Source organism: Cervus canadensis, chromosome 13, assembly GCF_019320065.1.
Source record: "Cervus canadensis isolate Bull #8, Minnesota chromosome 13, ASM1932006v1, whole genome shotgun sequence".
Lineage (NCBI taxonomy): Eukaryota > Metazoa > Chordata > Mammalia > Artiodactyla > Cervidae > Cervus > Cervus canadensis.
The window spans coordinates 21,799,647-22,376,362 of NC_057398.1; the positions used below are offsets into that span (position 1 = coordinate 21,799,647).

Here is a 576,716-nt window from a genome sequence, read left to right on the forward strand (position 1 = left end):
AATCAATGAACAAATATCTTCAGGTGGTTGATAGTTCCCCTATAGTCACTTTCTGAGAGGGGAGGCTAGAAAGAATTTTTCTTACCTGTCTGAGTGTCCCTCTACTCCTGCATCCATCCCAAAAGTAATATCCAATGAGAGGGACTGCAGCAAAGATCATCTTCGGAGTGATGCCAAGTCTCATTGGAAAGAGACGGGAGACATGAGTTTCTTTCACTATTTCATTCTAGACAGTTGAGGAAGATCCTTTCTCATCTAGCCTTTTCATTTCTGGAGCCACTAGGCCCAACTCAGTGTCCTTAATGAGTTTGGAAGTAGAATTCTTATTCTCCAAGGTGATCTTTGTAACTCTCTTTCACAATGTTCAAAGTATCCGATATAATATGTGTTTTTTCTTAAATGCAGTGTTCAACTCAGGAGTTCATGTCTCCCATTTTCTCCCAGCTCCTCTGGACCCTGTATTTAACACATGGGGAAGCAATGAATCTGAACAAGATTAACTTCAATTTAAGTCTCTAGCTCCAGTTTAGATGCTAAAGGAATGTTCCAGTTGGTAGCAGAGTAACTGCCATTTGTTGGGTCCCTGCTCTGTACTTACCATAACCTTACTTACACTTAACTCTCCTGATTCCTTGACTACACCCTTAAAGATCTGGGACACCACAGCTGTCTTACAGGGGCACTGCAAGATATTTTAAATTATCAAGGGAAATATGGGCATATCTGACAGAGACCACACAAAGTACTTTCAATTTTTTGAAAGTATTGTTTTTTTTTTCAAATGACTACTAAGTTGTTAGAATGTGAACACTTATTAAGTTGTTTGGACTAGACTACTTAGTAAATAAAGCTAGTAGAATTTCTTTAGGTGTAGGGGAGTCACGTTGAGTGCTATGGGTTGGGAAAGTTTGGGAACTTCTGTTTACTTCATACAGTAAGACTCCCAGTCAGGTTGGCGATATTTTCTCAAGTTTACCTCTGAGGACACTAAGGGTCAGAAGAATCAAGTAAATTACTACAAGGTCAAGTGGCTTACAAGTAAACAGTGGAGCAAGATTCTAAAGCCTGTGTGTGTGAAAGTCGCTCAGTCATGTCTGACTCTCTGCAACTCAATGGACTACATACAGTCTACCAGGCTCCTCTGTCCATGGAATTCTCCAGGCAGGAATCCTGGAGTGGGCTGCCATTCCCTTCTCTAGGGGATCTTCCTGACCCAGGGATCGAACCCAGGTCTCACGTGTTGCAGGTGGATTCTTTACCGTCTGAGCCATCACGGAAGCCCAGTGCCTCCACAAAGTTGTCTAATACAGAGTGAATAAAGATTAGCTCTCTTAGGCTGTCAGAGCTAAAACAGGCTTTGACAGGAATCCAGCTCAACTCACAGTCTGGCCCAATCACACAACGAATTAGTAATAGAATTTAATCTGGGGATCCGGTCTCCTGACTCTTACTTCTGCATTATTTCTTCTCTCTTCCTGGCTTTGGGCAACTACCTGTTATTGTTCCTTTATTACCTAAAGCACAGAGAAATAAAGGACTTTGGGGAAACAACCCTGAGATTCATGATGGCAGCAGAGGGTTTGGTTTACATGGAAATTGGAGAAGAAGGATCATGCAATGTATAACTTGGGTTAAGCAAATGTAAGTGGGGCGTGGCATCATCTATTAATGTCTAAGCAATATAAATGTCACAAGAAACGGCAGAGAAGTTATTCAGGGGAGATAACTAGGAAATGGGTGAGAAAGAGGGAGGAAAATATAGGTTAAAGATATGCTGATATTATTAACCAGTGTGGAGGAGGGGAGTGAAAGATTCTGTTGCCTGATTTATGTAAACATTGTGGAAAATGCCTGAGAAGATGATCACAGTAACCCCTGGGAATGACCTGGATAGTCTTTCCTGTTGGCAATTTCTATGCTTCTTTAGCAGCTGTAGTTTTTCTTGTGTCTTCTACTGTGTTCTTTACCCTTTCTGCATTGTCCCTTCCGGTTCATTTCCCAGCAATTCAGGTACTTCTTTCCATACTTCTTTTTTTCCCTTTTACTTCTATCTGCCCCGTCATCCGCAGAGTCTTTTTTGATGTTCTTTTTTTCCCCTCTAGTTATCCTCCCCCTGCCCATCTTCCTCCTCCTCTTTCTCTGGTCCCTGGCACATGCCAGGTTTCTGGGCCATTGCTCTTCCCCTCTCTTCTTCCCAAGGAGGAGATGAAATTTGCCCCTCTGACAAAGGGAACAAAAGCTGAAAGTCCCTGCCAAAGTTACAAGGACAGCATTTTCTCTTTTCAGGGAGTTTTAATTTTAAAAGGAAAAAAAAAATCACAGCCTCTTCTCCCTCCCCGCGCTGCGCCTTCTCCGCTTTCTGGGCTGCGAGCATCAGTTGAGGGACAGCCAGATAAAAAGCCCCTCGTTGGTTCAGATCATCTCTGCTTCTGTTCCTTACCAGCCTCAGCCCCGCTTTAGTGCATTTTTTTTTTTGGAAATCCAGGCAGAAAACGTTAGTATTAGCATTTTTAATAAAGAAACTGGAGGAGAGAGAAAAGCAGCTCAAGAAAGCTGAAGGAGGGGCTGAAGCCCAAATCCACTGACAGTTAAAACTCCCTTTTTGGAGTCAGAGAGAGCTCAGGATGGGGGCAGCGGAAGGCGGACAAGAGAAGTAGTAGTTTTAGGAGAAGCATTCAGGCTGATATAATTGGAGCTCTGAGCACAAGCAGACACAGTTGGGAGGTGGGAAATTGCTGTGCTGGATTGAGTTTGGCTCAACTTGATACCGAGGCCCGGCATTGTGAAATGTTTTCTAATTTAGCCCATTTCCTCTGTCTTCCTGGAATGAGCCATTATTTCTCCATTACTGGCAAAAATCATGGTCCTGGCTAATTCCTTCTCTCCTTTTCTCTTCTTCCTCCTCCCCCTGTGCTCCGTAGGAAGGAAAAAGGAATAAACAGGAGGGAGGGGGCCACCTATATATTCTTGATTTAGAAAGAAAGTGAACCTTGGATACCCAGAGTGGCTGACATCATCTTTCCCTATTTCGTTTGTCTAGGGATAGGGATGCAAAAGTTTAGTGGAGTTGCTAGGTTTATGTTCTGTGTGTGAGGCCATTGTGCCTCTGCAGGATGAGGCTTAATTGGCTCTTTTCCCACCACTGAAAAGAGGAAAAATATCTCCTTGCAGAGGTTACTGTTCTCTAAAGAAAGTGGCAGTGATTAGATCTAATGCCTTTGACAGCTGGATAAAAAGTTGCTAAATAAGAATAAATTGAATGCCTAAACCTGGAGTCAATCAGAAGGTAACATGAATCCCAAAGATCAAAATGAACCTTCTTGTCAAAGTATTCTTCCCCCATCACACTTAAAACTCTATGTGAGTAAAACAGTGGCAAATCTACTTTACGTCTCCAAATCCAATTCTGCAAAGGGCCAGGGCAGAGTCAAAATTGGGAGAATACCCCTTCTTACCCCTGAGTTTGAGCATATTAAGTGCTGAAGACCTCTCTGTTGGTGAAATGTCAACCCAGATAATTGTCCACACAGCAGACATTTAGAAGTGATGCTAATCCCATTGTTCAGAGCCTTGCAGTTTTAACAAAACAGTGACTGTCCCAGCCAATGTTCTTTATCCATGAAACCAATCATTTTAGCCTCATCTGAACAAATAAATGTGCATATTTGTGTAGACACTGAGGTACATCTGGGCCCTACATCTTAATGCTGCATCTTGATTTCCTTCGTCAGATTATTCCTCTTGTCCCTGTACTCAGAGCACTGACCTGGTACTAGGTGCCAGGCATATAAATATACATACATAGCAGTACCAACTGCAACTCTGAAAAATTTGCAAAATCTTTCAACCAGAATATCTTTGAAGAGCGCAGAGAGGCAAATGGGATTGTGTCTCTTAGGTTCCTTCAAGGAGTAAATGCTGCCTCCTAGCTTTATAGCCATGAGAAGAATTAGCATCAGTTGGAGACTCTCAAAAAACATTGAGGTTTGGATAGAATGTAGATTTATACCCAGAGTCAAGTTATTTTGAAGGAGTCAGGAATTAATTTGGAAATTGCTTTCTCACTATACCTAGGGATGAAAGTTCATTTTCTTATATGTATTAATTTGCAAATAACCTGAAGGGATGCCTTGGCCTTCAGCTTTCCCCACACTGAAACTGTTCTGGACGAAGATTAAACATTTAAACATCTGAAAGGGAAGCTGAAACCTCCAGGAAGAGGTTCTGGCAGGGTCTTTGTTTCCCTTCTCTTACTAGCTTATTTTTTCCCCTGGATCTTCCCCCTTCTCCCACCATCTCAAACATGATATATGTGCTTGTTTTCCAAATCTGGCTCTCTAGCTTGAATCTCTTTTCCTGGTTTCAGACCTCTATTTCCAGCTGTTTTCTGGACATTTTCTTATGGATGTCCTACAAGTATCTCAAATTCACTTGCCCAGAATTGAACACAAAACCCACCCCCACCCTGATACCTAGTTCCAACTCCCACACTTTGGGGTCTGTGTAAATAGAATCAATCACTCAGCTCCCAGATGAGAAAGTTGGGGGCCATTCTCCCCTTAAGTGTCCCCACAGTCCTCTCTCCTCTCTCCCGTTCATACACACTTGGTTAGCCACCAGATACTCTTTGCTTTTCTCAGAAATGCTGCTCAGACCCAGCGGTTCCTCTCTATTCCCAGAGCTGTTGCCTTTCTCTGGGACAGTCCATTGCCTTCAGCTTTCCTAACGTCTTGCTCATCGCTTTCAGTGCCATTAGACTCACCTATTGAAAGGGAGAGAGAAAGAGAAGAAAGACCTAAGGAATTAGAGGATGTGCGTGGTGGGGAAGTGACTGAGCAGAGTCAAGGGAAGGAGGAGGGAAAGCTTGTGGCTTGTTCAGGAAATGGTGGGTATGGTGGGGCTGCAGGCCTGATGGGAGAGGCATAAAGGATGGGGGGAAAGAGAGGCACTGGCCGGAAGGCTTTAGATTCCCAACAAGGAGTCTGGGCTTTACCTGTAGGAAATGGGAAGCTGGTAGAGTATATTTTGAACAAGGGAGGAAGTGATGAACATGATATTTAAAGAAGACACAGGAGGCATTAGCTCAAGGACCTGCAAACTACTGCCATCAAGCCAAAGCCGGTCTGCCATTTATTTTTGTAAATAAAGTTTTGTTGGAACACAGTGGCCCTCATTTGTGTGTGTATTGTCCGTGGCTGCTTTCTCACTGCAAAGGCAGAGTTGGGTAGTTGCAGCACAGACCATTGGACCATATGGCTACAAAGCCAAAAGTATTTACTCTGGCCCGCCACGGGAAAAGTCTGATGTCTCCTGCAGTAAATCAGGGTTTCTCAACCTCAACATTATCTACATTCCTTGTCGCAGGGGGCTGTCCCGTGGGTTGCAAGATGTTTAAGAATGTCCTTGACCCTAACCTTAACCTCCACCCACTACATAAAGGTAGCACCCCAAACCTTTAGATATGACAATCAAAAAAGGAGTAAAAATCTCCCCCCATTAGATTATAGTGAAGCCAGCAGTATTGGAGACAGTTTAATGGGTAGTTACAACAGATAAGGATGATTTTAATAGTGACAGCAAACCGTTGCATTGTATGTAGCATGTGCCTGCCACTACAGATACATTGTATGTATTAATTCATTTAATCTTCTCAACAGCCCTATGAATTGGGTACTATTTTGTCATTAGTCTCATGTAAGGCGATATAGTTACTATCATTGTTTTATATACAAGGAAATGAGATGGGAGTAAAGTCACCCAGCTAATAAGTGGTAAGCCAGGTTTACCTGGCTTAACTCAGGTGGTCTGGCTCTTGAATTCACATTCTTAGCCATGAGACTAGTGAGAGACGTGAAAAATAAATCTATCTTGATAGCTTAATGGCCATGGAAGTGGTTAGAAAACAGGCATTTTGAACTGCTTCCTTCCCCCACCTCTAAGCTATTTTTACTTCACTCTAACCATGAGCAGTGGGACAATCTCTTCAGGTACTGCTGCACTTTTAAGGTGTTGCCCCCAGCTACCCTTTTCCTCCCCACCCCCTACCCCTTGCACATAGAAATGTCCCTGAGTCAGGCATGAGATCACATGGCTTGAACTATAATGATGGTCATGGTTGCCTTTGTTTGGGTGTTAATATTCTTTATGATTCTACATTTTTATTTAATTTTTTTTATTATTAGCGTATAATTGCTTTACAATGTTGTGTTAGTTTCTGCTCTACAACAAAGTGAATCAGCTATAAGTATACATATATCCCTTCCCTCTTGAGACTCCCTCCCACCTCCCTCCATCCTACCCCTCTAGGTCATCACAGAGCACATGTTTTTAAAGTAGTGTATTCATATTCACTCTTACAAAGTGATTACAACCCCTTTCCTGTGGTTTGGCACTGTCTTTAACTTTATTTCTTGTTTGTACCTGGCAACTGTTCTGTCACCTTCTTGGTTATTCTGTCAATGGAGAGTGCAAGCGTTGTGAAGACAAATGGGCAGAAGATGAGTCTGGGAAAATGAAATCAGCTGGAAGAAGTTTATAAAAGGAGACAGTCCTTCTAGGGACAGAAGAGCAAGTCTGAACATCAGCTTCAGAGGCAGTGCTGGGAGCCAGCACTGGAATTTGCCATCCAATATACTCTGCCTACAGGCTCCTGAGTGTATCAGAGAGTCCAAGTGAATGTTGGGGCCATCCACTTCTGTCGTGAGAAGACAAAATGCCTGTCTCCCTCAGGCATGGTAGATCCACTTTTATTCAGAAGATGGCCTGCATGGAAAGAAAAATACTCCGTGTGTGTGTGTGTGTGTGTGTGTGTGTGTTGGAGAGAGAATGGCAATAAAACAGCTAGGTCTCAAGGTAAGAGCATGGGAGCCAAGTCACTCAGCTAATGGAGGACAGGGTTGAATACTGTTCCCCAGGGGGACGGCTGGGTGGATGAGTGGTCAGCCCCTGTCCAGGTAGAGGGTTTCTTGGCACCTGGGACTTTGGGCAGGGGGATGAAATGAACAGAAGAAGCTAACACTCACAAGCTGCTTCCTTGGCTTTGAGCTGGTCCTAGGGGGCTGCTGGGTGTCATCAAGCAGGGAAGGGCAATAATGAAAGCAGGATGCTGCCTTCCTGATGGCCTAAGGGTTTCTCATCCTCCCCATCCAGCCCAGACTCCTTGGTGGATCAGCTCCAGTTCTTTTATAACTGCCAGGGAGTATCAGGGGGGTGGTAACAGTCAAGAGCACGGAGCTCACAGCGGAAGGAAGAGGCTGCAGTGACCTTGAGAACTAGGAGTGGAGGGGAAAGAGGATGGAGTGTGTGGAGAGGAGCAGGAGGAAGTGGAGGTAGCCAAGGGCAGAGCGGCGCTACAGGCAGCAGGCACAGAACAGTGGGGAATGAGGACAGGATTCTGCGAGATGATGCAGAGTAGGCTCTGGGTCTTCCTCTCTGAGACATCCTGGCCCCAGGAAAAGATTTTCCATGTTGTCTAGGCCTTGTTTTATCCCTTGAAGGGGAAAGTGAGAGAGGGCCTGTTGTGTACACAGAACAGGTGATTTCTCTAGGCTGGTCAGGGGTTCAGAGCACAGAAGTTCCTTGACTTGAAGCAAAAGGTGAGAACTTACAGAAGGCGAGGGCACAACGTTTCTTTCTTACCATGGCCTGAAAGCTAGGTAGAGGGGGGGTGTGTGCGTGCCCGGAGCAGGTCATGCTAAGTCGCTTCAGTCATGTCTGACTCTGCAGCCCTATGGACTCCATGGACTGCCAGGTTCCTCGGTCCATGGGATTCTCCAGGCAAGAATACTGCAGTGGATTTTCATGCCCTCCTCCAGGGGATCTTCCCAACCCAGGGGTCTAAGCCACATCTCTTACATCTCCTGCATGGGCAGACGTGTTCTTTACCACTTGTGCCACCTGCGTGCAGAGGGTCAGCTTTCCCCAGATACAGACCCCGAGGCAGGACTTGCATGTGGTGGGGAGTGCTTCTTGGGAGCAGTAACACCCAGGGAGGCAGTGAGAGGAGCCAGCTGGGCAGAGGTAGGAGGGTCACCTGCCAGGCAGTGATAGCAGAGGCCTCAGCCAGCCCCAGGGGAACTCTGGAGCTGGGACAGCCCTTTGGAGGTATCTCAAATCGAGGCAAGGGGATCGGGCCTTGACCCCACATGGACCCATCATCAGAGGCAGGCTACATTGGACAAAGCAGCTTCCCAGAGAGGGCCTCAGCTGAGGTTCATCTGCAGCCACACCCCTAGACTGGGTCCTGAGGGGAGGTGCCCCAGAGCACCCACAACAGCAACACAATGGTGAGAATGTGGGCATCCTCGTGGGCCTCCGTCCCTGGGGAGTGAGAGCTGTTACCTGCCCTGTGTCTAAAGCAGCTTTGCACAGAGTCAGTGCAATCAGGATGTGCAGGAAAGTGTTGGGATGGCGGTGGAGGCGTGCACGAATCTTACTCTAGGGTACCCTTGTCTGGCCAATCATAGATTTCAAACTTTAGGTCTGGGCAGCTCAGTGACAATCTGGACAGTGCCCAGGTGATTGTGACCAGAGGCTGATCAGCCAGTTGGCAGGCTGGGTACAGCGCCTGGGGTTGTTAAATCTAGAGAAGGTGAGTTGAAGGGAGGATGTGGTAACAGCTGCAGCAGGAAAACTTAGACTTGTGCTGTTTTGCTCCAGAAAGGCAGACCCAAGACTAATGGGTACAGATGAGAAGGAAGCAGATTTTATTTCAATAAGAAAAATATTGACTGTGTGGCAGCATCTCAGAACAGAATGTTCTGCCTGAGGAGGCAGCGAGTGTGTCCCATCATCTGAAATCTCTGAAATTTGGGAGCTGATACTCGCGACGGTTCAATGGACACTTGGTGATGGGTTTGCAGTGAGGGATGTGGTTTCGAAAGTCCTTTGATTTTATGATCTCCTCAAGCCCGGCCCTTCCCTCGAGGCCGTAATCATCTCACCAACATTCCCAAAGTATCCGACCTCTCAGCCTTCAGAGTGATGGTGACCTCATTGCCTACCCAGCACTGGTTTTCATTTCTGGATGGTTCTCATGGAGGTAAAGTCCCCCCATTTCCTTCTCCCCAGTGCAATGCTGACCATCCCCCATCACTTAAATTGGAAGGAGAAGAAATCAAAAGCCAAGCAGTGCAGATGAGCACTCCTTTCTTCTTCTTGTCTGCACAGAACAATCGCTGAGCCTGGCCTTTGTTCCGGATGCCTGCAGCAGCAGTGTGGAGGGAGAATAAAGGCCCCTTCTTGGAGGATGCTAAAAGACCCAAGAAATCGCAAAGCTTTCACTGAATCAATGAGTAAGGAGGACAGCCTCCATTGCTGTGTCTTTCTCTGGCCTCTGACTGGGCCCTTACAATCGCCCGACTTGCAGTGGGCTTGACAGAATGGATTAGGCTCCGGCTGGAACATTCTACAGTGGCACAATCCAAGAGTGGCAGGCCCAGCAGCTGTCATTTGTTTGAGTGCATTTGAGGCCAGTGGGGTCTGCAGGAGGGACAGCCATGGGAATCCGAAATCTTTTGTGAGCCCAGAGGCCTGAGGCTGCTCAACCACTGTGCCCAAGGCCAAGGTCAGAGCAAATACTCTGCAGGTTTGAGAGAGAAAAAGAGGCCCATATGTGCATCTCAAGGGCACTGAGTTACAAAAGGTAGAGAACACATTTCGAGCTGATGAGTGAGTTGCCTTCAGCAAATCTCATCTATGAGAGAAAACAGCCCCAAACCCCAAATCAGAAAAAGTTTTGGGAGAGAACAGTAAAAAAAATAAACATCTGAATTTTAACCATGTCTATGAACATTTTCACAGGAGAGATAAGGGCAGTGTGTACAGAATGAGTTAATGCTGCCAAAAGGATTAAGAGGAATAAAAATGGTGTTTACAAATATACCAGGGAAAAGGCACAGTTGGGAAAAACAGGTCCATAAATAAGTAAAGGGGATTGAAATCTACTGTGAGTCTAACAAGACCGAGGCACTGAATTGCTTTTTCCTATCTATCTTTTACATGAAAAATAACAAGAAAATGCGAGGAGTTGTCATGATTTTCAGTGGGAGGCCGTAACCATGAGGCTGGAACGGGAGCCCACTGGGAAAGCCTGGGCCACTGCAGGAAATTCTTCACACGCTCCCTGTGACCCCAGATGACCCAGAGTCTCAGCCTGGCTTTCATGCTGCTCCTTGACCTGCCCCCTACAAGCCCGATCAGCCTCATCCCAGGCTTTAGCTTCTGTGGTCCGGGTGCCTCTGCCCCATTGAACCACTAGTGTTATCCAAGCAAACCAGATTCTTGGGCTCTCTCCCCTTCCTGGACAGGAAAGCCACCTCGGTCACCAGCCAGCTTCATTGTCTATGCATCACCACTGCCCTCCAACTCCCAGTGACCAACCTGGAAGGCCAAACCTCTTCTCTTTTCCAGTCTCTCTTCCCAAATCCCACCTTGGTTATCAACTCTGTGGCTTTCCCCAGCTTTCCCAAAGCTTTGCACCATTGTTTTCCAAACCTCCATTACTCACTTCTCTTACCTTACATAAATATGTGCATATACATGCTTCCTTATCTAGACTCCCTTTGACCTCTGCTAGTCTTCTAACTCTGTCTGCCCTGGTTGGTGTCTATCTTGGTGTCAGGAACAAATCAGGACTATTGTTTTCTCCCCAGGCTGAGCAGTAGAATCTTGGTGAGTCTGTTAAAACACACCAATGGCTGTGCCCCATAACAGACTCATGAAATCAGACATCTCTGGGGATTGAACCTGGGTTTGTTGTTCTTGTTTAACCGATAAGTTGTGTCTGATTCTTTTGTGACCCCTCGGGCTGTAGCCTTCCAGGTTCCTCTGTCCATGGGATTTCCCAGGCAAGAATACTGGAGTGGGTTGCCATGCTCTTCTCTAGGGGATCTTTCCAACCCGGGGATCGAACCCACGTCTCCTGCATTGCAAGCGGATTCTTTACCACCGAGCCACTGGGGAAGCCCCAGCCTTAGTATGGTTTAGAAGATCCTAGTTGATTTGATGCCCAGTGAGGGTTCACATCACTAGTACAAGGTCTCAAAGTGTGGTTCCTAGACCAGCAGCATCAGCATTATCCAAGAACTTGTTAGAAATGCACATTCTCCAGCTCACCCCAGCCCTACTGAATCAGAAACTCTAAGGTGGGGCCCAGGAGTTCACACTTCGGTGAGCCCCCCAGGGTGTTCTGATGCACAATGAAGGTGGAGAACAACTGTTGTGCTAGTTGCAGGCAGATCAACAATCGCTGAAATGAGATGGCTGAAATATTCATCCTAACGTATCTGCTCTCAGTTTGATGGCCCTCATTACTTCTTATAATAGGTGCAATTGATAAATCCAAGGTTTTGGAATCTTGTTCTCTGTCTTTCTTTTATTTCTTCCCCACAGGAATCAATTAATAACCAACCTCACATACCTCACCTTACTTTTCTGGGCATGGGCCAGCCCCTGGAGAGGGAGATTTGCAGAGACTTCGCCTCCAACTTCTTTGGGGCAGATTTAGTTGTAAAAGCTCTTTTACTACAATGGCCTCTTGAGCGATATAGGTCTGAACTATGCAAGTACATTTGTATACAAGTTTTTTTAACAGTTGTTATTCATATGATGCAGTAGGGTTTCCCAGTTGGCACTAGTGGTGAAGAACATGCCTGCCAGTGCAGGAGACATAAGAGACACAGGTTCAGTCCCTGGGTTGGGAAGATCCCCTGGAGGAGGGCATGGCAACCCACCCTAGTATTCTTGTCTGGAGAATCCCATGGACAGAGGAGCCAGGCAGGCTATAGTCCATGGGGTCATACAGAGTCAGACACGACAAGCAACCTTAACACGCGTGCATAATGCAGTGCAGATATGGAGGAACCATGGATAGAGAGGGGCTGGAGGACCAACTCTAAATTACGTGCAGATTTTCAACTGTGGGGCTTGGGTGGGGAGGGTTGACATCCCTACTACCCATGTTGTTCAAGGTTAACTGTAACTGAATTCTGCACACTCAGGCCACTTCCATCTTTCTGCTGATCTGAACTTCCAGTTATCTCCTCACTTCCCACTTCTCAAGGCTCTTTATTTGACACAACAGAACAGGTTAGATCTTCACCTTGTAGCTCTCGTGACCTCATTCCTACTCAGCTTGAATGATTTAAAGTCAGTGTACCCCAAACTGAACTCTTAAACTTTTTCTTCCTTTCCATGCCCCAGCACAGAGGCTGGAGCCGCCACCACCTGGCTGCTCAAGCCAGAAATCTGAGTTTCATGCTCACTTCCTCTCTCTTCTGCACCCTCAGACCCAATCCCTCTCTGTGTCCTGTTAATTTCTCTTTTCTTAATCTCACAACGGTCCCCTCTCCTCCGACTGCTCCCCTCATTCCCACCTTTCTCATTTCTCTTGGGGATTACTCCCTGAGCCTGCCAACCCATCTTCTTGTCTCCACAGCATAAATTCCTTCAGCAGAAGCTCTCCATTCCCTTTCAGGATAAAACCCCAGATTCTTATGTTGGCACCCAAAGCTTCCCTACCAGCTCTGCTCTGCCCTGACCCTTCAGCTCAGCTCCAATGCCTGTCTCCTGGCTGCTGGGATCCCTGGAGCCCATCCCATCTTCATGACTAAAGGCAGGACTTGACCTCCCTGTGGACTTCATTTCCCACATCTTTGTCAAATCAATTCATATGGACACTTCAAACTGGGTTTCTTCCACCTTCTCTGCAAGTCATTCTTTGGTCCCCAGGAATAGATACTGTTCCTCTGTGGCTCCAGAACCTCCCAAATATACCTCCATTGAGTACATTTTACCCAGTGGGGTGTATGTGTTTCCCAGGATGGCCATACTGAGTGTCCCAGACTGGGTGGCTGAAAACAGCAGAAACATGTTGCCTTCTAGTTCTGGAGGCCAGAAGCCTGAAATCAAGGTGTTTGCAGGGCCATGCTCCCCCTGAAGGTTACCCCTAGCCTCTTCCAGCTTCTCCTCCCTAGCCCTGGATGTTGCTTGACTTGCAGCTACATTAATCCAGTCTCTGTCTCTCTTTCTACATGATGTTCTCTGTGTGTGTCTATGTCTTTACCTAGTCACCTTCTAAAAGCATCAGTCTTATTGCAGTAGGGACCCACTTTACTCCTGTGTGACCTCATGTTAACTATCACATCTACAAGGACCTGATTTCCAAATAAGGTAACATCTTGCACACCTGAGGATTAGGGCTTTAATATAACTTTCTGTTGGGACACAGTTCTACCCAAAACACAACGTATGATAATAAGCCATTGATTTATCAGGTTCTTTCATTAGATTGTGGGTCCTTTTGGAGAAGGACTATATCTTACTTGACTTTATTTTCCCAATGATGAGTATAGTGTTTGACACATAGTAATCCTTAGTAATCGTTGGCTGACTGCATGAACAAGGAAACGCATATGTTAATTTTCCTTCTAACAGATAGCTCAGTTCATCAAGGTCTTCTAATTCTCCTCTACTTTAGGTGATTCCCAGCAAGGCCACTCTTTAATAGCATTATATTTTAAAAGCATCGCATCATTAAGTTTTTGAACTCTGAAGTTCTCCATAGCCTCCCAGCTTCTCCTTGCCCCACTCCAGCCTCCCGAAGACTCTTTGACTTCTTTTTTCAATATCCATCAAATCCATTGTCTCTTTCCTGGCTCCAGGCAGCCTAGACCCCAAGAGAAGGCATCCTTGTCCTTATATTCTGTCTCTCTTCCCTGGCCCCTTCCAGCCTTTATGAGAGCTTTCTATTTGCTTCTCTGCTGCTCCACATTTTCCTAGAGCTACAGAGCATCCTGGAGAAACCTGGTAATGGGTGTTCTTTCTGTAATTCCAACCAGGGACTCAGAGCAGTAGTAAGTCTTCTTATTCATCTCTTGTCATGGGCCAAAAACCTTTCCCTCTCCTCGAGTACTCGGTTCTGTCCCGGACTCTGGCTCTCAGGTCCTAACCTCAGGTCTGACTTAGCAAAATCAAAGCGATGCGGCACAGGCTCCCTTTCTTCCTTCTATCTACTTTCAGTCTGTCCTCATCTTTACCCTGCCTCACTCGTGTCTTTGAAATGGCTGTGTTCTTCTCAGTGCCAAAGCTAAATTCCCTGCCTTAATCTGTCATTCCAACTCTTCTTACTTTCTAGGCACCCTTGCTGTCCAATCAACTATTTCTTGCATTGTTTGTATCCAGACACCTTTTGTCCTTTATTCAAACATCAAATGATCTCTTGAGCTTATTAGTGCTCCCTTTTATTTTTCTCATTTACTTTCACTACCTAAATTTCTTAAGGAAAATATCTACGTATTTTGTCTCTGCTTTTATTGTCAGTTAATTTCTTCATGAAGACTGTTGATGCTGGTGTTATAATTATTACCTTGAAACTTGAAACTCTGCTTGGTAATTCTTTTATTTTTCTTCTCTCTAATACAGATGGACACCACACACACACACACACACACATGCTTGCTTATTTATAATCATCAAAATCATTCATTAATTTTTTTTTTTTTCTTGAGAGTTTACTGTGTGTTGGGTTCTGCTAAGAATTGAATATACCATTGGGGAGGGAGGTAGGAGGGGGTCCAGGATGGGGAACACATGTCCACCCATGGCTGATTCATGTCAATGTATGGCAAAAACCACTACAATATTGTAAAGTAATTAGCCTCCAATTAAAATAAATTAATTAATTTTTAAGAAAAAGAGTTGTAGATACCATGAGGAGTAGACTTGTAAGGCTCCTGCCCTCAAGGTAACAACAGCCTGATGAAGAAGGCACTAGAACAAACAAGAAAACAAACCCAAAACAGAGTACTTATGGGTTGTGAAAATACAGTGAGGGAAAGGAAAGGACTAACAGAGAATGACTGAAGTGAGGGGAGGAGATGGGTAACTTGAAATCTGAGGTCTCTGCGGCTGTGTTCCCGTGAAACTGAGAGATGAGAAAGCAGCGGCCCGTTGAGGATGAGGTACAAGGCTTTGTAGGACTAGCATACCCTGGATGGTCTCCTGGGGAGAGAAAAGCCTGGCCCCCTGTAGGAACCATCAGAGTCCACGACTCTGGCGTAACAAACAGGGAGAGACACTGTGGAAGAAGTTGGTGAGGTAGGGAAGAGTCAGGGGCGCGCTGAGGGGCCAGACAGGAATTTAAAGGGTGAGACAGGATCAGATTTGTATGGAAAGATCTCCCCCAGGGCTTAAGCCTCACCTTCTCAGACAGGCTCTCCTTGACCATACACACCCAAGTGCCACACTCCTTTCTTCGGAGCACTCCTGTTAACTGTGATCATTATATATTCATTAGTATAAACTCATGATGTGAAACCTCACCGTCTTCACTTCTCTTCACCTCTGTATCTCCAGAACACAGAACTTGGCCCATGCTAACTGCTGAGTACATATTTGCTGAGCAAGTGAATGAATGAATGATTCTACTTCATCAGTCTTCTGTGTTACTTTCAACAGTGTAAACTCTCTGATCCTGAGTGATCTTATCTATTAATATGAATTAGAGGTAAACGGGGATAGTAAATGATTGATCAGTCACTTGTTATTATCAATACTAGCTCTCCTCCTCCCATGGCCCCTGTTCTCACTCCCATTCTCTTTCTGTACTTCCATCTCTTTTAAATGCCAGCCCTGCTTGTCTTGCTGCCTACTCCACATCTCGCCAGATGCTCTCGTTAAAACTCAAGTCTTTTCCCTCCCACCTCCTCATCTCTTTTTGGGAGTACAGATGTGTCCTTATCTCATTAACCCTTCCAGCCAGTGTAGCCCAACAACTCCCCTTTGTCCCTCGTAGCACCAGGGAGAATGATGTTCATGGAGGTTGTTCAAGGGCTTTGGCATCTGAGAGCACTGAGCTGGAGCCTGGACTCTGCCAAGCGTTAGCTGTGGGACTTTGCCACATGTTATTTAACTTTCCTAAGCCTCACTTTCCATATCTATCAAATGGGAATACTATAGGCTTCCCTGGTGGTTTAGCGGTAAAGAAGCCGCATGCCAATGTTGGAGACCCGGATTCAATCTCTGGGTTGGGAAGATCCCCTGGAGAAGGAAATGGCAACCCATTCTAGTATTCTTGCCTGAGAAATCCCATGCACAGAGGAACCTGGCGGGCTACAGTCCACAGGGTCACAAGAATCAGATACAACTTAGGAACTAAACCACCAAACCTTAGTGCCTATATCTCAGAAGTTTTTATGAGAATTAAGTGAAATGATAAATATAAAGCCCTTGGCTCAATGACTGCCAGTAAATGTACAGTAAATGATGATTTTTACTTGCTTTATCATAAAAATTGACAAACCAAATGCCACGGATTGTTTACCATCATTCTTACACCATTTGACCGTGATCCCAGACAGGGACCGGCCTTTCATCTGTGTGTCTCAGCACTCCCCATTACATCTGGCTCATCCGAGGTGCAGAATCACTGCTCAAGGAATGACTCACTCTATTAATGAAGTCCTTGATGACAGAGAATGTGCATTAAATCATTTCTGTGTCCCTTGATGGTGTTTAGCAATGCAATTGGTTAATTAATATTTTTCAAGTAAATAAATAAAGGAATGAGTGAATGAGGGATTGAATTAATAGTGAAACTTGCTAAGTAACACGTTGAACGGAAGCAAATTAGGAGATATGAAAGGAATTTGGGGAAAGGGTAAAAGCGCTGTACTCATACTAAAGACAAGTCCTTGGTGGCTATTGTGATTCTCCCCTGGTTCCCTGGCTTGTTTACATTGTCAATTTCCCTTCACATAAAATCACAGAAATGGAGGAAGCTGTCTCTTCTCCTGTATATCCTCTGCCTCTCATCTGTCACTCTCTTTTCGTGTTAGTGTTGTTCACTGTCCTACCTCCTCACTGAAATTGAAGGGGTGCGTCTGTGAAGGAGGAGGGAGTCCCAGGTTTGTACCTTTCTCTTAGCGGGAGGTCACACTCCACAGCAAGTAAGTGTTGAGCTGTTTTTCTTGTGCAGAGATGGATTTGCACAGATCCGTCACTAAGCTCCTGTCCTGTGCATTTGTGAGCAAAGATGGGTGTCCAGCGATATCTGATGCAGGCTTTGCCCATAGGCAGGAGTAAGAGATACTAACAAGCTTTCAGGAGGATTGAACTTGAGACCCTGGCTGCATTAGCCCAGAGTGAAAAATCAACTGAGCCTATAGATACAGAGTCCAGAGAAAAATAAGGAAGGAAACTTACATTTAGAAAGTGACAACTATATGTCAATCACTGTCCTGAAACTGTGTTTATTCATTTATTCTTCTACAGCCCTAGAAGTAACAGGCAGTTACTATTATCACCATTTCACAGGGAAAGAAAGTGAGGGCTGAAAAGGGTAAATATCTGGTCAGTTTCACACCGCTGGCAAGGAGCTCAAGTCCAGAACTTGGACTTGAAGGGGGATCTGACTCCAGAGCCCGCCCACAAAATCTGAGCCTTTTGGGGTAGTTTATGTGAATGACTGAAGGCCCAGATGTGTCTTTAGGAGACTGTGCTGTCAGGGGTCCTCTCCAGGTCTGCTTTCAATGTCCACAGAAGCTGCCAGGAGGTTAAGAGAGGTGGCAGAGAGCAACTGTGAGTCCTACCAGCCATCTGACCACACCTCACTCAGCCCCCAAAGGAAATGTTGCAGTAGCTGTGGCAAGGTGTGTGAGTTTGTGAATGAGTGTGTGTGTGATGTACACAGACACTTGTATGTATGCATGCATGCATGTATGTATGGGGGTGTATATGTATCTGTGAGTGAATTTATAAACATATGAAAATCTCAATGTGCTATGCTGTGCTTAGTCGCTCAGTCATGTCTGACTTTGTGACCCCATGGGCTGTATCCCGCCAGACCTTTCTATCCATGGTGATTCTCCAGGCAAGAATACTGGAGTGGGTTGCCATGCCCTCCTCCAGGGTATCTTCCTGACCCAGGGATTGAACCTGTGTCTTTTATGTCTCCTGCATTGTCAGGCAAGTTCTTTACTACTAGCAATACCTGGGAAGCCCATTATGTTGATAATACTTAGTAATAAACTATTAGGAGTGGGCCATCTCAAGTAGGATCTGGCAGCCTTATGGGAGGGGGTGTTTATCCTGGGAAAGCATTGTAGGATGATCCAAAATTCAAAGTGATACATCCAGACAGTGGAACAAGTGTCCCAAGCCCAGGGGTCAAACCCAGGTCTCCTGCATTGAAGGTGGATTCTTTACTATCTGAGCCACCAAGGAAGCACATAAATACTGGAGTGGGTAGCCTATTCCCTTCTCCAGGGGATCTTCCCAACCCAGGAATCGAACCAGGGTCTCCTGCAGTGCAGGTGGATTCTTTGCCGGCTGAGCTACCAGGGAAGCCACAGTTTTGTATAATAATGTTTTAATGAAAATGGCCCACTAAAATCAAAATGACAATTAAAAAAAACAAATATACATCTTATATAGTTATAATGAAATTTGGGATATCTTAATTCATCAATAAAGGGAATAGGAAGGAACTCAATACGCTTTGTCCCTCATTATTATTCAGAAATTTAAAAAATGGGTTCCAGTGAATCCTTAGTCTAGATTGTAATTTCTGTTTTTATGGCAATCATGTTGTATAGAAAACCAAACTCATTTGTGAAGATTGACAGAGAGTGTGAGTGTACATATGTTAGGTTCGCAATTCTCAACGTATTGTGTGCATTAGAACCAGCTGCCTAACTTTTAAAAAGTAGTGATGCCTGGCCAACCCTAGATAGGTGGATGGGAGCAACTAAAGTCTGAGAACCATTGTGCCCATGTGTGGTGTGAATCTGATGTACCCTAGAGTTTGAGAACCATTCTGCCAGACAGCACTTATGAGAGATGCAGGGATAAATGAGATTCAGTAGCTATAAGCAGTGCAAGGACGCCCAAAGAGGAAGACGGGTGACTTTAATACCACATGGTACATCACAGAATGTCCAATGAAAACACAGGCAATGGAGCGGGTAATTCTTGGACACTATAGATAACATTTGCGCCCCACCCCCACCCCCCACCGGCACCTAGAAGCCAGCGGTGGGCAAGCCAGGTCAAAACACAGGCAACATCCTTGTCTGTAGACCTGGCGCTAGTTTTGCGCATTTTCTCAGTAGCTCTATGCCCATGATGATGAGAGGAGGAGGCAAGGCTTAGGACAAAGTGTGGGCTCTGTGATCCATTACACACACCTGTGCCCTTGCTGGCTGAGTGACCTTAGGCAACTGACTTAGCCACGCTCAACCTTTGTTTATCTTGGAAACCTGAGGATAATAACTATATAGCCATGTGGCTCCCCAGGTAGTAGTGAAAGGGGGTGCTGGTGGGTTGCAGCACTGAACATGTGCCTGCCTGGCACGCGGTCAGTGGTCAGTGAATGATGACTACTATTTCCAACTTTTTCTGACCCACTCAAGATTTTCTCCTTCTGCTTTATATAATCTTTGATCTCAAAATATACAGGGGAACTGTAAGTCTCTAGGCCAACTTTCCCCAACTGAGGACATATGGACTCAGCCTTCTAGGATGCTCCCTGAGTCTGCTGAAGCAGATGCTTATCCTTTCTCCCCATAAGGCAAGTGACAGGAATCAAGTTACAATGTCTTCTGCAAAACTGGGGCCCATGCCCATGTTTCCTCACTGCTGTAATTCTGTGACATGCTTTGTGTTGACAAAAAGGTTAAGTGTGGATTCTGTATTTATATGTACAGTATCTGTGTGTATATGGGTGTATGGGCTTCCCTGGTGGCTCAGATGGTAAAGAATTTGCCTGCAGTGCGGGAGACCTGGGTTCTATCCCTGGGTCAGGAAGATCCCCTGGAGAAGGGAAAGGCTACCCACTCCAGTATTCTTGCCTGGAGAATTCCATGGACGGAAGAGCCAGGCAGGCTACAGTCCATGGGATCACATTAGCATTCTACAGAGTGTATTAGCATTCTACAGAGTGTATTAGCATTCTACAGAGTGTGTTAGCATTCTACAGAGAAACAAAACCAATAGGATGTAGAATATAAAGAAGGATGTAAGGCAGTGGCTCATGTGATTATGGAGGCTGATAAGTCCCAAGGTTTGCAATCAGCAATCAGGAAACCCAGGAGACCCAATAGGGTAGTTGGATATGAGTCCAGAGGCCTGAGATATAGGAGAAGTGAATGATGTAGTCCTAGTTGGCTCAAGAACCAAGAAAAATCAGTGTTTAACTTTGAGTTCAAAGGCAGAAAAATTGGATGTCACAGTTTGAAGCCATTAGGCAGAAAGAATTCTCTCTTACTTTGGGGAGGGTGGGTCTTCTAATCCTATTCAGACCTTCAGTTGATTGGATGAAGCCCACCCAGATTGTGGAGGCCACCTGCTTTACTCAGTCTACCAATTCAAATGTTCGGTTTGGTTCAGTTCAGACGCTCAGTCGTATCTGACTCTTTCCGACCCCATGAACTGCAGCACACCAGGCCTCCCTGTCCATCACCAACTCCTGGAGTCCAACCAAACCCATGTCCATCAAGTCAGTGATGCCATCCAACCATCTCATCCTCTGTCGTCCCCTTCTCCTCCTGCCCTCAATCTTTCCCAGCATCAGGGTCTTTTCAAATGAGTCAGCTCTTCACATCAGGTGGCCAAAGTATTGGAGTTTCAGCTTCAGCATCAGTCCTTCCAATGAACACCCAGGACTGATCTCCTTTAGGATGGACTGGTTGGAACTCCTTGCAGTCCAAGGGACTCTCAAGAGTTTTTCTCCAACACCACAGTTCAAAAGCATCAATTCTTCGGCACTCAGCTTTCTTCACAGTCCAACTCTCACATCCATACATGACCACTGGAAAAACCACAGCCTTGACTAGATGGACCTTTGTTGGCAAAGTAATGTCTGCTTTCTAATGTGCTGTCTAGGCTGGTCATAACTTTCCTTCCAGGGAGTAAGCGTCTTTTAATTTCATGGCTGCAATCACCATCTGCAGTGATTTTGGAGCCCAGAAAAATAAAGTCAGCCACTGTTTCCCGTTTCCCCATCTATTTGCCATGAAGTGATGGGATCGGATGCCATGATCTTAGTTTTCTGAATGTTGAGCTTTAAGCCAGCTTTTTCACTCCTCTTTCACTTTCATCAAGAGGCTCTTTATTTATTTATTTTTTTTTAATTAGTTGGAGGCTAATTACTTCACAGCATTTCAGTGGGTTTTGTCATACATTGATATGAATCAGCCATAGAGTTACACGTATTCCCCATCCCGATCCCCCCTCCCACCTCCCTCTCCACCCGATTCCTCTGGGTCTTCCCAGTGCACCAGGCCCGAGCACTTGTCTCATGCATCCCACCTGGGCTGGTGATCTGTTTCACCATAGATAATATACATGCTGTTCTTAAGATGCTCTTTAGTTCCTCTTCACTTTCTGCCATAAGGGGTGGTGTCATCTGCATATCTGAGGTTATTGATATTTCTCCCAGCAATCTTGATTCCAGCTTGTGCTTCCTCCAGCCCAGCATTTCTCATGATGTACTCTGCATATAAGTTAAATAAACAGGGTGACAATATACAGCCTTGACATACTCCTTTTCCTAATTGCAACCAGTCTGTTGTTCCATGTCCAGTTCTAACTGTTGCTTCCTGACCTGCATACAGGTTTCTCAAGAGGCAGGTCAGGTGGTCTGGTATTCCCATCTCTTTCAGAATTTTCCACAGTTTATTGTTAATCAAATGTTAGTCAAATTGTTAATCAAATATGAATTGTTAATTCAAATGTTAATCCCATTCAAATATCCTCACCAAAATACACAGAATAATGTGTGACCAAATATCTAGGCACCCTGTGGCCCGGTCAAGTTGGCTCATAAAATTAACCATCATGATGTGTGTATTTGTCTTCACTGCCACTTTTTGGGGTCAAAGCTGTATTCCTGAATTCCAAAATTTGGAGGGAAAGTCACAACATGTGTTTATTACTGTGATTTTCAAAATCATTTTATATACTTCTAAAATTTCTTGAGCAGAAAGCCTCTTCAAGTTTTAGAACCAACATTCCAAACAAGATGTGAGTAATAACAGCCTACATTTATTCAGGACTTACTATATCCAAGGTTATTATAAGTTTTTACAGATATTAGATTGCTTAATCCTGTTCAGTTGGTGAGGTGGGTACTATTATTTGTTGAGGCAGTCCGAGTGTGGGTTGGAAAAGAATTTCCAGACATAACATATTACAGAAAGGAGTGAGTTTGTTAAGAACAAAAAGCAGAGATAAAGTGGGCATTGTGAGCACAGTGGGCCAACCTCCTGACAGACCAGGAAGAGTTGACAGTTTTCATGGGTTAGTAACCAATTTTTATAGCCTCAAGACAAAGAAAATTCTTCCTGGAAGGTTGGTGTTAGGTGATTGGTCGGGGTGCTATAGGATGTTTACTGGAGTGGGCATCTTTGCCTAATTGGAAGTCAGGAATATTGTTAATGATGATCAGGGAGGGTTTTGGCAAGATTACAAAGAAGCTCAGTCGGCTTCAGAGGTGACCTTGGTTCTGGACTCTGCTTCTGTGGCCTTGCACCTGTGGCTTTGGGGGCAGGACTCAACATTATTATCCCATGCTATAAGTAAGAAAACTGAGCCACAGAGAGGCAGGATCTGTGTCAGTTTTTCACCATTCTATCTTTAAATGAGATAACATGTTAAACATACACAAGCACACGTATCAGTTCAGTTCAGTCACTCAGTCGTGTCCGACTCTTTGTGACCTCATGGTGACCTGCATGTGACCTCATGCAGGGAGGTCTGCAGCATGCCAGACCTCCCTGCCCATCACCAACTCCCGGAGATTACTCAAACTCATGCATGCAAAACTCAAGCACACGTATGCAAAAGAGCAAATACTGCAAAAATAAAGTTGATTAAAAATGAAAAATCAAAGATTGTTAAGCATCTGAAATGTACACACAGCTTGGTCAGCAGTGTAAAGTTAAGTATACTCAACTCAGGATCCCCCACTCTGCATCTGAAGAAACTGAGGCTCTAAGGTCATCTCACTTGCTTGAGGTCATAATAGCAGAAGGGGGTTGAACTTGTAACTTCCATCTAGGACTTCTCCCTTTGGATCTCATTGCTTGGAGTCCAAGGGTGAGTCAAGAAGGGATTGTTCTAGACAGGAGAACAAGCTGTTTCTGCCTAATTACTGGAAGGAGGGCCAAGTGCTGGGCACAGGAGCGGGTGGGTGGGTGGATGTGGTGGGGCCAGCTTTTAATCTGACTACCTCTGTTTTCTCAATTATGTAGGAAGCAGACCATTAGCTGAGGGCGAGGATGGGGGAGGAGGTGTTGGAGGTGTTGGAGGAGAAAGAAGAAGGTATGAGATAATGATCTTGAGAGTGGGAGGGACAACAGACAAGGAAGATGTAGTTTGACCGTAGGCAGTATGCAGAGCCCACTTGAGGTCAGTGGTGTAGGATTTAAAGGGAGACCGATCAGCGTGGTTGCCAGAAACATTCATTTGTGCAAACACAGAAATGGAAGCCACGGGGTCATTGAGTTTAACCAGTGTTGGAGTGTTTCAGACAAGTATGATGAAGCAATGGAGGGCAAGAGAGTTGAGGTTCCCTGAAAGGGTGATTACAATAATGGATCACAGAATTTAATTTGAGTAAAGAGGAAAGAGGGTACGTGAGGTGGGTGAGGGTCAATAAAATGGTGGTTAGATGAATGGATTTTAAGGCTCAGATGGATAGAAAATATTCTGTGGATATAGGAGGAATGAACCGGGAGGGCAGGAGAGGTTGCAGATATTGGCAATCTAGGCTATGATCATGGGAGTGAGAGTGGGGGACAGCATCATTTGTGGAGAAAAGTCAAGGCAATGAATGGTTTAAGAGTTGAAAAAAGATCATTTTAATGACTACTGAAATCACCAAAAATTATGAAGGGAGCCAGCCTCTAAATTGTGGCGAGAAGGTGGGGGTGGGGTGGTGTTGGCATGACTGGGGCAGGAGGAGCAAGTGGATAGGATCACCTGATGGCAGAAGTCAATGACCTCAACCAAGGATGTGAGGTTAGTGAGTCTCAGTGGCAGGTTTTAACCCTCCTCAGTCTGGCTCTATGATCACACTCTAGCTGCTTTGCTAGTTACTGATAAGTATGTTATTTTTCTGCATTAAAAAAAAAAACAAAAACCTCTAAATTCATTTACATATTAATAGGTAGTAAATAATGGATAAAATCACACCAATATTTCATTTTCCCTTACATGAGATTTACATACTTAAAGATAACACAGTTTGAAAAGACAGCCTATCATCACACTTTATTTTTTTAAATGTAATGTTAGACATGAATTTTCTATTTACCAAATGGGAATATTAAGTATAATGAACAATAATATTTGCTGAGTTTGTTCTGTGTGGCCAGCACTGTGTGAAGTCTATACACACTCACTTAACAACTCTAGGTGCTATTTTATCCTCATTTTATAGCTTTAGAAACCAAGGCTGAAAAAATTAAGACTTATCTGACAATGGACTGCCTCACTCAGTATCTGTCCAGCCTGAAACCTCATTGTCAGTGTGGTCTGGTTCATTACCAAGTACCTGCTATGTGATGGTTCTACAGTGGATAGTGAGGATATGGCAAAGATGATGATAGAGTCTTTTATATCTGATGAGGGGACCATATCAACTAAATATATAACATATTGATTATATTTATAGGTTCTATAAAGGAAAGTGTAGGGTGCATTATATAACAAGGGAACATAATCTAGTCTTGGAGGGGAAGGTCTATTTTGGGAAGTGATTTTTAGGCTAGAATTAAAGAATAGAGTAAGTTATCCAAGCAAATGAAAGAGGGAAATAATTCCAGGTAAAGAAACAACATCTGCAAAGGCCTCCAGGCTCTCGAGTGTCCTGTAGGAACACTAGACATCATTATTCCTATCATTTAGCTCCTGATAAAGCTATAGCTTTACCAGATATCCGAGAAATCAGCCATTCCAGCCCTTATTCCTCCCAGAACTGGTGCTGATGTGAAGATAGTGGCACGTAATAATCTCATTTTATCATCATGGTATATTGAGGTGTGGAATGTTTCACCCAACTGCATAGCTAGAAAACTCATTTTTACCAATTTTCTCTTCACCTTTTCTCCTGGATATCTCTCAAACTACCTTTTCCCAGAAACTTAAAAAAAAAAAAAAAAGCCTCTGTTCTCTTTGTTTCATTGCTCCTTCCTTGCAAATGCATTTACCTAGTTAAGAACAGGAACATTTTTCTCAAAAGCCCTCACATTGCATGTGGATATGACAACCTATACCAGAACCCCAAAGTGTTGTGACTGGCTGGAGGGAAACCTTGAAACCAAGCTTCCACCGGAAATCTAGCCTAGTGTGGGCCAGAAGCAAGCTTAAAAGGATGTGCTTTCATTTAACTATGAACACATTATTTTCATTTGTAAAATGATCTCTTTAAGGATAGGTAGAAGAATATGTGAGTTCAGAAGACTCCCCTTGTTTTTAAAAGTCCATCATGAATTTCCTTTTTCCTCATTGTCTCCAGGTGAAATATTCTTTCCCTACACTGAACTGTGTCTGCACATACACACATACATCTACACATACATGTATTCTCACACTCTCTATCCCCTCACCTGTTTTATGTCTGTTTATTATCATCTAGCTATCTATCTATCATCTGTATCTCTCCCCCTCATTCATTCCCAGGTGATAAGTCTTAAGTCCTCCACAAGGAAACCCATCACCAGACAATGCTCACCAGAAACTTTCAAGTTCCCTTCCCAGGTGCCACTGTTAGGTGGAAAGCTGGGTGGTGGTTTAATCTCTAAGTCGTGTCTGACTCTTGCGACCCCATGGATTGTAGCCTGCCAGGATCCTATGTCCATAGGATTTTCCAGGCAAGAATACTAGAGTGGATTGCCATTTCCTTCTCCAGGAGACCTTCCTGACTCAAGGATCGAACCTGGGTCTCCTGCACTGCAGGCAGATTCTTTACCGACTGAGCTACCTGGGAAGCCTGGAAAGCTGGGACTAGCATTTAATCAAAAAGCAAATTTTAAAATACTCTTATCCAGACCCAGAGGGATCGGGTGGAGAGGGGGGGTGGGAGGGGGGATCGGGATGGGGAATACATGTGGATCCATGGCTGATTCATGTCAATGTGTGACAAAAGCCACTGCAATATTGTGAAGTAATTAGCCTCCAACTAATGAGGGTAAATGAAAAATAAAAATTAAAATAAAATAAAATAAAATACTCTTATCCAGAGCAGGGGTGGTCCCTTTCTGCCCTAGGAGAACGGATGTGAAGGGATCATCCCATCGGTCTGGCCATGCTGGATTCCACTCACACAGTTGAGTCTAGGCTGCATGGGGGAAGGAATGCCCAAGCAACCAGTCAAGTCAAGGCCATGACCAACTTCTGGGCTAACGAGAAGGAAAAAAACTAAAGGAAAAAACCCTGCAATAGCTGATGTGTCTTGGGAAAGAGGAGCAAGAATTGAGGAGAGAAACTGAAAGCTTAGAAATTTCTAGTGCTTAATGAAGCCTCTGCATAGAGGCTAATGTTTGGTATTATGTGAGACAGGGCAGAGAAGAAAAGGCAAAGATGCGGTTGTGAATAGCTCTCAGCCTGTCCAGTTTGCACGTGTGGCCCAGTGGCTGATGTCTTCCTATGACACTGGGGCTTCTCTGTGGTGCAGATTATGTTTCTGCTGGAGGTAGTGAACCCCAGATGGCCCCTGTGCTGGCCTGAGAGGCCCCTGAATCTAGGCCACCTGTAGCTGCCCACCCAGGAGGACCATCTTCAGGGTCTTGATTTGTCAGACCGGTGATATTGACAAACAAACAAACAAGCTCTACTCTGACTTCCAATTCTGCTAATTTTCCTAAGCCAAGATGTGACTGGGTTGCCCAGTGCAAGACAGAGAGTATTGCAGGCCACATTACCTAAGCTGGAGTCAAAGACTCAGGTTTTCTTCCAACTACGGTGTTCCATCTCCTGCCCCGCATCTGGCCTGATGCTATCCTTGGGCTCCAAGGTGGGTACTCTTTTCCCAAAACTAATGTCGGCGTAGTCTGTTCTGTAATGTCACCCATTCCTGGTGGGAGGCCGAGCTCTTGCCACCACAAGCAGATGGAACCTGAGGTGGAAATGATCATTTTGTTTGACACTTCCCATCCTCCCAGCTCTAGACCTGGAAATTGAAGGAGGGTTGAAGCTGTTTAGATGCCTCTGCTTCCCTGGCCCCAGAGACTGGTCTGGGTTCCTCATTTGATCTGAGATGGATCAAGCAGTTCTTCCATGGATTATTGTTTCCGTGGATGGGCAGTGTCTTTCTGTGGCCTGAGCTTGTAAAGACATGAGTTGGAGCTATGAGAGGCCAAGTCTCCACCATGTGCATGAGCCATTTTGAAAAAAACGGTCCGATAGAGTGAGAAAGAAGAGGGACAATTTTAGGGCCTCTAGACCTGTTGCCGGGCATCCCCATGGCAGCTTCCATCTGAGCTTAGAGATGGGTATATATCTTGCGCTCACATGCAGAAAGCTTAATGCAAAGGCCTCTTCCTCTTTCAGTTGGTCTCAGGTAACTCAGCTCTGTTTTCAGCACTTTTAGGTCTAGCTCTTCATCACCTAGGGATTCCCAGGTGGCTCAGTGGTAAAGAATCTGCCTGCCAATGCAGGAGAGTCAGGAGACTTGGGTTCGATCCCTGAGTCAAGAAGGCCCCCTGGAGGAGGACATGGCAACCCACTCCAGTGTTCTTGCTGGAAGAATCCCATGGACAGAGGAGCCTGGCAGGCTACGGTCTGTGGGGTTGCAGAGTCGGACATGACTGAGCGACTGAGCACACATACTTCATCACTTCACCCTGCCTTTTCCTAGGTGGCCCTCTGTGACCCCTCCACTCACATGCATCAGGCTCCCCTCTGCTACCCTGCTACGCACCGCCGACACCCAGCCCGCTCCCCAACCCGGCGCCCAGGGTGAGTGATCTGCCGCTGCCAGGACCACTTAGCTTATCTGCTCCAGTCCCATTCCTCCTCCTTTTTACTCATTCCCTGCTATTTGTCTGGGCGGGTGTGTGTTTCTTCAGAAAGACTATAGATTCCTTTGAGAGCAAGAATCTCTTTATGCCAGCTCCCGTTGCCTAGTATCACAGTTCACACACAATAGGCCCTCCATAAATATTTGCTAAATAAATCAAATAAGAATCCCCATCTCCCTGACAGATCATCCCTGACTCATGGGAAGGAAATAAGTCAATTCTCTTTTCCTTCCTCGCTGAAGCAATTTGCAGACTCTCTGACTTCTCTTCCCCTCTCACAGCGCGCCCTTCTCCTCTCTGCATTTCAGGCCAGTGCTGTAGAGTCCCCGTGAAGTGGGGCCCGGGTGGGAGGTGGGAGCGGGGTTTGTCTCCCATACTCATCATTGGCTCCTCTCCAGACAATACAAATACATTTACAAGCTGAGGTAAAGCCTGGTGTGGTACTGTGTTTGCCTCTGAAGGGAAGACACTGCTTCCTCATTAAAAATTTGGGAATCTCCTTTTTGTAGTATTTGTATTGGATTCGGGTAACTAGTATGTTTCACTTATGTAACAGATGCTTGTATGGCACTCACTGAATGCTGGACACTGTTCGGAACACTTTAATCATAGTAACTAGTTCCACCTCATGACAGCCTTGCCAGGTTGATAAAATTATTACTCTCAGCCTCATTTCACAGATGAGGAAATGGGGACACAGAATGATTAAGGGACTTGGTCAAGGTCACATAGCAATTGATCGCTAAGCTGGAATTGCAATAGGCAGGCCAGAACCCACGTCCTACCCACTGTGTCCTGCTGCCTGTCCCTGTGACCAGGGTGGGGTCCAGATGGCGCATCTGAGTTGCCTTTCTTGACACTCAGGACTCTTGAGAGCAGGAAGTCTCTTTGCCCTGACTACCTGACAGCTTGTCAGCGTGTGCTTAATCAATGTTTCTGGGCTCACTGATTCTTTACCTACGGCTTGGGTACAGGTTTATTTATTTTATTCTATGTAGTTAATTGTCCACACTGTAATCAATGCTAGTCTAAAATTTGGCTCCTCAAAATATATATTTTCAAACAACTGAGGAATCATGCCAAGAATTAACTCTAATTACACACTATACCCATTTTGAGTACTGGAGATGACTTGAAGGCAAAACATGTGTTGTTTAAAATTATTCAACTGATAGTAAATAAAATATGATTTTGTCCAAAGGAGAGATAAAATTGCAGGTCCCTTTCCTCTTTTTATTGCCCTCTCTAGGTATCTAGGATCAGATGGGACATTTTTTTCCTCCTAATTTTTAGTCTTTTTCTTGAATTAGTACATATTTTTTAGCTGCTCTTAAGCCACACTTACTTTTCAGCAAAAAAGAATCAGATTCAAACCCCACTCTGTGGGTTTACCTCCAATGAACAAAACAAACATGAAAACACACATGTGCTATTTATTTGATACAGGGGTTGTTAATAGTATGGTGTTTGGATACCTTTTGGAGCCAATTCTAGTTGCCTCAGGGTATTTCTAAGTTGAATTCCAGGAATAAAGCATTTATAAATAGTGAGCATAAAAAAGGAATACACTCATCCCAGCCACTCCTTTATAGAGACCCAGTGGCCTCACTTTGTAACTACCAACTTCTTCAAATAGTTAATTGGTTAGCTGGTTGGGTTAAGTTGGTGTCTCAACCCTATCAGACCCAACACCCTATTTTATGACAAATTTAACTCTTTTTTTAAAATAATCTTTAAATGAAATCATATATAATAAAATCTAAATAAATAAAAATTTAAAATAATATGAAGTGGTAAGAGTAATTAAAAGAGAAGTGATAATAAATAATTTATAGTAATGTAGCTATTTTAATGTATAAATTGTCCGCAGTATTACAATAGGAGAAATAAAGTTGACAGACATTTGCACCTAATGTAGACTCTCCACAATATAAAATGTGAAGTAATATGTAATACACAATATATATAAGAGCAATTGGATTGATATAGACATGCTGAATTGGTGATTCAAAGACCATGAGCAGCACTGCAAACAATGATGTGATTTTCCAAAATTATGAACAAATCTTGGTAAAATTTCTAAGTAATCTTGTATAATCTTCTCTTCATTTACATGGTAGTTATATACCTAGACAATTCATCTTATATTAAAACAGTACAAGCTGCTTTGTGCTTGTGGGTAAATGGAGTTAGCATCTAGGCTGAGATAATAATAAGCAGGTTTTTACCTATGTAAATGTGCAGCAAGACATTCAAAAGTTTGCAGGGCCTGGGGGAATTTTTTGTCATGCAGGGCTGTCCTGAACGCTGCATTATTCTAGCCTTCTAAATGCCTTCTAAAGAATTCGCCTGCAATGCAGGAGACCCCGGGTCGATTCCTGGGTCAGGAGATCCGCTGAGTCAGGAAGATCTTGGGTCAGGAAGATCCACTGGAGAAGGGATAGGCGACCCACTCCAGTATTCTGGCCTAGAGAATTCCATGGACTGTATAGTCCACGGGGTTGCAAAGGGTCAGACGCCACTGAGCGACTTTCACACACTAAATGCCAGTAATATCCTGCAGTCATTGTGTCATTCAAGGGGAACTGCCCTAAATTTTCCCTAAATGCCCTCTATTGTTGACACCATTGACAACAACTGGGTTAATTCCTAGTGTTGGATTTAGTCCCAAATAATTATGTCGATTTATTCTTCTGACTTTCTGTAGTCCTTGAAAGCCAAAGGCATGTCTGCAGTAAAATCCTAGGTAGTTAGGTTATTGGGTTGGTATGATTGGTTATACATGGACTCTGTATATTCTGTGAGAGCACTGGCCCAGTTCACTCTGTGCATACCATACCTAGTATCCACACAAGTTTGGGCTTTATAAGTCTTGCTTGAAGGAGTAAATAATTTGGGAGTTGGACATCTGGGTTAGCAAAGAGATATATGCTATTGAAAAGAAATAGTTTTGGTAGTTTCAAGTATATGTGACCTCCAAATGCTAGGATGTGTGTGCATGCTTAGTAGCTTAGTGCTTGAACCCTTGTCTCTTAGTCTCCTGCATTTGGCAAGCGAGTTCTTTACTACACGCTCCACCTGGGGAGCCTGCTCACTAGAGAGACTGGTGAAAAGAAAGTGTTAGTCACTCAGTCATGTCTGATTCTTTGTCACTCAGTCGTGTCTGACTCTTTGCGACCCCGTGGACTATAGCCCACCAGGCTCCAATGTCCATGGGATTTCCCAGGCAAGAATACTGGGTTGCTGTTTCCTTCTCCAGGGGATTGTCCCAACCCAGGGATTGAGTCTCCCACATTGCAGGCAGATTCTTTACCATCTGAGCCATCAGGGAAGTTAGTTAAGTCTTATTCAAAAATACCATAGTTGTTTCTGGTTGAATGAGTGACATTGTAATGATTGAAACCATCTGGAACCTGTCAAAAACCCAGAACCTTCATGTCATTTTGAGGGAAAGGGAGCATGATGAGAACCCCATATGAACTGTGGCTTTGGCCTAAAAGGTTTGCTTCATCTTCACGGTGTCTATGAATCCACTATTAACAATCCTATTTTTACAAGTGATAAAATTAGACTCAACAAGGCAAATAATCACCCAAACAGCTGACTCAACAGCAGAACAGAGTTTGAACACCAGAACTGTCTGATTCCGGAGGCTTAGTCTTTCCAAGAAATCATACTCCTCCTCTTTCTTCAGTGAGACAAAGCTAAGGATCTGTTAAATCTATATCTGAAGGGCCATAAATTCTGGCTATGACATTATTATAATTTTTCTCTCTATGGAGTTCTAGTTGTCATGTCTATTAAATTCCACTTTCCTGGTGGGATAGTGGTTTTTGCACTGATACTGTTCTTAATTGAGTTTCAGCATTCTGGGTCTTGTGAACTCACATTAGTAGGATTCTTGAGAACCCAGACTAGGTCCCCTCTGTCTTTGGGTCTCCAGAACCTTGGCATGGTTCTGGCACAGAGTGGACATTCAGGGAATGTTTGTTGATTGGCTTTAATTGCGTGCTCTTTCTCCTTTCAGGCCTTGGCCTTACACAATATTTCAGCGAGGCTTTGACCTGGTTTTGGGAGAACAGCCTTCTGATAAAATATTCAGGTAAGTGGTTGTCTAAGGTTGTGCTTATGTAGGGATATGCAAGCCCCACGTCCCACTGCCCACTGAACTTTCTTTGCTAGTGGTAATTTATAAAATGGGAAACACATGTAATCATTCTACTCTCCCAGTAAGAGGAACGCTTGCCCCCCTTCATCCAGTGACAGCGTGGAGTGTGTGGAGGATAAATGGATTCTGTTGAGGTCCTGGCTTCCTTCCTTGCCTGCTCTGTAACCCCTACTCTTGGAACCCCCAGATTCCACACTTGTTAAACAGAACTGCGTTGCATGCCAGGCTCTATTGTTGTGAAGAACACATGAGATAATGCAGGGAAAGCCCCTGGCAAGGAAACTGGCAAAGAACAAGCAATTAATGTTAGTTTTTGCCTCTCCATTTTGCATCTAATTTGCACCTTCCACATAAAGCCTTAAGTTGTTCAGAACGAACCCCTCCCACCTCTACCTCTGTCCTTTCTCAGCCATACTTCATGATTATTTTCTTTAATCTACCACCTTCCTCATTGAATTGGATGTTTCCAGTCTCTCCCAAATTTCTACTTACATACCTGGGAATGGTACATATTAGACAAGTCAGCAGGCAGAGGAAGAAGTTGGGTGCCAGCCATGAACTATGGGATTTTCATAAAGTCTAATTCACACCAGACCTTAGCTGGAACACAAGTCTATCTCCAGGCTAAGACTGTATCTTCCATTTATTCTGTCAGTCTATTTTTCACTTAATGTGCATCTGCTGAGTACCCAGTAAGTGCCAGAGATTGTGCTTGTGCTGCCCGTGTGGACATGAGTGCACTTCCCTTCATGAACAAGTCCTCTGGGAGAGGCATAAATAGTCCTGCCCAAGTGTCTGATGTCAGAGGAGGCATGGCATGTTAGAGGAATGATGAGCAAAGAGAAAACTTGCTTCCTGTTCACTGCACTCAGAGAGGATGTGTACAGAGTCTTGCCTATTCCCTGATGCCTTTCCAAACCCCTGCCCCAGCCCCCACTATCAGCCAGTCCCAGCCTCGATGCTAATCTCTCTCCTGTTTTTGCCTTCTTGAGCTGGCTCCTCTGCCTCAGCTTCTCCTGCTCCTTCTCTCTGCCTGGGATAGACCGGGCTCGGCCTCCGCTGCGCTCTCCTAAAGGGCCTTTCTAGCTGGGAGTGCAGATTTACAGAACCGCTTTCTCGCGGAGCCTTCCCTGCCCTTTTCTCTTCCGACTGTCTCTCCTGGGACAGGCTGGGTCATATTAATGGCCTTGGCCGCAGGCGGCTTTTGAGGAGTTGTGCTGCAAGAGATGTCAGCTGTATTCCTTAGACTGTGACTCGAGCATTTAAACTTTCCAACAATGATTTATTATTGGGCAGACTTTTTTCTTTCCTCCCTTTTTCCTACTGCTGGTTTGTTGGGACCTTCGAAGGGTGATAAAGATAAAGCAGATGGGGAGTCTGGTGGGGTTTGATTAACATGGATGAGTTCCCGCTCCCCTAAAAGTCAGAAAAACTAGGGCCTCCATGAAATTTCTGTTAGAGGAACCTGCACAAAAATCGTGTTTCTATCCCCACAGGCACCATCTGTTCAAGTTTGTTAGGTACCAACTGGATGTGATACCTACTTAGGACAGAGGGAGTCAGTTGTGTGGTTTGACCCATGCGGTCAACTATCTCAGAAGTCGGTGGGTTAATCCATAAGTGATTAATCATTTTGATCCTTAACATCACAGTAACTAGGCTCTCAGGTGAGAACATTGGGTCATGATCTCCTTATTTCAGATACTTAGAATTTTAATCAGAACCTTCTGTGATCTGAGTAAACCAATTACCAGTGGCCACTCTGGAAAATTCTGTGATCTGGTCAGTGACTACAATTTCTTAAAGGAGCTAAATGACTATTTACTTGGTACTCTGTTCACTTATGATATAGAGTCTTGACATATAGATTGTATATATGATATAGATTCTCAGTGGGACCAGGGCATGAGTGTTTTGTAAAACCACCATGGTAATTCCAATCTGTACCTGGGATTGAGCAACACTGGCCTGAAGCTTCTCCAATCCATTGCATCAATCCACAATGACTTTCCACCTCCTAATTTGTATATATACTGACTTTAATATGTATTTGTTGATTATTTATTTCATGTTTATTTTTAATTTGTGTATTTGCTTCTCCAATGAAATGGTTGTCCTCCTGAAGGGAGGGAAGTACGCATTATGGTTTTAAGTATTTAATATCTTGCACACCATTTTGAACAAGCATGTGTGCACTCAGTCACTCAGTTGTGTCCGATTCTTTGCGACCCCATGGACTGTAGCCTGCCAGGCTGCTCAGTCCATGGAATTTTTCAGGCAAGAAAACTGGGGTGGGTTGCCATTTCCTACTCCAGGGGATCTTCCCAAGCCAGGAATAGAAACCACGTTTCTTGCATCTCCTGTATTGGCAGGTGGATTCTTTACCACTGAGCCACCTGGGAAGCCCTTTGAACATATTGGTGGTGGTTGAGTCGCTAAGTCATGTCTGACTCTTGTGACCCCATGGACTGCAGCCTACCAGGCTCCTCTGTCCATGGGATTCTCCAGTCAAAAATACTGGAGTGGGTTGCCATTTCCTTCTCCAGGGGATCATTCCTGACCTAGGAGTTGAACCCAGGTCTTCTGCAATGCAGGCAGATTCTTTATCAACTGAGCTACAAGGGAAGTCCTTTGAACAAGTAGGTTTTCAGTAAATATCTGTAGATGATCATTTCAAGTATTTCCTAATCAGATTGAGAAAAGACCTTGAAACCTAACCTTGGTAATCTGTAATCCCAAAGAATGCCTTGGGAGGGGTCCAAGCTAGACTCAAAGGGTCCAGGGGAACCCTGAACCTCCAGGATGAGTCTCCTCAGCCAACTTTCCTGGTGCTGAAGATGGTCTTTCTATGGTCGCTAGGATCACTCCATTCCACTAGACCCTCTGGTGGCAGGGGTGAGTACAGACCAAATTTCTCTCTCAAAGACCTTCCTCCCAAGTGTGTACTTGTATCCCTTGGAATAAGACCTCCTTCTGGAAGGGCCTGCTCTAGGAAAGGGTGGAGATGCCAGGCTAAGAGCGACTTTGCAGTTTTCCCACATTATGTTTCATGCCAAGCCACAGTGAGAGCACAGGCTCATTCCGTCCAGTGCTTTCTGGCAAACATTTGCTTCTGGATAGAAATTTCAAGCACCAGTTCAACAGGGCCACGTGCAGGGCTCAGTCCACAGCTGAGCCATCAACTGTGCTGGTCACCACCAGCTGTCATGCGAGAAGGCCCAACCTGGGAAAGCATTCCAGATGTTCACCCAACTTCTGTTTGGTGGCTTTTTGAAGTCCTTCCTGCCAAATCCACATGGATGAGGGACAGATGAGATTTCAGAATGCAGCTTTTCTCTGACAGTTTGTTCTATATTTGGATTTTGGAGTCACTCAGTAGATTTTGCAGATGAAAGAAAACTTCAGAATTTCATAGGCATGAGCCAACATGGGCTGGAAAGCGGCTGCGAGCAACACTTGAGAATCAGGCTATCGCCCATCTTTCCCACTTAAGGAGAGGTGACCTTGGGAGGCCGCTAAACTTTTTAAAATATTAGTCGATGCCTTGGTAGAATGGGAGCAAATGACTAATCTCAGAGGGCAGCAGTGAGGATAAATGACAGTCCTACAGAGCACCTGCTTTAGAAAGTTCTCAATAAACGTTAGTCTCTACCCACACCTGACTTTGCTTCACCTACAGGACTTCTTCACCTTGACCCTACCAGAGAGTGGAGGTTTCCTTATTAACTTGGTAGAGTGTCATGTTTCAGAAGCTGCTGTGCATTGAGGAAGATCTTTATCCTATCAAATCCATCTCAACCATTAAATGTATCCAAACCCAGCGATTAACCCATATCCTGTTTTAAATGAACAAGAATTTCCACCACCACCTCTATCTTTAAATTGGGAAATTGGGATTATATCCGCTAGCAGCCTGTTCAAACTAAAGAACATAACTAAATCTCCCGTTGATCAGTCAGTAAATGTTTATGGAGTGACCTTCCTGGGTCAGAAATTATGTTTGGCAGTGGGGAATACAAAGATGACAAAGAACTGTCCTCTGCCATCCGAGAGAGAATGCTTCTATGAATGGTGATGGACATGTGAAAAGGTGGGTATAGATCAGAATCTCGGGGTAACAAGGCGCCATGTGCAGAAGAGAGTCCCTTACTCAGCCTCAGAGTGTGAAGGCCCTGGAGAGCTTTCAGGAAGAGGTGGGGCCTTAACTGAGTCTTAAAATGAGTCTGGTAAAGGAGAGGAAAGAAAATTCAGAAACAAGGAGTATTAAGAGCAAAGGCAAAGAGATGAGAATATCAGGACAACTTTAGGAGCCATAGTCCGATTGCACTGTAGGAACAGAAAGTTTGAAGCGATTTTGATGTGAAAGAAGCCACTGGAGACTGACATCTTTGGAGATGTGGACGGAGTTCTGTGGGTCTAACGTAAAGGGTTAGTTGCTGAGCCATGTCAGGCTCTTTATGACCCCACCAGGCTCCTTTGTGCATGGAATACTCCAGGCAAGAATACTGGAGTGGGTTGCCATGCCCTCCTCCAGGGGATCTTCCAACCAGGGACGGAACCCAGGTCTCCTGCACACACGCACACACCCACCACGTGCCCTCCCCAAGCATGTGTGTGTGTGTATAGGAGCTCTGTGTGTGTGTGTGTGTGAAGGAGCTGGCATGCCTTCAGCTTCACCAGGCACAATTTCACAGAGGAGTGGGGTGGTGGGTCTCTTCTGTCCCCCTAGTAGTGCGCTTCCCTCATCTGGTGCAGACAGCTCCCTGCACAGACATCACCCCACCCACTGCCTCTGGTTCACATGGGTAGGGAGAATTGAGTGCTTCCTTCAGAGCAAAAAGCATCTCTGCTATTTCAATGCTGCCTAATGCAGAGGCATGCCCCCAGAGGTCAGAGAAGTAGGGTACTGAGAGTCAGGTTAGGAATCAGGGAGAAACCTCCCCAGTCCTGCCCAAAACCTACTTGCTCAGTGGTCTTGCCCCCCACCCACCCTGGGCCCCTGCTTTCTCTTCTTTCAGCTCCTCAACTACCCAGATCTGTCCTTCAGGGAGTGGATGAAAAAGCATGGAGCTTAGTTACTAAGTAACTCATGAGCCTTGGTCGGTGGGGATTCTCTGTGGCCCACGTCCTGGACAGGGCTACACATCTCATAAAAGATCTCACGTCATCAGTCTGCTTTCCTAGCATCTTGGGCAACCTGGAGCGGCAGGGGGTGGGGGTGGGGGCGGTGGTGGAGAGAGGAGCGTGTGGGTTAGGGGAGAGAAAGGAGTGGGACCTCCAGTGGTGCTCAGCGACCAGCATGCTAATGGAGCCAGTGCTGGTTCTGTTTAATTGTACGCATCCTTCCATTGTTTCACCCTCCGCATTAAGTGGGAAGGGGACGCCAGACTGCCACAGCCTCGTGATATCCCACCCACACTGGCTTTTATCCCAGGGACTATTTTTGACTGGGAACACAGAGCATTTGAATGCCTTTGAAATCAAATGAATGAATAAATAAACAAATACTCTCTCATGGATTCCTTAAGCTCTCCCGTGAAATGCTGATTGATTCCTTTATTCCTTTTAGCCCTTGTTATAGGGGAAAAAAAAAATCTTCCTTGCCTCCAGAGGGTTAGCGCCATTAGCTAGGGATGTGGGTAGAGAGAGAGCAGAGAATACATCTAGGCTTGCCTTGTTCATCTTCTTCTCTCCCCCTGGGAGGCTCCTGGCTTCAATCGTTTCCGCTCCCATCTCACAGAAGCCAGAAAAAGGGAGTTTTCTTCTTTCCTTTCCTTGGTAGGGTTCCTCCAGGCACAGAGAGAAAGCGTCGATACCAGTGTGGGTGTGCAATTCGAGGGATGGCAATGGTGGGAGGCCGGTATGTCTTTTCAATTAAAATGCTTCCAGTTATATCTGACTTAAGATCAGGGAAGCCCAGCTTCAAATCTGAAGGAAACTGGAACTCGATGTCTTATGGTTTGAAGAAGAGACACTTTTAACATCTGGCGAGTGGATGGCACGTTGCGTTCTCCAATTGGTCTGGATGTGTGAGCAGGGGTCGGCCTCTCTGCCTCCGTCAGACTCAATGATCTCATCCATAAAATGGCAATACGCTCTCCTTTTTGGAGAGGACTACAAGGGTTGGGAAGGAAGCAGGTGGAGTTAGGGTGCCAGGGCCTTCAGTGGCGTTTATCCCCCAGCCCTAACCGGGTGGTGTTGGGTGTCCCTGCAGATTCACCTACACGCTTGGGGAGGGCATGTGGCTGCCGCTCAGCAAAAGCTTTGTGATTCCACCAGCTGAACTGGCCATCAACCCATCAGCAAAGTGTAAGACAGACATGACAGTGATGGAAGATGCAGTGGAGGTCAGGTGAGTCCAGCCTCGGGGCCCTGAGGCACCCACTGGGTTTGGGAGACGAAGTGCGAAGCTACCTGAAGGTCCCGAGCGCTGGGGAAGGAATCGAGCTGAAAGGAGAAGTTGGCAGGCTGCCTTCCGGTTCCACAGATGCAGTGCCAAGATCTACTCTATCTGGGTCAATACTGCACACCCCAAGGCTCATGCACCGAGAAAGGACATAAAATGAGAGTTTGTAAGCACTTTCTACAGCCCCTCAGGACTGACAGGCAATAAAATGTTAATTTCTTTGCCTGAGTTTAGACCTCCTTCTTTGACCAGGTGTTACTGCCTTGGCTTATTTCCCAGAGATGGAGAACGTCCATAATTTGTTAGTTCAAGACTCCAAGTCTGGTTGATCTTGAATATTTGTGAGAGAGAGTGAGACATGATCTGGTTGGCCAGACAGGAACGTGGGATGTGAAGCTACCTGTTGCTCCTGGCGTCCCCTGACCTCTTCCCACCTCCTGCCGCTTCTTCCCACAGAGAGGAGCTGATGACCTCGTCCTCCTTCGACAGCCTGGAGGTCCTCTTAGACTCCTTTGGACCAGTCCGTGATTGCAGCAAGGACAACGGGGGCTGCAGTAAGAACTTCCGTTGCATCTCAGATCGCAAGCTGGATTCCACAGGCTGCGTGGTACGTCTGCTCTGTAGCGCTTGTAATTTCAGAAAGCGGGGCCACAGGATAAGACACAATGAAGATAGAGGTGGAAACAGTGTGAGTAAAGCAGAGGGTCAAGAGTACTTCCTCCCTAGCTTTAACTACTGTCTAGTCTATGTTACGAATTTTCTTTTGACAGAGCTAAGGAGCTAATTACCAGCCATTGAATCTAGAGATATTTATGCAGCACCTACTGTGTGTACTGTAACTATCCAAAGAAAATGTCATGAACTGTGTAGCATGGTTCTTTCTTTATAGTCTTGCACTCTAGTTGGTGAAAGATACCTTCAAACAATTTGAGAACCAATTAACTGCTCAGTAGTAAAATATTGACTCCAATAGGAAATAGACTGTATTTACTACAATAGGAAATTCTAGAAGAAGCCTACCTTTGTTTAGAGTCAAATTGCATTGACTGTAACAGGAAATTTTAGAAGACACCTACTTAAGTCCAAAATGATAAAAGAAGTAAGTTAGGCCAGGAATGGCAGAGAAACAATAAAAATACATCCCCTTTGAAACTATGGCAGTGAACTCTTGCTCCACCAAAGGTGGTTTCCTGCTTTATGGGTTCTAGTCCATGGGGTCTCACAGAGTCAGACACGGCTGAGCGACTTTCACTTTCACTTCGTGGACTTTAGCGAAGTGTAAACTATGTGATGCTATGACGTACAAAGACTGCTTGGGCTGGAGTGGACTAAGCTCTCCCGTGCCATGGGTGTGCATCCCGGTGGACCCGCGTAGGTGACTGGACACAGGAGCAGGTGGGCAAGCCTTTGACTGCCGGTGCCTTTAATTTGGTGTTTTTCATGCCCATCAACACTACTATCTGTTTTCAGCCTTCTCTTCTCTTAAGGATGGGATGATGCAGTCCTCATAGAGAGGAAAGGGAATGGGGCAGAGAAGAGAGACAGGAATGCTGTACACGAAGTTGGCATGAAGGAGAGGAAGAGGTGATTCATCGAGACACGCTGTTATGCAGTGTTTCCAGGCGGAGCTGGGAGCTCCCAGCTCCAAGGAGGATAGAAGCTTCCTCTTGCTTCCCAGTCTGACAGCTGTGCTCATGTAAAGGGACCCAGAGCAGGGGCAAGCTGGGAGGATGCTGGGCCAGTCCCATCCTCCACACCCCCCACTTCCTTGTCTCTGAGCACCTGCTCTGTTCAGGGAGCTGTTCTCCATCAAAGATGGATATGTGCTTGGTCCAGAGTGGGACTCTGTCAGCCCTGAGACCAACCCCCCCAGACTTCATAGATTGGGCGGCGGTTGACAGGAGCCCGATTCTCCTGAGAAGGACGGAAAGTGAAGAAAAGAAAAAGGAAAGAGAGAGACCTGAGGGGCAGAGAGGTGGAGGACCTGGCCAGTCCGTCAGAAAGAAGAGAAGGCAGAGAGGACTACCAGGAAACAAAGAAAAGTGCTCTTTAGGTCATGTTTCCCAGAGGCAGTCAGGAGTGAGTGGATGTCCTGGGTGTTCCCCTAGCTTCCTATTCCACCTTCAGTTGTCTTAAGCAATGAGCTTCCCAACTGGCTCCCTCAGGAGACAGTTTCGCTGTCTGATGGAGTTCCCAGCTGGGACAGCTGTTGTTGTTTTATGTTGTTGTTGTTTTTTGTTTTTTATCTATTCAATCTGCACTTCCTCATCCAGATTTTAACCTTTCCTTCCTCGGTGCTCTCTCGGGTGGGTCGTTCTAAGTGCTGAAACCCTGCGTGTGCACCTGTGTACACATGTGAGTCTGAGCATGCCCACACATACACACACGTGCACATGGACCTATTCGTCCATGTGCATCTCTTCCTGCTCCTCTGCCCCTTCTCAGAGCCCCCCGGGGTTTGCCTGTCGGCTGCCTTCTGTTGGTGATCCTAGGTCCTTCCACTTGGCATACTGCCGTACTGATGTATTTTTGTACCTTTGACTCTGTGATCTGTGAGACGGAGCTCACAGGAATAGTTCCAATGAATATGCATTTGCTGTAGGGCCGCTGCATTTGCGAATCGGAGCCACTGAGCAGTCACCCAATTACACCCGAGCTTGGCATTAGCATAAGACTTTGAAGTCAGTGGTCCACGTGGCTCTTGGAGGGAGGAGGGGGCCAGGCCCATTCAAGTGACTGTTTCTCACTGGCCGTGAAGCCCAGGATCCCTGAGGCAGGAAGGCTGGAACTTGAAAGCTGACCACATCATAATCTCGTGACCCTCCTGAGAACACTGGACACTGAGCCTGATCTGACTCCACCGAGCAACAGCACCCTCCTAAAGCCTCGTCGTCTTAGCACAGCGGCCCTATGTCATCAGGAGGTGGGCTGGGGACAAGGGCATCAGCTGTGGTACCTGCAGTCTGGGGGAGAATCAGCTGCCTTCCTCCTCTCCATCCACAGCAACCCTGGCATTCAGTTCTCTGGGCGCTGAGCTGAAAGGCTTCCCCAGAAAGGCTTATGCTTATGAAAGGAGCGGAGGCACTCACAGCTCGCTGGCCCTGACAGGGACAGATGTGGGGAGAGACTATGTTCGACCACAAATTTTCCTGACTGAATTCAAGCCAGACAGGTGGGCTTGGTCCACATTCGCTGCTCAACCTTCCTTCTTTCTGGGAAGGCAGGGCACGTCTCTCTGCTATGCATGGACTCCCACAGGGTTAATTGCTACCCAGTTAATTGCCCTGTTGTTTATATAGTCTCTGGGGACAGGAAACAAATGCCCGTGAAAGGCACAGCCCTGTACCAACCTTAGTCCGCTCTGTTCCAAAACAAACCACACTCCATGGGCAGAACTGCTGGGAATGGTTCCCAGAGCAGAGGTCCACCCTCCACCACCGCAGACAATGGGTCTCACTGCTTCCCCTTGTCCTTCCTGTGCCATGGTGGGTGGGAGCAGTGGTTACCACCTGCCTAGCACAGGGCGCGGTGCCCTGTTTGGTAGAGCCCCAGGGCGTCCTGCAGAGGCCCTCTGTTAGTGGCCTATGGCTGCTATGACAGGTTACCCCAGGTTTGATGGCCTGAAACAGCAGCCGTTTTCTTATCTCGGTAGGTGAGAATCCAGTTCTGTGTCACTCGGCTAACACCGGGGTGTGAGCAGGGCTGCGTTCCTTTCTGGAGGCTCCATTCCTGGCCTTGTCCCGCTTCCAGAGGTTGCCAGCATTTGGGGACTCATGGTCCCCTTCCACCATCTTTAAATCAGCTTTATTGCATTTTCCGGACCGTTCTTCTGTAGCACATCTTCTCTTCTGCCCTCCCTCTTCCCCTTTAAGGACTCCTGTGATTTCCTTGGGCTCCCTTGGATAATCCAGGGTCATCTCCTCATCTCAGGAGCCTTAAAAAGCCCCTTTTGTCACAGGTCCCGGGGATTATGTCACAGACATCCTTGGAGACAGCAGTGGAGACTGGGGCAGCCTTGGTGGGTAGAACACCAGTCTCCTCTCTCCCAGCTCCAACCAGAGCATCTTCCTTCTTATCAAGCCTACCTGTTGAGGTTTAATGTAAGACTTTATCTGAAAGTTTGAAAATGATTTCCAACACTATAAAACTATAAAAACACACTATAAAATGGAAAGTCTGTGCTCTAAGGCTTCTTCCGTATCTTCACACTCATCTTGACAGTGCCCCTCCCCCTCCACAAATGCCTTCTGCTTCGGGAGGTGTCTGCACATGCGGAGATGAGCAGACTGTGGCCTTGGAAGGAAGAGGTTGGCTGTCCCGCTTCTCGTGTATTGAGCACATGACCTCCCTTGCCGGAGCATTATACTCTAATGAGCTTTGAATTACCCAGCGACCCTGCCGCCCTTCTGTCCACTTGCTGTCCGCAGTGGTTTCCCATGAAATGTGTCATTTCACGTCTACTGGAGCGCAGCTATGCAGAGACCATCACAGATGACCATCTCTCTGTAGGACAGTAAGCAGAAGGGTCTGCCTCAGAGGCTTCCAGAGAAGTAAGGGCAGGATGTTGAAATATAAATTTAATTCCATCATCAAACTTTTCCCTCTTGGGAGAAGTCCTGCATGGCTTGGGCTTACATGTCCCCATCAAATAGCGAGGGAAATCATTATTTACGAGAGGAATAAGACTGCTGTGTTGTTAAAAAAGAAAAAAAAGAGCCTATTTTGAGTAGGAATTGTAGCTGTGTATCTTATGAATCATCCAGGTAAGGCAAGGCAGGCTCAGTTGCAGAAAGTGGTTCCTCTTCTCTCAGGGACCCTGAAGACACCCCGTGTCCATCAGTCATATTCATCTGCCAACAGGGCCTCCACCTCATAGTCTGGAACTGAGGTGTGTGTGTCTCAGGCTGAGTGAGATTTGACTAGACTCCCAAGTAATTAATCAACCAAAAAGCATTGGTAGAAACAGAGGGGAAAGACAGAGAAGAAAAGGAGTTGAATGGGGAAAATCATTTTAATCTCATTAGCACATTGTGCTTTAGACCAGTAATAAGTCAAGAAGCCATGAGCATCTTGTGAAAGACGATTAACCTTGTATATTTTAGGGGTCACTGAAATATGAGCTCATTTATTAGACCCTCTTGATGGGGGAGGGTTGTTGCCATAATAAATGGAGTTTTCTTCCTGGGACTGCTAAATGTAACCTATGCACAAAGATGGTTTAAGATCTGACCTTGGGGCTCAATCCTGATCAAAAAGTTCTCTTTTTTTTTTAAATTAAAGAAAGCTTTTGTTTTTATTTTGACTATGAGGATCTTCGTTGTGGTGCGCAGGCTTCTCTAGCTGCAGCACAGGGGCTTTCTAACTGTGATGCACTGCATGTGGGATCTTAATTTCCTGGCCAGGGATCGAACCTGCATCCCCTGCATTGGAAGCGTGGATTCGCAACCACCGGACTACCAAGGAAGTCTGCAGGCAGTTCTCTTTTAAGGAAGAAGTGGAGGGATTGTCCACAAGCCGAGAGAAGAGAGCAGCCAGTCCTTGAAGAGGGAAAATACAAACTCCTCCTGGAGGCAGGATTTCTCTCCTGACAACTTGTCTCTGGCTTCAAAGACTTCTAGGAAAAGGCCATGATTTAGAGCCTATAGTTGCATTGTATTTACATACAGATTTTTTTTCATTTTTTAAAAATTTACTTATTTTAATTGGAGGCTAATTACTTTACAAAATACATACAAATTTTGAGAATCTCAAAATGTGATGACAACAGCACAAAAAATATTCAGGCAAAAACGGAAGCAAATTTATACCATGGGAAACTTGATTGATTAGACTCCTTGGGGATGGAGTTCTGGTTCAACAAGGGTTAAGAAGAAAACTCTATTTATGGTTTCAGCTTTTTTTTTTTTTCTGGAAATCTTTCAAAAACGTTTTACTTTGAACTGCAACCCAAGTAAGTTACAGTGCAGTAAAGATAATTGCATCTTTTTTAGTGATTGAGGATCTTGTCTTGCCTTCACGGTCATTGCTTTGAATGCTTTGCAGAGTTTTGTCCTATAAATATATGCACCCATAATACAGTGTGTGTGTGTGTGTGTGTGTGTGAAGAGAAGAGGAGAGAGAGAGAATATCAGACTGAATCTACAAATGCATAATTGATTCCAGAATGTACTCTAGGAGTTGCTTAAGACAATCAGATAAACAGCACATCTGCAGGATTTCTTTATTTTGTTGACACATTGACTTATTTTTTAGTGATCCCAACATCCAGGTTTTTTGACACTTGAGAAGCAGCATGGCCAAGTGGAAGAGACACAACTGAACTTTGGGGTCAGATAGAACTAGGTCCAAATTCTGATTCTGCCATTTTCCACCTCTGTGACTTTAAACAAGTTACCACTTAATCCTTCAGAGTCTAAGTTTGTTCTTTTATGAAATGAGGGGGGAAAAGTCTAATTGTGTAGTTGGGATTGAAGATAATTTATGTAGATTGTTCTGTGCATAGAATTGCTTAATTTCCAATAGCTGTTATTATTATTTTTAGCTTTGCTTAGGAAAAAAGAATATCCAGCTTGGACAAGGCAACTAACTCTGTCTTCTTTCCAAATCTCCTGAGAAAGTGTAAACATCAGGTGGTCCAGTTTGGCACAGCGATGGTTATCTGACACCAGGGCCTGGCAAGATGCCCATGTGCCAGGTTTGGGGCATTCAGGAACAAAGCCTACTCGGGTTTCTTTGGTGACATCTTTGTCAAACATCACACTTGATGGGGCATTCTGAAACAAAGCGGGTGGTTGAGAAGATGGGGAGTCCTGGCTGATGACCAAGACAGCTAGCTGGTACCAGGGTTGAAACACGTGAGGTGGGAATAACAGGAGCACCGGCTTTGTCTCTCTGATGGCTTTTCTCAAGCTTCATAGAAGGAAAAGAAAGAACTCGTGGCAACCGGTGCAGCCCATTTAATTCCAATCAAACGTCTATGTTTCAGTACCCACATCCATGCCTGGGCAGCCTCACAGCGGTGAAGCCAGCTCCCTTCTGGTGCCACATCTGGCCTAACAGCTGGGTGGCCAAGAAAGTGGATGAGTTGGGGGGAGCTAACAGAATGTGGGGTGCAATCCTCAGCTGCCTCGTTTGCTTGTTTACCATCATCTGAAACATCTGGGTTTGCACGGCACGAGGAAGCCCTTGGAAGCATCTTTAAATGCTGTCACCTTCCAGCACTCCAGCTGGCTTCGTGGGGAGAGAGGGGCTGGACCAGGCTGGGAGCCTGGCAGGCCCCGGGTGGGGGGGGCATTTGTTTGGGAAATTGCAGAATTAGTGTCAGCAAACAGTGCGCATCCTGCTGTGATCTTCAATTGGGAAGCATGGAGGGCGGGGAGGTGGGTTTACAGGGCCACACCTGCGACAGCTCCAGGCTACTAGGCCAGGATGCTTGGCAACCAGGAGCAGGAGCTAGCCAGGCAGCAGGGCAGGAGGGGCAGTGTTTAACAGGGTTCCACTGAGTTTTTAAAGGCATTTTTTGGTTTGGTTCTAGTTTTGGAGGACTGTGTTAGCTAGTAGGTCAGATCTAGACAGACCTGCCCAGCTCTGCCCCATACAGACTGCTGGACCCTGGGCAAGTTATCTGTCTCCTTCCAAATTGTTGGAAAGAATCAGTTGTAATGCAGACGTACAGCCTCTATTGCATAGACAGAGGAAGCGGGTTGGCAAAAAAAATACCCATTGGCTTTTAGATGGAATCCAGTGAGGTGAGATGTTTATGCATTAATTGGCAATGCTAATAGTTTCCAAGTCTGTTAAATGAGAATAATATGGGCTTCCCAGGTGGTGCTAGTGGTGAAGAACCCACCTGCCAGTTCAGGTAAACATGAGACACAGGTTCGATCCCTGGGTCGGGAAGATCCCCTGGAGGAGGGCATGGCCACCCACTCCAGTATTCTTGCCTGGAGAATCCCATGGACAGAGGAGCCTGGCGGGCTACAGTCCAGGGTGTCGCAAAGAGTCAGACACAACTCAAGTGACTTAGCACGCACGCACATGCATGTAACAAAGCACCAGCTACTAGTAAGTGTTCAGTTTGCGGTGACTGTTGCGTGAGAGCCTGATGGTGCTGTGAGGTGGTGATGGTGCAACCAAGTCACGGACTCCACAGCCAGCCAGCCTGGGTTTCAGATGTGGTCCTCCTGTGATCAGCCATGTGACACTAGCTTTCTGTGCCCCAGTGTCTATGATCAGCCTGCTTACCTTGTGGGATGGTGTGAGAGTTATGTAAGTAAGGTGTAGGAATGTTGGCCACTGCCTGGCTTATCATGGGTGCCTTGTGAGCCTTTCTACTGCTCACCAAGCCTCTTTGTCCTCCCTGGGACCTGACCGATTATCTCTTCCTGGATCGCCTCCTTTGCTGTCATTCTTGAGAATTTTATGGAGGACGTGGTAGTGTAGAAAAAGCTAAACGTTTTACCCTGAGTGTCCAGGGAACTGGGATAAAGCCCAGACCCAAGTGTGGCCCCTGTGGGTCCTCGAGCTCACGCCCTTGACTGTGTGTCTTCCCCAGAGCATCCTTGAGGCAGGAACATCACAAGTGCAGCCGCTGTCTCTGGGAGAGCCGTCAAACCTCCCTTCAAGGTCACAGAGAAGGTCCACTTCCTTCTTCCAGCTCGCAGCCCTGACTCAGTCCACTTTCTCCAACACTGCCATCCATTACCAACGTTGACAAAGTGCTTTGAAACGTAAAAAATAAAGTCCTATTAATCCAAAGTCCAAACAGCAGCACTCCCTGCCCCTTGCCCAAAGGAATCCCTTCGAATGCATTTTAGTTCTGGCCCATCGCTTCCACTCTCCTGCCAGCCTAAGGCCCAGCTGGGAGGCCGGGGCACCTCGGCACTGTCTTGCCAGCATGCTCCCTTCCAGCCTGCTTGGAGGGATCAGCTTTAATGCAGATGTGTGTGATCTGTGCCCAGAGAGAAGAAGCGAGAGGTCAAAATAGGTCCCTTGCTTTTACAGGGAGTCCAGCATAGTGGGAAATTCATGCACTGCTTACCAGTGTTGACAGTTTCAAGTCTGAGTGCTAAAAATAGGCATCAGTGGCTACACTCTGGTTCCCAGAGGACCCCGCCCCTGGCTCACCTGCCTGCATGGGTGCTTTCTGATTGTGCCAGTGCCCCTCCGGACTCAGCCCCATGAAGGACAGCTCCGGCTGCTACGACCGCCACATCGGGGTGGACTGCTCTGACGGCTTCAACGGGGGCTGTGAGCAGCTGTGTCTGCAGCAGATGGCACCCTTCCCGGACGACCCCGCCGTGTACAACATCCTCATGTTCTGTGGGTGAGTCGAGCCGTCCTCGAGGCCAACCCACCGGCCGGGATGTGGGACTTCAGAAAAGTAAATCACAGAGAACTGATTGACCTAGGCCAGCCCTTAGGGTCCAAGGAAACCGCCTTCAGGACTGGAAAAGGAGCATTTTTAAAGTCAGAGTTGGGAGGACCCTCAGGGAAAGTCTCGTGTCAGCACTGACAATGAGGGAAAGACCCCTAAATCATTGCCAGCTTACACTAGAATTTCCAAACTGTGTTTTATGGTGCAATGTTAATTGCTTTGTGACAATAGGATGCTATGGTCCAAAAGCCTGGGGAAGATTGTGTAAAGCTAATCACTTATCAAAGAAGGGAAGAGGGGGAGTGAAGGCATGGTTAAATTCTGCTGCTGAAGTCCCAGCATTTGGGGCAGCCATACTCCCTCAGACGTAGACGATCTTCAGTGTAAAAAACCGTTTCCCATGGAGCGGCTTGGTCCTGTCATTTGTTCTAAGGCCCGCCCCATGAGGGCAGGCGATGCCACACCATTTTACAGATGACAAAACTAAGTAATGCACCTGTGAGGTTGAGACCCTTGAGACTGGGGAGTTGCTAAGTGGGAAGATCAGCTCTAGAATTCAGGCCTTCTATGGTTTTTCAAAAATTCTGCAGTTCCCTCAAAATTTAAATTTATACCACTGACTGGAATTATATTTAAAAATATTTTCATGGTATATTTATAAAGTAAGTAAAGATTTGGCCTGTTCTTCTGCAGCCGTGGTTTCCTCCCCCTCTTCCTCCAGCTCACCTCCCCCACCTCCTTCCCTGTCTCCCCTCTCCTGCCTGTCAGGGAGAGCACTGATTTTATGCCACATACCATGCCGGCCACAGGGCTGCAATGATGAAGGACATGTAGCTCTTGTCCTCAAGGATCTCACAATCCAATAGGCTTGCAATGCAAATCAGTGTTTATAGTAATAAAGCTATGCCGGATTGTTGCTAAAAGCCATTGCCTGCCTTGAATAATAATCATGAGATTATTCAGTGGACTAGTAATGTTATTTTATTGTATTTCATTTTATTTTCTTTCTTTGCAATTGAGCAATATTCCTGTTTAGTTTTTTTTGTAAAATCCCATTCCATAAATGGAAGCTTGATCTCAATTTTAATGCCTCTATAATGGTATCATTATGGTTGACCCACTTCAATTAATGAAGTAAATGTGGCCAAAGTTGCATCGCATTCATTTATTTAATAAACATGTTTGAGCACCCACTCTGTGCAGACAACCTAGTTAAATGTCACATGGAGGAGACATAGCAGGATGCGGAGTCTGTTCTCCTCCCTCTCAGAGGAGTTTACAGTGGGACACGCAGACAGGGCAACAGAGGACGAGATGGTTGGATGGCACCATTGAGTCAATGGACAGGAGTTTGAGCAAACTCCAGGAGATAGTAAAGAACAGGGAAGCCTGGCATGCTGCGGTCCTTGGGGTTGCACAGAATCAGACACGACTGACCAGCTGAGCAGCAATGTGCAGCCATGAGCACAAAGAATGAAAGGGTTGGGGCAGGGGGAAAGGGCAAGTTGTTGAGATGCTCAGGGTGGACTGAGCAGGAACCTTCATTCCCTTGTGGGTCTCAAGTCAAGTCTGTTGCTTAGGCCATGCAGTAGGTCCCTAACTGGACTTTTCTTTACTGTTTCATCAGAATTTGGTACACATGTATATTTAGCACTCTCCAATCCACTATATATAGCCTGCCAAAAGAAGTCCTTGATTTGAGGTTCTTTAGGAAGACCAAATCACATGCACTTATAATTAAAGAGTTCTGCTTACACCTGTTCCCACCATATATAAATGGTAAATGGGGGATGCAACAATGTTGCATTAACATAGGCTTCATTTGTACCTCTGCTAATGAGGATAGCAACATTTAATGAGCACCTACTAGAAGCTAGGCACAACGTAAGTTCTTTACATTCTTTATCTTATGCAATCTGCTCAGTAACCCAACAAAGCAGCTACTGTTTTTCCCACTTTTACATATGTGGAGACTGAAGCTCTTGAGAGGTCAGTCAACTGATTCAAGGTCATTCAGTGTTCTTGTCTGGAGAATCCCAGGGACGGGGGAGCCTGGTGGGCTGCCGTCTATGGGGTCGCACAGAGTCGGACACGACTGAAGTGACTTAGCAGCAGCAGCAGCAGTAAAGGGCAGCATTATTCCCATGATAAAATTGCTTCTCAGCACTTAAAACTATGATTATTTGTTCCTCTCTTTAGAACAGAGGTCTTTATCTTATTGCAACATTTACTGTAGATAGCAATAAATGATGTGTTTTAATGTCATGAACATCTATAAATTCTAAATTTGGAGTGTTTCTAAGGAGAGACCCAAATTAAGTCAATATGCTTTTAAAATGACAGCCTTATCAAAATATTTCTTACTTGAAGGTACAAATTATGTTCTTCTCACTAGAACTACAAATAGAGCCCCATTAATGACTTATGGGTCATTGACCCATATTTACCAACATCAGTATTGCTCTTCCATTAGAGTAACTGCACATGCTTAATGGGGAGGACACCCAGGAGGTGTCCACACAGCATGTCCTAGTAACTATTTCGTTCAGGAAGGCTACTCTGAATGAAGGGGGAGTTAATACGGGTTGATCTTGTGTTTGTACACATTCAAACAGAACACAGCTGCAAGATGATCAATCTTTTTAATTTCTTAGTTGGCTTGTCACTGGACCGGATTAGAAGGTTATTAATTTGTTAAGTGTCATTCTTTTTGCTGCCTAATTACCCTCCAAACAAATGCAGGGTCTGACCATATAGATCGTTCTGGAGAAAGGCTCTAGAACATCTTGGATTTAAATGTGTCTACTCACATGGTAAAACAACTATACTCCAATTTAAAAAAAAAAAAAGCTTTCCAAGGAGTGGGTGATAAATATGTTAATTCATTTGTAAGCTTATCTCCTGCGTTTCTTACCCTATCTGGGAAATCATACATATAAAGAAGAGAGAACTGCAGAGTTCTGGAAAGCACTTATCTGCGAAGGAAAGGTGAGAGGTTCTGTATGATCACATACTGCAAGGATACTCCATTTCTAGACCTAAGAAACTGAGTTATAAAGGGGACAAAATCAATTTAGGATACTCATAACCTTTGGTTATCCAACACTCTTCTGAAGGCACTTTTTTCCCCCAACCTATTGGGTTGAGTGGGCTGCATGGCTTATTGATGGAATAACTTCTTATCTTGAGTCTTCCACTGTGCTAGATGCATCGAGGATTACAAGCTTGGTGTGGACGGACGCTCTTGCCAACTCATCGCGGAGACATGCCCAGAGGGAGGTGACTGTGGGGAAAGCAGAGAGCTTCCCATGAACCAGACCCTCTTTGGGGAGATGTTCTTTGGTTACAACAACCATTCCAAGGAAGTGGCGGCTGGACAGGTGCTGAGAGGAACGTTCAGGTGAACCCCGCATCCATAGAGCTGGTTATTCAGGGCTGTTGATGAATCTTGTCCCTGATGGGCTATAAAACCAGCATAAAAGCTTGTATCTTGGATCCAGGTAAATGAACCCTAAAGGGTTAGGTTGTTTTCTGCCCCCTGGTCTTTTCTAGGTTTACACTCCTTCTTCCAGAACCCAAGAACTATGAACAGTAAAGTGTTAAGTAATTTTTACTTTGTCCAGGCAGGACTACAAGATTTTCCTTGGAAGCCACCACAAAGTGCTCAGGTTCTGTCATCCCTCTGAGTCTTGGCATGTGAGTCAATCTAGAATAGGTCCCCATTGTGGTCCAAGAATCCCTTAGGGACCCTGAGATCCTTACAGGGAATATTCAAGGTCCTGCCTTTTCCAACTACAGACAGCATGAGTTTTCTTCATATACTTTGACCCAAACAATATAGTGCAATAAATTGAATGCAGAGGTGAGAATTCAGCTGTCTTCTGTAAAGTCAGACATTTAAAAAATTTGCAAAAAATGTAAAGTATTGCCACTTGTCATCATTATTCAAAACAAGTTAATATTAAATGGGTTTATTACTGTCATTTAAAATGGATCAATAAATATTTTTTTTAATTTTCTTTCATTTTATGATATGAAATGGATAAGTCGTGTTGATAGATATACAAAAAAAAAAAAAAAAAAAAACTACTTGGAGCATTCAGTTATTTTTAAGAGTGTAAAATGATCCAGAGAACAAAATGTCTCAAATCACTGACTTAGACTTTTTCTAGGAGATTCTCCATTTGAGCCCTGTCCTTCATCTAGCTTAGGTTGAGTGCATCTTCCTCAGAACCGATGCATTTCAGGTGATGATGATGATTGAAAGCGTTATAATATGGACCAGCAATTGATAGCAAGCTGAGTCTGGATTCTTACAAGAAAAAAACCGATAGTCAATTTTCGAGCTAGTTCTTGGAGTCAGCCGTGTTTTCTATTACAGACAGTAGACTTTATAAAATTTCTCCTCGTATCCTGGGGCCTCGTTTGCCAGTGGCAAGCAGTGAGGTCTCATAAGGAATATTGTGGTGGCTGCATTTGCCCTGTGGAGAGGGGCTCCGGCAGTAAGAACTAGAAGGGAGGGAAGAACATTCTCTGTCTTGTAAGTAGACCTTTTCAGCAGGTTTGTTTCTCATCTTCCCCAGTCCTCACCTTATTTCTCACACTTGAATCTTACTCGAGACATGTACGCTGGGTGAGGTTCACCGTGAGGGGAGTGTTTGGTCCGCCGTGGGTGGAGATACAGCTCCCCCACTGAGGACCGGGGCTCACCTGAATACTCAGAGGTGAAAGTCTGCCTTTGTTTTCAGGCAAAACAACTTTGCTCGAGGTTTAGACCAGCAACTGCCAGACGGTCTTGTGGTGGCCACTGTCCCCTTGGAGAATCAGTGCCTGGAGGAAATCTCAGAGCCCACCCCAGACCCCGACTTCCTGACTGGTGAGTGTACCATGCACCTTACTTAACTGGCAGAAGCAAGCAGCTCCCTGTGACCTTAGGAGCTCGAGAGTCTTGACATTGCTTATCTTGGTTTCAAAGCCTGTGATTTCCTGGATACATGCTAAAAGCTTAGTCCTAAGACTGAACATCAGCAGGATTATTTGTCAGTAAAACAGCCGATATTATTACATAATTATCTGCAAAATGGCCATAATAATACCTTTCCCTGCTAGCTTTATTGGGATGCTTTGAAAACAAATGAGATAATAGATATGTAGGAGTTTAGAGTTCTCAATAGATTAGAGGAAGTGACAGGGTCAAGAGTAGAGGTAGAAAGAAGGTGGATTGCTTCGAGGCTGAATATCTGTCATTTGGATGGCTGGGTTTCCCGGACAAGTGCCTAGAGAGCAGTGTGAGGGAAGAGAAAATGATAGAGCTTTGTTGTCAAACAATGCTGAGTCTGACTGTCAAACGAGTCCTAGCTCTGCTACATTCTAGCTGTGTGACATTAGACAGTGCAGTCTCTTGGGGTCTCACAGCCCCAACTGTAAGATGGAGATCATAGCACCTGTTCCTCAATGTTGTTTTGAGTCCAATGGCACTCCTCTCCTGGGCTCATTATGGATGAAGGTATGGGGTGCTTGGGAGAGGTGAGCATACCTGGGGATGCTTCTCCATTCTGTGCCACTGAAGACCCCAGTGAGTGCTTCCTGGACCAAAGAAGACACTTCAGAGGTTTCCAGAGACCCGTAAGAGGCAGCCAGCTGGGAACTCGGGATCACTTACTAGAAGGCTGGACATGAGCTCTTCTGTTGTCAGCTTTGGTCATTTCTCCATACTCCTCTTCCTTCTCCATTCTGTGTCTTCCTTATTCTAGACCTTTATCCCCTTTGTTACCCCCTTTCCTGAAGAATGGCTTGAACTGAGTGTAAGCCTTTTTCAGATATCATGTCTGAAACATTTGTTTAGACTGGAATGGGATTAGAAGCAGGTCCATCTGAGATGGCCTAGCACAGTGATTACTAGCTCAGCCTCTGGAGCCTGACAGCAGTTCTCTGCTCTTCACTGGCTGTGCTATCTGGGACAAGTTACTTATCTTCTCTGTGCCTTAGATTTTTTTACCTGTAAAAAAGGGATGTTATAACATTGTCTTTCTGATAGGATTAGTATAAAGAATAAATATTTGTAAAGTTTTTAGAGCAGTTCCTGATGCATAGTGAGATGAATGTTTTGTAAATAAATAAATGTACCAAAGGAGAAAGAAAATATGGACACTTGAGCTCCCAAATTGTGTCTCCCTTATAGTAGAAGGAAGGAACACAAGAGAGAAAAAACAATTAGATATATTCTGGACTGGAAATAAATCTAAATAAGCCGGCTTCTAAAATATTGCATGCGTGCATGTGCACACGCACACACACACACACTTCGGAAAAAATTAAAGTGCACCTCTGGGTGTATTACTGCAGCCTCCATTGCTAGTGTTTGGCAATCTGGTTTTCTTGTTTCCATGTCATTTGCTGAGAAACACTTCCTGAGCGTGTTTAAAATGCCTTGTAAAGGAGGTGTGACGCGGCACACAGAAGTGGGACAGGGTCCACACCACCAATAAACCAGCTGGCTTCCATTTAGTGAGTCAGCAGGACCGCTTGCTCACACATCAGAGCTTACACAGACGTGAGGAGCTGGACTTCACATGCCAGGCTGGAGGGCACAGAGCTGTCCTGGATGCTACCTGAACTTTGGGAGTGGGGGGAGGTGAACAGGTCTGAGAAACATCAGAAGAACATGTGTCTGACTCTCCATCTTTGGAAATAAGAAAGAGATCCAAATTTGGTTCTCATCCACAAGGGAAATATCTTTCTTCCCCATGTCTTTGGACCCCTCCTGGTTTGGCATATCTGAGGCCAAAGGAGAAGGATGTTCTGGTGGGACACTTCCTTTTTCATGGTTTGAGGCAATGGCATTCCTAAAAGTATAGAGAGAATTTTTTGTGACCTGCTAATTTTATTCCCAGCCCTTTTTTTTTTTTAAACCTGTTTTGATTAAAAAGTGATAGCAGTTAGACCAAGAGCAGGCATTTCCTTTGATGTAAGAAGGAATCAGTCTTGTTTTTTCAAAGCCTGGAATAACTAGAAGAATCAGTTAAAAGGGGGACTTCCCTGGCGATCCAGTGGCTAAGATTCCATGCTCCCAGTACAGGCAACCCAGGCTGTACCCCTAGTGAGGGAACTAGATCCCACATCCTGCAACTAATAGCTTGCATGCTGCAATTGCCAATGCAAGAGACACAGGTTTGATCTCTGGGTGGGAAAGATCCCCTGAAGTAGGAAATGGCAACCCACTCCAGTATTCTTGCCTGGAAAAGTCCACAGGCGGAGGAGCCTGGCTGGCGGGCTGCAGTACATGCGGCTGCAAAGAGTCAGACCCAGCTAACGGACAGAGCACACACACTCAACTGAAAGTAAAAGGGTTCCCTGCGTGCCACAACTAAGACTGGCCAAAGAAATAAATATTGGGGGAAAAAAGAATCAGTTAAAGAGACTGTTGACCGCATTTCTTCCATATGTATTTTCTAGTTCTGATAGCATTTTAATTATATCTTTCCTGAGAGTCATACAGTGTCATAGCATGCCTTACTATACATTATTATAGGTCTAAATCCCCATAAAACGTCAAGCTTACAAGATTTTAGAACAAAAATGATCTTCAGATTCTTCAGTATCAGCATTTTCAAGCATTTTATTTTATTTTTTTATGAAAAAACAGTGCTCCACTCATAAGTAGGTTGCCTTCAAATTCCTTTGGAAAGACTATAGCATCAACCTCTCAGCAATTTGCAACACCTGAACATGGAGGAGATTCCAAGAAGTCCTGCCCTAAAGAAATACCTTTTACTTAGTCCAGAAATTCCCTAATCTATTTAACTAGAGAATCCTTTTACACATTACAGCTGTTTGCATCTTTCAGAATTATTGGTTTAAAGAAAGTACTGGAGAGATTTCCTTTGGTGATCCAGCGGTTAAGAGTCTAGCGTGCCAGTGCAGGGGACACAGGTATGATCCCTGGTCCAGGAACTAAGATCTCACAAAACACAGGGCAACTAAGCCTGTGTGCCCCAACTACTGAGCCTACACACCCTAGAGCTTATGTTCCACAACAAAAGCCATTGCAATGAGAGGCCCATATACCACGTTGAAGGAGATCTTCCCGACCCGGGATCAAAGCCGGGTCTCCCGCATTGTAGGCAGGCACTTTACCATCTGAACCACCAGGGAAGCCCTGGTGGGCTGACTTTATAGAAGACAGCTGAATTCTCACCTCTGCACTCAATTTATTGTAATATATTGTTTGGGTCAAAGTATATGAAGAAAATCCATGCTTTCTGTAGTTGGAAAAGGCAGGACCTTGAATATTCCATGTAAGGATCTCAGGGACCTTCAGGGATTCTTGGACCACAATGGGGACCTATTCTAGACTGACTCACATGCCAAGGCTCAGCCTTGCTCTCCATAACTAGAGAAAACCTGCACACAGCGACAAAGACCCAGTGCAGCCAAAAAAAAAAAAAAATGGGATGTACTGGAAAATTACTGATGTATGTGTTTTATCTTGCAGACTTCTTTCCTCCTTATCAAAACAGTTAAGAACTTGAAGCTTTACTAGCCTTTTTGGGTGTTATAATCAGGTGGAAATAAATGAAGACCAACAAAGTGAAAATAGGTGAAAGCTACTTACACACAGCGAGGGAGTCAGCCACCGTCATCTGCTTCTTTGCAGAGACCAAGAGAGAGAAATAGGAAAGCTTTAAAGTGGAAAAAAAGGAGGGCTTCAGATAGGCACTGATTGGCATGTAGGCTGTTGGCAGGAAGGTGACCCAACTAACCAGGAGGGACGTATTCTTAGGTAAATGTTTAGGAGACATATTTGACTCTCTCTGGTGGAACCTAACTTGCAAGCAAGAACAAAAATTAGGGAAGCTGTCAGTTATTAATCAAGTCTTAATCAAGTCCTGGTGATTTTGGCTTGATTGTTACAGGAGTTATTGTTTGACTTGCTGAACTTTTAATAGATAGTGGTCTGACTTCCTACAAGTCTGACTAAGAGATGGTAGGCTCGCTTCTTGGGCTAGTTGCTGTAGATTATCAGAGTTCTATTTTTTACATGTGGCCTGGCCATTATCCACTTAACTTTCAGGCTCTCGGTTGAGAAAAAGAAGAGAGTGTAGAGGTGGACCAAGGAGGTAGAGGAGGCCACATTCATGGACAAATTGGGTGCCATAATCATGAAATCCTATGTGAAGATTCAGAGCTCTGAGCTTTTTTGGAATTTCTTCAAGTTCATCCAAAGGAAGCAGCCTCTTATCTTGAGCACTTTGGGGATTAAATGTCCCCTTGACATTTCAATAAAACAACAGGAGTAGACTAAATTCCTTATTTTCTTTCTTCCTCCCTCCCTTCCTTGTCTCCTTCCTTCTTTCTGTTTTCTTTCCTCCTTATCTTCCTTGCCTGCCTGCTTGCTTTCCTTCCTCTTTTCTTCTTCCTTTCCTTCCTTCTTTTCTTCCTTTCCTCCTTTCTTTCTTTCACATAGGTCTATTCAGTCATTCTTTTTTCAAGCATATGAACAGAAAAATAGTCTCCTTTCTTGAAAAAACAGATATTTTGTTTGGAAAAAAAGGCATTCACAAAAGTATCCCAAATAATAAAAGAAAAAACTAGAACTCACTGAATTGCAAGGGCACACTGAGAAAGAACCCTATGACTCAGCAAGAAAACATATACTTTAAAATATCCCTTTCTTTTTAACTAATGGAAGTATTATCTGTAAGTGAGCACAGAACATCATTTCCTGAGCATTCACAGTTACGTAACTGTTTCCCTGAGCGTGGTGCAGGGTAAATGCACTCAGTAGAATTGCTCTTTAGCAGTGAAATAATGGAGTTGGGTTGTTTGGCTCATCCTGGCTGTCACCCCTGCTTACCCCCAACATCCAAGCTTCCTTTCTGCCTTCCTCCATCTGTTGACCTGAACTCAGGCCTGGGAATTTATAACAAAAACATCAGTTAACAAATGTCAGTTTCACACAGTTAGGGGTAATGTATCTATATGATGCTTCATATTTTCTCTGTGGGCTTTTATACCTGTAGCTTTATTTTGTCCTGATAACCTACCTATAAAGTAGCCTGGATGAATACTATTATCCCCTATTTTTCAGATACAAAAACTGAAAGAAATGAGTTGCAAAGCCCCAAGTCACACAGCTGATTGGAATTACAGAATTGAAAAGGAAACCAGGGGTCATCTCAGCCCAGCTGCTCACTTTACAGATGGAACACTGGGAACCACTAGGTCCCCTGGCCAGGTCCCGCCACCTGATTCCATGCCCTTTTCTTTTCCTGCTAGGAAACAATTCCCTTAAAGGGAATGTTTTCTGATATATTGAAAAAAATCTTTTTTTATCAGGCTTGCTATCTTTTTATTAATAGAGTTTCTGAAATAACAGCAAGCTGATGAGCTAGCATCACTAGAGAACATGCGCTTCATAGAACAGTTTTACAAAACTTGCACATTATAACTCTAAGAAAATGTACCTTGGAGGCCTGCAGTCTTATACTTGTTAAGTTAGAATTTCTTTGATATGCTTCTACAATTAACATAAAAGCTAAAAGTCAGAGTATGCAGAAGTATAACTGCCATCACAAAGCTTAATGCCCTAAAAGAAGAGCATCTGAATGGAATAATGCTGAAAACCTTTTCTGAGTTTCAAGTAACTTATCTTTGATTACCTGAGATCAAATTTAAGCAATTGATTCAGTAAGCACCTCTCCTGACCTTTTTTTCTGTTTTTCTTACCTATAATTATTCCCATATGATTCACACAGAAATGGAAATTTGGCAATTACTCAGCTAATTTGATTGGAGTTGACAAGCAGCTAATTAATCCCGCCCACTCTTCATCCAGTTTAGGTACTAAATTAGTTGATTTAACTCGAAGGAAGCATGGGTCAAAATGGCAAGATAATTCACTATGTGTGTATTATTGCCATTATATTTATGCACACACACTCACTATCTAAGTTTATCATATCTGTGACCATTATATTTGCATATGTACATATATATGCATACATTTATGCATACATTAGGCAGAGAAATGAAGCTAAAATTGACTTTCTAAAGTTATCAAGGTGATTTCTTTGTTTCCTATGGCCTAATTATTTTGTTTCTGTAGCATTTTATATTTATAGTGATGACTAGAATTCCAGTAGAATACCACTCTTTCTCCAAGGTGTTCAAGCAAGAACAGCTCATTATAGCATCACTAAGAGGCTATACAGGGTGTATTAATTGAGAATGACCTTGGATAAGTAACTTCGCTTCTCAGAGCCTCAGTTTTCCCATTTATAAAAGACGGACCACACATAAAGTGTCTATCACACATCTGGCACATAGATGACATTCAGTATAAGGCAGTGGTCATCAGCCTTTTTGGCACCAGTGACTGGTTTCATGGAAAACAATTTTTTTACAGACCTGGGAGGGTAGGGGGGTGGAGGGTTGTTTTCCGGATGATTCAAAAGCATTACATTTATTGTGTGCTTTATTTCACAATAAAGTTATTACTATTATTAACTTTAATTATTATTATATCAGTTTGATAGTAATTATAATAATATTATTAAACAAATTCAATAATTATAAAATTCTGAATTATGATTATGAAATTATAAAAATAATCATCATATGCTATTGTTATTATATCAGCTCCACCTCAGATCATCAGGTATTAGATCCTGGAGGCTGGGAACCCCTGGTTTAGGGCCCATTCCTGCCCCTTACTAACTTAGTTATGCTAATACAGTCGCTCCTGGTAAAGACAAAACAGTATTATCAGCTTCAGAGTAATTAAAACCTTAATACTGAACACAAATCAGTTAAATAGGACACAAAAATCAATGTTATCAGGAACGTGAGCTGAGTCAATTACTACAGCTATTAAAGACAGTAAAAACCTATGTGTTCCAGTAAACCTAGAGTTTCATATGAGTTTATTAAGGGAGTATTAGACGAGAATGGTTGAGAACCCAGGCCTGGTCTCAGGCACACCTGGAACTCTATCTGGCTCTGTGTAGGTCCCTAATGCAAACACCCTAAGCTTCAGTTTCCTCATTTATAAGATGCAAACAAGAGTACCTCGCTCACAAGGATCATGTGACTATATACAAAGTGCTTAGCCAAGTACCTGGCACCGAGTAAAGGTTTATAGCTGTTGTTACTATGATTCCAGAAAGTTTCTCCATCCAAGCATGACTTCTCACTTTTTCATAATTACACCCCGTAACCAGAAGACTTGGGAGTTATGAATCAACTGCACGCACTGAGCGCTCGTCTCCTCTGTCCCCAGGGATGGTGAACTTCAGTGAGGTGTCGGGATACCCCGTGCTGCAGCACTGGAAGGTCCGCTCTGTGATGTACCACATCAAGCTCAACCAAGTGACCGTCTCTCAGGGTGAGCGCAGCTGTGAGCCGTCCCTCCCACCCACCCCTGGGGTGTGGAGTTCCTTCCCAAGGGCACAAACCTTTTATCCATGTTGAAGGTGCCGTCCAAAAATGTAGCCACTCCACAAGATCTATAACCTGTTCACTCGATTCACCCTTCAGGGCAAATGGCTGGAATAGGATCATTTTCTTAGCATAGATTAAATTGCAAGTTCTATCTTGGATGATAGAAGAGATGGAAAGGGCAGTGTGGGAACCATGGAAGATAAGCACCTACTTTATCATTTTTCCTGGGGTCATACAAAAGCAGACTTTTTATAAATTGACAGAATAAAATTTTCCAAATGCAAAGAGTATACTTTAGAGGTTCTATCTGTTGAAAGAAATACGGGAAAGAGAGCAATAAAGAGGAAGTGGTGAAGAAATATAGAAAACAACCCACTCCAGTATTCTTGCCTGGGAAATCCCATGGACAGAGGAGCCTGGTGGGCTACAATAGTGACTAAACAACACAACAAAGATTTCTAAACAGTAAGTAAGCATGATAGATAGATATAGATTTATCTACCATATATGTGTGTGTATATATATAACATTCACACACATGCACATACTTATGTCTTTATATCTGTATCTAGTATGTTAAGGACTAGTGAATTCTAAACTTACGTAGGATAAATTATTCCAAAACTGAACAGTGAGGCATCTTGTGTAAGTATTCTTCAAACCTTAGTGATAAATGCCTTGAGTCAAGTTTTTCCTAACATTTGAGCCATCCCACTGTGAAGTTTGCAAAAGTGGAAATATCTAACAAATCCGCCTTCACATAGGTTTGCATCCCTATTTCACCTCAGCCCCATGGACTAGAAGAAGGTGACTCCGCTCCTTGCTCGGGGGCTATAAGACTGTTCCATACCTGAGCTTTATGCTCCAGAGTCTGGCTTCACTGTGTTGAGTGAAAGGGGGAGCAGAGCTGAATGCTTTTGTTGACACAGGATGACAAGACAGGGTGAGAGGACTCAGGGTTGGCAACAGGGAGGCTGAGCATTAGGGCCAATGAGAGAGAGAGATGGAAGGTCAGGGATAGAGGGAAAGAGCGGTGAGATATATACTCACTAAAGGTAAATCTTGATGCAGAGAGACAGAAGAGGCATTAAGGATATAGAACATCTCCAGAGTACACGCAGGGGTTTAGATCTTTTCTATCACCAGAATTCTTGGCAAGAAGGGATTATTAGTGAAGTAAAATCTGCTAGTGCAGAAAACACCTAGAATGAGCTAAGCTACTCTACATTCTAGAAAAACATGGCAGTAGAGACCCTACCCTGAGCACATACTCAGTTGGCACTCAGCCCAGATGCTGTATGCCCACCAGGGGTTAACAGCCGGGTATCTCTGCTGCCATATGCTTTTCTAAGCCACACATGGCATCATGGATGATATGGGTGTCTGCACTTGGGGTCTTAAACTTGAGCCAGGCTCTGCCTTGCCCTGACAGGACACAAGTGTGTCAAAAGTAAGGCTGTACAAAGTTGGTCAGAGAAGATACTGGGTTTGAAAATTTTGCCATAGGTTATCTTTCTGACATATATAATTCTCTTAAACAGGGAAAGCAAATCCAAGATTTGTCTGGGGAGGTGAGTGAGGCGGCCAACAGGTTCTTTCTTCCATTTGCCATTTTCTAGTCTTTATATAGGCAATGGCACCCCACTCCAGTACCCTTGCCTGGAAAATCCCATGGACGGAGGAGCCTGGTGGGCTGCAGTCCATGGGGTCGCTAAGAGTCGGACACGACTGAGCGACTTCACTTTCATTTTTCACTTTCATGCATTGGAGAAGGAAATGGCAACCCACTCCAGTGTTCTTGCTTGGAGAATCCCAGGGACGGGGGAGCCTGGTGGGCTGTCATCTATGGGGTCGCACAGAGTCGGACACGACTGAAGTGACTTAGCAGTAGCAGCAGTCTTTATATACTTTTTTTCTAAATAGATATAAGCAGTGTTTTAGTGACTTTCCTTATCATTCGTCTTCCATTGTCTTTCCATTACCAATGTCTCTGCATGAAGAACAAAATCCTGCAGACTTTTTTGGTCCCTACTCACAGTTAGAATACATTTTACACCATGACCTTATACATACACACACACCCACATACACACAACAAAAGTTTCATGAAGCCATATTTCATCTTCTGATGGGAAATGTTCTCTGCTGGTATTTGTGTTTCTATTTTAAACTATGCTATTCTCCTTCATTTTTAATGCTATTATTTGAGCTCACTAAGTTGATTTAATGTCATGATTGTGATTTGAAAAAAAAATTGACTTAAGCAGGTGGGTGGTAGAGATGTGACAATGTTTTACTCAACTTGCACAAAGTTAACAACCAATTGGCTTAGAGAAATATTCTTTTAGGAACTGAAATGTCTGCTTCAGCTACCTGGAAATACTCACCTGATAGCTCCAGCCAGCTCTCCAGCATACTTTGGGCTACGTGTCACTTGCAGATTTGAGGCTGGAAGGCCTGAGAATCTGGGATACCCATATTATGAATCCTCACTCTTAATCCTGGGTGATGTTTCTCCATAGCCCTCAGCAACGCTCTCCACTCCCTGGACGGGGCTACATCTCGTGGGGATTTTGTAGCCTTGTTGGACCAGTTTGGCAACCACTACATCCAGGAAGCTATCTATGGCTTTGAGGAATCCTGCTCTATCTGGTACCCAAACAAGCAGGTGCAGCGGCGACTCTGGCTGGAGTATGAAGACATCAGCAAAGGTGAGTGACATGCTCATTGACAAGTTCTATGTTCCGTACAAGCCCTGGCCGCCTGCATGCCTCCATGGGACCAAATGCAGGGAGTCTGCAGGTGAAGGTTTAATTCGCCTCAATGCTCTTTCCCATCCTTTGAATTGGCAAGGTCTGGTTACTAAAGCTAAATATCAAAATGGAGGTATTTGGGGAAACTTTAGATACAGGATAGAGTCAAAGCTATCTGGTCACTGAACTGGTTAACACAGAGAAAGTCATCTAAAGGTCTTTACCAGCCACCATGCATCCTGCTACCACAGCACAGGCAATGTATTAGATTATTCTTATGCAGTAGGGAGGAAAGAACAGCCTTCCAGCCTCCCCGTCACTACCTGTCCCCAGCAATCCCATCCTGTGCTGGCTGGCAACCCCTTCCAGTAACTAACTGAATAGCAAATCCCTTCTCACTCCATCCTGCCCTGTATTTTGGAGCATTTTTTCCTGCTGCTCTGTGCTATGAGGAAATCTCCGTTGCCGCAGGTGTTTATATAGCTGTGGATAACAGTCTCACAAATGTCCAGTGTTTGATGGCACGTTAGTATTCAGTCCAAGTATGTATAAGGAACTGGAATTTCTCAAACCTTTTGAATTCACCTTCTGGTGGAGGAGGAGTACTGGCTGGCAAATTTGTATTCTGATTGAGCAAGACTTGGTTTAGAATTGCCATTCATGGAATTTCTTCATCTGAGCTTATCCTCACGGCATTCTGATGAGGCCAAATTATGGAGGTGTGAGTTGTTAAAGGGCAAGTGATGAAATGAGCACAATGAAAACTCAAGAAGTAGGTCAAGCTAAGATTTGATGACCAAGCTTCCCTCTGAGACTAGGGACTCTCTGCTGTCAGCAGGGCTGCAGTGGGGAAAATGTGCTCCCATGGCTTAGATGCTCTTGGTTCTCTGAGCTGCACACAGATTTCTGTTTTGTCTTGCTTAAGAGGTAGTTGAGGCACGAGAGCCTCTCCTTCCGCTGGACGCTTTCTTCCAAAAGAGGCAAGAGGCTCGTGCCTGGGCTGCAGACTTCTTCTCCCGTCCCCCACTACGTCCTGATTCCTGTAAGCTCAAAGACACAACCACAGGCTTCTTGTCTCCATTCAAATGTCAACATCTTAAAATTATTCTGATTCCAGTTTGCCAAGAAAGGAGTATAATGTAAGCACATTTTGATAAGACCTGTTCCAGCTGGCAAAACTTTCTTATGTTTCCGTGCCAGAGCCTCCTGATTGAACCAAAGGGCTAAACCCTCCCCCATTGCTGTTTGCCAGTGGTTCAAGGATTGCCAGGCTCTGGGACAGCTGGGAGATGCAAGTCTGACCTTCCTCAGAACTCCTGGTTCTGCCCCTTGCATCTCTCCTGAGCATTGTAATATCCTTACTAAGCCCAAGAGGAACATTTGTCCATAGCCTTGGCATTATGCCCTTATCCCTCTTAATCTCAAGCCATTCTTGCACACAGGAGCTAGTTTTGTCACAGTCCAACTGTTAGCTTTATTTTCCCATAAATATGATGTATATCAGCCCTTGCTTTTTGTTGATATTAAAAGATATTCAACCACTTTAGTATGTCTATTTTGATCTGTTGTAGTTGTCCACATATACCTACCCCCCAGCTGACCCCTAAATCTGACCTCTGTGTTACCTACTGTGCGTCTCTTATCCTTGGGTCTGATTCTTACACTAAAATATTTTTCTTCTCTCTAGGCACTAATTTCTTTTTATTCCAAAAGCATGAAGCCTGCTACTGATTAAGAATTATAAGTACATAAGACAAAGGAAGATTTTCTTCTGCTTTTCTGCACTCTGGGGACTGTTGTTCCAAAATGGAATTTATACACTAGTGGTGACAGGTGTTCTGAGAGGACTATACCTACCATGACATAAAAGTGACACCTTTTTAGACTCAAGTCCTTTGATTATAGGTTCTTGCCTGCTCTAACTTTTAAAACTTTCCAGTGAAAAGGGGTTTTCTGTTCTTTGCTTTTGTACCTATGATTAGGTACCTAAAATTGCTTATGGATTGAATAGGAAAGGAGGTTTGTCAGGGGTGAAATGAAATGGAAAGATCATAGGACTAAGGGTTGGTAGTCTAGAATCAGCCAGGCGACTTTGTTTACTCAATTAACTATCAGCATCTTCCCTGTAAAGCTCTCACGGTGCCTTCCAGCTCTGACACGTTATAGATCCTCGGAGTCTCCCTTCATGTGAGAGGTTTTCTCAGGTCAGGCATTTGAGTTAAAGACTTTCCTTCTCTTTCTTTAAATCACTGTGCAGCTTCTCAAAGGTGGGTTCTATGCCTTATTCAACTTTAAAATCCCAGGGTCTGGCACAGAGCTGGGCACAGGACAATCCCTCAACAAGTTGCTGCCGCTGTTAGTGGTGGGAGTGGTGGTAAAGGCCCTTCTCACATGGTGACTTCCTATGTGGCTTTTATCATGGACGCATGAAGTGGTTTAGGTATACCTGACTGATGAGAATTCACAGGTGGATATATATTTTTTTGATGTGGACCTGTTTTAAAGTCTTTATTAAATGTATCACAATGTTGCTTCTGTTTTATGTTTTGGTGACAAGGCATGTGGACTCTTAGCTCCCCGACCAGGGATTGAGCCCACATTGTAAGGTGAAGTCTCAACCACTGGACCACGAGGCATGTCCTTAGAGATGGATATTTTTGACCAGATCTTCAAAAGACAGCCTTTGTTTCAGTGGACACTTACGTGTCATACAACTACTATATGGTTTGGTCAGACCAATATTTAGGACCACTTGTCTCTAGATAGCTTCCCTTGTGGCTCAGTGGTAAAGAATCTTCCTGCAATGCAGGAGACCTAGGTTTGATCCCTGGGTCATGGAAGATCCCCTGGAGAAGGGAATGGCAACCGACTCCAGTATTCTTGCCTGGAGAATCCCATGGATGGAGGAGACTGGTGGGCTACAGTTCATAGGGTCTCGAAGAGTCAGACATGACTGAGCTACTAACACTTCCACTGTCTTCAGATAAGTCTGACTGGAACTCCAGTTAGAAAAGATACTTTCCATTTCTCGTTGTCTGAGATTAGTCTCTCTTCTTTTGCACAGAGCATATAAAGACTATCTGAATTGAAAATTTCCAACCTCAATCTCTCCACTTCTACACTTACTTCCATGTTCCTTATCATCCTTTGCCCTCATGCCTCAGTGACTGTAGTAAGTTCTTCCTTTTCAATTGAATCTCTCCATCTGTGCCCTTGCTTCCTTCCATCTCTGCTTCCTCTTAGTCTTCACTCGCTCATTGGTTTCCTCCTTTTTAATCTCTACAACCTCTTCAGCCTGAGTTTCTGAGTTTCATTTTCAAAAAAATGAAATTTTTTATAAACATGCAACTCTTTTATCACCGTTTCCTTTCAACATGTGCAGTGCTAAGTCACTTCAGTTGTGTCCAACTCTGTGCCACCCTGGACTATAGCCTGCCAGGCTCCTCTGTCCATGGGACTCTCCAGGCAGGAATACTGGAGTGGGTTGCCATGCCCTCTTCCAGGGGATCTTCCTGACCTAGGGATTGAACCTGGATCTCTTACATCTCCTGCATTGGCACTCCTGCATTACCACTAGTGCCACCACACCACAATCAAATCTCTTAAGCAAGTCTTTTGTACATCTTTTCTCTATTTCCTCAACTTCTTTTCACTCTTCAAATAATTGCTTCCAACCCTGTTACACTACAGAATTAACTCCAGAGAAGGAAACGAAGGACTTCCTAAGCAGAGTTTCTGTTTTCTATTCTATAGAAAATTAAACTAAAACTGAACTATCATTTTATCTCATCTCGGCTGAAGAATTTGTCCCTATTAGCCAAGTCTGCCTTTTTGTAAATTCTCTCCTTTGGTGTCCCTGATGGTATTCTGTTCAGATTCTTTATTAATCTTGGGCCTTTATTTCTTATTCTTTTTTCCCTCGTTCCTCTAAAGAAATCTCTTACGTTTTGGTCATTTTTCAGGATTTCATCCTTAATGTTCATCTCATCTTCACTGATACCAGGTGATTCTCTTCTGTATCTACCTCAACCCATAGCTCAAATCCTTCCTTTCACCCTGAAATTAAAAAACTCATTTGTCTGTGAGTGTTTACCATTTCTATCTGGATATTCCATGATCATGTCTTTTCTCTGTATTCGTGAACCACATTGCTTCGTAAATCACATAGTAGATTCGTGAACCACATTGATGGGCCAAAATATAAAGTGAGGAGCCCTTCTTTATATTCTCCTCCACCCTCCACGTTCAACCATTTACAAAGTTTTGTGTTTTTTTTATCACCTAAATATTTCTTTAACAGGTGTCTTCTCCTGCCATTTCTCAAAATTGCATCTCTTTACAGTATCAGCTGTCATAGGAAATATTGAAGTAGCATCCTCATGTGCCTCTTTTTGTTCAGTTTCATGCTTGTCTAGTCCATTCTACAATTCACCACCTGTTATCTTTTTTAAAATGCCCTTTAATGACTTGACTCTTCAGCTTGAAGCCTTTCACTAATGCCTTACAGCACGAACCTGGCTTCACTCCCTGTATTAGCTTCATGTGGCTGCTGTAACAAATTACTATGAACTTGATGGCTTAAAACATCATACATTTATTCCCGAAAGTTCTGGGACCAGATGTCCAGAATCAGTTTTGGTGGACTAAGCTCAAGGTATCAGTGAGGCCAGTTTCTGAAAGCTCTAGGGGAGAATTGCCCCCTTGCCTTCTCTTGCCCTTTCTAGCTTGTAGTGGCCACCTGTATCCCTTGGTGTGTCTCCTTTCTCCGTCTTCAAAGGGCATCACTCCAGTCCCTGAGTCACATGGTCTCTCTAACTCCTCCTGCCTTCTCTTATAAGGAGCCTTTTAATTATGTTGGACCCAACCAGATAATGCAGGATACTCTTCCCATCTCAGGACTCGTCATTTAAGCATATCTGCACAGTCTCTTTTGCCAATCACTGGTAACATTTATAGGTTCTAGAAATTAGGACCAGGGCATCTTTAGGAGCAAACATTTAGCCTCCCATCCCCTCTGCCCGCTCCAGCTATTGTGTCACTGACCGTTCCCTACCTCGAGCATTCCTCCTCTCTGATGGCGCAAGACTACTGGCATCAGTTCAAAAACGATTGCATTTGATTCCTACAGTTTTAGGCTTTGAGATTCCCTTCTTGCTTCAGAGACCACAGGTATGTGCTCTAAAGTTTCCACAACTACTTTTCTCACTCAGAAATTTTTTCCTGGGCCCCTCTCTTGCCCCCTCCCTTGAAACACTTTTCTCTAGTGTCTGTTCCTTTGTCTCATTTCTGGGTGGATCTTATGCTCTGCGTAGGCCCTTAGGATCTGCAGGTTTGTCTTCCTGGTTATGATTTCTGTTTCTTGCTTGTCTTTTAATCACCAACTTCAGCTCCATAAATTGGCATCTGCAGTTAAATGATACCCTGACCCAATGTCAGGCCCCAACTCTGGGTCCAAGGTCAAGATTCCCACTGGTTTGGAAGAGGGCATTGAGCCATTCCACACTGTTGAGCCCGCCCAACCTTGTCTTCTATCTACCTACATTATATCACCTCCTTCCTGCTCTTCAAGAGCCAGTTCTAACGTCACCACTTTCACCAAGTCTCCCGTGATGCACTAGTCAGAATTCTTTGCTTCCTGTTTTATGCTCTTAGAGTCCCTTATCTATATCCTTTAGCAGTGCTCTTCACATGTCCCTGTATTGTCATTTCCCTGTATGACTGTCTCCCGTGATAATAGACTTGAAAGCATGTACCATATTTCCCTGACTTTTGTAATTTAAAAAGTTTATTTAAAAAATGCAAAATGTATAAAACAGAATAAAGTGAAAAACAAATCTTCTCACTCTTATTTCCCAGTAATCTAGTTCCACTCCCCAGAGGCAACCAGGAAACCATTACTACAGTTTACTATCTATCTGTCCAGAGATGCTCTGTTCCTAACCGTTTGGAAGTGAACAAAGCAAGTTGCAGAAAAGTAGATATATTAGGGTCTTGTCTGTTTCAAAAATGCTGTATATAAAAATATGCATATACCCATCTATATAAATATAATCTTTAGCCTCTCTCTCAGGGCCTTCCCTGGTGGCTCGGCAGTAAAGAATTCTTCTGCAATGTAGGAGGCACAGGAAATGTGGGTCTGATGCCTGGGTAGGGAAGACCCCTGGAAGAGTGCATGGCAACCCACTCCAGTGTTCTTGCCTGGAGAATCCAGTGGACAGAGGAGCCTGGCAGGCTACATCCCCTAGGTTGCAGAGAGTCGGACATGTTTGAAGTGAATGAGCAACACACACACATGCACAGCCTTTCTTGTACTACATATGTATGTGTGTGTGTGTGTGTACATGGTGTGTGTACAAGTTAACTGAAAAAAGGACAAAACACACATTGTACTTACAAAGAGCTGAACTCTGGATAGAAATCTGGGAGGAAGTGCAAAACATAAGATCATTTCTTGTTAATCTTTGAGTCTTCACCCCTGACACAGTGCCTGGCGTATAATTAGCATCTACTGTTGTCAAATGAGTAAATCCTTTATTTTGTTCTTACTTCAGAAGAAACCAGTAAAAAGAGGCATAGATCTGTAGATTTCAGAAAAGTGACCAAAAAGGTGGAACCTTCTTCAAAGAAGAACTTCCACGGGCTTAATTTTAATCCTCAACCTGACACATTAAGCTCAGAATATTTTCTTTCTCTCTTTCCTCTTTCTTTTTCTCTTTTGGTACTCCATTTGGGAGTGGATTTCCTTGGGTCTTTCTTCCTTTTCTTTTCCAGTGTCACTTTCATTGCTATGTTAGATCTGACCTTTGGTATAGCTCTTCCTTGCCATTGCTTTTGGGGCATATCCGTGGGGTTATCTGGGTGACAGTTGGTGATAAGCAAGCTCTTCCTGGCAACCCACTCCAGTATTCTTGCCTGGAGAATCCCAGGGATGGGGGAGCCTGGTGGGCTGCCATCTATTGGGTCACACCAAGTCAGACACAACAGAATCGACTTAGCAGCAGCAACAGCAGCAAGCTCTTCCTTTCTGCTGTACCTTCTAGTCCATAATCTACTGGGGATCAGGCAATGGTCAGGGGGTGGGGGCATTGATTGGTTGGTTTCCAGCCAGTTGCTTCCTTTCCATGGGGAAAGCCAAGAAGAACATCTTCCTCTTCTTCCAAGATACAAGCTGAGAGTTTTTCCCTTAAGGGGACTCTCTAGCTCTGAGAGGTCTTAAGTTAGGTTAGAGTCAAAGAAAGAAGTAAACCACCTGAATGACATTGTATTTCTACCACACAGAATGCCACCTTTCCCACTTTTCATCAGTTAGTTTTTGGGTGGATAGAAGCCAAGAAAGACTCAGTTGGTTCATCTGCCCAAGACAGTGAACAGATTTCGGCCATAGCTGAAGCAAAAACAATAGCTGAATCAGTCATCAGCATCTGATCCAGTCTGTGAGAGTTGGTCAGCAGAGACCTAGTCTGGTGTATTTTAAGCTGGTGTGGTCCATAGGCTAATGGGCGTAACTGTGCTACATGGCACAAGACCCTGTTACATTAAAGGCAGAACATAGAAAGCCAGTGAAGAATAACTTACGTCTGTATAATACTTTATGTGTTACAACCCCAGGGTTACAAACCAGCTGCGAAGGCTCTTTTCATATACATTTACAATGACAAAGTTAGCACTCAAATAGCAAAGCGATTATAGCATATAGCTATTTTCTTTCAATGATTAATTAATTCATTCAACAAATGTTTGCTGAGGACCTGCTACATGCAAAACCCTGTAGTGAGTAGAGAGGGGATTTAGAGGAAACAGCTGTTCTATGGCATTCCCAGGCAGACAGGCCTGATGAAGGTGCTACTGATGCTGAGCCGGGTGGTGTCATAAACAGCAGCTTCCAGGAGGATCTAAGCTTTTTGAAACATATGTGTGAGGATTTAATTTGAGTCTTCAAGTCCCCAGGCTCTGGTGCAGAGTCTGGAGTAAACTGGATCTGTAGGTTGAGGGAAGAAGTTATCAAAATAATATTACCAAACAGCCTATTACGTAGCTTTTCTCATTTAACCCTCAAACATGTGTGCTCAGTCACTCAGTCATGTCTGAGTCTTTTGTGACCTTGTGGGTTGTAGCTCGCCAGGCTCCTCTGTCCATGAAATTCTCCAAGCAATAATACTAGAGTGGAAAAAAAAAATACTAGAATAGGTTGCCATTTCCTCCTCCAGGGGATTATCCTGAACCAGGGATTGAATTCAAGTCTTCTGAGTCTCCTGCATTGGTAGGTGAATTCTTTACCCCTGTGCCACCTGGGAAGCCCTCCAGACATACACATCACTTAAGTCTTACCTTCCCTATTTATAGATAAGAAAATAAAGCCTCAGAGAGCTTAAGTAACTTGCATGTGGTCACCAAAGCAGTAAGTGACTGAGTGAGGACAAGAAAAATGCCTTCACCTACCAAGATACATTGCAAATGGCGGCACGCTATTTTGCCTGCCAATGGCACAAGAAGAGATTGAAGGTGGGAAGGTTAGTGGACAAAATGGAAGTGAGATCAAGATGGAATTGAAGCCGAGTCACTGGTCTAAAGTCACCACCGCAGGGCCAGATGTCAACCATGGTTAGACTTCATGATGAATCTATTGCCTTTCACCTTGAGTTTTCTAGATTTTTGGTTGGTTGGTGTTGATTTTTTGGGAGTGGGGGTGAGGGGTGGTGGCCCACGATCAACGATGACAACCCAGTTTCTGGCGGAGTGTTTGTTTTCCTGTGTAGCAGTGCTTCTCAAAATTTAATATGCCTGTGTATCACCTGGGATCTTCTTGAAATGGCGATTCTGATTCAGTAAGTCGAGGTGGAGCGTGAAATTCTGCATGTCTAACAAGCTCCTGGATGACACCAAATAGCAAAGCTAGATTCTCTCCTCGGAGACCAACAGGGTGTGGGTTCCTTCATCATCCTGCTTATCCTAGCTGGTGCAGGAACCTCAGCACAGGAGCCGTGGCACGGTGGGCTCTAGGGCTGTGTCCCAGTGCCATCTCTGCAGAGGACAGTCTGTCACAGAGAGTAGGACAGGCCTGAATGGTTTTCACTTTGGACCAGGACTTTTCTCCGATTAAGCCATTGATTATTAGGCTTGTGTGCAGAATTGAACAGTCTTAAGTCTTTGGGCACTGAAAGGAATTGGAAACATGCCAACAATTAGGATTAAATGTGATAAGCTTTTTTTTTTTTTTTAATCACTTTGTACTATAGACAACACTATCCTCATCTTACTATCTCAAGGATTCTATTTTTAAAAAATAGTGTTTGAGTCCCCCACTTGTTTTCTTCTCAAAATAAAAAATTATTAGAGTTTCATATTTTAACCTGGCTAGTATTTTAGTTGATGGGATGACAATTCTGGTGGCGATATCGAACTTCTTTCATATAATGATGGGCCTGACAATAGTGACATCTTGTCCATAATATACAAGTTAGTAGTTGATTATATAGCTTTCTGGATATAGCTGCTCAAAATATGCAAGCTTTTGCCTTCACAGCTTGATGGATTGCTTCCTGAGGATGGGCTCATTCATTCATTTATTCATTTCTTTCTATATCTGAACATTGGTCTAGGCACTTTGCATATAATGGCAAATGACACAGAAAAAATTCCTGCTTCTACAGAGCTCATATCTTAGTGAAGAGAGAAAGAAAGTGGCAAGTGACAAATAAATGACAGCAATGATTCTAGACAGTGATAGATACTATGAAGAAACTAAAATCAGAGGATGTAATAGAGGGTGACTGGACGATGGGGAAAGGGGTGCTGATTAAGATGGCAGGCACAGAGAAGGCCTCAATGATAGGGGAGTTTGAGCTGAGATCTGACTGCGGCTGCTGCTAAGTTGCTTCAGTCATGTCCGACTCTGTGCGACCCCATAGACGGCAGCCCACCAGGCTCCCCCGTCCCTGGGATTCTCCAGGCAAGAACACTGGAGTGGGTTGCCATTTCCTTCTTCAATGCATGAAAGTGAAAAGTGAAAGTGAAGTCGCTCAGTCGTGTCCGACTCTTAGCGACCCCATGGACTGCAGCCCACCAGGCTCCTCCGTCCATGGGATTTTCCAGGCAAGAGTACTGGAGTGGGGTGCCACTGCCTTCTCCGTGAGATCTGGCAGATGGAGCTAATCATGCAAAGATCTAGGAACTGAACAATCCAGGCAGGGGACATAGAAAATGCAAAGAAGGCTTCATAAGTTTTTGAATTCTCATAGCTTCTAGCATCATGTAGCACATATAGAATTTACTTAGTAAATATCAGACTCATAACCACTATTACTGAGAAGAAAGAGGCCTGGATTCTCTGGTGGACTGTGAAGAGAAGAAACTCTACTTCTAGCCAAACTTGCTGTTTCCTAAATTCTGCAAGCTAGGCTGAGATCTGTTTGTTTAGCCCCCACTTCTTTTATCCACAATGTAGATCAGTTCTCAGTGGGTTGCCCATGGTGCTATTGATCCAAGAGAAATAAGCATATGGCAGCAGGTTTAAGAGTACAATTCCTATACTTACTAAGACTTAAGTTATGGTCTCCATAACAAAACTAATAGTTTATCTCTGCACCAAAAAATGGGGGGAAATTGCAAGATAAGTAATGAGGCAATGGGAAATTCTGCACCAAGGTGGAAATATGAACTTGACATCACTTGGGCTTTCTGCATTTGGGGGGATGGATGTCTTGTGTCTTAAGTGCAATATATCTATATTATAGTCCATCCTACTCTAAGGCAGTGTCTTGAGGAAAAGAGCACTGAGGGTGGGGGTGGGGTCGGTTCGGGGGGCGGAGGGGGTGGGGAGCGGTCAGGAGACCTGGGCTATTGCGCTTAGTTGGGCCATTAGCCAGCCAGCTAACCTTGGGTAAATTACTTAACCCTCTATAAAAATCATCTTCCCGTCTGTATAATAACTAACTTGAATTAGGTAATACTTAGAGCTTCTTTTACTTTTAGTTCTCTGTGACTCTATATACATGGCAAATTATTTCTACATATTAGAAATAGAATAATAGATAATAGATAGAATAATAGAATAGAATAGATAATAGAATGCTATAATAATAGAATGCAGCATTTAATAAGGCCTGGATCAAGGTTCAATAGGCTAAGTCAACTGATACTGCAGTGGAAGGAGTTTAATTCTGTTGTTTATAGTGAGAATTTAAAGTCAGACAGATAGGCGTCAGAATTTTTATTAAGTTTACTTAATGTCTGTGAGCCTCATTTTCCCTGTCTGTAAAATAGGGCTATTGATACTTAGCTTACAATTAAGGATCGGATACAATAATTATTTATGAAACAGGGTGTCTAGCATCCTGTAACTGTTCTATGCATTTTGACTTATTATTAGCACTATTATTATTACTAGCATTATTTCAATAAAATTTTCAGTTCAGTTCACTAACTTTTGAACAAAATAGCAGCTGATCAAAATGTCAGGGAGCAAAACTGGATAAATGTGTTCTTCCTAGAAACACTGCTGTGTCTTTTAGAAGTCACAAATCACTAACTAGCCCAGTGGAACAGGAACGTCAAGCCAAACCTCCATTACAAAAATCAAGACCAGAATCACATCTTTTGGGAGCTATTTTCAGTCCCAGTTATATAGCTCTTTTGCTGAGAAAAGACCAGGAAATAAGCCCCACCCATAGGAGAGGGATTTTTTTTTTTTTTTTTTTTATGGGGGAAGGGAGGCTATAAAAATGTGGTCTCTGTGGAAAGAACCCCTGGGAAGCTTTGATAAGCAGCCGGGTGTTGTTGCTTTTTTAAGTGCAAAGGAGCTGTCAGGCGCATCTTCCGAAGGGGGAGGTCCATGCAGGCGTCCAGCTGCACCAGCCTCCCCTTTACTTTTGACTCCAAACCCGCAGTGTCTGCTTGCACCGGCCACATACGGATGCAGACTTTGGTTCCCCTTGAGCCCCAGAGGTGAGACCTTGGCTCTAGTAACAACCCAAGTTTCAGCATAAGTGGATGTTGGAGTTGAGATATAACAGACTAATAGTTTCTATGTTTTTGTTTGGCTCCTAGTTTTTCCTATTCTCCCTTCATAATGTGCTTTAGAGGAATACTCTTGTATTCTCAGAGGCACAGGGGGGTCAACAGTTTCTGAAAGGTAGGGGTACAGCTAACGAATCTCCGAGGTCACTCCCTACTCCTACCCCATCTCTTGCAACACATAATGCCAGGCATGACATCTAGCAGGCGGTCAGTAAATGTTGGTTGAGTAAGTGAGTGAATGCCATACTTTTGTCTCCTCCTTTTCCTCTTCCAAGGGAAACAGCAGCCTGTTGTCTAAGACAGCATCGCCTCAAACACCTTTTCCTTCAGGCCCTGGCTAGTCCTCCCTCTTATCATCCCTCTCACATATCTCCAGGTTTGACTGTTTCGTGTGGGGGACGTCATGCACTTGCCCTGTCCCGGGATTTATGTCATGTCCTAGGATTTGGCACAGGAAGAACAGGCTAGTCTTTAAAACTGAGTGACCAACACAAGGTAGGACTGGAATTATATACTAGGAACTGGGGCAAATCCATGTGTGGCCCTCCAATATATGATTGTTATTTCAAGTTTCTGACTACCAGTTAATGCTATAGGAGCCAACAATAGTTTTTCTTTTACCACCTTTCCTATCATTACTTTTTTTAAAAGCAACTAGGAATGCAAAACAAGACATAAAACTACATTGACTTAAACCAACAAATCAACAAACCCCTTTCATCTAAGCTTATCCATTTGGCCACTACTTATTACTAGTTTGCATCCCTCTGTCATCAGAGACTGTCTCCCTGAATCTCATGGAACTCTTCGGAAGTTGGTTCAATTACTAAAAGGTGAAAATTAAGAGGAAAAATTAAAAATACATAAGAAAAAACTAATGTCAAGGAAATCAGCAAAAAAAAAAAAAAAAAGGATTAGGTAAGTAATTAATTTAGAAAAAAATGAGAGTAGTTGACATCATTTTTGAATGTGGCCCCAACTGCCAGCTACACTACAAAATGAAGCTGATTAATGTCACAACAGTCAAAGGCCCCAGAATACATCATTTCTGTCTCTGTTACTGATGAGAGGAAGATAGTTTTCCAATCAGATCAACTTCCTTTAAGAAATTCCCTAGTATACTTTGACACAATTGCTGATATATTGATGCCAGCAGAGTCAAGAGCACGTAGACCTTGATTAGTAGCACCGTGAGGGAAGGCTGTGAGTTCCTCTGCAAGGTAATGATGTGTATGCCTTCATTCAGAAATGTATGTCATTTGCTGTAGATCAATGCCGTGCTAGACATCATGGGTAGTAAGAGAAGGCTCCTGGCCCACTGTGGGATTCTAGATGTTGAGGCCAAGCAAACTCTTTCTTTTGCCAGCCTCATCTTACTTCTTCTCTTTGTTTGGCTAGTTAGCATCTGTGGGACAGCATGATTGAACTCTCTGAAAAGAAAGTGAAAGAAAGGGTTAGTCATTCAGTCGTGTTCGACTCCTTGCAATCCCATGGACTAGCCCGCCATTCTCCTCTGTCCATGGGATTCTCCAGGCAAGAATGCTGGAGTGCCATTTCCTCCTCCAGGGGAATCTTTCTGACTCAGGGATCAAACCCAAGTCTCCTGCATTGCAGGTGAATTCTTTACCATCTGAGCCACCAGGGAAGCCCTCTCTGGGCTTTTCTTTGACCCACAAAAGAGGCAGAGAAAGTTGTTGCAATGTCCCAAACATACTTCTCACCATGAGAGTTCATCCCATTCCTTGGAAAGTTCCTTCAGCCTGTGTGTATTTTGTCTACTGCCAAAGTACCCACATTCAAGGTGGCTGCTGCCCCCAGGAGCAATCTGTGAGACACTGAAGATGGGACGCAAAGAGACAGGTGTGGAGCGCTTTAGATGGAAGACCCATGGTAGTGCCATTTCCTGGGGAGAGGGGCTACTGGACCAGGTTGGACCATTCCCTGGTCATGTGTGATGGCCACACCACTGGCTGGCTGCTTTGTGCAGGGCTGTGTGCAGACTACCTGTGGTCTGGCATCCTCCTGCTGAGGCCAGAGAAGGGGATGGTACCTCCCTAAACAGAGTTCATGCCCCGGGGCTCCAGGAAGTGGTCACACCCATCTCCCCTTAAAGTCTAACGTGACTGGAAAGGGATAGAGAGCTTGGCAAAGACTTAACCACACAAGGCCCATCCAGTTGGTCAAGTCTGGCAGGGGATGGGATACATTCCACAGAGTTAGAATCTAATAGCACAGAAGCCCTTGGTTTAGAGCAACTGCAAAAATAAAGCAGGTTCAAAAGACTTGAAAATATTTTTCTTTTGCTGATCAACAAAATAACAAAGAAAGAAAAAGAAAGGTCGAAGCATTTCTCCAGTGCAATTTCTCAATAAATCTGCCAGTTAAAATATGTGATTTGTAGGTGAAATGGGAGTGCCTGTGACAGGGGAAAACAACCTAATCGGGTCAGCCAATAGCCTAGACTCCCCTGACATTTTCTTGTTTCCTTGGGGTTTTTCTTTAGTCAGGTTGATTCCACAGGGGCAGCTTATAAAGTCACTCTGTGTGTGCCTCTGTCGCCCACCCTGACTGCTATGGTCCCTCTTGTCAATTTATTGCAAGTCTAGTCGATTACTGTGGTAATTGGTTCTATATATATTGATGTGTTTGGGGGCATTTGTGGCTTTATGTATTTTCACTGAGTCTGTTTTGCCTTCTTCTTAAAGAGAGCAGAGACTCTGCCCACATCTCTGCATCTCCCCATAGCTGTTACTTCAGACTCTGCTCACAGAGTGTTCACATTCAATACTGATCATGGTAATGTGGCTGTAGATAATCAAGAGATGGCAGCCCCCAAGCTTTACTGGTCAGTCGCTGCATTCTTTTACAGAGCTGGGTAGAAAGAAGTGTTATTTTTTCAGCATTTCCATTGTATCTCCCTTTGAGGGTAATCCATGTGTTAGGTCCTGTGTAGATCATGAATCTTGCATTCATTGGGCTGGTAAAGATCATTAATGATGAACAGATAAACATAAAAGCAAAATTTTTAAATAAATTTATTTATTTTTAATTGGAGAATAATTGCTCCACAATATTGTGTTAATTTCTGCCGTACATCCACATGAATCAGCCATGGGTGGGACGGGGTGGGAGGTGGGAAGGAGGTTGAAGAAGGAGGGGACATAAAAACAAATCGAAACCAATTATAGTTCAATCAGTCATTTTTTAAAAACTATTTTATCATTCAGTGAATATTGATTGAGGTTCTGCTTTGTGTAGGCATTGGGCAAACAGCACTGTAGAAGGAAGTTGATTCCTGCTCTCATGGAGAAGACGTGGATGAGACAGAATATAAACAAGTCAGTAAAGAATAAACAAAATGCTAGAAACTTTGAGCTATGAGGGTAATGTGGGTGTAGTGACAGAGGGTGGCAAGGCAGTGTCCACTTTAGAAAGGGTCATCCGGGAGGATGTGAGTGGCGTTTATGTTGAGCTTGGAGGCTGAGCTGGAGGAAAGCCATCCCAGGAAGGGGGAATGGCCAGTGCAAAGTACTGAGGTGGGGAGGCCTAGCGGGGTTACAACCTGGGGAGTGAGGAAACCTTGGCCTGGCTGGAGCTGGAAAGAATGGGGATGGCTGGGCAGAGTCATGGAGGCAAGTGCCCAAGGCATACCTGTGTGTCAGGATCCATCCTGCACTGGGTAGAGAACAGCTTTGAGGAAGGTCAGTGTGGACGCAAGGACATCAACTAAGGACCTAAAGCAGGAACCCGGGCAGTGGACATTGGAGAGGCAAGAACAGAGCGAGGTTTGTTTATGGCATAGAGAAACTTGAAGACAGGGTGAATCTGGGAGAGAGAGGAGCTAGGGAAGAAGAGTCAAGATCATTTCTAGACATTTGCTTGGGCAACTGATGATGCTGGAGCACTGCTGACATGTTGAGGGGTGATGGGATGGAACAGGTTGGGGAAGGGTGGGGAGTGAAGAGCTTCATGCAGACTTGGAGTTGCCATGGAGACAGCCAGATGAGGAAGTCAAGTAGGCCATTAGCTGTGCAGGTCTGGTGCTCAGAGGAGAGGTCGGTGCTGGAGTTTCAAGTGGGAGCCTGCAGAGTTCAACCAGCATCCTGGATGATCTTACCCGGGGAGGAAGACAGAAAATCGAAGCGGGCCCCGGCCCAAACTCTGAGTTGCTTGCATGGTTAGAGGCCAGGTGAAGGTGGCAGGTGGAGGGGTAGTTCAGCAAAGGAGACCATGAGGGATCAGCAGGGAGGTAGGAGGATCCGAGGAAGGCTGAGGTGAGGAAGACAGTGGACGGCTGTCTTGTCCTGCTGACTGAGATCTGTACGTCAAACATTGTAGCCTTAGGGCAGTGCTCCCTTAGAAAATCATAAATTATTGTCATTGCAAAGGCCCTGGTGAAATATGTGCAGGAACTTCAATGATTAGTATTTTTCGCATAGCTCATACCTTTCTCCCCACTATTATGCAGCGAGGAGGTAGGTTCGTGTTATGATCCTCGTCTGGCGAAGGGTCTTTGTGAGTCGTGCTCACTCACAATGGCTTCCCTTTGAATTGTGAAGCCATGAAAGGCGCTGTGCAAAGCAGAACCCTGTCCTTCAGGGCATCTCCAGAGTGAGTGCGTTGCCGCAGATCCTCGGGGCCCTGAGTGGCGGAACCATTCCCCACACCGGACGTCTGCCTGCCAACCCTGTGCTCTTGAAGGGTGCCCCTGCCCCTCCCACTGACAGTCCTGCACCCCCAGTTCCGGGGGAGGAGCAGACTCTAGTCTGTGGTCACCCAGAGAGTGGCAGAACCAGGAGTGGAGCCCAAGCTTGGTCATTCGTCATCCTTGTCTCGCAGATCTGTGAGTTACTTTCTGAATGTATTAAAAATCAGGAGGGCTTGGGATGCTTGTTCTACTGACTGGATGTGTCTCTTTGAATTTTGGATCATCCCACAGTGCTGTCCCAGGATAAACACCCCCTCCCATAAGGCTGCCAGATTCTACTTGAGATGGGCCACTCTTAACAGTAATTTTATTATTACTAGGCATGATTAGCATAATAGCAAACAAAATAAAATCTTTACTCTGCCCACTTCTTACTTTGCCATCCCAGTCCTGGGAAGAGAGTTCCTTTCCACAACTTAAGAAACAGTCACTGAATACCTACTGCCAAAAGAATACTGAAAGCCAGTTCCTACGCCAAGTGTCCAGAATACGCTGATGAGTGAGAGCCAGGCCCTGCCCTCAAGCTGTTTGTAAATTATGTGGGAGGGTGTCCAGTAAACCAGAAATTGCAACATAATGTGATAAGAACTATATGAGGCTGGAGAACAGTCAGCAGGGAAGAGGGGCTCCTAGCCCAGACTGGAGCCGATTTGTGACAACTTCCTGGAGTGTTGCCTGTCCAAAAAGATGGAGGGTGGGTAGACAATGACAGGCAACCTCTAGGGGAAAGGTGTTCTAAGTGGGAAAAGGCAGGGCACGTAAACACAAGGAATGAGATGACACAGTGCCCCTGGCATGCACGGGACAGCCGGAGGCAGGGTTGGGGGTAGGGAGGGTGGTTGGTAGGGAGCTGTAAAGGGCCCACTGGCCAAGCCCTGTTCTACTTCTATCTTAAAGAGGTTTGAAGGACCTACTTCTATCTTAATGTGGTTTGGGAGTTATTAAAGAATTCCAGCAGAGAAAGGATGTGTTCCCACCATGCTTTAGAAACGTATACCTGGACAATATCGAGGATGACTGACATGCAAACTAGAGATGGGCTGACCAGTCAGGACAATTTTGGAGAAGACCAGATGGGAACTGCTGAAGGTCTGGACTAAGGGGGAAGAAATGTCGAGTGTAGGGTGGATGTGACAGTAATTTTGGAAACATCGCTAATAGGTGACTTTTTGGATGTGGGGGGTGAGAACATGGTCAGCCATGGCAAGGCCCAGCCCTGGAAATGTCCTAGGTAGGCAGAAATGGAAAACCTGGCTCTCCTGCTGTGATTTCCCCAGTATGGAACAGCAGGAGTTGAAAACTCTTTAGCCCAGACATTAAACTGAGCTGACTTGGATTGCAGAGTAGCAGAATTTTTGCTTTTCATGATAATACTGTTTGCTTACAAATGCTGACATGGTGGAGGATGCCAAAGGTAGTAAACTCACCTTTCTGGGGTGTCCATCCGAGCAGTGCCTCCCTTTTTAGGGGCTTGTGAGCTGCAGGCGTGCCTTGTGGAGATGCAGGGTGGCATGGAAAACCTACCTACTCGCCTGCATCCTTATGTCACTAGTAGCCAGTGTTTTGTCTGGAACTCCAAGTAGAAACACCTTGAACCCAGCTCAAGGCATGATGCCAACACTTCCTCCAACCCAGCCCAGACCCCGTCATCTGGCCTGGCACAGAAAAAAACATTGAGCAGTGATCTACCTGATCTCTGATTTTCAGACACAAGTTAGTCCATCCACCACAGTAAAAATCACTGCAGTTTTTCTGCTGCAAGCCATCTGGGCAGAGATGAGTTCAGGCTATGGGTGAAAGATGGAGAAGGGGTAAGGCAGGCAGGATTCAGGTTTATACAACACACCAGTGCTTTCCTGCAGCAGCTGGAGGTCATGTTTCTATAAACACTCAGATTCTTACCATCCCGAGCATATGTTTCCTTGTTATCTTTTAATTGGCTTTTATTCTAAATTTAACACCAAGCAGTGTGTGATGGCGGCGACTGCGAGCACTAGAGTGGTACGTGTCAGTTCCAGGGCTGCCTGAGAATCAGGACCTTATCCGCACCCTCCCTCTCCTCCGCACATCACGCCAGCCCCCATTACGAAGCTGGAGATTGTTCCTCCTGCCCTTTTCTGCCGGTGTTGTCATGTTTATAGATGTCAGGTTCTGGGGAACAAAGGGAGAGAAGTAATCTAAAATCCAAATGATACCACCGGAAGCTGTGTGTAACGGCAGGTGAATGCCAACAGATTGGTGGCTGGCATCAGCAGTCTTGTGATGCATGAAATCCTGCATCCCAGGAAAGGAGTTCAGAAATTGTCAAAAGCAGCTCAGCAAAATGCAGTGATCAGGTGTTCTCGAGAAAGCTGGGGAAGTCTGAGTCTGAAGATCTTGTGTATCTGTGATGTGGAAGGAAGCCGGATGCAGAGGGAGGAGGATTGGGGAGTTAAATCCTCCCCAATCAGTGACTGAGTGATTTTAAAACAAATCCTCATTTGCAAAGCGGGATAAAGAGAATATTGCAGAGAACTGTCAGCACTAAGAGTCTTAAGGTTGGCAGAGCCCCTGGTCCCTAGTTGTTGTTCAGTCACTAGGTCGTGTCCGATTCTTTGTGATCCCACGGACCTGCAGCACAACAAGCTCCTCTGTCCTCCGCTGTCTCCCAGAGTTTGCTCAAATTCATATCCAATGAGTTGGTGATGCTATTTAACCATCTCATTCTCTGCCTCCCTCTTCTCCTGCCCTCAGTCTCTCCCAGCATCAGGGTCTTTTCCAATGAGTCCACTGTTCGCATCAAGAGGCTGAAGTATTGAAGCTTCAGCTTCAACATCAGTCCCTAGTAGGTCCTCAATAATGTAACCATTAGGTGTTTTTCCAAGATGGGCTCTGTAGCACACAAGTCCTACAATATTTTCTGCACGACATGAATTTCATGTTCAAGTTATTTTTGACAACACTGGCTGCTTTATTTCCTTCTCAGAGATTTGCAATACAGATGAGAATTTTAAAGGCTTTTTGAAGATTTACCAAAAACCTGCTTAACTTTCACTCAGGTTACTCCCTCACATGAGAGATTGAATATCTTTTTGTCTGTCTGTTATTTTGAGTAATGATATTAACAGATCCTAAAAAAGAGAAGTTCTATGAGAACTACTTAGAAAAATTCTGAGTTTGTAGCTTGTTGTTTAGTTTCTCAGTCATGTCCGACTCTTTGCGGCCCCAGGGACTGTAGCCCACCAGGCTCCTCTATCCTTGGGATTTCCCAGGCAAGAGTGCTGGAGTAGGTTGCCATTTCCTTCTCCAGGGGATCTTCCCCAACCAGGAATTGAACCCAGGTCTACTGCATTGCCAGGTGGATTCATTCCCACTGAGCCACCTGGGAAGCCTTGAGTTTATAGTTATGCTATTTCTAATAAGGTAGAGCTTTTCTTTTAAACTCAGCTCTCCAGACCCAGCATCAAATCCTCATTTCTTCTGAAATACTCCCTTGGTTTGCCCCTCATTCTGGCTCACCCCAGTCCAATCCCCAGACCTCCAAGTTTTTATTGTTACTACAGCCCCCTGGCTAGTCATTTTTGCGTCTAGTTTCTCATTCATTCAAAGTCAGTCTACATTTCACCACCTGACTCATCTTCCTCAGCTGTTTTCATCCTGTATGCTATTTCCTGCCCTAGTTTTAGCAAAGATTGATTACTAACTGTTGCTTCAAGCCTAAACAACCTAATCTGCTTCTTCAGGAGCCCATTCAATATGGCCCTACTTTATCTATGTAACTTTAATGCTCATTATTTTTCCAGTCAACACCTCTGTGTCACAGTATTAAACTCTCTAATGGCCTCCTTGGCTCCCATTACCTCTACTTTTGACCTTTCTGCCCCCACCAGGATACTCCACATTGTCCTAACTTCCTGGTCAGCTCCTAGCATTCTTCCAACCATAGCATGGCAACCCACTCCAGTTTGTTTGCCTGGAGAACCCCCATGGACAGAGGAGCCTGGCGGGCTACAGCTCATGGGGTCACAAGAGTTGGATACAACTGAGCAACTGAACATGAAGCTTCCTGAGATTTCTCTGGCCTCACTGATAACCCCTCTTCTTCAAACTCCTGTAACAAGTTCTAATCGTGGCCATGTGATAAAGGACTGATTGGATACCCTGGAGTCAGACAGACCTGGGGATAAGTTCTGCCTCTTCTAGTGAGATCTTTGTGAGCATGGGCAGAGAAATGAACCTCTCTGTTGCTCAATTTTATCATCTTTAAAAAGAGGGACAATTTCAGCACCAGCCACAAAGGTCAATATGGAGGACTGATCTCAGCATTAACCCTTACCTGGATATTTAAGAAATCCAGTCATCCTTTCACATTCTGCAAGATGTCTTGCTGCAGAGAACCATCCTTCCCACTTAGACTTAGGAGAGTCACAGATGCCCTCCTTGTTTATCAATGACAAGTCCAGACACAGACCCTCGAAATTCCCATTCTCTGTCATATAAATGATTAGCTGAACTGCTGTCATCACTGATCGATCAGAACAAAATGCTTGTTAATTGAATTTTGGTTACGCTTCTCTCCTTCCTTCAGGCTCCTGAACTTTGACCCACCTTCAGCCTGAGCCAGTATACAGCCCCTCCTGAGAATGGACTGGTCTCACACCACCTCCCTACATGTGGTTCTTTTTAGCTTTGTTTACTTTTCTCTATAAAAGAAAAACTCTTTTTTTTCCCCTGTAACTTCAAGATGTTGGCAAATCTTATCAGAGCCTGCCAATTGTAATCATCCCCCTCTATTATGACAGTCATGTCTTGCATGTCTCCCCCAGCCATGTCTTCTTCTTGTTCAATCACCCAGCCATGTCCAACAATACTTTGTTACCCCACAGACTGCAGCACTCCAGGCTTCCCTGTCCTTCACTAGCTCCTGGAGTTTGCTCAAACTCATGTCTATTGAGTCACTGAGCCATCCAACCATCTCATCCTCTGTCACCCCCTTCTCCTCCTGCCTTCAATCCTTCCCAGCATCAGGGTCCTTTCCAAAGAGTCCACTCTTTGCCTCAGGTGGCCAGTTGAAGCTTCAGCTTTAGCATCAGTCCTTCCAGTGAATGTTCAGAGTTGATTTCCTTTAGGATTGACTGGTTTGATCTCCTTGTAGTTCAAGGGACTCTCAAGAGTCTTCTCCAACACCACAGTTCAAAAGCATCAATTCTTTAACCCTCAGCCTTCTTTATGATCCAACTCTTACATCTGTACATGGGGAAAAACCACAGCCTTGACTAGGTAGACCTTTGTTGGCAAAGTGATGTCTCTGCTATTTAATACACTGTTTAGGTTTGTCATAGCTTCTCTTCCAAGGAGCAATCATATTTTAATTTCATGGCTGCAGTCACCATCTGCAGTGATTTTGGAGCCCAAGAAAATAAAGTCTGTCACTGTTTCCACTTTTCCCCCATCTATTTGCCATGAAGTGATGGGACCAGATGCCATGATCTTAGTGTTTTGAATATTGAGTTTTAAGCAAGTTTTTTCACTCTCCTCTTTCACTTTCATCAGGAGGCTCTTTAGTTCCTCTCACTTTTTACCATTTGAGTGGTATCATCTGCATATTTGAGATGGTTGATATTTCTCCTGGCAATCTTGATTCCAGCTTGTGCTTAACCCATCCCAGCATCTGCCTACAGTGCAGGAGACCTGGGCTCTATCCCTGGGTTGGGAAGATCCCCCAGAGAAGGGAGTGGCTACCCACTCCAGTTTCTTCCCTGGAGCATTCCATAGACAGAGGAACCTGGCAGGCTACAGTCAACGGATTCACAAAGAGTCGAACCAACTGAGCGACTAACACTTCTACTTTTTTTAAGTACGAAATGGCAACCTACTCTAGTATTCTTCCCTGGAAAATTCCATGGACAGAGGAGCCTGGCAGGCTACATTCTCTGAGGTCATAAAGAGTTGGACATGATCGAGCATGTACAAACACAACACATAGTCAAGCATAGACATGTCTTGCAATAGTCTTTTTGAATAAGGCACGCCCTACTTAGTCTAGATTTGCTTTTTGCTTGACAGGATACATGTAGAGTGTTCTACAGAGTGCCACGATGTATAATAGAGAGTAGCTCTGTTATCATCCTTATGTTTTCTTATCTTGATAGTCCAGGTAGAATTGCAAATTCTTTGAGGTCAGTCTCATACTTTAGAGCTCCCCATAGTACCTAGCACAGTCCTGGGCACATAACACATCTTTAATAGCTGTCGTGCAAGTGCTCAATTGTGTCTAACTCTTTGTGATGCTATGGCCAGACTGTAGCCCACCAGGCTCCTCTGTCCATGCGATATCCCAGGCAAGAATACTGGAGTGGGTTTCTATTTCCTCCTCCAGGGGATCTTCCCAACCCAAGGATCAAACCCACATCTCCTGTGTCCATCACAGGCCTATTGTTTACTGACGAGCTACTGGGGAGGCCCCAATAGACATAGACTGACTGGCTGATGAACTTGCCAGTGTCATATGTGGAATCCAGTGTGATCCTACATTTGTGAACAACTCTACAGACAATCTAAAGGATACTTGGCCTTTGTTCAGAAAAAGAAGGTGACCAAAGAAGGATTGACACCACCTGCAGTCATCTTACCAGGTGATAAGAGACTGTGGTAACTCCTGTTTCCCTTCCATCTTCTCTAGCTCATAAAATTGCCTCAAAACAGTAGACAGTAAAGAAGCCCTGTAAGAGAAAATCATTGCTGACAATGGTGAGGAGAGAAAGAAAGGAGTTAGCAACTCGGAGAGAACTGTGTCTCTAAGCTTACCATCACCTGCAGGGTCAAGCGATACCTCCTGTGTGTGGCTCTGGGTAACCATGGGGAGGAGTGGAAGTGGGGAGGTTGGCACAAATGCTAGAAGGCTGTTCTCTTTTCTTCATGTATGGGAGGATATTATATTCTGGACAGTAGAAGTTATTAAATATTATACCTGTGTCCTGCATGACTTGTGGAAAGAGAGATGGTGGTGATAACAGAGGTTTAAAATGAGTTTACTCTGAGTAAGCCATGTTAGCAAATTTCATATTTGTTGTTTAAAGTATTTTTAGATGAACTAAATGCCCCTGGCCAAAGAAAACCTGTTCATTTCACCTTTCCCATCATTTCCTTACCATTACTGGGAGACAGTATGGCCTGGTGGTTAAAAGCAAGATCTTTGAAACCTATATAACCTCAGTTCTCTAAGCTTCACTTTGGATAGCTAGAAAAATATCCTTACCCCTCACAGAGCAAGGTGTAAGGATTCAATGAGATCAAGTATATCAAAGCATTGTATTTATAGTGAGGACTCTGTAGATCAGAGGTCAACAAATATGACCTGCTCCCTGTGATTGGATGACCCACAAACTAAGAATGGTTTCTGCCTCTTTAAATGAATGGGAAATAATAATAAAAAGCAAAATAATATTTTATGACATGAACATTCTCTAAAACTTAAATTTCAGTATCCATAAATAATGTCTTATTGGAACAGAGCCATGAACATTCGTTTACATATTGTCTGTGACTGCTTTCACACTCAAAGGCATAGTTGTGTAGCCTGCAAAGCCTAAAATATTTACTATCTGGCCCTTTGCAGGAAAAATTTTTTTTCCAATTCCTGCCATAAATGGTAGCTCTTGTTATTAAGGATGCTGTCATTCCTCAAGGGGCTTCCCTGGTAGCTCAAGTGGTAAAGAACCCACCTGCCAATGCAGGAAATGCATGTTCAATCCCTGGGTTGGGAAGATCCCCTGGAGAAGGAAATGGCAACTCACTTCAGTATTCTTGCCTGGGGAATCCCATGGACAGAGGAGTCAGGTTGGTTACAATCCATGGGGTCCCAAAAAAGTTGGCCACAACTGAGCAACTAAACAATAACAGCATCCCTCAAGGCCAAGCCCAACAGCCTCCTCCTCAGTGAAGCCTCTTCTGAACTAACTGTCCTGATATCATCTGGTCCTTGTTTGATCCTCTAAAAAAACAGCACTTAAATTCTGTATGTCTATCTTATCTCCTCTATAACGTAGTACATCCTTTGAATGTAGAGATTACACATAATTCATTTTGGTATATTCAGAAGGCCTGCACAGTACCTTGTAAATAGACATTCAATAACTTAGTATTTGCTCTATTGAATTGAGTTCCAGTGTGGGTCTTCTGACTTTTGCCTGATGTCAGCCAACTTTTTGATGGAAGGAAAGTCTGGGAGGCTGAAGACAGAAGCGTAAGAAGGGGCTAAAAAGATTTGTGCTCAAAAAAAATTAAGTAATGGTAACAACCTTGAAATGAGTACATAGCACTGTACACACAGAATTTCAGCACTGGTTACTTGTTGACAGTATTCATTTCCTACTATTTCTGAAAGTGCAAAATTAGATGTGCCTCGGGGACTTTGAGAAATTAAAGACGAATTTTGTTACCTACCATTTTAAAAGGGTCCTATTCTCTCAACTTTCTTGACACCCTTTAAGTTCCTGGCATTGGGAGAAAGGTTTTATTTTGTTAGTGTGTGTGTGTGTGTGTGTGTGTGTGTGTGCATGCATGCATGTACATTCTTAAGGGCAGATGTTTGTTCCATTTTGTTCCTTTTTTTGTTTGGCACTAGACTAGAATAAAGACAAATATCTGAATTATCTTCCAGTAGACTTGTTACCATAGGAATGAAAATTAAATACAAGAGCCTATAGTTGCAAGCTTTAGAAACAGACAGAATTCATGACTTAATATATCTGAAGTGGCTTATCTTCTGTATTTTGCTGTGGGTTTTTGATTCCAGATTGATACAAGGGAAAGATACCCCTGGGATCTTGCTGATACCTAAGAGGGATTTGCTTTTTCTCTTTTCCATGAAAATAAAAAATAATCTAAAAATCCTAGTGCTCTGTTAGTACTAACACCTAAGTATTGTAAATAGTTATCTAACACATAGAGTGGAGGTCCTTCAGTATTGCCATTTATAAAGCACCCACTCCATGTAAGCACCATTTGAATAGCATTGCATTTCAGGGAGAAATTTTGTAACTAGGAAGGCTGGCTTGGGAGATCAAAATTTCATCTATTTCACTAGTGTTGCATCTTTATTTGAAGTAGTTAAAGCTCAATGTGTTCAACACCTCATGTGAAGAGCCAACTGGTTGGAAAAGACACTGAGGCTGGGAAAGATTGAAGGCAAAAGGAGAAGAGGGTAACAGAGTATGCATGGTTAGATAGCATCACCGACTCAATGGACATGAGTTTGAGCAAACTCCGGGAGATAGCGAAGGACAGGAGAGCCTGGTGTGCCACAGTCTACGGGCTGCAAAGAGTTGGACACGACTTAACGACTGTACAACAACAATAGTCAACAGCATCTTTTCTACCCATTTCCCCTAATACTAATTAAAGAATCACTCAACTCCCAGAGAAGTTGGTTGCAGCCTTGAGGGTCCCCTTGGGACCACAGTGATCATGTCACTCTGAACAAGCTTGCTATCAACAGCAAGGATGCCTGAGCGATGAGCAGCCACATCTTTTGATCAGTGTCATGCATCAGACCTGTACGTGGAAGCACATTGTCATAAACTAATTGTAAATTTAGTGGCATCTATTCCTTCCCTCTTTCCCATCCCACTGGGCTCTTAGGCACTTCGTGACTCCAGTCCTGAAGCAATAACTCAGACATATTTGTTCTCTGCTCCCTTCTGCCAGCTCAGTAATGTCAGAGGTCTGGACTAAGTCATTTTGGGATGCAGGTACTGGAGCCCTTCCTTGATCCTAGTATTATTTCCCCACAATGTGGGGGACTTCTGATTCCTTTACTGTGTGGGAACTGGCCTTATAGCCACCGTGGTGGCTTAAGTTCCTGCAGACTTGAAGCCTGCTGTGTGTGCATGCGTATTAAGTTACTTCAGTTGTGTTGGACTCTTTGCGACCCCATGGACTGCAGCCTGCCAAGATCCTCTGTCCATGGGGTTCTCTAGGCAAGACTACTGGAGTGGGTTGCCATGCTCTGCTCTACGGGATCTACCTGACCCAGGGATGGAACCCGTGTCTCTTACATCTACCTGCATTGGCAGGTAGGTTTTTTTTTTTTACCACTAGTGCCACCTGGGAAGCCCTTGAAGTCTGCTGGTTTAGTCCCTATTATTGGGTATTCTTGAGTATTCTTCTGCCATCTCTAGCCCATGAAGATTCTTGGTTGTTTGTGGGGTTTTTTGAGCATCAATTTTTAAGACATCATTATGTATTTATTGAGTACCTATTGGATGCTAAGACTGTGCTGGGCAATGGAGTTATGATGGTGAATATTGGCTGCCAGTGAAAGCTAAGATACCAGAGGCCATGCTAAGGGTTCTACATGAACTATCCCATTTAATCCCAGACAATTCTATTAGATAAATTCTGTTATAAATCCATTTTACAGATTAGGAAACTTTAGCCCAAAGAGGTTAAGTCTTAGAAGTCTCAGAGTTCTGAATCTGAACCCAAACCTAAAAGCCTCATTCATCAGATAAGGAATTCTGGGTGAATGTGGATCTTTGCCAGTTGAGGTGGGGGCCTGGGATAAGACATGCTCACAGCACCTCCCTCTGCTGCTTACTCTGAGACCAGAAGGGGCTACCGCACCTGTCTCTGGCCTCTCCCTTCATTTCCAGGACCAGGCATATGCTTTCCCATTTTGACAGGTCGTCCATCCTCAAGGGTCCCAGAGACTCTGGCCTCTTCATAGACCGTGTCCTCATACACCACTGGGTCTGGGAGTTTCTGCTGGCACTAGTTGGGTGGGCCATGGCTAGCTGGCTGGCTGGCTATTTGGGGCTGTGACTGTTGCTGCTCCCTAGCAGTCATTGCCCAGTAGTTTCTTTACTGAAAAACAAAAACTGTGTGTGTGTGTATGAGAGAGAGTGAGACATTAAAGAAGACCTTGGCTTTAACGATCGAAATTACAAGATGGCCGTCTATACTGGTTATCATAACTGCCAGGTGGGCGCTGCTACACAAGTAACACTTCCCGTTGGCAGTGCCCTAGAAGTACATTTTAACATTTGTAATTGTTCTAGTATCTATTATTATTACAAGAATTCAGGGAAGTAACTTGCACTATGATTTTACATTACTTCCCTTGGTTGGATATAACAATGAAGTTTTCCTTATGGCACTTGAATGAGATGAGGCAACAGTGGAATTTATTAATATATACGTACATCCTAACTACTATCTGAAGGAGAGTATTAGATTTGGCTTCTACAATTGCCCCTCAATTTGTCACCCCCTTGAATGGAACTGTCTGCATAGATGTTTCCTCCTTTTCACTTTCCTTGACGTCCTTTCTTTATGAGATGAACATTGTGTGTTTGAGTAGATCTATTTTTGGTCAAGAGTCTAAAAGTTTTCCGACCTTCATTATTGTATATCTAAAGTAAGACTGACCACATGGTACTTTTTGTCTAGCAAAACCCAGGATGCAAAGTGACTATAGATGTCCAGTTGGAATCTACTCCTTGTGGCAAGTCTTCCTAGGGCCAGCACGGGGTCCTGTTGGCTGGGGAGCATGCTTGGTTACTTCTGGAAAAGTTCAGGTGTAATCAAGCATGCTCCCCAGCCAATAGGACCCCGTGCTGGGGTCTGAATCAGTAGTTTTCAAATTAGGCTGCTTGTACCCTGGGGCTCTGAGTAGATGCTTGAATGACTTCATAAACAATGGAGTTGTTTATTTTTACCAAATAGTAATGATGTTAAATGCCTAAGTAGTCTTATTCCTGACTTTTATCTCTTTTACATATTCGGATTAGTTGTAGAATTTTTAAAGTGTTCTGACAATATTTATAAAATAAATTACTCTTGGTGACCTCCAACATGTTATCTGAAGACTACTGTGTTATCTGAAGTGAAGTTGCTCAGTCATGTCAGACTCTTTGCAACCCCGTGGACTGTAGCCTACCAGGCTCCTCCGTCCATGGGATTTTCTAGGCAAGAGTACTGGAGTGGGTTGCCATTTCCTTCTCCAGAGGATCTTCCTGGCCCAGGGATTGAACCCGGGTCTCCTGCATTGTAGGCAGATGCTTTACGGTCTGAACCACCAGGGAAGTGTTATCTGAAGTCAGAATCTGTTGGTGTGCCTGATACCATGCATATTCCCAGCTCCACCCCACTGATGTAAGGCAACACTGAGAAGATCAGGTCACAGAATAATAGACATTTAACATTTGGCTGTTAAAAGGAACGTGGAACTCACTTCTGAAATGCCCCTCCCCCGCTGAGAAGTCCCTGACAAGCAGCTCTCTAGCTTCCACAAGAACCCCACTGCCAGCCAGTGCTTGTCATCTCCAAGGCTGCCCATCCTGAATCAGTTATAGATTAATATAAAAATTGTCCATGAAGGAATGAAGAGGCTTCCTTTCACCTCCCCCACCCCCAAGAGTGGGTTTCAAAGCTTCCTCCTAGGTATGCCCAGAGCCTGTCTTTGCTGCCTCTAATATCCCCCCACCCCCATCATATCATTGTCTCCTTTCCTCCCCTCACCAGGCACCTGGAAGATGACCTTCTTCTTTTTTCTTATTTATCTGTGTACATTAGCACTGAGTATTGTACCTGATACATTATTGTTGCTCAGTGGTGAAGCCATTTCTGACTCTTATCAACTCCATGGACTGTAAGCATGCCAAGGCTTCTCTGTCCGTGGGATTCTCCAGCAGAAATACTGGAGTGGGTTGCCATTTCCTTCTCCAGGAGATCTTCCCCACCCAGGGATCGAACCCGAGTCTCCTGCATTGGCAGGTGGATTCCTTCCTGCTGAGCCACCACCTCACACATAGTAGCGCTCAAGGAAAATTTCTGGTTCAGTCAACTCATCTCCCTCTCATTTAATAAGAACACCCACTCTGGATCTTCATTTTACCCTCCGAGATGTACAGAATTCATGCGATCCCTCTTCCACATGACGGTGCTTCACATATTTACAGAGAGCACTGCTAAGCCTGCTTCTAAGTCTCCTTGTATCTGTTCTAACTCCCTCAGTTCCTTCAGCCATTGCCCTTAAGACGCTGTCTCCAGGTTTCCCGAAATCCTGACTGCCCGGCCTTTGTCCTAGTCTCACTTGGGTCACTCAGTCCTGGACCAACTCATCGCATGTGGCCTGACAAGACACTGTTTCTCTCCATCATCTTGGTCACCACACTGTCTTAATAAAATGTAAGATTTTATTGACGGGCTTAGCAGTCATGCTCCACTCATTGCCAGCCTCTTCATCTTGTAACCTTTGCTTTCCCATGATTTTCCACAATTTAGAAACTGTTTTGCAACCAGGCTGAGTCTCTGAGTGTGCCCCACAGACCAGTGTGGGTTGCAGCTCTGGGTGAGAGCAAGGATTATAATAAGAGTTTCATTAAGTTTGGACAGGCAGCTGCAGAGACCAGAGAGTCGGAGAAGAGAGGGCACGGGTCACTGAGAGGTGAAAAGAACCCGGTCCACTCAGCGCATTTTAAACTCAAGAGGACCAAGAGGTGAGGGACTTGTGTGGAATCCAAAATCACCACCAGGAGCCACAGTCTATTTGAGCTGGTGGCTCCAACGGGCAGGAAAGCAGCATAAATTTCAGCGAGGCAAAGCTAAGTGGTAACGGACTTTAAGTTCTGTCATATATAGTTAATTTGCAGAATAAATTGGTCAGGGCAGCAAAAGGATTTAACATCCAAATTCATTTGCAAAACAGAAGCTAGATGAGTATCAAGAGGAAAATGGAGACCGTTACAACATTCCCTCGCCGGATGGAGTAGTATTATTATTGAATAATATTTTTATTAAACATTTCTAGACCATTTGGTAGTTAAAGATATTTATAAGCGAGCCCTTGCAGCATCTCAGCTAGGCATTGAATCTCTCGCTGTGGAACCACACAAGCCCCAAGGACTCCCACCTGCACGGAACTCAGGTTAGCATCCTGGACACATGTACACACACACACACACAGTATACACAATGTACTGCTGAGTCTTTGTAATCTGGAGATAAGGCAAGAAATGGTCATGCGTCAGTTTTACCCATTTCAGAATTGTCACGGGGTGTCCCAGACTGTGCTCCTCTTGTCCAGGTTTGAAGCCAGAAATAAAAGAGGTGACGGAGGCAGGAGCTGGAGCTGATAGGACAGGAAATGGAATAATAGAGTCACAAAGACAGTGTCTTTGGGCTGATGGTTAAGGTAAAGCGAAGGGGACTCATGGGCGCCCCCTAGCTGAGAAATAATGCCGCGTGGCGGACAGAAGGAAAAAGCATCATTGAATTTCACTTTGCGGATACAGCCGGAATTTGAGAGAGGCCCCAGGGGAGCTCTCCACGTTAGCAAAGGCAGAAGCTAGTTCCGGGAGCGCCCTTTCATCTACACTCTCTCTGTTTCTATTCGTTGCCTCCCTCAACCTGTCCCAGGGCTGTTCCCCTGTGTTTTCCTGGTTCCTTCTTGGGGAGGACTAGGAAAGAGGAACGGCTCCTGCTCCGGAGTGGTCTGGGGGTGCACACTTGGCTTCTCAGCTCAGTCTCCCAGACAGGGAAACAAGACTAGGAAAATAAAATAAAACCTTAATCTCCAGGCAAGGGCACGGGAGACTCCTGGCGGCCTGCTGAGCATGCCCGATCACTCAGGTGGGCTTCCTGCTAATGGAGATTTGAAAATAAGTAATCCCGCAGGTGTTCCTCATTTTCACCTCTCTCCCAGACTCGTCTTCTCTCCCCCTCCCTCCTTCCATGCTGCTCTGTCTGTAGCGAATCAGCAGGGATAATCCAGCGCAGCTCTGTGCATCCAGAAGGCTGTGACTCTGAATCTCTATGTCAGGTTTATTTTGATGTTGACAAGAAGATGAACACAGCTGAGGCTGGGCCGGGGATGCTGACGGAGCCAGAAACTACTCCCCTCTTCCTGTGGCCTGTTGCCCTGGGCGGAAGTGCAGGGGATGGATGGCCAGCTTTCAAGTGGCCAGCTAAGGAAACGTCACTGGCCACCAATCAGGGGAGGGCTGACTGTCGGAGTCACAGTGTTAATGGCTATGGATGCTCCAATGGGTTGAATTCGGTCTCCCCCCAAATCCATGCTCCTCTGGAAGCTCAGAATATGACCTTATTTGGAAATAGGGTCTTTGCTGATGTAATTCAGTTAAGTTGAGGTTATCCTAGATTTAGGGTGGGCCTGGTGTCTTTGTAAGAGGAGGGAGAGGGAGATTTGGGAAAGACGCACAGAGAAGATGACCTGGTAACACCCAAGGACGAAACTGGTATGATGCAGCTCTAAGCCCAGAAATACCAAGGATTGCCGGGAGCCACTGGAAGCTAGAAGAGGAAGGAAGCATCCTCCCCTAGAGCCTTCAGAGGGCGTGCAGCCCTGCCGACACCTTGGCTTGGGACTTTCAACCCCCAGAACTGGAGAAATAAATTTTTGTTGTTATAAGCCAATCATGTGATATCATTTATTATGGCAGCTTTAGGAAACAGAAAGGGAAAGATTTGATGTGAACAAAAAGCTTGGTGATCCACTTAGTCACATGAAAGGCATTTAGTGAATAAAGAAATGAGACTCTAACAAGCAAATATAAAACCAGAATCCTATAAACATCACAAATGTGGGTGTCAGTGCACACGGAACTGTATCGGTTTGCGATAGGGAAAACCTACAGAGTACCAGGTGCTGGCCTCTAGGGTTGCAGGGAGGAGCAGGTCCCACGCTGGAAGCGAGTAGGATGGACAGGACATAACACCAAACTCAGTCTGATTCAGGGTGGCAGGTACCCCCTCTGGACCCTGGCACAAGTTCCAGCGGAATGACTTCTATTAGGGGCAATGGGAGCAGAGTGGCATCAGTATATACATGGGGAAGGATGGAAGAGTGAGAGGAAGGGAGGGAGGGAGCAAGGAAGGAAAGAAGAAAAAGAAAGCAAAAGGGAAAGACATTTTTAGAGAGTGTGGGGACAACCACAGTTGCAGCTGGTCTCCCATGGCCCACAGACACGTGCACTGAGTAGGTATTTCTGGACAACCTCTGTGAGCCACCTCAGGCTGCCTGGCCTGGCCTTTAGGATGAATCTCAATGAGGCTTTGGGTGGCAGCCTTGAGGAACTGCAGGGCGGCAGAGAGCTTAAATGCCTTTGCTTCTTCCCATCCCCGTGTATTTGTTGAATGCTTGTCAAGGGCGGGGGATTGGGTGAGAAGCACCTTCTTGCCCACTGGGGACTAGCAACCTAGTAATTAAAATGGCTCATTTCTGTGGTCAGAGCTTTAGGGCTTCCCAGCAATTTTTGGATTCTGTTTTTGTTCCTCTTGAGATATATGGGCTGTTTAGAGATGCATCTTCAGGCATCTTTAAAGTGTTGGTTGCATCACTGGGCTGCATTCATGTTTTCCTTTTCACACTAAGTTGAAGATTAAAAAGAAGTCACTTTTTTTTTTTTTTAAAGCTCTTGGAGACACTGCTAGACAAAGGTTAGTTTTGGGTTTTTATTGATCCCTTGGTAGATGCTGCTATCCTGCTCTTTCTTGGACTCAGCCTCTCATTCCAAATGGAACATCACTATGACTGACCAGAAAAGAGGCTGACGGAGGCTTTGGCCAGCTTGTCAGTTTATTAGAAAATTAAACCTGTTCCCACGTCAAAGGTGACTTAACAACTTTCGGCAAAGACGAGGCATTGCAGCTACCCCCAAACTTCAGTTTCACGTGAACCAGGAGCCTCAACCAGGAAATTATTTGTTTGATGACATTCTTATTCAGATGGGGGCGATATTCAGGAAATGTAACTTTATGTTATTGATCAGCTTTTTAAGAGCCTTTTGGGGACTAGATACCATTTTCTTTCTGTCTCCTACAGCTTCCAAATCTGCATGGTCATAATTGATGAACAAAATTAGCACCTGAAGGCGCCTTGGGGAAAGGTTTAATTCTGTTTCGTAGGCAATTCTTCATGAGGGAATTGGAAAAGTGCATTTTTAGAGAAGAAAAAATGTCAACAAGGATTGAAGGAAAACTGAGCATTTTCTGGCCAAGTACCAGTTTAAGAAAAAAAAAAAAAATCCAACTTTTCTTCAACATCCCCATTAATGGGGCTTTGCTGAGGTGCCCAGTGGGTATTTGATGACACCTGACTGCTACTCTGGATTTTACCATACCCAGACATGCTGCTCATGCTTAAAACAAAGACCATCTGCTCTTTCCAGAAGCTTTCTGAAGGAATAACAAAGAACTAGAACTGATGTGTACAGTAACTTTAGTTTTATTGTCGTTGTTGTTCTACATCACATCCCTGCATCTCATTTATTTTCTATTTAGTAGTTGGTACCTCTTCATGTAACTTTAATTTTAGAATACAAAGGATACATCCTGACAAAGGATGTTTGTTTTTTAATCTTGGATTGATTTGTAAGACAGGACAAGAGCATACATTCTCTGGAACTGGGACTGTTTCTGATAGTTGGATAGTTGTCTAGTATTTAATCCCAAAAGAAGGTTCTGCTTCCTCTGAGCTAATGGGTAGTGATGGATGATTGGCAGGAGAGGTGAATGGGCTCCTGTGTGCAGGCTGAGGTTGGACAGAGCAGAAAAAGTGAAGATGTGGTTTTCATGCTTCATCTCTGTGACCATCCTTGGGGTCTAGAATGCCTCTCTCTGTGTCTTGTTTGCTGGTGAAGTGGTCCATGTGATGAATCCCAGTACAATGCTATCGCTCAGCTCTCAGAGCTGCCCAGAACACGCACAAAGCGATGTGACGTCAGTGGCCACAACTTTCTCACATTTTCAAGTCACGGAAGAACCACTGTCTCCTCTTCAGCACCACCCTTGGCTACTCCCTTTTCTAAGTGTAAATCCTTAAATCCCAAGGTGAATTACTCAATGCACGTTAGTAACCTTTGAGCTACATGTGTATGCTTTAAAGTTTGCAGAATGTATTTTTGCAATATTATTTCATATCTTTGCAACTAGATTATCTCTGGCCAATTTCTGTTTGTACATGAAAGTAACGGAACTTACTCAGAACTGATGTCTCTCTTCCTTGAAGGAAACTAGAAAATCTCAAAAGAACCTAGGAAGGTACAGGGAAAAGTGACATTAAACTCAGCCTGTCTAGTTAGTACCTGCGGAACGCAGAGAGCAGGTACTTTGTATATAAGCCATTTAAATGATTTATTAATTGGACAGACATTTGTAGCATCCCATAAATATTTGTTTAATGAATTGTTGAATGCATTAGTTACGTTACCTGTTAAGCACTGTGGAATATTACAGTGGCGAAGAAGACTTAATTTCGCCCTCCAAGGAGCCTAGCATTTGATGGTGTGGCTGGCGGCAGTGCAGGTAAGTAGACAGGCACTATAAATATCCTTCATTTTAGAGAGTCCTCACTATGTCCCATATCTGCCAAGTTCTCTTCATGGATTTTATCAGTTGATCATTACCATGGCTTACAAAATCGTCTGTTATCATCTCTATTTTATGTATGAGAAGGCCCAGGTACAGAAAGCTGTCCTGTTAAGAAGCTGTCCTGAAGTTACACAGCTAACAAGTGGTAAGGTCAGAAACCAAACCCAGGCGGTCCAACTCAGACCTCACAGAGAAGTGGATGGCTTGGGGGAGCTAAAGGACATAGACTTGAGATAGATTGGGCAAGCAAGGAGGAACCCACAAAGAATCCAGGATTTCTGGCTCCAGTGACAGAGAAGCTGATGCCCTTTGCTGAAGGAAGGACCAAAGGAGGAGGAGGTTCTGGGGAAGGTGTGGAGGCGTGAGGACAGTAGCTTGGGACACGTTGAGTTTGGATGTTGAACATTCACATGGATTTTCAAGCAAGTATCTTAAGTTTCTGTTATACTTGGGGAAGCAATCATGGCTAGAGATGTAGCTTTGGCTGTTACCAGATGATAACTTTGTTCTTTTACTTGACAACTTAAAGCTTTAATAAGGGACTGAAGATATTTACAGATGCTTTGACTTTATTCTTTATGTTTGGCTTGTTTTCAAAATTTAAATTCATGGTTCATGACTTACTATGTCTACTCCTCACTGTCCAAGGTACTCTTCAAGAGTCTTCTCTAGCACCACAGTTCCAAAGGATCAATTCTTCAGTGCTCAGCCTTCTTTATGACCAAATTCTCACATCTGCACATTACTACTGGAAAAAACCATAGCTTTGGCATGGCAGGTCTAGGAGTTTACTTTAAGGCCATCCAGAGCAACTTGACCCTCTCGGTCTACAGACATAACTAAACGCCCTGAGAGGCTGATTTGAGCCTGGGTGTGTGGGCGGAAATGTGAATTCTGGTAATTTCAAGACTTCTGATGTGAACAGGAGTGGACCAGGGTGGGGCTGGTGGGGGTAGTACAGGGGCATCAGGGTGTCAGCTTCAGGGTACAGTTCTCTGTGGCTGTGCTTAATTTACCCCATGTCAAGCCTTCTTTCCTGCGGGTCCTAAGCTGTCTCCAAAAGCTGGGATCTGATGAGTTTGCATTTGATTTTTTGCTGCCTAATGAACTGCCTCTGTAGTTCTAGCTGTGATGTCATTAGCATCTCATTGCCTTGGGCACCAACTCAGGAGAGAGAGTCTTAGGCAGCCCCAGAATCCTACAGGAATTGTACCAATTTACTTCATAACAACTAATTCACCCTCATGACCTGTCAGTTTCCAGCAGCAAAGCAGACCCTGCATGAGGATGGTCAGTCACTTTTATTATCATCCTCCTATGCTCCTGAGTCTAGGTGGGTCAATATGCACAGGCCTAAGGCCACAGGCACATCCTCAAAGAGATTGTGAACACTGAGGATGCCAATAATCTCATACCACGATATTCTATTGGGGACAGTCATCCGCTGTGTGCTGTAGGATACAGATTTAGCCTAAAGCAAATGGCATTTATTTATAGCAAACTGTATTTGCAAAATGCTTTGCAGTTTGGGGTTGTTAACGACTTTCCAGGTTGGCTGTTCTGCTTGTAAGAAAGCTAAGTGTGATGAGGACCCCAAAGCCTCCTCTGAGAGCAGAGGGGTAAATTTTGCAAATTGGGGTGAGTGGGGGGGGCACATGAGTAGTTTTAGTCAGCAGGCACCTTTGTCAGTTACAGTCTTTTAAGATCTTTGTCGTTATTCAGTTACTCAGTTGTGTCTGACTCTTTGCGACCCCATGGACTGCAGCATGCCAGGCTTCCGGGTCCTTCACTATCTCCCAGAGTTTGCTCAAACTCATGTCCATTGGTTGATGATGCCATCCGACCAAGACCTTAACTGTAACTTATTTATGTCCAGAAATTGTGTGTTTGTTGAAATAGAATATTCATTCTATTAAGAGACAATAGCATGTCTTGAATCACTAGAGCATCTCTACCTTTCTACCCGGGACCTAGAAGGTAGAAGAGGGACAAAGTAGGAAAAGATTGTAACTGGAGTGGGCAGTGGACGAAGGCAGGCATTGAGCCTTGAGGAAATACAGCAGTGTCTCCTCCTTCCACTTCCAGACCTCGCCACCGCCCACTCCAGCACCCAGGATGGGGTTAAAAGCAGATGTCAAAGATCAAACTGTCCTGCCGCGTTTAGGATTCGAAACTCTTCTTCCGCTCACCACAGACATGATGGTTATTGGTGCTCTCTTTGGGCAAAGGGAGATTTATATGGGCTTTCACCACCAGACTCCATCATTTTAAGGAGTATTTCCCAATTGTATCTTTAACAGTGCATGGAAAATGCATTTCCTTTTTGAAAAATCTCTCTCATACACACATCTCTATTCTTCGCTGGAGCCTGAATAGATGGCTTTGGGGAGTTAGCTGCTCGTTGCTTCTGTGTAAATCTCGCTCCTCTCCTGACAGCTCCATCCTGCATGACGAGGGGACCAGAGGGGCAGTTCGTCTTGGCCTCCAGCAGGACCTGCTCTATATGGGCCTGAATATTTTCAGGAGAAGGAAAATAACAGTTCTGATGAAACCAAGAATTTGGTGGCCTCCCACCATCTTCCTCTGTAAACCGCTTCCTGTGCTTCTCTGTGTCCTAACCTTGCACCAATCCAGGGCTGAAGGATATCGAAGGGGATTAGTTGCATCTTGACTTTAATTGGGAAAGCCAGAAGACAGCAGCAAGAGGAACAACCCCTCAAATGTTTACAGCAATTACAAGCCTTAATGATGGAGCATTGGAGGGCAGGGAGGCTGTCACTCAGCTCCACTGTGTTTGAGGTGCAGCGCCCTCTAGTGGCCAAATTTGTCTACTAGCTGGTGCACCCTAAGTGGTGAATGGGCAGGGGTTATTTGTCATGTATTGTGGCTTCCCTCAAAGTTCATTCAGTCAAGAATCTGTCTGCAAATGCAGGAGACCCAGGTTTAATTCCTGGGTCGGGAAGATCCCCTGGAGAAGGAAATGGCAACCCACTCCAGTATTCCCTGCCTGGAGAATCCCATGGACAGAGAAGCCTGGCAGGCTACAGCCCATGGGGTCTCAAGAGTTGGACACGACTTAGCAACTGAACCACCACCATATGTCATATATATACGAATGTGTGTTCTGGGATCTAGAGGGAATTTTTGGGTATTTGGGAATTAAAGGTGAGCAAAAAGAAATTTGATGCCATATTATTTTCCGCTTGAAGTAATTTATACTTCATATGAAGGATATTGAGGGGGATTTTAATTTTCCCTCTGAATTTTATTTTCATTATCTTGTGTTTCTCACAATTGTGCCTCTCACTCTATTTTTCTCCGCATAAGTTTTATGGAGTTTGTTTTACTCAACTTTTTGTTATTTGATTGAATGGAAATTGTACCATCACATTTTTTTTAAGTAGCCAGGCATTACTTTTCCATAAGTATCTCTTCTGTCCAAAACAGCCATGATGAATTTATCACACCTTTTCTTTCCTTTCACTGAAGTCATTTTAGACTTTATATCACCATCTAGTGGTCATTTCATAGAAGTGCTTTTCCAAGCCTTTTGAATTACTTTCTCAACCAGGAGGTTGAGATAACATGTGGATGGATAATGAAATGCATGTGAGGGAGGGGCATAGGGCCAGCCGGAGACCCTCAGGCTCTCCAGCAAAGCTTGCACAGTGAAATGTTTTAAATCTTATCTTGAAAAGAAGCATGATCTCTACTGATTTTTTTTTTTTAATTCCTTTACTCTCTCAATGAATGAGGGCCTGCTTTTCTAGAAGTCACATCATGGATGCAAAGCTCTCACCCCACCCCACTTTTTGCAGCCCAGTTCACGCAGCCTGTTGAAGAAGAATGGAAGCCTGGCCAAGGGGCTGGGTGGGGACTCCTGCCAGGTCATGGCCACTTTATGAACACTCCCAGCTGTGAGGTGGACTGAATTGCGTGAGCCTGAGTATCAATCAAGATTTGCACATGGCTTGGAGTGACTTTGAGGTTAACTGCTGTGGGCTCCTGGACCTTCCATTTGAGGCCATCATTCTTGGTTTTGGTGTGTGCAGTTACTTAGTTCTCTTATAACCTAGCAAGGGCTTGAGCTCAATATCGGATCTCTTATTAAACAAAATGTGAGTGTGAAATAAATGATATTCTATATTTATAGTCTCTGAGTGAGTCTTTGCCTTTGCACAAAGAAGGAGTCTGGTGTCAATGGAGCTGCTGGTAAAAAATGCCTTCTCCGCATAGTGATGACGCTCATGTGGGAAATGATAGTGCTGAAATACCTCTGGACTCTTCCAAATGGTCTTACATTACATCGCAAACAAGGGGAATAGCAGCGCTCCCTGAACCCTGTAAGAGGGGGCTCTGCTGAAAGCTATCACCTTCTGGAACCACTTTGTAGATCATTCCAAACAGTTCCCCCAAAGATCCAGTCCACCCAGGATGGCACCCTGAATGAGCCTGAGGAGCAGAAGGAATGCCTATTGTATCTGCCCATGGTTTCCGAAAGCCCAGGTGTCCCCCTGAAATTTTTTCATGTTCAGGCATACAACTGTGCACAAAGGACCAGAGATCACCTAAGGAACCCAGAGTTTGTTTTGTCAGCAGATTCTACTTCCATCTTCCTTTAGACTTAATAACTTAGATGACAAGTCATGAAGGCTTGGAAAAGAAATACCAAGCAGTGCTTTCTTCGGTACGGAGCGAACACTTCTTTTCTGGCAGGCATTTCCACTGTTTGTCACCAAATATAAATCAAGAGCCTCCCCAACTACCTTTTACTCATCAGTCAAGAGCAATACGGATCCATCTCTCAGGCTCTGGAGTACAACTCTTTTTGAAAAAGTCAAAATCCCCTCCCCATCTTCCATACATCAACAGATAATGAAGCAGAGGAAGTCCTATTCTTCCCTATGACTTAAAGGCTTTAGGATTCAGATCTCACAGTGTATATTAGCTGTGTCTTCTTGAGGCGCTTGGATTCACTCTCCCCGTCTGTAAAATGGGTGTGATGATAGAAGTCATGCAGAGAGCTGCAGTTGAGGTTCAGGGAGGTCTTAAACAGCTCTCACTTTCATAGTTCAGACTTGATGAATCTTACTGTTAGTTATGATTAAAACCATAACGATGGTGATTTGACATGCACTAGTCATTGTGTTTTGTGTTTGAAGAATGGTTGGCTGTTTATTTATTACACAATGCTAGGGGCAGGTATTATTGATACCTTCATTTTGGGATGAAGAGAGTGATTCATAGAATAATCACTGCTATTATTGTTTATGTTATTGATGGTAGTCATAAAACCCATACAGATACTGCAGAAGCATCCCTCTGAAATGATTCGTGGAGCTCATGACACTCAGAAAGGAAGAAAAAAAAACTGTCTCACATTTGGAAAGACTATTTCCAACTCTGTAGTTTTCTGAGAGTATGGGTTCCCCAAACTGAGTGGGATGACAGCATCCCATCCTTACCCCTCACAGACGTTTTCTGACTTCTCGAGGGCCTGACTCCAGCACTCAGGGGCCACGAGGCCACACAAGTCCCTGCTGCTTCCCCTCCCTCACTGCTCCCTTTCATTCTGTGTCTGGCAGGCAACTCCCCATCCGACGAGTCAGAGGAGCGGGAAAGAGACCCCAAGGTGCTGACGTTCCCCGAGTACATCGCGAGCCTGTCAGAGTCTGGCACCAAGCGTGTGGCAGCCGGAGTCCGCATGGAGTGTCAGAGCAAGGGCCGATGCCCCTCGTCCTGCCCGCTGTGTCACGTGACATCCAGCCCTGACACCCCTGCCGAGCCAGTTCTGCTGGAGGTGACCAGAGCCGCCCCCATCTATGAGCTGGTGACCAACAACCAGACCCAGAGGGTAAGAGGCCTGGGACTGGTGGCTCAGGGTGGCATCAACAACAACAGAGGGCTCTGCAGACGGCCTGAGGACGTCACCGGTCAGCTGAGCTCCAGGCTACGGACATGGAGAGCAGGAATTTTTTTTTTTTAACTACTCCAGGCATCTAATTTGCTTAGATTTGCATATTTGCATGTTAAATCCAGTCAGTGCCTTCGCGTCACTTGTGGTGATGACTCAGGAGTCACTGCTCAGCATTTGTACAGGTCTGTGAGCAACAAAGGCTGGTAGGAAAGAGGGTGATGGGGCGTTATCGCAATCATAGGCACCAAAACAGTGTTCAGAAAGCCTCAGGATGGGATGGTCATGGGAGGAGGTTCAGCAATACCACCCCTTCTTGTTGGCATGGCAGGTGGACCAGCTCTCCTAACTGATCCAAACCTGGGACCAGCTGCAGCCAGACTAGAAGGAGCACCTTAGGTATACAGGTCCCCAAGGGAAAGGTCTGCCCACCTTAGCCTGGACGGGCTGCTTTCCTGGCGATCACTCTGACTCTAAAACTCCAAATCGATGTAGATCTTCCCGCCTTCTCTTACGAAGCTAGGTCATGAGGTTTCCCCCAACCACATCTGCTTTTCTTCTGCTGATCCGTCTCCCAAGGTGCTAGGAGGAAATAAATGGACCCCTAAGGATAAACTGAATAAGTACAATAAAGTCAGGCTTACCTCACTCCCTAGCTCTCTGATCTCCTCAAGGATGTGACGAACAGGGTGAGTCAAAACACAGGCAACAGCAACGACAATGACAATGACAAAAATAAACGCAAAAGCTCAAGGTGGGGGACTTCTGAGACTCTAGACAAAGCCCACCTTGGGGACAAGGTACGGGAGAGTCGCAGCAGTGAGCTGCTTGCAGGCCTGAGACGTGTGTGTACCCAGGTGGGGTGTTAATTGCTTTCTCTTTTCTCTTTTAAGGAACACCTGGTGTGTCACAGTTGGTTTCATAGGTGATACTCAAACCAATAGGAAGGATTTTGCGTGTGTGTATGTGTTTCTCTCGCCCCTCTGCCTCCACCACAGATATTTCATTGGCTGTTTGAAAATAAGGTTTTTCACAGGAACAAAAAGATAAATTGTTCCTTTGGCCTACAAATTTCTCTTCACTCTGATAGAAGTGACTATGGGAAGAGAAGTGGGAGAAGAGAGACCACGGGAGGTGGGCTTGAAAGGATGAAGAGAAGGCGGGGCTTGTGTCACCATGGAAACCCAAAGCTGCAGTGCTTTTAATCCAATGCCCGGCCCTCCCCTAACCTGTCCTTCTGTGAGCACCCCAGGCTGCTTCAGTTGGTACCCAGGCGCTCCTGTACGCTTGGCTGGAAACAGCAGAGTCACGGCGCTCATGCACAGAACCATCCTATGAGACGGGCGGGGCATGTGAAGCTGCAGACAGGGATGAGCTTGGTGGGAGAGTGGGGGGTGTTGGCGCCCCTGCTTCCTGTAGGGCCAACACCAGCAGAATGAGGAAGCTGGAGGAAGTTTCGTCTTTAGCAGCCCCCTTTTCTGGATCCCCTGCTAGCCAGAACTTAGCCCCTTCCTGTCTCCCTGCACTGGTCTTAGGAGGCATCTCTCAACCTCTCTCCTATCTGGCCATATTTTGAACCCTGAATTTCTAAGCACATAGAAAGGTGGCCTGAACTGGAGTTCAGTCACTGTTCCCTGTTTCTCCTCGCTCATCTTCCTTAGACGTATTCTGTCTTCACCATTCTCTCTGCTCCTGTGCTTCTCTTTCTAATTGTACTCTTTCTCCCAAAGGATGGAGATGAGGAGTGATGAAGCCAAGGACCAGGGGAGGGGAGCTGAGTCCTGGCATTCGTAACTTGGTGTGTTCCTATCCCCACCTCTTTGATGGATCTTCGAGCCAATTTTCCAACATCTTGGCCTTATTCTCTTCCTTCTGTTGGACTAAATACTCCCTAATGCCATATTTCAGTCTAGTCTGTGATTGCAGTTTAAAAACATGTAAGTCAAACCACTGTTCTTGCCTGGAAAATCCCATGGACAGAGGAGCCTGGCAGGCTGCAGTCCCTGGGATCACAAAGAGTTGGACACAACTGAGCAACTTCACTTTTTAAATCAAGCCATATAACCAACCAGCTGTCTCACATCCAACAAACTCACCATCTTCCACCCTAAGCCATACCTGCCATGCTTCCATCTCAGTGAAAGACATTATTTTCTATGAAGTTGCCCAAATTGGAGACCAAGGATGTTTCCTATACTTTTCTTGTCCCTGACATCTATTCCATCACCAAGGGCCACAGATATCTCAAATCCATCCTCTTTTTATCAAACCCCCTGTCACAGCTTAACTGTTATATTTCAGTCATGTTAAGTTGCTTCAGCTGTATCCAACTCTTTGTGAACCAATGGACGGTAGCCCACTAGGCTCCTCTGCCCATGGGATTCTCCAGGCAAGAATGCTGGAGTGGGTTGCCATGCCCTTCTGCAGGGGATCTTCCCATCCCGTTGATTGAACCCATAGCTCTTACATCTCCTGCATTAGCTGGTGGGTTCTATGCCACTAGCACCACCTGGAAAGCAGTTCAGTGGGTAATGAATCGGCCTGCAGTGCAGGAGACACAGGAAACAGGGATTCAATCCTTGGGTCAGGACAATTGCTTAGAGGAGGAAATGGCAACCCACTCCAGTATTCTTGCCTAGGAAATCCCGTGGACAGAGGGGCCTGGTGGGCTACAGTCCAAAGGGTCGCAAAGAGTTGGACACAACTGAGTGACTGAGCACACATGGATTGTATTTCAGTCATCCACTGTAATATCAGGCCACCATCTTATTACCGTCGCCTGGTAATAATAATAACTGGTTCCCTGTTAGACCAGTCAGAGTCATCTAACTAATTAGTCTAATATGCACTTCTGATCATAAAGCAGCAAAGTAATTCAGTGGCTCTGTAGAATCTATTGCCACACTCCTTAGCACATCATTAACAAGGGCAGTTCACTATCCAATTTTGTCTTCACTTACATGGTTAGGCTGCACCCACGCTACACTTTATTCTCTAAAATTTAACTCCTTGTATCTCCTTAAACACAGAATGTTTTCTCCCATGCTTCTGGTCCTTCAGATTTTCAACTCTGTCTCCCAAAAGTGCTTTCTCCCACATTACTGCCACTGGCAGACTCCTATTGTTACTTCCAAGTTCCAGCTCAAACATGACCCTCCCTTACTTTCCCAGGCCAACATGAATGGATATCCATCGTGAATGAATAGATGAACTTGAAAGTTCAGCTGCTATCCTTAGAAAAAAATAATAAAAATTGGAAATTAGATTTCTTTTTTAGAGTCAGAATTAAATCTAATGACAAACCAGGACTCCTATGCAATGCCTGGCACATTGGAGGTACAAAGAAAAATGTGATTTTCCCTTCTCTTTCTTTCCCAAATCATACCTTCTTGATTCTGAAATCGCTTCAGACATTTCAGGGTGTGCTCCAAGGAGATCCAGTCCTTGATGCCTTAGCACAGAAAGAATTCAGTGAGAGGCAAAGTGATAGATAAGAAGTGACTTATTAGAACAAGGTGTTTGTGAGGTTTATAAATGGGCAGGTTAGAGGGGGCTGGGCACTGAGAACTTAGTAGGCTACAGTTTTATAATCAAAGGAAGAGTGAGGAGGGGAAAAAAAAACACGTTTTTCCTCATTCTTGAATAGACATAACGCTTCCATCAGTTCCTTCTCTGGGTTGAGCAGGGGAGTTTTCCTATATGAGCAGGCTAGGACTGTCATGGCACTACGGAAAAATTAGTTTAGGTCTCATTACAATGAGGGCGGTCTTCCCAGGTAGTGCTAGTGGTAAAGAACCTGCCTGCCAATGTAAGAGATGTAAAATATGAGGGTTCGATCCCTGGGTCAGGAAGATCCCCTGGCAACCCTCTCCAGCATTCTTGCCTGGAGAATCCCATGGACAGAGGAGCCTGGCAAGCTACAGTCCATGGGGTCACAAAGAGTCGGACACAGCTGAAGCAACTAAACACGCATGCACGCACGATGAAGGCCTTTCACTTTGAAATGTCACTTTCCTATAAATTGTTGTCTTTTGTGTGTGCAGAGAGCATGTCCTAGGAGTCATTAACTGACTGGGCTCACTGGGCAGGATGTGGGTCTCGTGCCGCCATTGTTTGATTTTGGGGGGCATGCCCCATGCTTCCGGAGCATGGTTCTGTTGCTAAGCAAGCCCACTTGGTCTTGGTTAAGCAAACCTACTTTCTTGAGTGATTAGTAAGTTACAGGGTCTCCCATACTTTTTCTTTACTACAATCCCCTAGTGGGATTAGTTATTTAGTCACCTACTTTGCCCCTTTCCTATGTCCCTCTCAATTCCTCTCTGGTACCCTCAACCTACCTTCGCAGTTAGCTCTCGCATAGAATTTAAAGAGGAGGAACTTGCAGGGAATGGTCTGAAATGGCATTCAGAATGTTTGTCATCATGTCGGTCTTTACGCCTCTGGGAGGAAAATCTGGTTATGTTGCTCCCTTGTGTGAAACATTCTGATGACTTCTTGTTTCTCTTAGAATGTGACAGCCTCCCACACAGTGTCCAAGGGCTCTCTGTAATCAACCCTATCTCCCTCCCACTTCCTGAGCATCTCTTTGGCCCTGCTCTCTCTCACAGCCAGATAAACTTTTTCTCAGTTGATGTTAGAAGTAAAGTCTCATACAGGCTAAAGTCTTCTTAATGTTGTTTTTTTTCCTACCTGGAACACTTCTCCAACTTTTGTGACTCGATTACTCTTGATCTACCCCTCCTGTCTCACCGAGGCATTCCCACACTCTTCTGTGGTACGGGCCCCCTCCTTGTGCCTCCTGCCACCATCTCACTCTTTTCTGGAGTCCTTGTCACAGTTGTGGTTATTTATGTAATTTTTGTTTATTATTTAACTGTAAGACTTAATGCAAGCAGGGGCCATATTTACCTTCGCATTGTATCCTTAATGCTTAGCACAGGAAATGGTCTTTATAGGTGCTTAATCAGTAATAGTTGATTAAAGACTCTAAAGCAGCAGCCATGAAATCCTCTTCATTCTGTTCATCTCAAAGGTTTTCTGTTTTCCTAGTTAAAAAAAAAAAAAAATATATATATATATGTATCTTTATGTATGTATTTATATATATGTGTGTGTGTGTGTATATATATATATATATATATTAATATAGTTCAGTCCAGGAAAACATGAAGTGAGCACTTATTATGGACCAGGCTTCATCTTGGGAGCTAGCGGATTAATCAAGACAGCTTTATGTATCCATCTAGCCTGAGGTACCAAATCCATTCTGTTGCCCATTTACTAACCTGTGACCATGAGCAAGTTCACGGTGACCTAACCTCTTGGACTCTGTAAGTGTCTTCCACTGTGAATTGTGATAATGGTTTATCATGGAGCTCAAATTAAAGTGTCACTGATCCAAACTCAGGCCTACTCAGCTGCGCATGGTAAAGCCAATCTACTGACACCAGGTCGTGGTGAAGGAAAAGGCAGCTTGTATTGTGAAGGTTGCCAATACAAGGATGGTGGCTTGTGCTCCAAAACCCTAAACTCCTAGAAGGGTTTCAGCAAAACAGTTTTAAAGGCTAGGTGAGGGAGGGGGTATGTGATGAATGCATGGTGAGCAATTCTCTGAATGGCTGATGGTGAGGGAATGGGATAGTGTCTCGGGTTAACATTATCCACGCCGTCCTTAGGTTCCAGGAAGCCTGGTCATCAAATAGGCACATCTTCCATTTGGTGGGAGGTTTACATCTGTAAAACAACTCAGGAAAAGTGCATCAGATACTATTATCTAGGTACTTCAGAGAGGAGCTAGAGCAAAGGATGAGGGGGAAGGCCCTCAGGGCTCTGCTCTGTTACAAAGGTTTAGCATCTGAAAGGGCTTTGTAAACTTGAAAACTCTACACAGATAGTACTGATAATGGAGAATGACCCGGCCCCTGCTCCCTAGAGGCTCCCTTTCCACCCTTTCCAAGGTGGGTGGTGTGGGAGGGGAGTATCGGTGTGGACTTTACATATTTTATCTAACCTGCCATGGGTGGGACATAGGCTACTGGCTTTGGGCTTGGACATGTTGGTTTTTCAGGATTATCTCTTCTTTTACTTCTTCTTTTCTGTTTTTTTTGTTTTTTCTTTCTTTAATTCTTTGGCCTAACATTTTCCAGGATAGCTGTGTCCTTTCTCTAACTTATCAATTATGTGTGGGTATGGTGAGGGTGGTGAAGAAGGAAATGGCAACCCATTCAGTATTCTTGCCTGGAGAATCCCATGGACGGAGGAGCCTGGTAGGCTGCAGTCCACGGGGTCGCAAAGAGTCGGACATGACTGAGCTACTTCACTTCACTTCACTTCACTTCATGGTGAGGGTGGAACCGAGGGAAGAGAACCACAGGGAAAGCAGACGCTGCAGAGGTTGAGTTGCCCTGAGAGAAAGCTCTGGGCTTTGCCCTGCGGCCATCTCAGGCTCTCCCCAACCCTGAGCTTGGGGTTGGGATGTTGGAGGGGGGCAGGCATTGAGGGATCAGTACCCCTCAGGACCTCCCACTTCTTCACCAGGGACTTGCCTCTCTCACAAGTTCTGTTCCCTCACTGATCTAATGTTATCTTATTGTCCTTTCATTGAACAGTGAATATCTGCTGTGAAACCACTGTATGTGAAGAATTGTTCTAGCTTCTGTGGTATTTACAAGCTTCCTCATAAGACCCGACCCTGTCTTTTAAAGACAATAACAATTGTCGGTATTTATTGATGACTAACATGTACTATTTACATACGACTATTGTGTGCACCGGGCTTCCCTGTTAGCTCCGCTGGTAAAGAATCTGCCTGCAACACAAGGGACCCTGGCTCAATTCTTGGGTCAGAAAGATCCCCTGGAGAAGGGATAGGCTACCCACTCCAGTATTCTTGGGCTTCCCTGGTGGCTCAGATGGTAGAGAATCTGACTGCAATGCAGGAGACCTGGGTTCACTCCCTGGGTTGGGAAGATCCTCTGGAGAAGGCAATGGCTATGCACTCCAGTATTCTTGCCTGGAGAATTCCATGGACAGAGGACAGTCCCTCGGGTCGCAAAGAGTCGGGCACAACTGAGCGACCTTCACTTCCTTCAATTCAATGTGTGCATTAGTATAGGCACTCTGCCATGCTCCTTGGCATATATTTGTTTCATTTAATTGACACAACATCCTCATAGGGAAAGTGCTGTTTTTATCCCATTTTACCATTGAGGAACCTGAATTTATGCCATTTGCCCAAGGTCACAGGGCAGGGGGTGGCAGAGCTGGAGTCCTCACCCAGAGGGACTGCTCCAGAGCCCGGGTCTCAGCCTGCATGCCACGTGATTTCTACCTTCCATGAGGAAAGAGAGGCATGATGCGTAATCACAACCCAAGGCAGAATCGCATACATACTGTGAGCGAGATGCAAGGTCTGCTGAAGGAGTAGAGAGGACATACTGGGACAGGGTGAAGAGGGCAGAGGAGGATGCCCTGAGAGGCATCTGAGAAAAGGCCGAGTGCCTATGGGCCAAGGGGAAGGCGCTGAAAGCCAGCCCCGCAGAGTGGATGGAGACCAAGTCATGTTGCTAGGGCCAGAGTGTGGAATGCTGGTGCAGAATGGGAGGGAGAGGCAAGGTGGGATAAGACTGGCTCCCAAGGTGCCAGCCCTCAACCACAGGGATGAACCACAGGGATGCTAATGAGACAGGGACACCCTCTAGGTCCTCCGAGGTCCAGCTTTCCCAGAAACATGCCCCTGGGGTCGAAATACATGGAGAGGTGGTGCTGCAGTGGGCTGGCTGGACTTATTTAGGGCCAAGCAGAGCCCTGATAACTCCGTCTCTAGAGTCTGATGACCTGGCCCTGGCTCCCTGACGCTCACTCTTGTCTCTGCCCTCCCTTGCAGCTTTTGCTGGAGGCCACCATGAGCTCTCTCTGGTGCTCGGGAACCGGAGACGTCATCGAGGACTGGTGTCGATGTGACTCCACTGCTTTCGGAGCTGACGGACTCCCCACCTGCGCGCCTCTCCCTCAGCCCGTGTACAAGTCCCTCCTTTCTGGGCTTTCCCTTGCTGGCATGCCTTAGCATTATCCTGCAAACGTATATTAAAGATTGTTCACTATTTTCCAGGCAATGGGCTGGGTACTGGGGAACAGAAAGGAAAAGATGGTGCAGTACCTGCCTTCGGGGCACTTTCAGTCTTTCAGGGGAGGCAGTAGAGGGGATGGTTTGGTAAGAACTATTTGAGACAAGGACTTCCCTGGTGGTCCAGTAGTTAAGACTCTGTGCTTCCACTGCAGGGGGCAGGGGGCAGGGGGTAGGGGTGATCCCTGGTCTGGGGAACTAAGATACCACTTTCCATGTGGTGCGCCCCCCAAAAAAGTTATATGAGACATTTAAAGACAAGGTGAAAAGGGAATGGTCAAGTGTGAATCTGAAGAATAATGAAGGCTTTATGAAGGAGATGGCACTTGAGCTTTATGAAGGAGATGGCACTTGAATTTCTCCCTGAAGGTAGAAAAAGCAGGACAACATGACTTAAAGCTAAGAGGGGAAAATGTGCTAGAAGTGGATGAAGTTAGACATGAATTATAAGGCCCAGGCCAAAAGCACACTTACTGGGTGACTGGCACCGTGTCGGGCAGTAAAGTACTATTACCACCCTTCCCCTTTAATAGACAAGGAAATGGACTCAGATGGACTGAATAGCTTTTTGTACAGTCATAGAACAGGAAGCAGAGCCATAGCTGAGAGACCGTGGTCTTAGCCATCATAGTGCAGAGAGGATACCTCTGAGAAATGACTTTGGGTCAAACCAGTAGAGTTTGGTGACTGGTTGAGTATGGAAGTGAGAAGGAAGAAAGAAGTTGAGAATGGACTTAAGACTTATGACTGGAGTGGCTGGGAAGATGAATAGGCTACAACTGAGAAAAGAAGCATCCCAGGAGAAGCAGGTTTGAGGAGGAGGTTGACTCCCTCTGGACCTGCCTTAGAGTTATAGAGGGACAGTCTTACAGATATGGTCACTGGTCAGCAGGAAAGATGATCTGAGCTCTGTAAAAAAGTACCCACTAGTAAGAAGGTTGAACTCAGCCCCAAAGAAATGAGAAACAGAACCAGAGCTAGGAGAAAGGATGCTCCAGATTGACTATCAACCAGGAAGAATGGCAGGTCAAGGACGCGTGTTAAGGGGTATCTGCATTTGAGGGTTGAAGAAAGTGCAAAGGGCTCAAAGGTTGCTGAGAATGAACATGTCCGGTTTCCATCCCTGGATTCCATCCCCTCTGAGGAAGGCTGAACAGAAGTGGCTGGACTCATGTAAAGGGCAGGAGCCCCTGTTAGTCTCCAGTGGGGCTTCAACCATGGGAGTGAGGCCCAGAAATACTGTGTCTACTAAAGAGGGCTGGTCAGATGAGCTAGAGAAGCCTGGCCCCATGAATTGTCAGGCAAAGAGAGCCCAGAGAGAGGATCAGGGCCTGGTAACTGGAGGGCTGAGGAAGTGGGAGCAAGAGGGTAGGAGGAAACGCGCACGTGAGAGGCTGGCCTGGGTGCACCCTGCCCTCTGGTCTGTTCCATGCAAGTGCGGGTGGGCGTTAGAGGGCCAGGACCTAGCCGGAAGAACACCGAGAACCAAGAGAACACAGTGGTGGAGGGTCATTACAAGTCCGATGTCTCCTTAGGTCTTTTCTATTTGGGTAATTTTAGACACACCAGCCACTGGCTTCTTGCTCTTTATAGCCATGACTTGGACCTCTTAGCTCAAAGGGAATCAAGCTCATTATGAGTAAAAGCTCTTTCTTTTTGTAGAAAGGGAGACCCTAAAACATGGTGCTTCTAGACTGATTCACCAATTAAAACAGCTACCTTTGAAATACTGAAGCCACCAAATTGTTATCATCAGGTGGACACAAAATCCAGTTATTAGTGTGAGCTGATTTCATTTCTAAAGCTGCATTGACTAAATGTCACAGCAAAAAATCAAATTGGGCTAAATTTCCATAAACAGGAAAGTCTATTAAGGATTTTGCTTTCCTTGTCAACTCTAATCACTTCTCCCATCACCAGACCTTAATTTCTTGAATTTTTATCAGTAGTTGGATATAGAGATGCACCCTAGTTCTACACAAGCGTAAATCATACACAGTCCTATTTCTCGGTAGAGTCCACAGCCTTGGTCCCTATTTTCACAGATTCTGAATCCTTAGTAAGCCTTAGTTACTGAAGCTTCCTAATGCTTTTTTCCTTCAAAATAGCCCTGTGCATATGATTCTAATTAATGAATTTGTCAGTATTTGCACTGCTTTGTTTCTGCTCCATCTTTACTGTCATATGCAAACTATGCACTCCTTCCTAGTAAGCCACTGAAGAGCATGTGGTTTGTATTATTTCCCCACCAGTTGAATTCCTTGCTGTTGCTCCCACAGTCTCCCATGATTTCTTGTTAGAGTTCTTCTCACATGTGATTACAATCACATGTATAATTGTATGTTGGTCTGGCGACCACTCCACAGAAGAAGGGACTGGAGCTGGCCTGGGCATCCTCAGCACCAAGCATATTCTTATAAGTAATGGGTGCTTAATAAACATTTGTTGAATTGAAATTGAACATTGCTTTGGTGTGATCCGTCCACACGACCTTGCCTGGGAATCCTTGAGACCAGTGACACATCTTTGAACTCAGCAGAGACTAGAGGGCCTTGCTTATGGGTGGTCATGAGATAGAGGAGTCAAGGTTGGGACTAAATGGCAGAGACACATGTAAGGGAAGGAGGCTGGTGTGATCAAGAACTGGGAAAACTCCCCGAAGCCAGTGGTCTAGGAAGGAACAAAGACAAGAAGCAAGTGAGAAACCTACAGCACACACATGAAGTCAGAACAAAGACAGAGAATTGGAACCTCTTGGATCATTAGAAAATCCATACCAGTGGACGTCAGTATTGAATCTCTGCCATGCACAAACAGGGATGAGGTGGCAAAGAGTGGTCAAAATGGACAACTGACATGACATGAGGAGCCAGTGAATTGGGAAAAGCGATGCAAGACTGGAATCAGGAATCAGAATCTTCATAGAAACCCAACAGCAAAGATAGAAACTGAAATCAGAACCAGAGTTTGCAGATGCAGGCCATCGCCCCAAGGAGAACTTGACACGTGTCCAGCTCTCTCTGGCCCAGTAAAGTCCCCTGTAAACATGACCTCCAAACTGAGCAGATGTCAGTCCCCATAGCAAGAGGGGAAACCAGGGTTCCCCCAGCAGGGCAGATCCTGTAATGTTCTTGAAGCTGAGCCGACTGTTCTTCTTGAGGATTCTCCCAGATAATACCTTCAACGGGCCTTGGTATGAGTCTTGTAGGCACGTTTTCTAATTTTTCAAGAGCAAATCCAGAAATTATATTTTCAAGCCTATAATGTGTTACTCCAAAGGTCCTCTCCACCAACCGTGTGCGATATAACTATTTGTTAATCTTTGACTCACCTGCTTATTTATTTACCAATAAATGTTGAGTTCCCAATTTGTAATGGGCCCGTAGATGAACAAAATATAGACTTTAAGGACCTTCAAGAATCTTTACTTTTTAGTCAAGGAGACAGGCCCTCAAAGACATCATTTTAGTGGCTGGTCAAGAAAAGTTAGAAAAAAGAGAGTTTACCATGTAACAGTTGGGAAGGTGGCCAGCAGTGGTATCAGGAGACATCCCAGGTCTGGGTTGGGTCCTTGTCTCATGTTTCTTCCTGTCTGCACTCAGGCTGAGACTGTCCACGGTTCATGAGCCTAGCAGCACCCTTGTGGTCTTGGAGTGGGAACACTCAGAGCCTCCGATCGGGGTGCAGATTGTAGATTACCTCATCCGTCAAGAGAAGGTCACTGACAGGATGGACCACTCCAAAGTGGAGACAGGTGAGCATCTCCCACTGGGCAGGCTCATCTTGATCCAAGGTAGCAAAGAGAAAAGAAAAATGTCCTGCCTCCTGCCTTTGCCCCAGGTCCCCAGGTTCCCCGGGTCACGTGGGAAGAGCAGGGAGAAGCAGCAGCAGTTGTCTTCCCCATTTAAGAGTTTTTGCATAGTGAGTAGCTGACAAAGTCTTGTTTTGATTTTGTTTTCCTCTTTGTTTACGAAAGAGGTGTCTGTTTCATTGCCTCTAGGCACACTTACAAAGGAACAACAATACAATATGCTAGTTATCCTAGGCCACAATTAGGAAATAATTCTGTGTTAACCACTGCCATGATTACAGGGGAAAAAAAAAAATCCCTTTGCTATAACCCCCACTCCCCACCCCATCCAGGCAAAAGCATGTAGAAACAGATGTGCTTATTACCCTGTGTCTTGTCCTAAAGCAAGGACAAGCTTTTGCCAGGTCCTAAAGCAAGCAAGCAAAAGATCGTTTTGCTTGTCCTAAAGCAAGGACCTGCTTTTGCCAGGGCCTGGTGGAAGAGGGAAGTGTTAAAAGAGTGGAAATACCCCATGAAAAATGTTTCATGCCTCAGTATTTACTCTCTACACATAGAGAGAGGTCAACATAAATCATTCCTAAAACTGATGCATGAACATGGGCACCGGCAGGGTGGTCTCATTCGGGGCAAATAACTTCTGGTGAAACTATCATGGAGGCTTGGGAACATATGCACTGCCTTCGGGCATGGAGAGCTGGCTACTGCTTCTTCTGGTGTGCACAGGTATTGTGAAGGTCTGGCAGTGACCACTGACCAGAACAGATGTTCCCCGCCCGAGCCAAGAGCATGTCATAAAAGGGCTCGCTGGTGTGCTGGATCCATCTTGCCTTGGTTGTTTCTGAACTAACTCTGGACAAATGGCTCCAAACTGATGAGTTAGGTGTGAATCACTCAGAAAAGATCATTCCTTCTAGATCTCCTTTCCCTACTAGGAATTTCAGAAGATCAGGGACCAAGACTTCCTTGGTGGTCCAGGGGTTAAGACTCCACCTTCCAATGCCAGAGATATGAAGTTCTATCCCTGGTTGGGGAACTAAGATCCCACATGCCCCTGGGTGCAGCCAAAAATTTAAAAAATAATAAATTCAGCTCAGTTCAGTCAAACAGTCATGTCCGACTCTCTGCGGCCCATGGACTCCAGCACACCAGACCTCCCTGTCCATCACTAACTCCTGGAACCTGCTCAAACTCATGTCCATCAAGTTGGTGATGCCATCCAACCACCTCACCCTTTGTCATCCCCTTCTCCTCCTGCCTTCAATCTTTCCCAGCATCAGGGTCTTTTCCAATGAGTCAGTTCTTCACATCAGGTAGCCAAAGTATTGGAGCTTCAGCTTCAGCATCAGTCTTTCCAATGAATATTCAGGACTGATTTCCTTTAGGAATGACTGGTTTGATCTCCTTATAGTCCTGATTTCCTTTAGGAATGACTTGCAGTCCAAGGGAATCTATAAATTAATTAATTAAAAAAAAAAAAGAAGATGGGGGGCCAAATGATTTGCATATTAAGTTTTCATAGAGTTGATTATCCCCAGACATTGCTTGGCCACCACTGTTTCTCATGCCTTTTCTATTCCTTGCTGTTCTGGGCAGAAACGGTGCTAAGCTTCGTAGACGACATCATCTCCGGAGCGAAGGCTCCTTGTGCGATGCCCTCTCAGGTCCCAGACAAGCAGCTCACCACAATCTCTCTGATCATCCGATGCCTGGAACCCGACACCATCTACATGTGAGTGACACCCACCCACCTCGTTATTCCTTGCCTTGAACACCCCCAGACTTTTAGCTAGCTCCTTTTTACTACTTGAGCTCCTCTAGAGACTTGGAAAAATATAAGTGTTCCAAATCTTGTCTCAATCATCATTATAGTGTGTCTGTGTGTTAGTTGCTTAGTCGTATCTGACTCTTTGTGACCCCGTGGACTGTAGCCCACCATGGAGTCTTCCAGGCAAGAAGACTGGAGTGGGTTGCCATATCCTTCTTCAGGGAATCTTCCTGACCCAGCTATCGAACCTAGGTGTCCCACATGGCAGGCAGATTCTTTACCGTCTGAGCCACCAGGGAAGCCCTAGCATTATAGGGGACCTTCTAAACATTGGATGCGGAGGATCACAGAAGATAATAGAATCCCATCCTAATTTGCAACACAGAGGAGAAACATATAAACAGCTAGCTTTAACATCAGGCAGAATGAAATAAAAGCTAGACGTAAAAGAGCAAAGAACATGTCATAGAAGAGAAAAGAAAGTTGTGATTCATTCTAAGTAGAATGGAAGTTGTCTGGACTGGGTTGTGCAGATTTGCAGTAGGTCGCGCCATGTTAGAAAAGGCACACCAGGCGGAGGAAACAGCAAGGGCAGAGGTGAAAAGGTGTGATGATGAGCGGCCAGGAGACGATGGGGTGGAAACAGATGGTGAAGAAAGGGGCTAGAAGAAAGTGAACTCAGGAGAATAAAGTGAATGCTGAAAGTCAGAGGATATTATTACCTTTTTTTTTTTTTTTTTTGGAGGAAAGGAATAGAATACCAAGAGCTCTGCTTTAAAAAAAAAAAGGTAGCCTCAGTCACATTGAAATAGTTTTATAGAGGTGAGAGATGTTCCTTCTTCAAAGAAAATAAAGCGAGCTCCTATCTTGTGGCACTTGGACCAGCTCTATTCTTGCTGGTAGCTCTTCCCTGTTTCCCTCTGTGCTCTGGGAACAACTGTGAAGTATTTTCGAAGCAGACATAAAAGACACCAAAAGAGGAGAGATAGTGATGGAATCTAAGTCATGATGGGAACATTGGGGGACAAAGGCAGAATTCATAGTGATGTAGTTCTGGGACCCTTTGACCCCATCAGTATGAAAAACATTTAACAGTTTACAGATGAGGTCATGAGAATAGAGTCAAGGTTTCCAGAATAAATCGTTTCTATTTCCACAGCGAAAGAGTTCAAAGAGGAAAAGCACCGGAAATGTGAGTGACATGGATTGCAAAATGAACTTCCGTGCTCAGGCTGAATATCTTCAGTACAGAAAAGAGAGATGTAACCAAGGGGTCGGGCTGATGAAAGCAAAATACATAAAGACAAGTGATATTCTGGAGGAGCTGGAAAATATAGAGGGACATAAATGGTAATAGTAGGACAAAGACAAGTCTACTCAGGATTCTCATTAGCTGGCCTGCGGTTTGGGCAGCCTTGGTTCAGTGGTAAAGGCTCCTCCTGCCAATGCAGGAGATGCAGGAGTTAAGGGTTTGATATCTGGGATGGGAAGATCCCCTGGAGGAGGGCATGGCAACCCACTCCAGTATTCTTGCCTGGAGGATCCCATGGACAGAGGAGCCTAGCGGGGTACAGTCTATGGGATTGCAAAGAGCCGGACACGGCTGAGTGACTGAGCATGCACGTCCTTCATTAGTGGAGGAACCAATACAAGGAACAAAAATTTGGAAATATGGACCACCTAACCCACTGGAAATGCCTCAAACTCAGTGCAACTGGAATTCCCATATATAATGAGGGCTCAATAATTCCTGTCACTAAGTTACAGCTGTTAATTTGGAATTCAAGGCTCCTGTGAGAGTGAGGCTGGCATGGTTGTCTGTTAGGAGTGCCAGTCCTTACCCACCCTGGGACCCTCCTCATGTTGGCCTTGGTCTGGCTTCATTTCCTGATCAAAGACCTGAGTCTGATGCCTTCTCCAACTCTGCTATCCTGGGTGAGCTTTCAGTGTCTCCCTCTTACATCTTGTAAAACACAAACCTCTGTCAAGGTTGATTGCAAAAGAAATGATGAGACTGCATGAGCCAGAGGGGAAAAGAAACAGCCAACTTCCACTAGGTGGCGCTGCAGATCACATGCAGAGAGCACGCGGGCAGGCCTGGGAGAGAGGCTCCTCTCTGCAGAACCATCAAGTGAAGCAGAGCATCAGTCCCTGGCGTAAGGAGAGGAGCCCTGCAGTAAGACCTGAGACCACACGGGGCCCCACACCTGGCTTTGTTTCTAGCCGATGAGTGATGGAGTGGGACACAGCGTTTCTGCAGCTCTTTCCTTATCTATAATACAGGGGAAGGCAGCCTTCATGTACAGCACCTTCACTACATGTAGGTGTTACTGCGAACCCTCCAACCCTGTGAGATTAGGGTTATTGTTCCGCTTTTATAGTTGAGGAAATGGGAGTTCAGCAACACTAAGTGACTTCCTGTGAATCACACAGCTTGTCGCCTGGGAGTGGTGGGTGGTGAAGAACTGAATCAAGGTTTGCACTTTCTTCACTGCAACTCACTCCCAGACAGCCCAGGCTACTGGAAGGATCAAGCATGATCTTATTACTCACATTAAAGCACAGAGCTGGCTCTTCACCTGAGGTCCACAGAGGCAGAACATCCTTTCAGTATAACTGGCTCACTTTGTCATCCTGCCCACCCACTTTATTTAATGCATTGGAAAAGCATTATCCTGAGAAAGGCCTACAGTACAAAAACAGCCAAGAATCCCTGGTTAAAAGGGAGTGTCTGGTCCAACCTCATCATTTTACACATGAGGAAACTGAGGCCAGAGGGGGAGATGACTCCTGAGCCTTGTAGCCCACCACCCCCATCGCAGTGTGCCCACAGGAAAGCCGCTGCTTTTGGAGGGTGGGGGATGAGACAGTGAACAGATAATTCAGAAAGAGGGAGTGGATTTGGAGCCATCTGCAGAAACCAGCACACCTGGAGGGGGCAAGGGTGAAAGTTGCATTTAGAGGCAGTCAGCCCTAGGCAGGAAGCCCAAGGATGCTCATTGCACATCAGGTTTCAGTCCTTTAAAACATCAGCCCTGGAGCCAGAGCAGGGTTGCGTTGGTTGACACACACACACACACACACACACACACACACACACGATACACGTGTCATCACCCAGGCTCTAACGACAGGCTGAGCAATCCCAGCAGGCAGGCAGCAGTGGAAAGGGACCAGCAGCTCTGGATAAGGCAGTAGACGCACTTACACATCAGCCCTCCAGATTGGGAGCAGAGCTTATCTCTTCTTCCCACTGATTCCAGCCACTTACTGTCCTACCAGTGTCCAAAAGTAGAAACGATGATGCTGACAATGAACAGAGAAGACTTGCTGAAATAACTGCACATGACATTTCCACTTGAAATGCATGAAGTGTTCTCCAAGCTTGCTTCAATGGTAAAAGTAGTCTGGCTACTCCTCAGGGTCCCTCCAGGACTGAGAGAGCCAGGACCACTGAGGACAGTCTCTTAGGCCAAGAGTCTTCTCTATTTAGAAGCATGTGGGGAAGCATTGCCTTTCCTAATACCTTGCTTTGCTATTAAAAATGATAAGGGCTTAGGACCCTAAATTGTATACTAAATGCCCAGTCAGAGTAATGAGAATTAAATGCAGCACACACAATTTCATCCCAGCCCAGAATCCAGTAGACTTAGTGAGAACTCAGAGCAGGATGAAGCACAAAGTGAAACTTAGAGGGATGGGACAAGTGGGGTGGGGTGAGGATTAACTGCATCCCAGGCATTGAGAGAAAGCATCCATCTGACAGCCCTGTGCTACCTGAGACTTAGGATGTTTCAGTCCAGGGAAACTGCTAGAAACCAAGGGTTCAAGGTCAAGTAAGGTATGCTACAAGAGGTGGCTGGAACCCACTATCAACAATCCAGGGCAAGTGACCACTAAGCCTGTAAATATTCAGGCAGACAGCATCACGTGACCCATCAGCCGGTAGCAAGATGCTAGCCCTGACCTGGAGTCCTAAGGCGATCCTCAGGACCCTGGGAGGTGGACGGGAAAAGGCGAAGCAGAGCAATCTTACAGAGGATGGGACATCAGGCAAACTGGAGCTCAGGGCGGGGGTTCAGGAAGTAGGCTCAGACACACAGCTGGGGAGGGGCCGGTGAAGGAAGAGAGCCTGGTGGTAAGAGCAGGGCGCAGGGCCAGGCTCATGCTAGCAGTCCTGTGACTGCCGGCAGCTGTGCATTGACCTCACGGAGAATAGGGCTTCCTCCTTCCTGACTCTGCTGAGAAGGGACAGCTGGAAATGGGGTCAGGGCAGAGTCTGCACATGAGGGCGAGGGGAAATGCATCCATGTGGGAGTCCCTGAAAGTGGGGTGCAGGTCTGCAGTCTGGGCTGTATACTTCTGGGCCCATCCCTGACAAACAGTCAAGACAATCTAGAGCAGAAGGGCAGAGAAGGAAGGTGAGACCTGGCCTGAGACCAGGTTGTGGGGATAAGACTGGGAAACAGAGCAGGTACCAGAAGGGCAGATCAGATGTGCCGGCTTCAGGTTTGGTGACATCTGTCACAATTCTAGAAATAGTAGCAAGAGGCTGATCCCGTGTTTGTGTGTTGCAGGGTCTAGAAGGAATGATGAAAACTTCTGGGGGCTGCCATTGCTAGGGATCCAGGCAGCCCAGAGTGTGGGCCTGGATGCGAAGGGCTCAGATCTAGGAGGGGAGGGATGGTGGGGGAGAAGGGCAGCCAGCCCCTGGGTTTGGGATCAGGGTGGCAGAGGGGTTTAATACCAGGCAAGGTGGTAGACCTGAACTAAGGAGCAAGGCGAGGAGCAGAGGGCAGTAGAATTGACAGAGTCACTTGTACACAGAAGATGGGAAGGCCAAGCACCTGGTCCTTGTTTGATTGACAGCAAAGAGGCGGGGCGATCCTGCACAGCCGGCGGGGTGGGATTCCAGCCTGAGACGGGGGAGGGCAGAGGGAGGGAAACCAGCACACCAGGACACACAGGTTCCTAACATTGACCATTTCCCAGGTTTCTCAGCGAGGAGGCAGTCATAGATGCAAGGCTGTCTTTCTCTCTGCCGAGAGAATCGTATATTTCCTGGCAGAGTCTTTAGGCAATTCCCATTTCTTTTCTGCCTCACCGGTTCAGCTGTCTGAGGCTCATTTACCTGAACAGGTACTCAGGCCCCTCTGTCTCGGGGCCTCTTTCTTCTTCTCACTTCTCTTCCTCCCTGCAGCTCTGCCCAGAGGAAAGAAGATCCAGACTGGCCAATAAATGCAACCTCCCAGGGAGACAGAGCAAAAGAGAAGAGACAAGAAAAGCAGTGTTAATGATTTGCTTTAGACTCACTAGATTAGTTGTTAGAGGCCCTGGGCACAGACACCAGGGGTGATCTTCATGGTTATATTCAACTTCTGAGTAGCAGAGCCTAGTGTTGCTTTTTCCTCTGCATCCGGCTCCATCACCCGAGGGGGAAATTTTACACTGAGCCTTTGATGGCCGGGTCTTTATCTTCTTTCTGGAGTGTGTGTGTCTGTGTCTGTGTGTGTCTGTGTCTGTGTCTGCGTGTGTGTGTTGAAGGGTGGAGGGGGCTCTTAGAACCACATCTTCTCAATGCCAAGGGTAGCATAAGGTTTCCACTTCGGCCTCCTGGTCCATGGCCGGTAGCATCTCCGTGGATCAGAACGAGTCGCATGTAGGAAATAGAGGGTTCAGTCACAGGCAAGTCAGGACCTCTTGACTCTGGCTGTTTCACTTCTGACTTTAAAGAGGAAAACTGTCCTCAGTGCTTGGCACAAAAGCCTCAACTGAGCACAAGATGGGCAGAACAGAATTGATAGTAGTGTCGTTGGGCGGCAGGTACTATGTTAGGTATTTCTGAGCTTTATTATGCCATTTCATCTTCACAGTGATCTGCAAGCAATTTTATTTTCATCCCCATTTCACAGAGAGGGAAAAGAAAGCCCAGAGGAGTTAACTTCAACTCTATTTTCAGGGAGTAGAGGTTTCAGACCCACGTCAAACCATCTGTTTCCATCTTTTTCTCAGCTCAGAAGTTGTCAGGATGTAACAGGCATCAGAGTCACCTGGAAGGCTTGTCATAGCACAGATTTTGTCCTCATGCCTAGAGTTTCTGATTCAGTAGGTCTGGCATGGGGTATGAGGATTTTCATTGCTGTCCACTTCCCTGACTATACTACTGGGGGACCCCACTTGGAGAAACACTGCCCTGTGCCTTGATGGTTGCTATCATGCAATATCCTCAAGACAGCAAATGATAGCCCAGGACCCACCAGGAAGTAGTAAAAGACTTTATACTGCATACTTTATGACCTGGGTGATGGTAGTAAGTGCATGACTAGGTGGCGAGAGCAGCCGGGGGAAACCCGTCCATCCAGGCAAGGCTTGGTTGTCAGCCAGAACCCCGTGAGTTCTCTCTGTTGATGCCCTCCTCTCCCTGCCAGGTTCACCCTGTGGGGCGTGGACAACACAGGACGACGCTCCAGGCCAAGTGATGTGATCGTGAAGACCCCTTGCCCTGTGGTGGATGATGTCAAAGCCCAAGGTAAGAGACATGGAGGCCATCAGAGTCTGCTGAGGGATGCTCTGGGGACCTCCCCTCACCTTGGGGCAAGGGGGAGCAAGGGAGTCAAAAGAGAACAGCCTGGAGTTCAGCGGGGAAGGGGGAGAATTCAAGGCTCAAGAGTGGAGCATCTCCTTTGCAGGAACTCCTCCACTTCTGCCTCTGACGTGGAAATCTGCATCGCGCCCTGGTATTCCACATGGCCTGTAAGTCAGGGAACGTAGCAGACACTGGTGAAGGCCCCAGATACCCATAGGAGTACACCAGGTGCTTGGGGACATGATGCCACGTGCTCGCTGCATCAGAGAGACCTCTGCCCTCAGGATGCTGATCAGCTTACTTACCCTCTTCCTGTCTGTTTTTGTACATCTGAAAGTTTATTTTGAATTCCAGTAAAGGAAGACTACAGATTTAGAATGCATTGCTGTATGACTCCCTCCTACAAAAGATGTGTCAAAATCTTCATTCTGTAGTTTGGAGTTGTTATGGATCAGTTCTTTGGTAAAGAATCGTCCTTTTTCAATGCACCAGAATGAGACCTTGTCAGTTAGGAAGAGTTGGTTTTTCAGTCAACATCCATTATACAAATAGCACATTTCTGACTGTGGCTTCCCATGAAGCTTCCTGGTGTCTGGATAGCGTCTCTTGCTCTAAGGTTTATTCCATTCCCTCCACAACCAGGCTTTTACCCTCCTGGGCACCCCTTCTGCAGGGCCCTGGCACTAGTTAAAGTGATCTGATCAACTGCCAATATCTATTAGCACTTGGACTGCTGATGGAGCGATAGCATGTGCATAGTAACAGAAATGGTGACTGATGTTAGAAGTTTAGGTCGCACAGGTTTTGATAAGAGAAGTTTTCTTGCCAAGCTGGCCGGTGATACCCCTCAAATCACCTTAACTGTGGCAGGTGACGCCAGCTGCCTCAAGTTGGTTATGAGTTGACATAACCCCACAATGTTCAAGGGGTGACGCCACGGTGATGCAAAGTAGCACTGGGAAGAGAGACCTAGACCTACTTTATTTTTCTTTAAAAATATTTTAGTTATGTACTTATTTTGGCTATGCTGGGTCTCCTAGTTGAAGAAAGCGGCGGCTGCTCTCTGGCTGTGGTGCATGGGCTTCTCACTGTGGGGGCTTCTCTGGGTGTGGAGCAGACTCGAGGGCTTGCAGGCTTCCGTGGTTGCGCGCATGGGCTCAGTAGTTGCTTCTCTCCAGCTCTAAAGCTCGGGCTCAGCAGTTGTGGGCTTAGTGGCTCTGAGTCACGTGGGATCTTCCCGGACTAGGAATTGAACCTGGGTCTCCTGCATCGCAAGGTGGATTCTTCACCCCTGGATCACCAGGGAGGGCCTGTTGTTATTCAGTCACCAAGTCATGTCTGACTCTTTGCAACCCCATGGACTGCAGCATGCCAGGCCTCCCTGTCCATCACTGTCTCTCGGAGTTTGCCCAAGTTTCATGGCCATTGCATTGGTGATGCCATCCAACCATCTCATCTTTTGTTGCCCTCTTCTTTTTATGCCTTCTAGGGAAACCCTAGATCTACTTAATTAGGATCCCTGATGTTTAGCACTTTACAACTTCCGAAAAGGAAGGACTTTCATTTGCTACCTCATTAAACATGCATGGCACGCTAAAAGCATAGTTATTTTCAACACAGAAATCTGATCATTTTAATGCCTCTCTTACAACCCTTTAACGGGTTTCCATTCTTTTTGTGATGAAGATCAAAATATGTATCAGGTATGCTGCTGCTGCTAAGTTGCTTCAGTCGTGTCTGACTCTGTGCGACCCCATAGACTGCAGCCCACCAGGCTCCTCCGTCCATGGGACCTTCCAGGCAAGAGTACTGGAGTGGGGTGCCATTGCCTTCTCCAATGTATCAGGCATATTAGGACTTAAAGGAGCCCTTGCCCACTTCTCCGGCTTCTTCTTGCCCCTGCTCCCCATCAATCTCTGTATTTTCTGAAGCCTCACTGCCTCTTTCCAAGACACCATTTCCAACACGGAGGCTCTGCCCATGTTGGGCTTTTGACCTCAAGTGTGCTCCAGCCTCACCCCTTTCACTGATCAACTCCTCAGTCTACAGTTCTCGGAGTAAGTGTCCCTGCTCCAAGGAGGGTCCAGGGCCACTGCTCGATGCCCTCACAGTACCCTGTTTCTTTCCTTCAGAACACTTACCTCAGTTTGTTATTATCATGCCTTATTCAATGCCTGTCTACCTCATTAGTCAGTGAGCTCCATGAGAGCAGAGTTCCGGTCTGTCTTTGTCACAGTTGTGTCCCTAACACTCAGAAAGCAGCATGCTGACCAACTGTTTCCAGAAAACTTAGACTGTGGAGTCGGACCACCCAGGGTCAAGTTTCTGCTCTGCCATCTAACTACTTGACCTTGAGCAGGTTATTTCACTCCATGCCTCGGCTTATTACTCTGTAAAATGGGATGGGGATTATGATACCCTAGATATTAAGTTTCTAGTGAGAGTTCAATAAGTAAATTTATGTAACTTAAAAAAAAAAATTTATTGGAGTAGAGTTGATTTTCAATGTCATGTTAGTTTCAGGTGTAAAGCAAAGTGAATCAGTTATACATATACACAGATCCACTCCTTAGATTCTTTTCCCATTTAGGCTATTACAGACTATTGAGTAGAGTTCCCTGTGCTATACAGTAGGTCTTTATTCATTATCTATTTTATATATACTAGTGTGTGTCTATCCCAGTCTTCCAATTTATCCTTCCTCCCTCTTATTCTGTGGTAATTCGTTTATAATGTTAAATTAGATATTTAGAGGGTTATTATGTAAAAGACTGAAACCCTTCCTTTGTCTCTCAATACTAATGAAGAAAAGACCTCTATTAGAAAATAGTTTTCAAGCTATATATCAAAATAATTCCCCCTGTCAGGACTGTTGGTCTTCACTGAGATGTTACGGCTGAATGGAGACCTTTAAGTATAAGACCAATGTGCTTCTCTCTGGAGTGAATACTGCCTGGTTTGTAGGGTGTGGACAGAATGAGTTTGAACATCTAAGAAATCCCTCCATGGTAAAAGTATAATCTGGGGTGGAACATCCTTAGATGAGAGACTGGGGAGGACCCACGGCACCCTTACTTCATCATCTGTTGATTTCTTACTCCAAGCCAGAGCAGAAACAGGTGGTGAGAAGGTGCCCCAGCTCTTTCTGTTTTGGAAACTTTGCCAATGTCCTTACTGGCAGCGGCAGGCACCCTGGACTTCCTTGCTGAGTAGGCAGTGGGCTGGTTGACATCAGTGGGTGATAAGCAGGTAGGCGAGATGCCTCATAATGCCACCTGCAGGAAGAGATGGATAGAGCAACTCTGGAATAAAGAGTGGGACTTCCCAGGTGGTGCTAGCAGTCAAGAACCCACTTGCCAAAGCAGGAGACATTAAAGACACAGGTTTGATCCCTGGGTCAGGAAGATCCCCTGGAGGAAGACATGGCAACCCACTCCAGTATCTTGCCTGGAGAATCCCATGGATGGAGGACCCTGGCGGACTACAGTCCATGGGGTCAGAAAGACTTGGACACGACTGAAGTGACTTAGCACATACACGAGGTAGAGTAATCAGCCAGGGAGAGACCACTGTACTATTTCTCTGTGGGGCTTCTTTGTGTTAATTCTGGTACCCATATCAAAATATGCTTCTGATCATTTGTGCTCCCTGGCAAAGAAGACTTTCTGAAACCCTAGCAGACCAGCTGAGAGGACAAGAGGCAATTTAATTCTGAGAGAATGAAATAGTGTTCCCAGGTCCCGTTATCCTTCAGCCAGGAAGGAGTCCTGTACTAGGCAGGTGTGGAGATTAATGAATTAGACTAATTAAGGGCATCCTTGCAAATTAGTACTGGCCTAGCCATTATAAATATATATATATGCTTTACTGTCTTCAAACCCAGATGGCGATCATAAATATAACTCACTTGGGTGGAGTTTACAACTAGTAACAAATGGGAATCACCTTTTAAGTGACCCAGAGCATAACCTCAGCTCCTAATTATCTAACAGAAACCCAGACTCTTATATGATCATTTTCCTAAACTAGGAATTCTTCTATGAAGAATTTTACCACCTCATGACTGTAAAGCCTTTGACCAAATAAGTTTCTACCGGTAAAACCACCCTTCTCCTAGCAGGAAAGGCTATGGTCAGTAATAAGATAAACTTAGTCTCTTGGTTGGGGTGCAGCCTTACAGGAGTTCTTCGTGTGGCTTCACTAAGCAAAGGCTGGTTCTGATCCATCTTTCTTCCAGCATCCATCCTCCTCTCCTGATGCCAAACACAAATCCTATCCATTTCTTCATTGCTACTTCCACAGCCATTGATTCATTAATAACACACCCTGGTATTAGATGCTAAAGAAACAAAAAGAACAAGGCTCAGAATCTATTTTCAAGGATTCTGTAATCAGATTTCTGAATTTATCAAATACAACAACCTATTTCAAGCCCTTGCTAAACATCTGACTTGGGCTTTGGGCGGGACAGCGGGGGGTGGGGGGGTGGGGGGGGTGAGGGGGCGGGAAATCCCCTACCTCATGGAGACTATATTTAAGCAAGGATGACAAAGCAAAAAAACCAAAAAAAAAAGGGGGAGGGATAAATACTGTGTCAGATAGTGACATATGTTATGGAGACATACAAGCAGAGCAGGGGGATGGTTTAAGAGGTGCAGAGGGTAGGATTTCACCTAGGATGGGCTGGGAAGCAGGTGAAGGAGGAAGACACGCAGACATCTGGGGGAGGGGCCTTCTGCAGGTTTCAGCCAACATAGGGCTATGGAGGGAAGGAAGAGTGAGCCAAGGTCAAGGGCAAACAGAGAGTTGGTTGCCATGTAACAATGCTGGTCCCAGAGGAAGTAAAGTTTCGAGAGAATGAGTTAGTATAGAACAGTGGTGTCAAAGAGTGGTCCAGACCACCAGCAGCAGCATCACCTGGGAGCTCGTTAGAAATGCAGACACTCAGGTTCCATCCAAGACCTACTGGATCAGGAACTCCAGTGGGAACCAGAAACCTGGGCTTTCACAAGCCTTCCTGGCTGTGAATCAAGTTTAATTCTCCAGTTTGAGAATCCCTGGTATGAAGGAAGTACAGAGCAGCATAGAGAGAGAAAGGTGTGGGAGAGGACAAGCAGACTCGGAGGATGCAGGGGAAGGGACTTTGCAATTTGGACAGTGCTAAGAATGCAAAGCAGGAGACCCGAGTTTGATCCCTGGGTTGGGAAGATCCCCTGAAGAAGGGCATGGCAACCCCACTCCAGTATTCTCACCTGGAGAATCCCCAGACAGAGGAGCTTGGTTGGCTACAGTCCATGGGGTCGCAAGGAGTCGGACACGACTGAATGACTAAACACAGCACACAAGAATGACGGAGATGAAAAGCCAGTTGGGATTCATAGCCCTCAAGTTTCACATGGAATTCCACAGTTAGTTACTTCAGTGTGGGGACAGACTGGGCTTTTAGGTAGTTCCGCACTAAAATAATGAAACTGATGACTTAGGACCTCCATTCAGGAGACCTTCATCACAGCAGCCAAGGAAGCCATTGCAGAAGGGATAGATGTTTCCCAGGATGCTTATGTCTTCGTAAAAAGAGCAACCACTGCTGGGGGATAAGAAAGCTCCCTCCTGCCCTTGGAGTGAGTCACTCCTTTTCATTTAAATAAGAGTATTTCCTCCTGCCCCGCTCTTGGACTCCTGTGTTTGAATTTCTGTCTCATGGCACTGGGGAAAGCATGATCAAGTAGAGAACCAGTAACAGTGATTTTTAAAAATAATATCTACTATTGTCCAGCTCTCTCTCTCCCTCACTTCCAGACACCATGGTGACCCGCCTTTTTCAGATCTGCTGCCCACCATAGCTGGGGAGCTTCTGTGCTGGTGTTTCCTCTCCCTGATCTGCTCTGCCCAGATGTCCCCAGCTCATTCTCTCCCCTTCTCCAAGCCTCAGCTTGATTGTCATCTTTCCAGTGATTCCCTCATATTTAAAATTGCAATGCCCCATCCAGCACTCCCAGAGTTCCTTCTCCTGTTTTATTTTTTAACACACTGTATTTTACTTATACATTATGTTTATTACTTCACCAAATGTGTCCTACCACCAGACTGTATCATAAAATGAGAACTTTTATCAAAGTTTCTCCATGATGTAGCCCAAGTACATAGAAAAATGTCAAGCATGTGGTAAGCACTCAGTAAAAATTTTTTCAGAATGAATTAGTCAGTAAATGTGTACGTGCTCTTTCTAGACATCATGCGAAAGAAAGGCTTTACATTCATCATCATCACTTTTAGCCTCACAATACTCTTGGAAGATATGTGTTATTGATCCTCATGGAACAAACAAGGAAACTAAAACCCAGAGAGGTTAAGTGACTTGTCCAAGGTCACACAGCCAGTGGAGCTCAACTCCATTTGGTGTCATGGTGCCTGTTCTCAAACCATACCTTTGGGTCTGAGACCTTTAGTCCCAGCCCTGTTGATTTATTCTGCTGCCCAAGCGTTCTTAACTCCCTTCTCTCTCTCTTTTTTTTTCTTTTTGTGATGAGGCTGCATATATTGACACGTTGCCATCTCTTCACTGGCATTTTAACTATTCCTGAACACCCTGCATGTCAACAGAGGAAAGACCCATATGTATTTTGGATAGCTCAAGACTTCTGGGAAGCTGAAAGCTGGGTAAATGATAACCAAAAATACCTTAGAGTCTTACATTCTTTGAGTTAGTGAATTCCTCAGATGCTATGAAAGCTAATGAAATAATATCCATAAATTCCCTCAGCGAAGCTAGGAAGAGCCAGAAATACTCAGTCTCTAGAAGCCTAGCATGTAGATCTTTCTGAATATAGCATCCCATTTATTGATGAAGGCTTTTAAGCACACCCTGGAGTTAGGTTACCTTGGTTTTAGGAGATTTATCATGGAACCTGGGCCTATCTCACCTGGTCTCAGACACAAATGCTGATGCTAATGGCCTTCTCTAGTTGGATATTACTGTTGTGTTAGGAGAATAGTAAATATGCCAGAAAACACCTTCTCAGTCATCACGGTTCTTCAGCAGAATGTTACCACCAGGGCCGGAGCCTGGGATGCTATGTCCCATCACCAGAAATAAGAACAGACTGACATCAGAAAAAGGGTGGGATAAGGGACCCCAGACCTCCCTGTCTGGGCCCTGATCTCATCATACATTGTTCCTCTATTGGTCTTTCTCCTCTAAGTGCACACTCCCCGCTTCCCATTGTACACAGCACAGCTCTTAGGATAGTCCCTCTGCTTCTTTCCATTTCTACTGCAGAAATGACAGACTCCCTGCATATTGACTTGACTCTCTCTCATGAAGCATCTATGGGTCAGCCAGGGAAATGTCCTCTGCCAGAAGTAGTCACTCCAGAAAACATCCCCCAAGACCCTGCCTCCTGCATGTTAAATTGGTTAAACACTGCCATCCCCTGAGCGTCGATGCAAGAGAGCAATGTGAGATAGATAATATTTTCAACCCTGACTCCAGCCCACACCGGCTATGCGACCTTGGGCAGATAACCTGGCCTTTGTGACTGTCCTCATTTGTAGGACAAGAACATTCATAATCATTGTGCAGTGCTGGTGTGGGGATTAGAATTCACAGGTGTAACCTTCTTGGTGACCAATAGGCTGTTAACAAATAAATACCAGAGCTCTTTACATTCTATATAATTTTATTTATATTCTTTATATTCTGTTAATATATAATAAATACCAGAGATTTTTTATAGTCTAAATCACTGTCCACTTCATCTCTTGATCTTATTTTAACAACCTGAGAATTTTAAAGTCCTGAAAATCCAAATGAATTTCTGGACTGAAATGATTTTTATTGCAGCTAAAGATGCTGGTTACAAGGGTTTAACTGCTAATGGGTTGGTATAACCTGGTCTGGAGATACATCACCAGAAACCCTCCCCCAAAGTAGATTCAAATGACTCCTAAAGTCATGAATTTCACCCATTGAGCTAACATTTGTGAATCTATTACAGTGTCTAGCCTTATTCTGGCCACTCAGGACACTAAAGAAGTAATATCTGGCTCCTGGACAATGAGCAGAATAGAATAAAAAATGAAATCATTGCAGTGTTTGGGCAGAGGTAAAAATTTTAGTCATTCCAACCCAGAAAATTCTTACAATGATGGCTCTGTCATTACCAGCAGCCTTGAATTCTTTTGAAATTTTTACAATGAATCAGGGCCTTTTGGCCAACAGGGGATCAAGTGGGCAAAGTCTGACTCAGAAGCCCGGAGAACTTAGTTTCTCCATCCCCAGATTGAACTCTGAGTCCAAGACAAAGCATTGCTTTCCAGATCTCAGTTCCCAGCTGTTTAGGAAGGAAGTGTGAACAAATGTCCTTTCTGAAAATATTTAATGATAAAGTGCTTTGAGCTCCACAAGAAAGAGTGCCAAGGCTACAACAAATTCACTGCCACTTTGCCACATCACCAACTTCTGTCTTATCAGTGCACACCTTGGAGGCACAAATCTAAGGGGTATAAATTAAACCAAAAGATCACTCATTTGGAACTGCAGAATGCACTGGACTCAGTGTACATGTCAGCACAGATCAAGCACCACAAGCTTGCCTTCCCAGCTGTCCGGGTGGCCCTAGCAAAGGACCTGCATCCCTGTGGCCGCAGCTCAGGTTCCCTCTGGCGCTGCAGCCGCGGCAGGTCTTCGCGTGGCTGGAGGCGTGACCTGGCCATGCCTCACTTGGTCCCTGAGCAAACGCTGCTCCCCACTGCTCAGGGCTTCCCCACTGCTTTTGCAGAATTCCATTTGTACCCAAGCTATGCAGCCTCGAGGTGCAGGGGAGTTAATGCCTCCCAGGGGCAAGTGTGAAAGATCCCGGATGGGAGCTGGGTATAAAGTCTTCTTCCTTTCTCCCTGTGGAGGGACTTGTGGGAACCGGGTAGCTTCATACATTCTCCTGCAAAATCACCATCAGTTCCTTTGAGCAATTTCTAATATTTTACTCTGCCTCCTTTCTTGCCTCATTTCTCTCTATCCTCCTTCCTGCTTCCCTGGGACTACATTTGCCAATAAAGTATCAATCTATGAGCTTTTGCCTCCGGCTCTGTATTTTTAGGAAACACGGGTGAAGACAAAGAAAATTATCACTGCAGTTGACCTTAGAGTGATTCTGTTTGAAGCCTTTCATTTTATAGAAGAGAAAACTGAAAGCTGATGGGGCAGAAATAAAGTAAATTACTCAAACCACTTTCTCCAGGCTTTAGGTTCAGTATTCTTTGAGTATCATACACACACATACACACATCATATATATCCACATACACCTTTACATGCGTATATACACATACATGCTTATATTTATAATCATTTATATATATACACATAAATAACTTCTTTATATATATGGGCTTCCTAGGTGCTAATAGTAAAGAATTCATCTGGCAATGCAGAAGACATAAGAGATGCTGGTTCAATCACTCATTCAGGAAGACTCCCCTGGAGAAGGGTATGGCAACCCACTCCAGTTTTCTTGCCTGGAGAAGCCCTGTGGACAGAGGAGCCTGGCAGGCTACAGTACATAGGGTCACAAAGAGTCAGACACAGCTGAAGCAACTTAATGTGCGCCCACGCATGCACGCATGTGCGCGCACACACACACACATATATCTTATTTATGTGCCTTTTCTCACCTTGTCAGAAATAGCAGACAAGATCTACAATCTCTTCAACGGCTATACCAGCGGGAAGGAGCAGCAGACCGCCTACAACACGCTCCTGGATCTGGGCTCCCCCACTCTCCATCGAGTCCTCTACCACTATAACCAGCACTATGAGAGTTTTGGAGAATTCACCTGGCGCTGTGAGGATGAACTGGGCCCCAGGTAACCAATAAACTTCATCGTCTCTTTTACAGACCTCAGCTCTTGGAAACTTTGCGCCTCTTCCACTATATTACTGCCTTCATGAATTTGTAGATATCCTGGGTGAGCTTAGGTGCCTGGAGAAGTAGGTCCTGTGCTTTTAGGCAACTCAGTTCATACAGATTAGTTATGGATAAGCTGTATTAAAGAGTCAAGTCATGAATGCATTTCCTGAACTCTGAAAAAAACCTTTGCCCTTGAGCTGTATTACCCCTTCTTTATCATGCTGATGCAGCATTCCAAAGGCTAAACTGTAGGAGCCAAAAGCTTAGTCTTTTGAAAGAAAATTAGAAATTTTATTGAAGGGGTTATCCAAAAAATTTACTGTATATGAACTTTGCATGTGTTATATGCATATACAGATTTATTTTTTAAATTAATTGATCAGTGAATTTTTATTTTTGGCTACACTGGATCTTCGTTGCTTTGTGAGGGCTTTCTCAAGTTGCAGAGAGCAGGGACTACTCTTCCTCTTCCTCGCAGTGCGTGAGTTTCTCGCTGCGGCGGCTTCTTTTGTGGTGGAGCACGGGCTCTAGGCGCACAGGCTTCAGTAGCTGTAGCACAAGGACCTGGTTGCCCCGTGACATGTGGGATCTTCCTGGACCAGGGATTGAGCCTGTGCCCCCTGCACTGGCAGGCGGATTCTTAACCACTGGACCACCAGGGAAGTCCATACAGATATATTTTGAGCTAAATTCTGTGTTCTCTTGAAAGGCAGAGTAGGGATAGCCAGTGACCCACCTTGGCATCTAACTTGGCCAAAGTTAGGATAATGTAGTGTTTGTCAACTTACCATGGCCCCGAGGCTACAACTTCCTAATACTCAGCGCCTCTGCTTTTATGTTACTTAACTCAGAGATAGGTTATATATACCAAGTCAGATTGATTATATTCTTTGCAGCCAAAGATGGAGAAGCTGTATACAGTCAGCAAAACAAGACCTGAAGCTGACTGTGGCTCAGATCATTAGCTTCTTATTGCAAAATTCAGGCTTAAATTGAAGAAAATAGGGAAAACCACTAGGCCATTCAGGCATGACCTAAGTCAAATCCTTTGTGATTTTACAGTAGAGGTGACACATAGATTCAAGGATTAGATCTGGTAAACAGTGCCTGAAGTACTATAGATGGAGGTTCACAACATTGTATAGGAGGCAGTAACCAAACCCATCTCAAAGAAAAAGAAATGCAAGAAGGCAAAGTGGTGTCTGAGGAGGCCTTAGAGATAGCTGAGAAAAGAAGAGAAGGGAAAGGAGAAAGGGAAAGATATACCCACTGAATGCAGAGTTCCAGAGAATAGCAAGTGAAGATAAGAAAGCCTTCTTATATGAACAATGCAAAGAAATGGAGGAATACAATAGAAAGGGAAAAACTAGAGATCTCTTCAAGAAAATTGGAAATACCAAGGGAACATTTCATGCACACAATGATGGGCACAATATAGGACAGAAACAGAAAGGACCTAACAGGAGCAAAAGAGATTAAGAAGAGTTGGCAAGAATACGCAGACTATAAAAAAAAAGGTCTTGGATAACCAAGATAGTGTGGTCACTCACCTAGAGCCCGACATCGTGGAGTGTGAAGTCAACTGGGCCTTAGGAAGCATTACTATGAACAAAGCTAGTGGAGGTAATGGAATTCCAGCTAAGTTATTTAAGATCCTAAAATGTAATGCTGTTAAAGTGCTGCACTCAATATGTCAGCAAATTTGGAAACTCAACAGTGGCCACAGGACTGGTAAAGGTCAGTTTTCATTCCAATCCCAAAGAAAGGCAATGCCAAAGAATGTTCAAACTACTGCACAATTGCACTCATCTCATATGACAGGAAGGTAATGCTCAAAATTCTCCAAGTGAGGCTTCAATAGTACGTGAACTGAAAACTTCCAGATGTACAAGCTGGATTTAAAAAAGGCAGGGGGAACCAGAGATCAAATTGCCAACATCTGTTGGATCATAGAAAAAGCAAAGGAATTCCAGGAAACCATCTCTACTTCTCTTTCAATGACCATGCTAAAGCCTTTGACTGTGTGGATCACAACAAACTGGAAAATTCTTAAAGAAATGGGGATGCCAGAGCACCTTACTTGTCTCCTGTGAAACCTGTATGCAGAAGCAACAGTTAGAACCGGACATGGAACAACAAACAGGTTCCAAATTGGGAAAGGATTACGTCAAGGCTGTATATTGTCACCTTGCTTATTTAACTTCTATGCAGAGTACATCAAGTGAAATGCCAGGCTGAATGACTCACAAGCTGGAACCAAGATTTCTGGGAGAAATATCAACAACCTTAGATATATAGATGATACCACTGTAATAGCAGAAAGCAAAGAGGAACTAAAGAGCCTCTTGATGAGGGTGAAAGAGGAAAGTGAAAAGCCAGCTTAAAACTCAGCATTCAAAAAACTAAGATCATGACATCCAGTCCCATCCTTTCATGCAAATGGATGGGGATTGTGGAAACAGTGACAGATTTTATTTTCTTGGGCTCCAAAATCACTGTGGATGATATCTACAGCCATGGAATTAAAAGATGCTTGCTCCTTGAAAGGAAAACTATGACAAACCTAGTTGGCATATTGAAAAGCAGAGATACCACTTTGCTAGCAAAGGTCCATATAGTCAAAGCTATTGTTTTTCCAGTAGTCATGTATGGATGTGAGAGTTGGACCATAGTCATGTATGGATGTGAGAGTTGGACTGTGAAGAAGACACAGTGCTGAAGAATTAATGCTTTTGAATTGTGGTGCTGGAGAAGACTCTTGAGAGACCCTTGGACACCAAGGAGATCAAACCAATCAATCCTAAAGGAAATCAACCCTGGATATTCATTGAAGGGCTGATGCTGAAGCTCCACTATTTTGGCCACCTGATGCCGACTTATTGGAAAAGATCTTGATGCTGGGATTGAGGGCAGGAGAAGGGGGTGACAGAGGATGAGATGGTTGGATGGCATCACCAACTCAATGGACATTAATTTGAGCAAACTCTGGGAAATAGTGATGGACAGGGAAGCCTGGCATGCTGCAGTCCATGGGGTCACAAAGAGTCAGACAGAATTTAGCGACTGAACAAAAACAACAACGCAGATAGAGTTCTTGGAAAGAGAGGAATGGGAAGAATGTGTAGAGAGTCTCCTTTTATCTGTTCCATTCATCATGGCTGTGTATTGCTGCTCTGAGAAGAGAAGATTTCCCTGGCAATAATGGAATTTTCAGATAGACACAATGAAGAGGCTTTCGTGTAGAATGTTGGTACTTATATGTTCCCAAACTATGTAGGAGTTCATAAACAAACAAAAATAAGGCAAGGAAGGAAACGGGGGGAGAGAGGAAGGAAGAGAAAGAAAAAGAGGAGGAAATAAATGAAGAAAGTCAACATAGTAGTATCCTCTGGCACTCAGAATTCTTGCTTTCCTGCCATTGAGATGAACAAAGGTATCACCCAGAGGTCATCCCAGCCATCTGACCTCTCATCAGACTGAAGGGTGACTTGGTCTCAGGGTGCCTCTCGTGACCTGAAATTATAAACTCTCTTAAGAGACCATCATGTCGGACATCTGTCCTCCACCACCTATTCTCTTACTTTTGAAGGAAGAAGAGAATTTAGGATTATCTTCCTAAAATAAAATGATTTTATGAGTAAGATCAGGAAGAATCTTTTGGCATTCCATAAATTATTTCCTGAAATTTATGAAGGTTGATAGTCCTTGGGCAAACAGATGCCATGGTTATGGATGAGTTGCAGAGAGAACTGTATAAGGGCCTTTTAATTTGTTTTGTCTCAGTTTTGGTAAAAAGCAAACCCTGGGTTAGAAAGTAGGTACATATTAAGAAATATCTTCCAAGTTCCATACCTTACCATTCCTCCTGCCCTTATTATTACTCATCACTAGTGTCATCCCTTCTCTCCAGCTCTGTCCCCCTTTCCCTCCATGCTCCTTGCTTTCCTTTCGGTTTCCTGCTCCCTGCCTCCTTCCCTCTGACATTTATGGAGTGAGCATATATGCAGTTCTTTGTCAGGAAACGTAAATGTCACAATTTGAATAGCACTAACCTTGCATGCATCATCTTGATGAAAGGCAGTATGGATTGCTTTTAAAATTTCTCTCTTGTAACTCAGGAGTCAGAAGGAAAATTGGTTAATGAAAGTGAGCAGGGGAAAAAAAATGTGGATCTCACTGTAAAGTATAGCCTGCTGCTGACTTGACTCTCTTCTCAAAACTCTCTTCCCAGAAGATTCTCTCATGTGTAATATTGGGTTTTCAAGGCTATGGATTAGGGGGGAACTGTAGTTTCATTATCTCATGGAAAATAAAGTTTTATTTTTCAGTGTCATGGATTCGTGGGAGAACCACGGGAAGCAACAAGTCTCCTGCGTTGAGATGCGTCAACCCACTTTGGAGTTAGTTGTGAGAATGACTAGGAAAGGGTTGGTGGGTATATGTGTCCTGCAAGCAAGGAGAAAGGATTGGTTCAGTTCAATCCAGTTGCATCCAAATTCATGGAGGCCTCCAGATTGAGTAGAGTTGAACTATGTTGAGGACAGCATTGGTTGCCTTGCTCTTAAGAAAGAAGAAGGCTGAAGACTCTGAGAAAATCAAGGGCAGACCCAAATTAATTATTTTTTTTAAGCGAGTGATGATAATAGCCACAGAACTCCGTGGGCTAATTGAATCCATTTGTTTGAGAGGATGGCTAGGATGTGTTCCTTTATCCATCTCTTCAAGATGATGCAGATGCAGAGGCTGCCCTTCACTCTTCCTTCCCTCGCCCTTCATCCGCCTCCCAAGAATGTGTCAGCAGCTAATAACATGCAGCAGGACAGATTAAGAGGAAGGCCACCAAAGACCCTGTTGCTGATGGCTTTTGGAAAGGGTACTTGGCCAAATGGCAGAGGCTGATGGGCAGAGGAGAGACAATCTGAATAACATGTGACTCGGTGGGCAGAGTGTTTGTTTGATTTTCTCTGACCCACCATTGAAGTGGGAAAAAACACGACTAGCCCCCGATGACCTCACACTCCGTCGGCCCCTTGACTTTGCTGCTGCAGTTCAATACCTTGCCTCCAACGTCATCCCCCTGCCATCCCTTACTTGCCCTCCTAGGAATGCGATGAGCTCACCCCTGTGGTGCTCGGAGCCAGGACGGAAGAAGAGGCTTGAAATGAACGTGCTTCTTGTTCTTGAGAGCTCATTCTAAACTCGACGTGGGAACTTCCAGTTTCTGGAAAGAGTTGTGGACTGATTTAGAAAAAGAGATGATTCCTCCCATGTAAATACTTCGAGGGGTCCTTCTCCCTAAGCTTTCCAAAACAGATTTTACAGCTTTGCATGGGCTTGTTGGAATAAGAGACTATTCCTTCGAGGGTCTCTGGTCACCCATGGTTTTTGGAAGAAGGGAAAGAACAGAGCTAAATGAGTGGGACCGCCTTCCTTCACTTATTCCTAAGTGTTCAGAGTCAAAGCCAATGTGGGCTGAGAACTGGTTATTAGGGGGTTCTGTCTCTAACACCAGAAGTGGAGGCCAGGAAGAAGCTATATACCGATTAGCAAGATCGTGGTGACAGCCAGCTTCCCCAAGCTACATGCAGGGTCCCACACTCTATTCTTAGCCCAGTGGGATCACTCCTCTCTGGCGTGTGTGACCTTGTGGAGACCTTGCCCTCCTTTTGGTTCTGGTTCTGGTTCTGGTTCTCTTGGGGATCTGCAACAGCTCAGGTGCTGTCTCATCACCTCCTTTTCTTCCTGCTCTTTGGATGGGGGCCTCCTGACTTTGTGGGGGGAGGGGGAATTACAAAACAGCAGGAGCTCACCTGGCAATTAATTAGGTGATGTGTGCCACTGAGAGTCTGCATTTTCCCAGAGAATGACCCTGTGTCAGCATGCACTGAGGACTTTATTGCTGGCGCCCTTATCACACTGTAATTACCTTCAGGCAGTCATGATTAGTTACACTTGATATCCCCCGAGTGCAATATGTTGGCTGCTTCTACTCAGTTCAGAAATAGCCTTGAAAAGGGAAATATCCAGTCAAACATATTATGTTTGTCATTTAATGATGATAAATTACTGGCTTGAAAGTAAATTGATCTGATTTGTCTTTCGAAACTGACAACTCTATGATTTTAAGAGGGCATAAATTTCTAAAGTATTAGTCATTTTTTCTTATTTGTCCTCATTGTGTTTTGTTTCTTTGTTTCATCTCGGTGCCCTACTTTGCTCACCCAGCCTTATTAATTAATTATTTCACTCATTCATTTTTTTCCTTAGTTATGTTTTTTTATTGGAGGATAATTGCTTTACAATATCGTGTTGGCGTCTGCCATCCATCAACATGAGTCAGCCACAGGTATACATATGTCCCCTCCCTCCTGAACCCCGCGTCCCACATCCCACCCCACGCCACCCCTCTAGGGCATCATTTCACAGAGCACTGGGTCGAGTTCCCTGTGTCACACAACAAATTCCCACTTGCTCTCTATTTTCCGTATGGTAATGTATATGTTTCCGTGCTACTCTCTCCATTGGTCCCAGCCTCTCCCTCCACCCCCACTCCATGTCCATAAATGTGTTCTCTAGGTCTGTGTCTCCATTGCTGCCCTTCAAAAAGGTTCATCAGTATCACTTTCTAGATTCCATAAGCATGCGTTACTATACAAGATTTCTCTTTCTCTTTCTGACTTGCTTCACTCTGTATCATAGGCTCTAGGTTCATCCACCTCATTAGAACTGATTGGAATGCATTTTTTTTATAGCCAAGTAATATTCCGTTGTGTTTAAGTACCACAATTTCTGTACCCATTCATCTGTCGATGGACATTTAGGTTGTGTCTATGTCCTAGCTATTGTAAAAGGTGATGCTGCAAGCATTCATTCATTCTTGACGAGCTTTTATGGAAGTTTCCCCCTGCCTGCCCCCATTTCTAAGTGCTAAACATGGAACAGTAAGCAAAACAGACTGGGCTCTGCCCTCTTGAAGCTTACAATCTCACACTATTTGTCCTTCCTGCCTTCTCGTCTTTCTAACTTAAGCATCCTCTGTGCTTGCTCCATAGGAAAGCTGGCCTCATCCTTTCTCAGCTTGGAGATCTCAGCGGTTGGTGCAATGGACTCCTCCAGGAACCCAAGATAGGCTTGCGACGCAGCTCCCTCAAGTACCTGGGCTGCCGCTACAGCGAGATCAAGCCCTATGGACTTGACTGGTCAGAGCTCAGCCGGGACCTCAGGAAGACGTGTGAGGAGCAGACCCTGAGTATCCCCTACAATGATTACGGGGACAGCAAAGACATCTAGTGCCATGATGCCAGAGAGTAGCTGCCAAAAGGAAGCAGGAGAGAGGAGGGGAATGTCTGGGTTGGAGTGCGGATTTTTAATATTTTTTAATGGAACATTCAAACCTCCACAGCCAACATCTAAACTGGGGTGAAGGTGACCCTTGCTCCCTGCAGAACTTCTTTGGTATCATGTTCTCCATCTGCGTGGTCAATAAGCCTGCTAGCCAAGGTTTCGTAAATTTCTCTTTAGGGGATTACTTTGGGGCTTGTTTTGCAGTTAGTTTGTTTTATTCATTTTTTTCCAAGAGGTTCATCAGAATGCTTGAGTTCTTGCCATGCTTCTCGTGAAAGGGCCACTTGGTTGGTGCACCTGTGCTGAGCTCCTAAGTCCCGTGCAACTGGGGACAGAGATGAGGCCAGAAAGTTGTTAGAACAGCCTCAGGCCCTACTCTCAGGTGTCCTCCGGAACCTCTCATGCTGGGAACCTAAGCTCTGCTCACAGAGAACTACAAGAAAGCTGGGAAGGTGGCTGCTCTGTGGGTCTTGTGATTTTCCCCCCAGGCCTTCCGATTGCTGTCTTTACACTTCAGAGGTGAGCTCAGCTTCCACTATGGGCTTCTGTGGGCCTCCTAGATTTTTAGGTCCTCCCCCATTTTAAGGAGATCAAAACCAGTCAATCCTAAAGGAAATCAACTCTGAATATTCATTGGAAGGAGTGATGCTGAAGCTGAAGCTCTAATAATTTGGCCAGCTGATGCAAAGAGCCAACTCATCAGAAAAGACCCTGATGGTGGGAAAGATTGAAGGCAGGAGGAGAAGGAGACAGCAGGGGATGAGATGGTTGGATGGCATCACCGACTCAATGGACATGAGTTTGAGCAGACTCTGGGAGATGGTGAAGGACAGGGAAGCCTGGTCTGCTGCAGTCCATGGGGTTGCCAAGAGTCGGACATGACAGAGCTACTGAAAAACAACAATTTTTTAAGACAGGACTGGAATTAAATCTCCTTCCAGAAGAACTCTGCCCTCTCCTCCTCTGAACAATATGATCTTTAAGAGGCAATATAATGTACCTGTGGAGCCGTCTACCTGGAAGTCTAGTTAGCAGTCCACATTCTGGAAAAAAGTACAGTTTCCTCTTTTAAAAATTCCAGCAGCTCCAGGGTGAACTTCTCCAGACCAGCAGTACACATCACACCCCTGGAATCTGTGGTGTCCACAGCCTTTATCCTACACAGATCAGTCCTGGCTGATGCCTGCTTTGGTCAGGCGGGCTCAAGACCTCCATGGCAGTGTTGTAATGAACTGAAGTTATTACCCCTCACAGAACACTTCCATCCACTCCCCCGTACCCCCTTTGCCAGATTTCCTTAATTATGTTGCTAGTTTTGCAAGTCATTTCTCTGGATGAGAATTCCACCATTTTCACCCCCCTCTAGTTGCAGGAGCATTAGCAATGCTATGTAGGTGAGCTCCCCTGACTGCAGGTAAAGGTCGGGTCATTGTTTCTGCCCGGTTCCCTGAGCGTTAGCAATTGGCATGAGTGGGTGCCCAACCAGAGCGAAGCCTAGCCCCTCAGAAAGGGCTCTGCAGGGTCCTGTGGACCAGCAACAGCCTTAACTGTCCCCACACGCACACCTCAGAGGCCTGAACACACACTCTCAGCCACCCTGCCTTTGACCAGGACTCTGCACTTAGAAACACAAGGGAATGGTCAGGAAGGAGACAAGAATCTTTAAAGCCCATTGTTGAACCCTACTGATGTTTTTCTAAATGGTTAGAATAACTTGCGTGCTAAGTTGCTTCAGTTGTGTCTGACTATTTGTGATTCCATGGACTGTAGCCTGCCAGGCTCCTCTGTCCATGGGATTTTCCAGGCAAGAATACTGGAGTGGGTTGTCATGCCCTCCTCTAGGGCATCATCCCGACCCAGGGATGGAACTGGCGTCTCCTATGTCTCCTGCATTGGCAGGTGGGTCTCGCGCCACCTGGGAAGCCCGGTTAGAATGACAGAGCTCACTTACTGAGTGCTTACCGTGTGCCAGACACTGCTCTAAGGCACTTTACTGACAATGGATTCTCACAGCTACTCTTTCTTACCTGCCCGAGGTACCATGTTAATTCAGGCTATGGCCTCCAGAGACAGGATTGTCAGCCCTCACCTCCTCAGCGCTGCCTTCAGTGTTGCCCGGGCCCCGCTCTCCTTGGCCCCTGCCTCGTGGCACAGACGTGCCCGCAGCGTGGTGCAGTGGGGGGGACATGGCACCCTCCCCCTGCAGCTGGGTGCCCTTTGGGACCTCAGGGCAGGTCACAAGTCTTCCTCGCCGGTGCCTGGGAGCGAGCCTGTGACAGCTCTGCAGACAGGGGTGACCTCACGCCCCTCTCTTTCCACAGAAAGCTGGAAAGGTTTTATATCAAGCTCTGGAATGCACCTCCAGGGCAAGGGTTGGCAGAAAACCCTGAGACCCCCCCTCAAGTGAAACGTCTCAGGGGTCAGCGTCTCGCCTTGACCAGACAGAAAGGGGTACAGGCATCAGAGGGGGGACCCCAGCCAGTGGGGTGGGGCCTGGGAAGGCCTGCGTTTGCCCCTGCTGCCATGTCCCGGTCCTTTATTCAAGTCTGTGCAGAGAACACAGGGGTTCCTCCCAGCCAACGAGAGGACGTCCCGGCCGTGGCTCTCTTGGGCCGGGGCAGGGGCAGGGGAGTGGCATCAGGGCCGCTGTCCCTTGTGCCTCCGTGTGTGTTACTGAAATGAAGCAGGCTCACACTCCCCTCCCTCTCCCTGTCTCCCCACAAGGTCCCTCCTTATCGTCTGCTCCCCCTGCCTGCGACCCTCCTCATCCCCTTCCTCTGCCTCTGAGAGCCTCTTCCTCCTTCAGCGTCCCCGGTGCCCTACACACACACACACACACACACACACACACACACGACACAGTATGTGTACATATATACACTCTACACATTATATACATGCGTTGCACACACATTGTACACACAGTACACACACTGCACACGCTCTCAACAGAGAGTGTTTACAGACATACACACTGCACACACTCTCAACAGAGTGTTTACAGACACACACACTGCACACACATTGTACACACAGTACACACACACTGCACACATACACATGCACATACCACACATAACACACAGTATTTACACATGCGCCTACACACTACATACATGATAAACTCTTCACACTACATGCACAACACAGTGCACACTGCATACACATTGTACACACTCTACACATATATACACACTATCCACACACTACATACACTGTACATATGTACATACTACACACTATAGATTATTTACACACTACATTATTTACACACTACTCAAATACAAACAATAGGTACACACAGCCTCTGTGCACACACACACACTATATATATTATACACACTACACATAGGCACTCACACTATATACACACACACTACATACACACTGTACAGACAGAACACACACTACACAGAGAATACACACACCGTATATACTTTCTGCAGACATATGCTATATATATATATACCATATACACACACTATTCACACACTACAGAAACACATCATATACACAAACTATATACACACTCTGTACACACACATGCACACTGTACACACAGCCCCTATGCCTGGGTCTCATTTACTTTCAGGTTAAGATAAGGTCGGTATGAACGGAGCAGGAGAGAGCGTGAGGTTCCCCCGAGGATTTCACTGGAGGATTTTGCCTGAGGAAGGCACCCTCAGTCACAGTCTGAAAACACTGCCCAGTGGGAGGAACCCATTCTGACTAGAAAGGTAATGGATGGGGCCAGTATTAAACCTCAACTTTCCAAGCTGCCAAACAGGTCTTTAGGGAGTCACTTATACCCAGCAACACGCTGCCAGCCCCAGCTCCCATGAGACCCCCCCGGTGTTTCCTCCTGAATGGACATGGCCCACGGTAATAGCATTAGACCTTTAACTGAGTGTGCAATCGTTTTCCATGGAGCGTGGTCCATTCATTACTTTTAGTTCATCTCACTTCTTGCTATTTGAAAATGTTCTGTTAAAAAAAACTGAGTGTGGAAAAAAACCACTTTACTACTATAGAAGGAGGGGAGATATAGTATGACCAACTTCAGGTATAGCAGTATTGTTTAAAAGAGAATCATTGTATGATTATACAAATGGAATAATCAACTAAATAATAAACTAAGCTGTTAGTAAGTGTTGGATGTGTGGATGTTACCTGTGTATTTCAATAATCAGGGTAATCTGATCAGACCAACTGAGAAATTAGTAATATTAAAGCTTTAAATGTCATACTTTAGATTCTACATGTGTGCGTGCTAAGTTGCTCAGTCATGTCCAACTCTTTGGGATCCTATGGACTGCAGCCTGCCAGGCTTTTCTGTCCATGGGATTCTCCCAGCAAGAATATTGAGTGGGTTGCCATGCCCCCCTTCAGGGGATCTTTACAACTCAGGGATTAAACCTGTATCTCTAACCTCTCCTGCATTGGTGAGTGGGTTCTTTACCACTAGCGCCACCTGGGAAGCCTTTAGATTCTATATACATAGGCCTTATAGCCCATCAACCTAAGTAGGAAAAAAGTTAAAACTCCATAGCAAATTATAATCTTATTGTTAGATACTAGCAGTTTTCATCTTCTTTCTACCACAATCTCCAAATAATTAGCCAATAAAATGTATTTATTGCTCATCCGCTGTATTTCAGACACTGCTCAGTATAGGGAATACACTGCTGATTAGACAAGCTAATTCTACCTCACTGAGCGTGGCATTTATAGGAAAAGTTAGACACTGAACCCATCCTTACAAGGGTGATGAGAACTATGACAGAGGTGGACAGGACACTATGGGAGCTGTGATATTTATACATTGGGCATCTAAGAATAACATTGCAAGAGGCCCTGCCTGACACATTCTTATCTTGCATTCTGTACCGGCACTTGGGAGAGGCTGGCTGTAATGAACTGTAGCTCAAAATCCTCAATCTTTTTCGACCCCTCCCTACGACGTGACTTTATATAGATGTTCTTTGTGCTGCCAGCAACACACATGATCCTTTTAAATTCTTTAAGAGCCAGATATTAAGTGCTGGGCACTTGTCGGCCCTCTTGAAAAGTAACCGTGAGAGCTCTGGTCTGTGTGCACAAGCAGGAATTATTAAAAGAAGATGAAAACTGGCAGTTTTAAAAGACAGCCATAAATTCTTCAACACCCCTCCCATCTAGAAGGGTATTCTGCTGCCTCTCCTCTGGAATCTGAGCAGGTTTATGAATGTTTTGACCAATAGATGATGATGGACATGAAACGCTCTGACTTCCAAGTCTGAGTCATAAAAAGCCTTGAGGCTTCTGCCTTTTGCTCTGGAACTCCTGCTCTTGGAGCGGAAATTGTAGGCCACCAGGCTGGGGCCACCCTGCTGGAGAGGTCACGGGTAAGCACTCTGGGCTAGCGGAGCCCAGCCTCCCAGACATTCCAGCAAAGACCCCAGACACGTGAATGACGCTGTCTTGGCCCTTCTGCCAGCAGCACACCACCCAGTGACCTCTTATCAACATCATATGGAAGAGAAGAATCACCCACCAAGCCCCACCTGAATTCCCAGTCTGGAAAATTATGCAACGCAACAAAATGGTTATTGTTTCAAGCCACTATGGGGATCTGTCTGCTAAACTAAGGAAATCTGATGAGGGGTCAATGGTGTCTAGTCCATCCACTCAGGGATAGATCATTAAAGTAGTTCCTGTCCCGGTTGTGAACTCACCGTGAATAGAAGAGGTGAGTTTACCCAGGCTGGGCTGCATATGCACAACGTCCCACTCACCAGTAGGGTGAGTCTCTGCTCTAACAGAGGAGGATGAAAAAAGAAGGGTACTGCTTCATCCCAGTACCTCAGAGAGGGTGAACCTCAGGAAAGTGAAAGTCTCTCAGTCGTGTCTGACTCTTTGTGACCCCATGGACTATACCATGGAATTCTCCAGGCCAGAATACTGGAGTGGGTAACCTTTCCCTTCTCCAGGGGATCTTCCCAACCCAGGGATCGAACCCAGGTCTCCCACATTGGAGGCAGCTTCTTTACCAGCTGAGCCACAAGGGAAGCCCCGAGAACACTGGAGTGGGTAGGCTATCCCTTCTCCAGCGGATCTTCCTGACTCAGGAATTGAACTGGGGTCTCCCGCATTGCAGGCAGATTCTTTACCAACTGAGCCATCAACTTTGGGAACTTAGTGGAAACTCTAGGAGGGGGGACAGTTCTTCTAGAGCCAGCAAAAGGAAAAAAAAAAGGAAAGGAGAAGACAATTTGGGGAAAAAAAGAATATTAGAAGGGAAGGGTTTCTTCTAATTATTTGTTATTCTGCCTCTTTGCATTTGGAACTTCCTGGACATAAGTGTGTGTCCATCCCACAGGTAAAGTGTGCCAGGCACTGTACTGAACACCTTAATGACATGCTCATCCTCAGTCTTCATGGCAGTTCTGTGAACTGGATACTCCTAGGGAAGAGGAAGCAAAACCACAGAGATTTTATGTAACTTGCCCTAGTTCTCAGCGGCATAGACATATAGGCATATCCACCAAGGGCTGTTTGACTCTAACCGTTAAACCATCTGGCTTCCACCGTTTTTTGAGTTGGCTTCTCATTGAGTTTCCTAGAAAGGGAAAAAACTCCCATGCAGATTTTTACAAATCGCTTGCTAGTTACCTTATGTCAGATCATAAAGAGAATGTGGCTGGACCCACGCAAATCTACCATGATCAGGAAAAGAACTCAGGGTGCATAGCTTGTTTTCAAGCTGGTTTGCTTGTCTCTCTGGCTTGGTTTGGGATTTATTTGGCTTGCTTTTGTCTGTCACAGGAGGAAAACAGAGAGCCAAGAAAGACTGGGACTCCAGTTCTATCTGTTGAATGTAGCCTTGCGTTGGTCTTTAATGGTTCTTTTCCTCTGTTCTTGGTGTTCTGCATGCATCTATGGCTAACGCCTGATACTTGAGTGAACTTAGGAAACAAAAGCCTCCAGTCCTTCAGGATAACAGAGCTTGATGCATTGATGCAGAACCCCAGCCTGATTTTGATAACCTACAGGCTCCTATCCATCTCTATCGTCATTTCCATTTCATTGTTATTTCAACTGAACCAGTGAATGAGCAGCTTAGTGTCAAATGAAACCTCAGCGCTACATGGAACAGCTGACCTGACCATTTCTCTTTGATGCAAATGAGACTCCAGAATTTGACTTGTGTCTTCACTCTTCCAAAGTGAGAGGGAAAAACCCCTCTTTGTGCCAGGACTTTTCAGGGTGTGCTGTAATTAAACTGATGGACAGGTTTTGATATCTTATTTCATCATCCAAACTGCCTTTTCTTAGAGTTTATGAATATGTCTGTTCACACAGGGCTACAAATTAGTCTAATTGATTTCTTGCTACCTGTCCCAGGAGGAAAGCCCCAGCTGTATTCTGCACTTAATAATTAAGAACAACTCTATTCAGAAGGATTCAAATGTCAGATGACTCGGAGGCCTTTGCTGTTCGGGGAGTCAGGGTTCTGGGATCGACTGGCTTAAAGATGAAACTGTCTCCTGCCGTGTCTTGGCAGTGTCGTGGCACCTGAGCCTGTGGATAAGACCAGGTGGGACACACCTTCACGGCCATTTTGCCCCAGGGAAACTGTTGAGTGTAACTTGGTAATGCAAGTATTGCTCAACAGCCTACTGCCTGTTTGTCCTGAGATCCATTCCCCAGCCTTCTGCTGCTCCGCGCTGTGTCACAGAGAGCTGGTTCTTTCAAGCTGCACTTCCCTCACACCTTTGCCAACAGGCTTTCAGCCCCCGGGGGTGGGGGAAGGCAATGGCAGGCACTTGGGGAAGATTGGAGGACAGGGAGAGGGAAGAAGCCAGGGTATTTCCTCCTCTCTCTGACTGGATGGTGTCCTTAGCATCTCCTCTGTGATTCCAGCTGCCTCTCTGGCTTCAGAACTCCTCCAGCACATTCCCGCCATGCTTTCAGCTCCCTTTAGGTGGCTCCAAGTCCTGGGTTTCAGTAACACTATCTTATCTCCTCAAGGCTGGAGTTTTCCGCTGTCGCCAATCTTTGGGGTTGGCCCATGATTTTTCACATGCCCTTTCTGTTACTCCAAAACCTTTCTAATTGGTTTCCCATTTTTTTTCTATTGAATTATCTAAAATGTGTTCTGCTTTCCTTACTGGGTCTTAACTAATAGATACTTCAAACTCAAAATTATTATGTATCATCTGGCATAGTAATTTTGTAACTCTTTAGGGGTCTGAGTGACAATCTGGAAGATGAATTCTGATGCCAAAAGTAAAGAAATTTCCATAAACTCGAAGATTGATTGCGAGGTTGGCAAATGGGTTTTCACTTGAGTGCTAAATTTGATCGAGTGTAGTGGCTGCCTGTGATTTGAGAAGGCTTCTGAGGCTGGATCTGGATCTGGCCAGAAGGAGCAGTGAGAGGTGTGATGAATGCCTAGTATGGATATGGAAATGGTGAATGATAAGATACGTGCCATGCATTTGTCTTCCCTGATTTACAGAAAAAGAATAGGGGCAGAATACCAAAAATCAGGACTCTCCAGAGAAATCATTTTTTAAAAAAATATTTATTTATTTATATTTAGCTGCATCTGGCCTTGGTTGCAGCTGTGAGCTGCTTGTTGTGGCACACGGGCTCCAGAGCAAGTGGACTCTGCTGTTTGCATCACACAGGCTTTCTAGTTGAGGTGCCTGGGTTCAGTAGTTTTGGTACAGTGGCTTAGTTGCCCCATGGTGTGGAAGCTTGTTTCCTGGACCAGGCATCGAACCCATGTCCCTTGCTTTAGCAGGGGGCTTCTTAGCCACTAGACCACACGGGAAGTCCCCCAGGAAAATCCTTTATGTATGCACTATAATATTATACATAATAATATCACATAACTTATGACATATACAGAAGTGAATGCACATTCATTAAGCACTGATAACGGAAATAGAGTGAAAACAAAAAACACATTTCTGAGATCTCTGGCCCTGTTACTGCACGGTCACTTTCACAGCATTTTATTTATATTTTCTGAACCATCGTTTTTCATTTCTGAATCTGTCTTTTAAGATAGCCTTCATGGTGTTCATTTGGGATCTTAAGTTGCATGAAACAAAGGATTCCCAAAGGCTCCGTTGGTTTCTGCCTCTTGAATAGTGTGTTAGTTAAGATCCAGTGAGGATTTCCACAGAAATAATTTAATAGAGGGAATTGGTTCAAAGATAGTAGAGGATCAAAAAAAAAAGCACAACTATTTGAAACACTGAGATAGCACAGAGGTATGAATACCTTCAGGAAGCCGCCACTCCCCTTGGACTCAGAGAACAAAGGGAAGAAAAAGAAAGAACCTTTCCTCAGGGAGAGGCCATTTGCCTGGTGATGGGGCTTCTTTGCGGGTCCTTCAAGGGCACCAGGACTACAGAGACTAGAACCAACTGCTGCTGCCACAGCGAAGAGCCGTTGGCAGGATGATGCTGACATGAACCACAAGCGAACCGGAAGGGACCACTCCTTTCTCCCTTCTTTCCTCCAGTCTCTCTCTCTCGTGGCCCCTTTTGACAAAACCTAACATGAAGCTGACCAAAAGGAAGTGCAGTCTGCTAAAAGCAGCACCACAAAGCAGAGGCCAAGAGGGTGGGTTTGAGCTGGAAGACAGTAGCTTAGGAACTGACACAGCAGCCTGAAGATGAGATGATGGAAGCTTTTGGAAGCACATTAGCACAGTGCTTGGAATACATGTAGTAAATGTCCCACAACATTCGTGCTCCCTGGCTGGGCTGCCTTTACTGTTCTCACACACTGAAATGGAGCCACATGTGCCACCAATGTTATCCTTTCCCAGTTGCTTTCTCTTGATGTGGAGGACAGCATGGCAACCCACTCCAGTATTCTTGCTGGAGAATCCCATGGACAGAGGAGCCTGGCGGGCTACAGTCCAGAAGGTTGCAAAGGGCTCCGACTGAGCCACTGACACTTTCACTTTCACTTCTCTTGACCACATTACAGCGTAGCAAGAAAATATGTTTCAAGTTCATATTACGCATTCTTTTTTTTCCCCTCTGGATTTTGTTTTTGAAGTAACATTGGTTTATAACATTATTATAAGTTTCTTGTAACAGCATTATAGTTCAACTTCTGTATACACTACAACGTGCTATCTTTGAAACTGAATTCTAAGAGGTTTCACCATTTTATGGGAGATTGGTCACCAAAGATGTTGTCTTTAATAGCAAGTGAGTATGATTTCTTATGTGCTAGGTATCATCACTTTGACATGACTCTTTTGTCTAATTCTCCCAACAAGCTTGTGGACAGATATTGTTAGTATTTTAAAGATGAGGAAACTCAGAAATTTTCAGTAACTATCCCAGGGCCATAAGGCAGGTAAGTATGGGAGCCAGAGTGTATCTTTTTAAAATTTTTATTTAACAAAAATTTTTTTTACAGGACCATTTTTTAAAAAACTTTACTTGGAGTATTTAAACAACAACAACAACATTGCTTTACAATCTTGTGTTAGTTTTGGCTGTACAACAGCTATAAGAGTGCACCCTTTTTACTGCCCTCCATGCACATGTCCCACTTAGACCACTCCCCTTTCACCCTGGGACACTTGGAGCCTCTACTAGGTCCATGTGGTGCCTGGGCTTAACCAAGAGCACAGTTTGACTGAAAACGCTTATTTTGCCTGTTGTTTCGCTATGTTTTGTTTTGCTGATGAAGGGGGGAGGGGTTTCCTTAGATGCAGAGAAACTGGCAAAGGAGACCGGTGATCTTTACATGTCCATGTGTTGTTGCTTCAGCACAGCGTCAGTCCCTGCCATGGAGAGGCATGACTAGGGAGCTGGGCCTATGCATTTTCAAGGATTCTTAATGATATGAGTTTACTGGTGTGCATGGACAGGGAATTCCTCCCACGTCTGAGCTCACTGACTTTTTGATCCATAGTGACGTTAAGAGCCATTCCCACCCTCCAGCCTGGTCGCATCCTCAGGCAGACCATTCCAGCTATGCAGATGTCTCTACAGTTCTAGGATAGAAGCTTTTCGACCACACCCAGGGATCTGTTATGTCTACACCATGGTAACCCCGGAACAAGAAGGTCAGTTTAATGCCCTTTGGATCTCTGGACCTTACAGTCTCACTCACGGGTATCTGACAGGGTAAGATGTTTTGATCCTCACCCTGTAGAGCTCCATGCCCCTTGGAAACTAGAAGGAATCTGAAAAGGCCCACCGTAGAGGTGTTGGTGATGGAGCTGACTGGTGTGGGGCAAAGAGAGGCAAGCATAAAGAGAGGGTGTATTGGTTGCCATAGCAATCCCAGAAAACACTCAGAGGAGAGGGTGTGGCCCGAGACTTAACGAAGTGCCACTGGGTTTGAGCAGCCGCTGGAATGTCTGAGCGGAGTCAGTCCTCCCCACAGAGCCTGGGCCCGAGCCACGACCAAAGACTGCCCTACCTCTCAGGACTCCTCAGGATGAAGACAGCCTGGAAAAGACAAGCTGGCCTCCCAGGTGTGGGTTTTCCTTTCCCCCGGCCACAGACCAGGGGCCTCCCAGAAGAAATTTGGAACTCTCCACAAAGAGCCAAAAGAGATTTGATCTACAAATTATTTTCTTTTCCCCAAAAAACTCTAAGCTGGACATTCTTTCAGGTATGAGCAGGCACTTTGAAAGTTCTTCCCTGCAAAAGTTCACTTCTGTCTGCTCTCTTTGTTGCCTGCCCTTCCCCAAGGTGGTATCCTCCCTGTGGGGATGGGCTTGGGATCCCAAAACCCTCACAGGTGGGTCAAGCAGAAGACAGATCTGTGGTGTATGTGAGTGACAGTAATGTGGGTGGCAGTGGGTTGAAGAGGCAAGTCTGCAAAGATGCTGGATCCCTGAGAGACAAGACCATAAGGACAGTGAAGGGCTGGGACTGGCATGACTTGAAAAGCTGGAATTAGGGAGCTCACGAAAGTCTGAGGTCAAGGCAGGGTCTGTGTTGGAAACCCAGTGATTCAATGTGGCTTCTGTAACCAAGAGATTCATAAGAAACCTGATTAACAATGGGGTAGTGGCCAAGTTATTTATGAGGAAGGAAGTCTGGAGCTCTCCCTAGAGCCCGTAAAAGGTGTTGCAGGAATCTGACTTTGCCTTCATCTCCAGGTCTTACCAGACTCAACCCTTCTCCAGATGCAACTCTTTGCTGTCCCATTTCCTCTTTCCTCAAGCCTTAACTAGCTTAGCAGAAACTCTGGTCTAAGCTATTGCATGAATGGAAACTGGAAGCAAGTGGTGAGATTTTTAAGTGCAACTGAAATGCTAATAGAAAGATACTGGGCACTTCAATGGAAAAGAAAGAAGGAAATCCGTTCTCTAATAAATATTTATTATTAATAAGTATTTATTAAGCTCCAGCTGTGCTATGGGAAAGAAACACATGGAGCACTTCACATGCCAAGTGTTTTCAAGGGTTACTAAGGTTACCCTATTGAGTGCTCATAATGGCCCTGCAAAGTTCATCCCCACATTATAAATGGGTCCTAAAAGACTCATTGCCCAACATCTTGAATTGCGAGTCCACACTAGGTTTTCAGTATGAAATCTACCATCTCTGAATGAGCAAGATGAATACATAAATGCCTATAATTCCTACCAATGTTCTCTTTGAGACAGTAAAGTCTTGATGCCTTCATACCTCCAGGAACTTCATTTACATCTAGAAGAAACCTTGTTATTATCCTCAAGCCAACACCCTTGCCTGGAGCTCTCTTTACTTCATGAAGGTGAATTGTCTAAGACTACAATTAGTATGAGTGGATACACATTGCTTATTTGTGAGTATACTGCCCAGGCAGAGCCCTTGGACATGCTCTGGCATCAACATGACCCTCTAAAATTGAGAATAAATGATGTTGCCTTGCTGACATAGTTTAAACAATTTTTTTCCTCCCCTTAATACTTGGAATCAGGGTCACATTCTAACTATTTAATCTGGGGCCTCAAACTGGCACATGACATGGCTTTAAATGAAATTATATTTGAAACATAGCCAGAGGTTCACAGAACACTTAATTGCATGTGAGTATGCAACCCATGTGAGTATATGGGTTGTATGTATGTGTGTGTGTGTGTTTGTGAGAGTCAGGGGTGGAATACCTATTAGAATAATTCACATCCTAGGCCAGAAAGTGCATGGAAGCCTCAAAAGCCAGCCAATCACCATCTCCACTATTCTGCTTCTTCTTGGTTTCTTCTATGTTTCTTCTATAACAGGGGTACTTTTATTGATCTTGGCTAATAATACTTACAACCACCATTTTTAGAAGTGCCTCCCTGGAAGGCAGTTTGTGCTTATCGTAGTAAACACACATTAAAATTCCTTAAGTTAGGAATTATCATTCCACTTTACAGATGGGAATGTTGAATCTTAAGTCATTAAGTAACTTGCTCAATGTCACTTAACTTCATCTCAGGTCAGGTTGTCTCTTAGATTCTCTTATCATACCTGATCAACAGTTGCTACCTCTTCCTAATCCATGCAGACAGCACATCTAAAACCAAAGCGTGCGTGTCTTAGCTGAGCACACCTCAATGGAAAATTGACTGATGAACCCTGTTTTGATACCATAGACTCACAACACACAGTATTGTATGTTACCATCACTGCTTGGACTATTGTTAAAGAACAAGTCGAAGCATACCACCTGAGTGTACACAGACCCACCTGCCCAGCTCCAGCCCCAAACACAACATCTTCTTTCCTCTTGTCTCTCACACTCATAAACATCAGGATTGGGATTCAATTCAGCAAATTCCAAGATTCTATTCATGAAGGGCACTGTGTAAGGCAATGTCAGAGATCCAAAATTGAATAAGATAATGTTTCTAGGGTTACCATGTAGAGATGTGAAGTTGTGTCTTGCCCTAGCCTGCCTGGTCCAAGGAGTGAATATGGCCAGAAATACAGTCTGGGCTACACTTTTCAAGTCATGGTTTCTGACATTGGTTTTCTTTCATTCAGATGAAGGAGTACTTTTTTTTTTTTTTTCACTTGTCAGAAATGGTATTGAATGGCTAGTAGAGCTCTGAGTTCATGTGACTTTGAAGAGTTTACATTGAATAGGAGGGAAAGATCAGAACGGAACTATCAAAACATCAGTCAATCAGATTGATTATCCTGGGAGGGGACAATAAGGTGCCATACACACAGTGTATCTCATCAGATGGGGAAGGAAGAACAACTTCATGATACTGGAGAACCTGAGATAGAACTGGGAAAAGGAGCAGGTTTGGGGCATGTGGAGATGGAGAGAGGCATCCAGGTTAGGGATTAGCACCAGCAGAAGCAGGATCTTCAGGGGCTGGGGGCACATCCTCTTTGATGGGGTGGGGATAGACGTGAGTGGAGGACCACTAGTTCAGAAGCGGCGGGAAGCCAGTGTCACAGGTTGGCTCTGCTGAGACTGGTCTGACCCTTCAGAACAGGCAGATACCATGAACTCATTTCCCTGAGTCCCGGGTAATGGGATGAGAACTGTGCTTTAGGGAGAATGATGTGGAAGCCGAGTGCCAGTGGACTGCAGGGGAAGAAGCAGGAGAAGGGACTCGGCTTGGTAATGTTACCATGGCTGTTGAGAAGTTGATGGCAGCCTGAGATGGGATGAAAGGACGGCAGCAGAAAGGAGTTGGATGGATGTGAGAGTTAGGAAAGAGATATGATGGATTATGTGCAGACACCGAGAAATTGGTGAGGAAAACAATTTCCCTCCGAGTAAAAGCCAGAGTCACTACCATGGCTAAGGGGACCTTCTGTGACCACTTCCAATCTCCCATTCCTCTCTGCCCTCACCTGCCTCCCTTGTTCTGTTCTTCTGCAGATACGCTAAGTTCTCTCCCACCTCACCCCTGGTGTTGCCTGTGCTGACTCTCCCCTAGGTATCCATGGACCACACTCTCACTTCCTGCTGTGGAGAAGCATTCATGGACCTTCCCTATAGACACGAGCACCTCCCTACCCCTGCTACTCCTTACCTCACTGCATCTTAGCTTTCTTTGTAACACTCATCACTGGCCGCACACACATACACACACACACACACACACACACAGTGTATTGTCTGTCTCCACCAACTTCTTTCCAAATAAGGAGCTTTGTTTGTTCACTGCTGCATCCCTTGCGCTTGGCACAGAATAGTTGCTCAGTAAATATTGATATCACCCACTAGCTGGTGAAGAATCCACCTGCAATGCCAGAGACCTGGGTTCAATCCCTAGGTTGGGAAGATACCCTGGAGAAGGGAAAGGTTACCCACTCCAGTATTCTGGCCTGGAGAATTCCATGGGCTGTACAGTCCATGGGTTCCCAAAGAGTCGGACACATTGAGTGAACAACTTTCACTTTCAAAGTCAGAACAGTCCAGATACAAAATGTGCAACCCTGAGAGAGAGAGTGAGTTTCTTAATAGTAGACTGATTCACAGTTAGGCAAGACAACCCATGGTAGAAAACATTATGTGAATAATTCAGTCTTTTGGAGACCCTTTCAAGCCTGCAAATCTACAGATCCAAGTACTCCCAGAAAGGGGGTGTTCCGTTAGAGTACAGAGGGTCAACGCATAGACCCTGGAGCCAGGGTCCAAATCTGGGCTCTGCCACTTATTAGCTGTGTCACCCCAGGCGTCTTTGTAATTCTCTGAATACTTCTCCTGTCTTGTTTTTTTAAGTGTTTTTCTGCTCCTCAGTCACTGATTTCTCAGGGTCCCTGTAGCAGGTGACCTGGTGGAGCAGAGATGTCAGGAGCAGTGTTGAGTTCATGAGTATTTCCCAGGACATTTGAAGAAGCTGCAAGAACTCTCTTCCAGATTATTCTAAAGGTTACTGATTTGCTCCCAACAAAATCATTCCTTGGAAATTGTATCCTAATACAACTTGGCTCTACTATTCGGAAAGCACTCTGAATGGCACACGTTGAGTTTGTGGTATGGGAACTTTATTGAACTTTGATAACCTTTTGAGAGATTAAAATATTGTGACTTCTATGTGTACTTTTTTTTTTTTTTTTTAACAAAGCAGCTGTCTTCAGAAAGCAGTTCTCACAGGGAGAGGAAAAGCAAATTGATATACCATGATGTGTACGTGTGTGTGCCTGCTCAGTCGTGTCCACCTTTTGCAACCCTGTGGACTGTGGCCCATCAGGCTACTCTGTCCATAATAGGTAGTCATTAAAAGCCAACACTGTTATTTATTTATTTTCTGCATTTGGATAAGTGACTTTTAGGTGGACAAAAGCGAAGGAAGCTTGTCTGTATTAAGTTATCCTGAGAAGAATATTTGATTTAAAGAACATTAGCAAACTGTAATTGGTCTGGACTACCTTTCAGGGCTTGGGGATGTTTTTATTATACTGATTTGGAATGTTAACTAGATTTGACCTGTAGATCTTTTTAAGAATGGACTTTGCCATTGTCACAGCAGTTCTTCCTAACACTTGGTAATGTAACCTGAGGATCTAGTGGCAGAATCAAGGGAAAAACAAACAAAAATTAAAGTCATCAACACACTTGAAAATAATCATTATTCTCTAATGAGTCTTACTTTTTTCTCAACTCACATACCCAGGGCATGTGTAGGTTTTGTGGGTGTGGACATATATTATAGATATAAAGTTTTCATCACGACCCTTTTTTCTGAGCCAACCATTGGGGAAACTGAAAGGTTAGTGGTAAAGAGCCAGTGGTCTTCTTGGGATGACATGAAAAGAGATGACCCAAAGACAGCTCTAGAGGTGCCCTGGAGTTATTTGTAAGTGAAAAACCATATCACACTGCTATATTTAAAACAGATAACCAACAAAGATCTACTGTATATAGCACAGGGAACTCAGCTCAATATAATGTGGCAACCTGGATGGGCAGGGAGTTTGGGGGAGAATGTATACAAGTGTATGTATGACTAAGTCTCTGTTGTGCACCTGAAACTATCACAACATTGTTAATCGACCACACTCCAATACAAAATAAAAAGTTTTTTTAAAAAACCCACATTGCCCTCTTTCCCATCCTGATCCCCTCATTATCTGGTTGGCAGGAATCAAAGAGTAGTGAGTCTCCCAGCTGATGGGTGACTCATCATGTCATTTAAGTTTGTCAGTCAATGGAAACCAGTCTTTCTCCAGGACTCTCCCAGGGGAAGCTATTAGGGAGAAGGCAGCCTTGCCAGACGTCTCAGTTCAGCTGGCCTAACTGGCACGTGCAAGGCATCTGCTTATACTCAGGGCCTGGCATGAGCAGAGGGCCCTGGAATGATGCTCTAGAAGGTTTGCTCTCAGTTTTCCTACCACCAGCTACCAAGAAAGCCACTAGGAAACCAACGAGCGCCTTGAAACATAAACAAGCAAAAAGACATTTAACTTTCTCCCATTCCATTTGGTCAAGTCTGGGTTCACTGTGGGTCGAGTGGACTGAACTTCATTTCGTGGAAAGTACATCACATTTGGGGACAGAAAACTTGGATTCCTATCCCAACCTGCACTTAGTTATATGAACTTAAATTCTTCAATGGCCTCTCTAATACACAGTTTATTTATTTGTAAAATGGAAATTTAGAAGACGTTCTTCTGCTTAAGCCATGGGTAGAATAAAGCATATGAAAGTATTTTGCAACCCATGAAGAAAATGTCAGGTGACATAATTTTCACTCTCAAATGTCTGCTTCTAGTTGTACACCCCTCTCTCAAGTTCCAAGCTCACATATCTAACTATCTCTTCTGCAGGACTTCCCAAACAGCTCATAGATATACTGAGATAATCGCCCAGCCCTTCTGGCAGCCAGGTGGTACGCGGCAGGGCCAGAGACCTTGGCAAGCTGTCCCCAGGTGCAGAAGCCTCCCCCAGGTTGCTAAACACTGCTTTATGTGAAAATTCCAACTAATTATCTATCTGGCTTTTAAACTGATTTTATAAAAAAGCAAATATATTCTCTTTCTTCAAAAGCTTCCTCCTCCTAGCTTCCCTTTTCTGCCAGTGAGAATAATCCTTATGGGTAAAAAGAGAATGCAGAGACATCGTCTTTGACATTTCTCTCCACTTCTACCCTTTCCCATCCTATGAACCATCACTTTTTCTTTTCTTTTTTATGTCCTGGTGTCTCACAGAACCAAGCTTGACTCTTGGCATATGACCATAAACAATTTTCTTTACACGACCCTTGATGTCCACATCTGTGAAATGAAACAATGGAAGTTGTAGATCTGTCTGTGAGGATTAAATAAGCTTGCGCTTGCCACATGTGGGGCACATGTGAGCTGAATTCTGCCTTCTAGCTAAGTTAGATGCCCCAGAGATGTTCACTGTCTCCCAGCCTTTTCTTTTCCTACCTCCATAGTGTTATCCTTGTTCTTCACTTTGCCTGGACTCTTCTCGTCCCCGTTCCATTTCTGCCTGTCAAGCTCATGTGTATCCCTCATGGACCATCTTTCAAATACTTCCTCCCTTTGGCATCCAGGAGTGATGCTACTTCCCCTGAACTGTAAATGATTCTTGCATTTTATTCCTACAACTCATGAGGCACTTAACATGACTACTGTGTACTCTGCTTTTGTATATGTCATCTCTTCTTGTAAACATTCGTGTTTATCTTCCTTACGCATACCATTTACTTAATAAATAGTTTTTAAGTGACTGAAAGAACTCATCAATCAACTGATCAATGATGGATGTCCGGACCTGGTATGAGTAAATGAAAAACAATTTGGAAGTGATGAAATGATTTAAACAAAGAATAAGACACATCCTATTTTGTGTGCTGATTTTTTTTTAATGAACATCTTATAATCTTACAAAATAACTGACTGTAGCTGTTTTACGTTACAATACAGTAGATCAGCTCCTTTCACTGTGTTCCCAATCAAACCATCCCTTTGGAGTGCTAATCAATGCACTCAATAGTGATCTCACAGAGGAGAGGACGTGCCAAACCCAATGCCTTGTAATGGAGGGAAGAAGAGGAGAGAATCAAGAATAGCTCTTTACTTTCATATACAGGTTTGCCAGCTGACAGTTCTCACTCTGTCCTCTCATCTATCTGGTTGGAGGCTGTCATACTAATTGCCAGAATCATCCAGCCCTGGGAAACCTGGACCCCAGAGCTCCTAGTCACTAGGAAAAAGAAGAAGCAGAGAAGTGATTTTGGAACAGGGAAATGGAGGGAAGTGCCTCTGGGAGAGGCTCTCTGTGACCCCATGAGTGGGGAGGAGCAGCAGAATGCAGACCACCATGTGGATTGAGTGTGAGCTGACATCCACTGGGGATCTGTGACTGTGGCATCTCAGACCTTCAACTTTATTGTGACTGGAGGAGCTCAAAACACTAGGCTCCAGGGGAAAAGGCTGGAAGAACTTGCTGTTTCCGAATGGCCAGGGCTGACTCAGGCTGTAGTCAAAAAGGCTTTCCACACACCCCCAAATCCCTCCTCTCACATTCCTAGGGCAGTGATGGAGAGCAGGTGTTGCCAACAGAGACTAAATTTTTTTTTTAAATGAAGTACAAAAGAGAAATGTTCTCATGGTTACTCCTGTGGGGAGACTGAGGCCAGACTCACACCATCATGAACCACAGGTTCCACATTCCCATGGTGGGGGTGGGTAGTAATGGGGGCTGTAACCTTCTTGAGCTGAGCAATGCCCAGGATAACTCTCCTGCTACCTCAGCCTCAGACATGGCAGGATTCCCCTGTACGGAGTTTGACATGTTTCAGGAAATTTGGATAATGATTTTACAACTGTTTTAAAATGAAGAATTGAAACTTGTCTACTCTCCTTTTCCATATGGAAGCCTATCAGAATCCCAGAAATAAATATTCTCTTCTTGAGAGCACTAAATGTGAAGCCAGATAAGGAAGAGTAGGTATCTAGACTATTGTTTCTGTTATGGCTGGGAATACAGAGGACAGGATTTTGGACAGCAGTCTCTGGCTCTTTACCTTCCCCCATGATTCTGCCACCTTCCTTTTAGATCCCCATAGATAAATCTGTGTATATCCCCTTCTTTTTATTCCATTCCAGAATGTTGTTCTTTCCTACATGAAGTCTGGCTCAAGATGGAGGGAAGATAATAATTCCTTTTTTCTATTTGCATAGCCAAGGCTTCAGTGTTGATGGGAAGAGTAGAAAACTGGTTGGAGGCAAACAGCAGGTGATCCAGAGAGACCAAGACTGCCCTTGAACTTTTGCCTGTTCTTCCTTTCCTGAGATGATAAGCTGGGGTGTTGAAAAAGAAACTAGCTCCTTACTCTCTTTCTCCAAGGCCTACTCCATCAATCATTACCCCCAGAAAAACAGCTGCAATAGACCACATGCAGAAAGAGTCAGCCCAGGCTGTAGACAGAGGCAGGTTAACATGGTCACTTCACACACTGTCCATCTATTGAGCAAGAAAGGATCACAATGACAAAATGGACTCTAAATAGTTGAAATTCTTCTCTCTCCCCACAGAGTGTCACCCTTGCTCCATGTATTTTCAGAACTCACTCAAAGGGAGCTCTCTGGGACACAGATTTGACACAAAGCACTTGAATAGATTTTATCTCCCATTCTGCATTGTTCAGAGGATCCCCTGTGGTGTGCTGTGGAGACCTGAAACAAAATTGAGTCTCCTTGACTGATTTTGTCCTCCAGTCCTGGGCTCTGATTGACCCCAGTGTCTACCCTGTGAATGGCCTCTGTCAGCTCCTTCATCCCTGCCTATTCTTCCATCTACTCTCACCTTTCCCTCATGTCATTTCCTTGACATTTTCTCCCCCAGTTAGTCATGTGGCCACATGGCTGTGAATGATGGCTAGGCTCAGGGACTTAGAAGAAGGGAGACCACAGACCAAGTATGTGAAAAGCATGGGTTCCTGTAATCCTGGTGACAGGAAAGTGAACCTGCATACAGACTTGTTGACTGGCCAAAAGCCACCTTTGGAACAGGCACCTGTGGAAGTGCAGAAAACCCTGGGTCTCACCAACTGCAGTGACGAGTTCTGAGAAGAGAAGAGAAGTACTTTTTGGATGGAAACTCAAGAATCATAGTCTAGTTTTCCTGGACCCCTCATGGATGGATACCCCCACCCACATTTCCATGCCCCTTAGTATTATCATTCCAAGCCCCCATCTCCTCAAACTGGGCCCAGCTCTCAGCTCATAAAAAGATGATTAGCTGATATGTGATCATCAAAAACTCCATCCAATCTCTCTCTTTGCTTCCCCAGTTCTCTCTCAACCTGCTAATCCCTATGAATAGAAAGATGGTAGAAGAACGCAGTCCTCAAACCCTCAGCATTCATTTTGGATGTGAACTTCACAGCAGCATGTGTGGAACAATGGATAATTTTTAGCTTAGTAGACAGCAAAAAATATAATATATATAATATATTTATATCATTATGTTTAAATACTTATAAAGAATTAATAACTAACCTTATTATTACTAAGGGAGACTACATAAAGAAAGGGAGAGAGCCAGTTTCGATTAGATGAGCCCTGAAAGATGGCAATCCATTCAAAATGGGTATCAACAGAGTGTCCCTGGCAACTGCTCTTCTAGTGTTTTGGTATTGTTTTACAAGTTGGGTGGGGCTGAATAGTTGGCAGGGTGCAGAGTAGGGAGCCGGGCAAGAGTTGAGGGTGGGATTGGATAGAATATAAATGGGGGAGGAGGGCTCTTGTATATCTATCATATTTCTCTTTCCATTTTAAATCAACTGCCTCTTTGAAGAAACTTTTGCCTATGATTCTTCCTTACTTGGGATACTTGATACAATAGTTGGCACCTATAAATGTCCTCTTGCTTTAAGATCCTTCATGTTCTTCTTCCTTCACTTTATGCCCTTTGTTTTTCACTCATCTTTTCTTTCCTTTTGTGGAGGCCCCTCTTTCTTACTGCCTCCAGGGCAGTGGAAGGAGGGGCTTGATCCTACAGTTACTGGTTTTCTTCAGCCTTGGGGTCTCGGCAGGTGCATTCATCCAGATCACAGTCAGCAGCAAATGGAATGACCTAAGGGAAAGCAAAGAGAAGTTGAAATCACCCATTTTTGCACCAAGCTTCACACTTTCAACCAGCCTTCGCTTTTCTCACTTGGTCCCAGAGGAAGTGTGGGATAGCAGGTCAGTATCACAGAACTGAAATTAACACTCAGTTCTTTCACTTACACACCATGTCTCCTTAGGCAAGGTAAACCTTGTTTCATTTTCTCTACATATAAAGTGGGAGGACAACAGCATCTACCTCAGAGGGTGTTTGGATGGTTTCAATAAGATGTTGGATATGAAAAACGTATTTCTACATACCTCTAACACCTGTTGCTACTACTTCTAATGTTACCACTAACGCTTTCACAAAATCCCTGTAAAGTAGGTAAGATGAATGTTAGTGTTTTTTTCTTAGAGGGAAGGTCAAGAGAGGTAGGGTGCCTTAACTCAAGGTCATGACACTACTACCTAGAAAACCAAGACTCTATAACCTAGCTCTATGTTTTCTACTCCCTTGGTGTTCTTGGGGCCATAGGGTCATCACTGCTATTTTCATAAGCTTGAGGTTTTGCCCTTCTTGAACCCAGAATATACTTAGGTTTGGTGAAACAATGCATCTTTCTACTGATTGTTTGTGGCTAGATTGCCTTCCTGCCATGTGATTATCCCTCCTCCAGGCCAGAGACAGCCCAGCAACATTTTCTCTCTTCCTGTTTGCACTGCTACCAACAGATAACCATACATTTTGAGTGTCCATAATTAACTTCAGAGAGAAGTGGGTGTTTAGGAGACATGATATAAAAGTGACAAAGATTCTGCTCTTTGGGCATGGATGAAACAAAAATAGATCAGGGTATCATTTAATAGTCCAAGTGCACTGAAGAGACAGTGTCGGTGACTAGGCAGAGAATGGGTGGTGGGGTTTGATGAAATTCCCCAGCATATTTGCACATATGAATTAACTAATTTAAGAGTCAACAAGGGTGAAATGATTTTTCTATCTCTCATGTGTATACTGGCCACAGTCACTGAAATCCATTCAAGGCAAACCCTAGAACTTCAGAATGTGAGATGGAGACAAGGAGAGAATTGACTGCTTTCTTCTCAAGTGGTTATGCCTTCCTGGGTAGAAAAGGGACCCATGACCAGTTACTTTCTTCAAGTGAGACCAAGAACTAGTTGGCATGATTTCTTACCTGCAATCCAAGCTCTTGATCTCTTTCTCATAGTTTGGGATTTAATGGATTTTAGAGCAAACTCAACAATGACACAATGAGCCCTTGAGTTTTCTGCACTAAATAAGTTAATTCATGTCAGCAGTGAGAACAATGCCTAGCACAGAGTGAGTCATCAGTAAATATTATCTCTTAGAAGGAGTATTCAGGTCTGTGTACAGCTAATCATGTAGGTGTGACTTTATTATGGAGATGCATACAAGGAAGAAAACATTATCTCTTGTATATTTCTGATTCATCAAATCAGCCAACTAGCATCAAATATCTTTGGAGTTCTTGGGTTTTCATTCATATCATTCCAAGTTTTCAGCCTACTCTATTTTATATGTTTAGCTTGAGCATATCTTCTAATTTTATAAAGCCCAGAGCAACAGGATAAATGGAGAAAAGAACTACTGCTTAGGATACAGTCTGGGGAATGTTCCAGGGAGCTTGTGATGGTTGCTCAACAAATACCTGCAATATGCTTGCTACACACTTTATAGGATTTTTAATTTAGCTATGAAGATTTAATAATAACTGGAGACATTTAAAGCACTAGGTAGGAAGCTCTGCTCTGAAGTAGGAAATGGTAGCCCACTCCAGTGTCCTTGCCTGAAAACTCCCATGGACAGAAGAGCCTGGCAGGCTACCATCCATGGGGTTGCAAAGAATCAGATATGACTGATAGATTGAGGATGCACAGATACCACTTCATGGGTAACCCTGCCTCCCCAAGGAGTGGAAGCCATTATTCTCTGCTCATAGAGACATTTCCTGGACAATAATAAACAGGTGTGAATCTCTGAGGAGCAGAAGCACGGCTTTTCTGAATCAGTTGCAGGACTGACAGTGAGAGAAGTAGTGTTTTCTAACAACTTATCCTAAAATTACAGTCCTTCATCCTGTCACTGTAGAAGCTCCCATGTTTGCTCGTTATCATTCTGTCTTCTGGACTGTTGAAGAAAAGCCATGATGCACCACGAAGCAGAGCTAGCTGAAGTCCCTGCCTGTTTCTGGGGCTACTACCCTCTCCTCCCACACCCAGGTGCCCTCACTTACCTTCTTGGAGGAGAGTGTAGAAGAGCAGCAGTCTCCCCCATCGTAGTGGCAGTAGGCCCGGTTGTTGATGGTGTCACACCAACCATCTGCTTGGAAAGGCTGGTAAGGAGGTGGCAGGTCAGTGTCTTAAGTACAACTTCACTCTGCTTCGCCCTTTTCTCCCACTCACCCCACCTCAAAATAATCTACAGAACTCAAGATACATTATTACGGGAGAACACCCAAAGGGCAGGGTCAAAATGGACCCAACATACTCAAGAAGTTGAAAAGTCTCAAGATAAGACCCTTGGATCTAAGGAATTGACAAATTTCACACCTAGCATCTGTTCCTGGCCTATTCTAGGGTCCAGAATGGTTCACTGAATTTTTTGATCAAGTTTTTCACCTTCTTGTAATAGTAGGTCTTTATATCATGTGGGTTACAGAATAGTTTCACATACAAGAAAATTAAAAAAAAACATTTTCACATGTGTTAACTCTGTTGGTCATCAAGAAAAGCTGTGCATCAGGCAAATTTGGCTTTAACAGTTCCATTTCATCAGTGAGGAAATGGAGATAGAGATGACAAAAATCACCCCAGGTCACAGAGCTAGGGTCAAGTAGAATTTGGGATTAAAAGTCATGTATCTTGACTTTTTGCTGCTTGTTGAACCATAAAGAAGGCTGAGCACTGAAGAACTGATGCTTTCAAACTGTGGTGCTGGAGAAGACTCTTGAGTCCCTTGGACAGCAAGGAGATCAAGCCAGTCAATCCTAAAGGAAATCGACTCTGAATAGTCATTGGAAGGACTGATGCTGAAGCTCCAATATTTGACCACCTGAGGCAAAGAGCTGACTCATTGGAAAAGACCCTGATGCTGGGAAAGACTGAATGCAGGAGGAGAAGGGGATGACAGAGGATGAGATGGTTGGATGGCATCACTGACTCCATGCACATGAGCTTGAGCAAACTCTGGGAGAGAGTGATGGACAGGGAAGCCTGGCGTGCTCCAGTCCATGGGGTCACAAAGAGTTGGACACAACTGAGTGACTGAACAACAACACAGATTAAGGACCATAACCTCCAGCTCTTCTTCTGGTATTTGTACTTAGAGACCCAGTTCTGGGTTGCTATATTGACTCAAATGATGTCTGTCCAGAGTGCAATGGTCCTAGGGTTTGCTATACCAGTGCTGGAACACAAGTCATCCCACTTGTGCAGCTACTTCATGCATAGCAGCTAGACACAGGGTTAGAGCAGAGTAAGCCAAACGGTTTCCATCTACTCCTGTTACTGCTACAAGTTAACAGAAACCAAAATGGGAAAGGGGCCCAGGCCAAACCAGAGTTAATGGAGTGTTTCACCCCCAAAGGGAATGTATGATAAGAACAGCAACCCGCGGTTACAAAATTGCTCAGCAGCCCAATGCGTCCTTTCTCTAGAACCACTCCTGGAAGGAAACAGTGTCCCGCAGCATCCTGGAAGGCACACCAGCCAACCCAGCCCACCTACTCAATCACATCAGCTGCTCCCCATCCTGAGTGGATGCCTAATTGTGAAGCTCAGGAAACATCTCGTGATCAAACTCTTGGGGCCACAGACGGTCAGTAGACTCTTGAATCCTGAGGCCACCTTTCAGTTCCCACGTTCAAATCACTTTCTCTTCCCTCACCCTCCTTAAAGGTCAAATAGAATGACTGTTCCTTATTTCACTGTGTTTTGATGAGATAGATCACTAAACTTAAAAAAAAAGCCATTAAATAATTTTCAGCAATTGCGTTACATCAGAACAAGTTCATCCAAGTGATTACTTCAATGTTTTGACTTATTCTATGGGGTCCAGAGGTCACTGGAACACCATTCCAGATGTATACCAGTTTGCCAGCCCCTGAGAAGCTGCTACTTGTGGGGGGAACTCAACAGCTGTCGGACAGCTGCACAGCAATGTCAGCTGAGAGTGGGAAGTGAAAATGAATTCTGTTCTCAACACGGGCCTCCCTGGGATAAAAGACAAAGATTCTGAGATGAGCATTTGTCTTCAACGCTGGAGCCCATTGCTCTGGCTCTGGAGAACTTGGAATAACTATACAATGAGCACTTGAATCTACAATTACAGCCGAATAAGAGGAGTCAAAATGCAACTAGCCACATCCTTAACACCTATAGATGCCCCGGGTTCTCCTGGGAGGACCAAGTTTATCCCACTGAGATTCCCCCAGATTTTTTTTTCTTTTTCGTGTGTTTGGAGTATATTTTCCTCATCTAACACTGCATCTGTTACTTTTCCTCCAACCTTGACTGACTCACTGGCAAAACTTAATCTGTTCCTTCTTTCTCTTTCATGTAATTGTCTATAAAAATCCAAAGAGCACCCAAAATACTTTTCCCACATTATAAAGGCATGGGCTTCAATATGGAGGATTAAAGGGAGATCTGAAAAAGATCTTCCTTTTCATAAGAACAACTTAGACATTTGAATAGATTAATAAGAGATCCTTTGGAGTCTTTCTTTCCAATCTCTTCCCCAAGGATGGCCTCTCTCATCTCAAGAGCATTAGGGATGATGTGTTGAAAAGAGCAGAAATGGTCTAGGTCTAGGTTCTGCAGATCCCACTGGACAACAATGGCTATAGCCTGGACATGATTTCTTAAAATTGCTTCTTTTATATTCTTAAAGGTCATCTGGGATGAGAAGGGAATTTATAAAAAAGGAGCATAAATACAAAGAAAAGGTTGGAAAGACCCAAGTATTTAATTTACTGTATACCTATTAGAATTAATTGTTCCTCCCCTAACCTGCCAAAAAACAACTACTCCACCCTAAACAAACAGAGTCTCCTATGGCAACATGTGCCTGGGAAGCTTGACAGCTTGAGTCCAAAATTACAATGGAAAAAATAGGAAGGGAAAAATGCCTAATTGATTCAAAGTTTTTAAAGTATCTGAAGACTGGATGTAGACTGGGAGACATAAATCACAATAACTGAAAGCTGTCTGATTTGGGACGTCACTCTTCCCCACAGGAAGCTCCCTCAAGGGAGGCTACAGGATCGGTTTCTCTGCACATCGCGTCAGTAGGTGAAATCTTCATTACTCACACATGCACTTCACTTTCCTGTATCATCACAGTGTTCCACACAAGTGAATTTTTCAAATACCTAAAGCTTATTTCTTTAAGAGCCACTTTTAATTTTTATTTTAACCATTTTCACAGAAGGAAAAATAAACCTTTATAAAATTCCAGTTTCTCTGTCTTTTGATAAATTAGAGAATACAAAGACATTAACTTGAATATTTTTCATTTTTACTCACACGGAAGCTCTTTGCATTGGGATATTTACTTCTTTACTAAATGAACTTCCTTCAACATACACACAACACCACACACACACAGACATCCTCATGTGTCTAGTTTTGTAGAATCAACCTAAAGTAAATACCTAAATCTGAGAGAGAGGCTAAGTTGCTCTTCTTCTGATATATGAGTTTGATGATACCTACAGGAAAGCTTTTGTTGCTGTTGGCTGTGTTCCAGTCAAATGAAGTGGCCATATCTATGCGTCAGTGATGCAATACAGAAAGGAAAGGCTGTCAGTCTGTCCTGTCCCTGTGACTTGACTTCTCAAGAGTAAAGATAATTTCTTCTTTATGTTATATTACCTGGTGATGTTTTCTGTTTAAATTGCTCTGGGGAGTTAGGTATGGGAATGGTAGCTCTATCTGTTGCCTATGGAATAGTCGTTCATTCAATCACTCAACATTTATTCCACACCCATTTGTGCCAGGCATTGCTATGGGGATACAGAGAGAAATAAAACAGGGCTCCAGTCCTCAAGAAGACTCCCATTAGCGATCACAGCTGCTGCTGCTGCTGAGCCAGCATAGAGATACAGACAGAAGAGAAGTACCTAATTCAGATTTGGGGTGGATGAGAGCAGGGGAAGGATTGTACGAGCTTTCAGGGGCTGGCACTACTCCATCTAACCCTTGTGAAAAAAAGCTTAGTGCTGGATGATTCAGAGGGACCGGAGAAAACTGTGCAAGTGAAAGGCGAGGGTGAAAAGAGAGAGGTAGGTGGTCCCAGACGGCTTCTCACAGAGCCCAGTGTCAGGAAGAGTGCCATAAATTTAAACTTTGACTGATTGGCTGATAATACCCCTATTCTGTGAATTAGATTAAGGACACTTTTCCTCTACAGCATGCAATGGAACACATGGCCTCACTGATGTTTTAGAATGGTTAGTTTTGGACTTCAGAACTTCTGCTCTGCTAACCGAAAGATTGAGATCTTAGCCAAAAATGATTATATCCCCAAAGGTAAAGGCTGGGACAGAAGCCTTTGTATTTGTATCATAAGAGGTGTCTTACAATAGGACAAGATGCTAATCATATTTTTGCATGCCTAACACTATTTTCCTTCTCCTACATCATTTCCCATCAAAACTTTCTCGTTTTGTGAATGACAAATCAGACCCACACCCATTTCTCCATATTGATTAGGCTGCATCAGGCCAAAAGAAGCCTTTTTCCAAGGCAGCTGTGGTACCACACCCAGTGAAGCCCGTGCAGCAGATGGAAGCTCTCTGATTCTCCAATGAATGGTGATCTCCAGCCTCATTCTTTCAGCCCTTGGATCTGCCCATGTGTCCATGCTGCCTAGGTTTCACTGCAAGACCTCTCAGAATCTCAGGGGCAAAATCCAAGAGACCTTTGAGCCCCCTCAGGGACTCTTAATGACCACAGCACTACTTTGTTTTTCTTTAAAAAGACCACCGATACATAAAATTCTAAGGCTGATAGATCCCTGAAGGCTATTTGGTACAAAACTCTCACTTTACAGATGATGAAATGGCTGTTTAATAAGGTGAAATGTCTTGTTTGCAAGGCTAGATATGGCAATCCTGGGAAGGGAGCCCAAATTTCTTTGATTCTTGATATTCTTTCTACTAAACCATGCTACCACCATTTGATTATTTCATTAACCTTTTCATTTTGGGGGAATAAAAAGTAACTTAAATTCCTTTGGCACCTCTACAAGAAGGGCTGAGCTGTAGTAACATTGATAATGAAGTGAACTCAGCAATCTAATACAGAAACCAGGAAAGGGTCATACGTATACTCTCAATTCTCCTGGGCCCTCACAATCTCACTTCTGTTTTTCTCAGTTGCAGGTTAAAGGTTTGTGCCAATAAGCAACCCGGTACTATAGCTCCTTCTGATCTTGGGGCTCAACTGGCCCATGTTTCCCTAGAGCTGATTCTGCCAGGAGGAAGCAGTGCTGAGCTCTCATCTCATCAGCAGATACCTGCCACCCGGAAACATTGATTTCTGGACCCTAGAATTGTAATCAAATCTCGCTGTTCTTCAAAATCAGATTCCCTGGGGATTCCCAGTCTTTTGCCAGATCCTCAGGTTGGGAAGTCTGATATGGGGCCTAGAACCTTCACAACAGTGTGAGAACTTCTTTGGTATTATTATTCTCCAGTTTGTGGGTTACCCACCCAGCAGCTTCAAGCTGTGTTTCAGCAGTATGTGAACCAAGAATTTCCAGATATACAAGCTGGATTTAGAAAAGGCAGAGGAACCAGAGATCAAATTGCCAACATCCATTGGATCATAGAAAAAGCAAGGGAATTCCAGAAAAACATCTACTTCTGCTTCATTGACTATGCTAAAGCCTTTGACTGTGTGGATCACAATGGCCTGTGGAAAACTCTTCAAGAGATGGGAATATCAGACCACCTTACCTGTCTCCTGAGAAACTTGTATGCAGGTGAAAAAGCAACAGTTAGAATTGGACATGGAACAATGGACTGGTTCAAAATTGGGAAAGGAGTACATCAAGGCTGTATATATGCATATATACTCTGTCTATGTGCAGAGGACATCAAGTGAAATGCCAGATGAATCACAAGCTGGAATAAAAACTGCTAGAAGCAATATCAACAACCTCAGATATGCAGATGATACCACTCTAATGGAGAAAGAGGAACTAAAGAGCCTCTTAATGAGGGTGAAAGAGGGGAGTGAAAAAGTTGGCTTAAAACTCAATATTAAAAAAATAAGACCATGACATCTGGCCCATAACTTCATGGAAAATAGGGAAAAAATGGAAACAGTGATAGATATTATTTTCTAGGGCTCTAAAATCATTGCAGACAGTAACTGCAGCCACAAAATTCAAAGATGCTTGCTTCTTGGAAGGAAAGCTATCACAAACCTAGATAGTGTATATTAAAAAGCAGAGACATCACTTTGGTGACAAAGGTCTGTATAGTCAAAGATATGGCTTTTCCATTAGTCATGAGATATGAGAGTTGGACCATAAAGAAGACTGAACACTGAAGAAATGATGTTTTTGAATTGTAGTCCTAGAGAAGACTCTTGAGAGTCCCTTGGACAACAAGGATATCAAACCAGTCAATCCTAAAGGAAATCAACCCTGAATATTTATTGGAAGGACTGATGCTGAAGCTGAAGCTCCAATACTTTGGCCACCTGGGTGAAGAGCTGACTCATTGGAAAAGACTCTGATACTGGAAAAGATTGAGGGCAGGAGGAAAAGTGGGCAACAGAGGATGAGATGGTTGGATAGCATCACTAACTCAATGGACATGAGTTTGAGCAAACTCTAGGAAAAGTGAAGGATAGGGATGCCTGGCATGCTGCAGTCCATAGGGTCACAAAGAGTTGGACATGGCTTAGCAACTGAACAACAAGAAGAAGGATGATAAAGTCAGGCATTTTCTGCTTACTGCAGTCATCTGAGGAAAAGAGGGAATGAAATCATTCCACTCCTCCCATGTTCACCCCTTGGGGTGGGAGGGTGCCAGTGATCTCACATTTGTGGGTTTGCAGCAATCTTCTTGGAAAATGTAAAATTCAAATTGACAGATATCCTGAGATGGATTGTGCAGGAAGAATTTCTTAGATACAATGTCCTCTGGAAAATCTCATCTGGTGTCCTAGACCCAGAGAACTCTCCATGCCTATGTACTATGGCATATTTTATCCATATATGCTTTATAGGACTTAACATTCAGCATGTACCGTCAAGGGCTCAGAGTCCAATCACTTCTGTAGTGCCAGGTGCTAGCTCAGCGCCTGATGCACTGCAGGTTCCCAACAAATAAATAACCATGATGGTGGCTAACCACGTTTTCTTAGCATACTTTATGAGCTGATTCTCCTTTTCATTAGTCCTCTCCTACAAGGTGCACAGTATTGATACACACTTATTTCTGAGTGGGAAGAGACAGTAGGATACACCATCTGAAAATTCTCCCTCTATAAACAATCTAGAAATATTGAACAGATTTATCAACATCATCTTAGTTCTATAGGTGGGATAATAAGGGAAGAATTGAAATTGCCAGGGGCCAAAATCTAGAGCAGAAAGAAGGCAGTGAAACTGTGACTGCCCTCGGAATGTTTGCAAATACTATCTGTAATCAAGTGGTTGAGTTTTAACAGCTGATCAGGAACAGGGACCCAGGTCTTGGACCTTTGTAAAATGGGGATCTTTCAAGTGGCTCTGTCAGTATTTTGTATGCATGCTATGCATGCATGTATTGGGTTCTTTACCTCTAGCACCACCTGGGAAGCCCATGGAACAACATATATACAGCAATGCTGCACAGGTAGCTTAACTCATCCGGAACTAAGGGATTTTCCCGTGTCTACCTCCCTGACCTGAAATCTCCAGTATTTAATCCAAGGAGTGGCCAAGTCACAAATCACTAAGATATTAAAGACCTCCTAGGTTGCCAGCTAACAACTGAAACTATGAAGAGTACCTTTTTGAAGGCCAACAGTCTACTCTTTAAACAACAGATAAGCAAGACATAATTGAGAGGAAGGCAATAAAGATATGCATTCTATTGTATGAGCAGAGGGGAACAGTCCCATTTGGTGGCCCTCAGAGGTCAGTACTCAGGTCTACTCCTGTGGTCTATTGTGGTCCATATGAGGTCACTAGACCCTCAAAAGAAAACAAAGGGGGACCTTGACAAGGTCAGAAAGAGAAGCCTGATTACTACCAGGTCACCTCTATCTGACACCAAAACCAAATACAGTCTTAGAACAGGAATAACCAAGTAGTGCAAAAATGAATCCCTTCTGTGAGAAACAGGATACAATGAGACAGGAAAAGAAAAGCAAACAAAATAAGGTCAGATTACTTCTTTCAGTTATAACACGTTTATCTGCAGTGAGGTAAGAGCAGAGCTTCAAAGCTCCTGCCCAGTAAATCTTGCCCAAGGCTGTACAGTATGGTTATTCAGAACATGAAGTATACTGTGAGATAAACCTACACCCACGTCCCAGCTCTGCTCCTCAGCAACTGTTAGAGCCTGAGCGAGTTACTGCATTTTAAGCTGCAATATTCTCCTTTGTAAATAGGAATAACACCTATTTACAGAGTCGCTGTCAAGAAAAAATGAGTGAATGGAGATGAAACGCTTAGCCCAGTACCTGGCCCACAGTAAGTACTCAATCAATCCCAGTTTTATAAAGGTGCCAGGAATGTACCATTGCTTTTACCAGGGTGTGGGTTGGTGTCTGAGCTCCCTCCATAGAGACTCCGGTCAAAGAGACACCAAGATTCTGCCACCAACACTTTAGGATCAAAGCTGTGGACGCTCTCATCTCTGCTCCCACCACCCTCAACCATAAATGTACCTATCTGAGTCATGGAGGAGAGTCAGATGACAAGGGAAATGGGTCTGGGACTTATTAAAACAGACTGGGAAAAGTCTTCCTGGCTTCTGAAAACCAGGGCTCCCCTCAAAACCATAGTGGTGACTTGGGTGTCTTAGCCTCTGAAAAACCCCAAACCATCACAGACACCTCTTCCCTGACGGGCACTGGAGGAAAACAGGAAGGTGAGAAGACTCTGTGACTTACTTTTCAGCCAAAAATAACCTCCTAGCAGTTCCTTCCATTTAGCTGCAAAAAAAAAAAGACCCAGCAGCTCAGACTCCCCACTTCATTTACAAACATCCACCACCTGCTTCCCCACGTGGCCCTTCTCTTGGCCCAGCATGGCCCTGGAGCTTCTCACCCACACCCGGGGGGCGGGGGATGCTAAGGTCCTGACGGGGAACCAGGGGCAGCAGGGTGTTCAGGTAGAGGCCGCACTTCCCTGTGCCAGAAAATCATGGACTCCAAGTAAGAGTTCAGCTTCTCATAGGAGAGAGGAAAAGAGGATATGTCCCCAGAGTCCTTGTCACTCTCTCTCATGGAGCTTAATAAAACGGCAAAATCCTCCTGCAAATTTGTGATCTGTCCCTCTGTTGAGAAATGTTTACCAAATCGAACCACTGCTGCTGGTGGGACCGTGTCCTAGCCCTCAAGTGCCCAGGGAGGCCTCACGGATGGTAAGATGCTCTATGCCTTGGGCCTTTACCTTCCTCTGCCTTTTACCAAAACTGTATGAGGCCATGACAGAACCAGTACTCCACTCCCAATGTGTGTGTATGTGTAGTTGCTTAGTCATGTTCAACTCTTGGCCCCCTTTTGGACTGTAGCCCACCAGGATCCTCTGTCCATGGGATTCTCCAGGCAAGAATATTGGAGTGGGTTGCCATTTCCTTCTCCAGGGGATCTTCCCAACCCAGGGACTGAACCTGTGTCTCTTGTGTCTCCTGCACTGCAGGCAGATTCTTTACCTGTTGAGCCATCAGACACCTCTCTCAAATCCTTAACTCCTTTCTCAAATCCCCATAGTCACTCACAAGGTCACTGCCTGCCCTTGGCCCTAAACCCCAACTCCATGTCCTAAATACAAGGCCCCCAAACCTTTCCTCTCCTCCCCATTTGGTCTCACTCTCTCTCATGCTTTCCTTTCCTCCAGAGCAGTTGATCCTGCACAATGAGCTCGCCCAGTTTTGATGCTAGTGGTTCCCAGTCCTTCAATGGTAAATTAGGATTTCATAGCAGCATCACCTGTCTCATCTCCAAATTGAATCACACAGTAGTACTTCTTATGACACTGTCAGGCGACCCAGCAGCAGTCCTTCGAGTGACCTGTTGGCTGTGCTGAGGTTTTAAGTGGGAGATGATGACAACACACCTTCAGACCGCATCCATGTCTCCATCACGAGGCTGGTGGACCCATTAATTCTCATGATTTTGCCTGTCTTGTTTTCACAGTAGGAGGGACCTTATAGGTGGCTTACAAGCTCTCCTGATAGCATTGCTACAGGGCATTTGGCTTTCTTCTTTAAAAGAGGAATAAGTTAACAATTGTTTGTTCAGGGGAATTTCCTGCCTCGGATCCAGCTAACTGGAGCCAACCTACTGTGGTTCAAGGCCAGAGGTAGAAATGTTGAACACAAGAAGTTTGAAGTTTACAAGGGCCATGGGGATAGGGACACTTCCAGTTTGTCCCCATTTTTACTCCTATTTCCTTCCACCAGCAATGACGTCCCTGCATTAGCACAAGGCCTAACATACCACAGTAGGTACTTCCTGAATATCCAGTGGATGAGACCTATGAGAATTGACTTTATAAGCTCAGAAGGCAGAATAGTGTTTGCTTTCTACTCCTCTGGACTTTCCTCCAAGATAAGGTATTTTCCTCTCTCTTGTTCTCTGCCCTCCCCAGATATCTGTTCTCACTATCAAGGATTCTTTAAAACATCACTTGAAATATGAGCTTGGCATGACCTTCCAGGGAGAGGTTCATCATCAACAGATTCTCTCACAAGACCAAACTGAAAGACTCAGAAGAAGAAAGCTCGGAGCACACCACCAGGCTGCTGCAGGCACCTTGCCCCGCAGGTGGGACCTTCCGCCTGGCTTCCAGGCACCTCTGTAGGTGGTCCTTCATCCCTGCTTCCTCCCTGGGCATCTGCCATCTGCGGTGCCAGTACCCCAGCCCACATGCTCAAGACATGGAGCCCCATAGGCTCTGTTCAACCTCTGGGAGGACAAGGAGGTGAAAGCTGGAGGAAACGGGCAGAAGTCAGAGGTGGAGGACCTGGCGCCAGAGACAGGGACAGAACACGTGAAACCTGGAAGAAGGCCCGGGGCTGCTGGTGGGGTTCCTGCTCTGACTTCCAGCCTTCACCTCTCCCTGTCCCTGTCTGCTGGTTTTTCAGCCAGCCTGCAGTTCATGGGAGGTTGAAGCAGCCCGAGCCGACGACGGGAATGTTCTACCGCAGCCCCCGACACGCGTGCTCGCCCCCAGGCGCCCCGGCCACACGCACTCTCATGCCAGGCAGCTCGGCATTTCTTGGCTCCCCAAGCCTGCCCGTGGAAGATGACTGGGAATGCAGACTGTGGGAGGAAATGACAATATTCATTGTTTGGATTAAATATTTTTCTTGGCCCTCCTGTTGTTTGCTGAGCGTCTTTTTTTCCCCCTTCTCATTCTCTCTTTCCTTTCCTCCTCCCTCCCTCTACCTTTCTCTCCCTCTCTCTCTCTCTCTCTCTCATCTCTTCCTCAGTAATCAAGCATACTGAGAGAAAGTTCAAGGAGAAAGCAGAAACTCCTAGGGTGGGAAGAGCTGTTGAAGGAAATTTAAGTCATTGACAAAGGCTTTTGCCATTCTGGTACCATAACCAGCTCTTCCCAAGGATGTTTGGCTTTGCAATAAAGCTAAACCTACATTGCTTTGAATTTTCAGAAGTCTTCATGGGATATAACCCATAGCACTTGTTTTCTCTCTCTTTTGCTCCTTCTTTCATATATATGTAATATGTGTGTGTGTGTATATATATATACACACATATATATGCACAGGGCTTCCCAGATGGTTCAGTGGTAAAGAATCCACCTGCCAATGCAGGAGACAAGGGTTCAATCCCCGGGTTGGGAAGATCCCCCCTGGAGTAGGAAAAGACAACCCACTCCAGTATTCGGGAAATCCCAGGGACAGAGGAGCCGGATGGGCTACAGTCCATGGGGTCACAAAGAGTTGGACACGATTGAGTGACTGATATGCACATATATGCACAAAAATATAATGCATAAATGACATATATTATTCATATATAAGATAAATGTGTATATAATAATCGCTAATATATGATGTTTATAAGACAGATATATAACCTTAAAATATGTGTTACAAGCCTGAGAAAACCATAATTAAAGACACATGTACCCCAATGTTCACTGTAGCACTATTTACAATAGCTAGGACATGGAAGCAACCTAGATGTCCATCGCCAGACGAATGGATAAGGAAGCTGTGGTACATATATACAATGGAATATTACTCAGCAATAAAAAGGAATACATTTGACTCAGTTCTAATGAGGTGGATAAACCTAGAGCCTATTATACAGAGTGAAGTAAGTCAGAAAGAAAAATAAATATCATACACTGACACATATATATGAAATCTAGAAAAATGGTACTGATGAACCTATTTTCAGGGCAGCAATGAAGATGCAGACACAGAGATTTATGGACACAGGGAGGGAAGGTGAGGGTGGGGGGAATTGAGAGAGTAGCATGGAAACATATACATTACCATATATAAAACAGATAGCCAGTTGGAATTTGCTATATGACAAGGGAGCTCAAACCTGGTGCTCTGTGAGAACTTAGAGTGTTGGGATGGTGTGGGAGGTGAGAGGGGGTTTCAAGAGGGAGGGGACATATGTATACCTATGACTGATTCATGTTGACGTATGGCAGAAACCAACACAATGTTGTAAAGCAATTACTCTCAAATTAAAAAACAAATACATTTAAATATATATACTACATTTTATACACACAAATACACACATACATATTCAATTTCTCTGGAAGCTCCAGGCATAAACAGTGACTCTAAAGGTAAAAATATTTTTACAAACCAGAAATCAACATATAGAAACAAGATACTATTTTTATTTTATATATGACATTTTCTGTGTATCAGGAACTGTGCTATAAGGTTTTATTCATGATTTTATTGAACCCTCACAACAACTCATTTTATATATGAGAAAAACCAGGGATCAGAGGTTTTAAGAAATCTGTCTCTAGAAAAGATGCAGAGTTACCATCTGACACCTAGGTCTGTGCTATAAACATCTTGAGAGGCTTTCTCTGCCTCCAACATCATTCACCATAAAATAATGATACCCCTCACTTCAGTTCTCAGAACCGCACACCTGGTTCAATCTCTACCATAATTATGGGAGTGAAGTAGCCACTTTCTGGATGGAAAGTCAGTGTCACAGAGGTTGCTGAGAAGTGTTATCATCTTCAGAACATACGATGAGCCAGGCATGGAGCTATTTGATAGAATTCTGGAATGTCTATTTGATAGATACTTAGTGTGTCTCCTACGTACAAGGCATGACTAAGTATCTGCCTTAAAGAAGCTTTGGAGGCATCAGCATTGAATAAGGCAGAGTCTGAGACAATAGGGTAAAAAAATCACAGGCCAATGGAGGATTAATTGCCAAAGGAATTAATGGCAACAATAAGACCTATAGAAGTTTAGAATAGGAAAGGGGCTGGGGCATTTCAGAAAGGCTTAATGGAATAAATGGGATTAGACTTAATCTTTGAGGATGGAAGATTTGGGCAGAGAAACGGGGAGAAAAATCCCAGCAGGAGGGCAAATATACGCCAAGATTTCAAATGGAAAAAGAAAAGATATATCTGTGGTTTTCTGCCTGGATTATTAATGGCCTAAGTTTGGAACTAGGTCAAAATCTCCATCTAGAGGAATCTCGTCCTTATCCCCGAAAAAAGTAGGGAGAAATGAAATCTGGGAGTTTGTGTGTGTGTGTGTGTGTGTGTGTGTGTGTAGAAGAAGAACATGCTAAAAGTTGTCCTTCAAACGCTGGATCTGGGGACAGTGCGGGGAATGTTTAGGAGAGAACTGGAGGGCTCCACAGTAGGTAGAAGTTGATCTCAAGCAGATAGGAACTGAGAAGAACAGAATTGTCTGGTCATAATATGCAATAGGAAAAAAGAAGGGAGGGGTCTTATGAAGGAAAATTGTCAGGACTTGGCAAATGGTCACATTTGGTTAGAAGGCCAACAGAGATGAAGGTCTGTCTGTGACATTTTACTCAAATCATGATAAGCTTTTCTCAAAAAATTAGCTCCTTGAGAAAACAGCTAGGAAGACTCCTCACTAAATCTAAGGATTAAGTCGAAATAGAACCTGATCTATCAGCAAACTCTGTACTCACAAACTTCTCTCCTCACAGTGAGAAGCTCTACACATCTTCTTTGTCCGTTCAAACAAAGGCCCAGAGGGTCTCTCCTGCCCAATTTCTGCTAGGCTTTCCCCACAACTTGGTCATGACTATTTTATCACCCCTAGTAATATTCAGGTCCAGCTGAGTTGAGGAATGGCAGGAGGGAGGTGGCATGTTTATTCTGGAATACTTTCTTGCCAATAGTCATTTCTTTTAGCCCCGATCTAATTTTTAGTTCCTGTGTCTGCAAGGAGCTCAGTTTGTGTGGCTGATTACTGTGGTTCCCATCCTCAACCTGTCACGCCATCCTGGGTTGTCAGCCCGGCTGTTCTGTTCTCCGTTAATTGGTCCATCCATCCAGTCTCACTTTCACCCATATGGAACCTATTCTCTGTGCAAGTGTCTTGTTTACATTCCCTTTATCTACGGGGCGCTTGTCTGTGTATCTTATTCACTCATCCGCTGATCAGCTGCATCTGTTTCACAACATGTTCTCCAGGCTCACTTCGTTGGTCTCTGATCCTTGCTAAGCAGGCCTCCTCCTCTTCTGGGGGCAAGCCTGCAAAGCCCAGGGAGAGGTCCTAACAGGTGACCAGCACCCCATGTTCATTTCTCACCCAAGTTCCCTACAAATCCTGTGTTACTAGTTTGTGTGTTCTCTATTTGTTTATTTGTTCTTAATCTTCCTACCAGTTTAAGAACAGGGCAGGGACTCTGGAATGGGCTGCCTGGGTTCATTTACAGCCTCACATTGCTCTAGCTGTGGGGATTTGGAAATGTAATTGAACTCTTAGCTCCCTAGTTTCCTCATCACGAAAACAAGAAGGATACTAATGGTAGTAATTCCTCATAGAATGCACCTGGCATTCAATAAACATCCAATAATGTTATTAATTATACCATGGAACCAGGAGTTATTTTACTGTTTCCCGTGTGCAGTGAACCTGCATACTCTGGGTATCCATGCTTCCCTATCGGTGAAGGTGGAAAGTAGTTCTCCCAGAAGTGGCTACCAGAAAGCCTGGTTATTCTTCTCTTATAACTATGACCAGTAATACCAGGGATCTTACCATTAAACTTGCCCAACTACAAGGACAGAATGATTCTACATACATAACACAGCTTTCGTTCTGTGCTCAGTTGCTCGTCATGTCCCACTCTTTGAGACCCCATGGACTGTAGCTCACCAGGCGCCTCTGTCCAAGGGATTCTCCAGGCAAGAATACTGGGTGGGTTGCCATTTCTTTCTCCAGGGGATCTTCCTGACCCAGGGATCAAACCCGCATCTCCTGTGTCTCCTGCATTGGAAGGTGGATTCTTTATCACTGCAACACAGCCTTAAGGCAGGCAAATTAAGCAAAGCTATCTGAAATACAAGTCATCTCTCTTAGGTTCTGTTGGATAGCTTCCCTGGTGGCTCAGATGGTAAAGAATCTGCCAGCAGTGAAGGAGACTCAGGTTCAATCCCCGGGCCAGGAAGATCCCCTGGAGAAAGGAATGGCTACCCACTCCAATATTCTGGCCTGGAGAATCCCATGTACAGAGGAACCTGATGGGCTATAGCCCATAGGGTCACAGAGTTGGATACAACTGAAGAGACTTAGCACATAGCGCAGAGGGTTCTCATAATGGAATTATTACCCTTACTAGAAGAGACACCAGAACTTTCTATCTCTCTCTGCCAGCTGAAAACACAGTGAGAAGGTGACCATCTGCATACCAGGAGGAGAGCCCTCGCTAGGAAATTGGATCAGCCAGCACCTTGATTTGGGACTTCCTGGCCTCCAGAACTGTGAGAAATAAGTGTCAATTGTTTAAGCCACCTAGCCAATGCATATTGTAAACAGCAGACTGAACAGACTAACACTCAAGATTTATTTAGTGAATTTATTACTTTAGCTTTTTTTTTTTTCTTTACTTATTTGTCAACCTGAAGAATTCCTAGAGATTTTGTCTGAAAAAAGGGAGCATGAAAAAGAGGTAAGAAGAGGACAAACAGGCAGGGAGCAGCTCTCAGAGGGAACCTAAAGAAGTTAAAAAGACCGTTGGTTTCTGCTATGCAGTAACGAGGCAGGTTTGAATGGGTTTGACCCATGGCCTGGGCATGCAGGGCATGAAACCAGGACAGGTGAGCAAAGCCAATAAGTTGGGCAACCTGTAGCCACTCCAACTCAGCTCTAGTGTCCTCAGGGTCTTAAGTGGTTCCAAGGCCAGAGACCATTCCCAGAGACCTAACAGCATTGCAGACATGCACCACCAAGTTTAATATTTCCCACATTAGAAAGACTTCAATTGAATCTAATCTCATTTTTAATTAGTCCTCACATCGCCTGGTGAGGCAGATTAATATGATTATCCATATTCCACTGATGGGGAAAATGAGACAAAGGGCCATGCCTCAAGGTCACTTAGGGAATGAGCAATAGAGGTGAAAATTAGGCATTTTAAATTTCCCAACTAGCACACAAGGGAGAGGACAGTGGGGAGTTGATTTCATCTCCTTTTGTTCAGAATCTTTCACATCTGGATAATGCATATTCAATTTACTACTTGGTTTCTCTAATTAAAAAATAAAGGACTCATTCTACTTTTGAACTCCAATATTCCATTTTCAATGCATAAGGAATTTACCAAGTATTCTATGCCAGGAGCAGCCCCCCAAAAAGGTAATAAAATGAGTATTACTTAGACAAAAGTGAATATATATTGACTATTTATCCAAAGCAGGTGACATGTGTTTGATCTCTGGTCAGTAAGATCCTTTGGATAAGGAAATGGCAAACCACTAAAGTATTCTTGCCTGGGAAATCCCATGAACAGAGAAGCCTGGCAGACTACCGTCCTTGGGGGTTGCAAAGAGCCGTACTTGACTTAATGACTAAACAACAACAACAATATTGACTATTTATGGAATGTTCTATATTATCCTACATTGTAGGGGATGGATATAAACACAGAAGACTAAAACATGATTTCTGTCCTCTAGAAGTTGGTCTAATTTATCCAACTGAACATTCAAAATAGTAACCAATACAAATAGTACATACCTCTAGCTATATCATTAAATCATTAAAGAATCTGCCTGCAATGCAGAAGACCCGGGTTTTATTCCTGGGTCGGGAAGATCCCCTGGAGAAGGAAATGATAACCCACTCCAGTATTCTTGCCTGGAGAATCCCTTGGACAGAGGAGCCTGGTAGGCTACAGTCCATAGGGTCGCAAGTGTCAGACACAACTTAGCAACTAAACCACCACCACTAGCCGCGTAGACAGGAACCAGCTCTTTACTTTGTTCCCCAAAGTAGATGTTTAAGCACCATGTGTTGATAAACTATTGGCTGAACTTATTTCAGATCAAACTGAGATATTACTAATGTGAGAGGCAAGCTCATAGTATCATATACCTCCCCTCCTTCCCATTCAGTTATTTCATCTTCGATCTCTCTCTCATAATCCATCACCCCTTATACTGAAGAAAAATTTTATATGCAATCTCTTTTCACTCTTCTCTTTCTGCTTCCCCATTTCAGTGAGGTGGCTGTTACCTTATTTTAGATGAGAGAGGATAAGGTTCTGACTTCTGTGGTTTAAATTTGCCACCATGATTTTCTTCCTTAAATAGAAATCTTATCATCTTTTCTCTGTGGCTGAGATGTTTAATGCTCACCTAATATCCGTGTGTTTCCCTGAACTCAGCTGAGGCCCTGAGACCATGTTCTGGCTAATGGGAAGGCAAGCAGACGTGATGCACTACTTTTCACCCAAGGGACTCAAGAGTTATTGACCTCTCTCTATATTTCTTCTCTGCCCTTTTAGAAGAAAACATGGAGACCACATTTTGAGAAGACAGAGGTGTGAGATGGAAGAAATAAATGCACGCTCCAGAGTGTTATACCAGACTTCATGGGAGTAAGAAACAAATCGTTTGTCACATTTAGTCACTTGAGATTTCTAGGTTCATTGGGGACCACAGCCTATCCCAATTAATTCATATTCTATTTATAAACCTTCAGTGGGTCGACACTGGCTCCAGGATAAAATCCAAACTCATTAGCTCAGCACACAAAAACTTGAGTGATCTAGCCCTAACTGAGCTCTTTAACCCCCAATCATTCCACATTCCTTCATGTTCTCCAAGATCAGCTTCACAGAGCAGATGAATAATATTTTCTGTGATATGCCACTGGTATTTGGGGGTTGTCTGTTATAGGATATGGCTGTAGCAACATTTAAATAATATAGAGATTGGTATTAGAAGTGGGGTGCTGCCATAACAAAAATCTAAAATGTGTGCCTCTGGTTGCAGAATGGTGAATCAGGAAGCAAAGCAGTTGTTTTAAGAAGCTGGAAAAATCAATTACTTCACCATGTAATGGGGAAAAAATATTAAATGTTTCCTGTAGTTGTGAGAAAAGTTAACTGTTATAACTCACAGGTCAGAAAATTTACTTAATAGCCTATTGACTTCGGGAAAGGAGGATTTAAAGAAGAATATTACCAGAGTTAGTTAGTGCTGGCTACCTGCATCTGATAAGGTGCTGCAAGAAGAGATGAGCTCAGGAAAGGTTGCTGCTTTGCCAGCAGAATTGACAGGGAATATAAAGTACTAAAAATTCCAGGATTTGTAGTGAAAAACAAACTTATTTCTCATTTCCAATGAGCAAAAGATGAAACTGAGTAATACTTTGTATTAGAAATGCCTTCTAAGACTGAAGTTAAGGCCTAATCTCAGGCAAAGACCAAATCAAGGACTATTTCATCATTTGTTCACACTTTTAATTGGATTTCAGTAGTACCTAGAAGATCCTTGTAGCTGAACAAAGTGACTTCTAGAAAAGAGACTAAGGACTTTATCACAGACAAGCCTCATAAGTTCAGAATACCTATCAAATCGATATGAAGAGGCACATCTTGAAAAGACTGTGAGGCTAGCTCTTATAATATGGATTTGACTGAAATTAAATATATGCAAAGCCAAAAAAAGTCTGTGAGAATTCAATTTCCAAAAGTAACATCAGCTTGTGTTAAAAGAGACTTGCTGCTAGAGAATTTGGATAGATTTTTGGATTCCTCATATTCTACATCAGAAGAAAGAAGACTGAGAAAACTACTTAGTTCCCAACAGGAGGATGTTCCCTAGTGCTCTCTGCTTGTGACCCAAGAGGATACCAGAAAAGAAAGGATGTCCAAGAGAGCCGAACCAAGAGCCATGAATCAAAATGAACCTGGGAGTTTTACCTAGGAGGTAATCAGTAGCCATTAAACAAGCAGCACTCCCTACTCATAGAGTATAATTTTTGCCACTTTTCTTGGAGGGATTTCAGAATTGTTGTTATGTGATTTTTCCTTTTTCTCTTTGAAAGGGGATGGTTACTGTGGTTTTCCTGTTTCTACTCTACTTTGCTATCAAGTCTGAGGAGGAGAATCTGTGATTTTAGCACACCAGTCTCGAGATTAAGAGAAGCTATGTTGTATCCGATGTAAATCATGTTATTTGAGGTTTTTAAGCCTGATACTAGACTGGATAAGACATTTAGAGTATTTTGGGATAGGGTGAAATAATTTGAATATAACCAATGTCTGTGACCAAAGAGACTGACTGGAAGATATAGTTACATGTCCATAGCTCCTTCTGATCTCTCTTCCTTTGCCAGGAATTCACTATCAGTAGAGGATAATTTCCATTCCTACAAATTGTAAATGGAGCCATGTGGTTTGCCTTGGCCAATGGAACGTGAATACATATAACAAGTGCTACATTTGACAAGAGGTTGTGAATGTCTTGGTATGCCTTTTCTGTTTTTTTTTTTTTTTTTCCTACTCATGCAACCCGCCATGAGAAGAACATATACTGGGTAGCTACTGACCCTTAAACTTTGAAGCCTGGGTTCTTGAGTCAGGTGTAGTAAACCAACCCCAAACCTAAGGCAGAACCACTTTAGCCAACCAGCAGATGAATGAGTGAGAAATAAATGTTCTTGATACAAGACATTGATATTTGAGGATGATCTGTTATGCAAAAGGGGCTTCCCTGGTGGTTCAGATGGTAAAGAATCTGCCTGCCATACAGGAGACCCAGGTTCGATCCCCAGGCCAGGAAGATGATCCCCTGGAGAAAGGAATGGCTACCCACTCCAGTATTCTTGACTGGAGAATCCCATGGACAGTGGAGCCTGGTGGGCTACAGTCCATGGGGTCGCAAAGAGTCAAACATGACTGAGTGACTAACATACACACATACACAGCATCATAGAAAAATCTGGATCACAGCATCATACAATTTCCTTTCACATTTTTGCCTTTCCATATGTTTCTATTTTTTCCTTCAAAATTCACCTCAGATGGTTACCCCTCTGTAAGATCTTCTCAACATAATTGAGGCAAGTTATTTGCTTTATTCTCTGTGCCCCCATGCGACTTTGTTCATATCTTTGTATTATTACTCATGGAGTAGTAATTTGATCTTTTTACCTCTGTTGTATATGCTGTGTTGGAAATTCCTTATTCATTTTTGTAATCTTGACACATACTTGGCACTCAGAAAATACTATTTTAAGTGAAGAAATGAATAAAGGAGACTGAAAGAGTGATCGTAGTTTAGTAACCATGGTGTAAGTTGGGAGAAGAGGCTATGCAACTTGTGCAAATCCTAGCCATTGGGGGGAGCAGCAAGCTTTTAGACTGAGAAATGGTATGAAGCTCATATTAAAAAAAAGAGCTAGATGAATTTGTTTTTTCATGTGTTGGAATTTGGAGCCCTAGATTCTGTAGCTAAGCTTGGAGAGGTGGGAAGATGCTTCCCATGCATGAAGTATTGTACATTCCTGGGTTAGAACATGTTTTCTTTGGGGGTTGTTGTGGTTTCTTTCTTTTTTCTCTTTTCTTTCCTTTTTATTTTTTTCCAGCTTTGGAAGCATCTAATGTTTGCAATAACAACAACAAAAATATGAGGCTGGCCCAGTATGAATCAGGAGACAATCTGGACTTGCAGTGGATGTAAGGGGTGGGAGGTGGAGGGAGGAAAGAAGAAAGGAAAAACAGTTGCCAGGAGCTTAACAGAAGAAAATGCCACGCACGACACATGGCTGGCACCGTGGGCAGCAACATCTGGTCTAGATAAGGACCCCCCGTGTGTGCTGCTCAGTGTGCACGTGTGTGTGCATGTGCATGTGTAAGGAAACACCCAGGCTCTGGGCTTCAGGAAGCCTGCTCGTGGCTCCAGGCTCACTAGTCTGAAATGCTACCCTCTGTGGCGGCCTCTCACCGTGAGCTAGATCTGCAGCCAACTTATTCTTGCGAAGTATGTTGCAGGCTAGAATGGGCTGTGGAAAACAAGCCCGAGAAAAGCCACAAGGGCCTCCTGACCCATTTGAATCTTTCTCCTGCCAAGTCCTCATTACTGATCTTAAATAGGAAGGAAAACAATGTATAAGGCTGAAGAGGCTATGGAGAATCCACTGGGGAAAAAGGGCTTACTTAGGATCACTGGGCTAGAGGTGTCAGACAGGAAAGATGTAATGAGTCTATTTTCAAATTAGTGCATGGTTTGGGGTGGTTTTTTTCTGTTGTTGTTTTGCTTCATTGTTGTTGTTGTTGGGCATTCAAAGGCTCGTTTTCTCTCTTATTCTTGTTACTCTGTGCAATGAAATAGAGGGAAAATAAGGTGGAGGCTTTATATCCCTTATGGATAATGAGCACCTTCTCAAGGCAAGTGTCTAAGGAAATTTACCCCTAGCTGATAGGCTGAAGCTGGTATGCTGTCAGCAAGACTCAGATCTGAGCTGTTTTTAGCCCTTTAAATAAGGTTATGGTGCCCAAGTGGAGTGCCTACACCTGGAAAGGTAGATGGAAAGAGACACAAAAACCTAGCTCAAAGCTGCAGGCCTGAAAAAAAAAAAATCAGACTGAGTTGAAAGGAGGTAAGCGGAGGTTCTGCTTCTACTTATTGATTCCTGCTGAAGCTTTCTATGTTCACCTCACGGCAGACATTTGGCTTCCTCAGCCAGGACCTCCAGTGCGCAGAACGCAGCGTGAGTCACCTGTCTCCGCTGCCATGCTTCAGCCTGGTCTTGCTTCAGATGACTTCTCATACAGGGATGATAATAATGAGGATAGTCTTGTACATGTGTGTAGCACCTGAGTGTCAGTCAATGCTTTCATAAACATCAGAGAGCCAAAAAAAAAATTCGAAGTCAACCCAGGGAGATGTTATTTTCCCATAGAAGAGAAATGACTTTGTTTGAGATCACATAGCCAAGGAGAAGAAAAGCAATCCATGGAACCAAGCTTTCTCTATCCATGGCACAAACAGCCTTCAAAGAGTTGAAGGGAATCTAAATGTCATCACTCACCTCCCAAGTCCCAAGACAGAGCCATGCTAACTACAGGCTTCTCTCAACAAAAAAAGAGTATCCAGTAAAAAAGAGTCTTAAAGGAGTCATAAAACTCAGGGTCTCTTGGCAACCTTTTTATTCTTCACAAGTTAGCAAAATTTTCCTTTTCCCCATAGTAATCAAGTTTCTTCTCCAGGTCTTTACCCGACCGCCAATCTCCTTCCCAATATGTAGCCGCCCTTAATTCCTACCTCATTCATCCACTCAAGCCATATTTATTGAACATTTACCCTGTGCCAATCACTGTACCCCTGTACTAAGCACTTGAGGTTTATCAGTGAATAAAATAAACAGAAAACCCTTCCCTGTAGAGCTTACATCCCAATGAGGAATATTGATGTTAAATGTAACAAGTAAAGAAGGCTGAGTGCTGAAGAATTGAGGCTTTCGAACTGTGGCGCTTGAGAAAACTCCTGAGAGTCCCTTGGACAGCAAGGAGATCAAACCAATCAACTCTAAAGGAAATCAACCTTGAATATTCATTAGAAGGACTGATGCTGAGGCTCCAATACTTTGGCCACCTGATGCATAGAGCTGACTCATTGGAAAAGACCCTGACGCTGGGAAAGACTGAGGCAGGAGGAGAAGGGGATGATAGAGAACAAGATGGTCAGATGGTATCACTGACTCAATGGACATAAGTTTGAGGAAACTCCAGGAGATAGTGAAGGGCAGGGAAGCCTGGCATGCTGCAGTCCATGAGGTTGAAAAGAGTCAGACATGACTTAGTGAATGAACAACATAACAAATAATTCTTTAGTGAATTAGAAAATAACAGCCCTATTAAAAAAAAAAAATAGGACAATGTAAGGGAGTACTCCCTGGGCTTCCCTGATGGCTCAGATCGTAAAGAGTCTGCCTGCAGTACAGGAGACCTGGGTTCGATCCCTGGGTCAGGGAGATCCCCTAGAAAAGGAAATGGCAACCCACTCCAGTATTCTTGCCTGGAAAATCCCATGGACAAAGGAGCCTGGCAGGCTACAGCCCATGGGGTTGCAAAGAGTAGGACACGACTGAATGACTTCACAAGGACGTGCTCTGGAGCTTCCCTGGTAGCTCAGCTGATAAAGAATCTGCCTGCAATGCAGGAGACCCCAATTTGATTTCTGGGTCAGGAAGATCCCCTGGGGAAGGAATAGGCTACTCACTCCAGAATTTATTGGCTTCCCTGGTGGCTCAGAAGGTAAAGAATCCACCTGCAAAGCAGGAGACCTGGGTTTGATCCCTGGTTTGGGAAGAACCCTTGGAGAAGGGCATGGCAACCCACTCCAGTATTCTTGCCTGGAGAATCTCCATGGACAGAGGATCCTGGAGGGCTGTAGTCCATGGGGTCGCAGAGTCGGACACGACTGAGCGACTATGCACAGCACAGCAAGGGAGTGCTCTAGGGTGAGGGATGGGCAGAGGAGGAGAGAAGGACAGTTGTCATTTACAATCAAATGATCAGAGAAGGGAAATTTGGAGGGCTGTGTACACCATAGCGAAGCCTCTGGATTTTACCCTGAATGAACTGAGGAATCCTAGGAGGGTTTTGGCGGAAAAGTCCTTTACGTTGCATACATTTTAACAGGCCCCTTTGGCTGCTGTGTTGGGAATAAAAAGTGCTGAAACAGGGGTAGGAGTGAGACCAGTCTGGAGGCTGTTGTGGGAATCCAGGTAGTAGAGGATGATAGCTCAAACCAGAGAGGCAGCAGATGAGATGGTGAAAAGCGACTGAACTGTGGATGGATTTTCAAGGCAGAACTAGTGGACTGAACTGATGAATTGGATGTGGAGAAATGAGAGAGGGGGATTAAGATGACAGAAAGGACTTGGTCCTGAGCAACAGGAAGGATGAAGCTGCCATCAACTAAGATGGGAAACTGCACAGAGAAATGGTCAACTGTTGCATATGAACTCCTTGAATTCTTAAATTCTGTTTTCTACTCTACTAAGCAATGGAAAAATAGTATCATATTTACATATTTACTGCCATATCAGTAAACAAGGGTGTCAGAGTCTACTGCAGCCTACCAATATGAGCCAGTGAAGAACTCAGGAAAGGGAAGAATACCTGCCATCTAGCAGCCATTAGACTACAGCCACTCCCTGGGGTGGTGAGTCCCAAGGAACCTAGGATGTTCTAAAAACACAGGATACGGGCCCCAGATAGCTGAGGTGCCTATCAAAGGAATGACTTCAATGAGCCCAGACTCTTGCATCTTCCAATACATAGAAAAGCATTAAATTCCTTGTCTGGGGTTATCTGGTTTTCTTTAATTAACAATAATCTTTTGATGTTCAGACTACCTACCCTTTATTTTTTTTTTTTCAAAATTTCTATATAACCGGGCTCCTCCCCCAATCTCAGAGCAGTTTTTCAAGGTTACTTGAGATGCTGTCTCTTGGGCTTGAAGTTCTAAAAGTCCCCACAGAATAAAACATAACTCTCAACTTTTAGGCTGTGAATATTTTTTAAGTCGGCACTATAAACTTTGTCTTCAGTCATTGTTCCTTCCTTCCCATCTGACTCAGAGCCAACAGTGTTTGTAATCCCTTCTATCCTCTCTTTATCTTGGGTGTCCAGACTTTTAACCAGTTTATTATCCACAGATAATAAATATATTAAAGTTTCATTCATATCAAAAGTCTTTCCATAAACACTGTTTTCCACTTAAGTTACCGTTCATCTCACTCCTTGTACTGGCCAACTTTTGGAAACAATATTTTTGTTTGCTGCATCCACGTTCTTATCTATTTCTCAACCTACTTCCCTCTCTCCCGTTCCACTGTTACCACTGTGTCTGGGATTACAGTGAGTGCTGAAATCATAAGCTTAACTGTCTCTTGTCAATATTCAATTCATCTGTCTGCTCTTTAGCATTTCACACCATTTACCATCTCTCTCCTCTTCTATGGTTTTCCTATTAATACAACCATTCTCTCCTGTATTTCTTTCTACTTTTCTAATCTTTCTCTATTTCTTTGACTAGCTTTACTTCCTCTGTTCCTCCCTGTATTACTTCCCTCCTCCCACGCCTTTTATCTCCACCTCTCCCCATTTACATTTCTGGCATGATCTTATTCCCTCACCTACCTTTAATTATCATCCATATTTCCCTCATTTCTCATGTCACCAACTGAGGCTGTGTGACTGAATTCTAGACTTTTTATTTCCAACTCTACTAAACTCACTCCATCGAAAGCCAAGCTCATTATCTTCTCCTACAAGCCTGCTTCTTTTTCTTAACAGAGGTGAATGGCATCCACTATTCATCCAAGCACCAGGGAGTCATATAGATTTTCTTCTTCCCCATTGGCTGGGATTTTACAATCGATCTCATATCTTAAAAGGAAAGCCCTCAGTCATGACTTCTTTCCATCCTTACTTAGTGGGGCTGAGTCTGGGTTCTATGAAGGTATTGTCTTTTAACCATTCTACTTATCACCTGTCTCTTCTGCAAGGGCTTCATCTTCAACAATTTTTCTACCTCATCTGATTTCGCAACTTTCTCAAGATGCTCTCCAATACCATTGGAATAAAGTTGATCGCCCATGTATGGCAACATTCAAGTCACTTCTTCATCTAGCCTAAGCCCCATCAGCCTCATCTGTAGTCTTCACAGGGTTCTCCAAACATTCCCTGTGTTTCAAATCCCTGTTCCTTGTGCACATAGCATCCTCTCTGCCCAGAGAGGTTTCAACTTGAACACCAACTAATAAAACCATTAAATCCTACAAGAGTGCCACTTTGCTCTGAAATCTTCCCCAAATTGTATGTCCCACACCCATCCTCTGCCTGTTCAGTAAGTAAACACAGTATCTTTCCTCTATTCCCAAAGAACTTTGAAAATGTGCCTCCCTCAAGTCAGAGTGGATTACCAGGAGACAGGAGTTTCATCTTGATTCCTTTAATATCCCAGGAGTCATAGACTATACATGGACAGTAAATGTATGTTCTGTGAATGAGTGCTTCTTTATCTAAACCTGCACTTTCAAGAGTTGAGCACCTTGAAGAGATTTCTTCTTGGCTCTAGGTTAAAATAAGAAATTAGAAGAGACAATAGAGGGAAAAATACCAAAATAAGAAACATCGTCTCTATCAAGTGCCCTGTTTTCTTCTATATCAGCATAAACCCTGTTGAAGGGAATAGTGAGGAGTAACAGTATACTGATCACCGCATATCAATTACAATTCAGACTTAGTGCTGGTAAAACATATGAGTTGAATTTGTTTTTTATATCTGCTCCTTCTGGAAGCCCCCTAATATGGGAATAAAGGAGTAAAGAAGATGTGAAATCGCAAGAGAAAAGAGGACAGGCAAGACCATGACAGCCAATGGAGAATCCAACAAAGTTTAAGAAAGTGGAAAGTGCATGAATGAGTAGTAACTGACAGAGCAGATCTGAGAAAACAGGAACCTAAATGCCTGAAATGCACAGAATACCCAGAAAAACTCAAGAATTAGGAGTGTCAAGTACCTCTGCAGGCAGCTGTAGAGGTGAGGGTTTGTGTCTGTGTCTGTGAGCGAAAGAGAGAGAACAAGAGAGTGTGTCTGAGAGCTCAAACCCCACCTCTTATGTTAAGCAGCCAGTACGTAATGCCACAAATGAAAAGAAAAATCAAGATTGGCAGTACAAGCATTATTAAACAGATACATGTGTGTGCATATATATATATATATATATATATATATACAGACACAGATATACATGGGCTTCCCATTGGTGGCTTAGTGGTAAAGAATCCGCCTGCAATGCACGAGACACAAGAGATGAGCATTTGGTCCCTGGGTCAGGAAGATCCCCTGGAGAAGCAAATGGCAACCCACTCCAGTATTCTTGCCTGGAAAATCCCATGGACAGAAAAGCCTGATGAGTTACAGTCTACAGAGTCACAAACAATTGGACATAACTGAAGTGACTGAGCATGCATTCATGCATGCATAGATATAGATGTTTATAGACATAATTTCCTGATGAAATTAAAGAATTAAAGAAGAGAAGCAAAAAAGACATGAAAGAGTTGTCTCTGTCAAGGGAGGCTGAGGTTAGCCAGAGAGCGGCAGACACTGCCAGTTTTCCCAAAAAACCCAGAGGTGCTAACTGGTTTTTTATACTAGGTACATGTATTACTTTGATAGAATTAAAATGAAATTTAAAAATATTACATGAAAATATGGCTAATAAGGGCAGAGCTGAGATTTAAACCCATTAATGGTCAGGAAGATCCCCAGGAGAAGGGCTAGGCTACCCATTCCAGTATTCTTGGGTTTCCCTTGTGGCTCAGCTGGTAAAGAATCTGCCTGCAATGCAGGAGACCTGGGTTCGATCCCTGGGTTGGGGAGATCCCCTGGAGAAAGGAAGGGCTATCTACTCCAGTATTCTGGCCTGGAGAATTCCGTGGACTATATAGTCCATGGGGTCACAAAGAGTGAGACATGACTTTCACTTTCTGAAATGTGTATCCTTTCTGCTATGCACACTATTTGCTCTAATTTGCCAATAATTGCAATCATATTGGGACTGTTACCCTTTTATTGTTCACTATGTCATTATAGGGTTAATCACAACAAACTCATAAACATACACAACCACATACACATACATGTATATAGGTATACATATGTACTTCATATAAGGGCTTCCTAGATGGTGCTAGCAGTAAAGAACCTGTCTGCCAATGCAGGAGACATAAGAGACGTGGATTTGATCCCTGGGTCAGGAAGATCTCCTAGAGGAGGGCATGGCAACCCACTCAGAATTCTTGCCTGAAGAGTCCCTTGGACAGAAGAGCTTGGTGGGCTACAGTTCATAGGTCACAATGAGCTGGACATAACTGGAGTGACTTAGCATACACACACACATGTACTTCATATGTTTTAAAAAATTAAGTATGAGACTCGAACAACCTTTTATCATTCAGTTGCTACCAAAAGCAAGTATTTAGTGAAATAATTTCACTTAAAGGAATATCTATTTTAGTAGGATAAATTAGAAATGACTCAAATTATATGAATCTTCTGAAAGAGCTTGTCAATATGACTATTCAACAAAGGGTATGCAAATGACCATGAAGGTAAATGGTAAACGAATCAACATTTTATGAACTTTAAGAACAGTCTCAGGCAGGAGGAGCCAAGATGGCGGAGGAGTAGGACGGGGAGACCACTTTCTCTCCTACAAATTCATCAAAAGAATAACTGAATGCAGAGCAAACCTCACAAAACAACTTCTGATCGCTAGCTGAGGTCATCAGGCGCCCAGAAAAGCAGACCATTGTCTTCGAAAGGAGGTAGGACAAAATATAAAAGATAAAAAGTGAGACAAAAGAGCTAAGGACGGAGACCCTTCCCGGGAAGGGAGTCTTAGGCGGCCTTGCTTGGGCTAGGGTCCGGGCCTGAGTGCCCTGAGGACAATCGGAGGGAGCTTCTGTGAGGTGCCAACTTGAACTGTGGGAGACCAAAAGAGAGAAAATTAACCGGCCGGAACACACTGCCGGCCGTTCGCAGAACAAAGGGACGGAGAAAGTCCCAAGAAGAGGTCGCAGGCTGCGGACCCGCCCAGCCCCGCCGGAGGCAGGAGGCAGGGGGGAGGGGAAGGTCGCGGCGAGACACAGGGCGCAGGCACCCGACCGGCGCGGGCGGGGACTGGGGCTGGGGACGCGGAGGGCGGAAGGCGCGCGCACCCGACTGGCGCCAGCGGAAACTGAGACTGGGTCCGCGGAAGGGAGTGGGTGCGCCACACCTGGGGAGAGTGCGCCCATCAAGCCCCTCGCTGCCTGGACCGCTCTGACGGGGAAGGCACAGAGAGCAGGCGCAGCTTTTCCTTCCGCGCTTTTGTGTAACACCTGAGGGCTGGAACCTAGCAGCGCGGGGCGCGCTCCATATAGAACAGCCGGGAGCCTGAGCAGCGCAGACGGAGAAAGCAGCGTCAGCCCCTCCCGGCAGCGCCAGCCCTCCCCCGCAGGGCCAGCCCCTCCCCGCAGCGTCAGCCCCGCCCCGCAGCGCCAGCCCATCCTCGCAGCGTCAGCCCCTCCCAGCAGCGCAACGGAACTAGCTACCTGAATAAGAGTCCACCTCCGCCCGCCTGTGTCAGGGCGGAAATGAGGCTCTGAAGAGACCGGCAAACAGAAGCCAAATAAACAAAGGGAACCGCTTCAGAAGGGACTGGTGCAACAGATTAAAATCCCTGTAGAAAACACCGACTTCACCGGAAGGGCCCTGTAGATATCGAGAAGTGTAAGCTGGAACGAGGAGCTATCTGAAACTGAGCCGAACCCACACTGACCGCAGCAGCTCCAGAGAAACTCCTAGATATATTTTTACTTTTTTTTTCTAAGTAAGGAAAAAAAAAAAATTTTTTTTTTCTTTTTATATTTTTTCTTTTTTATTTTTTCTCTTTTATTTTCCTTTAAAATTCCCTATTACTCCCCCATTACTCCTTAACTTTCATTTACATAGATTTTTACGATTTTTTTAATTAGGGGAAAAAAATTTTTTTTTTCTTTCTTTCTTTTTTTTTTTTTTTTTTTTTTTTCTTTTTTTTTTTTTCTTTTTTCTTCTTTTTTTTCCTTTCCGTTTTCTCTTTTATTTTCTATTTTTCTTTTTCTCTTATTTCTTTTAAAGTCCTCTAGTACTCCTCTACTACTCTTCATTTTCATTTTCACTACACTATAACCTTACAAAAAAAAAAAAAAAGAGAAGCCCTATCTTTAAACCGAAGATTATTCTCTCCCAATCTTGACTCTCTGTTTTCTACCTCAGAACACCTCTATTTCCTCCTTTCCCCTTCTCTTCCCAATCCAATTCTGTGAATCCTTGTAGGTGTCTGAGATACGGAGAACACTCTGGGAACAGACAGCTGCGTAGATCTGTCTCTCTCCTCTTGAGTCCCCCCTTTTTCTCCTCCTGCTCATCTCTATCTCCCTCCTCCCTTTTCTCCTGTTCATGTAACTCTGTGAACCTCTCTGGGTGTCCCTAACAGGGGAGAATCTTTTAGCCATTAACCTAGAAGTTTTATTATCAGTGCTGTATAGTTGGAGAAGTCCTGAGACTACAGGAAGAATAAAACTGAAATCCAGAGGCAGGAAACTTAAGCCCCAAACCTGAGAACACCAGAAAACTCCTGACTACATGGAACTTTAAGCAATAAGTGACGGTCCAAAAGCCTCCATACCTACACTGAAACCAACCACCACCCAAGAGCCAGTAAGTTTTAGAGCAAGACATACCACGCAAATTCTCCAGCAACACAGGAACATAGCCCCGAATGTCAACATACAGGCTGCCCAAGGTGACACCTAACACATAGACCCATCTCAAAACTCATTACTGGGCACTCCATTGCTCTCCAAAAAGAAGAAATCAAGTTCCACGCACCAGTACACTGACGCAAGCTTCCCTAACCGGGAAACCTTGACAAGCCAATCGTCTAACCCCACCCACTGGGTAAATCCTCTACAATAAAAAGGAACCACAGACCTCCAGAATACAGAAAGTCCACTCCAGACACAGCAATCTAAACAAGATGAAAAGGCAAAGAAATACCCAACAGGTAAAGGAACATGAAAAATGCCCACCAAGTCAAACAAAAGAGGAGGAGATAGGGAATCTACCTGAAAAAGAATTTAGAATAATGATAATAAAAATGATCCAAAATCTTGAAAACAAAATGGAGTTACAGATAAATAGCCTGGAGACAAAGATTGAAAAGATACAAGAATTGTTTAATAAAGACCTAGAAGAAATAAAAAAGAGTCAATTAAAAATGAACAATGCAATGAATGAGATCAAAAACACTTTGGAGGGAACCAAGAGTAGAATAAAGGAGGCAGAAGATAGGATAAGTGAGGTAGAAGATAAAATGGTGGAAATAAATGAAGCAGCGAGGAAAAAAGAAAAAAGGATCAAAAGAAATGAGGACAACCTCAGGGACCTCTGGGACACTGTGAAACGCCCCAACATTCGAATCATAGGAGTCCCAGAAGAAGAAGACAAAAAGAAAGGCCATGAGAAAATACCCGAGGAGATAATAGCTGAAAACTTCCCTAAAATGGGGAAGGAAATAGCCACCCAAGTCCAAGAAACCCAGAGAGTCCCAAACAGGATAAACCCAAGGCGAAACACCCCAAGACACATATTAATCAAACTAACAAAGATCAAACACAAAGAACAAATATTAAAAGCAGCAAGGGAAAAACAACAAATAACACACAAAGGGATTCCCATAAGGATAACAGCTGACCTATCAATAGAAACCCTCCAGGCCAGAAGGGAATGGCAGGACGTCCTGAAAGTAATGAAAGAGAATAACCTACAACCTAGATTACTGTATCCAGCAAGGATCTCATTCAGATATGAAGGAGAACTCAAAAGCTTTACAGATAAGCAAAAGCTGAGAGAATTCAGCACCACCAAACCAGCTCTTCAACAAATGCTAAAGGATCTTCTCTAGACAGGAAATGCAGAAAGGTTGTATAAACGTGAACCCAAAACAACAAAGTAAATGGCAACGGGACCACACCTATCAATAATTACCTTAAATGTAAATGGGTTGAATGCCCCAACCAAAAGACAAAGATTGGCTGAATGGATACAAAAACAAGACCCCCATATATGCTGTCTACAAGAGACCCACCTCAAAACAAGAGACACATACAGACTAAAAGTGAAGGGCTGGAAAAAAATATTTCATGCAAATGGAGACCAAAAGAAAGCAGGAGTCGCAATACTCATATCAGATAAAATAGACTTTCAAATAAAAGCTGTGAAAAGAGACAAAGAAGGACACTACATAATGATCAAAGGATCAATCCAAGAAGAAGATATAACAATTATAAATATATATGCACCCAACATAGGAGCACCGCAATATGTACGGCAAACACTAACGAGTATGAAAGAGGAAATTAATAGTAACACAATAATAGTGGGAGACTTTAATACCCCACTCACAACTATGGATAGATCAACTAAACAGAAAATTAACAAGGAAACACAAACTTTAAATGACACAATGGACCAGCTAGACCTAATTGATATCTATAGGACATTTCACCCCAAAACAAGCAACTTCACCTTTTTCTCAAGTGCACACGGAACCTTCTCCAGAATAGATCACATCCTGGGCCATAAATCTAGTCTTGGAAAATTCAAAAAAATTGAAATCATTCCAGTCATCTTTTCTGACCACAGTGCAGTAAGATTAGATCTCAATTACAGGAAAAAAATTGTTAAAAATTCAAACACCTGGAGGCTAAATAACACGCTTCTGAATAACCAACAAATCATAGAAGAAATCAAAAAAGAAATCAAAATATGTATAGAAATGAATGAAAATGAAAACACAACAACCCAAAACCTATGGGACACTGTAAAAGCAGTGCTAAGGGGAAGGTTCATAGCATTACAGGCTTACATCAAGAAACAAGAAAAAAGCCAAATAAATAACCTAACTCTACACCTAAAGCAATTAGAGAAGGAAGAAATGAAGAACCCCAGGGTTAGCAGAAGGAAAGAAATCTTAAAAATTAAGGCAGAAATAAATGCAAAAGAAACTAAAGAGACCATAGCAAAAATCAACAAAGCTAAAAGCTGGTTTTTTGAAAAAATAAACAAAATTGACAAACCATTAGCAAGACTCATTAAGAAACAAAGAGAGAAGAACCAAATTAACAAAATTAGAAATGAAAATGGAGAGATCACAACAGACAACACTGAAATACAAAGGATCATAAGAGACTACTACCAGCAGCTCTATGCCAATAAAATGGACAACTTGGATGAAATGGACAAATTCTTAGAAAAGTATAACTTTCCAAAACTGAACCAGGAAGAAATAGAAGATCTTAACAGACCCATCACAGGCAAGGAAATCGAAACTGTAATCAAAAATCTTCCAGCAAACAAAAGCCCAGGACCAGATGGCTTCACAGCTGAATTCTACCAAAAATTTAGAGAAGAGCTAACACCTATCTTACTCAAACTCTTCCAGAAAATTGCAGAAGAAGGTAAACTTCCAAACTCATTCTATGAGGCCACCATCACCCTAATTCCAAAACCAGACAAAGATGCCACAAAAAAAGAAAACTACAGGCCAATATCACTGATGAACATAGATGCAAAAATCCTTAACAAAATTCTAGCAAACAGAATCCAACAACATATTAAAAAAATCATACACCACGACCAAGTGGGCTTTATCCCAGGAATGCAAGGATTCTTTCAATATCCGCAAATCAATCAATGTAATACACCACATTAACAAATTGAAAGATAAAAACCATATGATTATCTCAATAGATGCAGAGAAAGCCTTTGACAAAATTCAACACTCATTTATGATTAAAACTCTCCAAAAAGCAGGAATAGAAGGAACATACCTCAACATAATAAAAGCTATATATGACAAACCCACAGCAAGCATCACCCTCAATGGTGAAAAATTGAAAGCATTTCCCCTGAAATCAGGAACAAGACAAGGGTGCCCACTCTCACCACTACTATTCAACATAGTGTTGGAAGTTTTGGCCACAGCAATCAGAGCAGAAAAAGAAGTAAAAGGAATCCAGATAGGAAAAGAAGAAGTGAAACTCTCACTGTTTGCAGATGACATGATCCTCTACATAGAAAACCCTAAAGACTCTACCAGAAAATTACTAGAGCTAATCAATGAATATAGTAAAGTTGCAGGATATAAAAATTAACACACAGAAATCCCTTGCATTCCTATATACTAACAATGAAAAAACAGAAAGAGAAATTAAGGAAACAATACCATTCACCATTGCAACAAAAAGAATAAAATACTTAGGAGTATATCTACCTAAAGAAACAAAAGACCTATACATAGAAAACTATAAAACACTGATGAAAGAAATCAAAGAGGACACAAACAGATGGAGAAACATACCGTGTTCATGGATTGGAAGAATCAATATTGTCAAAATGGCTATTCTACCCAAAGCAATCTATAGATTCAATGCAATCCCTATCAAGCTACCAACGGTATTTTTCACAGAACTAGACCAAAGAATTTCACAATTTGTATGGAAATACAAAAAACCTCGAATAGCCAAAGTAATCTTGAGAAAGAAGAATGGAACTGGAGGAATCAACCTGCCTGACTTCAGACTCTACTACAAAGCCACAGTCATCAAGACAGTATGGTACTGGCACAAAGACAGAAATATAGATCAATGGAACAGAATAGAAAGCCCAGAGATAAATCCACGAACCTATGGACACCTTATCTTTGACAAAGGAGGCAAGGATATACAATGGAAAAAAGACAACCTCTTTAACAAGTGGTGCTGGGAAAACTGGTCAACCACTTGCAAAAGAATGAAACTAGAACACTTTCTAACACCATACACAAAAATAAACTCAAAATGGATTAAAGATCTAAATGTAAGACCAGAAACTATAAAACTCCTAGAGGAGAACATAGGCAAAACACTCTCCGACATAAATCACAGCAAGATCCTCTATGACCCACCTCCCAGAATATTGGAAATAAAAGCAAAACTAAACAAATGGGATCTAATGAAACTTAAAAGCTTTTGCACTACAAAAAACTATAAGTAAGGTGAAAAGACAGCCGTCAGATTGGGAGAAAATAATAGCAAATGAAGAAACAGACAAAGGATTAATCTCAAAAATATACAAGCAACTCCTGCAGCTCAATTCCAGAAAAATAAATGACCCAATCAAAAAATGGGCCAGAGAACTAAACAGACATTTCTCCAAAGAAGACATACAGATGGCTAACAAACACATGAAAAGGTGCTCAACATCACTCATTATCAGAGAAATGCAAATCAAAACCACAATGAGGTACCATTACACACCAGTCAGGATGGCTGCTATCCAAAAGTCTACAAGCAATAAATGCTGGAGAGGGTGTGGAGAAAAGGGAACCCTCTTACACTGTTGGTGGGAATGCAAACTAGTACAGCCACTATGGAAAACAGTGTGGAGATTCCTTAAAAAACTGGAAATAGAACTGCCATATGACCCAGCAATCCCACTTCTGGGCATACACACTGAGGAAACCAGATCTGAAAGAGACACGTGCACCCCAATGTTCATCGCAGCACTGTTTATAATAGCCAGGACATGGAAGCAACCTAGATGCCCATCAGCAGATGAATGGATAAGGAAGCTGTGGTACATATACACCATGGAATATTACTCAGCCATTAAAAAGAATTCATTTGAATCAGTTCTAATGAGATGGATGAAACTGGAGCCCATTATACAGAGTGAAGTAAGCCAGAAAGATAAAGAACATTACAGCATACTAACACATATATATGGAATTTAGAAAGATGGTAACGATAACCCTATATGCAAAACAGAAAAAGAGACACAGAAATACAGAACAGACTTTTGAACTCTGTGGGAGAAGGTGAGGGTGGGATGTTTCAAAAGAACAGCATGTATACTATCTATGGTGAAACAGATCACCAGCCCAGGTGGGATGCATGAGACAAGTGCTCGGGCCTGGTGCACTGGGAAGACCCAGAGGAATCGGGTGGAGAGGGAAATGGGAGGGGGGATCGGGATGGGGAATAAGTGTAAATCTATGGCTGATTCATATCAATGTATGACAAAACCCACTGAAATGTTGTGAAGTAATTAGCCTCCAACTAATAAAAAAATTAAAAAAAAAAAAAAAAAAAAGAACAGTCTCAGTGAACATATTTGAGTCATGCTTAGATTGCATTTAAAATATATTTTAGGAGCACAGTGAGAAATGAAATCTTCCCTGTTATATCAGTAAACAAGGATGTCACAGTTCAGTTCAGTTGCTCAGTCGTGTCTGACTCTTTGTAACCCCATGGACTGCAGCACACCAGGCTTCCCTGTCCATCAACAACTCCCGGAGATTGCTCAAACTCATGTCCATTGAGTCAGTGATGCCATCCAACCATCTCATCCTCTGTTGTCCCCTTCTCCCGCCTTCAATCTTTCCCTGCATCAGGGTCTTTTCCAATGAGTCAGTTCTTCACATCAGGTGGCCAAAGCATTGGAGTTTCAGCTTCAGCATCAATCCTTCCAGTGAATATTCAGGACTGATTTCCTTCAGGATTGACTGGTTTGATCTTGCAGTCCAAGGAACTCTCAAGAGTGTTCTCCAACAGCACAGTTCAAAAGCATCAATTACCAGTTACCAGTTATCAGAATCACAGTTACCAGTGATTGTAGCCCTCCACTGTGAGCGGTGAACCCTGAGGGAATTCAGAAAGGAGAAAAATACCTGCCATCTTTGACTACACTAAAGCCTTTGACTGTGTAGATCACAACAAGCTGTGGAAAATTCTTCAAGAGATGGGAATACCAGACCACCTTACCTGCCTCCTGAGAAATCTGTATGCAGGTCAAGAAGCAACAGTTAGAACTGGACATGTAGAAATGAACTGGTTCCAAATTGGGAAAGGAGTATGTCAAGGCTGTATATTGTCACCCTGATTATTTAACTTCTATGCAGAGTATATCATGTGAAATGCCGGGCTGGATGAAGCACAAGCTGGAATCAAGATTGCCAGGAAAAATATCAATAACCTCAGATATGCAGATGATACTACCCTTATGGCAGAAAGTGAAGAAGAACTAAAGAGCATCTTGATGAAAGTGAAAGAGCAGAGTGAAAAAGCTTGCTTAAAACGATCAGGATGGGGAATACGTGTAAATCTATGGCTGATTCTTATCAATGTATGACAAAACCCACTGAAATGTTGTGAAGTAATTAGCCTCCAACTAATAAAAAACAAAAAAACAAAAAAAAACTCAACATTCAAAAAACTAAGATCATGACATCCATTCCAATCACTTCATGGCAAAAAATGGGGAAACAATGGAATTAATGTCAGACTTTATTTTCTTGGGCTCTAAAATCACTGCAGATGGTGACTGCAGCTATGAAATCAAAAGACGCTTGATCCTTGGAAGGAAAGTTATGACCAACCTAGATAGCATATTAAAAATCAGAGACATTACTTTGCCAACAAAGGTCCAGTCAAAGCTATGGTTTTTCCAGTAGTTGTGTATGGATGTGAGAGTTGGACAATAAAGCTGAGCACTGAAGAATTAATGCTTTTGAACTGTGGTGTTGGAGAAGACTGAGAGTCCCTTGGACAGCAAGGAGATCAAACCAGTCAATCCTGAGGAAATCAGTCCTGAATGTTCATTGGAAGGATTGGTGCTGAAGCTGAAACTCCAATGCTTTGGCCACCTGATGTGAAGAACTGACTCATTGGAAAAGACCCTGATGCAGGGAAAGATTGAAGGCAGGAGAAGGGGACAACAGAGGATGAGATGGTTGGATGGCATCACTGACTCAATGGATATGAGTTTGAGCAATCTCCGGGAGTTGTTGATGGACAGGGAAGCCTGGCGTGCTGTAGTCCATGGGGTCACAGAGAGTCAGACATGACTAAGGGAAAACACAGGACACTGGTCCCAGATCCCTGAGGTGCATATCAAAGGAATGGCTTCAGTGAGCCCAGACTCTTGCATCTCCCCATACATAGAAAAGCTCTAAGTTCCTTGGTTTGGGTTATCTTGTTGTCTTCAACGTACCAAAAAAAAAAAAAAAATTAAAAACTTTTGACATTCAAGCTACCTGTCCTTTGTTGCAGAGCTTCTATATAACCTGGTTTCTCCCTTTGCCTCCTCGGAGCAGCTCTATCAGGGTTATTTGAGATCTGCCTCCCAGGCTTGAAGTTCTAAAAATTTCCACAGAATAAAACATAACTCTGAACTTTTAGGTTGTGTGTGTTTTTTCAGTCGATAACCATTAGAAATCTTAGTGGAGAAAGGCCTTATCAGAAGAGGAAAGGGATAGAGTTATTTATGGATAGAATCAGATTTTATTTGCTCACTGCTAATTCTTATAATCTCAGCAGAATGATTAGAAAGCACCTGGACAGATTAAAGAACCTGTAGTATTTCCATAATGTTATTTTTACAGGCAAGTAATATTTCAATTATCTGCAAATCTGGATTACAAATGAAGACTCAAAAGAGCAGAACAATAAGGGAAAGCACAGAGTAAATCAGAAAATGGGTGTGGTTGGATGAGAAAAAGGGAAAGCCTATGTCACAAAAGGAATTAACAGAGGAAGAAAGTGGCCCACCCAGGAAGCTGGAGAAGACAAAAGGAGCAAAATGTAGAAAGCCCATCAGGCTGTCACAGCCTGGTTCTGAAGGAGACTTAGACCAACATAAATTCTCATGAATGTTGCTAATCTAGAGAAGGTTTTACAATTTGCATGGTCGTGCGTTTAATGTTTCTTTCTTTTTCTTTTTTTTTGTTTTTGTTTTTGGAAAGCAGAGTGGGGAAAACACAATGGTTTTAGTTTTCAATATGAAAACCTAGTCCTAATTAACATTTGAAGTCCAATTTTCAGAGATTTCAGCTGGAGGGTCTAAAGTCAAGCCCTGGACCCAAAGGAGACTCTGGACAAACTTAAAGCCATGCCCAGATCTCCAGCCCGGTGCAGAGATTGCACAAAACTGGCAGAGACATTCACAAATAAATCTCAAGGGGACTGGAGTTTGGCAGCCAGGGAGCCTGGAAGACAGTGCCAATGTAAGCTAATTTTCATTTTTTCTCTGGATTTTAGCACGTCTAACACATATTTAGATTTAGATTTGTGTGAACCCACACAATTCCTACCAGAAGTGGAGTAGCTGTCCTCATTATTGGCTGCTAGGTCATTATTATTTCCACCCTAATTAACTCCTTTCCACTCAGATACTGAAGAACTTGGCAAGAATGTAAAAGAAAAGTAAGCTCATATGATTTGTCTTCTGAGAAGCAAGGGAGGGGTTGATTACTATGTCTGATTTGTAAACAGCTAAAACATGGCAAAGAGAAGTTTAATTGTTGGCTGTTATTTAAATGACAAAATATCAATGAGAAGGAAATAAAGAGAAGTTAAACAACTTTGCAATCACACAGTGCCTACAGTGATAAAGTTTGGGTTGGAACATTTGGTTTTCTGAATACAGGTATCCTCGAAAAGACTCACTTTTCTCTTTTTAATAAGGAATTTATAAAGACATACTCAGGTGATTTTCTTTCTTTCTTTCTTTTTTTTTCTTAGAAAGATCAGTAGCAATTCCATGAGTTCACACTTCAAAGATCAAGTTTTGGGCATGTATTAAAAAAAAAAATGTGTGACTATCTAGTGATAAAAAAGGCATTACTAAAGCACAGTAATAGAGATAAACCATACAGATAGAAAGGATAAAAGTTCAAGAAAAGAATGGCTGAACAGGGGTTACTATGGGGCCGAGTGAAGACTTGTATTTATAAACCTTAGTCCAAAAGGACCACACATCAGGTAGAAGCCCATAACAATCACTCATTTCTTGGGTATTTATCACATGCAGGCTAACCTGTGACCCTCTCCCACCCCATCCCTGATCATCCCATTGAGATCTGCACCCAAGTATAAAGCACATCTCCTTAAAGGGGCACTATAGTCTGACTCTAGCTGCTCTCTACCCCTCTGGGCTTAAAGTTTGGGAAAGAAGAAAAGGTGCAATAAAAACTTGATATTCATGCCATTATTTCTACACCATGTAATATATATAGGCCCCCACATCCTAGAGGTACAGCCGGAAACGACAATGCCCATGAGCGATCCTGAAGCACATTGACACAGCTGACAGGGCTATCATCTGGAATACAAATAACAAAAGAAAGGAAGAGAGAAGGCCAAGACAACACAGAAGAAAGAATCTAAGGAATGGGAGAGCAGATGGAATGAATTAGTGATGGAAGCATTGTTGATATCAGCTACCAAATGTGTAAAAACAATACAACTGCCCACCTACATTTAAGTAAATGCAGCCAGTGAATAAGAAATCAAGGCTAACCAAGAAGGCCACAAATCTGAACTGGAGTTCTTTAAGAGAAAGACTCATGGGTATAATCAAGATCAAAATGTATACAGAAGGGAAAAGTCCCCAGTAACAAGAGAGATTTGCAGTTATTTCTGAAAAATCAGCATGATCTACATTCTTCTGGGGCCACTTTGAAGGCCCAAATGACACCCGGCCCTGGGTCCATCTCCATTGTTTACTGAACCTGGTATCTGACCAACAAGTTTAAAAGATAAATTCTATCCATCTAATTGTAAAACTGAGGAAACAATTCAGAAAAATTAATGGACTTGTCCAAGAAACATGTACCAAGTGATGAAACTGAGGTTGAAGCCCGTCTCCAGACCCCTGACAGCCTCCTTTGGCTCCTCCAGGCTGCCCTCGTTGCAAGGCTTTCTGATTCTAAGCATCACAGCGTTGTATTCTCTCCTTATTCTTCTACTCCTTCCCTACCTTTCCCTCCACTGTGCTACTCTTCAGAAAACTGACACTATCATTCTCAATTTGAGACTCTCAAAGTCAAAGTCTACTCTCTCTGCTTGCCTGTAAAGGGGAAGAAGCAGGAGTCATTGAAGAATTAGGCCTGTGCTTTTCAAGGGAATAACACACATCCTGTCACTAGGAGCTCACAGATTGTTGGAAGGACAGACCTGTCATATAATCTTGAAATAATGTGATAAGTGAGATGACAGGCATTTACAAGGGTATGTATAAGAATTTATAGGAGAAACAGTAGCATGCCCAGGGAAACTTACTTGAAATATCCCCAAAACTCTTAAAAGTTTTCTACAGTTTATCAGAAGCCTCTAGAACATCATTCAACCATGGCCATCTTCAGTATATAATAATATTCATAAGACTATAGACTGGGTGTATGAACTGTTTCTTGAGTCTTAATATTTATATATTGTTTCAATAAGATCCCATCCTTACACATTGATGTATATTGCTCCTTAGCCAATACTGCAACAAATATGTTACATTACATGCAACTTACCCAGCACCTTAAAATCAGTTATTTCACTTGATTCTCACAGAAGTTTTGAGACAAAGCCAGACACATACTGTACGCAGTTAACAAAGGTAGACTCAGAATTTGAACCTAATTCTTCTGACATCATTCTGTTTCTGTCCTCCTGCACGGCTCCCTTTCTGCCAACAAAGAAAGAGCACAACTCTACAAGAACTTGCAAAAGGTTGAAGAAAGACTATCAGAAATTGTAAGCCAAAATGGGTGCTACTGGGAAGCACAATGAACTTGCAAGAGATACATGCTCAAAGAAAAAGTAGAGCCAACATGTAGGTCAGTGGACACTCAATGTTAATTATCCTACAGGAAGTAAGTTAGTCATTTCTATCCAAAAGGAGGCTGGAGGTGTGGCCTTTATTTCCTTTGCATTCCCTAGAGAACAAGATGCTCTTAATTTAAGTGGAACCTAGGACTGTATATTTTGCTAGAATTCATGAATATGACTTTTGGGAAGGAAAGAAGAAAAAGAAGGAAGGAAGGGAGGGAGGGAGGGAAGCAGGAAGGGAAAAAAAGACAGAAGGTAACACTTATATGACCCGATAGTATTATGTGTTCATGGATGCAGTGACAACTCACTTCAATTATCACCCCACAAAATGAGGAAAACCCTCCCCCCTACAATGGGTCAGGAAGGTCCCCTGAAAAAGGGATAGGCTACCCACTCCAGTATTCTTGGGCTTCCTTGGTGGCTCAGATGGTAAAGAATCTGCTTGCAATGTGGGACACCTGGGTTCAATCCTTGAATTGGGAAGATCCCCTGGAGAAGGAAATGGCAACCCACTCCAGTACTCTTGCCTGGAAGATCCCATGGACGGAGGAACCTTGTAGGTTACAGTCCATAGGGTCACAAAGAGTCGGACACGACTGAGCAACTTCAGTCAGTTATATATGCATAATTATAATTTATTTAATTTTTGTACAGCAAAAACCAAGACAACGTTGAAATTAAAAATTAATTTAATTTTTAATTAAATTAAAAATCCAATTAAAAAATAAATTAAAAAGTAATTAAAAGAATAAAGAATAAAAAACACAGATTGATGGGTCCCACCCCCAGAGCCTCTGATTCAATAAGTCTGGGATGCGGCCTGAGAATATGTACTTTTAACATGTTCCTAGATGATGCCAATTGTGCTGGTCTATGGGTCACACTTTGAGAACCCCTGGAGTGGGGGTACCAACAGGTGTGTGGTGGTCAGTTCTCAGCTGTGCATGATAGCAGTTGGGCGGTGGGGGGTCATAAGAGGGAACACAGTTTTGTTCCTCATCACATCGGCAAAGGGGCTGAGAGAAGCCTGGGATGCTCTGGATACCAGAGCATGTGCTGGGTTCAGCGTGGAGGGAGGACAAATGGGGAAAGCTCTGTGTTGTAACCTTCTGGGAAACACCGACGCCAGCTCCAGGGCCTGCTGTCTACCCTCCCTCTTGCGATCATGCGTGGAAGCAGCAGAAGGGAATTCTCAGGATACCTTTGATCTCGTCCCAGAGTCTTCTGTCTGTTTATCTCCCTCCTTCCCTGGCCTCTTCTTCCCCCTTCTTACCCCCTTTCCCGGGGATGAGTCACTCCCCCTCCTCCCCACCCCACTGCCATCTGTTTTTCTAATGATGGCAGAAGATGAGCTGTTTTGTTGGCCGACACCGTAACAAAGCACGCTCCAAGCTAGAGTTTTTCCTGATGCGCTCTCCAGACACTAGTTTACTGGTATCATTTCCCCACCCAGTTTTCTCTTTGTCTCAAACCCCACCCTTTTCCCCTCTTTGGCCTCACAGAGATCCCAGTTTCCCAGAATTAGATCAAGAGAAACAGAGATACAGAAGAATGGAGAGTTGGGTGTGTATGACGGGAGGGTGCTAAAGTCAAGGGCAGTTAAACAGCTCCCTCTGGCGTTTGAGGTGCAGCCAGAAGTAACATTGCTGCTAAGTGGCTGAATTACTTCCAGTGAGAGGTCTGGATAACAAAGGCTGTTGTGACTGAGACTAGAGGACTTGTATTTGTTACTGGCTATTCCCTGGGTGAAAGGACGTGTGTGTGTGTGTGTGTGTGTGTGTGTGTGTGTGTGTGTATCCATGTCAGGATTCCTTTGTCATGCTCTGTAAGCAAGGCTCTGCCTCATTCTTGACTCTTGCTTGTAATAACTTCTCTTAATCCAGTGAAGGAATTCACAGACCCCCAACTTCCCCACTGGGAGGGGGATGCCCCGTGTGAAGAAGTAAACAGGATTTCTTGAGTTGGTAAAGATCTAGTTTGGGTTAATCACCAGTGGACTACAGGTCCTCCTCAGAGGTTTCAAACTGAGATGCCTGCGTGACCCCGGCAGTTGATGTCAATGAGAGAAGCCCAGAAGGTAAGAAGCTACAGGGACTGCTGAACTGGAGGGCAGCGGCCCTTCTGGCATTCTAGCTGTCACTCAGATCCAGTTAATTGTTGCCATGGTTGCCAGATATTCTTGTTTTTCAAGAGAAAAATCTTTGCACAAAGATTTTATATTTATTTTTATTTGGTGTATGTAAAATGTTACCTGAACACATATGAATTTTATGTGGAAATCCCAATTTTTAAGCTTTAGCAACTAAAACAAGATTGTTTTTAAGACACTGCCCTGGCCAAACCCCTGTCTGTGGGCCATCAAGCTACAAAAGTCTGATCTAACTAAGCTCCAGTGAGGCCCAGTTAGAGAATCCCCAAACCATAAATCATTCTAACTTGCTTTTAACTTTATTTTTTAGTTAGTCATTTAAAATGGAACCCTGGAGATTTTGCTTTAAAAAAAAAAAAGGCAAAATCAGAAATCCTAATATCTGTAAGTTGGGGATTATGGAGCTACATGTAAGAGATTGAACAGAGGACATTGGAGCGGAGAAAGGGCAAGATACTGAACCAGAAGGACTCAAATCCCTGTGAGCGGAGCAGAGCAGAGAGTGCTGGTCTGGGTTTGAGGGAGGGGGGCATCTTACCTCGCAGGACTGGATGCAGCGGATCAGGAGGGGGTCCGGGTGCCACTGACGCCTCCCAGTGCACACGATGCTCTGGAAAGGAAGAGGGAAAGACCAGAAAACCAAAGCTGAGACCCCACGTCAGTGAGAGGAGGGGCACATTCGGAGCTTACTCCATCAGCCCAACCCCCTCCCTGAGGAACGAGCCCCAGTCGGGCTGCATGAAGAGGTCAAAGGCAGCTGTCCGGTCCTTCCCTTGAAACTGCTAATCCAGCTGGATGGAGCCAAGGTAGAAACTCTTAGCGAAAGGAAGTTTCATCCTCTTCATTGTCTTCACCCTCCCAGAGCTATTAAAATTTCCAAAGTGGTGTCAGTGTGGTTAAAAAAAGCATCCTTGTGTTGAGGTTTGACAGAAAACAACAAAATTCTGTAAAGCAATTATCTTTCAATTAAAAAATAAATAAAAATTTTAAAAAGGCATCCTCAATACTAAAATAACTTTATTTTGGCTCTAGGCACAATATTGGTGCCACTTGTTTTGAAATTTTAAAAAATGTTGCAAGAAACTATGAGATGGCTGTGTTCATCAGGAAGCACCATGGAGTTTTAAAGGCTGAGAAATAGAGCTTACGCATAAGAAAAGCCTTGAACTAAAAGTGGATCTCGGGAATCCTAGATCACTAGATGTGAGTGCCCAAGAGAGTGGAGGCCAAACAGCACTCTCTGCAACTCTTCAGCATGATTTATCCCCTTCCTGTGAGAAATGAAAGAGGGTCTATGCACTGGACAAAGACGTTTAGTGTGAAACCACCAGTCTGGGCAAACTTCAGGAGATAGTGAAGGACAGGGAATCCTGGCGAGCTGCAGTCCATGGGGTCACAGAGTCAGACATGACTGAGTGACTGAACAACCTAACACTGGGACTCAAAATGGCACCAGCTTTAACTGGTGAGAGCGTAAAAATGTGTTCGTGTGTTCCTGTTAGAACACTGCTGACTCCCTCTAGTTCCCAATGGCCGTTTGCTAAGATGACTTTAAACAAACAGTAATCTGCTCTTTGTGAATAAAAGCAACTCATGTCCATGGAGGTTTTTTTTCTTCTAATTTTTGCATTTTACACTTTCAAAAGATATGCTTCAGGAAAAGAGAAAGTCCCATGAGAGGTTTCAAAGAGAAAGAGATTCTCTCTATAACTGGCTACTGATCCACCCATTTGCGGACCTTCATATGCACATCTTAAATTCAGTACAACAGAAATTCAGGGAAACCATAAGAAAAAAAAACGCACTGTGAGACATGAGTTTTACATTAAATAGCAATTACCTTTAGTAATTGAAAATTATACATTCTAGAATGCTAAGACTGCACAGCAATCAGATTGAAGACATTTTCATATATTAACCTGCAGGTATATGAATATATACCTCATAGTCAGTTATGAAAATGGGAATCTGCAGTGTTTTTCTGGAGTTATGTTACTATAAACTAAAAGTCCTCCTTCATAGTTTCCCAAGAGAGGAAATAAATACTATAAATCTTAAAAAAATCTTGATATTCAAAACCCTATACTGTAATAATGTAGAAGATGACTTTGCTTAATTTATCATTGTGCTAAAAAAAGAGAAGGATTATTAAACGTATACAGTCATAACTTGATATCCACAGGGGATTGGTTCCAGGACCCCCACAGATACCAAAATCCAAGGATGCTCAAGTCCCGTATATAAAATGACATACTATTTGCATATAACATCCTATGTATACTTTAAATCATCTCTGGATTACTTATAATACCTAAAACAATGTAGATTCTATGAAAATAGTTGCCTGAAAGCAGCAAATTCAAGGTTTTTTTTTAAACTTTCTGAATTTGTTCCCAATGTTTTATCATCAGATAATGGTAATGGCAAAACACAATAATTTGAACAGCAAATACATAGCAACTCTATTCCTTCTTGTTCATTGAATTCACTAAGGACCCCCAGGTCCCACCCTAGTCAGTCAGTCATTCGTATCAAATGTATCAGTAGCTTGGGGCCAGATTCCCCAGGGAACACGACAGAGCTGAAGATCCATCAGTCCTCTCGCTGCCTCAGAGAGCTCAGAGTCTATGGGTGAGGAGTTAGCTGGAAGTCCATCAGTTTCTCTACACAAAGGGAAACTCAGCCTTAGCATCCTTACATGATGTCTATAGCTAGAACTTGCCAGAACCCTCTGACTGGATCAGCTTCTCTTATGCCCTTCATACCTTCTACTCCATCCATCACCTTCATAAAGGCTGGAGCACTCATCTTCTAAACTGAAAAATTCTAAACATATTTTGCAAAGGAAAAAAAAAGGAAGGAAAAGAGTCCGTCTTTACTTTTAATTCTTTTTCTCCAGTGCTCTTTTGTCTTATTACTTCCAATTTATTTTTTACCTTTTTGTTTTTTTTTTTTTTTTTTGACTGTGCCGTGTGGCTTGTAGGATCTCAGTCCTCTGATCAAGGATTGAACCCAGGCTACGGCCTGGAATCCTAACCACGGAACTCCCCTACACCTTTGTATTTTTACGTACCTTAATTTTATTATTATGTGATATATGTTCATTGTATAAAATATACAAGGCATTAAAGGATACACATCTCCCTCCTACATCTGTTCTTCAACTACCCAATTTCTTCCATCCTATTTTTAGTTCTTTTTTGTATCATTACAGAGATAGTCTATGAATATACATATGTATATTAAATTATTTCCTCACACAGATTATAAAATACTGCAATTTTATTTAGTGCTTTATTTTATTATTGTTTGTCTGATTGTCTTACTTGATTTCACTTCATAATGTTTCTTGGTGTTCTGTTCATTTTATGGTATATGGGATCCTGCATTCTATTGATTGTATATTATTCCATTTCATGGATGTACCCTAGTTTAATCACACTCATATTAATAGATATTTAAGTTATTTTCAGTCTTTTGCTCTAACAAACAAGGCTTATGTATAAATCATTTCATACATGTGCAACCACATCTGTAGAATAAACTCATGATAGTGGAATTGACAATAACCATTTCAATGATTTTTAAAATATTCTATGATTCAGTCTTAAGACTAATTCAGAGTGGCAACCTCTTTAATCTCTGTAAAAACTGCATCCATTTCTGGTACTTGGGGCACATGCTTCCTAGACTGCAAACACTTGTGACTAGAGACTGTCTCCAACTCATAATCTTATCTCAGTGACTTAGAGAGAGACAATGTTTACTAAGTATTTGTCAGCCACTAAGTAGGATGGTATATTTTTAGGAGGTTTCTTTATCTTCTGGCCTATGAAAATCACTCATCTCATAAGAAAAGATCTGCATACAAAATTAATTGAATACTACTTACTAATTGAAACTGGTGGAAAATTTCAAATGTTTTCCAGGTCCTACATTTTATGTGCACATTTGTGGTGGTGAGCTGAAAGAAGGATGTGAAACAGGAGAGAAATTAGGGAGAAGCTGTCAGAGAAGAGCCAGCTCCTGGTGAGGTATGTTAAATTGACTCAACAAGAAGGCCATTATGCTAAGATGGCTCTGAATACCATGGTGGCCTGTGGAAGCAAACCGGAATCTAAGCCCATCAGTGCCTCAAGGTTATGAAATTGAAACCAAAGGACAACCAATTAGGCTTTAAGCAATAATCAATGATTTCCTTACTTCACATTTGCCTGTTCTCTATAATCAAATCTCTCCCCAACACCTCCTGGTGGAGTACTCCTAAACAGTTCCAGCTTGGATTGTCTAATTCAAATTGAGATTTGTTTCTATAAACTCTTAAAACCTTTAATAATATGCCTCAGTTTATCTTTTAACAGTTCAAAATGATTTTTTTACTTCCTGGAATATTTTTTGACAAATTATAATCCTACATATTATATTTGAAAAGTTATGGAGAATAATTGAAAAAATAACCTTATACCCTCTGCCCAGCTTTATCAAATTATAACATTTCACTTTATGTGCTTCCAGAGTTTAAGTCATTAGAGGTTCAGATAAAGTCCCCTATATGTGTCCCTCCAACATCGTTTTCCTTCCTTTCTCTCTACTGGTAACAACTATTCTGACATTTTAAATTATTATTTCTACACATTAGTATATGATTATGTAGTTGTTATACTATTAGCAAGCTACTTCTCAGATGAGTCAATTGTGAACAACTAAGTGCAAGGATTTGTTTTGAATTTTTCAAAAGGAAAAGATTCATGAGAAAACCAGTTTAAAGATTTTCTTTTGATTGAGCTACTTTAATTTTTTTAAAAATCAAGGGAAAAGAAGAGAAGAGAGGAAGGAAGAACAAAGGGAGAGCAGATGGGAGAGAAGAAAAGGGGGTAGAGAGAGGGAGAGGGAGGGAGAGAGAGAAGGAGACAGAGAGAGAGAGGAAAGGGAGGGAGGGAGAAGGGGAAGGGAAACTAGTTAAGGGTTATTCAGATGGTCATAGGGCTGTATGAAGGCTGTTGCCTGTTTAAATGTGTTGCTGAAAGTCACAAGACTGATGGTTAGCCAACATTAAGGTCTAACAAAAAATTGCTCAATTGTTTTTTTTATCAGGAATAGTTACTTAACATAATGGGCAACTAATCACATCAGACCACAAAGTTCTGCTCCTACCCAGGTTTGTTATGATTTCCTTATCATCAATCCTATATATGTATGCAGCCCTAAATAACATACAGTGTTATTCTGAATATTTATTTGGACCATAGCACATTACCCTGCAATGGGCTTTCGGTTCCTCTTCCCTCATCTTCCAAGACCCCCTTGTCTGTTCTCCAGAGAAGAGGAAATTGATGCTTGAGACTTACTCAAGCAGAGAGGGAACAATTCCATGCTTAAAACAGATGAAAAAAGATCTTTGCATGACTCACATTGAAGGATTTGTTCTCTCATGGTGTATGGCAAGTGTCACTAGGGCAGTTACACATAATTGCACCTCTCAAGAGGACACTCGAGGTGGGGGGAGGGCAAGGATTAGGAGACAAGGGGACACCAGGAGGGTGATACCAAATAGTAGGGAGTTATGCCACTGAAGGGTACTGTCTTTTTTCTTCCTGCTTTTTTCTTCCTCTTAAAACTGTTTGGTTTTATTTGTTATTAATCCTTCTGGGACCAACTTGGGAAAACAAAGCCAGAAATTTTAAGATTTGTTTTGACTGAGCAATTCTGTCGATGAGCTGAGGAGTTGAGAGAGGAATTCCATGCAGTGTTGAGAATTTTTGCAAACCTAATGAGTGTAGCCCTCCAGGAAAATCTCATTAACTTGGACTTCCTAATTATGATATACTAAATTATGATATATTAAATAATTCCTAATTATGATATACTGGAAAAAAGTATCATCCAATCTGAGAGAACTGAATTTATGATACAAACCAATAGTGGAAATGAGATGTTGTGATGGATTCTTTTGTATTTCAGAAAGAAACATTAAAAAAAAATTCATTTACATGCAAATAATTGCCATACTATGTGTTTTTTAAAAAAAATCTCTCCATGAAATCTGGTTCTCAAAAGACCACTTCTTTATAAGGTAAGTCAAAATGCCAATTTTCCTATTTTAGAAAGGAAAGTCACAAGATATAATAAAACATTCTCTAGACACAGTGGTTAAGGACAATAATAAATTAATCTTATTATTTTTTGTCGCTCAAAATGGGTGGGAGCCATTCTCTTTTTCCAGCTCTTTGGTTTTGCACAGCAACTGCCTTCTGAGCAACAAGTGAAATGAATCTTGCATTGAGGAGGATGTCTAGAGATGAAGATAGGGCTTCTCAGGTAGCATGAGTGGGAGAGAACCTGCCTGCCAATGCAGGAGAGGTAAGAGACGCTGGTTCCATCCCTGGGTCAAGAAGATCCCCTGGAGGAGGACGTGGTAACCCACTCCAGTATTCTTGCCTGGAGAATCCCATGGACAGGGGAACCTGGTGGGCTACTGGTCTACAGGGTCGCAAAGGATCAGACTCGACTGAAGCAACTTGGCATGCACACATGGGGATGAAGGTGAGACATCATTCTTATCCCTAAGACTCTTACAGTTTGGTATTAGAGTGACAGAAAAGAGGAAGAAGAAGGGGAAACGAAGAAGATGAAAAGCAGGGATGAGAAAAGCACAAAGTGCTCTCAGGAGAAGTCCACGTGGAGCTCTTCCCATACCCTCAGCTCAGGCCCCCTAGGTATGCAGCAGCTACGCTGACTGCACAGCTAGCGGCTCCTGTCTGTCCCAGCTGCCAGATTCCACTGCTCAGTCACGTTGACTGGAAGAATTTATCTGACAGCCAACAAGCCTTTTTGTTCTATGTCCTCTCTTTCTGCAAGGTCTCTGCTGACGCCATCATTATAGAAAAGTCTATGTCCGTGGACGTAGTAGGTGAAGGAGGAAGATGTTATTACAACAGCAAAGGCTCAGACAGCCCATTTGGGAATTTCAAATCCTTACTTCAAATCCTTACTTTCAAATCCTTACTTTCCTAAGCCAGAATGCTCTTGAAACATTTAGATATAACATAATAGTGTATGTTCATCCTTACTCTCTTCTCAAACTCATAACCAAGTCGTTAGATATTGCTTCTTTAGTCAGAGGTATTCCAATAGGAAGCATTGAATGGCCATTAATTGTCTTCCCAGCTCCATTTGTAAAAGGCACAGAAAAAAAAAAGGGGGGGCTACACACATCAATCTGTACATACACACACACACTAACAAGCAAAGCATAAAACTTGGAGAACAATATTTCTCTTTCTTATAGATAGCTGGTGATATCTTTTCATAGATGTAGGAAATTTCCAAAGGTGAGATTTGTACTAAGTGAACACAAATTCCATTTTTACATAATTCAGAACTATGTGCAAGAAACTGAATAACATTGCAAAAGTGTTATTTTGAAATTTTACAGCAACCGTTTGAGAGGGTAACAGGCAGGGAGGTCAGAGGTCCCCAAGTGGCAGAAGGAAATGAACTGCAAGTGGCAGAAGATTTTGTTTTTGTTTTTCCTTCTCTACACAAAATTAAGAGTCTTAATTCTGTGTTGATGATACCTGATTCTGCCTAGAGCTAACCAATGCGTTTTTCTTATGGAAATATTTTTCTTAAGCTATGTTAATGAAACTATATATTTGCTTGGGAATCTGCCCTTTCTTCAAAATGGTTCTGCTTAAGGCTAGCTGTTTTTTCTTTTTTCAAACCTTGGGCTGATAATGGCTCAATAAACCAGTATTCATGTCAATCTTATGGCCAGGGTGGGTGGGTGGGATGACACTCCTTGTGCTATCCTATCTCAAAAGTGCATATGATAGGAGAGGGGCCTGGTGAAACTCCCTCAGCCTTGACATCTCTCTCATCTGATTAGCCGTGCCAACAGACACAAAACACCTTGCTAAAGACCAGCAAGGGGACACTCTTTCTGTCCCCTTATGATGTCTATGTCAGAAGCTTTCCCTATCTCTATTATACTTTGATAAAATTTTGCTACACAAAAAACTCCAAGTAGTCAAGCCTTGTCTCTGACCCCGGATAGAAATCCTCTCCTCCAGAGGTCACGGATCCCAGCATAACACATGGCTCTCAGCAGCAACCTTTCACCTTCAAGACAGAATACCACCCCCATTCTTGCTGCTGAGTAGGAAGAGGCTCCAAGGGGTAAGTCAAATAGTATTTGAACCCAGGAGGGCCTCACTCTTCCTTTTATGACAGTTGCCACTTGGAGTTGTTTTTCATCAAAATTCCTTACTACCCAAGTTCTCAGAAATTCTTCCTTTAATGAAAAGTATATTATTCTAGGACTCAGCTATCATTTTCAGGAGTAAAATCCAGCAGAATCCCCAAAGACAGGCAAACAAATTTTATACGAACCTGAAAAGTATACTTGATTGTTCTTTAAAAACAAACTCACAATAAGGAAAAGCAGTACTAAAGGGAAATATCTCTCTAAATTATTTTGTTAGACTTCACGGGGAGGGAAGGAAAGTATGGGAATGAAGAGGCTCTCACGGTTGTGACAAGGGACTTCCTTTCTATTTGATGGGCAAAGTAACCCAAATGTATACCAGACTGCAACAAACACAATGATTCAGGGGAAATCACTGAACTTGAAGTCAGAAAAGTTGGTTGCACTGCTCTCTCCAATTCTTGAAAGCCGTGCAACCTTGGACAGATCATCTGACAATATCTAATTTGTCTGTGAAATAAGGATAATAAAATCTTTCCCCCCTAGTTTATTGGTTTATGAGAAGATTCAAATGAAATTATAGATATCTAAAATATATATTTTATATATACAACTTTGCAGGCAATAAAGTGTTATCCAAATGTAAGACATCATTTTTATTACAAAGAATGAAATCATTGGAAGCAGACTAGAGAAAATGATGCAATTTAATCCACTGCTCTGTTGTCTTGCCAGATACCAGGTATTTGAAGTATGGGAGATAGCAGAGGTTTGCATGTAATAGGAGATCATCATTTACTAACCAAATGAGCCAGGCTCCAAATAGGTGTGCTTTTACTTAAAACATTTATGTTGCCAGAATTTTATTTCATAATAGCAGGGTTTTGCAAAGTTTTACAACAGAATTACTTGGGGTGTCTGTTAAAAAATACACGCCCCAAGGCATTTGCGAGCCTCTCCGAAGAGGGGAAGACAGGTCTGCTCCGTTTACAAACTAGTGATTCTAAAGGACACCAAACTTGAGATTGAGTATAATATGGAAAATCCTTCAAGATAAATCGATGTAAGCCATGAAGCTTTTAGTTGCGGAAGTGAAAGTGAAGTCGCTCAGTCATGTCTGACTCTTTGGGACCCCATGGACTGTACCAGGCTTCTCTGTCCACGGGATTTTCCAGGCAAGAGTACCGGAGTGGGTTGCCATTTCCTTCTCCAGAGGATCTTCCCTACCCAGGGATCGAACCCGGGTCTCCTGCATTTGCAGGCAGCTGCTTTACCCTCTGAGCCACCAGGGAAGCCCTACTTGAGGAAGATTTCCATTTAATATATTTAATACAACTACTTTGGTGTAACAGGCACTTCTTTGTGAGGACAGGCTTAGATCTCCCACCCCTCAAGGGCCATTGAATACCACAAAATGGCAGACATTACGGGTTCATCTGCGGTTAGTGCCTAATCTTATCTCTGAGGATCTGGGAACACAAGCGCAATAACCTCATCATTGTCTCCTGTGCTTCCATTGACTTTTTCTTGTTTTTCTGTTTTAATAAAGTTTCAGTTCCCTAAAGGTGAAGCATCCCATGCAAGCTTCATTTGTAAGCAATCCTTCTTAATTTCATTATATCTATTAAACAGTGTGGTGGTTAGTGACTGTATGATAATGAATATTAACATTGGATTAACCCTTGGTTTTCAATATAAAAAATATTGATTTGGGGATTCAGGAAATATCAATTATGCTTTCAACCCTTGAACTTCTGACCTTTGGGTATTTTTAGGAACAAATTACTCTTTCAAGGTAAGGATGAAGGTAATTTTGTCAGTTACTTCAATTGTTCCACTACAGTGTTGGAAACAGCTAATTTAATTACTTCACTTTATTTTGACTCAGAAATATGACACAAGTCTCAAGGGTGCCACTAAAGTAATATTGCTGCTAACTGTATTGCCCAATGTGACCCACCACTACATTATTTAGTTGCATCTCCAAATTATAAAAAGCATGGTGTGTCATTACAGATGAGAAGAGGCAGGCAGAAGTGAGGGGAAGCAGCTTGTCTCCAGTAGGAATGACAACCAACCAAGAAAGATTATTATGCATCAATCACAAAATTAAATTCTAGTCATATGCTTCTCATCTGTTACTCATACTAGTCTTATGAGTTAAGTATTATACCTATTTTACACACAAGGAAATGGAGGCATAGAACAGTAAAGCAGCCTAAAATTATGTAGCTCGTGAAGAACAGAGATTGTGAATAAAAATTCAACTTTTTTTTAAACACAACTTTTTTATCCCAAGATCTACAGTGTTCCTTAGATGTTATCATCCTCAAAATTATGCTTGGATAACCTATTTTCCAAAATCAGGAATTTACTGACTAGACCGTAGTCATGATAAATGCAGTGATACAAATGATAACGTATGATGTTTGGCTTAAGAAGAAAATAAATTCTGCATTTTCTCTCTGGGGTTTGCAACTTGCAATTGACAAGGATATAATTATATATAACTGTAGGAAGCTGCAGCAACATACCCAGTTTGAGGAGAAAATATGTATTTACTTCCAAAGGAGAAAATGATGCCATAGCAATTTCTTTGCTTACTTGAGCAACATTTATAAGACACCTACAATTTGCCCAGTGCTGAAAAAGGAAGTGGGAATATAAACATGAACAAAATGCTATGGAATAGAGGTAAATAAATAATAGTGACTCCCCCGAAGGACAGTGGAGAAAGGAGAGGTTTTAATAAAACAGAAGATACTGTTTTCTAGTTTGGAAATAGTCAATTCTCTGCTGTCTTCATGAAGAAAAGTGAACTGCTCTTCTCTGAATGTCAGAAAGTGGAAGTGGAAGAACCCCTCTCACTGGAAGGCCTGCACTCTGGTCTCACAAATCCTGAATCTACCGACTATGCTCATTGGATATCTTGTTGGGCAGATGCTAAAGTAAGTGTAGAAGAGTTCCTGAAGCAGTTTATCTCCCAGGTGGAGAAAATGGGTTATAAAAGTTCCAAGCCTTTCCCCCTTTAGCTGCTTATGGAGAAAGAGAAGTCTTCACATGAGAAGTTGAGCTAGAGGGACTGACAGGGGCTACGCTGTCTGGCACTCCAGGAACACGAGGCAGAAGTCCTTTCTTCAGGTATTCTAATTCCAGCTAAACCTTCACAACAGATTGTGGGAAATGGTACAGAAAGTCTGGAAAGGCCAGGGGATGGGCGAACCAGGCAAGGTGTTTTTCTGGCTTTCTCCTTTCCACTTCCAACCGGACTTCCCAGAGTCCCTCCCACGGGTGCACAGCACTCTCTGTGGGGTCAACATCCTTAGAGGAGTGCCCCGCGCGCTGCAGGCTTTCGTCCATCTGCCTCTGTCCTAGCCCGTCTTTCTAGCTCCCATCTCCCCTCGCCCCCACCACAGCACATACTCTGATTTCAGACACACAGAACTTCTTACCCACTAGAATGTTCCCTTCGATCATAGTTTATGACCCAAAGGAAAAGCTTCCTGGTCTATTGCTCCTTCCCCAACTCCAAGGTCTCCCCTGGTGGCTCAGATGATAAAGAATCTGTCTGCAATGCAGGAGACCAGGGTTGGAAAGATCCCCTGGACAAGAGAATGGCAACCCATTCTGTTATTCTTGCCTGGAGAACGCCATGGACAGAAGAATCTGATGGACGACAGTTCATGGGGTCTCGAAGAATCTGACGTGACTGAACGACTAATGCACAACCCCTTCCCAGAGTTCCTGAGCAGAATTAGTTGCTTCCTCTTGGGTGTTCCTACAGTTCTCTACCACAAACAAGGCACTTCTCATGTTGCATTATTATAAATGTTCATTTTTATGGCCAGATTGTAAGTCTTGTAAACAGAGGGACTCTCATTTTTCCCTCTTCATATTCCCAGCACTTAGCATAGTTCTAGGGCACACAGTAAGCCCCAACAAGTGTTTGCTGAATGACTGAATTGATAGGGTCACACTCCTCCCACCACCCACCCCTGAATCATACTTGTGTATTTGTTCCTTATCCTCCTGCTTTAACATACATCCTCACCAATAACACAGCACAATTAGCCTGTGAGGAAAAGGGAGCAATCTGAGAATGATTTCCAAATGAAATGTGGTACCTCTCTAGAGTCTATGTCTTGGTGACTCTGCAAGAACAAACTTCTAAGGTTTTTGTTTATTAGACAGTTTAATAAAAACAAGCCATCTCTCAGGCTTTCTGGAGACAGCCCCAGAAAGGTGGGAGATATCCCCACCCTCCCATTCTAAGAAGAAATAATGTATTACCATACTATCTTCTCCATCTTTCTCCTTTTCATTTATTCATTTCACACAAGTATTTATTGAACCCTTACTACATACTAGGTAGTGTTCTACGATCCGGGGATATAGTGAGTGAGTGAGTGAGTGAAGTCGCTCAGTCGTGTCCGACTCTTTGCGACCCCATGGACTGCAGCCTCCTAGACTCCTCCATCCATGGGATTTTCCAGGCAAGAATACTGGAGTGGGTTGCCATTTCTTTCTCCAGGAGATCTTCCCGACCCAGGGATTGAACCCGGGTCTCCCACACTGTAGGCAGACACTTTACTGTCTGAGCCACCAGGGAAGGGGATACAGTAGTGAACCATAATTCTTCACTTATCTTTTGATCTTTTTATCCTAGTGGCAGAAAGAGACTGATTAATATATAGGATAAATGAGTTAAATATATACTATGCATGGTCACGATAAGTCTTAAGGAGAAAAAAATAAAAGAGGGAAAAGAGACAAAAGCGTAGGGGAGTTAACATTTTAGATAGTGTAGTCGAAGGAAGCCTTCCTGACATTTGAGTAAATTTCTGAAGGAAGCTGAGGAGCAGGTCATGAAGATACTCAGGAGAAGAGCATTCCAGGCAGAGGGAACCACAGGGCAAAGGTCCTGAGGGGGGATGTGTCTGGTATGTTCAAGAATCAGCCAAGAGCTACTGTGGCAAGATTAGAGTGAGCCAAGGAAGGCATGTGGGAGAGGAAGTCAGGGAGATAAAGGTGATCAGAGAAGGCCATGGAACTGAGAACCAAGGATTCAGAAGGACCAGCTGTGTGGATGTTGAATTCAGTAAGAGTTATGCTAGTGGTATTAGGTAAGGTCAGGAGCTAGCGTGGTTAAGAAACCAGGGGAGGGACATCCCTGGTGGTCCAGTGGTTAAGAATCTGCCTGCCAATTAGAAGACATGGGTTCGATCCCTGGTCTGGGACATGCCTCAGGTCAACTAAGCTTGTGCACCACGGCTAAATCCTATGCACCTTGGAGTCCACGAACCACAACTAGAGAAACCCAATGCACAGCACTGAAGACCCAGCACAGCCATCAAAAAATAAAATGAATTAAATAAATAAAGTCAACTCCTCTTACTTCCTTTCATCATTCTTTCCCTGTTTTCAGTTTTTTTTTCATTATTTTATCTTTTCCTCTCTACCTTTCTCTTATCTTTATTCATAACTTTGGTTTATCCTACATTTTGCTGTTTTCTTTTTAAAAAACTTTTTATTGGGATAGAGTTGATTTGCAATCTTTTTTTTTTATTAGTGGTAATTTTCTCTTTAAATTTCCTTCCTGTGCTATCATTCTTTATGCCTCTCAGTCATCCTTCTATATTCTTGTAAACTTTCCTTTGGATATGGGTCATCTTTTCTCAAGCTTTTCTCTTTTCTTATTTATTTTCAGTCCTTCTCTCTAGGAAGGATCCATGTGGTTGTTCGTTCTAAGGATGCTTTGAAAGCCTCTGAAATTACACCTGGGAATATGCTGCTGGTTGAGAATTGCTTAGTGGTCTTACCTCCTTAGCATATAAAAATGACTCTTCCCTCACCTGTACTCTGACGGGTTCCATCCAGTGTTCCAGGGTGTCAGCAGTGACGTTCTCAGGAAGGATTACAGGATCACTAGGGGGGACGACACACGATGGAGAACACACTGCACCTGAAGGAACAGAAATTTACAATAGACACTTGAACTTCGTGCATCTCAGTCTTTCACATCTTGGAATCATTAGCTTTGTTTTTCAAAAACAATTATTTTCTACATGGTGTTGTTGTTGTTCAGTTGCTAAGTCATGTCTGACTCTTTGCAATGCCATGGGCTGCAGCACACCAGGCTTCCCTGTCCTCCATTGTCTCCCGGAAGTCTGCTCAAATTCATGTCCATAGAGTCCGTCATTCTACATTGTAGATCACCTCATTAACATGGTCACAGGCAAGGCAGATATTGACTATGCACCTGTAGGGATGCTCCTACACTCACCAGTAAAGAACCACAGCACCAAGTTAACTCCCTGGCCCCAAGTGCTCTTCTCCTTTCTGTTCACACATACCCCTTCCTCTAGAATCCCTGAATCTCTGTATGACCCAGCAATAAAAGATTTAATTCCTGCTCTGCAAACCTCTGAGACCCCACTCCAGGACTCTGGCCAGGTAAGGTCTATACTGATTGGTTGATGCCTCTTAAGTATTTTTAATAGCATTTCTGCTTATATGATTTCCTGAAGCTGATAATTGCAGGATCTATTATCTAAAAACTTTACTAACTGGGGAAAAAATGGCCCAGAAATCATGAAGGTGGATTTATAATGCCTGCAACACTGAATATCATTACTCTGGTAGCCAAGAAACCTATTGATTAAAAGAGGAAATGAGGAGAAATCAAAAGCAGAGATTTTGGTCCTGTGGTAGCCTTTCAAAGGAAAATCCTACTCTCTTTCTTTGTACATGAAGCCTCAGAATCTCCTCAAATTCTATTCAAAGAAGGCAGACTCTCAAGGTTCTCTATTACCTCGTCTAAAGATTTGATGATCTCCAAGTTTCCTTTCAGCTTTATCTCTATTCCTGTTTTACACTGACTTGTATAACTCAAAGAATTACATGACTCTTAAGGACTCTACACATGTGAGTGTATGATACATTAATGTAGAAATTAGAGGGTGGAGATATAAGAATTTTCTCATGAGGCACCACGCGAGAAGCACAGTCTCAGCATCCTACTACTCCTTGTCTGGCCACAAGATTTCTCAGTGCAAACAGCAAATTGAAGATGGTAAAGAACAGTCTCAGAAACTAACAAGTTTTCTCATTAACTCAAGTTTTATCTACTGGCATTACACATGTTAGAATGACTTGGAAAATTACTCCTTGCTCATGCAGTTAAAAACTTAGGGTTAGTCTCAAGTTAGTTTTTTCACAAACAGGATCTCTTTTCTATGATGCTTAAGTTCAGACAGAGTCAGTTTGAGTTAATTTCACTTTAAATTATCCCTGGTCACAGAGACTTTAAACTTCACTTGCTTCATAATTCAAAAAGACAAATGTGCCCCAATGTTCAGTACAGCAGTATTTAAAATAGACAGGACATGGAAGCAACCTAAATATCTATCAACAGATGAATGGATAAAGAAGATGTAGCACATATATACAATGGAATATTATTTAGCTATAGAAAGGAAAGAAGTTGAGTCATTTGTAGAGACATGGATCGACCTAGAGATTGTCATACAGAGTGAAGTAAGTCAGAAAGAGAAAAACAAATATTGTATATTAATACATATATATGGGATCTAGAAAAATGGCACAGATGAACCTATTTGCAGGGCAGGAATAGAGACACAGACATAGAGAATATACATGTGGACACAAGGGGCAAATGAAGGGTGGGATGAATTGAGAGGGGACATTGACATTTATACACCACCATGTGTAAAATAGATAGCTAGTGGGAACCTGTTGTATAACACAGGGAATTCAGCTTGGTGCTCTGTGATGACCTAGAGGGATGGGAAGGGGGGTGGGAGGAGGTCCAAGAGTGGGGGAATATATGCATACATATAGCTTATTCACTTCATTGTGCAGCAGAAACTAACACACTGTAAAACAACTATACCCCAATTAAAAAAAGAAAAGTTGTCCCTAGGTTCTGGAGCCAGGTTCACCATAGAGAAAGAATGGCTACTGATCCAGGCAAGCAAAGGCAATCTCAAATTGCTTCTTTTGGGAACTCTCTGCTTGCTCAAGTTACAGCAGCAGAGAGAATGAAGCAGGTGCCCAGTGTGTGTGTGGTATGTGGCTACACATTCCCACCTTCCCTCCTGGAACTACAGCTCCTACCAAAAATCAATCCATTTTCCGGCTACACTGGGTAACATGACCGAACACTACACAAATCGCTCAGTAGCACCACCAACATTACACATGTGTGGAGGAGTGAAAAAAAAAATTTGTCATAAATTTCATTTTAACTGAAGCAGCTAAAAGTCAACTTGAATTTCTATCCACTCCTTGGGCAGAATGATGGATTTGATCTAAGATCCAGCCAGGCCTAATAGAAGGATTACTTGGGAGCAGAAGTCAGCATCTCTTCCCAAACATACCAATCCCATATCCTTGTTCACACTTGTACTCCACAAAATTCAGCTCCGAGGTGGGTGGTGGGCATTCCCCTTGCAGGTTCTCACATAACTTGAACTCCTCAGTCCACAGTCCCTCCTTTGTGCAGAGGATGGGAAGCTAGAATATCAAAAGTTGAAGACATGGATATTATAGTTTTGCTAACTTTTACAGTGTGGACAAAAGTGGTCTGCTTAAATGGTAGCATTCTCCAATTGGAGAACCTGGATTAAAAGACACTATTGAGATAATAAACTATGTTGCTATTGACTTTTCCCCAAAAAAGTCAAGACAGGTTTTTGCTGTTTTGATGTGAAGGAATCATGAATAATTTTGTCATTAGAAAATCATTAACAGTGTGTTTCCCTTTGGATACAAAGATACAGTAAGCTACCAAATGTGACCCATGTATTCTGAGATAGCTTTGGGAAATTTTTTTCCCAGATGGTGTTGTTTTTGCATTGATCCATTCATACTCTCCCACAAATGCTGCTTGTGACAAATGTCAGATTTTTTGCAAGACGAGTTTGAGCCAGTGGGACTAATTCATAATTTTTCTGAAGGTGCTTTTTGCTTTTCTGTCTGCTTAAATGGACACGTCATAGCTGCTTTTTGTCTCATCAAAGTTCTATTCCCTTTCTCTGCGTGTTTGCTCATTTGTGTAACTCTTGGCTTCATGTCCCCAGTAATCACCAAGTATCTTATACGCAGAACATAGAGAATAGCACTAACTCACAAAGCCCAAGAAAATAAGATTTTGGAATTACAGATAACTCTCCCTTCATCCTGCCAGCTCCTTGAGCCCTTAAACAATTAGTGCAGGCAGGTGTGCTTGATTTCCCAGGGGACTCATTTCATGGAGTATTCTTTTCACATGTGTCCTGTAGTCTTTACCTTGGAGTACTGAACACTGAAATAAAGGCATGTGCCAGGAGAGAAGGTAAGGTCATTGATCTTTGCTTAGGAAGTCTGCTTAACTTCCTGTCTCGGGTTTGTGTAGGGTACTTGAAAAGCTTCTAAAATAAAATTGATTTTAGTCGCGTAACCACGATAAGACTGTGGTTTTTGTTTGAGACCTCTTGCGCCAAAATCCTAGGGAGAACAACAGTCCAACAATGCTTTCAGCTTTGCCTTTGCTGAGGAATTTGTATTTCTGTGCAAGACTGTTTTCTATTAAAAAGTATGATACCAGCATTTCTAGCCAAGTTAGTTTGGGGGAAATCACATTGCCAAATCAGAATCTGAGCCTTTTTGCAGTCTACCCAGGTATCTAACCCATCAGGTTGTTCTTCTTATCCAAGAGGAGAGAATATTCCAAGAACGTAGTATCTTCTGAATTCCCTATTAAATGATATCAACATCTCTGGTTAGAATCCCAACTTAGGCCCTGCCTGTTGCCATTCATTTAGATTATTTTATTCAACATTCTTGGATTGGTCACCGAGATTGGAGCACAGCCTGATCCAAAATAAAGCTCAAGTCATCCTTACCCTTTTTCTTTCCTGGTTACAGTTGAGCAAACACTGGCTGTCGAGCTCAAAGCCATTGGTGCATTCATACATGCCTTCAAAGACAGGGGAGGGGGGCTCGCACACCACTGGGACGCAGCTGCCTTGCTCCCAGATTCCACCCTCCAGGCACTGGATCTTCAGGGACTTGCTGATAAGACAAAACAAAAGAGTCCATCAGAATCCTCAATGAGGTTATGGGAGAAGTCTGGACCCTCAGCAACATAGGACAGGGATTAGCCAATAGACAGGAGCAGTTGGTTCTTGTTAGCCCAGTGTCTTACCTCTTCATCCTAATTTCTAAGCCATGGAAGGAAAAACAGTAATAATGCACTTTAGGGCAGTGATTGCATTAGCTATTGTATAGTAATATTGGTATATTCTTCTCCAGAGACTTTGTTAACTATCTGTGCAGCGTCTAGATTTTGCAATTGGGTTTTCCCTAAGGTTGTCATCTTGGAGCAGTCTCACACTTCAGTGCACTGGGAAATACCAGGTAGGATGGCGTACAACAAAGGTTATCACACACTCAGGGGACTACCCAGAAATCATCTGAGGATCATCAGTATTAATATGGTAATGGAATCAATGAAGCTGCCAATATTTATTGATTCTCCAGAGAGGAGAGAAGATACAGCAGCAGGGGTCTTCTTAAAACAGAAGCTCTTACCCTGAATTTCATAAGGGCAAGAGTATTGCTGGAAATGACTATGGCCATTTTGTTTGCTGACAAGTCCATTTTTTTTTTTTTTCTTGGAAAGCGTTCATAGCTTTCATCAGATTCTCAAAGTAGACATGACTCAATACTGTCCTGGAATAATTGCCCTTCCTTCCCATGCAGAGATACGGCCTCCATCCAAAGTAACTGCATTTGAGGTAGTCGATAGTCAGTAGGATTAGGTCTTACCATTTCGAACTCCATCCCATTTCCCTCCTAACTCATTGCCAAACTGAACATGCTTTCCATTTGCTATTCTAATGCATCCAGTTCTAATTCAGAACATTCCCAGTCAGATAATCTTGTGATTCTAAAATAGAAATAATCCTTTGTCCATTGATTCAAGGGCTTCCTTGGTAGCTCAGTGGTAAAGAACTTGCCTGCCAAAGCAGGAGAAGCAGGTTCAATCCCTGGGTCAGGAAGATTCCATGGAGGAGGAAATGGCAACCCACTCCAGTATTCTTGCCTGGGAAATCTCATGGACAGAGGAGCCTGGCCGGCTACAGTCCATGAGGTTACAGAGTCGGACACGCCTTAGCGACTAAACAACAACAACAACCAGTGATTCAATCACATGATGGCCTTGAATTGTTATTTTTCAGTATCATGAAGCCCTTTTAAAATTTAAATATGGCCCTCACCCACACACTTTCAATGGACTTCTGTACAATGCCTCCTGCATGCTTTGCCAGTATTCTAATATTTTACTAGTATAACATTTATCATTATTTTATAAATGTGTATATGTTTGTCTTTCCCACTAGGTTGGAAGCTGCCTGAAGGCAAGGATTGTGTTTTATTCCTAATTTCAATTCCCAAGAACAACAACAAAAAAATCTGTCTTATATTAGGCATTAATGAAATATTTACCAAACTGAATTATTTAACCAAAACTCACAGTTTTGCATACCGCAAAACTCAAAGCTCTGCATACTGCAGAGCACACTAAATATTTTAGTAAACCAAATCACCAGGATATCCCTACTGAAGTAGTATTATCATTCCCATTTCATAGATAAACTACTCTGAGATGTTCAGTAATTTCATCAAGATCCTACAGCCCAGAATGCAGTTGATTTTGAGTAATTTAAATAAATTTTAATAGTTTAACATTATAAATTTTAATAGTTAAACATTATACATTTTAATAATTTAACATTATACATTTTAGTAGTTTAATGGGCTTCTCTTATAGCTCAGTTAGTAAAGAATCCACCTGCAATTTAGGAAACCCAGGTTCGATTCCTGGGTCTGGAAGATCCTCTGGAGAAGGAAATGGTAACCCTCCAGTATTCTTGCCTGGAAAATCCCATGGACAGAGGAGCCTAGCGTGCTACAGTCCATGGGGTCGCAAGAGTCGAACATGACTTAGCTACTAAACCACCACAATAGTTAAACATATTTTAACAATATCCAGTTAGATATTCATGAAGGAGTGCTTAATTTATGGTTAAACAGTTATTTAGATTCATATTCATACCTTCGTCCTCAGTAGTTTTCTAGGAAAGAAGCCTGATTTTATGACTGGAATTCTTTAGCATCATAGTTTATGTGGACATATATCTAGTACCTGTCAATAATACATATTATTTTTGAGCTATATTTCAAGTGTTTGGCAAAATACCTACACATTATTTCACCGATTCCCCAAATAGCGGTTAAAGCTAAATATTATTATCCACATTTCAGAGAAGAAAACTGAGCCTGAGAGATTTAAAGCTAGTTCAAAGATCCACAATTAAAGCTGCAGACAGGACTTGGACCCAGGTCAGCCTGCCACTGAATCCTGTGGTCCTTCCTGGTTCAGGTTCCACTGCATGTTATGCTCTATAATCCACTTTGAGTATCCATAACATCTCTTTCCTACTGAACAGTCCTTTATTCGGATGCCACATTTGTAAGTGTGACCAAAAAAAAAAAAAGAAAAGAAGATTCATCTGAAATTTTTGCATTGAGCAATAAATTACATATAGAAAACTGCATGACTCAGTATACAGCTCAAGAAATTTTTACATGTGAATAACCTGGGTACTCATCATTCAGATCAAGACACAGAGAATTTCCAGTCCCCCTAAAAATCTCCCTTCCCAACTGAATACCCCGGCAACCCATACTCTTCTGACTTTCATCAGCATGGATTTATTTTGCCTGCTCTTGAACTTGATATAAATGAAATCATGCACTATATGGCTTCTTTCCCCAAAGGAAGATGACATTTTCAAAATGCTTTCTCAAATCTATCTTCAAGGAAGTGTAGGCAATTCTTTTTACTGTAATGAAGCTTGTGTTTGTCTCTCTCCAAGACTGGATATTCGACTCCTTCTTCACACTACAGAGTTTATATCCTCCCAGAGACTCTCTTCTTTCTACCACGTCCCACAGATGAAATCCGCCCCCCACCTCGGCTGAACTGACATCCCCCGGCTGCAGAGAGCAGGCAATACCGCTGACACCAGGGGAGAGGCAAGGCTGTAAAACTTGCATGTCAGCATGGTTATAAAGGAAAACCCTTGCTTGGCCAGGACGACAATATTTTGACTTCATGTGGTATTTTTCTCTGAATTGGTTGGAACACTTCAACCATGGAAACAGTCCTGCCTTTCCTTGCCCGGAGTGAAGAGCCATTCAAGAATGTCGATTTCATATATCTCTTTGCCAGTTTAATAACCTCAGAGGTGAGGGTAGACAGATCAAACTTGGCTGGGGAAGAGCGAGTTGGATGTTGTGGGTGGTACCCAGGCAACGTGACAGGCCCTGTTCTGCAAACCAGCAGTCATATCGGGGACGAAGGAGGAAGAAGGCCGCGAGGTGGTCGGAAGCAGCACAGTTCACACTGGTGCCCCAGAGGAGGCATACAGGCAGGACAAGGGTCAGACTGGGAGAGTCCTGATTCCCTAGCAAGTATCTTTTCCTTCTTGTAAGAGTTCCTATGCCCCCTCAACCTCAAGGATTCTCCTCACAGTTTCACCTCCGTTATACAGGGGCTGGCTTCTTCATGTCACTCAACCAGATGACACAACCCAGGCTCCGCCCACAGACCTCTCACAAAGCATTTGATTGGTCCGTTCTTCATAGCCCCGGCTGTCTCACAGCTCCACGGTGCCTATTACGGGCTTATGAGATGAGAGACCCTGGTTTGGAGGTTGACACTTGAGTGCCATGGGCTGGTTCTTTTCATTTTGTTCGAAAAGGTACTGTGATTGCAAGAGGAATTCAGGGCGTCTTGTGTTTCTCCCAGCTTCAGAAAATTTTATTTCCATGTAGGTCCCTGAAGAGGACTAAAGCCTATATAGCAAAGGCAGACCTTTAATCCCGAGTGATACCCAAACTGTCTCTGTGTTTCTTCCAGTTTGGTGACCTTGAGGAGTAATCTCTGACACTTATAAAATCATTATGAAAACAATGGTTTTTTCAGAATGGTCCACCTCCTTTGTATAATGTGTATGAATTTAAAAAAGAGAGAGAGATTTCTTAAGTCATGAAGTGAATCAGGTTGCATTTCAAAGAAGGATATTAGACAAAGCACACAGGCAGGTCCTCACCAGAACAGATTCCAAGACTTTTTTTTGATAATCTAGTGCAAGTGCCTTTCAACTGAGATACTCTACTGACTCAAAGCTCTCTGTATTTTCTTTACGCCGATGGAGTAAGAGAGGCTAAAACATCTCATTTTACCAGGCAGCAAACTTCACATTAATAACTATGAGGTAACTTGCTCAATGCCACACAGCAAGCTAGTCACTGGCAAAAGCAAGGATAGAATTTAGAGTTTTGCAATCATAATGTAACACCCCAACCATTAGAACAATGGTTTCCAAATTATATTTGTAGACCAGCCCATGAAACTCATGTAGGAACTGTATAAAAACTAGATTATCTAGGTTTCATGGAATTGGCCTCACACTATTTTTTAATTTGTCAACAGTCTAATATGTAGTTAGCTTGGCAAACTACTAAAATCTATGCTACTTTCCTATGCTAGTAAAAATAAACCATAGGTATAGAAATCAGAGCGCAAAATCACCCACCTAACAACACTGGCCAAAAGACTGGATGCTTAGCAAAGACCAAACAGGACAGTTACAGCCAGACAACTTACTCTGTAAATGGTACCATGAGGGGTTGGGGGTAGGGGAAGGTTCGTATTTATTTTCCCTCTAACTACTCCAGACAAATCACCACAACTTCCAAGTTAGAAGATGCTTTTTTCCAATTTTCAGAACATGTGGTATCCACCTAGTCCTGAAAATCCAGCTGTGCGCTTTCTGCTTCTTACATCATTGCCAGAAATAAAGATCTTGTAATCAAAACTTGGCTGAAAGTTTGATTGATGTTGCTTGAGGCACACATGAGTCTATCCCATCCTTCTATCACCACTGCAGGGTTTTCAAAAGTAATATTTATTTTCCATTGGAGAAAATAAAAGTATGATTATTGAGTCCAAGGGAATTATCATGTCTTTACTGATCAAGGGCATCTGGTGTCTCCAATGAGGAGTCCTTCATGAGTAATAATAATATTAACAGAAAAACAATAAAATACTGAGTATTGAAGCGCTGGGCATTGTACTGAAGGATATGTATCTATAGCATTTTCCCCTCAAGCCCATTCTGTGTGAAAAGATCTGTCATTATGTGAGTTCTTGATTCCCTTCTCTCCACACATGCTCTTCTCTAATCACTCCTAGCTCAACAAATGATACCACCATCTATGCTGTTGCCCAAACTTGATATGTAGGAGACATCCTTGATTTCACTCTTTATCTCAATCTTATATTTTCCCCAAGCTCCCATTTGATCATGTTCCATCAGTAGGGCCTCTTAGTTTTACCTCCCAAATATCTCCATCTGTCCCCACATCTCTTGCATCTCTACTGCCATGAGCACTAACCCACATTCTTAGCTATCATCTCCCAACTAGAGACTTTACTTCTCTGGACCCCTTCCTGCCTGGTCCACAAACACCAGTGAGAGGGATAGTTGGTAAAAACAAATAAATAAATCAGAATATGTCATTTTCCTGCTTAGGACATTTCAATTGCCTCTTGTTACATGAAAACTAAAATCCAAACTTTTTTGCTTATGTGGTCCTGCGTGATCTAGCCCCACTTTTTCTGACCTCATCCTATGCCCTTCGAAGAAAAGCTATGACAAACCTAGACAGCATATTAAAAAGCAGAGACATTACCAACAAAGGTCCTTATAGTCAAAGCGATGGTGTTTATAGTAGTCTTATATGGATGTGAGAGTTGGACCATAAAGAAAGCTGAGCCCTGAAGAATTGATGCTTTTGAACTGTGGTGCTGGGGAAGACTCTTGAGAGTCCCTTGGACTACAAGGAGATCAAACCAGTCAATCCTAAAGGAAATCAGTCCTGAATATTCATTGGAAGGAGTGAGGCTGAAGCTGAAGCTCCAATACTTTGGCCACCTGATGCGAAGAACTGACTCACTAGAAAAGACCCTGATGCTGGAAAAGAGTGAAGGCAGAAGGAGTAGTGGACAACAGAGGATGAGATGGTTGGATGCCATCACCGACTCAATGGACATATGTTTGAGCAAGCTCTGGGAGTTGGCGATGGACAGGGAAGTGCTGCAGTCTACGGGATCTCAAACAGTTGGACACAACTGAGTGGCTGAACTGAACTGATCCTATGCCCCAATCATCTCACTTACTTTGTCCACACTGGACTTAGAATCCCAAGCCCAACTCAAGCTCTTTCCTGCCAAAGGCAATTAGTACCATTCTCTCTGCTTCTGATGCTTTTCTTCTTGTTCTTCCCATGGTGGGCTCGTCTTCCTATCTAAGGAGAATGTTTGCCACCCAAGAGCATCCTTATTTTATACCTCTAGTATTTTGGGTTTTTCATCAAAACACTTGTACATTTTGGCATAGCATGCATACTGTATAATTATTTCATTTTTTCCCCCCTGTCTCCCCTTTGGGAAGTGAGCTTGGTGAGGGCAAAATCTCATTTAGTGTTATATCCTCAGTGCTCAGCAAAATGTCTGGTATGGAACAGGTACCAATAAACACAGGTTCAATGAATGTATAGATGTTTATTTTATAGATGAAGTAAGGAGGTTTAGAAAAGTAAAATAACCTGCCTGAGGTTACCTAGCTGGTTAAAGGCAGGGCAGGGATCAGTGCAGGCATACTTCATTTCATTGTGCTTTGTTTACTGCACTTCATAGATGCTGCAATTTTTTACAAACTGAAGGTTTTTGGCAACTCTGTGTTGGCAAATGATGGTTAGCTTTTCCTTTTTTTTTTTTAGCAATAAAGTATTTTTAAATTATGTACATTGGTTTTTAAGACATAATGCTATGGCACATTTAAGAGACTACAGTATCGTGTAAACACAACTTTTATGTGCATTGGGAAACCAAAAAAATTTGTGTGACTCGCTTTATTACAATATTTGATTTATTGCAGTGGTCTAGAACCAAATCCCAACTATTTCTGAGGTATGCCCATACCAGGGTCTGTCTGATGCCAATCCTTAAGTCATAACATGGAAGCACTAGTGTTACTAGAAGTGGAGCTGCACATAAATTACCTCCCTTTAGTTTGTGCCTTTGTACCGAGTATCTCAAAGTCCCCCCACGCAGAATATCCTGAAAAAGGAAACGTAAGAGCTTGGACTAACCGGGTCACTCTTTCCATTACATAGGTTAGGAAACCGAAGCGTTAATTGGCCCAATGTTTTACATGGCACATGGTCCGTTTGGGGGTTAAAATTAGAAAGACTCTTTGCTGAGAATATCCTCGCCCCTCAGAGTGTGGCTGCAGAACAGCAGCACTGAAATCATCAGGGAGCTTATTGCAAATGCAGAATCTCCGGCTCCACTCAGACTCACTCAGAATCTTCATTTTAACCAAGTCTCCAAGTGATTCCTATTCTCATTAAAGTTTAATAATTAGTGTTCTAGACCATTTTATTTTATTTATTTATTTTTTTAATTTTTTTATTTTTTTATTTTTTTAAATTATTATTATTTTTTTTTTATTTTAATTTTTTCCAGTGGGTTTTGTCATACATTGATATGAATCAGCCATGGATTTACATGTATTCCCAATCCCTATCTAGACCATTTTAAGACACATAAAAGACACAGTCCTCTGGTCCTCTACCCCATCCCAGACAGAACCATCAGCGCTTCCAAACACCAGGCCAGCTTTCTTAACAAACTGCAGACCTGGTTTCTCAAGCCAACATCCAAATGGAGAGCAGCAGACTCCAGGCATAGCTGGTCCACAGCCGATCGCAGTCGTTCTGCCCTCTCTCAGACCAGGCCGCCTGAAATCCAGCCCCAGTCCACTCGACTAAATGAGAAACAGTTCAGCAGGGCCAGCGCATTGGACACATGGGCTTTGACCTTTCATTCTTCCCTGACTCATAAAAGTGCCTGTAACTCACAAAGCTCCACTTCCATGTAAAACAGCCTCTCTGTGAGAATGAGCTATCTGCTGACCCCTACAATCATGCGGTCACCTTTGAAGCCCCACCCCTCACTTCTATCTTTGGATTTCCTGCTGTGAACTCTCAGGTCTCCAAATTGGCAGATGCAATAATGCCCTGCCCCTAAGTCTGATCCCCTACCTCAAGTTTGGGGCCCCTTCTTCATCCCTGACGACCACTGCCTAAACTGTCCAACCTTTAGCCTCTCTCACTTCAAGTTCAGTGTGTGTGTGTGTGTGTGTGTGTGTGTTTGCATGTGCACAATCAGTCATGTCTGATTCTTTGTGACCCCATGGACTGTGGCTTGCCAGGCTCCTCTGTCCATAAGGTTTTCCAGGCAAGAATACTGGAAAGGTTTGCCGTTTCCTACTCCAGGGGATCTTCTTGACCCAGGGACTGAGTTCAATAGCCCCCACTTAACCTCTTTTCTACAAGTTTCTTGGAGACTCTCATGCATTCTTCACACAGCTGACAGCTATCTTCCTACTAAATCTCCTCAGGTTACCTCCAGATCTAAAAACATCCTGAGGTTTCTCCAATGCATGCAATTTAAAGCCAAACATGCATAATAACTATTAAAATTATTCCTCAGAATTCTGTATCTATTCCCTTCAGTGTGTGTTTGAAGAGTTAGTGATTACACTGAAATGCAGTGATGAACTGAGTCTAAAACATGGAAACATTAAATAGGAATCTCTTGATTTCATTATTTCTTATCATTCAGTCACAGGCATACCTTGAAGATATTGTGGGTTTAGTTCCAGACCACTGCAATAAAGTGAATATCACAATAAAACAAGTCGTAGGCATTTGTTGTTTTCCCAGTGCATATAAAAGTTATGTTTACACTATACTATAGTCTATTAAGTATGCAATAGCTTTATATTTAAAAATGTACACATATTAATTTTAAAATGCTTTATTGCTAAAAAAATGCTAACCATCATTAGAAACTTTAGTGAGTCATAATCTTTTGCTGGTGTAAGATTTGAAACATTGCAAGAATTACCAAAATGTGATATAGAGACATGAAATGAGGAAATGCTGTTAGAAAAATGGTGCCAATAAACTTGCTCAAAGCTCAATACAGGGTTATAACAAACACTAAATTTGTAAACAAACAAACAAATACAGCTATCTACAAAGCATAATAAAGCAAAGAGCAATACAATGAGGTATGCCTGGATTTGTCCATTCATATGTTCAGTCAACAAATATTCATTAAGGACTAGTATGTGCCTGCATATTGCATTAGGTCCTGCTAGTGTAAAAACAAATATTAATACTATAATAAGGCCAGAAGACTAAACTGTGGGACCCCAAAGAAGAACAGAAGGAAGGCTATCAGGAAGGGAACACTTAAAGATGGATTTGTTAGAGAAGGAGAAAGGCCCGCCACACAGAAGGAGCAGTGCATGCAAGAGCCAGTGAAGTGAAAGGCAGTTTGTGTTTCAAGCGATGGTCTAATGTGTAAATTGAAAAAAAGGCACATATGTAGCCTCTGTGGGGAAGAAGCAGGGCAGGAAGAAGAGGGCTTGGTTGGGATAAAAGTCTGGCAGAAAAGAGCTGCAAACTGTATGGATTCCATTTCAGAGGGTGGGTTCTCTCATCTGTAAGGAATCCTTCAGCTATCTTCATAGTGCTTCTAGTTGAAGAATTCTTCTTCTAGGTGTTGTTCTATTCCAAGGCCTATTCCTGGTCAGTCCAACTCACAGACAGGCCTGATGAAAAGTGCTCACAGGATGTATACACATCCACACCCTCACCTGGGAGTTCATGACCCCATGTCTGCCTGTCACTGTTGGTCTCCCAGCAAGCAAAGTTCCTGACACAGCTCTTGCCCAGAAGCCACAGCAGTGATGAGACCAGAGTCCACAGGTGAGTTATCAGAGTGTGTGGCAAGTTGTGACCTATGTCATGACTTCAGAATTCACACAGGTGGACCCTGAATTTGCCTCATCCATCTGATGTGGGCTGGAATGGAAAGGCTGATCAATATTGGCCAGCTTTTCCTGACTGAAGAGGAGGAGTCAGAGGTCATAGTGGCCTCCAGCAGGCTGTTAGTGACCACACTGAGTAATTCCCATCAGAAAGATGGTGTGCAGTGTGGTTAAGAGCAGACGACAAAGTGAGGAAACTAATGCTCAAAGCCCAGCCCTTCCTGACTCTCTGACATTTTTCTTCTCTCAGTTTGCCTGCCTGAAAAATGGGGATAAGAGCTTCCTTACAGGGTCACTAGAAGATTTTATAAGTTAGTGTATAGATAGCATGTAGACCAATGACTGGCACATATAAGGCTCAACAAGCCAGGGAAATTATTAGCTCCGATGACCAAGCTCTCCACCCTTTCCCTGTGTGTATGTGATTAAAATGTGGAATGTTAACATTCTACTCAGTCTTTCCACCCTACTTAATTCTTCAGATTTTTGTCCCACCCAGAATCCTTCAGGAGACAGTTCATAAATTAGCTGGACCTGACCTGACCCTTAAGAACAAAGCCAAGCTCACAATCAAAATGCTCACCCACTATGCTGAAGAAGGACTTGGCAGGAGCCCGAGACTGGATGGAGAAGCAAAAAGGAAGTGTAGAAAGGGCATCAGGGAGAGAGATTCTGGGTTGAAGAACCTATTGGATTCTATTTAACAACCCGACACTTATTCTTACTAGATTTTTAAAGTTATTTTTCCTGATGAATTGAGAAATCAGTGGTCAATATAATATCAGAAGAGAAAGAGCAGTTTTTACAATAAGACTCTCCCTAGTCTGGGATTGAAGGTCACAGGGAAATTTTTAAGTTCAACAAACGCTGTGTTCAAAGTGAAGGCTGCATGCCGATCGCCTGAGCCTGTGAAGCCTACAGCAGCGAGCTGGCCTGTGCCCAGGTGTGTATGCGCATGTCCAAGGCTTGGAGCAGAGGTTCAGTCACTTCTGTGCCAAAAGAGGCTGTAATAAATTAGCCTAAAGCTCACAGTATCCTGCAATGGCAAAAGAATTGAGCATTCCAAGGATAAACTTTGAATGTATTTACTATAAACACTAATTAGAAAACCAGACAATGTCTTAATGGAAAGAAAACAAATTTCTGTTTCTCACAGATGCATGGGTGTGCATAAAGATTACAGTGTGACCCATTAACTGGCAAATCACGGCTAGCATGTGTGTCTCTATATACATAGGTTTATTCACTTCAGTATCTAGTCATGTATGTACATGCATGATGTTATGACAAAGCTTAAAAATTAGAAAAAAAAATTAGGTATGTTATTTTACTGAATTTTTTAAATTACAAATCCAGGGTACTTAAGATTTTCAGCATGTGCCTCAACTGAGCATTTCATTTCATTTGCCAAGACTTTCTCTCCCTTCCAATGGTAGAATAAAATCAATTGAACCTCAGAGAATCAAGCTATGGTTCAAAAAGATCAAAAGAGCCTAAAAATTTAGGCAATATATCTAAGGACATGCCCTTCCCTTCTCCTCTGAGACCAGCTTGACTGTATTTGCCCACCCTAATTTTTGAAGTATGTCCACCTGTATTTTGTTGATGATTTAATTTCCATTTCCTTTTCGCCACATTTGTGAGGCTGTCACGGCTAACGCCATGGCAGGCAGCCTAGATTAGGGAGTAGCCTGGTTTCCCAGGGTAACATAATAATCAGGCCTCCTAGAGCCAGCCAATCAACATATGCCTAGCCAGAGAAAAGGGAACCTATCAGGGGAAAGCTGAAAGCCCCACGTTGGACCAACAAAAATTACCTTGCAACTGTGTAACCTATCAGCTTGCGCCAACTACCCACTGTGTAACCAATCCGATTGCGCCAACTACCTGCTGCTTATTTTGACCTAATAAATACCCGAGAGAACTGGGGCTCGGGGCCTTTCGTCCTCACACACCTGGTGAGGGCGGGAGGCCCTGGCTCGAGTCAGTAATAAATTCCCCTATTGCGAGTTGCATTGTTTCGAGGAGTCTTCTTTCCTGACCGGGGACTCGGACTACGGGCAGAACAACATTCCCCTTTTTCCTTTTCATGGTCCACTTGAAGCCACTGTAGTGTTTGGATAACTCATAGTGGGATGAGATGAAACATTCAGAGGGGGTTCTGACTGGTGGAGGGAAGTACAAGCATTTTTCTTAATTTAATGAACATTCTGTTTTGATGTGTGTTTTCTCCTTTATGCAGGGGAAATGTACTCCCTTACCACCCTGTAACTAAAGACCTGTACTTCCCATTTGGAATGTCACTTTCAGTCTTTCTGTTCTCTATGTTGTTTTTCTGGGCCATAGAAACCAACCACAGAATGGGAGACGATAGCCCCTGATAAAAAATGTAGCTGAGTAGATTCCTGGCTAAAGGAGATTACCCATTAAACACACCAAAAGCAACAGTCATTTTACAAGGAGCACTAACCTGTTGGAGATGATGATACTGATAAACAGCATCTATTGCTGACTTGAAGCTGAACAAGACTAAGAACTGTGCTCATTTCATCTATCTGCTATCTCGTTCAATCCTTGTAAAAATGTGCAAGTATCCCTCTTTCTTATTATCATTTGGTAAATAAAAATAGTCATGTTTGATAGAGATCAATGACTTTCCCAAGATCAAAGAGCTAATAAATAGAAGAGTGGGGATGCAAATTTAGATCTCACTAACTTCAGAACCTGTGTAATTAACTATTAATACTAAACCAAGGGACTTCCCAAGTGGTGCTAGCGGTAAAGAACATGCCGGCCAATGCAGGAGACATAAGAGATGCAGGTTCAAGCCCTGGGTTGGGAAGAACCCCTGAAGGAGGGCATGGCAACCCACTCTAATACATTCTCTCCTGGAGAACCCCCATGGACAGAGGAGCCTGGAGGGCTACAGTCCATAGGGTTGCAAAGAGTCAGACACAAGTGAAGTGACTTGGCGTGTACACATGCACTAAGCCAAGAGAGAAATCCTGCACAAAGGAAACTCTTCCTAAGAATTTGACTAAATTTTCTTCTTTAGAAGTTTTAGAGACTTGCTTAATCTTTAAACTCATATCTAGAAATCTTAATAAATGTATGCAATATTCTGCCTTCAAGAAAGATCTAGAACTTATCCTCTTGGGTGTGAATGGAGAAAAATTCACCAAAACCCATAAAAAGGAAGAGAATGAAACCTTGGCTATTCATCTAGAGCAGAATCTCTCCAAGTAGTACTTTAAGTATTTCCTACTAAGATCATGTCTGTGTAGTGTTTGTGTTTATATATAACCCTGCTTTTTTTTTTTTTCCTGATGGTAACAAATTTCATGTACCACTTCTCTCTCTGGTATTGTACCAAAGTTTTAACTCTCCTCATTGATTCTGTTGAGATAGACTTATAGAGTTTAAAGTCACTCAAGATTTTCCATTATTTTGCAGAGGTGGAAAAAAGAGCCTCAGAGAAATGTAGTAATTTACTCAAGATCAAGTGTTGTTAGCCAAGAGCATGGGCTTTGGCGTTAGAGTGAGCTTAACATCATATATTGGTTGAGTGATCATGGGATGGCTGCTTAACAATACTCTGAGTCTCTGAAAGAGGGGATAATAATGTATTTATTATTAAATTATAGTATTAGAATACTATATTAAGTATTATATTAAGTATAAGTATTAATATAAATTATTAAATTAAATGTATTACTATTATTTCAAGTTGTATATTATCATATCATAGTATGCTATTCTACATTATACTGTTATTTTATTATATAATAAGATTTATCAGTGTCATAAGAAATAAATGAGGTAATATATGTAAAGTGCTTCATATAGCATATAGTGATGAATTATCATTGTCATCATCATCACTGACCCAACAGAATAGAGTCAAGAGCTTATGCTTTTTAACTCTCTGCCACACTGAACAATCTCCCTATGTGTGTAGAGATGGGTCAAGTACATGCATGTAACTATAAAGCCCTCTCCCACTCTTCTCCCAAATCAGATCAGACAAACCTTACTGAAGGTATTAACAACCAAACACTGTCAAACAATGCATAAGCACAACATGAGGCCTTTTTACAGTATTGAGTCTGAACCTATGTTTGTGTTTATAGACCTTCAATAGATTATGTTCACTGGAAAAGTGACCCTCAGAAAGATGGTTACTTACAATTACTCTTAAAAAGATCTTACTATGACACTACCTTTCAGATGGCATCTTGATGAATGACTAACTTATAGGGGGAGAGGCTGTCTAAGTTAGAAGGCTGGGATAATTTCTAATTTCAATTAATTGTGGGCCCTAATGGGGTTAATCTAAACTTCACACATAAAGATAGCAACTAATGAGAAAAAGGTAATCATTGGAGCGAAAGATGAGGGAGAATAGAATATGGTCTTTTTGATAAAATATAAGTCAAGCACATTTATTTTAGCTTCCTGGGAAGTTGGGTTAATGAAACATGAACCTGATAAATGTGATTAATGATGATATGTATGTGCAAGTAAATCACATGGGATAAAAAGAAAAGGGGGTGTGTGTGTGTGTGTTATAAAATATGAACAAGAAAGAACTCCCCAAACCATCTAACTTGACCATTTCTTTAGAGTTACCATTGTTTGTATTTTCTCTATTAACTCCAAAAGTAAATAAACCCAAAGAGATATGTGAAATCTAGCATGCAAAAGTACTACAATAATTTTGAGAAAAGAAAGTGTTACTCTGGATATTTTTAGGAAAGTATAAGTCCCATGACCGATATTGTTCTTACATGAAGAAAGGTTCGTGCTTCTAGATTGTGCTTCTTCATTTTGGCTGCACATTGGAGTGACTTAGGCAGCTTTGCAGATGATTAATGCAAAGCACTTGCCCCAGCTGATGCTACCATACAGCCAGGTATGAGAACCACTGTTCTGGTGAGCTTGTTGAGAGATCTAACCCCTTTTCTGTTACCACCAACTTCTGCAGAGTTTGCCAATCAAGCTTAAATGTCAGTTCAATGAATGAAATTAAAACTATCTCTGAAGAATGATTATTCCTTCTATGTTGCTGAGACAAACTGCTTTGGGAAAAAAAAACAACAGACAATAGTTTTAAGGGTTCTTTTTCACTCTAAAGCATTTGAAATAGAAATTTCCACTCTTCATAAGGAAAAAAAAACAAAACAAAACTTCCCTTCACCATTTTAGCATCAAATTTAACACTAAAATTCTACCATGAATTTTCTAATAAGGCAATCTTTTTATCCATTTAGAAAGTTTTATTGAGTACCTGTCAATAAATGTAGAAACCACTGGCCACATGATGCTACACAAATATCCATGGTCTACTGAACAGGTAATCAAATCCCTTCTATTCAGTGAAATAAATGATGTCAGCGAAGTCTTCTGTGCAGTGGGAAACCATGTGAGGGACACTTCCTACAGACTGGGGAGATCTGGAAGGCTTTGGAAATAAAAATCACACCTATCTTAAAAATAGGACAGTAAGGCTAATGGTGAAGAATCTGCCTGCCAATGCAGGAGACATAAGAGACACAAGTTTGATCCCTGGGACAGGAAGATCCCCTGGAGAAGGGCATGGCAACCCACTCCAGTATTCTTGCTGGAGAATCCCACGGACAGAGGAGGCTGGAGGGCTATGGTCCATAGGGTTGCAAAGAGTTGGACACAACTGAAGTGACTTACCATGCACACACGCATGCAAGAGTTAGCCAAGCAAAAGCTCCCCACTGTTGGGGAGAGCTCAGACCAGAAGGAATAGCATGTTTGAAAGCCCAGAGGCATGCTAGCTATGGTGTATATAAAGAAGTAAAAGAAACCCAGAGCATTAGAACCTACACTACAGAAGGTTTTGTGTGTAATAGTTGGAGGGAAGTGATCTCCCAGGGAAGACAGTGATGACCCTGGAGATGTAAGCTGGGCCCAGCAAGATCATGCAAGACCTTTAAAATATTTTTGATTTTAAGCTTTTTTAGTGTCTTAGATGAAATAGCAGAAAAGCTGGTCATTTAGTTTTATATAAGGGGAATACTATAACAGGGTTGAAATTTGTTGAAGATTGCTATTGCTGCAAAGTAGTGAATGTGTTGAAGGGGGAGAGACTGGAGTCAGGAAGCTCAGTTCAGATGTGACAAAGGATAGTGATTTGTCATAGAGAAGTGGCATCAGGGTGAGGAGAAATGGCCAAGAGTCAGTAAGATAATAACATTTGATGGAAACTGATGACTGATTTGACTGAGGGAGAAGGATGTTTAAGAGTCTCAGGCCAATTTGTGTTGCTGTGTGGCAGAGGCCAACACAATATTGTAGAGCAATTGTCCTCTAGTTGTTTGATATTTCTCAAAGGTGTACAATTATAGTCTCTGATCATTATTAGTTACTCAAGAAGAGTTATGTTTTGTGAGTATTGTTCAATTGTCATCACCAATAGAATGATACTCAGATGTGTTCTTTCCATGACACTTTATAAATAAAAATAAATAAATAAAGCCATATATTGGTTTTTAAAAAAAATGTGTCTCAGGTTATGTGCAGATCTCTCTCCTGACCTGTCCAACCACATGGAACACAGAAGGATGTACAGATTTGAAAGAGTTTGAAATACATTTCAGATATCCAAGTGGCTTCATCTGCAGGCAACTGTCCTAATGAGTTTTATAGCCCTTATGGGAAAAGACTAGATAGCAGGTGTGGGTTTAAGGGTCATCAGCACGTGGAAGGTAGTGGAGGCCACTGGGGTAAATGAGCTTCAGCCCAAACAAGTGTGCAGAACACAAGAGAAGAGTGAATTCAAAGAAACACCAACATTGAAGCCATGGGCAGTGGAGGAAAAGCCAGAAAAGGAAATTGAGAAGAGGCAAAGAAGAGGAAAATCAAGGGAGTGACATAGAGCAGAATCAAGGAAGAAGACTCAAGGAGGGCTCAGACAAACGTGTTTTCCTGAAGAGCCAGATTCCATCTTTGATGTTTGACTCTTGACAGCTTTCAAGCCCTACCATCTTCCACATCCGAGCAAGCCTGTAAGAAAGCCCAGGTGCCTCCTCTTTTGCCCTCAGCAGAAAGTTCAAACCACACCAGGTCCTGTTCACAAGCACAAGTGAAGGTGAAAGTCGCTCAGTCATGTGCAACTCTTTGTGACCCCATGGACTATACAGTCCATGGAATTCTCCAGGCCAGAATACTGGGTAACCTTTCCCTTCTCCAGGGGATCCTCCCAACTCAGGGATCGAGCCCAGGTCTTCCACACTGCAGGCAGATTCTTTACCAGCTGAGCTCAAGGGAAGCCCAAGAATACTGGAGTGGGTAGCCTATTCCTCCTCCAGGGGATCTTCCCGACCCAGGAATAGAACCACGGTCTCCTTCATTGCAGGCAGATTCTTTACCAACTGAGCTATTAGGGAAGCCCTCACATGCACAAACTCTCACTCAAGCCCCACACCCTAACTACCATCCAACTCCTGACCAGCCTCTTTTCCCTGATTACTCAAGCCATTTGAAGACCAACTTGGGATTTTCCCCTTCTCTCTGCCAAAAGTCTCATTATGTGACTAACAAACCTCTTAATACTCTCTTGGTCTATGTATGTGTGGCATCATTACTTTCCACAGCCAAACCAAATTTGGGTAGAAGGATCTATTTTCTCTCACAGGGTGATTATAACATAAGCTAAATATTCCCATATAACGTTAGGTCCCTGGTGTCTCAGATGGTAAAGAATCTCCCAGTAATACAGGAGACCCAGTTTTAATCCCTGGGTCAGGAAGATCCCCTAGAGAAGGGAACGGCAACCCACTCCAGTGTTCTTGCCTAGAGAATTCCGTGCACAGAGGAGCCTGATGGGCTACAGTCCATGGGGTCACAAAGAGTTGGACAGGTGTTAGTTGGAGCAACTAACACCACATTAGGTCCAAGAAGAGTCCCTGCACTTGGCAGCAATGCTCATGGCACCCTCAGCTTTAGTGGAGAGATGGGAATGGAAACCTGAATGTCAAAATGTGAAGGAGAGAAAAAACTATAAGATGGGGATGGTGAATACAAGTGACTCTTTTGAAACATTTCATAAGGGAGGGGGAAGCTGTGACAGCTGGAGAGGAACAAGGGTCAAGAAAAGGCTCTGCTTGTTTGAGTTTTAATGTAGGAGAGACCTGAGCACAATTAAAGAGAAGTAACCTGGCATGAGGAAGAGGGAGGCTTCAGCTGCAGGAAAGAGGAAGATGAAGAGGTTGAAGGAAATGTTTGAGAAGGATTATGGGATCCAGGGCAAAGTTGGAGGAGTTCCTTTTATTTTATTTATTATAAAATATGATTATTTATTAAAAGAACCTCAAATCAGAAGACAAAAAAAAAAAAATCTCCCCGAGTCCTGCCAGTTGCCCATGGTCTTGACATTTTGCTGGGATTTTTTCTTTCTAGTAAATATATATATATATATATTTGAGGTTTTTTTTTTTGAACTATAGTTGATTTACAATGTTGTGTTAGTTTCAGGTGTACAGAACAGTGATTCAGTTTTATGTATATATACATATAACACATAACGTGTGTATATATATATATGTATATATATATATATATTCTTTTTCAGATTTGTTTCCCTTATAGGTTATTACAAAACAAAGTAAGTTCCCTGTGCTATACAGTAGGTCCTTGTTGGTCATAATTCATTTTGGACAGTAAGAAGGGGGGAAGCCTGTTTGGAGGTGTCATTTGGCGGGCACACCTGTGGGCAGACCTTTGCGCTTTGGGAGTAAGATGATCTGCTGGAACTCAGGGAAGAGGCGTTAGGCCTGGAGGAGATGAGGTCTGAGACAGCCTTTAAGAACAGAGACGGTGCTTGTATATTAAAGTATATATGTGGAACTAGAAAAATGGTACAAATGAACCTATTTGCAGGGCAGGAATAGAGATGCAGATGTAGAGAACAGACGTGTGGACATGGAGGGGGGACAGGAGGGTAAAATGAACTGGGAGAGTGGTACTGATGTATATACACTCCCACTTGCAAAATAGACAGCTAGTGGGAAGCTGCTGTATAGACGGGAAGCTCAGCTCAGTGCTCTGTGATAACCTAGAGGGGTGCGATGGAGAGGGGTGGGAGGGAGGCGATATATGTATACTTATAGCTGACTCACATTATTGCACAGCAGAAGCTAACACAACAGAATAAAGCAATTATACTCCAATTAAAAAAATATAGAAGAGACTAGGAACAGGATGCCAGTGGCAAGGCCCTGTTTTAATGCCATCTTGGACTGCTGGTCTCTGGTTTGCCTGTTTAGAAAGATGTGGCTAGTTCTCCTTTTATCACTCTCCACCTCCACAAATGGCTATGATCTCTTTCTAGCTCACTTCATTACTTCATTTTTAAACTATTTATCTCATTCTAAAGTCTAGAAAATTTAGCATATATAAACAAGCAGAAAAATAAAAGCTATATTCCCTATAAACCTACTATATAGAGATTATGTCTGTTAATGTCATCGTCACTTCTAGCTACTGAAAAAGAATTCTAAAAATATACCTTTAATGTAGAAAATAGGGATTGTGTCATTTATAATAATTATGTTCTTGCTTTTATCCATTTACCATATTGTGAATGTTTTCCCATGTCTGTAATATTCTTCTAAACATCTTTAATGTTTAGAAGGATACTTCACAATATGCCTGTACCAGCCTATGATTGTACCATATAATGGGCATTTGTTTCACTGAATTGTCACTGTTGTCACCCAAAACATCCATTTAACCTCCTTCTCAGTTTTTCCCTCTATAGAATCCATATGGTTTGGATAACGCTGACTCTACCCAGGACTTCAAGGTCAGGACTACCCAGGCCAAACCATTTCATTTCCCTGTCCTCAGGGACTAGATTCAATGTGAATGATGCCATCTTCAAATCCCAGAAAGAAGGGGCAAGGGATCCAAAGACCAAGAGAAAGGGCCTACTGTGGTCCGTGTCCACTCCTATTCTCTCTTGCAAGAAGAAATGATGCCCATGAAACAGGGAGCATGGAGGCTGTGTGCTCCTGGAGGCCAGAGCCTTGGTCCTACTCTTGCAGGTGTCTTTGCTCCTAACCCTGAGGCTGACACACAGCACGCACGTGAGAAAGTGCCAGCAGCAGCTGTGCCTTCCACACTAACCTCCACGTGCAACGGGACAAAACTTAAACAAGCTGGATGGAAGAGAAAAGTCAGACGCAGCACTTCTCTTTTTCTCTCTTGAAACAATATTCAACAGACTTGAGAAGAAGCAGGAAGGCAATGTACTTGGCTGATATTTTGGTAGTTGTTTCCATCTTCCAAAAAGAAATGAACAAACAGTTATATCTAGCACATGTATTGAACTTCATAGTTTATAAAACACTTTCAGGACATTACCTACTTTGGGCATCAAAATAATACTGTTCAGTAGAAGTCATTACTGCCCCTCACATTAAGAATGCAAAGTCTGAGACACATGGCTATGATTGTGGAGTACATTGTTCAGGGTCATGCAAAGAACAAGGGGCGAACTTGACCATCAAAGGGGTTTTTCCACTTCTCAGAGAGGTGCAGAAGACTAGAGCGTGCCCACTGTGTCTGAGCTGATTTCCCTGCCAGCTTCTCTCAACCTCTTCTCCCCCTGCCTGCATGCCCTAGAAAGAACTTCAGGGCTCCATTTGTACAACACTGGGCTCCAAGCAAGGGACAAGGCTGACATAGTTTGTTGGGTAAACACAAGCAGCAAGTGACAGTGATTTACTCCTGACTTGCAAACTTCTGATTACCAATCTACTGCCGTATGTAAACAGGTGTAAACTAAGATTGAAATCAGTTTACACAGCGTGGTAAATAATTTAATCTCTCCTCAGGATGGTGCTTGCAAATGTAAATGTTTAAGCTCAAACCCATGCTGACGTTGTGATGCAAGCTTCCAGTTTCTCAACCAGAAAAGAAAGTCATGCCAGCAAACGGCCCCCGTTTGCCCCTGCTTCCCCCAATGCAAAGTTCAGCCATGGGCCTGGGGAGCTAGGAAAAATCCCTCTGCCCTGAATTCCTCCTGGTCCCGAGACTGTTCTCTCTCCCTCTAGTCTTTATTGCACTGTTCTGCAGACCCCTGAATTGGCTGCAGGTGTGAGAAAAGGCAGGCGAGAAGAAAAGAAAAAAAAGCAAGAAAACAACAGCCTTTGGGGCTGGTTGTAATGCCATTCTCACTGGAAGATGACCTGGGCCCTCCCTGCCCATCAATGTATGCTGATGCAAATTAATCTAGACCCTATGACCAGAACATGCAAATGTGTTTTTGGTTGTCAAAAACTGTAGACTGTACCTGCTAGAGTCACTGAACCAGAATGCTGCTTCCTATGAATTTTTCATCAGTATTATTCATGTTCTAATTAGTCTGGCTCTTGCCTTGTGCTGAGATGATGAGGAAGGGGCTCCCTCCCCTCCAAATATTATCTTGGGTTTTCTCAGGAGTGAAAGGCTCTGGGTGAAGCTAGACTCAATCCGTCCCATACTGAGATGTCCGGATGTAGACTAGAGAAGGGCAAATGGAAGCCAGAGAGTAAGCTTCCTGATTTTCTTCTGCTCCCTTAGAAAATTCTAGTTTACAGTCGAAGTTGATATCTCCTGGAATCACTGGTAGTGCCATGGCTGGGATTTTGTCAGTTCAAAAAAAAAAAATCTTTTAAAAAACAATACCTACTATGGTCAGATTTTGAACTAAGTCCTAGATAAGTAATAAGACATAATCTATGGTAGGAAAATAATAGTTACAATTTACTGAGTACAAGGAGTTTCTTCTTCTGAAAGTTTTTTACTTGTTTGTTCAGAAAATGTTTCTTTCTTTCTTTTTTTTTTTTGAAACCATTTATTGAACATTTAGCACAAGTCAGGCACTGAGCTGTACATTATTATATTGTTTGTGAACTCAGTCATATCCAACTCCATGGACTGTAGCCCACCAGGTTCCTCTGTCCATGGGATTTCCCAGGCAAGAATACTGGAGTGGGTTGCCATGCCTCCTCCTCCATGGGATCTTCCCAACCCAAGGACTGAACCCACATCTCCTGTATTGCAGGCAAATTCTTTGCCTGCTGAGCTATTGGGGTTGAATATGTATTATCTTGTTTAATCCTCAACTGAGCACTTTGGTGTGGACATTACTCCCAGTTTACAAAGGAGATGAGACCCAAAGAATTTAGTAACTTGCCTGAGGTTACTCAGCTAATAAAATGGGTGACAACTGGGATTTGAACCCCAGCACATGTGTTTTCAAAACAATTCCTCTTAAATTATGCAGCAAAACTTTTATTCTTTCTGGTCCGCCATGCATTTAGAAGAAAGGTCCTCTTGATTTCTGGGTCTAGGAATGTATACACACGAAGTCCAGGAAAGATAAAGCAGAAATACTCTAATTACAAGATGAATAGATAATATGTATTGAGTTGTATGTTTTAAAAATAGATTTACTGGACTTCCCTGGTAGTCCAGTGGTTAAGAATCTACCTGCCAATCAAGGGAACATGAGTTCGATTCCTGGTCCAAGAAGGTTCCATATGCTGCAGAGCAACAAAGTCCATGAGCCTCAACTACTGAGCCCATGCTCTGCAACAGAGGTCACTGCAATAGAGAATAGCCCCCACTCGCCGCAACTAGAGAAAGCCTGAGCGCAGCACTGAAGATCCAGCACAGCCAAAAATAAAATTAAAATTAAAAAAATTAACTCACTGACTCATGTTTTACACATATTAATTCACTTAGTTCCTACATTATTATTATCATTATCCTCATTTTACAGATGAGAGGTTGAGACAGAGAAACTTCCCAGCATCACATACCTAATGAGAATCTGAGTTGGAGGCCATCCTAGGCAATTTCTGCCACAGTCACAACTGGCAATTTCTGCCACAGCCACAATTTTAAACTTCCAATGGGCCTGAAGATGATGTTTTAGGACAAAGTTGGATTCCGGTGATGTGTGTACCATTTAAGAAGTTCCTAACACTTACTTTTCAAGGAAAATAATAATTTGGGTAGAGATTCTTTTAAAACACACCAAGATGAGACTCTGGAATCTGTTATGGGAAAGCAAATCTTTACAGGAAGCATATCTGGCCAGCCTGCCTGTCATGACTGGGGGGAACACACTTGTGCAGTCGAAGAGGTATTATATAGAAAAACAAATGCAACAAACAGCGGACAACCCAGAAGGTCTTAATGCTATTTCCAAACAATGGTCTCGGATTTGCAAGTGAAAGAACAGGAGCAAGGTGCAGGGTAGAGAGCACTGCAAAGACCAGGAATGTTCCAACTTACTTCCTGACTTTATTCTCGGTGCTTCCCAGCACGTAGTAGCCCGGTTTGCATTCATATCTGCAGGTAGAGCCCACGTCGTGGTTGCCCTGGAGGCAGCGAGGCTGGAGCAGGTTGGCATTTGGGATTACAGGAGGAGCATCGCACTCCAACTTGCAGTAGGCTTCAGGGAGAGACCAGAGCCCGTCTTCAAGACAGGTCAGCCACGGGCTCAGTCCTGACTCCAAGAAAGAGAGGCACAGGATGCTCAGAACAGAGAGTCCAAAAATAAAATACAAACAGAAAGAACGAAGACCTGTCAACAGACCGTCATTCTTGGAAAGTCACAGTATTTTTCGTGGCGCAGCTTCTCTACAACATCAGGTCAAATGTTTATCCTATATCTTTCTACCCACAGAGCATCTACTGTGTTCTCTTGTGTAGCATAGAGGTCAGAAAGCTAGTTCTTGACCTGAATGAAAGAAGGGCTACCAACCGAATCCTTACCTCACTTCCTCACTACAAATAATAAAAATAAAGTAGTGACAGTATCGTGGAAAGGATTGTAATAATCCTAGATGACACTTTTATAGGGCTCATTACATGCCAGGCACTGCCGTAAGCATTTTACATGTATCACTTGTGTAAACTTCAAACCTCAAACAACCCTGTGAAATACCATCATTATCCCCTATTTTGCAGATGAGGAAATTGAGTTTAAGTAATTTGTCCAAGCTAGTAAGGGAAGAGGCAGGGTTTGAACTCAGGCAGTTTGATACAAACTTCTGTACTTCAACACCATATGCCATATGCCATAGTGGTTTCTCTGAGTTCAATCTATGTAGTATCACTAACCCACTACAGGTTTACTAAATCAGACTCTGTCAGCATGAGCCTAGGAATCTGCATTTATAACAAGTCTGTTGGATCACTGCTGGGCACACCTAAGTTCAAGAGGAAGAGCAAGATGCGGGGTCAGAGGGACCTCCCTGGCAATTCAGTGGTTAAGAATCTGTGTTTCCAAGGCAGGGGGCACGGGTTCGATCCCTGATTGGGAAACTAGATCCTACATGCTTCAGGGTGTGGCCAAAATAAATAAAAAAACAAGTAAAATAAAAGAGCCTATTCCCACGCTCTCTTAAACAACAACAACAAAAAGATGTGGGGTCAGAAGAAGTTCTACCACATCCTCATCCCTCCCTAGCAGTACAGCTCATACAACTGTGCTCTCATTGCTAAAATAGGACTAAAGGCACCTAACTCATAGAAGGGTTGTAAATATTAAATTTTAAAATGTGCGTGATAAAGGGTATCTGAATTATTAATTCAGAAAACTGTTCGTTGGCTTGACTCCAGAGAACATAAACTCAAATAAAAACAGGAAAGTCTCAGTTTCTTTCATCAATGAGATCTTGAGTTAGGGGCATCCTTCCAAGTGGTTGAGACAAGGAATGTGTTGCCTCTTGCTTGTCAAAAGAGGGTGCTTCAGCTGAGTCAGGTGGGAAGGTCACTGGAGTAAAGAAAAGATCCCCAAAGTACCCCCCCTCCCCAAAGAGAGAGAACCTGAAGATAACTTGAGTATAACTTCTGCTTGGCCAGACAATACCTTGAAGCTTGGCTGGTGGGACACAGGAGATAGAGCAGCGTTTCAGAAAGTTGGTTCCCTCTGAGCAGGAGAAGGTTGCGTAGTTCACCAGAGATGCATCAGGGACACCACAGTCAAGGGGCTGGCAGCTCACAGCCCAGTCCCAGTGCCCAGAGGAACACGTGAGCAGGATTTCCTTCTAGAAACAGAAAGTTTTCTGTTATCAGAGTCACATAAAAAGGCTCATCAAAATAGTTCCCAGGCTTCAGCAGAGTCCTGACGATTATTTGTGCACATATTCACAACGGGTAAAATGATTTTGCATCTCTCCCTCTTTACGCCTGGTCCTAATGTGCAATTTCACAACACCCAGGTACATTGCTGATGAAAGGTGCATGTGCGCATAAGGGAGTCATTAAATGAAGACGCTCCTTCAGGCCAACTCTTGGCTCTCCTCACGGGCTTCTCCAGATGGCTCTCCAACCTACTCTGCCCTGCCGTGTGCCCTGGGACCCCGGGCCTGTGGACTTCATGACTTTGACTTGTGTCTGCTGTAGCACTCAGGGCAGCACTGGTAGGATACTGACGAGGCAGAGAAGCAAGGGAGGTCGGGGTGCTGATTCTTGCTACTCCCTCCCTAGGGGTCGCTGTAAGGGTGGCCTCCCCCCTCAGCAGAGCTCTTCATACACCTGCTGCACTCTCTTCTCATATGTTCTGCTAATTGCCCCTTACAGTCAGCTCTTTAGGTCTAGAGGGGATATCACCCTTTCACCCAGGGATTCCGGACCATCTCCTTGTCATTTCTTATATCCTGCCCCCACTTTTATCAGCAGTCCCTTTACTGAAGTTCCTCGAATTGTCCCCCTTTGAGCATTCATCAGTTTCCTGCTGGGACCTTTACTGATAAGCTGATTGATAATGGTACATAATAAACATAATTATATTCTCTGAGAATGGTGCCTAAGAACACCAATGGTGTCTTTAAGAACATCTGGGAATTAATGAACAAGAGGCATCTTCCAAACTCTGTAGTTAAATTTAAGATATTCCAGCCATTTCCCTGGGGCTATGGCTTATGTCAAGGCTATGGTTTTTCCAGTGGTCATGTATGGATGTGAGAGCTGGACTGTGAAGAAAGCTGAGTGCTGAAAAATTGATGCTTTTGAACTGTGGTGTTGGAGAAGACTCTTGAGAGTCCCTTGGACTGCAAGGAGATCCAACCAGTCCATCCTAAAGGAGATCAGTCCTGGGTGTTCATTGGAAGGACTGATGCTGAGGCTGAAACTCCAATAGTTTGGCCACCTCATGTGAAGAATTGACTCATTGGAAAAGACTCTGATGCTGAGAGGGATTGGGGGCAGGAGGAGAAGGGGACGACAGAGGATGAGACGGTTGGATGGCATCACCGACTTGATGGACATGAGTTTGAGTAAACTCCAGGAGTTGGTGATGGACAGGGAGGCCTGGTGTGCTGCGATTCATGGGGTCACAAAGAGTCAGACACGACTGAGCGACTGAACTGAACTGAACTGATGGCTTATGTAGGGGGCCCTAGAATTCATCACCATGAAACAAATGAGGTGACTTTTTCTTGAGCACCTAGAAGGGTCAGGTACTTGACTAAGTTTGGATAAACAAGACCCTTAAGGAGCTACCAGCAGAGCTCATCACAGGTTGAAGCAGTGAAAGAAAACATCTGAAGCAGGGAGAATGGAAAGAAGAAGAAAGAGAGACAAGAAGGGAGGAGAAGAAGTTAAAAAGGAAAATGTGGGAGATGCATTTTGGTTATATCTTACTCCTTTCTTTGATGATTTGTGAGAATATAATACAAAGAATGCAAATCATAAAGTAGAAAACATGGACCAAGAAGAAAGAGAATACAAATTGTTCTACTAAATAACATTGATATCATATATGCAGGCTTGTTTTGTGGTGGTAAGATGGCACTAGAGGGGCTGGAGAAGGGATTGCCCATTCTGGGCAGGAGGGAGAGTGTTTGCGGGGAGATTCACATAGTAGGTAACTCAGGAACTGGTCTTTGAAAGATGAGCAAGACTTCCCAGCAGCAGAGGAGAAGTAAGGAGAAGAAAGTTTCAGAGTGAGGTGAACAGGATGGGCAGGCACTCAGAGACCTGGACACTCATGGCTTGTTGGGTGAAAAGTGTCACCATAGTGGGTTACCAAGAGTCAAAGGGAGAGAGGGGAGATTCTGGGCCTCAGCCAGCATCCCACCAGGAGACCACAGTGGCACCAAAGCCAAAGGTAAAATGACTGGTGAAAGCACCTGTCACCCCTGACACCCACTCCTGCCTGGCTGCCCCTCCCTCTTTCCCAGTGTTCCCAGGTTGCCTGCCAGAAGGACCCAGTTCAAAGCCAGACACATTTTTCTGGTTAGTTTCAGTTCTTATGTCAACAAAAAGCAGATATCCCTGCTGTCTTGTGATCACAAGCAGGGATCATATCATTTCTTTAGTGGGGCCAGGCTCGGGTGATGGGAGCGGTCAACTGGAGAGCTGTGCCTGATGACTCCATCATATGACTGGCAAAGGGCGAGCTCCCACCTTCCTTCTCCCAACTTGGCCCCTACCGCAATGCTCACAGCCTGGAAGACTGGCTCCAATCACTGCGATCACTTAAAGGGTGTCTCTCAAACTCTGCATATATTGTCTGGGTTTTCTCCTGGCTCCAATAAGTATTGACTGTTCTGTTTTGAATTTGCTCCTAATTTTAATGAATTGCAAACACCATCTTTTCTTCTCTCTCCTTTACTTAGCACACAAACGTATTCAGTTCCTACATTGTTTTTGTTCTCTTTCCTTCTTTCCATCTCTTTTCTAGTGTGAGGTAAGCTGATTTAAGGACAGGTAGGTGATAAGAGTTCTGCTTTTCTGACCAGAGCATCACAGACCAAGGAACTGATGCTTCAAGGTATGTTAAAATGGTCTCTCTACACAGAACTCTCTTTAAGCCATCTGAAACCAAAGATTGTATCTTTAAATTCTGTGTCTAAGCAAGTGAAACTCCTCCATGGATCCACAATCTGCTGAGCAGTCAACTGGTACAAGATGAAAAACAATTCCAATCTTCCAAGCCATTGATACCTGACTACCAAGCGTGCTTCCGCTTGTCCTTCATCATACCTCATCTCCCTCATATTCTTCTCAAGCACCATTTACCTTTTGCCTAATGCATCCTGTCTCTCTATCATATTGTGCTTATGTGTTCTCAAATTTCAAATTCCTCTGTAGAATATGGAAAGCTTTCTAAAGGAAAGAGGGAAAACAAAATTCTTAGTCGACAATACATCATCATGGTCATCATAATGGCAGCTTTGCAGAGAGCTAGGTGTCTATCATTTTGATAGAAGCTAATGAATTATTTCTACTCGGTCACCAAAACAGCCCAAGGACAAAAATACCTCTGATCTAACTATTTTACAAATGTGGAAACACCCTTAAAGAGGTTGGCATGTTTTGCTTGTTTTTACCTAAAATTACACAATAAACAGAGGAGTCAAATTTCATTCCAAGTCTGTCTCCCAAGCCATGCTCTTCACTAATATATTCTACTACCTTCAGACCACCTTGAAATCCTGAAAGTGGTGCCATGGTAGCTTATAGAAATTTGAAAAATTCAGTCAAAACTAGAATCTTGATATAAGTCCTACTTCAGTAGCAGAAGAAAGAAAATCATAATTTTTCCTCCAGTATTCTTATAAAGAGGGTCGGACTTGGGGGAACAGGCAGAAAATGTACCACAAAAAAGCTGGTTGCATCCTATATTGCCTGCCAATTTTGGACAGGTCTCAACTGTAACATTCTCATCTTGAAGCCAAAAGTCGGGATCATAATTTCTTACACTTCTTATATATTCCTACATATACCTTGCATTTCTATAAATCATGCTTCTCTTTGGTTGTTAGAGTCCTCATTTTTCCTTTCAGATGATTTAAAAACACAGGCCTTTCCCCCATCCAGCCAGGAGGAGGAGCATGCATACTGTCCCTCCCCAGGGGCTTGGTCCTGATGACCCCAGATTTCCAACTCACCTGCATGGGCCTGAGGTACTGCCCATTGCTGGCCTGAAGGGCAAACCCCCTCTGGCAGGTGATAGAGCACTTCATGTGACCCGGGCCACCAGAGGTACAGTTCACCACATCCGCGTGATCAAGCAGCAATGGCACGCAGCTGCCCTGCTCCCCACAGGGCCGGTGGACACAGCTGGAGGTGACAGAAACAGAAATATCTTACATTGACTTGCTAGGCAGCAAAGACTGCCTCACCCTTTGAAAAGGGTCTCTAAACCAAAGAGAACACTTTCTTGAAAACCTACATTAAACTCATCACTTCCTCCTTGTGATCTGGAACCAAGCAACATAAAGTAAACAGGGACAATATCAGCTACCAAGTGATTATGAACCAGCTTACTATGGGTCTTCCAGGAGGAGAAAATGATGATGCGGCAGGTGGGGAGAGTGTCCCCAGAGCTCTGGATGGCATAGAAGTGAATAGATCAGAGGGTAATCCTCAAAATATTTCACAGCCAGTACTTCTGAGCCCCAAACAATCAGAACAGATGCAGGGCAAAGATCAGGAGTGAATTCTGGAGGCCCCTGGTTGTGTCAGGCAGAAACCTTTTTGTTTTTCCATCATGGGTTGGTCTCAGGGGGCCCTGTAGAACAGGTGTTTGAGCTGGCAGAAAAGGCAACATTTATTTACTGATTGCATGGAGTATTTTTTTAAACTTTTCATTTTGTTTTGGGGTATTAACAGCCAACGTTTAACAACGATTAATAACCAATGTTGTGAAAGTTCGGGTGAACAGCGAAGGGACTCAGCCATGCTGTACATGTATACATTCTCCCCAAATCCCCTCCCATCCAGGCTGCCAAATAACACTGAGCAGAGCTCTATATGCTATACAGTAGGACCCGGATGGTTATGCACTTTGAATATAGCAGTCATGTGGCACTAGTGGTAAGGAACCTGCCTGCCAATACAGGAGTTTTTAAGAGACATGGGTTCAATCCCTGGGTTAGGAAGACTCCCTGGAGAAGGGCATGACAACCCACTCTAGAATGCTTGCCTGGAGAATTCCATGGACAGAGGAGCCTGGCAGGCTACAGTCCATAGGATCACAAAGAGTTGGACATGACTGAAGTTACTTAGCACACATATACCACTGAATATCAACACTGGCTTGGCAGAAAAGCTATGACAAATCTAGACAGCATATTAAAAAGCAGAGACATCACTTTGCCAACAAAGGTCCATATAGTCAAAGCTATGGTTTTTGCAATAGTCATGTACAGACTTGAGAGATGGACCATAAAGAAATCTGATGCCGAAGAATTGATGCTTTCAAACTGTGGTGCTGGAGAAGAGTCTTGAGAGTCCCTTGGACAGCAAGGAGATCAAACCAATCAATCCTAAAGGAAATCAACTCTGATTACTCATTGGAAGGACTGATGCTAAAGCTGAAGCTCCAATACTTTGGCCGCTTGATGCAAAGCACTGACTCATTGGAAAAGATGATGCTGGGAAAGATTGAGGGCAGGAGAAGGGGGTGACAGAGGACTGGATGGTTGGATGGCATCACTGACTCAATGGACACGAGTTTGAGCAAACTCCAGGAGATAGTGGAGGACAGGGAAACCGGGCATGCTGCAATCCATGGGGTCGCAAAGAGTCGGACATGACTGAGCGACTGAACAACAAATCAGAAATTGAGCCCATGACAGAAAGAAGAAAAAACTCACACATATCAAGTCCCTGCCACATGCCTAATGTTGTGCTAGATGCTTCCAGGACATTACCTCATCAGAGAACTGCTGTCTGGGTCTCTAAAGCTAGTCACATAGGAATAGGAGAGACAGTTAAACTCCCCAGGGTTCGAGGGGACCCTGTCAGGACCATGACAGCATCACGGATGTAACAGATTCAAAAGAGGGTCATTCTTTTATCAAGGCAGAGCCAGAGTGATTAAAATTTAGAGCACTGCCCCCAGGCTGTGTGAATTCAAATCCTGGATTCACCATTTACTACCTGTGTGATATGGTTGAGTTATTTATTCCCCAGGGTTTCAAGTCCTTCCCCCATGAGATAAGGATGATAATGGTGTGTATCCTTATGTAGCTACTGTTCCTAAGTTCAGTCTCTCTACTGCTCCACTGCAAATGGCACATATCCCACATTCAATGGCCTGTTTTCTATGAGTCGCCTACATGTTTTGGTTTTCCCATGTCTGTACCTTTGCTCAATTTATTGAACCTTTTAAAAGGCCTTCCGACTCCAAGAAGCCGCTCCAGATATCTTCCTTCTTTGAATCTTGAAGGGAAATTTTAAAAATAACTTTTCTAATATTTCTTTTACTCTATCTGTATTATAGCCATGATTTTTAGTTAATTTATCCATCCTTTGATCCACAAGGCAATGAGTACACAGGTGTCTCCTAAATGCTGCTGAATCTCCCAACTAGACTGATCTGCTTGAAGACAAATACTGACTTCTACCCACTTTTGTATTTACCATACACCTCACTGTGGAAGATGCAACAAATGTTTGCTGAATTAAATATTTTTGTGTCATAGACATCAAAGTAAGTCAATGGCTATCAAAATGGTAAATTTGTTACATTTTATAGTGATAGATGGGGATACGAAGTTAAAAAATCATTATCAAACAATGATTCAACCATCTTGCCCTACTGCTTCATTCATTCATAAACATTTCCCAAGCACTTAGCGCATTGGTCTCAGTACTGGGGATAAAATAAGTATGCCCTTAAAGAACTCACAGTCTAGTGAGGGAAAACAGCATGATACTTTTTATATTTTCTTGCTCATGATGTTTTTGCCAGTGGTGGTAAATCTTATTCAAAATGTCTTCTGTGAGTCTCGTCATCATTCATTTGTTTTATTTGCTCTTGAATTCTGTTAGAGGTCAGTGACTTTTATCAAGGAACTGGGCAACAGTATAATAAAGTGGAAAATAAAATGTTATTGAATTGCAGTGAAATAATTGAAAATTGATTTAAAAAGCACTAGTCCAAGAAGTATGGATTTGATTTGAATATGCTAAAGTTGCTGCCTCTGATCTTGTACCCATGGCATTTAAACTATGTCAGTGACATTCTTATTTTTTTTTTTACCCATGCTTATCAGGCATAGGATGGAGGAATTGGAGTTGAGTGGTATGCAATCAACGTTTTTCTCCTGTAAGCCCTGATTATTCTCTGGGATCATGTAGTATTTCCTCAGACTCACTACACGGAGCCTGATGAAGGGAGGAATATATGAGTTGAGGGAGATGGATTCTTCAAATTCAACACTGCTAATGAGGTCTGCAATATAGGAAATAAAGCTTTGTCTCTGAGTCTTCATTCAGTCTAGCTGCATAAGGAATCTGAAACCAGACCATCCTTCATGGAATGAGATGAGAACCCCTCATTAGTGATGCTAAACAACTCCAAGTTCCATAGATACTACATGCCCTTGATATGCACAAATTGTAATATTTCTTCAGTGTGTTAAGCAAAGAGGACTGGAAAACAGAGAGTCATTAACAGTTCTGGTTCATGTCAGCTCACTACCAAGAAATTAATGTGAAATAGCAAGTGCTGTTTTCCAGTGACTCCATCCAATTCACCCTCAGTGTCATCACTGAGGACAAATACGTGCTGAGATAAGACACAAAACAAATACTCCGAATGAGCCTCCTTCCATCAAGTTGGTGTTCCATTAACTATGGTTGCTATGACTACCTGTGTGTGAGGTCCATCAGCACTGGCAGCAAGGGAGGCGGAATAAGACAGGGGATCTTAGAAGAGGGGGAAAGTGGCATGACATAAGACCAAGATAAAAAAAAGAAAAAGCATCAAACACAGACCTGTTTATGAAGTGAGAAATGGTTTTAGGGCAGCTGCTGCAAATTCTTTCACTAGCTTATATTTCCATTTGCTTCCTTTTTAAGGAATTTGTTTTATGAGGATGGTGTTTGTCAGGTTGTTAGCTTCTGGTGGCATCTGGTACCAATTGTAGACTTCTCTGCCTTGCACCCTATCCCCAAAACCCCTTTTGCATTTCTCTTCCACTCCAAATACACTGCTTCTCTGAGTGAAGTACTGTATTCTCCATTTTCCCATGCTCCTGATACATTCTTCTTTCTGGCTACTACTACATTAAGCCCCAATGTCATAGTGATAATGTTGCTAGTAAACATAATTAGCCTTCAAACTCTTCAAAAGCTTTCTTCTTATGGTCTTTGGACACATGTCAATAAAAGTGGAAGCAACAAAGCCTTACCATGCCCCAGAGAGATGGGAAGTTAGGTATTTATCTTGGTTTGACATACAAAGAAACTAAAGCTGTTTGGAATCTGGCTAGAGGCCACACAGAGAGTCAGAGGAAAATCCTCAAACTGGAATGCAGAGCTCTCATTCCCCAGGCCAGCTTAGACCACCAGGCTATCTCCCTGGAGATGAGGTGGGTCTCCTGTTGCTTTCTTCTCCATTCAGGAGCTAACATCATTGGCCAGGATGAGCCAAGAAGTTCCTTAGCAGGGTGGTTGGGGGGAAATGATGGATATATTTCATGGTCATTCCTAGTTTTGAGCAGTTTACTTTTAAGTGATAGCAAATCAAATTAACTCTGTCCAGCTGCCTCTGTCTGCAAGATGCCCTGTTAAGCAAACCTGCTTCCTCCTTGGGCAACCTTACCCTTTCACCCATTTTTTCCAGACCTTTCCTGACACCCCATCACAATGTGTCCTCAGGTAAGGATATGATACACCTAGTTAGGCATGATTCACGGCTATTTCCATTTTAATGGGAGACAACATTTGCAGACTGAAGAATGAGTTTTTCATGGTGGAATTTTAAGTCAATAGGCCCTTAGAGGTTACACTATGTAGATGGTCCCCTTACCCATCCTTCCTTTGCTCTCTGTCTCTCCACTTCCCCAATATGCCTCTATTCTCTCTCTCTCTTGTGGTTCTCACTCCCCAAAGTTGTTGCATTTGAGGGTTTTAAAAAATGCTTTCAATAGAGAAATCCTATTGCAAAATGTATGTTATCCCTGGACTATCCTCTTGCATAAAATCTGCTCGTTGGTATCCAGGTACATTTCTAGCACCATCCTACCAAAATGATGTGTGTGTTTCCTTTATGTTTGGGCCTCTGGTTGATGCCTTGGGAAATCTCTGTTGGCAGAGTTCAATAAAAGAATGGTCCTCATCTGTCACAAGGCAGACTTTGTCAACTATCATTGTGTTTTTGACTCACTTAGGCAGCATTTAAAAAATTTAGATACCCAGGCTTTTCTCCTTGGAGAGTTTAATTCTGTAGGCTTGTGGTGGGATCCTCACAGTGGTGATTTTATTTTACATTTCAAAGTTCTTGATGCTCATCAGGAGTGAAACTCAGCACTATAAAGATTTGGATATGTGTACCCAAAAGATAAGTCAACAAATTCCGTAGGCCAAGACTATAAAATAACAATACTGATTCCAGAAGGAGAAACTGGTCCTGCTGTTGCATCATTATGCTTTAATGTTTTCAGCACAGATTTTCACATGGGAGCCATAAGACAGATTTAAAGTATAAAACATTTCCCTAATTCTGAAGAAGCTTTCAATATAGCCAAAGAGATAAAATAATTAAATCATGTGGTACCGATTATAAATCCATGGCTGTTCCAGAGAAATTTTATCATTGAATATGATTTGACCTCAATAAATTAATAGGATTTGGAAAGGCAAAAGAGATATGCCAGTAAGTTATCTCCAATGCTTTCCAGACCAGACAGAACACAGCACAAAGCAACACTCTAAAAACCTAGACAAAAATCACCATTTCCTTTCCACTGAGAACTAAAGAAAATTCAGTAGGTGTGGGTCTCTAATTCTGACTAACAAATTTAGAGAATCTATATGAAAAGTCCTGAATATTCATTGGAAGAACTGATGTTGAAGCTTAAATTCCAATACTTTGGCCACCTGATGCAAAGAATTGACTCATTGGAAAAGACTCTGATGCTGGAAAAGATTGAGAGCAGGAGGAGAAGGGGATTACAGAGGATGAGATAGTTGGATGGCATCACCAACTCGATGGACATTAGTTTGAGCAAGCTCTGGGGGTTGGTGATGGACAGGGAAGACTGGTGTGCTGCAGTCCATGGGGTTGCAAAGAGTCAGACACAACTGAGCGACTGAACTGAACTGAACTGATATGGAAAAGCATCAACATCAATATTTGATAATAGGCTTAGAGGCAAGTTTCCCAAATCTTCTCCTACTTTCCAATGGTTGGTAAGGAAAGAGCATGGGTAACACCAGAAAGCAGACATCATTCTCAGCAAAGAGCAGACAGACTCATTAACAAATCTGCCATGAGCCGTCTCCCAGGGTATGCCAAATAAGGCACATTAAAATTTCTTTCCATTGCCTGAGGCGACTAGAGGGAAGCTGGCCTCACTTCCAGCCAAGGTCCATACTTGGAAAGCTTGGTAGTTCCTTAGGAATGGGCAAAGTCCTGGCTGTCCTGTCCATAGCTTCCTCACAGCCTTGGCTTAAGGTTCCCCTGAGGGTCTGAGCTATCCACGAGGAATTTCAGGGGTGACACTATTCCAGAGTCAGTCAGAATCAATAGTGAAACCTTATTTCTTCCATGTAGGAGCTGATGAGAAATTATGCACCAAAGACCCCATTTCTTGCATGTGACTGCTGGAGAGTGGAGAAGACCTTTAAAAGTGATCTTAGAGGAACCACATGGACCTTAAAGATAATTCAACCCTAATTTCCCATTTTAAAGATGAGGAAACACCCTAACAGAAATGATGGGATATTTCAGAACTTCCTACCATACTCAGACTACAATATAATAACAAACAAACATCAAATTAAGCTTTAGCTCAAACTCAAAATCAGGATGACATCAGCTTGTGAACTTTTCTAAAGTCAGTGTCCCACCCTCTCTCAGGCATTCAACTTGATACCTGGAATCCAGGTTAGTTTAGGAGAAACATTCTGGTTTCTGTACCACAGTTTTTGAGAAATAGCATAATATGACAGAGAAAGTAGTAGATCAAGGCCCATATGACTTGGGTTCAGGTCTTGGCATATCCCTGCTTAGCTCTGTCACATTGGGTAAGTCTCTTAATCACTCTGCCCTTTTGTCTGCAAATTTATAAAATGATGAAGTTGAACTATGTTCTCTTAAATATCTCTTCCAGCTTTAACATGGTACTTAATATCCTAGATGAGGTGACGGTGGTATTGGGGTGGGAGTACAGAAAACCCATGAATGGGGAGGATGTGGTAGAGAACCAAGAAAAGAGTTACTCACAATCTTCCTTGCCCAGTGTAAGTTTTTTGCTTAATGTCCCAACCTTTAAGTTGTTTAGTTAAACAAAATATTGCAATTCATTTATTCAAGAAGTGTCACCATTGACCAAATAGCAATCCCAGTGGTTTCTGTAGAAACAACTCTTTGAAGGTTAAAAAGTAAAAGAGGATCAGATGTCTCTGTATTCCTTCACTGTTTTACTGATTCTCATTGAAATAAAAGGTTATGGGCTATGAAGAAATGTATGCTCTGGATTTGGCAGCAGATGGAAGAAGAATGTACAGAATGTAGAATGGACCAGAAGAGATGGAGTCCTCATTAATCATCCTACCACCAATAGGAAAACCAAATAATAACAATAACATCCATCCTTAGAGAGCTCTGCTGTTTCTCCAAACAAATACAAAAAGATATGGCCTCTTTTTTGTCTCCCCATTCTACCTCTTCCTCTCTACTCGTTCCACCTTCGCTCTGTAGGACAAGAATCAGACTAAACATCAAGTACATTTCCATTGGCCTTCTTGAACAGAACAAAGCCAGTACTTTGAGGGTTTTACTGAAGGAACTTATGGACCAAGAAGAGAAAATTGATTCAAAATTTTTCTCCTCTAAAGAATATCATCTGACAGAAACAGGGGAGTCTCAGTAATAATTCTGATTCTTCCATCACGTGACAAAGAAATTAATATTGGACTAAGTAGACTTCTCCTTCCTTCCTGGATCTTGGGAAAGCAGAGGTTTTTCTCTGCCCTTCAATTGAAGTCTCTGCCCCAAAGTTGGTGCCTGAAAAGACCTCTGTCAGGAGACATCCATCTCCTCCTAGAATGTGACCTATTCATAAATTCAAGACTGGACTCCAGTAGCCCCAGCACTGGGTAATTTGCTTTGTTCATTCCTAGTTCTGGGCACAACTTTTGCCATGCCTGACTGTAATGCTAGAAGTCCCATCCAAAGTCCCCCTCTTCTTCTCTGGTGGCTCAGACAGTAAAGAATCCACCTGCAATGTGGGAGACCTGGTTGTGATCCCTGGGTTGGGAAAATCCTCTGAAGAAGGGAAAGGCTACCCACTCCAGTCCTCTGGCCTGGAGAATTCCATGGACAGAGGAATCTGGCGGGCTACAGTTCATGGGGGTCAGAGTTCATGGGGGACATGACTGAGCAAATTTCATTTTCACTTTCTTGTAAAGTAAAACAGATTTCCATCACACAGCCAACATGTACTGCCTTTCCAAAGCCGTCTCACCAAGTTTCAGAACTGACCATTTTAATGGGTTATAAAATATGTAAAACACCAAAGAAAGAGTCAAAACAATTTCTGGCTAAGCAGCAAAGACTGTGCACCCTAGAACAGCACCAGGGAAGCATAATCACTCATCAGAAACAATGACAATAATAACAACAAACAATATATATGATATACATCTATATATAATAAATATATATAACATTTTTTTCCCACTTGCAAAGGCAGGAGTGATCTCCAAGTGGTGAATTTCCTAACGAAGAGTGATCAACGAAACCCCCAAATGACTGCATTGCTGCCTCCCACTGCACCACCACTATTTATCCTGGGGCATTCCTCCAGTTAAAAAATAAATAATAAAAGTATCCTTGGGCCTCAATTAAACTATTAATTCAGGAATGACACTTCCCCAGACACATTCATAAGTCAATGCTGAGGAACTGTGAAGCAGGTGGAGGTAAGTGAGGGAACAACATAGTACTCTGAATAAAGTTTAATGCGCATGAGCGTTCACATATGGTAATCCTAGAACAGTACCTAAAAGGCACGAAGAAAGGGTAGCATGGCTTCTGCGTGCTATAATATACAAGCTTTGTGTTGACTGAGGTCTTAAGGAGTCACAAGCTAGCACCTTGAATGAGTCCCAAATTCATATATAGAAGTAGAACATAAAACATATGTCAGCCCTGGACTTCCCCTTGGCTTCTTTTGCCTATAAAGTTTCTTGACTCCCCAACAGAAGCCTCACATTGTTCCCATCATCTTGTAATTCAGGAATTTATCAGTCCTGGGTTGACATCAGATTTGGAATATTACTCCGTTCTGTCCTGTTGCTCTTCTTAGCATTCCCAAGCCTTGCAACACCAATGGCTTATTTGCTTATGGAGATAGGAAGGCCCAAAGGAGCAAAGAGACTTTCTAAAATTGTGTGGTGAGACTAGATGATGTGGCCAGATGTGAGAGGCAGGGGTCTGGACAACAGGCTTGCTGCCATTCAAATCACCGGGCTTCTGCTGCTCTTGCGGTTATGGCTACATAGAACCAGACATGGCCTGAGAGTCATTCCAACCAGAATGCAGGGTCATATCTATCAACAGCCTGTTTGGCAGGCTGGCAAAACAACAGAACCCTGGAAATATTGGTTTGTTTTATTTTCTGTGCTTTCTCCATCAGCTGCCAATAATACAGACCATTAGCATAGGGCCAGCCCTGAGCAAAATTGGGAAGCAGGTGACATTTTAAACTCATTTCTCATTTTGGCACCACACTTCCTGCTTCTCATACTCCCCCAAACTTCCAGATGCCTACAGTAGGTTGCATTTCAGCAGGGCTCTGGTCTGATTTTCAACTGGCAATGTCTATAAGAGAATAACTTTGACATAAATAGCTGATAATGACTTAAAACATTTATTCTTCTACTAAGTGGTTATTGACTATTTTAAAGAGACTGCTGGAAATTATCAGGACTTGAACTAAATAATTCCTAACTGTGGAGTTTTAGACACTATGATAAGACATTGGGAGTTAGTGTCCTGAAGTTGTCGTTTTGAAACCATCTTTAGCGGTAGACTCCAGCCTCAGGTCTTATTAAGCCGTCTGTGCCTCTCCCTAGCACTAAAACTCAAAACCTGAAAGCTGCCACCCAACTGGCTCTAAGAATGTATCCTACTAGGAACCATCTCAGACAGCATAATATTTTAATAAAGGCTTTTTCTAGAATAGTCTAGCCATGCTCCCATAAACCCCTAAATGAGACTATGTCCATGACCTTCCCATTTTCCCTCTATAAACCCATGGCAGCAAACAGTTGAAAAGACTCTACAGCTCCCAAAGCAGATCTGTGGTTCACCAGGCCTTCTGTCATCAGCCAGGAGAACCAGAATCCTCGCCAGTGGAGTCTCCTGCTTCCCTCTTATTTTATGGACAAATCATTCTGGGAAGAGGAAGTTGAGCAAGAAATCTAGGGAACAACTGAGCAGTTATAAATTTTTTCTTGCTTAAGAAGAGAAAATAGATTCAATGTTAATTTGCTAAGCTGCTTTGGGGAAGAAGATAATCAAATGAATAGAAATACAATACATATTTCATTTTCTATAGTGCCTTTCCCAGCAGCAAGAGATGACACTTCCCATCATCCTAGAACGTTGAAAGGAAACTCTCTGCTAAATAGAAAAGATGAAGAGCCAAAGGATAAATTGATGCTTTAACCTGCAGCCCCTAGCACAAAAAAAGGAAGCAGTCATTTACTTTGTGAGGCTATCAGAAGGGAAGTAATTGGAATGGTTTACGTAGGACTGAGTAGGGGAAGAAAAAGCCTAGCAAGGTATAGGAGCCCAATCCAGGCAGAGAAGGAAGGGAAAGGGTCCACATTTTAAATTTGAGCTTCAAATAATTGAAGTACAATAGGACTGGTAAAGTGGCAGCAATGACGGTTCCAGGGAATAATGAAGCATGAAGCAGAATGACCGACAATAGAGATGGAATGATCTTATTACCAAGACTAAGATCACAAACTGGTTATAGCAAGGATGGAAGGTAAGGTGCTGAGCTCTGCTCTGGCTGCATGTCCCTAGACTCAGAACCCTTAGGGTTTTGAGGGCTCAGGACCCTTATAATGTAGCCTTAGCTCCACCTGCAATGTACGGTGCAGCCAAGAAGACACCTTTTCACACCTGAGTCCCAACATCTTCCAAATGGGAAAACACAGCCACTTCCTCCCAGAAATTATCTGGGGATTATTCAAGTCAAGTGAATTCTGCAGAAAAGGTGCTTTCCTTTCGACCTCATCCCTCCAACCTCTCCCCACCCCAATCAAAATCCCATGTCTACAGAAAATTCTCCAGGGACAATGGAGGGTGACCCAGAAATCTTCTATACTTGACTTACTGATGAAGGCCCTATCTTCTCTGTCAGCAGATCCGCCCTTTCAAGATTTGCTTTCTAAGCCTAACGACATCTTCTGTGTCACATACGGGGATGTCATGGAAAGGGATCTGAAGATGTGAGGCAGTTGAGGGAGACAGCCTGCGGCAGCTTTAATCCTGCATGTTACCAAGGTGCACAAATCACAAGTGGAATATTGTAACTGATTTGATGGTAGCTGATTGTTGGTTTTTCTCTTTTGATTATTTATTGTTGCAGTCTCTGCTTCAGGAGACAGGATCTGAAGAACAGAAGCTCCACAGAGACAACAAAGGTGACTGAACTAGTATTTGTTGTTGCTGTTCAGTCACTAAGTCATATTTGATGCTTTGCAACCCCAGGGACTACAGCATGCCAGGCTCCTCTGTCTTCCACTAGCCCCTGGAGTTTTCTCAAATTCATGTCCATTGAGTGGGTGATGCTATCTAACTCTCTCATCCTCTGCTGCCCCCTTCTCCTTTTGTCTTCAATCTTTCCCAGCAGCAGAGTTTTTTCCAATGAATCATCTCTTTGCACCAGACTACCTTATATGTTTCCTGAGAAACCTGTATGCAGGTCAAGAAGCAATAATTAGAACCAGACATGGAACAACTGATTGGTTCAAAATTGGGAAAGGAGTACAACAAGACTGTATATTGTCACTTGCTTATTTAACTTATATGAAGAGTAAATCATACAAAATGTCAGGCTGGATGAATCACAAGCTGGAATCAAGCTTGCTGGGAGAAATATGAACAACCTCAGGTATAATGATGATACCACTCTAAAGGCAGAAAGTGAAGAGGACCTTAAAGGCATCTTGAGGAGGAAAGTGAAAAGGTGGCTTGAAACTCACCATTTAAAACTAAGGTCATGGCATTCAGTCCCATCATTTTATGGCAAATAGAAGGGAAAAAAGTGGAAGCAAAGACAGATTTTATTTTCCTGGGCTCCAAAATCACTGTGGACCATGACTGCAGTCATGAAATTAAAAGATCCTTGATCCTTGGAAGAAAAGCTTTGATAAATCTAGACAATGTGTTAAAAAGCAGAGACATCACTTTGCCAATGAAGGCCCGTATAGCCAAAGTTATAATTTTTTCAGTAGCCATGTACAGATAGAGAGTTGGACTGTAAAGAAGGCTGAGTGCTGAAGAATTGGTATTTTTTAATTGTGGTGCTGGAGAAGACTCTTGAGAGTCCCTTGGACTGCGAGCAGTTCAAACCAGTCAATTCTAAAGGAGATCAACCCTGAATATTCATTGGAAGGACTGCTGCTGACTACGCTAGTATACATGCATACTAATTGGCAAGTCTCTCTGCATCCTGAGGCATTTGAAACCAAGCCAGCTATACACTATTCTTTGATGACTCACTTTTTAATTATCTGATTATTTTCTTTACACAAGTATGATTAACAAAATATGGTAAATATGTTAAGGCATTTTTATGTCAAGTACACAGAAGTTGGGGCTGAACTCCAACTGATTTCCACAAGAACAGACTAATAGGAAATGTTTTTAATGCAGAAGATAAAATCTGCTTAAAAGTTGTTGCCTTGAATATAAAATCATACAAGAGCACAATATGTGTTCATTATTTTCTCTTGACTTAAACTTTATGTGTTCATGTTTAGTTTGCTTTAAGAAAATAGAAAAATGAAGATTTATGCAGATAAGAAAAAGAGGAAAGAAAGAGGAGAAAATCTGAGGATGACACTGCTCTTTACAAAAATATGTTTTTTTTACTTAAAATGTAATACCCTTTTGAAAGGCACTATCATTTAAAAAGTTAAGTCACTTCAGAATTTAGCTATATAATTCAGTGAACTTTTCCAAAAGACTGCCTTGTGTATAGTGAAATACACACACACACATATTTACACATATATAACTACATTTTACTAGACCGAAATTGCTAAGAACAATTAACTCTCAATTGTCCTATATTATGAGAAGTCAGAATGCAGGTTATTTTAATAATAATGCCATTTTTTTTAGATTTTTAATAATTTTATGACTTTCTAGGAAACCCAATTGATATTACTGATTATTTTTCACTTTAATGAATACTATGAACAGTTCCAGCTGAGCTATTGAGAAGGTGGCTCAGGCTTAGACAAAAGGGAAAATAAACTTGGGAATAAAACGTGAAAATGGATCAGTCATAAAATGGATGTGAAGTATCTAGATAATGGAGCATAAAGCAGACATTCTCTGGTAAAAAGGCTACCTAGATAATCCACCTACCAAGAACTGAGGAATTCCTAAAAAGAAAGACCATCCTTTTAGAATCATTGTTCTTCCCTTCTGATTAATTTACGCATGTAAATTCCTCGCATGTCCTTGTGAGCTAAGCTGTCCTGTAAGTTAAAACTACATCAGTACCATGTGTGACTCTATCAGGAATGAGGTCCTTGTAACTCCAAGGTCTAAGAACACAGCCAGCTAGTCCAGGCTAACACATTTTGGCGCACATGATTCCAGCTTGTTGGAATCCACAGTCTTGTGTAATTCCCTCAACCTGAGTGCAGGCGGGACCAATGACTTACTTCTAAACAATTGAATATGGCAAAGGTGACATTGTCCCGTCTGATCATTATACATAACCTAAGATTGAAAGGTACTCTTGCTGAGAAACTCTCTCTTTGCTGGCTTTAAAGAAACAAGCTGCCAGGCGTGAGCTGCCCAGTGGAGAGGGCTATAGGGCAAGGAACTAAGGATAGGACCTGCGCAACAGCCAACAGGAAATGGAGCCCTCAGTCTGGCAGCCTTCTAGGACCAAATGCCAACAACTGTGTGAGCTTAGAAACTGACTCTCCCACAGGAACTTTCAAATGACCCGACCTGGCTGACACCTCATGACAGCCTTATAGAGGATCCAGTTGAGCCTGGCCTAGAATCTTTTTAAAATTATTATTATTTTAAACTTCTTATTTTATATTTGGGCACAGCTGATTAACAATGTTGTAATAGTTTCAGATGAACAGGGAAGGGACTCGGTCATACATATACATGTAGCCATTCTCCCCTAAACTTCTCTCCCAGCCAATCTGCCACATAACATGGAGTAGAGCTCCATGTGCTATATAGTAGGTCCTTGCTGGTTATCCATTTTAAATATAGCAGTGTGTACATGTCTGTTCCAAGCTCCCTAACTATCCCTTCCCTTCAACAACTATAAATTCATTCTCTAAGTCTGTGAATCTCTTTCTGTTTTGTAATTAAGTTCACTAGTACCATTTCTTTTTCAATTCCACATATAAGGGATGTCATACAGTATTTCTCTTTCTCTGTCTGACCAACTTCACTCAGTATGACAATCCCTAGGTCATCCATGTTGCTGCAAATCTGGCCTAGAATCTTGAGTCTCAGAAACTGTGAGAGTGTAAATGTGTGTTGGTTTAAGCTGCTCAGTACGTGGCAGTATTGCTGCATGGCAATAGAAAATGAATACACACATAAACCTGGCTTTAAATTGTAGTTCTTCTTTTTGGCTTACCTGTACTTCTAATCTCCAAGAGAAAGGAATATTTTTTTCTCTGATTTTCTCTCCTCTGGGGACTGAGATTCTTTTTGTCTGGGCTAGGACCCCATGCTGAAGCTGAAGCTCTAATACTTTGGCCACCTGATGCAAAGAACTGATTCATTAGAAAAGACCCTGATGCTGGGAAAGATTGAAGGCAGGAGGAGAAGGGGACGACAGAGGATGAGATGCTTGGATGGCATCACTGACTTAATGGACATGCATTTGAGCAAGCTCTGGGAGATGGTGAAGGTCAGGGAAGCCAGTGCTGCAGTCCATGGGATCGCAAAAAGTTGGACACTACTGAGTGACTGAACAAAAACAACAAGGACCCCATAGGAGCTAGGTCAAAATCTCTTTTTCTAATGACCCCAAATCCTCTGGATTCTGCCCATAAAATTGCTCCACTCCAGATAATTCATTTCCTGAACTTTCCCAAAAGTTCAAAGTATTTTTTTTAAGATCTATTTGCTTTGTTTATCTTTGGCTGTGCTGGGCTTTGACTGCTTCATATTTGGTCTTTTCTCTAGTTGCAGCGAGAGGGGTTACTCTCTAGTCTTGGTGACCAGGCTTCCCATTGCAATGGCTTCTTTTGTTGCAAAGCACAAGCTCTAGGGCACTCGGGCTTCTGCAACTGCAGCTCCTGGGCTCTGGAGCATGGGCTCAGTAGTTGTGGCACATGGGTTTAGCTGCCCTGAGGCATGTGGGATCTTCCCGGAGCAGGGATCTGATCGGTATCCCCTATACTGGCAGGTGAATTCTTAATCACTGGACCACCAAGGAAGCCCCCAAAGTATTTTTACAGTTCCATCACTTATCACCTACTCCATCAAATATCACAAGCTCACCTGCATTACTTGGAGCCCACATCTATATTTCTTAATTTCATGGATTCCACAAAAGAAATATGCCATTTGCATAAATATATCTAAAATACAGGTGTTCTTTAATTATTCTGGTGCCAGTTAACCTCTTGTTAACCTAATCTGAATACAGCTTGAGGGAGAGGGTAGGATTTCCTGGGTAGTGATAGACATGAGTATATTTATAAAATAATTTTTCATTCGTAAAATGGAAACTTTCTTTACAGAAAAACAAATTAATTTGATTCTAGTCTTGGTTTTGCTAATTTCAAATAAGGTGAATTTGTACACACTGAGTCTCAGTTTCCTCAACTGAAAAATGATTCCTGGCATATTGTAGGCACTTAATAGATATTTTTTTAATATTTCTATATTAAAATATAGTCTCCCTTTTCTCTATACAGACAGACACACACACCATATAGAATAATTAGTTTTACAAATCACTCTACATTAAATTTTTTCAGAAGTCTTCTATGTGAAATGAAACACAGTAATATAAATACAATGTGTACACACACACATACATTCACTGTTTTAGAGCTAAATTGTTACACAATTCTACTCTCAATTATCCACAATGATAAAAAGGATCAAACATGATTATATATAGTGAGTGAAAAAGAATGAGAGTGAGAACAAGAGAGAAAGAGAAGAAATGACTCTGGTTTCCACATGGATATTCATTTTAAAAGATAAATGTCTTATTCAGTTTTATAGTAGAATACTTGGTTTTAATAAGCTACAGTTTAAGGTAAACCTCAGAACCCACTACAATTTTATATTTATGAGTATCTATTACTTGTTTTCCATCTCAATCAGAATGTGCACTTATACTGAATAAGTTAAAATGATATTTTTACCTTATGTTTGCCTTGGACTTAAAATAAGTTCAAAACATTAAAAAGAGAAAATATAAATGTCCAGTTAGTTCAGTCTACTTAGAAGTTATATTGAAAATTGGTCTTAGCATACAGATGGCTAACAAACAAATGAAAAGATGCTCAACATTGCTCATTATTAGAGAAAAGCAAATCAAAACTACAATGAGATATCATCTTATACCAGTCAGAATGGTCATTATCAAAAAGACTACAAACAATAAATGCTGGAGAGGGTGTAGAGAAAAGGGAACCCTCTTTCACTGTTGGTGGGACTGTAAATTGATACAGCCACTATGGAAGACAGTATGGAGAATTCTTAAAAAACTAGGAAGATAATCACCATCTGACCCAGAAATCCCACCACTAGGCATTTACCTTGAAGAAACCAAAATTGAAAAAGACACATGTACCCCCATGTTCACTGCAGCATTACTTACAATAGCTAGAACATGAGGGAACCTAGATGTCCATCAACAGATGAGTGAATAAAGAAATTGTGTTGCATATATACAATGGAATATTGTGTGCTGTGCCGTGCCTAGTCACTCACTCAGTTGTGTCCGACTCTTTGTGACCCCATGAAATGTAGCCTGCCAGGCTCCTTTGTCTATGAGGATTCTCCAGGCAAGAATCCTGGAGTGGGTTGCCATGCTCTCCTCCAGGGGAACTTCTCAACCCAGGGATTGAGCCCAGGTTTACCACATTGCAGGTGGATTCTTTACTGTATGATTCTTCCCCACCAGGGAAGCCCATGAGGGTAACCTATCCCATCTCCAGGGGATCTTTTCTACCCAGAAATTGAACTGAAGTCTCCTGCATTGCAGTCGGATTCTTTACCAGCTAAGCTACTGGGGAAGCCCACATGGAATATTACTCAGCCGTAAAAAGGAATGCATTTGAGTTCACCTGAGGTCACCTCAGTTCTAATGAGGTGGATGAACCTAGAGCCTATTATAGAGTGAAGTAAGTCAGAGAGAGAAAAACTAATATCGAACACTAACACATATATATGGAATCTAGAAAGATGGTACTGATGAAATGATTTGTAGGGCAGCAGTGGAGACACAGACATAGAGAACAGACTTATGGACATGGGATGTGGGGGGAGGAAGGAGAGGGTGAGATGTATGGAGAGCGTAACATGAAAACTGACATTACCATGGAAGTAGTCAGTCAGATAGACAGTCAATGGGAATTTGCTTATGACTCAGGGAACTCAAACCGGAGCTCTGTAACAACCTAGAGAGGTGGGATGGCGATGGAGGCTCAAGAGGGAGGGGACATATGTATACCTGTGGCTGATCTGTGTTGATGTTTGGCAGAAAACAACAAAATTCTGTAAAGCAATTATCCTTCAGTTAAAAAAAGAAAGAAAGAAGAAAATTGGTCTTAGAATTAAAGCCAGGAAAATCTTAATCTGGAACATCAAAGGCAGAGGGAACAGGGGTTTCTTCATGGTTATTTGACAAAATATTTTCTGCCAACAATCAGCTTACGGCCTGTCATTTCCAAATGCCCACCCTTCTTTGCCCGGCTTTGAGATACTAAAGAGGGACCATGCAAATATTGCTCTTTTGCCAGTTAGTGTAATGTCATGTTTGCCCAGTAGATATAACTGGGAAGACATTATAGGAGGAAGGGGTGTCTCTTCTTGATTCCCATGTGCTTTTTTCGCCTTGCTTCGGCAGCATTTGATGTCCGACACAGCATCAGAATTGCAGTGACACTGTGCATGTCCCAGAAGTCCTACCAGCACCCTAGCTGGCTTCCCAGCAAAGGTACCCCACTGAATGACTTCCCAGAAAGTCTCATTGGTACCCTGATGGGTGGCTTCCCATCAAGTTCATCAGTGCCCAGCAGGTGACCTCCCGGACAGTTTTAGCAGCATTTGCCATGATGACTTTTCAGAAAGTCTCAATAGAACCTCAACAGGCAGCTTCCTAATGAGCCTTGATCAGCACCCCAGTGGGTGGTTTCTTGATTGCCAGTCTTAACCTATGAAACCTCAGCACCCTTCTCTGTCACCCAGTGTGACACTGCTCCACCCTGTCCAATGAGAAAAATCACAGCCTTGGAGGGAGTGGAGTGCTCTTCCTCAAGATACTCTCCCCCCATCCCTAAAAGTAATGGTTGCCCCCTTGATCCACCATTCTTCTCTAAAATTAACTACCAAGGTGTTCTCCTTACCCCTTAAGCGTTCATTTTCTGTTACTAGTTACTTGTATTAGTCTTCCCCGTTCTAATTATGGTGTCCCGATTGACCGACGGCCAGAGAATAGAACTGGGAGTGACGGTAGAAGGTAGAGTCACACAGATAGAGGGAATCAGTTTGGTTGTACCTGTGTGCTTGAGTACACTGCTGAGCTACTTCTCAGTGGGAAATGGGGTGCTGATAATCAATGACACGCTGTGGGATCACAATTAGGAAGCTACCACCTCTAACCACTGTGGCGAAGCGCCACCTGGAACACAAAGGCCGCCATCTTTGACCACAATGTCCTGCACATCCCTGGTGCGCATGTCAGAGAGAAGATGGCAAACCCGAAACAGGAAGAGAAGCCTCTTCCTCCCGCAGTGTGTCTCCAGGACTCTCTGTTGACAAGAGTTAACACTGTGCCAGTCAGCAAAGGGTGAATATTAACAGAATCCTATTCTTAGTACTTGCGTTAGGGTGACGAGGGTGACTTTAGAGATGAAAAGCAGTAAACTGATGGATAACTGTCACATTTTGTAAAAGGAGGGTGGTAAAAAAAGGTAAGGATGGGAGATGGTGTGGAACTGGTCCCACCTGGTGCTTGAATGGGCTACAAACTCCACATGGATCCTTCTCACGCAGTCTCACAAGAATCCTCAGAGGTGGTTTCTCCCTGCTTCCCACTTAAATATCAACAATACAGAAACATAGAAAAACTCTGATTAACACCAGAAACCAAGGTGGATAGCTGGACTCTGAGGATTCCCCCCTGATTTCAAAATGTATTGGAACTGAATTGAGAAACATCACTGGAAGCCAAAATGTGATTTTTGTTGTTGTTGTTGTTGTTGTTTATTTTCTGGAAAAAAAAAAAGCACAAAGCAAATAAAGGATAGAGCCAGACTAAAAGAAAAGAAACGAGTCAGTCTTTCTTCATTCCCTGGCCCCTGTCAAGACCAGGAAATTGGGCACTACTTTTCAGGGATCACAGATCTGTTCTCTATCCATCGGTCTTCAGCAGTACTCTTTCTTTACTCATTTCACGATTTCCAGTCAGAAAGTATAAGGGTCTTGGTGGAGTGAAGTAGGAGTGAGTGAGGGGAAGGGAGAATCACTAACAAAGGCCATTGAGTCCTAGGAGATGAACATCCCAAAGGTAAAGATGCTACAGAATCCTAAAGAATATTTTGGGCTTAGGGACCAGGAGATGAAATTTCAGAATAAAAGCTTGGAGTAGTTTTACACAATGAAATCCTACTGTCTTTGTAAACAGTGCAATGAAGCAATGTGCCCTGGGCTCATTGGCAGTGAAGATAGAGAAAGGTTAAAAATAAAAGAAAGGCAAATATTTATCAAACAAATACAAACAAAGAGAAAGCAGGGGTGGAAATTTTAATTCCAGACCAAGCATAATACAAAGCCAAATCCTTTTAAAGGGGCAAAAGGGTTGGCAAGAGGTATGATCCCAATAAAGATAAAACAGTCACAAGTACTTCTACACCTAATTATGTAACACAAATTATAAAAACCCAGAACTGTTTGAAATATAAGGATAAGTTGAAAGAAGCACAATTGTTTGGGAGGTTATATTATATTCTCAATCTTTTATAAGGCAGGTAGGTAGAAAAAAATCAACAAAAGGAAAGTATAAATGCTGAAAAGAAACGAGTGATCAGAAGTTTCAACCATTGCTATTAGCCTAGGCCCCGGAAAAGGAGATACTGTTCTTCAACTTCTGAAGATTCAACACTGGGGTATCTGATGGCTATACCATCAGGCAGGGTCAGAGAAGTTGCAACTAATATGTTCATTGTGTTCATATGACTGAAAGAACAGAATCTTGTAGGAGAAACACATGCCCATGAGAAATTCTTGTCTATTAGTAAATTCTGCTAGACTTGACCTTGTGAATTTCCAAATATTTTGATGATATGAGTCTTGATTATCTGTGAGCTAATCTACTCATTTAGGAAAATTAACCTGTTAGTGCATGGATTATATTTTGGAAACATTCAAAACCCCATTGTATTAATCAAAAAGATGATTCTCACTTTCCAAAGCTACCAACACAACCCTGGGATGGTTGGGAATCTTCTTGACACTCCAACTCATGGAATACTGTGGAAAGTTATGCAAGGCCTTTCCCGAAGGTGGCTAGAGCAGGAAATAGTCAGTAAAAAATGTGGTAAACTGTTATCCGGCACTGGTAGGATTTCCCAAGTGGTGCAGTGGTAAACAATCCACCTGCCAATGCAATAGACACAGGAGACGTGGGTTCGTTCCCCAGGTTGGGAAGATCCCCTGGAGGAGGAAATGATAACCCGTTCCCGTATTCTTGCCTGGAAAATTCCATGGAAAGAGGAGCCTGGCAGGCTACAGTCCATGGGGTCGCAAAGAGTCAGACACAACTGACCACATGCGGGCACGAGGAGACAAAAACCAGGAACACTAAACTTGGTTTTCAAGACTAAGGATCTGTTATCAAAAGACTAAGCCCAAAGGGTCATAAACTGGGTCACTATCATGGCAAAATGGGAAACAAGATGAAGAGAAAAATCAAAGCCAAAGAGTCCAAAGTAAGGATCATGAATGTCACCGGGAAGCCAGGCTTAGGTTTACTGGAACCTCAGCTGAGATTCTGTGGGCCAGTCACACTGGTTTAAAGATGCAGTATTGTAAGGCAGAGCACAGAGGATTTTCAGGGCAGTGAAATTACTCTATGACACTGTAACAGATACATGTCATTAAATATTTGTTCAAACCTATAGAATATGCAAAACCAAGAATGAACCTAATGTAAACTGTGGACTCTGGGTGATGATTATGTGTCCTTGTAGGTTCATTGATTGTATATCTGATGAAGGTGTGACAGTAGGGGAGACTGTGAATGTGTATGTGGGGGGGGGGGGTGTTTATGGGAAATCTCTGTACTTTCCAGTCAGTTTTGCTATGAATCCAAAACTGCTCTAAGACATAGAGTCTATTTCAAAATATAAATAAAGGCGCAGTGATGTAGGAAGACAGGCCATTGGTTATTAATGGTTAAATACAAAATGGGTAACACATCTTCTACTGCCAGGCATCAGTCAGCTCTCTCTTGCCCATTTTAGTATTAATGGAATTCAGGTCATAAGGGGTAAGAAGGAGGTAGCCAGGAATCCCTCTTACTATGCCCAGAATTTGAGGCTTTCATATTATGGTCTATCTACATTTACAACTGTGATTGATACAAAGATGCTAAAAGACTTCCATCCTTTGAGAATATATAGGGATTCAGATTTTAAATCTGTCCACAAAGGAAATACGTGGGATCTATTAGGTCCCCTATGTATCAAAATTTACTCTATAGCACTAATTTGCTGGCTGAGAAGGAAAAGTCAATTTGCATGGCTCCTGTCAGTCACATGTGGTTTGGAAATGCTTATGCATTCCAGATACATTCTGTGTAAACTGGAGAATCATATCCTATTTCTACTGGTTTGCACGCATGCATGTAAGAAAACTTGTTTTCCCACAGTGCCAAATGAAAATAAGCAAAGAATTAGCAGCAGTGATCATAATTAATCAACTTCTTTGTCAAAATTTCACAGCTGGGATGGTGTAAGGGGAATTCTTGTCCCTTGGGCCTAGAAAGGTTGTGACTTCTTTTTTGGTTTGCTTGTTCAGTTCTGTCCTGTGGAGGATTTAGAGGTAAGGTCTGTAACTGTCATGTGATATACAGTTTCTGACATCTCTGATATGTCAGGGCCTCTGCTAGGTATTGAGAGATACTGAGCAGAATGCCTACTGTAGGGAGTTCAGAGTGGGATAGAACAAGAAAATAAATAAGCTATCACCCAAAGAGATAGTTGCTTTTGTAGAGTGTGGGTTGCGTGCAATGTCCTATGGAAATAAGGAGGGAGCTTGCCAAAACTTCATAGAAGGAGGTGAATCCTGATGGTCAAGTGTGAGTTGAAGTGAAGAAGTACTGGACAGCATTCAAGAAAGTAGGAACATTATGTGCAAAGACACGGAGCTCATCAAGAACATGTGTTTCAGGGACCTAAAAGAAATTCTGTATGGCCTGAGGCCAGAGGTAGAGCCAGTAGAGAAAATAATTGGAAAACACATGAGAGAGAGGCAATCACTCTAGTAAACAATGTTATTTTAACAGTCTACATTCTTGCATTCATATTTGAAGATGTTTGCTCACTCAGGAGACTTAAAAGTCGCAGATGAACTAGCTAATGTTGCAATGTCCATTACAGAGACCCTATTCCTTCCTAGCACTTACAACAATGTCTGGCACATAGTTAATACTCAATTAACATAAACTACTATCACTGCATGTGGTAAATGACCCTTAATAATTTGTGCCCTGATGCTCGTCCTTCCTCTTGAGTATAGATGGGACTAATTGACTCATTTCTAATGAATAGAATATGCCAGAAGTAATGGGTTGTCAATTCCAACATTATGTTATCAAAAGACTGGCTTCCCTTTGGGGCAGATTCTCATGTACTCACCCTTTCTGGCTCTCTTTATTTTTTTGGATTATTAGCCATCATGTCATAAAGACATTCAGGCAGCTTGTGGAGATGTTCGTGTGGCAAGGAATTGAGCCATGCTTGTGTGAGTGTGCCCACAGCCAGCACCTATGCGAATGAATTTGGCCACAGATCTCCCGAGGCTTGCCAATAGCCACATGAGTGAGTTAGGAAGTGAATTCTGCAAGGCTCCACTTGAGCCTGAGGTTACTGCAGCCTTGGCCAAGAGCTAATGGCAACCTCATAAGGGATGCTAAGCCAGAGGCACCTAGCTGAGTTGCATCCAGATTTCTTACCAACAGAAACTGTGATAATCCACTAAATGTTGGTATTAATATAATTTGCTACAGAGCAAAAGATAACTAAAATACATTATTAGTACTGTCTACCTCCTAATCAATATTGGGTTTCTGGGATACCTAGGTTGGGCATGGTGGTATCGGAGTCCCTCCTTGATGATGGAGCACTGCTTGCAACGCCAGCTTTTGTGACTAGGAACCCGATTGCCTGACACTTCATTCCTTGAGGAAACAGACTGTTACCTGTAGTCCTACTCAACTGATTAGACCTTTCAGAGAATGAATTCAGCACAAGACACAGATTACTGTGTCTGACTTGTTCCTTGCCTCATCAGGGCCAACCTTGGGCACACCAACGTTCCTTACTAGCTGTAGCTGAGAGTCCAGGAAACACTACCTAGATGGTCTGGAAACACTGTCTAGATGGTGACAGTCACAGATGTCTACAGAATGGCACACAGCTCATATAGTCCTGATTTCTGTATGTAAGTCTAATTGATTATATAGCATGCCTTAGAGACTAATTGTTAAACTCACTATATACACTGTCCAGGTGGGAACAAGTGGAAAAATATACATCACTTAGGGAACGCTGAGTTTTTGGCAGGGAAATTTGGCAGTTTACATAGCAATGTTGATTTGGAGGCAGTGGTTTTATATGTACAGAGATTTTAAGACCTAGTAAAGATGATAAATATTTACATAAAAATTATTCTCATCTAAGGAAAGAAGAACAAAATATAAAATGCAAGTGTGCCTTCTATGAATTGTTCTTTGCTTGCTCCTTATGTCTTTTTTAGTAGTTCTTAGACACGTTTTTAGTTAGCGAACAAACACCCACTATATATACGATAGTATATATGAAAATGATAGCAGTTGTTGAAAAAGAAAGGTAAAAGGAAGTAAGGGGACTTTATACCTTTGTCCCTGATGATTTTGCCCCTGGTGCTCTGGGATGATGCAGCTGTTGGGAGCTGAAGGACTTATGTCAGAGGATGTCCTTAGAGCCACTGCCGAGATGCCCACCAATGGGGTTGAGAAATTCAGCAGCACTGATGTGGCATGGTGGAAGAGGACGTTTGAGTGATGAGTTATGTTGATAACCAGTGGGTTATGCTGGCATGACAGTTCATAGGTTCCTGAAGAGAAACAAGGGGATTGAATAATATTTTAAGCCATTTGTGTAGCATCAAGTTTCCATACCTAGTGTTCATTTTTATCTTCTCAATAGCTATATGATGTAACAAGGTCTCAAATAATATCAGAGACAGACATCGAGCTGAATCCTGTGTCTACTGGATTGTCCTCTGGTGGCCCTAAAGGGATAACTGTCAGACTCACCAAGAGAGTGGTTGTTTCCACTGACATCGGTCAGGTAAAGGGTCACTGTTGGCCGCTGACGTCCCCCAGGTACCAGGCCATCAGATGCCAAGAAAATGAAAATTGCTGTGGCCACTCCTGGTCTATTGAAACAAACCTAGGCACAAGCACATATATGTACGAGCCATTATTTCCAGTGGGCTCTTAAGGCACATGTCACACTACTTTTATCCCTCTCAAATAGCTCGCCACTTAGAAGATAAGAACTCCCTTCTCCTTTACAAATGGGAAAAAAACATGGAGTAGGCACAGAAGGATAGCCATGGTCTTATCAAAAGTAAAAATTAGCTGGAAAGTAGCTAACTTTCAGCTACTGAGAGTCCAATTTTTTTCTGAGACTTTTTACTTCAACCAGTTCTTTTTTACCTGAATCTTTCTTTATACCTCTCTAAAAGATCACTCAAGGAGACCATTGCTGGAGACAGTAAACCACTGTATAGCCAGCCAATACCTCCCTATCTCCAATGTGAGAGACGTGGACAAGATGATCACCAAGCTAACGCTTTGTTCTCAACTGGCATAGCTAATTATACTTCCCTATCTCCTTTGTTGCTGTTGTTTAGTTACTAAGTCACATCTGACTCTTTTGCAACCCCATGGACTGTTGCCCGCCAGTTCCTCTATCCATGGGATTTCCCAGGCAAGAATATTGGAGTCAGTAGCCATTTTCTTCTCCAGGGGAATCTTCCTGACCCGGGGATCGAACTTGTGTCTCCTGCCTTGGCAGGCGGATTCTTTACCACTGAGCCACCAGGGAAACCCTCCCTGTCTCCTTGTCTCCCCCTTAAAATTGTTATCAGAACCTCTCACTTAGCATTTCAACTATGATACAGGAGAAAGGTTACTGCAGAGTCTGTTGCTTCAGAAACTAGATGCTGCCAAACTGCTGCTTCTTATTCTTCTGGTGCCCTAGGCACAACATTTACCCTATCCATGGCTGGAAAATAAGCCAGCGCTGAAAATTCACAGGAAAATTCAGTTTTCTGTAAGAAATAGTCTAGATGGCTAGACTAATTAACAATGAAGCAGTCTTGTCCCTAAAAATCCTTTAAAATAAAACATTTCAGATATTGAGGAATGACCTGAAGAACTCATCTTCCATTATCTGATGTTGCAATTCTACTTTTTTCTTATTTCCTAGAGCTCAATGTTACTCTTAACATTGAGATATTGAGAGTCATCTCCCATCTTCCCTGGTGTTGCATGGTTGCTGCTTTCTTTGAATCTAGGGTTAGAATGTACAACAGTCTGTATGTACTTCTCTAGCTTTGTATCAGGTTCTGAAAGGGATGTGCTGTGTTATGCTTACTCTCTCACTTGTATCTGACTCTTTGCAACCCTATGGACTGTAATCCACCAGGCTCCTCTGTCCATGAGGATTCTTCAGGCAAGAATATTGGAATGGGTTGCCATGCCCTCCTCCAGGGGATCTTCCTGACCCAAGGATCGAACCCAGATGTCCCACATTGCAGGTGGATTATTTACTGTCTGAGCCATGAAGGCAGCCCAAGAATAGTGGAGTGGGTAGCCTAGTCCTTCTCCAGGGGATCTTGTGGACCCAGGAATCAAACTGGGGTCTCCTGCATTGCAGGCAGATTCTTTACCAGCTGAGGTACCAGGGAAGCCTTCTGAAAGGGATAGAGCCCCCCAAACACTGTCCTCAGTGTCAGAGCAGGGTACAACATCTAAAGGCAGAGGGCTTTTCTTAAAATGGGGAGCAGGAGAGTCAAACATGTTTTCTATTTTAACGAGAATTTTTCCTTGTCCACAGACCCACTCTCCCTGAGCCTTGGTGGTATGTTTATAGAGTGTCCATTTGCACTGCCGGCTTAATGAGGGTGATTTTATGATTCTCAGCGGTCAGTGTAGCACAACTCTCCCTTCTTGCTCTCCTCCTTTGAGGGAAAGACCAGCCACTGCTCTATTTTTTTTGCAGTGTCATTCCCCGCCCCCTTTTCATTTCCCCTCTTTGAAGTAGTAAATATTTCTTTATAACTTAAAAAACTTCCAGACCCATAGGTTATGGCCTGCAATACGAGGTCCTTTGTTCCTGGCTAGATGAGGGCTAGACATGAAACACACCATAAGTTAACCAGGAGCCTAACGCAAAGCCCTCAACTCCAGCCCCCAGACGACATCAAAGTCCCCCGGGAACGCCCACAACCTCTTCCTTTTCATACACCACAAAAGAGACCCAAGTACTGGAAGAAAGCTCTGGGTTGTTTCCTGAGCCAGGAACAAACAGAGCCCAAACAAGTACCTGGTGGCTTTACCCGAATAGGTCTCAGACTCGAAGAGTGGGGTGGCTTCAATGAGGAACAGGAGGGCTCAGTTTTCCCACTTTCTGTTGGGTCCCCAAATAGACACCACCCACCTGAAACTAATTAGTAGGCCTTATGCTGTGGATTTCTCTGTCTTGAGGGCCTGTGCCCAAAACCTCTGACTCATTTTGCATTGCCTTACTCTAAGGGTCTTTGAATCCCAAATCACTTTGAACCTTAAAGCCTGTTCCTGTGGCAGTGGCAGTGTCTCTGTGCCTTGATTTGTGATTTGTGGGAAGTGGTTATGCCAGGATTTCCCGGCCGTGGCTTTAGTAGGAAAACCACAAGTGAGACCCTGGCAGAGGAACGTCTGATCACGGTACAGGATGCCCAGTCTTGGGCATTTCCTCTCACAGTGACACAAGAGAGGTAGCCACACTTCATTCTCATCTGAATACTGAATATGCCCCCACAGGAGCAACTCAAATGCAAAGAAGTAGAACTCTGTCATATAACTATTAGAACCTCAAACCAGAGACCGGTTCAAGTCTGCGCAATGAATGCTAACCACGGTAAAGGAATCTAGTAAGTGCACCATTCCGAAGGGAGGGATGGCCAGGCAGAACCCTGGGTTTAACTCTTAGCCCATCTTTATTGTTGTTGTTTAGTCGCTCAGTCATGTCCGACTCTTTTGGGACCCTATGGACTATAAATAGCCTGCCAGGCTCCTCTGTCCATGGGATTTCCCAGGCAAGGACACTAGAGTGGATTGCCATTTCCTTTTTAGGGGGATCTTCCTGACCTAGGGATTGAACCCATGTCTCCTGCATTGGCAGGTGGATTCTTTACCACTGTGCCACCTGGAATAGTCCCAGCCCTGTTTTACTAGCTGGGTAAACTAACTTTGACAATCCATTTCTCCTCTCTGAGCCTAGGGTTCTTCTTTTCCACACCTGAGGAGCAGACATACTACCCATCTCACTCGGCTACTATGAGGATGAAATGAAATCATGTGAAAGCACAAAGATAATGCCTATAATCTAGTAAAGACTCAATGCTCAAGAATTTTTATTTCCAAAAAGGAATACTTTTAAAAAATTCTGTTTACACTTTAGGAAGAACAGGATAAAGAAGAAACATTTAAATTAAACACACAACTATGTAGTTTGGTATATAGAGAATTATGCTTTTCTGAAATTTATAGGCTTAAGAATCTCACATATGCTGTTTTAAAATGGCACTTGTAGGTGTGAATTGGTACTGCAGGTTCTCCTTCCATAGAAACTGGCAATATTTGAGGCTCTTGGTATAGAATGCATCTCTACTTTATATATGGAATCTATGAAAAATACATTTTGAATACATAACTTTTAATAGACATTAAAAAAATTCAGTTCAATATGTGTTTATTAAAAATCTACTTTTGCTGTAGATATAAACAAAGACATTTCTAGAATTGACAGCATAATTAGAATACTAAAATGCATTCTGTATTTGAACAAACATGATATTTTTCAAAGCTGCTCTTTCTACAGCCAAGTCACATCTATTTTAATTTATATAACAGTCTAGGCTATTTTTACTTTATATGAAATAAACAATGAATTTTGTGTTCTTAAACAAAAGTAGGTAGTGTCTAGAGCAGAAAACCTGGCAGCACGAAACTCTGCTTATTCTAACCTCACACCACCATTGTCACTACGTAAGAAAGACACTCCTCTAATCACCACACCAAATGCACAGTGCGAACAGCTGCCCCCTTCTAGACAAAATACACTAGAGGCAGCTAATTGGGGACTATGCAAATCTGAAATGAGTACCAGGCATGCCCCCAAGAGAAAAGTCCAAGATGCTAAGAGGTCAAGGGAATTGTTAGCTTTATTTGTAATATTTTATTGCTCGTTTTAACAAGAAAATTGCATTTATGTATTACAGGGCCATATAAAATTAACTTGAACGTGGCTTTTATGAAGAAGACAAACTATAGTTAGATATCAAAAGAAGGCAAGATCTTTTAGAAAAGCAATTGATTCTCAGAGAGGACTGAGGAATGGCCTAAAGATAGAATGATAGCCAGTAAAATTAGCTCAGTGAATCTCTAGCAAAATACTTTGAAACAGAGAGAGTATGAATTAGATAGATAATAGGCAGATAGATAGATAGAAACCAACTGACAGACAGAAATGGAAAACGAGCCCATGCCCTCAGTTGCTTGCCATCCAAAGTCTGCACATTAACTGCCGGATCTGACTTCTGGCCACTGCTACAGGGTAAGACTGAAAGAATGCGTCCCTGGTGTAGAACTTTTTTGGGCTTAAGAAATCCCTCTTTAGTCTGCGTGCTGGGTACAAACACACTTAATTGACTCCTAAACCAAGCATCTTGACGTTCAGGTCATCCTTTGCGGTGGTCCCTGGACAGCAAACCCTGAAACTATACCACAAACTTGAAAAGAATCTTCTCTGAGGTTTTAAAATGTTTTTGGTTAGTTGCTGAGATGTTATTTTTTTCTGTGTGCCTTTCCATTTTCATTCATCTATGGCACTTCCTGATTTCAGAGAGAAAGGGAAGGCCCTTGAACAGGAGAAAGTGGGCACATACTGCTTTCAGTCTGTAAGTACTTTACAATTCCCCAACCACGCTTTACTGGAGCCTCCATTAAGCTCATTGGGTTTTTGTTCCTATTTGAGACATTATTTTATTTTATTTTTTACTATAATATCCCTAGGATTCAAAGGTTATATTATAGAAGTGGAAGGTAGGATTCTGAGAGATTAAGTGACTTTCTCCAACATGAATGTTAGACAGGAATTTGGGTTTTCTGTATTATTTTGACTGCCCAAGGGTTCCTAATTTTGGTGAGCAGAAAATCACAAAGTTCTTAGAAAACTTGTTGACATGTGTGCCCTCTCTCTCCACAAAAAGTGAAGTCACATAAATACTTAGGTATAAAAACATGATACTATTTCAGGGAGCTAAGAGAACCCTTTGAAAGCCATTCACAGTTCAAGTAGGGTCAATAGAAATTAGATTAAGGATGCTTACACTGTTGGTTGAACCATATGCCTTTTTTTTTGTAGGTGAAAAATTATCAAATACTGGCAATTTTACTCTGATAATATTACTGTCTATGTAGACTTCAGAAATTTGAGAATGGAGAGACTAACTCTGAAACTTTCAAGGTATCTAACCTGAAGTCCAAATCTAACAGATGAGGGGAAGGTGAGAGGTAATAGGTCTTGCCTCTGAACTTGAGATTTCTTGGTGGCCTGTCTACTTGAGGATGTGGGTCAAAATGTGGGAAGAGTTTTCAACAGAGTATGACTTTCTTCTGGTGCCCAAACCCCTGTCTCTCTGGATATTGGTCAAAGTCCACATGATTTCTAGCATTATCCCGTCATCATACAAGTAAGGTTATAAATATCATGAGCTTATGTAGTTCTTTTTTCAGAAGAATGAGGTCAACTTGTAAATCTTATGAAATGAAGAAGAAATCTCTATTATGACCCCAATTATCCAGGAGGAGGCATATGACAGGGTATGGTTTGACAGGTCAGTGGAAGGGCTCAGACCAAAATCAACTTATTGCTTGGTTCCTTCTAATAGCATCTCTTCAGCTGTGATTTTAGACACCAGGACTAAGTCTGCAGAAACTTTGTGTTAGAAGAACTTGTGAGACTCAGAGGGGGATCATAAAGGCAAAACTCAAATCTGTAGTGAATACTGTGGTGTGCCACAAAAATCCCCTTCTTCATGACTGAGCATTCAGCTCATATCACGTCTCTGCCTTCAGAGAAAGAAAGCCTCCACAAGGTCATGCCACTTCCCTGGAGTAGGGGGAGAGGAGAACCCCATGTCTAATGACCTTTTGATAGGATTGTGTGGTATACAAAGTGGGATAACTCTGAAGGGCCATCCTAGTTCCCTGTGGGATGCTGAAACCTTTGTGTAAATGTTTCACAGTCCTACTCCTCTCTCTGCCAACTCCTGGATCTTTCATTCTCCCCTAGGTATTGATCCCAAAGAAAGTTCTTGGTAAACTTCCTGCGTACAAATCTTTATCTCATAGTCTGAATCCTGGGGAAACTCCACTTAAGACAAAATCTGAGAATGTGAAAACATATTAAGAAATATTGATAATGAAGGGTCTCTTGGGAACTAGACTGCGTAAGTGAGGGGATGAGGGATTCACTGTGGAGCCAGGAAATCTTTCCTTCTGACTGAAAGAAAATTGCTATTCCAAGTATTTATGAAACTTAGAATCTGCTAAGTTGTCATATCTAGGGCCTGCAAAAGTTTCCATGTAAAATCAATCAAGTTGCATTAGTAGCAATCAGATAGGAAAATGGAAAATGAGTCCTTTATCTCTGGAGCTAAACTGCTTAGCCAAGGAGAGATGAAATTCTTCTTTCAATGCATTAGGCTAATTTTTGATGGAAGTGAAAATTATATATGCATAGTCATATTTGTTTTCTTAGGATTCCCAGGGACTGTAGGAATTTACCTAGGTTAATTTTCCAAGGAGAAAATTTTATTTTGGAAAGCAAGAACTTTTCAGAAGTTAAAGCATGTGCATAGAAATAATCCCAATATATATTAAAAAATTTTCTTCCCTCTTAAAAACAGGATCCTCTACTTAAGTGAATTTTCATAATTGGAGGCATCATTTTGAACATCAGTTATTTTACTGATGAGATACTAACCCTGTAGAGCTCCTTAAACCTTAATGTGCATACAAATCACCTGAGAATCATGTTAAACTAAAGATTCTGATTTAATACAGCTGAGATTTGTATTTCTACCTAGTTCGTAGGTGACACTGAGGCTTTTGGAAGCCAATCAGGTTTTAAGTAGCAAAACTCAAAAAGAATCAATAGATATGATTATCTTTGTCCTTATCATTTAGTAGCCTGACTACAATTATCTTATTGATCATACTTATTTATTATATTATCCTTTCTAAAATTCACCATCAAGCTTGAAATATAACAGAGCTGAAAGGAATCACCTAGCCCAAACACCTCATTTTAATTCAAAGAAAAATGATGCCAAAGAAGGATATATGATTATATAAGGTCATGACTGATAAATGGTAAAAACAGAGCTTACAATATTCCTCTGAGCGTACATTTTTGTCAGTTTCTAAATCCCTGACTAATTTGTTGCACCTTTCCCATAAAAGATTGAAATTCAGATAACTAACATTTTTAGAATTCTATATTAAGTTAATAGATTCTGACAAAAGACCTTGCCAACTTTTCTACAAATAATGTCAAAGAAATTGTGGCTAGCCTAGGTAACTTCTACACATGAATTTTCTTTTTTTTTGCTAAATTATGATATCTGGACAGTTTTCTGGATGGTTATAGTTTTCCGGATGAATCTTTGAATAGAGGCTTACCTTCCAATTTGTGAAATAAAAAAAAAGAATTGTCAGAAATAAAAAAAAAGAATTGTCACTTTCACTAGCAAAATAAAAACAGCACACCATATAAATTTAAATGTCAGAGAAAAAAATTTAGTATAAGTATGACTTGAATATAGTCTTGGACTGAAATAGATACAGAAAACCTGTAATAGATACAAAAAAGATAATGAAAAGGAAACTAAGTATATCATTCTTAAAAGTCATCAAGCCACAAAGGAAGCAAGAGAAGAACTAGTAAGAAGAGAAACTACAAAACAACAAGAAAATAATTAACAAAATGTCAGAAAGTACATATTTATCAATTACTTTAAAAGTAAATAAGTTCAATTCTAAAGCAGTTATAAGAGAAGTTCATAGAAATAAATGGCTGCCTCAAGACGTAAGAAAAATTTTAGATTAACAACCTAACTTTACACCTAAAGGAACTAGCAAAAGAAGAAAGAACAAAGCCCAAAGACAGTAGAAGGAAGGGATTAAAGTCAGTACAGAAATAAATAATATAGAGAATAGAAAGACAATAGAAAAAAATCAATAAAACCAAGACATGATTTTTTTAAAAGATCAGCAAGACTGATAAACCTTTAGTCAGACTTACCAAGAAGAAAATGAGAGAGGGTTCAAATAAAATCATAAATAAAACAGGAAATGTTACAACAGGTACCACAGAAACATAAAGGATCAGAAGAGATTACTACAAATAATTATACACTAGCAAATTAAACAACCCAGAAGAAATGGATAAATTACTAGAAACATACAACTTTCCAAAGACAAGTAATGAAGAAATAGAAAATCTGAACAGACCAATAACTAGTATGGAGACTGAATCATTAATTTAAAAACTCTCTACAAAAATGTCCAGGATGAGACATCTATACTGGTGAATTCTACCAAACTTTCCAAGAATTAAAGCCAATTCTTCTTGAACTCTTCAGAACACAGAAGAGGAGGGAATACTTTCAAACTCATTTCATGAGTCCAGCATTAGCCTGGTACCAAAACCAGACAAGGATACCACAGGAAAAGAAAATTACAGGTTAATATCCCTGATGAATATAAATGGAAAAATCCTTAACAAAATATTAGCAAACCAAATTCAACATTACATTAAGAGGATTATACACCATGACAGAGTGGAATTTACTCCAGAGATGAAAGGATAGTTTAGCATTTGCAAATCAACCAACATGATACACCACATTAAGAAAATGAAGAATAAAAACAATATGATCATCTTAATAGATGCAGAAAAAACATTTGACAAAATTCAACATATATTTATGATACAAACTCTCAACAAAGTGGATATCCAGGGAATAACCCTCAACATAATAAAGACCATATATGACAAATCCACAGCTAACATCCTATCAGTGGTGAAAAGTTGAAAACTTTTCCTCCAAGATCAGGAAAAAGACAAGGATGCCCAATTTTGCCACTTCTGTTGGAAATGGCAACCCACTCCAGTACTCTTGCCTGGAAAATCCCATGGATGGAGGAGCCTGGTAGGCTGAAGTCCATGGGGTCGCTAAGAGTTGGACACGACTGAGCGACTTCCCTTTCACTTTTCACTTTCATGCATTGGAGAAGGAAATGGCAACCCACTTCAGTGTTCTTGCCTGGAGAATCCTAGGGACGGGGGAGCCTGGTGGGCTTCCGTCTATGGGGTCGCACAGAATCGGACGCGACTGAAGCGATTTAGCAGCAGCAGCAGCATTCAACATGGTACTGGTTATTCTAGCCAGAACATTGGAGAAGGCAATGGCAACCCACTCCAGTACTCTTGCCTGGGGAGTCCCATGGACGGAGGGGCCTGGTAGACTGCAGTCCATGAGGTTGCTAGGAGTCAGGCAGGACTGAGCGACTTCACTTTCACTTTCCACTTTCATGCATTGGAGAAGGAAATGGCAACCCACTCCAGTGTTCTTGCCTGGAGAATCCCAGGGACAGAGGAGCCTGGTGGGCTGCCATCTATGGGGTCGCACAGAGTTGGACACGACTGAGGTGACTTAGCAGCAGCAGCCAGAACATTAGGCAAGAAAAATAAATAACAGGTATCTTAATTGGAAAGGGAGAAGTAAAACTGTCACTATTTGCAGATGATATGATTTTATATATAGAACCTAAAGACACCACCAAAAAATTATTAGAACTAATGTGAATTCAGTGAAGCTGCAGGATACAAAATCAATACATAGAATTGGTTGCATTCCTAAACACTAATAAACTATCAGAAAAAAAAATTAAGAAAACTGTTCCATTTCCAACTGTATAAAATGAATAAAATACCTAGAAATAAATTTAATCAAGGCGGTGAAAGACCTGTACTCTGAAAAATGCTAGAATGACTACTATCAAAAAGGTAAGAAGCAACTAGTATTGACAAAGACGTGGAGAAAGGGTAACTCTGTGCACTGTTGATGGGAATGTATATTGGTGTAGCCACTAAGGAAAGTAGTTCGGAGTTTCCTCAAAACATTTTGAAAAATAGAACCACCATGTGATCCAGCAGTTCCACTTCTGTATATTTAGCCAAAGAAAATGAATAGACTAACTCAAAAATATATATGCACCCTCATGTTCACTGTAATGTTACTTACAATAGCCAATATATGGAAACAACCTAAGTGTCTAACGATAGATGGATATATAAAGAAAATGTGGTGTGTGTGTGTTTGTGTGTGTAGACATATATTCAGTCATAAAGAAGAAGGAGATCTTACCATTTGTGACAACATGGACGGAACTCAAGGGCTTTATGCTAAGTAAAATAACAGAGATAGACAAATACTCTATGATCTCACTTAGATATGGGATTTTTTAAAAAGGGGAAAAAAACAAGCTCATAGATACAGAGAACAGATTAGTGTTTGCCAGAGGTGGGGATTAGGGAGTGGACAAAGTAGATGAAGAGAGTCAAAATGTACAAACTTTCAGTTATAAAACACAGTCAAGGGGATGTACTGTGCTGCATGGCAGTTAATAATGTACTGCATATTTGAAAGTTGCTAAAAGAGTCAATCTTAAAAGCTCTCATCACAAGAAAAAAACTGTAAGTATGGTGATGGAGGTTAACTAGACTCACTCTGGTGATCATTTCCCAATATATACAAATATTGAATCATTATGTTTTACACCTAAAACTAAAATAATCTTGTATGTCAGTTATGCCTCAATTAAATGATAAATAAATAATTTGAAAATAAAGAATAGAAGAAAGAAGAGCAAAGAACACAAATTTTTAAAATAAGAAAAGAGGAAAGGAAAAAGGATTTTGTAGATATTTCTGTATATATATATTAAGAAAAAATAGAGAAAAATGGTAAGAGTTTTTGACCAACTAGGAGAATCTCTAATACATCTCTAGTACAGACTGGTCCTTAATTTCTGAATGAATAAAGGCTCACTATTTAAGTACTTCCTAAAAAACTGTTCGGCCAAGTGGAAGAGAAGTAAAACTCTGTTACTGACATAACTGGCACAATTAAAGTTGTTATGTTCTGAAAAATCAGGGCTAGAAACAAAACGCTATTAAAATTTCACAACTTCAAAAAGAAATTATGAGGTATAAAAAATACTTAGGACTCATTGACAATAAAAGAACTATATATCAGTATTCATGGACTACAGTTAAAATAACATCTAGAGGGAAAATTTATGAAACAGTGAAAACAAATTATCCAAGTGTCCAACACAAGAAGCTAAAAAAGAACATCAGTGTAAATCCAGAAAAACAGGAAGGGAGGAAATAATAAAGAGAAGGACAGAAATCAGTGAACTGGAGAATAGCAACTAGAATAAAAACAGAAATGAATAAAACTAAAATTTGTTCTTTGAAGAAGTACCAGGCATGTGTAATTAAGAAAACAAGAGAAAAGGAAGGTTCAAAAAATTCCAATATAAAGGGAGTGATAACTATACCTAAAACAGAGATGAGCCATAACATAACAGAGATGAGCCAAATGAGCCGAACCAGGTTTAATTGGTTTTACGGGTGGGTTCTGACAAATTTTGAAGGAACAGATAATTCTTATTTTATGCAAGAGGTTTCAAAAAATAGAAAGGAGGAAAAACTGCCCAAACAATTTTATAAGAGTTGTATATTCTGAATATTCAAAAAAGAAATATATAAACTAATTTCACATATAAATGTAAAAGTAGGAATCCAAGATTAAAAATCAGTAAAATCCAAGAGTATGCTTAAATATTATATATAAAAAAACAAGCAGGTTCATTCACAAAGGCAAACATGATTTGATATCTTAAAAAAGAAATCCATCAATGTGATTCAACATAATGATGGATCAAAGAAGAGAAATCACAAGATCATACCAAATGGTGAAAATCAAGTGTTTGATTAAATTCAGCTCATATGTACCAGTATGCTTTTCAAGAAGTGGAAGAAACTATCCAAAGCTTATTCTAAAATTGGAAAATAAGTGAATAATGTGAAATAAGTGAATAATATGAAATAAGTGGATAATGAATAGCTAATTCAATTTTGAAAAAAGATATACAAAAAAGTGGAAAGGGGGGAGGATATGCTCCACCAGAAATGCTTTACATAGTAAAAAGTTATAGTAATAGAAACAGTGTATTGTATTGCTGGTGTAAGGAGTGGAAAAGTAGATCAATGGAATAGAACAGAATGTTTAAAAACTGGCTCTTGAATATTCCAGAAACTAGTATATAGTTAATGTAGTGCTACAAATTATCAGGGTAAGGATTAAAGTTTTAATGGATAGAGTTAGAAAAACTGGCTTATTGTATTTAGAAAACAAAGTGGGACTCTATTGTATTCTACATATGAAAATGAATTTTAAATATGTTAAAGACGAAATTTTAAGAGACAAAACTACAAAAAAATAGATAAAATAATTTTCAGGTTGTTTTTCTCTTTAGATGTTAATTCAGTTTATGAGAAAATGATTTAAATTTTAAATCTTTTTTTCATGTTTTATATTTCATTTATTTTATATCTCATAAAGTATAAACTAAAAGTCAAATTGCACTACTGCTATTTCTAGAGAAAATAAAATAACAGTGATGATACGGGAATTTTTTTTTCTACTTGGCTGACTTTTGCTCTTTGTTATCTCCTTTTTATTTTTACTTTGGTTTTTATTTGCTCTCTTTCCAATTACTTCAGGTGAAAATTGATTATTGATTTTATAATGCTTGAAAAAATAGAAGTCTTAGTCACTCAGTTGTGTTTGACTCTTTGTGACTCCATGGACCTTAGCCTGCCAGGCTCCTCTGGCCATGGAATTCTCCAGGCAAAAATAGTAGATTGGGTAGCCATTCTTTTCTCCAGGGGATCTTCCTGACCCAAGGATCAAACCTGAGTCTTCTGCATTCCAGGCAGATTCTTTACCATCTGAACCACCGGGGAAGCCCTTTATAATGCTTTCCCCCCACTCTAACTACCTCCCCACCCCCTGCCTCCTGCCAAACACAGACATTTAAAGCTATAAATTTCCCTGTAACATTGCTTTAATTGCATCCCATAAAATTTGACATTATTATTTTATTTTCATTCAACTCAAAATATTTTCTAATTTCCCTATAAAGTCTTCTTTGAACTATGGATTATTTGCAAGTGTATAGGAACTGTGATAGAAATGTTTATTGAGGAAGCACATAGGAGGAAGAGATTAATTACACATACTGAGTAGGGTTTGGGAGAGAAATTCAGAAAAGTCTAGGCCTTATAATAGAAGTAATCCTTGAGCTACATCTTAGAAGATTAGTATGTGTTTTTTGGAAAGTCAAAGTGGAGAAAGCACTTACCAAGAAGAAAAAACATGAACTCCTTACCTGAAAGGCTATGGAAATATAAAAACTTTGGTGTTTTCCAGCACTGAAAGCAATCTGTTATGACTAAAATTTCTAAATCCTAGAATGTGTATATGTGTGTGTTGGGGGGTGGGGTATAGAGGGGTGTGGAAGATTAGATGAATGGGGAAATTCCATTTGAGATAAACCTATCTCTGTCTCCCTATGTCCAATCAATCACCAGGTCCTTTTGAGTCTATTTTACACTTAACTGTATTTGTAGCATAGCATTTTGTCTTCTATGGTAGTTGCGTAAATATGACCGCTGAGGAGTATGTACCTTAAGGGTGAAGATTCATTCATCATCGAATCCCTCTACAATACAAGATTTTGTTCATTTTAGGCAGTGGACTGGAAACTAGAAATACAGCGGAGGTCAGACTCTATACCCCATGGGCCAAAACTGACCCACTGCCTGTTTTTTATGGTCTGTGAGCTACGAATGACTTTTGCATTTTGAAATGGTTGAAAAAAAATTCAAGGAAAAATAATGTGAATAATGTGAAAATTGTATGAAATGGAAATTTTTGTGTTCATAAGTATAATTTTATTACAGCACAACCATGCTCATTCATTTCTGTATTGTCTACACTACTTTCACTCTGAAACAGCGGTGTTAAGTAACTGTGTGTTAAGTCACTTCCGTCGTGTCTGACTCTGTGCGACCCTATAGACTGTAGCCCACCAGGCTCCTCTGTCCATGGGCTTCTCCAGGCAAGAATACTGGAGCTGACTGCCAAGCCCTCCTCCAGGAGATTTTCCCAACCCAGAAATCAAACCTGCATCTCTTACATCTTCTGAATTGGCAGGTGAGTTCTTTACCACTAGCACCACCTGGGAAGCTATAACTGTGACAGAGACCAAATGGCCCACAAATCCTAAAATATTTGTTATCTGGCTCTTCATAGGAAATATTTCCCAACTTCTGGTATAGAGGAAAAAACATGGACTTTGGAATAAGCTGGATTTGAATTTGAATTCTATCTGTACCTCTGCTGTGTTATCTAAAATGCGTAGCATCTCTGAGTTTTCAGATAATCATTTTTAGAATTAGAAAACTCATATCTCTGATAAAAATTTGTATAAGAATTGATAATAAGATATCTGGAATAGATTAAACCACAATAAACGTGTCACTTTTTATGCTCTTAACACCTAGTTTTACGGATTCACATCTTTGAAATCCAATCAATTAAATATACACTGCATTTCTGTTGAAGATTCATATGCAGAGTTTGGCTGGTTGAACTTAAAGAAAAGAAGGAAATTATGGTAACAGGCTTTAGGTTTTATGTAGCGAGGGTTTCCGGCAGTGGTCCGTAATTTATAACTAATGTGGAGAACCCTAGTATTTAAGATACTATGACCAACACCTGGTGGCTTCTGTTAGGAATGCTAACCAGTCTAGCCTGAGTGAGGCTTTTAATTTTTAATTTTAATTTTAACTTTTAATTTTAGAACAGCAATGAAAATAAACATGAACATGTGATTTTTGCCTATGATGATGGGCTCCACGTGAAGCCAAACAACAAGTAATTGAATATTTGCTTTTCAGATTGCTTCATTGGTTGTCTATATTGCTTAGTGTCAAAGGACTTTCTGAGAAGGATCATGCCTTCTGTTTCTCTATTCCCTAATGGCACCTAGAGTTTACAATATGCACTTAATAAATCCTGTGAACTAGACCTACAGATATTGTCTTTGAAGAATTTAGAATAAATCCAACAAAAGAAAAAAGGGAACCTTTTCTTCCAAGTCCACATATGTTTTAACTTGTTTTCTTGCTAATGTCATATTTCCCTGTTTATTCCCAGTGATTATTTCTGGGTTTGGCATATCACAGGTGCATAATGAATGTTGATTGAATGACGCAACATAGTGTAAAGAAATAAACATGGGATTAGATCAAGAGGCATGAGTCTGAACTTCAGATTCACCCTTTTATTCTTGGGTGATATTAGGAAAAAGCACTCTGAGTATTTGATTCTGATTTTCCCTATCTATAAAATAGGAAAACAACTACTTTGCCAAACTCATAGGACTATTAAGGGGTTCAAATAAAAGAGTGTGTGAAAAATCACATTGTGAACTATGAGTGGCTTTAAAGTGCACTTATTATTGTAAATAATAAAAATAATCTACATTTTATGCTATGCAAGAGATCTCATAATTTTGTCTATTGACCCAAGATTTAAAGAAACAACGATAAGGAAAACTAAAAGAGACAAGTTACCTTAGTAAATATGGACTAAAATGAAAGAAATTTTGTTGGGCAAGTAACAAGGAAAGATTTTGGAAAGGCATTTTCAAGGCTAATACTTTCCAGTACAGTTGTTTCTCACTGTAATAAATTTGTCTCTGATCCACAGAATACAAATCATATTCATATATCAAATAAAGATTAAAGTGAGATTAAAGAAATAATGAGGAATCAAAAATCATTCAGTCCTCAAAAAATCTTTGAAAAAAAACTTAATCAGCTTATTTTTAAAAATCACTTCCTCATCTATTTGGTATTATGTGAATTTGTGAAAACTAAATTTTTAAAATAGCTTTTATATATTAATTTTCAATTATGTTAGTTACTTTCCTTATACAAGTATTATTACTCTTATATCACTTGTAATAAGAACAGAGTGCAAACCTAAAATACATATGGTAGCTAACTATTATACATTAATAAAATTCCAGTTGTAGATTTTTGCTTCCAATTACAATGAAGTAACATATAGCAAAACACATACTCTTGGTTGCTGCTGCTGCTAAGTCGATTCAGTCATGTCCGACTCTGTGCGACCCCATTGATGGCAGCCCACCAGGCTCCCCCATCCCTGGGATTCTCCAGGCAAGAACACTGGAGTGGGTTGCCATTTCTTTCTCCAATGCACGAAAGTGAAAACTGAAAGTGAAGTCACTCAGTCGTGCCCAACTCCTAGCGACCCCATGGACTGCAGCCCACCAGGCTCCTCCATCCATGGGATTTTCCAGGCAAGAGTACTGGAGTGGGGTGCCATTGCCTTCTCCAATACTCTTGGTAAGAACAGTTATAAAATATGAATAAAGTAAAAAAGAAAGTTTGAAAGCATTTGAGAGCAACTAAGGCAGTCAGGACTAAAGAGACTCAAAAAGAAATCACATTGAAGGTAACCTAACATTCTGTGCCGGAGAAGGCTATGGCATTCCCACTCCAGTACTCTTGCCTGGAAAATCCCATGGACGGAGGAGCCTGGTAGGCTGCAGTCCATGGGGTTGCAAAGAGTCAGAAACAACTGAGCGACTTCACTTTGCAAGGTGTTCTAGAATTAAAATGACTGAAATTAATAATAGTTTAACAACCAATTGTATGGAGTGAAAGTTGGGTTTAATGAAACAGAAGATATGTCAGCATAAAATAACGAGGCTGCAGCATGGGGAACAAAAGGAATGGAAAATAGAACAAAGAAAAAAGGAACAAATGATATACAGCAGAAAGTAATTTGGTGTTCAAAAAATGAAAGACCAAGCAAGGACATTAAGCTATATAGACTCAAGAAGCTTGATAAACTCTTAGCCAGATAAATGCAAAGAAAAACAGACTTAGGAACATTACAGTAAGTTGAAGACAAAATATAAGAAGATTATGTTAAAAGCACCAGAGAATAAAAGACATTGCCTTCAAGGTAATATATATATCAGAAGTTCAACTAACTTTCCAGAGAAAGTATGTAGGTAAAAAGGCAATGAAATAACATCTTTAAATCAGTGAAAACTACAACTGGCCACCTAGAATTCTATACCAGGCAAAGGTACCCTTTGAAAATAAATGTCAAGGGTATTTTCAGCTATACAAAAACTGGAAGAATTCACTGCCAGCAGATTCACATTAAAAATAATAATAAATGAATTTCTTCAAGCTAAATAAAAATGAAAAGCATAGAAATACAGAAAAGACCAAAGAGCACTGGAGAAGGTCAATATTAGGTAACATTAAATCATTTTATCTTTAAAAAGCCAGGAAACAGAAAATAGAGACAAAGCATTCTAAGTTACTTATTGATTATGAAATTGTGAGAATACTAATTCATAGTAGACTCTAACCAGTTAAGTACACAGCCTGCAATCTCTAGGGTAACAAAGATAGAGAATAAAAGTATAGCCAACAAATTGATAGAATAGAAAATAAAATAATAAAACTGCTTATTTAATCTAAGGGCTTCCCAGGTGGCTCAAAAAGGAGGGAATTGGGCAAGGAGCATGTCAAGGCTGATATTGTCACCCTGCTTGTTTAACTTATATGCAGAGTACATCACACAAAATGCCAGGCTGGATGAAGCACAAGCTGGGAGCAAGATTTCCGGGAGAAATATCAATAACCTCAGATATGCAGATAACACCACCCTTATGGCAGAAAGCAAAGAACTAATGAGCCTCTTTTTGAAAGTGAAAGAGGAAAGTGAAAAAGCTGGCTTAAAACTCAATATTCAAAAAACAAAGATCATGGCAGCCGGTCCCATCACTTCATGTCAAATAATAGGGAAACAATGGAAACAGTGACAGACTGTATTTTCTTGGGCTCCAAAATCACTGTAGATGGTGACTGCAGCCATGAAATTAAAAGATGCTTGCTCCTTGGAAGAAAAGCTATGACAAACCTAGACAGCATATTCAAAAGCAGAGACATTACTTTGTCGACAAAGTTCCATCTAGTCAAAGCTATGGTTTTTCCAGTAGTCATGTATGGATGTGAGAGTTGGACTATAAAGAAAGCTGGGTGTTCATTGGAAGGACTGATGTTGAAGCTGAAACTCCAATTCTTTGGCCACCTGATGAGAAGAGCTGACTCACTGGAAAAGACCCTGATGCTGGAAAAGATTGAGGGCAGGAGGAGAAGGGGACGACAGAGGATGAGATGGTTGGATGGCATCACCAATTTGATGGACATGGGTTTGGGTGGACTCCGGGAGTTGGTGATGGACAGGGAGGCCTGGCATGCTGTGGTTCATGGGGTCACAAAGAGTCGGACACGACTGAGCGACTGAACTGAACTGAGCACCAAAGAATTGATGCTTTTGAACTATGGTGTTGCAGAAGACTCTTGAGCGTCCCTTGGACTGCACAGAGATCCAACCAGTCCATCCTAAAGGAAATAAATCCTGAATATTCATTGGAAGGACTGATGCTAAAACTGAAACTCCAATACTTTGGCCACCTGATGTGAAGAACTGACTCATTGGAAAAGACCCTGATGCTGGGAAAGATTGAAGGTAGGGGGAGAAGGGGACGACAGAGGATGAGATGGTTGGATGGTATCACCGACTTGATGGACATGAGTTTGAGCAAGCTCAGGGAGTTGGTGATGGACAGGGAGGCCTGGCATGCTGCAGCCCACGGGGTCACAAAGAGTCGGACATGACTGAGTGACTGACCTGAATTGATTTAATCTAAAAAGGGCAAGAAATAGGAAAATACAAATTATGAGGGAAAAGTGAGCAACAAATGATTCTCTGGTAAATTTAAAACTGCTTAGTTGCTAAATTGTTTCTGACTCTTTTGTGACCCCACACACTGTAGCTTGCCAAGCTCCTCTGTCCATGGGATTTCCCAGGCAAGAATATTAGAGTGGATTGCCATTTCCTTCCAAGCGATCTTCCTGATCCAGGGATCAAACCCACATCTCCTGCATTCCTGCACTGGCAGGCAGATTCTTTACCACTGAGTCACCAGGGAAGCATCATTAATTACATTAAATGTAATTAGACTAAATACTACAATTGGAAAATAAAAAAATTTAGATTTATATATATAGCAATTTCTTAGATTTATTTATATTTTTACATATATATAAAGATATGTTGATTTCAAACAAAGTATATTAAATATAATTTCACAGAAGGATTAAAAGTAATAGAATGAAAGAGGAAACAATATGCAAACAAACAAAAAGATATATCTATACTAATATTATACCAAGTTTATAGTGCAGCAAGAAATATTCTTAGAGATAGACATTTCTTAGTGTTAAAAAAGATAATCCACAAGGAAGATGTAGTAAGTTCTAAAATTATCTATTGACAGTAGTTTCACTTTATGTACTTTCCATATTCACAAATATCAGTTATCACAATTTAGTTATGTAATACCAGATAATGTGATTCAAATTTCAATTAGCAAAAAATGTTAATTGTAACTGCAAAAAGTATCAACTCCACTAATAGTCCTTCCATCCACAAATCACCATATAAATAACCAATGAGAATCGTGATAAAGTGACCAATTACATCTCTTCTTTCAAATTGTCATTGATTGGTCCCTGTGTACTTGTTATTCTGTTCACACAGAGACAGAAAAATGTGCAGCTGCATTGTCTTATCTCCCACTGACATATTACCTGCATGACATTTTACAAAAAATAGATAATCAAAAGAAGGGATCCTCTAGGAAAGATGAAAGTGCAGCAAAGAAACAAAAAATTATAATGCTACAGGTGAAATTTGAATGAAAGGTAAATAGAATTACAGATGAAATAACTGAGTACAGGAATGCTGATGCTGCTGCCGTTTGAGAGACTCTGTATTTGCAGTCAGAGGAACTTAGTGAAAATGAAATTATCAGCAAAAAGGAGAAAAGTGGTTGTGACAAAAAGGATAAAGATGTCCCAGAGGAAATGATGCCAAGAAAAAATTCATATTAAAAGAACTCTCAGAGATGTTTCATAACATTGAAAGTGCAAAGTACCATAAAATGTTGGAAGATGATCAAACTTGGAAAGGAATATTACAATTCACAACAGTATAGAAAAATCGCTTGCTTTGTAATATAAGTCATATGATGCAAAAAATAAAGAATAAAAAGGCAAGAACTGTTAAAACTATACTTGTAAAATTTTTTACAAAGAAATGAAACACTTTAATTCTCTGTAATGTTTTAAATTATAATGAGCTAAATTTTACTATTTTTTCATTTCATTTCACATATACTTCTAAAAATAAAAGTTTTTAATGTTGTGACAAAAATATCATGTAACAATTGTAATTTTCCCCATTGATTATTTAGCTTGCTTTGTACAGTTTTAGGACACATGATCATTTTGTGTTTCCATGCTACAAAGTGAGAACTGCCTGAATATTTAATAATAGTCTCAAAATGCAAATAAATCAATGTGTAAATCAAAAACTGGCAAAATAAAAGAGAAACAGGCAAATTTATGATTATTAATAAAGTCTAACATATATATCTCAGTAACTGGTAGAAAGAATTTCAAGGAAAATATACAATATGGGAAATTTTAACATGATGGATGAACTTGATCTATGTTAAAAATATAGAATCCTATATCCAATGATTCCAGACTACATATTTCTTTCAAAGTACATGTAATATTTATCAATATTAACCATATTGTTGTTTAGTTACTAAGTTGTGTCCAACTCTTTTGTGACCCCATGGACTGTAACCTGCCAGGCTCCTCTATCCATGGGATTTTCCAGGAAAGAATACTGGAGAGGGTTGCCACTTCCTTCTCTGGGGATCTTCCCAAACCTGGGGTCAAACCTACATCTCTTATTTGGCAGGTGGATTCTTTACCACTGACCCACCAGGGAAGCCCAATTAACCATATGTTTTTCCATAATTCAAAGGTCAACAAATTAAAAAGGCTTGAAATCACACAAAATATAATCTTTGAGCACAGAAGACTCAACTATAAATCAAAAACAAAAAAATAAATAGTTTCCAAACAAATGTTTGGACATTCATCAGCATATTTATATATAACTCAGCAGCAGCAGCAGGGATCAAAAAAGTAGTCAAATAAAAATTAGAAAATATGTTTGAACTGAATGATAATAGAAATAAGACATTTGAAATGCAATATGCTGCTAAAGTCACATTTAGAAGGAAACCTGTCACCATAATATTTATATTTTAAAAAGAAAGAAACTAAAAATTAATGATCTAAGCAACATCTCAAGAGCAAATTAAATGTAAACATAAAAAGAGGCAATAATGAAAATAAGAGTACACATGTATGCTACTTTCATTATTTTCTTCCTTTTATGTTTATATATGTATATTTATGTATATGTGTATATATGAGTACATATATACACACATGTATAATTTTTGGTTCTATAAAAACATTAATAAAAGATTAATATAACTGTTAAGTCTTTAGCAATACTAAACAAAAAAATAAAAGAAGCCAAAAATTAGCAATAGAATAACTAAAAAAAAGTCCTAGGGAGTGTAGAAATATACAAAATAAGAGCATTATGAAAAACTTAATGCCAATAAATCAAAAATTTTAGGAAAAAATGGACAAATTATTTGGAAAAAAAAAATTACTTTTTCCAAAGTTGACCTAAGAAGAAATAGAAAGCCCCAATTCTGCAATATTTGGTTTAAGATTTTAACATATATTTAAATATTTTCCTCAAAGAAAATACCAGACTCAGATAGCTTTACTGATGAAGTCCACCAAAATTTAACACCAACCTTTCACAAAATATTCCAGAAAACTAGGGGAAAAAAGGAAACTTACTCTAGGAGTCAAACCTGGCCTTCATCATAAACCTGACAAGATAGTAAAAATTTTTCTTTTTTAAAGTAGGGACCAAGCTCTAATGAATATAAATGAAAAAACACTTAATATATTCACAAAAAGGATTCAAAACTATTGGCAAAGGATTACATATTGCCTTCAAGTTGTTATTTTGGTGGCTCAGATGATAAAGAATCTGCTTGCAATGCAGGAGACCCAGGTTTGATCCCTGGGTCAGGAAGATTCCTGGAGAAGAAAATGGCTACCCACTCCAGTATTCTTGCCTGGAGAATTCCATGGACAGAAGAGCCTGGTGGGCTACAGTCCATGGGGTCACAAAGAATCAGACACGACTGAGCAACTAACACTTTCACTTTCAACGGTGGTTCTAGTTCTAGGGGGAAAAAAGTCTTGATCCCTACCTCATACAATATGTAAAAATTCCAGAGGATTGTAGATCTATATATAAAAGGTGAAACAATAACATTTCTAGAAGATAACATAGGAAAGTATGTCTTTGTGGTGAGCAAAGACTTCTTCATACAGTACATGATTAGCACTAACCATAAAGAAAAAGAAAGAGAAATTGAACTATGGTAAAATTTAGAACTCTTCATCAAACATACCATTAAGAGTTTAAAAAAAAGTAAGCCACGGAGTGCTGGAAAATATTAAATAATATACAACTGAAATATGATTTATATATTCTGAAAATTGTAAAGAAATCATATAAATTAAGAAAAAAATGACAGTCCAATAGAAAATTGAGCAAAAGACTTGAATAAACCCTTCAGAAAAAAAGAGGGAAAAAAGGATATATCAACACAAATGGCCAATATACATATAAACATTACAACTTCATTAGTCAACATGTAAATTGAAACCATAAGGAGGTACATTTACATACTTAATGGTTAAAATTAAGACTTAAAATACCAAGTAATCAGTAAAAATATAAAGCAACTGGAATACTCATAAACCTCTGCTGGGAGTATAAAACTAGTATAACCAAGTGGAACACCATTTGGTATTAACTACTAAAGCAGATCATCTGCCTAATTACCATCTAGCAGTTCCAAATATACCCAACTGTCTGTATACATTCACCAAAAGAAATGTACAGAAGCATTTATAGCAGAACTATTTGTAATATACAATAGAGAAAAATTAGAAATAAACTAAAGTTTCATTACTATGATTAATTAAAGTATGGCCCATTGATGCACTGGAATTCTGCATCGCAGTGGACATGAACTCTACTGCTAAGTAGAGCAGCCTGAAGGAATCCCACAGATGGAATGCTGAGTAAGAAAGAATCAGCACAAGTACTACAGACTGTCAAATTTTTCAGGTAAAATACAAACAGGCAAAACTAATCTTTGGTGATAGAAGGAAAAATAGTAGATACCTCTGTAGTATAATGACAGGGGGAATGAGAGAGCCTTTTTGGGGTGATGTTAATTTTCTGTTTTTTGATCTCTATGGTGGTTAGAGAGGATGTTTACTTTGTAAAAATTTATCAGTCATTTCTGATTTTTCTACTTTTCTATATGAGTATTACACTTTGATAGAGTGATTGCTTATAAAGGAAAGTTCAACATTCAAAAAGAAATGAAAATAAATTCAAAACATAAAAACTTTCAGATGACAAAAGGAAATTTCCTGACATTCCAATGTATCATTTATACACACACACACACACACACACACACACACACAAGCACAGTCTATCCAGTTTTCACTAAAAAACATTTGGGTTACTTACTTTGAGCCAAACCTCATCCTCTCTCTGCAGGCTACCTTTTGGCTGCTTACTCCCTTCATCTTGAGGTCTGTTTCCACTGGGGACGCAGGGAAACCAGCCAATTAGGGGATGGTGCTCTGGTAAATCTGGATGGTATGATGTGCAAACCTGAAATGCAATTTCAACCAAAAATTAAACATGAAGGGTGAGAGATAATTAAAGATAATGAAACTCCCAGCTCAAAACCAATGTTTTCCTCTTTCTGAATGCCTCATGATGACATTATTGGCAGAAAACTTTTCTCAAGGTAGAATGTCTCAGTGCTCTCTCTTAGCCTCAATATCCAACTTACCAGGTAGAAGAACACACGTGACAATTTACAGCCCATCAATGGTCCAGGGACCTTGCTCAATGAATTATCCTGGGACATTTCAGTCAACTGCTCCTAGGATTAGTTAGGGAAATCTGTCCAAGATGGTGATTCTGTCCTTACCAGGAAGGATCTACTGGCCCAGGAGTGAGACAACTGAGTCAAGGAAACACTAGGTTGGGAAAAGGAACCAGGAAAGAGAAATTCCAGAAAAATTTTCCCACTTCACTTGGGGAAGACAGACAAGCTAGACTAAAAGCTGCTTTAGAGAGCTGTTACTAACTCAGAATCACCTAACTTCCTACCATTGGGCGTCAGAATTCTTGAGAAAGATGCCTTCAAAATTAGCTAAAGGAGTGAGACAGGCATGCTAATTGGCTGTCCATATCCATACCTCCCTCTTTCTTATTAACGAACTCTATCTAATCTTGTTCAAGGAGACAGTGTATCCAGCTATAAATGCTCATCTCCTCAGGGCCCCTTACAACTAAGGCTGGTGAAGTGACCTGGATCTGAACAATGGGATATATTCCTGGAACAATATATTCCTGGAACAGCTCCCATTTTCCCACTAAAAACAGACTCAGCTTGCATGCATTTATTTCCCTTTGACCTTCCCCCTTCTTCCTGCTTGAAATAATGACTTCACACCTGGAGGGCAGTAGTCATCTTATGAGCTTGAGAAAGAAAACTGCAAATAAAGTGTAGAAAGAGCCAAAATCTCAGAGACACGTGGGTCCTTGATGAGTTCCTTGACCTGGACCACCAGCCTTGGCTAGTTCCTCAGTCTCCTGGGGTGTCTCCTCAAGACCAAAAACCAATGATTTGCCTCTGACCTAAAATACCTAGAGAGCTATTAATGAATCTTACTTCTGTCAAATTGACTGTATTACTTATTGTTATAAAGCATGGAAGTGTATATTTGGCAATGGAAACATCTAGAATAGTATTCAAAAACCAAAGCCCTTAATCTTTGGGCTTTCCTGATGGCTTATACAGTAAAGAATCCACCTGCGATGCAGGAGAACCATGTTCTATCCCTGGGTTGGGAAGATCCCCTGGAGGAGGGAATGGCAACCCACTCCAGTGTTCTTGCCTGGAGAATCCCATGGACAGAGGAGCCCAGTGGGCTACAGTCCATGGGGTCTCAAAGAGTCGGACACAACTGAAGAATTAACACTTTCACTTTTTTCACTTATTCTTCTTTTAGGTATTTATAATTCACAGAAGTCAGTCCTCAAAGTTCTCAGAGGATCTTCTATTTACTTAGGTAGATATTCATGGAAAATTGTGTGCCTATGGATTTGATTTTAGTACTAATTCTAGAAAGTCTTTAATAATAATAATAATTAAATCAAGTTATATTTTGATCTTTAATATATATTTTAAATTTCATTTGATCTTTGCAACAAACCTTGAATTAAATGCAAAAGATTTACATATGAGAAAATTGGGGCCCAGAGAGTTTAAGTGACTTGCCAAATGTCACTTAGTTATAATCATAATGATACTGATAGATCCAACAGTGTCATCCAAGTATTCTGACTTTACTGCTCCGTTATCTTCTTTCAAGATAAATTCTTCCAAATGCAAAGCCTAAGTGCAATTTCTGATGTGTATATTATAAGGCTAATTTTGAGATGCTTTTGTGTACCTTTTGGTCAGTTATTGCATAGTCAAAGGTTCCTAGATGAAAACTAGTGAAGGTAAGTGGGGTGAGGGTGGGGGATGAGATTTAATTGATAGCCTAGAAGCTTTTCATTTAACATTATTTAATTCTGAGTTCGTTAACTAAATTTGGTGTCAAAGTTAGGAGAAAAAAATGTAAGCTCAAGGTCAGTATCTGGGGGAATCACTTAACAATTTTGCTTACCCTTGACTAGTCTTAACTTACCATGGAATGAGGTGCTCCAGTGACCAAGGAAACAGGACATTTCTTCTTGTCTTCATGAGAAGAAAAAGCTTGGGTAGCCCACTGATCCAGGTATCCTCTGGGAGTATAGAGGCCACAGTCTACAATGCTGGTTTCCTTTTCAAAAGGTTCACATATTCCATCTCCCTCATATATATAGCACAGGCTTGGTTCCCCTGAAAAGAAACATTATATGACATTTGAAAAGGTATTTTTATATGTGTCAAGTAAAAATAATTACATTTTTACTCCAGCTACTAAAGAGAAGCCTGTAATTACTAACCAGTTTAATGCCCACCTCAAACATATAGACATCATACCCCTAAAGAAGGATACTTTTTCATGGGGAGAATGATAAAATCCATTGAGATAATAAAAAGTCTACAAAGTGAGTGGGGTTAGAGGAGAAGGAACAGGAAGGAAAAAAGCAGCTGTGGGGTGGATATAGAAAGAAACTTTAAGGAATCATTGAGCAAAGTACTAGGGAAAGCTAGGGATATAAGAGAAGTAGGTAAAAGAATAAAGGAAATTTAAATGGATGGTAGGATGTGATATGTACTTGGAACCTCTTCATAGTCTTTGAAATTTTAAATAAAACATTTGAGGGATTTGTTTCCAGTTACTTTTTTGCTGCTGTATTTCTTCAATTAACCATGCAATTTACTCTGAAATGGACAATATGGGCTCCAGGTTTATAAGGGTTACATACGTATTATTTCTTTTAGTCTTACAAGAACCATGTGAGTATGTATTTTTTGTTTGTTTCATCAATAGACAATCTGAGACTCCATGATTATAAGTGACTTGTCAAAGTTCCCTTGATGCAGAAGCGATATTGCTTGGCTTTGAGCCAGGCTTACAGAAAGCAGGTTCAGGGGCTTTCTCTTACTCCACAGTACCTCAACCAAGGCAGAGAGACTGTCTTCAAGAGCAAATATGTGTGTAATGAATATACGAGAAGAATCACTGGGCCTGTAAAGCAAGCTACAATTCCTTGGACAAGGTCCTTACTTGCTCGTACGATAACTTCTACTAAGTGGATAGTCTGTACTAACTATAGACATGTAAACTATGTGTGTGCTCAGTCACTTCAGTCATGTCCAACTCTTGGTGACCCTATGAACTGTAGCCTGCTCTGTCCAAATAGGCTCCTCTGTCCATGGTCCATATGGAGTGGGTTGCCATTCTAGGGGATGGTCACGGCCCAGGAATCAAACCCGTGTCTCCTGTCTCTCCTGCATTGCAGGCAGATTCTTTACCCCCTGAGCTGTTTGATATGTAACTTAGCTTTCTTCAAATGTAAAAAACTGAGATGCAGTTATAAAGCCATTTATTTAGTATTATTGCCCTGTCTACCCCTATTAGTAACACAATTCTAATTCTTCATTTCTACCTAAAATAATAAGACATGAAATTAAGATCAAAATTTAAAATAGCTCAACCCATAGGTACATGGGTTTTCCAGGTGGCACTAGTGGTAAAGAACCCACCTGCCAATGCAGGAGATATAAAAGGCACCAATGTGATCCCTGGGTTGGGAAGATCCCCTGGAGAAGGTCATGGCAACCCACTCCAGCATTCTTCCCTAGAGAATCCCATGGACAAAGGAGACTGGCAGGCTATAGTACGTAGGGTCACAAAGAGTCAGACACAAATAAAGCAACTTAGCATGCAAGCATGCATAGGTACACATTCAATAACATCACTAAAATTAACTGCTACTATTCCATTCTTTTAATTTTAAATTCTTTACAGAAATACCACAGGACTGTTTCAGTAATTTTTCAGCTGTTCATCAACATGTAGTTACTAATTATTTTCCTTAATAATTTCTTCAAGCCAGAGACCCTTCTCTAGTAAATCTATCTCTACTTGCCAGGAGTATGCTCCTGTTCCGCGGACTTGGTTCTGAGCCTATTTTGGGTTTTCAACTCCTGTGTGCCATTAAATCCAAGGCCTTTCTAAGTTACTCCCCAAAGCCAATATATGTGTATTTGGAATGACTTTTCCATGATGATTCCATATATATATCAGTTCAGTTGCTCAGTCACGTCCGACTCATTGCGATCCTATGAATCACAGCACACCAGGACTCCCTGTCCATCACCAACTCCCGGAGTTTACTCAAACTCATGTCCATCGAGTCAGTGGTGCCATCCAGCCATCTCATCCTCTGTTGTCCTCTTCTCCTCCTGCCCCCAATCCCTCCAAGCATCAGGGTCTTTTCCAATGAGTCAACTCCTCGCATGAGGTGGCCAAACTATTGGAGTTTCAGCTTCAGCATCAGTCCTTCCAATGAACACCCAGGACTGATCTCCTTTAGGATGGACTGGTTGGATCTCCTTGCAGTCCAAGAGACTCTCAAGAGTCTTCTCCAACACCACAGTTCAAAAGCATCAATTCTTCGGTGCTCAACTTTCTTCACAGTCCAACTCTCACATCCATACATGACCACTGGAAAAACCATAGCCTTGACTAGATGAACCTTTGTTGGCAAAGTAACGCCTCTGCTTTTTAATATGCTGTCTAGGTTGGTCATAACTTTCCTTCCAAGGAGTAAGCGTCTTTTAATTTCATGACTACAATCACCATCTGCAGTGATTTTGGAACCCAAAAAAGTAAAGTCTGACACTGCTTCCACTGTCTCCCCATCTATTTGCCATGAAGTGATGAGACCAGATGCCATAATCTTAGTTTTCTAAATGTTGAGCTTTAAGCCAACTTTTTCACTCTCCTCTTTCACTTTCATCAAGAGGCTTTTTAGTTCCTCTTCACTTCCTGCCATAAGGGTGGTGTCATCTGCATATCTGAGGTTATTGATATTTCTCCCGGCAATCTTGATTCCAGCCTGTGCTTCTTCCAGCCCAGCGTTTCTCATGATGTACTCAGCATATAAGTTAAATAAGCAGGGTGACAATATACAGCCTTTACGTACTCCTTTTCGTATTTGGAACCAGTCTGTTGTTCCATGTCCAGTTCTAACTGTTGCTTCCTGACCTGCATATAGGTCTCTCAAGAGGCAGGTCAGGTGGTCTGGTATCCCCATCTCTTTCAGAATTTTCCACAGTTTATTGTGATCCACACAGTCAAAGGCTTACATACATACAAATATATATATATGGAACACATATACACATGTGTACATATATATGCATGTATATTTTATGTTTGTATATTATATACACATGTACATATATACATATATGTGCTTGTATGTGGAGTTTTATATGTATGTTTGTGCATATTTAAATGTATACATATGTACATATGCATGTGTTTGTTTTATAATGCATATTTTATGACATATTTTTATAATATACATATGTATACATGTCTTGTTTTTCTATATAATCCAATGACAGTCTCTCCTTGCTTCTCTATTTTTTGTTTACCATCAACTTAAAAATTTTGCTTCTTTTTCTTCAAATCAATGCAAAAATAGCAGACCACTTTTATAACACATTTCACAATGGTTCCTTCAAACTTAGTCTCTTGAGAAATGATAGAATAGAACTATATGCTTAGCATATGCTATGAGCTTTAGAACTATATGCTATAGAACTAAATACTATGAGCATATTACTAACTGAAATAAATATCTAGCTGTGGAATAGACCATTTTAACTTTGCCATGTAAAGTTAAAATAGTTTAACAATGATCTTCCTGGAGTTGGAGGGTAAAGAAATATGAACAAATTTAATGGAATTAAATGTGATGGAAACAAAGTAAGGTCCACTTTTAAGTTAGATGAGATGAACTGCAGTGGCAAATGCTGTGTGTGTGTTTATAAGTGTGTGTGTGTGTGTACATGTATCATGAGCCCATGATGTGAAAAAAGGAATGATGCAAACAGAGATGGCATTAACAAATACTTGTGTACAGAAGAGGGGAGGTAATCAGTTCAGTGTATTTTACACAGCCAGACCACATCTGGAGTATTGAATTCCTTTCTGGGCATTGACCACAGGAAGCATGCCAAGTTAGGGTAAATAGGAAAGGGCCTGGAAACCTAATCACATGAGGGGATGTTTGGACTGGAAAGGAGAATAATGGGGAGGCATTTCAAATATGTGAATGGTAGTCAAATAAAACAGGAAAAAAAAATATATCCTCTGTAGTTTCGTAGCAAGGAAAAAGCACTTAAGAATTAGGAAAGCTGAGTTCCAATGCTGGCTTTGTAGACACCTCATTATATGCCCATGGACAAGTCACTAAAATGCTCTGAACATCAGTTTCCAAACCAGAAAGGGGGAGAAGAATTTTACAACAGATAAAGCCACTTTTAAACAGAATGGTCTTTCAAGGTGCAATCTTTATTGCTAGATGCATGTAAGAAAAGCTTGAGAACTGATACAGCAATTTCTATAAGGGAAAGAGGCTGGACATATGAAGGGATCAGGGTCTCTGTGAGACTTGTGGTATATAGAGGGCACTGAACATATTTTGTTATATGGATAGATGTAAGACCACTAAGATTTTATAATTTTATTATTCTGCTCAGGAAAGCAGGAGCATTTGTGTGTTCTTATAGTATTTAATACCTTAATAAATTATACATAATTATAATCACATCCAACTTTGTCTTGAAATTTAGAAACATTAAAATATTGTTAAATGCACTGCTTTTGAAAATAACTTTGATGAGTAAATATGTTCCACAGAATTACTTCAATGTATGCACATAGATTTGGTGTGCTGTGGTTCATGGGGTCACAAACAGTCAGGCACGACTGAGCTACTGAACTGAACTGAATGCACATAGGAGGGCTTTCCTGATGGCTCAGATGGTAAAGAATCTGCCTGCAATGCAGGAGACCCAGATTCGATCCCCGGGTCAGGAAGATCCCCTGGAGAAGGGAAAGGCTACCCACTCCAATGTGCCTGGAGAATTCCATGGACAGAGGAGCCTGGCGGGCGACAGTCCATGGGGTCACAAAGAGTTGGACCTGACTGAGCAACTAAACTTGCATGCTTATAGGAATGAAAAAATAATCTGCAAAGAATCCTGTTGATGGCTTTAATCAAAGTCAGGAAAAGTGTTCTGGAGGGCCTTCCTGTGTGGCAAGAGTCTAGAGTCAATGGCAGCTAGCAATAACTTAGTATCAGTGACTTTTCAGGATTAAGAAATGCTGTGTATCACTCTTCATAATCTTATCTACTAAACACAGACACCAAGAGATATCTTGTACTCTCTTTGGCTTAAAACATGTCCCACCATAATTTTTATGTTGAATCTGTGATTGTGCTACTTGGCTGACAGTCTGATGTTAGACGTGAGGACCCAAGGGCAATCTTTGGTAACATTAATCTAGGAGGCTGGGTAACTTAGCAGTTTAACATGTGGATTTGCTTCCCTGGTTCAAATCCTGACTTCATCACTGCCAGTTGTGTAAGAGAAAGCAAGTTATTTAAGCTCTCTGTGACTCTGTTTAGTCTCCTTATATTTATTGTAGGGATTAAACAGGATAATATATGTGAAACAGTTAGTGCCAGGCACACAACAGACATAGCAAATGTTATTGTTATTACCACTAAATTACACACTGCCAGATATCAAGAGCTCACAAGAATCGGAGACTTCTCCAAACATAGGACATAAGCCTGGGCAGGTGCTCCTAAACTCACCTACACAGTTGAAACCTTCCTCTAATTCACATGCCCTTGAGCAGCCGTCTCCATTCAAAAGGTCTCCATCATCACACTCTTCTCCCAGGTTCCTACAAGGTAAAAGTATACATTCTGATATACAAACATACACACTTGTATACATAAAATGATTTTTCTCTTTTAGTTAACATCATTTTAAAAAACATTTATTTAGTTAGTTTTGGTTGCTGTGCCGGCTTTTCTCTAGTTTCAGGGAGCAGGGGCTCCTCTCTGGTTGTGGTGTGTGGGTTTCTCATTGCAGTGGCTTCTCTCATTGTACAGCACAGGGTCTAGGGTGTGAGGGCTTCAGTAGTTGCAGCTCCCAGGATCCAGAGCACAGGCTCAATAGTTGTGGCACATGGGCTTAGTTGCTCTGAGGCATATGGGATCTTCCCAGATCAGGGATCCCATGATCTCCCATGAACCCATGAACCATGTCTCCTGCATTGGCAGGCAGGGCCTTCCAATGTCGCAAGCACAAAGTATGACACTCTATACAGAGGCGATATAGGCACAGTTTAAAGGAACATTTGATAAGGAGCTTTGGGAAGCCCAGGAGCCAAGCAGGTGTCACTACAGATGAAGCTGTTTCAAAGCCCAGGCTAGAATGTACAATGTCAGACTAGGAAGACGGCCCTTATCTTGTTCAGCCCCAGAGCCCCAGGCAGATGTGGCATCCTGGGACATCAGAACCTTCATTGGAGGACTGCTGTAGGAGATGCTACAACATAAGATCAACTGTTTTGTTCAAGGAGGGCTTTGTTTGGGTAGTAATGGTCACCTAGTCCTGCAGACGCCTTAATCAGTGGGTAGCAGGTTTAAAATGAGGTAGCCATGGAAAACATCAACAACAACCAGATTTGTTCTGTGCACAGATGAGTCATCCCTAGGTGATAGGGACAAAAGCGAAAGTGAAGTCACTCAGTTGTGTCCAACTCTTTGCGACCCCATGGACTGTAGCCCTCCAGGCTCCTCCATCCATGGAATTTTCCAGGCAAGACTACTGGGGTGGGTTGCCATTTCCTTCTCCAGATCTTCCTGATCCAGGGATCAAACCCAGGCTTCCCACATTGCAGACAGACGCTCTACTGTCTAAGCCACCACAGAAGCTCAAAGTAGGGACAAAGTTGGATGTTTAAATAGTTAATCCCACTAGGGGATTGTATGTATAAAAATATGGGTGACCCCTGTAAGTTAATGATTACTCAGTAGAGCAGGTTTACTTAACCACAAAACCAAGCTGGCTTGCTTAGCAACAAAATCATGCAACAGAAGCACGAGACATTGCCCCCAAACGATCAAATAAGTGTTGTCATGAGACCCACATCCTGCCCAGTGAGCTCAGTAAGTTAATTATCCCTAGGACATGCCCTCTGCACACATGAAAAACAATACTTTGCAGACCTAGTTTGAACAAGTAGGGAGAAGAAAACTCCCCTGCTCAACCAGGAGGAGGAGTTGATGATGGAAGCGTGACGTCTACTCAAGAAAGACAAAGAAGTTCTTCTCCCCCTCCCCACTTTTCCTTTGATTATAAAACTGTAGCCCAGTAAGTTCTCTGGTTGAGAACCTTTACCACCACTGCCCCCTGCCACTGACCCTCACCAGCTTGTAAATCTCACAAGCGTCCTAATCTAATAAATTACTTCTTATCTATCACTTTGCCTCTTGCTGAATTCTTTTCTTTGCTGAGACATAAAGGACTATGGTACTGGAGCTCTTCTGAGCCCCTGAAATGTCACCTAATGGTTTCACAGGGAGATATTTAATTGAGATGGAGGGGGAGAAAGGATAAGCTGAGACTGAGGCAGAAGGTGGCAGCAAACTAGCAAGGTTTGGGTAATAAAGTGATCTCAGTCTCCTGGATGTATTTCTGAAGTCTGGGACTATTTGGTGTTTATACTACTATGAAAAGGAGTAGACTTACACTAAAGCTTAAGAATCTTAGAAGATTGAGAAGACAGACAATATTTAGTAATTACTAAACAATGGGATAAAACCCCAAGAAAGGCTATAGATTGCTTTCAATTAGGCCTTCAAGATACAAGATATTTTTACTTGATCTGGAAAGCTAAAAACAAGCCATCTTACTAGGATACAGACTCTAAGACAAATTATAGTACCTGGGCTTCCAGTCTTTTACTCCTAGCAGCTTTATATAAACAACATATTAGGTGAGCTGAGCATTTAGAATAGGTTAATATAGGATGGTCACTGGAACATGGGAGTATTCAGTGACAAATTTTGGCAAGTGCCTGGCAAATCAGAATGAACTAGGTTGATATCACTAAAGGGTATAGAGAAAGACCATAAAGAAAGCTGAGCACTGAAGAATTGATGCTTTTGAACTGCAGTGTTGGAGAAGACTCCTGGGAATCTCTTGGACTGCAAGAAGATCAAATCAGTCAATCCTAAAGAAAATCAGTCCTGAATACTCTATGGAAGGACTGACGCTAAAGCTGAAGCTCCAATACTTTGACCACCTGATGTGAAGAACTGACTCATTGGAAAAGACCCTGATGCTGGGAAAGATTGAAGGTAGGGGGAGAAGGGGATGACAGAGGATGAGATGGTTGGATGGCATCACTGACTTTATGGAAATGAGTCTGAGCAAGCTCAGGAAGTTGGTGATGGACAGGGAAGCTTGACATACTACAGTCCATGGGGTCACAAAGAGTCAGACACAACTGAGAGACTGAAATAACTAACTAACTAAAGGGCAACAGGAAAAGGAAGGTGGTATGTTAAGAAATCAAAGGAGTGATTTCATTTTTACCTTGGTGATTTTATAGAATAGCTGTAAATTGCATTGCAATGAGGTCTTCCAGGGATCAAATGAGCAACTGAAGCTCATAAAGCTATAGTGATTTTCCTTGGGTCATAAGACAGGCAACTGATCTAAAAGATACCCTCACATCCTCTTTTAGCATCATTTGGCAATAACTTTCTCCACCATGAATTCCTTCCCTGAATCACTGCCCAGCACTTGTTCTCTGAAACCTGAAGAAAACCCCCACAGAATCAGCCCCAATATCCTGGTACTAAATTAAAGTGGGTCCATCCTTAACTATGTAGAGATGTGAATGACCCCTCAAGATCACAACCAGGTCTCAGATTTTGTTCAATACCAGAATCACACAGTGCCTTGGCCCTTTCCCCTCCCAAACCAGTCTCAAGGCGAACCCTCATGGTCTGAGCAAGGCGGGACATCCTCTGTCACCCAGTCCAAGGCACGCAGTCCTCACCTTGCAACCTTCCCATCTCCACAGTAAGGAGCTCCATGGATGTGGCTCAGAGGAGGTGAAGCTTCTCCCAGTTCTGATCCAGCTGCAGCTTGAACTTGGTACCGGTACATCTGCCCAGGCGTGACCTCCCTGTGGAAACCAACGGGCCGTAACCATATATCCAGGAAGTGGAGCAGGCCCTGGGTCTTTTTTAGACGGTGTGCAGGAATTTTGAATAAATATTACAGGGAATATAAATGTTAAACATATGCCATGTTGTTTGAAACCAAGAGCAGGGCATATAGTCTTACAGAGCATTTGAAACCATATTCATCTCTGTATTCCCAGTACCTTCTACGTAGCGAATGTACGTGGTTGCTGAGTGAACGCTGAACCAGCTAACAGTCCTACACAATCGAGGAGGATGGTATTTCGAGCATATCTTTACCATGTTACATAAACACACACACACAAAACCACCAACTTTGAAAACCTAGTCTGCTATATCACTGCATGTGTGCGTACATGCTAAGTTGCTTCAGTCATGTCCACCTCTTTGCGACCCTATGGACCATAGCCCGCCAGGCTCCTCTGTCCATGGAATTCTCCAGGCAAGAATACTGGAGTGGGTTGTTGTGTCCTCCTCCAGGGGATCTTCCTGACCCAGGGATCAGACCTGCGTCTCATGTCTCCTACATTGGCAGGTGGGTTCTTTACCACTAGCACCACCTGGGAGGCCCCTCTGTATCACTGAAATGATTGTAAAGCTGAAGATGAATGCTTCAGAGTTTGGGCTCAGCAAGGCCCTTCTTGGGTCCGTGAATCAGTTTTCTTGTCTCTCAAGAGAATTCTTGTCTTGAGGAGACTGAATTCTTATGAGGAAAAGCACCTTTCTCCTAGAGGAGATGAGGAAATCTTCCATCCTTATTTTAGGGATGCAAAAAATTCCACCACTGGAAATGCATTAAATGACTCCCCGGCTCCAAAATACATATAAACCAGGAATGGAGTTTTATCAATTGGCACCAAAGATGGAAGGAGTTTATCAGACTATCTAGAACCCAAGAGCACTGATCAAGTGGAGAATGTGAGAGACTGAACATTTGCAAGGGGGAAAGGGCTAAGGGCCAGTGGTGTGGGGGTTGGAGTAGAGCTGCTGATTCCAAAGATGAATTCTGCCTTCAACTTAGCTTTTATCCAATGCTTGCCCTATTTGGAAAAGTACCACTAGAGCCATGCTAGAATGGGAGTGACTTAGGAGAATAGGATCTCAAAGGGCTATTGGTTCTCCCACAAGTGGTACCCACAGATGTCCTACCAAAGCCCTCTCTTCTTTAACACACTCTTCAACTCAATCACAAAGCTTCTACTCTTTTGCTTGATGCTGCAAGCAGCAAACAGGAAATGTCGTGGGGTTTCAAAAACACCTTTAAACATCTCTGTACTGGTTTTTAGTTATTTTAATAGGAAAGACACCTAAATATTAAAGACTTTGAAATTTCCAAATTAGTTTTCTACAGGGAAGCACTCTTTTCATAAGAGTGCCAGGTATTTCAAAAGCAAAACAAGTTTTATATCTTAATCAATTCTGATGGCTTCCCTTTCACAGGGAGGTTTCTGTCTGACTTCTCATCCAGCCATGCATAAAAGTCTTACGCTGATCTCTAGCTGGGAAAGGATTGGAAAGAAGCATCAGGACGTGTTTACGCTTCTTGGGGAGAAAACTCAGCAGCAGGTAGCCCCAATTTCAATGAGCTGAGTTTGTAAAAGTAATGTGTTACTAAAGAACCAAAATGAGATTCAGTCAGAAAATTGGATTTTAATCCTGAGTTTGCCACTTGCTAGCTCTGTTCAACAAAATTAGAGTTAGTCTTAGTTCTCTCATCTATAAAATAGAATATGATTATCCTTAAATGTTTTTTGTGTCAGCGTATGTGTGAGAATGTGAGTATGTCAAGTTAGATAACAAATATCATTAAATAGCTCATGTTTTGAAAATCATGATGAGGCAACACAAAACTTGACTTACTAAATGTAACAAAAATAACAATAATAAATTATTTTAAAAGGTAACAAATATCATTTTAATTGGCTTACTAAAGAAAGTCCCCCCAAATAACATTTTTTTTCTTTTCAGACCTGTCCCATGATCTATCCTCCCATTTGCATGAGCTTTTTGACTATTTCACTATCCTCTAGTTCTAGTTCAGAGAGCAAGTATGGGAAGAAAAATGCAGTAAAATTCAAGGTGAACATTTTTCTTGACTCATTTGTAGCTATGGCAGACTGAAAAGTGGCCACAAATTCTTCCCATCCCAGGTGTATGCCCTTCTGCGATGTGACTTTACTGTTTCTCTCATTAAGAGATAGAATCAATTTTGTCACCTCCAGAATCTGAAATTCTTTGTGACCTGTTTTGGCTAGTTAAATGGTATCATGAGTGGTATAAGCAGAGGCCTGAAAAGTATGAGAATTTGGGGACTTGCCCTTCCTGATTCTGGAAAGCCTTCTACCACCATAAGGACTTCCCGGGTGGCATGAATGGTAAAGAAGCTGCCCACCAATGCAGGAGACATAAGAGATGTAGGTTCCATCCCTGGATAGGGAAGATCCCCAGGAGGAGGAAATGGTAACCCACTCCAGTAATCTTGCCTGGAGAATCCCATGGACAGAGGAACCTGGTGGTCTATAGTCCATTGGGCTGCAAAGAGTCAGATATGGCTGAAGCGACTGACCACGGCAAAGCACCATGAGGACAAACCCAGGCAAAGCCTCCCAGTAAAGGAGAGATGTGGAAAGAGAACTTCCTCCTCCCAGCCAGGCCAGCATCTTCCTTGAGCCTCATGTGTGCATGAGGTCATCTGGGGCCATGTAGCCTCAGTCAAGCTGGTCCAGATGAGTGCACCCAGCCAACACACAGAACCATGAGAAATGTGTTTGTTGTTTTAAACCACTATGTTTTGTGATGATTTCTAATGTGGCAAAAACTAACCAATACAGCACCTCTGTTAAAACTTTTGTTTTACCCAGAGTTCTGCCCTCAGGGCAGCCTCTGAAAAAATTATGAGGTGAGGAAAATTTGCTTTTGGAGATACCAGCCTCCTACTCTTGAACTCTAAGCCAATGATCTTATCTTAGTCTGTATCCCCTGCACTGAGCTCACAGTGCCAGGAACATTTAAGAACTCACTAAATGTAGGAAGAACAGAAGAAAGAGAAAGAGAAGGAAAGAGAGGAGGGAGGGAGGAAATAAGGGAGGAATGAAAAATGAAAGTCATAAAAGTATAGTGTTTCAGGAACCCTTGGCTTCTCTACTTAGCTGTGGAAGAGGTGACTATAACCTTTAAATGATATAGGAGCTGTGGCAGATTATTTAAAAGTTGCAGCAAAGATAAAAAATTAGATGGTGTCACCAGATAGGAGTATCTGGCTCTGATCAACTTATTTCTGGCAATTACTTTCAGCCCAACTGAAACATGCATGCATGTTGCATCTGACTCTTTGCAATCTGTGCACTATAGCCTGCAAGGCTCCTCTGTCCTAGGGATTCTCTAGGCAAGAATACTAAAGTGGGTTGCCATGTCCTTCTCCAGAGGATCTTCCTCACCCAGGGATTGAACCCAGGTCTCCTGCACTGCAGGTGGATTCTTTACCATCTGAGCCACCAGGGGAGACCAACATATCATTCACGGACCTCTTTTGTCTAGAATCATAATGATGACATCATCAATCAGGACATCCACTTTCCCTTTTCTGGGAAATATTTTTGTTCATCTCAGAGACGTCACTTTAGAATAAAATCCCCTCCGAGGGTCTGAATGTTTCTCCAAATAAGGGCATGTTGGAATGTAAAATAAAACAAAAACACAACAAAGAAAAAGGAAGTAAAATCCACTCCCTAAGCCTCAGGAGGCCCCATGGTTTAGAAAGCCCTGCTGCCCAACTCACATGTCTGTGAACTTCCGGTGAGGATGCATCACCACCACAGGCAAGCGGCTGGCAAATGGGGGCTCGCGGAGAACCTGGTACCTCACAGGCCTGCAGCCAGAACACAACGGACTGTGGGGCTGAGAAGTCAGGAGAGCTGCATCAATCTCCATCCGCTCATCAAAGGTGTAGACTTTCACCCCCACGACCTTCCCATCAACATGCAGTTTGATAGTGAGCGGTACATCACAGAAAGTGTCCAAAGGGCCCAGGTGCACAGACTTCTGGTGTTCCAGCAAGATCTCCGTGTCAAAGAGCGCCGGGGAGGAGTCCATGGAGAGGTAGGTGACCCATAGGGTGAGAGTGTCAGCTTGGACCGGGTGCTGAAAGAGCAGCTCCAGGCTACAGCCTTCCGCAGGGCAGGGGACTGTCATGTTCATGTGGTATAAGTGGAGCTCGGGACTCCAGGCCTGCAAGCTTGGCTCGCAAGGTTGATCCACGTCTGGAGGGCCTGAGGGAGATGGGCAGAAAGAAAGATGCCTCAGAAACCACCAATAAAAATCTGAAGGTGAGTCACCCCTATCAATAGTCAGGAGAGAAAATGAAGAAGAAGAGAACTTTGAGCATATTCTCATAGGAACTTGTCAGCTTAGTAGCTTGGGGGATTTTCCCCGCAATAATACTGGAGTGGATTGCCATTTCCTCCTCCAGGGAATCTTCCTGATCCAGGGATTGAACCTGTGTCTCCAGCAGCTCCTTTTTTGGGCAGGTGGATTCTTTACCCCTTGAGCCATCTAGGAAGCCCTTACTGAAGATAAAGCTCTAACAATTCTAAAGCATTATGCTCCGAATCACCTCTATCTGGTGCCCTTTAACAAGAGAAACCCAGCATGGTACTGAGAATGGAGTGACCCCGATCCTAAGTGGAAACATGAGGCTGGTGGAGATAAGGTAAGCCCCAAAGAATCCTTGAGCAGGACTTCCCTGGTGGTCTAGGGCTTAAGAGTCTGCCTGCCAATGCAGGGACACAGGTTCAATCCCTGGCTGGGGAAGATTCCATATGCTGTGGCACGACTAAACCCATGAGCCGCAGCTACTCAGCCCACGCTCTAGAACCAAGCTCTGCAACAAGAGAAGCCACTGCAATGAGAAGCCTGAGCACCACAACGAAGAGTAGCCCCTGCTCGCTGCAACTAGAGAAATCCCACATGCAGCAGTGAAGACCCAGCCCAGCCAAAAATAAATAAATAAATAAATTTAAAACTTTAAAAAAAAATTAAAAACAGAATCCTTGAGCCAAGGAGAATTATTTGTACTTAGTTTATTAATAATTTATGATAAAGTAATGCTTCTGAAGCCCTGTTTTATTAATAAGGCCAATGTTTGTTTCAGGCTGTTGCTACCCTGTTTGACTAGGCTCTTCACAAAAATTTGATTCCCTAAGATCATACCTTAACAAGCCTTCCAGAGGACTGTAAGTCAAACTTTAAAGCCAGACACTGAAACTTCCTTTCATTCAGATATGTGTAAGTCAGGAGATCAGAAAACTGCTTGTGGGAAATAGAAACACTTTTCTTGAGTAGAAGAAAAAGGAGATTCAGTAGCCCGGGAGCCAAAAATGCAAAGGTGAAAAATAAAATATCACTAACATATTAAGGTCATCTCTGTGGAAATAATCTATATACAAGGTGGTTTCCTTTTATATCACACAGCGGAATTAAAAGAAAACTGCTAAATTAAAAAACCATAGTTAGGCTCTGCTTGGTGCTGTGCATTATCTGTGTGACTGTGGCCAGTCTCTCTAAGCCTCAGTGTCCTCATGTATAAAATAAGGACTATTTAACCCCTGCCTTACTTACTAATCCTTGGTGGCTCAGCTGGTAAAGAATCTGCCTGCAATGTGGGAGATATGGGTTTGATCCCTGGGTTGGGAAGATCCCCTGGAGAAGGGAAAGGCTACCCGCTCCAGTATTCTGGCCTGGAGAATTCCATGGACTGTATAGTGCACGGGGTCAAAAAGAGTCGGACACAACTGAGCGACCTTCACTTTCACTTTCACTTACTTAGTATAGAAGAGCTGTATGATGTTTCATAGAAATATCTGCAAACTATATGTGCAAAAATAGAATGATTTAGCCCTTCAGGATTTGGAAACCAATACTCCAAATCCCAGAGGAAATAAGTTCAAATGTGTGTGTGTGCATGTGTGTGTGTGTTACATCTTTTGACCCCTATTGTTTTTTCCCTATATTGTGAATCCATTCATTCATTCATTAACTCAATACAAATTGGCTGTATATCTCTTTTACATCTAGCACTAATCTAGGTATCAGAGATTGAGTAATGACCAAGATAAAGGTACTGACCACATATATCTTACCATAGGTGATAGGTGCAACAGTAAATAAAGAGGTATAATTCCAAGTGGTAATGTCCTCTCTGAAGAAAGATAAAGGAGGAAAAAGGACTAGAGAATGATGGGGTGATACTGGGGGCTATTTTAGATCATACAGCCAGGGAAGTTCTCTCCAAAAAGATGATATTTAGGCAGTGAATATGTCTGGTTCGATTTTCTATTCTTCATAGCACTCAGAATGTAGTTGGTGATCAATAACTGTCCAATGTGTCATTAAATACATTTTGATCATATCTCTAATTATATGTGTTTGTGTATGTTCTGCTAGGGAGTCAATTCATTTTATATATTTAAAATATGACTTGATTCTTCACCTGTTCAAAACAAAGGAATACCAGTATTTCCCAGCAGTATTTTCCAATAGTCATCCCCAAATACTAGCAGACTGCAGGCCCTTGGAAGCCAACTCCTCAACAGTAGCACTATCTGTCAGAAAGTTGTTATTATGATCTCATGTGAAAAGACGGAGTGGAGGCCCTAAAAGCTAATTTGGTTTGCCTGGAGACACAATACAAGAGTTAGAACCCAGAAATTCTAATTCCTTTCACCTCTACCAGATAACTTTAAATTTTTCCAAGAATTAAAAAGGAAAAAGTACAGGGCCAGACAGTCAAATAGGCATTAAAACACTAGCACAGGACAAACTGTTTGCCACAAGAATGGCCTTTTATGAAATGCCAATCTCTAAATGAGTCCTATGCAGTGCCAATGTAAATTTTATAGTCACTTTCCATTCTTCCCTGAAAACTCATTTGAAAAAAGTTCTATACGATCAGTCAGGTCAACTGTCTCTCTCCAGATTCCTCCTTCAGGCTCCTGTTGTTTGAGTAACTGGGAGCCTAAGGGGACATGGTAGACTCTTAGACCAACGTTCTCCTTTTTTTCATATCAGAGTCAAGACTGCAAACTAACTCAAATAGAACCATGTCCAACACATCTGACTGAGTTGTTTTTACAATCATAATAAAAGAAAAAGAGAAGATGATGACTATGAGTTGTTTTCACAATCGTAATAAAAGAAAAAGAGAAGATGATGACTAGGTAAACACGATGGTTTGATGGACCAAATAGGACAGTGATGATGGAAGAAGTCAAGCCATTCATCAGAAGATGCTGCAACTCATGTCAACAGCATATTTGGGACTTGAATTGGGATAGCATTCATACTCTAATTTGTTGTGAGACACTGATATATGTATGTGAGTGAATATGTAACTGAGAAGTCGGGGGGAGGGACAGGAAAGGAGACAGCTAAAAACATTTTCCCCCTCCCAGAGCCTAGCTTAGATCACATCCAAAGCACAACCAGCACCAGAGGTTAACACACTCATAAAAGAGCACAGATGAGAACGATGAGTTTGGAACACCTAGTCCACCCCACCCCCACCCGGGCTGGCTCAGCAAGTGTGCATGAGTGTTCCCTGATTGGGGGGGACGAGATCAGCTTACATCATCCTGTGGCAAGGCTGTTCCGTGGGCTGGCGGCGCAAGTAACATGACGTGCCTGAGCCAGCTTATCCTGAAGTCGTCCCCAGAGTTCTCCCTCCCTCTGTCCTCCGTGCTGTCCTCTGATTCAGCACAGCCATCACCACCTTAATCACAGGTGGGCCATCCACACAAAGATCCCAGCCAGAGTCACTTCCAGACCCCTGGAGGTTTCCAGCAAACCACACACACACACACACACGCACACACACATGCACACACACACACACACACACACACACTACCTTATTCTCACTGCCATCACTTCACCCTTAACCTCCACCCGCATTCTCAGTGGCCACCGAGGTGTAAATGAAAAAGCCATGGTCCTTTACCCACAGCCTCCTCTGGAGTCCAGTAACCTGAGGAGTCACACACGCGCCGGGAGGAAGCTGTGTGCACATACTGACGGAACGTCCCATCTTCAGTGCAGGCACCACACACGCTGCCCAGGACCCTGCGAACACAATGCAGGGGGTAGAAATGGGAAGAATAGGTCAGATGAACTGGGATAACAAAATTCAGAAGACCTTTGGGGGCAGGGAAGTGACAGTGGGTATGGAGGCCCTAGGGGGTAACTGGGAACACAACTCTTTTGCAACTCACTCTCTTCTTGTATAGACCTCACCTTTGCAAAATTCAGAGTGACATGAAAATCTCAAGGTTATGAAGCAGAAGAATTTAACTAAGTCATAAAGGAGGCCTGTGGAGATGAAAGAGGGCTTCTATCCCAGCAATGGTCAACACAAAATAATTACCATCTGAATCTTTCAGCATAAAACAGCTTCTATGCTGACTCTCAGTAAGTCAGCCAGAGGCTCCTTGCATTCCCCTGAGTAAAACAAACAGCAGTTTTCACAGTAAACTTACTAGCTACATGTGGTCTTATGTTTTAACGCTCTACTTTTTAATCACACATGTAAGGGTCATATGAAATGTAACGCCTCCTGGCTCTCCAACACCTATGGAGATACACCTAAATTCCTGCTCATGACCCAAGATCCTTCAGAGAAGAGCTTTAGCCTTACCTCCTTCAGTTTCTTCATGAATTTTATGTTCCCATCACAATAACAAATCACCACTTCACAAAAACGTCCTGCCCATCACACAGTTCCATGAAACATGCTGTTCTCTCTCCTGCTAAGTCGACTTTCCAAGCTTCTTTGTTTAGCAAGCTCCTATTCATCCCTCAAACCCATGCAAGTGTATCCTCTGCAATGGTACTTAGCCTCACTCCTCTGGATGACCAGCACTCTCCCCTCTGGGCACCCACTGCAACTTCTAGCTCCCATCTTGGGACACTGATATTTGATGTTGACAATTCCCATTCCCATTCCTTCTCCTGGAGAGGTTCCAGGCCGAACTCTCTTCTTTCTGTGCCCAGCAGTTAGGACAGAGACTGATCTAGGCAGTCCCCCAGTGAGAGCTTGTTCTGTGGGCATCCTTGAGGCTATTAATAAGACTATGAAGAGCTCTTCAAGCACCAGATCTTGAAGAGTAATGTCAATAGCTAAATAGCAAGGGTAAATCACTTGATAAATCTGTTTCTGATACTAAGATTTTTTTTTAAATTACTGAAGTCTAGTTGTTATATAATATTATATAAGTTCTAAATATATAATACAGTGATTCAATTTCAAAGGGTATACTCCATTTACAGCTATTATGAGATATTGGCCATATTCCCCATTGTGTACAGCATATCCTTGTAGCTTATTTTACACATAATAGTTTGTGGAAACCCCACTGTGAATGATCCATCTGCAAACGGAGGTACCGAATCACCGTCTCTCAAGAAGCAGCAAGAGAAAAGTAAAATCTGATAACATGTTAGAAAACAGTATTGTCAAATAAGGGTAATGATTGTGCTACTGAAAGTTTGCTGCTGTGAGCTGTGTGTTATGCCGGGATTCGTGACCTCCGGAAGAGAGGATTTTGATTTGGGGTCAGAGACAAGGCTTGACTACTTGGAGCCTTTTGTGTAGCAAAGTTTTATTAAAGTATAACAGAGACTGGAAAAACTTCTGAAATAAACATCAGAAGGGGACAGAAAGAGTGCCTGCTTGCTAGTTTTTAACAAGGTGTTTTATGTCTGTTGAAAGTGAAAGTGAAAGTCACTCAGTCTTGTCCAACTCTTTGCGACCCCATGGACTACACAGTTCATGGAATTCTCCAGGCCAGAATATTGGAGTGGGTAGCCTTTCCCTCCTCCAGGGAATCTTCCCAACCCAGGGATCGGACTGAGGTCTCCCATTGCAGGTGGATTCTTTACTAGCTGAGCCATTGCCTGTTAGCTTCTAATCAGATAAAAGAAACACCTTAAGCCTGAAGGAGTTTCACCAGGCTGCTCTTCCACAATATGCATTTTTGAGATAGGTGGACATGAGGTGTGTCATCCCCTGGCCATATAATAATTGACATGAATACTGGTTTGTTGAGCCATTATCAACCCAAGGTTTGAGAAAAGGAAAAAAGTTAGTCTTAGCTGGAACCATTTTGAAGCAAAGGCAGATTCCAAAGCAGAGAACAGAGTCTCATTAACATAGCTTAAGAAAAACATTTCCATAAGAAAAACACATTGGTTAACGCAAGGCAGAACCATGTGTCTTCAACACAGAATTAAAAGAAGCCTCTTTCAATTTTGTGTAGAGAAGGAAATAAACGCTGCCACTTGTAGCCTATTTCCTCCTGCCGCTTGGGGACCTCTGGCCTTCCTACCTGGTACCCTCTCACTACCAGCTGCAGTGTATTAAGCACAGTATCTACCTGGCATTGTCCCATGAGATGCTTTTCATAAATTATTTCTTATCCCTGCTTACGAGTAAGGATATTTAGGCTCAGAGAGATGAACTGCCTACAGTCAGAAGTTTCTTAATTCCTCTGAGCAAGTTCCCAAACACCAAGTGTCCAGTACTTTGGCAACGAAAAGGTGTCATTAACTGCAACCCCCAACTGCAGTCAGCACTCACGGCCGCTGCGGACACAATTCCAAACCACAGTTCCCTGATGCACTTGGCTCTTCCGGGGCCGCCGCTGAGTGCGTGGTTGGGCTCCTCTCTGACATAAGGATTCCAAATACCTACTGAGGAGGAGTAAACACAACTCCAAGCATGACACAAATCCCTGGGAACGTGACGTGAGTCTCCCTGACACACGTGTCGTGAGGCCTCAGCGCTGTGGCCCACCTCGCTGAGAAAAGGAAGCCAACTGCAGCCTTTTCTGCCAACAGCCTCACAGCCAGCCAGAAGTGATGTCTGCTTTATCGTAACGTTTGTACCAGAGAGAGAATTGAAAGATTAAATTGTTTACACGTGTTACATAAACTGATGTAAATACGTGGGTTTGCACATACCCACGGAGGACCTAGTGTTCAGCCAGAGCCACCCAAGGTCACACTCGCAGGAAGAAGTTTCTTCCACACATCACAGAGATACAGGTCGACTCACAAAAGGGGTCCATGAGAGCTTGCGGGCTGGTGAAAATCAAAACTGTTTATAGGCTTGTGGGTCTAAGTACCATCATGTAGTAAGTGCACATCAGGCTGGCAAGGAGAGGTACCAAGATCCCAGAAGGCTGGGAAAGCCAGTTTGCAAAATGATTCACCTGCTTCTTCCCATCCCTGTCTCTGCCTGCCCTCTCTCCTAGGCTTTCAGAAAAGCCGGAGTACATGGGAACATGCTTCAGGGACACTCGTCTCCTCAGCAGGGATCTGATACCCAGAAAAGCAGTGTCACACACAGATGAGGAGCTATCCACCTGCTCAGTGAGAGAGCCCTCAATTCAAAGAAACAATCTATTCCACGTCCTCCAGTTCTGAAATTCCCGGGGACGTACCCAGTTCACCTCTACCCTGCCCCGGATTTTTCACTGATACAGCAGGGATTGGGCTCACTGCGAGGACTAAAGAAAATAATTTCAGGTAAAATATCTCACATAGTGAATGCCTCTCACACAGAAGGCCCCAGGAAGCCACAACCACTGGTTATTTAGAATACAGTGGCAGGTTTTGGGAAAATGGAGAGCAGGTCATGGATGGGGTTCCGACCCTTCTCCGTTAAACCCCATCCCCCCATCTTCCCACCAATTGTCAGAGGTCACCCTTTTCCTTCCGTCTCTCTTTGCCACAGAAATGTTCTCGGTAATCATTACCCCAATATGCAGAGGATGAATAAAAACCAACTTTAGCTAGAACGAATCTCTTCACTAAATATGAATTAGGTGTTTATTGTGGCAGATCAAGAGACCAAGATAACAGAAAGCAGTTCTGCCCACTCAGAACTGCCAGTTGAGTAGTAGAACAGAGAGGAAAATGAACAGATAATGACAATCGCACAAGATATAATAGCCATAACAGGCAGGCACAGGGTACAACAGGATAGAAAGGAGGCGTTAGAAACGCCCACCCGAACCAGTTAAGCCCTTGATGCATGGCTTGAATAGCCAGTTACCCACCCACCCCCAGAACTGCCTGGAGGAAGACGCCGCACTTCCCTTCTTCCAGACACCACTGTGCAAGTAGCAAGCCCCTTGCTACTGTTGTCCACATCCTTACACCAAGCAGAACAGCTGACCTGGACAGGTAGCAAGTGCCATCTCAGTTTTGTCAGGTCATCGTTATCACATTTGTCAACCTCTTCACAGCTCCTGGGATCATGCCAGATGGGACATAAGGAAACATCAGAGGTGCCCCTGGCCAAGGAGTGGGCACACGTGATGCAGTGTTGGCTTGCGTGAGAGCCCCAGGAACCCTGCTCAGGAGATAAGGATGGAGCAGGGAGGCGGAGGCAGCCCTGAGCAATGGTGCACACTTATCGTTACAAACTGGGGTTCCCCTAACTTCACGCTCTTTCCCTCATTCATAAAAAACACCATGGAGAAAGATATCAGCTCACCCACAGCCAGCGCCCTCTCACCTGTCATACACAACTCCACTAATTGGAGGCAGCCAGTGGATAGTGAGGGACTTGGGAGTCTGCCCGATGACCATGGGGGGGATGGGGATGGGGGTGGGCTTCCGGCTCTGGCTCCACTGCTGATACACAAGGTCCAGATAGCAGTGCATTCGGGCCACTTGGTTGGGGGTGAAGCTGTCAGTGCAGGCATCATCTGCGGAGACAAAAAAGGAAACGAGAGAGATGGAGGCTTTACCCTGCAAAGCCCCCCCAGCAGGGATAGATTTTGCCAGAAAGTATCTAGGCTGGAGATGGAAAAGAGAAGGCAGAGAAGAGCAGTGGCTGATCTCTAAAGCAAACTGGGCTTGACGTTTACCTCGGGCTGGGCCAGTGAGAGACTCAAGCCCTGGGGTACAGGTTGCTCTGAGCTGACACTGTTTATTCAGGAAACCACAAGATGGCAGTGTTTCAGCATATGACCCTTTTATCCATGAACGTGCGTAGAGTTAGACACCTGCTTTATGCCTGGTGACTTTGGCCGAGGTTAGTGAGTATTCAGTGGGGATGCTTGAGGAGAGAGAGCCAAAACGTCAAGGAGGCATCACACCTGGGACTGGTGATCCCCAGCTTCCCTTTGGAGCTGGCAAAATTCCCCATTAGGGACACCTTTCATAAGGTTAGAAAGGGAGTTATCTTAGTTTCCAGGTCTTTTTCCATGAAAGCGCACCCAACACTCTCCTTCCTTCTCAGGTGTTTCCTCTGTCCACTTCAAAGGTGGTGCCTAAAGAGCTCTGCCCTCCGCACCCCATTGTCTGGTCCCTCTGCCCTGGAAAGGGACACTGTGTGCTGGATGGGGGAGGCTGGAGGGCTGGTCCTTATGAAATTTATGTACCTGAATCATGTGCCTAGATTAGACTTAGATAGCAATATATTGATGGGTCATGGACAGGACTAGTTCAACACTCTTTCTTCCCTTCAAAGGCATGGCCAGCATCTTATCATTTACCTTTTTCTATTGGGCGGAAGGGTGGGGTGGTTCTGGAACTTATCACTAACAAGTCCCTGAACCCTATAGAAAAATTACCTCTTTCCTTCACCACTGGTCTAAGTCATCATATCACATCACTCCTTAATTTTTGGGATAAATTTAAGTCCATTATCAGGAGATGATGACTAGTATTGCTTTTTGACAGAAACAGGAAAGATATGGAAGGATAAAGAAGAAGCATAATCTAAGACAACAAAACCAGACACTAAAGTTGTCCCCAGGACCAGGAAAGTACCATTTTTAAGTGAGACAGCACCATTTTTTATAGGAAGACTAAGAATCAGCCCTTGGCTAGTGTTTGAAGAGGAGAATCTGATACTTTTAAAAATAACATGAAAGAAAAAGGAACTCTGAGCCTAACATTAACCAGAGCCATCTTTCTGATCAACTTCAAAACCAGTAAAAACAGCCACCTTGACCCAAAAACCTCTTTCTCAATCACTTTTGGAATCTCCTTCATAGTAAATCCCTAAGAATATGACAAAGAAGCAGGATAACCAAGTTCTAGAGAAGCAGGGTAACCAAGTTCTAGGGGTCAAAGGGCTCTCAAGAGAGTGTTTGACTTTGTCTCCCTTTTTAACTATCTGTGTCAGAGGTATGTTTTTCTTTTAATTTTTAGTGGAGGAGAATGTAGTCAATGAGACTGCTTCAAACTTCAATACTTCTGTAAGTTTTTCAAGGACATGAAAAATAAATGCCATGACAAATACGCTTCAATTCTCTGGCATGAATGACTCTTGGTGATGCTCTCTGATTCTCATACCTCCACCCTCCCAGCCCACAAAGGCTTCCATGTAGTCTTAACAGAAAAGAAATCCATCAGGACAATGGTGATACCTGTATAACTCATGTAGTTGCTGAATGGAGCCCCTGGGAAGGGGGTGAAGCCACAGGTGTCATTGGCAGGCTCTGGGTCCTGGCACAGCTTACTCTTGGGAGTGGGGGCAGTGTCGGCGCAGAGGTCTCCTGTCTCCATGGACGGCACGGTCTCCCTGCAGGGGTCATCGCAGGATTCTCTCTCACTGACCCCTTTGAAGACATGGTAGAGCCCCAGGACATGCCCCACCTCATGGATCATGATGTTGGTGTGGCCAGGCATGCCATAATAGGCTGGGTTGAGGACAACACCACCTGCAATGGAAGGTTTGCAAAATATCTCTAAGCATATAATGAATAGCCAGCCTCTGTCTTCTGGGAACAGTGTTCATTTCCAACCTCTAACGGGAACAGTTTATAACTTCTAGTGGCATTCAGCCCCTGCTCTTCCCTTCAGCCACAAACACCTTCTGAACTAATCAATAAACATGTCCCTAACCTTTGTCTTGGGTGAATGTTGTACTGGACACCAGGGATAACAATACAACAAGGCGACATGATAGAAGGCCAAGATTCTGAGCCCTGGTTGCACATTAAAATCACCTCAGGGTGTTGAAATATACAGATGTCAAAATGTCAGCCCCAGTGGAATGAATCCAAATAGCTGAGGATGGGGTACATGACTCAATATTTTTTAAAACTTCCCAGGTTGAAAGCCATTGGTCTTAAATGAAAGCACATGCAGTTCTCTGAGGACTTGAACAGCTATCTGACATTCTAGAAGATCAGTTCTGTTGTCTGTAAAGTAGAGATAATAACACTCCTCTTTTTTTTTTTTTTTAAAGCATTTGGCATATTGAAAGAGTTCAAGTGACAGTTGTACATGTTGCTTCTGATTTTATGACCCATGCTCTCAAGGAACTAACAACCATTGAGACAAAAGAGAGGTCCAACTGAACTACCATGAAATTTCAAATGCCACAGGCACTACAGGGAATATGCACCACCCTCATTTCTCCCAGTCTCCCCAGGAACACCAAGAGAGGTATTTCAGAGAAGAGTTCATTACATCCAATATGGACTTGGATGAAACACCCAGTGGTATCACTGTTGTTACAAAAGAAAAGGCTTAGGATCTCTGAGTGTCCTAACTCTGTCTAGTCCCTGCTTTCCTCCTCTCCCCATGGAAGACTTTCCTTTCTCACTCCTAAACATTATCAGGATCAGACCAATCCTCATCTCCAGGACCTGGAACAGCATATGTCAACAGGTCTGGACTAACCAACCCTAGGATTCAAAGTCAGCCTAGCTGTGTTTGCAGGCTGGCCCCACCCTTGTGTCCTAGATCCAATCCTAGTTTCCAGGACTTGCTTTATTCCTCGTACCTAAGCCCTTTGTATATCAGTAGTCTGCTGAGTAGAGCAGGCACCCCCAGAAGAATCCCCCTGCCTTTCTTTTGCCAGATGATATTCCATGTGATCCACCCTGAACTCTATACAATACCCGAGAGACAACTACTTTACATGGTTTTATGGGCAGAACACAATCACCAGGTTATCCAGTGTCATATCCATTGGTTTCTGTAATGGGCAGCTCAGCGTGCCTTTTTAGTGACTACTCTATTTGCAGGACAGTTTCTAAATCCAAGTTCTAGTTTCTTCCAGTCTAGTCAGTCATGCTGACATCAACCAAGGCATGTTTAGACTTGTCCTCAGATACACTATCTACTTTCATATCTAAAATAAAACTAGTCCCTTTTTTATCATTTCTATTACTTCCAGTAAAAAAAAAATCAACATTAGTCTTTTATAAAAAATGTATTCTGTATCATTTTATTCATTTGTACATCATTATTATGTCAATATAAAGTTAAAAAGCAGTTTGAAAACAGATCTATTTTTTAAAAAATCCAGGGTGCCTAGTATTTGAATAAAACCTAGTGAACTGAAATATGTCCACTTCTCAAGATGCCTTCCCTTTCATGTTTACATATCCAGTTTTAGTAATAATCATCACTGAAGTTCATACTCCATTATGAAGTTCATACTCTCAGTTCTCCAACAGCAATATCAACCTTCGCATCAATGAAGATTATAAGAGAGCACATTTCTGTTTTCTGAAAAATGCCTACACCAATTTGCCAGACATCAAACTTTGAAAGACTCTAACTTACCTATAAGTTTTGAGTGTCTATGCTGAATAGCCTTTCCCAAATTGTGTTTATAAACTCTGGTCCTGGGTGATACTTTGCACACACAAAAAAGTAGTATCAGTGGTTAAATGTGCTTGAGAAAAATGTGCCATACCAACCTTTTGAAGATTCATATTGTACCTGAGAACTGTTACATTAAGGATTCTAATAAGTCCTACAACAATGTTTTTTAATCCTTTGGGCCCCATACTTGTTTGGACATAGAACTTGTTTGGGACAGAATAGTTTTTGTCATCTGGAGTACTGAACTACTTGGAGCACAATTCATGAAATACTAATCCAAAGACCAAAAAGCTTCCCAATCAGTAGTTATTTTCTATCCATATTCTTGCCCCTGAGCAAATATCAAATAGCTCCTCATCCTATGGTCAGTCTAGCCCAAGTCCTCTTAGGATCTCCTCCAGCAGTAGAGAAAGGAACTAGAGCTGAAAGAAAGAAGTAAGAATCCAGGAAGAAGAGCTGGCAAAAGTAGCATGTGTCAGTGACACAGGGCTGGCGGTCAGTGAGGCCCCGAGGCACTCAGCGGATATGAGTGTGGTCATGATAATGGTGGGCTTCTTAGCAACCTCTCAACCTCTAGAAGTCTGTGCCTCAAGTCTAGATAAGATTTTGCCAAATCCAAAAATATTCACAGTCTCCTTTCAGTCAACTTGGTTATTTATAAAAGGAAGAAGAAGTGTAAAAATGCAAATCTTCAACCTTGCCAGAAAGTCTCCTCCATGTTTAGGACAACTGGCCAGAGTTCTCCTCCACTGTACCTTTAAGATATATTCTCAAAGAAGGAGAATATAGATTTAACCAGACAGCACTTAAATTTTAATGCAAAGCATAAGCCTTTGCACATGTTTACTCACAGTTACATTTTTTATTACAGAGAATTCCAGCCCCAAATTATCTGTATGGAATGCCTTGTAATGAGTTCAGTTACTATTAGTTACTAATCACTCAGTCATTTCTGACTCTTTGCAACCCCATGGACTGCAGCCTGCCAGGCTCCTCTGTCCATGGAATTCTCCAGGCAAGAATACTGGAGTGAGTAGCCATTCTCTTCTATCTTCCCAACCCAGGGATAGAACCTGGGTCTCCTCATTGCACACAGATTCTTTACTGTCTGAGCCAAACAAGGAAGCCCCATAGTTACTACATGTGGGTTAAATAGCGTAGTGCATATTCTCATTGAGGAGTGAGTGCTGTGAACACCAATACCTGTTAAGGAAAAAGTACGAGACCCTGGACCTCTTGAAGTCTGCCCGCTAGACTTCAAGGTTATGCATCAGAAATTAAGGACCTTGAAATGTGACCCTAACTAGTTATGTGATGCTGGCCCTGCTCTTTAATTTTCCCCTAGGCCTCTTCATCTCTAAATTGAGGAACCTACATGGGTATATGTTTAAGAGTCCTTCCTGTTCTCCTCCTGGGCCTCTGAGAGCTCACATGCAGGACTGAGTGAGACAATCATAGATACCATGTGGATAATTCATGTTACGACTGTCACCACCTCAGCTTGGTAAGCTGTGTTCCCATCTCTAAGCAGCCTGAGGCGAAGGGGAAAGGCTGCGAATGAGCAGCCACAGACAGTACATCTCGCTCTGCTACAGACATTCAAGTGGTCCAACCACCGCCTGTTCATCCTCACACCCTTTCCGCCCCTGTGGGCTGCCCTTCCTCCCTCCTGCGCCCTGGGGCCCCACGCTGTTCTCAGTCCCTCTTTTCCCAGCCAAGACAAACTGGTCAAGTTATTAGAGGAGTGTATTTTAGTTACTCAGAGACACACACACTGATACACCCATGTGAGGATGAAAGACATTAATTTATTTCATGGTTTAGTTTGTAAAAGTTCTTCCACATTTTCATAATAATTACACACACACACACACACACACACACACAGGCTCATGCCAAAGCCTGAGGGAAGCATAAAAATTCAGAATCTAAAGAGAAATATCATCCAAAATCTGAAAAAAAAAAAAAAGGTGACAACTTTTTTTCATTAAGAAGGAAACGGAAGAGGGTGTAAAAAAAGGGAACCCCAGAGGGATGGGATGGGGAGGGAGGTGGGAGGAGGATTCAGGATGGGGAACACATGTACACCCATGGCAGATTCAAGTCAAAGTATGGCAAAACCAATACAATGTTGTAAAGTAAAATAAATAAATAAATAAATTTTTTTAAAAAAGGGAACTCTCTTACACTGGGAAGGGTGGGGATGAAATTGGTGCAGCCACTATAGAGAACAGTCTGGACGTTCCTTAAAAAACTAAAAATAGAGTTACCATGTGATCCAGCAATCCCACTTCTGGGCATATATTCAGAAGAAACAAAAACTCAGTCAAAAAGATATATGCATCCCAATGTTCATAACAGCACTATTTATAATAGCCAAGACATGGAAGCAACCTAAATGTCCATTGACAGTGGAATCGATAAAGAAAATGTGGTGTGTCTATATATACATAGTTACTCAGCCATGAAAAGAACAAAATAATGCCATTTATAGCAACATGGATGGATCTAGAGATTGTCATGCTGAGTGAAGTAAGTCAGACACAGAAAACCAAATATTGTATATTATTATTTATAAGTGGAATATAACTTTTAAAAAGATACAAATGAGCTTATTTACAAAACAGAAATAGATTCACAAACATAAAAAGCAAACTTATGGTGACCAAAAGGGAAATGTGGAGGAGGGATAAAATAGGAGTTGGTGATTGACAGATACATACTACTATATAAAACAGATAAACAACAGGGACCTACTGCATAGCACAGGGAACTATATTCAGTATCTTGTGATAACTCATAGCAGAAAAGAATCTGAAAAATTGTATACACACACACACACACACACACACACATGTATGGACTTCCCCGGTTGCTCAGTGGTAAAGAATCCACCTGCAATGCAGGAACTTCAGGAGACACAGGTTCAATCCCTGTGTTGGGAAGATTCCCTGGAGAAGGACACAGCAAACCACTCCAGTATTCTTGCCTGGAGAATCCCATGGACAGAGGAGCCTGGCGGGCTACAGTCCATAGGGTTGCAAAATGTCAGATGCGACTGAAGTGACTTAGCAAACACAGGCACACAAACCCATATATACACCTGAAACTAACACAACATTGTAAATCACTATGCTTCGATTTTTAAAAAAGAAGGAACAAGACATGATATATGATAAGTAAACACTAAGTCCAGTTGCCAGAATGGCAACTCCTTCCTGCCTTCTCTGCCATTTGGGTCTGACCAGGGAAGATCCAAGAAGCTGCAAATTCTCACCCTCTCAAGGAAATGAGCAATGCTTTTCCAGGAGAAACTTAGTAGAAACAAGGAAAAGATGGTACAAAATGCTACTTTCCAGCACTATTTTGCACTAATATTCAAACAAATCAGCACCATTTTCTGAAGTGGATCCCTACGCCCCACAGTTTCCTCCGTTTTCATTACCAGCACCACGTGTGGGTCCGACTCTGAGTGGTTATAAGTGGGGCCTTACACCACTGCACAGAAGCCTCTCTCACACTAGATGGCCTTTGGAGTGACTGGGGTTCCTTCTCTGGCTGTGGACATTCACTGGGAATGTATTGGTCTTTATTTAGGAAGATATTGCGTAAAAGTGTTAGGCTATTTGTGAATCTGTTCAGTGGTCACAAGCGCTCTTACCTTAAAGGGTTGTTATGAAGATTGAAGTAGTAATGTAGATTAATAAGCATTTCACTTATCTTCCAGAACAAAGTAACTGAAAAGGTGTATTAGACTATTTGTCAATATTATTATAATTACATAATGCAGCCTGGCCACGTGCACTTATTTGCCCCCACCCCTCACTGGCTCTCACCTAACCATCTTCATTCAACTTGAAAATGAAAGCTAAGGTCAGGCCACAAACAGGGCAAACCTCCCAGAGTGATAGCAGACATCACCAAGCAAGGCAGACAAACACCCTCACATGAGGAGCTCTGATTTGCTTCTAAGATGCTCATACTTTGCTTCCAGGTTGTTCTGATCTTGAGACCATGGGCACCCAGAAGACAGAAATGAATTGAACAGAGTTGCAAATAGACAAGTGCCCAATCTCTTCAGAGACAATATATTGGCATTCAAAAATGATTTGCAGTGGCCTAAAATTAGTGATTGTAAGAGGAAAGAAAATTTTAAGGGTTTGGGAAAGCAAGCTAAATGCTTCATAGACCTTACTGGTAGGTCAGATTTGAACAAGACACCTTTTTTTCTTTAGTGTCAATCCTTTTCTTACCACTTCTCTAATTTCAAAAGATTTAATTGTCATTTCCTACATCAAAACCACTGTTCATGTTTGTCTTTCCTCCTCTGGGAGGGATGGGATGTCCTCTACAATAGAATTCCTTCTTTTGTGTTCTCTGCTGTCACCCGCCACATTGAAATAGGAAGTAGAAAGACATACCAGTGTTTGTTTTAACCATACTTTGACCCCTCAATCTTCACTTTAAGGCACTGTCGGACTTTCTCTACCCTCATTCACTTTCCAACACCTGTCCTAAAAGGGCTTCTAGGAACTGATGACCAGAACAGGTGTACCTATGCAGGGCCAACTTTCAGCAACATTTTGTAAATACTAACATTTCACCAAGTGGTTCCTTGCCTCCCTCCCTCTTACCCTACTCCCAGACTCTCTTGCATTCATTTATAACCTTACTAGGAGGTATATAAAAGAGTGAAAAGCAAGGAAATAAGCAGTCCTTTTCTGGCTGTGAGATTTCCAAAGCCTATGCCACTGAGACGTTGAGAGGACTCTATGGTTTAGTTAGCATGGTGGATAAATGCAGGAAGGTAATCCTTGCCTCATATCACCAATACCACCACCATCCTCTTAGCCTTGGAAAGGTTCTCTTAAGCTGGAGGAAGAAAGAAGAGATAAAAAGGACATAATGAGAATGTATAGATGATGGTGGGTCCAGACAAAATGGACTGTCGCCTATCTTTTGAGACCCCAGTAAAGGGATAAAGATTCAAAATATGTGCATATGATCTGGCAACAGGAGGGGTCTTGCCTCATTCCAGCGATGGGTTCCGGATTAAGGAACCTAGCTCTAAAGAAGAATGGCTGCCCAATGATGTTAAGAGAGAAGGGTAACAGAGGGCCTACCAGGGAATCCCTGAAGGTAGAGGACTCTGTGATGGGAACAAGGGTCATTTCAGACGATCAGCATCACCTCATGACTAAGGATAAAATGAACCTTCCCTCTATGACCTTGGCATTTATAAGCCAGATCTGCAGTTAGATACAGTCCCAAGCAAAGGAAATTCAGTTGAGAGTAAATTTCTACTACCCAGCAACAGAGAGGCTCAACATAGAAATAAAATTCAATTATAGAAGAATAAATAAAGATTACATTTCTTGCATATCTGAATATGATACTGGAACTTGAACTCAATACATACCAGTACAACTGACTTATACACAGAACACAATATGAATGAGGTTCCCTGGATTTAGCAACTTGTGGCCATATGTGGCACAGCTGTTGCTTAATGGACTGGCGGGGAGCCAGTGCCTTCTTAGAAGACCTTTCAGCTTTGATTATAAGAGACGAACTAAAACAATAAGACAGGGTTGTTGTGTGGTCTGAAGGAAGGTGCAGAGGAAGAAAAGCGAGAGAAGTTGCTGATTAAAAGATGAAATCTCAGTAGCAGACAGCCAAGCTCCCAAAGTGATGCTGTATTCCCAAGTTCCAACTTTTCCCCGCTTCACCACAAGACCGCCAGAGTGGTGTGTGGGAAGGAAATGACTCCCAAAGTCACTTCTGTCTAAAAAAAAACAAAAACAAAAAACCTCTAGTGGCTTGAGGAAAAGGACATGAGTTGAAATGACTTTAAAACTGTTCTGTAAAACTTTTAGGGCTGAATATTATATGCCCATAAAACAAGGAGGTTGAGAGCTGGTCTGCAGGTGCCTTGTGATTACTTCCAGTTACTGGCTGAAACACACTCCTCCAAACACACTCTTTGCAAGGAAGGGACAAAGCCATCAGGATGTGTTTGGGTCTGAGGAAGGAGCACTTGTGGGCAGGGCAAGGGAGGAAAGTGGCAGAGGTGGACTGACAGACAAGGGGAGAGAAAGAAATGGAAAATATTTTAAAAAGCCACTAGCACTTAGAAAATGAAGCAAATTTTTAACAGGACCAATCCAGACATAATTCATCTCCAAGCCCTGTGTTGGCTTCTTGGTTTTACAGCCTGTGGTCTCATGAGAAAGAAGTCCTTGTTCTGGGCAAGACTGAACTAAGAGTAGAATGTGTAGAGGGTAAAGATTTTGCAGAGCTTGATGTTGTTTCTCTCTCCTTTTACACTCTTTCAGCCATTCCTACCTCCCAACTCTCAAGCACTCCAGGCTTTCTAACCACTTCCATACCATGGGAGAAAAGTAATTCGATTAATGAAAACTGAAGATGTTATTTCTGAGGCTTTAGAGACCTATGATGTAATCTTTTCTTTGCTATTGGATGAGGGTGGTGCATCACACACACACACACACAAAACCTCATGCCAAAATCTTAAGCACTACAGAGTATGAATGGGAAAGATATTTTCTATAATTGATTTATCAATTCAGCCTTCATTGTGCATCTACACAGTGTCAGGTCCTGTTCTAGGGCTTCCCTGGTGATTCAACGGTAAAGAATCTGCCTGCCAACGTGGGAAACAGGTTCAGTCCCTGGGTAGGGAAGATTCCCTGGAGGAGGAAATGGCAACTCACTCCAGTATTCTTGCCTGGGAAATCCCATAGACAAAGGAGCCTCGTGGGTTATATTCCATGGGACTGCAAAAGAATGGGGCATGACTTAGTGACCAACAACAGTGTTCTGGAAACAAAGGATTCAGTGATTACTAGGATATGTTCTAGTAGAGGAGACCTTTCAAGGTATCACATGTAAAGGTGATTGTTTATTAATATTCCACCTACTCACAAATGCATAAAACTATCTTTGCATGCAAGCATGCTAAGTCACTTCAGTCATGTCCAACTCTTTGTGACCCTATGGACTGCAGCCTGCCAGGCTCCTCTTTCCATGGGATTTTCCAGGCAAGAATACTGGAGTGGGTTGCCATGCCCTCCTCAAACCTGTCTTTTGTTATTCAGTTTCTCGGCTGTGTCAGACTTTTTGTGACCCCATGGACTGCAGCACTCCAGGCTTCCCTGTTCTTCACCAACTCCCAGAGCTTACTCAAATTCATGTCCATTGAGTCGGTGATGCCATTCAACCATTTCGTACTCCGTCCCCTTCTCCTCCTGCCTTCAGTCTTTTCCAGTATCAGATTCTTTTTCAATGGGTTCGCTCTTTGCATCAAGTGGCCAAACTATTGGAGCTTCAGCTTCAGCTTCAACCCTTCCAACGAATATTCAGGATTGATTTCTTTAGGATTAGCTGGTTTGATCTCCTTGCAGTCCAAGAGACTCTCAAGAGTCTTCTCCAACACCACAGTTCAAAAGCATCAATTCTTCAGCACTCAGCTTTCTTTATAGTCCAACTCTCACATCCATACATGACTACTGGAAAAACCATAGCTTTGACTATATAGACCTTTGTCAGCGAAGCAATCTTTCTGCTTTTTAGTACACAGTCTAGGTTTGTCATAGCTTTTCTTCCAAGGAGAAAGTGTCTTTAATTTTATGGCTCCAGTCACCATCTGCAGTGATTTTGGAGCTCAAGAAAAAAAAGTCTGTCACTGTTTCCATCATTTCACCATCTATTTGCCATGAAGTTATGGGACTGGATGCCAAGATTTTAGTTTTTTGAATGTTGAGTTTTAAGCCAGCTTTTTCACTCTCCTCTTTCACCTTCATCAAGATGCTCTTTAGTACTTCTTCACTTTCTGCCAGAAGAGTGGTATCTTCTACATGTCTGAGGTTATTGATATTTCTCCTGGAAATCTTGATTCCAGCTTGTGCTTCATCTGGCTTGGCATTTTGCATGATGTACTCTGCATATCAGTTAAATAAGCAGGTTGACAATATAGAGCCTTGATGCACTCCTTTCCCAATTTTGAACCAGTCAATTGTTTCATGTCCAGTTCTAACTGCTGCTTCTTGACCTGCATACAGGTTTCTCAGAAGACAGGTAAGGTGGTTTGGCATTCCCATTTATTTAATAATTTCCCACAGTTTGTTGTGATCCACACAGTCAAAGGCTTTAGTGTAGTCAATGAAGCAGAAGTAAATGTTTCTCTGGAATTCTTTTGTTTTTCCTAAGATCCAACAGATGTTGGCAATTTGACCTCTGGTTCCTTTGCCTTTTCTAAATCCAGTTTGAACTTTTGGAAGTTCTCAGTTCACATACTGTTGAAGCTTAGCTTGGAGAATTTGGGGCATTACTTTGCTAGTGCATAAAATGAGTGCAATTGTGCGGTAGTTTGAACATTCTTTGGCATTGCCTTTCTTTGAGATTGGAATGAAAACTGACCTTTTACAATTCTGTGGCCACTGCTGAGTTTTCCAAATTTGCTGGCATATTGAGTGCAGCACTTTAACAGCATCATCTTTTAGGATTTGAAATAGCTCAGCTGGAATTCTATAACCTCCACTAACTTTGTTTGTAGTGATGCTTCCTAAGGCCCCCTTGATTTCAAGCTCAGGATATCTAGCTTTAGATGAGCAATCACACCATTGTAGTTATCTGGGACATTATGATCTTTTTTGTATAGCTTTTCTGTGTATTCCTGCCACTTCTTCAAATCTATCCTTGGGCCACCCCAATTTCAGGACGTGTAGTTCATACTAGAGGATAATTTTTTCAGGCTTTCAATGTCTAAGAGTGCCCACTATGTTTGAAACTCCAAGCAACCTAAAATAACACCATTTACAGAATGTCATCTTCTGATAATTCAATAATCTACAGAAGCAGCCAGTGGGTAACGGCCAGTAAAAGCCCTTATCATGTTCGTGCCCTGTAGCTTTTCTCATTAATGATTCCGTAAGTCCTTATATGAACATGGCGTGCTCCAGTTTACATGTCTTGTTTACTCTTCATCGCACATAAGAATCGCTCCACTTTGGCATAGTGAAGAGGAGACGGTGGAGAAGAATGAAATTGTTTTGCTCTAGCCCCATCATTTGGTGGTTTGTTGTACCAGGGTGCCCCTCTTTACGTCCTGCAGACCCTTCGACCCTTTCCACTCTGGTTCCTCCATCCGTACTCCACAGAGACAATCAGGCTGAGATTACCAAAGACTTCCCACTTGCCAAATCCATGGCCATTTCTCACTCACATTGTGCATGCATGTGTCACAGCTGATGTCAGAGTCCAATCTCAATGTCTTCTGTTTGGTTAGGAGGAAGTCGAGCTTTGTCTTGAGGGGGGGATGGGGATCCCCTATGAAAATTCTAGGTGAGGGACGTTTATATCCTCTGTGAGCTCACATCTGCTGCTTCCATCTTCCCCTACCCGGCCATGCAGCTCCTGCTTTGCCTTCCACCAGACATATGCCACACCTGCACCACCTCTGTGGCCTTTCCTCTCCTCCAGTCCATCTGGCCCTGTGATAACCACAGACCCTGACTCGGTACTCCCCACCACCCCCAAACTGCCAACAATCACTTATTCTTTCCTTCTGTGACTCATAAGGAGACGACTTTGGCTTCTTTTAATTTTTCTGTTTTCTTTTTCTATTGTAGGATAATGGCTTTACCAACTCAACGGACATGAATCTGAGCAAACTCCAGGACATAGTGAAGGACAGCAAAGCCTGGCAAGCTGCAGTCCACGGGGTCGCAAAGAATCAGACATGAATTAGCAACTGAAGAACAACAATTACTTTACAATGTTGTGCTGATTCCTGCTGTATAACAATATGAATCAGCTAAAACTTAAAATACACACACACACACACACACACATATATATGCACATGTGCATGCTAAGTCACTTCAGTCACCGTCTCCAACTCTTTGCAACCCTATGGACTATAGCCCACCAGGCTCCTCTGTCCATGGGATTCTCAGGCAAGAACACGGGAGTGGGTTGCCATGCCCTCCTCCAGAGATCTTCTGGACCCAGGGATTGAACCCATGTCTCCTGTGGCTCCTGTATTGCAAGTAGATTCTCTACCACTGAGCTACTAGGGAAGGACATATATATATAGAGAGAGAGAGAACACATATATATTCCCTCCCTCTTGAGCCTCCCTCCTACCCCATCCCCTATCCCTGCCTTCTGGGTGGTCACAGACTGCCAGGCTGGCCTCCTTGTGTCATAGAGCAGCTTCCTTGGGCTCCCTGTGTTATATATATTAGCTATCCACTTTACACATTAGGTACTGTGTGTATGTCCAGGCTATCTTCTCAATTAGGCCCCTCAATCAAGCCCACCCTCTCCTGCTTAAGGAGTAACCTAGATGTCCATTGACAGATGAATGGATAAAGAAGTTGTGGTACATATATACAAAGGAATATTAGTCAGCCATAAAAAAGAAAGAATTGGAGTCAGTTGAACTAAGGTGAATTAACCTAGAGCCTGTTATATAAAGTGAGAAAGAGAAAAATAAATATTGCATATTACACATATATATGGAATCTCCTTGCTTCTTATAAATTGCTTTGCCACTACGAACAGTTTGACCCTTAAAACACATTGTTTACTCTTTTACAAAGGAGCAAACATCTTTCTGGGACACTAAAATTCTCTAGGATGGAGATGAGGTAGGTGAGAGGCTAAGGGCACAACCAAGAATGTCAGTCACGGACACATGGTATGTGGAACTTCTATTCCTGTTGCTACTACTACTAGTACCAGTGGAGCTAATATCTACTGAAGCCTTACTATGCATCAGGTACTTTTAGAATTAATTAGTTCATTAATTTGGCTGTGCCATGTCTTAGTTGCAGCATGTGGGATCTAGCTCCCTGACCAGGGATTGAACCTGGGCCCCCTACATTGGGAGTGCAGAGTCTTAGCCACTGGACCACCAGGGTAGTCCATGTGCCAGGCTCTCTTCCTTTATCCCCATTTTATATATTAGGTGACTTGCTCAACATATATTTCTTCCTATGTTTTGGAAGCCATAGCCCACTCTATCACTCAAAGATATTTTTTCCTACAAGGGTCGTATTACCTGGACTCCACAGAAGATCCTATATGTCTAAAGTCCCATTGTAAGCCAGGCTCAAGTTCCCTCCCACACAGTTCTTAGGTCCCACGCACTGGGGCATGTTGCTTGTGATCTGATCAGTATCTCTGAATGTTCTTGGCAGTACAGACATTCCCTAGGACAATTAGAAAGATGGTTGGCCCAGAACACTCTGAAGTGTTCAACTCCCATGCCAGAGAATGACTGACTGTCTTTTCTAACCTAGCCAAGATGCCCTTGTACTTACTTCATCTTTCTGAAGCAGGCCTATTTGTGGGTCACAAGGGACTCTCTCAAACCCCTCTTTCCTTTGGTGTCTGGTACACTTCTGAATCCTGCTCCTCCTTCTGCTTTTGTGGAAATCCTTTGCATGGTCAAATTGATAGAGACCCCAAATTTAACACCTCCAAAATCAAACTGCCTCACTCTTTGCTCCTCTTTTTTTCTATATTTTCTACCTTGGTACCACCATCCACTCAGGTAAACACAACTCTATCTCCCTCATCTACTTATTTATGTGAAAAAAATTTCTCAGCACTTAGAGCTAAAAAAGAAAAAAAATAAATAAAGCAATACAACTGATGCTAAATCCTGTCTTATTATAGCAGTAATTACTTTTCATCCACTGACATAAGAACTAATCTGGGAGAGAAAAGCCATTCTCAACTCATTAAATGTGCATTTACCACTTTGTGTACTAGCCATCAATCAACATTTTAAAGTATTGTTTTGATCAGTTTTGGACAAGGAAACATTTCAAAAGCTAACTCAATTGAGAAGAAATTTTTAACTCATTATAATTTATGATCAGTATCAACATTAATATCCTGTTTGTGATATTGTATTATAGTTTTGCAAGATGCTTCCCTTGAAGGAAAATGGGTAAAGGATATGTGGAATCTCTTTGTACTATTTCTTACAACCACATGTGAATATATAATTATCTCAAAATAAAAACTTTAATTATAAGATATCACAAAAGAGTTGTTTTACTCAAAATCTGTTTTCAGAAGATAAATAGGTGACTTACTAAACCCACTCCAGTATTCTTGCCTGGAAAATCCCATGGATGGAGGAGCCTGGTGGGCTACAGTCTATGGGGTTACAAAGAGTTGGCCATCATTGAGTGACTTCACTTTCACTTTCTTTCATTGTTACATTAAGTGCAAAGTTCTACGTGAGTGTGTGTGTGTGTACGTGTGAGGGCACGTGCGCTCAGTCACTTCAGTCATGTCCAAGTCTTTGCAACCTTATAGACTGTCACCCTCCCGGTTCCTCTGTCCCTAGGATTCTTCAGGCAAGAATACTGGAGTGGGTTGCCATTCCCTCCTCCAGGGATCTTCCCAACCCAGGGATCGAACCCACATCTCTTATGTCTCCTGCATTGCAGGCAGATTCTTTACTGTTGAGACACCAGGGGAGCCCACAAAGTTCTACAGGAGCAATGAAATGGAAACACAATTCCAAAGAGAAAAAAAGGAGCAATGATAATTTCTCAATGTTAAAAAAGTGCATGGGCCATACATTTTAAAATGAATGATAGTAATTACCAAATTGTTATGTTAGTGAGGATACATTTAGAAGAGGAGATTTAAAAAGCATTTTTAAATGTCAATAATTTAGATAATACACCAGAGATAATATTCTTTGCTATAATTTAAACTTATGGCTAAATTTTTAGATGTTACTTTTAAAATCTATGAAGGGGTAAAGGGGTTTTTCAAAAGTCTTTTAGGAGTTACAGGAAAGCAAAAATGAGTTTGAAGAGCTCTGTTCTAGCGATTCCAAGGATATTCCATTTCTAAGCAAGTCTAAGTTTTTAACAGTCTAAACATTAGCATCTACCTTTTGTTTCACTCTGGAATGCCCTGTCATTGTCTGCCATGCAAACTTCTGCTTATCTTTTAACTCTCTCCTCAAGCCTCAGCCCCTCAGCAAACTCTCCCCTTCTTCTCTGATATTTTTGGCATAACCAAGCACTTTCTTGTCATGTTCCTACTTGACCTCATGTGTGGCAGCATCACATAGTATTACTATAAGTTTGTATTTGCCTGTCTGTCTCCCAATTTTGCTGTGCATATCTCTACAGTGAACTTCTAATTATTCTATCTTTGACACTGCCATGAAATAAATTCAATTCAATTTTCCAGTAGTCATGTGTGGATATGAGAGTTGAACTATAAAGAAGCCTGAGCACTGAAGAATTGATGCTTTCAAACTGTGGTGCTGCAGAAGACTCCTGAGAGTCCCTTGGACAGTAAAGAAATCAAACCAGTCAATTCTAAAAGAAATCAACCCTGAATATTTGTTGGAAGGACTGACGCTGAAGCTGAAGCCCCAATACTTTGGCCACCTGATGCGAAGAGCAAACTCATTGGAAAAGACCCTGAAGCTGGGAAAGATTGAAGACAGGCGGAGAAGGGGCGGCAGAGGAGGAGATGGTTGAATGGCATCAGTGACTCAATGGACATGAATTTGAGCAAAGTCCAGGAAATAGTGAAGGACAGGGAAGCCTGGCATGCTGCAGTTCATGGGGTCATCAAGAGTTGGACTTAGCGACTGAACAATAATAACAACCACTAACTTAAGACTTCTGCCTTTGAAGACATGTTTTCAGTTTAAGTGTTGTACACTAAAGGTAAAGATATTCAAACCTCTGAGCTCAAGGGGCTCTCACTTACTCATTTACTTATAAAAAAATTCTGCCCTGCATTACCACACCATTGAAAGTACAAAATCATGCTAAGGTCAGAAATGGGTTGACTACAGATTACCTTGGTTTTTCCACATAGTGACTTAAGCCATTTGTAGTCAGAAATTGGCCTCAATCTTCAAACTTTCAGACTAGCATACTTATCTGCCAGGTCACTCGAGTGACCCTCAAAATACAGAGTCTTGAATGTTGACACAGATAATCTTATCTTGAGTTTTGTAAAGACTCTGTTTAGAAAATCATAAACGTCTTCCTCTATCATGTTATTTCAGCTGTCTGTACTACTCTACACCTGATTTAGGTCAATATAGTTCCTTTATTCAATCGCAGTTATGATTGAACAAGAAAAAGTAAATAAGAACATGAGAAATTTCATATTGAGTCAGACATTTCAGCTGTTCAGTCTTCTACTTCTTAAAAACAAATTAGGAAACATGTGGTAGGGGAACTAGTTATTCTTAAAAGGTTTAAGAATAAAATTTAAAATCCCTAGCTTCTTTTTTAATTCATTATGAGTCAGTGACCAATGACATAATTTAAATATTTCTTTTTTTCTCTTCTTTAAAAAAATATTTATTTTTAATTGAAGGATAATTGCTTTACAATATTGTGTTGGTTTCTGCCATACATCAACATGAATCAGTCATAGGTACACCTATGTCCCCTCCCTCTTGCTACCCCCTCCCACTTCCCACCCCGTCCCACCCCTTAGGTTGTTACAGAACCCTAGTTTGAAAAAACACTTCTTGAAACCATTTAAATTTAACACCTTCATTCATTTATTCATTCATGCCTTCATTCAGTGAGCTTTCAAAGAGCTATATGTGATATGTTCTGTTTATGCATACAGACTACTGACGTTATTTAGATTTCACCAGTTTCTACATGCAGTCTTGTGTGTATGTGTGTAGTTCTATGAAATTTTATCACATGTTTGTATACCTTGGTGTACTACCACCACAATCAAGACACTGAAACATTCAATCAACATTAAGATTGCTCCTCTATTATCCTTCATGTCCCCCCTCACACATACCTCTCTCCTCAATCCTCTACTATTCCTAACCCCTGACAACCACTAGCTTGTTCTCTCTCTCCAGTTTTCTTTTCTAGCTTTGAGAATACCACATAAATTTTGGAGAATATTATATAAATCATAAGCATGCAACTTCTGAGATTTTTTTCACTCCCCATAATACCCTTGAGATCCATGTAAATTGTTGCATGTATCAATACTCTGTTCTTTTTTATTACTGAGTAGTATCATTGGCTTCCCAGGTGGCTCAGTGGTGAAGAACCCACCTGCCAAGCAGGAGATGCAGGTTCCATCCCTGGGTCAGGAAGATCCTCTGGAGTAGGAAATGACAACCCACTCCAGTACTCTTGCCTGGAAAATCCCATGGACAGAGGAGCCTGGTGGGCTGCAAGCCACGGGGTTGCAGAGTCAGACACAACTGAGCGATTGAGCACTGCAGGCACGCATGCACGTTCCACTGGATGGATGGATCACAGTTTGCTTAAGCACTTATCACTAAAAAATACTTTTGTCATTTCCAGTTTTGCTCTATCACAAATAGAGCTACTATGAAGATCAATACACAGGTTTTGGAGGGGACATATATTTTCACTATTCTGGGATAAATATTCAGTAGTCCAGTTACTGGGTCATATGGTAAGTATACATTTAATTTTACAAGAAACTGCCAAAGTATTCTCCAAAGTGGCTGTGCCATTTTACTTTTTCATCAGCAATATATGCAATATCCAGTTCTCTGCATTCTCGCTAGCATTTAGTGTTGCTATTATTCGTTTTTCGGTCTTCTAATAAGTGTAGCCTCATTGTGGCTTTAATTTGTTTTTCCCTAATGATGTCAAATATCTTTTCATGTGCTTACTTTCCATCTGTATATCTTCTTTGGCAAAATGTCTGTGCTTTGGCCCATTTTCTAACTGGAATATTTGTTTACTCTTGTTTTCAAAGTTCTTTATATACTCTAGACACAAATCCTTTGTGAGATGTATGGTTTGCAAATCCTTCTGCCGAGTCTGCCATTGCTTTGTTCATCTTAATAGAGTGTTTCTCAGAGAAAAAGTTTTAATTTTGATTAAGTTCAATTTATCCATTTTCATTTCTATGGACTATGCTTTGGGTGTCATATATAAGCGCTCTTCACCTAACCTTGCCCTGAAGATTTTCTCTTATGTTTTCTTTTTGAAGTTATACAGTTTTACTTTTTATATTTAAACCTATGATCTATTTTGAGCTAATTCTTACATAAGGTATGTATAACTATCTAAAATGAACAAATCAGTAATTTTTCTAAATATTGGTATAGAAGGTGCCTTAAATCATTTAATTTAATTTACTTTCTTTTTGTCTTTCTTGCCATTGTTGTCATGTTTTAACCACATATATTTTAAAACAAAAAAATATTTTTATTACTTTTAATATTTTATTTTAATATTTTATTTATTTTAATATTTTTATCCTTTCTAGTGTGGTTCATTTCTTTTTGTATGTCTCTGTTTCTATTTGGAGTCATTTTCTTTCTATTTGGATAGCTTTCTTCAATATTTACTTTACTGCTGGTATTAAATGATCTATTTTTGTCTGAAAATATGTTTAATTTTTCTTTAAAAGATTTTTTGCTGAATATAGAATTATAAATTGGCAATTATTCTTTTAGCATTTTAAAAAATGCATCAATCTGTTGTTTACTGACCTCCATAGTTTCTGTTGAAAAATCAGTGTGCCAATGATACTGTTGCTATTTTTAAAGTAGCATAATTTTTCTCTGGTTATTTTTGAGTATTTTCTGTTTGCCTTCAATTTTCAGCATGTTTGCTATAATGAATCAAGTTGTGATTTTCCTTCTATTTATCCTTCTTAGGGTTTGAAAAACAGTTTGAATCTGTAGTTTGATATCAAGTTTTTGTCACCTTGCAAAATTCTCAGCTGCTAGCTCTTTGATATTGTTTCTGCCTCAAAATCTTTCTCTTCTTTTTCTAGAACTACAATTTACAGTAGGAATTTTTCATCAGGTCTCAAATGCCTCATGCTGTTTTCTATATTTTTACATCACTTCTCCTCTTTGAGCTTCAAGATGTATGTGTTCTACAGTTTTCTAAATCTTTTCTCCTGCTCACAAACTAATCTATTAATTTCTTAATTTCAGTTACTGTATTTTTGTCCTAAAATTTCCCTTTGATTCACTAATATAGATTCTAATTCTCTGAGGACACTCTACAACTTTTTATCTATCTTGAACATACTAATAATAATTATCTTAAGCCAATATTCCATAACTCCAATATCTGGATAATCTGTGGATCTGCATTTATGGAGTGATTGCTTATTTCTTTGTTTAGTTTAGTTTACCATCATTTGATCCTGTCTCTTGGCATAACTGGAAAATTTTTTATACTGATTTCTCGACATTGTGCATGAATATTTGTAGAGGTTTTTGATGATATTGTCTTCCTCCAGAGCATATTTAACTTTCTTTTGTTAGGCAGCTAAATATAGGCAGATGCTGCTGCTGCTGCTGCTAGGTCACTTGTCAGGTCTGACTCTGTGACTCTATAGACTGTATTCTGCCAGGCTCCTCTGTCCATGGGATCCTCCAGGCAAGATGACCCTCCTACAAACAGGGGTTTAAGAGTGCTTCAGGCTGAATGTTATGCTTTGTGTAAGCTACACTATTTATGTTTTCCTTCATAGAATGTCTATGAAGAATATTTCATTAAGTGTCTCAATGCCCCTCCTTGACAGGATCTCAATTCCATTTTTTTTTTTTGTCCCCTCCACTGTAAGACTCCTGAAATCACTTTTCAGTTTTTTTAATTTAATAGCAGATATTTTATATCAATACTTGTTTTCTTGGTAACTGACTTGGAGAATGCATAGTTCAGAAATCAGAAAATATCTTAAAATTATGAGTAAAATATCACATTTATTTTTTCCATGGTTTCTATTTCTCTGGAAACTTGATCCCTCTAGTCTGGATACCTTAGAAGTTTTGACTTATAGTTTTTGCCTCCCCAGTGGCAAAAACTGAAGCACGCTCTGGACTGCTGCTCTCTGCTCCTCTGCTTCTATTACTTTTACTAAGAATTGGCAATTTCCCTCAAGGAGAAAAAAAAAAAAAACAAAAACTGAGCTATATGTAGAGTTCATGTCAATGTAGCTTTCTTCTAATTGGGGATTGGCTCTCTCAAATCCTCATTGTTTTGGCTGATGTCTGATGTTTTCAAGTAGTTAATTTTTTGGTATTTTGTCCATTTTTTTATTTACATGAATTTTGTCAATGGCCTAGTGCCAGAAAAGTAAGAAAATACTCAAGGCTCTGCTCCCAGCTCAACAATTCTTATTAAGGGGCCAAGATTTGTCTCCATAATGGCTAGGCAGATCATTTTTTTAAAGGTTTTTTGAACAAGTAAATTCAATTCCCAGTGACTGACCTAGGATTCTCAGAAACCATTATTGATAAACCTTGCTGTCATATGTACTGAAAGGTAACATTTGGTGAATCAGATGTGTGCCAATTTGGAGGTACTTTCTTAGAGTTTTGCATGCTCCTCTGTTACCACTGTTTATCATGAGAATAATTCAAGATACTCAAACTCACTGCTAAATGACTTATTGGCATATAACCTTCTAGCTTGCCTCTTAGAAGCATGAAGACTAGAATGACTCACATTAGTTTTGATTTGGAAAGCATCACTCACCTCACAAATTTCTGACTTATCATATACTGACAACTGAAAATACAAACTTTAATGATAAGAGAGCCCTAAAACTGTATCAGATGACTATAGACCCAATGAAACCCAGGATAAACAAAGCATTCTGTTTGGATCACCACAGGTTTAACTTTTTGTTATCTCTTCCTTTGCTTGAGATATATAGTCCTTCTGGATGCTAACCTAATTCACTATAGGGATTTTTATGTTCTGGTTTCCTCTTGAATAGGAACAATATCTTTTCATTTATTGTTAACCTATTGCTTATCTTATTCCTTCCCCAATCTTTCAGACACTTGCTCATATATTCTCTGATTATCATTTCAATATTCTGGGCTCTACTTCATAATGACCCCCTCACAGATGAATTTGACATACACAGTATTATGAGATCTTTATTCAATTTATTTCTCTCTGCTTCATATTTGACTCCTAAGAAGATTATTTTTGTGTAATCTCTTTTAAATCATTTATACAGTGGTTTCTGGTTTCCTTTAAGAATTCTCTTTCCAACATGAAAAATTCCTCCTAATTATGGTAATTCAGTTTTAAAGTAAATTTTTATAAACCCTACTCAAGACTCTTTGAAAATACATACAAATTATATTGAATAATTACTCTTTATCCACATAAACTGATTTAATTATTCTATTGATTGGCTAGTAAAATTTCCTTTATAATAATGATATTATAAAAGGAATCATCTGTCTGAAGTATGCAGTAGTTTCATTTAGATTAAGGTGTCACCCTTTTCCCAGGTAATCAGACAAGCCCTACTTGCTTGTAGTTCCCGGGATCTCCTCAGGATTCCAATCCATGCAAGATGACCAGCAATCTTCTGGCATAGCGATTACTGCAAATCAGATTTCACATTCTAGCCACCTTTTTGTTTGGTTCCCTCTTGAGATTAATCAAGACACAAAATGGATCTTATCCCATGTCAGCAATTTATTTGCATCTAGATTATTTGGTCTAGAACCTTCTGAATATTTGGTCTAGAACATTCTGAGTATTTGCCACTGTTGCCCTAATACATCTTACCTGTCTTCATTAAAACATTTTGAAAAACTCTCCTCAAAGCTATTCTCAGCCCAAAGAAGCTAATTTACTAAGTAAATTAATTTTTCTCCCCATTTCCCCCCAAACTAACTTTCACAGATTCCCTTCCAACCTCCTCATTTCTCCTACTGTAATTGTTCTTCGGCTTTACTTACCCAGGTGACTGATGGCTTCCTTGTCCCAAGGCCAGGTGGCAGCACCTGCAAGGTCTTCTCGTACTGAGCTGGCGAAGTAGACATTGAGGAAGTGGGTGCTGTTGAGCTGCAGTGCCTCCTTCAGCTCCTTCACACTCATGTATGCCCTGGGGAGCACATAAGAGAGGAAATGTCACACCGAAGGATCATAGACAAGAACAGAGTCAGATCTGAGCAGACTCTGACTTCCCAACCATCGTTGCCTTTTAGAGGAGAAGGGCAAAGAGGCTGAGACCAGGTGTCATGGTGCTCTCAAAAAAGACACTAATACTCATTTAGAATATTTATTCCAAGATAAATAATACCCTACCTTTTTTGGCACCATAATATTTATATGAATACTCAGTATCTGACATCATACTCAGTTCCCCGCTTAACACCTAGATTATTTCTTCAAGATAAACCCAATAATACTCTTAATTCTATGCCCTGAGAATTACTCTCTTATCCATGGTGAATAAGGCCTTCCAACTCTCAATCTCTCGTTCTTTCTATCACACTGCACAATCATTACTATAAGAAGATTGATTAAATCTCTATTTCAGCATCTGCTTGCTTTGGGCATTTTTTAACAAGGTAAATAGTAACCAGAAAACACAAAGTTAAAGAGGGAAGAAAGAAATTAGTTACAGGAAGGAAAGGATAACATAAAGCTACTGCAGGAAATATTAGTTTTATATATTTTTTTCTCTTTCTAGTACCTTAATCCATAGTCTCTCTAACCCTACTCTGACTACTTCATACTCACAGAGTATCTCTATTGGTGGCCTTCAAAGCACTAGGTAATATTATGTTTGTACTTATTTGCAGACTTAATAGTCTATTAAAACCACATGCCCCATGGGCCATAAAAAAGGGGAAACAAGCATTCGACCTCTTTTAAAGCTCATATATAGTCAAAGACCTTCATTTTCCTGACATGAGTGAAACTTAAAACTTCACCATGAGCAAACAGAGCCTCATCATTCTCAATGGAGAGCTATTTTAAGAAAGAACAACTAAACCAAAACTGAGTCGCCCCTTGGATTCACTGGAAATGCCGTTCCAAAAATAGCAATGATCCTATCACAGCTTCAACTATGCAGACAGCTCTCTCAACATAGTTGAAAATATCCTTTATAGACTGATGCTTTATGCTTACTACTCTGGTAGACAAGCTACAGACACTGAAATCACTGAACCCCGAAGCTCATGTGAGAACAGCATGACCCTCTTCTCTTGCTTGCTCTGCCTCCCAACTACACTGTTGATGCCATCTATTTAATCCACATGTAGGATATATCGGCAAGGAGTATCCAAGAAATAGAGATCCCAAAGAAGACTGTATTTGTGTTCTTTGGCACAGAACCAAAAATAGGAATAAAGAAGCACAAAAAGACTGCTTTAAAACCAAAAGTGCTTGGGAGAAAGGGGGTTTTAAAATATCCTTTCTTATTGACTTATAATATCTTGGAAAAATAGTTCTCCTCCCCCAAGAAGCCATCCAAATTCCATGAAGTGATGTCAGATGTGGTCAGAGGGATATTCCTTCTTCTGCTTTCCTGGAGACTCAGTGTTTTTTGAATTGTCGCCTGGTTTTACACAGACATTAGTCACATTCCCTTTCCTTTTCTCCTTTATTAAAAACAAATACAATTTCCTGTATTGACAAATCGATGGTTTGGAGCTATGATGACATCAAGTAATTTTTCAACATGGAGATGTTCTAATCAGTCAGATGAAAGAAGAGGCAGGGTGGATAGGAGGAAAGAGAGAAGAAAGAAAAGAAAAGGAAAAAAGAAATGATTAGAAAAGAAAGAAGAGGGATCAGTGACTGAGCCTTCACATAGTTAGGGTACCAAAGAAGAAAAACTGCACCCTCTGTTTCTTTTCAGAGAGCCCATTAAAATTAGGAATTGGGAACTTGACAGTTTTCTCTCTTTTCTCCTCCCTCTTCCCCCAAATCCCCCTGTTCCTGGCATGGCTTACTTGGGCTACCTGTGTGTTCCTGGCTTCTCTGTCTGCCACTTACCAATCTTGGCCACCATCCTTCCGTTCTCCCTCAACCCAGCAGTTCCAATAATTTCCCTTGAGCCACTCTCCAAGAGGCCTCCTCCTCCAACACCAGCTCATCAGTTGGTTCTACTCATCTCCCTTTTCTTCCTTGCCCATCCCTCTCTCCAGCCATAAATTACTCTTCCAGATGAGAGTGTTTATGTAATGTTGGTGGCAAACTGGGTGTGGTTGCTCTAACTCCTGCACTCCAAAAAGACAGGTAGAAGTCGGCAAGTATAAGGGAAAAATACATTTTTAAAAGCTAGAGACAGTAGGAAACAGTCATTAATGCAAATGGTAGAGGAGAGTTTATTTTGTTGGAGACAAACATTTTTGTCCAGATTATTCCCTAAACCAAAAAAGGGTAAAATTGTAGATATCCAAAGGGTGTTCACTGTGCATGTAGACTGCCTTACCTATTATAATACATGTATGTCATTTCAGAATTTAATCTCAGCTAATAATATAAATGTCTTAGCTTGTCCACTAATATGACCAGAGCCTGGCTCAGACTTACAGTGCAGAAAATGGACATTATTCAAAGATTCAAACCTTAACATCTTCCTTCAGAAATAATTTATTAAGAGATATACTTGTCATCCCAAATATCTTAATACTCAAAGAGGAAATGACATACATAAATGTCATAAAATGCATAGGATCATGAACTGACTGGGACCAATATACATAAATGTCATAAAAAGCATTGGTTCATGAACTGACCAGAACTATGTATGATAAGAGAGATGTGTCCAGTCACTCAGTTGTGTTTGACTCTTTGCTACCCCATGGATTATAGCCAACCAGGCTCCTCTGTCCATGGGATTTCCCAGGCAAGAATACTGGAGTGGGTTGCCATTTCCTCCTCCAGGTGATCTTCCTGGCCCAGGAATTGACCCTGCATCTCTTACATCTCTTGCATTGGCAGGCAGATTCTTTACCACTGTGCCACCTAGGAAGCCTGAAAAGAGAGATGAGCTATATTAATCTACTTAATTTCTGCCAAGATCTCCCTTTACTCATCTTCTCCACACTCTAGATTGAAATACTCGCCATGAACTTCTCTCTGAGGGCTCAGACAGAGCAAAGTGAGGTGTCACCTTGATCTTCATAAACAGTGTCTCAAAATCAAGCTTTCCTTGAGGCTGACATAGCAAGTTGTTCTGCCATAGCTTGAGTCTATTATTTCTGGCTTACCTCCTGAAAGAATGCACACTTGTTTCACTATTTTATCACTGTCACCAACTGATTTGAGATTAACCATTGTCCAGTGTCCAGCCCACCACATTCCTTTGTCCCCCAGATGATTTCTGTTGGGCTCCATAACTGCTGATCCCTAGTATCTAACTGTCCATGCAAGTCCCAACTCTTGCTTAGTTTCCGACTAAGTGGAAGAATATAATAATTATGCCTCTCGTGTTCTAGTTTAATAGTCAGTCAAATAGCTCCCTTGTAAACTGAGAAAAGTAATTTAGGCCAGAAGGAAGAAAAAGATCCTGAGCTGTCTGAAGAAAGTTGAATGAGCATCAAAAATTCTCATGCTAAAAAACGAGACACAAAAAGATGCATGCGTGTGTGCCCTAAGACTGGGACGCAGGGTACTGTTCCCCACAGGCAGAGCAAGCCCCCTCCAGAGGAAGATGCTGACTGCCCTCCACAGGTGGTCAGGCAGCCTCCAGGAGAACAAAACCAGATGCCCCCAAGGGCCCTCAGCCAATTCCCCTCACAGAAACAACCTGAGACAAATCTTAGATATTTGGGTTTGGTTAAATCTAAATCTTTCTGTCATTATTGTCCATCAGTTGGTTCTCAACACAAAATACACAGAATGATTTCCCTCTGCCACCTTCATCTGCTAACCACTTTGCCAGTTCTGCTTCTTTCTCTGGATGACTATCCCCTTCGACCTGCTCCCCCAATCCTTGGGCTGTTCTCACACCATAAGGCTTACAGGTCCCCAGATACTAACTAGTATTCTAGTTAGCATTCTAGTTAGAATTAGAATTTAGAATTCTAGAATACTAGAATACTAACTAGTGTTCTCCTAGCTGCTTAGGGAAACTTCAAAAACTTAGTTTTTTCTACCTCTGTCACAGTGCTCCTGCTATTGTGCACATGGCACTCTAACATGCCACTGTCTGCTTTCCATTTTCTTTCATTTTCCCATCCCCTGGATGTCCCAGACACATCAAGGGCTTCACAGTCTGACTCACTGCTGCTGCTGCTAAGTCGCTTCAGTCGTGTCCGACTCTGTGTGACCCCATAGATGGCAGCCCACCAGGCTCCCCTGTCCCTGGGGTTCTCCAGGCAAGAACACTGGAGTGGGTTGCCATTTCCTTCTCCAATGCATGAAAGTGAAAAGTGAAAGTGAAGTCGCTCAGTCATATCCGACTCTTAGCGACCCCATGGACCGCAGCCCACCAGGCTCCTCCGTCCATGGGATTTTCCAGGCAAGAGTACTGGAGTGGGGTGTCATTGCCTTCTCCGAGTCTGACTCACAGTCTTTCCCTTTACCCAGCTCCTAGAGTCCCTTGAAGAAATGTCAACACTGATGTGAAACATCCACTGAAGACAGTCTTATCTTTCACTCCCTTACTTCCAATGACCTTTGCACAACCATTCTCAATGTCACCCTTACTCAGATTGATTTTTTATTTCTGATCTAATGTGGATCTTTAGTGGCACTTGTCTAAATTGTTTATGGTCAATCTCCTCTTCAGGACTTGTTCAAAATCTTCACCATTCTTTCTTGCCCCTTCTCCCTCACCAACCTCAGTCTCCTCTGACTCTTAGACAAGCATGCCTCTTTCTTTGATGATAAAATGGAGGCCACTTATCATGAGCTCTATCACTCCCTTGAACAAAGCTAGTGGAGGTGACGGAATTCCAGTTGAGCTATTTCAATTCCTAAAAGATGATGCTATTAAAGTGCTGCACTCAATATTGCCAGCAAATTTGGAAAACTCAGCAGTGGCCACAGGACTGGAAAAGATCAGTTTTCATTCCAATCCCAAAGAAAGGCATTGCTAAAGAATGTTCAAACTACCACACAATTGCACTCATTCCACACACTATCAAAGTAATGCTCAAAATTCTCCAAGCTAGGCTTCAACAGTACATGAACTGTGAAATTCCAGATGTTCAAGCTGGATTTATGAAAGGCAGAGGAACCAGAGATCAAATTGCCAACATCCATTGGATCACCAGAAAAGCAAGAGAGTTCCAGGCAAACATCTACTTTTGCTTTATTGACTATGTCAAAGCCTTGACTGTGTGGATCACAACAAACTGGAAAATTCTTAAAGAGATGGGAATACCAGACCACCTTACCTGCCTCCTGAGAAATCTGTATGCAGGCCAGGAAGCAACAGTAAAAACCAGACATGGAACAACAGACTGGTTCCAAATCGGGAAAGGAGTATGTCAAGGCTGTATATTGTCACCCTGCTTATTTAACTTATATGCAGAGTACATCAGGTGGAATGTCAGGCTGGATAAAGCACAAGCTGGAATCAAGATGGCAGGGAGAAATATCAAAAACCTCAGATATGCAGATGACACCACTCTTATGGCAGAAAGCAAAGAAGAACTAAAGAGCCTCTTGATGAAAGCGAAAGAGGAGAGTGAAAAAGTTGGCTTAAAGCTCAACATTCAGAAAACTAAGATCATGGCATCTGGTCCTATCACTTCATGACAAATAGATGGGGAAACAGTGGAAACAGTGAGAGACTTTATTTTTGGGGACTCCAAAATCCTGCAGATGGTGACTGCAGCCATGAAATTAAAACACACTTGCTAATTGGAAGAAAAGCTATGACCAGCCTAGACAGCATATTATAAAGCAGAGACATCACTCTGCCCTCAAAGGTCCATCTAGCCAAAGCTATTGTTTTTCCAGTAGTCATGTATGGATGTGAGAGTTGGACTATAAAGAAAGCTCAGCACCAAAGAATTGATGCTTTTGAACTGTGGTGTTGGAGAAGACTCTCTAGAGTCCCTTAGACTGCAAAGAGATCAAATCAGTCAATCCTAAAGGAACTCAGTCCTAAATAGTCATTGGAAGGACTGATGCTGAAGCTGAAGCTCCAATACTTTGGCCACCTGATGTATAGAATAGACTGTTAATAAAAGATCCTGATGCTGAGAAAGATTGAAGGCAGGAAGAGAAGGGGATGACAGAGGATGAGATGGTTGGATGGCATCACCGACTCAATGAACATGAGTTTGAGCAAGCTCCAGGAGTTGGTGAAGAACAGGGAAGCCTGGCATGCTGCAGTTCATGGGTTGCAAAGAGTCAGACATGACTGAGTGACTGAACTGAACTGATCACTCCCTCACACACAAACAAACTCAAACATTTATTTCTTTACTTATTTTTATTACTTTTCTTCTTGTCCTACAGGATGAGGCTTCTGAGAAAACAATAGCTAGGAATAAAGAAGGGTTCTTCCTTTCTAATTCAAATCTCTTAAAAGGATAATTTCTTCATCTCCCATTTGTTTCTGTTTTCATCACATACCCCCCAATCCCACTGTAACCTGGTTTTCATGAGAACCACTTTCATGTTTATATTGTTAGTTGCTTCGTGATTCTTGAAGTTCTCTGCTTTTATTGCAGTGTTCTTTCCCAATTCTTTCCTTGCTTTTGTGATCACAGATTCTCAGTCTCCACTGTGGGTTTCTCTTTCCCTTTCTAATTCTTATAAGTTATTCTCCTGGGTCATGATTGCAATCCATTCTTTTGTCATTTACCTTGTTCACCACTGGGAAATTTTCTACTCTTGAACTTTGAAGTGCCTATGTGTGTGTGTGTGTGTATGTGTGTGTATCTGAATCCCCCACAGACATCCTGAAGTCAACATGTCATTATTATGGGTGTTCTACCTGAGCAGAAACAAATTTCAGACGCTGAATTTTAATTCATCTGAAATAGTGGTCTAATTGATGAATCTGTTGATATTTGTCCATGGATATATTTGCAAGAAGGGTTTGAATTTTGGCCAAAGGCAGAAGCAGTATGTGATGGTGTCCACAGAAGAACAAAAAGGCAAGAACAAGGGAAGAACCACAATGTCATTCTGTCCATTACTTTATTTTAGAGACTGGATTTCAAGTTCTTTAGTAAGAAACAAAAAGAACTCTTTTCATAAGAAAACTGGTACAAACCAGGATACATAAGCAATACTTCAAGGTCTAATAGCAAAATGAAGCACCAGTTGAGGATAAGGGACACTCTCTCCATTTCTGGAAAGAATTAAGGGATGTCAGCACCGTTCTAACACTTGAGAGTTTTACAGCCTTGGGTTGCATTAGAAGCCAGCTCACTAATAAGGCCAGCTTTCCCCTAGAGAAACACTGAGGGCAGATCATCAGCTGGAAATGTTGAGTGTCAGCAGACAAGGTAAATACCATTGCCAGCATGCAACGGCAAACAGAAACAGAACCATAGATGCCAGTGGGCTTGAATTTTTATGGCACACCCTTCTGAAGACTTCCAGCAATACTAAAGAAAGGGGCAATATATGAAGATATTTTATAGTTATACATTCTACTCATGTAATCTGATTGTTAATAGCAGTGTGACACCATTCGTTTTCAGGGGGCATGTGGACTGGATATTCAGTTTGTCTCTAACACTGAACTCATAGTCTTCTTCCCCGCACTATCTTCTCCTCCAGTGCCTCCCTCTGAATTGCTGCCACCTCTATTACCTCTCTACGACACAAGAAGAAAAGCCAGGAATCTTCCTCAATATTCCCTTCCCTCACCCTTCACTTCAATTCTCTCAATAACCACCTACTAATGACCCCAGGAAGAAAAGACCTCAAAATGATGATTGTTTCTCATCTGAATGCCACAAAAGAGCCAAGATATCATCACCACTCAGACATAATCAACTGGGAACAATATTTCTTTTTTCTTGTAATTCAAATATGGAGAACTTGACAAAACTTATTACACCCAAAATACTAACTCACTTCTGCTAATGCATATGGGAGTGAGTAGTACTACTGGAAGTAAAATGGAATTATTCTCCTGAAAGGTTTATGTGTTGTAATAACTTGAGGTTGAAACATAAGAGTTAACTGGAAATTTAAAGGATTTGAAGTCTAATGTCATCATGTCTTCTGTACTAAGCAGAATAATGCTCCCAAAGTTGTCCATGTTCTAATCCCTGCAATCTGGCACCATGTTACTTTACATGGGAAAGGGCACTTTGCAGTGGTGCTTAGGAGTGCAGACTTTGAGATGGGGAGACTATTTGGGATTTTCTAAGTGGGTCCAATCCTATTAGATGAGAACATTTCCCTTCTGTGATCACAGAAAGAGGTGGCCATGGAAGCAGAGTCAGAGAAATCTTACATTGCTGGCTTTGAAGCTGAAGGGAAGGGGATTACAAGCCAAGGAATGTGGGCCACCTTTAGAAGCTGGAAAAAGCAAAGAAGTGGTTTCTCCTGTAGATCCTCCAGAAAGATACACAGCCCTGACACCTTGATATTAGCTTGGTGAGACCCATGTCAAACTTCTGACCTACAGGGTTGTAAGGTAATCAATATGTGTCATTTTCAGCCATTAAGCTTGTGGTCACCTGTTGCAGCAGGAATAGAAAATGAATATATCTTCTTTCACTTAAATATTATATCTTTGGAAAATAAAAGAGCATACAGCGAATGAACCTCTGGCATCAAACGATGGTTTCAAAGGAAAGAACCAGTTTAAAAAGAAGGTGTGATTGCCTAGATAACTGGCTCAAAAGGCAGAAGAGAGTAAATTCCACTTTTCCAGTTCTTGGCAGTAGTTTATTTACCCGAGCAAGGGAGTCATACCCTGAAATTTATTTGGAAAGGTAGCATAAAAATACCCATATAGCTTATTGGGTCAGGATAAGAAAAAAGAAAAGCATGAGGGAAGAAGTACCCAGTAGAATTTAAGAGAAAATCGTCGAACCGAAAGTCAGAGGTAGCATGTCAGCACCCCAAGGAGAACAGGTGCTTAAGCCAGAATGACTTAGTCTCAGGTCCCACCTCTACCACTCACTGGCCATGTGGCACTGACAAGCTGCCTGTCATCATTCCTTCTCAGTTTCTTTATCTGCAAAATGACAATAATGAAAGTATTATCTGTGTATACTTATTAGAAATAAAAATCAGGTAACATATATAAAAATCACACATAGATATCATCAATAAACATTATATTATTAATAACAATATCTAAGGTCTCTGATGTCTACACAGCAACATAGTTCAAAAATCATAATACAGGAAAGCAAGTATCAGCTTAAAGACTCTCTGGGCAGCTAGTCACTTGTTGCAGACCACTATGTCTGAGGACAGGCATACCTGGTTTGACAGAAATGAAGTTAAATGAAATAGAAGTAATACCACAGTGCAAAAAGGAAGGAAATGCAACTGAAATCAGACACCTGAAGTAAACCCACAATGGAAAACATTTAGTGAAAATAAAATAGCAATGAAAATTTTCTAGGCATAAACTACTGCTGGGCATGGTCAGGCAAAGTATAGTTTTGATATATCCCAAAGGCAGTTTCTAAAATTGGCACAGAATAAAAATACAGTGTTGATCCAGAACTTCAGGTGAGAATGTCTCTGCGAGCAGACAGGTGCTGCTAATATAATGGCAGAACATCTGGTAAATACTTTTTATGACTTGCTAATAATATCTCTCAAAAACATTCAAGAAAAAAGCAAAGTTATGATAATTTATTTTAGTTCATATTAATAAGAAAGAGCTAGATGGTGACATTGAACAAGAGAGTTCTTTTAGTGAAAGAAATTCTATTTTAGTTCTTGCAATGGCCAGGACTGGTAACATCAGGGACTAGAGTTCAAGTAAAACAGATTTCTAAAAGGGAATATGGTATAGTCTAAGACTCTCAAGGGGAAAATGACCCTTTGTAGATGGAAGGGTATAAACCTTGAAAATGAGCATAATTCTAGGTTATCCCAATAAGGCAGAAAGGAGACAGAAAGTAACAGGAAGAATGAGGTTCTGTAAAAGAACTCCTTGCCGAGCTAAAATTTTAAGAGAACATATGCAGATTTTGGAAAGAGGAATAGCATAAAACTATTAAAAAGTAAGGTCAAAAAATAAATATAAATCCAGCATAAACATAAAAATGCAAACAATAATAAATTTTAAAATTTACAAAATTTACATTCAGAATAGTAAGCAAAATAGAGTATAATAATACAGAAGGGAAAAAACTGAACTCTTCAAAGTCTGCCTTGCTGCCAAGACAAATAATCAGGAAGAAACCCACTGAATAAGTCATTAACTTGGCAATAGTTTATATACCCCTAATAATAATAGTGATCACAATGAACTGAATGCCAAATATATGGCAGATGCTTCATATATATTTTCTCATGTAAGCTCACAAGTCTATGAAGTCAGTATGATTTCATTTTACAGATAAGAAACTAAAACTTACAGAGATGAAGTCACTTGCCCAAAACCACACAGCTTGTAAGTTTTGGAGGCAAGTTTTAAACTTGAGTTCCTTTAACTCCAAAGCCCACATTCTTTCCCCTATTCTTCAGTTGGTTTCCCTAGGATCTGTGAGTCACTGTGTTGGGCCTTGGCAATGAAAAGATGCAGAAGGCATGACTCTTGTTTTCAAGAAGTTCAGTCTAGTGAAGAAAACAACCATGGAAACAAATGATTATAATGCAAGGTGCAAGGCATTATAATAACAGGGTGCCCAGAACTGTATGCAAGGATGGGAGACAGAGTGAAAAATCAGCTTTGAGAAGCAGACATGAGTAAGGTTTTGTGAAGTTTGTGGTGAATTCTGTCAATTGGTTTGTGCACATCAATTCTTTCCTCCTTCGAGGTGTCTTCCTGTTCTGGAGAACAGAAAAGTTGAACTCTACATTGGTCCAGCTCCCTTGCACCTAGTGATCTGGATGTGATTTAGAGTCTACCAATCAGCTGGGCTCTAGGTGGCAGGTGATATTAACATGAAGACCTCACTTCTGACTGCTTCTTCTTTCTTTGCCTCCAAGCAGGGCTGGACCATTCCGTTACAGTGCTCAGCCCAGCCACCGGCAGTGAGGGTGTGGAGAAGGCTGTGAGGCAAACCCTCATTGCTGGTGTGGATCTAGCAGACGCGGCATGACTTGGTGATGGCAGCTGAGGTTAGAGACTTTGTCAAAGAAGACTCTATAGAAGTTGGTGACTAGTGGGATGTTTAGTCCCAGCTTCTATGGAGTCTCCTTTCCCAAAGTCTCTGGAATACATTCCTATTTCCCCTTTCCCACCATCACTATCTGGAATAGAGCGTTTTTACTTAGTTTGTCATGTACTAAGATGTCTTCCTAATTTTTTCCCTCTAATATTATATGCACTCCAGCCCATGCTAGATGATATTCAAACTGGTGTTCTGTTCACTCTAGGTTCCCTGAGCCCTACCTACCCCTAGGTGCCCTATAAGTTGCCTCTCAAAGTTGCCCTTCATCTGACGCTCAGCCTACCCTCCAGGATCGTCCCAACTCCACTATGCCATCAATTGAGCAAAACTGATTTACTCACCGACGTCAAACATGCTCCTGAGTTTTTTGTTTTGAGTCATTTTTCTTCGTTTGGTTTTTTATTTTATTTTTTTGCCTCACTGCTTTGTTTAAGGTGTCCTTCCCTTACATGTACAATTATCAAAACTGTATCTGACATTCAAGGCCGATTTTCTATCTCACTTTTCCCATGAACCCCACAATGATCACCCCAGACTGAAAGGGGCCCCTAAATCTGAATTTCTAAGTCATTTAGTTTCATCTGTAACAAATAGATTAGAATAGGTAATTACAATACATAAACCTGCTTTGGTAATATTTTCCAACAGTAGAAATCTTACCTCTAGTATATTTAACTTAAGAAGATATTTGTATGTGCTTCATATATGCACCAAAAATAATTCAATAATAGCAAAAAAAATATATAGTGTAATAACATAGAATAGTGCAATAGGAAGCCCGAGTATAATAGCAAAAAATATAATGCAAATGTCCATTAACATGGATCTGGCAAGATAAATTAAAAATATATAATATTCACATGAAGTCATTAAAAACAATCTAGATTTTTTATTAAAATGGAAAAATGCTCCCAACATATTATTGAGTGAAAAAGCTGGCTGTACAACAATAAATATGATATAATTCTATTTTAAGCTGTATACAATGTCAATCTAGATATCTAGAAGGGGATGAAACAGGTCATGGGATCTGAAGTGATTCTCTTTTATTTGTATTCTTCTGTATTGGTCTTTACACACACACATACACACACACACATTTATTGATATGTATGCATATGTGTAAACTACCCATATAGGTATGCATAGGTCTTTACATATAGATATGTACACATGTGTGCATATATATTTATGTGTATGTCATACCAAGCATTCTTTATTCTAATATTATAGAGCAAAAAAAAAAAAAAAATTATAGAGCATTCCTTATCTCATTAGCTGGACAAAGTTCCCAGAAGTCAAGTACCACATTCATGTGAGAACAACTTAGTACATCTTCTTGTGTATTATTAAGTGCTCATTTAATACTAACTGAATATACGAATGGTGCAGATGGGCTGTAACTTGAAGATGAGGCAGAGAATACCCCACTCTTCCCACTTACCAGGTTTGCCAATACTGCCCAGCTGCAGAACCATCTTAAACCACAGGGCCTGTTTACATCTAAAAGAACTGGACTTCAAAGGGTAGCACATAGGATCTGCTGCCTCTGGTAGACAGCAAGAGATAAAAATACACCAAAAGCCCCAAGTGTATGCTCTTTGACATCTCTTTGTTGATAACTAAAGACAGAGCAGGTTCTTGGCAAAAACAGTGTGTAATGATAAACTCTGGGGGCCTGGGTGGGAATAGGCAATGTAATTCCACAGGCATTACACTAGTTTTAAAAATAGGAAGCTTTTCCCGAGAGAAGTGGTCCTTGTGGGTAACTGGAGCAGACATGATGTGTTTCAACTTCACGAGTAAAGACCCATGAAGTCATTCCATATTTTAGTCATTTTTTCGTGTTTCTCTTCTTTTCTCTTTTAGTTCTCTCTCTCACTGCTTTAGACTATTTTAAAAGGTTTATTTCAAACCCTATTTTCAAGCAAAACATTATTTCCATATTATGTCATACATGTGCACATACACACACACACACATACACCACAGAAGTCAGTTCTTTTTGATGATTCAAACTGAACTGACAGTTCAGTCAGTTCACCAAACTGAACTCTCAACTTTCTATTCTACTGACATGGGGCAGGTGAATGAATTCTATAAGAACACTGAAGACTGAAAATCTTTTATACTTGGACTTTGTAGGTTGGGATAACACACTCCTGAATTCAGAAAGTGTATCTATGGATTTGAGGAGCACAAAACTGGAGGCAGAGAAGCCTATTTGGAGGCTGTGGATACATATGAGAGATATTTAGGGAAAGGACCAGTAGCAACTGGTGGTGAACCGGATGAGGTTAGGGTGAGCAAGACAAGAGTCCAAAATGACTCCTAGGTTTTTAAATTGAGTAACTGCTTAACACAATTCACTGGAGTGGGAAATAGAAAGAGGAACAGATCTCGGTGATAGTTTGAAGTCATTGTGATATCAAATTATAGATGCTTATTAGACACTTGTATATATGGTTCTTTAGATCTGAGCAGTATACAAATTCAGACATTGGTAATAATGAAAACTGTAGAATGAATGAGATAATGCATTACTGACCTCCTAATAGGTTTACTCAACACAATACATGCTTAGGGAACCAGCAGAGGGAGAGAGAGAAAGCAAGCATGTGTGCTAGGTAGTTCATTTTCAAAAATATATCCAGAGCTGTACAATTTAAAAGACTAGAGAGACCATATTGTTTCTCCTTTGTTTAAAAATATGTACTTACTTTTTTTTTTTTTATCTCTATTTTTTTTTTAATTTATTTTTTTTGGTCATACATTGATATGAATCAGCCATAGATTTACACGTATTCCCCATCCCGATCCCCCCTCCCACCTCCCTCTCCACCCGATTCCTCTGGGTCTTCCCAGTGCACCAGGCCCGAGCACTTGTCTCATGCATCCCACCTGGGCTGGTGATCTGTTTCACCATAAATAGTATACATGCTGTTCTTTTGAAATATCCCACCCTCACATTCTCCCACAGAAATCCCTTGCATTCCTATATACTAACAATGAAAAAACAGAAAGAGAAATTAAGGAAACAATACCATTCACCATTGCAACAAAAAGAATAAAATACTTAGGAGTATATCTACCTAAAGAAACAAAAGACCTATACATAGAAAACTATAAAACACTGATGAAAGAAATCAAAGAGGACACAAACAGATGGAGAAACATACCGTGTTCATGGATTGGAAGAATCAATATTGTCAAAATGGCTATTCTACCCAAAGCAATCTATAGATTCAATGCAATCCCTATCAAGCTACCAACGGTATTTTTCACAGAACTAGACCAAAGAATTTCACAATTTGTATGGAAATACAAAAAACCTCGAATAGCCAAAGTAATCTTGAGAAAGAAGAATGGAACTGGAGGAATCAACCTGCCTGACTTCAGACTCTACTACAAAGCCACAGTCATCAAGACAGTATGGTACTGGCACAAAGACAGAAATATAGATCAATGGAACAGAATAGAAAGCCCAGAGATAAATCCACGAACCTATGGACACCTTATCTTTGACAAAGGAGGCAAGGATAAACAATGGAAAAAAGACAACCTCTTTAACAAGTGGTGCTGGGAAAACTGGTCAACCACTTGTGAAAGAATGAAACGAGAACACTTTCTAACACCATACACAAAAATAAACTCAAAATGGATTAAGATCTAAATGTAAGACCAGAAACTATAAAACTCCTAGAGGAGAACATAGGCAAAACACTCTCCCACATAAATCACAGCAAGATCCTCTATGACCCACCTCCCAGAATATGGAAATAAAAGCAAAACTAAACAAATGGGACCTAATGAAACTTAAAAGCTTTTGCACTACAAAGGAAACTATAAGCAAGGTGAAAAGACAGCCCTCAGATTGGGAGAAAATAATAGCAAATGAAGAAACAGACAAAGGATTAATCTCAAAAATATACAAGCAACTCCTGCAGCTCAATTCCAGAAAATAAATGACCCAATCAAAAAATGGGCCAAAGAACTAAACAGACATTTCTCCAAAGAAGACATACAGATGGCTAACAAACACATGAAAAGATGCTCAACATCACTCATTATTAGAGAAATGCAAATCAAAACCACAATGAGGTACCATTACTCGCCAGTCAGGATGGCTGCTATCCAAAAGTCTACAAGCAATAAATGCTGGAGAGGGTGTGGAGAAAAGGGAACCCTCTTACACTGTTGGTGGGAATGCAAACTAGTACAGCCGCTATGGAAAACAGTGTGGAGATTTCTTAAAAAACTGGAAATAGAACTGTACTTACTTTTGAATTACATATCATGGAATAGCAAAGGGTGATCTTTTCTGATGGTCTCAGAAGCTCAGACTGGTCCAGGAAAAGGTATACAGAGTGAGAAGAGAAGGTACCAAATCAAACACTGAGGAATAGCAACTTCAAGAATAGGCAGAAGAAAGGAAATTGGCAAAGAGGTCTGAGAAGCAGTGATGAAGAGGTAGGAAGAAATCCAGGAGAGTTGGCATCTCCAAAGCCCAGGGAGAAGATCAATCCAAATGTTCCTGGCGATTGAAATAGCAGAAGAACAGAAAAGTCTCCACCAGAACTAAAAACAAGAAGGTCAGTAACTTTGACAAAAGCAATTTCAGAAAAATAGTAGAGGCAGAAACCAGACTGCAGTGGGTTGGAGAATGAGTGGCTCTTAAGGAAGAGAAGATAATGGGCAAAGACAAGGACCTTGGCAGTGAAGAAAAAAATGTAAGGATGTAGAGGAGGATGGAAAATATTTATGGTAGGAGATTTAAGCATCACTAAAATAGTTTAACAGGAAAACACCAGTAAAGTGAGATAATATAAAAGGAAAAGAAAGATTTAATTAGTGTAATTAAATGCAGAACCCATCAGAAAATTGTGCACAGGAGTATGGTGGATACTGTTGGTGCTCCGCCCAAGCAGGTACCACCAATTCCTAGCTACTGTGAGTACTGGCTGCTAACAGCTTACTGCTGGTGCTTTTCTTTGGAAAATTCTCTTTTCTACAAGTAGGAGCTGCCTCAAAGAATGGTATGCCTGCCTCTTCCTAGGGCAGCTGGCAGACAATGACCAATTGATAGAAAGTTACAAAAAACCAGCCTTTGCCCCAAGATAGGACCAAATCCATGATGCAATTTATGCTCCAGAGCTCCCTGTGGGATTGGACTGTGAGACCACATGCTTGCTTAGCCCTTCATTCTGCCTTATCTTGTTTTCCTCATCCCTTTCTGCTAAAAGAAACCCTCAGTAAATTACAAAAATTCCTGTCTCTGGCATCACTTTCTGGGAATCTCCTTGAATATCAAGAGAAAGTTGCTCATGCATTAGAAAGGGAGAAGGGAAGGAAGGAAAGAATGCACAAGGTTTCTAGGGTAGATGGCAGGCATGACATTGAGGAATGCTTCTCTAATTAATGCTGCTCTAGAAATAAAGGAGAAGGTGGGGGTATCTCCTATGAGCATGGCATGAGGTGATGAGTATAGGAACTTGAGAAGACCTAGAAGGTGTGAGATATTAATTATGGGAGGAGACAGAAAAGGAAACCAACAACTTACTAGAGAGATATAAGGGGATTAATTAGATGAGGTTCAGTAACAAATACTTTGATGCCACCTTCTCCCAAATCTAGCTAAACTCCTATTTTGAAAAAACTAAAGAGTAGGACAAAGAGGACATTCTGCTGTTATTAATGAATTCACAGTGTATGATCGTTCCTAGATTTTGAGCTTCCCTGGTAGCTCAGGTGATAAAGAATCTGTCTTCAATGCAGGAGACCCAGGTTCAATCCATATCAGGAAGATCCCCTGGAAAAGGAAATGGCAACCCACTCCAGTATTCTTGCCTGGAGGATTCCATGGACAGGGGAGACTGGAGGGCTACAGTCCATGGGGTCGCAAAAGGGTCAGACATGCTTGAGCAACTAACACTTTCAGATTTTGAATTTACAAAAACTATACAATGAAAAATTGTTAATTATAAATTGAATTCAAAAATTTTCTGCTTTCATCTTCGACACTGACAGTAAAATTTCCCTCTGCAGATCATCAATAATGTCCCAGGTTTTCTATGCGGTGGACACCCTCTGTCCTTCTTTTTGATCTTTCTGGGGCATTTGACATTGTTGATCATTTTCTTCTTGAAACTTCTTCCTTTGGCTTCAGGGTGTCATCATATCCTATTTTACCTCCTATCTCTAAGGACATTCCTTCATATACACTCTCATGTATATACCTCTTCTTCTTTTTCTCCCAGTCTCTTCAGCAGTACTCCCCCAAGGCCCATCCTCCACTTTCTGACTTATCATTCTCTATACTCTCCTAGGGTGAAATCATTCACTTTGGCAGCACTTTTTTGCAATGATCACTCTAAAATGTGTATCTCTAGCTTAGATTTGTCTCCTGAGCTCCAGGTAAGTATATATATATACATAAAATGAATCATCGCCTAGACATGCCTTATGTGCTTGCTCAGTCACTTTAGTTATATCTGACTCTTTGCAACCCTATGTACTATTACCCACCAGGCTCCTCTGCCCATGGGATTCTCCAGGCAAGAATACTGAAGTGGGTTGCCATTTCCTACTCCAGGGGATCTTCCTGACTCAGGGATTGAATCTGTGTCTCCTGTGTCTCCTGCATTGCAGGCAGATTCTTTACCACTGAGTCACTGGGAAAGCCCTAGAGAGCTCAAACTCAGCAAGTCTAAAACTCAACTCATCCTTTCATTCAATTTTCACTTTTTGTATTTCCCTATCATGGAAGCAGACCTCACCAATACTTCGCATCTAATCCAGAACTCTATAAAGGAGTTACCCTAAATGCTTCTCGTTTTTTCACTTCCATATCCAATCATTTACCAGGTCCAATAAGTTCTACTTTCTGAATATTTCTAAAATCTCTCCCTTCCACTGTTGACTATTGCTTTACACTATCATACTTTCTCATGTTTATGGAGCAAAATCTTTACTGCCTGGATTATCTCCCATCTTCCTCCATCTTCTTTCATCTCCCTTATGGAAATCTGAGCAAACCATGTTCCTGTTTAAAACATATCAATGGTGTTGAGTGTATTTGAGACATAATCCAAATGCCTTAATACATTTTCAAACCTTTTGTGATCTGGCCCTTGCTATGTAACTAACTTCATCTCTCACCATTATTTCTCTTCCATTGTTTTTTCTGAATCCCCAAACTCTTACAGTTCTGTGCCTCTGTTAGACTCTCTCTTGGTTCCATGAGATTTTACATGTATTTCTTTAGCCTAGAATGCTCTTTTCCAGTGTACTTTTGCAATAACTACCCATTGTCAAAATTGGTACAGATGTCACCTCTCCTAGGAAGATTTCCTGACATTTGTCCCAACAGCTGAATCCACCTTAGCTCAGTCTGTGTCCCTCCAACATAGCACTGATTCCGTTATGCTGCTGACTGCCAGAGAGAAGAAACTGCAACTGAGATGTGTCTGATTCTACAACTATTTCTCTATGGTACAGTATTGCCTCTCATGATTGACTAAATATTTCTCAATATTGAGTCCCTAAAAGGAATTAAAGCATATCCCACTGTGGGACATACACATTGCAATGCAGAAAACAGCCATTTCTGTATCCATATAACTCCTTTTGATGAAACAATGAAGTACAAAAGATAACTAGATAATAAAATAGATGTTTAAAAAATATTCTGTCACTCATAGACTCCAGGACAAGTATTACTGGTTGTAAGGACACACAGCATGGGAAGATCCAATCCACCAAAGCTTTCTGGGCCCTTCTGGTGGTGCTCACAACTTCTCCAGAATTCTCATGAACCTGTAGCCAAGGCTCACTTGTCATTACCTCTCAAGGGACAGAGATGCTTCTGCTCCTAATTCCATCCTTTCACCTAATAAGTTCTTGAAAGCCCACAGACTCCATATGGATATTCAATACATGTGTATCCTCTTTTGATGGGAGAGTTTTGGTTTGCCTTTTGCAAACCAAAATTATCATTTGTAGACTTTGATTCCAGAAAGATGCCAGACCATTCCTGTCCATCTGGAATTGGCGAGTGTTGTTGTGGCTGAAGAAAGAGAAGTCTGTATATATACACAGAGGCAACCTGCTCACCTTCCCTTCTTCACTCCTACCCCCTGGCTTGTCTCTCGCCCTCTCCTCTCCTCTGAGAGTTGGGACCCAGAAAGGCACACCTCTTCAGCCCCTGTACTGGGCTTCCTTTTCCAGAAGGCCAGGGCCAGTGTTCTATGTAAGGAACATATTTCTTTGCCTCAATCTCTCTTCCTCAGCCGCCCCTGACATCAATGCTTTGAAGCCATCTGAGGATCATTCGTTGGCTGAGTGATCATGTTCAGACTACGGCTGAGTGATGACTCACACCCTGTGGTCTCCCTGTGTTTACCATTGATATTATATTCCAGCTGGATTTCCCTTTCCCCAGGAAATGTAGAGATAAGCGATTTCTCCATTTTTCTCCTTCTCCCCCAGCATGCTTCATATGACCCTTTCACCACCAATATTCTCTAAAAGGTATATATGTGTATGCATGTGTTTGTATACTGTAAACCAGGGATATGCAAATTCAGCCTGTGGCTAGTTTTTGTATGGCTTACGAATTAAGAATCAAGTCTATATGTTTAAAAGTTGTTTAAAAAAAAAAAAAACAGAAGAAGGGGATGCAAGAGAAACCATATGTGACCTGAAAGATAAAAGATATTTACTATCTGGCCATTTACAGAAGAAAAAAAAAAATGTTTGCCAACTTCTGTTCTTAAAATTGAATATTCAGAAAGCTAAGATCATGGTACCTGGTCCCATCACTGCAAGGTAAATAGATGAGGAAATGATGGAAACAGTGACAGACTTTATTTTGGGGGGGCTCCAAAATCACTGCAGATGGTGACTGCAGCCATGAAATTAAAAGACACTTGCTCCTTGGAAGAAAAGTTATGACTGACCTAGACAGCATATTAAAAAGCAGAGACATTACTTTGCTAACAAAGGTCCATCTAGTCAAAGCTATGGTTTTTTCAGTAGTCATGTATGGATGTGAGAGTTGGAACTATAAAGAAAGCAGAGCGCTAAAGAATTGATGCTTTTGAACTCTGGTGTTGGAGAAGAGTCTTGAGGGTCCCTTGGACTGCAAGGAGATCAAGCCAGTCCATTCTAAAGGAAATCAGTCCTGAATATTCATTGGAAAAATTGATGCTGAAGCTGAAACTCTAATACTTTGGCCTTCTGATGCGAAGAGCTGACTCACTGGAAAAGACCCTGATGCTGGGAAACATTGAAGGCTGGAGAAGAAGGGGACAACAGAGGATGAGATGGTTGAATGGCATCACCAACTCAACGGACATGAGTTTGAGTAAACTCTGGGAGTTGGTGATGGACAGTGAGGCCTGGTGTGCTGCAGTCCATGGGGTCGCAAAGAGTCGGACTTGACTGAGCGACTGAACTGAACTGAACTGAAATTTCTAAGTTAAAGTGAAAGTTGCTCAGTTGTATCCAATTCTTTGTGACTGCATGGACTATAGCCCACCAGGCTCCTCTGTCCATGGGATTCTCCAGGTAAGAATAATAGAGTGGGTAGCCATTCCCTTCTCCAAGGGATCTTCCCAACCCAGGGATCGAACCCTGGTCTTCCTCATTGCAGGCAGATTCTTTACCATCTGAGCCACCACGGAAGTCCATGAGTCAATCAGACAGATGTGAATTTATAGTCAAGTTCTGTCACTTACTAGCTATGTGACCCTGGACACAGTATTTAACCTTGCTGAACCTCAGTTTTCTCATCTGTAACATAAATTAATAATTAACTCCAATGACTGATGGGAAGGCAAAAATGACCTGCTATATAAAGTGTTTATCATAGTGTCCATGAGTAAGAAGAGTAGAATGAATAGTAGCTATTTTTGTTATTGTTATTTTTGATTGGTGGGGAAGGCTAATACACTTTGTGTGCTTACACAGGTAAAGGCGACCCGCAGGAAAGGCAAGGCACTTTCAGACCAGTGTGAAATGTGAGAGTCGCTCAGTGGTGTCCATGGGACTCTCCAGGCCAGAATACTGCAGTGAATGGCCTTTCCCTTCTCCAGCGGGTCTTCCCAACCCAGGGAGCAAACCCAGGTCTCCCTCATTGCAGGCAGATTCTCTACCAGCTGAGCCACAAGGGAAGCCTAAGATCGGCCCACTGAGTTGGGTGGGAATCAAAACCGGGTCAACTGCCTGGAAGGCAGCTATGCTCACCCCTATACCACCACCAAATCTCCTCACTGTCCTGTGATTGGATCTGTATCTTCACTCTCGAAAAGAAGAACAAATGCTTCCATATATGGCTCCAGACTGTTTTGATGGAAGAAGCCCTCAGAGTTATATTTTCCACTTCTTTTCACCCTAGGCAGACACCTGAGAGTAATCCTTTCTCTTCCATATTTATCCTCAACCTTAATATCCATTCAATCATTGAAGCTTACCTGATTTACCTATGAATTATTTTCAGATCTATCCCCTTCACTCTAATGTCACTGCCATGGGCTCTCATAACCTCTTGCCCAAACAGTGGTCTTCTGTCTTCTTGCCTGTGCTGTGCTGTGCTTAGTCGCTCAGTCATGTCCAACTCTTTGTGACCCCATGGACTGTAGCCCGCCAGGCTCCTCTGTCCATGGGATTTTCCAGGCAAGAATACTGGAGTGAGTTGCCATGCCCTCTTCCAGGGGATCTTCCCAACCCAGGGATTGAACCCAGGTCTCCCGCATTGCATTTGGATTCTTTACCATCTAGCTACCAGGGAAGCCTATCTTCTTGCCTACCTTCCCCAAACTGTTACTCATATTGCTGCTAGAGTTATCCACCCAAGTCACCATTCTCACCAACCTGTGACCTTCCTTATAACCACCTCATCTCTTGTCACAGTCCGGCTCATTGCTTTACTTACAACAACATCAAACTACTTACAGCTCCCCATCCACACTCAGCTATATTGTTCAGTGCCATTATCCTTTGTTTCTGTTATTCCTTCTACCTAACCCCTTCTTTTTTAATAATAAAACTACTACATGGTTATAACTGACAATTAAGAGTGCAAAAAGAATTAAAAGAAAATTAAATAGTACCCAAATTCTAATCCCTCAGAGATCATTGCTATTAATATTCTGATGTATTTGTTTCTATTTTTATGCATATACACACAATAGTTTAAAGAATTGGGGCATGCATACTCTTTGAATCTTAAGCTCTTGGTATTTCACTGTAATTATTTTTTTGATCAACACGTTTATCTTGTTCAACCAAATATGCAATAAGCTATCCTTTGCAATTATTGTCATTTAAACTGTAATAAACCATAGAAAATTGACAGTCGTGGTTTTCTCAGCCATTTACTCTTTTGGGCAACAGATTTTTTCATTTCGTTCAGAGCAATTTCTGTAAAAGTAAGCGTGCCTTGGGCACTGCCCAGGAAAGTGGAGCAATTATCTTTCACTGGGGCATGGAATGAAAAGGAAATTCTGGGAGCATCAAATCTTTCCTCCTCACGATAAGTTTAGTTATAGAGACAAGTTGCAATTTGGTTAAAGTTAAGTGGCAATTCTGGGAGTAATGTGGGTATTTGAACTGACTTTGCTGTAAAATTGTATGTGCGTGTGTGCTGAGTCACTTCAGTCATGTCCAACTCTGTGCAACCCTATGGACTGCAGCCTGCCAGACTCTGTCCATGGGATTCCCCAGGCAAGAATACTGGAGTGGGTTGCCATCCTCCTTTCAGGGGATCTTCTCAACCCAGGGATCAAACCCACATCTTTTATGCCTCCTGCATTGGCATGCAGGTTCTTAACCATTAGCACTATCTGGGAAGCCGATAAAATTGTACACACTAACTTAAATCTCCTTGACTTATCTCAGTGTTCATGAAAAGACTGGCACGGGTCTCAGTAACATCACTGTCACCAAGAAGCTCTTAAGATCAATGGTCACATTTCATCATCAATGAAACGGATTCAGACTAAATTCTGTTCTGTGAGAATAATGGCTCCTTAAATGTGTTTCACAGAAGGAATACCACAGTCAAAAAAAAAAAAAAAAAAAAGGAAAGGACTACACTGTCCCCTTTATTCTAAATGCAAATTATTAGATGTTCTGAGAACTCTACTGAATAAAACTAAAATCTGTTTAAATTCGTAGGAGATGGCATAAGTAAATAAAGATTGCAGCTCTGAATTAAGATGACCTGGGTTAATTTGGGCTTTGCCATCTTCTTGTCAAATGTTTTGGAGTATTATATAATCTCACTAAGATTTGGTTTCATAATTTGAAAGAATGATTGTGAGTATTTAAAAAATGAACTTAAAAATAACCTAAAAAGCTAGAATAATAATAGCCTGGGGATACAAACAAGATTGACTCTTAAGACTGACTACGCAGGTTAAATGAAATAATGTATGTAAAGTACAAGGCAAGACATAGAGGGTGTAGAAAAGCAGTTGATTTAACTCAGCCTTCCTCAATCATATATGAAAATGGCATACTTTTTATTGTTTTTCAAATAATGCCTATGTAAAAACCAGTGGAATACACTTTCACAAACTGACCTAAACTCAGAATTAGGCATGCTTTCAAAAGTTGTGGAAAGATGGAAAGACATAGATGGGGAAAGTAGAACAAAGGTAGAACTTATAACTATTTCTTTGCTGTTTGAAAATTTACAAGGAGAATGTATTATTCTAGAGGAGAAACAATTTCTAAATAAGAAGAAGAACAAATTAGACCTTGTTAGACTATTCACCCTATACTATACCACCATTTTATATGCTAGAGAAAAAAAAGCTACTCCACAATTAAAAGGCCAGCACCCAGAGGGTAGTGCATCAAGCTCTGCAAATGAAGATAAGGTGAGGCAACACTTGCCTATGTAAGAGCTTTCCTAGGCAGAGTGTGGGCTACTTAATCTCTATTATTCTAACTCTGGGTCCAGTATTTGGAACCAGAAAAAGGGTCGACCAACAATAACTAACAGACTAACAGAGAAAAGAAAAACATAAAAGAGTAAGGACCAACTGGGTTCATCCTAGTGTTTTTCACTTGGCATACATTCCGAAGACACTCTTGACAAGCTGAGAAGAAGGATGGATGGGTCATCTGTTAAGCCTCATCCTTTATTTAAAAGAAAAAAGTCAGCATTTCCAACTCCAAGATCTATTAACAAAGTAGTTTTTACATTCAGCATTCTCCATTTGTCTCCCCTCACACACACACACATACACAGACACACACACAGAGGCGCAAGTGCACACATACGGGTACAAGCACATGCACACACACATACATGTGATTTCTTAAAACCCAAGTTTATTTTTAGGCTAGAGAGATTGGGTGTTCCAGATCAGGGCCCTCTGCTCCTGAACAGACATTCTAAAAGGGATTCCTTGCCAGATAGAAAAGGGCCCCTCTATAATTTATTAGAGGAACTTTCACAAAGCTCTGATTACTTTTTAACCAGAAAGTGAAAAAAACATCCAAGAATCCTGATCAGATTCAGTATTGCACTTGGCACATGGGAATCTGTAGGGGCTAGGAATTCTCAGCAATCCTCAGCTCTACAGGCTGCTCATCCACAGCACGCCATGAAGGAAGGTTCAAGTTAGCTGGCATTCAGTCTCCTCTCTTCTCTGCAAATGTGCAATTCCGTTTCCCTAAATAATAGGGGAGTTTGGGCCAAAGAAAACTCAAAACAATACATTCGTTTAATAGCTCTAATGGCCCTACTAAGGCCTGCCAATGAAAATGCTGGCTAAATTGTTCCAGAAAGCCTTCTACCGGAGCTAAACAAAACCCGCCAAATTTCTACCCACCACCTCCTCCTTCTTGCCACTCAATTTTTTTTCTTTCTTTCATATATTTATATTTTTTTTCATTTTGGTCTTTTCCAAGAGGAGCATGTAAAATACCCAAAGAATGTTCTCTTTTTAATATGGATTATGTTTGGGGTACAGATTAATGTGTACTTTTCATGGGTAGGGTGAGCATATTTTTAAACCAAAAATCAAGATGTGGTTTTATAGAATAAGTATACTTTATAAAACAATAGAATAGTATAGTTGAAATCACAGATGTCCTGAAAAACTCAAGTAGGGTCAACCTTCGTTATTAAGGACAAAAACATGTCTGAGGTCGTATGTTGCATTTTCTTTCAAAAATCATTTTTTGTGAACTTAACATTTCCTCGCACTGTGCAAGGCACTCAGGATGACACTGAGATAATTTAACTAAGAAAAAAGGTCTCCACCCTAGACAATGATTAACAAATAACGCCCATCCCCTCTTCTCCCAAGGAAAAGGGTCATGATGACCCTTTGGGGCAGACCAAAAGAAGAGGTTGCTGGCCATAAGAAAAGAAAGAAAAATGAGAAAGAGTAAAAGAAGTTAGGGTCAGAATATAAAATAAGAAAAGAAGCAAAAGAGTAGGCCGAGAAAGAGAAAATAAAGATGTTCATAATAGGGAAGGCCACCTTCCATTAAATCACTGTTGTACATTAGACCAATCTTTTCTACCCTTGTATAAGAAAAGCAATTAAAACCAGTTCAAATTAGATCTCATGCTCTCCCACCTTCAAAGTATCAAGAGAAAGTCATGAAATTCTTTCAAAAGAATGCAATGCTGTCACTATGATTTGGAACATATCTTCAGGTTTTCTCATCCAGTACAGTTTCTGTTAAAACCCCAAGAGTCTCTTATTTTTATTATAATTCATGTGACATATAAACAAACTATGGTACCACTTTCCACTGGTTCAGATCCAGGTACTTGACCTGGAGGACTCTGTCATTGATTCAGCAAATCAAAAATCACGGAAGGAGCAAGTAAAAAATGGTGTTATGTACATGTGTATAAAGGAGAGATTTTGAGCAAGCCATGGGGAAGCTTTGGTCTGAAGCAATGTACGAGTCTTGCAACCTATCTGTTTAGATCCAGGTTGTCTCCCTACCAAGCCATCCTATACCCTGCTGCTCATATCATATCAGTCTCTGCTCAGAAAACCAAATGTGGCTCTTCATTTTCCAGTAACTAGTTTCAAAATCCTCAGTTTTGTGTTGAAGACATTTTATGCTCTTGCTTTTGGCCTCTTCTTTCTCTATCTTTCTGTAAGTACCCTGATCCAGTTGAATGACATTGCTGTCTACTCCCTAAATATACCTGGAAATTATCTAAAAACTTTCACTCGTGCTGTGTCCATTGCCAGAAATCCCAAACCTTCACCTCCCAAGTCTTATCAATCCATCAATACCTAGATGAATTTTTGCCCTCCTTTAGAAGTATGACCTAATTCCCTCCTCTTCACTCCTGTTATACTACATCTACAATAAAACCTCATCGCTTTGTTGCTTTTTTTCTAAGTTGCTAAGTTGTGTCTGACTCTGTGACCCCATGGAATGTAGCCAGTCAGGCTCCTCTGTCCATGGGATTTCCCAGGCAAGAATACTGGAGTGGGTTGCCATTTCCCTCTTCAGGGGATCTTCCTAACCCAGGGATCGAAACTGTGTCTCCTGCATTGGCAGGCGGATTCTTTACCACTGAACCACCAGAGCCTAATCCCTACCTCTTTACTCCTGTTGGACTACCCTTAGCTTATTTTAACCTGTAACCACATTTTACCTTCCTTCACGTTTATATTTGCACTTGCCTCCCTACCACATTGTGAGTTCATCAACTATGTGTCTTACCTCTTTTTTCTCCCATGAAGAACAGAGGTTCTCATTGAATACACTCAGCACTGACTTATTTTACAAATAAGTGAATCTAGATCTTTATCTGCCCAAAATGAGTCACTGAGAATTTTCAAACTTTTCTATGCACTACTATCACCTCTAAGATTTGTTTTAAAATATATTCGGTTAGAGTGTAAGCATGAGAATTTTTAAAAACCTGATGATTCTGATGTACTATAAAACTTGCAAGGCCATAGTCTATAAAATTTTCATGATGAAAAAATTGTGAGTTAGTGATCCCAAATATTTAAGTTCAGGTCAGAAGTTGAAATTAGCCTACAGATTCTACCAACTTTCCCATCTGCAGTCCATGCTAACAAAATCTAATTTGTTTGCCCAATATTCCCCATTTGACCTTTCATCTAATTGGCTACTCCAAGTAACTAACAAGTAGAGAGCCAACCTTTCTGAGAAAGTATTTGTTTGGAGAGATTTGCTAGCTATTTAAATTTAGAGTCTAACCAGTTGCCAGTCTTAAATTCTAAATTCAGGTTGTCTAAACTCGTAGCTGGGCATTCCTTAGTTTAAGCCACGTAGGACCCCAAGCCTTGGTTTCCCTGACAAAATATGGAAACAAAGAAATAAGCAAAATCAGTACCTCTTCAAAATTCTACAGTTGCCTCTCCAAAATGTGATAGCCCCCAAAGAAATTCTCCATTAATTTATAAAATTGTCACTTTACAATTGTGCTTGTTGTCAGAGTCCCTGTCATAGTCTCAACAGCAGAGTGCATCAACAAGAAATCTTTTTATATGGGTACCACAGAGGAAGAAAGAATATTGAGGCAAAGTTGTTTCATGTTATTTACTCTGATTCCCTGGCTTCAGAATTGATGACAAACTTCACTTGGCATTCCTGGATCTGTGAATTCTGGGTCTCCAAGATTCATTCCTGGTAATGTCAGGTTAGCTCAGGGCATTTGGCAGCACTGCACGAGGTGCTGTGAGTAACACTAGTTTTGCAACCTCATTTGTCATATAATTAAATTATTATATAATGAAAACTATGTACCACACAATAAAATGTTCATTCTCCTACTGTGGTACAGTATACTTAAGCATAAAACGGCCACAAGGGACAATTGAAAATGACATGGAAAGGTCAGCCTTAAAATTATTTTAATTCATTTAGAAAAAACAACAATAAAAAGAAGAACAAACCCAGGAAGAATTAATTTCCAAACCGAAGGGACCAAGGAAAGTTGAGTGGAAAACAGGAAATTAAAGGAGGGGAAAACAAACACTGGGACAGGGAAACAGAAAGAGAACAGGCCTTAGAGATGGGGCAATTGCCACAATCCCCCATGATAAATTACTGAAGGTGGTCATTGAGAGTCATTAATATTTGCTATTATTCCAAGATGATCAGCCAAACTTGAGAATTCCCAGTGCCCACATGTCATCGTGGTATCCCGAATGTTTGAGGGTAGCTATAGGGCAGTATTTTCAAACACTGGATTGTGGACCATTATTAAGTTATGAAACAAATTTAGTGTGCTGCTAATCAACAAGTATTTTTTTTTTATTAAAAAAAAAGAAGAAGAATAGAAGGGGAAATATCAGCACTGTTAACAGTAACTATTGCATTTGGAAACTTTGGGTTTACACATATACATAAACATACACATATATACATATTGGGTTGCCAGACAAAATGTTTTTTCTAACTGGGAGTCAGGGTAAAAACATGAAAGATAATGCTATAGGAGCTATTGTTCTACTTCTTGAATCATTTTCTGTTTTCTTAGAGAGCTCATATTTTCCCTCCTCTCTTCTGACACATGAGCAGTCCCTCAAAATTTAGTCCTCAGTTCTTTGCTCTGCTATGTATATGCTGTGCCCATGGAAATTTTCACTACACCTACCAATTCCAAGAGGATCTATATGAAATTTCTGTCTCCCAAATGTATCTCTTTCCAGATTACAACCATTTAGCCTTAGGTACCTATTGAATATCACTCCCCTGTCAATCCCCAAAATGAATGTACCTAGAAATAAAATCACCTGGATCCAAAGTCTGATACCATCATCTACTGACTGTGTCACTTTGGGGAAATAAATCTCTGAAAACTTCAACTTCTTCATCTATCAAATATGGATAGTAATATTTTCTTATATTAAAAATAATAATGTATATTAAGTATAATGGCTTTTTGGATATATTATGTGCTTTATAATACCTAACATTTCCCTGCCCCCTCAAACCAAATTCCTCATCAATTTCCAAATTTTTACAAAATGCAACATTTCTCCAGAACTTGAATTATTGGAATAATCCTTGATTCCTTGCCCTCCTTTCATCCCACATCATTTACTAAGTCCTATTGATCCTATCAGGTCTAATTTATTTCCAAACTTCTACATCCCTTATCGTCTCTATTGATCTATCAGTATCCATTAACTTCACTTTCTGATGTCACTTGATTCTCAGACTGAGTTCCATCTAGAGTCAAGGTAGAAGAATTTACCAGCATATCATTCATCTCAGAGGTAAGCATTAAGCCACTCTCATGAAGTGCTCCAGCTGCTGCTAAGCCAATTACCCCTCAGCAAGTGATTACCTTCCTATGCTTCAATGTCCTCATCTGTGAAAGCAGAGATAATAGTTTTTCTTCACTCATTTAGTTATTGTGAAGATTAGATATAAAGCACTTAGGCTAGTGCCTGGTGAAAAGTAGGTGCTCATTAAGTGTTTTTTCTTCTTCCCTTTCTCTACTATTTCCTCCTTCTTCTCCACCTCTTCCATCTTCATCTTGTTAGTGGTTATTGTTGTTATTGTTAATGTCATTAATCTCATATATCTTGCTTTCCATGTTCTACTTCATGAAGTCCTCCATAGACCAGTGGTTTTCAAACTCTGTTCCAAGAGCCACAGGCCCCCAAGAAGCTACTCAGGGACTGCTGAAGAAGGGAAGAACATGCTGAGAGGTGTGTCTCCAGGTCACTAATAAGAAAGCTCTGTGTGTACTTTGGGGGGCTGTTTTTTTTTTAAATTGATTTCATTAAAAAATTGAATTTTTAATTTTTTAATTGATTTCACTAAACAGAATGGTTCCATTGCTAAAATAAGGCTTGAACAACCCTTTTAGACCACTAGACCACTATCAGTATCCATTGACTTCACTTTCTTTCTCCTGACCCATCATGTTAATCAGTCATTTATCTTGAAATTTGATTCTCTGCTTCTCTTTGCATGCAGTGCTCTATAAATGTTCAAAGTTGAATCAATTCCAGCATTTGTTCTTCTCTCCAGGTTCCTGAGAGCTGATGATAATAAAACACACATATACTACTAATTCTGGTCTTCAGCCTCAGTGGAATGTTCACTGCTGCCTAGCAATCCAACATGTCTCAAGTAAGCTCCTTCCTCTATTCCTTCACTACTGAAAATCTTTATTCCCCACTTAAATCATCAACCAAGATAAATGCCACTCAACCATAAAAGATTTGTTTCCCAATTTAATGGAAATATAGAACCTGCATGGCAACACTTGATTGAATTTCCTCCTTCTCAGTTACAGACAACTTCTCCTCTACCTGGGCAACAGATCCTATCACTTTCTACCTATTCATAATTCCTTTCGTTAATCACCCCTCCTCACTCCTGTATATTGAAACATTCATGTTCTCCTAGCTCTTCTCCATTTTTAGAGAAATATTTTCATTACTCTTAGCATTCATCTCTTTTCCTATCTCAGTCAAGGTTCTTCAAAAAGATCATCACTTTTACCTCCTATTCACTCTTCTACCACAGTCATCTGTACTTTACACCCCCATAGCATTAAATTTGCCAATGATCTCTCTGCAGTCTCAAATTCAACTGAGATTTTTCTATGCTTATTTTGTTAGGCCTCCATGCTACACTTGGTGATTTTACTCCATATTCTTTTTCTTTTAAACAGATTTATTGCAATATAATTTGGATAATATACAATTTATTCATTTGAAGGGGAATTTCAATGTTTTGAGTATACTCACAAATATGTGCAGTTTTAGAAAATTTTCATTATCATGAAGAGAAACCTTGTATTGCTTAGCTACCATTTCCCTATTTCCCCCATCTTCCCCAACTCTAAGCAACCACTAGTCTGCTTTCTGTCTCTATAGACTAGTCTATTCTGGACCTTTTGTATAGATGGAATCATATAATATGTGATCTTTCGTGACTGACTTCTTTCACTTGATATAATAATCCAAGTTTCATTTATGCTCTGACATGTATACCAATACTTCATTCCTTTTTATGATTGAATAATATTCCATTGCATGGACATACCATATTTTATTATCAACTTTGCAACCCTTTAAGAAATTATCTCCTCCTTAATGTCTGTGACAACATACCCTCCTGGATTTCCTTTACCTGTTTTTTCCCCCCAGTTTCATCAAAGGCTTTTTCTTCCAACTTCTCATCATTTAACTGTCTGGTGTTTACAGTCTACAGACTTTCTATGGATGAATTCATCAAAAATCTATGGCATCATCTGTCACCAATTTATTGATGACTGTGAAAGCAATACCTATAACTCACAGACTATTCTCTAAGTTTCAAACTGCATAGCCAATTTTCTACTGGACATTTTCACCTGGCTGTATTTCTGAATGTTTCAAATTCAGTTAGTCCAAGTTGAATTTATCTCTTACCTCCACTTCTTAATCCCTAACCAGCTATTTCTCATCAGTTCTTCACTATGGTGAAATTGCCCACCATTTATTTATCTCTGCCATAAATACATGAGTCATCCCATCCCTAAGCTCCTCTTCACTTTTCATCATTTCCCAAAGCCCATATAGACATTAATGCCCCTCACTGTTGTTGTTGTTTAGTCTCTGAGTTGTGCCCAACTCTTTTGCAACCTCTCGGACTACATCCTGACAGGCTCCTCTGTCCATGGGATTTCCCAGGCAAGAATACTAGAATGGATTAACATTTCTTTTCCAGGGAATCTTCCCAACCTAGGGACAGGAGCCCACATCTTCTACAGTGCAGGTGGATTCTCTACTGCTGAGCCACCAGGGAAGCCCTAATGCCCTTCATACATGGCATCATTTTCTCTCAGCTTTTACTGTCACTGCCTTCTCTTAGGTTAAGCGTTTGTCATTTCCTATGAGTATTACCAAAATAATCTTTACAACATCTGCCCCCCAATCCATTCTCCTTATTTCTACAAAATGCTAATCTTGTCATATAATCTACTTAAATAATCTTCAATGGTTCCCCCAAAGCTCAGCACACATGGCTCTTCATTATCTGCTCCTTGCCTAATTCTCTGGCATCAACAGCTTTTTCCCCCCCAATATATTTTTTGCTCCAGCTTGAAATTCCTTGATTGCAATTTCACATTCATGTGCTTTTGACAAACTTCTCATTTTACCTAGAATATATTTACTTATAAAAACAAACATTTATTTTACACAAATATATGAAATATATTTAGCTAGGTAAAGATCAATGGATATAAATACATTAATGCATATATTAATAACCTTTACCTAAATAACTCTTTCTTATCACTCAAAGTTCACCACATAGGGAAGTTTCCTCTAAGACACATTCCTGGCTGATGCAAATACTCTCATTGGTGCTAATTAAGTACTGATCACGATACACTGTAAGTTTTTGAAGGCAGGACTTACCTCCCATTTAACTTTGTGTCCTTTGAGTGCCTAGTACCTTGGTTGGCATATATTTGACCTACAATAATGTTCAAAAATGTATCTTACATTTTCCATGAAGCTTTCTTTCCCTTTCTCCTGTCTTCTTTGCATGATTCACCCAAGTACTTCTAGAATATTAACTGACACACTCTGTCACAATATCTGTCATATTGAATGATAATTATTACCTTTACATACCCCAGTGTTATCACCAGTGCTTGGCACACAGTAGATGTTTAGTAAGTACTTGCTAAACTAAGGAATACGTGAATGAAAATGAGTGCATGAATGAAAGTCTTCATCATAGGACCCAGTGTCTGCCACTCCTAATCACTGAACTTGTACTTACGACACTCTCCCTGGGTTCATTTCCTTATTACTTGCTGAGTAGCTTAAGCTCACACAGAATTGGATCCCAACCTGAGCCTAATTCCTACACAGATCTCTTTCAGGGACTGAAATTCTAAATTCCATCTTGATATCTGAGGTTCTAACAGTCTCATTTGGTACCAGTTGCCCAATGTTTACCTGCATGTCTGGACTTTCAAGGAGCTATATATATTACCCATCATCCCTGTGATTACACACTTGGATACTCCGTTGTTTAACATGTTGATCTGTCATTAAATGATAAATAAGGTTACATTTCCTTTTAATAGGGAACAAATTCTTATTTGATTGAAATCTTGTAAATAATGTTCTATTTATGGAATTTGGGGCATTATCAGCTAGTGGGAGGAACACTTTCTAATGGACCAAGGGCCTACTAGAAACTCTGAATTCATTCCATTTGTGTGCCTACCTATATTCACTACTCAAAAGGAGGCTGACTCTGACTGTGTATAACCTTCCATTAATATCAGAGGGAGTTATTGGAGTAAATGTCTCTCACTGGGAATATACTATAAACCACAACAGATAGGGGTCAAGTTGGCCTGTTACACCATTTCTTGATTGCTTTTCCATTGTTGGTGAAGGTCTTAAGTTTTATGGGAAGCATAAATCGCAACTGCAGCCTAAAATTCCATATTCAGCTTTTAACATAAAAGATATGTCAAATGTAATACATCTTGTGAAGAGCAGAACCAGAAAGAAAAATTGAATTTTATCTGCATGCAAGTTATTTAAAAATAGGAGCCTGAAAATCCTTGTTCAACACTGAGAGTTTCAATTCCATATGATACACTAAATGAAAAGCAAATACAAGATTATGTTTTTAAAAGAAATTTGAAAAATCAGCCTACACAGACTCATTGTATCTTCTTCTATGTCCCTTGCATTTATCAATTAGAGATCAATCTGTGCTTGAATTCATTCAAGAGATAGCATTTATTCAAAAAATATCCAGTAGTGATCAAGTAATAACATTATAAAACAGATAAATACTTATAAAAGGTTTTGTTCCATATTTTATTACATTTTGTACATTATGTTCTGTTTTTTGACTAGGGTATAAATCCCTTTACAGTGGAAATCATGGCATATTTCTCTATATAGTCCCCAGAGCGCTTAGCATGGTAGTACAAACTTATGATTAATAATGACTTCATTAATTGAAAGTCATACTTCAGCAAATACGTACCAAGTGCCCACTATGTCCCAGTCTGAAGATATTTCTGAATTTGGCAAATGTTACCATAGGAAACAAAGACTTCTGAGACACAGACATCACCATTTTTCATCATTAGACTGCTCCCTTGCTTACCTTCTCAACGCCTCTGCCTTGACTTTCTCTTATTTCACTGCACTTCCTCAGCAAAACACCAAATCTAGTGAAATCAATCTTGTTGCAGGTGCTGTTTGCATCCATGTAGCTTAAGATCATCAAAGAAAAACACACGAATATGCTTCTGGTTTCAATTTAAATGCATGGCCTTTAACCTCACCTGGGCTCTTATGCTGTCCAGATCCTAACACATTTTCCTGGTTCATTCACTGTCCTGTTCACCTAGTAATTATTTCACAACTTATTTTCTCCCTTCAAACCTTCAATACCTTCCTCTTCAAATCTTCACTCTCAGTTGATTACCTTAATGCTTCCTTCATGGGGATGCAGAATGGAGAAGACCATTCAGACTAGCTCCTGCCATTAACCTACCTGTCCATTGGACACGATGTCTCCTATTCCTACTGTTAGGTGAGTGAATCAGTCAGGCTCTGGCCTAAAGCTAGTCCTCCTATTGTGCCCTAGATTTTAATCCCTCTTCACCGTCTCTAGGAGTTCTCCCCCAGACAAATTAAATTTCAAAATGACACGCTCTAGCTTCCAAGAGTATCTTCCTCATAATATTTCCCTACAAGGAAGGATGAAACTGGCTATTTACAGTAATGAAAATGTCATCTGTGTCTAGATTCTGTTGAAAAGAATAACATCAAAATAAAATTCCGTTTACACACCCTAACCAAATTAAATCAGAACTGGAGGTTGGAGAAAGAACTCTGGACCAGCATCTAGTCCCTGTCCTTTGGGCAGTCCACTAAGCTTCTCTCAAAGGATTAGACTTAAAGATCTTTGCTGTCCTATCCACCTCTCTTCTTATCTAGCACTTGCATTTTTTCAGTGCAATTTATGGAAAACAAATTGCTGACTTAATCCAAATAATTGTAATCAGAACAACTGGGTATTTGGTACAAATCGGGTTTGATGCCAAACCGAGAACACATATAGACAAAGTCATAGCAAATCCATAGCTGAAGTTAGCTGAAGAATTAACAGGAAAATTCAACTTCCTTGTATCTAAATCCTTCAGAAAGCAGTGCCAATTTTTTTTTCTCTTGGTTCCCAGTAGTATGGGTCTGGATGTATTGGCTCGAATCATTAAAGAAATAGGAAGAAATACAGGAAGCTCTTCAGACAAAAGAGGAAAAAATGTGTGATCTGAGGCCACCCATATATCTAACTTCACTGAAAAAAAACAAAAAACAGCATTTTATTCTCTGAGGAAGAATAAGACATACACCTGGCCCAGAAATGTAGTGAGATTTCTCGTCACCTTCTATTGTCTGGACATAAAGCTTCCAGCATCCTCCCTAATCCTTATTATAATTGTACACTCTTCTTTTCTCCAACCCTCAAATGCATTTACTTTTGTTCTCCATGTGAAATTAATTCAGGTATAACTGTATTGATAGAAATTTCCAAAACACTAAGTTTTAATTTTAATCCAATAATATTTTAAATTTTAAATGGCTGCTATGGTAAATCATTTAGGAAAGAAAAGAAAACAAACTACCCTCAATATTTTTCAGTTTGCCTTTCCTGAAAGAGGGTCATGGGTGCACATTATAGCTCATTCAGACATTTACCCAAAGGGTAGAAGGCAGGCATATTCTCCAGTCATCTCAGCAACAAAAAGGTTAAAAATAAAATCTCAACACAAATTAACACGGATTAATGAATATAGTAATAAGGTTTAGCAGAAGAAGCCAGACACAAATGTATGCAGGAAGCTTCTATTTAAATAAAATTCAAAACCAGGCAAATTAAATAAATATTTTAGGAATATATGAATGTGATACTATGTGTGCGTGCTAAGTAATTTCAGTCATGTCTGACTCTTTGTAACCCTATGGACTGTAGCCCACCAGGCTTCTCTGGCCATGGGATTCTCCAGGCAAGAATACTAGAGTGGATTGCCATGCCCTCCTCCAGGGCATCTTCCTGACCCAGTGATCGATCCCGTGTCTCCTACATCTCCTGCATAGGCAGGCAGGTTCTTTATCACTAGCACCACCTGGGAAGCCCCTAACTAAAAGTAAATAAATTATTATCACAAACATTAGGATATCAGGGAATGGAGGGCTGAAGTTAGAGACAGAAGGGTAAACAGAACTTTTCTAAGGCATTGGTGATCTATGTCTCAACTTGAGTGGTGGATGCTAACTTTGTAGTTATTTTAAAAATCACGTACATATGTCTTACAAACTCTTCTTTAACATTTTTATAAAAAAGAACAAATAGGCACCAACATTGTTTTAAAGTGAATTTGACTTCTTGAACTTTTTAGTTTGGGGAAACAGTGGGTTTAGAACATGGAAAGAGCACTCATACTCAAACAATTCTATGTATTGGTTTAGTATTCTCATACAACTGCTAATAGATTGTGTGCATGTGTGTACATTTTATAGGAGCTGAGGACTGTTCATTTATCCATTAATTCACTACTTTAATCAACACCTACTGAGAACCTGGTACATGCCAGGCACAGTGTTAGGCAGTAGAGATAAAAAAGAAATAAGATGTGAACTCTATTCTCAAGAGCATACGATCTACTGCTAAAGACTAGCACCTTTCCAATTTTTCAAAGTGATAATCACCCCCTGACCCTCCCACTCTTCCTAGTTGGAGGTTTTCATGCTCTTCTGCTGTCTCATTCTCTAATTTCCAAGCCAACTACCTGGAAAACAGTTCCACCAGCAGTCTCAGGAACCATTTCTTGGTGAAGTGTGGGAACTGATCATGTTGTCAGACTCAGTATCCATCAGGGCAGAGTGAGTCTTAGGCTTCTTACCCCTGTGACATCGATCAGGTCCACTATCTAGTTTCTCCTCCTAGCACAGTCTTTGAACTCCTCCAATAGGCTGGGTTGCCACTGACCATTGATCTGAGTGATCTAAGAGCATGTGGCCTCCAAACACCTCCCTTGTGTATATCCTGAAAGGCTCAGCATCCTTGGCTGCAGTGTTCTTCACGACTGGGCTGCCTGTTGTTGATATCCACACACTCATATCCACCAAGCACCCTTCTGCCTTCCTTCTGACCCTTATGGGGGTCCGTCATGCAACCCAGTTAAGTCTCCCAGTCCTAGACTTGCCAAGTTCTCATTCTCTCTGCCTTTTCCCTGAGCAGTCTCAGTAGGCGTTGCTCCCAACCCCTTGAAATTATGATGCCAATGTAATAAATAAAACAATAGAAGTGCCTACAGAGTGATATAAAAGCTCAGAAAAAGGGAATAGGATTGGAGGAAACAACTGAGCTGAGTCACAAGAAGAAGTGTACCAGATGAAGGAGCAAAGGAGTATTCCAGCAAAAAGGAACAACTTCTTCAAAGACATAAATATGGGTAGAAGTCTGACACGTTTGGAAAATGATGAGAAGTTTTGTGCATTCAAGGAATGATGAGATATGAGAAGAGAGCAATAGATAAGAAAATGAAGAAAGCTCTGTAGCGCCTCGCTAATAAAAAATGTGCCCTATTTGGCATGCATTTAATACATCCCTATCACAAACGATGAAGTGACCTGACCTGAACCAAAGTAATGCATTCTGTTACTTGGAGATTAGTGTGGGCTTACTCACACTCATAATTTATAAGGCTTGGCATTCAAGGAACTCTGAGCTTTTTTAATATAACCTCAAACATCCACACCATTTTCTTGGGCAGGAGACAGTAGAAGAAGCTGTAGGTACAGCACCTGCTCAGAGGCACAGCGATTTTAATGAACTTATTTAAGGTGATAGAAGGAGAACAAGAGGTGTTCAGCCAACTGTTAGTGAATACATTTAAACTGAAGCAAATAAAACCCTGAGCCTTTGGGAAATCTCCCCAGAGTTCCATACACTTAATTTTATTCTTTTGAATGTCAGCACAGCTCTCTCTCCTGATCCACGTAGAAAAGGTAGTTGCTCGGGAAGGGAGGTCTTCAACAAGGACAGTCCAGGTGAAATGAGGACTGGCTGTTTTCTGGACCCAACGAAAATGAAGACTGGCTCTAACTCTTGCTGGCACTGCTGGAGTTTACACTATTCATTTCAGGCTGCCAGGATCTCTTCACTGCCCAGTGATTCACACGCCAATAGTGAATCATCAGAGACACACACAGACCTGTTCACCTCTCTGAATTAGAGACACAGTGACTCAACCAGCCAAGAGGACTTTGTTCAGAACAGAATGAGAAAGGGAAAACTTATTAGGCCTGAAAGTGGGAATCAAAATGGAAGTTCTTGAGACCGATGCAAAACGGTTCTAATAAGAATAAAAGAAACTAAATATCTCAAGCTATTTATCTGGTCAATGACTTTCCTTATTGTTTTACCCCACTTTTATTCCTCATGGTCTTAGGTGGGCATAACTGGAGTGGATGAGAGCAGATGATTTTGGACATTCCTTTATATCAGAGACTGCCTTCATGGTTTACCAACTCTCTGTATCTCAAGTGTGCTCCAACTCAAAATCCCACCTCAGAAGAAGCCGAGCAGTCTTACAGTTTACTATGATCAAGTTTGCTAGTAAAGTACTTTGACAGCCTGATAGCAAACAAAAGGAAAACTCATGGATAAATAGCCTCCAAGGATAGTCCTTGGTCTATAGTTGTTATTGTAGGGCTCATTAGATCTTCAGAGGATGTTCTTGATCTCCTTATATCATAGTTTGTGTATTTATACCTTTAGCAAATTTATTTAGCACAATATTATTAAGAACCGATCATATTCTCTATTCAAGATTATATAAAGCAAACTGTGAGAGATTGATCATTTCATCTCTAAAATGAGGATAGTATTCATCTCTCAGAATGATAATTAAATGATGCAATAAATATAAAACAGCTCAGTGCCTGGGGCTTCCCAGGTGGCCTAGTGGTAAAGAATCCGCCTGCCAATGTAGGAGACATAAGAGACTTGGGTTTGATTCCTAGGTCAGGAAGATCCCCTGGAGAAGGAAACGGCAACCCTCTTCAGTATTCTGGCCTGGAGAATCCCATGGACAGAGGAGTGTGGCTGGCTACTGTCCATGGGATTGCAGAGTCGGAAACGACTAAAGCGACTTAGCATACATGTAGTGCCTATACAAAATCAAAGCTTAATAGTCATTTCTTTCAACCGCGGCAGTACAAACATAAATAGGCACACTTCTCTTCCTTCAAGGAACTCAGAGTATAGACCAAACCTGAAACCAACCCTGCATCCTGGAAGTACCACCTGATCCTTCCTGGGCTCTCTGAGCAGCCATGCTGGGTCAAAACTTAATGCTGAGTCTTCCGGGCTGAGAGCCCCATGGAGCTTCCTCCTGCATGCCTTATAGACCCTAACTCTACATCCCCGGAGGTACTAAAAGAAAGTTATGGAATATTTTTAAGTTTAAATATAAGTGATTAGTGAGGACCTCACCAGAGTGTTGTCAAATGGCAGTGGGCTTGAATAATAGCTCTTGTCCAAGATACTTTGTAACTTGTTGAAATTGTTCATAACTACTATTTTTTTTAAAAGAGAAGGAGGAAAAGGAAGAGAGAGCAATGTTTCCTGGCATGAAGAGGTCTTATGTCCACTAGATGCAGTTACTACAACAGACAGGCCATTGATCCCAACATTGAGCCCTTACTGACAGAGCAAGTGCCTCATGGGAGTCGTTTATGCCAGAGAAAAACCACTGCCATCAACTTGTCTTTCCTGGTGTTTTGAGTGGAATTTTAATCTTTACTCCTGAGAAGTTGGCTTTGTCAAAAGTAACTTTTTTCTCTTTTACATTTTCTTTAACATTAAGATTTCATGTGCTAAATTACTTAGAAAAGTGAAGTCTGACTGGGAAACGTGAATAAAAACTAAGGGTATTGGTCATTCCAGACATTGTGTCAGGGACCCAGGGTGATGACCATAAGAAGAGGAGCTTTGACCACCAAAGTAGGAGGTCCCCTGCTTTGTCCATGATTGCAGCCAAGGCATTTGTGTTTTAGGTGAACCCATTATATCTTCCTAGTATTAGGCTTGTACTTTTCCATTGAAATGAATGCTTGTTGAGTTTAAAAAACAAGACAATCTGGGTACATCCCAGAAGACCCCAAGCAGCTTTCAGATGAATGACTTACCAGATGTCCTCAACCTCCAAAGAATAGATTGAATTATTACCATACTCATGAAGCAACATATTTCCCCTCTTATAAATATATATACTTTTTAAAAAAGGGTTGTGCCTTTTTCTGTCTTTCAACAATCCTTTTGGCCTGGGGTTTTCTGTTGCTATTGTCTTCTCTCACTTAGGAGCCACTTCATTGCCCCACCCCACTTCCTCTCTCTCAATTGCCCATGTGGAATCTTTGCCTCTTTGTTTATATCTCCATAATTAAAGGCAGAGTGTGCCTTTAATTAGCATGCATAGGGATATTATTATACTTTTATTATACTATGGGAAAAGAGATATTAAGTAATGACTATCTTGAGACAGTGCACATAATGCAAATTGAACTTTTTTTTACTCTTGGTATGCAATCCCTTCTGAGCATATTTGCTTCTAGAACAAATTTCTATAAATCAAGTCTCCCTTGCAATGTTGCCCCTTTTCTTCCATTGTCTAAAGAAATTGACTGTGTCAGGCAGTAACCTGTCATCTTGAGAATTAATTGGGTAAATAAGTTCGCAAGAGCCACTTCTTTACCAAAAGATGTATTAACAGAAACAGGTCAATAAACATCTTCCAGAACATATGTCTAGCATGTGACTTTGCATTGACTGTCAGAAAGCATTTTCACTGAGTGAACTGGCCTTCTATACACATTGCTGTATATACATAGCCCCCTTCTGGGAAAGGCAGTGAAGTCTTAAATGTATGCTAGTTTTAGCGCTCTTTTCTGAGAAAGTGCACCATTTTTTAATGCATTGCAAAGTCATCTGCTTAGACTGAATAGGCTTTATTTTATCAGCCATAACAGATTAGATCAGGAATTAATATGTGAATTGAGAGCTACCGAATAACAATGTTCTATAATGGGTTGTGACTCATTGGCCCAATCAGATCTTCTCTGCTTGGGGAAGGTGAAGGTACGGGGAGGAGGAGAACACAGAGCATGAAACAGAATTTCTGGAGTCACTTCTAGTACTGTTTTCTGTACCACTTCTGGAACAACAGTTATATATTCACACTAATTCTCATTACTTGAGGTCACCAGAACATGAGATAGAGCTAAACTCAAATAGTCTTAATGATTAATCCATTACTCATAAAGTTCTAAAAAATTGTCTAATGAGAATCACCATAATGGAGTGCGATAGACATCATGAATCAATGATTTTTGTCTCCTGGTATTCACAACCTTGTATGACCCCCTCTGCTTGAGTGTGCACTGGGCTTCATGACTCACTTCTAAAGAACAGGATAAAGACAGAAGGAACAGGGTGTGCTTCCAAGATTAGGCTATAAAAAGACTGCAGATCCCATCTTGGCTTTTTGTTTGTTTGTTTTGTTTTTATTGTTGTTGTTTTTACTCACCAGCTCTGATGAAAGCCAGGTAGTGGAGCAGCCTTACTGAGAGCACCACACGATGAAGAACAAACATCTCTTCATAACAGCCACATGAGTGAGCTTAGAAACTGACTCAGTTAAGCATCAGTGATTACGACCCAGTGTGATACCGTGACCACAGCCTCCAGAGAGACCAAGCACCGGAAATACCTAGCTAAGCCATTCCTGACTCCCGATCCTCAGAAACTGTGAGACCACAAAGGCTTATCATTTCAAGCTACCAACATGTTATTCAGCAATGGATGTTGGATGACAAAATCTCCTTGCACAAGACAGGCCAGTGCCTCTTTTTGTAAATAAAGCTTGACTGGCATACAACCATACATTCATATAGTCTAGGACTGTGTCTATGCTACAACAGTGTGGAGTCGTTGAGCCAGAGACTGTAGTCTAAACTGCTTATTATCTGTCCTTTATAGAAAAAAGTTTCTGACACCTAGACTTACAGAAAAATTTGTTCCTCTTATCCTACCATTATTATTAACCATACCTCCTTTCTTTTTCAATGGTGTCCCAATATGTATGAGAAATTATATAGTCATCTGATTGATCATCCAATTTGGAAGAGGCTTCTCTCCTTTCCCTAACACTCCTACAGTAATTAGTAGCTTATAGTTGACAAATTATGTAACATAGAGCAATTATTTTAGTTATTATTTATGCTTCCACAATCCACTTCCCAGTCTAGACCATGAACTCTGAAGGCTGCTGTGTTTCACTATACAAGGGTACTAAAATAGACATGTAGCAAACAAAATTTCATTTAATCTTTAATCCCTACTGACTCACACATACTAGACACAAAGAAACATTTGTTGAATTAATAAATAGATCATAAGAGTTCTAATAGTTAAAGCTACCCCTTATAGTAAACTTCACAGAGAAATAGTACTTTGAACATCATGTATGCCCCATATAAGTTGTTTATGTAAATGAATAAACCAATGAAGTCTCACAGGAAACTTTCTTGGCCTCATTATTCAATCTTTCTCATTATGTTTTTTACAACACTATAGAAGATTATACTAACCAAAGTTTGTTAACTGAGATATTAGCTATGGGTTTTCCAGTAGTCATGTATGAATGTGAGAGTTGGACCATAAAGAAGGCGGAGTGCTGAAGAATTGATGCTTTCAAATTATGGTGCTGAATAAGACTCTAGGGAGTCTCTTGGACTGCAAGGAGATCAAACCAGTCAATCTTAAAGGAAATCAACCCTGAATATTCATTGGAAAGACGGATACTGAGGCTGAACCTTCAATACTTTGGCCACCTAATGCAAAGAGTCAACTCATTGGAAAAGACCTTGATGCTGGGAAAGGTTGAAGGCAACAGGAAAAGAATGAAGCCGAGGATGAGATAGTTAGATAGAATCACTGACTCAAGGGACATGAATTTGAGCAAACTCTGGGAGATAGTGAAGGACAGGGAAGCCTGGAGTGCTATACCTGTGGGGTCACAAAAAGTTGGCCATGACTTGGTGACTGAACAGCAATAACAAATCAAAAGCAACATTTTGCCATGGGAAGAATTCCTTTTTTATTTGCTGGTGCATTTGAGTGGTTGATAGAAATATGACAACATCTCCTTGTCTAGGTATTTTCGTATGGCTAGTAGTAAATATTGGCCCATTTCTGAAGATAGGGCATGGATCTGATGACATCTGATGATCCAGGTGGCCCATTTGGAAAAGTTAGCTTGGACAAGAGAGTTCTCAGAATAAATATGATCCATGAACAGAGGTCATCAGCTTGATTCTATAGTGGCCATGAGTTCAATGTTTAACTTAATATTAAAATATCTCAAATTTCCAAATGGAGGAGCTAGAGCTAAGAGACTACAAAAATCAGTACTTACTGGGACTAGAAATATGCTAGGGATTGTTTCTCATGACACAACTTAATTATGTTTCTTAAATTCTAGCTTGTGATCCAACTATTGTTTTCACAGCTCCAAAGCCATTACTTATAGGTCTTAACATTCTATAAAAGGAAGAATTATAAGAGTATTTTTTAGGTCTTTAGCACTTGTCAGATTTTCAGACAGATCATTATAACCAATAAGATGTCCTGATTCTCTAAGAAAGAGAGCCTGTTCAATCTCCTATGGAATTTACTTTGACTAGGAGGCTTCTCCACACACCACAGTTTACTCAGAAGTAGGACTAATTATTGCCTTAAAACTCTGCTTAGACATAATGTAAGGGTTCTAGATGCTGGAGGAGGCCCTTACATACATTTGGCAGGGAGTGAATTAAGAAGGAAAGATAAACTCAAAATATTTGTTTCTGACCAACCTTTCAAGTATCCACATGTAAGAACAAAGGTTATTCAGCAAACTTCAGGTGAGCCTAACCTAATACCAGATCCTGCTACAGTATAGCATGTGGCCCAGTTAATGGAGCTTCCATATCTCTAGGGAAATGGCTATGGTTTACCCTTCATGTGGCAATGAAGGGACTAACTGATCTCCATTTAGCTCGTATTAAATCCTGGTAAATTAAGAAGCAAGTCACAAGGACATACTGAGTAGCACAAGGGATACAGCCAATGTTTTGTGATAACTATAAATGAAGTATAACATTATTTTTAAAAATTAGGATGCAAGTTCACAATTAAAGGAAAAACAAAAATGGTTTCTATATTCTGGTTCTTTCCTTCCTCCACTCATCCCCCTCTTTCCCTTCACCATCCAACCTTCTTTATCTCTCTTGCCCTTTCTCCCTGCACCCCACCTTGGCTTGGGTTAATGATTTACTCATTCTTCAAGGTGGAAGAATACCGCCTGCTCTGGAAATATGATATGGCTTTCTCGGCCCACTTATCATTGGAATTTTTCCTTATTTCCCAACCTCTGCTGTGGCAACTGCAGTGGTGCATGGGCACACTGCTCTTTGTTCTTTTAAATTGGGATTTGCATGCTGTTCTCCATGCCAGCTGCAAAGAGAAGAGCTGCCTGGTCACCAAGCCAGCCGCCTGCCAGGGCTTCCAGCCATGGACGCCATAGACTCAGTCCATTCTAATTTCCTGGGAGTCATATTACCCAAAGTCACGGGCAGTTCTGTGCTTTATTCTTATTCTGAACTTTACTTCATGTCTTCTTTTTCTCAATCTCCTTATTTTTCTCTTTCCCTGTCATCATCTATTCTACCAATGATTATATTATATGAAACTATTAGACCAGATAAGCACATGGCCACATAGATAAAGGGAATCCAATAAGGAATCTGTGGTTTCAAATCTTTCCTTCTCCACCCCCAGATAGTTTTGAGACTATGAGGTGAAGTAGACCTTGGAAAGAAATGAAGACACTGAGGCAGATTCACCTTCATCTGCTACCTAGCAGCTTGAGTAGTTAGGTGCGGTTGGGAAAATAATTAAAATTATTAAATTAAAAATAAAATAAAATAATTAAATTTAAAATAAAATACTTGATCCACTCAAATTAATTGCATAAAGATGCTGTGATAATTCCCTAAGAACTCTAAATGCAGGACAGACCATGACTCTAAAGGCCATTTTCACTATGTGCCCTTTCCAAAACTACATGTAATGGACTAGGCTACAAGGGAAGGAAAAATGTGACTGTATCTGTTTGCTGATAAAGGATCCATGATAATGCAAAAAGGTCCCAGAATGACAATTAGGGATGATGAGTTTTTTCTATTATATTAAAATCTATGGAAAAGAAGTAGACCAAACTATTGAACAAAAGAGTTAGATTTAGAAGTAATTACAAAATGTATTTAACTGAAAAGTATTATGCTCCACATGGAGTCAGTCTGAAAAACTGTTCTCCCAGTATTATACCGTGAATGCCAATTGATGATGATTATGTCCCATTTTTATAATTAATGGTTAGGTCATTGAATAAATGGCAACTATTATTACAGCTGTTACCCTAAATCTTCTTATACATGTGCATGCAAGCTCAGTCATGTCTGACTCGTTGTGCTCCTGTGGACTGTAGCCCACCAGGCTCCTCTGTCCATGGGATTTTCCTGGCAAGAATATTGGAGTCGGTTGCCATGCCCTCCTCCAGGGGATCTTCCTGATCCAGGGATAGAACCTGTATCTTCTGTGTCTCCTACATTGCAGAAAGATTCTTTCCCACTGAACTGCCAGGAAAGCCCCTTATGCTATATGATAGTTGCCAATTCTCTGTTTACCTTGAGCCTCTGCTTAGCATACTCCCCCTTCTGATCTCTATTACCTAATTGAGTGCTTCCACATAAATGATTTTAGAATGATTACTCTGATGCAAGAGTTAATTGAGTTAATTTTTAGGTTAGGATGGAAAAAGACTGAAAATAGAAAGACAAGTCAGTTAGCTGATGCAGGAGTTTGGCTTTAGGGGGACCAAAGATGACTAGCAATAGCACTTAGCTATATTCTACTCAGTATTACAGTTATATTCATATGTCTGCTTCTCCCACCTGAACTCGTTTGCAGACAAGAATCATATCCCTAGAGCAAGCTACTGTGTCTAAAACATAGCTGTTGTTTTCAGTCGCTAAGTTGCGTCTGACTGTTTGCAACCCCGTGGACTGTAGCCTGCCAGGCTCCTCTGTCCATGGAGTTTTCTCATCAAGAATACTGGAGTAAGTTTGCCATTTCCTTCTCCACTAAAACACAGTAGCCACCTAATAAACATTTGTTAGAAACAATGAATTAATGAATGAGTAGATGAATGAATAGAATGAGTAAGATATAAAAGAGGCCATTGTGACTTCTTAAAAATAAACAAACAAACGACTATTTAGGTTCATTCCTTATTCAAGTAGGGAGAAGTTAAAAATCCACATCTGAAGGGAAACAGGGCCATTTTACCATCTTGCTCATCACTATTCTCTTCCCCAAACTTTGGATGTCCTCCAGGTTGCTGGTGTTCCTCATAAAACCTGCTGCCCAGAACTGAGCCTAGGCTCCAGATAGAGCCTGATCAGGACTCAGAGCATCTCTTCCAGTCATCTGAACATCTAACCCCTTTTTAAGAGAACTCCAAACTGTTGGCATACTTTTGATTCAGACAAAGCATATGCTTACAATTATGTTCACATTGATTACTATAAGCATAGGTATCCATCAGCTTGGTTTACATAGCTTTTATATCCTACAGTCTACGTTCACCCCTGTAAATTTTCACGGTGTTGTGTAAAGACCACCATTCAATCCTTTAACTCTTACCTGCAATAAGTTTGAATCCCTAACTCTGTCATGGTCTTCAGAGCGATGACCATCCCCTCAACTTTGCAGCGTTCATCCAGCAGGCAATTATGAGTCCCTACTGGATACTGAACACAGATGATAGACGTAGGCCTTCCTGAACAATAAATCTTTTTGAGAACTTATTAGTGAGGAAATGCTCATTGTACTTAGCTTTGCCTTTTTATATCCACATATGAAAGAGGCTTAGGAGGGGAGATACACATTCTCTGTGGGTCAATGACATCTCATGGTTTACATTTCATGATGACTCCTTACTATATAAGGCACGATCTTGCCCCTGTAAATGCCACACAGATGAATACCTCCTTCACATCTCTTTTTCAATCACATGCTCAACATCTCCTTGAGGATGTCCACCATTTCTTCGAATTTACTGCTGAACCCCATGCCATGTCTCACCAAACACTTTCAGTTATAAAGTATTTTCAACTGAAAAAGCATCTTTGACAAGTATCACCTCATTGGAAAATCACAATATTCATTTGAGGTAGTCAGAGCAAGTAGTGCTTCTTTGCTTCTTCTTTGCATCATTTCACTGATTAAGTCACTCTACTAGCCTACTGAAGCTTCCCAGCTCATCAAACCTAAAATCCACACCATGGCCTAACAGGCTGTGTGGCCTTTCCTGTCCAACTAATCTGTGTTTAGCTCATTCTCCTCCAGCTTATGCTGCTCCTCTGGTGGTTTCCGTGTGGCTCGCTCCTATCCTTCCTTCAGATAACTGCTCAAAGGCCATCTTTTCAGTAAGACATTCCCTGGACACCTTACACAACAAGCATTACTCCTTGTCTCCCTCATTCTTCTGAATTTCTTTCCACAGCACTTATCACCATCTGGCATAGCATGTATTCAACTTGCTATTTGTTGATTGCATGTCTTCTCATGCTAAACTATAAGCTCCACGAGGGAGGGAATTTTTTTCTTTACCAGCTGCAGTGTCTAAAAGAGTGCCTGGCCTAGATTACATGCTCAAATAACATTTGTTGAATATCAATGAATATGAATGAACATATGGTTAAATTATGTGAATAGGATGGAGCTAGGACTAGAATCCAGTTTTTCTTATTTTTATTTTCCTAGTTCTTTTTACCATGCCACAATAATTTCCCTAATCATTTTCAGTCTGTTACCTTTTCCTGCTTAGACTACTGGAAGAGTTTATAATCTTCCTACCTCCAATTTCCCTGGTTCGTAATACTGATTCTGCATGCTGTCTCCAAATTGGTTTTCTGGAAAGTTATTTCTGTTTCTGGTAGAAAGAGTTTAGAAGCCCTGATCATCCCCTCCAGTCAAAATAACTATAACTTCTTGATAAAATATGAAAACAAATTTAAATACTTATTTTAATATATAAATATTAAATAGTTACAAAGATGAAGTTAAAGGGTACCTCTAGAGCCCACAAACAAAGGAAAAATAAGAATCCAGAAAAGTAAACATTCTCTGAATCAACTGGCTACCCTGAAGGCTCTTCTCATTCCTGGCGCACTTGACCTTCAGTTTGATGGCCATTGTGAGCATCTTAGATAGGAAAAAAATTATGGAACTTAGCAAAGATAAGCAGTTTTATGGAAGAGCTCCACACAAAGCCAGGACTCTGGAGGACTATACCACCAGTAAAACAAATCACCAAAAGAAAAAATTTAAAACTCGTTTCATCAAGGAGGACAGCAAGGAAACTTACATCTCCCAATCTCAGCCCAATAAGTAAGGTGAATATCTCCTCTGGGAAATAGCCACAAGTCATCCTTCACAAGTTTGCCCTCCAAGTTCATAATACCCTGTTGTCTAAAAAACCTTATGCCAGTTATAGACATAAAGTGGTTTCATGCTCATAGTGCCCCAGTCAACTGGCTTAAGCAAAGCATATCTTCAATCTAGGCCTGAAAGACACTCGATAGTCAAATTGCAAGGAACATGGGCTTACAATCCAACTACATATGAGGGAGCAAGGCACCGTGAGCAATAACCAGAAGAAATAACAACAGAATCAGACTAGATGACATAAAAGAAGTATGCTTATATTTTTATAAATCAATTTTTTTGGAGTACAGCTGAGTTACAAAGTTGTGTTAGTTTCTGCTATCCAGCCAAGTGAATCACTCATACATATACATACATCTACTCTTTTTTAGATACTTTTCACTGTAATACTGTAACAGGTCATTACAGCGGAGTTCCCTGTGCTATACAGGGGTTATTATTTGTTATCTAACTTAATATGTTCTTTTTATTCCAGTTTTTTATTTTTTTTTAATTAATTTTTTTGAAGGATAATTGCTTTACAGAATTTTGTTGTTTTTTGTCAAACCTCAGCATGAATCAGCCATAGGTATATACATATATCCCCTCCTTTTTGAACCTCCCTCAATTAAACTTTTATTTTGAGATAACTGTTGATTCACATATAAGAGCTATTACAGAGTAATAGTGAATATCCTTTATGTGGCTTCTCTCAATAACAACTTCTTGCAAAAATATAATACAGTATCACAACTAGGATACTGACAATTGATACAATACACCAATTTTGTTCAGATTTCCCATTTTACTCATAGTAATTTGTATGGGTTTAGTTCTGTGAAATTTTGTCACATATGCAAATTCATGTACCCATCACCTTAAATTGTTTTTAAAACTAAAAAAGCATAAAAGCATATCCAAAAAAAAAAAAAAAAAAGCATATCCAAAGTAGCATAAATCGATTGTTTAAATGACTAGGCATTTATAATAAAGAGCTAAATAGAACTTATGGAGATGAAAAGTATAATAATAATAATTAAAAATTTATTGGTAGGTTCTAAAAGCAAGTTAGCCTAACCTGAAAAAGAATCAACTGGGCAATAAATCCAAAAACTGTTACTCAAAGTGCAACACAGAGAGGCAGAGATTAAAAAGTTGAAGCACTATTAAGAGACATGAAAGACAGAGTGGGAAGAATAATACGTATTTCATAGGAAATTCAGCAGGAGATAATACAAAAATTAGAAAAAATAGAAATATTTAAGAGAAATGACAGAGTAAATATCAATACAAATGAAAGACAATTAGATAGCTAACCTTTCTGTAGTATTAATGAAAACCAAGAGACTGTAGTATAATGTCTTGAAAAGAGAAACAAATAGCCAATCTAAAATAGTTTGCCTAGAAAAGCTATTTTTTAAGAAGTTTGGTTACCAGGCAGGGAACGCAGGTAGAGATAAATTGAGAGATTGGGATTGACATATATACACTATTATATAAAAAATAGATAACTAATAAGGTAACTAATATGTGTATATAACTAATAATACAGGGAAACTCTATAAGCACTCTGTAAGGACCTATATGAGAAAACAATCCAAAAAGAGTGGATATATGTAAACGTAAAACTGATTCACTTTGCTGTACACTTGAAACTAACACAACATTGTAAATCAACTATATTCTAATAAAAATTAAACACACTTCCCCAAAGAAAGTTTGGTGGTGCCGGTGGTTTTGTGGCTAAGTCATGTCCAACTCTTGTGACCCCATGGACTATAGCCCACCAGGCTCCTCTGTCAACGGGATTTCCCAGGCAAGAATACTGGAGTGGGTCACTATTTCTTTCTCCAGGGATCTTCCTGATCCAGGAATTGAACCCAGGTCTCCTTATTGCAAGTGGTCTCCTGCATTGCAGGCAGATTCTTCACCAACTGAGCCCCCAGGGAAGCCCCAAAAATGTTTGACAAAATATAAAAACATTTTTGTAGAAATTAAAATTAAGAAAGCATATGACAAACATTTAACAAAGGAAATTCTTTAAAAAAGGTCTTTCAGAGATAAGCAAAATGATTCTAGAAGAAAGATGTAAAATTTAAGAGAGATGGTAGATATTAAAACAGATACATATTTTAAAATTGTCTGTTTATTGATTGATCAAACAATCAGTAGACATCTCTATACACTGCTCGAGGCTACCAGTTGCTTACTGTTCAAATCCCTTAGCCCAACATCTAAGGCCTTCCTAATATCACTTTTCCAATATTCTCTCTTTCTTATTTTTCTCTAGAAAATTTCCTTTCCTTTCAAATTATTGTACTCATAGTGGCCTGAATATGTTTGCATATGAGTATTTGTATTTGGGTCATATCTTTGTCCTTGCTTAATAAGCTCTTTCTCCTGCTTTTCACTATTCACGTTTTAAGAATCCACGTTTTTACATAACATCCTTCTTAAGTATTAAACACACAGTTATTTCCATTTTCTCTCCCTCATCCCTTGAGATACACATCCTCTGGAACAATCATTCTATAATTAAAGCAAGCTAATATTTATTATGCACTCACTATGAGCTAAGTACTTTGCCAGGCTTGTAAGACTTATTATAGCTGACACTCAGCGTAGAATGGTAGTAACACAGGCTCTGGAGTCAGAGTTCAGTCACTGTACTGTTACTGTGTGATAACAGTTAACTGTCTCAATCTCAGTTCTCTCTTACATAAAATGGAGATAATCAAAATATCTGCTTCTTAGAGCTATAATGAGCATTACATAAAATAAACTATGCCAAATGTTTTATTGATAAAATAGGTAGATGATAGATACATGGTAGATAAATATAAAGCTATCATAGTACCATATATATGTATATATATATTTATGTGTGTATATCTTAACTATGAAAAGGTAATTTACCTGTATTATGACATATTTGAGATTTGAATTGAAAATCACAAAATCCTAAGAATAAAACTGGCGTTAAAATTCTGTGGGAATTACATTACTAGGAATACCAAGGTCTAAGAAATTATGCATGTCAGGAGTCTCCAAGAAATAAAGATGAAAAACCAGCTTGCTCTACCCAGAGTGTTGGCACCAGTTGAGAGATGTTGCCTGGGAACCTTGAGGAGCCCTCCCTGTCATTCTGTGTTTTGGCCACAGTTGCTTAAATTCAAAGCTGGCCAGAAACCTATGATTTCTAGACTGATGTGTAGAGATGAGTTAGGCCAAGTCACTGTTGATTATCTGCAGAATTTGAGCCACAGTTCTGCAAGAGGCTGAGGCAATTAGCAATTGGATATGAATCTTAAAACTCAATGAGATAAAGCAGGAGCTGCAGAAAGCTGAGTCTAGTTTTAAAACAAAGCCATAAGAGAATAGGAACTCTGAGTAATCCAGCAAACTAGGAACAAGGTGTGAATGGTGCAGATGCACTAAGCTATAGAGAACCTTGCAAAGAAACAGAGCGCAAAACCTGCCTTAGTCCCTAGCAGCCTTGTAGCTCCAGCCCATTTGCAATTGTACAGTAAATCCTTTCTTTTTTTTTTTTTTTTAAGTTAACTTGAGTGAATTTCTGTTTTTTACAACCACAAAAGCTAATTGTTTGGTAGGAACTTGGCTAATCTCTGACATCACCTCAAAGAGGCCATGTCTCATTGAAGGGCCCTGCACCCCTTTGCAGAATCTGCTCTTTCTCTCAATCACTGTCTCCCCAGCTAATGAGGATGCATCTTACTTCCTGGCTACTGTAACTGACTATTTCTCTGATTGTAAACTTTGCTCCATGTTTCATAGTTTCAGAGTCATCTGGGAGTTCAGTCACTCAAATAATGAGACAATGAGTAAAATGGCTTATCCAGGGGTCTTTCCTGGTGGCTCAGCTGTAAAGAATCTGCCTGCCAGTGCAGGAGACATGGGTTCAATGCCTGGTCCAGGAAGACTGCATATGCTGCAGGGCAACTAAGCCTGTGCTCTAGAGCCTGGGAGCCGGAACTATTGAAGCCCACACCTTCTAGGGCCCGTGAGCTGCAACTACTGAGCCCATGTGCTACAGCTACTGAATCCACATGCCTAGAGCCTGTGCTCTGCAACAAGAGAAGCCGCTGCAATGAGAAGTCTGTGCACAGCAACTAGGGAAAAGCCCATGAACAGCAGCAAAGACATCGTGCAACCAAAAATAAAATAAATAAGCAAAACTGTTTTAAAAATGGCTTACAGCCTTTCCCTCAGCTAACACATTCACCTTTCATGGGTATCTTTAGTTATTTCACTTACATCTGAATATGGCAATCCTACTACAGTAAGGGAGCCAGTAGGAAGGATGGCTAGAATATAGATTCTGAATACCCGTCTTCCTTCAATACCACGTAGCATACTCTACCCTTCCCAAAGCCTTACCCAACACTGTCATTTCCCCCATGTCACTGATTTTGCATTCATATATATGCCAACTCATTTACAAAATATCAATTGAGTATTTCCTATGTTACAAGACCTGTGAATAAATAGCCTAAAGTTTTGTACAAGAGACAAATAACGAAGGAGAATGATAATGTGTGAATGTGTGCATGCCAAGTCCCTTCAGTCACGCCCATTCTTTGCCATCCTATGGACCATAATTTTCTGGGCTCTTCTGTCCATGGGATTCTCCAGGCAAGAATATGGGAGTGGGTTGCCATTTCCTTCTCCAGGGGTTCTTCCTGACCAAGGGATTGAACCTGAGTCTCTTAAGTCTCCTGTATTGGCAGGCAGGTTTTACCACTAGTGCCACCTGGGAAGCTTACATAATTATAACATTGTGTGGTAAACACATACTCAAGGAGTTGGCAAACTTTCTCTGTAAAAGGCCAAATAGTAAATATTTCAGGTTTTGTGGGCCACACAGTTTCTATTATAACTACACAACTCTGCCATGTGAAAGCAGTGATGGACAACATGTGAATAAATACATGTGACTTCATTCTAATAAAAATTAATTTACAAAAACAGGTGCTTAGATAAATTTGGTCCACAGGACATAGTTTGCCAACCACTATGTGAGGGTAAGAATATCCCCTTACTCAACAGTTATTTGTTGAACACTCATAGCATTTGTTTTTCCAAGTGCTAGGGTAAAATAATAACCCAAACATACAAAAACTCGCTCTCTAATGGAACTTGCATTCTAATGGAGAATATGGACATTAAGCAAAAATTAAAAATATGTAGCCTGTTAGTGTCAGATTCTAAAAAGAAAAATAAAACAGAGAAGAAATCATGAAGAGTTAGAGGAATTGGGATTTTAAGTGAGGTCACCAGGAAAGGCTTCAGTAGAAGGTGATTTTGAAAAAAAAGCCTGGAAGGAAGTGGGAACACTAGCCATGTAGGAATCTGGAGGATGAACATTCTAGCAGAATGAAAAGTCACTGAAAATTTTATGCAGCAGGAGCGTGTCTGTTAAGCCACGGGACAACGAGAAGGCTGCTGTGGCTGGAATGGAGTAAATAAGGGAGGCCTGGTGGGAGATGAGGCCACAGAATAACTGGTGCCAAACCGGTGAGGGTCCCATCGGTCATTGCCCTGCTGTTGGCTTTGACTCTGAGTGAGCTGGGAAGCTGCTGCAGAATCCGGGCAGAAGAATGACTTGATCTGAAGTGTAGTCTACTAGGGTTACTCTGGCTGCTATATTAAAAACAGACCTGGGCGGGGCAGGGGTGGGGTGCAAGAGCAAAAGTGGGAAGACGTCTTAGGAGGCTACTGTAATAACACTGGTGAAAGACAGTGGGATTAATGCAGAGTGATGGCAATAGGGGATGAAAAGTGGTATGAATGAAATGTTTTGTGTGTGTGTGTGTTAGTCGCTCAGGCGTGTCTAACTCTTTGCAACCCTATGGACTGTAACCCACCAGGTTCCTCTGTCCATGGGGTTTCCCAGGCAAGAATATTGGAGCAGGTTGCCATTTCCTTCTTCAGGGGATCTTCCCGACCCAGCTATCGAACCCACGTCTCCTGTGTCTCCTGCATTGCAGGCAAATTCTTTACCCGCTGAGACATCGGGGAAGCCCATCTGAGTCACGAGGGATCAAATGAGATAAAATGGCAACCCACTCCAGTATTCTTGCCTGGAGAATCCCACGGACAGAGGAACCTGGAGGGCCATAGTCCATGGGGTCACAAGAGTCGGACACCACTTAGCGACTAAACCAATCTCTATTTGAGGACAAAGGACTATTCCTAGGAAAGAGGAAGTGACATGGGAACTGGACTTGAAAGTAGGAATTAGCCAAGCATCAAGAGAAGAGAATCAGGTCTACCACTGCAGATAGAGCTCCTGATGAGAAGTGAGAGATGCACCAGGGTTCAGAAAATAAGTGAGTCAGCATCTCCCTCCTGAGAGTGAAACAAATCTTCAGAAAAACCCATGATGGCCAAACTACATATTCCATCCGCTCCCCAACCTACTTGTCTGTGACTTCCATGCAGTCACTAAACTAAAATGCAAACAGAGTTCCTAGAGGAAAAAAAAAGGAAAACATGTGTAAGTCTGCAGCTGTCTTTCAGATTCCTAGGCTTAAATTCTAAGAAAAGATCCCTAAGTGAAATCCTCTGAGACAGACTGGCATCTGGCCAGGGTACCAGAGCCAGCACCCCAGCTCCTAGGAAAATACCCAAGTATCTTGAACAACTGAATGTGTTTGGAGACCAGGGTCTCTCCTAAAATTTTTCTAAGAGTAAATATTTTTAACCCAGACATACCACAAGGCTCTCTCACAAGACGGCCTATTTGGCTAGAAAATAGCCCCGAAAAGGAGAAAAACAACCTCTCCCCACTCACCTGGGGAGAAAGATTCACTGAGTCAGCTAGGTGAACAGAAAAATTGTGGATGTGATTTACTCCGTAAAATAGTACCTATTGAAACTATGGAGAAATTGGCCTGTAGGAAAGCAACTGAGGGACATTTCTATTTGTTAGCACATTTTCTGAGCTTTCTGCAAGTTATTCTCCTATTCCTTCCCATCTATTCCCTTTGCCAGGTAAAGTGTGTATGAGAAAGGGAGATTTGTTTCTTTAGAGTTTGTGTGGCCTGTGCATATTGCAGTGGAGGGGTTCAGAGGTTTTCTTGCTGTTTGGTTTTCAAGTTTCTCCTTCATTTCTTTCCTCTCTGCCCTCTTCTACCCCCTTACACTTATTTTCCCCATCCATGTTTTTTTTGGCTGCAGGGAACTTTGAATCCCAACTTCAAAAGAAACCTATAATGAAGGCTGGCTGATGTTTAACAGATCCGCCACTGCAGGGGCCCAGTCCAACCGTTCCTTTGGCTCAACAGGCACAGAGGGTGAGTGAGCAAAGCAGAGCTAAAGCAGAGCACCCAGCTCTATGCAGCGCTGATTTCTCCACCTGTTCCCCTGGATGTCATATGCATCTGCCCTCCTGTCCTGAGATACACATCCAAGAGCATGCAACGGCAGGCACCACTCTCTGGCACGCTCCTTTAGGGCACCCCCCAGTCCACCCTCTTGAGGACTCATTTAGAGGGAAGTGGACCATGCTCTGGGGCCTCCCAGGTCGTACCAGTGGTAAAGAACCTGTTTGTAAATGCAGGAGACATAAGAGACGAGGGCTCGATCCCTGGGTCGGGAAGGCCCCCTGGAGGAGGGCATGGCAACCCACTCCAGTATTCTTGCCTGGAGAATCCCCATGGACAGAGATGGGTGGGTTACAGGCCATGGAGCTGCAAAAGAATAAGACATGATTAAAGCACCTTAGCACAAATGCAAGCATGGACCATGCTCTAGCTTTGCTATATATAATAGTCTTTCTGCCCTTACACTCCTCACCATCAAAACTCAGGCAATGAGGCAGAGAAGAGGCAATGAGGCCCCAAGACACAGAAACCGCAGCCCACCACAGGCATCAGAAAACAAATGCATGCCATCGTCATCCCATCGTCTGCTTCAGATCATGTGACACTAGGTGGCTGAAAACTCGCTTAAACTATGCTCAGTTGTTTATTTTTACTTGGTGATTGTCCTCCTCCACATGATAATGGAGTGATGAAATCTGACAGAAACCAAAGCAAAGAGGTAAACACCGTGTTCTAGGTTTGGTTGGATACTAAACTCATGTGAAAAGAAGAGGTAGAACAAGGGCTGGAAAGTAGATTCAGCAGCAAAGCACCCTACGTCTCTGGGACATAATTTTAGAGAGAAAAATAACAAAAATAAGTCATGACCAAAAAAGAAGCTGCAGACTGCAAAGGTCAGGGAAGCTGGGTTTCCCTTAGGGCATAGACATTCCCTTGGCTTGGCTTTCTAAGATGCATCATAGGGTGTAGCCAACGACATTGGGGATTTTACTAAAGAGGACTTTCAAGCCCTTCTTTCCCACAGCAACTGTAGACCCTCTCTTAGGGCAGCTACTATGTAGAAATAGACATCTGGCCTATGTAGCCTTCGCTTTCCACAAGCCAAGTTTCTCTATCTTGGTAATTCTGTTCAACTGCCTGGGTAATGTTATCTATAATTCATATCTCCTTCTGACCAGTCCCAAGTCTGATAAATACTCTCCCTTTGATAGGTGCATCTGGGTTACAGATGTTTGGTGCTGGACTCCTCAGATTCTCTCCTCCTCTCAGAGCCTTTGGGAGAGGAACTCCTTTGGGCTACATTTCTGGTTTCTTGCTGTGGGTGGGGGAAGAGGGAACATTAAGTAGGACTGAAAAAATGAAGAGGATTGTTCATAGAGCCATCACTGTACTTGCATGTTAGTAACCTGTCTGTAGGTGTGTCCCCCACTTTCCAACCAACGCCTACTAAACTGTGAGTTCCTGAATAGAGGGACTCTGTGTCTGGCACACGCTGCTTCTCAAAAAATGTCTGATAAAACATTTGTTGAAGTTGGGTCCTTCAGAGTCACAGAATAAAGGAACTGTGAACTTGAGAACTGTGATTTAATTGTAACAATAGGGATGGTATGCCATGCCTTGCCATGTGGTACCTGAAAGCTTAGTCATGTCTGACGCTGTGTAACCCTTTAGACTATAGCCCACCAGGTTCCTCTGTCCATGGGGTTTTTCCAGGCAAGAATACTAGAGCAGGTTGCCATTTCCTTCTCCAGAGAATCTTCCCAACCCAGGAATCAAACCCATGTCTCCTGTGTCTCCTGCACGGAAGGCAAATTTTCACTTGCTGAGCCATCAGGGAAGCCCAATAGGGATGCTAGATACTGGTAATTTAGTTCAGAGACAACCACTAACTCTACTAAGTCATAGGCCCTCATAGAAATCCAGAGATCTACATCTCTGTGAAACCAAAGTCCTTTCAAATAATCTCAGCTGTGGCATAGAAAAGCAGTCTACACTCTATGTTCTGCTGTTAGTGGCTCAGACTGGATTTAAACTCAGGGATTTAGATAAAAGTATTAAACCCCTCCACTAAGATATGAACACTTGCTCTGTGTATTCTTTATATTTGTCCCTTTGCTTGTGTTACTGTGTCAGGTACATCAGAGAAACTTAATAAATAATTGTTTTTCAAAATATGGTTCCTGCCAATAAGAGTTATGAAAAACATTCAATGTTTTTAATAACAAAAATTCAGCACAAGAAATACAAGGCTGAGAAGATGGAGTATGAATAAAAGGTCTGTACATGAAATAAGTATAAGGGAACTGAGAAAAAGAAAACCTATCCTCTCCACTGTCTTCAGGTTTCTCCCCCTAAAAGAAGAAATCCACAAATGAGTATCCTTTTTTAAATCATAATAATAGGGCTATAAAAGTGTGTTTCTTATTGTGAATAAGCACTATATACTTGAGAAAATCTACCAGCATGAAAGACAGATCAGAATTAAGAGGGGGGAAAAAAAAGGAAAAATAAAAGTTGACTACAGATGAATCAGATATACTGCACTGGGAAAAAAATTCAGAATTCATCTTACTTTTAGCTTCAGAAAATGGCTGCATCCTTCAAAACAGACTAATATAGAAAAATCAGAGTGAAGTCTTAAATATATGATTGATGGCTGGATGGCATCACCAACTCGATGGGCATGAGTTTGAGTAAACTCCGGGAGTTTGTGATGGACAGGGAGGCCTGGCGTGCTGCGATTCATGGGGTCGCAAAGAGTCGGACACAACTGAGCGGCTGAACTGAACTGAAGATTAAAAAAAAAAAATTCAGCATAAGATTTAGAAGATAAACTCAAGGAAATCTCCAAAAAATAGAACTAAATAACAATGAGATAGAACATATGAGGGAAAAAGGACAGAAAAAATTCAGAAGATCAATCCACAGAAGTTTCAGAGGGGAAAAAGAGATCAGAGAATTAAGAAACATCAAACTAATAATGTCAGAAAATTTGCCAGAGATAAGGATGGCATCCCCGACTCAATGGACATGAGATTGAGCAAGTTCTGGGAGATGGTGAAGGACGGGGAAGCCTGGCGTGCTGCAGTCCATGGGGTCTCAAAAAGCTGGACGTGACTGAGCAACAACAACAACAAGGGCCATGTGTCCAAATTGAAAGGATCATTGAATATCAACAAAAGAAGAGTAAAAGGCCAACCCTTAAAAAATTATCATAAAATCCCTAAAGGAACACGGCTAAAAATTCAAAACGATTTTTAATAGGAAAAAAATTCACCTCTAAAACAGAATAGAATTATCAGAATAGAAGCTAGAGACAATTAATGAATTTCTTCAAAAATTTAAGAGAAAATGTTTCCCAACTCATAATTTTACACCAGGACAAACTATCAGTTTTTGGTAAAGGCAAAATAAAAGCATTTTGAGAAATGCTTTTCTGGAAAAGTTACCTAAAACATCCTTTCTTAGAAAGTTACTTAAGGAGGTTTTCCAGTAAAAAATTAAGCTGTAAATTAAGAGGTATTCATGCAATTCAGGACACAGTGACTCCAATCTCCCCAAAAAATCAGTGATGAGAAATTTCAGGGTAACAACTGGACAGCAGAACTAAATATAACTGATAAAGTTGGAAGAGGAGAGAAAAAATGGAATGAACTAGAAGGGAGAACTGCAGAGGAGTGTTTAAAAAAAAAGAGATACTTTCTACAGATCTATTTATCTATTCTGTAGATATGATAAAGCATTTGAAAGTGAAGATATCAAAAAGGAAGGAAGATAGAAGGGAAGGAGGAAATAGAGACTCAAGGGATAGGGTACTTGTGTATGGGGAAGTGGAAGAGCTATGCCAGGAAGAAAATATAGTAGTAGAACAGAACCTTGTTCTGCAACCAAAAGAAAAATATTTTATAGTCACAATATGATAAATATATATAAGTGAGTCAACTAAAAACAGTACAATTACTATATTAAAAAATGCAGAGGCGATGTGGGAGAAAAGCAAAACTCTCATCTTTCTAATAAAAGCAAGTCATAATATTTAAAATTAATGTTTAAACATAGTGTTTAAAATTGATGAACATAAGTTGATCCAGTGGTTCGGATTCTGCACTTTCACTGCCAAAGGCGTCACTTTGATCCCTGGTCAGGGAACTAACACAAGCCATGTGCATGTTCCCCGCCCAAATTTTCTTTAAATAAAATAGATGAATCAAGTACTATAAATATCATGTTTGGATATATGTATATGGAGGTTGTTACCAAAAAGGCAAGTAAAATAATTAAAGATGGGAGCAAGGCTAGAAAGGAGAGAAGGATGAGGAAGAGTTAGGCAGAGGATTGCCATTCCTTATTTTTTCGTACAATTGTCTTTGGTACATTTGATATTTTAACCAAGGGCATTTATTTGGGCTTCCCTGTGGCTCAGTGATAAAGAATCTGACTGCCAATGCAGGAGACTCGGGTTGGATCCCCGGGTCAGGAACATCCCCTGGAGAAGGAAATGGCAACCCATTCCAGTATTCTTGCCTGGGAAACCCCATGGACAGTGGAACCAGGTGGGCTACAGTTCATGGAGTCACAAAAGAGTCAGATACAACTTAACAACTAAACAACAACAGCAACCAAAAAAGTATGAATAGTTCCTTTTATTCCGCAAAGCAAGTTTTGCATGTAAGGGTAAGAAAGTTTAAAACACGTCTGGGTCCACAGATAGAAAATGATAAGTTACCATGGCAACTCTGAAGCAGTAAGGGGAACAGGCTATAAATCCCTGGGTAAGAGCAGTGGCAGTAAGGATTCAGAGAGATAAGAGGCCACTCTAAGGAGAAAGATGCATAGGTCCCATGAAAGACATCTTTCTCAGTCAAGGCAGTGTGTTGTTGTAATGAGCTGGTAGACAAATGAGAACAAGCCTGATTTGCCTGGAGAGCTCTCTGGAGATCCTGAGTTGGCAAACAGTGTTGTTAGTGAGGTTTAGCTTCTGCTTAAGGTTATCAAAATCTAAAAACCAAACCCAAACAGAATCTTTCTTATGCAAATATTTCTGGTTATATGATCAGTTCCCTGGGTATTATTATGTAAACAAAGGCTTCCCATCTGTCAGTTCTAATAATGATAATAACTAATGGTAGTTGAGAACTATTTTTGTACTTTGAAAACTTTAGAGTTACCAAGTACTTTACTGTACCTATTTCCCTGGTGGCTCAGATAGTAAAGAATTTGCCTGCAATGCAGGAGATCTGAGTTCATTCTTTGGGTCAGGGAGATCCCCTGGAGAAGGGAATGGCTACCCCCTCCAATATTCTTGCCTGGAGAACTCCATGAATGGGCTACAGTCCATGGTGTTGCAAAGAGTCAGACAGGACTGAGTGACTAACACACTTCCTGTATCTTATTTCATTTGCTTCACAAAATAATCCAAAGATATAGGTAATGCCAAGTATTACTGCAACCACCCTCATTTTACAGACAAGATATCTGGGTTTCCAAAAGTGACTTGCACAATTTACATAGCTGGTTAAGTAGCAAGGACTCTGGAATTCAACTCTGTTCCCTCTTTGCAAATCTTACCATTTTTGACATCACATGTCTGAGATATAGGAGAATCTATTAATTGGTTCTAACCACCCACACATAGGGGCATCAAGAGGACTGCCCACACACAAGACCATGAATTACCATACAAATCCTGTCCAAAAAATTCAAAGGCAGTCATTCAGGTATTGGGTGGAAACTAAGATCCAATCCTCCCACTCCCACCAACACTATGCCCTAGCTCAGGTGTGAGGCATTTTATATTTCATACAAAGGTACAAGTTATAAGTAGGGAACCCTTGTCCATATGCACAAATTAACAAGTTTACCACCCACCTCTATCCTTTCTTAACTCCCTCTAACAGTCCTCAACCCCGGCATCAACCACCAAGCAAAAATCATCCTATTGGCTTCTCTCTCACAACAGATGACACATCAGATTCATTTATTCATTAAAATAAACATAAAATAGACAAATATGCTTCAGCTGCTGCTCTAGGCGCTGGGAATGTAATAAGAACTGATATTCCAGGCCAGAGAAAGGCAAATAAACAAGTGCACAAGAAAAACACCAGAGGTGATAAGTGTTTTGGAGATAATTTAAATTAGTTGACATAATAGAGATTGACTAGTCAACTTAGATTGGGCAATCAGGAAAGGTCTCACCAGGAGGTGACATTTAAATAGATTTTGGAATGACAAGAGAAAACTCACCAAGGGAAGATTAAGGAAAAGAAGATTCCAAGATGAAACAGCTAGTGCGAAGCTCTGGGGCAGGGACAAGGTTGATGTGTTCAGCGGAACAGATGAGAGTCTATGAGGCTGTATAGTGTTGGTGTGGAGAGCCAGGTTGGGGTGGGGGAGAGGCAGGAGAGGTAGACAAGGGTCAGGTTGTGATCCAGGAGGCAGGAGCGGGGCTCGGATTTTATTCTAAGTGTAGCAGGAAAACATGTAAGGAGGGAAGTGACAGGATCTGATTTACCTTTCCAGTGGGATTGTTCCAAATACTGTGTGGAGAATGAAATTTAATGGAGCAGAAAAGGAAGACTGCACTTGTGCTTAGATGTGGAACATTTTAGGTTCATAAAGCTGCTGAACTGCTCGATCTGCACCAGAGATTAAGCACACATGGGGCCTCCTCATGAATTTGTGCTACTTTGCTGGAAACCTAAGACTGTAAAAAGAGTGAAAGTGAAGTGAAAGTGTTAGTCGCTCAGTCGTGTCCGACTCTCTGCAATACCATGGACTGTAGCCTGTCCATGGAATTCTCCAGGCAAGCGTACTGGAGTGGGTTGCCATTTCCTCCTCCAGTGGGTCTTCCCAACCCAAGGATTGAACCTGGGTCTCCCGACTCATGTATGAGCGGTGTCTATCAATGTATACCTTGTTTGTTCTCTGCAAAGATGCCCTGGCTTCCTTGGACAGATAAAGTCGTTCAGCTTTCCTGTATCTCAAGCACCTGGTGCATGTGCAGTTCACACCACATCCACAGTTGTGTGCTTCAAAGAAACTGAATTTGGTAAGGGTTGTGTTTTCATCTTAGTCATCCATGTGTCCCTAATTACCCAGCACAACATCCAGGACTTGATGAAAGCTCACTGATATTTGGTGGAGTAGATAATTGTTTTATTTGGAGGTTGCGTGAACACTCTTTTTGTCTCCAGAAGCCGAAAAGATAAAATGATGTCAGGAATGCACCCTCCAAGCAGGACACCCCCCAACCGCGGTCCCTTACCTCCTGGGTGAGTCAGGGTCGAAGCAGGTCTTGTGCACCTCAGCCGTGTCCGGGTCACAGCAGTCGCCGTCATCGAAGTCGTTCAGCATGTTGTTGCACTCCACATGGCAGAGCCCGTCCCTGCGGTTCCAGGAGTAGCACCGGCCCTGCAGGCGGCAGTCGCCCCCGTCGTAGCCCGTGAGCGGGTGCTCACACTCGGGGTCACAGTGGTCATTGCCGATTTTGCTGGGCTCACAGTTCACCAGCACGACGCGGTGGCGCAGGGTGGAGTTGTGGACGTGGTGGATGCTCAGCTGCCAGCTGATGTTGTAGCGGCCGAAGGCTTCGTTGAGCACCTCGTGCTGCCGACGGATCTGCTCCTCACTCACCGTGGGGTTCAGACCCTCGTCGTCACAGATGTTCACCACCTGGTAGCGGATCACCTTCTCTCCCCGGAGGGGCCAGTGCCCATTGTACTGAGAGATCAATTCCACGTTGTCACACGCTGTCTGCCCACAGAGCGGTGGCTGCAGAGGGGACAGAATCTCAGGCTCTGACTCAAAGCCCTGGAGAACCTCAAGCCGTGGGTACTTCCCGTCTCTAAAGGGGGCCCACTGTTCTTCCAGGGGCTCAAAACTGGCGGTCAGTAGCAGGGTGCTCAAATCCTCCACCTCCATTGGCTGCTGAGGACTATGCTGAAGGTGGCTTTGTGGGAGGGCTGTCGACCAGAAGACCAGTGTGCCTAGGTGTCCACGGAAAGAGTGCCCATTCTCCGAGCTATCTCCCCCGAGGAGCAAAGAGCGACAAGATGCCATGAAGGGGCTGTTCAGGGGACCAGACTGATCTGGACTACTAGCCACCTGAGTGCCATCCACATACAAGGCCATGCGCTGTCCATCGTAAGTGGCTGCCACGTGCGTCCACTTGCCCGGCTGGTAGCGACTGTGGCCCATCACAGTGGTGGCTTTCTTCACTCGGTCGGTGCGGAGAGAGAAGAAGAAGCGAGCATCTCGCCTTCCCACATCCTTCCCTGAGCGGATCCCCAGGGCCCAGCCCTTGTCACTGATAGTGTGGGAGCAGTTATCAAACACACCTGGGAAAGAAGGAAGAGTCGAGGGAGAAATACCAGATACAAAAGGGATGGAGAAAGGGAGAAGAAAACCCGTATAAATAGCAAGAATGTAGGTTTTTAATGGGAAAAAAAAAAAATTGATACAGAGTCCCCACCTAAGATGCTTGTCCAGTACCCCATATTAGATGTTCTGGCAACATCTTTCCCCAAAGGAATTTAATTTGAGATTCAATTTAATGCATTCCAGTATTTTTAAATAACCAAAATGGAAGCTGGAAGGGGATGTTTAGTGCAAGTGACAAATATCCTCACTACTTTGTCACAAATATTTCTCATGCTGACTCTGTATCCATGCCTTCTTCTCTTTCCACTTCCTTAGAATTCACAAGGGCCTTTGTAGTTTTTACAAAAGATAGCAATCTCCTACCCCCCTCAAACGATCTTTTTTTTTTTTTTCTATTGAATATTGAAATGACGATTCCTATGGGGGAAATAAGGAGAAGACTGTAACATCCCAGACATGTTATTCCCTCTGATGCCTAAGGGCCAGGACACCCATCTGAAGTGAACAGCTGTTCCCCAAAGTAAGCAAAGGAGCATTGCCACATGGTCCTGGACTATAAAACCTAGTCAAACTATAAGAATGATTGTTCTTATAACCCATAATGCCTACCAAAGTACAGAAGTGGAACCTTCCCAGATAAATGAAGCTCCTTACCACATGCTGCCTTAGCATCTTATTCATTGCAGGTTCAGGACTATTAAGTACCATAAACAAAGCAGAGAATTCCTGTAGATAACTATATCACTAAGAATTTGGCAGCAGGAAGCAGTAGTCAGATGTAACAGATGAAAGAGGAAGCCTGAAGACAATTTGGAGGCCTTGAAAGTTCCCAGCAAAGCCATCTGCAGTTATGAGCCCACCACCTCCTCCCAGTACCTCTTCCAGTACATAGGCAGAGTCTATGTAGTTTACACACTCTTGTAATTTACGTAGAGGTAGTACATTCACACAGGAAATGCTTAGTATATACTGCTTTAAGAATGAATGCATGATAGAAAAGTTGACTGGCCTTTAGATAGACACAGGAGGCTAACATCAAGAGTCAGTCTTCCCCAGACCCCGACTCACCCCCCAGGCAAAAATCTTACTTATTCCTCTGAACTCTGTAGACAAGTATCAAAAATAGCTATGCTTTCATAAAATGATAGACTGTCTTCTCTTCTGTCTCTAATAACTTGTGATTTAAAAAATAACATGTTCTTTTTTAACAAAGGCAACTCCTCCCCAATCTAGTAATTCTACCTTTTACTTACAAGTGATAACTAGGAATAATATAATGGTGATATTCTGGTTTTGTATTGAGAGACTCAATTCCTAGGCAGGTTGATAAGAAGTCCGGAGGTCCCTGAGGAGAGAGGGGTCTGGGGTTCTTGAGTAGGAGGAAAGGACAAACATTTTTTTTTTTCCTCTATATTCCTTAGTTTTAGTCACATAAAACTGTTTTTGTTTTTTTTTTCCCTTCTTCTTCTCCTTCTTTAAGGCTCGAACTGATGACTACACAACAAACAACTCAGTTTAAACTCTGTACTAGGGACTGTATAACAACAATGTATCCTGCTTGAGGACAGTTTCTCCTTCCTGAAAACCTTCTGACTAATCCTGATTATCTTAGAATGTATGTTATGGGAGTGGGTCTGGTAGGATCTTTCTATTGTTAAGTTCTAAGCCTGTTATCCTAAAATGTAAATTGTGGGAGTGGGTCTGGAAAAATTTTCACAAACTTGAGACATTTTTTTGATTTATGGTAATAATTAATTAAAAAGTATATAACTCCCTTGCTAACTCTAGCTAGGGGGGCATTCTCCGTCCCCCTTCTGATGTCTATGTCACTTTAATAAAACTCTGCTATAAAACTGTCCCTTTTCACTTTAATAAAACTCTGCTATACAAAACCTCTTGAGTGATCAAGACTGGTCCCTGATCCCAAAGTTAAATCTTCTTCTTCGGAGATCACGAATCCGACACCATTCACCATAATCTATCAGTATCGGGTTTTTCGTTGTATGCTTGTTTTCACAAGGAGGTCTGTATGGTAAAGGAGTATAAGAACTACTGCTTTACATATTCTTATGTGGGTGGATTTTCAAAAGAGCAGACATACCTAGTGAGATCAACAGTAAATTACCTGGGTGGATTTTCAAAAGAGCAGACATACCTAGTGAGATCAACAGTAAATTACCTGCTTCACAGTTTCTGCTTGTTTCACTCATTTTCAAAAATGCATTTAGCCTCAATCATGTCCATCTACTGACCTATGAACAAAAGTGCTGCAATGTTTAATGGTATCAGAACCATGGAGTTACTCTCAACTAGTAAATATCTGCTGGTCTTTAAGAGGAGAATTGAGGAGGAGACTATTTCATATTTGTTGCATATATACAGGTATATATTAGTTGGGGTATAAATTACTAGGCATATAAGTTACTAGATAATAAGCTTGTCATTTGCCAAAATCTTATAATTGTAATTCTGAACATTTTAATTTAGAATGTTAAAACTTGTCCTTAGAACTTATATTCTATATAGAATATAGATAACTTAGTTATCTCGTCATTTAATCACTAAGTTGTATCTGACTCTTTTGCAACCTGGTAGGACATACCCCCACCAGACTCCTCTGTCCAGGGGATTTCCCAGACAAGAACTCTGGAGTGGGTTGCCATTTCCTTCTCCAGGGGATCTTCCTGACCCAGAGATTGAACATCTCCTGCATTGGCAGGCGGATTCTTTACCACTGTGCCCCCGGGAAGTCTATTTAACTCAAAGGAAGCTATTAAAATTATAGTGTGTCTAAAATTTTATCTCTAACTTCTTGACACACTACACAGAAGATGGAATTTTCTTATTAGATTAGTTTGATTAATCTAAAGTTTAGTAATTATATTATTAATAGAAAGGATTTATTGGCCAAGGGTATTAAAATAGTTCTAGTTGGGAGTTGTAGGAAGTATATAGAAGTATTACTTTTTAAATGATTATGAAAGTTTAATAAGATGTCCAAGCAGTATGTGTGAAACCTCACTAGGTACCTGGATAACTGCATTTTATTTGCTGTATTACCACTTTTCATACTTCATCTATAGGAGGAGGGTAAATAATTGGTGAAGCATTGCCCTGCACTCATTCCATGAAAAAAAGAAGCATATTTAACAAATAGAATTTTCTAATCCAATTACTGTGAACTGAACATGTGTACTCCCCACCACCCCCCAAATTCATTTATAGGAACCCTACTGTCTCATGCAATGATATCTGGAGACAGGGCCTTTGGGAGACTATTAGGTCATAAGGCTGGTACCCTCATGATGGGATTAGTGTCCTTTTAAGAAGGACAGAGCTAGCCCCTCTCTCTGCTCTCCATTATCTGAGGATATAAGAAGACAGACAAACATCTGCCAACCAAGAAGAGGATTCTCACTGGACACCAGATCTGCTGGTGCCTTCATCTTAGATTTCCTAGCCTCCAGAACAGTGAGAAATTAATTTCTTTTGTTTAAGACACCCTATCACCTAGAGGTGTAGGATGGAAGGAAGAAGGGAGGCTCAGAAGGGAGGGGGTATATATGTAATTATGACTGATTCAACTTGTTGTTTGGCAGGAACCAAGACAACATTGTAAAGCAGGTGCATGCATGCTAAATTGCTTCAGTCATGTCTGACTCTGTGTGACCCTATGGACTCTAGGCTGCCAGGCTCCTCTGTCCATGGGGACTCTCCAGGCAAGAATACTGGAGTAGGTAGCCATTCCCTCCTCCAGAGGATCTTCCTGACTCAGGGATCGAATCTGTGTCTCTTATGTCTCCTGCACTGGCAGGCAGGTTCTTCACTACTAGCACCACCTGGGAAGCCCTTGTAAAGCAATTATCCTCTGAATTAAAAGAAAAAAAGAAGACACCCAGTTTATGGTATATTTGTTATAGCAGCCTAAATGAAGACATCACTATCCTCAACACTACCTGGGGATCCAAATCACATGTGGTACTTTCACAAATACAGATTCTTGTGAAACCATGTTGAGAGTTGCTGATATTCTATATTTACAAAACAAGTCAAGATTTCACTGCTGCCCAGTAGGTAGAAATGCAGAAGCTGGGGGTCTTAGAATTTCCACCAGTGGAAAAGCATTAGAAAATTGCTATTAATAAATTAAGTCAGACATGAAAGTAGAAATAGCATCTGAAATTCTTTTAAACCATTTATTTAAGGAATAATATCAGGTGAAGTATTTTAGGTTTGTCTGAGGTCTCTATATAACCATAGTACATTCTTGCTCATTAATTCAGGAAACTAGTGGAATGAAAGGCAGTTAAAAGAAACAGGTGTCTGTTATGAGGTGTACTGATATAATGCTGTTAGAGAAGATGATTAACTGATTGTCTAGGCCTGGTAATTAATTAGGGCTTTTATTATCTATAATTCAACTCATATTTAAGACTGCTGAAATGGACATGAATGCCCCCTGTTCTCACTAAAAAATCTACTATTCCAAGAGAAGAAACTGTGGCACTGAAGAACAGTATGCTAACATCTCTCTGAGAATCTCTGCCAGCCACCCCAATCTCTTTCATGAGATCATGAGTGTGTCTTTCCGGGGATTTTCAAAATTTCCAAGGACAGAGTAGGTAAGTGTTTCTAGCCCCTGCATTTTCTATATTCTCATAGTCTGTAGGGGTGAAAATCTGTTCCTCCAGCCTGTATGATATTGAATGGAAAATTATCTGGTTCTCTTCTCCCTTGGGACTGAGTAAACCAGACTACAGTTAGACCAGAATTGCAGTCTGTGCTCAGAAAAACACAGATTTACCCCAACAGTGAACCTCTGGCCTGGACGTGCTCTGCTTTACCCGCTGCAGCTGGTGGGAAAAGGATCCTGCTTGGTCACTTGGGGCTGTCACCCCACGAAGCCTCAAAGGATTTGCATTTCATCTCACTATCTTGCTTCTTCTGGAAAAAGAAATTCCACTTGGAATTAGTCCTTTTGGCTCCTCAAACATTTACTGAGCATCTTATGCATGCCAGCCATATACATTCTTCTTAGTTTGGAAGTAAAGGTAGTCTTTGCCCTTCAGGAGTCATAGTCTCATGGGAGAATGAGCAACATAGGAGATAATTTTAATATAATATCAGAACTAAGATCAAGAAATACATAAAATCTTCTGATGAAATAAGATGAAAAGACAACCCTTAGAATGGGAGAATATAATTGCAAATGAAGCAACTGACAGAAGATTAATTTCCAGAATATACAAGCAGCTCATGCAGCTCAATATCAGAAAAATGAACAGCCCAATCAAAAATTGGGCAGAAGACCTAAGCAACAGATGGTCAACAAATATGAAAAGATGCTCAACATCACCCATGATTAGAGAAATGCGAATCAAAACTATAATGAGGTATCATCTCACACCGGTCAGAATGGCCATCATCAAAAAATCTACAAACAAAAACTGCTGGAGAGGGTGTAGAAAAAAAGGAATCTTCATGCACTGTTAGTGGGAATATAAACTGATAACAACCACAATGGTAAACAGTATGGAAGTTCCTTAAGAAACTAGGAATAAAAGTACCACAGGTGTTGAAAGTGTTAGTCACTCAGTCATGTCCAACTCTTTGCAACCCCATGGATTGTAGCTTGCCAGGCTCCTCTGTCTGTGGAATTCTCCAGGCAAGAATACTGGAGTGGGTAGCCATTCCATTCTCCAGGGGATCATCTCTACTCAGGGATTGAACCCAGGTCTCCCACACTGCAGGCAGATTCTTTATTGTCTGAGCCACCAGGGAAGCCATATGACCCAGCAATCCTACTTCTGGACATATACCCTGAAAGTGAAAGTAAAAAGTGAAATTGAAGTCGCTCAGTCCTGTCCAGCTCTTTGTGACCCCATGGACTGTAGCCTACCAGGATCCTCCATCCATGGAATTTTCCAGGCAAGAGTACTGGAGTGGGTTGCCGTTTCTTTCTCCAGGGGATCTTCCCAACTCAGGGATCAAATCTGGGTCTCCCACTTTGTAGGCAGACGCTTTACTGTCTGAGGCACCAGGGAAGTTTCCTGAGAAAACCATAATTCAAAAAGACATGTGTACCCTGATGCTCATTGCAGCGCTATTTACAATAGCCAGGACATGGAAGCAACCTAGATGTTCACTGACGGATGGATAAAGAAGATGTGGAGAGGGTGGAACAAACTGAGAGAGCAGCACTGACATATGTACATTGCCCTGTGTAAAACAGAAAGCTCGTGGGAAGGTGCTGTATCATACAGGGAGCTCAGTTCAGCGCTCCGTGATGACCTAGAGGGATGGGATGGGGGTGGGATGGGAAGGAGGCTCAAGCGGGCAGGGATATATGCATTTATAGAGCTGATTCATGTTGTTGTCTAGCAAAAAATAACAAAATTTTTAAAAATAAATAAATACATCAGTGAGTGAAAACAGAACCTTATTTCAACCCATAGTTCAGAGATGATTTCCTAAGGGAATGAGACTCAAACCTACTCTTGAAAAATGTGTAAGAATTGGCCAGGAGAAAGAATGACAGATCATTTCACACAGTGGCAGGATGGAGAGCACCAGAGGTGAAACAGGTCAAGGTCATTCTTGTAAACACAACAAGGGGCTTGGACTGTATAAGTTAGGGAACACATGGGGTCTTTCCTATTGCTGTCAACTGTCTCTGATATGCTAACAGCACACAGATAAACTCTAGCATGAAACACCACCTGGTTGACCTTGCCTTGCACACTAGCTCCAACTTAAATTAAGAAAATTTCCAAAGCCTGTGGATGGACAATTGCAGTACAAAGAATACGTGAACACAACAAGAGTTGGGTATAGTTAATTCACCCATGCATTTGTTGAATAAGTATTTATGAAGCAACACTAGCTGTTAATGTCAGTACTCAGTCCTGGGGATGTCTATAGTCATCAAATGGTTACTTGACATCAAGAGGAGTTGGGTATAGGGAAGAATATAAACCTTAAATAAGTAGTTAAAATGAATAATGCTGACAGTTGGAAGTATAAATAGCTATGTGAACAGCAAGTGAAGAAAATTCTTCATTAAAACATGGATATAATATGGCAAAAATTCTCCCTAAAGTTACTAAATGTCAACTTTCCGGCACTGTCCTATTGTGTTAATAACTTAATTCCAGTCAGATCTGCCATGAAACTAAGGTTACCTTGATTACCAATCAGACTGTCTGGGAAGGTTAGGGAGACCCAAAACCAAAGAATTCCAAAAGATAAGTTCAGGCATTCCCAGATCAAACATCCTTCCAATTCACTAAGAAACATTCACTGTAAAATTCCATAGAACCTACATTTATATTGAGTATCCACTTTAGCTGAATCTTCTAAACTGTGATGTGGTGTTCTTTTGGTAAATATTTTTTTCCCTTCACTCCTTATCATGTAATGATATATATCACCCATTTATACAGGGCCTGGGCTTTCCAAAGCAATCTTGTACAAGTATCATTTAAATGGTAAAGCCTCCTGTGGGCTAGGCAGGATTGTTATCATCACCAGCCTTATTACATAGATGAGGACCCTGAGGTTCTGAGAAGTCAGGTTATCAGGCTGGGTGTAGAGTTTTCACTAGAAGCAAGGTGTCATAATTCAGAGCCCAGAACAGTTTTCAATGCTGGGGAAGACCATAGAGCTTGATGATTACAAGCATGAGTCATTCAGAAGCTTAGGTCTCCAGTCTGAATATGGAGTCTCAGTCTCCAGTTTATGCTATATGACCTCAGAAAAGTGACATCTTCTTGCTGAACCTAAATTTACTCATTTGCAAATTATATCTGTAAAATAAAAATCTGTCTGTCACTTCTCTTCAGCATTCTTCAACTACAAGTTGAGATCACACCCCTACTTCAAGACATTGTTGTGAGAATTAAATAATACATGTGAAAGATCTTGGCACAGTGCCTAACACATACAAAGTGATTAATAAACCACATCTGTGATAACTAAAAGGAGTTTGATGATGAACTATCAAAGGGAAGAACAAATTAGATATAAAATCAGTGTTATGCAGATATAGGTTTAACTGGCTCTCTGAAGAAAACCAGACAAATACTCATTTGTAACATTTGCTAGTTTCTATGATGTAAATATTTCCATAATGGCCAATCCTGATTTACTGATGTCACTGAACATGGAGTTGTGAAGAGATGTGTACAGTTGGCTCTGGGGAGCTGGGCTAAGCCAGTTCCACCACTAGAAAGACTCAAAAGGAAAGCAGATGCAAGCCACTATGTGTCCCCTTCACCCCATGACTATTAAAGTAGATGTAGCTGCTTTGTGGGCCATCTGATTTTTTATAATTAAAAAGGGGTAAGTGTGACTTTGAGACTTACTATAAAGCTACAATAATCAAGATACTGTGGTATTGGTGAAAGAGCAGACAAATAGATCAATAGAACAGAATAGAGAGCCCATAAATAAAACCAATTTATCTTTGACCAGGAGCAAAATAAGTACAATGGAGCAAAGATAGTCTCTTCGACAAATGGTGCTGGAACAACCCGATATTCCCATGCAAAAACAAAAACAGAAAAAGAATCTAGAAACAGACCTTATATTCTTCACCAAAATTAACTCAAAGTGGGTCATTGACCTTATGTAAAATGTAAAACTGCAAAACTTGTAGAAGATAATATATGAAAGAAAACCTAACTGACCTTCAGTATGATGATGCCTTTTAAGATACAACACCAAAACATGATCCATAAAAGAAATAATTTATAACCTGAATGCCATTAAAATTAAATACTATTTTTTCTTCTAAAGACATGATATCGTCTCACAGAGAACTAGAAGACAAGCTGGGAGAAAACACTTGCAAAAAGATATGTCTAACAAAGGATTGTTATCCAAAATATACAAAGAACCCTTGAAACTTAACCATAAGAAAGAAATGGTCTATTTTAAAAATGAGCCCAAGACTGTAATAGATACCTCACTAAATAAGGTACACAGATGGCAAAAAGGCATATGAAAAAATGTGCCAAGTCACATGTCATCAGGGAAATCCAAATTAAAACAACAATAAGAAACTACTAATGGTAAAGAATCTGCCTGCAATGCAGGAGACTCGGGTTCAATCCCCAGGTTGAGAAGATCCCCTGGAGAAGGGAATGGCTACCCACTCCAATATTCTTGTCAGGAAAATTCCATGGACAGAGGAGCCTGGCAGGCTAAGTCAATTGGGTTGCAAAGAGTAGGACATGACTGAGTGACTAACACTGTCACTTTCATACACCTAGCAGGATAGTCAAAATCCAGAACACTGACAATATCAAATACTTTTGAAGATGTTGGGCAACAGAAACTCATACATCGCTGGTGGAATACAAAATAATGTAGCCTCTTTGGAAAACGATTTGGCATTTTCTTAAGAAACTAAACATACTCTTACCATATGATCCAGCAATCATTCTCCTTGGTATTTACCCAGAAAAAAATTGAAATTCTATCCACACAAAAGCCTGTACATGGATATTTATAGCAACTTTGTTATAATTGCCAAATCTTGAAAGCAACCAAGACATCCTACGGTAATTGAATGGATACATTAACTATAGTTCATCCCGACAATGCAATATTATTCAGTGCTAAAAATAAATGAGCTACCAACCCATGAAAAGCATGAAGGAAATGTCAATGCATTTAATTAAGGGAAAGAAGCCAATCTAAAAGAGCTAAATACTATATGATACCAACTATATGGTATTCTAGAAAGGGCAAAACTATGAAGACAATTAAAAGATTAGTGTTTGCCGGGGTGAGGGGAAAGATATGAATAGGCAGAGCAAAGAGGATCTTTCAGAGAGTGAAAATAATCTGTGTGCTATTATAATAACAGATATACATCATTATACTTTTGTCCAAACCCACAGAATGTACAGAACCAAGATTAAACTCTAAACTATGGTCTTTGGGTGATTATGATGCATCAGTATAGATTCATCCTTGGAAACTGAAAAAAAAAAGATTATTTTAGTAAATGATGTTGATAATGGAGGAAGCGAGGCATGTGTATGGGCAAGGAATACATGGGAAATATATGTATCTTCCTTCCAATTTTATTGCATATCTAAAACTGCCATTTTTTAAAAGTGTAAGTATTTTTAAAAGACACTGGGTAGGGGGAGAGGTAAATAGCACGTCCACTCTGGGTTTTGAGCTTTAAAATTACCAGAGCACACAGCAACCAACTGCACCTGTAAAATAAAATCTGCCCATACCAGGGCTGCTCTTCATATCCTTCAACCATGAACTAGGATCACAGAAAAACCTGCACAGTGATCCTCAGCCCTGCTTCCTTAATTCTACCAAGTAGAAGCAAGACAGACTCTGATAAAAAACAAAAATTACCAATCTTCACATTTAGGAGATTTCTCAGTCTAGCAGAGAAAAGGCTTACAAAGCCAACACAGGCTAAGCCAACACTATATGTGGTGAAACTCTGAGCTTATGCAATATTGAGATTTTTTAACTTTGGATGTACATGTGATAGAAGCAAACACGTTATAACCGTTGTTTACTTATCAAAACCACATTCTTGGGAGGAACAGAGGGACCAGGTCATCAACATAATTTATAAAATCACTCAGCACCAAACTGAACTACGAAAGCACATGAGTTAGAAAAATCAGATCAAGTGACGTAACTCGAAAAATGATGGTGGTACTGAAGCCAAATATGTGGGTCATGTCGTCTTAAAACTTTAAGAATTATTCTTTAGTAGAGCAGCTGAATGAAATAATTTTAAAAAAAAGACTCTTCTATACACTGCCAGCAAAGGCTCACTTCAGATATAAGGACACACACAGCCTAAAAGTGAAGGGATGAAAAAAAGATATTCCATGCAAATGGAAACCAAAAGACAGTTGAAGCACATATACTGTTATCAAACAAAAGAGACTTTAAAACAAACACTGTAATAAGAGACAAAGAAGAGTATTTCATAATAATAAAGGGGTCAATTCAACAAGAGGATATTATATTTGTAAATACTTATGCAATCGACATAGGAGTGCCTAAATATGTAAAGAAAATAATAGTAGACCTAAAGGGAGAAATAGACAGTAATACAATAATAGTAGATGACTTAATACCCCACTTACATCAATGGATAGATCATCCAGACAGAAAATCAATGGTGAAACACTAGCTTTAAATGACACATTAAGCCAGATATACTTAATCATTATATATAAAACATCCCATTCAAATGCAGCAGAATATACCTTCTTAAGTGCTCATGAAACATTCTTCAGGGTGAATCATATAGCTATGAAATAAGTCTCAGTAAACTTAATACTGAAATCATATTAAGCCTCTTTTCTGACCACAGTGATATAAAACTAGGTATCAATTACAAGAAGAAAAAAAAATTTTTTTCTTCACAAATATGTGGAGATTGAACAACATTCTACTGAATAATCATTGGGTAAACAAAGAAATCAAAGGAGAAATTTTTTAAATACCTTATGACAAATGAGAATGGAAATACAACACACCAAAATCTAAAACATGAAGCAAAAGAAATACTAAGAAAGATGTTCATAGTCATAAATGCCTCAAGAAACAAGAAAAATATCCCAAATAAACAACACACCCTGACACCTAAAGGAATTGTTTAACAAATTAAAAAAAATAATAAAGCAAGTCCAGAGTTAGTAAGAGGAACGAAATAACAAAGATCAAAATGGAAGTAAATTAAATAGAAGCTAAAAGACAATAGAAAATATCAATGAAACTAAGTGCAGTTTCTTTGAAAAGATAAACAAATATGACAAACCTTTATCTACACTCAGCAAAGAGAGAGAGAGAGAAGGCTCAATTAAAATCAGAAATGAAAAAATAAGGAGTTACAGCTGATACCACAGAAATACAAAGGGTGGTAAGAGACTATTATGAACAATTATACACCAACACATTGGACAACCTAGGAGAAATGGATAAACTCCCAAAAACAAATGATCTTCCAAGTAGAAGAAATTTCACGAAGAAATAGTAGTTTGGAGTAGACAAACTACTAGCAAGGATATTGAATCATAATCAAAAACTTCCCAACAAACAAAAGCCCAGGACCAGATGGCTTCTCTGACTAATTATACCACACATTAAAAAAAGATTTAATACAAATTTTCTCAAACTCTTCCACAAAATTGAAGAGGAGGAGATACTTCCAAACTCATTTAATAAAGCCAACATTACCATGATACCAAAAATAGACAAGAACACCACAAAAAAAGATTACAGGACAATACTCCTGATGTAAATAGAGGCAAAAATTCTCAACAAAATATTAGCAAAACAAATTTAACAATACTTTAAAAAAAAATCATACACCATTATCAAGTGGGATTTATTCCAGAGATGCAAGAATGGTTCAACATCTGCAAATCAATCAATGTGTTACACCACATTAACAAAATGGAGGCTGCAAATCACATGATCATCTCAACAGATGCAAAAAAGCACTTGACAAATTCGACCTCCATTTACAATAAAAACTTTCAGTAAAGTCAATATAGAAGGAATATACTTCAACACAATAAAGGTCATATATAAGAAGTCCATACTTTTCACCAATCATATTCAAGGGTGAAAGGCTAACAGCTTTTCCTCAAATATCAGAAACAAGACAAGGTTGTTCACTATTTCACTTTTATTTAACATAGTATTGGAAGTTCTAGCCAGAGTAGTTAGGAAGGAAAATGAAATAAGAGGCATCCAAACTGGAAAGGAAGAAGTAAAACTGTCACTATTTGTGAATGACATGATTTTATATACAGAAAAATCCTAAAGATTACACCAAAAAATTGTTAGGACTAGTAAATTCAGTAAAGTTGCAGGATACAATACCAATATGCAAAAGTCTCTTGTGCTTATACACACTATCAGAAAGTGAAATTAAGACAACAAAGCTTTTAGAATAGCATCAAGAAAAATAAAATACCTAGAAATAAATTTAGCCAAGGAGATGAGAGATTAATTGATGAAAGAAATTGAATAGGACACATATAAATGGCAATATAGTTCATGCTTATGGGTTGGAAGAATTAATATTGCTAAAATATATGTATTAGCCAAAGAAATCTACAGATTCAGTGTAACTCCTATCAAAATTCTGGGGCATTTTTCACAAAAATAGAACAAACAACTCTAAAATTTGTATGGTTTAGGAGTCCTAAGCCACAAAAGACTCCAAATAGCCAAAGTAGTCTTGAGAAAAAAGAAACTGGAGGCTTCATACTCCCTGATTTCAAACTAGTCTACAAAGCTATAGTAATCAAAAGAGAATTGCTATAAAAGTAGACATATGGATTAGTGGAACAGACTAGAGAGTCCAGAAATAAATCTGCTTGTATATGATCAATTCATTTATGACACAAGAATCAAAAACGCAATGGGAAAAGGACTGTCTCTTAAAAAAAAAATTACTGTTGATTTAGTCGGTAAGCTGTGTCTGATTCCTTTGCAGACCCCATGGATTGCAGCCTGCCAGGCTTTCTGTCCATAGGGTTTCCCAGGCAAGAACACTGGAGTGGGTTGCCATTTCCTTCTCCAGAGGATCTTTCTGACCCGGGGATCAAACCCATGTTTCCTGCATTGTCAGGCGTATTATTTATCGCTGAGCCACAAGAGAAGTCTTCTCAAAAAATGCTCTTGGGAAATCTGGATAGCCACTTGTAAAGGATGAAACTGAACAATTATCTTACACACAAAAATTACCTCAAAATGGATTAAAGACTAGAATGTAAGACCTACAACCATAAAACTCCTAAAAGAAAAACAGAATATAAGCTCCTCAACCTTACTCTTGGCAATGATTTTTTGGATCTGACTCCAAAAGCAAAGGCAATACAAGCAAAAATAAATGGGACTATATCAAACAAACAAACAAAAACCTTCTGCACAGCAAAGGAAACCATCAATAAAATGAAAAGGCAACCTACCAAATAGTGAAAATACATGTAAATCTTATATGTGATAAGGGTCTAATATCCAAAATGTATAAAGAACTTGAACAATTCAATAGCAAAACAAAAGCCAAAAAAAATCTGGTTTCAAAAGTGGTAGAAGATGTGAACACACATATTTCCAATGAAGACATACTGATAACCAACTGGTACTTTAAAAAAATGTTCTACATCAATCATCTTCAGGGAAATGCAAACCAAAATTGCAATGAGATATCACCTCCCATCTGTCAGAATGGCTATTACAAGAAGACGAGAAATAACAAATGTTGGTGAGGATGTGGAGAAAAGGGAATCCTTCTGCACTATTAGGGTGCACAAAAATTGTTGTAGCCACTATGAAAAACAGTAGGGAGCTTCCTCAAAATATTGAAACTAGAACTAACATATGAACCAACAATTCTACTTCTGGGTGTTTATAAGAAGAAAATGAAAACAGTAATTTGGAAAGATATGTGTACCTCCATGTTCATTGCAGCATTATTTATAATAGCCAAGATACGTAAACAACCTAAGTGTTCATCAGTGGATGAATGGATAAAAAGATGTGGTAAAAATATACTCAATAGAATACTATTCATCCATAAAATAGAATGAAATCTTGCCATTTGTGACAACATAGATGGATCTTGAGGGTACTATGCTAAGTAAAATAAGTCAAAACTGTAATAAATCATAATGGAAAAGTTATATATATATATATATATATATATATATATATATGTCTCTGAATCATTTTGCTATATACCAGAAACTAACATAACATTGTAAATCAATCACATTCTCATAAAAAAATTTTTTTAAGTCATACAGATAGAAACAAATACTGTATGATTTCACTTACACGTGGAATCTAAAAAACAAAACAAATCAACAAACAAAATAAAACTCATAGATACAGAGAACAGAGTTGTGGTCACCAAAAGAGTAGGAGATTGAGGGGGTAGGTATAATTGGTAAAGGGGTTCAAGACGTACAAACTTCCAGTAATAAAATAAGTAAGTCATGGGTATATAATGTAGAGGATAGTGACTATAGTCAATAATATTATAGTACATACTTGAAAGTTGCCAAAAATTAAATCTTACAAGTTCTCATCACTGTATATATATATATGTGTGTGTGTGTGTGTGTGTGTGTATGTAAATTTTGTATGGTGATGGATGATAACTAGACATCGTGGTGATCATTTTGTAGTATATACAAATATCACAACATTACGTTATATACCTGAAACTAACGTTATATCAGTTATATCGCAATTTTAAAAAAATTCTTTCAGCTCTTGCTTGGAACTGGATTCCATTATTTTTTAATGTTTACTAAATTTAAAATTATTCAAATATTTCACCCTGTATTTAAGTTTTGAAAGGGAAGTAAATTGAGAGAGCATACCTTTTTCATTTTATTCCTGCTCTCAACTCCAAAATTTGTATTTAGAGACTATGGTTACTTTAACAGAGATGCATATACACTCATGTGGGTCTTCAGGAAAAATTTGCATTCAGTTCTCTAGTATTATTAATTGCCAGAATTTAGAGTTAATAGAATCAATTACTCTCCCTGGTGATAAAAATTCTAATAGTAGTGAACATCAAAGCCAGAGAGATACAGACAACTGTTTAACGTGGAAATTTTTAAATGTAACTCTGGTAGAGGAGTAAGCCTGCTTCTTTCCATCCTGGGATTCCTTCTCTGAACTCAGGAGATCTGCTCATGCCAAGAAGAAATAAAAAGACACACTATCTTTTATTAAATATCTATTATACTCCAGACACTGGACATGTGCCAGCCCTTTTAAACTCTACTACAAATGTATGAACTAAATTTTATTATCTTCACTTAGAAACCAAAAAACTGAAGATCATGGAAGTTAAGAAAGTGTTCCGCAGTCTTACATCTAGGAAGAACCAGAGACAGGGATCAAAACCAGATCTCTTTGACCCAAAAGCCCATGCTGTTTTCACTGCACTAAAACATTTCAAATACTAAAAAAAATAAAAATAAAAAAATTAGTGGTTAGTTGCTCTTTTGGAACATGGAGAGCAAAAAAACTGGTGGGTATAACATTAACAAATTTTCAGACCATTTCTTTAAAACTTTCTGGCATCTGATTCTCAAAAAACAAAAAACAAATGTATAGTCTGACATTTATACCTGGAAATACTTTGGAGGTGAGAACAGACTGGTTAGCATAGCAGTTAATATCTCCAGGTTGGCCAATATCTAAACTGACAGGCTGCCTTGCTGACATTTGATAAAACATCTGGGTGGCCCTTCAGGGTTTTCTGTGACACATGACACTCAGTAATCGATTCTAGAGGACCCTGAGAGAAAAGGGGAGCTTTGTATCCCAAAACCAGGACAGTGACTAAAGGCTGGAGAAAGTGGGAAGGGAGCTAATATGAACACTCAACTGAAAACTCTCCTTCAAACCTGTGGCTTCCATCTGCATTTCCTCCTTTTTCTTGGTTTCCCCACTAGGTTTGTAACTGGTGGAGGAAGAGAGCACATCAGAGATGGGAAGCAAGATGGTCCAGGTCAGAGTTGCTCTCAAACAATGCAATCATACTGTTCTGACTGTTCACCTACTTTTCCATCAGAAATCTCGCCCTGCTCCCCTACTAGAAGCTTCTGTCAGGTGGTTTTGCCACAATAGATGCCCCTGAACAAAAGACCAGATAGAGGGAGTTACACTCCAACAGTCCTCTTGGCATCATAATGAGGAAGAATGTATCCACCCCAGGACTTATAAAAGTCAATATGAAGTGAGAACAAAATGAATCTTCTCAGAACTGTCAGGAAACAACCTGTCCTTGGCATTCTGATTTTATGATAATAACAAAAGGGGGAAAGGAGCAGTTCATACTCTTTTCTTCCTCAAAGCAGAAAAGTGTCTGCGTTTCAAGAACATTATGTGAACTTCAGTTTCAGAGTGTTGAAATAAAGGCAAAGCCAAAAAAATGTCCCTGTCTGAGAGGCTATGTAGGTGCACTGAGACTGAGAATGCTGAGAAAGATGCACTGAGACTTCATTCTTGTACACTCCCCAATTAAAAACCCTGCTCTCCAGTCAACATGCCACTTTCCTAAAACCAAAATCAAATAGTCTCACCTCCCCTAATAATGCTAGAGAGCTTCCTTTGTCTGAAGTGGGTCCCATCTATGGATGTGCTCTTCAAAATTAACCTAAACTAGACTTTGTACATGAATCCTTGCTTGGCCACACTTTAATCAAAGCAGTTTTCTGCTGCAGCTTGCTCACCCTCATAGTGCTGCAGCTATTACATTTTCCTTATTCAACCAAGCAATTTGAACATTCCTTGAGAAGAAGATCCTGTCTTAGACACCTGTGAATTTGCAAAGGGTCAAGGGAGGAACAAGTTTTAGTTCCTACCTTCTACCTGCTCTGAAAGTCAAACTAACTCATTAGAATCTTGACTTGGGGAAGGAAGATACCCCACCATGCTTGGGGATGGGGAGCAATGGTTGGGTAGGGGGTAGGGCTGCCCACTCACCCTGCGATTGAATCTGACCTAGAGGAATGATGCAAGGGGAACCAACTGTTCCTTCCACTGTGCAGCTTTAGGTACTCAGACTTTTTCATGATGTTAGATATGCTTTCCCTAGCCATTACACAATAGGCTGCTATCTTCCGAGTCCTACAAAGTTGGATTACAGCACATGTGGCAAAAGCTATGAGAAGATTTTCTTGGGCAAAGCCCTTCTCTGTTATATATCTATGACAGAGTCTCATAGAGGAGATATTTAACTAGAGGTCAAGGTGGAAGAAGAAAAAGTCCAGGTAAAAATGCTGTCCTTGGCACAGAAATGGTTGCAGAATCTCAGTTCCAGTAACTACCACAGCCGAGTTCTCCTCTGTACTTCTGGGAGGGTTAAAGTCAGGAGTGAGAGTTCTACTTCTCTTGGAAAGCCCATTGGCTTCCAGGAAGATGAGGTTCAATAAGAGAAAGAAGTCACGCACAGCGTCATCAGTTCTGGTAACTGAAAAAACACGCTGTGAGGTGCAAGTTTGTTTTCAGGAGGAAAATGAGCAAAAAATAGGGCCAGGTTAGGTCATGATTATAAATCAACCTGATACAAGGCAAGGTTCTTTCTCAGGAAGTTATGCCTATGGCCTCTCTGCACGTCTATCTGCTGCCTTCTGCAGAACTACTTACCCAACACCCTACCCCCCTCCCCCTCCCGCCCACTCCCGCTCCAGGGAGAGCATGCAGGGAACAACAAGGAACAAAGGGGAGGAGGAGATAGGCCATCCATCAAAAGGCGTGCAACCTGGCAGAGAGCAGGATTGTGTCAGCAGGAGAAAGTGAAAAAAAGCCCAGGGAGGTGTTTTTCAGCTATTCTAGATGACTTTCCTTTAAGACAGGATTAGGCTCACTTTTTAACTATGAGTTCAAGCTTTTACAGAGTGGGGGAAGAAAACCTCCTGAGAATATTTCACTAGCATCTTCCCAGAAAAAAATTTTAAACCTCTTTACAGTCCACTCTTCATTTTAATCATGCCTTATGATGACAGCAACTAGAATGAGAATGTCCCAGGCTTTCTACAGGCCATACAAGCATAGGGTGAGAATGAATGAGGCAGATTGGCAGGGAGAGGAGAGCAGAGAAACACAGAATGATGAGATGAAGGACAAAAATCCAAAGGCATGCACAACCTCAGAAGAGGTGACCCGTACATAGCATCCATGGAATGCAGTTAGCAAGTTGCCTGACACAAAGCGTCACGCAGTTCAGTTCAGTTGCTCAGTCATGTCCAGTTCTTTGCAACCCCAAGGACTGTAGCACGCCAGGCCTCCCTGTCCATCACCAACTTCTGGAGTTTACCCAAACTCATGTCCATTCAGTTGGTGATGCCATCCAACCATCTCATCCTTTGTTGTTCCCTTCTCCTCCTGCCTTCAGTCAAAGCATCACTAAGTGTTAGCTAATCTATTATTATTGTCATGGATGAGGGTGACAGTGGACATGAGGAATTAAATGAAAAGCACCACTACTTTCTCCCTTTAAAAGAGGTACTATTTTCTACTTGCTGAACCAGGCTGAAAGTTCACAAAGACCTTCAGCAAGGCCAGCTCTGGACCAGAGCTGCTCAGATCTTAGTGTGTGTATGAAGAACATCCAAAGTTAATATTATCAGCAAAATTAATATTAAGAAGGAAAGAATAAATTGCTTTTCAGAAAAGCAAATGATAAAAGAGTTCATCACCACTAAACCAGGCTTACAAGAAAAGTTGAAAGGACTTCTTCAAGCTGAAAAGAAATGATGCTAATTAATAACAAGAACACATATGAAAGAATAAATCTCACTGGGAAGGTAAATATATAGTGAAGGCAGTGGGTTAATCTAAAGGCAAAAGGATATGACACTGAAAGATGAATGCCTCAGGTCCGTAGGTGCCCAATATGCTACTGGAGAAGAGTGGAGAAATAGCTACAGAAAGAATGAAGAGATGGAGCCAAAGCAAAAACAACTCCCAGCTGTGGATGTGACTGGTGATGGAAGTAAAGTTCGATGCTACAAAGAACAGTATTGCATAGGAACCTGGGATGTTAGGACCATGAATCAAGGCAAATTGGAAGTGGTCAAACAGGAGATGGCAACAGTGAACCTCGACATTTTAGGAATCAGCGATCTAAAATGGACTGGAGTGGGCGAATTTAATTCAGATGACCATTATACCCATTACTGTGGGCAAGAACCCCTTAGAAGAAATGGAGTAGCCCTCATAGTCAACAAAAGAGTCTGAAATGCAGTATTTAGGAGCAGTCTCAAAAACAGCAGAATGATCTTTGTTCATTTCCAAGGCAAATAATTCAATATCACAGTAATCCAAATCTATGCACCAACCACAAGTGCCAGAGAAGCTGAAGTTGAACAGTTCTGTGATGACCTACAAGACCTAGAACTAACACCAGAAAAAGATTCCTTTTCATCATAGGGGACTGGAATGCAAAAGTAGGAAGTCAAGAGATACCTGGTGTAACAGGCAGGTTTGATCTTGGAGTACAAAATGAAGCAGGGCAAAACTAAAAGAGCTTTGCCATTAGAAAGCACTGGTCATAGCAAACACCCTCTTCCAACAACACAAGAGATGACTCTACACATGGACATCACCAGATGATCAATACTTAAATCAGATTGATTATATTCTTTGCAGTTGAAAATGGAGAAGCTCTATACAGTCAGCAAAAACAAGACTGGGAGCTGACTGTGGCTCAGATCATGAACTCCTTATTGCCAAATTCAGACTTAAATTGAATAAAATAGGGAAAACTGCTAGACCATTCAGGCATGACCTAAATCAAATCCCTTATAACTATACAGTGAAAGTGAAAAACAGGTTCAAGGGATTATATCTGATAGAGTGTCTGAAGAACTATAGACGGAGATTCATGACATTTTACAGGAGGTAGTGATCAAAACCATTCCCAAGAAAAAGAAATGCAAAGAGGCAAAATGGTTGTCTGAGGAGGCCTTACAAATAGCTGAGGAAAGAAGAGTCACAAAACGCAAAGGAGAAAAGGAAAGATATAACCATCTGAATGCAGAGTTCCAAAGAATAGCAAGGAGAGATAAGAAAGCCTTGCTAAGTGATCAATGCAAAGAAATAGAGGAAAACAATAGAATGGGAAAGACTAGAGATCTCTTCAAGAAAATTAGAGACACCAGGGAACATTTCATGAAAAGATGGGCACAATAAAGGATAGAAATGGTATGGACCTAACAGAAGCAGAAGATACTAACAAAAACTGGCAAGAATACACAGAAGAAATATACAAAAAAATCTTCATGACCCAGATAACCACGATGGCATGATCACTCACCTAGAGCCAGACATCCTGGAGTGGGAAGTCAAGTGGGCCTTAGGAAGCATCACTACAAACAAAGCTAGTGGAGGTGAGGGAATTCCAGCTGAGCTATTTCAAATCCTAAAAGATGATGCTGTCAAAGTGCTGCACACAATATGCCAGCAAATTTGGAAAACTCAGCACTTGCCACAGGACTGCAAAAGGTCAGTTTTCATTCTAATCCCAAAGAAAGGCAATGCCAAAGAATGTTCGAACTACTGCACAGTTGCACTCATCTCACATGCTAGCAAAGTAATGCTCAAAATTCTCCAAGCTAGCCTTCAATAGTATGTGAACCATGAACTTCTAGATGTTCAAGCTGGATTTGGAAAAGGCAGAGGAACCAAAGCTCGAATTGCCAACATCCATTGGATCATAGAAAAAGCAAGACAGTTCCAGAAAATCAACTACTTCTGCTTCATTGACTACACTTAAATCTTCAACTGTGTAAATACAGTGTGTAGAAAATTCTTCAAGAGATGGGAATAACAGACCACCTCACCTGCCTCCTGAGAAACCTGTATGCAAGTCAAGAAGCAGCAGTTAGGATCAGACATGGAACAATGGACTGTTTCAAAATTGGGCCACCTGATGCAAAGAACTGACTCATTTGAAAAGACCCTGATGCTGGGAAAGATTGAAGGTGGGAGGAGAAGGGGACGACAGAGGATGAGACGGTTGGATGGCATCACCGACTCAATGGACATGAGTTTGAGTAAACTCTGGGAGTTGGTGATGGATAGGGAGGCCTGGCCTGCTGCAGTCCATGGGTTCGCAAAGAGTCAGACACAACTGAGAGACTGAACTGAACATCAAGGCTGTATATTGTCACCCTGCTTATTTAACTGATATGCAGGGTACATCATGCGAAATGCTGGACTGAATGCAGCACAAGCTGAAATCAAGATTTCTGGGAGAAATATAAATAATCTCAGATATGCAGATGATACTGCCCTTATGGCAGAAAGCGAAGAGGGACTAAAGAGCCTCTTGATGAAAGAGGAGAGTGAAAAAGCTGACTTAAAACTCAGCATTCAAGAAAATGAAAATCAGGACATTCAGTCCCATTGTTTCATAGCAAATAGATGGGGAAAAATTGGAAACAGTGACATATTTTATTTTCTTGGGTTCCAAAATCACTGCAGATGGTGACTGTAGCCATGAATTAAAAGATGATTGCTCCTTGGAAGAAAAGCTATGACCAATCTAGACAGTGTATTAAAAAGCAGAGACATCACTTTACTGACAAAGGTCCATCTAGTTAAACCTATAGTTTGTCCAGTAGTTGTGTATGGATTTGAGAGTTGGACCACAAAGAAAGCTGAGCACCGAAGAATTGATGCTTTTGAATTATGGTGTTGGAGAAGACTCTTGAGAGTCCCTTGGACTGCAAGGAGATCCAACCAGTCCATCCTGAAGGAGATCAGTCCTGAATATTCATTGGAAGGACTGATGCTGAAGCTGAAACTCCAATACTTTGGCTACCTGTTGCAAAGAACTGACTCATTGGATAAGATCCTGATGCTGGGAAAGATTGAAGGCAGGAGGAGAAGGGGATGATGGAGGATGATGGCATCACCGACTTGATGGACATGAGTTTGAGCAAGCTCCTGGTGTTCATGATGGACAGGGAAACCTGACATGCTGCGGTCCATAGGTTCACAAAGAGTTGGACATGACTGAGTAACTAAACTCAACTGAAGTTAATAGAGCAGATTGTGGAGTGAGATCCACCAGGCCAACCAAACTTAATAACTCTACAGTCTTGAGCAATCCTCTCCCATTTTCATCATCTATGAAATGAAGATAACAGTGATACCCAATTTACAGGGTTTGAGGGAGGACTAAATTAATTCATACATGAAAAATAGTGAAAACAGTGCTTAACACACAATTAGCACTCAATATTATTATCCATTGCTTTGTTAAATACTATTTTCTTATTTATTTATTTACTTGACTGTGCTAGGTCTTAGCTGGGTCATGCAGGGTCTTTGATCTTTAATGTGGCCTGCAGGATCTTTTAGTTGTGGCATGTACAATATAGTTCCCTGACCAGGGATCAAACCAAGGCCCCCTGCATTGAGAGCAAGGTGCCTTAGATCCTGGACCATCAGGGGAGTCCCTCATAGTTAATATTATCATTTTAACATATAGAGGGCTTATGTCTTCAACTATATTATAAACTCCTTAAGAGAGGGTAGTCCTGTCATACACTCTGTGCTCAGTAAAGTCCTGTTGAATAAATAAATTAGTAGGTGAATGAATGGATTAAAAAGCAAATTGAACTATGTTCTTCCTCTAAGTGTTTAATCAGACGAGATCAGGTGTGTTCAGACCTGTAAGTATCTTACGTTAAAAGAATTTCACACCCCCCGCCCCAAACTTTGTAATAACTCGGATTTTGAGAAGACCACAGAAGCAAAGGCAGGAAAGACTTGGAAACTAAGGAAAGTTTCTGGACCACAATCCACTCTTCTCTGGATTGGCAAGATTTTTTCCTACAAACACTGCCTTCTCCGTCTTCCACAAGGAATAATGTGAGCATAAAAGAGATGATATATACAAACCAGAAGAAGCAAATAACTAGAACAGATAATATCTGAAAGCTCAAAAATGATCATAGTTAAATCAAGTTTTAACTATATCAAATTCTTCTAGGAGACTAGCTTACAGTCAATATTTATCAAATAAAGATGTATTGAGGGGGGCTGAGGAAAAGGAATTTGAGGTGGAAGATAAGGGTAATCATCCCTTCTAGTTATTTTTGAGTGAATTTCAGACATATTAGTCACTTTCCAAATCAATAAGATGTAAAGATTACCTGTGCCTACTTCCAAGTAGAAAAATTCACTTCACAGTTTGTAAGACTAAATCGTGCCTCTGTTTGTTCACTCATTCATTCATCTTCTTATCACATATTTATTGGATGAGTTTCATTTGCTATCGCTGCACTAGGTGCAATGAACAAAACACAGCCCTGACCTCCAGTAGCCCAGGGGCAGAGCTCACCTAAAAAAGAAATATGGCAGTAGGGCCATGTCTGTCTAACCGTTCCCAGCACAGTGCCCGGCACACAGTAGGAACTAAAGCTCTAGGAATAGAGTATCACTTACACTGTTCCTGGAAACCCCAATCCTCAGGAAAGGTTGAAAAAGCTAATGACATTATCAAAAGACATCTGCGCAAGTTAACTCAAGAGACGCGGGACAATTGGATTAAAGTCCTACCCATAGCTTTAATGAGGGCTCGAACTGCCCCCCGAGAGGAGGGACTGTCCCCTTTGAATGTATTTATGGAAGGCCTTTCTTACACACCGACATTGTTATAGACCCTGAAGCCTTGGAATTAACTAATTATGTAACTCAGCTCTCAGCTTTTCAACAGGCATTAACAGAACTCCGGGAGACAAATCCTGACCCAGCCTCTGAGTCAAGCAATCCTCTATTTGAGCCAGGAACCGAGGTCCTTATAAAAACACTGGGGTCTGGGGGCCCATCCCTCGAGCCCCTCTGGGAAGGCCCTTACCAGGTTATTCTTTCTTCTCCCACAGCTGTCAATGTGCCAGGAATGGATCCATGGGTACATCACACTCGAGTTAAGAGGTGGTACCCTGACCGGAACTAAGTGATGTCATTTTATGTCTTTACTTTCTATACTCTGACTTTGTACTTTTCAGATGGGCCTGATAATCTACGTGAGCCTACTTATGCTGACTCCAAAAATCCTGAGTCTGCCATTTGATCCTCAAGACAATGCCTTCTTGTCCTGGGCTCACTCCTACACTGCATTCCACAATCGGTCTAACTGCTGGGTCTGTGGACCACTCTCTTCTTCATCTGTGGAAGGCTTCCCATGGTGGACATCTCCACTTCAAGGAAAGGACTCTCTCCAAGTCTGCAAATACCTTCAACAATCGCATGTGATGCCTCTTTTTAAACTGATGACATCTAACAACCCTAAAATGGACTGATGTAACTATGGACATAACGTGACTTTTAATTTTGATTATACATTGTCTCAGTTTAATGACTATTTTGCTACACGTAAGACAAGTAGGTCTAGATCTGATAGTTTTTTATCTGATGTTTATCAAATATGGGATGAGGTTATATGGCTAACTCCCGAAAAAGGACGTCTAATATCTACTGCCCCTATATGCTGGGAACAAACCGAGCCATCCCCAAAAGTTAGCCAACAACTTAATTATAGTGATTGGAAACACTTGGGATTTTTGCCTCAGGAAATGTGCAATGAAATCATTCCCGTGTTTTCCAACCCCAATTCAGGTCCTCCCTTTGTCTGGCCAGGCACTGATTGGGACTGGATATCTCAGTCATGCTGGCTTGCTCCAAACGGGACTTACTGGATATGTGGCTCTTACCTATGGGTTGGCTTCCCCCTGGCTGGATAGGGAGATGCACCCTGGGTCTAGCCTTTATTCACAGCTTTATATTCTCAGAGCTTCCAGAGAAGCCTGCTAATTTACCTCACCTTAAAACTCAGTGGGCAAAGTCTGTATTTCACTGGTATGATTATTTGGCTGCAGTGTTTGTCCCCTCTTTGGGAACTACAGATGTTATGCTACGAGTGGATGCTTTGACTAATTTTACTCAACAGGCATTACAAGATTCTCAAAAAGCTATTTCAGCCCTTAATGCTGAACAAGCACAAATTAGAAAGGTGGTTTTACAAAACAGATTAGCTTTAGATATTCTGACAGCTGCACAAGGAGGAACTTGTGCCATTATTCATACCCAATGCTGTGCTTATATACCTGATATGAGCACTAATGTTACTCATTTTACAAAACACATGACCAAGATGACTGGGGCTATGGATACTCCTGAAGCCTCAATTGCCTCACTTTGGGAGACGTTAACTAGTTTCCCATGGTGGAAGACTATCTTAATTACAATAATTCTGATTGTTTTATTTTTGCTGTTTGCTCCCTGCATCTGTAACTGTGTAATTGGATTTGTTTCTAGTCGCATGAAGGCTTTTAAGTTACAAATGGTTGTCCAAGCTCCTATGAGTGCCACAGCCTCCTCCAACAACTATTACTTGGGGCCCCTGGATCAGAGACCCTCAATATGAGGGTTAGGAGAATGTGTTGCCTCAAAAATTTAGGGACAATGCCTCTAAACAGCAGGAAGTAGTTATGGAATGAAAACAACACCCCTTTCCCTTGGCAAAATAATTCTCCTAAGAGAAAAGGGGGGAATGAAAGAGTCATGTCCTAGGCAGGTTGATAAGAAGTCTAGGGGTCCCCCAGGAGAGAGAGGTCTGAAATATTCAAGGAGGAAGAAAGGACAAACTTTTTACTTTTTTTCCTCTACATTCCTTAGGATTATATAACAATAATGTATCCTGCCTGAAGACAGTCTTTGGATTAAACCTTCTGGCCAACTCTGTTATCTTAAAATGTAAATTATGGGAGTAGGTCTGGTGAGGTCTTTACAACCTCCAGACATTCTTTGGATTCATTGGAGAGTATATAACTCCATTGCTAACACTAGCAAGGGGGTACTCTTTCTACCCCCTTCTGATGTTTATGTCAGAAGCTTTCTCTATCTCCTTTATACTTTAATAAAACTTTATTGCACAAAAGCTCTGAGCAATCCATCCTCGTCTCTGGCCCCGGATTGAATTCTTCTCCTCCAGAGGCCAAGAACCCCAGCATCTTTGCGTGATTCAGAAACAACCTTTCATCTTGGCAAAGAGTATCTGTTTAATGATTAAAACATAAGATGGAGATTACAGTAAGTTGACCTAAGTGTTTTGATAAGGCTTAGTACAGGATATCAGGGGCTTCCCAGGTGACTCAATAGTAAAGAATCCACCTGCAATGTAGGAGACATGGGTTCAGTCCCTGGATCAGGAAGATCCCCTGGAGAAGGAGATGACAACCCACTTCAGGATTCTCTCCTGGAGAATCCTACAGACAGAGGAACCTGACAGGGTCCATGGGGTCTCAAAAGAGTCAGACATGACTTAACAATTAAACAAAAATAACAACAACAGGATATCAGTAGAATTCATTGGAGAACAAATCTACATCAGTGAGGCCAAGGAAGGTTTTCTAGAAAAGGTGTCATATTAACTAAAATCCCAGGGAGTTCAGTGAATGTGGGTTTGGGGAGTAGTTTCTTGGGCTTCCCTGGTAGCTCAGACGGTAAAGAATCTGCCTGCAATTTGGGAGACCTGGGTCTGATCCCTGGGTCGGGAAGATCCCCCAGAGAAGGGCATGGCAACCCAGTCTACTATTTTTGCCTGGAGAATCCAATGAGCAGAGGAGCCTGGTGATCTACAGTCCATGAGGTTGCAAAGAGTTGGACATGACTGAGCAACTAACCCTTTCACCTTCACTTTCATCTTAGGGACAGAGCGCTCAGCTTCAAATCTCGAAGCTGCATGAGCAGCTGTGTGTCGTTGGGCAACATCCTATTCCTCTCTGTGCCACAGCTCCTCTATCCACTTCCTTGAGTTGTTCCGAGGAGTTCATGAGTTAACATTTTCAAAGTGACCACAGTTACGTGTGCTGTTGAGTAAATACTACGTAAGTATTTGGGCTTCCCTGGTGGCTCAGAGGGTAAAGCATCTGCCTGTGGTGCAGGAGACCCAGGTTCGATCCCTGGGTCAGGAAGATCCCCTGGAGAAGGAAATGGCAACCCACTCCAGTATTCTTGCTTGGAGAATCCCATGGACAGAGGAGCCTGGTGGGCTACAGTCCACAGGGTCGCAGAGAGTCGGACACGACTGAGTGACTACACACACACCCACACACACAAGTATTTGTCAAATGAAAATCCTTTCAATAATTTCTTGAAACAATGGAGCTTGCATGGGCATGCTCTCCATTTCCGATATCCATCTTGCATCACCTCCCTGTATGTTATGCTGTCTTCTGTTTTATATGACTAGTGCTTTATTACAGGATGTTGGCTCTCTCACCTTAAAAACTTCCCTCTACACCCCTGTGTCTACTTCTGACTTCTGTCCCTGCCCCTCATGGCCAGTTTCTGAGCAGATTGTGCTGGAACCTGTTCTGGGTCTTCCTAGTCTCACATCTCACTCATAACTCCACCTGCTGTAATGCGGAGTCCCCTCTGAACCCCCAACTCCAGAGTGAAACCGCTCTCTCTAAAGTCCCTGCTGATTTTCTAACAGCTGCATCCAATGAGCCCAGTTCAGGCCTGATGGCGTATTGGGTGACTCTGCACCACCCGACACTTTGGTAAATCCATCCTTTTCTCTTTTCCCCAATTCTGCTGCCTTCAGGCCTCCTTCAGTCTCTCCAGTTACTGGCTGTCCTTTTTAGCCTTGAGGAATTCTCGGTCTCATCAAGATAGGACTGGGATCTCCCGGAGGCCGAGCTGCAATGGTCTAATTACAGGTCAGCTTCCACTGGACAAGGTGAACCTTCCAGGTATAGCCTCTGCCTTGCTCACTCTTGATTCCCCCAACACATGACTAAATGCCTAATACTTCACCTAAGAGGAACTCAATAAATGTTGGATGAATGGATAAATTAACAAATAGAACCCCCCCCCAAAAATATTTCTTTTCTAGCCTGTCCAAAATGCACTGCAACAAGCTGTATGAAAGTCAGCAAATGCTGAGTCACAGCTTGAATGATGACTCACTAACTGATTGATTAACTTTTAAGCTCTGTGACTTCCCTTCTGATCAGCCGCTGGACTTATAATCCAGAAATTAGCCACGATCACTGGTCTTGCTATCCCAAGCATTGCCATGGCACTGCTTCAACTTCAAAATGCTCTGAAATGTTGGATTCCAATGACTAGATTGTATATTTGGGCAGGACCACTTTTCTCCACGACTCACTTCTGACTCATAAAGAGAACTGGGATGTTTTTGTTTGCCCACTGGGCTTTATTTCCTGGATGCTCTCTTTTTTAAAAAATTCAAAGTGTGGGATTATTTTAAGGCAGGTAATGAACATGAGAAGATGTTATTTTTGGGACACAAACCTAACATAGAGATGTGTTTTCTAGAAGGTGCCAGAGTCATGGGGTGTATGATGTGAGCAGGAAGGAATCTGATGAGCACCCAGAGTAACTAACCCTCAGAACACAGAAGCATGGAATTGATGCACTTGTTTATGGCAGCAGGAACCGAAGCTGAGGGACAGTCAGGGTATTCAGGCTCAGAATCCAAACTAACGTGCCGCCTTCCACTCCTATTTATTTTGCCTCCTCAAGGCATGGGCTAGGATGGGAACAAGAAGAAGCCAAGCCACCTGGCACACACATCCCAAATGACTCAGATGGGCAGCCCCAGAGGAACAATAAAGCAGAGCACGGAGGAGGGAGCAGAAGGTGAGGAAGGACAAAGCGTTGCCAGTGAAGGACAAACGGGTGAATTTACTTGGGCTGCCAAAGGTGATGCCTACTTTCCAACTGTACCCTATTACTCCTGAATATTTCCACCTGACAACCTGTGCTCCACCCAAGAACTACACTGAGAGTGCCTATGGGTTTCTATCTCGTCTCTGAGGATGGAGAGAACACATAACCAACAGACGATGAAAGAGAGAAGCAGGTGGTGGCATGTGGATTGGCCAAGGCTCCTCCTGACTAGACTGTCACCCTGAGATTGCGGATGCCACGAAGGGAGGCAGTAACTGAAGAAGAGGATGAAGACAGGAAGGGCAAGGAGCAGCATCAGGCAACACAGCTGCAATGTGATGAGGACAATCACACAGTCATGCTCAGAGAAAGCCCCTCTGTGCTACCACCTGGAAGTGAGTCTCCTTTCCTGACCTGTACCCCAGACACCGGGATGACGTCAGCATCCCAATCCCTTGGGAGTCAGACACAGGCCCTGAACAGAGTGGCCACAGGGAGATGGTGATGCCTGAGCACCAAGAGCTGGAACCCAGGAAAATGTTCAGGTCATGTTATCAGAGCTCTCTGGCCTTTATTTTCCCTCCTCCCCTCTGTTGCTCTTCTTCTTTGCTTCCTGAAGGTGCCGCTGCATCAGAATCTGAGGCACTGTGACTTTTGAGGGCCTGAGTGTTCCCCAAGCACATGTCATTCTGGGTTCACGCGGGTGGAAAGCCATAGAAAGTAATGCTGTTCAGGCTGAAGGAAAACTCCCGCAATGCAGAGTTAGGTCCAGGGAAGAAAGGGCCATCTCAGGATGCCCTTAAGTGGCTGAGAGAAAGAGCTTGATGATAATTTCCTTTCAACCAGTAAGACCTTCTTGTGATTGCAGAGGCCTCAGTGCAGAGGTCCATGTGTTTATTCACTGTACATAACATCAGCATATTCCTCAAACACTACCCAGGTGCTGTCAGATCTAAGCAGTGGCCAGGCCCTCGCCTTCAATGAGCCCGAAGAAGCCCTTTTCATTTCAGTGGGTCAAAAATATAAAACCAAACTCTCATGCATTGCTGAGGAGGGCAAAATGGTGTAGCCACTTTGGAAAACAGTTTGTCAGTGCTTCAGAATGTTTAACACGGAGTTACCATATACAATTCCACTCTTAGGTGCCTACTCAGCAGAAATAAAAATATAAGTCTGCTTGTGCAGTGTTCATAGCAGCACTGTTTGTAATAGCCCAGAAGTGGAAGCCACTAAAATGTCCATCAACTGCAGAATGAATAAATAAAATAGGACATATATAAGGAATAGTATTCAGCAATAAAAAGGAATGAAGCTCTGATACATACTAAAACAAAGCAAACCTCAAGTGAAAGAAACCAGATTCAAAAGACCAGAGTAAGTCTGCTGCATATGAAAGAGTTCCCTCCTGAGAGTATGTTCATGAATCCAATTTGTTCATATAAGTCCAACAAAGTTAGCCTAGGTACCAAATACAATCAGCTGTATATTACTGTACTGTATAGATTTGTAATACTTTTCACACAAATAATACATAAACAAACACAAAAAATAAATAAAACGTATTTAATCTCACAGCACAATACCTTGAAAAATATGCCAGGCATGTGAACTAACTTAACATGATTAAGCAAGCAAACACAAGTTCACATCTTTGAAAGTTCTCAACTTAAAGGTTCATATGTAGGGGACTCAATGTATTACATGGAATGACCAGAGTAGCAAAATCTACAGAGATAGAAAATAGCGGTTGTCTCCAGTTATTGTGTATTTGGGAAGAAGGGGAAGGAAATGGGGAGTGGCTACTAACGAGTAAGGTGTTTCTTTTGGGTAGAATGAAAATGTTCTAAAATTAGATTATAGGGACAGTTGCACAACTCTGTAAATATTCTAAAAAACATAAATTGTAGAGTTTGGACAGGTGAACTTTATGGTGTAAAAGTTTTATCTCAAAATGCCATTAAAAGAAAAAAAAGAAAATATAGTTGACCTTGTACAATGCAAGGGTTAGGGTCACCAACACTCCATGCATTCAAAAATCCATGTGTGAGTGAAGTAAGCCAGGAAGATAAAGAATATTACAGCATACTAACACATATATATGGAATTTAGAAAGATGGTAATGACAACCCTATATGCAAAACAGAAAAAGAGACACAGAAGTACAGAACAGACTTTTGAACTCTGTGGGAGAAGGTGAGGGTGGGATGTTTCGAAAGAACAGCATGTATATTATCTATGGTGAAACAGATCACCAGCCCAGGGGGATGCATGAGACAAGTGCTCGGGCCTGGTGCACTGGGAAGACCCAGAGGAACCGGGTGGAGAGGGAGGTGGGAGGGGGGATCGGGATGGGGAATACGTGTAAATCTATGGCTGATTCATATCAATGTATGACAAAACCCACTGAAAAAAAATAAATTAATTAATTTAAAAAAAAAAAAAGATTGCAGAAAAAAAAAAATCCATGTGTAACTTAGAGTCAGCCCTCTGTATTCCCATCTCCTCCATATCTGGGTTCCACATCCTCAGATTCAACAGCTCAAGCTCACTTGTTCAAGGGTCAACTGTAAATAAATATAAACTCCATCTGGAATGTTTATACCAAGAAACCATCAGGACTTATTTTTTTGCAGGAAATTTCTGGGAAGTTTTGTGTTTACTTGAATAAAAGGAGTTTCCCTACCACTGATACTGTCAGTCTCTCGGTAGGTATTACCCTGGATAGTGTAGAACTAGGAAGCAAAGCAAAAGAGGATTGTGGAAGATGCACAGCATGCAGGAAGAGTCCTGGATACCAGGAGCTGGCAAGCTATGGCCCACAGCCAAAATTGGATCTGCCACTTGTCTTTGTAAATAAAGTTTTATTGAAACACAGCTCTGCTCACTCATTTACATATTGTTTATAGCAGCTTGCACATTCTAGGAACAGAATAGTTTCAATGGAGACTGTGCAACCTGCAAAGTCTAAATTATTTACTAAATTCTTGTGCCTTTAAAGAAAAAGGCACTTTTTCACTGCCACTTCTCGAGACTCATGTGTCCACTTAAGTCTGAAGTCATGGTCCACACACTAGCAGCAGCAACCAGGAGCCTGTTAGAAATGCAGAATCTCAGGTTCCCCCAGACCTTGTGTTAGTTAGTTGCATTAGTGAAAGAAGCAGATGTCAAGATGGAGTTCAATATACATGGACTTTATTAGAAGAGATGACTAGGAGAGAAAACAGGGAGGGAGCCCAAAAAGGCCAGGAGAGCCCTCAGTCCATGATGCAGGTCTGACCTCGAGGGAAGGAAAGAGAGGAGAAAGACTGGGTGGAAGCATTGTAAGCTGTTATACGGTCTAAAGCATGAACTGTAAGCCCTCAAGAATCCTCAAGGCAGAGTCAGCTGTCAGAGGAGTTCTGAATCTCTCAGGAACTGGTTTTCCTTTATCCCTGCTGCACAAAGACATGCAGCCTTAGTGCACATGCAGTGACAAATTCCTAGCGCAGCACCTCTGGTCCTTTGGAAAGGAAATGCCCTGTAGTTGGCATTCTCATTGCATCTGCTGCAAGCTGTGTTCCCATAGCAGTGAGATCATTTTGAGAAGAATTGCAGGGGATCTCTATGCACATTTAAGTTTGAGAAGCAATATTCGAGGACAGGAGTTAGCAAACTTTCTACAAAGGGCCACACAGTACATATTTTAGGCTCTGTGGGCCATACTTTCTCTGTTGCAACTACTCAACTCTGCCATTCAAAGTAGGAGCAGCCACAGAGAACACATAACCAACTGGGTGTGGCTGGGTTCTAATAAAACTTTCTTTATAAAAACAGACTTTCGCTTTGGACAAGATGTGGCCCATGGGCCAGGGTACACCAACCTCTGCTCTAGAGTTATGGGGCTTAAACTTTTTAGAAGCAACTAAACACTTTTAGGGGGTGGAGGGGGTGGGCTTCCCTGGTTGCTCAGATGGTAAAGAATCTGCCTGCAATGAGAGAGACCTAGGTTCGATCCCTGGATTGGGAAGATCCCCTGGAGGAGGGCATGGTAACCCACTCCAGTGTTCTTGCCTCGAGAATCCCCGTGGACAGAGGAGCCTGGCAGGCTACGGTCCCTGCTGGGTCGCAAAGAGTCAGACACGGCTGAGTGGCTAAACACAGCACACACTCTTTTTTCATATGAAACAGATAAGAGAGGGGCTGCCCGTCTTGGTGGTGGGCAGGAAGCCCCATGTCCAACGATTCCCCTCAAAAACCACTGAGACACCTCTATAGGCAACAAAAGCAGGGTCTGAAAGTCATTGCCCTGGTTCCCCACAAAGAGCCCCAAGTTACAGAAAGTTTCTCTCACCCTTTTTTTATTCCTAGTGGGCATCGGCAACCTAACTTTCTACTTTATCCATTCTACAAACATAGCTGACAGTCTCACACTGTGCTAGGTACTTAGGGATGACAAGAGTGAATCAGACACGCATTTGGCTCCTGGGGAACTTTCAGTAAATAAAAACGAGACCTGTATAGAGCTACGGCAGCAGGGAGCAATGTGTACCCCAGGAAGTCACAGGTCAAGGACTGGAAACTGAGAAGTGGGGAAGATCATTTCCACACAGGGAATCCGGAAGATTCTGTGGACAAGGGTCAGGGAGCTGTGAAAGCAGAGGGCAGACTGACCATCTGTTTTCCTTCTAAAACCAGATGATGCCTCTCTTCTGGAGGACCACCCCTCCACAGGATAGACTCTTCTGTACACAGATGCTAACTTACAACCGTCAGGGCACATGGCTTGCCCACACAAGCAGACTCATGGATCTCATTCCCATCACAGTGGGCATACCCAGCCCCAGAGACCAACAACCTTGCATCCACAGTTCTTTCACGCAGGGTAACTGTGACTTCACCGCATGTCTGGGGCAAGATCAAGGAGCAGAACTAAGTGAGAATAAAACGGGCCATTCCTCAGGGTCCCACGAGGGCAAACACTCTGACCTTGACCACCACCGCAGTAGAGGAAGAGGCAGCTGAGGAGGAGGGTCATGGAAACTTTATCTTCACAGGAGCCCTGGGAAAGGTATGGACGTGGCGCTTCACATGTCAGAGAGTCCTGCTGGATCCTGGGGAGGCAGCACACATGGCCTTCCTTGTAAATTCTCCTTACATCTCTGTGGATACTTCCGTGTGTCAATCTGCCTTCTGTGAAGCTCCACACCCCACATCAGCAAAACTCCTCACCCTGGGGCTGCTACTCCCTTACTGAGAGAAGGGGATGTTACAGCACCCTGTGAAATCTCATTTCTCTGGGGTCATTCAAAACAAAAAAGCTACCCATATGCCTTAAACAAGGTCAGCAAATGCTGACCTTCCTACCAGGAAATCCAGAGACCTTTGAAACTTACATGAAGTATGTGACATGGGCATATTGCTAAAAAGTGAGCAGAGCTTCCATCATATTCCCAAAAGGGTGCGTGACCCCAAAAAAGCCTTGGACGATTGTCCAATGTATTAAATAGCATAAGTAAGTGAAGTTGCTCAGTTGTGTCTGACTCTTTGTGACCCCATGGATGGTAGCCTACTAGTCTCCTCCATCCATGGGATTTTCCAGGCAAGAGTATTGGAGTGGGTTGCCATTTCCTTCTCCAAGGGATCTTCCCAACCCAGGGATCAAACCCAGGTCTCCTGCATTGCAGGCAGATGCTTTACCATCTGAGCCACCAATAGTATAGCCCAGGCTAAAAAAAAAAATCAAAAAACAAAAAAATGGTCTTTTCAAGCCACTGATTCAACAGTGTTCTCAATCATCTTGAGACCATCTTGCAAAAAAAAAAAAAAAAAAAAAAACCTATTTACCACCATTCCTACTGGACAGATGAGCAAGCTAAATTCTTAAGAAATTAATATCCTACCTAAGAAAAGATTACAGGTTGGCAGGTTAGCACCAAAGATGAGTAGGCTAATACACTGCTCTTAGCAATGAGCACCTCCTGCAGTTAATACCACTTCATAAATGAATTTTACAGTCAAGTCTGTGTTGGGCACTTTACATACATGACTTCTTCAAACACTGTAACAACTCTTTGAGACATTTTTCTCATTTCTCCATGTGAGGAAACCAAAGCTCAGAATAGTTGAATGGATTGCCACAGATCCCAGCACTGATAAGTGTGAGATGTAATCTGATTCCAGGTCTGACTCCCAAATTCGGCCCTGGGATCTCCTCCGCAACCTGGATCCTCACAGAAGGAAAACTCATCTTCAGGTCAGGGACAGTTTCTTAGACATCTTTGTATTCCCCCACAGAGCCCTGCCCTGCCTTGCCTGGCAAGGCACTCAATAAATATTTGTTGAATGAAGAAGTGTGGGCTTGGGCTCCGATTCTGCCATGGACTTACTGACTCAGTCTCCGGCCACTTGGAGTTGCAGGTGGTTAGTCAGCTGGGCAACTTCAGGGAACATTTGAAATCAATTACGGGTGAGGAGGAACCTATTAGAAGTTCCTCTTCTGTGTGTGTTGGGGTGGAAGGAGAGGAAAGGAAGTTGAGAAGGAGGGAAACAGATGGTTTCAGGGTTGGGTGCTGGAGCTGAAAGATTTCACACCAGGCTAGGACAGCATTTGACTTATGTCCACAGCTGAATTCCAACAGCCCTTCCAAATGGGCTCCTGACCCCAGGCTACTCCTCGGTGGCCACAAATCCCTGAATTGCCAGGCCCCTGAGCAGTGACCTTTATGGAGGCCCTGACGCTGGAACAGCCACACACAGTCCTCTCCCGCTTGCCGGGCGTCAGAGCTACAGGAGATTGGCAGCTTCAGAAGATCTAAGCTGCGCGGGGTTGGGGGGGTGGGGGGGCAGCGCCACCGCTCCCCCTCCAGGGGCCAGAGAGAAGCTAAACACCTACGCCTGTGAGGCCCACATTGTCCTCTCAGCCCTAAATGAAAGTATTCCAGCAATCCACCCGGAATCCAAAAACTTCCTATTTTGGAAGCATGTGGGAGTTAGGGGTGGGGGGGGCGGTGGGGGGGAGGTAACGAGTTGATTTTGTTTTCTTTACAGTTGTTACAAGTGCCGGTTAGTCACGACCCAAAGAATGCCACTTGAGCCTGTTCACGTGGGCCCTGCAAAGAGACTTGTAGGAAGCCGACCCTCAGGGATGCCTACCAACAAGGCTCTTGGAGGGGATGATCAAATACCTCCCAGAGGCCCGGGAAGGGACCGTGCTCCAAGAAACCAGACTGCATTCCCCACTGCTTGGCTTCCAAGGCGCCGCCTACTCTCCTGTGCACGAAGCAACACTGCCACCTAGTGCTCTGTGTGGGAAGTATTCCCCGAGGCCTCCGGTCTCTGGGGGGGTTGGGGGGTTAGGGGTGGGGGATGGTTCCTCTACCACGGCTAGGGCAACTGAATCACTTAATGTCTCTGCCGAGGGGAAAATGCCCCGAGTTTGGGAGATGGAGAATGGAGAAAACTGGGCCTAGGTTAAGTAGGTAGAACCCGAGGTTTGAGAGCTGTTAGAAAAGAATATGGGAGCCAAGTGTTGTAGCATCTTGGGTTATCCTCAGTGGGGCAGCAGAACTCCCGTGGTTGAATTGTATTTACCTCTCGGGAGCACAGTTCAGCTGTGGTCATTCTGCAACAGCTGAAGGCCAACCATCCCAGGAGCAGGCAGGTACCGGCTAAAAGGACCAGGGCTAGGGTAAGAGAAGGAAGATGGGCTGATCTGTTGGTAGGAGTGAGTAGATGAGCAAATCGGAGACTTTTATTCCTGAGGGTGAATATACCCTTGGCCGTTCATGGTTCTCAGCCCAGGGGGCCCCAGGGTACGCATATGGAGCTGACCACAGCGAGTCGACAAGGATGCCCCTGTCTTGGGAACCCAGTTGCTAGAATCCTGAAGAACGAAGGCTGGGTTCTCAGCCCCCATCTCTCCCAGACTTTTACCCTAAATCTTTTCTGAATATTTTCTGAGGTGCACAAATCTGAACAAAGATACAGGGTGGGAGGTAGAGAGGAGACCGACCCGAGTATTCTCTGCCCTACGTCTTTCCAGTGTGGACCTACAGGGGACAGGAATGCTTTGATTTGAAGAGAAAGAAACCTCAGAGGCTAGACTGTCTGTGAAAGATTTCCTGCCTAATTTTACATGCTTAGGGAGGTGGCAAGGGCTCAGATGGGCACCTTGGAGAAGGAGTTGAGTATGGGCTGTGGCAAGGTTGAGTGGGGGCGGGGCGGCGGTGGAGGTGAGCATGGGAGGGAGATTCTGGGCTGGCAGGGGAGGGGTGGTACATTAAGGAAAGCTATGCGCGTGCATGCGCAGTCACTTCAGTCTTGTCTGACTCTTTGTGACCCCCTGGACTGTAGCCCGCCAGTCTCCTCTATTCATGGGATTCTCCTGGCAAGGATACTGGAGTGGGTTGCCATGCCCTCATCCAGGGGATCTTCCCAACGCAGGGATTGAACACGCGTCTCCTGAGTCTCCAGCATTGCAGGCAGATTCTTTTACCCACTGAGCCCCTTAGGAAGCCCTATAACTGGAACCAAATCCTGACCCTGTTCCCCTCTCTTCAGAGAATGAGAACAGATGGATGCAGAAGGTTTGGCAACAGGGGTCAGGTACCCACTGTCCAGAAACTGTTCCCTCAGGTCTGAATTTTAACAACTCAGACCACTGGTTTCTTAGAGCCTCCCTTCTATATTCCTATTGGATCTTTCTCTGATTCTTCAGAGCCAGGGAACTGATCCCAGGTCCCTGCGCTGCTCCTGCCAGAGGAGGGGTAAGTGGAGTCGTGGTCTAGACGGCAAGCACGCAGTTTCCCTGGCAGATGGGTACTAGGAAGCGAGATTAGGCAGCAAGAAGATGTCATCTGGGAAAAACTGTGAAGCTGCCAACTCCGATCAGATAATCATCTCATTATTTCTTCCATTTGGCCTCAGAATAAGGATTTCCTTCTACTCTTTCTCTGCCCCAACCTATCATCCAGCCCAGCCCCTTCTCTATCCTCTCCCTTCACCCCCTTTCCCGCCCCAAAATAAAATCAAGCAAAACCACAAGACTCTAGAGTGCTCAGTGTCTGGGAATCCCAGCTTCCAAAAGAGAAATTACAGCCAAAGAGGGGGGAAGACAGCGTGTCCGGAAGGGATGTTCCAGCAACACACCATCGCAAGAGGCTCCCTCCTTCCAGATTTCTTTCTCTGGTCTAAAACTTATTTGCAGGCACCCAGCAGCCTGAGGAGTCTTTAATATGGGGAGCTGTCAAGCCCTTCAGGGGTTCTGGAGTTCCACTCCCCGTCTGCCCCAGGCACACCTCTCACGACTTTGGTTTCCCCATCCATGTCATGGGACTGGCAAACATCAAAGTGTGTTGTGCATATTGGGTGAGGGTCTGTCCTGGGGTGGGGGCTCTGAAGGGATAAAGAGGCACTGAATGATCATGTATCACTTCTAATCCCTTACCCACTCCTTGCTGAAACCAGTCGCCCCCAACCGCCCCCCACCCGCATTAAGGCAAGGGAGACAGTTATTCCTAATCCCATTCTTTTCTTTGTCCTTCTGGGTGACTTTTCATGAAAGCCAAGATCTGGGTATACTGTAAAATAAATGCGGAGAGTGTTCCCAAATATTGTTTCTGATTAAGACCATAGAATTATACAAGGTGCATTTCTGGTCCCTTTTACAACAGCCCAGGTTAGAAACCAGGGTCCTGGCTTGTGAGTGCCCACCTTTTCCAGTAGACCTTGCTAGTCCCAGGCTGGACGCGTGATTTTTAGGACAAAACAACGGGGACTCCAGGACCTGGTCAAGGTAGTAGCTTTCTGCTACATTCCAGGGCTACTCGAAGAAAAGGAGACCAACCAGGACCCATTGGCTATGTACCCGGCAGCCTCGTTTCCTCACCACCTAGTCCAGCCCAGGCATGACTCACTGCCCAGGTCTGTACACTTTCACATCGTTTCAAAGTTGCCTGGGTTTCTCACACTGGACTATGAGAAATGGAGTGTGACACCTCTTCCCCACTGACAAAGAACCAGAGATCTTCCCCTTTAAAGAGGGATGAGAGAGTGAGCTGGAGGTCTCCTAAGTGCCAGCACAATGTATAGAAGCACACGAGATCAATACAAGGGACAAATGCTCTTGTGGTTATAGAGTCATTAATGCAGATGATGTCTGGGATTCTGCTGCGCAGATGAATAGAGGCCCTTCCCCCTCTCTGCCCGGCCAGCCCTCCCTGGTTCTTCTGCTCTGCCCCTTTACCCTCCTTGCCCCCGATGTCTAACCTCACCAAAACCAGGAGCCAGCCCCACCCCGCGGACCACGGAAAGCCCGGGAGTGGGTGATTACCTGCGATGATGGCTGGGCTGTTCTGGCCTCCCTCCGGTCTCACCCAGGCTTCCACTGTGAACGCCTCCCGGGGAATGTCAGCCAGCACTTCTGGACGCAGCAGCAGCGGCTCCCGCCTCCCAGAGAAGTACAAGACAGGCAGTCTCTCTTGGGGGCTCACGGTCTCTGCTTCCCAGGCGGGGTCCCCTCCACCATTCCGGATGCCACCCTCTGATGGGCCGGTTCGGACCCTAGGCATGAGGGGATGTTTAGGCCAAGGCTGGAAGTGCCGGGGCACAAACTTGGGGTCTCCCCGCATTCCTCCTGCCTGTCCCTTCACCACCTGGCGCCGACGCCTGGTCTTGGTCCAGCCCTTCCTTTGGGTCTCTGGTCCAGATTCCTCTGGGCATGGGAAGGTGGTGATCACGGTGGCAGCCGAGGCTGTGCCTTCTGGAGCCCCAGCCTCACCTAGAGGCTCCTTGGATCCTCCATCGCCAAGATAAGTGTCATCATCTCCCAGTAGCTCCGACTGCCCAATAGGACTGTCCCCTCCCCATGGAGCGGCTGGCCGCTCAGCCTCACTCCTTACTCTTGCACTTGCAGTTGGGTCTGGGGGGACAGAGCTCACAGCCATTCCCTCGGCATCCAGCTTACTGCGTCCTGCATGATGCCTTCCCTGATCTCCTGCAAGGTAGGGCCTCAGGTAGTCCCCAGGCAGGCTGGGATAGACCCCAAAGAGGTGATGCTGAGGAGCAACTCTGGGTCTGCGAACCTTGGCCCCCAGCCAACAGCGCTCTCCTTCCGACAGCACCTGGCTCAGTCGTCCTCTTTGGGCCAAGGATCTCTTGTACGTCCAGCCCAGCTCCGAGCTGAGAGTACTGAGCGCCCACCCAACCAGAACTACCAGGCTTACCCTCAGAATCGTGAAGCACATCATACCTCCCCCCGGCTCTTTATATAGAACCAGAAGTCAGCTTCTGGGTACCACGCCGGAGTGATGGGGATAAGAGGAAGAGACAGCTAGCTGCGGATTCACTGTCCCCTGGCAAACTGTTTTGTTCAGGGACCAAACTTTTTCAAGCAGCCCCCAAAGAGCACCTCTCCTGGCTACCTGCGCTGGGTGTGGTGACCGCGAAGCCTCTGTCCCTCCCGTCCCCTCTGTGTGTCCCCCAACCTCTCCCTTGACCTCTCTCTCTCTCCTTGTTCTAGTTCAGTCCTTGAAGAATGAAGTCCATTTCTCTGGGTTCCTTTGAATTTCTTCCAGAGAGCTCAGGTTTCTTTCTTTTTCTTTTTCTCCCCTTCTTCAATAGCTCCTCCCCTCGTTGATACTGGAAGGGGGACACGTGGGCAGGAGCCAAATCTTCTCAAATACACAATTGTGCACACACATACCACTCACTACCTGAAGTCACTAAAAAGAATCTTAGCCTCCAATGTCCTTTTCTTTATCCTCCTTCCTTCCCTGGGAGTTACCTTTTCTTTGTCGTCTTTAACCTCAAATACATTCACCTTCCAACAAATTGCTAGAAAATCTGGTATACGGAGACACAGAATTTGATGCTTACTATCTAAAAAGGCAAGAGAAAAAAAAGAATCTAGGGGGGGCACAAAAATGCCAGCTGGTACTTAGCCTTCACTCTCCAGATGTCCTCCTCAGCCAGCTCCCCATCCAGCCTCCAGTCTGCCTGTGCAGGTCAAAATATTCCCCCCAGCTCTGCTGGGGTTGGTGAGTGTTGAAGGTTGTTTTTAATCTTCTTCCAACTTGTTGGTGTGTTGCAAGTCTTTGTAAAGTTCTCCTCTGGGTTGCCAGTCTGGTGTCCTAATAACCTTATGAGTCTGAGAGCCCTTGACTTCACCTTCTGGGAGTCTTGTGGGTCCCTGGGAAGATGGAAAAGAGCATGAGAAGAAGAGTATATCCTTCAGGGGGCCTGTGCTGTCAGTCCCTCCTGCTCCCCTTCTCTCCCTTCCTCTCTGCCTGTAATTATCTTCTTGTTTGTTTCATTTAAAGACAATGATGATGTCAAAGCTAATAAGTTCGGTGCATCTCTCCACCTACTGCCTGTCCCCTCCTCCCTCCTGAAAACCTCCCCACCTCACTGAGGCACAGGGCACGGACACTACTCTTGGTTTCCCCAGTAAACATCTCCCGCTCTCTCTTCCAGCAGCCGCAGCCTACACAATCAATAGCCAACAATCAATACTGTTTTGGAGCACTCTTTTCTGTATGTATTCTCTCTCTCTCTCTCACACACACACTCACATGCACATACACACACGTGTTGTGAACAGACTTGCTTACTGCCTAATAAACCCACACCACTCTTTTAGGGACCACTTGCCTCGCTTTTTTTTATTTGTTTGTTTTGCCACACATATCCTGCATTCTTTTCTTATTTCAATCATTTGGGATTTGAAAGGACAATACCCCAAATTTACTTTATGTTAGCCATTGGGGGAAAGGAGAAATCAATTATCCTGCTGTAGGAAGCCTTCAGAGGAAATGCCATGGATTTGCATGACATAGGTCTTTTTATTCTTGCTCAAGTTTCTCACTCTGAAGTTACTAAAAGTCACCATATGCTGAGTGAGCAAATAAACAAATGAGACGCTCAAAATAAGTAAATTACAACTATCAGCAGCTAGACCCAAACAACTATTTTTTTTCATTGATTTGGAATGAATGGATAAAATGGGGAATTAAATAATGTGTATTTAACCTCCGCAATACTGTTTGCCTAGATGTAAGCTATCTCAAAACATGTGTGTACACACACATGTGTACACACACACACCTAAAAACATGTGTGTACACACACACAAACACACACACATGCATACACACTGGGCATGGTTCTGAATTCTCAACACAGGTAAGGGTGTTTGACTGCGGGTGAGTACAAAACAGAGAAATATATTGGGTCCTTCATTCAGTAATAAGAAAAATCATTTACAGTTCTAAAATCACTGCTTGTGTTGCCCACATATAAAACATGCAGCCCACGTTACTCTGGAGTAAGATCACACTGCCTCTTCTGCCTTGGGTCCCCTCATCTTCTTCTAAATTCCTCCACCCTAGCTCATCCCTCATTGATGTGCTTTACAAATGCTGTATCCTAAACCCCCCATCGCTGGTGTGCCCTCTCTCCCTACACAGCATCCACTGAAGCTTCAAGGCAAGTCCCTAAAGAAGATATCAATTCAGGCACGTGGATATCACTAAACAGAAACCCCTCAATCCTAGACTGTGCCTTTTCCTCTTAGCGTCTCCATGTCTTCCTTCACTTTGCTGTCTCAGTCCTTTCCTCCACCTCCCCGCCTCCCACCAAAGCAGCTCAATAGAGACTGGGGCTTTGGAAAGGGGTAGGGGGATTGCAGAGAAAGACAGAAAGCAGAGGGGACAGAGAGAGAGAGAGAAACCAGGGCAGAAAGGAGGGAAGGAAGGAGAGGAGCCTTGGTTTAAATGAAGGGAAGATACCCAGGTAAGAAAAGGAGAAGTAAACTTCCCCCTTCCTTATGCCACCCCCACGACCCTCAGAAAAAGGTTTCATACCATTCATTTCAGGAAGGAGGCATACACAGCAAGGAAGAATTCCTCCGTGCGTTTCTTTCTCCCCCTTCTAGTGTGTGAATGATCTTGCATCCCCTATAGGTCTCTCCTGGTTCTCAGCTGCTAGTAATCCATTCATAAGGTTTCAAGAAGCTACACAAAACTCAAGCTTCCAGTTTAGTTTCTCTCTCTCTCCCCTTCATTCCTTTGCTCACCACTCTCCTTCAGCTCTTGGCAGTCCAAAGTTTAAAAAAAAAATGTTGAACCATTTCTGTGTTTTCCTCCTGTTGTAACTTTTGCTGTGACATCATAACCCTGCCCACCAACACCCCACCTCTCTCTCTCCTTTCCATCCCACCCCTCATCAGCCCCATGCCCCCAAAACACCCCCCACGGAGAAGAAGGGCTCCTGTCAGTTCCAACGTGTGAAAGCACAAAGCTACTGGAAGGTACCCCCTCTGCACGGTCCCCCTCCTCACTTCCCCTCCCTGCCTTACCCACCGCTCAGCCACGGCTCTCCCAAGGCTTTAACAATGATCCCATCTGTTTGACATGTGCGGAAAGGTGGGCTGGATTCAAATAATCTGTCAAGTGAATCAGATCAAAAACCCAGCAACCCCCTCCTCAATTCCATCACACACGCTCACTCGCCAGACCCCAGTCAAAGTGTGAGAGAAGTCAGACTTGCACACCACCCACCCTGGATGCCAGGGAGAAAGACAACCAAACACGCCAAGGGAAACGCACATTTATATATATGTATAAATCCTGTGGCTTATTTGTTTATGACAAACACCCGCACCCCAAGTCTCCGACGCCTCTTCCCCAAGCCCTGCCACTCCACAAGTGCACAGATTTGAAAGCTGGTAGGATCTGTTTTGAAATCTCCAACGAGAGGGTTTTTCCCCCTTTTTTTCACTCCAAAGCACTATCTGTGGCGATCAGGCTGGAGCAGGGTTGCCAGCAAATGCAGGAGGCCCCTTCTAGGGTACAGGCTTTCAGACCAGCGAAGCCAGAGGGAATGGATTTAAGGACACACAGCAGGAGCTGGCTGAATTTATTTTATTTTGACGGGGGTAGTTGGGGGAGGAATATCACTTCTGAAATGCCCAAGGAATGAAGGGGAGAGGATATGGATTTCTTAAACAGTTTTTGCAAGAGGAGCGGTGTCTTGTTCTGCAGGTAAATCTATAAGGCAAGAAATTGGAGCTTACAGATAAACAAGGACCGAGAGGGAGAGGGAGGGAAAGGGGAAGCAGGGGAGAGAGGGGAGAGGGAGAGGGGATGGGAAGATGGGGACGTGGAGACAGGAGGGAAGGGGAGAAGGGCAGAAGGGGCGAGGGGAAAAGAGGAGGAAGGGAGGAATGAGGAGGGAGGAAAGAAGGAAAAGGGGAAAGGAGGGGGGAGGGGAGGGATGGAAGAGGAAAAGGGAGAGATGGAAGGGGGAGGGGAAGGGGGAACGAAGGGCAAAGAGAAGAGTCTGGGAGGAGAAAGGACTGAAAAAGAAAAGCAGCGAAGAGAGGAGGGAAAAAAGAGACAGAGAGGAAGAAAAAAAGAGAAGGGGTGGTGAAGCACATAAAATATGGAGACCAGGAAGGCAGTCAGATCCATGACAGTTAAACATAAAGGAGTCAGAGAGGCAGGTGAAGGCAGACACTATAAAATGGGGCAGAGGTTCGGTTTTCTGAACAGAAAACAAAGGGCATACAGTGGAGGGCTTCGCTGTCAGTGATCGGACACATTGAAAAAAATCAGACTGCCAGGGTTCAACCTTATTTCTTTAAGTAAACCCCTTACCCCTTCCTCCTTCCCTGCCTACATCTCTTCCTCCAATCCCCACCTCCACCTTCCTTCATGAACCTTTTTATTCCCAGTATTCCTCCCCTGGAGAATTCAGGAGTAAAATTCAGAACTCACCCACCCACCCCCCAAAAAACCCACCCTTACTATCCCCTTTCTTTGCTTCTATCCTCAGAGAGTCCTGGGTCCTGTTATCTAAAGACTGAGCTGTTTGTGACAATCTGCACTTCATTTCAACCCAAATTATACTATGTTTCCTTTAAGCCCAGGACCGTAAGGGCTGTTTTGCTTGTATTTGCTGCCATAGTGGGGCTGGTCAGTTTCCATCAGCATTGTCATCATTATTATTAAGAGTCTTTGAGCAAAAGGGAGGAGCCAGTCCACGCTGGCGTCCACCTGCAGTGTAGAGCCACAGTGGGGAGAGAGAGAAGGAGGGAGAGAGACCCCTTAATATGGTCACTGATCCTTTCTGACTTTCTGATTCCAAAATCTGATCCCTTGAGGGAAAAGCTCAGCTGGGAGCCGGCCAGGCAGCGTAGTAACAAAAACCTCCCAGAACACAACCAAATGCAGTATCTATATATAGGAACCGGATCTGTTTTAGCTACTTGAAGTCTGAAATGACACCCGGAAACAAACATTTCAGCAATATGTTTATTGGAATCTTATTCAGCTAGTGCTGGAAAGAGTGAGCTTTTCTGAAGGATTTCACTTAAAGGCTCAGGGTTGTTGTTTTCTGCACCCACCCCCTTCCTTGCGGGCTTCCCAGGTGTCTTCAGTGGTAAAGAACCTGCCTGCCAATGCAGGAGACAGGAGATGCGGGTTCAATCCCTGCGTCAGGAAGATCCTCTGGAGGAGGAAATAGCAACCCACTCCAGTATTCTTTGCCTGGAAAATTCTATAGACAGAGGAATCTGGCAGGCTACAGTCCACAGCGCTGCAAAGAGTCGTACACGACTAAGCATGCATGCTACGTGCACACCCCTTTCCATACACAGAGCTGGGGGTCAGCTTCTCTATCATTCACGGGGGTCACTTGAGATCCCTTCCAGGATGACTTATCATAGCTCCCTTTTCCATGGGTGAGGAACAAGAGTGAAGTCACACAATTAATGGGCAGGGCCAGATAGGGTACCAGGGCTCCTGAATCCCTGTCCAGGTTTTCCCTTCTCTGGTATGCACCTGTCTTGCTGTCTGTCACCCACATGCTCATTGGATGGGAGGATAATATTGCAGGCGGGCCCCTCCCATTCCACACTCTGGCAGCAATGCCCAAGAAGCGTATGTTGGTCACATGTGTTCTGTAACTCAGAATCACATGCAGAAGGAAGTGCAGATCTGAATTTCAACCTTCCCCCTGTGCATTTTAAGCCAAGAGAGGCCCCTATCTTTTTGTCTGTTTGTTGCTCCGTATGCTAGATAATCATATCTTTTTTCCACGATGCTATTGCCATTTTATTATCTATGTGAATGGTAATGCCTTGCAAAGTGGCTTCATCCAAAGAGATCAGAGTAGCTCATCCACAGGTTAGGCTTCCCAACCCCATGAGAGCTGCCTAATGGAGGTAACAAGCCAGAGATCTATTTCCCCTAGTGATAGACCCTGTTGGGGAAATGTTGCCGGCCGCATTTTAAATCTTGGAGCCAGTTTGCGCAGCCCTTTGGCAGGGGAAATGTTTAGCAGAGATGGCTAGACCTTGCCCTGCTCGTCAGAAAAACAAAGGCTCTGCAGGGTTTCTGCTTCAATTAGAGTTTCCTTTGTACCTGGAGCCTCTTCAAGAGGCAACCTCATAACAAGAACAACAAGTACACTTGTATATACTTGCTTTTCCTTTGAACTGGTGCACATTGGTGTGCATTCTTTCTTCCTAACCACAACAACAAAAATGCAAGGCAAGTGTTATGCCCATTTTACCGATAAGAATACTGACGCTGAAAGTTAAGCAACTTATTCAAGGACCTGCAGACTCTAAGAATGCAGCCGGGACAAATCTTAAATGTGTTGTGCTACATGGAAAAAAAAAGACTCAAAGGCCACATCTGGTATGTCATTTATGTGACATTCTAGAAGAAACAAATCAAGAGATAGACTAGATTAGTGGTTTCCAGAAGCTGGGTGTCAGGTCTGGTGGGGGAAACTCAATACAAGGTGTACAAAGGGATTTGGGGTGACTGGGCTGTTCACTATCTTGATTGTGGGACAATGCGTGACTCTATGCATTTTTCAAAACTCAAAGAACTGTAAACTAAAAGAAAAAAGATTACTGTTATGTAAATTATACCTCAGTAAACCTGGGACAGAAAAATGGAGCCAGAGGTAAGGCCAGGGTTTTTTTATTCTGAATACAGGATTCTTCTGTCTATATCCTGCAGGTGTCCAAAGACCAAAGGAGAGCATGACACTGCTTGCTGGTGGGTGGGGGCCATGCTGGCCTAAACTCTCTGCTGATCCTCTTGCCCACCTGCTGAGGGGACCCTAAGGAACCAAACTGAACAGAGCACAGCTGGCTTTTGGCCCCAGCCCCATCAACCCAAAGGATTTTAACACATCAAATAAGCAATCCCCAAATGAGCACTGGTCAATGACCTGCTCTGCCATTCAGTAGCTACTTGTCCTTGGGCAAGTTGTTTGAACTTCTCCGAACCATCTGCAAAATGAGAGCTTGGAACATGAGACTCTTGAGTTCCCTTCCAGGTCACACTTGACATTCTCTAATTTTTCAACCCCACGCTTTTCTGAGATTTTGTTTGCTCAGTTATTAAAAAAAAAATAAAGCCATTGCCCACCTCTCTAAATATCCCAGAGACTCAAGTAACTCAGTAACAATGGATACACTACACTTATTTTAGTCCTTAAAGAAAACCATATATTCAAACGTATTAATAACTCCACTGGCACCAATAGGCAAAAACAAGGATAGTGTGTGGGAAGTTTTCAAGCTCTAATATATATAGGTGTCCTATACATATGAACCAATACCATATATTTAGCAAATCGAATATTAGAACACATGGTTTTAGTATGAAAACGCTTACGAGGAACAAGTTTTTAATTTGATACTGTGCTAGAATCTTAGTCTGCTAATTTCCCACAGTGGTAATAATAAAAATATTAATGATAGTAATAGTGATAACTAACATGTATTACTTACAATATGGCAGGCAGAGTTCTGGCCACTTTATTTATTTTACAACGGATCTCTGAGTGGGTACTTTTATTATCTCCATGCTTGCATGAAGAGAAGTAGCAGCTAACACCTATTGGGTACCTACTATGTGCTCAATGTAGCATGTACTAAGCAATGTAAATTATCTCATTTAATCAAACAACTAATCTATGAGATAACTCCACTATGATCCCCATTTTTAGACGAAAAAACTAAGGTAATAGAGTTCAAGCAACTTATTTGAACTTATCCACCTGGAAAAGAACGACCTGTCTCCAAAGTCCTTGCTCCCCATCACTATCCTATGCTGCCTCTCCATGGAGGACTTAAGTACATACTGATGATGCTGTGACTCTCAGCACACCAAAACCAGACTTTTCCTGCTGAGGACATCCCAGTGGTTTCTCTGGAGTAAAGGGAAGACTTTTCTTAGATCTCTCCCTCAAGTCTCTGATTGTTGAGGGTCTAAAGCCTCCAAGAAATATGGCCCTGCTGATAGCAGCAGCCAGGTACAGCCTTCACCTCTGCCAGTGCTAAGGTACCGTTCACACATCCCTGTGAGGTTCTCTTCCCTAACCCTATCCATCATGTTCACATTAAAATCTAGGGGACTTTTAACCAACCAGCCATAAATGGAAAACCAGTCACTTCTCCAACTCATTAACTCCATCCGGGAGGTATCATGCAAGATGGATAAATGTTGGGTTGTCTATTTATTATAACTGATACAATCTTTTAATACTAATAACAGCTATTAGTTGATGGTCTGTTAACCATCACAAAATATGTACTTCCTATGTTAAGGTCAGCTCTGATACAGAACTCCAGGTTTTAGCCCAGATTCTAAATACTGAGCAGTATTCATGTCATTTAATTGCCAAAATGTGGTCCATGTATAAATATTTCAAAATGGATATGCCCCCCAGATGTCTTCAGCAAAGAGAGCAGGCCTGTGTATGAGAAAGGAAATGCACCCTTCTTACAGCCCAGCCCAGCTTTTGCATAGATCACTGTCAGAGCTGGAGGCAGGAACACAAACCAAGGTTGGCTGAGCCCTTAAGCTGTCAGATGCCCTTCAACTCATTCAACAGAGACCCTTTCCAGTAGGTGCCAGGAAAAGTTCAGGTTTCTCTTTTTCAGACCAAACTCTAGCTAATGTGGTACATACAGTTAAGAAGGTAGGCACTGTGGATGGCAAACATGGCCTGTGTGGTCTGGTTCAGGTTTCAGGGCCACCACTAAGGATAACAGCATGCCTGTGCCATCAGCAAGAGGCTGTAATAAGGAGCATTTCTGAGCAATGTATCTGACACAGAGTAAGTATTAGATAAGCATGAATACTACTGAAGAAGTCAATGCCTTCAAACGTTCTACCTTACAAGTCTTACACTTTCCATCATCCCAATGACCCATCTTGATGCCGCTTCTCACTCTACTCAAAAGATAAGCCTTTTGTATGTCCCAATTGCTCTTTTGTCTATCTAAATCTATCATCCTCATTCCTGACAGTCCCACAAGCCTCATTTTTATAGCAAACATTCTGTATTAAAAATCCAAACATAATATGACCTACCTTACATAATTAAAAAAAATTTAATTTCCTATTTGTATTAAAAAAGAAAATATTTTACATTGAAGTAAAATGAATTTCAATATATAAATGTTTCTGACACAACTGCATTAAAAGAGTAAAGTAAAATGAAGCAATCAATCACTTGAACCTACTTATGAATAGATTCAGAGGTAAGAGAGAGAAGAAAATATTCACCAAACATGACAGGTGTTTTTCTTTATACTGATAGTTTGAATTTTGAATTCAAAGCAAAGTAGTATATTCATAGAGTCAGCACGACTGTAGTAGTTTCAAATGCAGACCAATGGAGGTGTATGTATGGGTGACTCAATCCTATGAGCAGCACTGTCATCCACGACATGACTTTCCAAAACAGGAAGCAACTCTTGGTAAGATTTGCAAACAGATAAAAAGCAATCTTCCTTCAAAAACACACTGGTTGCATTCCTGGGGAGTATATTTGAAGTATACCAAAAAAAAACAAAACAAAACTTTTGTGATTCAGCATTTATATTGAACATAGAATTAGCTCCTAGACTCAGATCATGATAAATGGATTTTCGTCTACATGAATGTTTGACCAGGCCTTCAAGAACCAAACAGGATGCAGGATGGTTCATTTAGTGGGACTATTCATGCACTACAGGGGTGTCTGATGTCCCTAGCGCATTACTCCGTGAATGCCAGTCCTAACCTCCAATCATTGTGACACCAAAACCACCCTCGCTGTTTCCCAACATGTCCCTAGGGGGCAGCACGTCCCCCGTTGAGAACCACTTGACTAATTCAAGGCCAAAATACTATGCAGACAAATCTAATAGAACCTTATATATATATTTGCTCTTGACATACTGCCAACATCTATAAGGAAGGAAATCATGTGGAGGCTTCTAACTGCAATTTTTATGGTGTTTGGTGATAAAGCTGAAGTGTATACTCCTTCATAGTGGTTTGAACTGTGTGTATCTCATATACACACAAAGATGTATAAACACATTCTGCCAAATGATCATCTTTCTAAATATCTTCCAGGGAAGTTCTCCTTGATCAGGTAGCAGTTTACTCCATCCCATTAAGCTCCCTCTACTTAAAAATAAATAGAGACCTTAAGGGTATTATGCTAAGTGAAATAAGTCAGAGAAAGACATCATATGATTTCACTCGCATGTGGAATATAAAAAACTAATAAACAAACACAAACAAAATGAAACAACAAACCAAACCAAACAAAAATAAGCATGGAAATAAGAGAGTAGTGGTTATCAGAGGCGAAGGGGCTGGGAGGAGGGTGAAATGAGTAAAGGGGAACACTGTATAATGATGGATGAAAAATACCTTTCGGTGGTAAGCATGTTGTAGGCTATCAGTTCAATTCAGTTCAGTCGCTCAGTCGTGTCTGACTTTTTGTGACCCCATGAATCGCAGCACGCCAGGCCTCCCTGTCCGTCACAAACTCCCGGAGTTTACTCAAACTCATGTCCATCGAGTCAGTGATGCCATCCAGCCATCTCATCCTCTGTCGTCCCCTTCTCCTCCTGCCCCCAATCCCTCCCAGCATCAGAGTCTTTTCCAATGAGTCAGCTCTTCGCATGAGGTGGCCAAACTATTGGAGTTTCAGCTTCAACATCATTCCTTCCAACGAACACCCAGGACTGATCTCCTTTAGGATGGACTGGTTCTCCTTGCAGTCCAAGGGACTTTCAAGAGTCTTCTCCAACACCACAGTTCAAAAGCATCAATTCTTTGGTGCTCAACTTTCTTCACAGTCCAACTCTCACATCCATACATGACCACTGGACAAACCATAGCCTTGACTAGGTGGACCTTTGGCAAAGTAATTTCTCTGCTTTTTAATATGCTGTCTAGGTTGGTCATAACTTTCCTTCCAAGAAGTAAGCGTTTTTTAATTTCATGGCAGCAATCACTATCTGCAGTGATTTTGGAGCCCCCAAAAATAAAGTCTGACACTTTTTCCACTGTTTTCCCATCTATTTCCAATGGAGTGATGAGACCAGATGCCATGATCTTAGTTGTAGGCTAGAGAGAAGTAGAAAAATAATGTTGTAAACATGGAACTTATATACTGTTATAAATCAATGTTGCTTCATTTTTTTTCAATTTTTAAATAAATAAATAAAGTATTATTGTAGGACATAACTCAGTTGGATTAGAATGTCAGTGGTTAAATATGCAATAATTGGAAACAGAGAGTTGACAAGATGGTGGAGGACTGGGTGGACATGGGGCAAATCTCCTTCCATGGATGCATCAAGGATGCATCTACAGATGCAGCAGTTCTCATAAAACACCAGCTGATACCAGCAGAAGTCCCTGACAACTGGAAAGAAATATGTGGATCCACACACAACTCAGTAGGATGAAGGAAAGAAGGGAGAAGGAGAGAAAGCAGGACAAACTGCAGCTGAGGGTTGGGAAGCTGAAGCAGGGGAGATATCCCTGTATCTGGGGCAATCAGCTGGGACGGAGGGGAAACATTTGAGACTATCAGAGTGAAGCAGCTGATCTGTGACAATCTGAATGGAGTGAGAACCACACAGATCATCCGTGCCATGGTCCTACATACCTCAAGACAGGGATGCAAGTCCACCAGTGCGCACAGTGGCTTGGAGCTGGAGGCAGGCTCCCAGGGGGAACCAGGACTGTTTTTGACTATGGGGAGATGGCCTGAAGAAATGGGAGGGTGGAAATCCACTGTGGGGAAAGCCTTTGGAGGAAAGTGGGTGTGGAAGCAGGGTACTACTACTGAGTCATGGGCAGAGGCTGGAGCCATCCCTGTAACCTCTCTCCCCCGACATGCTGGCACCAGCAGATGAGCAATAAAGAAAGACCCCAGTGAGAGTGGCCCTTTGAGTGCCTGATGCACTGAGCAATACAGAAGGATAAGCCAGGGAAGCCCTTTGAATGTAAGCTCCCAGAGGCTAGAAAAGAATCCTAATAGAGCCATATGTCCTACACCGGTGGCCTCTGGCTCTCCTGGTGCTTCCAGGGTCCCTGCAATCCAAGCAGCCATGCCACCTCCACATCTGGTCCTCTCTGGGGCAGACTCACGTCCTCCAGCACAGCCTCAGGAGCACATTCCTATGGATGACCCACATGCAGAGTTGGGCATAAAATCACAATTGAGCTCCAGGTGTGGAGCAACTAAGGAAGATAATCAAAAAACTTTCCATCGGCTGAATAAGCTGCAGATTAAATTCAAAAGATCAACTGGGAAGACTCTGTGTCTTTGGGATCTATGAAAGGACAATGAGTGTTCCCAAAAAAGAAAACACTCTAGAGCTCTGCAAGCTGTGGACACTGGAGGCACGCACACACAGGAATAGGACCAGATTAAAGTCTGAGATATCCCCACAACAGGTCCAGAGATCAGCCCTCCCCAGCACTGGAGGGCCTCCTAGGGAGGCAGAGATGGGCTGTGTCTTCTAGCTGGGGGAAATGATGCTGATAGCTGAGACAAAAAGAAAACATTTATTATTATTCTCATGTTTTGATTTGCTCTGTGGTTGATTCTGGCTTTTTTCCCTTCCTCTTTTCTTTTCCCTGTTGTTGTTTTTATTATTACTATTTCTATTTAGGCTTTGGGGAACATTTTTTAATAACACTTTTTATTTCTTTTACATATTTCTACTCCTACTTTGGCTTTCTGCAGTTCTTTGAGGTTTTTTGTTTGTTTGTTTTGTTGGTGGTTTTTTATTTATTTATTTTGGTTCTTGTAGCTTTTCGTTAATAGACATAGATCTTTTATATACTTCTCTTTAATTTTTCTTTTCTATTTTTTCACCATTTCTGTGTGTTTGTCTTGTTTTCTTTGCTTTATTTTTCAGTTGGCATTCTGCTTTGGTTTGTTTTCTGTCTTTTGTTTTAGTTAGTTTTGTTTTTAATTGGTTGGTATGATTTTTTGGTTTCCTTTGCTCACTGGGTCACTCTCTTGTACTTTGTTTTCTTTGGTCTCTTTTGGTTTTGTTGTTGTGTGTGTGTTCCTTTGTGTTTCTATTTGCCTGATTTTTCTTTTACCATTTGTCTTGGTTTCATTTTTTGTTCCTTTTGTTTGTTTTAATCCACTTTATTTCCATGACAAACAGCTGTGGGATCTTGATTCCCTAATCAGATGCTGGGTCTGAGTCTCTGGGGTGGGAGTGGAGAGTCCAGGATTCTAGACCACCAGAGAACTCCTGAGTCCCAGGTGTATTAATCAGTGAGAATGCCCATGAAGGCCTCCACTTGAATCCAAGACCTGGCATCACCCAACTGCCTGCATCACCTAGTGCTGGATGCCTCATCCAAATAACCAGCAAGATAGGAAAACAAAACCAATCATAAGCAGACAGGTGGCCCCTAGACACCCCAAAACACACAACCTCACAAGGCACTGCCCATCAGAGGGAAAAAACTTATCTCCTCCCACAAGAATGCAGGCACAAGTCCCTCCCAACACAAAGCCTACAGAAGCCCCTGGACCATCCTCACCCACTGAGAGCAGAGATCAAAAGCAAGAAGAACTATGACCCTATAGCCTGGGAAAAGGAGATCTTAAACACAGTAAGTTAGACAAAATGAAAAGACAGAGAAATATTGTGCAGATGAAGGAACAAGATAAAACTCCATAAGACCAAATAAATGCAGAGGAGATAGCAAACTACCTGAAAAAAGAATTTGGAGTAGAAAATCTCAAAAACAGAATGGAAAAAATACAAGAATCTTTCAACATGTTTAACAAGGGCCTAGAAGAAATAAAGAATAAGAAAACAGTGACAAACAACACAATTACTGAAATTAAAAATACTCTAGAAGGAATCAATAGCAGAATAACTGAGGCAGAAGAACGGACAAGTGAGCTGGAAGATAGAACGGTGGAAATAACTGCTGAAGAGCAGAATAAAGACAAAGACTGAAAAGGATTACAAGTAGTCTTAGAGACCTCTGGGACAATATTAAATGCACCAACATTCAAATTATAGGGGACCCAGAAAAAGAAAAGAAGAGATAGGGTCTGAGAAAAATTTTGAAGAGATTATAGTTGACAACTTCTCTAACGTGGGAAAGGAAATAGTAAGTCAAGTCCAGGAAGCACTGAGAGTGCAATAGAGAATAAACCCAAGGTGAAACATGCTGAGTCACATATTAATAAAACTAACAAAAATTAAACACAGAGAAAAAATATTAAAAGCAGCAAAGGAAAAGCAACAAGTGACATACAAGGGAATCCCCATAAAGTTAACAGCTGATCTTTCAGCAAAAACCCTGCAGGCCAGAAAAGAGTGCCAGGGTACAATTAAAGTAATGAAAGGAGAAACCTACAATCAAGATTACTCTATCTAACAATTATCTCATTCAAAATTGATGGAAAAACAAAAAGCTTTACAAACAAGCAAAAGTTAGAGAACTAAGCACCCCCAAAGTATCTTTAAAGCAAATGCTAAAAGAACTTCTCTAGGCAAGAAATACAAGAGAAGGGAAAGATCTACAAAAACAATGAAAACAATTAAGAAAATGCTAATAGGAACATAAATGTCAATAATTACTTTAAATGTAAATGGACTAAACACTCCAACCAAAAGACACAGACTGGCTGAATGGATACAAAATATATATGATGTCTACAGGAGATCCAGCTCAGACCTAGAGACACATACAGACTGAAAGTGAGAGGGTGGGAAAAGATATCCCATGCAAATGGAAATCAAAAGAAAGGCAGTGTAGCAGTTCTCATAGATGAAAAAGACTTTAAAATAAAGAATAAAATAAGAGACAATGAAAGACACTATAAAATGATCAAGGGATCAAGCCAAGAAGAAGACATAACAATTGTAAATATTTATGCACCCAACATAGGAGCACCTCAATACGTAAGACAAATGATAACAAACATAAAAGGGGAAATTGACAGCAATATATAATAGTAGGGGACTTTAACAACCAACTTACACCAGAGTTCATCCAGACAGAAAATTAATAAGGAAACACAGCCTTAAATGACACATTATACCCAATGGACCTAGTTTATATCTACAAAGCATTCCATCCAAAGCATCAGAATACACTTTTTCTCAAGTGCACACTGAACATTCTCCAGGATAAATCATATCTTAAGTCACAAATCAAGCCTTGGTATATTTAAGAAAACTGAAATCATATCAAGCATTTTTTCTGACCACAATACTGTGAGATTAGATATCAATTATAGGAGAAAAACTGTAAAACAAAAACACATGGAGATTAAACAGTACACTTGCAAATAACAAAGATGTCACTAAAAGAAATCAAAGAGGAAATTTAAAAAACTACCCAGATACAAATGATAATGAAAGCATGACAATCCAAAGCCTATGGGATGCAGAAAAAGCAGTTCTAAAAGGGAAGCTTACAGCAATACGATCCTACCTCAAGAAGCAAGAAAGACATCAAATAGACAACATCACTTTACACTTAGAGCAACTAAAAAAAGAAGAACTAAAAACTTCCCAAAGTTAGTAGAAGGAAAGAAATCATAAAGTTCAGAGCAGAAATAAGTGAAAAAGAAATGAAGAAAACAATAGCAAAGATTCAGTTCAGTTCAGTTCAGTCACTCAGTCATGTCTGACTCCTTGCAACCCCATGAATCGCAGCATGCCAGGCCTCCCTGTCCATCACCAACTCCCAGAGTTTACTCAAACCCATGTCCATCAAGTGGATGATGCCATCCAGCCATCTCATCCTCTGTCATCCCCTTCTCCTCCTGCCCCCAACTCCTCTCAGCATCAGGGTCTTTTCCAATGAGTCAACTCTTCGCATGAGGTGGCCAAACTACTGGAGTTTCAGCTTCAGCCTCAGTCCTTCCAATGAACACCCAGGACTGACCTCCTTTAGGATGGACTGGTTGGATCTCTTTGCAGTCCAAGGGACTCTCAAGAGTCTTCTCCAACACCACAGTTCAAAAGCATCAATTTTTCGGCACTCAGCTTTCTTCACAGTCCAACTCTCACATCCGTACATGACCACTGGAAAAACCATAGCCTTGACTAGACTGACCTTTGTTGGCAAAGTAATGTGTCTGCTTTTTAATATGCTGTCTAGGTTGGTCATAACTTTCCTTCCAAGGAGTAAGTGTTTTTTAATTTCATGGCTGCAGTCACCATCTGCAGTGATTTTGGAGCTGTTTCCACTGTTCCCCATCTCTTTCCCATGAAGTGATGGGACCAGATGCCATGATCTCAGTTTTCTGAATGTTGAGCTTTAAGCCAACTTTTTCATTCTCCTCTCTCACGTCATCAAGAGGCTTTTTAGTTCCTCTTCACTTTCTGCCCATAAGGGTGGTGTCATCTGCATATCTGAGGTTATTGATATTTCTCCCAGCAATCTTGATTCCAGCTTGTGCTTCTTCCAGCCCAGCGTTTCTCATGATGTACTCTGCATATAAGTTAAATAAGCAGGGTGACAATATACAGCCTTGACGTACTCCTTTTCGTATTTGAAACCAGTCTGTTGTTCCATGTCCAGTACTAACTGTTGCTTCCTCACCTGCATACAGGTTTCTCAAGAGGCAGGTCAGGTGGTCTGGTATTCCCATCTCTTTAAGAATATTCCACAGTTTATTGTGATCCACACAGTCAAAGGCCTTGTCATAGTCAATAAAGCAGAAATAGATGTTTTTCTGGAATGTTCCTGCTTTTTTGATGATTCAGCGAATGTTGGCAATTTGATCTCTGGTTCCTCTGCCTTTTCTAAAACCAGCTTGAACATCTGGAAGTTCACGGTTCATGTATTGCTGAAGCCTGGCCTGGAGAATTTTGAGCATTTCTTTACTAGCGTGTGAGATTAGTGCAATTGTGTGGTAGTTTGAAAACAGTTCCTTGAGAAGATAACCAAAATTGACAAACCATTAGCCAGACTGATCAAAAAACAAACAAAAAGTCTCCAATCAATAAAATTAGAAATGAAAAAGGAGAGGTTACAATAGACAACCTAGAAATACAAAGTATCATAAGAGAGTACTATGAGTAACTATATAACTATATAAAATGGACAACCTTGAAGAAATGGACAAATTCTTAGAAAAGTATAACCTTCCAAGACTGAACCAGAAAGGAATAGAAATTATGACCATACCGCAGAAATTGAAACTGTGGCCAAAAGTCTCCCAAAAATCAAAAGTGAGGAGCCAGATGGCTTCACAAGCAAATTCTATCAAATGCCTAGAGCAGAGCTAAAGCTAATCCTTCTCAGACTCTTCTAAAAAATTACAGATGGAGGAACACTCCCAAACTCCTTTATAAGACCATCATCACACTGATACCAAAACTAAAGATATCACAAAAAAAGAGAAAATTACAGGTCAATATCACTGATGAACACAGATGCAAAAATCCTCAACACTAGCAAACAGAATCCAACAACACATTAAAAGGATTATATACCATGATCAAATGGAGCTTATCCCAGGGATGCAAAGATTCCTCAATATATGCAAATCAATCAATGTGATACACCATATTAGACTGAAAGATAAAAATCATATGATAATCTCAATAGATATAGAAAAAGCTTTTGATAAAATTCAACATCAATTTATGATTTTAAAAAAAAACTCTTCACAAAATAGATATAGAAGGAATCTACCTCAACATAACAAAGGCCATATATGACAAACCCACAGCAAACATTATTCTCAGGAGTGAGTGAAAAACTGGAAGTATTTCTTTTAATATGAATAAGACAATGGTGCCCACTCTCACCACTGTTATTCAAAATCGTTTTGGAAGTCCTAGCCATGGCAGTCAGAGAAGAAAAAGAAATAAAAGGAATTCAGATTGGAAAAAAAGAAGTAAAACTCTCACTGTTTGCAAATGACATAATACTGTACATAGAAAATCCTAAAGATATCATTAGAAAATTACTAGAGCTAATCAATGAAATTAGGAAATTCACAGGATACAAAATCAATACACAGAAATCCCTTGCATTCCTATACACTAACAATAAAAAATCAGAAAGAGAAACTAAGGAGGCAATCCCATTCATCACTGCAATAAAAAGAATAAAATACCTAGAAATAAACCTACCTAAGGAGACAAAAGACCCATATGCAGAAAACTATAAGACACTGATAAAAGAAATCAAAGATGACACAAACAGATGGAGAGATATATCATGTTCTTAGATTGGAAGAATCAATATTGTGAAAATGACTATACTACCCAAGGCAATCTACAGATTCAGTACTATCTCTACTAAATTACCTATGGCATTTTCCATATAACTAGAACAAAAAATTTTACAATATGTATAGAAACACAAAAGATCCTGAATAGCCAAAGCAATATTGAGTAAGAAAAATGGAGTTAGAGGAATCAGCTTGCCTTGCTTCAGATTATTCTACAAAGCTACAGTAATCAAGACAGTATGGTACTGGCACAAAAACAGAAATATAGCTGAACGGAACAAGATAGAAAGCCCAGAGACAAACTCATGTATCTATGGACACCTTATTTTTGACAAAGGAGGCAAGAATATACAACGGAGAAAAGATAGCCTCTTCAATAAGTGGTGCTGGGAAAACTGAATAGTTACATGTAAAAGAATGAAATTATAACACTTCCTAACACCACACACATAAATTAACTCAAAACGGATTAAAGACTTAAATGTAAGACCAGAAACTATAAACCTCTTAGAGGAAAACATTGGCAGAACACTGACATAAATCACAGCAAGATCCTCTTGGACCCACCTCCTAGAGTAGTGGGAATAAAAACAAAAATAAACAAAAGAAACTTAATTAAAAATAAGAGCTTAAAAAAAAAGCACAGCAAATGAAAAGACAACCCTTAAATTGGGAGAAAATAATTGCAAATGAAGCAACTGACAAAGGATTAACCTTTGATATATATATATATGGTAAATCACTTCATCTGTGCCTGACTCTTTGCAACCCTATGGACTATAGCCACCAGGCTCCTCTGTCCATGGAATTCTCCAGTCAAGAATACTGGGGCTGGTTGCCATGCTCTCCTCCAGGGTATCTTTCCAACCCTGGGACTGAACCTTCATCTCTTACATCTCTTGCACTGGCAGATGGGATCTTTACCACTAGTGCTAACTGGGAAGCCCATATATATGTGTGTGTGTGTGTATATATATATTTATATTATACATGTGTGTATATTATATATATTATGTATTATATAATATTATATATATTATATACATATATTATATATATTATATATGCATATACATATATGGGTTTCCCTACTGGCTCAGTGGTAAAGAATCTGCCTGACAATGCAGGAGACACAGATTCAATCCCTGGATCAGGAAGAATCCTTGAAAAAGGAACTAGCAACCCACTCCAGTACTCTTGCCAGGAGAATCCCATGGACAGAGGAGCCTTACAGGCTACAGTCCATGGGATTGCCAAGAGTTGTACATGACTGAGTAACTAAACAACAATACACATACATATGTATTGTTATATACATACACACACACACACATATGTATATATATATATAATTCAGCTGTGAGAAAGAAGGAAACTCTCCCATTCATAACAACATGGATGGATAAACCTGGAAGACACTATGCTAAGTGAAAGAAGTCAGACAGAGAAAGATAAATACTATCTGATCTCAACTTATATACAGAATCTAAAAAAGTTTAACATGTGGAACCAGAGAGTAGAACTGTGATTGCCAGGGGTTGGGGGTAGGGGAAGTGGGAAGATGTTGGTCAAAGGGTACCAAAAAAAGATGAGTATTTTCCAGGATCTAATGTACAGCATGCTGACTATAATTAATAATACTATATTGTAGACAGGAAGTTGCTAAGAGAGTAGAGAGTAAGCATTCTCATCTCCCTTTCCCTAAAAAATGGTACATGTGAGGTGATGTGTTAATTAACTTGATTTTTAAATCATTTTGCAATGTATATGTACAGTAAATTATCACATTTTATACCCTAAATATATATAATTTTTGTCAATTAAACTTCAATAAAGCTGGGGAAAAAATTTTTTTTAAAGTATGGCCAAAAGCGGAATGTTCTCTGACTTCCTGCCTGACTTGAGGTCTCCTGAGAATGGAGAAGGACCCACATGGAGTCCCAGTGGAATGAAGGGTAGGAGATCAGGTGTCTAAAGAAATCTCTGTTCAGTAAAGGAAGAGAGATTTATTGGAGCAGCAGCACTCACTTCCAAGTGCACAAATCTCTGCTCCACCAGCTCAACACATGCCGTATATCTGACAAGGAAAAACCCACACAGTACTCGGCTAGAGTCATAAGCAGCACCCCAGACATGTCTCTCTCTTGCTATGTCTTCCTTCTGCCCCAGGCTATTAGCTACTTAAGCTCATGGACCTTTTCTCATTCAGCGCTGTGTCTTTGTAACCTAGGACAGAGCCTAGACAATAAAATAGGAGCCAGGGTAAACATGTGCAGAACTGAGCAGAAATAGAGGCCATGTGCGAGGGGTCTGCCCTGCTGAGCGTGGTGGCATCTGTGGCTCCCACAGGCAGGCCACCGTGACCTGAGCCTGTAGTCCCTCCGACCGCCTCCCACCTGCTTCTGGCCGCCTCCTCCCTGGCTGGGCCCAGTGCATGCCCTGCACTCCGTACCAACCCAGGAAGCCAGATGAGAGCTCTTGAGCCCTCTAGCTCTGCCATCAGAAGGGCTCTTGTCTGCCTGGTTAGACCAGCACACAGGCATTTGAACTGAGAGGGTGGGTTAGGCGGCTTATCCAGCAGGGAAATGAAAGGCCTTTATTTAGCACCTATTAAACTCAAATCCCAATTTCATTCATCACCATGTAAGCTTCAGGACCCGCCAAGCCATTAGGATGTAGGTGAAAGAAAAAGGATTCAGAGATGACTGAAGTCTCTTCAAGAATCTGAAGGATAATCTGTAAAGGTTATGTAAACAGCCATAATTTTAACCAAAATTTTTTAAACCTGTGAGGCCAAGCAAAAACAGACTGTAAGAATCTCAGAACCAGAATCTCTGCTGGCCTCTTTTATCAGTCTGTCTTTCAGACTCATGATTGAACAGCTGGAAACAGGATTTATAGCTGGCTTGAATTTGTGAAATACTGTCTAGGGATAAGGCAGAGGGATTTTGAAAAGAGATCGCATGAGTGTGAATTTTGCTTAGGAGCTTGGACTAGCATGGACTATGGGGAGGGGAAATAGAGGAAGGGACTGAAGAAAAGCAAGATTGACCCAAAAATGGAGTGGAGAACAGCTTGGTTTGGCTTCACGAAGAAATCTGGAAGAGAATATAGTGAATCAAGGCACAGGCTCTGGAGTTAATCAGACTCCAGTGGTTCAGAAGCCTGGCGTCATCATTCACTACCAGTGTGACCTTAGATAAATGTCCTTACCTCCCTGTCTTGATTTCCACTTTTACAAAGTGGAAAAATTACCACAGCACCTGCTGCATATGTTGTGAGGATTAAACAAAAAGATGACTGGGACTTCCCTGGTGGTCCAGGGGTTAAGAACCTTCCTTGCAATGCAGGGGATGTGGGTTCTATCCCTGGTCCGGGAACAAAGATCCCACACGCTGCAGGTTAACTAAGTCGACATGCCACAACTAAGACCTAATGCAATCAAATAAATAAATAAGTAAATATTTAAAAATAAATAAAAGGATGACTGTAAAGTGCTTGGCTCAGTCTGGCAGCTAACACATGTTGCAGACAAGTGAAGACTGACCATCCTAGGGTTTGTCCTGGCTCTTTGGGGAGGGATTGGAAAAGGCGGGAGGAGATTTAGAAGTAGAATTCTGTTATTTGGGAGTCTGTGTGAGTAGAGCAAAGTGTTAGGATGGAAGGATAAGAAATAATGAGACCGAAGCAAGACAATGTATTGAGATGAAGAATAAACAGAGCTGAGGCAAGAGCCTTCCTCAGAGAAAAGGAAGAAGTAGGCCTGGGCTGAACGGTTGGATTCAGGACGTGGGACTCAAGTAGGAAGAAGGAATCCGTGAAACATGAGGAGGGGGAGAGGTGAAAGAATCAGCAGAGGTCCAGGCAGCCAAGAGGTGAAAAGGCAGGACGATCAGGGTCACACTACAGGTCTAAGCAGCAGGGTCAGGATCTCAGAGGTCACGGCATTAACAGTCAAAGATGAATGGCTCTAGGGCATGGCTGCTTATTCTGTTTGTGTTGGCCAGGCTTTCAGATGCATGAGGTGAACAGAACCAAACAGAGTCCCTTATCAAGGTGTCTCAGGAGGTAATTTCACAGAGAAATTGAAGAGTTGTCTCTCTTACATTTGCAGAAATGCTGAGCTTAAATCTTCCCCAAATTACTTTTATTCATTGATTAGCCATATCAAGAAATTACGGCATCATACACACATACACACAATGTACCTCCTCTGCTTTTAAATGATCATCTTCTCTCTTTTTTCAGTGAAAAAAAGAAGATGTGGCTCCTTAAATACTGAGCAAAGAAGGAGAATAAGACAGAACTTGGCACATAAACAAGGTGCAAGGTGTTTTCCAGTTTTATATGCCAATATCTGATGCACTAGGTAGATATGCAGAACTTTAAAATGTCAGAGTACAGAATTAATTGAGCACCTCTTGTATTTATAGAACCACTTAAAGTATATGCTAGATGAAATGTCATAAGAATAACTTAAGTCCCAAGATAATAATCACCAAGTAGTAGACCAAGGGTGTAAGATGGTACAGCACGGATGACAACATTCAGACTTCTCCACTTTCTAACATCTGTCTTGCCCACTGCCTTGGAGGAAGCGGACAGTGGAAATCCACTGAGTCACCACTAGGGAGCAGAATTGAATCTGTACCAAGTGAACTCAAAGCAAAGGAGCTATCAGACTATAAATTATTTCTACAACACGCTTTCCCCTCATTCTCAACTAGATCTAGAGGAATCTATAAAGATCCCTTTAAGAAGAAACTCCCAGAAAATGGGCTATACCTTAACATGGTCATGAAGGGTAGCAGTGTGGTACAGAAGTTAAATGCATGGGCTTCAGAGTTAGGTAAGAGAGGTCCAAGACTAGCTCTAGTGTGTGTGCACACAGTCGTGTCTGACTCTGTGACCCCGTGGCCTGTACGTGGCTCCTCTGTTCATGAGGATTCTCCAGACAAGAATACTGGAGTGGGTTGCCATGCCCTTCTCCAGAGGATCTTCCAGACCCAGGGATCAAACTCAGGTCTCCTGCATTGCAGGCAGATTCCTTACTGTCTGAGCTACCAGGGAAGCCCCAAAGCCTAGCTCTGCTGCTGCTAAGTCACTCCAGTCATGTCCGACTCTGTACAACCCCACAGACAGCAGCCCACCAGGCTCCACCATCCCTGGGATTCTCCAGGCAAGAACACTGGAGTGGGTTGCCATTTCCCTCTCCAATGCATGAAAGTGAAAAGTGAAAGTGAAGCCGCTCAGTCATGTCCGACTCTTCGAGACCCCATGGACTGCAGCTTACTAGGCTCCTCCATCCATGGGATTTTCCAGGCAAGAGTACTGGAGTGGGTTGCCATTGCCTTCTCCAAAGGCTAGCTCTACTAAATACTAAACTATGACTTCTCTATGCCTCTGTTGCTCATCTACAAAATCAGGATATTTGTACCTCCTTCATAGGGGTAAATGCAGATTATATGAGGACAATAATGAACAGAACTTAGCAGTGTCAATGTAGACTGCACGTTTGCCACATCAGTTACTATTAATAACACTTGCTGCAACTGGTCAACGCCCTCAGCTCCTTATTCTTTCCTATTTTTGTTTCAGTAGGACCCTCCCACACTGGCTCCAGGCTTGGCTGGTGGGACATTAGTGAACGAGACCAAGCAGAGGATGATTTGCCTGTTTGGATGTACTTGATCTTGCTGCTCTGCTGTATCCTTGAAAACAGAGGTCGAGCTCCTGGAGGATGAGAACTAGGAACCAACGAGAATGCTCTCAATCATCCTGACTGAGTCAATTCTAGATCAGGCAGTACTAGCCAACTCCACATATATAAGCAAAGCTAACCTAGAGCAGCAGAGCACGCATCCAAACTGCAGCTAACCTCAGAAGCATGAACTACTCTAGCAGACATCAGCCAGCTCAAATCAACTAAATTCCACAAACTCCTGAGATACATAAATCTGTATCATTGTGTGCCACTGAGGTTTTGTTTGTTACAATATTGTTTCTTACATAGCATCATTGTGGCAATAGATAACAGATACACCATTATAATTAATGTATTAATGTTACTGTTACTATTATAATCATTACCCTTTAGAGGAGCACAAGAAGGTCCCCGGGTACCCTTTGTAACTGTCACAGGCAAAACATCTTTCTCACAACCTGCTGTTCTTTCCAGAGAAAGAAAAGTATTAGACAAAGCGAGCAGGTGGCTGCTGCTTCAGAACTTTTTGCCTTGTTTCCCTGACAGGTTGCTGCTAATGATGCTATTATTTTTCTTGTGAGTGGAGAAACCCATGACACTATTACCCCACAGGCTGCTCTGATGATGGTTAATTAGTTTAATTAGTGACGAGCCCTTCTTCCATCAACTTAGATTCTAGCCTTATATGTTCCTACAGTCCTAGGTCCTAAGAAAGTGCTTGTCAGGAGACCTTCAAAATCAAAAGAACTAGAAGGAATGTGTCTTCAGGGGCTTCCTGCCTTCTCTTTCAAATAATAACAGGTAGCATTCACTCTGTGCCAGGCACTATGCAAGCACTTGATGTTCATTTTCTCATTGATTCCTCACAAAAATCTAAAAAGCAAGGACGATTCTTATCCCCGAAGTATATATGAGAAAATTGAGACTCAGAGACATAACAAATGTTTCTGAGGTCACAAAGCTAGTAAGTGACATAGCTGGCACTAAAATCCTGGTCTGTCTGATCCCATTCTTGTTACTGCTGTAGATGCTGTTTCCCTGGCCCTAATTACACCCTCTCTCTCCAGCCTGGTACCCTTCTCCTCTGTCTCCCCTAACATGCTTTGCTCTCATAAAAAACCCCTAGTTTTCTCATGTGCCTTTAGGCCACTGTGCTCCTTTCTGCAAGTTATATGCATTTCATGCCTCAGTGCTCAGGAGAATTAGCTTAATTGTGAAAAAGAGCAATTCTGAAGAATAGTAGATTAAGCCAGGTGGAAGATTTTTAATTTAGCTCTTATGAAAATGAAATCTGGAGGCCAGCAAAATAGCATAGTATGGGCTCCCCAGTCATCAAGAATTGGCTTCCTTCTCTCTGTTGCTCCACAATATCAACACATTCTGCCTCAAAGTCCAACATGGCTACATGAGCTCCAGACTTCACATCTACATTCCAGCCAGCAAGGTGGAGGAAACTGGAAGAGGGCATGCTTCTTTCTCCTAACATCTTTTCTCATATTTTATTCGTTAACCCTTTACCTCTTTATCATTTCATTCTTCCTGTTTTTCTCTACCCTGTGGCAAGCTGATCTGTTCCTCTCCACTCTCCACTTTTTATCACAACCTTCTACAATCTCCCTCTGATTTTGAGAATGGGAACAGGAGCATGAGGAACATGAAAGAGCAATCTCGGATCCTTTTGCACCTCAAAAGCAAGACATTTAGCAATTTACAAAAGATTTAACTGTAATTTCAAGCAGGATGCCCAGAGCAAATCATTTTCATCCCAACTGTTTGTTAACCCTCCCTCTTCTCCTCCATTCTTCTTTCTAAACCTCCTCAAGGCCACATCACTGCAAGTCTGCTTCAGGAGTCTCAGTTTGGGAGAAGGCAACTGAGTTAGAGCACTTGCTACTCCCAGAGATCAGCCCCAGAGCGGGGACTGCTTCTCCTACGCACACAACCACTATAAACGCGGATTCAGTTAAGCCACAGTATGCATTGAAACAGGCTTTTCTCAGTCAACAATCCTAAATAAAATAACCTCCTTCTAATTGTGCATCCATTCTATCTGTTGAAGTCATCAAGGATGTTCAAAACTGTTCCTTCTTTTATTATTTTTCTCTTATCTAAAGGCAATTTTGTACTTACAACATGCTCTTCCCTTGTTCTCAGCAGGAATGATTCTTCCGATCTGGACAGGGTTGAGCCACCATCTTGCTGAGGCTTTGGGAAGTGACGAATCATGGAGATTGAGAGGGAAGTCAGAACTGTGAGAGTAGTGAATAATTAGGTTGGGCCCAGAGAACTCCCAGAAATAAGATATCAACCTAGACCCTAATGTTAGAAGCAAGGCAAGCTAGACAGGCAGCTAATAGCAATTAAATATGCTGGGGCAGCAGGACAGAAATGCAAGGAGATGACCAGAGCTCAAACTGGCAATTCATCTCTCTTCTGTTGCATGGTTCTCTGGGCAGACACTGTCCCACAGAAATGTGACACAAGTCCTGGATGTCATTTAAAATTGTCTTGTAGTCATGTTTCTTTTTCCAAAGTAAAAATTAAAAGGTGAAATAAATAAGATTATGTTTATGGAATCAAATATATTCAAAATACTATAATTTCAAAATGTAAACCAATATTATTTTTAAAAGTTATCTCTGAGACTTCTTCACATTCTTGTTTTATATACTATGTGTTCAAAATCTGGTGTGTATTTTACACTTACGGCATGTCTTTGAACCAGTCACATCCAAAAGCTCAGTAGCCTCATACAGCCAATGAGTGCTATGTTGGACAGCGAAGGTCTAGACTTACTCTGCTGAGAGCCGGCTCCAGGAACCGCACAATCAACAAACACTTGGGAATTTGGTAAAAACTGCTGAATCCAGGAACCTGCATTTTAACCAGATCTCCAGGAGATAGGCACATATGAGTTTGAAAAATGCTGCCACAGACAAAAGCAGAAGTCTTTAGAAGAAAGTGCTTTGTGACAAATGGTTAGGAAGGTCTGAGCATCACTAAAGAAAGGGGCAGGGAGGCAGTGCAAAACGGGCTTACTCAAATCTGGCAGGTTGCTCAGAGGAAAACAAGGAAACCATCACTACAGTCAAATAACAAATAGCTCCAACTCGAGTGGTTTAAAGAAACAAAAGACTGACCACATTATACCTTCCACAGCTGCAGCCCTATTAGCAGTCTGGGACCCTGGACTCAGCCTTAACAAAATGGCTTAAGTTGATGGTGTCCCTGACCTACCTCCTTGCCAAGGCAGAACCTATGGGTAGAGCCAGGGAATATTGCAAGCAAAATCACCGACTCCCCCAGAATAACTCCCTAGCAGCCTACCAAGGTGGCTATAATCTTTACTATTTGAATTACACTGTAGAATTGAGGTATTATTTTCAGAAAGCCCTAGGCAACATGACATACAAAGCTCATCCCTAAAAAAAAAAAAAGCTCATCCCTAGAAAGGGGCTCCCCATATAGGTTTACTTGCGACCAGACTGAGAATCTGCTTGTAGCCCACATGTAGGAAGAAGGGAGCAGAAAGTCTATTCCTTGACCGGAATAGGAGGAAATGGTTTGAGGAAAGAAGCAAGTAATGCATGACCCTGAGGGAAGACAGAGGGCATGTAAAGAAGCACTAGTGGGGAATCAAACACAAATTTCACAAAGCTGAACTTTACTGCACTGTGAATCACCCATATTATTGCCAAGGCCAAATCTGTGTTAATCCCCCTGGTTGAGAGGATACTGGGGTGAGTAGAGAAGCTTCTAGTCTGTCAGGGGTAGCCCCCACCCCTGGCTGGTGGGCAGAGTTCAATACACGTGTGTGGAGTCAAATGATGATGCTGACGCTGGGCACCAGAGATGGAGACAAAAACAGAGGTTAAGATGGGTCCAGGGAACATGGAGCAGAAAGAGTCAGGCGAGGCCGCGAAGAAAATATGACGTGGATATTTGGATCACCTGCGTGAGTGGTGATAGCCAGAATGACGCTCTTGGGTGTCCGAAATGAGAGGGTGACGCTGTGTTGACCCACGGCCAGGTGGACACAGGAAGCTGGTTGCCCTTTGGGCCCTTGGCCATCATTAAAGGTGAGTGCCCAGGAAGGGTCTGGACGTAAGACTTCCCCTAGTACACATTTGTCACCAGCGGCCAGAAGGAGAATCAAACAAACACCGCTGAGAGTAAATCAGTCACTGTTTGAGCAGGTGCCCTTTTCCGAATGAAATTGCGTGTGTTATTTTTAATATCTCTTGTCCATCTGCTCTGGTTGTTTCCTCTGGCCCAAATTGGAAGGCTCCGTCGCATTACCTGGACGGAGATTTGACCATGCAGTCACCTTCGCCTCGCTGCAGGGATGTGCTTGGCTTCTCTGATACACAAGCCCCAGGAAGTATAAATAGAAATGTTGCTTTTATTTGTAGACTTAATGCTTATGGGGAAGCTGGCTCAGAGGCATAAAAGCTTACCTCTTCCAATTCACTGAACTTTGGGCCCATAATTCTTGCAGTTCAGAAAATTAAATAGAGGTCAGCAATTTATGCCTAAGGTACCGGAGATGGAGAGTCTGAGCAGGGCTATTAAACCCAGCAAATGTGCTTATGTGTTTTCAATTTTCTCATGTTGCTTCTGCCGGGGTCTTCCACAACCAAATTGCTGCTGCTTTATGGACTGAAAAACCTCAGAGTGAGAGACAGCTTCTCTTTAGCACCTCTGCCAGAATGTCAGGGCAGATTCTGAGCCCAGGCAGCCCTTACCCACAAGGTCTCTAGGGAGCCCAGTTCCCAAGATATAGATATGCTACCATTAGCATCAACTTCAATCTGTTTCCAAATGCACCAGAGGGCCAACTTGTGTTTATTAGGTGTTCCATAATATACCACGGACTACTTACTTGATTTTATATTCGGAGACTTTTTAGAACTGACTTGTGTACTTTCCACGCTTCAGTTGGAAAGAAGGTCTTGGAAATTATGTAAAGAGAAACATGGACACCTGGAACTCCTAAGCAAACTCAGATATTAGTTGTTTGTTAAACAGCAACCTTAGCAAATCCTTGTAAGGAGCTCCTGGAAATTCTAGAAAGGAAAGCTGCTTTCCTTTCCTCAACCTTTATGAAGGTAGAACAGTAACCTGTGTACTTGAGAAAATTCATTGAAAATCTAGACTCTTTGGGAAAACTTGAAAAGGGCAAAAATAGAACTTCAAGAAACATTATCAGCGCTATATACCCAGCACCTACAATAGGTTCTCAATAAACACTGATTGATTCTCTGACTATAATTCCAGGCTTCCACCCATCTTGACATCATGCTTAAAAACATTCTAAGACCCAGACAGAGCCTTTTTCAGATTTCATTCTTTTTCAGAAAGTCAGGCATCTTGCAGCCCTGGACTTTGACACAATACACTGAAAACCAATGATGGCGAACCTCGAACATCCCAGGGATCAAGCTGGACTAACTTACATCAATAGTAATGCAGAGCTACTGGAAGCAGGCGGGATCCAAGTTGGATCTGGTCTGCCTGCCTGCTGCTAGGACCATGTTGGTGTGAATATTCCTGTTTACATCAAAAGAGCTTCATATTTGCTTGGCAAATAATCCAATACAAATTAGAACATTCAGTTCCAGTCTGGCCTGGTAGCTTCATGTAGACAGAGCTAAAACTTCAGTCGTCTTTTATGAACTACCAAAGTAGCCTAAGATATTGGGCCTGAGGAGACTTTTATGTGGTCATAGAATTGATTCTCTCAGTTGGAAGCAAGAAGTAGAAACGCATGAAAGTGCAGAGAAAAAGAAAAGGAAAAAAAAAATGTACAAACTCCTTTAAACTCTGTAAAACTTTGGATTCCGGTTCTTAGACCCTGGTTTTCATACCAATCCAATCCCAATAGCTGAGAGAACTCCGTGAAATATAGACCCCCTAATACAGGATCATGTACTTTTCCAACTCTAATGGTTTATGAATAAAGAAATTAAGATCCAGAGATTTTAAGTGACTTGTCCAAGATAACAGAGCTGCTTGGTGGGAGTCCGTATCACAGTCTCAGCCTCTTTCTACCTACCACAGGACAGTTTAAGAGGGAAAAGGTAAGTCTCCACAGCTCTCTTAAGCTGGCAATGAGCCTTAAGCTTCACAGATTTCACAGCTGCTGACTTAAGACAGAGTTCAACACCTGAGGAAAGTGTGAGGTTTTTATTTCTCTTAAATGGAGTTGTGATTCCTAGGCCTGGCCACCTCACATCCCCAGGGATATCTCATCTCCAGGACTTCAGATGGCAGTAGGGACTATACTGATCCAGTTCTAAGAGCAGGTAGCTCACGAGTCTCTGATGAATCCTTAGCCTCACCTTTTCACACAGCGCATGCTACATGCCCACTTACAAATATGAAAGAGCAAAATTTCCAGAATGTGTGTGATGTTGTTGAGACTTTTTAGCCAGTTCTGTGCATCAAGCTTTGGAATCTCTCCAGCCTATTGGTATGACTTCTCTTGGCACTAAAGAGGGGATTAGAGAAGAAAAACTCTGAAGAAATATGGTACAGATGGCAAAAATCAGGGGAAAAGGAAAAGAAAGAAAACTTGGCCTTGAGAGAAAGTAAGTAGCAACATGGATGCAAACATGCCGATTAAAAAGACAAGTGGCCATCTTGCAGGGTTAAAAAAAAAAGTCTGGTGATGGATCACCATGCCGGCAAATGTTCCACGGTATTGAAAACAGAACTAGCCACAAAATCATTTTTTCTCCAGGTTTTTTGTTTGGGTTGGAGAATGCAACATCAAGGGCACATTTGGAGGAGATGTGTGTGGTGAGGGAAGGCAGAACCCTAGCTCTTGCAGCCGTTCTCTTGGGCTGATAGCTGTTCTCCTTCCCTCATCCTCCCCCCAGTACCCTCCCCTCACCCCAGGAGAGAAGAACATGCCATACTACTTTATATAACTGACATCCCCAGCACTTTGAAGCTCAGACCTCAGTGAATTCAGCAGCCAGGAGGTCAGATCCAGCGCATTCTCTGATTGACTGCTTTCCCTGGTTAACTGCAGGTTGGAAGCAGAGCCTTGGATAGGCTTCCACCCACAGGAAGGTGTGTCCTGACACTTGGAGAAAGGTCAGAGAGATCAATCTCTGGCTCCTTTTTAGACTTTCGGGGACACTCTTAGAATGAAATGGGCTGCTGGCCTCACTCTTTCACTTCTGTTTCTATTAACTGTTTTTTCCCCACCTGATTTTTCTCAAACATACTCTAGCAAAGTCGCTTTTGTCCCAATTCTAAGTCATACACCAGGGAAAATCTAAATTCCCTTTAGTTCTCTGGACTGCATTTCAACAAATATGTATAGAGTGCCTACTGTGTACAGATTGCTGTTCTAAGTTATCTTGGAGATTATTAAAGAAATAATCTGCCTTCAAGGAACCCTCTAGTAAGCCGGATGAGTTATTATGGCACTAAGTGAATGAGGGCATATTTAACTCAGGATATCAGAAAGGAAGGATCAAGGAAGTCTTCATGGGAATTTGAAGAATAGTAGGATCTTGATAAAGGAGGTTGGGGAAAGAGCATTCCATGGTGTAGGCTCAGCAGAAGACACTTAGAGGGGGAAAGCACGAAGAGAGAGCCCTGCCTGGATGAGGCACGGGATACATGGAAGATGTCATGGGCAGTTCCTCCAAAAAGGTAGGCTAGAGCGAAAGCCAGTAGTCTTGAATGTCAGACTGAGAAATTTGTACTGGAAAGAAAAGGAAACTGGTGCTATAGAGGCTAAATTGAATCAATCTGATGAAACAAAGAAAAAGATAGTTATGAATGAGAGCATGTCTAAAAGTCCACTTGAAGGGACAAATTGTTGTGTTTTTTTTCATTCAGTGTTTCATTCAATACCTCTTAAGGTGCTGTAGAATGGAAAGAAAACCAACATTTGAGCCACATAGAGCTCTATTCAAGTAGTGATTCTACACTATTTAGCTCTGGGCCTTTGGGCAAGTCTTGGGTAACTAACATGTATTTGCTCATCTTCTAAGATATAAGAAACATCACGTTGCCCTCCTTTTCCAAGTCAAATTAAATCTCCTTCTGTATGTTTGCTAGCAAACAAGAAATGAATTCTCTGTCATCTGTGGGGGTAGACGAAGATCAGTGGAAGAGCTGCCCCTTCGTAGGAACATTCAGAATCTCAGAAGACCGGTGCAGCCAGAGGAAAGGGGAAAGATCTCTGTTCTTCAGTTCATCTCAGCATACTGACTTCTTAACATCTGAGCCCTCAGGGTCCATTGAATGTGGAAGGTTCCATTTCCCCCAGCTATGCTTGTGTTTTGCTTAAAGTTTTACTTTCATTTTAGGTTTGAAGGATTTGTTAACAAAAGAAATCACTCATTACACATATAAACAATTTCAACTTTTTATGGAAGATTATTTGACTTAATTTCAATATATAGTCATTGAAAGAAAAGAAATAGAAACAATAGGGAGAAGTAACAGCACATACATCACAAAATTTGGCCAACCAACATCCAGGGACAAATTAAACAGCACTGGGAAGTATCTTGCTAACAGCAATCTGGGGTCCCAATTGGGAAAGGGTCTTGGGCAGTGTATCCACCTCATGGGTGAAACTTGCAAATTGTAAATTGCAGTTTTGAGGGCTCTCACTTAAAATCCGAGGCTGCAAACTGATATCATCAGTTTGTGTGCAAAAATGTACCTCTGGTTTTACTTTAAACTTTCTGCAATTCCGTTTGTTTCACCTTGTTACTTCTAGGATTTTAGTAGACCCTGGGGTTGGCTAGACCTCCAGGGGCTCAAGAATTCCGAAACCCACTCCCTTTCTTATTTAAAGGGCTGCCTGACATGCCTGCTTGTAAGCAGGCATGGAATCCAGTCAGAGGACTGCTCTCCTGATTCTGAAGCCTGAACAAGACTTCTTCTATTTTAATGTCCCTAAGAGCTTGGCATGTTGATCTCTGATGATAGATCCTGAAACATGGCAGTAGTGACCAATTGTCCTGGTTTACCCAGGACTGAAGGGGTTTCCAGGATGCAAGGCTTTCAGTTTTCAAACCTGGAAAGACTAGGGCAAATTAGGATGAACTGGCCACCCTGTCTGGCACTCTATGTCCAGATCAGAGGCACTCACCTGTCCCCAACCCCATCGGAGGCTCTGGTCGAACCAGAGCTCTATCAGGGAGTAGGACAGGGCCAACAGACCTGGAAGAACTTGCTACCAGCTTCCCATCTACGTCTCAAAGCCAGTTCTACTTCTTTAAACCAAAGTACTAAACTGGGTGAGGAATTTCTTCTGAATACCTGGTAATTTCTTCTTCCTTTTTTTTTTTTTTTAAGGTGAACCAAAAAGTCATCAAACAATCCCAGAAGCAAAGTTGTCCAGAAGTCTAAATATACAGGCTTGACCATTCTACCTGCAGGAGAGAGGAAGAAGACATGAGGATAAAAGAAAAAGAACAAATCATCCTTTTGTTCCTCTGAGATGAGTCAGTCATTGAGCCAAATACAATATGTCCTGTACAAATATAGCACATGCAATGTACCAGGCCCTGTGGTAGGTGCTCCATCTACACTAGGGGAAAAGATGGCAGGCCTCTCCTCATTGAACTGACATTCTATCATTATCCTGAAACAAGAAAGAAGCAGGGGAAAAAAAGACTCAAAAAGTTATTCAGATGCAAGTGACTTAGACAAGCCTACTAGAGCCATCATAGGGTCAAATGTGTCGTAATATGCATAGAACCCTCACTACAGAGCTGTCATGCAGGACGCTGCCCAGTATAACCATGGGGGCACCTCTGACTCTCTGGACTTGATACAAACTCTTCCTCTTTGACACTTCCTTCAGTTTCTAGCAACTTTACTTATTTACTTATTTGGCTTCATTGGGTCTTAGTTGCAACACACAAGATCTTCATTGCATCATGCAAGATCTTCTGTTGCTGAGCACAGACTCTTTAGTTGTGGCTTGCAGGCTTCAGCAATTGCACACGCAGGTTCTTAAACACTGGACCACCGGGGAAGTCCCAGCTTCTGCCAAACTCTTGCTACATTTCTGAAGAGTTCTTAGATTTATTAGGCATCATGACCAGATTCTTTTATATATGTCATCTCTCATTATTTTCATTTCACAGGGGAACACTCTCTGGCTGTGACAGCAATCAGTTGAGTTCACACACTTAGACCAAGAGTGAGAATGGAACCCATTTCTTCCAGCTCCAATCCAGTGCTTTCCCTTATGTCACATTGCCCTCCTGGCAGCTCCTTTGAGAGACTGCTCCCCTTTGCCCACTGCTCTGGGTCTCTCAGGTCAGAGATTGGTTTTACAGCTGCAGAGGCTATGGACCAAAGGCAGGGCAGATGTATTAGTCAGGGGAGGCTCATGGCCATCTTAATACAGTGAGAATTATTTCTCACCACAGAATTCTGACAAGGAGCCACACAATCAAGGTTTTTTCTGAATCTTCTAGGTGTTTTTTATTTTTTCCCCATCTGCTGCATTCAGATTGCTGATGGGAAAAGAGAAAAGGCCCAAAGGGTAATACTGGGGCTTCTTAATGGGCTAACCTTGGAAGTGGAGTGATCAATTTTGCCCATATTCTGTTGGCCAGAACTCAATCACATGGTCACATCTAATGACAACAGGTACTGGGAAATGTAGTGTGGGTGTGCATGCATGAGGAAAAGGCAATGGGGTTTAGTGAACACAGAGCAATCTTTGCCAGAGTGGGAAAGAGCATGTGAATGGCAACAATGTACTAGAGATAATGAACTCTTGAAAAACCCCATCCACAAAATGGAGGACTCCAGAGGCTATTTTCTTTGCAAGGTTATTGCAAGGACTAGAGGAATGTATACAGAGCTCCAGAGTCAGTATAAGCCCTTAGTCTACAGACACAGAGGAGAGGCAAAGGATATAATGAGGCAAACATGACCTTGAGTTCCCCTCACCAGCTTGAAGTCACTGGGCAGGTTTATAATCTCTGTGAGCATGGAACTCCATCTCAAAAGTGTGGATCCTAGTAGCACATCTATACTCGTGAGAATAAGAGGGAAGATTATTTGAAATAAGAACTATCTCAAAAGCCCAAGATAATGAGTGCCAACTTGCATTCAGAGAAAGAGACTGTGAACACACAATAAACACATTGTTGGTAAAAGACCGGAGAAGCACTAGGCGAATGCTTGCATTAAGAAGTATAACTTTCAGAAAGACCAGTACCTCCCTCCCAAAGCTACGTTGGTAGCTTTCAGTGGGCCTATACTACATGATCTAATTCAGGAAAACTGCCAACAGCTAGGATTTTCAAAGTTTTTATCTTACTTTAAAGAATGTGGCAGTGGTTCTCAAACCTGACTGTGTATCAGGATCATCTGAGGAAAATTTCAAAAATATAGAAGTAAGACCCAGAAATCTGAACTGCTTCAAGTTTTCCAGCTAATAATGAGATAGTCAGATTGGCACTGTTCTATTAACCTCATTAAGAACCTCTATCTTAATTTATTAAAAGAAATCCTAAACATCTTTTTGACATACCTATTTATCTACCTTATAATTTATTAAATAAAGTAGAATTCCACTCTAACATGTTATAGCTTTTAGAATGTTGAACAACACAAGCAAATGCACCATAATGTGAATATAAACACTTTAAACTTGACAGACAAATGCTTAAATGAAGACACGGAGTGGATCAGAAAGCAGAAAAGTTTTATTAGACTGAGTGATTGATTCATTCACTCATTCAACCAATCAGTTAACAAATTATTATTGAGCCATTTGCCAGGTACTGTGCTAGACTCTAAGAATATAAAAAATAAATATTTCTTATATTTCCAGAAGACAAGGAAAGAAAAGCTACATTCAAGCTTGCTTCCTAAAAGTACTCACCAAAATACTTCTGAAATTTGAAGCCTGTAACATTTTATTAAGAGCCAGTGCAGCTCCATGAGACCATACTTCTGCTCTCTTTACTAGAGGTAACTTGTTAACTCTGCTTAAAAAGTCTGTCTAAGTGTGCTAGTCTTATAGCTCTCTTTCCTATGACCTGAGTACCAGCTCATGAGAACTAGCATGGAAGTCTGATGCCTGCTCTCCTGGCCATTGGGTGTTAGTGCACCATATTGCAAATGCTCCCCACCAAAAAGGATCCTGCCAGTGCTACCCAGAGTTGAGTGTGTTCTGCAGTGGGTGTGGCTTATCCACCATATACTCTATCTCTGCCATTTGTCTTTTTGCTTTTGTTTTTGGCCATGCAGCTTGTGGGATATTAGTTCCCCATCCAGGGATTGAACCTGGGCCACAGATGTGAAACCGCTGAGTCCTAACTGCTGGACTGCCAGGGAATTCCTCCATTTGTTTTAGACTTATGGAGCAACCATTTTGACTCATAATAACTGAGAAAATGTCTGCAAGTGATAGTACCAGAAAGAAAAACATGAAGAATCATATGGTGGATGTTAAAAGGTAAGTTTTGTAGGAGCTTGAAAATTCTTCAAGAAAATGATCATAGATGAGAAAAGAGGGTAGAATCCAGCAGGCAAGAGACTGATGGGAATCCTTTGACATTTTGAGGGGCCTAAACCATCATCATCTCCTTAGAGGACTATCAGACAATTGTATGAACGGGGCTGAAGGAACACAGCAGGTGATAGATTCAGAGAATCTGGAGGGGAGAGAAGAGTCATTTGCCCAGTGTACAAAAAAGGGAATGCAATTTCACAGGAACTGTACCACAAATAACTCTTATTGCACTGACTCAGTTAGAGCTCCCTTTTCCAAGGGGACATCAATACTGCCAAACTGGGTAGGTATTTTGTTCTTTTATTTCTCCTACTGAATCAGAAGCTCTTTCAACCAGAGATTCTGTCTCAGTCATGTTTGACTTCCTTAGAAGTCTTCTATAAGTTCATGCCAAAAAAATTTTAATGAATGAATGAATGGATTTCTAAATGAAACAAACCACTCACCATCTCTGACACATCACTGCTGTGTGTAAGAGGGTCTCCAATTGGCTAATACAGAAACCCTGCATAGGCTGGAGTTCTCTGGCTTATGCCTATTCCTTACTGTGCAGTCTCTAGATCTCATTTTCACTCCCATAAAAATCTCCCCAAAACTGAAAATGGCACCCACCCAGAGAGCAGATTCAGAAATTCTCCCTTCCTCACCTAGGCAATGAACAAGACTTTATACAAAGAAAGCAACACCTTAAAGAGAACCTAATCTCCACCCTCTAAGAGGAAGTAAAGAGAGGCAAGGCAGTGAGTTGGGTATAGCCCAGGTTTATTAGGTTTGATTTCCTTTCACTCAACACTCAGGAGAGAAAGAGAAAGAACAACACTGGCGTACCTTTGCAGGAAACTGCAGTCATTTTAGTAGGATAGGAAATGGGAGAGTGAAATGTTATCACTATAACAACTGACATCATGATTGTTCCTCAGAGGACAAGCGTATCTACTGAGTAAATATCTCGATAAGCAGCTCAGGTTGGAGAGTGAGTCACTGAGTAAAATAAACAGATAGATAGCTATTCTATGTGAGAAGATGAGAGAAATTTGTTTCATTACTCAAAGATGTAAGGGAAAGAGGAATCATGACACAGAATAAGGTTCAGCCAGCACTTGGAGTGATACTGTTTGTGAAAATTCTCCAGTGCTGGGGCAAAGGTATATATTAAGAATAAGGACAGGAGACTTCTCTGGCAGTCCAGTGGTTAAGACTGCATTTCCATTGCAGAGGACATAGGCTCTATCCCCAGTCAGGAAACAAAGATCCCGCATTCCACTCTGCATGGCCAAAAACAAAAAACAAAACGAAAATGCAGCTCTTGGTGAGTGTTCAACAACAACAAAAAAGAATGTGAGGATGGTCTTGGGTTCAATTTGAAGTTTATATTGCTACACTTTAAAATACTCTCCACAGACTCCAACATTTCTTATTAATGTCTACTAATCACACACAAAAAAATGCTTTTATGGATAGAAACTGTGAAAATTAAAAGAAGATTTAGTGTTTAGGTTGATATTATGTGAAACAGAAAAAGCATAAAGAAGACAGTGAGACCACCCATAAAAGAAGCCAGAGTTTAGAGTTAGGGCTAAGGAAGAGAAAATTTCCCTAGAAATCCATAGTAATCCTGGGGAGTCTTTTAGTCTTTCACAGATACAGAATTGGTGCATCAACCAAATCTTATCCAGATCTCAAGGAGAAAGAAAGGCCCAGCTAACATCAAGATTATAGATTAATAACAAAAATCCATGTATATTGGCATTCTGGGGTTCATGCTTTTGTAAAACTTAAAGATCTCACTTTCACTCTCAACAAAATCTCCCCCAAATCTTTCTAGGTGTCCTTCAGATACATCGCCCATGTATGCCAGGATAAGGCTATCTGCCACCACTTGGTCATCATCATTTTTCCTCCTTCCCTGCTCGCCTTATGGGAGTGCCTTCCCACTTCCGGCACTACCTCTTACCACAGGTGTGGCTTCCAGTGGCTGTCCCCTTCTCTCCCGACCAAAGCTGCATCCCAGTTAAGCCATCCTTTCTAAAGTGTGGAGATTCCACATGTTTTTGTTATATATGACTATGTAACAGACCACCCCAAAACTTGGTGGTTTTCAAACAAGGACTTATTATTTCTCCTGTTCCTGTGAATTGACTGAGCATCTTTTTTGCTTCATGGGGTGCCCTCAGTGAGACATGAGGATGCTAGAAGATCAAAAATGACCTCGTTCACTATGGCTGGTGGTTAGCGCTGGCTGTGCAGGCTGCAGCTCCGTTAGGGTTGGAGGCTGGAGGCTTTGGTTTCCCTCCAGGAGGTCTTACTCTGTGGTTTCTTGGGCTTACTCACAACATGGTGAGTGAGTTCCAAAAAAAGTGAAAGGAAAAGCTGTAGATCTCTTAAGGCCTGATCTCCAAAGTTATTTACCATCACTTCTCCAGCATTCTATTGGTAAAACCTAAAAGGAGGGGAAATATATTCTACTTCTTGATGGGGGAAATAGTTGGGAGGAAAGAAAAAAGAAAGAAAAATGGAAGTCATCTTTAATCTACTATACCACCTACTCTGCCCCTCGCCCCTACACGCACAATACACACACACACCCTACTGCTATACTTTCTCTTGTTGACTTTCTGAATATCCCTCTATTTCCAACTTCTTGCAGAGTCTATATGAGAATCACTCTATTTCTATTGGCATCACCCTAAGCCTTAGACATCAGAACAGGAGAGTCTGGTAGCAGAACCAGTCTAGTGAATCAATTCTTCCCTGCCAAGCAGTCTCTTTCTGCCTAAACTCCCTTTTTAGTCAACCACACTTCCTCCTTTGACTAGCCCATTTATCACAGGGTTTGTGTATCATTTTGAAGCTTTTCTTTCATTGGTTTACTCAAAAAGAGCATGAGTTCTCCCTAATCAGAAAGATAGGCATGTGCCATCTTTGATAAGGGGCTAACTATGGAATGTCTCTGCTACGTATCTGGTATTGGCACAGAGATGACAGGCTCTTCAAAGTGTTCATGATAGTCATATATCACTGAAAGTTCCCCAAATCTAATCCAGCACAGCAATTCAGCTCTCTGAAAGTGTGCCTGAATTTCCTGAACCTGAACTACTTTAAAAAGACTCCCAGTGAGTCAAGTTCCTGAACTTAACTAAATAGTTGCAGTTCCAGAATTTTTTGGTACTTCTGGGAAGCTAAGAGGGTGAAAAACCACACAGGCCCATTCACCCCCAGCAAATCTCCAGCACAGTACGGCCCCTGATCAGCCATGGGTCTGGATCCAAGGTGAGCAAAAATCTTAGGAGATAAATGTAGAAGACAGATTTGGACAAGCAGGAAAAAGAAAAGCATAACATTTCTAATTCCCATCTTATCCCCATTCTAGAAGACAAAGTTGCTAACACTATAGAATGACTTTTCTACTGTCTCTTCTCTAGGCAACCAAGATTCTGACCTGATCAACTGCTGAAATCTTGCCCCCAGGACAATTACCAATGAGGTTACCAATTACCAACTTAATTACCAAATTAAACCAGAGATAAGGTACAGTTTCCCCCCAGTTCACTCTTCCAGATTCACACTGCTATGCTTCACCTTCACCTCACAGAAGAAACGCATCAAGAAGAAGAGCACTTGGAACTTCCCTGGTGGTCCAGTGGTTAAAAGCCTGTCTCCCAATGCAGGGGACAGGGGGTTGATTCCTGGTCAGGAAACTAAGATCCCACATGCCATAGGGCAACTAAGCCTGCAACCCACAAAGAGAAAGAAGTGTTTGCTGTGTGCTGCAACGAAGAACCAACGTGGCCAAACAAAAATATTTTTTAAAAAGAAGAGTACTTAATAACTACCAAAGGGACAATGAGTTTCTTCCCATTGTAGCTTCTAGCCAACTACTGACTTCCGGCTTCACTGTCTTACTATGAATATTAAAAAGGAAAGGGTGCCAGCAGCAAATACAGGGAGTTTGTGATAAATTACTGCCCTGACTTATATTGATTAACTGCAATTCATTATCCAAACAGGTGATGGGCATTCATGTTGTTTCCACTTCCTGGAGATAAGCAGTGCTCAAATCTTCCAAATAGCTTGGTAGAAAAGAGGAACAACTCGGGACAGTGAATGGTGGGTTGCTGAATGCTCTGTTTTACTAGTTTTTCTTATCATCATCTCACGGAGAGGCAAATTTCTAATTCAGATGAACCTTGATCTTCATCTGAAAGCAGGAACAGCATAATAAGTTTTTCTTAAACAAGAAACATAGTGTCAAGAAGCACACATATTATACACCTTTGCTGTTGATATTAAGTCTGAAGGTCATGTCTTTTCCTTTCCGTCTCCCTCTCTCCCTCCAACCTTCTCTTGTCCACCCAAGCTTATTCTCAGACTCTATCTTCTCCAAGAACCACCTGACCCCACAAGTGAGGCCAGTGCTGTTCTTCTGCACCCCTTTGCTTTCTGTGCCCACCTCCGCTACTGCATTTGCCCCACTGTGTTAGTTACTTGGTCATGTCTTTCCAGAAAAGTAGGCTGAAAATAGCAGCATTGTGTCTTATCCTTCTTTGCATCATTAGATCTTAATTCCTTCTCTGGAAGGCAGCTATGCTCACCACTATGCCACAAACAGTTGCCCCTAATCCTCTCTCTGGCACATAAGAAATATTGAATCCACATTGAACTGAGCTGAATGGACATCTAACATTACTGCTGTGTGACTTTAATCATCCTCTATCTTCTCCTCAATATTACCAAATAAAGAACATTACTATGTTTCATAGTCTTGAGGCTAAATTAAGTGCATCTCAAAGAAGTTTTGAGCATGCCTGATCCCTGTGGCTAGAATAATGTGTGAGAACACATAGCAGCAGCAACTGTCCATGGAATTTTCCAGGTAAGAACACTGGAATGGGTAGACATTACCTTCCCCAGGGGATCTTCCAAACCCCGGGACTGAACATGCATCTCCTGCATTGCAGGAAGATTCTTTACCGTCTGAGCCACCAGAGAAGCCCACAGCAGCAATACTTTCACATTACTTTCTTTTTTTTTTTTTCTATTTTTTTTTTTTTCTTAAAAAATATGGAACGCTTCACGAATTTGCGTGTCATCCTTGCGCAGGGGCCATGCTAATCTTCTCTGTATCGTTCCAACTTTAGTATATGTGCTGCCGAAGCGAGCACACATTACTTTCTTGACATACTCTTTAAGCTGCTTTTCCAATAAGAAGCGTCCTTTGTTAAGTCATCCACATTCTCTCTCCTGAGTTCCTGTTGTGCTAAAGCCAGATGTTTGGGAGCTGTGTATCCACCCTGGGAATGCTGTCCTATTGACTGATAGAACCAACTTATAACTTGCTCTCCCAAAACCTATACATACACACTCCCACACACATGTAGGTACGTGTACAGGAGAGTGCCCATCTGCAGCTGGTTTCTGAACTTATCCTTAAAAAGTCCACATAAAGCTTTTCAGAATCATAAGGACTCTTGATTGGATTTCAACTATATAGCATTTTTTTTTTCAAAATTGTGCTCAAAAAAATTTATTTTTGGCTTACCTTCCTTTCATAGTCACCAGTACTGAACTTCCAGGCCTGAGTGTTCTCAGGTATCTTCTGGTGAGCTTCTTTTTTCACCTGAAAGGCTTTCAAAATCAAGAGTAATTCAAGGGTACCTCCACTAAGTCATTGCATTCTTCTGGTGGCATTCCAGTAGACTGGGATGAACCATGTGGCATCTCTGCAGTTGGGCTGAACTATTATCGCCCTTAGATGGATATTCTCAGATTAAGTAAGGTGTGCATAATATGCAGTTTCCTCGAATGTGTTCTTTTTTTAATTTTTACTTTGTATCGGAGTATAGTTGATTAACAATATTGTGATAGTTTCAGGTGGATGGCAAAGGGACTCAGCCGTATATATACATGTATCGTCAGACATGACTGAGTGACTTCACTTTCACTTTTCAGTTTTATGCATTGGAGAAGGAAATGGCAACCCACTCCAGTGTTCTCGCCTGGAGAATCCCAGGGATGGGGTCGCACAGAGTCGGACACGACTGAAGTGACTTAGCAGCAGCAGCATTCTCCCCCAAACTCCCTCACATCCAGGCTGCCACATAACATTGAGCAGATTTCCACATGCTATACAGTAGGCATTTTTGGTTATCCATTTTAAATATAGCCGTGTGTACATGTCCATTCCAAACTCCCTAACGATCCCTTCCCCTCTTCTTCCCATCACCCCCCATTCCAGCAACCATAAGTTTGTTCTCTCAAATGTGTTCTTATTTAAAGTTATTAATAGGAAGGCAGCATGAAGTCTTTAAAAATCCTCCAGACTGAGGGTCAAGAGAATGCTCAAATATTTTATAGAAGGATGTGGTACATGAATAGGTAAATAGGTAAGTAGGTAGATAGTTAAGGAGATGGATACATAAGTAAGCAGGTAGGTAGCGAAGTAAAGAGGATTCCTCTACCAACTAAGCACTCTGTACACAGCCTTCCCCCGCTCTGGGCCTCAGTTTCTAATTCTCTAAAATGAGGAGGTTGGACTAGTGGGTCACTAAGCTCTGTTCAAGCCTTTTGAATCTATGAAGTCATCTGTGACCAGCTTTCCTTCATCCCACTTTCCCATTCTCACAGCTGGTATGTTTCCATATTCCCTGCCATTCTCTTCCACGGACTTTCTCAAAGTGACTAGATCTACGGAGATCTGCCTGCTTAAATTTCATTTCTGTTTTTTGAGGGTTTTTTTTTTTTTTTTTTTAGCAAATTGAATGTTTATTCAGTAACTTTTCAGCACTGTTTTTTTTTTTTTCCCCTACAAAACACTATAAACAAATGCACTCTTTGAGGTTTTGACCATTGGTTCTTAAGTCTCCATTCTCTAGAACTCAATTAATGAGGTCATATATATCTGATCCACATGGCACATGTGTGTGTTCAGTTTGACATTATTAAGAGAATAGGGTTAAATTCACCTTGTATTGGGTGGTGTATGGAAATTTGTTGAATGGATGTGATTGATTTATTTATTTTAATTAACTTTTATTGGTGTATAGTTGCTTTACAATGTTACGTTAGTTTCTACCATACAACACAATGAATCAGCCATACATATACATATCATCTCCTATCTTTTGGCCTTCCTTGCCATTCAGGTCCCCACAGTGCATTAAGTAGAGTTCCCTGTACTATATAGTATGTTATTAGTTATCTATTTTATAAACAGTATAAGTATTGTATATGTGTCAGTCTTAATCTCCCAATTTCTCCCACTTCACCCCTTTCCCCCTTGGTGTCCTTATATTTATTCTCTACCATTTCTTTACCACCATGGATTTCTAACACTTCTCAGTTCATGGCCCTTTCCCCATGGTGACTGGCCACTCGTCAATCTTTAAATGCTTTTCTTCATGTTAACAAGAAGCAAAGAACTGACTTCCTTGTTTCCTGTAGCAAATGGTTTGAAAGTGACTTGAAAAGTTAATGTAACTTCCTCAAATGCCTCACTACAGTGAACCTGAGCTGCTGGGTCACCCTGGTTGCAGTCATCTGTTATTAATTGTATCAGTCCCCATATCAGCCACAGGCTTTGATTTCACAGCCTGGATGAGCAGTTCAGGGAGACCACCTTCCCTGCCTTCCCCAAATACCTCCAGCCTGAAAGGAGGTGTCATAGATATCACCTCACGTTGATAGTTTTCCTTTTAATATTTATAAACAGGAAAGTATTTCTCTCTCCACCACTTGAAATGTATATATTCATTCATTAAAAGGCATTGACGTGGCTGAGCTAATGGCCTGTCGACAGATTTACAGCAGGAATCATCTCACTGCCTGCAGGCCTGTGCATTTTAATATAATTAAAAGGCTTCTGTTTGGAATCCTAGCTAATTAATATTCATGCTTTTCTCCTTCCACCTGCCATTCCCAATTTGCCATCTTTTAGGAGATTGATCACGGCCCAATTAATCCCACCGCCAGTCAAAGCCAGACAGGCGGGGAAGAAAGGGAGAAATGCCATTGTAGTGTTGGCTTCCTAATGAGAAAAGAGCACATTAAATAAAGGAAATCTTCTCCCAGTTTACTAGGAAAGTTGCAGAAGGATCTCTATGAATATGGGAATTGATAAGAATAGAGCTGTTGGTCAGGGATTGTGGATTAACTGCTCACACTGAAGTGAGTTCAGTTTATTACTCCTTAAGAATCTTCACAAGTTTTGTTCATATCAGAAATCACAGAACAGAGAATTGGAGAAGCACATAATATATATTTTTTTAATTTTTAAAAATAATATAAAAGTGAAAAGTACAGCAATAGATATTTCCCACTATTCAGTAGATGAGAAAATCATCCACAAATGAAAGTGTGGTCACTTACTTTTCTCTGTCTCTGCCATTCTTTAGCACCAAAACTTAAAAATGGACACTGTTTTGCCTGAAAAAAAACAAAACAAAAGATATCTTGGTAAGCGATGAGAATAAGGATATTTGTAATTAAACTACCCTCAGATACGTGAAAGCAATGGAGCAAATTTGACCCGAATGGATAGAAATGGAAATCTTGGCAACATTTGCGATGAGACACCCAACAGCCACAGCCCTGAGCTTGAGGGAGCTCTAAAAGTCAGAGAAGGAAGAAACGGTCTCAGCCCTCCCCACACCGCTGCTCTTCCCAGGCCTGGGTGTCCTGTGGACATGTTGTCCAGTGGTGAGAGCAAGAGCCGCAAAAGAAAGTCAGCAAGCAGCACACCTCATATTCAGGCCTGCTGACATTGGTCAGATTGCTTCACTTCTTTGAGTCCCATCCACAAAATGCAAAAACACCTACAACAGAGAACTGTCATGAGAACTAAGTGGGAAAAGCCTTCAAAGTGCCTAGCACAATAGACGGTAAATATTAATTCCAGTTGAACATCCATGGCAAGCACACTATGCAACAAAGTGTAGAAACGACAGCTACTTTATGTCATATAGGTAACACGTCAGAGAGAAGAACATTTTTCCAGAAAGAGGAAAGAAAACAGGTGGAGAGGAAATCACTCTCTTGGCCACAAAATGCATAATGAATGCAAAAAGCCGAAAAGGAGTTGATCACATCGCCCAATGCACTGAGTATTAATAATGGAACAAAGAGGGGTTACAGAAGCAAGATAAAAATAAACCAAAAGCACTGGTTTACGCAACAGGTACATGTAGTCTGCCCTGTTGATGAGTCACTGGTCTGAGAAACCTGTTTAGGTTCAGCAGGAAGTCCGTGAACAGGCTGCAGCTTAATTGTCCTTCCATCACGTCTGCTCCCATTGTGAGCTTAGGGCTCTTTATTTTTTTAAACGACTGAGTAGTCACATCTTCCTGGATGAGATCATATAGGGACTGTATTGCTGATCCATCCAACCGGAATGCCCTTTGACAGTTTTCAGCCATCAGACTCCCACTCTCACTTCAAGGCAGCACAGTTGTCCCTTACTCAGGGAAGTCAGCCCCATTAACCTGGCCAGGACTAGTCATTCCTCACTTTGGATACCTGAAGGATATTTCTGCTCTGTTGACGTTTGTAATTCTCTCTCGCTCAATAATAATGATGGTGACATTTGCTAACAGTTATAGGAAGGCTTTCCAACTCCCAGGTACGGTGCCCACTGTTTTATGGACTCTACCTCAGTTAATCCTAGGGAGTATATATTTTTATTCTTCCTATTTTGTTGATGATGAAACTAAAGTTTAGTGAATTTCGTGAATATCTTGCCCACGATCACACACCTGATATGACAAGATCAGGACAATGGCCGTCAAACTCCAGAGCGCTGCCTCATTCTGACTCGTCATTGTTTCTTCCACAGTTCTGAGTACACGCTGAGAGCTCCAGAAAGATTTCTACACCAAGGAAGGATTGTTGGATGGTTGGAGGCACAGGCCTGATCAGTGGGGCTAGTCTGAGGTAGGCAAATCTACTGCAGACATGCACTTCAGGGAGAGGCTCTCCCCAGTCCGCCATCCTTGTCACCATATCCCCACAGAGCCTCCGTTTTGGTCCTCGTCATGCCCAAGATTTAATGCAAAGTCCTAAATTTCCTTGAAACAGATTCAATCCATGTAGAAGACTGTGGAGGAACAAATTTACACTGCTTTTTTAAAGCTTTGTGTTTTGTCAAAACGTTGTTTTTGATGAGTCTAGGTGCAGTCATGCAGAGGTTGAGTCCAAATGATTTGAAGCCTGAAGGGACTTGGGTTTTGATGTGTTATGCCAAACCCATGTGGTAAAGGGAAAGACTCCAGAAGCTGACCTGGTTAAGGTCTGGGGAATCGAGGCATATCCTACCATCTAAGATAGTTGTCCATAAGATGGTGAGAAACCCTGCCTATCCACTCATGTTGAGAGCCTGTGTATGAGAGCCCTGAGTGTGAGTGTGTCTTGCTCTTTGGGAAAAATTGTATGATCATGCTTTCCCCATGGTGAGTTATCTTTAAACCAAGCCCTAGTAAGATGCTTAAAGTTATTCCTCTTCTTCCTCCTCAGTTGCCAACAAGACAACATGGACTGCTCTATCACAGAGGATGCAGTTTGTAAGTGACAAGGGAGTAATTGTGAGGCTTCTATCAGTTGGACTTTCAGGGAAGAACTGTGAGAAGCAGAAGAGATCATAGAATTTAGCTCTTATTTCACAAATGAGGAACTTGAGGCCAAAATCAGAGAGTTTGTGGAGTGAGAGAATGGCCAACTGGATCAAGATAACATGGCTGATTTACAGAACAGCTAAGATGGGAAGCCAGATCTTCCAAGTTTTACTGATACCACGCTATGATTTCTCTTTTCAGAACTTTAAGTTGTATTTCCCATTTTGATAAATGTTTCTTTAACTGAAAAGTAGAGAGGGAGAACCAGTGAGGGTCAGAGAGAAGAGGTAGATCTTCCCTTTAAAACATATGAAGAAAGAACAAGGAATGGGGAGGAGGGGGAGAAAGAGAGCAAAAGGAAAGGGAATGAAGGAACGAAGAAAATGAAAGAAAAATTAAAATTTTCATTTCAAATTTTTGAAAAATATAAGCAAATAAGAGTTTATCCAACAAGCTACAGAATATAAGAGAGAAAAATGAATAGGTCATAATCATTCACAATTTTTAGAAAAACCAGGTCATCCCTAAAATTTGAAATTGTCACAATTCATCAGCATCTCACAAAACATCCGGTGAGACTGGTACTCAAACTGTTATCCAGAAATATTGTCCTCATGACCCAGTGGCACTTTTTATGTTGCTTTTGTTTATTTGAACAGAGACTGAAATGTCAAAGAGTCCATTATGTTTTATTAAAGTTTTAAAAATTATTTTGATCAAGCTTATTGAAGAATAATTCTATAAACTAAAATGCCCATTTTCAGCATATAGTTCAGTGAGTTTTGACACACACATACATATATGTCAATCAGTGTACTTAGTACTATAAAAAATGTGGAATATTTCCATCACCCTAAAAAACCTCCATCATGTTCCTTTATAGTCAGTTCCTCCACCCTTTGTTCCATATAACAAATGACCTACTCTCTATTCCTTGGGATTAGTGTTATCTTTTCCATCAGGATCTTTTCCATTCTTACAAATGGAAAGACAGCATATGTACTCTTTTGTGTCTGACTTCTTTTACTTAGCATAATTCTTTTGAGATTCATTCATGTTGTTGAAGACTTCCCTGTAGCTCAGAGGGTAAAGAATCTGCCTGCATTGCAGGGGACCTGGGTTTGATCCCTGGGTGGAGAAGATCCTCTGGTGAAGGGAATGACAATCCACTCCAGTATTCTTGCCTGGAGAATCCCATGGACAGAGGAGCCAAAGAGTTGGACATGACTGAGCAACTAAATCTCTTCATGTTGTTGCATTGATTAGTACTAGTACATTCCTTTTTATTTTTTATTTACTTCTTTTGACATGTACACATTGCCATATTTATATGTATTATTTATTTATTTTTGGCTGCGCTAAGTCTTCCTTGCTACACATGGGTTTTTCTCTAGTAGCAGCAAGTGGGGACAACTCTTCTATCTCTGTGCACAGGCTTCTCATTGCAGTGGCTTCTTTTTTTTGCAGAGCACAGTCACACAGGCTTCACTAGTTGCAGCTTGTTGTCTCTAGAGTGCCGGCTCAGTAGTTACGGCATACAGGTTTTGTTGCTTGGCAGCATGCAGAATCTTCCCAGACCAGGGATCTAACCCCTGTCCCTGCAGTGGTAGGTGGATTCGTATTCACTACACCACCAGGGAAGTCTTACATTCCTTTTTATTGCTTAGCAGTGTTCCAGTGTATGAACACATCACAGTTTGCCACATAACAATGGCTATTTGGGTTATTCCCAGTTTGGGACTGTAATGATTTAAATTGCTATGAAATGGAACATGTTCATGTAGTAGTCCTCGAGTGGACAAGTTTTCATTTCTCTTGAAATGTGATTATTGAGTCATAGGACAAAAGTATGCTAAGCTGCCAGACTGTTTTCAAAGTTGGTTGTACAACTTTCATATTCCCACCAATAATGTGGGAAAGATCTGGTTGTTTCACATTCTCACTAACCCTTGGTGGGGTTTTTTTTAAATGCTTTCCTAGAAGAGATGTAGTGGTACCTCACTGTGGTTTTAATTACTTTTCTTAATGAGTGTTAATATTGAACATATTCAAGTGATTATTGGCCATTTATATATTTCCTTGTGTGCAGTGATAATAAAATATTTTGCTATTTTTGAATTCTAAGTTGTAAGTATTCTTTATATATGTTTGATACAAGTCCTTTGTTTGACATAGATATTGTATTTTCAAAAGATTTCAATTTTGATAATTTGTAATTCATAATTTTTTATACATATTGCTTTATATATCAAAAAAATCTTTATCTCAAGGTTGTTAAGATCTTTCTCCCATTTTTTTTCCCTAGAAGATTTATAGTTTTAGCCTTTATGTTAAGTTCTATGATCCATTTCAAGTAAATTAATGTTTATGAAATACAGTAATGGTAAATGTTAATTTTTTTCTGTGTGGATATTCATTAGTTTCAGCACCATTTGTTTAAAGACTATCCTTTCCCATTAAATTTCCTTAATTCCTTTGTTCAAATCAATTGGCCATGTATATGGGGGTCTGTATCTGGATTCAGTTGTGTTTCATAAACTGTGCTTATGTGAGTATCACCCTGTCTTAAATCCTGTAGCTCTATGGAAATACTTAAACTCCATAATGTAAATCTTCATACTTTGTTTTATTTTTTCAAAATGCTTTAGCACTTCTAGGTCTTTCACATTTCCATATAAACTTTAGAATAAAATTTATACAGAACCATCTCTGGAATTATGATTGGGATTACATTGACTCTGTAGATGAACTTAAGAAATATTTGACTTACAATATTGAGTCTTTTGATTTGCATGATATACTGCTCCATTTATTTATTATTTAATTTTTCCACTTAATGCTTTATAGTTTTTATTGCACAAGTATTGAAAATATGTTGCTAAATTACCCTTCAGTATTTTATAATTTCATGTTTTTGTTATTGGGCTAGCGGTACTGCGTGTTGATTTCACCATCCCAATTGGTTGTAACTATGTAGAAACACAGTTGATTTTTGTATTCTATCATCATCCTAAATTTACTTGTTAGTTCTAATACCCTTTTACTGAAGATTACTTAGGGCTTTCTATAATGCCATCATATTAATTTGTTAGGGCTACCATAACAAAATGCCAAAGAATGGGTGACTTAACAGAAATTTATTTCTCACAGTTCTGGGGCCTGGAAGTCCAAGATCAAGGAGTCAGCAGATTTGCTTTCTTCTGAGGACTCTTGCATTGACTTGCAGATGGCACTTTTTGCTCTGTCTTCACATGAGCTTTCACCTGTGCATGCTCCTGGTGTCTGTGTGTCCAAATTTCCTCTTCTTATAAGTACACCAGTCAGATGGGATTCAGGGTTTCCTTAAAGGCCTCATTGTAATATAATCACCCCTTAAAGGACTGCAAGGAGATCCAACCAGTCCATCCTAAAGGAGGTCAGTCCTGGATGTCTTTGGAAGGACTGATGTTGAAGCTGAAACTCCAGTACTTTGGCCACCTGATGCGAAGAGCTGACTTCTTTGAGAAGACCCTAATGCTGGGAAAGATTGAGGGCAGGAGGAGAAGGGGATGACAGAGGATGAGATGGCTGGAAGGCATCACCAACTCGATGGACATGGGTTTGAGTGGACTCCGGGAGTTGGTGATGGACAGGGAGGCCTGGCATGCTGTGGTTCATGGGGTCGCAAAGAGTTAGACACGTCTGAGTGACTGAACTGAACTGAAGGCCTATCTCCAAATATAGTCATATTCTAGGGTGTTGGGGTTGAGAGCTTGATCACATGAACCTGGAGGAACACAGTTCAGCTGGTCACAATCATCAGGTTGTCCACAAATAAAACCATTTTCTTCTTCTTTTCTAATGATTTGCCTTTTATTTACTTTTCCTGTCCTATTGTATCAGCTAGAACCATTAGTCAACTGTTGAATAGAAGTGGCAAGAACAAATATCCTTGATCTATTTATAATCTTAGGTGGAAAAGTATTCAATTGTTCCCCATGAAGTATGAGTGTTCACTGTAGTTTTTTATAGATACCCTGTAAATTAGGTTAGGAAAACTTACTTCAATTCCTAGTTTTGATCATGAATGGGGTTTGGATTTTTTCAGTTGCTTTTTCTGTATTGTAATTCCTGATAACATACCTTGTTCTAAAATCCACTTTTTCTGATGTTAATACAACCATTCCAGCTTTCATTTAATTAGCGTTTGTATGATATATCTTTTTCAATTCTTTTACATTTTAGCTATTTGTGACCTTATATTTAATGTAGGCTTTTTAAAAAAAGACAACATATAATAACAAGAACAATTAGTTCCTACATTTTTGTCCATTCTGACAATGTCAGCCTTTTAGTTGAATTGTTTAGAGTTTACATTTAATATTATCAATAAAGTTAGGCTTGAATTGATTAGATTGATAGTGTTTACTGTTTGTTCCTTAGATTCTTTCTTTTTTCCAGTCTTGTTCTGCCTCTTCCTGGATTAAATTAAAAATCTTTTATGATTGGATTTTATCTCTACTATTGGTTTATTACCTCTGTCTCTGTATTTTTAGTTTATGGCTTGTGCATGTGTGTTTGTTCTAGGGTTTAAAATATACATTTTTAACTTATCAAAGTCTACCTTAAAATGTTATTATATCAGTTACATTAGTATGCTTCCATTGCTTCTTTCCCAACTTTTGTGTGGTTAAATATTTTATTTCTTCAAACATTATAAACCTCAAAATGTAATCTTAATTTTGCTTCAAACAGTTGCCTTTCGAAGAAATTTTAAAATGAAAAAACAAAAATGCTTTTAACTTTACCCACAATTTGCAATTTGTAGAGATTTTATTTCTTTATATAGCTCTAAATTTCTGCCTCTAGAATGTCTTTTAGCTTTCCTCATAGTTTAAATCTCCTGGATATAACTTCTTTCAACTTTTGTTTGCTAAAAAGTCATTATTTCACTTCTATTTTTTTGAAAGAAATACTTACTTGATACAGCAATCTAGTTTGACAGGGTACTTTTGGTTGTGGGCTTTTCTTGTTCTGTTTTTGGTTTTGTTTTTAGTTTCAGCACTTTAAACATGCTGTTCCATTGTCTTCTGGTCTGCACCATTTTGGATGAGAAAACTATGGTAATTATCTTCATTCTTCCATTCATAACATGTGATTTTTCCTCTCTGGCTGCTTTTTAAGATTTTCTCTCTATCACTGGTTTTTACCAATTTGTTTATGATGTGTCTTAATGTGGTTTTCTTTGTGTTTATCATATTTGAAATTCCTTGAACTTTTCAAATGTGTGGGCTTACAGTTTTCAGCAAATTTAGAACATTTCAGCCATTATTTCTTTAAATATCTTTCTGTACTCTCCCATCCTTCTGGAATATCATTTACATAAATGCTAGACTGCTGGAAAATTTTCCCAAAGTTCCTGATGCTCTGTTCATTTGTTTGTTTCAGTTTTTTTTTTCTATATGCACTTCATTCTACATGATATTTATTGTTTATTTCTCTTTTTATTTTTTTGTTTTTTGTTTATTTCTTTATCTTTATTGTTATGATTTCAAGTCCACTGATTTTCTTCTGTAATGTCTAATCTGCTATGAATCTCACCCAGTGCTCTTTCATTTCAGATAGTCTACTTTTCAAAACTAGAGTTTCTGCTTTGCTCTATATACTATTTCACTTGGCTCTTCTTTATGTTCATATTTCTCTTTAAATACTTATGCATGGAGACGGAAATGGCAACCCATTCCAGTATTCTTGCCTGGAGAATTCCATGGACAGAGGAGCCTGGTGGACTGCAGTCCATAGCATCACAGAGTTGGACACAACTGAGCAACTGACATACACACACACACGTAACAGCTGTTTAAAAAATTCTGTTTGTTAATTCCATCATCTCTGTTACTTCTTACAGGTTTCTTTTGACTTATTTTCTATTGAATATGGATCATATTTTCCTATTTTCACAAGATCACATGATCAATTTTTTAATTGAATGCTGAACTTGGTTAGTCTTATGTTGTTGAATTCTGGATTTTGTGGTCTTCCTTTAAAGAGTGGTGCACTTTGTTTGGAGAGAAGGTTACATTACATAAAGATCATCTTGATCATTTTCAATTTGTTTTTAAGCTTTGGAAAGTGGATCTTAAGTGACTTTTACTCTTCAGCTAGTTTCAGTTCAGTTCAGTCACTCAGTCATGTCCGACTCTTTGCGACCCCATGGACTGCAGCATGCCAGGCTTCCCTGTCCATCACCAACTCCTGGAGCCTGCTCAAACTCATGTCCATCGAGTCAGTGATGCCATTCAACCATCTCATCCTCTGTTGTCCCTTCTGCTGCTGCCTTCAATCTTTCCCAGCATCAGGGACTTTTCCAATGAGTCAGTTCTTCACATCAGGTGGTCAAAGTATTGGAGTTTCAGCTTCAGCATCAGTCCTTCCAATGAATATTCAGGAGTGATTTCCTTTAGGATTCACTGGTTTGATCTCCTTGCAATTCAAGGGACTCACAAGAGTCTTCTCAAACACCACAGCTCAAAAGCATCAATTCTTCACTGCTCAGCTTTCTTTATGGTCCAGCTCTCACATCCATACATGGCTACTGGAAAAATTATAGCTCTGATGATACAGATTTGTTGGAAAAGTAATGTCTCCGCTTTTTAATATGCTGTCTAGGTTGTTCATAGCTTTTCTTCCAAGGAGAAAGCATCTTTAAATTTCATAGCTACAGTCACCATCTGCAGTGATCTTGGAGCCCCCAAAAATAAAGTCTTTTGCTGTTTCCATTGTTTCCGCATCTATTTGCATGAAGTGATGGGACTAGATGCCGTGATCTTAGTTTTCTGAATGTTGAGTTTTAAGCCTATATTTACATGCCCCTCTTTCACTTTCATCAAGAGGCTCTTTAGTTCTTCTTCACTTTCTGCCATAAGGGTGGTGCCATCTGCATATCTGAGGTTATTGATAATTCTCCCAGCAAACTTGATTCTAGCTTGTGCTTCATCCAGCCCAGCATTTCGCATGATGTACTCTGCATATAAGTTAAATAAGCAGGGTGACAATATACAGCCTTGACATACTCCTTTCCTTATTTGGAACCAGTCTGTTGCTCCATGTCCAGTTCTAACTGTTGCCTCTTGACCTGCATACAGATTTCTCAGGAGGCAGGTCAGGTGGTCTGGTATTCCCATCCCTTGAAGAATTTTCCATAGTTTATTGTGATCCACACAGTCAAAGGCTTTGGTGTAGTCAATAAAGCAGAAGTAGATGTTTTTCTGGAACTTTCTTGCTTTTTTGATGATCCAATGGTTGTTGGCAATTTGATCTCTGGTTCCTCTGCCTTTTCTAAATCCAGCTTGAACATCTGGAAGTTCACAGTTCATGTATTGCTGAAGCCTAGCTTGGAGAATTTTGAGCATTACTTTGCTAACATGTGAGAGGAGTGCAATTATGCAGCAGTTTGAACATTCTTTGGCATTGCCCTTCTTTGGGATTGGAAAGAACACTGACCCTTTCCAGTCCTGTGGCCACTGCTGAGTTTTCCAAATTTGCTGGCATATTGAGAGCAACACTTTCACAGCATCGTCTTTTAGGGTTTGAAATAGCTTACCTGGAATTCCATCACCTCCACTAGTTTTGTTCGTAGTGATGCTTCCTAAGGCCCACTTGACTTCGAATTCCAGGATGTCTGGCTCTAAGTGCATAATCACACCATTATGATTATCTGGGTCATGATGGTCTTTTTTGTATAGTTTCTCTGTGTATTCTTGCCACCTCTTCTTAATATCATTGGTTTCTGTTAGGTCCATACCATTTCTGTCCCTTATTTTGTCCATCTCTTCATGAAATGTTCCCTTGTTTAGTTTAGATAAACAAACTAAATAGCTAAATAAACTAAATAGCTAGTTCAGCCCCATCATTTAGGCATGACCCTTCTGAGATTGCCATTAATTGTCCCAAGTTTTCAACAAGAACCCTGGTTGCTCAGAACTTGAATATCTTCCAGACCTTGTGAAATACAGCTGCTTCATCATTCCTAGCCCAATCTTAGGGTGTTTCTCCCTATACATGCACAGTAGAGAATTCAACAATAGACTCAAGGGAATCCCTAGGATATTTCTGAATCTTTTTTCTCCTGCAATTCCCTTCTCTCCAATGTTTCTTGTTGTTTTTCAGTTGCTAAGGTGTGTCCAACTCTTTGCATCCCCGTGAGCTGCAGCACACCAGGCTTCTCTATTCTTCACTATCTCTTAGAGTTTGCTCAAACTCATGTCCATTGAGTCGATGATGCCATCCAACCATCCCATCCTCTGTTGCCTCCTTCTCCTCCTGCCCTCAATCTTTCCCAACATCAGGGTCTTTTCCGGACTCAGCTCTTCACATCAGTTGGCCAAAGTATTGGAGCGTCTGCTTCAACATCAGTCCTTGTAATGAATATTCAGGGTTGATTTCCTTTAGGATTGACTGGTTTGATCTCTTTGCTGTCCAAGGGACTCTCAAGAGTCTTTTCCAGTTCCAGTTTGAAGCATCAGTTCTTTGGTGCTCAATCTTCTTTATGGTCCAACTTTCACATCCATACATGACTACTGGAAAAACCATAGCTTTAACTATATGGACTGTTGTCAGCAAAGTGATGTCTCTGCTTTTTAATACACTGACTAGGTTTGTCATACTTTGTTTCCAAGGAGCAAACATCTTTTAATTTCATGGCTGTAGTCACCATCTGCAGTGATTTTGGAGCACAAGAAAATAAAATCTGTCACTGTTTCTACTTTTTCCCCATCTATTTGCCAATACTATGTCCTGGTAATTCCAATCACCTCAGCCATCCTGACCTCCAGTATTGATTCAGAAACTCAGAAATTTTCAGTGCTCTGCTTAGGATCGCCCTCTTTGAATCAGGGTGAGGAAAGTACCTTCAGGCATAAAGTTGGACAATCTTAAGCTTCTCTCGCTTGTTTCTCTACTTCCAGGAATCACAGTCCTTTGCTGCCTGTTTTCCAACATCCAAAACAGTTGCTTCATGTATTTTGTCCAGTTTTCTAGTTGTTTACAGTGGGGCATTCTGGGCCCCGTTATTCCATCAGGGTGTCAGGGAAATTAAAATAGATGAAGTCTTGTTCAGGTTGCAGAAGCAACAGAGCAGGTCTCTGACCTGCTTCAGCCCTGCCTGAACATCGGCCAGGTTCCACGCCTGCCTGCAAACACAGCAAGTCAGGCAGCACTTTAAATAAGAAAGGAAATGGGTCTTGGAATTTTTGAGCCCCTGAGTGTCTGGCCATTCCTTGGGGTCTAATGAAATTCTATGACACCCAGCTGAAACAAACAGCACTGCAAAAAGCTTAAAGTAACACCAGAACTGCATTTTTGTGTGCAAACTGAGGATATCAGTCATGGCCTGGAATTATAAGCAGGAGCCTTCAAAACTGCAATGTGAAGTCTCACCCATGGTGTGGATGCACCACGCAGGATCCTTTTCCCACTGGGACTCCAGATTGTTGTTAACAAGGGACTTCTCTGTGCTATTTAATTCTGCATTGGATGTTGGTCAGCTCAATTTTGTAATGTATGTACTATTACCTTTCTCTATTGTTTCTATTTTTTTCTTTTCTTTTAGTGATTGTATATTGAAATCAAGTTAAATAATTCTCTGTTCAATATTGAAGTTGTTAATTGTGTGTAGTGAGTGGTTTCTCTTGTTAAGGAATCCCTCGAACCTAAAACGAAAATAAAACACATGGTCAGGAGCAGACATTTGCACCCCTCCCCCAAATTATTTGTTTTTAAAGTACAGGAATATCGATTACTTTGATCTGTGGACAAAATAGCCTAGAAAGATTTGAAATAGAATGAAAATAGTCTAAAAATGAATACATAAAATGAAAATATTATTAGTGGGTTGTTTTTTTTTTTTTTTTTGGCCACTTGATTTAATGAATTTAGAAAGAAGGAATAAGGAAAAAGAGTCACTGGAAAACCATTTCATGACAGGAAGAGCTATTTTATTAAAAGTGTTCACATTCTCATTTTTTCTTGGGTTGCTCCCTGTAGTAGGCAGGATAAACTAAATCATTTCGTGATTCCAAGCAATTTCCTGAAATCAGTTACTTAAGATAAAGAAATTTTATTTTTCATTCATGCTACCCATCCATTGTGGGTGAGTTACAAGTTACAGCTAAGTTCCATGTCATATTCATTCTGTAACCCAGCAGAAGAAGTGGTATCTGTCTGGGCCATAGCCTGTTTTAACTTCTACCTTGAAGATGACACATTTTCAACATTGCAGTGGCTAAAGTCACATGGCCATGCATTATTCCAACAATCTGAGGATATAAAACCTTTCTATAGGGAAAAAAATACTTTGTAAATGTTAATACAGCCTACTGTGTCTCTATACCTATCATCTTCTGTCTTGGATTAGCTCCTAACATAAAGCTAAACAGCATCAAGAAATGTAGCTAAGTATTTGAATGTAGCTTCCATCCTGAAACTGCACATAGTCTGTACTTAAATGACTACTATGAGCCATCAAAAGGGTAAACAAATTCTATATCCACTGATATGTGGAGACTACCAAAATATATTAAGCAAACAAAAGTAAGATACAGACTATAGAGTTTATGATATACTTTCATTTGTGAAAAAAATATGCATATATCTGCATGTGTATGCATAAAATATTTGAAAAGAATGCACAAAAAAATAGATGTTTCTAAATATCCAGGAAATGTTTCTTTAGAGTAGAACATAAGGATCTAGTCTGGGAGAGATTTTTTTTTTTTTTTGGCTTTAAACAACAGAAATTTATTCTTGCATCCCATACCAGAAGTCTGAAAACAAGGTGTTAGCAGGGCTGTACTTTCTCTGAAAGCTCTAAAGGAGAATCCTTCATTACCATTTGCAGCTTCTGTTGGCCCTAGATGTTACTTGGCTTATGGCAGCATCACTTCCCTCTCTGCCTCAGACTTCACATGGCCTTCTCCCCCTTCTGTGTCTCAATGTATCCTCTCCTACTCTTCTTTTTCCTTTTGTCTTTTATTTGCTTATTTTTATTTTTAAAGTTTTTTTCTTGCGATGAGAAGTCTTAGGATTTACTCTTTTTTTTAACTGGAGGAAAATTACTTTAGAATGTTGTGTTGGTTCCTTCCATACAGCAGTACAAATCAGTTATAATTATATATATATATATATATATATATATATATATATATATATATATATGTATGTATCCCCTCCCTCTTTTTTTACTTCTGTCTTTATCTTCTTTTAATTTTTTAAATGTATTTAATTTTCATTGATAGATAATTATTTTACAATATTGTGCTGGTTTCTGTCATGCATCAACATGAATCAGCCATTAGTTCAGTGCAATTCAGTCGCTCATTCATGTCCGACTCTTTGTGACCCCATGGACTGCAGCACGCCAGGCCTCCCCATCCAACACCAACTCCTAGAGTTTACCCAAACTCATGTCCATTGAGTCAGTGATGCCATCCAACCATCTCATCCTCGTTGACCCTTCTCCCGCCTTCAGTCTTTCCCAGCATCAGAGACTTTTCAGATGAGTCAGCTCTTCCCATCAGTTGACCAAAGTAATTGGAGTTTCAGCTTCAACATCAGTCCTTCTAATGAACACCAGGACTGAGCTCCTTTAGGATGGACTGGTTGGATCTCCTTACAGTCCAGGGGGCTCTCAAAAATCTTCTCCAACACCACAGTTCAAAAGCACCAATTCTTCAGCGCTCAGCTTTCTTTATAGTCTGACTCTCACATCCATACATGATGACTAGAAAAACCATAGCCTTGACTAGAAAGTCCTTCGTTGGCAAAGTAATGTCTCTGTTTTTTAATATGCTGTCTGGGTTGGTCATAACTTTCCTTCCAAGGAGTAAGCATCTTTTAATTTCATGGCAGCAGTCACCATCTGCAGTGATTTTGGAGCCCCCAAAAATAAAGTCTGCCACTGTTTCCATTGTTTCCCCACCTATTTCCCATGAAGTGATGGGACCAGGTGCCATGATCTTAGTTTTCTGAATGTTGAGCTTTAACCAACTTTTTTTTTTTTTTTAATTTTTTTATTAGTTGGAGGCTAATTACTTCACAACATTTCAGTGGGTTTTGTCATACATTGATATGAATCAGCCATAGATTTACACGTATTCCCCATCCCGATCCCCCCTCCCACCTCCCTCTCCACCCGATTCCTCTGGGTCTTCCCAGTGCACCAGGCCGGAGCACTTGTCTCATGCATCCCACCTGGGCTGGTGATCTGTTTCACCATAGATAGTATACATGCTGTTCTTTTGAAACATCCCACCCTCACCTTCTCCCACAGAGTTCAAAAGTCTGTTCTGTATTTCTGTGTCTCTTTTTCTGTTTTGCATATAGGGTTATCGTTACCATCTTTCTAAATTCCATATATATGTGTTAGTATGCTGTAATGTTCTTTATCTTTCTGGCTTACTTCACTCTGTATAAGGGGCTCCAGTTTCATCCATCTCATTAGGACTGGTTCAAATGAATTCTTTTTTTAACCAACTTTTTCATTCTCCTCTTTGACTTACATCAAGAGACTTTTTAGTTCTTCTTCACTTTCTGCCATAAGGGTGGTATCATCTGCATATCTGAGGTTATTGATATTTCTCCTGGCAATCTTGATTCCAGCTGTGCTTCTTCCGGCCCAGCGTTTCTCATGATGTACTCTGCATATAAGTTAAACAAGCAGGGTGACAATATATAGCCTTGATGTACTCCTTTTCCTATTTGGAACCAGTCTGTTGTTCCATGTCCAGTTCTAACTGTTGCTTCCTGACCTGCATACAGGTTTCTCAAGAGGCAGGTCAGGTGGTCTGGTATTCCCATCCCTTGAAGAATTTTCCACAGGTTATTGTGATCCACACAGTCAAAGGCTTTGGCATAGTCAATAAAGCAGAAATAGATGTTTTTCTGGAACTTTCTTGCTTTTTTGATGATCATGCGAATGTTGGCAATTTGATCTCTGGTTCCTCTGCCTTTTCTAAAACCAGCTTGAACATCTGGAAGTTCACGGCTCATGTATTGTTGAACTATGGCTTGGAGAATTTTGAGCATGTGAGATGAGTGCAATTGTGCAGTAGTTTAAGCATTCTTTGGCAGTGCCCTTCTTAGGGACTGGAATGAACACTGACCTTTTCCAGTCCTGTGGCCACTGCCATAGGTATACATATATCACTTCCCTCTTGAGACTCCTGCCCTTCCCCTTATTCCATCCCTCTAGGTCATCACAGAGTGCCAGGCTGGGTGTTACGGAGCAACTTCCCACTAACTATCTGTTTCACATATGATAGTGTATATGTGTCAGTACTACTTTCTCAGTTGAGAGAGATGTTCTTATAGTATATGCCCTTTTGCACTACTTAAATTTTTTCAAGGATATTGATTATTTTCTTTTTTTATTGAAGTATAGTTGCTTTACAATGTTGTGGTAATTTCTGTTTATCACTGCAAAATGATACAGGTATATTTAACCATAATAATATCCTGTGATAAACTGCAATGGAAAAGAATTTTAGAAAGAATGTGTATGTGTATATATATATATATATATATATATATACACAAGAGTTTGATATCAGTCAACCAATTTCCCCAGCAATGTTCCAGAGGATCATAAAAGCAAAGATATGGTACCTCACAGCAGAATGATCATAAGAGAAAGCAGAGAATCAACTGACAATGAACTCTCAGGCCCATTTCAGGAAGTCCTTCATAGATTCTGGAGATCAATTTAATGAAAAAATAAAACTATGAAATGAAACTTTCAAGTTACCTCCTTAGGTCCTGACATGGAGGCTGACATTTTTCATCTTATGCTGATGAAATATTTAGTTCATGTATGCTGATCCCTGAGACCAAACAGAGTTTACTGCTTAATTATACAACTCCTTTCCTGCCATATTTTCCTTCTTCACATCTGCCATTATGAACTAACTATTCCAGCTCTTTCTACAGCACCTGCCTTCTGTAGAAGGCAGAAGGAACAAGTAGGATAGGAACAAGTAGATAACTTTCCAGAATGCTTATGCTTAACCTTACAAAGAACAGATACCACTTTCCCCCAAAACCTCTCACGTCACAGTACTGAAATAGTGACTCCTTTACTCAAAAATAAGGTCAGCTTTGCACCAGAACAATGAATATACCGACTAAGAAACTACTGCTCTTATTGTGAGAGTAAATTTCATCGTTATCTCTGTGGCTGTGTTTTGAAATTTTTCATGTTTAGATACTAAGTAGTTTAGATACTAACTAAACCTCTCTTGAAATTCTTCTTTCTATATTCATGTGGGAGACAGAATGGCCACCCGAAGATGCCAATGTCCTAGTTCTAGGATGTATAAATATGTTACATGACAAACTGGAAACAAATTATGTTAAATTATAGTAAGACTACAAATGGAATTAAGGTTGGCTGATTGGAGGTGGGAGGCAGAAGGGAATATCTGTGTTGGAGTGATACAGTGTGAGAAAGACCCAACTTCCCTAATAGGAGACTATTAAGAATAATATACATAAGCCTACTTAGCATAACTCAACAACAAATTTTTTCCAGGAAAAAAACTGATTGACACTTTCTCATGCAGATTTTATTAACCACTTCAGAGAAACAGTACATAAGAATGACCAACAATACAATGAAATTCATCTCGAGCTTTATAGCTATGGGATAGTTGCTGGTACAACATCATATGCCAGACATGGATTTTCACTAATATCATTTACACTGAAAGAAAAATGGGCCAGAACCTTGTCTGGGCATCACCACTTTGTTCTAATGCTCTCAAACAAATGATTAGACTTCTGAAAGGATGGTGCATACAACTAGAATGTGTTAAATCGACTGTTTGGAGAAAAATGGATTAAAAAACTTGCACGGTTTTTTTTTACATTGCTTGATAGGTCATTCCTATGTTCGACAACACGTGTTAGTCCTGCTTACCTTTTAAAATGGCTACATCTGGACATAACAGTGAACTTAGAGCAGAAGTATTCTTTATGCCAGTCTATGTTCATCACTATTTCACTTATTTAGTCCACAAAAGATTGTTATTAGCAAATGTGAAGCTGGACTACAGTGCATTCATTTTATAAATGAGATGTTGGCGTCCCTGTTGGAAAAGGTTCCGAGGAAGGCTAGAGAATGGGGCATCACCATGGTGACCTACTGTGATGGTGCACATCCCTGGAGTAATCAACCACAGAAAGACCATTAGAAAGCTCTCCTCCAGGGACATATTGTAGTTTTTTACTCAACCACTTAAGGAATGATCAGGGCCACAAAGTCAAGGAAGCAATCACTCTTCTGTGACTATTACGAAGAATGAAATGGAGTCTCTGGGCTCTTCCTCAACCATTTGTACAGACATAACCTCGAGAAAGGCTTCCCCATCTCTGACCGGAAAATTACATTAGCGAGAGAGAAAAGATTCCACAAATGCCAAGGGGGACAGTAGTTCATTACAAGTTTGTTTGTCTCATTTATACCATTTTAAATTTCTGTAGTTTTGTGTTTCATCTGTTTGAACAGAGATTAGGATGTTATTCAGTTGTTTGGAGAAGAGTGACCTGAGGGATAAAGATGGGGAAAAAAGGAAACGGGGCAACTTCACATAGAAGAATTTTGCAGTAATATTAGGTTCTCTTAAACAGAAACCTGTCACTCATTGTTTGTTTGCAGTTACCATTCAAAGTAATAGAAACAGAGTGTTACGGGAGTAACTAAACAAATAGAAAGGTATATATTAGAAGCCACATTAAAACTAATTTGTAAGGGATAATAAAACTGTAAAAAAAAAAGACTTTTCCATCAACTGTGGGAATTTGCTTTACTGCTACTATTTCTATGCTTTTAACTTTTGGATTTTTGGATTCAGTCTTATTAAGTAGGTATCTCTTTCTTATATATTTTATAACATATGTATATATGCATGCATACACATATTTTAAAATATATTTTATGATTAACATTTGGAAACAGGTAACGCTGACAATAGTCAGCTAATGTTAACCTAGTCTTCCAAGTACTAACACGCTATAAAGGAAAACCAATTTGCTCAGACTGTTAGCAAAGTAAAGTACATATTAGTCAATATTTCAAACGAGCTGCCCCAGGATGATTTTTCAAGGACATTTTAGGCATTAGCCAATTAAAACTGCTGACGTCAACAGTAACCATGGTTTAGATTTATGCCATTGAGCACATAGGTTAGGGGAAATTGGTATTGAGTCATTATCAAAGGTTAATTCCAGTAAGAACTGTTTATATTTGATTTATTGAATGACTACAGAATGTATCTCTCCATGAGGTACATTTCCAAATTCATATTGCTGGCCAAAGAGATTTGGAATAAAGAGGCATAAATGGCAATTATTATTGTAAGACTGTATAAAACTCACAGATCAGGTGTAAATTAAGTCAATTGGCTATGCATAGATGGACACATATTTAGAGATAAACTTTCTTTAAAATTTAACTTAGGACAAAATATTTTTGGAAATAAAATATATCACAAAATGAATCTTTTTCTCTTTTAATGTTCTTTTTAAAGTGTCACTTTTTTCTTTTGTTTAGGAATATATCAATACACTATTTTTAACTTTACTTGTCCTTAAAGTTGTTGTTTTTTTATCTTTTAAATGTAAATACCTGGAAAAGAAAAAAATTCATAGAAAATTTTTCCAGTTTTTTTTTGCGCGGGGGGAGAAGCAGTTGGAGGAAGGACAAAATAACTGGAAAATTACTCTATTTTTACCAAGTTAACAAAATCTCACAACCTTCTCCACACATATAGATACTTGTAAATGAAAAGTTTCAAAAGTGTCACCTTTTTTTAATTTAAGTACATTTGTCCATGTGCATCTAAACACACACACTTATTTATTGTAGGATTCCTGTTTATAATTAAATTGCAAAGGGGTATGAACATTTCAAGCTTAGAGCAAGGTGTTCTCATTTATTATTGAAAGAACACGGTGATCTCCAAATCCATACATACATACACACAGAGAGACCCAGGGAGATGTTGCAAGCATTTGTTCAGTTGCAATGAGCTAGGAGAGAGACAGTAACCTACTCACAGACTCAAAAGGTTATTATCGACAAAATAAATGAAAGCATGAGTTGGTCAATTGTCTGTAAAGGATGGACTGTGATAAAGCCAATGTTAGGCAAGTTCTCCTTTATGCAGTGGTTCTTTTCAGCCTCAGAATCCTGTTCTGAGAATTGTAGAGAGGATCACAATGGAAGAGAGCTGATGAAGGGAGTTGTCCATCACTGTCTCCCCTCCCCAGCTGGAAGCCAGATTGAGCTACAAGTCAAGTCTGGGGACACAAATGCTCCACAGAAGCAGAGACCACAGCAACTGAAACAATGCTGTCCATTTCTACAGTAAGATCTATTTTAATTGTACATTTTCTGGTCCAGATAGATTCAAACCACTAGTTCAAAATGAGTGTGATAAACTGCCCTGCAGAGTTTTATAGTTTTCAGAATGAGGAGAATCCTGTATACATAAAGATTAAGTTATGATCTATTCTGGGACCATGGCAGGACTAGCCACATATTCTAAAATTCTAATCCATTAAATTGAATCATTATTTATTATTAATTTACTATTCCTTAAATGCAAGGATTAACAAGACATCATTGAATCAATTTAGTAAATAATTATCCCCCCAAATATGTGGTCCAGGACTGATGGCTATGGACTAGAAATCATAGGTCATTCACAGCCCATCCTAGAGTGAAACCAGTTTCTCATTCGGCCAGGGAGTCATTTGTTCTTCCCCGCAGTCACATCACCTATGAGTCACTCATTTGCTAGGTAAGATTTTTTACTTAGTTGCCAGCTAGACCAAGGCAATTTAGATTAGCACAAGACTCTTCTCAAAGGCAGAAGCAACACAAAGAAGATACGCATAGGCTAGACCCGAGAGCACAGCCACCACCACAGAGAGCCCCTCAGCAAGCCCCCTCCTGACACCTTCAGGGCCGGAGGATCTGCAGAAGGGAGGATTGGGTCCACTCTCTAAGCTCGCGCAGTTGGTCAACGCCACCCCTCAAGTGCTCAAGGCTGTTGCAACAAGAAAATCCTGTGCGACGTGAAGGCCTTTGACAAGCATTACAGTGTGGTGCTGGACAATGTGAAGGACATGGGGACCAGCATTCCCAAGCGTGGCAAGGTAAGCTGTCCAAGCACCGCTACATCTCCAAGGTGTTGCTGCACCAGAAATCGGTTATCACATTCCTGCAGAACCCACTCATGGCTGTCAAGGAAGGGTCTTCTTCCCGCCCTCTTATATCACTCCCCATTCCTGCAAGAACCTGCCCTTTGTGATAGGAATAATAAAGTCTTGTGGGCATTTTTAATAAATAAATAAGTAACTTTTTTTCTAAAGTAGGAATGAAGAAAAGATAGAAGGAGGTGGGGAGAGGAGGAAAGGAAGGATAGTAAGAAGGAAAAAGAACACACTGGCTTTAAAAAAAACAATGTGTAAAGGGCAGGCTTGGGGATGACTGGTACCAGGGACTTCAGTGACACTACTTGGTGCTTTTTTTCTTGTGATTTTGTGTGGCGGTTTCTCTCTGACCAGCATTTCCAACAGGCATGGAGGCTGGTCACCTGTAGCTTCAGATTTTACTTGTTATAATCTCAGAAAGCAAAATTTCAAGCTCTGATTAGAAAAAAAAATTCAGGAAAATTCTTCATTGTCATGGTTTGTGACAGGTGCCCATCCTGGGGTGAATCTCTGGGGCCAAGGTCTTATTAAGCTGGCAGCTCCCGGAGTAGAGCATGCAAGGAACAAATCCCAAAGAAGAGGAGCGGGTTATGTCTAGAAAGAAAGAAGCTGCCATGCAATCAGAATAGAACCCACTCAACCTGTACTGCTTACCAGATTCTCATGATGTAAGAACTGGAAAGGATAATAAAAGTCTATGGTTCCAGCTTTCCACCTCTGTGCTAAGTTCTGGGTTCCATGTTTTAAAAGAGGCTGAGACAAACTGAAGAAATGTTCAGAGGAGGGATGGTGCCAGAAGCTATACAAGGTACAGCTTTACAAGGAACTGAAACCTAAGGAAGACTAAAGACGTGTATAGGAAAAAAGACAACTTTGTCATGTACATGAGGGGGCATATTTGCTCTGTGCTGCCTAATTCTTGGGGTCACAAATGTGCCTACAGGACTCAGAAAGGTAACATAAGGAATAGAGCTGGCCAGATGTTAGAAAAGCAATAGTGCATGCATGATAATTAATGTAAGTGACACTCAGCCAAAAGATGTGGAAACCTACAGGAAGTGGATGTCTCTGGAGACCTGGAGAACTTATGCCCCTTCTAAAAAAGGCAGTTCCCACTGAGGTCCAGATAACTGTTGCCCTGAAAGAATGTGGACAGGGGAGACTGGCAAGCTACCACCCACAGAATCACAAAGAGTCAGACATAACTAATGACTAACACAAACACCTGTTACTGTTAAGAATGTGGCTACACTATTACAAGATCTTTCTTTTTTAAAGAAAAGCTATAAAATCTTATTTTTACATGAAATGTCTCAATTTCTTCAATGTTGGCTTATTCTTTTTAAAAAGCAACAAGCAGGCCAAACAAAATACTATGTTGAAAGAAGTCCTCCATGGGGTGCCAGATTGAAATATCTGCTCAAGAAAGCAAAACTAATACTCACCACTCAAAATTCTTAAGATTTAGGGTTTTAGTTTTTATCATTTATATGTAGTTTAATAGCTAGAACTCTTCAATCATAATGTGGTAAATGTTTTGTGAATTAGTCAGTGCACTGTCCCTGGATGTAGGTAAGTAGAAGCCAATGATTATCACTAAGGAATATTATGTAAATGAATCCTGCATTAGGGGATCCTGACTGGTCCACAATAAAGGTCTACAGATTGAAATTTTGGAAATGAGATCAGAAAATGTTCTCCAAGAGAGATTCTGAAGAAGTAGAAAACAATATTTAAGAACTCTATAATCCTCTTGGAGTTTAACACATCACTGAAAGAGACAATGGGGAGAGCCAACATGGCATGATATTTCTAAATGCAGGCAAGACCACACTGAAGATACATATGTCACATGTGCTGGCAATGGGATAGGATTTTGATGGACATAAATCCAAATCTCTTTCTGTCTAGTTGCAAAAAAATGTCTTCCTGGCCCCTGTGATATGTTTTAGCATGTTTGGAATGAGGGGAGTGTGGTTTTGGGGGTTAAGTGTTCTGGATTCTTGTCCTTGGTCTGTTACTCATGAGTCACATGACCATGGACAAGTCACATTCCTCACTCTCCAAACAACTTAACAATCTAGCATGGTTTCAAATTCAAGATTGCCAAAACAGTTCCCCTCACTTTCTTTTCTTCTCATAAGAAGAATATGTTCCTTTCTTGATTTCCTCATGTCAAGGAAAGTTGCAAAATTTGACTTTTCCTAGACTCCAGCGGCAAATCCCCTGCCCACTATCATGAAGGAAGATTCTAAGATGACATCAAAGGAAGGAAATTAGGCGTCCTGGTGTAGGAGGACAACACAAAGGATTACCGCTTGAAACCAAAGACAACGATGTGCTCAGAATAAGAAAGCAGGTCTATTGTGAGCCATAGGTTTCATAAAGGTATACTGTGGGCAATATAAAAACCTCAAAGCTCAGCAATTACCTCCATAGGGGCCTGATAAGTTCTTAGATAGGGCCATCCTCTTCCCATTTTTTCCACCAGTAGACTTTGGGCTGAGGAAGAAGGTTCCATCCTCTGGTTGCAGCAGTATCCCTCAAATCTCCATGTAAAGTGAATATATGTCAAATCATATGTATCAAACTCAGCTATAACTTCAGATACACTCTCATGAGAGAAAAGATGGCCAATGTTAAAAAACAGTCATGTGAATCCTAACATATTTAATTTTTTAAAAGTGACTGCAGAAACATTAGTTGAAGGAGGTAATGGTCAATGTAATCTTAAATTTTGTTTAAATGTGATACACATGCAGTTTGTCTTCAAAATTCACTGCAAAATTCATTTCCCTGTCTGCTGAAAAATGTCAAGGATGCCATGAGACTAATATGTTTCACTAGGCTGTGAAGTTACACTATGGCTCTTAGTATTTAGAAAAACTGGTTGAAAACCAAATTCAGACAATTAAGATCACACAAATAGTTCTTGACAAGCTGTTGCTAATAAAATGTTTCTATCTTTCTCGGTAGAATTACCCAGCCATTAATAAACATTATTTGACTGATAACTAATTAATAATAAACAATTCCTGCATTTTACTGAGAGGCAGTTTAGCAGAGTGAATAATGACCTGACCTCTGAAGCCAGATTGCCTGGATTAAAATCCCAACTCCACCACTTACTAGCTGTTAAGTTGCTTAACTTCTGTAGTTTGCTCATTTATAAAATAGTAAACTTACATGATAGGGTGTGGTGAGGATTAAATAATTCAATATAAGCAAGACAGTGCCTGACACATAGCACTGTGTGACTGTAAGATATTATGACTATCTCTTGCTTTATAAAATCCATTTGTCCCATAGTCATTCACTAGGCTGTGTGCCCTCTGTCCCAGGCAATACACCAGGCCCAGGGATATTTGTAGTATTTCCTAAACCAGCAGCAGAAGTCTGAGTGGTGTAGGCAGTGCTTTCTCAAGTACAAAAACTAAATAGTGAGGTGGAATAGGGGCAAGCCCCCTTCTCCTAACTGATTAAATGCATACACCAGAAACTACAGACTGTGCTTCAAGAGGAAGTCACCCATAATGTTTGTGAAATTTGCAGTTAGTTACCCACTCAGGTGACTTTTGCCACATCTAAGTTAAATTTGCATCTGGCTTAGATTTCTGTATGAGATGATGCTTCTAATTTGTGTTTTGGGTAAAGGCCCAGCTCCCAGTGTGTGGAGAGAGAGTTATGAAGGAGGAGGCCGCGTTATCAGAAGGCCGGGTGGGACAGAGTTTTGATGTGAGCATGTTGTGCCAGTTCTCATATGTCTACAGCCCAGGCCAAAATCTGCCCTCAGTTATGCATGCACAGCTTTCATTGACGTCAGTAAGAACGATGCTCATGTAACAGGAGGCAGAAGTTTGGCTCTTTGATTTTAATAGAATTAAATGCCAAAATGTTTTGCTGATGCAGGTTGCAGATTTAAACCCCAGAGGGTCAGGAAAATGCAACAGAATTTTGTTCTGTTGGCAATCTCCTCTTTTACACAGGCCATGTCATTAACTGAGTCCCGAATTTCTCAAGTCTGACTTGGAAGCGCCTGATTGTACGTTGCTGATGAGTTGTGTGTGGCTGCCCGCTGCAGTTAGACCTTTAAGTACGATTCCAAGATTTTGTCTGTGGCTCCAGATAAAACTCTAACACATAAGCCCTAATTCGTTGTCCGTTATAGAATTCCATTTCTGGTCTGGGCTTAACAACCATGCTGAAATCAGATGGTGGTGCCGATCAGACTCCACTCCCCACCTTAGATGACTGGGGAATTATGTAATGAAATTTAGGGGCTTAGCATTCTTGGAGTTTTCAGACTAAATTTCAGTCTAATTTATTTTCAGGCATATCCATAGCTTTGTCTTAATATTTGTGTGGTTTTGTAAAAATTTTAATTTAATTTTATGCAATGATGTTAACAATTGGATCTCCCAGACCTGAGCATCTGGTAGTAAGTTTCTAAGTGGTAAAACACAATTCAACAGAAATATTAAGCCAGGCCAATGGACCAAAAAAAAAAAAAATCCTTTAACTGAGAGTGGAGATCCTTCTGATTCCTTTATCCAGCTACTCAAAATCTGTTTCCTGTTTTGGGTCCAGAGAAGCAGGCTTTCTCTTGAACTGTTGTTTAGAACTAGGATGGGTGCCTGAGTATGTCTCTTGAGCTGCAAATTTCCTTATGGGTGACCTGACCTAGCAAAGCCTTTTTGGCCACTTGTCACTTCTCGCTCCCTCCTCTTTAAGGGAGAAATAGATTATATGAATGGTAAAGCTGGGAGCAAGAACATATGTATGTCAGCTCTGTCTTTAGGATCATCCTGCCTGCAGAGAACATGTTTTTTGCTTTGCACCCATGCTACAGATTTTGTCACTGTGAGGATTCTGCCTGTGACTGAGGATGATGTCTTTTATATTCCAGAGACTGGTATTCACAAACCCATTCTATGTCAACCACTTTCTCCAACAGCTTCAGGAGCAACAGAGCTGCCATCTTGCTATCTGCCAGCTTGACATTTTAATTAAGGGGCATTGGCAGACAAGCAATAAATTATCAGCTAATGTCTAAAACTGATCAATTAATTTCTAGGAACATCGCTTAGAAATAGGGGAGCAAATATCAAAGAGAAAACACATCTTGAAAGTGGCAGCCTTTGAAAATCATATTGGGAGAGAAGGCTTGATGTGGAGTAGGGCAAGAAGCCTCTGTCCTCACTCTCCTTCAAAGTTCAATTTGGTTTTGACACTTGGTGAATAATTCATGATTTAACATTTACTATCGATATATTATGGAACTATAACACATCAGAGTGGAGAAACTCAATAGATCTCCAGTGTTTTTCAAATTGAAAGTCAAAATTGGTGTTAGCATGCCATGAAATCAATTTATTGGATGGTGACCAAGATATTGAAATGAAATGAAATAACAGAATAGGTCAGAGGGCATGATAATCTGGATCATAACATAAAATACATATTTTTATTGTGGATTATGATTAAAATGTTTGAAATCTATTCAGTTTTTCCAACTTTCCACTTAACTCTCAACCACTTTCCTTAACTATGGACCCACTCTCTCTACGAAGCCAAGTGGTTCTAAATAAGAGTATGCATATGAAAATACTTTGAAAACCATAAAGCTCAAACCACATTTAAGGTGCTGTTTTGATTTCTCAATAATAATGATGATGATGATGATGGGGAAAATGTCTGATCTTCAATTTTGCACAGCTCTTCAACATGAAAGCAGTCATAGTACCAAGCCCAACCCCACACCTACACTTTTCTAAGAAGCTTTGCAATACTAGGTAGGGTGTGGGCCCGAGCTCTAGATCAGTCAGACTGATCCTTAGGCTGCAAGGCGGGGTAATGGCTATGGCAGACTTTGGAGTTATACAGACTGGGATCCAAATTTAGCTCTGCCACTGACTCACTATACAACTTGAGCCAAATTATTTAACTTCCTCCAGTCTTAGGATATCACCATTATTATCATCGCCATCATCAAATCAACTATTTTTGTTTTATAGTCTGGAAACATGAAGAAAAAATATTCCTTGTTTTTACTGGAGAAGCTGCAGGGCCCCTGATGAGACAGAGATGTTGCCTGAGCTAAGGGAGAGCCAGGGAAGGGGGAGAGAGGCCTCTGCTTCATCTCCCACGACCTGTGCCAGGCACCCGTGAGACATGCCGCTCTGGGCTCCTGGGCCCTCTGAGCACCATTGACTCTACCCTCTAGCTTTTCTTTTTTTTTAATTTTAAATTTATTTATTCTTTTAATTGAAGGATAATTGCTTTACAGAATTGTGTTGGTTTCTGTCAAACATCAACATGAATCAGCCATAGGTATAATATTTTGCATCCCCACGTCTAACATCCTGCTCTTGCCAGTCTCACACGTTTGACCCACTGGCATTTTGACCCAGGGTTCAAGACTCAATATTCCAAAGCATCCACTGTGCACCCAGCCACACACTCGCCCAGAACAGAAGAGCCTGGGCCCCAGCTACGTTGGACAAGTGCAGGTCTTAGGGAAGGGAAACCTCAGCTCATATTTCAGCTTTGCCACTTTCTTACGTGACCTTTGCTAAATCATTCCATCTCTCTGATCATACTTTCTTCCTCCAGTGAGATCAGACAGAAAACCAAATAGAAAATCAAGAGTCAAAATGCAGTAAGTGAACATTTGGAAATATTTCAACTTCCCCAGAGTGATATTAATGGGAGCAAAACAATATGTTAGACTGTAACATATATTTTAGAAATGCTTTTAAGTAAATAAAAATAGTAATAAATACTGTTCTTTTTTTCAAGTTGGCATTTACTATTTATGGGGCTTCCCCCAGTTAGATGATCTGCCTGCAATGCAGAAGACAGGAGACACGGGGTCAATCCTTGGGTCAGGAAGATCCCCTGGAAAAGGAAATGCCAACCCATTCCAGTGTTCTTGTCCTGGGAAATTCCATGGACAGAGAAGCCTGGTGGGCTACAGTCAATGGGGGCACAAAGAGTCAGACACGATTGAGCGACTAAGTATGGCATTACTATTTATGCAAAAAGCAGCTTCCTTTGACATTCATTACCTGTCACAATCTGGTTCTACTTACAGTTTTTACTTCATTTTCCATTGTTCCCCTGACTCTGCTCACCCCATACAGTACCCACTCTGCCTCAGCATTTCCCAAACATGCCCACCATTTTCATAATCCCATGGTTTTGTTCATGCAAAGGTCTTGTTCCCTCCCCTCACGACACACTTGCCTTCCGGCCCAGCCCAAATGTCACCTTATCTGCAAAGGCAGCTCCCAACTTCTCCGGGAAAAAAAAAATGGCAAAAGTGTTAGTTGCTCAGTTGTGTCCAACTCTCTGTGACCCCATTGACTATAGCCCACCAGGTTCCTCTGCCATGGAATTCTCCAGGCAAGAATACAGGAGTGGGTTGACATTCCCTCTCCAGGGGATCTTCCCTAAACAGGACTAATTTTTCCCATTTCAGGACTCCCATAGCATGTAATCCATAAGGATAGTGTAGGAGGTATCACAGGATATCATCGCAGTTCTATTTGTTCTCCACTAGACCATCAGCCCCTTGAGGGCAGAGACTTCCCTCCATGTTTGACATCCCAGCCTTTCCAGAGTGCGTGGCACTTAACAAGCAAAAATGTAGTAAATGTTTGATCAAAGAACAAGGTTATCATGACTCCTCAATATTTATAGCCTTGGACAAGGTTATGAAAGAAATTCTCATTCTTCTCCATCAGGCAGCAAAGCCAGTTAGGGGCCCAGCCCTTGTGAGTCACAGGCCCTTGTGATCATGTTATAAATCAATGTTCAGACTGAGGAGATCAGCATATGGTCACCAGACATTCTGCAGTAAGTATGATAGCCTGTAGTTTGGACTAAGATGTGTGGTAATAAAAAAAAAATCCTATTTAGAGGATGTTGAAAATCTTGAGGTCCACGTAGGATGCAGGACTCCTGCCACAGTCACTGAGTGACTGTCAGGAGGGGCGGTCAAGTGGCCTGGGTCCTTTGAACCTTCCCACCATCCATCATAGTGCACGGCTCTTACTAAGGAGTACTGATGGAGCAACTGATTCCTGGTGCCTGTACTGGCTACTTTCAGCTCTGGTCACTTCAGATAAACACGAACCCACAGCAATCTGCATGGACTGAGGGAGTCTTTCTGCATCCCTGTGTGGAGAAGATGAACACATATGAAAATATTTGGAAGAAAATATGTAGCAATATATATAAAAAAAAATTAGTCACTGAGTCATATCCAGCTCTTTGGGACCCCTCTGGAGGAAGAAATGTCAACTCACACCAGTACTTTTGCTTGAAGAATCCCATGGACAGAGGAGCCTGGTGACCCACAGTCCATGAGGCTGCAAAGAGTTACAACAATGACTCCTGGAGAACCACGCAGCCTAAAGAGTCTGACTGTCAGTGTGTGGAACTGGTCATGTTTCTTCTGTGAATACTAACTCCAGACCTGTCCACCAACGTGGCATGCGCACTCCTTTACGTCTTGGTGTGAAAGTGAAAGTGTTAGTCGCTCAGTCATGTCTGACCCTTGGCAATCCCATAGACTGTAGCCTGCTAGGCTTTTGCCCAAAACTAAAGTCAGAAGAACTAGAAAAATAATGAAAATTTAAAATAATAACAAAAGCTTCTAGCATATTTCATCTCTCTGGGATTTCTTATAACTGAACTACCTGTCAAGGTTTAGAACTTTCTCTCTGAAATCTCACCAACTTGCTTCCCAGTTACATTCTGACTACCTGGCCACAGCAGCCAAGGTAGATGTGAACACCAGCAGAGAATAGTAGCTGGTCATCAACAGCTCCAGGAGTGAAGACTTGAATGCAGTAGCTTCAGGGGCAGATATGGAGGTTTGGCAGCTGCAGGCTTTCTGAATACTGCTGGAGTTAGAGCATGTTTTCAAAGGGACTCCAGTTAGGTAATGGCTACAGGGTGGCTTTTGGTGAAGGTGGTCTTGACCAGAAACCCAGCCACTGATAACACTGACAGCCATGTTTTCAGAACTACTCATTTTGCTGCTTCTTAATAAAAAGAATCTGCCAACAATACAGGAGACCTGGGTTTGATCCCTGGGTCAGGAGAATCCCTTGGAGAAGGGAATGGCAACCCATTCCAGTATTCTTGCCTGGAGAATTCCATGGACAGAGAAGCCTGGTGGGCTTGAGTCCACGGGATTGCAAAGAGTTGGACATAACTGAGTAACTAACACCCACACACAAAAAATGATAACCTACATTCATATTTTCCAAGACATATTTTTAAATGTTTGATTATCTTGTTTAATTTGTTAGATTGCTCTCCCTCAGGATGTGTGTAAGCCCTTTTGGCTATTTTCTCCTGGTTCTTGATCTCATCCCCTTTCACCTTCTCTAGATTTGGTTCCACTTCAAGTATTTCTTATTCTTCAGCCTTCCTCCCCCTCCATATGGCAACCTTTCTTCCTCTTTCTACCCATAAACCTGATCAAGCTGTCTAGAGTCTCTTCATAAACCCTCAGTGGCTCTCGAAGGCCTCCTAAACTTTGAGCACACTGTCCTTATCTGACATTCAAGGCCAACTATAATCTAGCCCCAATGTGTCTTTCCATTCTGATCTGCTGCCATCCCTATCTATAGAGATATCCCAAATAGAACGTTCACCAGTTTCAAAACACACTCTCTGCTTTCCCACTTCCAGACCTTTGCTTGTGATGGTCCCTCCATTTGGAAGTCTTCCATTTGCTCTCCATCTAGAAATAAGATACTGCTCAAACAGCACCTCCTTCATGAAGTCTTTCCTGATTCCCTAAATTCTGTATGATCTCTCTAAGTTCCAATCCCAACAACACTTGATTCATAAGAACTTCTCTTGTAGTATGTATCAATATTCTACCTTGCACTATAAATATGTCCATACCTGTCTGAGTATTCCTACTAGACTGTACGTTCCTTGAGGGTGAGGACTATATGTTATTATATGTCTGTAACATTCCAGACATAGAAAATAGATGGCAAAACAGTGGAAACAGTGGCTGACTTTATTTTTCTGGGCTCCAAAATCACTGCAGATTGTAATTGCAGCCATGAAATTAAAAGACGCTTATGCCTTGGAAGGAAAGTTATGACCAACCTAGACAGCATATTGAAAAGCAGAGACATTACTTTGTCAACAAGGTCTGTCTAGTCAAGGCTATGGTTTTTCCAGTGGTCATGTATGAATGTGAGAGCTGGACTATAAAGAAAGCTGAGCGCTGAAGAATTGATGTTTTTGAACTGTGGTGTTGGAGAAGACTCTTGAGAGTCCCTTGGACTGCAAGGAGATCCAAACAGTCCATCCTAAAGGAAATCACTCCTGAATATTCATTGAAGGACTGATGCTGAAGCTGAAACTCCAATTCTTTGGCCACCTGACGTGAAGAGCTGACTCATTTGAAAAGACCCCAATGCTGGGAAAGATTGAGGGCAGGAGGACGACAGAGGATAAGATGGTTGGATGGCACCACCTACTCAATGAACATGGGTTTGGGTGAACTCCAGGAGTTGGTGATGGATAGGAAGGCATGGCATGCTGTGGTTCATGGGGTCACAAAGAGTTGGACATGACTGAGAGACTGAACTGAACATTCCAGACCCTCGCACAGACTCTCATACATATTATCCAAGTACACATGCATTCTCTCATTTTGAAAAAGCATCTCTTGACCACTTACTGTGTGCCAGGCAGTACAATTATATCAATGAGCAAACAAGACAAAAACCTCTGCTATCATGGAGCTTGTATGTATGTATTACAGTGGAGAGAGTTGGACAATAGACAATATATAAATTCGGATGTCAGCATAGTGAGTTCTATGAAGCAAAATAAGGTGTAGTAAAAAATTATTTTAAAACATCCAAATAAAATTATAAGAAATGACTTCCCTAAGACATTGACATAGAAGCAAAGAACTGAAGGAGATAGGAAAGTGAATCATGTAGCTTCTAGACACAAGGACAAACAACTGCAAAGGTCTGAAAATATATGTCTGAAGAATCTGAGGAATAGAAAAGAGGTCAGCATGGGTGGAATGAGACATCAAGAAAGATATGAAGTCTAAGAGGTAATGGGGAGAAACATCATTTAAGACCTTGTAAACCATTATGAACTTTCCTGGTGGCTCAGTTAGTAAAGAATCTGTCTTCAATGGGAGAGACCGCCTGCAATGTAGGAGACCTGGGCTCAATCCCTGGGTTGGGAAGATCCCCTGGAAAAGGAAATGGCAACCCACTCCAATATTCTTGCCTAGAAATTTCAATGGACAGAGAAGCCAGGCGGGCTACAGTCCATGGGGTCGCAACAGAATTGGACACAACTTAGCGACTAAACCACCAAACCATTATGAGGACTTTGGGCTTTTACTCTGAGTATGATGTAAACCATTCTGCTCAAGGCTTTTGAGCAGAAGAATGATGTACTATATCTTAATTTTTTACAAAGTCCCTCTAGCTGCTGTGTTGAACTGCAATTGTGGCAGCCGAGAAAGGGCTAACGCGAGGAAGCCAATTAGGAGATGATGCAATTATCCAGGTGAGACAGAACCTTGATGTGGACCTGGGAAGTAGCAGTGGAGGTGGTCTAAGTCTGGATCCATTCTGTATGCAGGCCCAACACAATGTGCTGAGAAATTAAGCACAGAGTGTGAAAAAAGAGACGTTGACTCTAATGTTTTAGCCTGAGGAACTACATGCAGAGTTGCCATTTACTGAGAGATAGGTTTGGAGTCTGTGCCATTTACTGAGTGAAGACTCAGTTCCAAGCTCTGGAAGCCCACCCCTCAGTAGTCTGCATGGACCAGCTGCAGCCCACACCCAACAGGTTCTGCCCACGGCCTCTCGCACGTTTCTTCACCACTGTCAGGCTTTGTGTTCCTGGAGTGGACATAATACCCTCAAAAAGGTCTGAGTCTCAGCTGGGGGTGGATTTCTGCATTTGCTATTGCTTTTCCCCTTAGAGTCCTCTTTTACTCCTTCTCTTAGCCACTTTTTCCAGTGTGTAAAATGATACACTAGTATTAAACAGTTCTTCATATCATAATTTTTCTGTTTGAGTCACTTGCATGTTTTCTGACTGGGTCCTAACTGATACAGTCAAGGAGAGGAAAGGATCCGGCAAAGCAGCAGTCAATGAAGAACAAAGACAGGTAGAAGGGGGCAAGGCCTGGAATTCCAGGGAAGAAAACATTCTGGAAAGTGAGAGCCATCCATCCATTGAGTCAAATGCTGATGATTATAATGTAAGAGGAGGATGGAGAACTGATCCTGGGATACAGCAATGCAGAGGACTTTCGGTAACCTTGAAAAGAGTGTAGACCGATTTTACCTGTCCATCAACTCCCCCCGACACACACAATTCATGGTATCAGGTCCTGATCGTTGTTGGGAAGCCATCCACTGTCTTCTCTCATGACATCTGGTCTGAGTAGGCTTGACCCCACAGCTGGGCATGTGATAAGCCTGGCCGGAGCAAGGCACCCATTTGTTACTATGATTGGCTCAGAGGTGAGCACATAACCCAAATTGCTTCACTGAGATTGACATCCCAGACAGCAAGACTAGGGCATCCAGGAAACAGGAATCCTTTTCCCACCAGACATGAAGCTGAGAAGGCAGGTTATAAGCCCAGAGATGCTGGCAGTCACTGTGCCACCCAAAGAGGAGAGTCTGACTGAAAATGGAGCCAATGCAAAAAAAAAAAAAAAAAAAACCATGGCTAAGAAAAAACAAACCCCAATGACATGTGTGTGAGCTCTCAGAGCTAGTTAGCCTGAAACCACTCCAGGTTTTTCAGTTACATGAGATGATAAACTCCTTCTTTTCTATTCCTGACAATGGTGTTTTAGTCTTCTTCACTTAGAACTGAGCGAGTCATGAGCAAAATACTGATGTTGAATTAGTGCTTGTAGAATGGAGAACAACTGACGAAAGAAGTGACTTGCCTCAAGTCTCTGTGGTCAAGCTGACTCTATAAACACCAGGTCTTCTATCTCTAACAGTTCTTTCCAGGTCTTCTGTCTCTCGCAGTTCTTTCCACTAAACCAAATTCTTTGCGAAGGAAAGCAGCAGCATTCATTATGACTGCCAGAAATCAGCTTAGGGAAGAAAGGGGACTAATACCTTTTGGTATGACTGAAAGATTTTTCTGGATTGTGTTGAATGGCCTTTCTCTTTTCCCTCTATGGCATGAGAATGTGTCATAGTGAAGAATGGATAGTGAATTTGACATAGTGAAGAATGTCAAAGTATCAGAGGGGAATGTGACTGAGGGAAGTAGTAAAAAGCTATTTTGAAATTAATTGGAAATATGTAAAAATCCTTTTAAGAACATCCATTCATGTCTAGGGCTAGGGCAATATAAATCATAGTCTCAGTTTTTCTTTTACCCCCCAGATGCTATAGTAAAGCCGATTCACCCCATTTATTAACTCAGTTGCAGACACAATAAGTTAATTTGACAACTGGTCCCCCTCAGCAATGGGTAGCTAGGGACATCAGCTTCCTCGATGAGTCACACATGTGTGTTAAACCACTGTTTGCCTTCTGGAAGCCTTGCCCTGGCCACACTAGGAGATGTCCCCGGTAAGATATAAATTTAGATCCCTGTGAGGTGGACGGACAGCTCTGTCTCAAAGCTGCCACATGGCAATCACCCCAGTGTGTGTCTGAGCCCCAGCACAGGAGGAGGGCATGATGGCCCTGTTGGTGAAAAGGTGCTTTGTCTATGTCTGTGTCTGTGTGTTTTAAAAATCTCAGAGCTTAAATCAACCCATGAAATATTCATGGGGATCTAAAGTAGTGGGCAAGCTAACGGCCTTCTTATGGGAATATCAATATTCTTGGAGCCAGTCTTAATCCAATATTCAGAAAGCTTCTCTTCCCTCCTTTGTCACTTTGGGGTCAGACTTATTTTCAGAAACCCTCCACCTTTTCAGAATCCTGCCGCATTAACAGGATGGGTGGTGGCGGATGGGCCGAGGGGAGAGCAAGACGACAAGACGACGACACTGAGGGGTGTGGGTGGGGGGCCGGGGCGGAGGAGGGGCTTCCCTCCCACACGCAGTCACAGGTATGTCCAGGAGCGATGTTTAGTGCGGACACCCCGGGAAGCTGCAGAAAGTGAGCATAGTCGGGTGACTGGCTTCAGTGTTTTCCTCCAGTCTGCAATTCCAGGTGTGTACGTAGGATTTTCCTTCCTGGCAAGGGCCAAAGGGAGGGGTGGGGAGAGGGAGAGAAGGAGGTCCTAACCAGTGTCATGGAAGGAAATTACTGCTGGAAAAAGAAAATATTTTCCTTCATCCATTCTCTGTCGCATCTGGGTGCCCCCATGAGCGCAGAGAGATGTACAAGATGGATGTCTACAAAGACAGACCTTGCCCAGCAGACGACTCATGTGCTATCCAGTGACCCCTGCCTGGCCCCGACCCCACCTGGTCCTTCAGGCCTGCCCATCTCCACTCCCCACCAACCACATGCCTGCCCTTAAGGTAGAGTGGAATTCTACCTTCTCCTTTTCCCTTCGCGGCCTCTCAGTTCAGACTGCCAAGAAAGGGGCCAGTTCGGATGGTGGTTTCCTGGTGTGGGTACCTGTCCCTCAGGACTGGAATAAAGCCTGCCAGCTCATTTCAGGTCTGCCCGCCCAGAAACCATGGAGCAGGCTGGTCCCCGGGGCTGCTCTGTGTTCCTGAGACTTATCCAGCACTGCCCTTGCGGGTGCCCCAGGAGCCGGGGAGGCAGAGAGACTTCTTGGAGACTGGTGCTCAAGCCAAGCTGGGAACTGAGGAAGCCCAGTCACAGGCCTGGTCGAGGGAGGGAGGTGTGGACAGCAGGCCTGGGGAGAGAAGGCTGCTCTCCACACACACCCCCTCTTCCACCAGCTGGCTTCTCTCCAGAAGAGTTAGTGAGCAGCGGTGTTCAGTGCACGGCCTCAGAGGTTGTCAGTCCGCTGGAAACCCTACCCTGGGGCCAAGAGGAGGTGGAGAGGGGCCCCTGGCCATGGGCACTTCCCTGTATATCGCTCTTCCAAAAGATAAATCTTCAAATCCGGGCTTGAGAAAATAACTTTTTTTTTTTTTTTTAACTTTCTGGGCTGATGTGCTGTAAACCCAGGGAATAAAGCAATAACAGTCAATTTTACAAATCAACTCACTGTTTTCATCTCACATGCTGAGGCTTCTTGACGCAGAGTTTGGAAATAGGGAAACTCCTCGAGTCAAAGCAACATATTTGGATTTTCTCTAAAGAAGCTTGAACCCTACTAGTCTAAATAACACAGATTGACGAACAGTAAAGAGAAAAGTGCCAGGAATGAAGAGGCCATGAGAGGACACTCCTGATTCATGACGTTTCTCTGAGTCGGCTCCCTCTACAATTACTCAGCAAACACCTACCGGAATTCCCGAGGGTACTCACAGATTGCTTACCCTGAGTCTAACGCTTGTCCCTCTCCGGCTATATCTAAGCCACCAGGGAAGCCCTTAACCCTAAGTTAAGGGGCGCTGTTTCTTAGGGAGACTTGTTTTTTGTTCAGATTCTGTTGTACAATTATCCTGCAATTGCAAAGGCCAAAGAATCACTGCTTCCTATTTTTGTGTGACTCTCCTCAGTACTTCAGAGATGCTACTCCCCACCATCCACCCACCACAACCTTCACAAGAGAAAGTGAAAAGCCAAAACCAGCTGGGTCCACATGTCACTACCTTATGTGCTCACAGAAGCTGATTCTGTGCGTTAGTTTACTTGCTGTGTGACCTGGGGAAAATTACTTCACCTCTCTGTGCCTTCATCTTCAAAATGGAGACAATAATAGTACCTATCCCATGGGTTGCTGTGATAAATAAGTGAGATAATATATGTGAAGATTTCTAGAACACATAGTAAGTGCTTATAGATGTGTTAGCTGATATGATTACTTTAATAATTATTATCAGTGCCCCCAAGATATTCATTGAATAGAATTCTTGTCAAGTTCCCATGGAGGAAATGTCCTCATTTGTTAATTAATGTAGAAATACTGAATAGACAGTTAGCCCTTAAGGTCTTACATAACTTATATCTCATCTCAATACAGCCTGATTCAGCTCCACCAAAGGGAGAGCAGAGTTTAATTCCTATAATATGAATCTATTGTTCTGTCACTAAGTTGGGTCCAACTCTTTGCAATAATATAAATAGGTGACTGTAATATAAATAGGATACATGTAAATATTTATATTTATAAAGATAAATATGATGAGGACCTGGCTGGAGAAGCTTCACAAGAAACTCAGCAGGACTGCATGGTATCTCTGAGCCCAGGATTGACAGACAGCACAGAGAAGCCTGACCAGTCTTGCTGGCCATTCTCTGTTCCACCTAACCATTCGCTCAAGAATACTGCAGCACAAAACTCCTAGCTTAGATAAGGTCTCTGTCCACACATTCTCAAACTGAGGTCCACATATCCTGAGGTAAAAATACATCCACTATCGGAACCTACTTTAGCATCTGATGTGATGCTGATCGTTACTGTCAGGCTGGGCTTCTTGCTGTGTAAAGCACCCTACCTAATACTTGATGTTCGTTCATTTGATCCTCATAATATCCCTATTGGTGAGTTGATCCTACTTACCTCCCCATTTTACTGAGACTCAGAGAGGTTAGGTAATTTACCCCAGGGCACACAGCTAATAAGTTGAAGAGCTAGAAACCAAATCAGAGTTTATCTGATTCCTGAGCCTGTGATCTTAACCATGAGCCTGTACTCTTAGTATGTCCAAAGTGTTTTTAAGAGGAATCTATCATAGAGTTGGAGGGCATCACCGAATCAATGGATGTGAACTTGAGCAAACGCTGGGAGACAGTGAAGGATGGGAAGCCTGGCGTGCTGCAGTCTATAGGGTCCCAGAGTCCAACACGACTTAGCACCTGAACAACAGCAAAACCATATAGGACTCTAGTCCACTGGAACGCTGTTTGAAATCAATACAGATTCTTAGCAAAGATTCCTCAGTCTCCGCTGCTGAAAACGAAGTGCCTTTGATGGCTTGTGCTCCACAGTCTGGCATGTGCTTCTTCCTTCACAGTCTTTTCAGGAGCTGATACCACTCAGAATATTCAGCTATAGACCCTAGCCAAGGCTAGCATGCCAGCAGTTTCCAGATAATATTGCATTAGGTATTACCTATAAGCTCTAACTACTACATATTGAATCCACATAATTGACCCACTTCTTAAAGAGCAAATAACTAGGCTGATAATCTGTTGATAGCTTGAATTCTCTGTTGTTCATTCTCTTCACACCCATATTTAAGATATAGGTCAGTCTGGGAATCCTGACAGTAGTGTTTTTCAAAACTGGGTTGAACCCCCTTAGTGGATCATAAAAATAATTTTGTAGATCTAAGCCACTCTACTTTTTAAAAGTAAACAGAATAGTATATACATTAGAGATTGGAGTGTATCACATGTAGCAAGAGGTCATAGTGTTGCATGTAACCTTTCTTTGGGTATATATACTTGTAATGGGGCTTCCCTGGTGGATCAGTGGTAGAGAATTCGCCTACTAATGCAGGAGACGTGGGTTCGATCCCTGGTCTGGGAAGATCCTCTGGAGAAGGAAATGGCAACCCACTTCTATATTCTTGCTTGGGAAATTGCATGGACAGAGGAACCTGTTGAGCTACAGTCCATGGAGTCACAAAGAGTCAGACATGACTTAGCAACTAAACAACAAATGTTTATAATGAATCACAATATAAAATGCATTTCTTATTGAGAAAGCCATGATTTTAAAATTCTAGACACATTCCCCAGGGAATACTGGCATGCACCAAAGTCACAGGAAGGAGGAGTAATAGGGCCAAGATCCTGAGAGGAAGGATAGGATGAAAGGAGCGGGGAGGGGAGATTCTGTTAGGAAGAATAAAGGAATCAAAAACTGTCTTTCTCAAACAGAACTAATTTCTCTTCTTGAGAGCAGTTAGATGGGATTGAGAGGGTGTTTCTTTGGAGCTGCTCTTGAAAGCTAAGGCAGAAGAGGATAGCTATGACGTCGGAGGGGGGTGTTGAGATTTCTTAAGGATGATGACTTTGACCCACTTAAAGTTCTAATCAAACCATTTAGAGGATTTTGAAGTTCCAAGTGCCTCACCAACATGGCAACAGGGCTGAGAGCTTTCCCCAACAAATATCCATGAGCTGAAAGTGAAAGTCGTTCAGTTGTGTCCAACTCTTTGCAACCCCATAGACTGTATAGTCCATGGAATTCTCCAGGCCAGAATACTGGAGTGAGTAGCCTTTCCCTTCTCCAGAGGATCTTCCCAACCCAGGGATCAAACCCAGGTCTCCTGAATTGTATCAGCTGAGCCACAGGGAAGCCTGAGCCAAAGGAGGGGCAATAGACCACTTGGTTCCAGACTGACTTCACATCAGAATCTTTTCTAAAAATACACATTCCAGGGCTTCCATCTTATAGATACAGAATGATAACCTCCAAGGAAGAACTCAGGAATGTCATTGTTAAAGTCTTCCCAAATGATGCTGATACAGTCAGTTCAGCCATGGTTCCCAAAGTGACAGTGGGCGAACCGATCAACTGAAATAAAATGTGCCATTAAAGTGAGAGTTCAGGGGCCTTGTTGGCTTTGCAGTATACTCACAAAAACAAATCTTGAGCAATCATAGTGTTAGGAGGGAGTTCTTGAGTCTAAGTATCAGTGAGGGACAGGTCAGTCTTCCTCCTGGAGCCCCACTTAGGACCACACGTGTGGGCACACTAAGTCACTGACTCTGGGTGCCTAAGCTCGCACCCTGTTTATAGCTCTGCTTCCAGGTGGTCTGAAGGTACCCAAGGCCCCAGGCATGTTTTGAACCACTCCAGAGTCCCTGAATCCCACACATTAGTTTTGGCAAGCTTTAAGGATGCTTTGGTTTCCAGGAGTTCTTTGTTCCAGGCACCATATTTTGTCCAACAAGAGTTACTGGAAGAAGTCAGTTCAAGGAATTGGACCTGGGATTAAGGCTTCAGGGCAGCGGAACACTTCTTATCTTTCCTCTAAATAAGATCTCCAAAGTCAAGAGTAAGGTGAATTCCTTCCAAAGGCTAGTGTTCAGATAATTCTGAATAGTCTGATTCTCAGGTGTGGATGAGGAATAAAATTTCCTACCAGGAGTCTATTCTCCTTGAGGTAGAGAAATATTTCTTTTTCTCATGCATTAAGTTCTATATGCCTGAAAAGTCTGAAATCAGGAAGGACAGGAGGGCTATTTCGCCCTGAATAATAACACAGATGCTCATTCTGGCTAGCCTGGGCACAGAAGCCACATGTGCCAGTAAACGGTCCCCACAATGGCATCCAGAACACACAGGGCTATTCCATTAAAAACAGTCATTGAAATTCATCTGAACCACCAAATTTCTGATTTCCAGTTCTTGTCTCTCATACCAAACTGGCTATTTTGGTTTCTAATTGTTGCTGCTGGTGGAATGAGAATGTCTGATACTTCCCTGCCATAGCTATAAGAGACTACTTATTACCACCCTGATACCCACTCCAAATGCCACTTTGGGGGTCTCCTCAGACAAAGCCAATGGCCTCCATACTCTCTTGCTAATGATCTGACCCACTCCGACTTCATCTCTATCACATCCTATCACAAGAAATCATGCCACTTGGAGACCAGGTCACTGATTTTAGAAAACAATGACAGTCATCATCCGTCTTCCTTATTATGATGGGGACTTGAGCTTATACTCCTAGATTCTCAGAACCATGAGTATGGCAAAGAACAAATGACATTCAGTCAACAAATAAACATTGGGAATCGCCTATGTGCTGGCACAGTTCTAGGTGTTGGGACACAGGGGATAAGATGGGCAAGTTCCTTGCTCTCAAGGAACATACATTATAGACATGAGACACAAGTGTCTGTTGGTATTTTTTGAACCACATTTTTGTATCATTAAGAGATTCAGATGTTGGCAAGACTGAGATGAAGGCCTTCTTGACAATGTGTTTTCAATATTTTCCCTTTTCTGTTTTAAAAGGATACTGGCCTGGTCATCAGGAAAGATATTAGGGCAGATGAGAGATGATCAAAACTTTATGAAACAGTCTTTGCTCTGAAATTTTACAGAAGTCTTTTGAAGTCACAGCACCAAATAACTACAGTAACTCAGAAAATCCAATACCTTACTAACATTGGAAAATTGCACCCTTTGCAAGTCTAGCAACTACTTTTTGGTTTCTGTTTCCCATTTCCATTATAGGTACCAGTTAGATGTACCTATAGAAGATAGGTAACTTCTCTTTTAACATTTTACCATCCCAATTTTTCAGAATTTCCTAATTAAGTGGACAGATGGCTATCACTCTTTCCTACCTTCTCAAACCACTTCCCTCTCCTATCCTCCAAAAGACAAAGTAAAAGAACACACTAAAGTTGCTAATCTCTATTAAAAGGAATGTAAGATGTTGAGTTATTTTCTTGCCTCACCCAAGATATTGCCAGATGACCTCTTTCAATCATTTAACCTGTCTGGTGAAATTTTTAGAAAGTAAGATTGTCTGGCATTTTTTTCCCCCAGTTTCCATCCTGGAAGATCCATAATGACAGGAACTTCTCTTGCCAGGCTTATTCCTGGTACCGGGGGACACAATGACAGCACACATGGTTCTTGCTGCTTACTAAAAGAGGCAACCCTCTCTTCCCAGTGTAGACCTTCCTCCTGCAAGGATGCTCTGAGGCCAGTAACAACTGATGCTGGGCCAGGAACGGAGAATCTGGGCTTTTCATTTTCAGTAACACTCCATTAAAAACTCCTCGCCTATACTAGGTGTTTGGTTATTTGTGAGCCAAGTCATACACACAGACACACACATACACGCACCCACGTAATCATTCAGTCAACAAATATTTATTGAGCACCTACTCTGTGCCAGCCCAGAGTTAATGACAGTGTGGCTTTCTGTTGCATATGTTTCAAATAAGTCACGTACCCTAGGAACAGTTTTATAGCGTAGGCTTTAGGTACTTATTTACGATGTAAATTCATTCTGTTTTTGTTTTCAACATAGAAAGTATGGAAAATACAGAAAAGTAAAATAAAAAGAAATTTTGCTTAAGACCACCTGCCAAAGGTGACTACTACATTTACACATTTGGTTTATTTTCTTTCCATTTTTTTCTGTATTTAGCTTCTGTTGTAGTTGTTTAATGTAGATGTCTGTGTACTGCACATATAATTTTCTATCTTGCTTATTTTGCCCTCCTATTGATATACCACATGGTTTTTTCCAAGTGCAAAATCCTGTGGCTTGGAGAAAAATTCTAAGAAGATGGAGTAGGAAGTACCAGGAACCTGTCTCCTGACCTAGACAATAATTGCACTGACAGAATCTGTCTGATGTAACCATTTTGGAACTTCGGAGTCTATTGAGCTTGCAACTTCCAGGAGAAGGTTTGGATGGTAAATTGTGGTTAATTTTGTTCAATTTCAGCTTTTCAAACAGTTGAAGCTATCTATCCCTCACTCCTAGCCCCATGGCAGGCAGCAATATATGTGTTCCTCTGCACACAGTTTGCACAAGTCAGGGTAGGCAATAAGAACCCTCTCCTCAAAATACCAGGGGTCTGTGCTTTGATCTCTGCTTTCTGTGTCTGATCACTGAGATGTAGACAAAGAAATGGGCTGCCTTTGTTGTACTTCCCCTCTTTGTGATAAGCCCCTCCCCACTGGCTGAAGTGACTTCCAGGAGATTTTAAAAGTTAGTGCTCTTTTGTTTCTTCTCTTCGTTTCTCTCTTTTTCCCCTTTTGGAAGCCAGACATTAAATACTAAGATATTCAAAAGCAACTGCATATTTAGAAAAATTAGAAAATGACCATGAAAACCCAGGGAAAGGTGCAGGCTCAGGAAAAAGCCTGAGAAGACCCTAAATTTACACCTCAGGATTACCCTTGGCAAAAAGAGTATACAACAATTTAAAAATAAAAAGCAATAAACAAAACAATAGCAAAAACGTCAAACGCTAGGGAAGAAAATCTGATCTCCAGAATAACCACATTATTAGATTTAAATGTTTAGTTTTCAACACATACACACAAAACACAAAGCATACAAAAAAACTAGGAAAGTACAGCCCATTCAAAGGGAAATTAATGAATCAACAGAAATTGTCCCTGAAAAAGATCTGATGGCAGATCTACCAGACAAAGACTTTAAAACAACTGTCTTAAAGAAAACCAAAGAACTAAAGGAATATGCAAAGTCAAGAAATGGTGTACCAACAAAATAGAAATATCAATAAAGAGATAGAAAACCTAAAAAAGAAATCAAAAAGCAATTATGGATCTAAAAAGTACAATACCTGAAATTTAAAATTCAAAAGAGAGATTTAAAAACATATTTGAGCATGTGGAAGAAAGAACTTAAAGGCTGGACAATGAAAATTATTAAGTCTGAGGAATAGAAAGAAAAAAAGATTAAAAAAAAAAATGAACAGAGCCAAGAAGCTTGTGTGACACCATCTACTGAACAATATATACATTGTGGGAATCCCAGAAGGTGATGAGAAAGATCAAAAACAGAGAGAAATAATGACTGAAAACTTCCCTGATTTGATGAGAGACATTAATATAAACATCAAAGAAACTCCACAAATTGCAAGAAAGGTGAATTCTGAGACTCACTTTCAAAAGTGAAAGACAAAGAGTCTTGAAATTAGCAAGAGAAAAGTGACACCTCCTAGTGCAAGAAAGCCTCAATAAGATTATCAATAGACTTTTCTCAGAAACTTTGAAGGCCAAAAAAGCTCCAAAAAGGAGGGAAAAAACATGTCAATTAAAAATCTTATATTCAGAGAATTGTCATTTAAAAGTAAAGGAGAAATTAAGACATTCCCCAGATAAACAAAGCGGAGGAAATTTGGGACCACTAGACTTGCCCTGAAAGAAATGGTCAAGGGACTACTGCAAGGTGAAAGGAAAGGACACCAGAAAAAGCCATATAAAGAAATAAATATCTTAATAAAGGAAAACAGGTGGACAACTATAAAAGTTAATATTGTTGTAACAATCATTTGTAACTTCACTTCTTGTTCTAAATATGACTTAAGAGACTAATTCACGTTTTAAAAACAGTCACTAGTCTAAAAGCGAGTATGCTTGTAAGCATTAGTTTGTAACTACACATTTTGCTTTTTAAATAATTTAAGATATTAATGCATTTAAAAGAAGTATTGGTTTATATTTTGGGACAATATATTAAGATGCAATTTTGTGACATCAACAACTGAGAGGGTCATCTTTAACAGAGATGTTAAAGAAGTAGAAATTTTGTATGTTATTGAAGTTAAGTGAGTATAAATTCAAATTACACTGTTATAATTTTAGGATATTAAATGTTATCTCTTTTGACAATCACAAAGAAAACAGGTATAGAATATGCACAAAAGAAAATTAGGAAGATACTTATATGTCTCACCTTAAAAATCAACTAAACACAAAATAAGATAGTAATGCAGGAAATGAGGGACAAAAAACTACAAGGCATTTATAGAGCAAATACCAAAATGACAAATCCTCAGTGATTACTTAAATGCAAATAGACTAAACTCTAACCAAAATACAGAGGTTGGCAGAATGGATTTTAAAACCATGATCCAACTATATACTGTCTATAAGAGGCTCACTTTAGATCTAAAGCCATGAAGAGACTGAAAGTGAAAGGAAGGAAAAAAATATTCCATGAAAATAATAACCCAAAGAGAACAGAGGTGGCTATCCTAATATCAGACAAAATAGATTTTAAGTTGCTTTTAAAGTCACAAGATACAAAGTAGTGCATTGTATATTAATAAAAGATTCAACAAAGCAAGAAGATAAAACAATTATAAACATGTATGCACCTAATGATCATAAAAAATATAGAAAGCAAAACTGACAGAACCTAAAAGAGAAATACACAGTTTTACAATCATAGCTGGAGATTTCAACATCCCATTCTCAATAATGAATAGAACAATCAGACAGAACGTAAGTAATGAAATAGAGGACTTAAACAACACAATTATCCAACTGAATCTAATAGATGCAGACAGAACATTATACCCAAAACAATACTATACACATTTTTCTCAAGTGCACATGGGACATTTACTAGGATAGACCATATTTTAGGTAAAAAATTAAGTATTAACAGATTTTTAAAGACAAGTACCAAACAAAGTATCTTCTTTGACCACAACAGGATGAAGTTAGAAATCAATAATAGAAGTAAAACTAGAAAATCCATAAACCTTTGGAAACTAAATAGCACACTCTTAAACAATCAGTTAATTAAAGAAAAAAATCACAAAGAACTTAGAAAATCTTAGCGATGAATGAAAATAAAAATACAACACATCAAAATTTATGTGACACAGCAAAAGCAGTACTAAGGAGAAATGTAGAGTTTTAAATGCTTACATTAAAAAGAAAAAAATCTCAAATCAACAACTGAACTTCACAACCTAAACTGCTAATAAGAACAAACAACCCAAAACTAGCAGAAGGAAGGAAATAATAGAGACTAGACAAGAGATCAACAAAGCAGAAAATAGAAAGATAATAGAGAAAAACAATAAAACCAAAAGTTGGTTCTTTGAAAAGGTCAACACAATTGACAAAACTTTACCTAGATGGACTAAGAAAAAAAGAGAAAAGATTTAAATTACTAAAGTCAGAAATTAAAGTGGGAACACTACTACCAATTCTATACAAATAAAAAAGATTGTATGAGTATACTATGATCAATTGTACAGTAATGAATTGGGTAAGTTATGTGAAATGGATGAACTTCTAGAAACATAAAACCTATACAGACTAAATCAGGAAGAAACAGAAAATCTTAATAATCCTATTCCTAAAAGGATTTTGGGAGGGAACTAAGATGGCGGAGGAATAGGACGGGGAGACCATTTTCTCCCCCACAGATTCATCTAAAGCTCATTTGAACGCTGAGCAAACTCCACAAAACAACTTCTGATCACTAGCAGAGGACATCAGACACCCATAGAAGCAGCCCATTGTCTTCGAAAGGAGGTAGGACAAAATATAAAAGATAAAAAGAGAGACAATAGAGTTAGGGACCGAGATCCATCCCGGGAAGGGAGTCTTAATAGAGGAAGTTTCCAAACACCAGGAAACCCTCTCACTGGCCGGTCTGGGGGAATTTTCAAATCTCGGAGGGCAACCTAACTAGTAGGAAAAATAAATAAAACCCACAGATTACGTGCCTAAAAGCAACTCCCAGCAGAAAAGTACCCCAGACGCTCGCATCCGCCACCAGCAAGTGGAGGCTGAATGGAGGGGAGTGGGCGGCAGTACTTAGGGTAAGGACTGGGCCTGAATGCCCTGAGGGCAATCAGAGGGAGCTAACATGAGATAGCAACTTAAACTGTGGGATAGCAAGAGAGAGAGAGTTAGGTTGGGAAAAGCCCTAAACTTAGGCACTATCCGCCTGTTCCCAGAACGAAGGACTGAGTGAATACCAGAGAAGAGCTAGCCGGCGGCGGACCGGCCCATCCCCCACCGGAGGCAGGAGGCAGGGGGAGGGACAAACTCGGCCCCAGAGACAGCACCGGCTACCAAACTGCAAACAGGCTTCCAGCTTCTAACTAAAGACTTCCTGAGATTCTGGATGGTCAACATCTGCCAGGAGGGTCGCGGCTAGAGTCCAGTTCACCAGAACAGACACAAGGCGCACTGGACCGTCGCAAGCGGAAACCGAGGCTGGGACCACGGAGGGGATTAGGCGCCCTGCACCCGGCGAGAGTGCGCTCGTCAAGCTCCTGGCTGCCTGAGCTGCTCGGACGGGGAAGGCACAAAACGCAGGCCCAACTGAGTCTGTGCTTTTGTGGAGTACCCAAAAACCTGAATCTGAGCAGCTTAGGCCTGGGAAGTGCACGCAACCCAGGGCCTGCTCCCTGGAGAGCAGCCTGGAGCCTGAGCAGTGTAGACGGGGGAAGCACACGCGCCATGAGCCGGGGCAAACCCAGTGTGGCCGGAACACTGCGAGTGCTCCCCACACGCCAGTGATGTTTGTCTGCAGCGCCCTCCCTCCCCGCAGCACGACTGAACAAGCGAACCTAAACAAGGGACCACCTCCGCCCGCGTGTGTCAGGGCGGAAATTAGACACTGAAGAGACCTGCAAACAGAAGTCAAATAAACAAAGGGAACCGCTTCAGAAGTGACAGGTGCAACAGATTAAAATCCCTGTAGTTAACACTGACTACACCGGAAGGGGCCTATAGCTATTGAGAAGTGTAAGCTGGAACAAGGAGCTATCTGAAACTGAACCGAACTCACACTGCCCGCAACAGCTCCAGAAAAATTTCTGGATATATTTTTACTATTATTTTTTTAATTAAAAAAATTTTTTTTCTCTTTCTTTTTTTTTTCTTTTTTAAAGTCCTCTATTACTCCTTAATTTTCATTTTTATAACCCACTATAACCTGGCAAAAAAAAAAAAAGGACCCTATTTTTAAAGTGAACTTCATATATATTTCTTAAATTTTTGGTGTTTTTGTGGTTTTTTAATATTGTATTTTTAAGAGTCTAACCTCTACTCTGGATTTTTAATCTTTGTTTTTCAATATTTGATATCAATTTTGGACATTTAAGAATCCAACCTTCAGTACCCATTTTTACTCAGGAGTGTGATTACTGGTTTGATCACTCTCTCCCCCTTTTGACTCTCCTTTTTCTCCCCCAGATCACCTCTATTTCCTCCCTCCTCCTTCTCAATCCAATTCTGTGAATCTCTGTGGGTGTTCTGGGCTGTGGATAACACTTAGGGAACAGAGTACAACCTAGAATCCCCTCTCTTGAATCCCCCTTGGTCTCCTCCTGCTCACCTCTGTCTCCTTCCTCCCTCTCCTCTTCTTCATGTAACTCTGTGAACCTCTCTGGGTGTCCCTCACTGTGGAGAATCTTTTCACCGTTAACCTAGAAGTTTCATTATCAGTGCTGTATGGAGGGAGAAGTCTTGAGGCTACTGAAAGAATAAGACTGAAATCCAGAGGCAAGAGGCTTAAGCCCAAAACCTGAGAACACCAGAGAACTCCTGACTACATGGAACATTAATTAATAACAGATCATCCAAAAGCCTCCATACCTACACTGAAACCAACCGCCACCCAAGAGCCAATAAGTTCTAGAGCAAGACATACCACGCAAATTCTCCAGCAATGCAGGAACATAGCCCTGAGCATCAATATACAGGCTGTCCAAAGTCACACCAAACCCACAGACCCATCTCAAAACTCACTATTGGACACTCCATTGCACTCCAGAAAGAAGAAATCCAGTTCCACGCACCAGAACACCAACGCAAGCTTCCCTAACCAGGAAACCTTGACAAGCCAATCGTCCAACCCCACCCACTGGGTGAAACCTCCACATTAAAAAGGAACCACAGACCACCAGAATACAGAAAGCCCACTCCAGACAGAGCAATCTAAACAAGATGAAAAGGCAGAGAAATACCCAACAGGTAAAGGAACATGAAAAATGCCCACCAAGTCAAACATAAGAGGAGGAGATAGGGAATCTACCTGAAAAAGAATTTAGAATAATGATAATAAAAATGATCCAAGATCTTGAAAACAAAATGGAGTTACAGATAAACAACCTGGAGACAAGGATTGAGAAGATGCAAGAAATGTTTAACAAGGACCTAGAAGAAATAAAAAGAGTCAATTAAAAATGAATAATGCAATAAGTGAGATCAAAAACACTCTGGAGGGAACCAACAGTAGAATAACAGAGGCAGAAGATAGGATAAGTGAGGTAGAAGATAGAATGGTGGAAATAAATGAAGCAGAGAGGAAAAAAGAAAAAAGAATTAAAAGAAATGAGGACAACCTCAGGGACCTCTGGGACAATGTGAAACACCCCAACATTCTAATCATAGGAGTCCCAGAAGAAGAAGACCAAAAAAAAGGCCATGAGAAGATACTCGAGGAGATAATAGCCAAAAACTTCCCCAAAATGGGGAAGGAAATAGCTACCCAAGTCCAAGAAACCCAGAGAGTCCCAGACAGGATAAACCCAAGGTGAAACACCCCAAGACACATATTAATCAAATTAACAAAGATCAAACACAAACAACAAATATTAAAAGCAGCAAGGGAGAAACAACAAATAACACACAAGGGGATTCCCATAAGGATAACAGCTGATCTTTCAATAGAAACTCTTCAGGCCAGAAGGGAATGGCAGGACATACTTCAAGTAATGAAAGAGAATAACCTACAACCCAGATTACTGTACCCAGCAAGGATCTCATTCAGATATGAAGGAGAATTTAAAAGCTTTACAGACAAGCACAAGCTGAGAGAATTCAGCACCACCAAACCAGCTCTTCAACAAATGCTAAAGGATCTTCTCTAGACAGGAAACACAGAAAGGTTGTATGAACATGAACCCAAAACAACAAACCAAATGGCAACGGGGACCATTCTTATCAATAATTACCTTAAATGTAAATGGGTTGAATGCCCCAACCAAAAGACAAAGACTGGCTGAATGGATATAAAAGCAAGACCCGTATATATGCTGTCTACAAGAGACCCACCTCAAAGCAAGGGACACATACAGACTGAAAGTGAAGGGCTGGAAAAAAATATTTCACACAAACGGAGACCAAAAGAAAGCAGGAGTCACAATACTTATATCAGATATAATAGACTTCAAAATAAAGGCTGTGAAAAGAGACAAAGAAGAACACTACATCATGATCAAAGGATCAATCCAAGAAGAAGATATAACAATTATAAATATATATGCATCCAACATAGGAGCACCGCAATATGTAAGGCAAATGCTAACAAGAATGAAGGGGGAAATTAACAATAACACAATAATAGTGGGAGACTCACTCCCCACTCACACCTATGGACAGGTCAACTAAACAGAAAATTAACAAGGAAACACAAACTTTAAATGACACAATGGTCCAGCTAGACCTAATTGATACCTATAGAACATTTCACCCCGAAACAATCAATTTCACCTTTTTCTCAAGTGCACACAGAACCTTCTCCAGAATAGATCATATCCTGGGCCATAAATCCAGCCTTGGTAAATTCAAAAAAATTGAATTCATTCCAGTCATCTTTTCTGACCACAATGCAGTAAGATTAGATCTCAATTACAGGATAAAACTATTAAAAATTCCAACATATGGATGCTAAATAACACACTTCTGAATAACCAACAAATCATAGAAGAAATCAAAAAAGAAATCAAAATATGCATAGAACGAATGAAAATGAAAACACAACAACCCAAAACCTATGGGACACTGTAAAAGCACTGCTAAGGGGAAGGTTCATAGCAATATAGACTTACCTCAAGAAATAAGAAAAAAGTCAAATAAATAACCTAACTTTACACCTAAAGCAACTAGAGAAGGAAGAAATGAAGAACCCCAGGGTTAGTAGAAGGAAAGAAATCTTAAAAATTAGGGCAGAAATAAATGCAAAAGAAACAAAAGAGACCATAGCAAAAATCAACAAAGCTAAAAGTTGGTTTTTTGAAAAGGTAAATAAAATTGGCAAACCGTTAGCCAGACTCATCAAGAAACAAAGAGAGAAGAACCAAATCAACAAAATTAGAAATGAAAATGGAGAGACAACTCTGAAATACAAAGGATCATAAGAGACTACTACCAGCAGCTCTAAGCCAATAAAATGGACAACTTGGAAGAAATGGACAAATTCTTAGAAAAGCATACCTTTCCAAAACTGATCCAGGAAGAAATAGAAGATCTTAACAGACCCATCACAAGCAAGGAAATCAAAACTGTAATCAGAAATCTTCCAGCAAACAAAAGCCCAGGACCAGATGGCTTCACAGCTGAATTCTACCAAAAATTTAGAGAAGAGCTAACACCTATCTTACTCAAACTCTTCCAGAAAATTGCAGAAGAAGGCAAACTTCCAAACTCATTCTATGAGCCCACCATCACCCTAATACCAAAACCAGACAAGGATGCCACAAAAAAAGAAAATTACAGGCCAATATCACTGATGAACATAGATTCAAAAATCCTTAACAAAATTCTAGCAAACAGAATCCAACAACATATTAAAAAGATCATACATCATGACCAAGTGGGTTTATCCCAGGAATGCAAGAATTCCTTAATATCCGCAAATCAATCAATGTAATACACCACATTAACAAATTGAAAGATAAAAACCATATGATTATCTCAGTAGATGCAGAAAAAGCCTTTGACAAAATTCAACATCCATTTATGATAAAAGCTCTCCAGAAAGCAGGCATAGAAGGAACATACCTCAACATAATAAAAGCTATATATGACAAACCCACAGCAAACATTATCCTCAATGGTGAAAAATTGAAAGTATTTCCCTTAAAGTCAGGAACAAGACAAGGGTGTCCACTCTCACCACTACTATTCAACATAGTTTCAGAAGTGTTGGCCACAGCAATCAGAGCAGAAAAAGAAATAAAAGGAATCCAGATAAGAAAAGAAGAAGTAAAACTCTCACTGTCTGCAGACAACATGATCCTCTACATAGAAAACCCTAGACTCTACCAGAAAATTACTACAGCTAATCAATGAATACAATAATGTTGCAGGATATAAAATTAACACACAGAAATCCCTTGCATTCCTATACACTAACAATGAGAAAACAGAGAAATTAAGGAAACAATACCATTCACCATTGCAACAAAAAGAATAAAATACTTGAGTATATCTACCTAAAGAAACAAAAGACCTATACATAGAAAACTATAAAACATTGATGAAAGAAATCAAAGAGGACACAAATAGATGGAGAAATATACCGTGTTCACGGATTGGAAGAATCAATATTGTCAAAATGGCTATACTACCCAAAGAAATCTATAGGTTCAATGCAATCCCTATCAGGCTACCAACAGTGTTTTTCACAGAACTAGAACAAATAATTTACAATTTGTGTGGAAACACAAAAAACCTCAAATAGCAAAAGTAATCTTGAGAAAGAAGAATGGAACTGGAGGAATCAACCTGCCTGACTTCAGGCTCTACTACAAAGCCACAGTCATCAAGACAGTATGGTACTGGCACAAAGACAGAAATATAGATCAGTTGAACAGAATAGAAAGCCCAGAGATAAATCCACGAACCTATGGACACCTTATCTTTGACAAAGGAGGCAAGGATATACAATGGAAAGAAGACAACCTCTTTAACAAGTGGTGCTGGGAAAACTGGTCAACCACTTGTAAAAGAATGAAACTAGAACACCTTCTAACACCATACACAAAAATAAACTCAAAATGGATTAAAGATCTAAATGTAAGACCAGAAACTATAAAACTCCTAGAGGAGAACATAGGCAAAACACTCTCCGACATGAATCACAGCAGGATCCTCTATGACCCACCTCCCAGAATATTGGAAATAAAAGCAAAAATAAACAAATGGGACCTAATGAAACTTAAAAGCTTTGGCACAACAAAGGAAACTATAAGCAAGGTGAAAAGACAGCCCTCAGATTGGGAGAAAATAATAGCAAATGAAGCAACAGACAAAGGATTAATCTCAAAAATATACAAGCAACTCCTGCAGCTCAATTCCAGAAAAATAAATGACCCAGTCAAAAAATGGGCCAAAGAACTAAACAGACATTTCTCCAAAGAAGACATAGAGATGGCTAACAAACACATGAAAAGATGCTCAACATCACTCATTATCAGAGAAATGCAAATCAAAACCACAATGAGGTACCATTACACGCCAGTCAGGATGGCTGCTCTCCAAATGTCTACAAGCAATAAATGCTGGAGAGGGTGTGGAGAAAAGGGAACCCTCTTACACTGTTGGTGGGAATGCAAACTAGTACAGCCATTATGGAGAACAGTGTGGAGATTCCTTAAAAAACTGGAAATAGAAATGCCATATGACCCAGCAATCCCACTCCTGGGCATACACACCGAGGAAACTAAATCTGAAAGAGACACGTGCACCCCAATGTTCATCACAGCACTGTTTATAATAGCTAGAACATGGAAGCAACCTAGATGCCCATCAGCAGACGAATGGATAAGGAAGCTGTGGTACATATACAGTATGGAATATTACTCAGCCGTTAAAAAGAATTCATTTGAATCAGTTCTAAGGAGATGGATGAAACTGGAGCCCATCATACAGAGTGAAGTAAGCCAGAAAGATAAAGACCAATGCAGTATACTAACGCATATATATGGAATTTAAAAAGATGGTAACGATAACCCTATGTACAAAACAGAAAAAGAGACACAGATGTACAGAACAGACTTTTGGACTCTGTGGAAGAAGGCAAGGGTGGGATGTTCTGAGAGAATAGCATTGAAACAAATATACTGTCAAGGGTGAAACAGATCACCAGCCCAGGTTGGATGCATGAGACAAGTGCTCAGGGCTGGTGCACTGGGAAGACCCAGACAGATTGGATGGGGAGGAAGGCAGGAGGGGGGATCGGGATGGGGAACACATGTAAATCCATGGCTGATTCATGTCAACGGATGGCAAAAACCACTACAATATTGTAAAGTAATTAGCCTCCAACTAATAAAAATAAATGAAATTTTTTTTAAAAAAGGATTTTGAATCAGTAAGCAAAAAACTCCCCCAAAAATAAAAGTTGTAAGCCTGATAATGTCTTCACTGATGAATTCTGCCAAATATTTAAAGAACTAGCACCAATATCTCGCAAGCTTTTCCAAAAAAAAATTAAGAAAAGTGAACACTTTTTAACTCATTCTATGAGGCCAGCATTACCCTGATAGCAAAGCCAGACAAAGACACTATAAGAAAACTACAGATAAATATCTCTTATCAACATTGATGCAAAAAATCCTCCACAAAATATACTAGCAACTGAATTCAGTGGCATATTAAAAGGATTATACACCATGACCAAGTGGGATTTGTTCCTGGAATGCAAGAATGATTCAACATACATAAACTAATTAATGTAATACACTACATCAACATAATGCAAAGGGGAAAAAAAATCACATGATCATCTCAGTTGATGCAGCAAAAGCATTTGACAAACCTCATGACAAAAACACAAAAAAATAGAACTTCACAAAAACTGCCTTATCATAACAAAAAGCCACATACAAAAAAATCTATAGTAAACATCAAACTCAATGGTAAAGCACTGAAAGCATTTCCTTTAAGTTCAAGAACAGGGCAAAGGTGCCTGCTTTCACCACTTCTATTCAACATAGTTTTGATCTAGCCAGAACAATGAGGCAAGAAAAAGAAATAAACCAGAAAGGAAGTAAAATTATCTCCAGTTGCAGATAATGTGATCTTACATGCAGAAAACTCTAAAGCTTTCACAGGCCACAACATATATATATAGTTAGAATTAATAAATTAATTTAGTAAAGTACCAGGAGTAAAGTACCATGTATAAAATCAGTTGCATTTCTATACATGAAGAATTAACAATCTGAAAAAAGAAATTACAAAAACAACTCCATTCACAATAGCATCAAAAAGGATAAAACACTTAGAAATTGCCTAAACCAAGGGGGTAGAAGAGTTGTACAATGACAGAACATTGTTCAACTTTAAAAGGAAAGAAAAATCTATGTATCCTACAACATGAATGAACCTTGAGGACATTATTCTAAGTGAAATAAGCCAGTAACAACAAAAGACAAATACTTTATGATTCCATTTATATGAGGTACTTAGCATAGTCGAAATCATAGAGATTAGGAAGTAGAATGGTGGTTGCCAGGGATTTGGGGTGAGAGAGGAATGGGCGGGTATTGTTTAATGGGTACGGAGTTTCAGTTTTACAAGATAAAAGACTTAGGGAGTTAGATGGTGATTATGGTTGCACAACATTATGAATGTATTTTATACCACTTACCTATATATCTAAAAATAGTTACAATGATCCATTTTATATTACGTGTATTTTAGAACAAGTGCTCTTTTCTTGTTTTAGAACATTGTTTTAGAACAAATGCCCCATCCATTTAAAAAATGGGAAAAAAAATCCTGGAACTTGAAGTCACAGTACTTTAAGAACCATGGTGAGTTACAAGTATTTCCTATTCCTATGACTTGTTTCACAGCTCAGGTTTGAAAACTGTCATATTTTCTTGTAGCAAATTCCTCTCATTTTTGTACTATGCAAATTAAGAGGGTTGGTAATTTCAGGTTTTATATGAAGCAATAATACAATTATGAAGCTTGTAACAAGTGTGTAAGCCTTGGATAAAAACTAGATATCCTCACTTCCCTCTATTCCTTGAAGTCTCCTGATAAGCATCACTTCTAATTCTCACTGGGTACCACTATTTCCTGCTGGACTCTGTCTCCAAGTCCCCAAGTGGGCATTTTCATCACCCTCACTGAGTCCACACAATAGCTAACAGAGTATGGCATAAACAGTGGAATTCACCAAACATTTCAGCTGATTACCCATATTTTCCAGCCCTCTTGCAGTTAGGCATCCTGACTAGTGCTGGTCAATGGATTATGAATAGAAAGGATGTGTGTCATTTTCAGGTCTCAATGTAGAAAAGCCAATATAGAACCTTCCCTGAGTCTGTCCCTCTAACCAAGAAGGTCATGTGTTCTACACAATACAAACTTAAAATTATAGAGCAGTTATCAATCTGGGTGCCCAGTGACTGGGGTAATGAAGCCCCCATCAATCTGCACTGACCATGTAGAATCAGAAATAAATTAATTTTTGTGCTATCAAGCCACTGGGATTCCACAGTTGGTTGTTACTGCATCATTACCTAGCCTATTCTTACTACCAGACACAGTTTTTAGTGAAATCACTCTTTTAGTTTTTGTCTATAGCCAACCACATCTATAGTAATCAGACATGAGGTAAGTAGGAGTAACATACATTTTACTGCCTTCAGAATTGCTCCTAATGGATTCATCTCCAAGAAACTCTACATGCAAATAGCCTTCTACCTATCTGTTCTTCCAATCCATCAAACATCAGAAACTCATAGTGGATACATCTTAGGCTAATGCTGAATAACTCATCTATTTGTTACCCTAATTCTAAGTATGGCACACTCAAAAGTGGGTAGAATGCAACTAAGTTAGAAAAGGGGCCAAAGACCTGAACAGACACCTAACCAAAAATAGATAAGTGAAAGTGAAGTCATTCAGTCATGTCCGACTCTTTGTGACCCCATGGACTGTAGCCCGCCACACTCCTCCATCCATGGGATTTTCCAGGCAAGAATACTGGAGTGGGTTGCCATTTCCTTCTCCAGGGGATCTTCCCGATCCAGTGATCGAACCCAGGTCTCCCGCACTATATAGGCAGACGCTTTGCCATCTGAGCCACCAGGAAAGTGGCAAATAAGCATATAAAAAGATGCCAAATGTTGTATATCATTAGGAAACTGGAAATTAAAAGAACAATGAGATACACACCTATTAGAATGGCCAAAATCCAAAACACCGAAAACATCAAATGCTGATAAGAATATGGAGCAACAGGAACTCTCATTCATGGCTGATAGGAATGTAAAATGGTATAGCCATTTTGGAAAGACAAGTCAGCAGCTCCTTATAAAATTAATCATACTCTTACTATATGACCTAGCAATCATGAGTCTTGGTATTTACCAAAAGGAGTTCAAAACTTATGTCTACACACACAAAAACCTATATACAGATGTTTGTAGCAGCTTCATTCATAACTGACAGAACTTGGAAGTAATTAAGATGTTCTGCAGAAAGAGAATGGATAAATAAACTGTGTTACATCTAGACAATGGAATATTATTCAGTGGTAAAAAGAATGAGCTACCATACTTAGAATTACGGTAACAAGTAGATGAGCAAATGAGCTACCAAGTCACAAAAAGACATGGAGGAAACAAATGCACATTACTAAGTTAAAGAAGCCAACCTAAAAAGGCTACATAATATATGATTCAACCATATAAATTCTGGGAAAGGGAAAATAAGGCAGTAAAAAGATCAAGGGGAGGAAAAGGGATGGGTGAAGAGGCAGAACAGAGAGGATTTTTAGAGCTATGAAACTATTCAGTATGACATAGTGAGGAATACATGTTATCATGTATTTGTCCACATCCATATAATATATATCATCAGAAATAAATTCTAATGTAAACTGTGGACTTCAAGTGATAATGGTATGTCAATATATATTCACCAAATTGTCATAACTCTAACACTCTGGTAGAGAATGTTGATAGTGGGAGAGTGTGTGTAAGTTGGAGCAGAAAATTAAGGGGAAATCTCTGTACCTTCTGCTCAATTTTGCTGTGAGCCGAAAACTGCTCTAGAAAATAAAATGTATTTAAAAAATTAAAAAATAAAGCACACACATATAAAAATAGAGGCAAAAGCAGAGAACAAATTTTAAAATGTCTCTTTATCATATTGGTGGCCTTAGTAATAGTATAATTGTTCTGAAACTATTGTGTTTAAAAACAAACAGAAAAAAACCTGTAGCACCAAATCTGAACTTAAAATATCAAAATGAACTTATGAGGCATTTTATCTTTAAAAATATATGGGTATTTCCTAGTTCCATCTGCTGAAAAGGCCTAAAAGCAATAACCAACACAGTAGTAACAAACATACTTTGTGCCTGGGTTGTGGCTTTGAAATACCATTGCCTGCTAAAAGAAACTGGGTTTCCCAGGTGGCTTGGTGGAAAGAATTCACCTGCCAGTGTAAGAAACGAGGGATCGATCTCTGCGTTGGGAAAATCCCCTGGAGAAGGAAATGGCAATCCACTCCAGTATTCTTGCTTGGGAAATCCCATGGACAGAGGAGTCTGGCAGGCTGTAGTCCATGGGGTTGCAAAAGAGTGGGGCACAACTTAGCAACTAAACAACAACAACTAAAAGAAACCAGGGGTTCTTGAAGAAATGGCAGATTCCAGGTCTAGGACAGGAAATGTACAAGATGAACCTAGAATATTTTGTTATATCAAATAGTAAGGAAGCCATCAAAGACTACCAGGGTCATATCTTCTAGTGCCAATGGAAGAGGCTCTCACTGGCCAAAGATGGGATGAATTAAAATTAAGGTAATTATAATAGTTGCTTGAAACCTATCCAGGATGTTGAATACATGTATGAACACATGGATACACCAGTTCATGATAATTAAAATGAAAAATAATCTTTGGAGGATAATAGAAAACATTCACTATTTTGACAACTGATAAAGAAAAGAATTAAGCATTTACTTTGCCTTTTCTATCTGAATTATACCACCAATGATACAAATAATAGATGACGGAAAAGGTCTTTTATAGAAATATTCTAACTAATGAATATTAATAAAATAATAGAATTATAATACTCTGTAGTTCACAATAAACTGATGGATCTACACATTGAGAGAGTCAACTAGTCATTACAGCATGTGCTTCCTGCTTAAGTAACAGAGACAACTAGTTATTACAGTATATGCTTCCTGATGAATCACCCATCATCTTGCCTAAGAGACTGAGCTTGAGTTGCAAACCTCCAAATCCAGCTGCAGGAAATACAGAGGACAGAGGAACCTGTTGAACTGCATCAGGAGTATGCAATTAAAGTGGACCCCAGGAGTTTTTGCAGGTGAAATGACTTGGGTTGTTAAACAGATCAATGGTATGAAAGAGGAAACTTTGATCTGGAGAACTAAAGAGATTTAAAACACATATCAACATTTTTCTTCACAGACAAAACTATAGTGTTCAAAGATCTACTTTGTTGGTAGCCACCACTCCCCCACCACACACCAAAAAAAAAAAAAAAAAAACAGAAATAAGTGATTCCCATAAAAGTCAGTACAGTAGTTACTTACAGGGGCAGGGAGGCCCAGGACAGAGCACTTGAACGGCCTCTGACATGACTGACAATGTGCTCTTTCTTTATCTGGGTGACAAGTAAATAGGTGCTTGTCTTAACAATCCACTAAGTCTTGCATTTGTTTGGTTTGGTTTTCTGCATTTGTGTTTTATTTTATAATTTTAAAAAGATTTTAAAACACACACACACACACACACACACACACACAATGAGCTGAGGTATCTAGAGAAGGCTTTCCAGAGGTAAGATATCTTGAACTGAGTCTTAGAAGACAAGGCAAATGAAAGTTAGGGAAAAAAATCTAATTGGCTTAGAAGAAAATAAGTCTCCCAGAACACTGCTTGAGCTCCTCATCCCTTTGAGGGGAACACCTCAAATCCCTCAAACCCAAACCAAGCAAGCTTGGAACCAGGCATAATCCTCCTTCCTAAGTGTTGCACATTTTCACTGCCCCACATGGTTCTTATTGTGCCAAGTAAAAAATCACCTCCCTTCCTATGTTCTTCTTGGATTAGGCATAAACCCCATCCAAATAGGCACAATCACCAGCTATAGCCAGCTATCTGTAAAAGCTAGAGAAGACAAACTTGGGATGCTAGAATCAACAGCTCCCTCACATTCTGAGGGTGTGCCATTTGACCAGAAAAACCAGGGGAGCAGCTCTCCTTTCTTTCAATCCAAAACTGGGGAAAAAAAAATCTTTAATTTTTTTTTTTAATTCACTGACTCAAAGTAGTAGTCTCTAGATTAGAAATCAGATCTAGCCAAGATTAGGGGAGACGCCACATGAGGAAGGCTGGCGCAAAGCTGATAAGCATAAAGTATTCTTGGAATTGTTGTGCTTTTTTTTAAAATGATTGTGTTTTCATTTCACATTTTTTGTTGCTTCTGGGCCATTTTCATTAGGGGTTGAATATTTCTCTGGATTTTCTGTTTTGTCAGGGACATTAAGTCTTCTCTTTCAGGAAAGCATTCGTTCCTCAATTCAGTTCTCTTTTCCTTCTCTCCAAGTATTCCACGTAGCTTGAGCCAGCCTCATTTCTATTGACTGTCTTCAACCTGATCACCCTTCTGGATCTAGAACCTGTTGCTCTGGTTTGTCTCTACTGCTTTCAGGTCTAGAAAAGGCCAGGTGAAAAGCGTAGATGTCTAGATATCTTCATTAGGAAACTATAAAAGGGATTTCTATACAGATGTCCATTGAAGGGAGGACCGAAGTGAGGATTCTTATCCCTAATTCACTGAGTACTGAAGAACTGGCACTTTCAAACTCTGGTGTTGGAGAAGACTCTTGAGAGTCCTTGGACTGCAAGGAGATCAAACCAGTCAATCCTAAAAGAAATAAATCCTGAATATTCTTTGGAAGGACTGATGCTGAAGCTGAAACTCCCAACACTTTGGTCACCTGATGTGAAGAGCCGACTCATTAGAAAATATCCTGATGCTAAGAAAGATTGAAGGCACGTGGAGAAGGGGACAAGATCGTTGGATGGCATCACCAACTCAGTGGACACAAGTTTGAGCAAACTCCAGGAGATAGTGAAGGACTGGGAAGCCTGGAGTGCTGCAGTGCATGGGGTTGCAAAGAGTCGGACATGACTGAGCGACAGAATGACAAATTCACTGGGGCCACTGGTAAGCAGAGGAAAGAGATGGAAACATGTCCACCATGGGACAAGAAGAGAAGTCAGTGCAAGTTAATTCTGTGTGCTGGGTCTCTCCCTTAACGCTGTGGGGATGTGAGCCAGCCCCACTCAGCAGCGCCCTACACCTGCACCTCAACCTCCGAAATCCAGGACCTTCCTGGGTGGTGCTGGACTGGGGTGGTTCTCAATGACATGGTTACTGTGAATTTCGTTTAGTACTTGTATCTGGGAATTTAAACTAAAAGTTGTGCTTCTCCTTAGAGAAATTCCATCATGTTTTCTGGAAGGCATTTTGGAGGGCAAAGTCCCTTCTTTCTCCAGCACATAAAACTCTTTCAAGTAGTTGGCAGCTTCCCCTGCAAAGGTATGTAAAGCGTATGGACTCAAACCAGGACTAACCGGAGAGAACAGCAGGGAGCGCCCGGAGCGCGTGTCTGCGGCAGGGGAATGTATACCGTGGGCTGCGGCAGCGAGGCCTCTGATGCATCCCAGGATTTCAGGCTCTGGGGGACAGCTGGGGGATGCTTGAAGTGTCTAGGGGGCCTTCCAGCGCTGGGGAGGGGAGAGAGCAGAGTCTCGCCGTGAAACAGTTCAGGACCTTTGGCCCAATGGATGTTGTCACCAGCAGTCACGCTGGGGCCAGTTCCCAAGAAATTCCATAGTCAGCTTTTTGTTTCCTCTTCTAGTGGGAGCTGTTCTCCCCGACTCAGCGGGAAGTACGCAACTGCTAATGTAATCCTGAAAAGACAGCACTCCCCAAGGTGCCACCCACAGTAAGACCCCAGTCCACAAGCTGCTCTATCCACTTCTTCCCACTAGGCAATTAATCTTGGGTCTTCCATCCTCCACTTATCTTCAGAGATGTGTTCATAGGGGTGCTAGAGGATGTGGGAGTTATAGTGTGTGTTTGCATGCCCCAAGGGCTTAACACTCACACTCAGAGAAATAAAACAGAAGAGAGAAAAAAAGAGGAGGGAACTAGCATATTTGATGGACGTCAGAAGGAAGTGACAAACTACTTCTTTTCTGATAGAAAAGAACTCTTTCAGTAGTTGGGCTGTTTCTTTAAAAAGTCACAGGGAGTTGAGGAAAGAGAAGCATTTTCTGGTCAGAAGGATCTGGATTTATCATGGAAATTAAAGCAGAAATATTTGCCCTTGAGACCAACACTGTTCTTTCCAGGGTGTGCTGCCCAGAAAGCTGCTGAGTACATATAATGTTTGGAAGTATTTGCAGGTGGGATGGTATAGTGGTTAGAAACTGAGTTCAAAGTGAAAAACCTAGACTTAAATCTGGATTGTTTCACTTACCAGCTACTAAAAATTATTAATTTCTTTAGAATTCACTTTACTCACCTCCCCAAAGGCTCAGCGGTAAAAAAATCTGCCTGCAATGCAGGGGACACAGGAGACATGGGTTTGATTCCTGGTCGGGACGATCCCCTAGAGAAGGAAATGGCAACTCACTCTAGTATTCTTGCCAGGAAAATCCCCTGGACAGAAGATCCTGGTGGGCTACAGTCCAAGGGGTCACAAAGAGTCAGACATGACTGAGCGCACAGCACAGAGACAAACGGGATAATATTAGTAACTGTTCCTACTTTGCGGGACTGGTGTGTTTTAATGAGATGATGTGCTTAAATTACCAAGCAGAGTACCTAATAGGTGGCTTATGTTCCATAAATACAACATTATCATTATTATTATTTACTAGGGTAAAGCTTTTTAAAGAACATATGTCCCCATGAGGGATAAAGAGAAGCATTAGCTGGAGATCCACGTTCTTCATATATCCCATCATCAGAGAAACTTTTCCTTCCAGGTCATACCTGAAAGCAGGAGAGAAAAAGAGAAACAGGCATGAAAGTGGTCAACTAAACCCTTGTGATGAATGGATGTTATTGTTCAGTTGCGCAGTCATGTCTGACTCCTTACAACTCCACAGACTGCAGCACACCAAGCTTCCCTGTTCTTCAATATCTCCAACAGTTTGGTCAAACTCATGTCCATTGAATTGGTGATTCCATCGACTCAATGAAAATGATGGGCAACAAATTATAAAATCAGTTTGCCTTTTTATGTGAGACATAAAGGGTGGGAAGGAACAAGAGAACACAGAAAGGGCCCTATGCAGAAGATGTTGCTGCTGAAACTCCTAATTCTTTCTAAGCCCACTTAACCTACACAAGGGCTGGAGCTGGCCTAGGTGAGTGAAACTCCATGACTGAACCCCTAGTGCTTAGCCAGGAGGAAGAAAGAAGAGATGGACTCATACACCTGGAAGATGCAAGTGTATGCGCCATAGCAAGATACAGTGAGAATTTGCTGAGTTAGTTAAAGAGGCCACCTTCTAAATGGACACTTCACTGTTGTTGTTGTTGTTGTTTAGACGTGAAGTCACATCTGACTCCTTGCAACCCCATGGACTGCGGCACACCAGGCTTCCCTGTCCTTCAAGAGTTTGGTCAAACTCATGTCCATTGAGTCAGTGATGCCATCCAACCATCTCATCCTGTGTCACCCCCTTTTCCTGCCTTCAATCTTTTCCAGCATCAGAATCTTCCAATGAGTCGGCTCTTTGCATCAGGTGACCAAAGTATTGTAGTTTCAGCTTCATCATGAGTCCTTCCAATGAATATTCAGGGTTGATTTCTTTTAGGATTGACTGGTTTGATCTCCAAGGGACTCTCAACAGTCTTCTCCAGGACCACAATTTGAAAGCATCAATCCTTTGGCGCTCAGGCCTCTTTATGGTTCAACACTCACATTTATCCATTACTACAAGAAAAACCATAGCTTTGACAATATGGACCTTTGTCAGTAAAGTGATGTCTCTGTTTTTTTAATACACCGTCTAGGTTTGTCATAGCTTTTCTTCCAAGGAGCAAGCGTTTTTTAATTCCACAGCTGCAGTCATTGTCCACAGTGATTCTGGAGCCCAAGAAAATAAAATCCATCATTCCCCTCCCCTCCATTTGCCATGAAGTGATGGGAAAAGATGCCATGATCTTAGTTTTTTGAATGCTGAGTTTTAAGCCAGACCTAGAAACCATAGGGACTAATAAGGAGATTTGCTTTTTCTGGTGCTGGTGAAACACCCAAATGTTCTTGCATCAACAAAGCCCCTGAGGACTGTAAAGTGGTGCAGTCTCTATGAAAAACAGTACAGAGGTTCCTTTAAAAACTGAGAGTTAGCCTGTGACCCAGCAGTCCTGCTTCTGGGTATATAGCTGGTTTTTTGTTTAGTCACTAAGTCACATCCGACTCTGCAACCCCATGGACTGTAGACTGCCAAACTCTTCTATCCATGAGATTTTCCAGGAGTGGGTGCCCGTTTCCTTCTCCAGGGGATCTTCCCCACCCAGGGACTGAACCCATATCTCCTGCATGGGCAGGTGGACTATTTACTGCTGAGCAACCAGGGAAGCCAAAACTGTAATTCAAAAAGATAAATGCACTCCAATGTTCATAGCAGCACTATGTACAATAGCCAAGACATGGAAGCAATCTAAATGTCCTCTGACAGATGAGTGGATAGAGAAGATGTGGCATACACACACACACATAGACACACACAGTGGAATACTACTTGACCATAAAAAAGAATGAAATGACATTTGCAGCAATGTGGATGTACCTAGAGATTATGATACTAAGTGAAGTGAGCCAGAGAAAGACAAATATCATGGTATCACTTATATGTGGAATCTAAAATATAATACAAGTGAACTTATTTATAAAATATAAACAGACTCACAGACACAGAAGACAAACTTATGGTTACCAAAGAGGAAGGAAGGATAGGGATAAATTAGAAGTTTGGGATTAGCAGGTACAAACTACTATACATAAAATAGATAATTGACAAGGATCTACTATATAATCCATGGACTTATATTCAATATATTGTAATAAACTATAATGGAAAATAATATGAAAAAGAATATATATACATGCATAATTGAATCACTTTGGTATACACTAGAAAATAGCATATTATTATAAATCAACTATATTTCAATTTAAAAAAATTATTTAAAAAAATTTTAAAAAAACTCTGAGTGCAATGGAAAAACTCAGCCTGAAGGTCTGCATAAAAGGTATTTTAAGGGAGGAATGTGATGGCCCAGAGATTTTCAGGATGTGAAAATCTCAGAGGCTTATGTTAAACATCACTTTTCTGGTGCTTTCAGATATTCCAAAAGTTAAGTCAGCGAAACTAATTCATAAGTTACCTGAATTTACAAATCTTGAGATAAATGGAGTTCAGACCTTTCAGATTATCCCTATCTATTGCTTTTTGTCCACTTTAAAATGGCTACCTTTGATCTCACACCCTTGGCTGCCACTTATCCTTCCCAGTCAGCTGTCCTTCACACATCTCTCAAATCCACTGGACAGCAAAGGCCTTCCTGGTGGCTCAGTGGTAAAGAATTCGCCTGCCAAGGCCTGCCAGTGCAGGAGACCTGGGTTCAGTCTCTAGGTGGGGAGGATCCCCTGGAGAAGGAAATGACAACCCACTCCAGAATTCTTGCTTGGGAAATCCCACGGTCAGTGGAGCCTGGTGGACTACAGTAGGGTCACAAAAGAGTTGGACATGACTTAGTGACTAAACGACAGCAAACAACAACTAGAGAGAGCACCGTAATCAAACTCGCCTTTTCAGCTCTTAGCACAGCTCCTGGTACATTGCGGTGGCTCCATAATCCCTCTATAGCTGAGGGATTCATGGCTTATCAACTACATGAAGCACAATTGAGAAAGTGGTGTGTGTTGAAGCACCTACACCTCTCCCCACAAACTGGTGCTGCTGCTGCTAAGTTGCTTCAGTCGTGTCCAACTCTGTGAGATCCCATAGACGGCAGCCGACCAGGCTCCCCCGTCCCTGGGATTCTCCAGGCAAGAACACTGGAGTGGGCTGCCATTTCCTTCTCCAGTGCATGAAAGTGAAAAGTGAAAGTGAAGTCACTCGTCATGTCTGAGTCTTCGCAAACCCATGGACTGCAGCCTACCAGGCTCCTCCGTCCATGGGATTTTCCAGGCAAGAGTACTGGAGTGGGGTGCCATTGCCTTCTCCACCCCACAAACTAGTGACTTTGTAAACTGACAGATCTGATTGGGGAGGGTACGTTAGGACCACTTGTGGAACAGACTGAAAACTGGCTTGAGTGAGAATTGAACCCAGCACCTTGCTCCATTGTTAACTCAGTTGAGTTAACAATGTACAGGCTGCCCCTGATTCACCAGGTAGCCCACACACCAAGGCTCCATCCTTTTGCAACAGCACCCATGTTTATGATAGTGAGATAGTTCTCCAACTGTATGAGCAGCTTCTCAAAGTTCAGATGGAGAAGCTGAAGATCATCTCCTACAAGGCAAATGATACTCTCCATTTGCAACCTCAAACCAGCCAGCAGTTTTAAAAACACGAATAGAAGACCAGGAGGAAACAAATGGGAAAGGAAAAGAAGAGAAAAACCCTCAGACCTCTTGGATTTATTCCAGAATAATAAGCCCTCTAAGGCCTCAGAGCTACAAGATTTAACCTAGAATTTCTAACCAAAACATTGAACCTAACACCAGAATTTTAAGCTGGAATCCCCAACTAGAGTTGCTCTTAGCTCTGGGGAAAAAAAAAATCTTCCCAGTTCATGTTCCCAAGGACTCAAGACTGCCTCCCTCCATGGGGACTTCCCTGATTTCTATAGTGCTATAAAGAGTCCTTTTTGACACCTCATAATAGTGAAGTGTGCTCCTCTTGATCATACTATTGGGAGCTTAATCTCACTTTATCTCAGATAGTATACTGTTATTTACTGAGATAACTTATTTGATCCAGGAAAGCCTGAATGTACCTAGAGGCAACTACACATAGATTAGAATTGGAAGGGCTCTAGCCTAACAGGCAATGATCCTTAAAATTTTACCATTAAAATTAAAGGAAAAAAATAAAAAATGATTGGTCATCACCTACTCAGTCTGATCTCTCACCTTAGTACTGGAATCCCCTCCATATCACTCTTGCTGGATGTTCATTCAGCCTTTGCAGAAATTCTTGCAATTATAAGAATTTCATTTTCTTTGCAGTAGCTCATTCTCATTATGAACATTACTGAAGTTTTTAGAGAGAAAACAATAAAGTTCAAAGAATTATTAAAGGTAACTTTCAGCAGAGATAATATGTTAAATATTCATTTACCAGCCACTCATATCTAATTCTGCATGTTCTCTAATATATTTTTTTAGAAAACAAAGATAGCTAATAGATAACTAACTTACAGATACCAGAAAAAAAAAGCATTTTGGTAAAACAGCAAATAAAGATGTGATTAGATAATTTATAAAAGATATATATGTATCCAATAAATATATGAAAAATATATTCAGTCTAATGAGTCATCAAATAAATGAATTTACTTGCAAACTTAGACAAATAAAGTTTTAGAAAATAAAAACAGCCAATATAGGATTTGTGAAATAAGTTCTCTCAGTCACTTACTGGTGAAAGTGAAAATTGCCAATAATTTGCATATGTGACTCTCCATACCCTTTAACCAGTAATTCTGCTTTTTGAAATTTATCCCAAAAAAATAACCAAAGAAGCAGACAAAGATTTCTATGCAAGGATGTTCATCTACATGATATTTCACCTTGGCAAAAAAAACTGGAAACAACCTATGTATCCCCCAAAAGCAAGAAAATATGTCATGACACATTCATATGACAGAATGCTACCAACATAGAAAAACAATTTTTATTGTTATTGTTGTGTAGTCACTAATTTGTGTCTGACTCTTTTCAACCCTATGGACTGTAGCCCTCCAAACTCCTCTGTCCACGGGATTTCCCAGGCAATAATACTGGAATAAGTTGCTATTTCCTTCTCTAGGGCATCTTCCTGACCCAGGGATCAAACCCATATCTCCTAAATTGGCAAATGATTCTTTACCACTGAGCCACCAGGGAAGCTCATAAAACACTATATTTTGGGAAATTATTTAATGATATGGGAAATGGCAAAAATGAAATTTCAAGTGAAAAGAACGGGATTATAAAAATGCAAGTGCAGTAGGCTCCTACTTATATTTAAAAATATAAATAGGAATAATTAAAATTGAAAGTGTCTAATATCCACCACCCAGAGATGACCTTTGTTTAATGGGTGCTAAGCTGTGGATTATTTTATGTTCTCTTTCTTATATCTTTCTGCAGAGTTCAAATTCTATACAGTGATTTCAACCACTCTTATGTCAAGAAAAATGTTTATGTTATGAATAATGTTTTATAGTGAATTAGTTAGGAAGGAACTTTTCAAAGTCTCAGTTAGCTAAGATAGTGTTTAGCTGATGACAATATGAAAAGCCATGTCTAACACCTGGGGTGCTGCTTAGGCAGGGAGCTGGTCACAGCCAGGGAGAAATTTGGGGGAAAGCCTGTATCTTTTCATCTTTGCTTCTCCAGCACATAATATGGTACTCTATGGGAACAGTGCAAAATGAAAATTCCTTGAACAAGGACCACTTGTTCAAGAAATACTACAAATTTCAAAACAACATCAGTGGTACATTAAACCAAGCACAGAAGCTTGCTAAGTGGAGGCCCTGTGCAACTAAATAGATCTCAAAATCCACGAAGCTGGTCCCACACCACATACTGTAGGTGCTCAATAAATATTTGTTGAAAATAAAGGTAGGAGGATCCCAAATACAAACTTCTTGATGGTGCCTCATGGCAAAACCACAAACAATAAGATTTTGAAGTTATAGGCGGGTATGAGGTCATAGAAAGAAGGAAGCAGTCTTTCAGAATTTTCCCAGACAGCCTATATTTGAACTACACTTCCTCTTGTTGTAAATATAACTGTTTGATGGTAATCTGTAATCACAATTTTGTATTTGGATGACATGATCACTCTGTCTACAAAAGAAATGAATAGTCTCTCTTTTATCTGTTCAAATAAGATATTTGGCTCTGGCTATTACAACCTCCCTCACTGCTTTTCCCCTCAACCCACTTTTCCTCTTATAACCCTTTAAGCTTGGCAACAGAACTCTCCCGACCCACCTTTTCCTTCCTGCACCCCCTACACACCCATCCTCAGCGCTCCCTCTGCCTTTAATGCCATCCAAGCCGCCGACACTGAGCCTGAGAGGGTGTCTGCAGAGGGTGTGGATAACCCGCTCTTACTCTCCTCCGCGGTCTTCCCGCCCAGGCCTGGCCCAAGCCCAGGAGAATTGGAGCTGCCAGCTCGTGGAAGCCGCTGCAGCCTAAAAGGAGCCGTGGCAGCCAGGGGTTGTCACTTATCAAGGAGAAATGAGACAATTTGTTACAGCTGATTAGACTGGGGAAACTGAGCCGCTTGAGTGGGAACCTGACTTTGTGCAGGGAGAATGCTAAAGGGTGCCTGTCCTCAGTTGCCAGGACCCCATCCCAGCCCTCGAACATTAAAGAAATATGAGAAGTCTAACACCCCTTCGCTCACATCAGAAAACAAGCCGAGTTTGCAAATGTCTAGCGTCTCCTCCATCAACAGACATGCTCTAGTAACAGTCTTGCTGTCCCTTTAAATGTCCTAAGTGTTTTTGTCTCTTCTTAATCACTGCCACGTGTTGGAATCCATTTTGATCCTCAGAAGGACTCCTGTATGAGGTAGGACAGGTATTATATGACCACTTATAGCTTAGGAAACTGAGATACCAAGAGATTAAATGATCTACCCATGCTCAGAATTTTAGCTAACGGTGGGGCCAGGACTCAAGCCCAGGTTTCCTGTGTTTGCTCTCTAGTTCCTTCTGTACTGCTATGGTGGGGGTTAGGTAGAAGTCCTTTGTAACAGAGACTAGTCTAACAGAGACAGGGGAGGAAAACAGGAAAGATGAGGGAGGATGCAGCAGATCCTCGCCGGAATCTCTGAACATTTTGCCTTAATAAATAAGACAGAAATACTTTGCCATTCGTCTGGCAACTTAGCAGCTACTCAGCTTTTAATTAATCTCATAAAAGCAGGAAGCCTGACCAAAAGTAGAATGAGGAATTTCTGTTTCAGTTTAGAATGAGAGGAGGTCATTTTGCTAAATGTGAAGATAGGATTTCCAGTGGCCTGGGGCCCTTTTAATTTTAATTGGAGTATAATTTCTTTACCATGTTGTGTTGTTTTCTGCTTTACAACAAAGTAAATCAGCGTACGTATACATATATCCCCTCCACCTCCCCCCCACCCCAAACATCCCACCCCTCTAGGACATCACAGAACACCAGGCTGAACTCCTGTGCTATACGGCAGCTTCCCACTAGCTACCTATGTTACACATGGTACTGTATGTATATCAATGCTACTCTCTCAATTCATTCCACCCTCCCCTTCCGCCTCTGTGTCCACTGTGAAGAAGGAATTCATAAGCCCTGGACTCCATCTCAGGCCTGTCTGTACTGGCCGTGCAGGGCCACCTCTCCAGTGGACTCTGAACTCTGTGCTTAGCGCCTATGGGAATGACAATGGAAGGATAATACCCCCCTCTGGGCAGGGGAATCTTGAAGATCACTTCCAGGTTACTCATTGTCTAAGAGGAAACATACCGTAATCACCCCTGTCTCCAAACAGGTCATAAATTTTTTCCTGTATCTATCAGGATGTAATCACAGGCTTATCGATTATTAACTGGTTTGAACGTGACCACGGGCTTATTGATTATTAACTGTTTGGAATGTAACTGCGGGCTTATTGATTATTAACTGTTTGAACACATAACATGTGAATGATGGGGTTATTGTAGTTGTATTTACCCTTCCTTTGTTTATGTAAGTCTCAAGGAAATTGGGGTGGTGGGTTTGGACACATACACGTGGGGTATAAAAGATTTTCACAAATGCTGGTCGGGGTCCTTGGCTAAGAGGAGACTCTGCCTTGGGCCCGCCGGTGTAATAAACTGCACTCCACTATCTGCATTGTCCTTCTGAGTGAGTTTGTTTCCCGGAAAGCGTGGCTATAACTGGCCTGGGACTCTTTAAGCCAGGAAGTGAAGCCAGACCTTGAGGAGCTGGCTCAATTCAATGCCACAAGTGTTATTGCACATATTCTCTGCAGGCTGCCACCAGGAGGGGGCCCTTGAATGTGTCTGAGTCCAGCTCTGTCTCTCTTGCTTCCCTGACTTCCTTAGCCCTGGGACTTCTTCATGCAACGCCCCCGACTTAGCAAGTCTTCATCATAGCAGTCACTAGATTCTAAGCCGTTTCTGTGGCTCTTTCCCCATTATATTTTGACTCCCAGAAAGCAAGGCTCATTGCCTAGCCAACTTTTCATCTCAAAAATCTAAGAGATGATCTGGAACATAGAAGCCCCTCAATAAATCTATCTGATAGATGAGCAAATGAATGCATAAACCAGTTCACCTGAAACAGGTCACACAACCTCTTCCAAGGTTCAGCTGTCCCATTTGTGAAAATAGGTGTAGGTACACCTGTTTAACTGAATCACAAGGTTGTACAATGACCAAATGTTTGTTTCATTATCAGGCCCTCTCACACAAGTCCTAAACACACACTATGATGTAGAAAACCCACAGACAGGAGCCCAGTCACTCTTGATCCTGGTGCATCCCCAATATCTACATTAGTAGCTCAGTAAGGAAGTGCTCAGTTAACACTGGTGGAAGGAAGAGAGGTGAGACAGAAGGATTGTTGGTGTTGGTGTTTAGTCGCCAAGTCATGTCTGACTCCTTACAACCCCAAGGACTGTAGCCTGCCAGGCTTCCGTGTCCATGGGATTCTCCAGGCAAGAATACTGGAGTGAGTTGCCATTCCCTTCTCCAAGGGATCTTCCCAACCCAAGGATCGAACCTGGGTCTCCTGCATTGGCAGGCAGATTATTTACCACTGAGCCACCGGGAAGCCTGAGACTGAAGTATACACAATACTTTATAAACACTATGACCTTTGATTGAAAAGCTATGATTTTTTTCCCCTGAAGTATAATAAGTTCTGGTCATCAGAAAGCAAGTTGTGTTGCTGAGAGACTCTGCCCCATTCCCTGTTCTGTCCCCTCCATTGACCAGTCTCCTCCGTCACTGACAACATGAGGAAGGCCACGTTCACCCTCCTCTTTTTCAGATGGGGATAATTTGTCTTTTTCAAACTTTCTGCAATGTAGGAGGATGGAGAGGCCAAGATTGAATCATACCAGGGAAGCCAGTATCTAAGAAGGATGTCTGCCATCTGTCCCAGAAGTAGTCTAGAGCCCAAGCCTTTGTGGGGGTCGGTAGTCCAGGCTAGAAGGGACAACAGCTGAGCAGGGGCTGAGAGCTGGCTACCACCGCAGAGCTGGAGAGGGCACTGGGGCGCCTCTGCGGCCAGCCTGAGCCAAACAGCCACCTCAGCACAGGCACTTCCTGGGGATTAATGAGGCACAGAAAAGAATAACACCTCAAACCATTAACCCCAACCAGCCATAAATCCTCAGGAATTGCATAGCAGAGTGGCTGCTCCTGCTATATTAAGTTGAAAATGCATTTTAAAAAGCCTATGGATTTTTTTTAATGGACAACAATATCACTGGAAGCCAATGGGCCTTTCCATAGACAAAATACCTCAGCCCAGGGACCTGGCCCTTTGTTCAACATGGGACATTCCTTCCCCTGCTTGAGGCTACCTGGCTTTTCTTGTATCATTTGCTACTAGGATATTGAAAAACACCACTTCAACTGAAAACATTGGAATGAGAAAAAGAGAAGCCCAGCCAGCTTGCAGGAGCCACCAGTCTGAGAGCAGGTGCCAGCGTGCGGCAGGTAGTTCAGGGGGCAGCCAGAAGGGAGAAAATCAGGAGAGGAGACGGCCAAGGTGCAGGAATGCTCCACTGACTTCTTTGACATTGAAATCCCCAATGAAAATGTAAATGTCATCTGGTGGAGGAAGCCTCTGAGCCATTTTTAGGCCATTAACAGTTTTGTTGCAAATTGTCTAAAATAGCCAATCACCCATTACAGCCCAGGGCAATGGAACTCAACACAGGTACTAATCTTGGAAGTAAGGAAGGTCAGGAATAACGCGGGCAGGAGGGTGGAAGAAGTGGAGGAGGAGCAGAAACCTCTTTGGGCTTGGGGGAGACACCAGGTCCTTGGCCAAAAGATATGAAGGACAATGGGTAGAAAGTGAATACTGGACCATCAACAACTTTTCAGACTAATAACTTTTTCTAGACCAGGCCCATCTAGGGGATGATTAAAGATACACAAGAGTCAGAAGAGAAGGCAAAGCAGAGACAGAAGAAATGAAGGCCAGTGAGATAGAAGCATTGTTTTTGGCAGTCATGGGATGCTGAAGTTACTGGGGGCTCCACTGACTATGAGGTTACCCTTTGGCAAAACACATGTCTACTTCATGATTCAATTTCCTGACTAAAAAGCATCTCTTTCAAATAATGTCCCTCAGAACATCATTCTGGGGGATAAAGAGTTAATATTTGAAAATCTCAAGGAGACTTTGGAGAACACCAAGTTTCTATTCTAAGTATGAGGGATTCCTATTCTAAGAAATTCTGTAGGTTGACAAAACTAAATGGCCTCTGCATCATATAACCATAATCCTCCTCAGTGTACAAAAGTCCAAAAATAAAGACCAGATGTCTTCAAATTGCTGACGCTGGTTGAGCTGGTTCCACTTGCTCACAATGATTGCTAAACCAAGCTTTCCCTGGACGCAAAGCTGAGGATTTCCATCCTTGAGTTATTGGCTTTTTCTGCCACAATTTTCCTGTTCACATATATGGGCACCCTGTCGGCCTCCCTCAGGTTTGGAATGGAGTTTTCCACTCCTTAGAGGATGTATCTGCAGAAGCTCTCGAAACCCATTAAGTACTTGTGCTTCCTCTCCAGTCTCTCCTGGCATCGGAGAGTCAGTTTCCCATTCGCAGCTGGTTAGAACAGCAAAGCCTCCACCAGTGACTTGCTCAAACTCTGGTTCTCCAAGAAAACCTTTGTGAAGATTCTGCCCCAGGCCAGCTCTCCCAACAACCTCCTCCACCTGCCTCCCTAGAAAAGCCCCAGACTGTGCTGGGAGGCCAGTGCTTTGTATAGGCCA

At 41.9% G+C, this 576,716-nt stretch overlaps 2 protein-coding genes and 3 non-coding genes across 7 annotated transcripts in view; 2 read left to right on the plus strand and 3 right to left on the minus strand.

Moving 5' to 3' along the window:
- Nucleotides 1-142,418, plus strand: part of ASTN1 (astrotactin 1) — a 345,625-nt gene extending 203,207 nt beyond the window's left edge. For both annotated transcript variants that reach the window (XM_043486036.1, XM_043486035.1), the window contains exons 9-23: nt 32,047-32,121; nt 38,402-38,539; nt 39,050-39,200; nt 47,752-47,918; nt 51,175-51,369; nt 52,718-52,845; nt 60,250-60,354; nt 62,933-63,121; nt 103,844-104,112; nt 112,058-112,191; nt 115,900-116,051; nt 117,702-117,837; nt 124,302-124,402; nt 134,140-134,323; nt 141,420-142,418. In XM_043486036.1, coding sequence (XP_043341971.1) covers nt 32,047-32,121; nt 38,402-38,539; nt 39,050-39,200; nt 47,752-47,918; nt 51,175-51,369; nt 52,718-52,845; nt 60,250-60,354; nt 62,933-63,121; nt 103,844-104,112; nt 112,058-112,191; nt 115,900-116,051; nt 117,702-117,837; nt 124,302-124,402; nt 134,140-134,323; nt 141,420-141,657 — 2,362 coding nt within the window. In that variant the 3' untranslated portion in view covers nt 141,658-142,418. The remainder of the gene's footprint in view (nt 1-32,046; nt 32,122-38,401; nt 38,540-39,049; nt 39,201-47,751; nt 47,919-51,174; nt 51,370-52,717; nt 52,846-60,249; nt 60,355-62,932; nt 63,122-103,843; nt 104,113-112,057; nt 112,192-115,899; nt 116,052-117,701; nt 117,838-124,301; nt 124,403-134,139; nt 134,324-141,419) is intronic.
- An 18,056-nt stretch (nt 142,419-160,474) lies between these two features.
- PAPPA2 (pappalysin 2) lies at nt 160,475-461,561 on the minus strand. 2 transcript variants are annotated; one of them, XM_043485179.1, is made up of 23 exons: nt 461,326-461,561; nt 457,797-459,653; nt 417,126-418,197; nt 353,607-353,752; nt 331,642-331,935; nt 329,778-329,970; nt 325,200-325,321; nt 320,985-321,474; nt 317,059-317,187; nt 313,793-313,884; nt 308,149-308,342; nt 305,906-306,052; nt 282,060-282,195; nt 281,638-281,857; nt 256,992-257,163; nt 252,965-253,142; nt 251,383-251,596; nt 227,929-228,097; nt 226,423-226,558; nt 223,876-223,985; nt 210,356-210,427; nt 165,965-166,063; nt 160,475-163,713 (listed from the first exon to the last, which is right to left on the minus strand). In XM_043485179.1, the coding sequence occupies exons 2-23, from the start codon at nt 458,710-458,712 to the stop codon at nt 163,639-163,641; spliced, it is 5,376 nt and encodes a 1,791-aa protein (XP_043341114.1). In that variant the 5' UTR covers nt 458,713-459,653; nt 461,326-461,561; the 3' UTR covers nt 160,475-163,638. The 2 variants fall into 2 exon arrangements, with proteins under 2 accessions (XP_043341114.1, XP_043341115.1); XM_043485180.1 differs by lacking the exon at nt 461,326-461,561 and having other exon boundaries at nt 457,797-459,774.
- On the minus strand, nt 344,709-344,781 carry TRNAG-CCC. The gene has a single exon. It is a non-coding gene; the product is annotated as a tRNA-Gly (tRNA).
- TRNAH-GUG lies at nt 445,690-445,762 on the plus strand. The gene has a single exon. It is a non-coding gene; the product is annotated as a tRNA-His (tRNA).
- Nucleotides 461,562-500,298: 38,737 nt separating the features above from the next.
- On the minus strand, nt 500,299-500,405 carry LOC122452691. Its single transcript, XR_006272839.1, has one exon. It is a non-coding gene; the product is annotated as a U6 spliceosomal RNA (small nuclear RNA).
- Nucleotides 500,406-576,716: the final 76,311 nt, after the last annotated feature.

What these genes read in the sequence shown, in the direction of transcription:
- PAPPA2 (XM_043485179.1), bottom strand. Translation starts at nt 458,712, where the DNA reads ATGATGTGCTTCACGATTCTGAGGGTAAGCCTGGTAGTTCTGGTTGGG. An exon ending in CACCGGAAGTTCACAGACAT is followed by an intron (nt 317,188 to 320,984) that starts GTGAGTTGGGCA and finishes TGGTTTCCACAG; the next exon opens with GGAGGTCACGCCTGGGCAGA. An exon ending in CTGGAGCACCTCATTCCATG is followed by an intron (nt 306,053 to 308,148) that starts GTAAGTTAAGAC and finishes ATTGCATTTCAG; the next exon opens with GTTTGCACATCATACCATCC.